The sequence below is a fragment of the Martes martes genome (genome assembly GCF_963455335.1).
Source record: "Martes martes genome assembly, chromosome: 17".
NCBI lineage: Eukaryota > Metazoa > Chordata > Mammalia > Carnivora > Mustelidae > Martes > Martes martes.
In genome coordinates, this window is record NC_137905.1 from 39,697,842 (window position 1) to 40,274,557 (window position 576,716).

A 576,716-nucleotide genomic window follows, 5' to 3' on the forward strand; every position below is an offset into this window, starting at 1 on the left:
GGAGAAAATTGCGAAACAGCATCTGAGAAAGAACTTGTATCCAGAATATATAAAGAACCCACACGCTGCAATAAAAAATAAAAATGCACACAAGGTTTGAATAACTATTTCACAAAAGAAGATATACAGATGGCAAATAAGCACGTGAAAAGATGCTCAATGTCATTAGTCATTAGGGAAACGCAATTAAAACCACAGTGAGGTACTATTACGCATCTATTAGAATGGCTTAGAATGTGCTGCCAAGAATGAAAAGCAGCTGAAATCCCCGCATATTGCTGATGGGGGTACCAAATGGCACACCACTTTGGAAACTAGTCTGGCAGTATCTTGTAAAGTTAAACATACACTCAACTGTCTGATGCAGCGGTACTACTCCTAGGTATCTACAGAAGAGAAATGAAGACATTCATTCACAAAGACTAGAACACAAACGTTTGAGAAGCTGTATTCTTAATATCCAAACCCTGGAAGCAATCCCCGCGTCCCTGTTCTAGCGAGTAGATAAACACAATGAGCTGTTTTCATACAGTGAAATACTACACAGAAATGAAAAGGAATGACTTGTTTATACACTAAACAATATGGATGAATCTCAAAAGTACTGTATGTAGGGAAAGAAGCCACAAAAGACTACACGTTGTGTGATTCCATATCCATGAAATTCTAGAAAAGAAAGAGTGGAGGGAACTGTATTGACTGGAAAGGGGCAGGAGAGAGCTTTCTGGAATGACAGAAATGCTCAGCACCATGATCATGCATGTTTCAAACTCACTGAATTATAAGATTAAATATGGAAATTTGGATTATATGGAAATTTTACTTCAATAATGCTAATTTTCTAAAATCATGCCCAGCAGATAAGCTTTCTTAAGCCCTGAAACCAACCTCCACTTTCAAAGGATGGTTCAACTGAGTATGGGTTTCCAGGTCATACCGGTTTTTCTAATCTGAATGTTGAAAGCATTACCTTTTGGAATCCAGTGCTGCTTATGAAAAAGCAAATAACAGTCTGATTCTCTTTCCTATAGGGTGACTTTTTTCCTTTTTAATTTTTTATGATAATGATATTAACGTACCATTATTAAAGGCATATGATGTTCCAAGTCCTGTTCTACATACAACGTTCCCAGTGCCTTGGAACTTCTCAGTGATAAATCCAGTTATGGTGTCTTTTTCATTACTATTATAAAAACTCAGAGAACTGTTTCAATATACAGACTCCTATCCTTTGGGGGAAGTTTCTTCTGTTGTTTCCTAGCCATGTTTTCTCTCTCCATATCCTCTGTTCTCTGCTATTAGTTCTCCCAATAATAGGGACTAGACCTTTTGGGGATTGATCCTGCATTTCTCTTATCTCTTATTTTCTAATTTCTCCTCATTCCAGACCTTTTATTGCTTCTTTTATTTTGGCAATCACATTTTTAATCTCTGAGACATTTCTTGTTTTCTGAGTGATCCTTTTCCCCCAACTACGGTTCTTGTTCTTCGAATGTAACATCTCAGATGTCACAGAAGGTACTTTTATGATATATTTTTGTCTTGCTTTTTATCTTGGTTTTTCTCTTCTCTGCTACACACAGACACACACACACACACGCACGCACACACGCACTCTCATGCGCACGCACACCCTCTACCTGGTGACCCCTGGCTGTCTATTTGTATACAAGAAGGACAGTATAATTCCCTCACAACTTCTCCCTTGCCTCACTGCTGTGTTCCAACTAGAGTTCTTTCAGAGGCAGAAAATGGCAGAGAACTTTGAGTGACAGAGTTTGGATTAGATGAGGGAGGGTGTTGGAGAGAAGAAGACCCTACTACCTCCCAAAATGAGGAGAGGTTAGTCAGTTCCAGGTATTATCTTTCAAGGCAGAAGACAGCATTTCCCAGATCATACATTTGTTTGTTTGTTTGGTATAAGTGTCCCCATCTCCCCTCTTCAAGAATTAAATTCCAGCAACCTAATGCAACTCAGCGTGCGGAAGTGGGAAAAGGATCTTGTCTTCAGCCAAGATCATTATGCCGTGCCTTGAACTCCTACTGCTCCACCTTCTCCTGGACCGGCTTACCCTGCCTGGCTGTGCTGAGCCAGGAATCTCTAAGGGCACCCAACCCCCACCTCCTCAGCGGCTCTCTTGGTGCATCTTCTGGTCTGTGCTGTCCTCGAATTATGTCGTCCTCAAGTCCACTGCAGTCCACTCTCAATCATTCGCTGTTTGTTTTTCTGCATTGGAAACCTGCTCCCTGGTCTCTTTCACGGATTCTTCTTTTTATATGAGGTTTGGGTTTGTTTGTTTTTCATGTGTTTGTTTGTACCTCTATCCACCATCACCACAGCATCTTAGAAAGCACGGAGTGTAAACACCTCTATACCACTCTCTTCAAAAATAAAAGTCCTCTTCACTTTTCATCCTTTGTCCATCAAACACCACCTCTGCTAACAGAATCCGCCATCAAAGCCCTGGATTAGGTCACTGTGGTAAGATGTCCTTAACTGTCCTATTACTGTTTAAAAAGACACAATAACCATTTGTTTATTTTTCACAAGTTCTACACATTTGTTAAGTGAATCAAGATTAATTTTATAATAACAAAGATGAATTTATGTAATTAAGATGAATTTTTCTATATCCTTATTTAATATGCTTTTTGATTGGTTGAAGACTGAATGGTTTGTTTAAATCTTTCACTACAATTTTGGTTTTATAATAACAACTTTAAAAATTGTTATATACATATATATTTAGATGTTGTTATTTAAGACATAAAAGTTTATGACTACTCTAGCTTCACAATAAAGTGAACTTTTTGTCAAAGTTAGATAATTATGTTCTATTTAATTATTTTGTCTTACATTTTACTTTTTCCGATACAAATATGGTCAATGCAGCTTTGTTTTGGTTTATATATTGTTAACATATCCATAAAAATCCCTTTATTCTAATACTTTCTTTGAAAATTTACTTTAGCATTTCTCTTAAACAGTAAAAGGCCTCAGTTTCAAATTATTTCTTGAACCATTGAGTTTAATCTCATTCATTCATTTGACAAATAATTGTTGAAGAAATACTATATATTAGAGCTGATATTCAAAACAGAACAAACATGGTTCAAGCCACTATAAATCTTCTGCATCTTATTTTCTCTGTTTAGATATACAACCTGTTTGCTTTTTTGCTTATTCTATGAGCCCCTACCTTTGAATCAAAAGAGGAAGAAAATTGAAAGATAAGGATTCAATATTTATTCATGATTTTTTAAAAAAATACTCTTAGCAAACTTAAACCAGATTTTCCTTAAACTGATAAAGAATATTCATTGAAATACCCGCCTATAAATGATGAAAGGTTGAAAGCTTATTTTCTAACAAAACAAGGGTGATCATTCTCACCACATGTGTTCAACATGATACTGGAAGTTCTAGCTAGAGCAATTAGGCAAGAAAAAGAAATAAATGGCATTCAAATCAGAAAGGAAGAAGCAAAAGTATCTCTATTTGAAGATGATATGGCCTTAAAAATCTTAATCAAAACAGCTTGGTACTGGCATAAAAACAGGCACATAGAACATAGAACAGAACTGAGAACCCAGAAATAAACTCACGCATGTACAGTCCACTAATATTTGACAAGGGAGGCAAGAGATGCGATAGGGAAAACACAGTCCCTTCAGTAAATGGAGCTGGGAAGACCAATAACCACATGCAAAAGAATGAAACTGAAAAAAAAAAAAAAGAATGAAACTGGATTGGTATTTTACACCACTCACAAAAATTAACTCAAATTAGATTAAAGACTTAAATATAAGACCCAATAAAACTAACAGAAAAAAAATAAGGAAAAAGTTCCTTGACATTGCTCTAGGTAAAAATTTTTGGATATGACAACAAAAATACACAAATAAACAACTGGGACTATGCAAAAATAAAAAGCTTCTGCACTGCAAAAGAAACAATAAACAAAATGAAAAGATAATCTATGGAATGGGAGAAAACACTTGCAAACCATCTATCTAATAAGATTTAATATACAAAATAAGAAACTCAATTGACTCAATAAACAACAACAAAAAAAAAAGTTTAAAAGTAGGCAGAAGACTTGATAGACATTTTCCTTCAGAAGATGTACAAATGGCCAATGGGTATGTGAAAAGATGTTCAACATCATCATTGATGACCAGGGAAATATAAATCAGAACCACTATGAGATAACACTTGACATCCACTAGCATGGCTATTATCAAAAAGACAGAAGACAGCAAGTGGTGCTGAGGCTGCGGAGAAAAAGGAATACTTATATACTATTGGGGGCCTGCAACTTGGGATGGCCACTATGGAAAATAGTTTGGAGACTCCTCAAAAAATTAAAAACAGAACTACAATATGATCCAACAATTCCCCTTCTATGTGCATAGCTGAAGGAAATGAAATCACTACCACGAGGAGATATCTGCACCCTCACATTCATTGCAGTGTCATTCACAATAGCCAAGATATGGGAAGAATCTGAGTGTCCTTGGAGAGATGAAAGGAAAAAGAAAATATGAAATATATGGATATAGATACACACACATATCACAATGGAATCTTATTCAACTATAAAAAAAGAAAGAAATTCTGCCTTTTGCAACAACATAGATAGAACACAAGGGCATTCTGCTAAGTGAACTAATTCAGACCGAGAAATATAAATATTATATGTTGTCACTTACATATAGAATCTAAGAAAGCTGAACGCATAGAAATATAATAGAAGGGTGGTTGCCAGGGGTTAGGGTGGGCTAGAGGTCAATGGGTATAAGCTTCCACTTAAAAAATGAATATGTTCTGGGGATCTAAGGTATATCATGGTGACTATAATTAACAATACAGTTTTGTATACTTGATAGTTGTTAAAAGAGTAGATCTTAAATGTTATCACCACAAATAGAAAATGATAGTTATGTGAAGGAATGGATTTATTAACTAATCTTATTGTAGTAATCATTTTGCAATAAGTATGTGTACCAAATCATCACATTGTATATCTTAAGCTTGCATATATTATATGTCAATTATAGCTCAATAAAGCTGGAAAAGTTAAAATATAAGGTAATAGAAATAAAAACATGCTGAAAACATTTCCCCTTGAAATCAGAAATAAGAGAAGGATGTACAATTTCATCCCTTCTATTTAACATTTTACTGGAGGTTCTAGCCAGTGCAATAAAGCAAGAAAAATAAAGAGAAGACAACTACATGAGAAAGGAAAAAAATACTAATGTTTTCTGATGACATGTTTATGTACAAAGAAAATCCAAAAGAATATACAGACAATTAGAATTAATAGAGAACTCAGCAAAAGGTGCTGGATACCAGAAAATATGTAAAAACCAATTTTATTTCTATATACAACAACAAACACACAGAAAATAAAATCTTAAAAATCGTTAACGTTTATATTAGTATCAAAGAGCAACAAATATGCAGAAATGAATCTAAGGGAAAATAGGAAAATGTATAAAACCTTATATTGAAAACTACAAAATACCTTCAAGAGAAACCAAAAAAAAAAAAAAAAAAAGACCTAAATAAATGGAAGATTATTTGTAATATCAAATTTTCCCAAATTGCTCTAAAAATTTTCCATAATCCCAATCAAAATCCAAGCATGGTGTGTGTGTGTGTGTGTGTGTGTGTGTGTGTGAATTTACAAGTTGATTCTTAAATTTTTGTGAAAATCCGAAGAGCAGAGGCAATTGTAAAGAAAAACAATGCTGGGGCACCTGGGTGGCTCTGTGGGTTAAGGCCTCTGCCTTCAGCTCAGGTCATGATCTCAGGGTCCTGGGATGGAGCGCCGCATCGGGCTCTCTGCTCAGCAGGGGGCCTGCTTCCTCCCTGCCTCTCTGCCTACTTGTGATCTCTCTCTCTGTCAAATAAATAAACAAAATATTTTTTTAAAAAAGAAAAGAAAAGAAAAACAATGCTGAGAGACTCACACTGCCAGGTATAAAGACTTATTATAGAGCTTTATAATATCCTTATTTTGTCTACCCTTGAAATTTAAATAATAAGACTGTGTGATATTAGTGCAAGGATAGACCAAAAACCTCAGCATAATAAAGAGCCTAAAAACCACATAATGTTCTGTCACCTAATTTATAAAAAGTTGACTCCATAGTGCAGTCTTTTCAATAAATGATGCCAGGTCAACTGAATATCCACATGAGAAAAAATGCATCTTGACCCCTATCTCACACCATACACAAAAATCAGTTCCAGATGTATTGGAGCATCATATAGACATGGGGAGTCCATAAAGATTCTTAAACAAACCACAAAAAAAAAAAAAAAGTAAAAAGGCCAACCACAGCATGGTAGAAAACATACACACACACACACACACACACACACACACACACACACCCCATCTCCAGCAAAGGTCTCTTATTGAAACATATACATAGAACTCCTACAAATTAATAAGAACAAGATTTTTTTAAAAAATGTTTCAAAGACAGGAACAGACAGATACTTCATAAAAGAGGATCTCAAAATGGCCACTAACCATATGAAAAGGGATCTAACTAGTCATCTGTGAAATGCAGGTTAAGACTGCTATTCAAGGCACTAGCCATTGGAATGGCTAAAATGAAAAAAGATGGAAAATACCAACGGATGGAGGACAACAGAAATTCTCATGCACGTCTCTTGGTGGTGTAGACTGGTACAAACAGTTTGGAAAACGGCTTGGCAATAGCTCATAAACCAGCACATGTATTTTTCTTTGACCCAGTAATTCCACTCCTAAATACACACTCAACTAAAATCCATACATCTTTTTTTAAAAAATTTCTATAAACATATAATGTATTATTAGCTCCAGGGGTACAGGTCTGTGAATCGCCAGGTTTACACACTTCACACCACTCACCATAGCACATACCCTCATACATCTTTTTAACAAAACCCATGTATTGGATTATCCACAGCAATGCCATTCATACTAGTCGAGAACTAGAAACTCCTCATATGTCATCAACAGTATGATCAATAAGTAGATTGTGATCATTCACACAACAAAATGCTACCCACTTAAAAAAAGGAACAACCTCCACTTACTCAACCACACTTGAGTATATCTCAGAAATGTAATACTGAGAAGTAGAAGCCAGTAGGAAGAAAGCACATGGTATGATTCAATTTATCTGGAGTAGAAGTCCGGAGAGTGACAACCCTTGGGGACGTGACAGTAACTGGAAAGAAGCAGGAGGTATCCTCTGGGGTCTTCAGACTGATCTTGGTGGTTGTAAAAATTTACCAAGCTGAACGTAGAAAACTTCTCTGCACGTATGTGATACTTCAATAAGTAAGCACATCAATAATAATTCAAACAAACAAACCAAAAAAAGAAATGAAAAGACAACATACCCACCTTTATAATTGTCACTACCTCTTTGTAAAATGAGAATATTAATATTATTCCCCTAATTTTCTAATTTTACTAATTTTACTAATTTTCTAATTTTACTAATACAATGAGAAATACTTGGTCCCAAACTATTGTTGCAGTTTTTAGCAACTGTTAAATTATTTTATGTTTTGAGCATTATTGCCCTCTGTTTTACAGCTACATTTACCACAATTATATTGACTTACTTAAATATTTCACTGGATCTCCACTCTTATTCTAGAATTTATAGTTTATATTCTCTGTTTCTGGCTCACAGATTTTGATTTGCTTCTCATTTGACTGGGAAACATCTTCGAGAGATTCTTCGAGAAAGAATAACCAGTTCATGGTTTTTGTCATGTCTAATACTGATCTTTTTTCCCGTCATCTTATTTAACTGTTTCTCGATTATTTTTGTGTTTTGTTTTTTATGTTTTATTTGAGGACCTAGCTTTGTTGGCTCTTTTTTAAATAATTAGTGATACGGAATTTAAATATCTTACTATTTACACCTACTTGATTGGGCTGAAATTTTGAGAAAAATATGTTTGAGTTTATTTTTCTCTACCAATACTGAAAATGATATAATGTCTATTTCTATCCCTTGTGTAAAAGGATAAATTCTATTGTCCTCTTTCTTCCTGTCCCTTCTCTGCCTCTCATCTCCCAATTGCAGCTAATATAATAGGGAACTTAAATATTTCCCATTAAAAATCTTATGTTTGCCTTTGCCATAAACTCCGTAGCCACATTTTAAACAACTAATCTGAATAAATGTTTCCTTTTCAGTGCCCTGTGCCATTTCTTTTACACTACATCTTCCCATTTCTTGAGTTCCTTGTTGTTTATAAGCCCTTCTTTCAGCTGGAGCAATTCTTTGAGTTTTGGTGTTTTTTTTTGTTTGTTTGTTTTTAATGAAGAGCACATAGGTGGTATACTTCCTAAGTTACTCCCATATTTCTAAATCTGCAAGATGGTCTCAGGAATGATAGGTTGAGAGAATGCAGAATTGTGTTGTCAATTAAAAATAACCTTTTATTATTGCTAAGGCAGTATACATACACTGTAGAAAATTAGAAAATTTAGATAAGTAAAGGTAAGAAAATAAAATCTTCATTTTCCTCCCGTGAATACCCTAGACCAAAACCTCCTGGATCTTTTTCTATACACATATGTGTATATGTCTGTTTGTTCAAGTAAGATCCTGCTGTATACACTGCTTGGTAACATGCTTTTATCCCATAAATAAATGTCCACCTTTTCATAGCCTTGAACTGTAATGTCACATAGTACCCAGACTATACTCAATTTCCCCAATCGCCCTTCACTTGTCCCAACTAGATGTAATTCCAATGGTTATTTCTTTGAATTACTTCCAATCTAGAAATGGCCCCTTTTCATGAGGATGGTTGTTGCATGGATTGGGACAAATTCTCCATCTTATAGATTTGTCTGCTTGCCCACTCATGTGTCATGATGGAGGCCCAACCATCTTTCTCCAAATCTCTGTAAACATCACTGTCGAGTACCCATCATCTTCTCTGACAGGAGAAAATTCAAATAGCAGCTTGACTTCCTCTTCTTCCTTCCTACTGCTTCCTAACTTATTTTGTCTACCCTTGAAATTCAAAAATTTCTTGAGGTGTTATTTCCATGGGACTCTACTCATTAATTATGAGTGGTACTACAGTGGATGTTTTCATCTAAAATCTTAAGATCTTATTGAACTCAAAGACTGTTTCCTTTCATTGTCTCCATGAAATTTCCTTCTGTAATTCCTGTCATATGTGATTTGAATCTCCTGGACCATATCTCCTGGTTTTGTTTCGCGACCATCCTTTCAAACATTCTCACCTGCTGATCTTTTCATAAGAAACTGACTTTTCACTCATGGATTTGGGAGTATAGTCTAGGATGGGATTCTTGGTCTTGGCGCAGGTCCAGAACACAGACAGGATCAACTCCACCCAGCATTTGTTGAGTTCTTGCCCTGGGGCAACTTCTGTTCTACATGCTCTACAAGGATCACATCCATCAGTCTTCAAATCAAACCTCTTAGGCTGGGATGATGACTAACTCCATTTTAGGAATGATGAAACTAAGACACCAAATTAGATACATAACTTAGGCAACCCCATGGATAATAAGTGGTCAAACCAGTATCCCAGTCCAAGCTTCTTGTCTTGCTCTCTCCACTGCTGGGAACCCAGATTGCCCCCAGACTCCCTGACTCTCAGCCCCATGGCACCTTCTCTGTTACAGGATCCCCTATGGGATCCTCCTAAACTCCTTCCAGGTAAAGTGCTCATTTGCATGTAGCCAGGTATGGACAAGTCCTCCCCTTGGACTGGTGCTCTTGGCTGTATATTTCACAGAAATTTTCTCAGAATGTTGTGATATGGCTGGCTGCCTTCCCTAGTTTCCAGTATGAACACAGATTTTCCCCTATATTTACATTCTTTTGGCTATTTCCATGGAAAACCTCATGCCAAATGCACATTTAGAGATTTCTGTTTCTTATATCTCTATCAAAAATGTGAGTTCCAGTCATTTCATCTCCCTGATCAAAAAACCTTCTGGGCGTCCCCAACTCGTAGTGAACAATGTCCTTAACTTAGAAACCAGTCCCTCCAAGAACAAGCCCAGCCTGACTTTCCAATCATAATCCCCATCACTTTGCTCATTCTCTTTATTCTTGGAGAAAACTCCATGCTTCCACTCTCCCTGCCCCCGCCCCATGTCTAGGCACCATACTGCTTCCTTCAAGTGGAATGCTCTTTCTCTCATTCCATCCCCTCTCCTTCCTCAGATGGTTTATGCGCATTTTACCTCCCCATCTCCCTTGTGACCGTCTCTCAGTCAGGGTCCCATCATAGAGCAGTGGGCACACTCCACTGAGGACACTCTAAGCAAGATTTATTTACAAAGAAGCAAATCACAAAGTAGGAAGTAGCTGTAGAGAGGCCTCAAGAGACAGTGTAGGAACCAGTGTCTAGACCTAAAGGAATGGGAAGAGGGGAGGTTCCTGTGCCTGGAAAGAGAGAGTCCTGCACTGTCTTGAGAATGGCTGAGATCTCCAGTCAAGGGAGTATCCACAGGAGGAGGGATCCAGCAGCCTAAATACTTTGACCTCAGTTTCCCTGCCAGCCCTCTCCTCCAATCTCCGGCCAGGGCTCCCCTTTGTCAGAACCCAACCAGAATCCGGATGACACAAGACCCCTTGATATAATGCACACACACCAGCCTCCTGAGGCTAAGAATAGGGTGGAAGGGGAAGAATGCATGTGAATGGGCAAACAAAGACATAACAGCCGATTCTACCACTCTCATTGTTTAGAGTAATCATGTGTCTTAACTTGCCCACCAGCTCCCGATAGTAGTACATTTCTCTGCATCTCTGCACCCCAGTATCTACCAATAATGTCTGTGTCCTCTGCACTTAGTGACGTTGTGTTGAGTCAGGGAACAGCACATGATATAACTCATCTGGTGTCCTGTTCTGGAGTCGGGAAGGGTTAGCCTGGGCCACCTTCACTCCCTTTTTGGTGATCAGTGGCACTGATTGAAGGACTCAGGTGAGGCTCAGACAGATGTATCCCACCACATACACTGATCATCCCAATATTAAGTCCCAGGCTGGTGTTATCTGTAATGCCTCCAGAGTGGTGGGACGCCAGCATCCTTACCTAACACTAGGGAATACCAGCACCCAGCAAGGGGCTCCGTTTGTTCTTGCATTCGTTCATTTGTGCATTAATGTGCTCATTCATTTGTTAAGCATTCATTAAGCACCTACTGTGTATAGAAAGCGTTTTAAATCCGTGGAATCTGTAGGGCAGGGGCAGGGAAGAAAAACAGCAGCAACTGTCCTGGTATAAGGAGGAAGGGGTAGGGCCATGGCCAAAGGGAGAGTACGTTCCTCTTTAAAGAAGGCAGTTGCGGCCATGGTAGCTGACAGTTGCTCTGCAGAGACACAGGTCCAGCTCTACTATCTCCTCCTCTTCCTTTCTTCTTCTTTTCCTAAAAAGACAGATTTCTAGCTTGATCTGAAGTCTTTTTTTAAATGCAGGCAGCTCATTCCATTTAAATGTGTGCCTGCACGTGCGCGCATGCGTGCGTTTGTGTGGTGGACAACCAAATGTGTTTTTTGATTGAAACTGACCTGGGGGGCACCAGTTCGCACCCCCTGATGCTCAGGGAACCAGGGAAGATGGCACAAAACGGGAAAGGACCCTGCAACCCACAAGTAGCTCCAATAGAAACTGGGGGAAAAGGCGTCTAAAGAGAGGTAGAAATAACATATCGTGGGAAACTATTCCTCATTCTGCTGGTAACAAACCTCCTCGTGGCCAACCACCCATGCAGTCTTGGCCCAACTGTGTCCCGATTTGGAAACCTAATTTTGGAAGCACAACATGTGAGATTCTGCGATTTTGATTAGAACGACATCAATATGGGACAGCCGTATTTCTCCCAAAACGAAAAACAAAACCAACAAACAAAAAAAGCATGCCTCCAAAGGGTAAAAGAAAATCATTATTTACTTATGCTCCCTTCTTCTTAATTTCTGATACTCTTTCAGACTCCTACCAAGTCCAAATGAAGACAGTTATTCTGATACAGTAACAATAGACTTTGATCCAACATTCACCAAAGCCTACTGGGAAGAATTTCAGAACAGAACCACTAGAGTAACAAGTCATGAAATGGATGGGAGCCCTGACTTTTCAAAAAAAAACTTTACCAATAATTTAGTCTCAAGGGTTAAAATGAGCTTTTCTCCAAAAATACACTCTTGTCCTAAACACTTAAAATGACATTTTGCGTGTAACATTCCTTTTTTCCTTGTGATAAGCATAGATTCCACACCCAGAAGCAAATGCTTCACCGGTGCTGCTCTCTGAGCAACTTGCTGATCATGCCCTTGCCTTCCCACGGATGACCTTGGGACGGATTCCTTGTTTCATTACTCTGGGTCTGTAGCTTTGTAAGCCTTCCAAGTACCTTGGGGCAGCATCTCAAATGCCTCTTGCTCTAAATATCCTACGGCCTAGAGTGATTATTATAACTTACCACACCAACAGGGTCACTTTGCAGATGAAAAGAGGTGTTATTACACCAGGGGAACCAGCATGAACCGTGACTGATCTGCGCCAGTTACTGGTGTATGGCCATCCTCCCTGCAAACAAGGTGGTTGCCTCATGAGTGTGGCGTCTTTCTGCCAAGCTGGTGGAGACCTCTTTCCTTGCAGCCACCATGCAAGTAAGAAGGCAGGGAATGTCTGGTCATGGGTGTCCCAATGTCTGGGACAGTGGCCTTCAGTACCCACTCTAGGGAGAGCAGGGTCATGGGAGAGTCATGGCGACTGTGCTTGGGACCCCAAAATAAAGGGAGGCCCCACTTCATACTCCCTGGTACCTCTTTCTTGGCCAGTCTCCCTGCACGGTGACCTGAAATCCACTTCTGCAGCAATGTTTATGATGTCACTCTGTCTCTCTCTGCCTCCCTGTCTCTCTCTCTCGGAGACACGTGTGTGCTTTGGGATGTCAATTAAATGAAGTATAGACAGTATCTCGTTTCTCCAGAAGTTCCCAAGTCAACAAGTGATCTGGGCAAAGAGACGGCTGGGGAACTCTTAACCAGCTAAGAAAATGACAGCTCACCACACATGGGCCACTCCTGAGGCCCCTGGCTAGGAACACCTGGCTCCGTTTTGCATCTCCTTGGGTTGTCAGTATCTACAACATTCAGACATGCATAAAATAATAATACTGTTATTCACATCATAATGGATGTTAAGAATATTAGTTATCATGCATTAAGCACCTGTTCTGGGCCAAGCATTATACTAGGCACTCACTTACAACACTCTCTAATCCTTACAAGCCTATAAAGAAGATATATTTATCTCCATCCTACAGATAAAGACACTGAGGCTCAGAGAGGTTAACTGTCTTGCTCAAGGTCACACAGCTGGGCAGTGCTGGTATTGACTTCCCCCAGAATCTGCCAAAGGGTGATAAATTCCAAGCCATATCTTCGCCTTAAAAAATAAGTCTGTGTCTCAAGTGGTCTTGTAAATCACTACCACTGCTGGTTAAGGTTTACGTCGGAGACTAGTAACAAAGGTTATGTCATTCTCTCTCCCTGAACGCTGGGGAACAAGGTGGCAAAAAATGAGTGGACCCTAAAGACCAGGCCATTTTTATTCTGCCGTCACTTGACTGGTCTTAATTGTCCACCAACACATTGCTGGATACTTTATAAATGCAAAAGTAAGAACTAGAACACCAGAAACAGTATTTTGGGTGCATTTAAATTGACAGTTGTGTCTGCCGCATACATGACATTCGCCCCACGCAGCCGCCGAGCTCAGCCCCTCTGCGGACGCGGTGGACCTGAGGCCTAGACGTGCGCTTGGGGCACCACTGCTGAACCCCAAAGGCACCGGTTCCCAACACCAGCAGCTGGAAGGAGCTGGTAAGTGGGAGAAGAGCACCCTTAGTAGGATTTTCCAGCTTCTCTGGTTTCTCTCCCTTCCTCCTCTCAGAGCAAGAGCCCGAGGGGTGAGCGTTCACTGACTCTTTCTCCCCAAGATGCTCCCACAGCCGAGGAATGGACCTAGTGGCTTGAGAGATCCGGCAAAATAAGCATGGGGCCGGCCTGAGGGATCCCTGGTGCGAGTCAACACGGATGTCCTATCCTTCCGTTCTGAGCACAATGGGTGCTTAAAACTTTAATGAATTGAACCCTATGAGTAAGGGATGTTAATCATTTTAATTACCCAGCAGCTTGAAATCAGATATAACAGTCCAATAATGTATCTTTAAACGAACACAACCCTGCCCTATAAAATATCCCTTCCAAACCCATTCTAATAATTTCTATTTATCTTTTCTGACGTTAACTGTTATCCAGCCTGGCCGGCCAACAGACAGCCTTCCCCTCACATTCGGTTTCAGTGCAACGCCGTCTAGTTTTTCACCATCATTAGCGTCCCCCTGGTGGGCAGAGAGCAAGGCGGTGGCACCGGTCACACTTCACTGCTTTATCTCATATGACAAAGAGAGATGAGACACTTCAATCCGGGCCAGGCTGGCAGAGACTCCCCCTACTGCCGACAAACACCAAAGGGCCGTTCCATGTGACTCGCTAACAGCATGAAGGGGCAGACAAATAGATTTTCCTCTATATTTATAACCAGCATCATTCTTCCTTCCAGGGCGTTCAGTGCAGGTAGCTGTTTTATATGAAATGAACAATCTTTATAGACGTACCAGAGCCATAACAAGCCTGATTTTCAGCGAAGCTGAGGTATATAACTCTTACCGAATTGTCAGGCTACTTGCTCAACAAATCAAGCCTAACTTATGATGTTTGCAGTGTAATTTTTATTCCTGTTTGACTAGCCAACTACCCGGTGGTAATAGGATGTTAGGAAAGGGCAGTGGCCATGTTTGTGCATGCCGTGATTGATAGGGCAACTCGGCATTTTTCATTTATATCTCCCGATTCCAAATCAGTTAAGTTTAGGAAAAATGAAACAAAGTGGCAAGAAAAATGTTTGCAGATTGCAGACCGGCGCTCCCGCAGATCTGAGTTCAGCCCACATCTGCCGGGATTGTCTGGAAACATTAAGATATCTAAATGAAAATCAATACTATATGTGCCAGGCGTTTACTACCAGGAACAAGCATCAAGAGACCTGAGCTAATCAGACTTCCAGCTTGTGCCTCAGCCCTAGACTCAACCCCAGGGGTGTCCTAATTGCCCAGACTAATCATAGAAGAGTTAAATTTATAACCAAGAAAGACATCTTGTTTTTCTTACCAGTCATCATTTAGGAGCGGGAAGGTTCACCTGTGAGGTGGGTGCCAGATGTGCAGTGGGAGCCCCCATGCAAAGCGGGATGGCTTTCTCACCTGTCAGAGGAGAGGGAAGACGGATTTACTGGCAGCCGTAAAACCAGTCAGCCTCATTTAAGCCATGGGTAGGGAGAGGCTTCCACCGGCTCGCACACCAACGGCAGGTTTCCTTCCCGAAAGCCCTGCCACTTAACCCCCGTGTTCTGGAACACGGAAGAAGAGGGTGATGTGTCCACCAGCCCCCCTGCACGCTTGGATCCCTGCCCCGGGGTTTTATTCTAAGGAAATAGCACAGGAAAACAAACAGCATCAGTGATGTTACAAATATCTGTATCCAGTTTTCCCTGAGTTCCACTCTCGGCTTCTGTCCCTTGGAACCTCTCATATCACTTGGCAACATGTATCTCGCTTATAGACTGTACGAACAAGTCGCCACTATTATTCACCCTCCAACAAACTACAAAGCCACACAGTAACTATTGGATGAGCCCGCACCATACTGCTCAAAAACCATAATGTAACAGGGGACTGGATTCCTAATATTTGCATTCTAGATGCCAACTGTGAGCATATTTTGTACTATTTTCAACAAATTACACCAAAATATGCAAAATGTTTATAAGGCCGCATCTTCTATTTTTGGCTCTGGTGTATTTGCAGCTTAATAGTCCCTTGGAGATTTGTTTGTCTCCTCAGGAGAAATAGGAAAGTGGAAAATGCAAAAAAATAAATAAATAAATAAAAATAAGGAGAGAGAGAGAGAGAGGGAAAGAGAGAGAAGCAGAAAGAAATGAAGATGCTTTGTTCGTGCAACAAGTTAAGTTCTGCAAGTTGTTGTTTTGTTTTGTTCTATTTTGGTGTTTTTTGTTTTTTGTTTTTTGTTTTTTTCAAAAGAGCAGACCCAGCTGTCCCAAGGGACCTTCTTCAACAAGAAATTTAATAACATTATTTGGATTCTTTGTGTCCTGGATTTCAGATGTATTTTTAATGCATGCATCTTAAAACAAAACAACCATTGTCAAATGCTGTATTCTTTGCTCATCAGTTTAAATGGCTTCCTAGACAGCACAGTTCGGGGAGCATCGTATGGGTTGTGATCAATGTAAACTTGTGCCTTGCACCCTTTGGCTTCCCAAGGATGTCCCTCCCCTTACCAGGGACCATTTGTCAGTTCTCTTCCCAAGAAAGGTGTCTCTGGTCTTTCTGATGTGAGCAATGACAGCCTCTTGCCTTCTGTGCCAAAAACATGGTTTCTGCGCTCACACAACTGGGGACAAGGACCAATCTTTGTCTCCAAGCCCATGACAGAGCTGTCCTGACCACCCTATGCCTGGGCAGCATTGGGGTTGGTATGCTGGAGAAGCGTCCGAAATGCAGGAGCTAAAAATGTGTCTGGATTGAGAAGAGCCAACAGTTTCAGCTGCTGGACCAGAAAACCAAGTCAAAAACTTTCAATCCAGCTTCTCCACTGGAAACGCTTTTAGGCAAATAAAAAGGCAGGGCGGGGGGGGGGGGGTTCTTTTCCAATATTCTTTCTCATCAACTTAACCTAGGCATTGGGTCGCACGCCCTTGTTCTTTAACTGGACTAAACCTTGCTAACAAGGCTGAAGCCTCGGCCAAACACATTATTTAGCCAAAATGAAGAAAGTCAGAGGGAGAGAGATTTAAATGAACGAGTCCTTGTTCTTTGCCAGCCTCCACCTAAAACAATGGAAAACAGGCACATAGTGCCTCCCGAATCTTTACACTCACAGCAGGCCCTCGAAAAGAACTCGTAGGTCGGATAAGCCAATGATACATGGATGGATGAACCAGGAAAACAGCGAAGTTGGACAGAGACTCAAGAAGAGGTAATGCATCATCCTTCAAATGGAGAGATCAAGGCGGGTGTGAGTCTCAGAACTCCGCAGTCTGCAGACTGGCAGGCCCCACCCTCGGAGCACTGGGCTGCTCTGTGCACGAGGGCCTGGGACAGAGGCTGCAGACCCAAATCTGCCTTGAGGGCAAAGGCCAGCAGCTCCGTACCCCGGGCAGAGTGGAGAGCAGGCTTGCAGGGACACAGCATGCCTCCCGATGATGGGGAGGCAGGGACTTCTCCAGACCCAAGTCCCACCTCCATGGTTCTCACCTGACCCGCTCCCATGGCTGGGGGCTTCGTGCACAGGGACCTCTGTAAGATAGCCCAGGTGATGGCGAAAGATCCTGGGGCCTCCGCAGAGGGCAGCCTGCTAGAGGCAGAAGGGCAAGGCAGGGCCGCCGGGACGGAGAAGTCAATGGGGTCAGAAGGCGTCCAGGAAACAACAGTAATGGGGCAGATGCTGCTTCTAGTGGGTTTACCATCTGCCAAGCACCGTCGTCGTTGTTGGACATGTGTCAGCTCATTGAATCCTCACCACTGCCCTGTGGGAGGGTTCCACTGTGGTCCCACAGCAGAGTTAAGTCATTTGGGTGCGACAGAGCAGGGTCCCACCTGTGCGGTCTACAGGGGAGACACACCATGACCCCCCTCATGCTCTGCGGCTGAAGGGGATGTCTGGGGGCTCAAGGCCATCACAAGGAGGTGAGATGACAGGAAGGGGACCCCAGCTGGGAATCAGACCTCACCGGCATGACTTATAGAATGACAATAATAACAATGTAATAAATGCATGCCAGACAAAACGCTTTGCCATTGACGCCAAGCCAGAGCGGTGCCTCAGTAAGTGAGCTTCATGGGGGCACAAATGGAAATGCAATTAATGTGGTTACAAGATAAGCATTCGGGGACATCAGCAATGTGATTCCCTTGGGATCTGCTCCCCAGTCGGACACTGGAGAAAATAATTGTATTCAACTACCAACGGCTCTGGCTTCATCTCTCCAGCCTGTGAAGGCCTGTGGTCTCATTGTCATCTCACGGTTAGAAAACCAGACGTACAGCCACTCCCGGAGCCCACTGCCTGGCGGCCTGGCCCTCCTTGCAGACCAGTTGTACCCCTAAGCCCCAAACACAGCCCCAGCAGACTGGCACTTCCTTGGCACCATTTCCCATAAGACCTGGGGAGCATTTGTAAAAATGACCCTTTGCTTGTCTTGTGGCTCTGGAGGGAAGGGGCAAGAGAACGGGGGGAAGAGAAGGAATGTTCATCCTGTGGATTGAGTCAGGAGGAGGACATGGCTTGTTTAATCCTAATAAATCAGCGTGTCCCCGGGAGGTAGAAGCAACAGGGGATGGCATGCTAGGCGAGCCGCACATTGACCCAAGGCAGAGCTCGCAGAGAAATGATGTCCTCTTCAGCAGACTCCTGGAGAGATGGTCTGCATTTCTTCTGACAAATTAGAAGTGCGCCGAATGCAACCATTCCTCAGAAAATAGGCCTGATTTAGCAGTGTGCGAGCTGCCATTATCTTGCTGCATAAAAAGACCATTTAAGCAGGGCAGCCTCTAGAACACTGGCCCGCTGGAGGCAGCATTTCTGAAAAATTACCCCCTCGACTGCCACCTAAGCCAGTCACTACCCAAGGGGGAAGCCTCATTTACAACCGAGAAAACCAAGCAGGCTTTAATCAAAGGAGAGGCTTCGTTTGTCTTTGGTCGCTGCCTGAGCTCCCTGGCACCCCCGGGGTCCCCAGCCCCTCACCACACCTCAGAGGGCCAAGCCGAGTCTGGGGCTACCCTGTGGGGACTGCCAGCACCACCGCACTCAATGCTCCTCGCCTTGCCTGGGCGGCCGGAGCCCTCGCCATCCCCACGGAATACCCGAGCTCTTACAAAGCAGATCCGGTCACACCCGCCGCCCAGAGATGAAGCAATCCCTTTGCAGCAAAGTGTTCGTGTTTGAAAACTTTGCATGCAAAGATTACAACCTGTCATTACGTTCCCCAGAGACACACCACCTTTTTTAAAAAGTATCTCTAATGAGATCTACAAATCTACGTTGAAGACAGCTTACTTTATTGTGTTTGTAAAGATGAAAATGTTTTAAATAGGTTGTGGCTCCCGGGACTGATAGCCTCACCATGAGGGTAAGGTCATTTTGAGATGTTAATAAAAGTTTTCATAAAATATGACGGCACTCCAAGAGTAATGTTTGGATGTAAAAATAACCATAAAAGTATAATTTCTACCAGGGCGCCCACCGCAGTTTTTCTGCGTCAAGATATTTGCCCGAATTCTGGCTTAACGGGGGTTGCAGCTTTCCAACTGCTTTGACAGCCACGCTGGGATTCGGTCCTTATTAGTCAGGGCAGCCGAAGCCTTTCCCAGCCTTTGCCGGCTGCTCACATTAGAAACTTGCCCCGGGAAGCAAAGTCTTGCACGGCCCTGACCTCGAGGCTGGTTCTCGAGCGCTCGCCCCAAGGTTGGCTCAGTTTGCTCTCTGCCGAGCTCTCCTCGCACCCAAGGAGAGACTGAGAGAAGCAGGGACACAAGAGGGATCAGGAAGGGGTGCCCTGGGCCCTCAGCCACCATGCTTTGGGGTTCCTGGGCTAGAGCAGGGGGGATCGTACCAAATTGGAATTATTCAGGTATTTCCTATTCAATGCACACCTTGGTTTTTAAAAATTAACCAGCCCAGGGGCGCCTGGGTGGCTCAGTGGGTTAAGCCTCTGCCTTCAGCTCAGGTCATGTTCCCAGGGTCCTGGGATCGAGCCCCACATTGGGCTCTCTGCTCAGCAGGGAGCCTGCTTTTCCCTCTCTCTCTGCCTGACTCTCTGTCTACTTGTGATCTCTCTGTCTGTGAAATAAATAAATAAAATCTTTAAAAAAAAAATAAAATAAAATAAAATTTAAAAATTAAAAAAAAAATAAAATTAACCAGCTCAAAGGAAATGTCTCCAAAGTATTTACAAGGCAATGAGCTTACAAATGACACCAGTCCATCCTCCTTGTTGGCTAGACTCCATTGGCTCAAATCAATCCTGATGTTTCTCTTAGGGCACTGGGGGTGCAGGGGGTCCTTAGGAGTCAAGGTTGGGAACCAAGCACTCATGAATACCAGTGAAGTAAATTAAGGTACTGGAATCTGGGCTCAGAGACTTAGGGCCAAGAGGACAGACCCAGTGTCTCACCTACTCAATGCACTAGCTACATCGCCTTCAGCAGATTTTCTTTCTCAGTTCCACCCAGAATTGTAGCTAGAAATCCCTACAATGCGTCATTGTCATGGGCTGTAGGGGACATACTCCAACTCCTCCCGTCTCCTCCCTACCCTCCCACACAACCCATGGAATGTTCGTCTGGAACCCAGGCGACCTGCTGCTTGCCTGTCCTTCCACACTGACCGTTTATGACATAAACTTCAAACCCCGAGGTCCTAAGGGCTCTGTTGTCCACAAAGCCTGGCTCTGACAGAGCAAAAACTTTGCCATGAGTTTGAAAACCCGTTTTGAAACTTTTTCAAAGTATTGCTTTCCTTGTCCTTGCGTTCTGCCCTGGCAATCTTTTCTGGAAGCAGGGTGTCGGGATGACACAGGTCCTGAGCTGGAGGGAGGACCGGGTTGGGAGGCATGGCAATGTAAGGGACATGTAGGGGACACGAGGGGTGGAAACAGACCTTGATCAAAGTCTCAGAATGTCACTCCACAAGTCTTCCTAGTTCTAGATATCCCTGACTCCATTCGCTACTTTGTTCAGTTCCTCCTCCCCAGAAAGGGCTTCCTGATCATGTCATCAGAACAGCCCCATCTATCTCTCCCCTTCCCCTTCGTCTGCTGTATTTTTTCTTCTTAGCTTCTGTTTCCCTAAGGACAATAGGGACTTAAGCGTTTATTATTTCTCACCCCACCCTCAACATCGCGATGGAAGCCACAGGAGAGAAAGGACTTGGCTTTGTTCACGGCTCATTCTCAGTATCCAGAGCAATGCTGGGCACAGGGCATTGGCTCGATAAACATTTGTGAGTAAATAAATGGCTGGGCCATGTGAACAGGACCCTGTCAACTCCCAGGCTCTCACGAGACAAAGAGGCTCCTCGAAGCCGATGCTCACAGCCGAAAGACATCGCCTGCATTCATTCTGTGTCTGGAGGGAAGAAAGCAATTTTGCACCCAGAACCGGCTCGCGCACACACACCATGGCTCGTGACGCGGCTCTGGGCAGCCAGTCACAAGCCCTGTGGAGGCAGCCCTCTACTGACCTCATTCTACAAAATTCCAGAGGTAAGCCTCATTGAAACAAACCAACAAACAGCCTAAGGAGTTGTTGAAGGGAAGAGGGAAGAAAGCCCACTCCTCCCAGCAGCAGTGAGCTCCCTCTGACTGGGAGTGCAATTCGAGGGTGAGGCACAGCTAAAAGGAATGCTTCAGAAGGAATTCCAAGCCAGTGGGAGGTCAGAGATTAGAATCTAAGATTCCTTCTAAAATGTTACGGTTTGTAGTAGACAGAATAATGACCTCCAAAAATGTCCACATGCGAAGCCCACAGCCTCAGAACACGCTACCCTTACATGGCAAAGGCACTTTGCAGATGGGATTAAGGATACAAATCCTGAAGGTGGGGAGATTATCCTGGATTATCCTGGTGGGCCCAAACTAACACTTCAAGTCTTAAGGGGAAAAAGAAAAAAAAAAAAAAAAAAAAGGAAACCTTTCCTGGCTTTGGTCAGAGAAAAAGGCATGAAGGGGAAAACAGTGTCAGAGAGAGGCAACTTGGCCGCCATGAACCAGAGTGTAAGGGCCGCCTCTAGAAGCTAGAAAAATGCAAGGGAATGAACTCGTCCCCCGAGCCTCCAAAAGGAATGCCTTGATTTCAGTCCAACGAGACCTGTGTCAGGCTTCTGACCACCAGATCTGCAAGATAATGCATTCGTATTGGTTAGCCACCGGGTTCGTGGTGATCTGGCAGAGTAGCGATAGGAAACTAATACACGGTCTTATGATGTCTTGCCCAAATAAAAGAAAAATTATTGACCGGAAAGCCCTGAGTTCCAAGGTTATTCCCCCTTTTGATCTCCAGCATGAGATAAATGAGTTCCAAGGAGGTGGGTCTTTACCCTAAACTAAGCCCAGTAACTAAAGGTAGCAGAAAGGACATGCCAAGTTTAGAAGGGATACTCTAGACGAAGAAAGTTCAGTATTTAGTCCATTTAAACTCTAGAAATCATTCTCGACTACACATAAATTAAAATTTTCAGAACCAGAAGGTGAACCCTTTTCCCTGTTGTTTAGACTGGAGGAATCTGGGTGGCTCTCCTGAATTCCCAGCTCACAGAGTCACACGTGGGTTTAAGACCCAGAAGGTGGGCACATCATCTCCAACGTGGGGACCTGGCTAGTGAAACAGGCTAAGCTCATTAGTTCCTCTGCAGGAAGCTGTCCCAGTATTTCTTGTCTCGGAATAAGGGTACAAGTCCTATTCCAGAGCTGGGGGAAGACAATGCTACAAAATTCAACCACTTGCCGGGCCATCTTTGTAGGTGAAACTTATTCTTCTCTCAACTCCCACCCAAGAGGCTTCAACCTGTCCATTTTGGAACAAACAAATATTCAGACATGTTGAACTGAGAAAGGAATAACTGACCTACCTTGTGACTCACTCTAACTAAATACCACACCCTTGTACTATTTAACACCATTCACACGTCCCACCCAAGCTACTTCACCAAACCTTCCTCCAGCCTTCTCAGACGGGGACCCAAGTCAGAGTCAGCCCCTCCCACTCAATGTCTTCACCCTTTCTCTACAATCACCCTCTCTGCTTCCTAGCGAAATGACCTGAGCTTGTATACATGGCATCCAGGTGAAAGATGGAATCTTGGCCCAGATCTAGGTCTGGGTAGGTCCACTTGGTGGCAATCTCCAAGTCCCCAAGATGCATAATTGAAATGGACATCTTTGGAAGTTGTTAAATCTCTAAATTGGTTCCTTGGGCCTTGGAGTAAGAACTATCATAGGACAGAGAAGCAGTGGCAGTCTCTGGACCTGCCCCTGTGCCCAGTCAAGAGAGTAAAAATGCTTGTGATAAAAGGTTGAGGTTCCCGTCATATATCTCATTTAATTCACCAGTCTGAGCCCCGCAGAAATCACACAGATCCTGAAAGATGACGACGGGCAAGCTTCATAAAATGCATGCGCTCCAAAGGGTGGGAGATAAACCCTAAGAAAATTCAGAGACCCATCAAACCAGTGATGCTTCTGGGGATGCAGTGGTCAAAGACACACAGGGACATCCCAATCAAAACTATTGCACCTCACGTTTCTAACAAATAAAAAGAAAACACCCTATCAGTTTATCAACCCCCCCTACCCCCAGATTCTAGAGATAGCTATTCCACTTTTCAGAATATTGTTCCAATCCATTTGCTGAGTGATGAGTCTGTCTTCTGACTTTGAGAGGGGGCCCCTCTCAAAGGGGAAAGGGCTCTGCGGCAGGTCCAGGATGCAGCCAATCCTTCTCACAGTCTCATTAGAAGTGATTGTGGTGGAAAAAGACTACGCAGAGTTTATGCAGCAAGAAATTATACACCATATGAACAACAACTGAAGTGTACTCCTGAGCCCTGGTAGAGACAAAGTGCTTCCCCTTGGAATATTAAGTTACCAGGCAGGCAGAGCTGGCCATGGTGAACTGGGTTTCGTCAGACCTACCAAATCATAAGATCAAGTAAATCCAGCAGCAACCCAATGTCCTATGGGAGAATTTCATGAAGGGTTGGCATAAGTAGGGCCAGCTGGCACAAGCTGGTATCCCAGACCCTGTGTCATCCACTACTGTAGCATGTGTCCCACCCCCCCGGCTAACACCACCAATATCGTAAGTACCCTTACGATCAGCTAATGGAGAAGGAAAAAGGCTGAGATCAGTTCTCAGATCAGTATGTGAATATAAGCTTCAAAGAGACCATGGTTCCACACAGTGGTGGCCTTCAAAGACAGTAGGGAGGGAAGATCCTCCCAATAGCCTGAGCTTTGGGGTAGTGAACCTGGTAATTCACTCTGTAGATGGAAGGGGGGAAAAGTGGCTTGATGTACAAATACATATAGAGAGAGAGAATCATGGGCAGTGGCAAATTGTTTAGTTGATTGATCAAGAGGCTTAGGAGGAAAATAAGTGGAAGACTGCACACAGAGAGATAATGGAAAGAGGTATATGGAAGCATCTATGGGAGGGCACAAAATATGAAGATATGTGTATGACTTGACAAAGCCCAGTAGGAAGCATGGAGGAAGCACTAAACCAACACGCAGAATGACTGACTGAACCAGGAGGTATCTGCCAGCCTCTGAATGGAACAAAGACATGGTCGCACGAAGGTTATGCATGGACCCAGTATTATGGGATTACTCTAAGATTAATCTAGCTACTACCATTGCCAAATGTCCAACTTGCCAGCAACAGAGGCCAATGTTGAATCCTTGACATGGCAGCATACCATAAGAGAGTTAACCATCCCCTTGGGGGTAACTGGATTACATTGTACCGCTTCTACCCTGGAAAAGGTAGTGATTCAGTCGGACTGGAATTGACACATACTTTGGATAAGAGTTTGCCTTTTCTGTCCATTGGACTTTAGCTAGTGCTTGTGCCCAAGGGTTTACACCAATGCTGGATCTCACATAAAGTTGCATTGGACCAAGGGGCCCACTTTATAACATGGAACTATTGACCATGAGATCCACTGGTCCTTTCCTTTATCACACCACAAAGGAAACTTCCAGCTTCTTAGAGGAATGGAATGGTCCTTCATTTGAAGTTTTAGTCCAAACACCAACTTTAAGATGACATCCTGAAAGAACAGGATATCCTTCTCCAGGACTCTACCACTCTAAAGCAATGAAAATTAGATGATTCTGTTTCTCCAACAAGTAGTATACTTGTTGGGGTCAAGAGCTGAAGGTGGAAGTTGGTTGACCCCCACTTACCATCCCTCCTAATGATCTGCTTGGAGAATTTGGGCTTGCTGTCCCTATGACTCTGAGCCCGGTGTTTCTAGAGGTCCTGATTCCCAGACTAAGAACCCTTCCACCAGGGGTCTCAGCAAGAGTCCCATTATATTTTTCACTATAATTGTCACCTGTTCATTTAGAGTTCCTATGCTAAAAGTCTAGCAAGAAAGGAAAGGAGGAGAGAGGATTGTTATAAATGCAGGCAGCCAGCTGTTCCAGAGAACCTCTCTTGTCACCAGAGCCCTATCTTGGAAACAGACAGATGAATGCATCAGCTGTGGCTGGAAAAGGGCATGGTGACCAGGGGGCCATTCCCTTTAGAGATAATCATTACACCAGGTGAGTTGCTCAGACTAATAGAACTGCTAGCTAAGGATAAGAATAATGTGTAGGAGAAGACAGAAATGATGAGTAACAGAAGTGGCCAAAGACCAGCTTCAGTGGTGGGGACTGTGGCTGGTCCCACTAACTGTCCTCTTGTAAGTCTCCCCTGGAAAAGAGAACAACCAGGATCCTGGAAGAGCTGTTTACAAAACATATTATACGAAACAAGTTAATCTGCATTGTGCAAAGCATGGACTGTGGCTGTCTGCGTGTGATTTACTAACTCCTGAGCGTATTCGTGGCTGAGAGCTCTCAGCTGAGTTCCCCTCTGGAAGCTGTCCTCAGATGATGGGACTTATCCAAGCCCAGAGGCAGCCTACATCCAATGGCTGGTTGGTGAGTTAGAAGTAAGCGGTACAAGGACATTCCTACAGAGCCACTCCAGCTCCAGAATGCTCCAGAAGATTTGCTGAGGCCTCTCTTGCAGCTCTGTTATGGCTTACCTTCTCCCTCTACCCAACTTTACTCTCCTTACTCTTCAGAGATGTTGTTCCTAAGAGATTCCCCAGGGAACAGTCTACAAGAAAATCTCAGAATCTCAGAATATGCTTCCGGGGAAACCCAGCTTAAGATCAATTCTTTGGCTTCCTGAGTTATGGCATGCTTTCTCTTGCCCCAGAGCCTTTGCATATGCTGATTCCTTTGCACTAAAGTGTCTTCTGTCACATGCTTCAAACTTGACACCAGGGAAGTCCTCGATCTTCCCTTGTCTGGATCAGATGACCATTACATGTGCTCATAGCACCATGCACTCCTCTTTCCTGAGACTTATTAGTTTGAATCATATATTTGTGTCATCCTTTGATTAAGGTTTCTTTTGCTCACGATGATAGCTCCAGCACCCAGCACAATGCCAAACTCACAGCTGACAATAAATATCTATTAAATTAAGACTCTAATTCCACCGTAAACAAGATTCAAACCCAACACATAAATATAGCCTTGTTCACTATAATCTGTCATTTGAGGGTATTTTCCTTGTCTGGTGACTCAAAAGATAATCACAGGTCCTGGTACACTGTCGGTGCTCAGTAAATAATACCTGAGTTTACTTTTGCACCATAAGTAGTTAGTACGTATTTCTGTTCTTTTGGGTTTTTTTCCTGTTAGACTGTGAGCTCCTTGAGAGAAGGAGTTCCCTCTAGTCTGAACTCAAAGCAAGGAGTTTGGCGAATGCTTATTGAATGACATCCCCAGGAAGTGTGAATGTAAACATCTGGCTCTTTTTGAGATGATTCTTGTTTTTTATTTCTTCTAGGCAGTTGGTATCCCAGAGACACATACATTGCTAACAGAGGGTCAGAGGGTGCTAATCAGTTCATATTTACCAATGCAATTCTTTCTTAGGAAAACTGAAGAAATCCCAACTCAGAGGGAAATGAGCCCTGGCATTCACTCTGCCAAATTAATGAATTTCCCAGATGGGTCTCAGCTCCCATGGATGTTGCAGGACCCCTGCGACAGGGCCAATGAACCCCAATGCTCTCTGGGCTGAGTGGGACTGAGAAGGGGACCCCATCCAAAGAGACAGCAGGGACTCGTGCCAGGCAGATGCCGCCACACAGGATATGGGTCCGGTGCTGCTAGATATTCGGATTTTTCAAAAGAATGCAAAACTGGGTTTTTATGGGACTCTCTCCATTTTATATTTATCCTCAATTTCAAAAAAGAAGAAGACAAAAAAAGACATTGCGCTATCCAGATAAAATAAGCCCACAAAAGAGCCAAGTTCATGGACGGGCTTTGGCAAGCTTTGGGTTGGAAGTCAGACGAGGCAGCCTCTCTGATCTCACTGGAAGAGCAGGTGGGGCTCCAGGAATACGTGTGCCTCAGTTTCCCCATCTGTCAAACGAGTCAATCAGGCCAGAGGTCCCAGCTGTCCTCTCCTGGGTATCCTTTTGCATCCTGCTCCCTTTCTCTCACCTCTAAACACGTCATGTTCATTTGCAATCTGAAGCCAGCAACTAGAAAGGTATGTTGCCGGGATTTCCACTTCTTTGAAGGGTTAATTACAAAAGACAGGGGGAAAACCAGGCACCATGCTCCCTTTCACATCTCATTACGTTTATTCAGCTTTATTACTAATTGCTTGGTTCATATAATGTTCACCCTGGGATCTGCCCTTTTGTCTGGTTACCCCAAGTCAGGAAACCTGCCTGAACTCAGGAGGCCCTGCTCACCTCCTTTGGTGTTTGCGGATTTTCAAGCAACCGTCATGAGGCTCAGACAAGCCTCCTGAGCCAAGGGCTTTCCAAAGAGCATGCTGTCCAAGGATGAAGGTGCAGCCGTCAGCATTCTGAAGGGGAGCCCAGGGACATGCTCCCACAATCACAGGTCCCCCCGGGACCCACCAGCATGGTCAGGAGGCCTGTCCGTTCGAAGACCCACACAAAAAGCAGGCTTCCACTGCAGCCGCCAGACTCATCAGACTCTTGCCCGGGATGGGAAGCTGATGTCTTCTTGGGGAAAAGTCCGGCGTCTTCCATAGATCCTAACACCGCCTCCGCAGCACACGCGGGCACACCAGCCCTGGCCACCCACCCTCGGTAGCGAGCGAAACCCAGCCTCGGGTTATGGACATTCATCTCCAGTTACTTTACACGAATTCAGGAAACAGGTCCCAAAAGAAGCCCGGGGCCGAACGCTACAGGAAATGTGCACACGTTCGCCATGAAATGCCAACCCAAAGGACAAACTCGGTAATCCCACCAATGATGTTCCAAAGCCGTGATGGCTAGCAGCCGACAAAAGCCCGCAGACCTCAATCCATTTTTATTGTATTCAGGCTGCAGTGTTGTATTTCCTGCCTCCTCTTAGCGCCACACATACAGTGTACTTGAAAACAAAAATCTATAATATTGATCCCGCAATGTCACCACAATTATTCTTTTGAAACAGCCATTGAAAACAAATTACATCTGCACTGCCTTTTCATCCGCCTGCTGCGAGTGAGCAATGCTCACCGTGGCCTCCAGTACTGTGGCGTTAGCACTGTGTCACCGCCGACAGGACAGCCTGGGGAAAAGCGGTGGGGGAGGGGGCGGCCAGAATGGAAGCCAGATCAAAGGGCCAGTTGGAGGAGAGCACTGGGCGGCTGGCCTGGTCCCGCATCTGCAACCATCCGGGAGGGATCGGGACCCGGGGCGGCTGCAGGATCTGTGAATCTGAAAAATTCTAGGTCTGCACGCAAGGCTGGCTGCTGTCGGGTCCGGGACTCCTCCGGGCTCAATAAACCCAATGCAGTTGTTGGACTGATGAAACTGACAGAGGTTTAACCAAGGCCTCATTTTCGGATGCTCGGTTTAAAATCTAATGACAACGAGTATTATTGGAAGCAATGTGATCTTCACCTGGTGGCACATAATTCCATTGACAGATCGAAGCCTCCTTCCCGGAACAGTGGCATTTAAGGCAGGAGAGAGGCCCACGGTCCCCACTCTCTACATCCCAAATCCCAACAGACACCAAGATGACCCACCCCCAGAAGGCCGGTCAGTCGTCCTCACTCTCTGCAAGCTGCATTCCGGGAGACGGCAGAGACCCACAGGCTCCCCCCTCATCCCCACCCCCCACCATCACTTCCTAGAACTGAGGCCAGCAGCTGACCAGGTGCCCGGGCCCCAAGCAAGATCACAATCCCCTCCAAAACACACCAGCCAGGTGCCTTGGGAACGTCTGCCGTTGGGGGCCCGCCTGTCTGTTTTCGATTGTCATTCTTGGAAAAATTCTCCCTGCGCAGTAATTAAATTCCGTGCCACCGAGCGGTGGGCAAAGGGAAATTCTTTTGTTAAGGTTTGACCACACAAGTCACAGTAGTGGCTCTTGCAGGCGGGAAGTGATAACTTTGGAGCATTAAAAAAACCAATAGCCTTGTTGACATGGACATGGGAACCTAACCCCTGAAGCCTCCTGGTATGACGCATTGATTTTCCTGTCCGTGTACAGTTCTAAAGCCATCCATTCTGCCTGGTCAGGACTCAAAGGGCCAGAGAGAGGAAAAAAATCTGTTCTCTCCGCTGTACCTCCAGGCAAAGTTGAGAAATAAATTCTACGTTTGGAGAGATGATTTGTTCAAGCCATGTATAAGAGAATATGATTGCATTAAAAAGAGGAAAAAATATTTTGTTTCCCTGTCCCACATAACCTGTAGCCACTGACCCTCATGCAAAATCTGGACACCGCAGCCATGGCCTGGAACGGTGCGGAGAACGAGGGACGGTTGTAGAGGACCTCAGAAATTGAGGATCTTATTTATTAGTCTTCAAGTAATATCACCGAGCTGCCCGAAAATGGCTCAAATGATCCTATCTGTCCACCTGTCGTTCCTCAGAGCCTTCTGCCACTGTTTCTTTGCAAAAGATGCCATTCTTCCTTGTTGGAGGGCCCCTTGTGACATGACTCTCCTCCCACACACTTCCTGACCCTCTTTTTTTCCACAGATGGAACAGGCCAGGCTGACTCACTCTTCGGGGTCTGCCCGAGACCCGTCCTCAGGCACACACCTAACCCCGCCCCTGACCCACTGTCCCCGTGCGGGGTGTGCAGCAAAGGGCTCCTCCACCAGCCTCCCAGCCCCTCCTCCCACTCTCCTGTGCATCCTGGGGTCCTCATTCAAAACCGCTTCCGTGTCCCCAGAACCCCTCCCCATTCTTGGCAGTGACAGGGAGGGACTTCTGGGTGACTGAGAGAGAGGCCAGCCTTTGGGGGAATTTGCTGAGACACCACAGGGGACTCCGTGTGCAGCCGGTCTCACATGTTCAGTACTTTCTGAGTGTTTAGCTATTTTAGTTCCAAATAAAGAAAGCTTCAGCGCCGGTCAGGAGGCAGAGCTCATAGAAGTGGAAGACTAGTGTTTGAGCTGCAAATTTGCAGTGCCGTTCTGCAAAGTATTACATACATCATTTCCTGGTGCAGAGGAATATTGAGCTAGTTCAGTGAAGCCAAAAAGGAAAGACCAAAATCATGTAATTTCCCTGACCTAGACAGAACTAGGGACTGCATACAGAAATAGAAAATGCTAAAGTGAATGTTCTTACAAGGTTTGTCTCTATAAACATAGACTCCACATATCCCAAGTGTATACAATGTGAACTCAATATCAGCATGCATGCAGACCACTGAAAGTCGTAAACCCAGTCACACAAAACATCCCCTACCAGATGATTCCGTCTTGCTAGACCTATAGAAGTATTCTTAAATTAGGTTGGTGTGAATGTGTGCGTATATTTATTATTAAAATACTTACTGTTCTGCATTTTGAAGTAGATGGACAAATGATTTAGGAGTGGGAATAGACTAGAAATAAAATTAATGCAAATAATGTGTTGATTTTTTTTTTAGCTTGATTAGCCAAGCCAATGGAAAATTCTAGAAAACGTATACAATTATTTTAACTGTCACAGGCTGGCAATTGTAATTGACATGATTTGTACGAGATGCAGTGTAATAACTGAATATATTAAAAAAAAATCTCATGCCTTGATTACCAGGAGAACATTACTAGTGCCACAATATTATTAACAACACAATTATCGTGGCATCCCTAGGATACGCTCTTAGCACTTCAATGCATTAGTGAACCTTTGCTAACGAAGAAAAAATTAAAGTACAGCAAATTTCAAAGCACCAGTTGTACCCAATATCATTAAAAATTTATAAAACTTCCCCTGAACATGACAAGTGTTTGGTTTAAATGAAGATCAGCCACAAGGAGAAAGCAGAAATCTTGTTACTCTTTGTCTCCTTCCTTACCCTATCTCTCTGCCTCTCTCCTTCTCACAGACCTCCCCCAACCGGCACCACCTCAATCCAGCTGAAATATGTAACCATTACAGAGTGACAGTTTGACACACAATGACCCGTCAGAACATTCATCTCGCAATGTTTTATTTTAGTGAGGAGCCAAACTGCAGAAAAAATAAGCAAGTTGTTTCAAGGCTTGGAAGGAGATCAAACATTTCTGGCATCCCCACTTACCAGACCTTTGATTTACAATGGACTTGTCAGAGCCCGATTAGACAGTGTGTGCTTAAAAAACCTACAGAGGCTCCTCTGTGCCCCAGCCCACCGCCATGTCCCCCACAGAGAGCAGCATCCCTTTGTTCCCGGAACCAGCGAGCCTGGGCACAGGCACAGAACTTTGCACCCTTGCAACAGGGCCCCACGGCACGTAAAGCCAATCCGGCTGCAATTAAGTTCCTTTTGCCAAGGTGAAGAGAGAGAGCGAGAGAGCGAGAAAGAGAGAGAGAGAGAGAGAGCAGGGAGGGGACTGCCGAGAGAGGGTGCAGGCTGAGCTCTTCTGCCATTTTCTCTCTACCTCGTCCTTCCAAGTCAAAAGTTATCATCTTTCCCCCAGCAGGAAAAACATCCCCAGCGACTGCTACACCAGTAAGCTCTCTCAACCTTATTCAAATGGAAACACTCAGCTTAAAAGAAAAAAATGAGTTCGACCAAAAGTGCAGGTGTTTAAAATATGTTCGCGGTATTACGATTTTTGCTAGTAATTACAACTATGAAAATGGCTGGAAATATATTGTTTCAATTTGTATGGAGAACAATTGCAGAGAGAGAGAGAGCAGCATGATCTGTGCCTGGCATTGGAATGTGTAATTCCTTAACCCTATATGGCGGCACAGGGCTCGCCGAAGCAAATTATGAATACATGTGTTTGGAGAGCTTGAGTAGTAAATTTGGCTTTTGTGCATCCGTAACAATGCAATCTGACATGTGTGATTTATGGAATATTAAGTTAATACAGTATTATGAAATTAGCTTAATGTACTAAAGCTGTAATTTTAAAGTGAAAAACAATGCAACCAGACGTAAACAATATCAACATTAGCATTTTGTGAAAGCTGAAACCAATTCACTCAAAATGTGTCTGGAGAGTCATAGATTTACCTCGCCTAGACAGACCCAAGTCTCAGGAAAGTTCAGACCCCGGGACAATATTCCGCGCTTCCCAGGCCAAGCTGCTCACTCTTAACCCAGAGAAGGATGTTCCCCGCCCCGAGTGCCCCCCAGGGAGCCCACCCCTTTACAGCCCTCGGGAAATGGCCAGAAATTATCCTGAGCTCTTCAGACAAAGTCAAAGTCTTCGCCCTGCAGAACCCTTGAAAAATCCTCTGGAGAGAGGGCTGGGGTGCAGACACAATTCCAGAAACCTGGGGGTCCAGAGCCTACAGTGAGACAGCAAAGTCCAAGCAAATCTTCCTGATTAAAAAGAGCAAGTCTAGCAGCCTAGCTCTGCAGCTCCTTGAGGCCCAGCCTGCTGGGGACATGAAAAGGAACCTGAAACCTTTGGGTCGCATCAGGATAAGCCATCCCCACGCCAGCCCGGGGTTCACGGGAGGAGGACACTGGGTGAGTGGGGGGCTCACCTGGAGGCTTCTATCAAGAGCCACTGGCTGTGTGGATGAACTAGGGTCTGAGGAAGGTCCCCTCTGTTTCCTAAGCCTCCCCCATTTACCCTCTCACCTCCCCAGGGCTGAGGACTTGCTTGCATGAGCAGGAGTCGTCTGTGGACCAGTGGCTGCAAACCAGGCTGTCTCGAGCGCCGGGTTTTGAGCTGGTGAGGGAAAAGAAACCCGTTAGAAAAGACTACCGTGGCTTTCTTTACTTTCAATTAGGATTACTGGAAATGTCATGAGCCTAAGTGAACGGATACGTCTGGAGCCCAGACGGGGCCCTCTGGGGCCTTTTGCTTCCTTGGTCCAAGCTCACTACCTCCTGGTGAACGCCAGGCTGGTCACCCCAAACACAGATTTCCTCAAAGGCTTGAGCAACTAGAATGAAAGCATTGGACCTGGATTTGCCAGGATTCAAGGAGCTCGCTTGTCACAGTTTAATTAGAGTCCCAAGATTTGGGATCAAACACAGGCCTGAACCTCCTTCAGGGGTGAAGAACCACACATGTTGGCTCCTGCCGTTCGGATGGGTGGATACCAAGCCTGTTTAGTAAAGGACACCACACCTAATCCGTGGACAAGAGGAGGCTCTCTCAGATGAAAGCTTCTCTGAGCCTTCGTGGAAGGGACCAGACACCGAACCCCAGGCTGTTCCCCTGTGGGGAGGCCCAGGGGACACACACGCTTGAACACCAACGTGAGGGCAAACGTATACACGTGGGGGGTTTTGCGGCATTTCCTTTTGAACCCTCCCTATATATGGCTTAACGTGGCAATCAGGATTATTTCATTTATCAACATGTCAGTGTCTTCATATACCCGTCGTAACAATAAAAGCATTCTACTTAAAATAAATGAAAAGTATATGTCAAACTTGGAGATGAAACAGTTGCCGGAGTTCACACTGGAGAAAATCAATTCTCAAATCTCGCAGAGAGGTTTTGTGCCTCCTCTGTCTTGCAAAGGCGTCTGGCTGTTTTCTCTTGGTTTGTTGGCTTTTATTTTTAAGATGCCCTGCATTTATTACGGGAGCCAGAGAGGCAAGAGCTGAAAGCCAATACTAATGTTTTAATTCCATCAAGTATGTTTCAATTCCCATTTTGCATTTTGCATTAGGAACCTAGACTCAGTCAATATTTCACAGCACGGCTGCTTGCGGTCAGGTATAGGGGCTTCACCTAAACTGACAAATGCTTCTGCTTCACGGCACGAGGATAAACGGGGCTCCGAGTCAGGAGCCTGCTCACTGCTCTTTCTCCCTGCAAAGAGCAAATACATTGTCTCGACACAATGTATTTACACAGAGAGACCACCAGCATCTGGCTCCTAATGTGAGTGCCTCTTGAAGAAGCCACCTTTTCCTCCTCCAGAATTATTAATCTCCAGAAATCGCAGAACCCTCCCCCAGAAAGCAAGGTGCTCTATCCCAGCGTCAGAGCCAAGCAAACCAGATGTTTGTACGGAATTCCCATTTCCATATGCACGCTCGCTGGGCTCTGTGGGGCTAGCCATCGCTCTCCCTGAGCGGACAGCAATGGCGATGTGGGCAGCTTGCTTGATTCTGAAAGATAAACATGTTTCAAATGAAAAACTAAAAATGAGCATACATAGCTCCCAGCTCAAATCTTATTAGGTTTTCTTTTTTTTTTTTTTTTGTCACCTCTTTAAAGCAGGAAATGCCTATTTTCTTAACCTCTCATTTTTTTCTTCATCACATATCAAAATATTTTAACTGGGGAAAAAAGAAAACAGTAGTAGCAAACCCTGATGCCAAGGGTCCCACTTGAAGGTTTTCTAAATTCAAAGTCATGTGACTTAGAAAGAAGTAAAGTGCCCAGATAAACAACAAAACGTGTACACACGGTCCAAAAAGTATACAAGTCAGTGCACATGTGTGTGCACATGCACACGTGTGTGTGTGTGTGTGTGTGCAAAACAGATGGGCTTCCTGAACACTTTCTAGTCTAATAACACTTTTAAAATAAAATCAGAATATATGCCTTGATTTCGAAGAAGTAGTCTTCAAGAACTTTCTCCAAAGACGTCCTTGCCTTCTGGTTTCCACCAAAGAGCATCGGACAGCCCTTGCTAATCCCACTGGAAGTTGATGACCCAGTTCCAGAGCTGCCAGTCTTATAGGAGAAAATGCTTCCTTAAAATCTGTCCCTCCATCAGAGTGACAGGACTCTGTTGGTTTACCTGTTCTGCAACAGTGGTGACTCAGAGGGGAACTGTAACGGGAGGAAAAACAGCCTCAACAGGCTAACTGTCCCCACACCTGGGCCGTGGGTCTTTGTAGCCAGCAGGTGCACGGACCCCATTCTCGCCCCACTTAGCAAATTATGTATAAACAAATTAACTTCCTGGGCCGGTTCCCTCTGAATTACTCCCTGGTCTCCGAGTGGTTTTCCATCAGGACAAACCTTTTCCTTTCCCTTATGCACCAGCAAACATACTGATACAATTTAAAGGTCATGTTCTTTTCAAACTGACAGAACCCTCCAAAGTTTTGACGAGAGGCCCTCCAAGCCTCACACCCCTACAGGCGGAAAGGAATTAAGTAAAGCATCACTTGGTGGGAGCTCAATCATGTGAACTGATTAGAAAATGCATCCAGGGAGGGGGGCCTCGGCAAGGTGACGGGAGCGCATCTCGAAAGGAGATGTCACACGGCCCGGCAGAGAGCCCCTGACGCCGGGCTGGGGGAGCCACGGGAGGGTCAATGAAGATATAATTACCTTCTTCCCGCAAAAAGCTGCTTCGTTCCCCAATCCCCAATGAACACCGCTTAATCAGCCTCACCTCTTTATGCAGACAGTCAAACTTTACCCCAAACCCCAAGACTGAATTAACAGCGTCATTTCTTAGGCTCCAAAGGACGTTTGCTTTGATAACTACAGAATCGCCGGGAGTATGGATTGTGCATAAATGTGCATTGTGTGGAGACATTGACATGTTTATTTGTGGTTGTGTTTGTGTTATCAGGGGATGGGCAGTTTGTGATTCTCTTTCTTCTTTTTTATCGGTCCCCAGAACAAAAGACTAGCACCGTGTTGTTGATGGTGTCAGCTGATGCTGTCCCTCCTGGGAATCCAGTCAATGATGTTGAACTTTCCTCTGGTATTATTATTTTTGTTATTGTTATTATTATTTGACATTTTTGCTTTCATTACTTGGTTCTTCCCCTGAAGCCTGCTAAGGATCACTGAGACATAACGGCGCTTGACGGTCAGAGAGGTTCCCAGCCCTCTGTCCTAATCTGAGTGCGCGTGGTGACGTCGTCTGTCTATCATGGAGACGGTGGACTCTGAGGGGGGCACTGGATCTCTTGCACGCCCCCTAACCCACCATGGCTGTGACCTTCCCTCCTGGTCCCTCCTTCCTGCCTGCTCCCATCTGATTATTCAGAGGCTCGCTCTCTTCAAGAGAAACTCTCTGGACCTCCAGGTTCATCTTTAGGGGAAACAACAAAAACCAGCCCACCTCCAAACACTTACCCACCGAAAACTGAAATCATTTAGCCCAGGATCAAACAAATGGTTTTGCTGTGATTGCACGCACATCGTCAAAGTCAGCCCCGAGCTGACTTTGTTTTTAAATTGTTAAATTTTTCCTGGAATGGACTTTCTTTCGAATTTACTGGAATGACTTTCTTTCGAAGCTTCCCTCCTGGTTTCACTGACCGATGCACAAAAGTCTGCAGCCTCGGCTGGCCCTGTCACGGAAGGTTGGGGCTATAATCCCGGAACTCAGTCATCAGATAGGGTTTCCCTGTCACTGGGCTGCCCTTGACTTCGTGCCACTTGTCTTTGCACACTGAAGGGCCCCCTTTCCTCTGCCACAGACACAAGCGGCTCCAGCCCTGCCCGGTTCCTCCAGCTGCCCGCACCTCCCATACCAGCCCTGCCCTCCCAGTGCCCTTCCTGCTGATTCCCCTCGGCTGTTCCAGCCTGAGCCAGGCATCCAGTATGGGTCCACGTTCATGCCACAGGACACAGGGAAGACTTCCCAGAGCGGGTGGTGGTTAAATTCAGTCTCTGGATTAAGGCGTGCATAGCGCGCTGCAGTCACAGGGTCGGGGGGACACCTGTCCAGAAAACATAAGAGAGACAGCACTGATGTTCTCATGAAGACTAGACGTCATGTTCTTAAAACTTGACCGTCCGTCCGTCTCCTACCAAACCTTCTCGTGGGTCTTATTGGGGGTGTGGGAGAGGGTAGCCAATTAAAAGCAAACCAGAGGGCGCCTGGGTGGCTCAGTGGGTTAAAGCCTCTGCCTTCAGCTCAGGTCATGATCCCAGGGTCCTGGGATCGAGCCCCGCATCGGGCTCTCTGCTCAGCGGGGAGCCTGCTTCCCCCTCTCTCTCTCTGCCTGCTTCTCTGCCTGCTTGTGATCTCTGTCTGTCAAATAAATAAATAAAATCTTTTTTAAAAAATAAAAATAAAAAAATAAAAGCAAACCAGATAATCAATCGGCATCCATCAATCAACTTTTATAACGAAGCAGGGCAGCCTTTGGCTGGAGAAGCAAAGAGAAGATATCATCCTTCTCCCTAGGAGCTCGGTGGGAGCAAGAGGCCTTAACTGGAAGCCCCGGAAGCTCATTCCAGCACCTGGAAGTCATTCTGGAAGCACCGCGGGCTCGCAGAAACCGTTAACAAGCACTGAGGGTCACGGCAAAGGCGCCAAAGATGGGGGCCGCCATGTGTCCACGTGTCTCCTTCCTAAACGCCCACGTCTGGTTGCCACACCAGCAACCGACTCAGCGAAGGATCTCGAACTAGCCGGGAGCCAGGCAGTCACGCCTCAGACCCAGGCCTGTTCTCCCCGGGGGAGAAGGAGGGCTTCACCTCAAAGAAGATCAAGGGGTTTCACACCAGTGGGCTCTTTGCATACTTGCTAAATCTGTCTTCCTCCATTTCTGGAGGGAACTTCAAAATCTGCATGGCTCCTCACATTTGCCAGGAGGGAGAGGATCCAAGACCTTGATATAGCTGAGGCTCGTTCCCTCATTTAAAACTTTTGTTCCTGGAAGAAGTTTAAGGATGTTTTATAAATGTCTTAAATGCACAGTGCAGAGGCTTAGCCTGCTCCCTCCGTGGCAGAGTCTGTCCTTCTGTTCTCTCTGGGGACATCGGGCCTGGGTTTCAGCCCGTGGGGAGAGAGCAGGGTCAGTTATGACTCCTTCCTCCCATGCTCACGGGAATGGGGGTCGGGGGGGACACGGGTCAGCTCGCCCCAGAGGCACCTCACAGACCACGCACCCACGCTACAGAGGTTTTATGTTTTAAACCTTTTACCACGCTTTTACTGACTGTCAACCACCACCTTTGAGAATCCTTTTCACGGGACTTCTAGCGAGCTGTTTTGTGACAGAAAAACCCACCGTGCCTTGGGGGAGCTCAAACTAAGCACCAAGGGGAACACGTTCTCAGCTGCATCTGTGAGAAGCGAGGAAATGAACGCCAGACCCTTTCTGTCCGGCCGGTTTGTCTGACCAGTGGTGGCAGCCCCCTTCCTTCATGCCTCATGGTACAAGCCCTGTTTCAGCCAAGAAGAAAGATCTCACGGCGGGTAGCCCTGGCCTCAGAAGCGGCTTCACGGGGACGCGTCTGTCTGTCCCCTGAAGGGCCATTGGCCCCGGATCTGACACGTGGCCCGGCAGAGGGCTGCGAGCTGTTTATCTCACCCTAAAAGTCAGAGCACGCTCCCCCACAATGCATGTCTGGGGGTCGGCAGGGGTGGCCCATCAGAAACCCATCATTCTGGTGCTCCGGGTTAAACTGCCTGTTTCTCAAGGAGAGAGCATCATTGAACTGGATGAAATCCTCCTCTCTTGTGCCAAAGCAATAAAAGCCACTGGCCTGGGCTGTGTATCCTGCCTCTGCCGCTAACAAGACACATTCCTTTTTGTTCGTGGCAAGGAGTGCACGTCTCTGTCTTATGTCACAATTTCTGACAAGCGTTCCGGCACAAAAACAGTATCTTGGCACCAGGAAAATGACCATCACTTTAAAAGATGAAATTCTAAGGACACCAAAAGGGTAAGATTTCATGAGAGATATGTAGTCAGAAAAAGCCGGCCCTTCCCGTACCCCGAAGACCACCCTCCAAATCAAGTCGGAAGGGTTTTGCTCTCAGCAAACTCCCCGGGTTAAACCCACCACACAGCCCAGGGAACATGGCGTTTTCACAGGTCTAAACACCTCACGTTCTGAGGTCACAGTGAACCGACTGGAAAGCCAGACCAGGAACGACCTTCTTCCTTCTTCCGTCTTTCATAATTAGTTTAATTCCGTTTTCCTTCGGCGTCCTGCAGAAGAATGAATTCTCAGTTGGGGAATCACATCTCGGTTTGGATCACAGAAGACTTATGCCTCTGGTATACCTTTCAGAGAGAGCGGTTTTTTGTGGTTTTTTTTTTTTTTAAGATTTTATTTATTTATTTGACAGAGAGAGATCACAAGTAGGCAGAGAGGCAGGCAGAGAGAGAGAGAGGGGAAGCAGGCTCCCTCCTGAGCAGAGAGCCCAATGCGGGGCTTGATCCCAGGACCCTGAGATCATGACCTGAGCTGAATGCAGAAGCTTAACCCGCTGAGCCACCCAGGCACCCCCAGAGAGAGCATTTTTATGGGGAAAAAAACACATGGCCAACTTCCTTCTTAGAAATATAACACAAGTTGGTTTAATACACATGGCATCTCTGAGCATAATATCTTAAGGAGGCTCAGGGGCTCCTGGCTGGCTTAGTGGGTAGAACATGCCACTCTCGATTTTGGGGTCGTGAGTTCAAGTCCCCCACTGAGTGGAGAGAGCACTTAAAAAACAAAATCTTTAAAAAAAATTTTTTAATCTTAAAAAATATATCTCTTAAAGAGGAGCCATAAGAAAAAGTCACATCAACTGAAAACTGGAATTTATTTATGCATCAGAGCCCCCCATGTTACAGGGTGCCAATGACCGCCAGTCTACAATCCATGACTGTTTATCACAGTTGCCACCAGAAGACAAGGAGAAGCCAAAATTGAGCCTGTACGGGGAGCCCCAGGCTAACCAAAAGCTTCCAGCGCTGGACCTAGCACCCCCTCGAGTGTGGCAACTGGGCACCAGACTGTCCCCCAAAACCCTTACTCGCTATTGTGCCCCTCAGCCTCCCTGACGGAGCTCAGTCTCTGAGCCGAGAAGGTGGACGTTAATCTGAAAGTCAAAGTCCTTCTTGCAAAAGAACGGACACTCTGGGAGAAAAGTTCAGATTTAATATACTGAGTCTTAGTGACATTGTGTGTTAACAGAATAAGCTCTCTTTAATATTCCTGCTTTAAACATTACCAACAACTGTTAAAGTTCAGATCAGAACGTGTTTTGTTCCGTCTTGGGAATACCCACGTTAGATCAAGTTCAAGCGTCCTCTTTGGAGAGTCATGACATGCAGGTGGCCTTGTTTGAGAGGCACGGGGATGGGTCACCCAGCCACTCCCACTCAGCAGGAGCCCCTCCTCGTTTCGCTGTGATACCTACTCTGTGCACGGTGCCTACTCTGCAGCCACACCCAGTCCACACCTCTCTCGTACCCAGAGCCAGACAGAGATGGGACACACAAGGCTGGCACACGTGCACTCTTTGACCTGAAGTCCCAGATCCCCAGGGAGATATGTTCCTGCCTGCCTGCTCACATTTCGGGACCGTTGCCAGTGACACACTCCCATCTGGGCTTGGGGAGACAGCTTGAACCCCAGCCTGCGGTGCCATGGAGCCCTCCCCACTCCGTTCCCACAAGGGGAATACAGCACAGTTTCCCACAACCAGCAGAGCCAACTTCCAGCCCAGCACAGGCTCCAAGCCTTTTATAGAATGAAAATGAGTCACCCTTAAATAAGGAAAATGGGTGAGGGGACTCCAACTGTCCCTTCCCTGAAGAGCTTGGGCCGGTGGCCGCTCTAACGGTCTGGGCGTTCAGCTGACTTCCCTCAAAAGGGGGTGGGGGAAAGGAAACCTGCCAGAATGACTACCCCCAGGAATGCCACAATGGGAGAGGGGAGGACATCCTGGGGCAAAGAACATTCCTGAAGGGCAGCAGACATGAAGACAGGGAAGGGGGCAGAGCAAGGAGACAGGTGTATGTATGTCTGTGTCTTTCAACCAGACAGTTCAATCTCAGGTTATTTTATTTGACAAATAAAACTAAACTGCATATTTATGGACTAATGATGTGAGATATTGCTCTTTTATTCATACCCACTGCTGTTTAAAGACCAACTGTAAATATTCCTAAGACTTTTTGCAACTTGGTGTGTCATAGGTAGGAGGCCCTGAGCACAGCCTTGAGGCTCTGTGAACGATGGCACTGCCTCAAGGTCAAGGTCACAGTTTTACCTCCTTTAGCAGAGTTTTTGGCTACTGATAAAGAACATCTCCTCTCAAAAGCCACAGAAACAGGGGGTATAGCTCAGGGGTAGAGCATTTGACTGCAAAAGCCACAGAGTCATGTTTCCAGCAGTGATTCAGTGCCGGGTTCAGTGCTGGGCTTGGGGTTTCAGAGAAGGCTGGAGCGTGCTTGTCCCTGGTGCTGGTGCTCAGCCATCACAAGGAGTCCGGGGCTGGGGCAGAGAAAGGATGTGGCAAGACCATTCCACGCCAGACCTGAAACATCCCCCTGCTCTCCATCATGAGTAAGGACAGTCTGTTAGCTGTTGGTCCAAATGAGCAACCTTCATGGTTTCTCTGCCATTGGATTAAACCACATCTGACCCCAAAAACAGGAGCAGGGGAAAGAGGCCCGTTCACCCCAGGAGAAGAAGTCAGGCCTCTCCGTCTCTCCAAGGACAGTAGCAGAACAAGGTAGAGCGAAGGTCCCCCTGGGTCCCGGCATCCTACCCAGAGGACACAGAGCTGAGGAGTAAGAGAAGGCAAAGCAAGGGACCATGGACCTGAGCAGAAATGGTGCGGGTACCAGGAGGACACATGCTGTCAGACTCCATGGGACTGACTATGCTGCCTCCCAGTCCCCATCAGGTCTGGGCAGTCAGAGCAGAGCAGGTGCTCAGGTTTCTGGTAGGAAAAATGCCCCCTGGGTGAATGCATGTGCCACCTCTTCAGGGCAGGAGCTGAGCTTGTCCCCGGCCAGGACATTAGAGGTGGGGAGGCGGATAGAGAAGCGAAATCCCAGCCAGACGCTGTCTTGGGAGGGTCGTCTGGTAAATGGGAGTGACTCTCACAGAAACACCGCACGGTATGGGCCCCTGTGGGACATCTCCCAGCTTAGAGAGGACTCAGACCAGCCACCACTCAAACAGAAACTCCACCCTGCAGAAATCCCACCAGAGGCCGAGGGCCTGCTCTGGGTGCCAGGATCCTGGGGTCAGTACTGACACAGGGCTCCATACAGTGCTCCTCTGCAAGAAGCTGCCCCCACCAGGAACTCTTGCTGAGGGACTAAAGAATTTTTTATTGCCTGTGGTGAGAAAGACACACCCTGGCTGTGGCTGTTTAATGACAGCTCTGGAGCCTGTGCCGGAGCGGGCACATCTCAGAAAAAGGAAGATTCCAGTAGGCAGAGAAGACTTTCCCAGGGAGGGAGCAGCAGGACCAAAGCCACAGGGATAATAGGAAGCCGCACTCTCTGGGCCCTGTGAGAGGCTGAGCTAAGAATGCAACTGGATGGTTGGCTCTGGGAGCAAGGCCCTGCACAAGCCAGTTCTACCTGCCCGTCCGACTCATCTCCAACCACCGCCTCTGTGTTCTCTCTAAGCTTCCTTCACACTAGCTCCTCTGACCCCAGGGCCTTTGCATGTGACTTGCCCAGCATCTTTTGTTAGGCCTTCCCTTGATGGACTCCCCTCAGACTTTCAGATCCCAAAGACCTAAATAAAGCTGCCCATCACACTCACCTCTGGATTTTTCTCTTCAGAGAGTACTTCCTGCTCTCTGAAACTTTCTTATTTGTCTGTTTATTTGTTTATCATCTGCTGCCTCAAACCCCATCACCTCCAGGAATTCAGGCACCTCGTCTGTTTTGTCCACTGCCTCCAGAAACGAGGACGATGTCAGCTAACAGTAAACCCTCACCAGCTAAAGAGTACTCAGTGAGTGATGAGGGAGAGGCACAGCTCGGGTTCTCCATGGTCTGGGCACTGATCACTGGAATCCGTGGCTGTCCATCCTTCCTCGGAGCTCGTGAAGCTGCATGAGAAACATAGCTCAGGTAGCTGGGAGCCAGCCAAGGCCAAGCCAACCCTTGGGGTCTGGAGAGAAGACATTAGTCATTTTTCCACTAGGGATGGTCAGTGCAATGCGGGCCCCTGGACTTACTCACACAGAGGGTCCCTGAGAAGCAGGAGGAGGGCAGTTGGTGGCAACGAGAAGAAATAGGCACCCCCTCCATTACAAGTGCTATAGAGTGTTCTGCCCAGGCTCCCCAGGGTCTTTCAGCCAGGGCTCCAGGCACCAGACCTTTGTGGAAAACAGGCTGTGTCTTGGCTTCCGAGAGCAGGCTGAAAAGCCCCTCAGCCCGGGCCAAGGCATGCTGCCCGGCCCCGGCATCAACCCCAGGACATAGCAAGTGCTGGCTGTCGGCCTGGCAGGACTCCGTCTCCAGCCTCACGAAACCAGCATTCTCCCGTAGATCAGTGTGAGCGCCAAGAGACAGATTCCCAGTGCCCATGAGAACTTCTGCCAGACTCTGGAACACGGGGCCCGTGCAGCAGAGGAAGGAGCTCAGGACACAGAGAAAGAACTCACAAGAGAGAGCACAGCTCTTGTGTTTAAGCTGCCAATGACCCGGGAGGCCAGAAGAGGGGTTGGCTTGTGCATGAGGGAGGGTCACCGCTGAAGGGGTTCACGAGTCCCAGGAACACCTGTCGGGGGGAGTCTGCCAGTACTCACACCTCTTGGATGCTGAGAAAGTGTAAAACACAGATCAGGTTAAACCATCTCCCAGCTTTCTTGTGATGTTGGTCAAATGATATGACCTCCCAATGAGCCGATGTCCTAACCTAAGATACTGAGACTGTCACTCCCTACACGTGGATGGTTGAGAGAAGAAGATAAGGTCTTCGGGGGCTCGGCAGCTCCCAGCCCCCAGTCTGTGCTCAGTGCCATTCATGTTCCTTCTTCCCAACACCTTGGCTGCCTCTCCATCAGTGCCCCATCCAGCAGAAACCCCGTGAGTCCTTGGGTCTGACAAGGGAGGCCGGCTGGACACACCATGTCCCGGCTGAAGGTTTGGGACCCCTCCACGTCACCCACTCAGCCCCTGTCCTGTCCTCATCCCCTCTCATCACCCCTACTCCGTGCTCCTCTTCTCTCTCCCTGCATTACTACCCAGATGGGATTCTTGGCCCATTTCTTCCTCATTCCAGGGAGTGGATTGTCAGAGCCCCAAAAAGCTTGCATCATGAGAAGCTGATATTCGAGGCCACATCAGAACATCAGAGATTTGGGCCACATAAGGACACAGAAAATTCCCACTCACCAGGCTTTGTGCAGCTGCTCCTCTCCCAAAAGGAGTCTGAAAAGGGATGTCATCTATAGAAAGAACATTCCAGAATGACAATTTTGTAAGTCTCCTTTGACCAGAGGAGATAGGGTACGGTAGGGTGAGAGGGCCCTCCCTCTGGTACATGGTACATGCAGGTACATGCAGGACAGTAGGCAGGCGACGCTCGGGCATCCCCCATCCCCGCCAGGGAGGCTCAGGGAAGTTGGGGGTTTCCCTGTGGAAGCAGAAGATGAAGCGTTTGTGTTTTGTTTGAATTGATAATGATGTCAGTTTCGGTTATGGGCTCATTACAACAAACCTGGGACATATTAACAGCTCTTTAATTGAATTTGGAAATAAGAAGGAGAGTTTTGAACGGTCTTGTAAATAGTGGATGCACGGGCGGGCCTTCACACAGAGAGACGGGCCGTGGCGTCCCTCCCAGTGGTGACCCTCTCTGACCCGCCACCAGGACCAGAACGTGCCCTGGGAGGACCTCATCATCCCTGCTGGGCTCCTGAGAACTAAGGAGGGAGATCAGACCAGGAGGGATTCCCAGGGAGGGGAAGCAGACTTGATGAGATGCAACCTTTTATTTTTTATCCCAAAGCAGCAACATGAACATTGCTGACTGTCCATTCTGAGCAGAGAGCCCTCCTGTGAACTCCAAGCCTTCACCCATGCCCGATGACAGCCGGCCCCCTGTCTGCCTTCCCCTCCAGGAGATGAGCTCATCGGGCCAGGGCCCCTGCCACATCCTCTCCAAGCCCAGGCCCCGACACAGGAAATCTAGAAAACTCTGCCTGTTCTGCCTCATGCTCTCCTTCTGCCCCCCACCTGTGTCTTCCCCCTCACATTCTCCTATCAAGCTCTACATAGCCCCTTCTTTGTGAAATTATCCTTGTGAATGATCTCAGATGTGTGTTTCTTTATTCATGCCTCTGTAACCATGTACACATACACCATGTACACCCATATGACATGTTGGGGCTGGGGCCCGAGGCAACGGCCAATTATTGGCAATTATTGCCAAATTTAGCAAATAAAAATACCAGACATCTCATGCAATTTGAATTTCAGACAACCAAGTCATTTTTTGAACTATTTTTAAATTATGTCCTGTTTGTCTGAAATTCAAATTCAGATTTGCTGGGCACCTTTTATCTAGCCCCTGTGGACAGAGGGTGGTTTTTTTTTTTCCTTTTGTAAAATCTGACCATAGTGTTCACACATGTCTCCCTTAGGATCCTGTGGATAACCATCTCCAAGTCAGCGGGGCTAGACCTCGCACATTCTTTTTAGTGGGTGCGTGCTATCCCATGGCCAGGCTGTTCCTCCATCCCCAGGCAATTACCTCTCCATTTGGTTAACTGTCATGGCGGCAACGTTGCTTTAGTAAATTCCGGAACACCGTCAGCCAAAGGGAGAGAAGACAACATGATTGGCCCTGTCCTGCCTCCTTAAAATTAGCTGTCACAGCCAAGTCAGCTCAGAAGTCCTCAGCGGGAGAACACATCACTCAGAACAGCCGGCCCCGTGATCCCTGATGGCTACACCATGGAGCCCTGGGTGGGGAGGAGGAACGACCCGAGCAACTTCCAAACACCCCTTCTCGACCAGGAGCATAACAATGGAGACACTGAAACGCTGCGGGCTCAAAGCCTGAAATACCGTCAAATGCAGGATCACACACCGACCCGCTTGCCGAAACCCACACCGGCGTAATTACTCTGCACACACACACACACACACACACACACACACACACACCCCTTTCATCAGTCCTACCTTTAACTTCGTCTTTGTTGCTGAAAACACAAAAACAAAAAAAATACATAGCAGCCCGGTTGACATTACAGCAACAGCCTACGCCTCATTTTACCCAACCATTTAACTCCCTCTAAGGACCCCGCTCAGACACACGGGCACGTTGATGGGAGCTGTACAAAGGTCAGTGATTTGGAGGCTCTTTCCGACAATTTGCCAGGATTTTGGCATTTGTAAGCATCCATAGGACAGCTCTCTAGCAAGCTGACCTTGACAGCGAATGGGATAAATAAACCTTCAATTTACCCCCTCCAGCTCTCCACGAGCCGGGCCGGTCCCCACGGAGCCTTCACCTGTCCATATCGTTCAACTGCCTGCAACTTCCGACTGACGAACATCCACGGCTCCGCGGCCCAGTGACAAACACCATCTAACAGATAAGGCTTCTGAAAAGTCAAAGCCAATACCGCTTCCATTGAAAATTTAATGCCGGCTCCATCGTGGCCCATCATTCTTCCGACTGTTGCACGTGTCCCGAGAGGCCTTGAGAGCTAAGGCTCTGCTCCATAACAGGTAATGACGTGGCATTTAATGATACTGTCCAAAGTGATCCCGGTCTTTGGGAAGTAATGTGCGCTCATGTACCAGATAAGCACCGCCGAAAGTACTGAGCCGCCGTATCTTTCACGGCCCTGTCACCAGATACGATGTGACACATCCCCAGCCATCCTACCTGCCGCTCCCCCGACCCCGGCCATCAGACGGAGCGCGCGTCCCCGACGCGGCGCTCCAAAGCGTTAGGGAATTCAAGCAAAAGATAGGATGGGCACCTACCCCAATTAAGTATTCACAGCCTCTTTTAATACTTCAGTGCTCTTGGATTTGCTACTAAAATCCGTGAATTATACCTCATTGAAAAATGTCCTTAATCGACTCTGACATGTTTTATTGGAGGCAGAAAAAATGTTTCAGTATGATAGATAAGGTTAAAAATGTTACTACTCTGATCATTTACTCGAGTGCCAGGCAAGGAAAAAAAAAAAAAAAAAACCAACAAAAATCCTCCAAAGCCAAAAACCATTTACATCACTCATCGGATGCAACAGAGGAAGAGGGGGGAAAAAAAAGAAAGGGAAAAAAAAAAAAAAACCCTTATCTGACAGCCCATTTTAGCTGATGGGACAAAGTGCACATTTTCAATTTTCTGACAAAGTTATGTTGTTTATGTAGATAAGGGGAAAAACAACTGTAACATTTCTACAGCATGCCATAAGGACTGGAAATGTGACTTCAACTGTAAACTATCTGCAAGGCACGCCGAACACAGCCCAGCGACAGAACATCACCTCCAAGCTTCAGACCAGATCGCGCATCACCCGCCTTCCTGCTCTCAAGCAGCCGAGGGTTTGCAAACAGCCCCAGACCCCCACCCTGGTCCCCTGGAGTGTCCGCATGACTGATCCACAAGGGCAAAAAGTCCTCTCCCCCAGTATGCGCCCCAAGAAGCTGCAGTGGGGAACGTGGAAAGCTGCCAGTGGAGAGGCCTTTCACAATCTGGTTTTTCATGGAAACACAGAGTCTCGCTGTTTTCTCTGCACTTTGGCTGGTCCCGGTGACGGCAGAGGTGGGAATCCAAACTCTGGGAGCCCTGCCCACCCCTCCCTGGGGCAGGTCTCGTGCAACATTCCGGGTGATGACCTACAACTCCTGGTAAGCCTCTACCACGTGTCCATCCCAATACCGCCTTTCCGTTAGACCCCACACGCGGCTGCCTAGGCAGACTCACCATTCTCCCGCTACAGTGACAAAGATCCCCGGCAGGGCCCAGAGGAGAGGAGCCTGAGTCCTCACCTCCACAGACGGGGGTGAATCTCAGGACGAAGGCTGGGTAACAGTATGGTCATGGGCTAATGCCCTCGTCTCGTAAAGACGAGGGGATGACAGCGTCAGCACGGCAGACTCGCCAAGCTCCATCCCGAATGCCCTGGTGACAGGGGCTGGCGATGGCTGGGGTTGAGGGGATCTTCCCCCCAGCTCTGGCCGCTGAGGGCACACTCCACCCCGCAGACGCTGCGCAGAAACCTGTCCCTCCTGTTCCACTGGTATTTTCTAGAAGTAAGTCTCTTTTAAAGTACCCAAAGACAGGACTGTTTTCCAAATGGACTCCTGCCCTGAGGGACTGAAGTTCATTATTAAACTGGCGGATACTCACCTACTCAGTCCACGTCTGGGGAAAAGAATCTCAGTAGAAGTTTTCCTGGTCAAGGTCGCCGGGGTCAGGTGAAGCAGGGTATTCTGCGGGAAAATGGTTGCAGATCAAACAATGTGATTAAACAGTCAGCCTCCCCGAGAGTGAGGGGGAACAAGACAAAGCCTAAAAATATTGCTTCTTTGCAAATCCGTTGTCCTGGGTAGCCAGCAAACATCCTCCAGCAAAGAAACCACATGGGCCACAGCCACGCAGCTGGGGAGGACTTGCAGACACCCGTGGTTGGACTTGTATGGCGTCCGTGCTTTTAAAAATGCTTAATTAGGGAGCGGCACCTGGGGGCCTCGGTCAGCTACGTGTCCGCCTTTGGCTGAGGTCATGATCCCGGGGTCCTGGGATTGAGCCCCAAGTTTGTCCGACTCCCTGCTCAGTGGGGGAGTCTGCTTCTCCCTTTCCCTCTGCCCCTCCCCTGCCTCGTGCTCTCTCTCAAATAAATAAATTTAAAAAAAAAATCTTTAAGGGAGTGTACTTCTCGTGATGAGCACTGTTGAATCACTATAATGCACCTGAAACCAATATAACACTGTGTTTTGACTGTACTACAATTAAAATTTTAAAATAATAATAACAATAATTAAAAATTAAATTTTTAAAATCAAAGAGAAAAATATTAATTCGTTGTTGCAGAGCTTCACCGAAGACCACATACAACCTTAGAAAGGCAACATTCCTGTAAGCTTGAAATCAGTGGGACCTTCCAACTGGTGGTTAACTAACAGCATTTATAAACCAGTAACATTTAAAAATGAGGAAACTCCCCATGAAGATAAACCATCTCTTGGAAAAATATTTCTGGACCTACTCTTGCTTCTATCAAAAGCAGGAAGAACATTCTCCATATCCAGCCAAGTTTCATCAAGACGGTCCTGGGAAAATCAGAAGCCATCACAGGAGACATGACGACCACGTTTAATGTGGGATCCTAGACCGGATCCCGGAAAAAGAACAGGACGTTGGTGGGTAAACTGGTGGAATCCCGATGAAGTTAGGGGTTTAGTCATGGCAGCAGATCCATGTTGGTACCTTGGTTCTGACCACTGTGCCCTGGGAATGTTATCTGCTGATGTTAGGGGACACTAGGTGAAGGGCATGTGGGGACACCGTATATTATCTTTGCAGTCTTTCTGTACATCTATAGTTATCCCAAAATAAAAAATACATTTTTTTAAAAACGAGAAGAACCAAACCAAGATGACCGTGTCCTTCCTCTACATGTCTTTCACTCGCTGGTTTCCTAGAGCCTGGACCCTTTTGAATCTGACATCCCCATCCTCAAGGTAAGTGTCTCCAACACCCCAAGGGACATGGCATTAGAGTTAGGAGCCACTCTGATCATCACCATCCTACCTGCCCCGGGGCCTTGACATGTGGTCTGTGTGATGGGTGGGGTGAGGCGAGTAGGATCAGGAAGCATCCTCTGTTTTGTGAAGCTAGTTCCCATGCCCACCACTGAGCAGAGAAAAGGAAATTCTGCACCACAGTAGCTCAGTGGCGGTTCTGTGGACCCCACGACACACAGTGACCCATGGCCTCTTGCCAGGCTATTCTCCAAGGATGCTCCCTCCTGGCTGCCCTGTTGCAGAGCCCCCAGCTGATCACAGCTCTCCCCACTGTCCCTGCCCAAGCCCAGAGCCCCTGGGGCCGGGCAGGAGAGGGCAGGCCAGGGAGGGTCGAGGGGTATGCTTGACTTCTCCTAGGCTGCTGATTCCCCAATTCTCACTTAGAGGTTGAGCCTCTGGGCCTTCCTGTCCTCATCAGCAAAATGAGGATAATCCTACCAGCACCCACTTGGTGTAGTTGCCATGAGGTTTAAATGAGCCCACACGTGTGAACTGCGGTTCACAGACCTTGGTGCCTAGAAAGCCCTCGTGAGTGTCAGTGATGCCCCCTGGGCAAAAGATGCGCCTGGGGAAATGGTGCCAGACCCAGGGGTGGGAAAGGTGGCTGGATGTGCGGGAGCTGAAAACCTCAGAAGTCGTCCGAGCAAGATCAGCCTCAGAGGGACCGCACGGGAGGGGAAAACAGGCCTGGCGTAGGAGGAGGTCACGGTGCTCTGGAAGGCTGGCTCTGCGGGCAGGGACGGTGGGCCCAGCCCATGTCACAGACCGTCCCCCACCTGGCCGGCTGGCGTTGAGCCCTCAGGGGGAGCTGCTGAGGTGGGGGTGCTGTCCCCATCCCCAGCAAGCAGGCCTGCCCCTGCCACACCTGCCCAGGGGACCGCCCAGCTCAACCCAGCGGGGTTCCTCCGCATTCTACCGCACAGGCCTGGCTTCTACAGAGCCTGCGCCTCGTTTTGTTTCCGAAACAGGGCAGTAAAATGAGTGTATCTTTCTGGTTATTAATTTTCTGACTTTTTTGTTATTGTTGTTTATTTATCTAAGTGGAAGAGGTTTTATTTCCCAAGCAGCTGCTAGATGGAGTGTGAGGAGGAATTGAAAATCCAGCTCTGTGTGTGGCTGAAAACTTAGCAGTCGAGGCTGAAACATCTTCTCTTGCCAGAAAGAAGGAGAAAAAGAAAGAACCCTTTTGATTAGGTTTTGTTTGTTAGCGCCGTGACTCGGGTACTTGCCTGCTTGAGTCCAACTCTCAGGCTGGGCCCCTGAACCTGGTTCTTGCCCTCCATGGGCCTGGCCCAGCTGGATACAGCCATGTCTCAGCTCCCGGAGCGGCTGTGGATCTGGCGGGGGCGGGGGGGTGGTTGTTAATGGATGTCACTTAATGACACCTCACCCCCTACCCATACAGCTGAGAGGCCGAGGCTCTGGTGCCCCGGTAAAAGAAACCCCAGTGGCCATCCGGAGAAAACTCTTGACATCTCTAACTCCTGCCCCTAAACACCACTGGGATGGTTAATCTTTGCCAACATGACTGGGCCACAGACTGCCCAGATAGTCAGTCAGTCACTATTATGGGTGTGTCTGGGAGGGTGTCTGGGGATGAGTGTAGCATTTAAACCAATAGACCGAGGGGCGCCTGCATGGCTCAGTTGTTAAGCATCTGCCTTTGCCTCAGGTCATGATCCCAGGGTCCTGGGATCAAGCCCCACATCAGGCTCCCTGCTCAGCGGGAAGCCTGCTTCTCCCTCTCCCACTCCCCCTGCTTGTGTTCCCTCTCTCGCTGTGTCTCTCTCTGTCAAATAAATACATAAAATCTTTAAAAAATAATAATAAATAAATAAATAAATAAATAAATCGAGTAAAGCAGACGGCACGCCCTAGCATGGGTGGGTCTCGTCCAATCCGGTGAGGGCCTGACTAGAACGAAAAGGCTGCCCCTTCCCCCGCGTGAAAGAGAAGTCTCTTGCCTGACAGTCTCTGTATGAGAACATTGCCTCTTCCTGGGTCCACAGGAGCCTGTTGGGTCAATTTCTCTAGAGAACCCTGACGAATACAACTGCTCTCCTAAAAATCGCAGCCAGGGCCTTGGTGCCAGGCTGCTGTAAATCATGCTTGAGGGAGCGAGGCAGGCAGGGTCAGGTCCCTCTCAGCAGAGTCTCTCAAACCACAGCACCTGTCCCACGGGGTTGCAGACGTGAATGGAGCTGGAGAGATGCACAGGACGAAACCACAGACTGAGAGGGGCATGTCTTCCTCGGGTTCACTTTGATGATGTAGTCAGCCTCAGACATTCTCCTTCACATTAAATCAGATGTAGATATTAATAAATAGGGGGCGTCTGGGTGGCTCAGTGGGTTAAAGCCTCTGCCTTTGGCTCAGGTCATGATCTCAGGGTCCTGGGATGGAGCCCCGCATCCGGCTCTCTGCTCAGCGGGGAGTCTGCTTCCTCCCCTCTCTCTGCCTGGCTCTCTGCCTACTTGTGATCTCTGTCTGTCAAATAAATAAATAAAATCTTTAAAAATAAATAAATAAATAGAATGCTAACTTCACATGACTTTTTAAAGAAAAAATAAGTCACAAGATGCTAAAGTTCTTAATGGCAGTAGGTGCCACAGACTCTGCCTTCAAAATTCCCTTTTCCCTGACATGGACTGTACTGAGGGAGAGGAACTCAGGGAGACAGGGCCATGGGGGATTGGTCAGTCTCTCTGACCACCTTTCTGTCCCGAAGTCAAATTCACATGCAAGGACCCCAAAACCTGGGACACGGCTTTGACCCTCGGGCACAAAGATTCTCTTCTCTGCCAGCACACAGCCCTGTGCTCCATCCCTGCAATTTTGTCCTGGAGAAGAAGGTAGGTCAATGGGAGAGATCCTGGAAGCTCCTCTTAGACCCCAAGGGAAGACCCTCTGGGTTTGCTTTGTCCCCCACTTCAGCCTTGACCCGTGGACCGCCCCCACGGTCTGGGCGACACACAGAGCTTCCCTGCCCCTCACCTGGCCCAGCCCCTGAAATGAAAACAGAAACTCAAGCTTGTGTGTCTGGGCAAGGAGAAAGCCAGCGGCCATATGTGATCCAACCTGAACTCAGGTTCGAGGTGTTTCAAGCCCTTCCCGAGGGCTTTGTTAAGTCAGGGTCACCTGCTCTGCAGAAGCCGGGGCTGCACGACATGGACTTAGTCGGAACACGGCATTCCTCCCGGACACCCACCCTCCCGTCTCACAGGCTCTCAGGAAGCAGGCAGACCCCCCAGTCAGGAGCAAACATGCAAGAGAGGCTGATCTGCAGGAGCAGGTCTCTTTGCTGGCTGGAGGACAGGGCTTGGCCACCAGGATAAAAATCTCCCTTTATCTCACTCTGCATGTTATTTTGCTTAAAACGTGCACACAGGTGCGTGCACACAGTACACACACACACATCTCTGAAACTTCACAGGGTTGTCCCGAGATTCCTTTGAGAATCACTTCCTCTGGATCTCCCCGGTTGCCGTGTAAGTCCACATGGCCACTGTCTATGGTGCCGACAGTCTCCGTGTGAACACGTTTCTCAGTTTCGTCACCACTTCTTGCTTTCTGTGCCTGCTACCTTTCCTCCTCCTGTTGTATGTAACGAGGGGCGGGGTGGGGGGAGGTTCTGTGGCACCCAGGAAACTGGGCAAGACTGAAGCCAGGAGATCTGATCTAATGCTTCAAAGGAATCACGTGCCCTCCTGCGTTCCTCAATGTTTCAGTGGGGTTGACATTGGTTTCCCTGGCATCTATTTCTCGCAGTTATGAGACCAGAGAAATTAATGGGTACTTTATAATCTGTGAGACTAACGATGATTGAAGTTAAGTGCATTCTCTGCGACAAGGCACACACTGGGTGTGACAGAGTTCCTGGGGCTCTTAGACTCCATGCTGTCCGTTGGCAACCCAGCACCATTATCCCCACTTCTATGCTCTCCTTTGCAACACGTGGGCTAGAAACTACATTTTCTGGAACCTCCTGGATGCCGCCAGTGAGAAAAACTTGCCCAGTATGAAAGCAGAAGCCTTATCACTGCTTGTGTGATAGCAGTGGGCAGGCGCGTGGGCCCTGCAGATAAGAACTTCTCCAGCAGTGTGCAGAGTAGCCGGTGGTACAACGGAGGCAGTTGTAGGCACTGTCCATGGTACCCAGCAAAGTCTCGACTCTCCAACAGCCAGAGCTGTCCCCTGACGGTCTTTCTGCCAGCCTTTCCAGGTTTTAGAAGCACCGCATCTCTGGCATTAAATCTCTTCCTCCTTGAGATATCCAGAGTTATTCTGTTTCCTTCGTAATGTATCAAGTCACCAAAAAATACCGAGCAGCACTTGTGTATTGAACTCAATGTGAAATGTTGACTTCCGTGGGACTATCAGAGAATATTGGCATAAAACAAGGTATGGCTGTCTGTTGAGGACTCTTGGCCCAAGGAGTGACTGACAGGATTAGCAACAGGTGCACTCCTCAGTGTTTTCAATCACTTCAACCGAAAGGATTTTGAAATGTTTTGTCACTTGTCGCATGTCACCATGTTATATCACGAGGCCCCAGAGGGCAGGAAGAGAGATTTTGTTTTTGTTCAATTACATTCTTGTGTAATAAACTCCACACAACTATCCAAACCATTGGTTGTCCTCTAATACGTTAGAGTATTAAATATCGCTGGCAAACACGTTTAGCTCTCTGAGAATCTGAGATCATTTCGTATGAGGTGACCACCAGAAGGGATTCATGCTGATTTTTCCAAGGCCTCCCCAGGAGCTGGGGACTCACTGCAAGTTAGGGGCATCGGAGCTGATACTCAGTACCCCGGGGAATATTCAGCTCCATCACCCTTTGACCTGTTGCTAAATAAGTAGACTTCATTTAGTCTTCTTTAAAATGATGGCCATAGCCCACTTTTTTTTTTTTTTTTTTTTTTTTAGGGAAAGAGCAGCAGTGGGCGAGAGGTGGGCAGTACAGAGGGAGAAAAAGTCCCAAACAGGCTTCACACTCAGTGTGGAGCCCAACATGGGGCTGGATCTCACGACCCTGAGATCATGACCTGACCCGAGATCATGACCTGACCCAAAATCAAGAGTCAGATGCTCTACCAACTGAGCCACCCAGGTGCCCCATCCACAGTCCACTTTTGAAAATGTGTCCATGAAAGAATTCTCTCTTTGAGGTCATGGAGGACAAGCCAAGTGAAGACAAAAGGCAAAACCCTTCATTCCACAGAGTGATCTGAGCACCAACAGGGCACTGAGCACACACTGTCAAGTTGCTGGAGGACCGCAGCACGTCAGACTAGCTCACCATTCCTGTTCTTAGCAGGTGATGCAGCCGAGAAGCACATACATACAGGAGAAAGCCAGATCATTTCAGCCAGGGAAAACTGTCATGCAGGACACAAAACAGTTGATGTGATTAAGAGTGGCCCATGGTGAATGCACAAGTGGGTAACTATGTCTTCAGAATCTGAGATCTAAAAGGCCTCCCTGGGGAGATCAGGTGCAAGGAGCCACCTCAGAGAAAAGCCAGAGGGCAGCACACAGGCAGAGGGGGACAGCCAGGCAGGGAGGGACCTGGCATGTTGGGGGATAGAGAGAAAGGCCAGAGCAGAGTGAGGGAAGGGGCTAGTGGGAGAAAATGAGGCTAGAACCAAAGGCCAGGTGGAAGCATGTCAGGCTTGACCGATATGTGAAAGGAGTGGACTTTATTCCAAGGCCTGGGAAGCCATCTGAAGATTTTAAACACCTTCTGGCAGAGTCAGGCTTGGTAACCTCTCCCCATACACAAGATTCTTACCAGCAGACCGACTCTACCAATCAAGCCCAGCATCACCGTGTCATGCACCCACCCCCAGGTCTCCCAACCTTGGGTCCCCTTCACAACACCTTGAGATGAAGTCTCCAAGCCCAAAGCCAGTCTGGTGTACCTCTCACCATACCTTCAGATCAGCTCAGGCCTTGTAAATCAACACACACAGAATATGACCACTGCAGGCACATTCACTCCAACCCCAACGAAAGAGTGTAACCTTCCTCACCCAGGACCCATGCAAAAGCAACCTCAGGCTATCTTGGTCTCTGTTAGGAATCCCACTGCAGTGAACCTCCCACTGAGCTCACAGGCAGCTAGAGCCCCATGGATCACTAAGGTATAGACACAAACCCCCATGGTTTATGAGAGCACACACAACTTCCTGTCTACCCAACATCTATTCATTCATTTATTCATCAAACAAACATGTACTGAATATCTACGACGGGTCAGGCCATCTACCTGGTATGAGGACATGGCAATGAACAAGGTGGTCATAGGTGCTCCTGCCTGTGTAAGTTCTCTATTGCTTCATACACAGTAGCACAAATTTAGCAATTAAAGTACCTGTTTCTTAGCCCAAAGTTTCTCCAGGTCAGGGGCCTGGGCACAGCTCAGTTGAGTCTTCTATGAAGGGTCTCATTGGACTGCAATTAAGATGTTGGCCAGGGTTATAACCTCAGCTGAGGCCCAGGGTCTTCTTCCAAGCTCACTGAGTATGGGCAGGACTGAGTTCCCCATGGTTGTAAGAATGAGGCCCTCAGCTCCTAGGGGCCCCCTCAGTCCCCTGCCTCAACACAGCAGCTTGCTTCTTCAAGACCAACAGGGGAGCATCTCTGCTGCTTCAAGGCCCTGACTTCTAGACCCTCTTTTAAAGGGTCCGCCTGATGAGGTCAGGCCCACCCAGGATCATCTCCCTTTTGATTAACTCCAAACCAAGTCCTGTGGGATCTTCATTGTACCTGCAAAGTCCCTTCACCTTTGCCATGTGCCACATCATATTCACATGTCTCCCCTACGTCCACGGGGAGGGGTTATACGGGGCACCACACACCAGAGAGCAGGAAACTCAGGGCCACCTGGTACACTGCCCTCACAGAATTCCCATTCCAGCCAGGAAGGCAAACCTCAATACATGACTGGAAAGGTGACAATTGAACCGGGGCACCATGGGCCAGCATCTTGGCTCCATCCCTGGTGGCAAGGGGACCTGGCTGGGTGCCATGCCCACCACTGCCTGCCCCCCAGAGTACAGCACTGCCTCCTCCTCTCCGCTCACACATGCTCTCACACATTCTGTGACAACTGTCAGTGGCTTATTCATCATTTCAGATTGCAACTTACTGTTTTCTCAGACACCCACTTTAATACCCTGACATTTCTGTTCAGCCCATAACATTCTGTCAATTGTTTACATCTTCCTCTCACACCGATTGGCTTTTCAGCTGCATTCCTGGCCCTTCCCAGTCTTGGTGCACGAGGCTTACTGAGAGGTTTGGAGTCACTCTCTCATTGTCCACACCGCTGGACCACCAGTGAGGTGTGCCACAACCCCCACGTCAATCGTCTCCCAAGACACTCACAGCTTATGCTCCAGGCTCAGGGCGGAAGCTGCCTGCAAAAAACACAGCCCGCCTAAGCAGAAATTCCTTCTGTGTCCTTTTCCAGTTTATAACTAAAGGCCTGTTTCCAGAACCTGCAGGTGGAAAGAACTGTCCCCAGGCTTTTCACCTGACTTTCCATCTGCCCCACGCCTGGCTCATCAGCAAGACCTGCTATCCGTCCCCTGGCCACCACCCCACCTGCCCTCCGGTCTAGACCGCCACCACCACCAGCAGCCCTCCCCAACCATGCAAACGCTTGCTCCCTCGTGTTCTGCCTTCCTCCACTTGGCTTCTCCAGCCTGTCTCCACACCACAGCAGAAGAGGCTTTCTGAAAACATAAGGCATCACCGTCCTGCAGTCAACCCTTAAGGGGCTTCCCACTGCACTACGAATGCAACCCAAACTTCCTTCTCTGGTCTTCAAAGCACGGCAAGACCTGTTACTTCCTTACCCAATCTTGCCCCTTCACAGGCCCTCCCACGTGCCACGCACAGGCCACACAGACATTCTTTTAGTTCTTCAGGTTCTTTTCCAGGGCCGGGGACTCATGGATGTGCTATTCTCTTTGCACGGACTATTTCCTCCCATCCACGTGGGAAAATGGTAAATTTTAGAATGAATGGTGTTGGGACCAATGGACAAGTGTTTGGAAACAAAAAGCAATGTTTAGCTCCTACATGGCTGTTGCCTACCTGTAGGCTTTGATGTACCATCAAACAAGTCTCCCAACCACACAAGCTACCACAGGATCTCTCGGCTATTCCCCACCTCACCACCTTGATTGTTTGTTTCATAGTCAGCGTTGTCATTTTCCGTGATTTTATTAATTTGTCTGTTTACTCTTTTCCCTGCCACCATGTTGGAATGCAGATTCCAGCAAGGAGGAGACCATGTGGCTATGGCTGGACATCACATCCTGGTCACACACTGGTCACTGCTTTGCCTGGCACCTTGGCAGGTTCATCGTGCAGTAGAAGCTCAAAAAACATCTGTGTGATGAAAGGCTGGATGCATGAGTGAGTGAATGCATGCTAACTTTGTGGTGTGAAAAATGCAAATCCATTTTGAATCCAAAATGTAGGAGGCAGGAGGGAGGGTCTTGTCACACTTTATGTTCAACTCTGTTCTAAAGGTATAATAATTAAAACTGTGGCATTTTCAATGAAAAGGAAAAACAGAAACAAATGAATGGAACAGAATAAAGAGTCAAGTAAGTAAACATATCACTCAAATATTTAAACAGGTTTTTTTTAATCAGCAGGGAAAAAAGAGATTATTTTAAAAATAGGGTGGGACAGCTAACTAGCTGACAACAAAGAGAAAGAAAATAAGCCAGAGCCCTACCTCATTATGAAGAAATAAACTTGAAATGACTAAAAATTTCAATAGAAAATTAAGCCAGAGGGCACCTGGGTGTCTCAGACACTCCTTAAGTATCTGCTTTCGGCTGAGGTCATGATCCCAGGGTCCTGCTATCGAGTCCCACATCGAGTCCCACATCATGCTCCTTGGTCAGCAGGGAGTCTGCTTCTTCCTCTCCTTCTGCCCTTCCCCCTGTGCATGCTTGCTCTCTCTCACTATTTGTCAAATAAATAAATAAAATCTTTGAAAAAAAATTAAGCCATGATATTATAGAATAAAATTTCTGTTCGTTACAATGTAATCTTGGGATAAATAAATCCTAAGTAGAACACTAAGGAAAACACTGATATATTTGACCGTGTGAAAATGAACAAATCAAACTTACAAATAATAATTGTGGTAGTGGGACTTCCAGCCATAATGGAGAAAAGAGATCTGTCATCTTTTGCCCCACAAAACAAAAATAAAACTGGGTGAAGTCATCAAATACAAACATTTAAGGATTCTGGGAATTGACCAAAGGTAAATGACTAATTGAAAGTGGTTATGCATGAAAAACTGCTAGATGTTTGAGTCAGTGGCTTTCTTCCTAGGGCTTTCTCTGTCCACTTTCCCACATGGGTTGGCACCATAATTTTGTCAGGGCAAAGCTAACTGTGAAAAACATCATCTCTACTGCCAAAGGGAGCTGACCTGTTTTGGAGTGGAAGGCAAACCTGTAACTGATGATAGTGTCGTAAATGTGCAAACTCAGAAGAAAATTAATGAGGGACAACCCACAGATTTGTTAATATAAGGTTGCAGCCCTACTTGAGGGGAGTGATGAAACAGCTAGAAATTTAATAGGGAGATATTAAAAGAGGTAAATAAGCTACTCACACATCATGGCTATCCAGAGAACCTTTGGCAGGGAGGTGCAGGTGGGACTCAAGAGATCACAGAAGAAACTAAAACTAAACCTTAAGACAAAATTGAAAACTGCCTAAATATGGACTGCACTCCCCAACCTAAGTACAAATCAATTAGCAGCATGTGGTACATGGAAGAACCCAAGACATATGAACATATGAGCACAACATCTCCCCAATCATGTGACTACAGATCTACATAGATACAGTGGAAACTCTTAAGCCCCGTTTAAAAAAAAAAAAGATAAGAATTCAAAAACTAAGCAAATACATCTAGCTACACATGATTAGAAGACAGAATCTACAGATTAAGCTCAGGCAAGTTATTAAAGAAAAAACCCTTCAGGAGAAAAACCCCAATCCAGAGTTGCTACAATATATTTTTTCCACGTCCAGTTTTCAATTTAAAAAGTCATAAGACATATAAATACATAGGAAAGTATGAACTATACTCCAACAACAGAAGAATACATTCTTTTGGGGGGAGGGGGGTGGAGCAAGATGGCAGAGAAGTAGGTGACCTGAATTTTGTCCCAGGAATTCAGTAGATAGTTATCAAACCATTCTGAACATCTACAAACTTAGCAGGAGACTGAAAAGAAGACAAGCAGCAATTCTAGGAACAGAAAATCGACCACCTGTGTGAAGTGAATCCCAGGTAATATATGGGAAGATAGACCGTGGGGGAGAAGGGCCGGCTCCCAGCAAGCGGTAGAGCCCAGAGCACAAAATTGGAATTTTGGAGGTCTGCTCCACTACAGGACCTCGCTGCAGAGGCTAAGTGAGACGTGGACCCCTCACAGGGACAGTGTGGTCTCAGGACTCATGGGGTCACAGAAAGACCAGGGGTGTCTGAGTGTGATAGAGCTCCCAGGTATTGGAGCAAGGAAGCCTGCAGCAGAGACAGAAATGAGCAGTGGGCTTTCAGCTCAGGCTTACCTTAAACCATGATCTGAGGCACAGTCAGGCCACTGCTCTTCGAGCAGGGACACCACAAGTGGCAGATCCGGGGAGACTCACCTTCATCCTTTGGGAGGAGCAGTGCAGAAGCAGGCAGCAAGAATCAGCTGGGTTTAGAGACTCTAAATGGGGCCATGCACCAGAGATAGGAATGTTCAGTCACTGGCTAGGTGAGGTCTGGGTGCAGCTGCAGACCAGGGAGATGGGAGGGATTGACTCCTTTTCTCTGAGGGCACACTGAAGAGCAGGGCCCCGAGCTCTCAGCTCTCAAGGGGTGGGAGACTGGGAGGCCACTATCTTCATTCTCCTCCTCCAGAGCTCTACAGAAAGCATTCAGGGAACAAAAGCTCCCAAGAGTGAACCTGAGCAGATTCACTCTCTGAGAACCAGGCCACTTAGCCAGGCCCCTGGCAATAGTGGTACAATTCTGCCTCAGACAAAGACACTTGAGAATCACTACAACAGACCACTCCTGAGAAGATTAGCAAGAACATCCAGACAAGACCAAGTTCACCAGTCAATAAGAACTGCAAAACTTCAGAGCTACAGGAATACAGCACAGAAGCCATGGCTTTTTTCCCATGATTCCTTAGTCTTTGAAAGTTAAATTTTTTTATTTTATTTTTTTCTTATGCTATTTCTTTTAATTTTTCCTTTTTCCTATTTTAACGTTATTTAACTATTTTATCTTACCAATAACCTTTTAAAAATCTTTTTAAATTTTCATTGTTATAGTCATACTCTATACCTTCATTATATTTAACCTAATTTTTGTATACATATAAATTTTTCTTTCTTTAAAATTTTAGGATACAGTTTCTTCTAACAGATCAAAATATAGCCTAAATCTAGCATATGGCTTTATTCCAGAATCCAGCCTGATCAAATTCTCTCCTTTTTTTTCCTTTTTTCAACCAACTTCTTATCAATTCATTTTTTAGAGTCTTTTTAAATTTTCATCTTTCCAGTCATATTCCATCCCTTTATCATGTTTACCTTTATTTGTGTGTGTGTGTGTATATATATATTTTTTTTCTTTCTTTAAAATTTTGGGAGATAGTTTCTTCTAACAGACAAAATTACACCCAAAATCAAGAGTGTGGCTCTGTTTATATATATATATATATATATATATATATATATATATATATATATATATATATTTTCCCTCCTTTCTTCTCCCCCTAGTTTCAGGTCTCTTCCAATTTGGTTAGTATATATTTTTCTGGGGTTGTTGCTACACTTTTAGTATTTTGTTCTCTCATTCATCTCTTCTTATCTGGATAAAATGACAAGGCAGAAAAACTCACCTCAAAGAAAAAGAACAAGAGGAAGTACCAATGGCTAGGGGCCTAATCAATACAGACATTAGTAAGATGTCAGAACTAGAGTTTGGACTGATGATTATCAAGGTGCTAGCTGGACTAGAAAAAAGCATGGAATATACTAGAGAATCCATTTCTGGGGAAATAAAAGAACTAAAATCTAACCAAGTTGATATCAAAAAAAGATATTAATGAGGTACAATAAAAAATGGAGGTTCTTACTGCTAAGATAAATAAAGCAGAAGAAAGAATTAATGATATAGAAAAACAAGTGATGGAGAATAAAGAAGTTGAGAAAAAGAGACATAAATAACTACTGGGCCATGAGGGGAGAATTCAAGAGATAAGTAATTAAGTAATATCATAAGACAATACACTATTAGAATAATTGGGATCCCAGAAGAGGAAAAAGGAAGGGGGGGCAGAAGGTATTTTGGAGCAAATTATAGCAGAGAATTTCCCTAATTTGGGGAAGGGAATCAGCATCAAAATTCAGGAGGCAAAGAGAATGTCCCTCCAAATCAATTAAAATAGGTCAATACCCCCATTATTTAATAGTAAAACTTACAAGTCTCAGTGACAAAGAAAATCCTGAAAGTAGCTACGGACAAGAGATCTGTAACCTACAATAGTAGAAATATTAGATTGACAGCAGAACCATCCACAGAGACCTGGCAGGCCAGAAAAACTGGCAAGATATATTCAGAGCACTAAATGAGAAAAATATGCAGCCAAGAATACTATATCCAGCTAAGCTTCCATTGAAAATAGAAAGAGAGATAAAAAGCTTCCAGGACAAACAGAAACTAAAAGAATTTGCAAACACCAAACCAGTCCTACAAGAAATATTAAAACGTGTCCTCTAAGCAAAGAGAGGGCCTAAAAGTAATAGAAAAGAAAAGAATAAAGACAATAAACAAAAACAGTCACCTACAGACAATACAATGGCACTAAATCCATATCTTTCAATAGTTACCCTGAATGTAAATGGGCTAAATGCCCCGATCAAAAGACATAGGACATCTGAAAGGATTAAAAAAAAAAAAAAGATCCATTGATATGCCGTCTGCAAGAAACATTTTAGACCCGAAGTCACCTCCAGATTTAAAGTGAGGGGGGTGGAAAACAATTTACCATGGTAATGGACATCAAAAGAAAGCTGGGGTGGAAATCCTTATACCACATAAATTCGATTTTAAGTCAAAGACTATAATAAGAGATAAGGAAGGACATTATATCATATTTAATGGCCCATCCAACAAGAAAATCTAACAATTTTAAATATCTATGTCCCTAACATAGGATCAGCCAATTATATAAACCAATTAATAACAAAATCAAAGAAACACATTGATAATAATACAATAATAGTTTATGGGGCTTTAATACCCCCGCACTGAAATGGACGGATCATCTAAGCAAAAGATCAACAAGGAAATAAAGGCTTTAAATGACACACTGGACCAGACAGATATCACAGATATATTCTGAACATTCCATCCCAAGGCAACAGAACACACATTCTTCTCCAGTGTACATGGAACATTCTCCAGGATAGATCACATTCTGGGTCACAAATCAGGTCTCAACCAGTACCAAAAGATTGGGATCATTCCCTGCATATTTTCAGACCACAATGCTTTGAAACTAGAACTCAACCACAAGAAGAAAGTTGGAAAGAACTCAAATACATGGAGTCTAAAGAACATTCTACTAAAGAATGAAGGGGTCAACCAGGAAATTAAAGAAGAATTTAAAAAATTCATGGAAACAAATGAAAATGAAACACACAACTGTTCAAAATCTATGGGACACGGCAAAGGTGATCCTGAGAGGAAGGTACATAGCAATACAAGCCTGTCTCAAGAAACAAGAAAGGTCTCAAATACAGAACCTAACCCTACACCTAAAGGAGCTAGAGAAAGAACAGCAAAGAAAGCCTAAACCCAGTTGGAGAAGAGAAATAATAAAGATCAGAGCAGACATCAATGAGATAGAAACCAAAAGAACAGATCAATGAAACCAGGAGCAGGTTCTCTGAAAGAATTAACAAGATTGATAAACCCCTGGAAGAGAAAGGACCCAAATTAATAAAATCATAAATGAAAGAGGAGAGATCACAACCAACAGCAAATAAATAAAACCAATTATAAGAACATATTACAAGCAACTATACACCAGCAAATTTGATAATCTGGAAGAAACAGATGCATTCCTGGAGACATATAAACTACTGAAACTGAACCAGGAGAAATAGAAAACCTAAACAGACCCATAACCTGTAAGGAGATTGAAGCAGTCATCAAAAATCTCCCAACAAACAAGAGCCCAGGGCCAGATGGCTTTCCAAGGGAATTTTTTTTTTAATTTCTTTTCAGTGTACCAGAATTCATTGTTTATGTACCACACCCAGTGCTCCATACAAAACATGCCCTCCATAATACCCACCACCAGGCTCCTATCAAACATTTAAAGAATTAATTCCTATTCTCCTGAAATTGTTCCAAAAAATAGAAATGAAAGGAAAACTTCCAAACTAATTTTATAAGGCCAGCATTACCTTGATCCCAAAACCAGGCAAAGACCCCATCAAAAAAGAGAATTACAGACCAATATCCCTGATGAACATGGATGCAAAAATTCTCACCAAAATACTAGCCAATAGGATCCAACAGTACATTAAAAGGATTATTCACCACGACCAAGTGGGATTTATTCCTGGGCTTCAAGGTTGGTTCAACATCCACAAATCAATCAATGTGATACAATACATTAATAAAAAAAGAACAAGAATCATATGATACTCTTGATAGATGCTGAAGAAGATGTGGTCTATATATACGATGGAGTACTATGCTTCCATCAGAAAGGATGAATATCCAACTTTTGTATCAACATGGACGGGACTGGAAGAGATTATGCTGAGTGAAATAAGTCAGCAGAGAGAGTCAATTATCCTATGGTTTCACTTATTTGTGGAGCATAAGGAATAACATGGAGGACATGGGAAGATGAAAAGGAAAAAGGAGTTGGAGGAAATTGGAGGGGGAGATGAACCATGAGAGACTATGGACTCTGAGGAACTAACTGAGGGTTTTGGAGGGGAGGGGGTGGGATGTTGGGTGAGCCTGGTGGTGGGTATTGTGGAGGGCACGTACTGCATGGAGCACTGGGTGTGGTACATAAACAATGAATTCTGGAACACAGAAAAGAAATTTAAAAATAAATAATTTTTAAAAAACCATTTGACAAAGTACAGCATTCTTTCTTAGTCAAAATTCTTCACAGTGTAGTAATAGAGGGTACATACCTCAATATCATCGAAGCCATCTATGAAAAACCCACAGTGAATACAATTCTCAATGGGGAAAAACTGAGAGGTTTCCCCCTAAGGTCAGGAACATGGCAAGGATATCCGCTATCACCACTGCTATTCAACATAGTACCAGAAGTCCTAGCCTCATCACTCAGACAACAAAAAGAAATAAAAGGCATCTGAATCAGCAAAGAAGAAGTCAGACTCTCACTCTTTGCAGATGATATGATACTTTACGTGGAAAACCCAAAAGACTCCACTCCAAAACTTCTAGAACTCATAGAGGAATTCAGTAAAGTGGCAGGATATAAAATCAATGCACAGAAATCAGTTGCATTTCTATATACCAACAGCAAGACAGAAGAAAGAGAAATTAAGGAGTCGATCCCATTTACAATTGCACCCAAAACCATAAGATACCTAGGAATAAACTTAACCAAAGAGGCAAAGAACCTGTACTCAGAAAACTTTAAAGTACTCATGAAAGAAATGGAGGAAGACACAAAGAAATGGAAAATGTTCCATGCTCATTGATTAGAAGAGAAAATATTGTGAAAATGTCTATGATACCTAAAGCAATCTACATATTTAATGCAATCTCTATCAAAATACTATCAATTTTTTTCCAAGAAATGGAACAAATAATTCTAAAATTTATATGGAACCAGAAAAGACCCTGAATAGCCAGAGGAATGTTGAAAAAGAAAACCAAAGTTGGCAGCATCACAATTCCAGACTTCAAGCTCTATTACAAACCTGTCATCATCAAAACAGAATGGTTCTGGCACAAAAACAGACACATAGATCAATGGAACAGAATACAGAGTCCAGAAATGGACCCTCAACTCTATGGTCAACTAATCTTCGACAAAGCAGGAAAGAATGTCAATGGGAAAACGACAGTCTCTTCAACAAATGGTGCTGGGAAAATTGGACAGCCACATGCAGAAGCTGGACCATTTCCTTACATCACACACAAAAATAGACTCCAAATGGATGAAAGACCTCAATGTGAGACAGGAATCCATCAAAATCCTTGAGGAGAACACAGGCAGCAACCCCTTCGACCTCAGCTGCAGCAACTTCTTCCTAGAAACATCGCCAAAGGCAAGGGAACTCTTAGGACTTCATCAAGATCAAAAGCTTTTGCACAGCAAAGGAAACAGTCAACAAAACCAAAAGACAACTGACAGAATGGGAGAAGATATTTGCAAACGACATATCAGATAAAGGGCTAGTATCCAAAATCTATAAAGAACTTATCAAACTCAACACCCAAAGAACAAATAATCCAATCCAGAAATGGGAAGAAGACATGAACAGACATTTCTTCAAAGAAGACATCCAGATGGCCAACAGACATATGAAAAAGTGCTCCACATCACTCGGCATCAGGGAAATACAAATCAAAACCACAATGAGATACTACCTCACACCGGTCAGAATGGCTAAAATTAACAAGTCAGGAAACAAGAGATGTTGGCGACGATGCAGAGAAAGGGGAACCCTCCTACACTGTTGGTGGGAATGCAAGCTGATGCAGCCACTCTGGAAAACAGTATGGAGGTTCCTCAACAAGTCAAAAATAGAGCTACCCTGTGACCCAGCAATCGCCCTACTGGATATTTACCCTAAGGATATAAACGTAGTGATCCTAAGGGGCATGTACACCCAAATGTTTATAGCAGCAATGTCCACAATAGCCAAACTATGGAAAGAACCTAGATGTCCATCAACAGATGAATGGATAAAGATGTGGTATATATATAAATGGAATACTATGCAGCCATCAAAAATAGAAATCTCACCATTTTCAATGACGTGGATGGAACTAGAAGGTATTATGCCAAGTGAAATAAGTCAGTCAATCAGAGAATGACAATTATTATATGATCTCTCCAATGAACACTCTTATAAACAATCAATCTCAGTTCAAAATCAAAGAAAGCTAGTATATTACACAATAAAAATGTCCAACAATAGGGGAATTTCCATGTAATAAGCAACTATTAACAATAAAATGATGTTATAATTATCAGGATGCTCTTTGTGACCAGAATCATAGTCATGACACAGTAAATGAATATATAGTATAGGCTTTAGAATTATCTGAGCATGGTGAGAGAAGCCATTGATATATTAAATGAAAAGTCCACATTTTTTAAAATTTTATTTATTTATTTGACAGAGAGAGAGAGAAGCAGGCAGAAGGAGAGGGAGAAGCAGCCTCCCTGCTGACCAGAGAGTGTGGGGCTGATCCCAGGACCCTGGGATCATGACCTGAGCTCAAGGCAGATGCTTAACTGACTGAGCCACCCAGGTGCCCCAAAGTCCACATTTTAAAACTGAATATAAACTGTGATCCATTTCTAAACAGAAATCCATACATGGATATGTATTTATGTCTATGCATTGGAAGCAACAGAATGACGTATTTCAAAGGTTGAATTCCCATCTCTGAGTGCTGAGATTACAGATTATTTTAATTTTATAATTTTCTTTATGTGTATGTTCCACATTTTTCACAAGTAAGCATGTATTAGTTATAAACATGGAGAAAAAGAATATTGATTTTTAATGAGAGGCTTAGAATCCCAGAACCTCAGCAGAGAAGCTGTGGGGGCACAGAAGGGTGGGGAAGGTGGATGTTGTTTCCTGACCCACTTCATCCAATACCCATTTACCCTACAGGGACCCTACAGGGTTCCTGTCAGCAGGGGCCATCCTTGTTAATAAGTAAAATCAATCAGCATCTCACCTGTCTGGCTGGAAAATATGGTGAATCCTTGTCCCAGTCAGGGTGCTCAGGCAAGCAGCAGACATGGAGACCTCCACTGGAGCCCCCAGGCCCAGCACAGAAAGCCAGTGGGGAGTGCAGTGAGGATCTCCATAAATGAAAATGTGCACACCCCTGTGGGGGGGTCAGGCAACATGGCAGCTAAAAATCTGGAACAAAGATGGTGTGGAGGCAGTTTAGTTGAAGTAAGTAAAATCTCAGGTATTTCGTTATTCTTTTTTATTCTTGGCCACTGATCAGATTTTTTTTTATTATTAAAGTATCAATTAACATACAGTGTTATATTGGTTTCAGGTGTACAATATACTGAAGCAAGAGTTCTGTCCATGACTCAGAGCTCCTCACAACACGTGCACTCTGAACCCCGTTCAACTATTTTACCCATCCCTTCCTCCCTGCCTCCCCTCTGGAAACCACCAGTTTGTTCTCTGTATTTAGAAGTCTGATTTTCTTTTCGTCTCGTTTGTCTTTGTTTGGTCATTTGTTTTGTTTCATAAATTCCACCTATGAGTGAAGCCATATGGTATTTGTCTTTCTCCGACCAATTTATTTTACTTAGGATTACATCCTCTCGGTGCATCAATATTTTTTTTTTAATTTTAATTCTATTAACACCAGAAAGTGAACAGAGACTGCTGTCAGAGCCACCTCCAAGGTGAAAGGACACAGCTAAGCCCCTGCCACATTAGGACATTTCCCAGGCACGGGTGACCACGGCTATACACCGCCACACGCCCCTCTTGGGCAGGGGTAATGAAGACCTCTGCTCAAGTCCTCCACTCCAAGGCACTCGGTGGAAGGGCGCCATTGGGTAGTTATTACAACTATATGGTGAGTCTAGATCTTCTAAAAACCACTCTCAGAAACTTCATCACTCTCTTTGTGACACTGAGATGGTCTTGTCTCCCACTGCTCTTTTGAGAAAACCTCCGAGTCCAGCTTTCCTTCAAAATACAATGACCTTCCTCATTCTGGAAACTCACCAGAAAAAGTGGGCACATTCCAAAAATATTTCCAGGTAAGGGAGCGCAGGCACCCCAGCACGGCACTGGGTCACCAAAGCATTTGCATTTAAGCGAACACAAGCAGTAGAGTCACCTGCTGAAGGAACCCAAGGACTAGAAATCAGATTGTTCTTGTTTGTTACTGTTTTCTCTTGGTTTTATTCTTAGAATTCGTATGTTCTTAAGAATGGCAAATTGTCTCCGATTGGGCTACATGTTAGGTGGAAAATGTTATGTAGCTCACTTGGCCAGAGCACATGCCCTTAAAGATGAGGCAGATTGGGACTTGGGGGTAGCTTGGCCACCTGCAGAAGAAGAATGCTCAGGACTGTCACCCAGACATTAGTGGGCACTGACCAAAGTAACCACATCAGCAAACACTTTCCTTCGAAAGCACCCACCCAGCACTGAATGGCAGAAATGCCTTGCCTGTACCTACTTCACCCGGTGTGAACGCAGCCCCAGGTCTGACGGTCATCCTTTCAATTGAACTGCTATGAAGAGCTCTTGTGGCCCTGACAATATTCTCTCGTGCACCAAAAGAAGTGAATACTAATTAAAGAGCCCTTTGGACAATATCCTTCTGTCTGAGGAATCATATACTCAACTAATCTAATTTATAAAACCTCTTCACTACCTTACTACCCAGGTTCCATTCTCTTTTGCATATATTTTCACCACTCAACTAATGACGGATAGAGGGAATTAAGACATGGTTGATTGCATCTCATAAAGGCACTTGGACGCATTTAAGATCGCTTGCATCTTTTTCCTTTCCAGCACTTTCTAACGTAATGTGCTCTCGGAACATATATGTAAGACACACACTGATATTAAAAGCTGTTTTCCATACAGCCTAATAAAAAGGATGCCACATCAAAAGCCAGAGTTAACATCTAACAGGTACTATAATCATTTAAGAGATTATAGGAACCGGTGTAAGTGTGACACCACCACACAGGCTTCACACTCACCACCTCTGTCCCTGGGGGCAAAGCTAAACAGCCACGGACAATGGCAGGATGGCCGGGGCCAGGAAGATGTGAAGCCTCTGTGGTTGTCCTCACTTGGCCTGGCTGTTTCTGAGAATGTGAACAAATGCACACAGCAATGGAAGACACTCAGTATATCTTGGGTGGCCTCTAGAAGTGAAGGAGAATCATGGTGTTGGGGACATGTTTTAATAGCATTCCTGGGGCGCCCAGGTGGCTCAGTGGGTTAAGCCTCTGCCTTCGGCTCAGGTCATGATCTCAGAGTCCTGGGATCGAGCCCCGCATCGGGCTCTCTGCTCAGCAGGGAGCCTGCTTCCCCCTCTCTCTCTGCCTCTCTGCCTACTTGTGGTCTCTGTCTGTCAAGTAAATAAATAAAATCTTTAAAAAAAAAATAGCATTCCTAAGTCAGCCATTCAACCTCGAGTCCTGAGTCCATTAAGCAGAACCTAGGTGGGAGGACCATGTGGAAATAAGCTGGGACTGCCAGTTTTGGAGGCTAAAGAGCATGGTGACCATGTGCTTGGGTTCTGCAGCAGACCTCCCGAGGGAACCAAACCCTGGCTCTACCGTGCCCTTGCCATGTGACCTTGGGCACGTTACCAACCTCTGCGTGTCCCACTTCCCTCATTGCGATAGGGGAAAGCCCATGCCACCTAGGAGTTTTGTGAGGATTCAAGGAGTTAGACTATACAAATCCTCACATGATCAGCTTCACAATTAGAACAAAGAATAAGTTGTACATCAATTAAAATCACCATTTCCCAAGCTCTATTTCAGGGAACAATCGGGATATTCACAGGTGTTTCACAGAGGGAATGAAAATGATCGGTTAAGGGAAGTAAAGAAGGTTGACCCGGTCTCTCCTTCTCCCCAGCTGTAACAAGTTGAAGTTCATGAGTATCTAACAACTGATCAAGATCCCCTGAAAACAACTTGGAAACGACGAGATAAACAAGAACTGGAGATGTCCAGCACATTCAAGAACCTTCTAGGGCTGGATTTTGGTCAAGAACTTTAGCATGCAGCTAAAGCAGAAGCAGGAACATGTCTAGGATGAACCCTTAAGTCACCTCCAAATCCCGAAAGTGGTTAAGTGCAAGGTTCTGCTTAGATGAAGAAACAGACTCAAAAAGGAAGCTAGACCAGAAGCAAAACAGCCTTGAAGATTGCTCAGGGTGTCAGGTGAGGAATGGAAATGGGGCAAACTTGACATTTGTTTTCATCTCTTAAGGGGAGCATGGTTTTGAAGGAAATAGTAGCCAGCAATGATTTTTTTTTTTTTTTAGCTGTGATTTTCCTACAATGCTCTTACAGTAAGCTTCATTTCCTAAGCAGAATCCTCATGTTCACTCCCAACACTCAGGATACCTGCACAAAATCCCAAACGGGGATCCCAGGGATTGGGTCTTTGGTGCAATGACTGAGCCTCCTCCTCCACCCTCAGGCCTTAGACATCAGCCAGTCTAGCTAAGTGGAAATCCTACAACCCTTGCCAGACTCTGTGATAGGCAGAAGGAAAATGCTCTGGCCCACAAACCATCTCGTCCTCTTCTCCAGGAAATAGTTTCTTACGAAAAGTGACCGAATCGACTTGACTGCCACATGAGGCTCAGAATGACTTCTGATCATTCTGAAATCCACCTGAACACTTTCAAAGCATAAAATCATACCAGCCCAAAGGCAGCCACTTATGGTTGAGTGTCTGACTCTTGATTTCAGCTCAAGTCACGATCTCAGGGTCCTGGGATCGAGCCCCGTGTCAGGTTCTGCACTCAGAGGGAAGTCTGCTTGATATTCTCTCTCCCACTGTCCCTCCTTTCTGCTCATGCTCACTCACTCTCCCTCAAATAAATAAATAAATCTTTTTTTTTAAGATTTTTTTTAATTTTTTATTTATTTTTTAAATTTCTTTTCAGTGTTCCAGAATTCATTGTTTCTCTACCACACCAATACGTGCCCTCCATAATACCCACCACCAGGCTCATCCAACCTCCCATTATTTATTTATTTGACAGAGAGAGACAGATCACAAGTAGGCAGAGAGGCAGACAGAGAGAGGGGGGGGAGCAGGCTCCCTGCTGAGCAAAGAGCCTGATACTGGGCTCGATCCCAGAACCCTGAGATCATAACCTGAGCCCAAGCCAGAGGCTTAACCCACTGAGGCACCCAGGTGCCCCAAATAAATAAATCTTAAAAAAAAAAGGGCAGGCATATTCCTAACTGTCTAAAAATGTTTCTGACAATAATAACTTTGTTTTATTGAGTATTATGGATAATAGGACTATTTGTTAGGAGCCCAATGATCAGATTTTAAGTGTTAAGTCTATTTAACAAAACTGCAGAGACTACTAGATGTGATACACCACACCATCTCGCTAATTTATATTAAACGGCCTCTATTACTTTAAAAATCATACTGGAAAGCAAAAATAGATACAGGAAGACATACTTCCTGCCCGAGCAATCCTGGTGCACTTTCTACGAGATCCCCCAAATTCACCTAAGGGAGAGCCGAAGACGTGCCTGGAATGAGCTCCTGCGTGAGCCCCTGACACCCCACGAAGTAAAGGCAGCGGTTCGACAGCCAGTTTTAAATGATGAGAAGGGCCCATCCTGATGAGCAGGAAAGGTGACGCCCCAACTCCCAGTGTTTCCCCAGATGACGCCGATAAGATTCTAAGGAGGCCTTTTCCCTTCAAGGAAACACGTCTTCCTTGAGAAAGAGCCGTGCAGCCGATTAAGACATTTTCCAAGCATCTGCTAACCTACTTACAGGCATCATTGCTCCCTTGGGCCTTGGGACCCCTCCACCTTCCTGAACGGAGTAGCTGAATAGGTAAATGGGTTATATCAGGCCAGGAAATCAATGTGTATACTGTGTTCTCAGCTACAGATGAGCATGTCGAAGCCATTTTATTATAGCTCTAGGAGCCGTATTGATCTGGCTGTAACTACTCGGAGGTGGCCAGCAATCCAATGAGGACGCATCCTTCTGTCCATCCAGCCGCCTCTTTCCCCAAGTAGTGCTTGGAGAGTAAGTGTTTGCAGATTGGATTAATTTAATGTTTGCTTAATCAAAACTGACTGCCCTGGAACTTAAATGCTATTAATTACTAAGAGAATCCAGAACTAATCCTCTAACACCGCGAGGCCAGGGAGGAACAGCAGCTCTGCCGAGAAGGGCGCACTCAAGGAAATTCTGTTTGTCGTGCTTTGCCGATGTTCATTTCGTTTCCTTCTCCACTTCCACCACCACGTCCACCCAGCCTCTTCCCCCCACAGCTTGCTAGAATATACCTGCTGCTTTTGTTGCCCGTCTTTGTGGTAGAGATGGTGCACGCATGCCAAGCGCTAGTTGGACACGGAGCCCCAGCCTTGGACGCCGAGCAGTATTCCTCATGTGCTGGTCAAAAATGCCCACTGCACCCGGCTGTTGGTCTAATTCGTGGTGGAGGTAGGACTTTCCTGGAGCACCAAGAGCCCCTCCAAGACAGAGGCCGTGCCTTATCCATCTGTGACAATGCCAGCACCTACCACGGTGCCTTCTACACCGTAGGCATCCATGGGTGTTGGCTGAAATGAGTTTGGGGAGGAGACAATGGGCCCTGTTGGGTTAACACCTCTCCTAGGATAGCATTTCAGAGGCACCTCCATCCATCCTCCACCTTCCCTGTTCCCAAGGATGGAAAAGTGTCCTTGGAACCAAAATCCAATGCCTCTTCTGCTTATGGATTAAACCCCACCACAAGGAAAATATGACCAGGTGTGTCTGCCTCCACATCTATTCCACCGCTGGGGGGCTTGTTGCCATGTTTGCAGGGGTCACAGCCTCAGACAGAATGGTATATATGCCGAGCAGTGAGTCCCCAGCAAAGTAGGGAGCACGCTCTCCTCCAGGAAGGGCCACGGAGACTCAGCTCGTGCTTGCTGTTTCCCTGTGGAACACGGGCTCTGCGTGAACAAATCTGACTTCCGTGTGACATCACGCAGGTGTGAAATGCTAACCCCCCACCCAATAAGAGCTCACACAGGTAATTCACATAACATTGACGGTGCTGTGCCGTTGTCACTCCTGGATTTGATAATGTACTGTGGTCACATAAGATAGCATCACTGGGGGAAGCTGGAGTCAGAACACATGGGGGCTCTCCGTGCTCTATTTTACCGCTTTTTGTGAAACTTAAATTATTTCAAAATAAAAAGCGAAACACACACAGAAGGCTATCCGAACGGCACAGCTCGGCATGCCATAGGTTTTCTCCTTTAGGTTTGCCGCCATGCCTTGATCAAGTCTGGACTGGCTAGCGGCAGCTGTGCCTCACAGGCAGGTGGGAGAAGGACCTGAAGACTGGGTACGTGGGCCCCACTTATGGCCAACTAATCTGTTGACCTCCTGGTGGACCCTGTCATGGGTTTAGCCCACTAAACTCCCTCCCTTGGAGCCTTCTCCAGATTTCTGAAATCGAGTGGCCACGGCACCACACAACGCCTACTAATCCATATGCATTTTGCGCAAATAAGTCTTATTTGATGAATAGAGCACCAGACTTACAATTCAGCCGTGGTGTGGTAAATTATACCGGCCAGATTAACTGTATAGAGAACACGTCTCAAAACAATGATTTCACTTCAAGCTAAGGAGGAACAAGTGCCCTTTCTTTCATTTCTAAATTACATTTTCAATCATAAATATTGAAAATTATGTTTCTGATCACTGCTGTCACTATGTGAGTAGTGGTACACAAGCCCCACAGACACATGGGTTCTTACAAAAGGCAAGCAAGGACCATTAGAACACCCAAACCACTTTGAGCTTTAAAGGGCTCGTTCCCCCAGCCCACAAGATTAGGAAAACATGGCACCCTTCGGAACTTGTCATGGCAGAGATTGGCAGCCCTGTTTGCACATTGGTTATTAAACATGTGAAATGATTACTCTGGGTGCATTTTACCCACTATTATGTAGGAGCTCTTTCAAATGTTTCACAGCACAGATAGGCACAACATGGCCATTACCCCAGAGATACCAGCAGGCAAACAGCCCAACTTCCACATGGTAGACCCCTAAAACATCTGAGCTACGGGTCAAGAAATTTTTTTTTTTTTAATGTTAAACGTGGGCTAGCAAGCGCATCTTCCTCTCAAAGAGTAAGGGCAGTCAAGGCTCTAAGGGATAGAGAGAAAAGAAAGGAAGAAAATCCCACTCTTTCAAAGGAAGAAAGAATGGGACTGTATGACTGCTTGTCTAGAAAAGCAGCAGGGAATACAGCTGGCCCCAGGGTTCTGTCTGGGAGGAGGGAAGGATCAAGAGCCTCGGCGAGCAACACAGGACTAAGAAACGGAGTCAGTTTGAAAGACTGGATAGCCTGAGTTCACTTCCTTGCAGGTGTTTGGAGATTAACATGAAAATAGAGTTTCCCTAACAGAGAAGAAACTAAGTACTGCCCTCAACCAAGGATTATAGCCTTCACGAGGTGCACCCCAGTGCCTGCAGACATGAGCAACACTGGATGTAACTCTTCTCTGATCCACACATGTGCCAGGCACGTGGATGAACCATCAACAGGTTCCACCTTTCTCTCCATCCCACTCGCTTACATCCAAAATGTGCGGACCACCACGCCAACCAAGCCACATCTAAGGTAAGGCCAGTAACACGTGGAATCACTCCTATCATGAAGATATAGCCTGTAATATATTCCTTGCATTCCTAAACTGTGGATCCCACCAACAACAACCACCACCAAATGTGTAAGTCTATCATTTTGAAGGATAACGTTTTATAGACCTAACATGGTATGGAGCTCTCCGTGGTCTGCCATGTTTCTTGGTGGTCACAGTTTCTAGTACGGGCACCAAGGGTGTTTTGCTGCAAGCAGGTGCCAGAGTGTTAATGTTCCCAGGACAGCCCTCTGCCAAAGGCATGGAAGTCAACGGGTTAATACCCCGGTCACCTCCCCAGGCAGTTGGAATGAGTCTGAGCTTGGTGTCATATTCTCTCAGGAGTTCCCATCTGACTGAGCCCCCAAGTTCCCTGCAGAAACCTACACATTAACATAGTCCATATCAGCTTCCTTTTCTTCCCTTTCCAGACTAGATGAGACCAGCAGACTCTAATGACCTCCTCTACCAGCCTGGGTTCTCCAGAGAAACAGAACCAATAGGATTTGTATGTATATGCAGAGAGAGAAATTCATCCGCTCATGTTATGGGGGCTGGCAAGTTCAAAACCTACAGGGTGATCTGGCAGGCTGGAGATTCAGGGAAGACCCAGTGCTGCAGTTCAAGTTCAAATGTCATCTGCTGGCAAAATTCTCTCTTGCTTGGGAGAGTTCAGTCTATCGTTCTACCGAGGCTTTCAGTGGACTGGATGAAACCCACCCACACTATGAATGGTAGTCTGCTCTACTCCAAGTCCACCCATTTAAATATTAATCTCACCTGAAAACACCCTCACAGAAACATCCAGAATAATGTTTGAGCAAATATCTGGGCACTGCGCCCCAGCCAAGGGAACATATGAAATTAATCATCATACCTCCCTTCCCGCCTCTACCTACCCGTGTGTCCTGGGCTCACCTATCAAATACTACAGCTTGCACGCCTGTTCTTGTTAATGAGATCAGCTTCTGGGAAAACCCACCTTTTCAAGACGTCGTATTTTCACCAAACTACAGTTTAGAAAATAAATGCCCGTTCACAAATTTCCAGCCCTCTTTCAGAAGCCCAGTGTTCCATGAAGGAGCGTGGTGCAGTGTGGGACATACCGTATCAAGGTGGTAGAGACTGGTGCCTAGAAAGGCCTAAGCGATCTCGGAGGCCATGTCCACACAGATGTTTCCAAAATCACCGATCATGATTTCAGAAAGACCGCAGCATTCCTCAAAGCGACATGGAAACTAGGAACATGCTGTCCACAAAGGCCCTCCGCGTGCTCCCAGATCCCCACCTCCCAGAGAGTCAGCAACCCCAGCAGTGGGCCAAGCCCTTGCCCGCCGCACACGCCCCACAGAGCTGAAGGCAGCAACTCTTCCATTTTAAGACATCACCTTTTTTCCCAGGGCTTAGAACAGATTCACCGGAGAAAATGCATTTTTGACATGCCTAAAAATACATGATCCTATCCTATGTGGCAAGATGAGACCCAGTGACTCACTGAAGTCATAATCATAGCAAATGGCAGTATTGTTGTCTTTGAATGAAAATTGCCAGAGGACTCATGTTCCGTTGTCTCGAGAACCCTAGGCAGTCATTTGCCGCATCACGAGATTCAAATCATCTGAAGGTGAAGATCATCTCCTCCTCTTTGTATTTCATTAACAGGGATCAGGTTAATAAAGAGTTGAAAAGTTGACTGCCTTCCCCCTGAGATTTATTTAGGCCTCTCCGTGGGGATGAGCCAGGAATGGCACTCTCCTGTCCCCGACACTCTCCTGTCCCCGAAGCTCTCTCTGTCATCTCCCTCTGTGGTCCCTGAAGTCTGCCAATTTAAGACCCCCTAGATGACACTCTGCCGCTGAAGTTATGCACACATAAATCACTATAATAAGAGAAGATTGTTATGTTAACCTCCGTCGTGTAACCCTTTTCCCTTCGTGAGAAATAGGGAGTAGGCTCCTTCATCGGACGCAAAGGAAGCTGTTTCCCAACAGATGCTGGGGAGCCTCGCGGGGGTGTGGCGCCCCTTCCTAGGGGTCAGGTAGGCGGTGCCCTGCGCCCCAGCGGGCATCACTCCCCACGAAATGCAGCCCTACGTCAGAGGCAGCGTGCGCGGAGATCCACGGGGAACCGGTTCTCTTCAAAGGAACGTGTTCCCACGGTGAACCAAGCGAAACCGAGAGGCCACTGGGCATGTGGTCACCAAAGGTCTGTTCTTGAGGAGACCAGTTCTGGGAAGGGGAGTCGTGTACTTTCTACAGCAGTGGAAGGATCCCCCGTGTGCAGCCGCTGTGAACTGCACTTTGTCGCAGGAGGTCTCGGGGTGAGGTGGTGGGACCAGGTGACAGAGCAGAAACTGTGGCCCTGAGGCTCCAAGTGGCCACCCCTGCGTGGCCCCTCACTTGCAGGGAAAATATCCATGGGTTGGGCTCAAAATTGCCCCCAAGAATCAGCTTTTTTTTTTTTATTTTTTTTATCAACCACAGAATAAGTATTAATGTTGTATTAATTACTTATATCTAGGTATATCCCTATATGTGGATATATCTAAATCTATAGATACATCTATAGATTTAGAAGCTGATTTTAACTGGTAGTGTTGAAAAATAAAAGTCTAGGCATGAACTGGGTCCCTCTCGCTATACCCTGTGACCTCCTTATTCTCTAACCTAAGGCTGGGGTGCCCCAGCTTATGGCAAGGAGTGTCCTGCCACTGGGAAGCAGTCCCTCCTGCAGAAGGTGGCTCGCTCTGGACATCTGAGTGGGGACACCTGCCTTGGCAAAAAGCCGCCTTCTCCCATCCCTAGAGACCTGACTTCCCAAGCTGCTCCCAAGCACGTCCACCTTCTTGTGGTAAGACCAAAACTTAGAACGTCCCCAGTCCTACCGTCTCAAATCATGTTTCAGTAAAGGATGATGAAATGAAAGTGCATGTGTCAGAGTGGTTGGTGGGGGGAGGGATGGACCACAATCTCCCTGATCGCTGAGTTCAGCATCGGAGTGAAGTTTCCCTCGGCTTCACGCCCACACTCCACCCCAAAATAACCAATTACACCCGATGCTCTTGAACTCTTTGCACTTTGCCATATTATTATCTCATCCTCTTGTTTCCTGCTGTTTTTTTTTTTTTCTTTCACATAGAAAAGATTGAGATGCTTTTCTCTTTAACATGCAGTGGCCAACCCTCGTGGTTTGCCTGGAACAAGGGGTCTCAGGACATAGCTTCTTCAGTGCTCAAACCAGGACAGTCCCAGGCAGGCAGGGGAGCCTGTCACCTGCGTTAAATAGACACGGCAGTCTTGCTGTAAGCCTACCAAAACATGCAAATCCGACGCAGCCTCAAAGCTTTGTGGTGGCCGATACAACAACGTGTCCATCAGGCTACGGACGTAGGTCCTACTGGGTTTCTGAGCAGAGGTGAGACCCAAGTCAATCATTGCTGAGAATGAATCCACCTCATAACAGAAGGAGGCTAAGGGCTTTCTTTTTTTTTTTTTTAATATTTTATTTATTTGACAGAGAGAGGGATCACAAGTAGGCAGGGCAGCACACAGAGAGAGAGCGAGGGGGAAGCAGGCTCCTTGCTGAGCAGAGATCCCGATGTGGGGCTCGATCCCAGGAGTCTGGGATCATGACCTGAGCTGAAGGCAGAGGCTCAACCCACTGAGCCACCCAGGCGCCCCGGCTAAGGGCTTTCTGATGATGATGCTATCATGGGAATGAGGAGGGCCTGAGGGAGGAGATCAAAGAACAATGGGCAGAGAGAGCAAACCCTTCTCCACGGAAGTCTTGTAGATGCTTCCAAGCCAGATACTCGTACATGTTTTGCCAGTCAGCCTCAGTCAGCCTCAAAAACAGTATTTCACCTGAGTCTCCAGCATGGGATGGCGTCCTCCTCCCAGCTCATGTCGTCAGAGGACCGTCCCCTTGCAGTCCTTTTATTTTTAATTAAAATCTAGAGGATCAATTCAAGTATAGAACCAGTATGCCTCAACCTTCGGAGGCCGAAATTCAAAAATCAAAGTTTTGGCTTTTTTCACCTCAATAGCCCTAACGAGCAACCTGCTTATAATCTTCTAAACTGGAGAGGATCATGAGCACCTCCACACTAATCCAAAGGACCTACAGCATGGAAACTGGCCCTGAGAGTGGCATCATCCCCTGGCCGCCCACCTGGGCTTTCAAGGGGTGCCTGAGACGCCTCCATGGGTATTATACAAGCGAGCTGGACTTGGACGTTCTTGGTCAAATCACTGTTGGGTGTTTTTTTTTTCTTTTTGCCTTAAGTTGATATCAGCTGGATATGAGTTCTTTCATTAACCTCAGGTCCAAATTAGACTTTCCACATCTTTGAGGCCTGGGCTGGCAGATGGAGAATAACAGTAATCAGGAGGAGGACAAGCCACTAATACTGAGAGCTTTCTATGGGCCAGGTGTCTTGCCAAGTGCTTCTTGCATTACCGTCCGAAGAAACCGCCTTTTTTGCAAGTCCAATTTTTATATTATTTATTTAATATATATTTATTATATTATAATATATAATAGTATATTATATTATATATAAATATATATTTAATATATATTATTTTATATTATTCATCCTAATACAACCCTCACAACAAGCCCAGTGACACTGTCTTTACCCATTTTTGCAGGAGCTCGCCAGGGTGTGAGAAGGACATGGTAGATAGAGCCCAGCCTGTTCTGGGTCCAATTCAAGATACTTGCCCAATTCAGCCACTGCCCTCGGGTGCTCCTCTCCGACCCAGTCCCCCAACCCCCAGCTGCCAGCTGCTGACAACCCACGATGAGCAAACACAGGTGACGAGAAAAGCCAAATGAATAGTCGCATGCAACTGACCACACGGGTGACTGACGTGGACTGACAGCCGTGCACAAGGGGCACCCTGCCTTCCCCCAGCAGAACCTGAGCTCACACAGGCCCTCCCAGCCGAGGCGGGCAGAGCCTCCACATGTAGGGCTGGGGGAGGAGTCTGGGGAGGACATGACACGACCTTGAGGCCTCCCTCTGCTCCAGGTCACCGTGGCTGGTGACCCAAGCATCGATCTCAACTATGTCCATACTGGGATCCGAAGAGCTTCCACACACACTGTAAGTCACTTTGATCTAATTCATCACACACAAAAATCTCCAACGAGTACCAAGTGTCCTTTTTGGGGTGGGGAGGAGGAAGAGGCATGTTGAGGCAGTAAACACTGCCCAAGCCCCCATTTCCCACAGCTCGGGCGGTTGGTGCCACGGGTTCAAAAATGCAATTAAAAGAAGACCGTCGATTTAACCGTTGTCAAAACGCCTTGTCACCCGCTGAAGGAGAGGCGCGCCTGAGTCAATTTCCCCATCCGTGCCAAAGTTTCACAAAGACCCTTCACTTTATAAATCAACTCACAGCTTAGAACATCCTGGCAGCCCCTTCAAGGAACCAATGGGAATGACAGGGAAAGAGCGGATAACCATCATAGCTTGACTGGATACAGGTGTTTGCGTTTACAGACGAACCGCAAACGCCTGGCTCTTTGACAGGCGTTGATGCTATCAGTGAATCGCGGCTATTATTGGCTCCGGTCGCCAAGGGCTGGGGGGCCTTTCCCTTAGCAACATCTCTGAGGCTGATAACATTTGGCTGAACTTTTCAGATCTTAACCTCCCTTCTGACTTTCTGCAGTCAAAGCCGCCTAAACTGATCAGAAGAAGAGACACGCAGTGGGAAGACAAGTAAAATATTATTGACTGGACTGTTTCATGTCTATTAGGAAGAAAGAGCAAAGAGGAGAGGGAGAACCTTACAACTTGACAGGCTTCAAGATAATCAGGGGAGGAATCAGGGTTGCAAAGTAACCCTCGGTGAAGTTGGAAAGCACGGGCTTCCGAGAGGTCATTGTTCTGTGTGGGAAACAAACAGGGTCCCAGACAAACAAGAACAAGATTGCATTCCTCTGCAGGGCCCCCCCACCGCTCCGCTCCCTCTTCCTACAACAAAGCACAGGACGGGAGACAAAAATCACAACACCATGTGGCCTGAGAAAGAGGCGGGCCGTACTTGTCCTCAACACAAGGGCTTTGGTTTCTGGATGCAGTGCACATGCGGGCCCTCCGTGCTCTTGCCGCCAGAGGTAAGACCTCTGGGCAGAGGCCGCACTGCCCCCTGAAGAATTTGGCTTTGGCAGTTGGTATTTTCCATGTCTATTTCACTTCCCTGCTCCTTGCCTGGAGGTTCCAGGACTGACCTCCCAGTGCTCCACAGTCTCCAAATGGACAGGGAGGACAACACCCCACTTGATAAGCAAACACAGGATCAAGCTTGCCATCCACAGCAGAGGCCAGGGTCTTGGACACTGATAGGGAAAGCCTGAACACTGAGGCCGAACCCTGTCCTGGCCCTCTGCCCCCCACCCCCACCCAGCGCCCTTGGTTTGGTCAGATGAGAACACAAACACACAGACACTGCTCCAAGAGACCTCAGAAAATCTACATAACATTCCACCCATCCTGAGGATCTAAGTCACCATAAACCTATCGCTCTTTCAGGGACAAGACCTATTTCCACGCAAAATGTTTGCACTTTCTACTGCAGCATCCTTGATCTGGGCAAAGAGTTGAATTATGGCTGACCACAAAGCACCAGCCTGCGGTTAGGGGGAACTCAGGCCGCCCTGGAACCACGTGACTTCATCAACGGGAGCTGCCTACCCCACAGGAAAGACAGGCAGAGTAGCATTTCAGCAAAACATCAAGACCGGAAGACAGAATCAGAGGCTGGCAGGACTGGAGGGTACTAAGAAGTCAACTTTATCCCACATATGGGGAAACAGAGGCACCAGACAAGGAAGGAAGAAATGCCTGGGGCTTTAGAGACAGTAAATCCCCCCCGTGGCCCACCCCCGCCTCACAACCCGCTCAGGCAGGTGGGGGTGCTCCAGACACCCCCAGCATGGAGCTCTGCCCAGCAGGAGCACTCTCATCTCCCTAAGACAAAGCCAGGTTCTACAAGAGACCCTTAGCTGGATCTTGACCAGACTGTGCAAGCTCCCATCTCTGTTACACCCAGTCGAGGCACCTGTAAGTCCTCATCCCACACCCCAGCCCCTAAACGTGCTTCTGTACCCAACCTGCCTTACACCTCCCATTCCTCATTCTCCCAGGGTTAAGCACCCTCTCCGTCCTTGCCACAGAGCCTGCTAGAACCCTGGTTCCATGTCATCATGGCAATGACGCCAGCAGTAGCCATTTCTTGAGCATCGCACATGCACTCCCTATCCTCAGGCCATCCCGTGGGTCACTTCATTCAATCCCACTGGGTTTCTGTTGTTCATTATGGCAACTGCAGCCCCATCAATGGAACGGCCCCGGCTCTACTCCCGTTTGCAGGGGAAAACCAGGGTGCGAAGTATGTTGCTCAAGCCCACACAGGAGAGCTAGGATTCAAGCCGGACTATGCCCCCACCTGGGCCACGTGCCCAGAGTTTCCCTGGCAGGGTGTCGTCTATGCAGCAGGTCTTGCCGGCACAGGGGCGACTGCTCTCAGAAGGCCCACATCCCCACCTCCATTTCTCTGATCCCAGCTGCCTTATCTCCCCATCTTTGGACACCCTGGTTTTGACTCCCTGGAGAGCTTGATCCCACTCTCCCCTCCTACAGCAGCTCCTCCTATCTGCCACTCTTCCCAACTCAGCCCAGGATCCATCTGGTTGGGGTAAACTCACTGCTCTCAGCCCCTCACTCATTCCCTCACCACCTCTATCTTTTCTCTTTCATTAACCTCCGTAGGTCAAAGCCTGCTGCGTCTTCATTCCCTTCCCTAAACCCACGTGGCTGAGCACTAGAAGTAAAAGTCACAGTGCCATGCCGAGTGAGGTTCCACCCCCCGATCTCAGCTTTGCCCTCCAGGCCCCCATCAGGGCTTCCCACCTATCTCCAATGGCTTCTCGTTCCACCCAATGGCTCCTGTGACCCTCGCCCATTCTTCCACCTACAGACTTACAAACACTCATGGCTGCTCTTCCTTCCCGCTAGCTCCACGCAAGCATGCTTCAGCAGAAGACCAGCCTTCCTGCCCTGCTCTTTCCTGCCTCCCAGGGTCCTCTCTTTCCTCTTCTCCAGTCTCTGCATCATCACTGGCTGAGTCTCTCCCACCCTAAACAAAGAAGTCACACTTGATTGCATGTATTTCCACTTGTTCAAGTCGACAATGACTTTCCTGTAACCAGATGTAAAGGACACTTCTCAGTCCTTATACCACTGACATCTCTGCACACTTACCACGGGCGACCACTCCCGCCATCTTGAAACCCCTTGGCCTCTGGTTTTCTTCCCCCCTGACTGCTGGGCTCAGCTCTATCCATGGCTTCCTTTTTCTCAACCTGTCCCTGAGTGTTGGTGCTCCCCAGGCTTCCATTGACTATTTGCCCTGCTTCCCCCACTCCTCTCCCCTGCCAACCCAGATGCCAGCCCAAACTCTTCCCACAGACTTCAGACAAAGGTCCAAACCAGCTGGACATCTCCAGTTGCCTTCAACAAAAGAATGTGCTCTATGTGTCTATGATTTTTTTCCATGGTGATTTCAAAAGTTTGGTTTTAGATTATAGTCTGACTTCCTGGGGAGACTGACCATGGAAATAAAGTGTGCTGATAGCAACAATGGGTGCATTTCTGGGTCAGGGTCATTATATGCTTCATGTCAAATTAATGGTTAGTTCCCCCAGTACCTTTAAGAGGAGAAATCCCATCTCAGCTTTGATACTCCTAGCCTCTGCCATTCTCAATGCAAGACTCCAGCATTGAGGGATGCTCAGAGTCAGTCATCCTCCTCTCCATGATAAGCATGGTCATGTCCATTGTCCTTCTCCAGACTGATCTCCACTTGCACTGATTCTGAATCTGAGCCATTGATTTAGAGGATCTGAGCCATTGGGTGTTGACAGATGAGCAGAGCTGGCCTCCAGCTCTTCTGCGCTCGGTGTTTCTAGGGCACACACGAGCTATGGAGTGACTCCACTCCTGGGGCACAGGGAAGGCCCCCATTCACACATACTCCACTGGGGATGGGGCGACCCCTGCAGTTACACAATGTCACAGCCTTGCGAAAGTGCTGAGAGGTAGCCACTGCAAGGAGTACCTCCTTAAGGGGTTTGATGTCACTTAGCTGTCATGAAATTGATGTTTTCACTGTCACACCTCTTAGAAGCTCTGTCTGGGCCTAAATATACAGAGGGGGGCAGTCAAAGGACGCTGGAACGAAGAAGTTTGCCTTCAGATGCCCCCTCTGCCACTCATTATCTGTGTGACTTGGGGAAAGTAGGGTTCCTCCAAGGCCCTAATGTGGTAATCACCGGAACTGTTGACAAAGCGAAGAAAGGGTGTCACTAGTGGGGCAGATCTTCACATTCCTTACCTGGGCCCTTCTTATGAGGCACCCTCTGCTGATCACCCACCCATGGCTGGCTCCTTCTCATCTTTAGGCTGCAGATTACCTCCTGAAGTCCTCAGAGAGGACTTCCCGCCACTCACTTGAGCGGCATCACCAACCCCTGTCACTTCCTAAATGATTTCTCTGTATCATTTTCTGAAGGAAATATGAACAGCCATTTTCACCAAGTGGCATTTTTAGTTTACTTATTCCATCTCTTAGTTACTATCTGGTGGTCTGAAAGCTGTGGGACCTAACTCAGTCACTGAAGTAGAACATATCTGGTTCACACAAAATCCCCAAAAAGCATTCATTCAACAGGGAATAAAGGAATGGTGAAGTCCGCCTCCTCTGCCTGAGCCTGGGACCCCCTCCGGACTCTTAGGAGCCTGATTATCAGGGTTTGGTGGGTTCTGCTTCTTGTCACTTGTTCTTCCAACCACTTCGCCAATGACGTCAAACCTGGGGCTCCTCTGCTGAATGCATCTCCACTTTGAATTCTGAGAACGTGACACCATGTTTGGCTCCTACAATGGGCCCATAGGCCCTTCAGAAGAGCCGTCCCGGATCCAGTCCCATGAGTGCCTCTGTGAGCTTATGCCCCCTGTGGAAAATGAGAAATCCTTTATGTTAGGTCTGATCAGACTTCATCCCTGAAGAATTTTCTGTGGATGCCTTCTTGGAGCCGTTGTGCTCACTAACAAATGAAGCTAGAATTTTTACCTTCCTGAAACCACGCCTACAAAGCAGAGCCGAGTGCCTGCCCCTTCTCAAAGTCTTTCTTCCCTTTGATCTCATTTGATTCTCCCCAAACTCATGAGGAAACAGGAATCTAATATGGTATTTGACATGTGCAACTAATCCTACCGGTGCCCAGGGTTATTGTTCCTATATCGGAACATTCCTTAGGAGTTCCACCCAAGCCTCCAGCTGAACAAGAGCCATTTACTGTTTGTTCTCTGTGTCCCTGGCCATCCTTCCTTTCTACCTGCACTGCAGCCCCCCGAGGGCTGATGTTGGGGCACCTCTCTCAGCACCTCAAACAGAACGCGCTCATAGAAAGTGCAGAGTAGACCAGTGAGCCACCTTATTTGGCTGAAATATACATTCATTCTGCAGCTTGGCCATTGGGGGAAGAGTGGAAAAGAAGAAAAGCCAAGAAAGAGACAGACAGGAAGATAGACAAGGTGGAACTGAAGAGACACACACTTCCAAGAAGAGAGGAAAGACCCAGGAAAATAGAAAAACTGCTTTGGAAGAGAGGGAGACACCAAGGAGTCCTATATAGAAGCAAAGAAAGATTCGGGGAGAAACTTCATGGAGATCTTTCAAAGAGAACTATCTATGGTATGCGAGGGAGTAAAGAGCAATGCGTTGAAGGTGAAACAGTGCTGTCCACCTGGCCTGAGGCTCTACAGTCTGACTTCACCTCCGTCTGCCATCATCCATGGTGCACACCATGAGAAGCTCCCTTCCAACTCAGACCACCATCAGTCCAACACCAGAAAAATCATCCTCCAGGGCAATGGAGTTCTCCACATCTGAGTGTGTCACCCAGCATTTTGAGGACATCAAGCTGAAGGCGGTCCTGGCCCCGGCACTCTTGGGAGACCTGCAGTTATCAGGACAGAAAGCAACATCTTTGCCCATGCCCCCACCCCCACCTTCCCATTGCTGTTAGTCAAGTACAACTCTCCAGACCCACTCGGGCCTCCTGAGAAGTCAATGACCTGAAGTCATAGCAAGGAGCCCAGGGCCTCATCTCCGATGGGCGGACACAAAAGTTATCCACGGTCCCCACTTGACATCACTGGGAAATCTGAGGTAGGCAGTGCTCTAGTGACAATAGAATAGGGCTCTATGGTGGCTGCTGTCATCTCTGTGTACCATGCCAGAGTTCAAGCCCAGACCACCAGCCTGAGGGTCTCTGGAAGGCTCCCATGGGTGTCCCCTTTGCTGCCGAGAGCCTGCCCTTTTCTGCGTGTTCTGAAAGTGCTTTTCATAAACACAGACTCCTTCATCAGCAAGTTTGAATTTATAAACAGATACCCTTATTCAGGAAAGCAGAGATGAGCCGCTTTATATAAAAGTTACATCTCCATTTAAGAAAGAATATATAATTCCACATTCCGCTGTCCCTCGAACTTTATTCCCGTTTATGTAGATCTTAATACAGTTACATAGTCGCTGGGCTAACGTCCCCTCTGGATGGTAATGAGGTCCTCTCGAACCCTTTCGCTGCTATAAAGCATGCAGAAGTTAAATGCACAGATGGAAAAAAATTTGTCTCAATTTTATACTTCTGCAAAATGGTAATTTTGTACTTAAAATGTACAAGATGGATGTTCAGAAATATAGGCTGATAGCCTAAATTATATTTGGTCATAATTTATGTAGTACAGTCCCAAAGAGATACAAAAAGGCAGAGCATAATTTATCTGCTGGAATCAGCGATAGCTTTGCTAAAACTCCCATTTATTCCATCCCCCATAGTTTTAAGCAGCCTCCGTCCTCAGGGCTCACTCTATTTAAGTTCCCCATACTGCTGTTTGATCACATATTGTAGTCTATAATTTGCCTATCATCTGAAGCAAATTTAGGTCCCAGAAGTTATGATCTCTACATAGCAACCACTTTATTTGGTAAATGCAAAATATTTATAGCAATAAAAAAACAGATGAAAATAAAATTCCTATAATCATTGGAACATACACACTTTATCATCAGGGCTCATAAAGACCATTAGCGAAGGACTAGCATGTTGCCTAATACAATTACCTTGGACACGTACTTGAATTTGCTGATGCTTAGGAACCAGAGAAACTTTTCCTCTAGCATCGCTTTCATCTTGCCAAGGGGAGGAAACATCCACTATGAGCTCCAGATAGAGCTGCCCCAAAGGACATTGGACAAAAGGGGATGATCGGGGCAGTCACCCTCGTGCTTCAGATGCAGAAAGGAATTACCAAGTACAAAAGCAGAAGCAAACCACTTGGTTAGGGCACTGTCTGGACGTTGCCCGTAACCCCATCTTTGAGCCAAAATGTGTGAATTCCTATTCATCAGATAACTTGACCTCATCATTGAGCCTTCTTTCAAGGCTCCTCTAACTCCTCTCTTTGCTTTTCCAAAATGTCAACCTGGAGACCTTCAGGCTGGGGCCTACAATATGGACTAGAACCACGGTCCACCCATAACTACTTTGAAAAGCAGCTAACTCTTCAAAAAAAGAGTGTGAGGAGAGGCGAAGCACAAACCGTAGCTGGGAGGGGCATTTGAAAACCAGAGGGGATGATAACAATCTGTTTAGGAACAATGCACTTGTCAGACACCTGCTCCATATAATCTCTCCATTCTTGCAACAACCTTGCGAAGTAGAGCTCGTCCGTTCCGACTTGATGGGTGTGCAGATTAAGACCTAGGGACGGTAGGTAAGGGGTCCAGATGAGACAAACAGCCAGGACTGGTGTCATTCAAGCTGGTGGCCTCACCTACTGTATTTTTCCTTAAGCCAAGTCAGGATACCAAGTCTTCCGAGGCACCCGTGCGAGAATATTGCTTCTCTATCATCAGACCTCTCTCCGCCTACCTCAACCCCCTTCCATCCAGCCCTCAAGGTTGCCTTCAGCTGAGCGAGGATGAAATAGAGCCTCAGATGCATCTCTCCGATAAAAACTTCAACCGAAGCCTCGTATATTTTGTAGCTACTACAGATCTCATGGCTCTTTGAAGACGAGCGTTCGTATTAATCACTGTAGTTTTCCAGATTATTTCCTCATTTTTAGCATCACTCAAGCCCTCCCACCAAAGAGTCACCACTTCTGTGTCCTAAGCAGCTAGACTTTAGACGATGCACAGGATTTCTCTGGCCACTTCCTTCCTTTTTCACTGAAACCTCTCTCCAGACCCAGCTACCTAAGTCTAAGGGAATATCCCCTTTCAAATCTTTTTCACCCCAAACATGCTTAAGCAGGAATTTTGGAGCACATATTGGAATAGAATTCTGCTCAAGACCAAATATTATTCTACACAGTCTATTTTAAATCCTGGTTGTTGTTTTTTTTTCGTACATCACACTTAGGGGGAAAGAGAGAGAGAGAATGACCCAAAATAAATGTGTAACCCAAAATTAGAGAGGACGTAAGGAGGGCAAAGGAAATACCTTGAGCTAATTTATCCACCAGTTCTATAATTGTTTCAAGACAAATATGGGCTCATAAAGCATCAGAGAATGGGAAGGAATTCTAACGCACAGGAACTACTCATCTTACAAGAGGGGGAACTGAGGCTCAGAACAGAGAAGTGACATATCACTACGGAGAATAGCTAGGATCAGTATTTTGGTCTTCCCTGGTAGCATGCCAACAACGTGTATGTTCTCAAAAGACAGTCACTCTTGTAATCAGTGCATTCTCAAGAACATCTGATACGCCAGGACCGTCACCAAGCCCTCCTCCAGTCTGGATAAGAAAGACACGAAGGCAAGAGGCTGTGTGCTGGACACTTGGTTTGTGCTCTCCTTCTCTCTACCTTCAGGCAATCCTGTGAGTGGCCCCATAGCAGAGGCGCTGTCTGGGGGCAGTAAAGGCCAGTTACTTTCCCAAGGACACACAGGCACAGAGGGTGATTCATACACAAAGACTGGCAAGGAGATTATTTCAGAGGCCAGAACTATTAATGATACCTGGGGGAGTAAGAGACAACATACAGGTTGAATCTTACAGGATGGGGTAGGATTTGTGGACAGAAGACATTTGGCGGGCAGTGCTCCAAAGACCTCAGTGAATGCTTATCAGTGATCACAGTGCAAGGGTAGGACAGAGGTGCAGAGATGCAAAGGTCCAGAGCAGAGAGGCTAAAACCCCACAGGAACAGCTTCTCCAAGTGTAGAGAAAAGGTCGTGCATCACCTTCTCAGGAGCCATGCCCTGCCTCCCTTACACCCTGCAACCAGGAGCTCTTGCCGTGTAATATTATAGAGTGCCGGAATAGGAAAGGCACCGCATAAAATCAAATTCTCTTCTATTTTAAGTTGAGTGGTGTACCGGTTCAGCTTTAAAACCTAATTTCTTAAAAGTTTCAGAGGGGAAAAAAAATGTCCCTTTGCAATTGGAATCGAGTCCACATAAATTAACAGGCCAGCTATAGGTATCCATCTTCCAGAACTTTCCTTGATTGTTCATTTTAATCAAGAGGCCCACATTCTTTGACTTTTCATCCTTCACTGCCCAGAATGATGCACGGCAGCTACTGATGACACACAAATGCTAATTTTGTTCAAGTTCAAACATCATCCGAAAAGGGCCTATTTTAAAGACTGCTTCGCAAACACCAGCTGAAAATGAAGACGAACGGAATCGAACCCCACCAAGAAATTCAGAGGAGGGAAAGCTTTGGTCTTACGGAAACTCCTAAGTTTTTGTCCCTAAATCCTCAATCTCTCCAAGGTCAAGGGTAGAATCATTGATCCTTGTAGCTGGAAGGGAACTCAGACATCAACCTAGCCCTGCTGAAGGTCATTCAGCCTGGTAGGGGAGGGGCCGGCTAACCCAAATCTCCCTTGGTAAAAAAGCCTTCTGTAAAGTGTGAAAGTCCTTCTGCCACTTAACAGGGTCTAAGAACAGCAGGGCACGCCTTTCACATGATGCACGTGTGTGTGTGCGTGTGTGTATGCATACCACACACACACACACACACACACACACACACACACATTTAACAATGGGTATGTTTTAAACCCCAGGCCTACCACTTCACCAATCACCCCTGTCTCTGTCCTGTCTCCTTCAGAACAGGATGTCACCAGTGTCTAGGGAAGGGCACAAGAGGGACAGCTGCTCAGAGGGACTGCAAAAAGAATTGCATGAATGAAAGAAAGCAGTCGGTCAAGCTCTTCTACAGAACTTGTGGAAAATCATAGCAAAGTGCCCATGAGTCTGACCAAGGAAGATTCAAATTCATATCCATCAGTCGCTCACTGAGTACCTCCTATGTTCCAGGAGGCCCCATACTGGGTATTTATGCATATATGGTGTCATTTAATACACCCACACACCAGTAAATTACCATATATTATGGTTATAGAGATTTCCTATGGAAAGAGAATGGAGCAAACCTTACAAGCAAGCGGGACCCACTCAGAAGCCCTGAGAAACCATGTAGACTAAGTCTTACTCCTTCCCAGACCTTCTCCATCGGGATGATTGTGTTTCCTTTTCTTCGTATTTCTCTCCTAGCTGAACTTAGCTGAGACATTTCCTGTTTGTTTGTCTCTGCCCTCCACCAAGCTCCATCAGAAAATAACCTCACCTGTATCAATTACGACTACATCCCGGGGCATATAAAACAAGATTTTTGAACGAATGAAATCGTCTCGGTCTATTTTTCGCCACGATTCTCCAAAGCAGGATCATACTATGCAAAGACTGCAAGCAGAAAGAACGGAGGTCTGAAGGTTCCCGAGACCTGAAAAACCATCCCTCAGCAACACGCCCCAGAGCATAAAACCAGCTGCATGCTGTGGTCCAGGCATCCCCGTGGCTTTGCCTCTTGAGCACCAGTATCCTGTAAACAAGCCATCAGCAGTGACGATTACCAGTTTCCACAGCCCCTCAGACTAAACTGTTCTCCGTGGCAGCCCATCTTTTGGAGGAACAGGCAAGATGCTTCCACGGTGGCGTCAGAAAAATGACTAGAGCTATTCCCGGAGCGACAACAGCCGATCTTGAAATGCAGGACATGTTTCATTTGCTTATAATTATTGTGCTCTATCTTTTAACCCTCAAAGTGTTAAGTGTCGTCATTTCCTCTGGGGCTGGAAAGATCTGGGGTTAACAACTTTCTCTTTTAAAAATTCATAAAGGTGCGAACAAACAGCGGTGCATCCAGTGGCTCACACTGGAAGAAGCCAAGGAAGAAAGGGGGGTGGGGAGAAACATTTTCCCCCACAGGACACTTGGCAATTAACTCCAGCGATGTCAGCAGTTTTTTGAAAAATCTCCTAAACATGGAGAAGGCTCATCCTCACCATATGAAAGACAAAACCACTGCAGAGACTCTCCCATGCATCACAATGTGTGTGTCTTACTTCTTAACCAAGCCGCTAATCACGCAAATTATTGCAACTAATTACATCTGAAGGTCTAATTAATTCTTTCAGTACCACATCATTTAGTACGCATTCACAACACAGCACCTGTTTTGAAAATCCTTGCAGTTAATTTGTTTATAAACAAACACTATTTGCATAAAATGTTTAATGAATGGTTTAACAGTTAGTACAATACTCCAGTTTTGTCTTAGTAGATTGGAGGTCATCGAAGGCCACAATAAATTAATTTTAAACTATACAAATTAATTTAAATAGAATGTGTGAATTTCTCATTAATAAAGGAAACATTTCCAACATGTTAATTAATATCTCTGTAACAGGCTAATTACTCTGTGCACAACAAGCACATCTTGCAAGCAAACCTTAAAGATTTGGGGGGGACAGGGAGGGGGGAATACTTTAAAGCTACAAAAAAAAGTGCAATTCAGGAAAAAAAAAACATGCAAAGCCCAATTATACTGAGGAATTCAACGCTCAGGGCAGGCAAAGAAGCCATCCCCTCGTTTTATGGAGACAACACATTTTTGTCATCAAGAATGGGACAGTTGAAAAACATTTCTATCATGGACTCTGTAGAGACGGTTAGAGGATGCCTGCCTTCTGGTAGAAACATGCAACTAATGAAACTATTAGTCCCCAAAGTAAATTTCTCTCCTGTGAATTTAGGACATATTGACTATATTTGTGCCCCAGTGTAAATACGGATTTCATTAAACAAATCTGCATCTTAACACCAGAATCTGAGGCTCAGCCATCATAATTTTCCCTGTGGCAAACCATGGAAAGACACTTCATGTAGAAACTAAAGAGGAACAACATTATTGCTCGGCGTCAAGCACAGCCCTTGCAAAAGCCGTCACTGAAATATGTTCACAGCCCTAAAGTTTGTTTCTGATTTGCAAGCATTTTCACATTTGATAAGCACCTGTTGTAAATTTACATCCACTCAGGAAGTATTCTTATGATAGGGAGCTGAGAATTGTAAAGCATATTTATATTCTTACCCTGGTGCGGTGTTGCCGCGTAATGCTCAGGCTGATGAGATCACGGGCTACACAGGACCCAGAGGGCTGTGCTACGCCACCTGGTTCTCACGGCAGCCGCCCCGGAGGAGACGCTGGTCCCTTCCTCCCTGGCAAGGCTTTTTATCAGCACTGATCAACAGCAGTTGGTTTTTGTTTTAAGTCGGTTAATTTGAAGAATGTGTGTGTGTGTGTGTGTGTGTACGCTCAGGGTGTGGGGTAGAATGACAGATAAACAAAGAGATGCACAAAGACTTCACAACACTTCCCTGGGTCCTGCCAGTAGATATCCAAGAAAACAATGGAAGAATAAGTGGGAGCCTCCTCCCCCAGAGCACCAGGGAAAGACAGGCGCCTGCCCAGCCTCCCGGTCTGGGGTGCTGCCTGGAAAGGAACACCCTGGACACCTCGTTCCCTCGGTCATGACATTTCCTTGGAGGCCCATGAAGAATGGATCTGTCCGGAGCACCCCACTGCCAGACAGCCCCACCAAACCCGGTGTGGTGTGAAAGCCCCCCGGCTTGGCTCTTTTGCCAGAGGGGCGCCAGGGGACCTGGAGAGGCCTCCACACACGCCCCCCACCCCCGGGTCTCACTGCCCCCTGGCTCCACCGAGAGCCAAAGTATGTCCTATAAACCGCAGGCATCGAGGGGTGACGCAGCGGAATGAGAGATCTCACAAAAGGCAGGCACTCCCCACTCTCCCAAAATCATTTTTATTCTTTCCAAGTTTCCCCCAACAGCCCCACAGTAAAAAGTCGGGGCTTGAGAGACAGACATTTCAAGAGTACAGGCTGTGACTTGGAGAAACAAGCCATTCCCCACTACCTATCCCGACCCAGATGTAAGCGGCTTTACCCCTAAAAATGGAAAAAAAAAAAAAAAAAAAGAAAGAAAGAAAGAAAGAAAAAGAAAGAAAGAAAAGAAAGAAACAAACCAGAAAGTGATGGCTGTTGGCACAGGGCTCAGGACTACAGGCCCATTTCCACGGTGACTTCTCTTTGTGGAAACGGTGCTGACGAAAGCCACGTGAGGGATTACGCGCCAGCTGGGGAACCGAGGCTGGGGTGCGGGGCGGAGCTCGCGCAGGGGGAGGAGGGGGCTGGCGGAGACAAGGCCCCCATGCCAGAACACGTGGGAATTGGCACCCCACTCTGCAATTTAAAAAAAAAGAAAAGAAAAAAAAAAAAAGTCAGAAAGCCTTGCAGCGTGGATGGAACCCAGGGAACCCGAGCGGGCAGTTTCCAAGCCAGCTGGGCGCACGGCGAGGCGTGGTCTAAGGCCCGCTGGCCCGTACCTTCTCCCCGAAAGTCGCCGGCGGCGCCCCACCTGAAGGGTCCAGATGACGCGTTCCCGCCGCCCCTGTCGCACGAAACCATTCCCAGATCTGGAGCCTGGCTTTCACCTCTGCCCATTAAAAATCACCAGCATTTTGCAAATAAAGGCGATCACCGTGTGAAAAATTATCTTTTAAAATGGAGTTTAATTTGCATATAAGGAACGAGAGATTTACGACGAGCCACCTCGTCGGGTGCTGCATCTGCCTAGCATCCGTCGTAATTTAGATTGTTTGTGACTGATCTTAAATTCTAAAGCTTGGAGAAGATGAAGTACTCTGTTGCTGTATTATTGTCAGGAGTCTAAGACTTACCAGAGATTTATTAGTAATCTTATCACAAACATGTCTCAAGTTTTTGCTTTTAATATGTGCCAAGCTCCTCTGAGGAATTTTCCTCACTGCAATTATATTCCTCAATGCACGCATTCTGAAGCTGAGTTGATTTCCTTCCCAAAATAAAGCGACCTATCATTACACCACAGCGGCTCTTGTACATTTTTCCTCTGCTACTTAATAATCAATGTATTCATCATTAAAATCTGAGCCCCGAAGCCATGGTTTTTAGCATATTCTAATGACTAGCGACTTGCAAATTACAATGACCTTTCATGTACATTCTGTAAGCACCTTGTTCTAATGTGTACTGTATTTATAGTTTGCCAATACAAACTAGCCAAAGATTGGATAATTACTGTAATCTATTAGCTCGATTGCTTTCCCTGCTCATTTATAGCATGTGCCACGCAGGCCATTTTCAAAAGCTGGCCTATCTTTCATCTCCCGCAAGCTCAGAAACTAAGGGATACTCCATCTTCACAATATACACGCTTACTAATGTCTGAAGAGCGGCCCATCTCCGCTCAAGGAGGTTTCAAAAAATAAAGAATCTTCCTTCCTATTAGTGTCATCATGCTATTTGTGACTGACAAAAACACCGCTCCAAGAGTGTAAACTTTCGTTGAAGTATGTCAAGACCAGTTCCATTTTCTGCCCATTACTCTGACCTCCAAATAGCATTTAATAAGATGTGCTTGTTTTTGCGCTTTGAAAGAAAAAGATAAAGGCACTTCTCTTAAACAAGAAACAATTTTTTGCCATAAGTAAATGTTTCGAGGGAAGCGTTAAACTTTTTCTCTTTTTCTTTTTCCTTCTTCTTCTTCCTTTTTTTTTTTTTTTTTTTTTTAGCGCACCGCAGCGACTGGAGGGTCAGTCAAACTCAGCGTGGAAGGATCCATTCAGGCCTTCTCTGACCCCGGTGCCGGTCTATTTCAGGCAGTTATGGATAGATAACATTACAGACACTGGTAATTAAAACAACACTAATTTTGTCTCGGTGGCCACGCTTTGTTGTTAGAAGCCATCTATCATGGCCTTCACGCATCACACAATGAGAAGACATTTGTCTACGTACATTGTGCTTGGTCAACGGTTTTACCCATCTCCCCGTGTACCTGGACGCCCGGGCACTTTTAAAGACGTAGTGCTCTCATTTCTACTCTTTCTCCTGCTCTGATTAATAAAACATTTTGCATGCTTAGACAAAACGCGCTGGAAATCTCTTCACGGCATGTATTCGAGGGGGGAGAAAGAAACAATGTTAATTTCCTTCCTTTTAGAAAGAAAACAACAACAACAACAACACAGAAATTCTCTTTCGGATTGTAAGAGAAAGAAAAAAAAATCAAATATGGAAACATTTGCCTTCTCTGTAGAGCAGAGAACATTCTAATGGAAAGCAGAGTATTAAAACACACACACACACACACACACACGCGCGGTACGAAGCGTCTCCTTGAAGACTCCACATCTCTGTCACTCTCTGTGTGGTTGATCCTTTCTTAGGCATCAACTTGTTTAATTTATGGACACGTCACGTCACCTTTTGTGACAAGATCTGCAGTTACGTTAAGAGTGATAGCCAGTCAGATGTTTTTTGTATTTTGGTGATGAAAATATCAAGAAAAGATCTCTTCCATAGGCCCTTATAAGAAAGTAGGGATATCCAAAATGCACACAGATTAGTGCTAATCAACTAAAAGGAATGGTGCATTTCAAGCGATCTTTAATAAGTGACACGACCAGAGGAGAAGCAGACAGGACCATTTAACTTCAAACTCTACCAAAAGGAGCCACGAGGTAGGCTCCCTCCAGCAAGCCCGGCTGGCTGCCGTGTGCCACTCCTCATTTCTCAGCGGAAAAGCCACCCCCTTGAGACTCTCCAGGCAGCCCCCACCTGCATTTTTTATCAAGCGTCTAGAAGGTGGGAGCTGTTAGAATTCTCTTCTCTATTCACAGATGATCACAGCCCTTTTTCCCCCCTTTAGCTGCAGACGCACATGTAGTTTCAAATATTAGCTAAGACTCCAGCCTCCGCCAGCCCCTAATTGCTCTCTCAGGGAAGGTGTCATAAACGCAGGTATGGATGACACAGATGTAGCTTCAATTTTATGCAGGCAGGAATCCTACATCAAAGCTATTTGCAAAGTGACACAACTAGTTATTAAAAAGTACATTTTTATTATATTCCTTAGAATTTGCATTCTTCAGAAACCACATGTATGTTTCAGCACGGCCACAGAAATGTTGGGGTAATTGACCATTAGTGACATCTGCAAGGGAGAGACGCCTAAATATTTTTCAAGCCGGTTTAATAAGTACAAGTGCTTCTGCCAATAAAGGTAACCCGATGATTTAAATAAGTTAATATTAGTACATCTCTCCTGCCGGCTGCTGTGAGCAATCTGACTGCTGTCGTTAAGCAAAAAAGGCCAAGACAATGTGAGTTGATCTGGTCCTACCCGCCTTTGTACTCCTGATTCTCCTGAAATAAATGGGAAAGAAAAACTTACTGACTTTTGGCAAACTACAAAGGTTAACTCTATTCATCATGGAGGAGCGGATGCTAAGTGCTTTCTGTCTGTCCATATATTTTAAAGATTTAGAAGGCACCGGGTGCCGTTCTCAGGATAAAGACAGGAGTGCTGGTCTTGGGCAGGTGGCGAGTATCCCTTGCAGTTTTCTCTTTATATTGCCGGAACTATTGAGATCCTTTCTGGACTAGAGACTTTTGGAAACAATGTTATTTTTCAATGATATAAAAAGCCAAAGCTTGCTGCTTCTTTGGATCCTTTTGGAGTCCTTCAAGGTAAGTGAGAGGATCTGCAGAATTTGCTATTAACCCTTTGAGGAGAGGCAGCTCGATAGCTGAAAAGGTAGGAATAGAATTCTCATCGCCCCTACTGTCATAAAACGTGCCTCTCCCGGTACCAATAAAGTCTGCCCTGGAGAAGATTTCCAGAGACCCGCTGGAAGCAAAGGAAAGGCTCCTAAATCTTAACTCTTAAAGCAACCGCTCCAAAGTTGAGAGCCCAGACTGCAGTCTACCAGGCGGCCTGGCAGGGGAAGGGACCAAGAAGTTGAGACCCTGACAAAATCGCAGAGGTAACGGGAGCCTTCCCAGCGCGGTCTCCGGTCTACCGGGCAGGCAAGGCAGCAGCCACAAATCCTTCCACTTTCTATAACTCATTTGCATGAATTTACTTTTTTGCCTTAAGAGGTTGTTGTAATGTGTGCTAAAACACACAGTGCAATTTTATCTCCATAATATCACAAAAGAAATATTATGTTAGTATAAAGTAAAAGAAAAAAAAAAGGAAAAAAGAATGCTGTGAAATCTGCGGGCTCGGCTTGCTGGAAAGCGCTGCTCAAAAGCGCCACCCAAAGGCGGGACGAGGGTACAGGCATCCAGGGAGGGATCGTTTTTGTTAATTTCAGCAATCCGAGTGTAAAAAATGACAGCGCCACGCAAGTTGACGGAGGCTTTTGATTGAAGTGACTGATTGCCTCAGCTGCACCTGCGGAAAATTGATGACAATGCTGTCTAAACCATTCATTAGGATTTGGAACTTCGCGCCGATGAATGCTGGATTCATAAATTTGCTAGACATGTGTTGTAGATAATATGACAAAGCACTGTTTTCAAATGAACATTTCTTTGACCTAATTTTATCGAAATCATGCAAAGGAATGAAAGAATATTTGTGCCCAAACTCTGGAGACAGCTGCAACTAAGGCACATGCTCTGTCTCTCCCTCCCTTTCTCTCTCTCTCTCTCTCTCTGTCTGTCTTTCAAATAAATTTAAGTGAAATATATTTAGAATATATCTGCTGGTTGGGTTTAAAATATTTGTTAGAATGACAAAGCATTTATTTTTACCTATTACGATCATTGTTACTCTCTGCCAGACGAAGGAAAATTTTATTTTAAGGGGTTTTTTCAATCCCCAAATTTGCTAAAGTGAACACAAGTGGGAAAGAGATTTTTTTTTAAGTGATAATAATAATGTCATTTTTACCGACGTTTCAGGAGGAACCATTCCAGTACCAATTGGACATGCTCCCTGTGATAGCTAGGCTGTTCGCAGGCTTTGAGGAGAGAAGAAAATCCCTTTAAAATATTGACTCTTCCGGTCCAAAAAGGTGAAACTGGGGGGAAATGCCATCTATACACATTTTATCTAAGATTCCTGACTTGCTGTTGATTTTAACATATCGAAACACTATCAATATTGAATGAAGCTTTTTCTGCGTGCCCCTCCAAAGAAACAAAGGTGGCGGAGAAGGGAAGAGCGCACCGTTTTCACACCTGGCTTTGCTTATCTGCTCACAGGAAGAAAGGGCCGTAGCTGAATCCACCCCACCAGAGACTTGAATTGTTAGGAAAGAGTCACATTTTTAGAAAAGAACACCTGATACTGAAGAACCCATGATTTTTGCCATAGAAATAGATCTTCCTTCTACAAAAAGGACCCTCTGCTGAAGGACTTGGAATCCCCGCCCCCCAACAAAATGAATATTTATTAACAGAAGAAGAACCTGGAGCAGGTTGGTCCCGCACGTCCCAATCTGCCAAAATGCTTCCGAATCTCTTGCCTGGCATTTAAAAGACATCTCTTTTTATAAATTCTTGTGAACTGAGGTTTTAGTACCAGTAAACTAATTTCTGATGAAGCGTCTTGGGTTGTGTTGTTGTTGTTTTCTTTTTTCCTAAAGAATCTTCGCAAATACCTGAGATGCTTACGTTAACCCCACACCTGGATGGAGAGAGACTGCAGGTGTGAACGGCAAGGCTAATAGATCTGAGTTTTGCCAAGCATTTGCTTACTGCTCTAACATTACTTTGAACTGGAAAACATTATCCAGACAAATCTAAACAAGGCTCTTTAAAGATGCTAAGCCCAAGCTGCTACCGATATGAAATTACCCAGTAGATATGTGAAAACCCCTAAGTGCAAAACAATCTGGGTTGTCTTCTAATTGCTTCATTTTCTAATGGGGAAAATGTGTAAAACCAATAGATGGGAATGGAGAGCTCTGAGCAGTAAAAGCAGAACATTCTTGTGTTTCCGTAAATCGGAACTCTCCAGCCGGATTTGGAGAGCCTGGAGCTCCAACCGCCTTTAGACGATTTAGATTCAGTATTTGCTTCCAATTCAGGCCAGTATGTTTGAAACAGTCGCTAGTTTGTCTTAGATAGTAAAACCTCAGAGGTCACAGGTTCATCGACCCCGCCGGTCCACCCGCAAGGAGAGACACTCGGGTCCTAGGGACTGCACGGGGACAGTGATACTCAGCCTCTCCGTGGAGATGTCATCTGCATGTGGAGTGTGTGTGCATGTGGGGGGGGGTTCAGGAGGAAGTGTGGGGAGTACAGTGTGCATAAATTCTTGAGAGCACAAGGCAAGAAAACCCAGATGGCCAGCTGGACACAAGTCCAAGTTACTAGTTAACTGGGACTTGGGGGTTGGGGGATGCTGGGCACAGTTAAGCAGCAAAAGCTCGGGAGAGGCGTGGCAGGGGTGGGTGTGGCAGAGATGTAGGTATGAGTGGGTATGAGTGAGCCTCCCAGGACACACAGAGGTTAACCCATGCTCGGTCCTTCCTCCCTCAGTTACTTCCCCTCCGACAATTCTGGAAGAGTTCAGCCAACAGAGACAAGGACAGAGCACCCCCCGCACCAACACCCCTTTCTCCCCACCCCTACCAGTAGATCACCAGCCTGGAGCCCTCCCCACATCCCGTCTGGCCCCGGGTAGGCACTTGAGTTTGTAACCCTCCACCTTCTATTCTGACACATTTTCAGGAAGCCTCTAGTCCCAACACAAGGAAAAGATTTCCCTCCTGCAAGACCTTTAGCCCAAGAGTCACTTCACCCACCTACGTATTCTGCACTTGGATTTTCCAATTCCCTTTTCTCAGAAAGCCTGTGCTTTCAGAGTTAGGGAATCTATACTTCTTATACCTAAAGCTCCTTGGCCAGAGGGTTATTTTCCCCTGCTCTGTGCATCCCTCCAAAACCCACTCCAAATCCTGTTCTTTTGTAGCCTGAATGGAGCCCCTTTGGGGCCTGATAGGACACGGCCTCTGATCTTACTGGGTCTCAAACCCTGAGTTAGACTTCATTTCCCCTTAGACACAACGAGCAAAAAAACCCAAAGTTTTGAATGTGGATTTCCGGGCAAACCAAACCCAGCTTGGATCAGATACTCCTCTCAGGTGACGACCATCTCAGCAGACACCTCCTCACTGCAGATTTGCATGGGGGTGCCTTGGAGTCCTGCCTTCTTTGCCCAAGAGCCAGGTCCCAGTGCTAACAGTGGATATAGCAGGATTCAGGTACGGATGCTTCTTGGAGAAAGCAGGGAAGGGGGGTATGTGTCCAATTTCGGGATGGCGAGTCCTCATTGGTCGTGAAAGCTTTGTCGCACCCAGCCCCTGCTGACGGAGGTGTGATGGGCCCTTCAGCCCAGGTCAGTACAATCCCTCGGAGGCCCTCGAGAAACTGTGTTCCAGAGCCACACTTGCCTGTTATGTTGGGCAGACAGTGCAGGGGCTGGGTGGAGAGGTGAGGGGAACAGAGAGGTTCAACGGGCAGGAGAGCCTTAAAGATTGAATTGGATTGTCCTTCTTTTGGAAAAGACCATGGCTGAGAAGTGGCAGAATCAAGACGAGGTCCCTGGCCCCGGGGCCGTTTTGGCATACCTCCCCCAGCCCAGGCTGCTTCTCCACCTTCTTCACAAGCCTGATGTCTTGCAACCGCCATGGTGATCTAGCAACTCCTCGCCCCCGATGTGCAGAGAGAGCACAGAACCAAAGAACCAACTCACCATTAACCTATCTATTCAGGCAGTTAGTCCACACCAGCTACTGAGTCTGTCCTGGAGATACAAAGATGAAAATGACATAGCCTCCATCCTCCAGGAACTCCCAGGCCGGCAGGGAAGAATGACCATGAACAGGACCTTCAAGCTATATGCCCTCTGTCAGAGTGGCCTCGTGCACAGTCATCACCGGCACTCCTCCCCTTGCGCCAGATGGGACCAACCAGACACCCCACCCCGGCAAGCACATGCATGCACACATGGTGCCACCACTGGAGGGAAAGGGAGAAACGAATTGCTGGGAACAACAGTGTTGTGAGACCCCAGACCTCAGCCAGTGCCATTGTCATGGGCAACCACATCTTTAAACGCAGAAGGACCACACTCTTACCTAAGGCAGGTGCGTGGAGCTAATCTCGCACCCCAGCTGCCTTAGATTGCAAGGGAGCTGTGCCGGAAACCCCGTACACATCAGCCTCTGTGGTCCTTCCAGAAGGCGGGGAGTATCATGTTCTCAGAAGCATGGCTGTGTCTGGGCTGAAAGGGCATCGTCTCCGTGGATAATCTGAAAGATCCCACCTCTGAGCAATGTGGCTGACACTCTTCGGCCAGCTGTCACTTGTTACAAACCCCAACTGGCCGCCCAGGGAGGGGAGGCAGGGCCATGCAAGGTGGTGGCCAACTGTCCCCACGCAGACACCAGTGTTTTATAAAAATCTGCAGCGGCAGGGGGCCAGACGGATAAGCCAGGTGGGGAAGCCTGAGGGTGTGAGCCCCAGGAAACAGGGGCTACGGATGCCTGGGGTTGGGGTTAACGGGGGGGGCGGGGTCCCGACCATGTAACGGGGCAGAGGGTCAGCTCTGATGGATTGTTCTGCATGGACGCAAGGATCCAAGGTTCCCAGCATTTTCGAACTTTCAAATGAAGCCCAAACATAATTACGTAAAATCTCCAAATATTCAATGTTAGCAACAAAGTCATCTTGGTTTCAAATAATCTGAGAACCCAGAGGAGCACATTTGTGGGTACAGTAGGACCCCCAGACAGCCATTTTGCAACTCTGGCTTAGGCTCTTCGCCCAAGGATCCTGGAAGAACACTTTCATTCCTCCCCTCGCCCTGAGTCAGGTATCGCCCCATTAACCGGACGGGATTTGCCAGCTGAGCTAAAGGTCAGCATGGTCTCCAGCAGGGTGGGGCTAGGCGATGTCCTGAACCATGTTTGCCACAGGGCTCTGGGACTTGTCTGTGGGGACCTGGTTGTTTGGCAGAGCTCCAAGGCTCTCCTCGGGGCATGGGACATGGGGCGGGGGACGTGGCAGGGGCACTGTTTCTGGGAAGAAATTCCTACAGAATTACCAGAAAAGGAAGCATCCCCCTGTAGCTCAGCATGATACTCCACAGCCTCTCAAGAGAGAAGGGCTGACTGGGGCTTCGCTTAAATGTGACCCATTTCTGCTTGCTGTTTCTGCCTGGAAGGAGGCAGAAATGCCCCCTTGGTTGTAAGGGAATCACTTATTCAGAGCAGCACGATAGCATGTGAGCTGGGTGGTTCGAATTTTTGCTTTTGTCAACATTTGCTTCCATCAGATTGTTCTTTTTATAGATGATACATAAAATTTATATATATATAATTTATTGTGTACTATAAATATACATAAATACAAATATATTTAGGTATCAATTTATACATGTATTTATTTTATATATTATATCTATTTTTTTGTCTCTTATCTTTCCTTGCGTCTACAGATTGAGCCCAATACAATAGTTAAAATATCACATTTCTCCAAATGGCTTTTTCTCTATTGAAATGTGATAGCGGGAGGCTCAGTGGGAATCAATTTGTTCTCAAGTTCCCGGATCCCATGCCCTTTGGTTTCAACAAGGAAAGCCAGGGGCTCTAGGCATCCCTCCCAATTCAGGGGCTGCATCTCCCAACCCTGCACAAAAGGGACGTTGAACAAATTCTTTTTCTGTTCTCTTGTGTGAAACCGTCTGCGTGAACCTCCATGAGTGTTTGCATCCCGTGTATTTAAAAATCCTATTTAAGAATGCAAAGGTCCATACAGTGTCATTAAAACAAATGAGTATAACCCTTTGGTCATCTAGGTGAAAGCATTTTGTTGGGTTTTTTTTCAAATTGCTATTGCTATATATAAATGTAACATATAGCAATAACCGTAGAAAGATACTGTGCCCTTGTGTATGGATAATTAAAATAGGAACATCTCTGGACTAAATTAAAATGTGTAAAAACCAAATCCTTATAGCATCCATGAAATTACAGAAGCTACAAGTGAATCACTAGCCCAGGGACGAAGCATTTCTCTCATTACTTCAAGAACCTCTCGCATGATCACAGTTTTACATTTTCACAAATCTACATGGTTCTTTTTATGTCACTAAATATCTCAGCTCACTTTTACTGCCCTCCTTCCGTAGACGCTACTTGGTAACAGCAGGCAAAGCGTCTTTCCAATCATTTAAGGGAAACCAACGTTTCTGGTGTTCTTGATGACGCCATTAATACACATTATGAACTAAAAATCTCCACAGGATACATGGAGATAAATTACATTTTTGTGAGTGGGGTGGGGGGGGGTCGGAATTCATGGTTTCCAGGCGTAGAAAACCAAACCCCCGTGGGTCATCATCTGTGAGTGATAAAGTCCTGAATACCTGGGAACCCCAGGCACGTTCCCTTTGGCCTTGACCTGTGACCTTCCCCGGTGTGCGCGACTCCCCTCGACGGAGAGCCCGCTATGCCCTTTTCTCCTCTGTACTTTGAGCGTAAGAGGTGTTATTACCCATAACTTTTTATTTAAAGGAATTGTGCAGCTGGGAAAATGAATGAATTTAATTATCAATGCAGTGTGAAAAAAATCATTAGAGCAAGGGCCTGGAACGCCACATATTAAAAATAAACAAAGGCTATTAAGATACAGTTCCAAAAAAGAATGTCAGTGTTTCTTCAATTCTTAAAAGGTAAATACCAAAAAGAAAACCATATGTAAACATCCATAGTTACAGAAGAAATTACTCTTTAAGAAAATGTTCAATGACTGACTGGATCATTGAACTTTAAATCCATACTTTATGTGGCAATATAGGAAGGTCATTTGATTGCTGTGCATAGAAAAATGAGAATTCTAATATGTTCTCAAAGTTTCACCTTCATAAGACAAAATTTTCATTATAAAATTTTATTTAATGGTGAACGCACAGAACTTCTTCCTCGGCCGCAGAAGACAGAGCCTCCAGAAACAGACCGGGGGCCTGCCTTTGGCTTTGGAAAGACGGTAGCACCGTATCTCTGAACTACATTAAAAAACAACAATGACAACAACTCTATGTTCCTGTTCCCTCCATGACTGGCGGTGAAGGCGTGAGTTAGCTTGAGGACTAGAGGGAAATACTAAGCCAAGGCGCCTCAGAAAGGCCTTTCTGGTCGGCGAAGGCTGCAGGGCAGCCTGGTCTCCTGGCAGGTGGGCATGCGGAGCCGGGCAGGGTCTCCTGGTTGGGGCCAGACTGCCCTGCGGCTGTGCCGACGGCCGTGGGGTATTTGTAAGCGGGGCCCGCTTACAAATTCAGGTCAGGAGGAGCCCACGCGAGACGGCCAAAGGCTCCGCCGCTTCACATCAAAAAAAGCTGCAGGATGACTCGGGGCATGGCCCATGGTGTTGTCTCTGCAGCCAGAGAGATGCGGTCCAGCAGAGGACAGGAGGAAAGTTCCAGAGTCCGCCAAGAAGAAGAGCAGGTGCCTCTGCCTGGGAGGGGAGAGCAGGGTGCCTTCCCTCCCCGACACTCGAGGCGGCTCACTGACTCCTGCGGCCACGACACGGGGACACGGACATGGGTCAGAGCTGTGGAGGGGCTGTCGCAACAGAAATGGAAGGATCCAGGCTCCATCCAGAGAGAGAAGGCCCAGGAGCAGCTGCGTGTCCTCTGCTGGGTCCAAGCGCCCTGCTGGACCACAGCCTTCATTGCGTGGCCGGGAGGCAGATGTGAAGGTGGAAACCCACAACTCACGATGGTCACAGACCGAGTCCACGCAGTTCTGGTCACTTGGGTCAAAAGCTTTGGTGTGGACGTGGTTCCCACCTCACTCATCTTCATGTGTCCTCTCCCCTGGGACTCCCAGAGCCCCTCTGGAAGCCCAGGCTATAGGAGGGAGTCCAGTGGGGCCTCACGGAGTCTCCACTGGGAGACTCCACTGGGATCGGCCTCCAGCGGGCATCCCAGAACCGTGCCCAGCTTCTTCCCACCCACCCCCTCTCCAGGCCTCTGTGGCGCTTTTTGTAAAACCACGGCATTGGACAGAGGCACACAAAGGTGCCTGGTCCTGAGTGCCTACAAATGTTTGACATCTTAGCCCCTTGCTAGGTAAGAGCCTTTTGAAAATCCAGTGAAAGTTACGCATTTTTCTCCCCCAGAAAAAAAAAGCGCAAAGTGCCTTATAATTCCAAGAGGTCCGTGGGCTGCCCCAGGCTCATGCAGGGACCCCAGCGTAAGAGCCCCTGAGCCGGTTCAAAGACCACCCTCACCGCCATGAGTTTTCATAGCAAGGAAACTGAGGCCCAGGGAAGAGGAAAGGGTGTCCCCAAATCCCCCCCAAATATCAGCATCCAAACTGGGGTGAGAACCCGTTTCTTACCTCTTAGGCACAGTCCTTCTTCTGGGCTCTTCTGCCCTGTCCACAGCCTTCCCTCACTGGCAGTGTTCTGGATGCGAGGAAGGAGTGACTGGGGTCAGACGGGGCCCTGGACAGGGCACCCCGGGTCCCCAGGAGACACCGACATCAGGTAAGCCCCGATCGGCCACGGCTGAGAGAGGGGAGCTGGAAGGGGCCACCTGTCCCTCCCATGCAGCATAGGTAGCCCTAATCTGTTGTCTCAAAAAGCACATTTGCTATCTTTTAAAAAAAAAAAATGTGGAGGAGGAGGAGGACGACGACGACGATAGAAAGGATGCTCAGTCTAGATAAATTCAGAATGATTTGAATACATTACTGTGGTTAAGTTTAGTACATAAAGTACTAGGGATGGCTCTCTGCGCATTTCAATGAAGCCCAAAATAATGAGGCTCTGGCGGGCCCTCGCTGCTTCATCAGAGCGATTCGGCCCTAATAAGTGGGAAGGAGGTGTCCACGGCCCCCTGCCTGTGAATCGTCCTCCCGGGATTCAGTCCAGCCTCTGAAGGGATGGTGAACCCCAAAAGGGCAGTGGGGGAGAGGTCGAACACCTGGCAGGTCATTTCCAGGCCAAACCAGCAGCCAACGAGCCCATCAGAGTGCAGCCAAAAGCTGTCCCTAGCCCTTCCAGGAATCCCGAGGTGGCAGGTTGGGATTGTGGCACCCCGGGAGTGGGAGGGGGGCCTCTGACCTGCTTCTCCCAGCTCTTCCTTCTACCCGCACCCCAGACCGAATGGTGCTGCACCCCAGCCCAGGGCCGCCGGGGAAAACGGAGCAGGGGTCCCAACTAAGGGACTGACAGGCCACCGGCGATAGCTTCCAGGACCTGTCAGAAGGGGGTGCTTAGGAGACAAGGATGGAGAGAAGAAGGGAGTGTGGGAAGGAGAAAGAGAAGAGAAGGTGGGAGCAGAAGGAGAGACACAGAGAGACAGAGAGACAGTCTCCCACCAGTAGACGAACCCCCCACCCCGGTCCCCCGGATGGAGAGACGTGAAGTGTGGCTTCCTCCAGCATCTCTGGGGCCCAAATGGCTAAAGCTTCCAGAGTCAAGGGAGAAACCTTAGCTCCACGCCTACCAAATGAGCCACATGTTCCAGAAATCATCCCAGGAGCCAACATCTGGGACAGGAGGACCAGGGAGTATAGCTGCGTCTCAGAAGAAGGAGGTTCCAAAAACTGGTGGAGTCCTTACTCCTCCTAGAGCCTGTTTCTGACTCTATACTCAGGAAACGGGAGCAGAAGGAGCCCATGAAGGCACCAGGCATGACCCACTCACCCCCACTCCCCCCCACCCCCCCAACCAGGAACAGAGCAAGGCTCCTTGTACAATCTGTCCCCAGCCCGGGGGGGAGCTTGGAGCCTCTCCCAGGTAAGCCATGGGCTTGCAAATAAGAGTGAAAGTTACTAGCCTCCATATAAAAGGAAACCCACAGACTGTGGGCCAACCACTCACTGAGAAAATATAGTTAAATCAGTAGAATCAGACTCCTTTTCTGTTCTCTGGATATAACTTGCTCCTGGACTTCTGTGAATAGTTAACTGAAAAGCTGTTGGGGTGGGCATCTGTTGTTTTTGCCTGCCCAGCCGCTTTCCTCCTTTTGCTGGAAATAGCATCCCAATTTTCCTTGAGGACTCACTCCTCCTCCCCTCCCCCTTGCTTAATCCATGTGGTCTTGGGTAGAGCTGAACCTGCCTGCAGCTTCAGGGATGGAGGGACAGGTGACCCAGGCCGCCACAACTAGGGACATCGCATTCCACCGGCCACTGTGACTGGCTCAGGGGTGGGTGTAGGACCCACTCAGGGCCAGCCGGATTCCATAATAGGTCTAAAAAAGAGAATCTTTCCACCGGAGCTCCGGAGAGGACAGATAAATGTCTGGGGCTGCTGGTAGCCATCTTGCCACCACAAAGAGAGTCCAGGCTGCCTATAAATGGAGCCAAAGCAGAGGAAGTCATACTGACTCCCCCTCTCCCCCGGGGCTGACAGTGTTCCGGCCCCTGGATCCAGCCCTACCTGAAGCTCTGCCCTCTTGGGATTTTCATTTACAAGAATCAAGACAACCTGACGTTTGACAAGCCCATCTGACCCTGGGCTTTCCTAGAGGAGATTCGGCTGAGGTCAACTGCTCTCTGGCAGACTGACAAACTCGTAAAGTCTACTGTCAAGTCCCCAGAGTGACAGGAGGCAGAAGGATCGATTCTCCCAGGTAACACAATGTCTAACCTGTTCTCAAGGCCCCGGGGGGAAAGAAAAAAAAAAAAAAAAAGCACCTACAGTCCCGGGTTACATTTTGGGAGGCACGGGGACTGAAGGATAGATTCTCTGGGAATCCATCAAGCTGTGAAGTATTCACAGTTTTAAAATTACTCATCAGGAGCTGGATTTTTTTTCCCCTCTGCTACCTTAGTTACTGATTATTTCCAGAGCCATCAGATACACAAACTCTTGTTTTTAAAATGCAATCAGCACACCCACGCACCCATCTATAGATAGTAAAGAATAGGTATCTGAAGCCCCTGGAATGTAATGCTATCACGTAGGACGAAATGGATAGCATTGCAAATGTACACTCAGCAGGAAAATACTATTTAGCTGGTAATTCAAGCTGGGGATGAATAATCAGTTCATTTTGAATAATGAACCAGGAAAGCAGTGCCATTTAGGAAACTTGGGGTCCATTCTTGTCTTGGAAAGCCTGGTGTGGCTGTGTCACTCTGCTGCAGAAGGTCAACCGTCCCTCCCCGGGGGCCCAGGCCACGGTCTCTAGGCAGCCGAGCGGCTGGTTGGGGACCACCCAGGCAGACTTCTCGGGCTCCAGTGTCCCTCTGGCTCCAGTGTTTTGGGAGCCCATACTGAGACCTCCCGTGTCTCTGACTGCTAGCCTGGCAGAAAGACAGCTCTGGGGTCTCCGGACCTGTGGAGGACCCCCGTTTGCTGTTTTCTTGTCCTCTGCGCATTGGATCCCATCCCTGGACTGCTCTTGTCCGGGGAGCCACCAGATCCTCGGAGGGAGGACTTCTTCCCAGTTCTTCCTGACGTGGTTCCAGAAAACAGGAGAATGATGGACCGTGTGCTCCCGAGACTGGGACCAGCTCCTTGAAGCACATCCCAGAGGAGCAGCAATATGGAACATCTCAGAAAGGGAAATTCACATAGAACCCCATCATAGCTGATTGTCAGTTTTGAAGACAGTTGTTCCCTTGGTAGAGGTGAAAGTGATCTGGGGCTCGGGGCCTACCTTTAACCCCTGTTTGAGACACGGAGATGAGCTGTCCTGCCCTGGCTGAGTCACCAGCCTCTTCAGGCGCGGGGCCTGGAACCCTCGTGGTCATCCGATCTCTTGAGCCCGGAGCCACAGAGCTCATCCGGGACCTACCTCTGCCAGGCCAGGGCGTCTGAAAAACCCATGTGTTCTATGCGGAAGCCAGGGCCATCCAAAAGCCAGATTCCTAGCCACCAGGGGAAGCTTTGGAACTTTATTCTCCTGAAACACTGACCTAACCCTTGCATTGAGACCGCTATTTACATTAAAATTGGTCACATAATGAAAAAAAAAAGTAGTTCATTAATATGCTAAGAAGTGCTAATTTGAACATTGCCAAAAAGCAATTGCAAATTCCGTTTTGCAACTTGCAAATGTGATGCAGTGCAAATTAAGGCTGATGGGCTCATCTTCAGACATTCAAACTTCTGGGCTTTCCAGGGCCTCCGCTGTGTTCCCTCGCTCCAGGACCCAAGGGGTGACCTCTCCTTCCTTCGGGAAGAAAGACCGTGCCTCCGGCAGTGGGAACATGCCCCTGTTAGCCATATCTACACTGCCATCGGGTGAGCCAGCGCAAGGACAACACAGGGATGTTGCTGAAATGACCCACGGCAAAGGAACAGGAATCACTGTACTGTCACCACCGCGTCTTCAGTAGAAGGAAGCCAGATCCACAACTTCTAGCCAAGACAACCCACCCGGGGCCCCAGCCTCTGAGCAGGGGAAAAACCCGGGGGCCTGTGTCACCCTCAGCAGTCCCTTCCACCTTCCCACCATCCTCCCCCGACCTCCGTCTACCCAGGCAGTGGATCAGCACTCAGGTGCCCTTAGGTTCCAAAGCAGCAGCACAGTACGTGCCACACAGCCAGTCTCTCCTCTGTCTTTGGTGGACATTCTTTCCTCAGTTGGCTTTGGGGGCCATATTGTATTTTTCTTTTAAATGTGCATCTTTAAACATAGAACAATCCATTAAACACAGCAGGATATCCCGGTTACCAAGAGGCACTGGTCAGAGGCCCTGGTACCCACGGCCAAGGCTCTCGGCAGCTGTAGGGCCAGCAGGGGCAGAAGCTCCCGGCTGGCTTCACCTGCACGCCGGGCAGCGTCCCTGGCAGATGAGCGCCCCTGCCTGGTTCCCACATTATGGCAGGAGCATCTTATGACCTCATCCTCGGGGACCTATTTCTTCTGTCCTTTGTGCCTCACTCCCTTCTCCAAAGGAAGCCCACATAACGAAAGAGTGAAGTCAACAGAGGAAGGGACTGGGTAATTCAAGGTAGGGAAGTCAGTGCTAGAGTCAGAAATAAGGTTCATATACAGCCACACGGACACAGAGACCCCAGGACAGAGAAAACGTCGCTCTGAACTTCCCATGGGGCCAGAAGCCATCAAGGAGAACTTGTCCATAAAACTAAAAAGGCACTGGCCCTGCTTCTTCTGCACCTGAAGCCTCAGAGAACTTTCTCTGGTGGGTCCCCTCCCAGGGAACAGACAGTGGAGAGGACAGTGTCCTCACTCTGGAACTACAGCCGATTCTAAATTATGCACTTGGCAGGTCACTTCCGGAAACGTCGCTCCATGGAAGCCCATGGATAATTTGAAAAGACAATTTTACCAGGCAGTTCCCTGGCCCCAAGCCAGAGCTGGATGTGTGCGTAGCTCTCAGCGTGCTGATCTGCTGGGGTATTTCTACTCTGAGATGAGGCAGAAGGGAAGAGAACACAGGGGCAGTCACACACACACACACACACACACACACACACACACACATACCACTGGCCATGGCCTCCCAGGCCCCACCAGCCTCTCCAGCACGTCTGTGCCTTGATGCCTGTGCTTTCCCTCCACACTAGTCTTCTGCCACTGCCCAGATGGTCACACGCAGTCCCCGACAGGGCATGAGCCAGGCTTCCTCTCACATGTCCCCGTTCAGGAGGCTCCCTGCGATCTGTCTGTCTAGAGCCGAGAGTTCCTTCCTAGTGTCCATTATAATCTGAAATGACCTCTTTCTTATCATCCCAACTGGAATGCACACTCCACGTGGGCAAGCACTTAACACTTGCTCAGGTTAAACTCCAAGCACTGAGAATTCTGCCTGGCACATGGTAGACAGATTTTTGCTAAATATTTGTGGAATAAAGGAATGGGCAGAGCAACCCCTTATAGAGTATGTTCCATGTGCGAACCAAATATATGTAAGTTTTATCCCTGATCCATTTCCCAGAGGAGGAAACTGAGGCCCAGAGAGGCTGTCACTTGCCTAGGATCACACAGCTAGGGGGATGGTAGGACTGGGACATCTGGCTCTGGAGTCAGAGCCTCTGACCCCACAGCCGTACAGCGATTAGGCGGAGTCCCCAGTGCATGGCCAGCAAAAATGTCATCTCCCTCCCAGGGTCCAGAGATCCTCCACATGCGTCCCCTTCTCCCGCAGCTGCCGAGCACAGTGTCTGATTCAGGAGCTCAGCTGCCTAATCCATTTAAATTCTTCTTTCTTTAACATTGTTGATTTTAGCTGAAATGCAAAGTACAGCACAGAGGAGCCCCGACGGCCTCCACTGGAGAGTCTAGGATTAGTTCATTAATAGGTTCGGCTGCTGCCCATGCCGCAGCATACCATTAGGGGCTAACTGCTTCCGACCACGCGCCACTTAGAACCTCACATTTGCAAATCAGCTCAAGATGCGTATCGCCGTGAGAGGACGGTGTTAAAGGAATGCATTTTTCATTTATTCTAGTAGTAATCGTTATTATTGAAGAGGATGGGTGTAGGCAATGCAGAGATAGCTGTTCTCGTTAGTTTTTCTAAAGCAGCCAGCATACCCCATTCATGCCAGCATGGTTCCATGGGGAGCTGCCAGCCGGGGGCACCTGAAACAGGGATCCCCCGGGAAGAAGCTTAGATCCCTGGGTGGCCCTGACAAGCCTGGCCTGGCCCCTGTCAGCCCTGCCCGCAGCCCACACTCACACCCATGTCCAGAGCAGGAACCGTGGGAAGCACAGGCAGTCCCTGTAGAATGCATGAAAGCAGAAGGCAGATTCTGGGGAAGGAGCTCCCAAGGCAACAGGAGAAGGGCCTGGGTGAAGCGTGCAAAGCCACCCACTTGTCCCTGAGACACTTGCTCTGGTGCTCTGAGCGAACTCTCCAGATTGAAGTCCAAGATGCATTGCCCCGTTGGGGGCAGGAGCATGGAGGTCCCACCCAGTAGAGCATGCCTGCCATTCTACACATCAGCTCTGTCTTCACAAGACCCCCACTCTCTTCAGTGCTGCTTGGGGTGTTGGCATGTTTTCTTTGCCTCCTAGCTTCTGCTTCCCCTAAGTTCCTGCTTCCTGTGATGTCCCTTGTCGTGACGTCCCATCCACCCCCATTGGTTCTTTGCTGCTTTCAGTTTCCATGTGGTTCCCCACACTGAGAAACAGCTGTGCCTGGGAAAATATCCACATAAACCAGAAAACTACCCTTCTTCCACTTTATGACCTCTTCTCCTTCCTATGCCATTTGTTCAAAGAGGTATCCATGAGACATCAAAGCTCCTAGCATCCTGGAAAGCCATGGAAACCAGCATGCTTTATTTTTCCCAAGCAAATTTTAGTTTATCAGGCAGGTAGGAAATTAGAGCTGAAAATCAAACTATTTTGGAGAGGCCCTGCCTGAACAGGGCCTCAAAATATGCTGTTTGAGAAGAATGGCTTGACCCACTTCACCTACTGGTACAACGAGCTGCCTAAGGGGAAGGTAGAAAACACTGTTGCAAGAAAGTAGTTTGACTCCAATCAAGACAGTCTCGTATTGATACAAGAAGCCCAGTTCTCGTACCAGTATCTTTGTCACTGTTATGTAACACATCAGGTTTCTGGGTTTATACATCAGTCTCATGACCTTGACTAATGTGAGTCTATACTCAAAAGATAGATCCACTCTCTGAATCTGAATAAAATCTAGATTCCGGATTTGTGAGGCTGAAGATCAAACCTCAAGCTGTGATAAAGTTGCCAACTCACAAGTGCCACCTTAGAGACGCTGCCTTTGATAAGCAGGTCCCCCACCAGGTCCCAGTAAAACTCCCCCTTGAGGGGAGGAAGCAGGCAAGAGTGCACATCAACAGCAACCTAGGGCAGTGATTCTCAACCCTGGCTGCTACAGTGGAATCAGCTAAATCTTACCCCAGAGATTCTGATATAAATGGTCCAGGGTGCCACTCCGGCATTGGGCATTTCCAAAGTGGGACAGATGGTTCCGCTGTGCACTGCGCAAACCCTGACTAGCACTTGGAAGCCCTCAGTTCGCACCTCTCTGTAGACATCTCCAATCTGATAAAGACCAGAGGGTAGAGAGGAGGATCATTTCACTAGAGGCCTGAGTAGAAGCCTCTAGAGACGAGGGAATGACTGGCACCAAGGGAATACCCCACTTCATCCTTCTTCACCTGTTTTCTGAGTTCTCCTCCTCATGGGTTATCTGTGTCAGCCACCAGGAGGAACAGCCTGCCCTGGCTGAAGTTTGCCACTGCCTTTGGATGCCAGTTGGAGCCTATGATTAGAATTCACCATGATTCCAATAACACAGGGCCTACCCACACCCCGGGCCTTCAACGACATCAGCACTAGCCCAGTGATTTAAAACCTCAGTGGACAGATTCGCCACACCTAGCATGCATCTCCTGGTGGGCCGCCCCCTCTGATGGCCTCCGAGCAGAAATTGAATTATGGCTTCAGACGCAAGACTGAGAAGTTGCGGGAGGAAGTCACAATTATGCACGGACCTGGCTGGGCAATTTGGAAGGGAAGCTAAATCAGTCTCCCCTTTGTCCTTCAAGTACCCTTCTGGAAACCCATCCCAGCACCCTCCCCAGCAGAGCTGCAGCCTGCAGTGTTTGATGCAAAGCAAGGGCAGGGGGGTAAGCTTCCCCAGGAACCCTTCTCCTAATGCCAGGATCGAGACAGCATAATTAGTCTTCACTTTCACAAGTAATAAATACACTCAAATTAAAAATACATTTGTACCACTCATTTTACCCCTGCATATATCATAACATGTAAATACACATTCCACTTGTCTTTCGCTAATCATTTACTTTATATTCTCGTGTTGGTCAACAGGGTAAATAACCATCTTCCTATGTATCTCACTATCATTAATATTCTTTAAAATTTATAGGTTCTCACTTAAGACTGAATGACGGCCATTGCCTTTGGCAGTGGAAACAATTGGAAAATTTGTGAATTATATGCCCGGTTGGCTTCTATTTGCCAAGCTAAATATTTAAGAAAGCCCTTCTGTCATGAGCACGCGGAAGTTTTTAGTTAGCTTAACAATTCGGTAAGAAGAATTGTGGAAATAATACCAAATTTGGAATCAGGAGACTTCGGTTTGTGTCACATGAAACTGACTTCTTGTAACTTGGCCATCAGCCCGTCCCTGGGTTTTAGCTGCCTGCACGGTTCAGGAACACCCTTACCTGCCCGCCTACCTCGAGGCGGTCTGAGGAGTATCAGCAGGTGAACCACTAGAGAGGCTGCGTTGGGGGACAGGGTGGTGTCCTCAGCAGGAAAGGGAAGTCATCCCAGAAGAGTGTTGGCTCCGTCAGGGGAGGAGACCAGGGACAGGAGGGCACCCAGAGGGACCTGGGAGGAAACAGTTCCAGAGCCAGTGCACTTGGGAACCTCAGAGGAAGGACCCCGTAATAAGAGCTGAGGTTGGGTGGGGCGCCCCAAAACAGGGAGGACTGGGCGTGCTCACCTCCGTCTTTCTCCTGCCTCTGATTTCCTTTCAAGGCTACCAGTGGCCAAGTCCTGCTGGAGGAAGGGCAGCCAGCAAGGAAGGGCAGCCCACCCTGCCAGCCTCCGGGGGCACGGGGAAGGGCCGAGACAGCTCGACATGGATGGATAGGGCTGGGGGCAATAACCAGCTCAGAGGTCTTCTGCGGGGTCAAAATTTCCATTCAGTCCCAGGTATGAAAAATATGGTACGTCCTTGCAGGGAGTGTTCAGAGCGCCTCAGAATTCAGGTCCCCTCAGCTACTGAAGCCCCTGACGCTGAGTAAAAGGGAACACGCAGTTCTTGTCAGAGTGTTGATTAATAAACCTTACCGTGACAAAGTTCACTACCCAAGAAAGCAGAGCGTTCAACATTAGTGTAAAGAAAACGTCATTTGCTTTCAAAGGCTTCTCCAAGTACTTTGCACAAGGACCCCTCCCTGGGCTCTTTAAAAAGCTCTTGGCACCCCTCATGGGAGGTCAGAGGCCACCAGATCCTCAGGGAGGGAAGGCACTTGCCACCCACCTGCCCATCCCCCCTCCCCAGGCCCTACCCCACTCCCTGCTCCAGTCCCTGCCACAGCTGGCTCCTGCCCTCTGACACTCCAGCATCAATGAAGAACTGTAACATCTGGGGCAGTTTTCACAGGAACACAGCAACCAGGTGCCCCCGAATGCTTGCTTAGTCCCAGGAGTACTCCGTAAGTGCCCCGGTCATGTCCTTTTTAGGAGAACATCCTGACCTGGAAACGGGGTGGATCTGAGGGTGAATTCAGTCCAAGCCTCTCTTTGACAGATCCGGAAGTTGAGAGCCAAAGAGCCTTACTCCGTGTGACTTAAGACCACAGAGCAAGCCAGAGATGGAAGAACTCCGCCTTCCCACCTCCTCATCCCGCGCTCCTTCTCCCCCGGCAAAGCGAGAACCGTGTGAAAATACATGGCGGTGAGGTCTTTGTCGTGCTGTAAGGAGGCTGGGAGCACAGGATCCAGAAACCCCCTGTTCCACCTGCTGTGTGATAGTTCATCTTTCTAAGCCTCAATGTCTCCGTCTGTAAAATGGGTACAAAAAACTTCCCTACGTCAGAGAGGTCTGAGGAAGATGAAACAGAGCGCGTAAAGTGCTTGAAACAGTAAGCAGTAAGAACATTTCCACCATTGCCAGATCATCAGAATATCCATATTAACCATAACAGCATCTTCTCAGGGAGACCACACACCCAGCAATCCCTGGGACTCAGGATCCCACTAGATTAGAGAACTAGTGAGTCAGCCGGGAGCACTTCGTGAAGAGTGCAAATGCATTCTGGCACTGCCCTGAGGAGGGCCCGAGCCATGCCTGCAGGGGCAGGATGATGAGCGGGGCACAGATGGGCTGCCCCAGTGACTGGCCTGGGCTTGGGGGAGGCTGGGAAACTGGTCCGTCCACAGGTCACCAGCGTCTTGGAGGTTGATATGGGGCCATGCTGACTTTAAATACCAAAATGATAATGACCTGTAGTTCCCTCTGCCTCGATTCTGGATCCCAGTTTCTCCCTCCGCACCCTGCCCTGATCTATCTCTCTCTCTCTCTCTCTCTCTCTCTCTCTCACACACACACACACACACACACACCCAGTTATCCCTAGAAGCCTTCAATGGGAGCTTTTCCAACACTCACACATCATTCCATCACCCAACTGCAGACTCTATACAGCGCCCCACCACTCCACTCTTGGACTCCCCTGGCTGATGTGTTTCCATGGTAACCACCTGGTGCTCTCTCCCCAGACTTCCAGGGGGCGCCAGAGCAGAGCCTGTTGCCATGTTGAGGGAGGGGACACTGGGTGTCAGCCACTCAGCCACTCTCTCACCAGACCCTTGAGGAGCTCCTTGCCACTCCTCGTCTTTCAACAACCCTCCCTACTGCCCCCCCAACCCCAGTCCTGCCCTCAAAGGCTTCCTTCAGGGTCCCCCACTCTCCAGCAGCACATTGGGATCCATTCCGACCCCAAAGAGTAGAACAGACCCGGGTGCCTGGAGTTGACGAGTCATTATGGAGTAAGGCATCCCGACATCCACTGAGGCCGTGGCTAGGGAGTCCCCGCTGGCCAGAGGAGGCAGAATTAAAAAATTAAACAAAAAGAATAAAATTGCTATTGCTTCTGGATGAAATATCCTGATAATCACAAGAAAGGAGAGCCTGCAACCATAATCATAATCATCTGTGGTCTTTGCCTGTGTAGACCTGGCCTAAGGCTTAAATTTAAACCCATGGTGGCTCTAAAAGCTACATGAATAGTTCATTTCCCAACAAAACTGCCATACAGGGAGACAAATAATTTAAGTAGGGACAATGTTTCACCAGTATGCACATATTAAAAGTTTGAAATCACAACCCAGGGAAAGCGGAGAGCGAAAGAAGGAAAAACAAACTTTTGTTTCATTTCTTCTAGCTGGCGAGATCATTTCGTTCCGAAGCCGTCTGCGGTCCCCCCAGCCGGAGCCCGCTGCTCCCTCCCAGCAAGGGGGTGACTACCACAGATGAAGTGTCCAGATGACAGTCCCTCCTCAGAGGGGCAGAGGGGGAAATGGAAAAAGAGAGAGACCCAGCCATAAATTCACCACCTGAAACATCTGCGGTGACTGTTCCCCAGAAAAAAACCCCCAGGGGGCAAAAAAAAAAAAAAGTCAAATGCTTATTGACATCAGACTGATGGGAGCCAGGTCTAATTTCTAACCCTGCAGAGCATTTCCACACTCTCACACGACATGCTAGCCACTGAGAGTTTCCCCCAGCCGCCCCTCCCCAATGCCGAAGAATCAATGTATGGGTTATAGATTATCGATCACTAAGGACCCAGGCCACAGCTTCTCCTTCAGTGTCAGAGCAAAAGCTATTGTTTCCCTCGCCAGGCTTTTAGCCATGAGTCATCCTATGGTTTTGGGCACAGAGCAATTACTCATCGTCAAGTTATCCTACCCGAGCTTATCAAGAACTTAAACTGAAAAATATGTAGATGTGCCTTCCTGCGGCAGCCTCCTGGGTACCCGGGGAGAGTCAGAGTCAGACGAACGCTCGTGGTCCAAGAGCGAACGCGGAACCGTGGGCTTTTTGATCCTCTCTCGCTAATACATCGCGGTTTCACTGAGACTAATATCTCCCTTCTGTGAACCTGCCAGCAGATAGAAGTTACCACATTATTGTGGTCTGTTTCCGAGGACAAATAAAGTATGCTGCTCCCCAGTGTTCTGCAGAGCACGCCACGCTATAGACAGAAGTGTTTCAAGTCAACACAATATGAAAAAATTCAAAATAAAATGAAAAGTGTCTGAAAACAAACCAACATAAATATACAGCAGTCCTGTTAATTATGATTATTTATGATCATAAGAACTGGCATCATTACTGTGCTTTCCTTTCCAAAATCTCACAAACTTGTTACTATACAGCAGTTTCGGAGTTCTATAGGCTTAAAAAGGTGGCATGCCGGAGGCAAAAGTCATTTGGGGCCGCGAACCCGTCTGGCCCGGGTGCGAGGGCCCGCTTGCGCACATGCGCACATGCGTGTGCTGCTGACGCACGAAAAACCCCACTCGGACCTTCCAGCGTCCCCCAACATGAAACCGCTGCTAATGCCTTACAGATGTCTCTGATGAGCACCGCCAATCTATTAAACAGAGTGTTCCAGCTGCCTGTAAGGGGCCTGAAGAATGATCTAGAAATCCACCCCCTTGGGGGAAACGGCCTCTGGAACACCACCGACAACACTGAATATTTCATCAGGGATGACAGGACTTTTCTTTTCCCGCCCTCCCCCCCACCAACCCATCCTTCCTCCGTCGCCCTGCCTGCCACGTCCGCCCCCCCTCACCCCTCTGTCCCGATTTTCTCTCCGCTCACTTGACAACTAGTCACGGCCACATCACTGCCGTCCCGCTGTCCTTGCAAGCTGACCTCTGTAGTGTGCGGTGCCCAGTGGTCATGCTGTCCTCGTCTCTCGCCAACCACATCTGACAGGAGACGAGGCCATCACGGCAGCGGCTCCTGGCACCTGAGACGCCCTGGGACTACACAGGTAAACCAGGGGAGTCCGTGTTGTCTCCGGACTTAACAACAGAAGGGAAGACATGACATCTCCAGCCAGGAGCCCCCGTCCGAATATTCAAAAGGTTCATCATGCGGGTGATGAAGGCAGCCCCTCAGCCCCCCAGGATGAGGCCAGCGGCAGGCAGCAGGGGGGTCGGGGACGAGCACCTGGACTCGTCCTCCATCAGGGAGAGGGAAAGCACAGGTGGAGCGGGGCAGTGATGGTGACCCTGGGCAGGGCAGGGGGGGGGAGGTGGTGCCAGCCCAGCGGGCTTCTGGAACCCCTCCCAGGCCAGCTCTGCCCCCCAGAGCCCCGTGCGGCCACCCGGGGAAGCAGGGAGGCCGTCTCTTCCGTGGGGCCACACCTGCCCACCGGCAGTGCCCACGGAGACAGGAAAGGTTTATTTCTCCAGAAGGGAGAGAGTTCCTTGAAAACTGACATGGTGGTTTTTTGAGTTGCTGTATTCTCTTTTTGGTGAAGTGTCAGAGTAGAGAAAAGCACGAAGGATTTTGACTGAAATAAATGCTTTCATAGAAAGCAGAGAGCCCTGGAGAATGTTCTAAGACTTGAAGAGCGTCAGACTATTTTAAGCAGGTGACAGTAATGTCATTGTCTGAGGGGTGAGGGTATTTTCACTAGACTTACAAGAGGAAAGAGTAAGTTTTCTTCAACTAGAGAAAGTAAAGCAACACACCTCCCATATGCTCGGATCATGCACAGACGGCGGTGTCCCGTCTCCCTGCTCTTGGCCTTTGATGAAACTACGCAGCACTATCAGGGAGAGAGCATTTGCCGGCTCGAAGCAGGAAACCAGAGAAAGCACAAACACACTTTTCAAATCACTCGGGTTTTTCCCCACATTCATTACACCATCCACATCCGATCTGTCTGTTCCAAAGCCTATCTCTGCATCGCCTGGAGTTATCGTGGACGGAAGAGGTCTGGGGCAAACCCAGACAGGGCATTTTCTCCGACTGGGAGCTTAATGCTTACTCCAGGCCACCCCCTCCTTCTTTGCCTTGGTCTTACCGAATAGTCAGTAAAAACAGAAAGTATCCGGATGGTGCCTCCTAGAACCACAGGCACTGATGGGAATCTTTCCTCTCTATACTAAGATACACAAAAAGGAATCTTGCGGAAATCTTGTTAGCCTCACCGGGACGGGCCTGTGAGCCACAGTGCTGGCTTCATCACCCCAATCTAGAGCTGTTTGAGAACGGCACTTGGGGGCGGGGGGGACTGGTCCTGTGGTAGTCCCGCTTCTCTCGGGTCCCCTGGTGAGGTCAGACACCCTGCTGCCCCAGGAGCTGGAGCAAATGAAGATGCTTCACAGGCTTGGGGCGGGGGGCGTCCCTGTTCACAGGATCCCTCCTCCCACCTTCCCTGTACAGGTGCAGCTCGCCTCAGGGGGAGGTGACGCGCCATCCACTCCCAGAGCCCTACAGTAGCTCCTGGAGCCGCGGGAGCGGCAGGGAAAGAAAAGGGAGGTGGCTGACAGAACACCTCGTGCCTCTGAGCTCAGGAGAAGCCCCAGAAGATGATGGGGAGAGGTGGGCAGCCGCCCAAGGGCACTCCTCTGCTTGCAAAATTCCTGCTGCTTCATGAGATCCTGAAGTTACGGAGCGCAACCGAGCTCGAATGCCTGTAAGTACAAAGCACACACACATCCCCCACTGAGCGCCACGGGTCACCCTTCTTGGGCACACAGTCAGCTCCCTGGAGCCCATGTCCACCCTGGCCGAGCCAGCCCCACTTGGGCTGTGGACCCGTCCCTTACATGGGTTCAGGTGGACAGGCTCCAACTCGGACGTCCCTCATGGGATCGTGGCTGAACTGGAAGCCCTTAGGAATTCCCTGGAACACAGAAAAGCTCCCCGCCTCTCACTTAGACCCCATTGGGCAGGTGTCCCTCCAGCCTTGGAATGGATGTCGTTTTCCTCCCTTGTGCCCCAGACAGCGCGGCCGGCTTGCCTCCAGGAAGCATGGAAACTGAATGTTTAAAATCGCTGGGACCTCCCTTCACGTGCCACGGAGCTGACTCTGACGGGCAGCCAGACCCGAGACCCACCAAGGGCCCTGCACACTCTGACCCCTTCCCTCCGGAAAGCTCGTTCTGCAGCCACACCGAAACCAGGAGCGCCATCCCGTATTCGACTTTTTTCTTCTTCCTTTTCTTTCGTGTTTTGTTTGCTCGTGTGGGACATTTCTGTGGCCAGAGTGTGCCGAGTTGGTGGGGCGCAAGGTGTAGCTTTTGGTGCTTCACAAAGTCCCCTCCTCCCCTCCCCGTGGAGGGCCTCGCGGGTGAGGGACATGCCACTGGGAAGGGGAGAGCTCTTTGCTTGACCTCAGCCCTACTGACATTCTGGCCCAGATAATTCCACTCCGGGGGAGCCCTTCTGTGCATCGTACTGTTCGGTAGCATCTCTGGCCTCTAGTCGCGTCTAGCACCGATTCCCAACTGTGACAATCCCAAATACCGCCAGACGATGTCAAGTGGCAGGCGGGGTGGGGGGTGCCTAAATGACCCCCACTTGAGAACCACGGGTTTGAAAGATTTGCTCAAGTTCACATGTGTAGTCAGGACTCGAACCCCAGGCTGCTGGCCCTGAGCTGTTCACACCTACGCCACCCTCCACATCTTCTCCACCGGGCCTCCACCCGCCGATGCTTCTCAAGGCCAGGACTCTGCCACCACTGGCTGCAGAAATAGGATCTTCCTCTGCAGGAAGCTCACCTCCCAACAAGTGGTAAAGGAAGAGACCCAAAGTCTGACGCCCTGCCTGGGGTGTTTACAGCTAGGTCCCCAAATTGCAGCGTGCCCAGAATGACACGGCCTCCATGATGATGGGTGGAGGGCGGCTTCCCACCGGTACGGTGCTGATGGCACGGTCGGCCACGCCGCCAGGCCACGCATGCTGGGAGGAGGGCACTCCTCAGAGCTGAACTCCAAGGAGCATCGCTGCAGGGCATCACCTGGCTCTCAGGGGCCCGAGAAAGGTGGACCGGAGACCAGCGGCACTAAACCTAGAGCCAGGGTGTTGGGGGGTGATCTGTAAAAGAAAATCCACACCCAAGCCAGGACTTCAGAATTTTTTGCCAGGGCTTTAGGAACAGGACACCTGCTTTAGGAGCCTTAGGACACCACCCCCACCGCACCCCACCCCCGCGGCCAGCCAGATGCCCAGATCAGACCACTGGCTCCAGAGAGAGCAAGCACTCCAGGTTCCCCCGAGAATGGTGTCTGTGGGATTGGTGTCTATGGGATTTCTCCTCGTGTGTGGCTGTGATTTGGATTTTTACCCTGGGTGTTCAGGGCATCCTCCTGGAGCCTGTTCCTGTGTCAGCAGGGGGTTTCATCAGAAGTTTGAGCGATGAGACAGGTGTTAGAAATGGCGTACCTCTGAGGCTTGTGCCCCCCCACCCCAATCTCCTGGGCCCACCCAGGCCTCTCTGAGCAGGAGACATTTGGACAGAGACACCAGTGCCAAGGGGCAGCCTGCCTCCTCTGAGCAAAGGCATGAGCCAGTGCAAGGGTCCTGAGGCAGGACCAGGAGCTGTGTGTTCAAGACACAGAAGGAAGATCCTGGGGCTGGAATGGAGTAAGGGCGAGAAAGGTGGGATCACAGAAAGAGACAAACCTGCCACCTGTGGCCTTGTAGGCCAAGGCCAAGAGATGGTGTTTTAAGTGAATCAGAAACCTTCACAAGGTGTTGAGCAGATGAGGAATGTGATCTGTTGCCAAAAAGACCCCTCGGGCTACGGATGGGCAAAGGGACCGTGAGTAGGAAAGAGTGGGTGCGGGTGACCAGTCGCAGGCAATGACAGCAGCCTGGGGACCATGGGAAGTGGAAGGGAAGTGGGGGTCATAGGAATGTGTCTGGGGAACAATACACCTGCACGGGGCAGGAGGGGGGCCTTGCAGAGTAAGAGTCGAGGGTGGTGTGTCCATCTACTGCTTTAAGACTGGGGGCGGAGACCCCAGACTCAGCGGCTTCAGATGGTAAACATTCATTTAGCTCAGAGGCCCGAGCTAGACAATTTGGGCTGACAGTTCCGATCTTGTTGGGGGCTCCCTTGCACGTCTGGCTGGGATGGGGGCAAATGGGCTAGCTGGCTCTCATCCTCCACAGACCAGCAGGTGAGCCCACTCAGGAAGTGTTTTCCTGCCTCTGCTTCTGTCCTGTTGCTAACACTGTTTGGTGACAGCAAGTCACAGGACGGACCCTGGAGTCTGAGCAGCAGCACTGCAAACATAGAGGGCCAAGGGCGAGGACGCAGGCCGCTCACGCAGTCAACCCACCACGCATGGTCCTGACCTGTGGCTTGCACGACTGGGTACAGCGAGCTGCCTTTTGCCGACACAGAGCAGGCAGCGGAGGAACCATGGGAGATTTCAAGAATCGGGAATGTGTTTTTGCTTAGGGATGTACAGGGCAGCTGGAGACTTGGGAAATTGCTCATGAGGGCCCACGGGAGCTGCCCGAAGCCTGATGGGTCCTTCTTTGCTCGTTTTAAACAAAATTCATCAAGCTGGGGTTCCCAAGTCCCAGGGCCACAAAAGCTCTTGATGACACCAATGAGCCTGCTTTGAGGGGAGATAAGGTGACAGAGAACAGCTCCTGTCCAGTGCCAAGCTGGCACCGTGGGCTGAACGGTCGTGGGCATTTGCCACTTAACAGACATCGTGAGCTCCATCCACTGCGTCCACCATCCTGTCTCCACTGCACAGCGAACTGAAGCTTCCATCGTCGCTGAAAGACTTGCTGATTTTATGCTGATCGTTAACTAAGAATATCTCCCTCCAGAGATTTATTACATTAATGAGCTCTGAAATCACTCATAGCAATTAACTATATTGTTTTTAAACTCTTCAGAAATCATCAAAACATGTTGGTTGTTTTTTTTTAGGGAAACATAAATAAGGGGTTCCAGTGATGCCCAGACCAACGCAGCCGCGAGCTCTGTCCGCGCTTGGCTTTGGGAGTTTCTGGCCCCCCATTTTCGAAGGTAGACGTGTGCCTGCCCGGCTAAGAGAGGCTCCATGCCCTGTAATGTGGAACTTTCTTTCTGGAGAGAGAACAGGACCCTATGTCTGTGTCTGGGACCATTATGAAGGTCGAGGGCTTGTCCTGCAAACTGCCTCCCCCCACCCCCGCCGCCACCACATACGAGAGGCAGCACGAGAGCTGAAGGTCTCCCATCCCGGGTAAGGAGGCCTCTCGCTCCCAAGAGCTGAGTGTCCCCACTTCTCCCAAATCCCTTGTCCCCGCAGGGTACTCCCTAACACAAGCCTGCATGAGATCCTGCCCTCCGCCCTCCAGACCCCCATAGCATAAACCCATTAATGCAGCTGCCTTGGACATCCAGATGGGGTCCCTGAATCACACCGACGGCTCTCTCTCTTCCTCGACAAGTCACCATCACTTCACTCCCCTTCACAAGCCACTTCCAAGGTCAGATGGACAAAGGAGGGAGCTGAGACCCAAGCCCTCAGGTATCCACTTGCCTGGATTCAAACACTGACCATGGCACTTGCCAGGTGTCACAGGTGTGGACTCGAATAATTTCATGAACAGCACAGACCTCGGGGTCCCCTACATATACCCAAAATCCTTGTAAATTTACGTCAGTGATTTGCCCATATTTCATCATTTATTCACAACTGTGAGACAGTAACCAGTATTACTCCCCATTTACAGATGAGGAACCTGAGGCAAGATTTGCAGCGGGACAGTTTGCCCCAGTCAGCCACAGGCTGGGGGTTTGCGCCTCTCGGGGTGCTCTCTGCACACAGCAAGGCTGCCCCTGCATGGTCCATCTCATGGGTTTCCAGTTGGGTTCAGCCGTGGGAGCACCTGTGAGGGGTCAGAGGGAGGAGGAGAGAGGAGTGGGGACGGTCATTCCACCAGCTCCTACTGGCAGGGATGCTGCTGGCTGGTGACTCCCTCCACACAGCCTTCTCTGTCTTCTGGCTCCAAGCTGCTGTCCCCCAACATTCAGGTCTGGGTTTCCCCTCCCCCCTACACCTCTATGGACCCCTAAACCCCTCCATGCTCCTTCATAAACGGTGCTCTCGTTAAACTCCCCTCCAGCGGACCCTTTGGGAGTGCCATCTGCCTCCCGCTGGGCCCCAGACTCCCGCATCTGTATGCACTAGTCAACACCGCCTGTGTCCTGAGCCCCAGAAAACAAGACTTTTGTCCGTGGAGAGAGGGACCATCTGTGCATTTCTTACTTATGAGGCTTATTAAGAAGACAAGAAAGGCCTAAACCTTCTAAGCCCTTTGGCCAGGCTTCATTCAGCTTGCTGATAGATGGTTGGGGGCCACAGAGAAGCCCCCATGATCACCAACATCGACTCCAGGGGCCCGCGGACACCAGCACGTCGCTGGCTATTCAAATGCAGTCAGAGATGGTTCCAGAACGTCCGCTCAGCCCTGGGATAAGCTGTGTGGCCCAGAAAGAATGCTGAGCATGTGCAGAGGATAAGAGAGACCCAAAACCCCAGAGCAGAGGAAGACCGCCCCGGCAAGCCCTTCCTGGAACCCCATCAGCAAGGAAGCTTGCTGACTCTTCAGCAGGAGCCTCTAAGTCCCCAGCTGAGTGTGGCCCTGGTCACTCCAGGCCTAGGATGGTGGTTGGGAGCTGGGCTTGCAGGAGGAGAGGCCTCTTCCCCCCACCCCTCGGCAGACCCCTGGGGTCCATGGGGGTGAGGGCCTGTCCTGAAACTCATGAGGATGGCATTGTCTTGAGTGAGGTCCCTGAGGTCACAGGACAGGAGAAATAGGATGGGAGTGACACCATGTCATGTCCTTGTATCTTTGCTTCTCTCTCCATCACTCCAGCACCAACCCCACTCATCTTCAGGTGGACATAAAATCTGGACATCCTTAAGGACCCGGATTATATTCCTTTGTTCCAGGGGCTGAGCCAAAGGAGTCCACTCCAACGTGCTAAGATGCCCCTTCTGCATCCTCCACCCAGCAGAAGCTCCATGAAGGACAAGCCTAACGTTTTATGCTCTCAGGTACACCCAGCCCCACTCCCAACGCTCGCAGGCCTGGACTGGACACAGCTCACACTCTAGAAATACTCACTGGGCATTCCAAGTAGCAGCCAAAACAAAGAAAATTGCTGGTTATTGGGGCCGGAAGGGACGTCAGAGACCATCTGGGCCATTTTACACATGGAAAAACTGATGCATAAGGATGACCTTGGATGCAAAGCCAAAAGGTCCAACCGCATTGGTAAGGCGCTAAATGTAAATAATGGTTGACTTTTAAAAGTGTCTGGTAAAGTTAAAACCTCATAGGAGTTTGATGGCAAATGGGTAGATTCCTCCTTTCACTCTACCAAGCCTTGTCTCAATACAGTACACTAATACCCCTACAGATTAACCTAAAATAAAGCAATCACATCAAAGTAGCATGGAACCACGCCCAAAGAAACTAAAAAAATGGGGCCATGGGCACTGGAGTAGTGAGTCCTGAGGGCAGGAGCTCTGGTAGCTACAGGGTGTCCCAGGTCTCAGGGAAAAGACATTTGGGGGGCTACTGGGAGGAGGTGGTTTTCCAATTTTCAAAATGAGACCTTCAGTTTCAGGGTTTTGCAAAAACCACCTCCATAGATTCAAATCAAAACCACATGGAGATACCACCTTACACCAGTTAGAATGGCCAAAATTAACAAGACAATAAACAACGTGTGCTGGAGAAGATGTGGAGAAAGGGGAACCCTCCTACACTGTTGGTGGGAATGCAAGGTGGTGCAGCCGCTTTGGAAAACAGTGTAGAGATTCCTTAAGAAATTAAATACAGAGCTACCCTACCACCGTGCAATTGCACTACTAGGTATTTACCCCAAAGATAACAGCTGGAGTGAAAAGAAGGGCCACCTGTACCCCAACGTTCATAGCAGCAATAGCCACAGCTGCCAAACTGTGGAAAGAACCAAGATGCCCCTCAACAGACGAATGGATAAGGAAGATGTGGTCCATATACACTATGGAGTATTATGCCTCCATCAGAAAGGATGACTACCCAACTTTTGTATCAACATGGATGGGACTGGAAGAGCTTATGCTGAGTGAAATAAGTCAAGCAGAGAGAGTCAGTTATCCTATGGTTTCACTGACTTGTGGAGCATAAGGAATAACACGGAGGACATGGGGAGATGGAGAGGAGAAGGGAGTGGAGGGAAATCAGAGGGGGAGATGAACCATGAGAGACTACGGACTCTGAGAAACTAACTGAGGGTTTTGGAGGGGAGGAGGTTTGAGGGTTGGGTGAGCCTGGTGGTGGGGATTAAGGAGGGCACGTATTGCATGGAGCACTGGGTGTGGTGCATAACATTCATAAACATTCATAACATTCATAAACAATGAATCTTGGAACACTGAAAAAATAAAATAAAATTTGACAACAACCACCACCACCAAAAACACAAAAACCACCTCCATCAAGGAGACTCCCACTAGAAGCACAGAGCAAATCACGGCATTCCAAACCGATCACTCTGAAGAGCCACTAAACTTCATCTGGGAACAGCATCTGATGCAGCAAACCCTGGAAGAGGTGTTGTTGGGGAAAAGAGGGCTTCGTGCATCCTCGGGCTCGCTCCAGCCCTCTGCCCAGTGCCCTCATGGCAACAAAACTCAAGATGCTGAACAACATCCTTCCCTCTCCCCAGGTCACCTTTCCTCCCCCCGCCCCAGTCACGCCTCCCACCTGGGAGCAGGTGTGACTTCATTGAGAGGATCCTCCGCTCTGATGGAGCCAAACGACTCCCACCAAGGGGGATCAAAGTGGGGGGAGGCTCAGAGCCACACAACCGGAGTTGGCTAGCATGACACGTCCAATGGAGACTTTTGCTAAAAGGAGATCACCATGGCGCCACAGACAGACCCTTAGCTACGGCCAGGCTCACGGGCACCATGATACGACAGAAATAAAACTAAATTATATCACTTGTCATCATTAAGAAAAATTTTCATCTCCGTTCTTCATTTGAAAAGCACTATATTTAATGAATGAGTACTGAGTCATGACACGTAAATGACTAAAATATAGGAATTATACTGAGGTCAACTAACGTATTTTTAAACCATGAAATTAAGGGACCTATTCACGCCTGCCCACGGTGCCACTCCCAGTCATTATGATGCCCTGCGAGGCTGCCTGTGAGCACTGGGGAATAGTGGGCAGTTCCACAAGAAGCAGACCAAGTCCCAGGCAAACCATCACATGATCCAGATGAAGAAACATTTGCTGACCTGTGGCCCAGGTTCTGCAAGTCTATGATCTCTTTGCATGTATCTGATGAAGGGCATTGTTGGTCTCATGCCAGGCCAGCTCCAGTCCAAGGAGCATCTTATAAATTTATCACTAATGGAAGGTGGGGCCTGAGCTCCTTTGGTGTTTTCAAAATGGCGGCCCACACAAGGTGTGCTTCAACAGAATGGTTCTTTCCCAGCTGCATTCATCTCCTTTAATTTCTCCAAGAAAATTAAGATGCCTCAAAGCCCAAACTCTGCAAAAGTTTGGGTGAAAGTAGAGAAAAAAGTAAGAGAGGACACACCAGGAAACCTGAGACAAGAAAAGTTCTGATGGGGACCTCTCTTCTAAGGACTTGACACATTCAGGCTAGCCATGTTTTAGTTTCTGCACCCTAAGGTCAGCTTCATTTGTTTGGTAAAACAATATTCCAGAGTTCCTCGGTGTCTCAGTCGTGATACTAGAGTCCCGGGATCAAGTCCCACATCAGGCTCCCAGCTCCTTGTGGAGTCTCCTTCTCCCTCTGACCTTCTCCCCTCTGATGCGCTCTCTCTCTCTCTCTGTCTCTCTCTCATAAATAAATAAATAAAATCTTAGGGGGAAAAAAAACAATATTCCAAATTTCTGTGGTGAAGAATTCCCCCCCATTCTCAGCCATGAAGTTTGGGTAGGGTTGACCCCACATGAAGCATCAAAGTTGGACACTAACTTGTCCTAAATCAATCAATATATGCGTTCACACTGACCACAGGAATTAATGACCCACTCTGACCAAGTACTTGGTGGTTGTGTATAAATACAAATCTTGTAATGCCAGAAACATTGCATTCACAGAAGGACGGCTTACAGATATTGGGTGGAAGAGGTAATATTCCATGGAAACTGATGATGAAGCCAATACCAAGAGCACCCTCAATGATATCCTATAATCTGCTGGATCAAACTTTACCTGAAGCAGAACTGCCTTGAAACTTTTTGTTTACAAAAGCCAAAACATTTCCCTCTTATTTAACCCAGTAATAGCTGGACATTTTTCATGACATGTAGTGTTTCCAAAATGTTGAAAGTTCTTTCTAGAATCCTGTGTTCTACAGTGCACAGGGGCTTTCTGCATCCTCCCACCAACACCTAAAGATGGCTAGACTCCATGCAAGTGTTCCACAAGAGCTGGTAACAACAGCAAAGGAAGGCAGCTGTGTTGGTAGCAAGAATAGGGATCCCATGGCTTTCGAGAGAGCCAGGGGTCAGGGATGATGACCATCCAAGCTAACCCCTCACCCACTGTTTGCAACTGACCTCCATTATTCATCAAATCCCAGGCTGTCCCAGTCTTTGATATTTGGAAATGACCCCTTCTCTGAACTGTCCAAGCCTGTTGTTGATTAACTGACCCCTGCCAACCAGGCTTGCTCGCTTCTCTGGAATTCTGCTGGGGGGAGTGTGAGGAAGAAACATGCTTATAATGCTCCCACCCAAGTTCTCCATATAGGAGCTACATTGCTCTGTCTAAATTTAGTCAAGCACGTTGAGGCCAGTGCAATCTTGTGAAGCCAAAGGCTTACAAAAAGGGGAAGGAGAAAGATGTGAGAGAGGAGTCCATATCCTGCAGGGCAGGAAAGAGAGGTCGAAGAACACTGCTCTCTTGTTTCTGTCACTCAAGTCTGGGTACAACCATGAAATTCCACATTATTCAAGATATTCTTGGAATTTCGAAGAATTCCAGAATCCCACTCTGCATGGGGAGAAAGAACCCTAAATGTCATCTTCTTGGACCTCTAATTTAATGTTTATTTCCTCCGCAACCTCTCCTACAAATAGCCACATAACTTGTGTTGATTATGTCTGGGGATGGAGAACTCACTCCCCACTTCCTTGGAGATTATACCGTTTTTAGTCAGTGCCAACTCTCAAGTTTTTCCTTGTTCTGGGCAGGTATCCACATCTCTGAAGTTCCCAACCCTCCAGGCTGCTCAGAACTCGTTGGCCCCTCTTCCCCTGGAAGCTCTTCAAACATGCAATGCTAGAAATCACTGTCCCAGATTCATATGTCTGCACTGAATATTTTTCATTCACTTCTCATAGACCCTTGGTCTATGTATCTATATTTACCCAGTCTTCACGGAGCACAATACTTTTCAGTGTGGTTTGGTCAGCATAGCAGGATAGAGCTTCTTCCTATCACCTCCATTGTTCTTTATACTATACTCCATTAATGCAACCACAATTGCATTATAGTTGGAGAGACCTATGGAGAGGTCAGACCAATGGATATTCCCTTGTTTTTCAACAAAGGTTGTTACCTTTGTAACATGCCCTGCCAGTATGTTTCACAATGCCATCAATGACCATAACGTCTTGTTTCTTGCTTTATTCTACTTTTATAGCATCCCCCACCTCGGGCTGGTGAGGGCACCTACGTCCTCCTCCTGGTGGTGAGGTGCGAGCCCACCAGCCCCCGCAGAGTGGTGGGGGGTGGCGCATTGCTGAGCTCCGGAGATGAATGTGTAAGTAAAAGTGAAGGTTACCAAATTGAAACTGATCTATGTAGGCCACCCATGGCTAATTGTCACCCAGCTATTTTGCTTCCACTAGTCACGTGGTGGGTGACAGCCACGGACGTTGATGGATTCTGACCCTGACGAGAATTCTGGTTTCTAAAAACGAGAGAGCGGACAAGGGAGAACGAGGCGATGAAGTTAGCGGCCTGGCGTGAGGAGAAGGGAATGGGAACAAGGGGTGTCTCTGACAGCTCAAGCTGAGGAGGAAAATTAGAAAAGAAAGCCTCCGCCACAGCCATACGCGGCGAGGCTGGCCGGGACAGCTGGAAGAAATATCGCCCGACCCGAATCCCCGGCCAGGATTGTGATACATGCCTGCATACGGCTATCAATAATCCTGCATGATTAATGCTAATGATTTATGTTAATTTTGCCATAAGCTTTATTTGTGCCCGGTGTTGAACTTAAGGATGTCAAATCATTCCTTAGGAGGTTGTTAGAGATTTTTAAAAGCAAAGTCTAAAATATAACGCCTGACATCCCATATATCATAACCCCTGCCTCCCCAACATTCTCTGTGAGACGAGGGTCACCATTCCCCATGTAATTGCCTCTTGTTCAGCAGTAAGTCCTTGGAAAAGCATTCGGCACTACAGGAAGGACGGCTCCACAGGGGCCTCTGGGTTCCCCCCTTTTTTGGGGGGGTAGATTTCAGAGCAGCCAAGAAGGCAGTGTCCATCACTGGCGCGTGCTTGCGTGTGCACGCACACACGCGCACGCACACACACACACACACACAACACACACCCCACTGCTGTCCATGAGCCACTGCTCACCCCGGAGGAAGGGTGGGCAGGAACAGGCTCACGGAGCCTCGTCCCCGCTGGTTGCAAAGCAGGGGCCTCGAATTCCCTTCTGTTAATTGGGGCAGGTGGAAAGTTCAGCTCACCTCACAGGAACACCCAGGAGGCTCAGACACAGTAACGCTGTGGGAATACTTCATTCTCCTCAGTGCCCCATATACACAACGCACTTCTTTTTCTCCAAGGCGGCTCTGAGTTCCAGGTGCTTCCCCAGCATCCAGGTGTGGCCCTGCCCACCTTGTTCCTGTCCATACACCAGAATTTGGTCCAAGGGGCCCCTTTGGTCCCTCCTTTGCTCACTCCGTGGGGCCAGCCCTGGACAAGGATGATGAGAAAGATGGGGGAGGCAGGGGACAACAGTGTAAATGTCTGAGATGGACCAAATCACAGAGCCTGACACCTGTGTGACACGAAGCATGTGCCCCCCTATGCAGAGAACAAGAGGAGGCCAGGTCAACTGGATACAGGAGAAATGGAAGGAGGGCATCTGGGGCACCTGGGTGGCTCAGTCAGATAAGCACCTGCCTTCAGCTCGGGGCACGATCCCATGCTCCTGGGATCGAGTCCCACATTGGGCTCCTTGCTCAGTGGGGAGCCCGCTTCTCCCTGTGCCTGCTGCTCCCCCTGCTTGTTCTCTCTCTCTCTCTGCAAATAAATAAATAAAATTTAACAAAGAAAAAGAGAAAGAAAGAGGGTGTCTACCGCCATGCCCGTGCAGAGCCACGAGATGTGACAACCGTCCACCAGCAGAGCTCACCTGAGCCCTGCCCCTTGCCTTGCACCACTGCTCTGTCTGTCCCTTGTTCCTCCTTAAAATCCCACCCAGGACTGGCACCACCCGCTTTGGGCCCTGGTTCCAACCATCAGGGCTCCCTCAAGCGCCCATCAACGAATGGCTCGGCGGACCAGTAGCTTCACCCACCTGTAACCCAGTCATCCCATGGGGGGCTGCCTTGCCATCCAAATAGAACCTTTCCCAATCTTCCCTATCACAGCCACGACCCAGGAAACCCCAAGGTGCGGGGGAAGCAATCTATGGGGAAGGTAAAACCCAGGTCCCTCCTGACCTTCCTCCCTCCCTCTCTTGCTAGAGATTCATTATCTATAGCTTAAAAGCAACAATTTCTATATGGGTTTGAACCCAAAAGGAAATATCCTCTTTGCTCTCCTGGCTTCCTGGGATGGGGCTCCAGCAAACCGGCTCCAGCTGGGCTGTACGGCGAACACCTGTCAAAACGTATGGACCGCGCCATTTATCAAATAATCTGCTCCAAGAGCAGATAGGCACTATCAGCAATCTGGTATTGATCCGTACAGGCCCCTGCTATTGTTCATCCCTGCATCCCGAATGGCAGCAGGAATTAATGAAAGAAACAAAACAATGCATACCAATCACTCAGCCCCGCAACTTTGTTTGCTGCTCTCATTAAGTTGGGCAAAGTTTTCCCCGGCTAACCCAAAAGCTTGCCCGGGAAGGGTGCGCCCAGGGTGTCACCTCTCTGATCCGCTCATGAACCCTCCAACTGCCCTCTCTCCCTCAGCCAAAAGCCAACCTCTCCCCCAAGAGAAGGTCCAGCAGAACGGCACTCACCAGCCCCCCATCTTCGAGCTTTCCCATAAACAGCCAGCCTCCCCCCCCCAAAAAAAACAGGCACTCCTGCCTCACCACCCCTGTGTCCACACCCGTGTGAGCTACAGGGCTCGGCCGAAATGGCACCTCCTGAAGGCGTCCCCGTCCCTGCAGCCAGAACTGACCTCTCCTCCCCCCGAGCATTCACCACGCTCTCCCTGAGCTACAACAAATAATAAGCTTTGTGTGTGTCCGGCCTCGAAGATGCAGAAGGAGTAAGACGCCAGGTAAAACAAGCCCATATTGTGAGTCCTGCCCTCCGAGAGCAGGGACATGGACGCAGGAAACTTTGCAGCCCCACGGGAAGCTGAAGACCATTAACAACGGTCGGATGGGTGGACGGGTGGTGGGCGATGGATGGGAGTGGACGGGTTGGTGGGCGGATAGATGGACAGATGGAGGTGGAGGATAGATGGGCGGATGGGTGGGCTGCCGGATGGGTAGACTGACGGGTAGATGCGTGGATGAATGGAAGTGGATAGATGGGCAGGCGGACAGGTTGGTGGGTGCCTCTAAACCAAGTAGGACAAGAACTCAAGAGTATACCACTTCCATGGCCGTGGCAGGGCAAGGGCCTTCTGATGACAGACCACACCGTGAGGCTCTCGTTCCTTCACAAAGTGCAGAGCATCTCCTCATACTGCTACCCGTAGTGCCAGAGAGGGTTCTCACCCTGACGGAGCCAGGGGAGACACCTGGGAGCCCCAGCAGGGATGCAGGATTTGTGTGGGATCGCTGAGCCAGGCTTCACACAGCAGATCTACTGAAAGGGAAGAAACTTGTTTTCTGTCTGGTCTAAGCCAGACCTCCCACCTCGTGACCGCCCCGCCAGGACTCCCCACAACCACCAAACCCCCCGCCGCCAGCCCAGCTATGCCCCTGAGTGCCCCTGCCCTCCTGCCAGGCCCGAGCATCTGCAGCACTGGTCTCCTTGGAAGGGTCCCTACATGGCTGCCTTGATGGTCTGAGTGGGGAGGGGGTGCCTGTGTGTCTCCCAGGCTGCAGAGAGTGAGTTCTTCCTTTTTCCTCAGCTTGGAGAAGGCCTCAGCAAGAAAAAAAAAAGAAAAGAAAAGAAAGAAAGAAAGAAAGAAAGAAAGAAAGAAAGAAAGAAAGAAAAGAAAAAGAAAAAAAAAAAACCACCAAGAACAGAGCTTTCCACTTGGCTCGAGACTTTCCAAGAAAGGCAGCTCACCCTGCATCCAGGAGACGAAGCAGAAACACTATAGTGGCTCTGACCGAGGCCTCGCTCAGCTGAACAGGGGCCTCTGGGGGGCAAGAGACAGGTCCAGTCTGGAAAAGCACAGACCAAGGGGTCAGGCTGGGCCAGCCAGGCATGCGACATGCAATTCTCCCAGGACAGACGGCCGATCTCCACCTGCGCGTGGCTCTTGGAGGTCAAACCAGGTGTGGGGGGCCGTTCCCCGTTCACCCCTGCCCTGAGGCTCCCCACAGCATCACCTGGACACGGGACCCTCCTCCGGGGCCACATCACACGTCTGCCTGTGGGGAAGAAAGAGCAGTGGCGGCTTCTGTTTCCAGCTGAGGAAGACAAGTGTGGATGACGAGGACGGCTGGGCGGTCAGGAGGGGAGAGCTGGAGGGGAGGAGGAAGTGAGGGAGTGACAGAGCACAGAGCTCTGGTTCCTGCCCTTCAGGCCCCACAGAGTGCAGTGCGGTAGGAGAGCCATGAGACCGTGCCATGGGGCACAGACTAGAAACCCAATCACCAGGCCCTTGCTCGGGAGCACCTCCTCTCCAGGAATTCCAGGGGAGTAGCGAATGTTGTGTGACATCGCCCCCATCCCTCCTTCCTGAGCCTCAAAATATCTGCTTGCACAGCACTCATCCAGTGGGTACAATTTTGTCCTCTTGAGTCCCCAGAGGCCAAGGTCACGATGACCAAAGGTGGTGCCGGCCCGGAGTCCAGCTGACCTCAAGACAGGACCGATCTCTGAAGACTGACCCAGCCCTGTGCCATCCTGCCACCATTCATCCTGGGCAGCCAGGCCCTGCTGGGGCTCGAGGACAGAGGCATCAAGGACAGGCCCTTCCTCACGGAACCGACGCGGTTCCAAGGGTGTGTGCCTGAGAGACAGAGAATCAGAAGTCACAAGGGCCCTTGAAAGAGGGGAGACCACACACAGACAGACAGAAGCGAAGGAAGGTCTGAGGAGGAAGACGATGACCATTTCCAAGGAATCCCACCACATTGCAAGGAAGTATGCGTGGCATAACCCTGGCCTGAGCACCAAGCCCCACAGCCATCCCGTCCCATGGCCTAGATAGCGCTCTCCCTGTGAGGACCCCTCCGTGAGTCCAGCGTGATTGCACTGGGAGCTGGTAATGGCCAAGCCAACGCACAGCAGTGCTGCTCAGTGTTCCGGAGAAAGACATCAGGCCAGGTCCCCGTGCTGTCATCAGCCGCCGAGGGTTGACACCCGCGCAGAACCAGAGAGCGATTCAGCACACCCTGGCAACGTGGCGACTTACATCACCTTTGGAAGCAGAAGCTGCGGAAATGGGACAGACCACCATGCTCTGGGGCTCCACTGGGGCTTTGCTGGCACAGAGCACACCATGGGCTCAGCATCGGGTCTCTCTCCTTGACCCGGATGAATGCCCTGCTCTTCCCACTGCCCACGCTGCCCAGCCGAGCCCCTCCGGCGCCCACACGTGCTTCCAGGACAGCAGCCACTGTCCCTTGGAGGCTGGCAGCCCGCCACTCTCAGCCTTGACTCCAGAGCGCAGGCCCTCTTGCTCTGGGTCAAGTCCAAGAGAGCTGACAGAGCAGTAGAATCGGACTTTGCGGCACCCGAGAGGTGGCGCCGGCCAGCCCTGAGACAGGCTCGGGGAGCCTGGGAGCCACTGTGCCAGCAGATTCTAGTCATCTCTCTGTAGAAGGATATTGCTTTTAAAATAGGTTATGTTTGCTGCCTGCAGCTCCAAGAATCAAATGGGATGTTGCTCAATGGGTTCTTCTCAGGACCTTGGACAGGAGGTTTCCACCTGCCCTCCCCTCCCTGGGCATCCCTCGCCTCTCACCCTGGAGCTGAGCTGCCAGTTTGCTCAGCTTGCTTGCTAAGGATGGGCTAATCTCTCCTCTCTCTCCCTCTAATGACAGCAGCTCACCAGTCCACACCTCCCTAGAAAAGCAGGAGCTGAAATCAAATGTCTACCGGTGCAGAGGGTAGAGAAAGAAGGAAGAAAACCCTCGTTCCATCCTTAAGGATCTCCGGAGAGGCTGGGCAGAGAGCCATGAGGCCATCGAGTCAAGCAAAACCAAGAAACCAGACTCCGGGCCCCAATCCCAAAAGCACCTTGTCAGGAATTCCAGGGGTACACAGAATGTCAAGTGAGATTCCCCCAATGTCCCCTTCCCAAACTTCCAAATGTCTCTTGCTTGGGGCTCACGCAGGCTCTGACAAGCCCCTGGCAAAGCTTGGGTCTGGAAAGCCACTGCTTAGTGGGGTGTTTGCACAGAACTGAACCATGCAGCTGGAGGGGCACAGAGGGGCCCAGGTGACATCACGGGAACGCTCCCCTCCTACGGGGAACTGGGACACTTCACAGCGCACAACCCCAGACTGCTCCAAGGCCACGAGAACCCACGCAAGGCAGGTGGGATGAGCCAGTGTCCGGACGATGTCATCCCCGTCCTCTTCCCTGAAGCCCGGACTGAGGTCACACAGCACATCCAGGAGGTGGAAGCAGTCAGGGAGTGAAAAGCGGCAGCCAGTCCGTGGTCCAGCTCGGATCGGCACACATAAATTATCTTTCACTTTACTTACCCAACACTGAAAGTTGAGAAGGTCATACTTTTTTTTTTTTAAGTACTTAAGTCTGTGCTACCACTTCTAAGCAAAGCCATCAGAGGACATGACAGTCTGGGTCACATTCCCACCTGGCAACATGGGCGGCCGAGGCATGCCCCGATGTCACTGATGCCAGCCCCCTGCCTGGCTCCTGCAGGTGCCTGATTTGTCATTCTGAATGGATGGTGACCACAGATCAGCACACGATGAGGAAACCGCAGGGCCACTGGGCGATGCTTGGCTATAGCAATCCCCACCATCACGCGGCCCCAAAAGAAGGGGACCTTGGAGAGCCAAGTTGCCTTCCAAAGAGGTTCTCCTGGGCCTTTAGAGATTGGGGGAGTAACCTTTTCAGGGAGGCAAGACCAAATCTTCATCAGCGTCTTAGAAACAAGACTGGAGTCCTGGCGTGCCCCATCTAGACTACAGGTGGGTCCTCAGCCGGCGGCTGTTTCCGGGAGGCAAGCAGTCTTGCCTCCAATGCAAGGAGGGGCTGTGATTGACTGCCAGGATCCAGTAAACAAAGAGGGTTAAAAAAATAAAGCCAGGCTTCCTGTGTGCCCTTTGCACACTAACAGCCGCTGTTTGCTGAGGCTCCCACATGAGTAACATGGGCACGCTGATTTCTATTACACAGAACATTAATAAGAGGAGGCACTGACCCTCTGTTGCCGAGAACCAGGTAAATGACGGGGAGGGAAAGGGGACGAGAAATGGTAGGCATTTTATACCGCACGACTTGAAGGGGAATGCGTTGCCTATAAAGATGACGGGTGTTGTAGCACCGAGGAAAAAAACATAATTTTTCATTGATGTACGGCGGCAGGGCTGGAAGGAACACAAATACTACAGTAGATCCATTAACTGGATGACAAGAAACAGTGTTCACATCCACTGACTAAACTGTTTTTGATTCTTTAGTACCAACATGCAGAATGGTCCTTACATTATGTTGCCAGGGAAAAACCTAAAAATGCATTTATTTCGTAATGTAACTTTCTTGTATTATCATAATAGAGCCATAACGGTTGTTGCAAACACTATGGGGTCTAAAAAACACCTAAGTAGGGTTATTAAATCGGAAATTTTTAAAAGGGAGAAATCTGGAGTGTCTGCAAGATTATGGCTGCCCGTGGGAACAGGGAAAGTGGCCGGTGCCGTCTCCCCTTTGGCCACTCCCTCTGGTCGTCAGAGCAGCAGACCCCTCGCGCTGCGCATCACAGTCATGCGGGACGGGGACATACCCAGAGAGCCAAGCAGAAGACACAGTCATGTCTTTGCAATTACTCCTGAACAGTGAGATTTGCAGGGAAGTGTGCCAGCCACTTTCCACCCCGTCAGCCTTCTTTCCCCAGCCTTGGGTCCTCCTCCTCCTCTTCCTCTCTCTTGAGCTGCTGGCCTATTTGTCCCATCTGTATAATGGGAGCAAAGAAGGCTGTTTCATGGAACGGGCTGAGCACAGTGCTGGGTATTAAATGTATCATCATTAGCAGCGTGAATGCGGTTCCCCCAATGGCCACATGCTGAGAGCCACCCCCTCGAGTCTGCATCAGTGAGGGTCCCAACGAGCCAGCCCAAGGATGCAATCTTGGCTCAACCATATCCACTGGCCTCAAAAATGGAAGGCATCCTTATTCTCACCATTATAACCAATACATCCTGTTTCAGGCACCGCGCTCAGGTGTGAGAAGGGCCCAGGCCCACCTGGCGGGTCCTCACCTGCAGCCGGTGGGGGAGCTACAGCAATCAGGGAGCTCTCTCGGAAGCAGAAACCAAGTGTCAGGAAGGAACAGAGGAAAATAAGGGAGGCTTCTCCGGGAGGCAACCTGACGGCTCAGGATGTAACGGACGCAGAAGGTGGCAAAGGCATTCTGGCAACATGAGCAGGTGGACAGAGCTCCAGGTGCGGTGGGGAGTGGGGTGATCTGGGGCAGTGGAGTCCCGGGCGTGTATGGCAAGACAGACCGGAAATGGAGGGAGGGACCAGAAGGAAGGGACTGGATGACTTATTTTCTTGATTTCTTGCGTCGCTTGGATGCCTGGATGGCTGGCACCAGCAAGGGGCAGGGAAGCCAATTTGGAGGCGGTAATGCAATTGAGGGAAATGGCAGTGCAGGTCCTACGGCGGGTCTTTCAAAACTGAACGAAAATGCAAAGGGATCTATAGTAACAACAGCAACCCACATTCACTGGGAACTCTGGGCTGGGCAAGTACAAGGATGCCCACCAGACACCCGTGATCTCATTCGGGCCTCACCCCAGCCAGGCAGGGGGTGTTACCCAATTCCTGATGAGGAGGCCAAGGCTCAGAGAGGGTAGGTAAGTCATCCCACTACACAGCTGATTAGTGTGGTAGTTTGAATTCAAACCCAGACCTCATCCAGCTCCAAGGCTCCTTCTCTTAACCGTATTTTCTTTTCATCTCAGCTTCTCTGTGCACAACGAGGAAAGAGGTGACTACCAGGGCAGAAACCGCGGGCTTCGTGGTCTGCTGAACCAAAATCATTCTGGATGGGCCATTTGCAAAAAGTAAAATACGTTCTTACCCATATTTGACACCATAAAAAAAGGGGGGGAAGGGGGGAAAAGTCCAGGCAGATTCAAGATTTAAATGTGGCAAAATAAAATGATAAAATCCCCATGAAAATTGGACGAACATTTTTAAAATGTTGGGGTGGGAATGGATTTGCAAAATATCCCCCAAATACGACTAGACCTTCTGCTCAAATTACCGCTGTTGCCTGCCTCTCCCTTTGGCGGGAAGAGCTTGGTCTTCAAACCTCCTTTATTAAGATGTAGATTCTCCCTGAAAGCGGGGGAGGGGGTCACCTTCCACAGAAGTAATGCTGGCTTTCTTTCCAACACAACAGCACACAGAAGGGATGGGACTTGGGCAAAACCATCTTGATTTGGGAGGGGATTGGGGAGGGAGCTGAGGCAGAGAAGATATCCTTGGAATCCTGAGGAGGGAGAGCAGCCCTCCTGACTTCCAGGCTATGGAGGCATTTTCCTACAGTTCTCTACACAGATTCTATAAATCCACAAATCTTTGCTGAAGTCCTAATGGGTACCAAGCCCTGTGTTACAGGTAATGTGAAGACCATTGAGAATAAGGACGTGCTACTTGCCTAAGAGTCAATGCCTAGAAGCAGAGGCTAGACAGAGACCTAAGTTCCTTTGATCCGGTTAGCCACAAAGTAAGCCGTGTCCTAGCCGAGAGAGTACAGTGGCATTCCAGGGACAGGGGCCTCTGAAGCCACTCTGCCCACCAGCTTCACTCTTTGTCTCTTCTTCACAGAAGCTGCCTGTCAATGACTTCTCCACATTTTAATTCAATCAGATGGCCGAGCTCGGTACGAAAGGGACTCGCAACAAGACCTGGACAATGTAGGTAAAAAATACCTGTAATCTGTTTAACTGCTGTGTTCCACTCCGGTGCTCCAATAACGGCCAGGATTTCTGCGGCCAGCTTGCAACCCAAAATCGCTATTGGGCTCCTATAAGGAGAACACAGAGCCCTTATCACCAACACATGTTTCTTGGAGCAGAAAATGCTCATGTCCTGTTTTGGTTTTTTGGTTTTTTTTTTAAATTTTCAAATGAACATGGTTTGCACTAATGTGATGTTTGTGCTGAATACACACACACACACGCGCGCGCGCGCGCAGACATACACACACACACTACACTGTTTCTTGGTGTCATTTCCATGAATAATTCAACATGGGAGGTATGTCTTGGAAAATCATCACGCACGATCCACAGTGACGAAGGAGCCAGAGCAAAGTTGGAGGGTCAGCTGTCCGACTTCTTGTTATCTGTCCAGAAGAAGCCGTAAATTCAGTGCAAAAAGCAGGATCCCAGTTCCCGGGAGCAAAAGGGTCGCTGGAAGCAAGTCAGGAGGACGTGGCTTTATCTAATTGAGAACTAAATATCTTTGGGACTGTGTTCTCTCTCCAAAGGAAGGTCACTTTGCTGTACAAGCATGTCAATGCCTCCTTGGTGGTCTGTCCCCTGATTAAGCCCCGATCTCCCCTCTGCATTATAGGTTCCTCTTCTGCGTTACAGGGACACAACCTGCCAAGCCAGTATCTGGATTTCCAACATCATTCCCCACACCCTGGAGCCCACAGAGCCTCCTTCTCCCCCTCAGTCAGGTACTCAGAGGCCCCCACTCATTAGCCACAGAGTCACAGAGACTCGCAAGGTATTAAGATGGCAATATCATCTTATTGGCTATTAACACAAATGTGCCAATAAACATAGTGCATAAAAATTATACATATTCCCTCGGAGTCCATAATCCCGAACTGATATGGCATAATGCAAAACACACTTCCCCAAAAGTAGTGCTTAAAGTCACGATGTACAAATTGAATTTTAAATAAATTTCCTGAAACATCACCAGTGGTTCTAGCCACATTAGCTACACACATTTACTAAAAATAAAGCACAGAGTGGCTGTGCCCACCCCAACCCCAAAGGGATGGGACCAGTAGGCATTTGTCTGCCTTGCCCATTGTTCCAGAGGTGGACTCATCGTGTGCCCATTTGGGCACGATTGTTCAAACAACCCAGTACATTGCCCTCAAGGGTTTTCCCTAATTATCAGCGATCATCAGGTTCCAAAAAGTCAGCTTGTCTTCACCTCACTCTATATCAAAGAAGGAGATGTTAATTGCATTATCGCCTTGCCAACACCCTCTGAAATGCTGTTGTGATCATTAGCAGCCTACCATGGAGCCAGAGTTGGCCCAAATTTGGAACCAGCCAGTGAAGTATTTCCCAATTCCAAGGGTGTGCAAACACAAAAAATACAGGGCAGTGGCCATAGGCAAAGGGGCTCTGGCGGGGGGGTGCTGAAATACCAAACCTGCCCCCCCCAAAAATTGAAGAGAGCATCAGCCTTATAAAATGTCTGACCGGTTGGGCTCTGGGATCCAACGTTCTTCTGTGCTCTCACACACGCACACACACAGGCCAAACAGTGAAAAACAAGTTCTCCCAAGCCTTGTCATTTTTCCCCCAACCCTCAGCCTCCCTGATCAAGCTGACAGTCCAAGGAGAAAAATCAGAAGGAAGCCGACTTGTCCTGTGTGACGGCTACCTCTCCATGAAGGTTGATGGCACGCCTCTTCTCTTAGATAAATAAGTGCTTGTGGCCCGTTACATTATTTTCAGCAGAGACCAAGACCAAAAATATTTTGCCCTTGCTCATTCAACTTACTCTCTTCAATACACAAAGTGATATTGCAGGTTTCGCCACTGTTCCTCCCATCACTCACCTACCAGGTACCTTTTGGACCATATCGGATCTCAAGCCCCAGACCAGCCCCAAGTCTTCAAGGCTTGCCTCAAACCCCAGCAACCCCCACCCCGTCCCTCCTTTCTCAGCCCCATCAGAAGAGAGATGATTAACTGCTGAGCAGTTGATATCTTTATGCTAGAAAGAGCCCTTTCAAAGACTCCCTCCTCAAGGAAAAAGAATGGGCACACGATCAAACAATCCACAGGAGAAGAAATATACATATGCAACAGACATAAGAAAATGTATTCAGCCTCAATCATAAGAGAAATCCCAATTTTAAATATTTCCATCTATCAAACAGGCAGCTTTGTAAAGACCATCTCCTGCTTGAAAAGCGAGGCCGCCCCTCTCCCACCCAGTTCTTGCAGGACCAACCCTCCCTGGGGACAAGCTTTACAAAATAAAGGAGCCTTCCCCTACACAGGATTTCCTCTCCTGGGAATTCAGGATCAGATAAGACCACGGGGCATCCAGCGAGGTATTTGTCACAGCCTCCCTAGCAACATCAAAGAATTAGAAACGACTCTGGGTTTACCAAGAAGGAAAGAGTTAAATGATCTGACACATCCTACAAATGCAATTTTGCGAATTCTTAAAATTAAAAAAAAAAAAAGTTTGTGGAAACCATTAAGGACATGGGAAATGTTTACAATATGTTAAGGGGAAAAAAAGCAGGACATAAAAACTGTATGTATAGTAGATTCCCAATTCTGAAAAAATAATAATACATCTAAATGCCCATGGGTCTGTAAAGAAATGCATAAAAAATTTAACAATGTTTATCTCTGGGTAGTGGGATTACAGGCGGCTTTTATTTTCTTCTTGAAACTTGCCTGTATTTTCAAATGTTCAAAAATAAATTTGTATTCCTCCTCTATTCAGAAAGCAGTGTTTTGCTTTTGTTCTTTACATGCACCAAACCCCCACAGCACTTGCTGTCGGAATGACTTACAGCAAACTGCGTGTTACCCCACCTCTGTGTGAGCTCATTCCAGCTTCTCCTCCAGGCTGAGCCCCCAGCAGCCCAGGGAGCAGTCCTCCTCCTCCTCCTCCCCTCCCCTGCTCTCCACTCAGGGTCTGTGGGATCCGTTTCCTTATTTTTGTGCTTTGCCCTCAGCTCCCTGCAAGCTGACTACCTAGCCCGTACCTGCAACTCCCAGACCAGGTGTCCTGCTTCCCTGGGGCAAGAAACCGATACTCACCTACAGCATCCATGGAAAAGGTCACCTTCAGCTGTGCGGTGTCCCAGGGAGCAGAGTGGCTTCGTCTAGCATACCCAGAGCCACTGAACCCTCAACTGCCCTCAGAAACTCCTGCTCAGCGATCTGCTCGTGGCAGGAATGGAAACTGAGGGAAAGTGGTGGAAGAAGGACGGAAGGAAGTACAAGGTGTGAGAAATTCTCCTTGGTCCTGCCGGACAGTTGCTACAGAGGACTTATTGTGTGTGCCTGTTGAATTTACAGGAGTTTCTTGATAGACACGTGTCATAAGACAGGGGGTGGGGGGCGAGCACAGGGGGAGATGCTGCTGCCTGCTATCCCACCTGTGAGCCCCACCTGGGGTGGCCCGGAAGGGAGACTGGAATCTGCCGGTCCTTCTGCTGGAGTCTCAGCTCTTCTGAGGCCCTGATCATGTTACTAGACCAAGTGCGACTCTAGGGTGGGCAGACGTTCAGCACTCTTTGCCAACACCGGAGTAAAATAGGCTACATGGTTCTTGGGGTCGTTCTGTCATGCAGGGCTTCCCAGCTGGCTTCGAGGGACCTGAGGCTTTTCAGGAATTTCACCGTGCACAGCACACTGAATGCGGCCCTATCTCCTGAGTACAGTGAAGACAAGTCACTATTGTTCCATCCCCTAAAGTGTGCACTGCCTCCATCTTGCCACGTCCCTGGGAAGACTCTCAGAGTCCTGGGTACCATGCCCCTCCCAGGAGCCCACCCTTCCCCTCCCAAGAATGGTAGCACAGCAACCTCCAACACCTGCACCAAACAGCGGGAGGGTCCCACCATCATCGCTGTAGTTGGCCTGAGATGGGCGGCACCCATGGGTGGACATGGGTACTTGTTACAGAACAAAACCCTCTCCGCACCCCCTGGCTCTTCCCCAAAGGGCTATGAAAATTGCAATTTCGGCTTTCAGGAGCTCCCACGCGGTCACAGGCTCTCTCTCTGGCTGGTTTGGTCAGGCGCATCAATCAGCCTCTTAGCCTGCAAAATACCAGGAAAACTGATCCAAGCAGCTGAGTTGTGCCTGCTGGCCTCCTCTAATCCCAAAAGAACCCAGATGGCAGGTACAGGAGGACAGCCTTCCATCCTCCCTACAGAGCCATGCCTTTGCTCCAAAGAGCCAGGGAGAGAACAGATCACCTCCAGAAGCCTCCAGAAGCCACTTCCCCTCTCACCCAGGGCCAGTTCAGAGCTCTGTCCCTTCCCAGGAGAGGAAAGTCACCCGGCATGTAGCGATCAGTACCCGAGGAGACACGGGAATGGATTTGCACTCCATCCCAACAGATCCCGACACAATGCTGCAGTCTTCCGACTTTCTCCACCAACAGCCTCAGGCTGTCCCCCCGGCCTCCACTGCAGTTGGCCTGAGCCTCAAAACAAATTAAACGAGGCAGGGAGGCCATGTGTGTGTGATCATTCCATTATGTCCTCTCTGCTCCCTTTCCACAGTGAGTCACACTATCACTTTAAGGAGGTGAGGCATCTCATCGAATCAACACCTAATCTCCTTGAGGTTATATTGGGGGTGGGGCAAGGGGACAGTAGGCACATTGTCCCCGATCCTCCCATTTGCTGAGGCCCTCACCAGGACAGATGAATTGTGAGGAACCCTGACCCTGTTTCAGGTAAGGTTCTGATTTACAGTTCATTGTGCTTTCTAACGAATAATTTTTATATAATAATTCCACCAGTAAGCACCAAACCTTCTTCTTGGGAATGCAATTAAGGGAAAAATTAGCAATAAATTGTTTTCAGTACTTAACCCAGCTCCAAATTTATGGTTGCTGGGATTTATTGTTTCAGAGGGCCTGAAAAATGGCAATTAATTTTATCCCATTTCCTGTCATTCACCCTCAAAAGTGAAATGTAAACAGAGAACCGTTCAGGGTCTCGGGGCTCAGGCATTCCTGCTCCTTGCAAAGCCCCAAACCCCGCCCCTGCAGCCGGTGACCACAGACCGCTCCTGAATCTCAGAAGCAGGGAAAACAGTCCTTATCTCCAGGCGGCCCCTTTTCTTCCTCTGCAGCTGAGCAGCACGCCCGCCCCGGTGCTGGGGGTTATGTTTCAGAGAGGAGAGCAAACGAGCAAACATGAAGTTGGATTCTGGCGCCAATGCTGGATGTATCCGTCTGCCCTATAAATAAGCACTGATCACCTCCATTTTATTGAACTCATTTTCCAGGCAAGCAAAGACCACAAGATTCTCCTGCACATTTTCTCTTTACACCCTCTAGTACCGCTGCTAGTGTCAACTCCGACAGATTTATAGCCCATTCATTCATGGGAACAAAAACCCTGCCACGGCTGGTCATGGGACACGCAATAGCAGTTAGTTCAAGAGATAACAACTGCCATAGCTCACCTCTCCATTCAGCACTACGGAGCCAGCACTACTTGGGAGGTAATAAATGCTTCTTGTTGTGTGCTTTGAGTCATAATCCAGAAATAACTGTGGTCGCCGCGCCCTAGACCCCGCCTCCAGGGGAACAGCTCCCCTCCCAGCCTCCTGCTCCAGGCCTCCACCCCAGCCCCTCTCTGCCTGCCGCGACGACCAGCCTGGAGGCAGGCCTCGTGGAACCGAAGCCAAGACCCAGCCGATGCGCTGAACCCTTACATCTCGAGCAATTATGCAAAGTGGAAAAGCCCGACCTCCTTATGCGTGGTGAGTGGCCAGGCGGGCATAGGCATTCATTCCAGTCTGGCAGGTGACCCTCAGCTGCCCCCGGAGTGGTCGCACGTGCCTTCCCAGCATCCTCTCTCCAGCGGTAAATGAGCCCTGACTCGGGACCCACACTCTCTTGGCGGCCAAACTTGCTCCCGATGGAGCCGGTGAGACTGATGGGAGAATCAGAGGAGGGATGGCCCTTAACCTCGCACACTGGTCAGAGAGCGTCAGAGCTGGGGCGTGAGCCCCCGTCCCAAGAGACGAGGGAGCTGCTCTGACTAGCACACCGCGTCCCCAGAGCCTGGGGACGTGCCAGGCACCAAGTGAGCACACAACCAGCAGATGGTGGATAAACCAGTGGATTTTTAAAAAGTGAACAACCTGGAAAGGAACAGAGAGGCTCTGTTCCAAATCCCTCCTGGGACAGAGGAGGAATCTGAAGCTGAGAGCAGCCACCGGTTTGGACAAAGAAGCCACGTGGTAGGTAAGCGTTCTGCCTCCTTTCGAAGTCAGCCTCAGCCACTCACAAGACTGAGTTTGCTCCTCTGGAAGGGGGGTATGAACTATGCCTAACTAGAATATTGTTGCCCGAACTGAATGAGATCTATAAACATATTAAATGCTATACATAAAAAATACATAAATATGTATTTTATCTAAATATCATGTAATCTATAAATACATGTATATATGCAAGCACATATATTTGTATAATAAATACAGGGTCAATAAATATGTAGCAAATAAATGTATAGAGTGAACGTATAGTAAGCATATAGTAAATAAATAAACACATAACATCTAGTAAATAAATACACGTGAAAGCTTCACACGGCGCTAACTCGGAGCGTGCGTTGTAAAATTAATTCCGTGAGTTGGAGAAACAAAAGGTCCACCCGAGAAAATTTTGCGAAGGCTCAGGAGAAGACAGAAGATTACTGAGGACGAGATGAGGCTTCAAGGTACATGGCTGCAGTGTTTTCAACCCTCCACTAGGACCCAGACACCTGCCTCCACCCCGGCCATGCGCTGTGGCCTGTGTTCTCCAGAGGTGTGTTCCCATTGCTGTCATTCTAACGTGCCGGCAATTAAACACCAAAGAAAAAAAGGTCGATAACACAGGAATCTAACACCTTCCCTCTGGGAATTTGAGGCGGGGAGGTCTCTGGACTTTTGGGGTCCGGGGTGGGGGGGGGAGATGAGGCTTGAAGCAGGCAGTCGAGATGGAAGTTGAGAGCCTCCAGCCTGCTGAAGGTTCCAGAGAGAGAAACCAAGGTTAATCTCTGAACTGAAACACGAAATCCAGGGGGCAGGAGAGGTGGCGACATGCATGGAAAATGACACTGGGCATCAGTTGCTGTAAGTACATTCTTTGCTAATCCATCAGCTTTTATTGTGACGCCTCTAGCTCAGCTCATAACGCAGAAAGCAGCTTCGGCAGCAGTGAAAATGTTTCCAGTTTAATAATCCCTGCTAATTGAAAGCAGCTCGGAAACGGGGTGAGGTGGGGGGGGGGGGCGGGGGACACACCGACAGAGTTTATGGCAATGGAGCTGTTCCTACGGGGAACAGAATAACCTTCGATGCTGGTCCCGAACAACTAATTCCTACGACTGTCGGCTTTGGCAGGGGCCCCTTTTCTTCCTATGTTTTAATTGTAGGACGTTACAGTTATCGAATTGCTGTGAAACCTGTTTTTATCTGTGGAAAATTAACCACCCCCTGCTGCAAAAACTAGATCTTCTTCCTTCAACGGAGAAGTATATTCATTTTTATAATTGTTCTTTCCTTTCAAATCACCTAATATGACAAATGCGGGGCAACATTATAGTTCATCTACTAAAGAGTGTCTTTATGAGTTGAGGCTTCGATGCTTTAATGGAGAAATTGCCTGATTTAAGTAAATCATGTCACCTTCACCCTTGCCATCATATTCGTTGCAGGCGTCTGCTGACCTAACCCGCAGAGCAAAAACAAAAACACATTTACATTTCCAGGCTGAGATAGTTGGTTCAAATGATGTACAAATAGGTCATAATGAAAAGTAATTTTAGCACAAGGCAAAATGTAAGTATACTTTTGACAGTTTTTGCACATACATAATTATTCAGTATTGTAATTTAAGCAGGTAAAAGACAGATTTTAGCACAAAAAGCCCCCGATTCCTCCGCCCTGGTCTTTGCGGCTTTCCCAAGCAGAGCTACAAATAGGGATGTGGATACAGCAGAGGGATGTCCTCTGCGTGATGTGCCAAGAATCAGCTGGGCTTGTCCTTCCTCCCTCAGGTCCACACAAATCTAGCCGGGCAGGTGGGTTCAGGTGCCCAGATCGCCGCGGCTCCTCCTGCTCTCACTACACCAATTGCTCCTGAATCAATAGGCGTTTGTCAAGTGACTAAGTAAAAATGGCCAAAATTGGGGGTAAAAAAAAAAAAAATCAACTAGCGTGGAAGTATAAGGAAGGCTTTCTCCAAATGAAGGCAATTAACAAATATCACAGAAAATAGATATTCTGGGGGCGCCTGGGTGGCTCAGTGGGTTAAAGCCTCTGCCTTCGGCTCAGGTCATGATCCCAGGGTCCTGGAATGGAGCCCCGCATCAGGCTCTCTGCTCAGCGGGGAGCCTGCTTCCCTTCCTCCCTCTGCCTACTTGTGATCTCTGTCAAATAAATAAATAAAATCTTAAAGAAAATAGATATTTTGGTCACTGAGATGTCAGACCTTGATCCTCACACCTGGCTCTGCTCAGCCTTTATCCCCTCCTTCTGTGGGCAAAGGGTGGGGAGAGGGGTTCTCCTCCTCAACTCGTTCTCCCTCTGCTCCTTCTCAACCACACAAAGGGCTCTAAGTATTGAAAACATAATCACATCTTTTGCTTTCCTCTGACACCAGCTGAGCTTCTCAAGTGTGCTTCTTGGAATAGCCAGAAATGTAGAAGAGGCTGGAGTTTCTACCAGGCAACAACGTTTAGTTCCTTTATTAACAAAATTTAAAAGATTTTAAAAATTTAAAGCACTTAATTGGAAAAATTTTAAATGTTTCCTGAATAAACGATTCTTTTCTATTTAGTTGAATTTTGCCATAAACTAAAGCAGCCCATCTATAAGACACCATAAAATTAGGAGGCGTTACAAGCGTTCTATTACTCTAAACAATGAGACTTGAAATTTACAGTCAGTGCCTTGAAAAGAGTATACATACTTTGTTCCCAAAATTCCATCTACCACCACCACTCCCCAAGATAATTTGGGGAGGTGGGGGCGAGTATATTTTTCTTTTAATTTAAAAACATTTGGAATATGTACATTTTATTCTCCAAGTCTCTGCTTAGAGAACGAGATTTCTTTTTTGGCAAAACAGGTTTATTTCTCTGGAAAATGGTGCTGGCAGCAGATCCTTTGTTGGCAGTTAGAGTTCTACTTAAAATCAGAGGTGGGCTGGCTGGGCCAAGAGTCAGAGAAACCCTAAAATTGGACATACTTGGTATTCAGGCAGAGTCAGTAAAACCAACAGGCAATGCCCAGTCCCAGCTTCCAGGCCCCAGCAGACCCTTAAGAATCTCTCCATTCCAGGGATGCCTGGGTGGCTCAGTAGGTTAAGCGTCCGCCTTTGGCTCAGTTCATGATCCCAGTGTCCTGGGATCGAGTCTCACATCGGGCTTCCTGCTCAGCAGGGAGTCTGCTTCTCCCTCTGCCTGCTTCTTGCTCTCTCTCTCTCTCTCTCAAAAAATTAAATAAAATTCTTTAAAAATTTAAAAAAAAAAAACTCTCCATTCCATTTGGGCTACTCCAGAAAGTAGTTTGTCGTTCCTGGTGGCAGGGCTAAGAAGAAGAGCACCCATGTCCATAATGAAAACCCACCTGTGTCCACTCACACCCTGGAATTCTAGTGGTCATGAGGTCCCTCCCATCAGCCACCCAAAGAGCAGACTGTGTGTTGATGTGGGCACATCATGAGACACGTCCAGTTCATCTTAAGAGTTTTAAAGAGTTCCTCTGCATTTACTCTGAAAACGCAACATGAAAGGAGATCTTAGGGTTGGGGTAGGGAAAAATTTTGTAATGCCAGAAAGTTACAAAGGGCACAAGTAAAGGGGACACATTGAAAGGCCCTCAAGTCAGCTTGGAGGAGCTCCCAATGGCCAAACCTTGGACTATTTAAGCAAGAAAATAAATAATAATATATAGTAACCCTTAGAATAAAACATATATCCGTAAGTCCATGCTGATATACATAACAAATAAATAAACAAACAAACACACAAATAGAAACAGCTCTTCCTTACTACAAATTTCAATTAACATGTACAGAAGGAATGATGGAAATAGAAAGTCACCATTAGCACACACCATGGTAATACAGTTCTTTTTTATCCCTCACTTAAAACACACTTTAATTCATCCCAAGCAGGGACCACATTTACGAACTTTATTACAAGTGTTTATATACTCTTCTCTAAAAGCATGACCAAAGAGCTCTCACTTCCATTCTATGATATAACTCACAATGTATCCCACAAGTACCACTTTCATAAACGTCTTTAATACAGGTGCTTTTATTTTTTGTTGTTATTTATTTTTTTATTGAAGAAATTTGACATGCACCACTGTGTGAATTTAAGGTCTTACAGTATATTACTTTGATACATTTATATATTGTAAACAGGATTGCCACTGTAGCACTATTTATCATGTTACATAATTGTAGCTCAAGAGAGCAGGATAGCATGGTCTGTGCATGAGTTCTCTGTGGCTTATTTACTACTCAATCCAAGCTTATACCCTTAAATACCATCAATCTTATACTCCAAACCCCCATGGCCTCATAACCACTATTTTACTCTCTTTTTTACAGATTTTATTTTTTTTTTAATAAGGGGTATCCTATGGTGGTTGTCTTTCCCTGACTTGCCTCCCTTAGTATAATGTGCTCAAGGTCCACAAAGGTTGTCACAAATGGCAGAATAGCTTCTTTTCTCATGACTGAATAATATTCCATTGTCTATATATACATTATCCATTCCTCCATTGATGGGCATTTGGGTTATGCCCATATTCTGGCTATTGTAAGTAATGCTGGAATTAACATGGGAATGCGCGTATCTCATTGAAATCCTGTTTTCATTTCTTTGTGTATATACCCCAAAGTAGAACTGCTGGATCCTACAATAGATCTATCTTTAATTTCTCCATATTGTTTTCCACAGTGGTTGGGCCAATATATATTCCCACCAACAATGTATGGGTTTCCTTTTCACCATGTCCTCACCAGCACTGTTGTGTCTTGTCTTCTCGATCCCAGCCACTCTGACAGGTGTGAGGTAGTATCTTACTGTGGCTTTGATTTGTGTTCCCATATGATGAGTGATGCTGAGCATCTTCTCATGTACCTGTTGGCCATTCTGATGTCCTCCTTGAAAAACTGTCTGTTTAGTTCTTTTGCATGCTTTTTAATCTAACCCTTTATCTGATACATGGTTTGCAAAAATATTCTCCCATTCCGTAGGTTGTCTTCATTTTGTTAACTGTTCCTTTGGCTGTACAGAAACTTCTGAGTTTTATGTGGCCCTGTTTGTTGATATTTGCTTTTGGTTTTTGTGCTGTCGGCACTGGGTCCAAAAAATCATTGCCAAAACCAATTCCAATGAGCTTCCCTACATTGTTTTTAGGAGTTTTCTGGTATCAGGTCTTAGGTTTAACCCTTCGATCCATTCAGTTAGCTTTTGTAAGTGGGCTAAGGTAGGGATCCAATTTCATTGTTCTACATGTTTCTCCAGTTTCCCCTGCACCATTTGTTGAAGAGAATGTCCTTTCCGCCACTGGGTGTTCTTGGTTCCCTTACTATCAGTTGACTGGATATGCAAGTTTGGGCATCCTGGGCTCTCTATTCTGTTCCACTGGTCTATGTATCTGTCTTGTACCAGTACCATAATGTTTTTATTACTATGACTTTGTAGTATAGTTTGAAATAAGGAAGCCTGAGGCCTCCAGCTTTGTTCTTTTTTCTCAGGATTGCTTTGGCTCTTTGAGGTCTTTTATGGTTCCACACAAATCTTAGAATTGTTTCTTCTACTTTTGTGAAAAGTTTCTTGGTTATTTAGATCCACGGTAATAATCGTTGCAGGCAAGAATTGGCAATGGATGCTAAAATTAGTAGGCAAGCAGAAGTGTGGTGAAAAACAGGATATTTGCATAGCCTCGAAGTGCCCTCCCACAAGAATTAGAAACTTGGTAGACAGCCCTTTAACAAAGTTTTCAAACCAAATATCAACTTGTAATATGGCAGAGGCATCATTTACCCCCTGATATGATACACGAAGATAATAAGTACATTTTCCCCCCTTGGGAAAGCCTGTTACTTATAAGATGCAATGGGGCAAAGGATTACATGAGTAACAACGTAAGTTACAAATTGCAAAAAAAAAAAAAAATTGGTGTCATAATTTTATATAATACAATAAATAATACTTTCTTAATATGATCTTTTGATTGATCGTAAGATCTTTCTGGCTCTCTTTTCTGCAAATGTGTGCAACATCACTTATTAGGTCATCAAAAATTATACTTTTAGCAACTTCATCTTCAACTGACACAACTGAAAGTGATGTCAATCAACCTTGCCAGCTACAAGATTGCAAATAATATTTGATCATTTTTAATTTGAGGATGATCTCTCTGCTGATACAACTGTTACTGAAGCTCTGAAGAGTATTTTACAGGCTGTGACAGCACGGGGATACGTTTCTGATAAATTATTTTGAAATACAAATTTTAGTACATCTAAAGCTGATGATTCCCATGGAACAATTTTTCTAAAAAGATTTAACTCTTCGTAAGAATCAGTTTTGTGTAAGTCTGAATTTAATTTTCAATGTAAATTTATACAATGGCATTTTAATGTTTCCTCTGACATTTCCTGTAACTTGTGGAGGTCATACAAGAAACTGAAAGTAGCTTCATCATTCGTGTGTAAGTCAAAATGCCTGTTTAGGCATTCTATCACTGTATCTTCAATTACTAGGAAAAGTTAATTTTAAATTCACCCCCCTCATTGATAATTGGTTCTCCTGAACCTTATATGAAAGCCGTGTTCTTTTCCATCAAATGGGACAATCTTTCAATCCAAACCTATGGGTGTTTGCTTTGTAATGCAGTAACAGTTTATAAAAACAGAGATTTTGATGTCTTTGAAGCTTCTAATAACTCCCATAATGCTTTATTATAACATCCACAATATCCACGTGTATGTTTTTATTTTGTGGTCATTCACTGACAGAGTTAACTGCCTGAGCGTTCACAGTTCCCATCTTGGCAGTCAGGTCAAAGAGCTAATATCTGTGCAGACCCCAGAGGGACCAGCTCCCGGGACGGACAGGTAAGCTGGTCTCATGCTGCAGGTCCCACCGCTGTTCCCAGGTGGAACCCCCTCCCCCCCCACCCCACCATGGCTGCTGCCACCACCACTGCCAATCTGTTTCCAAGTCCTGGTCCATGCTGTTACTGACACATCTCCCCACTCATGTGCATGATCTGTCATCCCATCACTTGTAAAACACAGTTCAAAGATTGAACTATTAAGAATCTCACGATTTAAAAAAAAAAAAAAAAAGAATCTCACGATTTTTCCAAAATTTCAAAATGGTTAGAGAACACTTCAGCAGAGATTTGCGTGCCCAGCATTCACACATGCCTGTGGGGGCAGCGCTGTATGGAGATGTAGACTGTCTCCAGTTTTCTTACAGAATATCGTCATACTCAGTGTGTTACTGCAGGGCTGTAAGTTCAGACACTGGGAGGTCCCAGAGCTGTGACCACACTGGCACACAGAGAGCTGCCTGAGTGTTTCAAACTGTTGTACAGGGTCCTGTAAAAAGATACACCAGTGTTTGTTTATGATGAACATTTAGGCTGTTCCAGTGTTTCCCACTGTACTGCCATAATTCTGCGATTAACATCTTTGTGTATTTGTGTTAATGCTTCTTCTGATGCCAAAAAGTAGAAGTGCTAGGATCGCGGGGTTTTTTAAAATTTATTTAAAATGTCGACCTTGGGGTGCCTGGGTGTCTCAGTGGGTTAAAGGCTCTGCCTTCGGCTCAGGTCATGATCTCAGGGTCTTGGGATCGAGCCCCACATCGGGCTCTCTGCTCAGTGGGGAGCCTGCTTCCTCCAATCTCTCTCTCTCTCTCTCTCTGCCTGCCTCTCTGCCTCTGATCTCTGTCTGTCAAATAAATAAATAAAATCTTAAAAATAAAATAAAATGTCGACCTTGTATAGGATTGTTACTATGTGTCAGGCAGTGTTCTGGGATGTTCAAGCACACATCTCATGTAACGCTGTTACCAGAACTACAGAGTAGGGAGGACTTCGTCCCTGTTTTACAAAGGAGAAACGTAAGACTCAAAGAGGCCAGGTGTGCTTAGGACCTGCAGCCAGTGAGGGAAAAAACAGGAATTTCACAGCAGGCAACTCCAACTCTAGCACTTGCCATCTAACGACGGTGCCATTCTTCTTCTATGTGTGTTTATGGACCAGTGTGCGTTTATGAATTGAGAACCCAACAGGTACCCTTCACTATCTAGCAAGAAGCTTCATGATGCAGATCCTTTGAAATGGAGATGTTTATCCCACTTATGGGAGAGGAGCCAAACCTCAGAAGTTTGACCAGATCCCACCGCTAACAAACAGCAGAGTTGGGACCAGCCCCAGAGCCCCCTGCTGTTTTCCCAAGGATGTATATATGCATCATGGTCACTAGGGCAGGGCTTGGACTCAGAAGGCAAATCTGCTCAGCCAGATGCTGGGAGGAGAGGAGCAGAGCCCTTGGAGTATCCCTGGCCTGTAGTCATTTATCACCATCATGCACACCCAGCATCTCACCCCACCACCCCTCCAACCCACCGTACCTCTTCTCTCACTCTCTCTCTCTCTCTTTTTTTTTAAGATTTTATTATTTATTTGAGAGAGAGGGAGGGAGAGGGAGTACGAATGGGGGGAGGGGCAGAGGGAGAAGCAGACTCCCTGCAGAGCAGGGATTCCAACACAGGACTTGATCCCAGGACCTTGGGATCATGACCCAAGCCACAGGCAGAGGCTTAACCGACAGAGCCACCCAGGCACCCCCGGTTCTCTTCTCAAAGCAAAATACCTCTGGTTCCAAGGACGCCCTTACCTGTGTGGGAGGGCAGAGAGGTGCAAGTCACCTGCACCACTTTGTAGCACCCAAGTCAGGATTAGGCTGGACAGGGTCCTGGAAAGGGCCGTGGTGCTTTGAGAATTCAGTTTGGGCAGGTCGGCTTTCTATATTCCACATCAAAGGGCTCTTCAGCCCTTTGCCTTGGTATCCCTCAACCCCAAAGTTTGTCAGATTTGAACTTCAGGAACTTCAGACACAAATAAGAGCGAAGGGAACAAAAGGACACCTTTGGGTTCAATCAGCATGACCGCAATCCACACAGGGGAGGGGATCCAGACATGACACGCTGGTGGCCAGGCAGGGGCAGTGGGGGCACCTAGTCCTTTGTGTAGAGCTACCTTCAATCCCAGAGGGTTCTCGGCTAGTTTTCTTTTTTTTAAGATTTTATTTATTTGACAGACAGAGATCACAAGTAGGCAGAGAGGCAGACAGAGAGTGGGGGGGGGAGCAGGCTCCCTGCTGAGCAGAGAGCCCGATGCAGGGGGGGGGGGCAGGGGGGGCAATCCCAGGACTCTGGGATCATGACCTGAGCTGAAGGCAATGCTCTAACCCACTGAGCCACCCAGGCGCCCCTCTCTGCTAGTTTTTAAACTCAGTTTCTCTCCTATATTGTCCAAGCACACACATTCTGGATGGCGAAGGTCATTAAACAGTTCTCAACCTCTGCCATCACGGCAAACAGAGAAGAGGGACACCGTTTCCATGAACCAGAGCCTGCCACAACCGACCACAAACAGAGAGGTGAACAGGCCTGCCTGGGGGCTCTGGCTGTAGATCCCTGAAGCTAATTTGGCAAAGGAAGCCCACGGTAAATCTAAACTGTTCCCTCCTCCCTTCCACAGAGCCTGACAGATTTAAACAGGAGCCCTGACATCCTCTCCAGAATCCCCTGTCAGATTACCCTCTGACCTCCCCTGGATGGGAGAGAAAACAGAGAGAAATCACGAGACATATGGAAATATTTAGCCATTCAAGATGCAGGCATACATCTGAGCAATTAGAGCAAATGTCACGTTATATGGCAGAGTTAGTGCAAGGAACAGGAGAAAAATGTAGTCTTTAGGTGTTCTTCCAAGAGAGCATTTCAATGAGGAAACTATGGGAGGCAGTCCTAAAAGGAAAAATCTGGGGGGGGGGGAATTGCTTTGGGGGTAAAAAATATGATTGATACATTTTTTAAGTGGAGAATTAGAAGACCAGCTCAAGAGATATTACCAGGGCTCCAGAAGGGTCAATAAATGAAAAATGAAAAAGAAATAAGAGAAAAAGGACACTTACACTGGATATAAAAGTAGCTCAAAAGGAAAGGAAAAAGGGAGGAGGGAAGAAATAATTAAAAAGGAAACCTCTTCCCTAGGCTGCATGAATATGGAACCCTTCAAGGTAAGAGGATCACCAGGATCCTCACCCAGAAGGAACGACATGGATATGCTTTAATTTTACACGAAAATGTAAATGAGTTAAATTTCTCTATTAAAAGACTTGGTTTGGGTCATGAACAAAACCCAGTTCTGTGCTGTTATAAAGGAGCACACTTACAATAAAACGTCCCAGAAAGTTTAAAAAATGCATTCATGCATTTATTCATTCCACAAATAAATACTGAGTTCTTTCTACATGCCAAATAAGGCGACGGGCGAAGACTTACCAGGCAGACACAGAAATAAATCAGGGATGATAATATTAATATTTAACAAAGGAAGGACTAAAGCAAAATGGTCAATGTGAACATTTTTCTCTCCATCTTTGCCAGAAAGACAAACAAAAAAAAGAGAGGATTTGGTCGATATTGATAAACTTGCATATGTGTGTGTGTATATGGAAAAGGAAAAATCATATACCCAAAGATCCAATATGGTATTTGAACAAAATGGATTTGAACCATTTTATTAAAAAACTTGAATGCATATGCACAACTTTCAAACCTTCTACCCAAAAGTCTAATATGCTTTCCACTAACCACGGGTAGTTGTTTAAAATCAAACTTTAACTAAAAGAAAATGAAGAATCAGTTCTTCAGTCTTAACGAACCACGTTTCACTTGTCTAGTGGATACCATCATGCAGACAAGTCGCATTTCCATCATCACTGAAAGTTCTATTGGACAGTGCTGCTGCCCAGACCGCAGTTTTTAAAATGCTGCAGAACATTTACAAAATGTCCCTATAATATAACACGCACAAAAGATGGATAAACTTTTTAAAAATTTAATTGAGATTAATAATTAAAAATAAAGGTCTTAGCACTAAGACATGTTCATTGTTACCAGTGTGTCATTGCTTCTAGGCCCTCTCGGCAGACAGCTGGGAAAAACGTGTGTATGTGCACATGCATACACACATGCATATACATGCACACACACACATAAATACGCACGTATACACGCAGAGATACACATGCACACACATACAAATACATATATATGCACACATGCCCACACACATACAAACATGCAAACACACGTGCACACACAAGCACACACAAATACAAATACACATGCACCCAAACAAATACACATGCACATCATACACAGACACACATACATATACATACACATAAACAGAGGCACACACATGTATTACCTAGGTATTACTACTTATTTCTATATCTATAGATGATAAATATGTAGGTAGATAGATGGCAGATAGACATAGGTAGATCATAGAGAGATGATAGGAGAGATAATTGATAGATGAGAGACAGATGACAGGTAGGAAGGTAGATAGATAGATAGATAATATTAAAAACCATGGATTCATCTGCTACCTTCCATTCTAATCCAGCACAACACAGTACACTTCTCATCTCTTCCTTGCCACATGTGCTGCACAGTGAGAAACTCAACTGCCATTACGCTCAGTATAGGTATTCATGTGCTCAAGCCTAGACCTCACAGAGTCGGCTCCAAAATTCTAATTCATTACCACTGCAAAAAGGAAACTATCCTGTAACACCACCACTGAGGGATCCGTATTTGTTCATTGTTTATTTGTTTGTTTGTTTTGTTTTAGGCAGAGCTCTTTGGAGAAATAACTGAAATTAGAAATAGGGCAGGACAAGAACAAGATGAACCCGATGTCTTTCAATACCAGAAAATTTAAAAAAAAAAAATGCTTGAAGAGTCATAGGGACAGGAACCAGATGGGAGGGACTCCCAACTGCCAAATCTGAGGCAATATGAATATCAACATATTGTTTATATAATGATAATAACAGACGATAAGCCACTGAATAAATCGAGTCCACGAATCTATACAGAAATAAATAAATCAATAAATTTTTTTTTCTAAATTAAGAAGGTGCAAAGAAAATACTCGTCCTTACAGTAACATGCCAATTGCTCATACGGAATGAATGACGGAATCAGGAAACCACAGCACATACCGTACACAGTCATGGAGGCTGACAGTTGGAAGCTGGAAAAGCATGAAATGATGTCAATATCCTCTTGCTAAAAACTCAACACATTTGGAATAAATGCATCTGATCTTAAAACAATACAGAATATCTACCTCAAACCACCGTCAGTATCACCCAGAACAGTGGAAAGCTGACATCATTTCCGTCCAAGGGAGAAATGAGACAAGGGTGCTTATGATGGCCATTAGCAATGCTCTGTCTGTCCCAGGCAATTCAGCAAGGCAAAGACAAAATGTGAAATTGATGACTATTGGAGACATACAGGCAAATTTCTTAGTGTTTCTCCACAAGTTTGTTGACCTTGAAAACCCAAGAGTATGAATTGAAAAGAAACATTAGAACAACTAAGAGAGGTCAGTCTCATGGCAGTTGTAAATAGATAAATATTTTTAAATATTCTTTCCTATTTACCCACATGACCGATAAAAACTAACCATAATTAATAATACAAAATAATATCATCCACCATCACAACTGAAAATCTGAACACATCAGAATAAACTAGACAGAAGGATGTCTATTAACAAAACAAAAATGTCTGGATAAATGGATAAATAAACTGTGTTCTGATAGTATTTATGCTAAAGAGAACCCTTTTCCAATTGAGTTGTAAACATAATGCAATTTCAGTCAAAACCCTCATGAAAGTTAAATGTTCATCAATGTTCTGGGGAAAAAATGGGAATTATAGTGATTTATCCTATCAGATATTAAAATAAATTATGGAAACACAGTATTAAAACTGTATGGAATTGGCCCAGAAAATGACAGAGGTAAAAGGACACGAACAAGAAAATTTATCTAAAAATAAAACAAATAAAATGACTAATGACTGCATAAAAAAGATGTTTAGCCCATTAGTTACCAAAGAAATGTAAATCCACACAATGTAATACTTTGGGGCTTTAAAACGCACAAAGATTGGAAAAGACTACAAAATGCAGGCAAAGAAGTAGGAAGTGCATACTCTCCATACACTTTGAATACAAAGGCAAATTTTTCTAAACTTTTAAGGAGGGCAATCTGGAAGCATGTAAGAAAAAACTTTAAATTTGAGTGCTAACTTTGACTCCGGAATTTTCTGTTTAAAACCGGAAGCAATCCTCCTGGAACACTATGCAACCATCTAAAAGCTGCATCCTTGAAGAGTTTCCTATGAAGTGGGGAGATGCTCCCAATCTAGTAAGTGAGAAGCGCAGGTTAGGATTGACTCTGCAGAGTAGGATCCCACGTGTCCAAAGGAGCAGGCTTCTGGAGGAAGCAGCCGGTGACCAGACCCAGAGACTTAGGAAGACGTGCTCCTCTGGTCACTAGCAGCCCTACTGTGTCTGTCGTTGGCCATTTCAGTTGTTGTTAATCTCCCCGTCCTTAGCCTTCTCTCTCCCATCACTTTTGTTGGCTGCTGGATGGCAAAACTGTAACTCATTCATTCACTCATGTATTGTGTAAGGTGTGGAAATAAAGGAAGCCCACCCCAATGAGAATACCATGGTTACGTATTCAGAGCTTGGCACAGACAGCAAGGGAGTCAGCCATTCCCTCTTGTGTTTGGCAGAGACTCAAAGGCAAGCAGGTGAGTGAGAAAGTTTTGCAGTGGGGAAAGGGAAGGCTCTGGGTTTAGCCTGGTGGCATGGAGAAGCTGGAGGTGGGCTAGGTAGGAGGGGGGCATTCTGCATGATGGGTTATAGGTACAAGTGTGGCTTTCTCCAGTATGGTCCTAAATGAGAAGTAGGGGCGACACTTCGGTAGGCTGTCAGTAATTCATCAAATCCTAAGCACCTGAAGCCAAATGTTGTTGGGGTTATCGTTTGGCTTCCTGGACTGGTTGCTACAGATAACGCATTAGTTTGCTGAGGCGGACACTGCAGACTGTGGGTCAGAGTTCAATGTTTATATATGGCCTGGCTATTTTCATACATTCAATCTCTCCTAAGCAAAGAAAAAAATCCCAGGTTTACAAAGATACATGAAATATGTTGCATGCCCTTAGGAAGGACATCCCACGATTTTGTAAATTCCTGATGACTTATTCATGTTCCATGGTGGGGGGGAGGGTGGCATCTAGCTGACACTATAAGAGTGCATGGTACTCGAGATAAAAGCCACACACCATCGCCATGACCTTCAAGACCCTCTCAGTTCTTGGCTCTTGCCAGCGTCTTTGGTCTCCATTCTCACTACCGTCCCCTCATTCACCTGCTCTCCGAACACACCAGCCATCCCGCCAATGGAAAACCAGCCGCCGCGGATGCAAGCAGAAAGGGGTTGCATTGTGGGGGAGTGTTTTCTCACCATGTGCCAGCAATTCTGAATGGTATCAATGATAAAATACTCCTTTCCCCTAAAAATCTTTCCTTGGCCTTGGTCCAAACGCCTACTTCCATTACTTCGAGCTTTAAGAATTTATATGTAGATGGGGCACCTGGGGTGCTCAGTCGATTAAGCATCGGCCTTCAGCTCAGGTCATGATCCTGGGGTTCTGGAATCGAGTCCTGCATCAGGCTCCTTGCTCAATGGGGAGCCTGCTTCTTTCCCTGCCTGCTCCTTCCTCTGCTTATCCTCTCTCTCTCTCTGACAAATAAATAAATAAAACATCTTTTAAAAAGAATATATATGCAAACTGCAAACTAATACATACTTATCATTTTAACATTTTAATACACACTGAGTTCTACGCGGAGGCTAATTCCAGTAACTCCCGGTCATATAGAGGTCCCTGAGACACATGGACTCGATTATATGCTTGTGTTTTGTTTTGTTTTTAAGATTTATTTATTTGACAGAGAGAGAGAGATCACAAGTAGGCAGAGAGGCAGGCAGAGAGAGAGAGAGGAGGAAGCAGACCCCCCGCGGAGCAGAGAGCCCTATGGGGCTGGATCCAGGACCCTGAGATCATGACCTGAGCCGAAGGCAGAGGCTTAACCCACTGTGCCACCCAAGCGCCCCTATGTGCTTGTGTTTTAAGAGTAAGTTTGTCGTGTCCGGAGTTGTGCAGGTTCACTTTGGGCATAGCTTCTGTCTCCAAGCCCTGTGGACACACACACACACACACACACACATCTGCACTTAAACAGTAGCTTTGAAATAAACGGAGATAACCCCGTGATTGCAGCAACGAAGAAAAAGAACTTAAGTGGCTTCAGTTTTGTCTTCCTACATGATCACTGGGAAGTTCATATGTTTTTCAAATTTAAAACAGAGTGTGAACGGCATGGTATGACCCTTTTGTTTTATAAGTGCAAATTTCAGTTCATGCATGATTTATGGAAATTGAATAGTGTCTTTAAGAGTGAAATTCATTACTTCCCATTGTTGATCATTTGTTTGAAAACTGAAAGAGAACCGAGAAAATAACATCTTACAGCTGTGGTGCGATTTAGGAGTTTTATCCTCATGCGAATTTATAAATGAGGTTAATCGGTCAGGAAAATATTTGCCACCGGCCCAAACCTGTCTTGGACAACGTACAGAGAAACGTCGAGCATTAAAGTTGTTCCTTGAGGTCTATGCCCAGAGACAGTGGAGGCCATTAACTGCAGCAAACAAAGGCAAGGAAATGGACAATTAAATAGAAAAAGAAGCAAATTTTGCAGAAGAATGCCAGGAGAAATGACGAAAAGCCACTGCTACAAAAATGCCAGAAAAGCTTGAAAGAGCAACGCCTGAAAGTCTTGATCCTTCCACACCAAGAACCGATCACTTGATCTAAAGCGAGTCACGTCCTGTTCACCGTCATTCAACCATCGCTCTGATTTTCGTAAAAGAAGAAAACCTCTGAGCTTCTACTGAATAAAATAGAAATTGGTGAAGAATTTTCTGGTGATACATTGTAGTGATTTTCTACCAGAAGAGACATTTGAAATGGAATTTTTATAACTCTGTGCCCAAATGATCCCTGTGTTTAAGACGTTTCCCAACTGTTCATATATCCATCGCTTCACGTGGAGGAAACTCTTTGAGATTAGAATTAATAAGGCGGTGTTCTTCAGCTGTCTGTGGGTGAAGACAGACGGACAAATCCAGCTGTGGTGAATATCGAACACGACCACACGAAAACCATTGGCAAAACCATGGGCACGTCTGCAGGGGTCAAGGCTCGAAATGAGAAACTATAATGTTGTTGTTTACTACGTCAGCAGACCAATATGTAGGAATAAGTTTTTCCACATTCATGTAATTTAATAAGATTTGTTTATGTCATATTTTTCTTGTTTGTCCTATAAATTTTTTTTTTCTGGTATGATTATATATACTAAGTTCAATAAAAGATATTTCAGTGTCTCCATGTCTTTTCTGGTCGTTGCTATTATTTGCTTTGTTGCTGAAGATCATTGTTGGTGAAGAGAGGACAGAGGCCGTTGGAACCACCCATCCCTTCTGAGTGCCTGAGGCACCAGGCTCGCCCCTGTTCCTGGGCTGCTTGGGACACAGCAAGCCTCTGCTCCCCTCGGAGGGAGGCTCTGAACCTCTTCTTCTCCTGCCTTCCAGATCACTGAGGGACTGGGCTCATCCAGCTCAAACGTCACCTTGCTGGACGTCAGTCTGCATGTTTCCACCCTGCAGGCCTCACTGTCTTATATGATTTTTATTATTTGTTTTCTCATTGTCTGTGTCCCACCACCAGCATGGAAAGCCCAGGGGGTGGGGTGGCGCTGTCCCTCCTGCCTGCAGGAAATATCTATCGAGTTGAGCCCTGAACGGACCTAGAGGGGCAAGGGAAGAGGGGCGGGATCCACCAAGTGCAGGCCCCAGAGGCTGAAAGCAGGAGGAGTAAGTGAAGAAGAACCAGAAGGAGGTGGCTATCAGGTGGACAGTGTGTCTGGAGAACACAGAAATGACCCTAACACAGTTATCCTAACCCAGGGCCCACTGACAAGGGACATTAAGGTGTTGGGGCTTTATGCTCCAGAAAAGAAGAAGCTGTCTGAAGCAAGAGAGTGCCGGGATCCCAGATGCCTTCTGGAAATATGTCCGTGACACAGCGGGAAGAGATATCTCCGTGAGCAGAGAGGGAGAAGGTGTGGAGGGGCATAAATGGGGGTGGGAGAATGGTTGGGGCTGCCCTCTTTGTATCTTCTGGAAAAGCACGGGGACCGAGATGCCACACAAACCCACCATCTCTAAATTACCTCCATCCTGTCCCCCAGCACCCTGGATTTCCTCTGGTCCCCCTGTGAGAGAAAGGGTAGGGTCTGGGGCAGGTCTGGGCAGCAGGCCGTGGGCAGGGCCAGGCCAGAAGGTGGGTGCAGAGGTCTGGGGATGGCGAAGACAGGCATCGGGAGGCGTCCTAAGTCAGATGCTGGTGGGGAATGGAGACTAGCGAGCGATGCCCCAGGGGCACAACTCCACGTACCTGCCAGTCACTCCCCTCACCCCGCTGGGGAGCCCGGGGTGGAGAGGCCATGGGGAGTCCTCTGGAGGCTGCCACAAATACAGAATTTCCAAGAAGGTGCCAGTGAAACATAAAGGGCCACCGGCCCCCCCTTTATTAAGGTCCGGTTTGGCAAGAAAGCCGTTGCAAACCCGGCCCGTTCTGACCTGGCAGAACCTGTGGCCAGCTTGCACACCCAGAGACACACAGACAGAGCTCAGGAGCTGAGGCAGATGCTCAGGGAGCCTCCCCCTACACGGGTGGCCGGCGCTCGCCTGGTCCCCGACTCAGTCGCTGATGGAGGAACCCTCCTGGGACAGGGAGCAAGGGGCACGCTTTGAATCTTTACATGCCACAAGGAAGAAAATCAATTTCAATGCCCAAAGGAGGGAATTAGTGCAGCTGAAGGTCACCAACCCCTCCAAGTCACTGTGTTGTTCTGGAGACTGGAACAGGGGAAAATGCCTCAGAGGGAGGTAAGAATGCTCCAGGTCTGAAGCAAACCCCTCTCCCCAAGCATCCTGTGAGGGAGTCCCAGCATGGGCAAGACCACACAAAGGAGGAGGTTTCTTCGTGTAGGCACTGATAGGGGCGCAATCCCAAATTCTGCCTCCCGCCACTTGAAACAAGTCATCGACTGAGCTGCAGAGTTCTGACTCATGTGCAGTCTTGGAGGGACCCATGGACATTTGAGCATTATTGCAACAGTAGCGGCAGAAACAGAGGTAATAGCCACTTTGCCTTAGATGGGAGAGAAATGCTTCACAGCCCAGCCTTGGGGCTCCAGAACTCTCTGGTTCCCTGAGCACGAATGCATGGATGCCTTCCAGATCCACTCCGGCAAAGCTGGAAACAAAGAACCCACTGATGCCCAAAGACCCTGTCTTTCCTTGGGGCTGGTACAACATAGCACAGGCAGAGCAGGGGTCCAGTAAGAGGTCCATTGAGCTGAACACTTGGAGCCCCATTTCTGAGAGTAGAGAGCGCAAGGTATCCAGAGCCAACCTTCTTGTCCAGGCAATGTGGAGATGGGTGGACAGTCAGTATCCTGCAGTTAAGGAGAAATAGATTTTTGCAGATTTTTTCAAGGTTGCCACTCCCTAGAAAATTTGCATTAAGTTCCAAATCCTTTGGGGAGATAAGGGGCTCAACCTTATTTCCTGACATTCAAAGTTAGGGAGATCCATGGGGTGGACTGTAGCAGCTCCCACCGAGACTGGGGCCAGGAAAAGCAATGAAGTTTCTGGAATGAAAACATCTTGAGAAAGTGGGGGTGTAGGCAGGTGAACTGGCAAGGACCCAGTGTTGGTAGGAGACATCCTCAGTGGCTTTTCTCTCTGACGACCCCTTTCACCAGGGCTCCTGAGAGGCAACACTGGTGACCCTACGTTCCTCTGGACAGGAGTGCTGGTTGGTGACCGCAGTGAGGGCGCAGAGGGGAGGGAGCAGAGAGCAGGGCCGCCCCACACAGCAGCTGCCTGGAAGCCACACCCCAACGCTGTCCAGAGTTGGAAGACAATTAAAATAAATTAAAAACTGGTGGAATGACATCAGAAGCACAATCCATGAAACAAGATATTGATAAATTGGACGTCAGCAAAATTAAAAACTCCTGCTCTGCACAAGGCATTGTTAAGAGCATAAAAACACAAGGCACAGATGGGGAGAGAGTATCTGCAGGTCCCATATCCCATGAAGGACCCAAACCCCAATCAGATTACAAACTCTCAATAATAAGAAAACAACCAACCTAATAAAGAAATGGGCCAAAACAGACACATAAAAAAATGCTCCACATCACTCGGCATCAGGGAAATACAGTTCAAAACCACAGTGAGATACCACCTCACACCAGTCAGAATGGCTGAAATTAACAAGTCAGGAAACAACAGGTGTTGATGAGGATGCAGAGAAAGGGGAACCCTCCTACCCTGTTGGTAGGAATGCAAGCTGATGCAGCCACTCTGGAAAACAGTTTAGAGGTTCCTCAAAAAGTGGAAAATAGAGCTACCCTATGACCCAGCAATCACACTATTGGGTATTTACCCTAAAAATACAAATGGAGTGATCCGAAGGGGCACGTGCACCCAAATGTTTATAGCAGCAATGTCCACAATAGCCAAACTGTGGAAAGAACCTAGATGTCCATCAACAGATGAATGGATAAAGAAGATGTGGTATATATATGTATAATGGAATACTATGCAGCCATCAAAAGAAATGAAATCTTGCCATTTGCAATGACGTGGATGGAACTAGAGGGTATTATGCTGAGCTAAGTAAGTCAATTAGAGAAAGGCAATTATCATATGATCTCCCTGATATGAGGATTTTGAGATGCAGGGTGGGGGGTTTAGAGGGTAGGGAAGGAAAAAATGAAACAAGATGGGATCAGGAGGGAGACAAAGCATAAGAGACTCTTAATCTCACCAAACAAACTGAGGGTTGCTGGGGAGGGGGGTAGGGATAGGGTGGCTGAGTGATGGACAATGGGGAGGGTATGTGCTATGGTGAGTGCTATGAAATGTGTAAGCCTGATGATTCACAGACCTGTACCCCTGGGGCAAATAATACATTATATGTTAATAAAATTAATTTTTTAAAATGGGCCAAACTTCTAGCAGGTGCTTCACCAATGAAGATAGACAAATAACAAATAAGTACTGGAAAAGATATTCAGCATCATTAGCCATCAGGAAAATGCAAATTAAAACGACAATGAGATATCACTACACCCCTGTCAGATTAGCTGAAATGCGCCCCTTGTCCCCCCCCAAAAAAGGGAGGACAAGAGTAAGAATACTAAATGCTGGTGAGGTTGCAGAGCCACTAGAATTCTCACACTCTGCTGGTTCGAAATGCTATGGCTACCTTGGGAAACAGTTAGGCAGTTTCTTATAAAATATAATCCTAAAAAATGGAAATTTATGTTCCCGTAAAAACCTGAATCCAAATGTTTATAGTGAATTTATTGCACCATCTCTAAAAAATTGGAAACAACCCAAATGTCCTTCAACCGGTGAATGGAGACACGGGGTGTAGAACATCCATATGATGGAGTACAGCTCAGTATTAAAAAGAAACCAAGTCCTGGGATACACGAGAACATGGGGCCATCTGAAATGTGCCATGCCGAGAGAAAGACGTCGACTCAGCGGGCTACCTACTGTATGATTCCACTCATCTGATGTTCTGGGGGGGAGGTGGAGGTGGGGGTGTCGAATGGGAGGCCACACACTGCACACGCTGGTGGAGACTTGCAAGGCATAGCCCCCAGAATCCCGTGATGGCTCTTTGAGGAGCCGGATGGAATGTAAATAAATATCCACTATCTAAGCCTACTTGGCTCAAGTGGTAGAAGAAGGTGGGGAGAGGCTTGCTCACAAAAGACTATAAATAGCCCATCACAGGAAAAACACCAAGGAGAGTCATCAGGACTGCATGAGCTGACATTTCTGGGGTGCCCACAACAGGCCAGGCACTGTTGACTCGTTCAACCCACCCGTGACTGAGACACGTCTATTACCCCCATTTTGCAAGTGAGAAAAATCAAGGCAGAAGAAGAGGTGATGTGCGTGGGGCCACACACAGAGTGAGGGGCGGAGCTGGCATTCGGTCCAGGCAGTTGGTCTAAGCACGCCACCTTCACTATACACTGAGCTTCTGTCCGATCTGCATGGTTATAACCGCACAGACGGCTGAGCTGGGATTTCCGAGCATCCCCTCCTGCCCCACCTGCCCGCCGCACCCAGACCCCCACCTTTTTTGAGTTTTAGTTTATACCTGCATGGCATCACCCAGCTCGTGAGCTCACACAGACACACGCAAGTACACACACAAACACACACACACACACACACAGGCACACTCCAAGGAGGACAAGCTCCTCAAGGAAGCCAAAGGAATCCGTAGAGCAAAACACCATGTTAGAATCATAAGACCCTGGTTCTTAAAAATAATACGTCTCTTCCAAAAGAGGCCAGCACTCATGAACAGCAGTGAGAGCCAAATGACGTCTGCGCAATCCAGCCAATAAATTAATTTCATGTGGGAAAAAACTGGGTTGGCCCGGGGTTAATAAAGAGCCTGCCGACATAAAGATCTCATTACAAAACAGACTTCCCTGGCAAGGTTCTCCTCCACTGAAGCTGTTTTGGATTCGAGCTTCTCCCAGGTCCCCTGTGCCTAACAAAGATTCCACATCCAATGCAGAAAAGCTGGCCCCGTCTAGACATCCTGCTGCATACAAAAAACACACAGCCTTCTCCTCGGGCACACAGACGTAAGCCCTGCAGAGCTTTTCCAAACCCCAGGTGCCAGTAGCCAGCAAAACTGGGGTGGATTCCACTTTCAGACAAAGAAGGGCCTTTGCTGTTGCAATTTAGAAATAGTATTCAGGCTTTTCGTGGGAATCGGTTATGAGCTTCTAGAAGATTCTGAGGACGCCTAGTGAAAACTGAAGGGGGAAGTTTCTGTTGTAGAGCCAGCAATCCCCGGGGAAGAGGGGGCACATCCATGACTCATTGATGAAATGCAGATGGTTCCAAACCAAACTTTGCTGTAATTCAGCCAGTGCTGAGCTGAAGTGTCGCTTTGGTGGGGGCCAAAAGCAAAACCTCAGTAAGCACATAGATAATGTAAACAAGGAGGGTGGAGGGGATGGAGACTTACTTAATCTCATTAATAACAACAACATTCATTCAGCCCTACTCTGGGGCCAGACCCTTGCTTGGAGCTGGGTGCACAGCGGTGGCTGAACAGTGGTGGCTGAAGCAGGTGAGCGTCCCCTGTGGCTCACAGTGCCAAAACCGGACATGGCCCACAACACAGGACTGACTCCACACTGCAGCCGCCCCCTCTGTCCTTGTCCTCTGGCATCCTCGCCAAGCAACAGCGCAGGGTCAGCTGCCTCAGATCGCAGCCCTGTCCCTCCCTCTCTCTGGAAGGCCCTTCTTCTAGCCTTTATTCAGCTAGTTGTTCACATTTCAGTTCTCAGCTCAAATGTCACCTCCTCGGGGGCCCACCCCAATGCCTGCAAAAACCCCACCTTCCTCCCTCCCACAGTTGACACTGTTTACCCTGTTTATTTCCTTCAAGCAGCACATGAAGGTCTTACACTCTTATTTTTACTATCTGTCTCTCAAGCTAGATTGCTAGTGACAAGGAGACAGGAAACTTACCTGTCGTATAAATCCTTAAAGCCCTAGTGAGCACAGACTACCGGGCACACAGTAGCATCGGAAGATTTTGTAGAACTACAAAAGCAACGCTCAGTTTCTGAGATAACGTATGAAAGTGGGGGGGTCTAATCTAAATGGGTGGGTGGGGAAGATCACTCGGAAGAGGTGACATGTCAGCCAGGACCAGAGGGAATGTGGGGTTCGTCGGGTGCATGTGAACAAAAGTTCTAGGGCAGGGGCGAAAGCCTTGTGTTGGAGAGGCGTCCAAGGAAGGGCACCAGAGCTAAAGCACAGACAGTGGACTGGAGAGGAAGGCAGGAACGCGTGAAGGAGTTCTAACCCTATTCTCCATTCAGCGGGAAGGCTCTGGGAGTTTAAAGCAAATGTGAGATAGAGTCGAACTTAGATTTTTAAAGAATCGTTAGGAGGAGAAAACATACATGACCTTGGGATGGCGATGCCTCTTTAAATACCAAAGGCACAATGCTGAAGAAGTTACTGATAAGCTGGACTTCATTACAGTTAAAAATCTCTGCTCCGGGAAAGACACTGTCAAGAGAATGAGAGGACAAGCCATAGGCTGCAGGTAAATATTTGCAAGAGACTCACCTAATAAAACACTGCTATCCAAAAATATGCAAAGGACTAAATAGGAAGAAAACAACCCGATTTTAAAATGGCTCAGAGAGGGGCACCTGGGTGGCTCAGTCATTAAGCGTCTGACTTTGGCTCAGGTCATGATCCCGGGGTCCTGCGATCAAGCCCTGCACTGGGCTCCCTGCTCTGTGGGAAGCCTGCTTCTCCCTTGTCCACTCCCCTTGCTTCTGTTCTCTCTCTCTCTGTCAAATAAATAAATAATTTTAAAAAAAAATGGCTCAGAGGCTTAAGAGGAGATACAGATGGCAAATAAGCATGTAAAAACTGCTCCACATCACACGTCATCGGGCAAATGCAAATTAAGATAAGATACACCTGTGTGTGTCTATCAGAAGCGCCAAAACCCAGAATGTTTGACACCACCAAATGCTGATGTGGAGCATCAGGAACTCTCACTTACGGCTGGTTAACAAAATGGTATAGCCACTTTGCAATACAGTTGGGTAGTTTCTTGCAAAACTAAAAATACACTCAGCGTAGGATCCCGCAATCATGCTCTTTGATATTTACCCAAAGGAGTGGAAAACATGTCCACCCAGGAGTGCTGAGGTGGGCGCCCCAGTGGGTGGAGTTGAGAGGGGCAAGCAGTTAAGTGGACAGTCAGTTAGGTGGACAACTCTTGGTTTCAGCTCAGGTCATGATCTCAGGGTCCTGGGATCAAGCCCCACATTAGGCTCCCCGCTCAGCAGGGAGTCTGCTTCAGGATTCTCTCTCTCCCTCTGCCCCTCCCCCTGCTCACTCATGCTCTTTCTCTCTAAAAAAAATAATAAATAATTAAATCTTTAAAAAAATATATGTCCATCCAAAAACCCGCACACTGACATTCACAACAGCTTTATTCATGATTACCAAAGCTTGGAAGCAAGCAGGATGTCCTACAGCAGGTCAATGGATAAACTTTTGACAAATAAACTGTATGAATGTTACATGTGTCCGACAAAGCATCATTCGCTGCTAAAACACAATGATCCATCAAGCCATGATATGGAGGAAGTTTAAATTCATTTTACTCAATGGGGGAAAGAAAACTGTGTGATTTCAATTATATGACATTTGGGGGAAAAAAGGCATGAAAACACTAAGGAGATCAGTGGTTGCTGGGGGTTGGGGGAGCAGGGGGTTGGGGGTGGTGTTTAGGGCAGTGCCAGTACTCTATATGATACTACAGTGATGGGTACATGTCATTATGCATGTGTCCAAGCCCAAAAAATATACAACATAGAGAGTGAATCTAAGGTAAGCTATAGACTTCAGGTGACTGTGAGGTATTAGTGTAGTTCATCTTTGGTGAAAAGTATACCATTCTGGTGAGTGATGTCGATACTAGAGGCCATGCATATGTAGGGGTAGAAAGTATATGGGAAATCTCTGTATCTTTCTCTTGATCTTACTGTAAACCTAACACTGCTCGAAATAAAGTCTGGGGTGGGGGAAGAGATCATTATGGCTGTTTGGGTAGAGAACAGGCTATAAAGGGACAAGAGTAGAGGCAAAGAGACAAATTATACACAATAGCATTATCCAAGTAAGAAATAAAGGGGTGAGGAGGTAATAAGATTCATGGTGAAGAGGCAGAGAGGTGTCTCTGTGGCACTTATATTAGGATACGTCTTTATTTTTTAAAAGATTTTATTTATTTATTTGAGAGAGAGAGAGGGAGTGTAAGAGAGAAAGATGACAAGCAGGGGGAAGGGCTGGAGGGGAAAGCAGACTCCTTGCTGAGCCGAGAGCCCAATGCAAGGCTCCATCCCAGGACCTGAGCTGAGGCAAAGGCTTAACCGACTGAGTCACCCAGGCACCCTAGGATAGATATGTCTTAAAGGAGACCCTGCAGGCTGGGAAAGTGTGAGTCTGCAGCACTGGTGGAGGGGAGGGGTGTTAAGAATAAAAACATGACTGTTTCAGTGATATGATTTGCAAACCATATATCTGATCGGGGCTGGCATCCAGAATATATGAAGAACCCTTACAACTCAACACCAAAAGACAAATAACCCAATTTTAAAATCGGCAGAGGACTTGCAGACACGACCTGTCTCCAAAAGAGATCTGAGAATGGCCGGCAGGCACACAAAAAGATGCTCGGCATTATTAGGGAAATGCAAATCAAAACCATAATGAGGTACCACTTCATACCCACTAGGACGGCTCTCATAAAATTTTTTTTAATGGAAAAAAAATAAATGGCGAGGGTCGATGAAGATATGTATCCTTGTCCATCGCTGGTGGGGATGTGAAATGATGCAGCCTCTGTAAAAAGTTCAAGGTAGAATTATGACTCAGCAATTTCACTTCCTGGTATACACTCAAAGGCATTGAAAACTCAGAAAAAGCCACGTTCCGTGCATGGTACTAGCAGCACTGGTCACAACAGCCGAAAGTGAAAACAACCCAAATGTCCATCGGTAACAGACAAATGGATAGACACATTGGGACATATCCATCCCATGGAGTATCATTCAGCTATAAAAAAAGAGCATGGTACTGATGCCCGCTACCGTTCATCACATGGATGAACCCCGAAACACTAGGCTTAGTGAAAGAAGCCAGACACAAACATTCACAGGTTGTGATCCCAGTTACATGCAATATCCGGGATGGGTAAATCCACAGAGACAAAGTTAGACTGGTAGTTGCTAGGGGCTGGGAGAGGGAACAGGGAGGTATGCGGTTTTATTTTGGAGGATGGCAATGTTTGGGGGCTAGAGAGGTGGTGGTTCCACAACACAGTAAACACTGAGTGCTGCTGAATGATTCACTTTAAAATGGTTAATTTTATGCTACAGGAATAACACCTCAATGAATTAATTACAAAACAAAACAAAACAAAAAAAAGTAACAACCAGGTTTGGGAACTGAGCCCTGGGGGAGATACAGGTGTCATTTCTAAGGTGGGGAAGACTGGGGGAAATATTTGGGAAGAAAGATTGAGAGTTTCAGTATTGGGCAGCACCTGGGTGGCTCCGTCAGTTAAGCGTCTGCCTTTGGCTCAGGTCCTGATTCCCAGGGTCTTAAGATTGAGCCCGGAATTGGGAGCGGGGCGGGGCAGGGTCGGGGGAGATCCCTGCTCAGTGGGGCGTCTGCTTCTCCTTCTCCCTCTGCCCCTCTACCCTGCTCATGCTGGCTCTCTCTCTCTCTCTCTCTTTCTCTCTCAAATTAATAAATAAAATCTTTTAGAAAGAAGGAGAGAGTTTCAGTATCGGACATGCCACACGGAGATGTCTGAAGGGGGTTTCCAGGGAAGCAGTTAGAGATGGGAATCCAGGGCTCAGATAAGGAGGAGGGAGGGGGTTGGAGGGGGAGAGAGAAACTAGAAGCGACCAGCTGACAGTTTCCAAGTGTGGCAACATAGTGGCCACCAGGAGGGGCAGGAACAGAGCCAGTTCTCAGGAGTTAAAAAAAAAAGAGAGAGTGGGAAGTAAAGATATGAAGATAGCTCGCGTACACAATTCTTTGTAAGCTTTCACAAGCTTTTACCTTTTTTAAGGGGATAAAAACTAAAGGAATGAGTAGGGAAGATAGGAGGACAAGAACGAGCCTTTCAAAAATACAGGAGCTAATTCAGCCAGTTTAGAAATTCACCTGGTACAGCCAGGCCAGACCGAGTGCTTGGGAAGAAGAAGGAAGGAGCCAAGTCAATGTGAGCGAGCCGCGTCCTTCCTTGAGAAGTTGAAAGAGGAAGGGGAGGAAGACAGAGGCCAGGGGCCGGGGCTACCTAAGCAAGTACTTTATACTGGGTTGGAGGTAGGAAGATGAGGTCATTTGTGACCTGTGGCTTCTATCTTTTTGGTGGGGGACAAAGGACCGAGTGTAGCCCAGGCGGTTTGAGAGGGATGGTCAGGACCCAGCCGCCAAGAAAGGGGCGTGGGCACAGATGGGGCTAGAGAAACCACTAACTTACAGTGATGACTTCCATTTTATAAAGCTTCCATCATATTGGATGTCCACAATAACCTCAGGAAGTCGACGGAACCCCTTTCACAGACGGAAGAACTCAGAAGTGTGAAGATGAGAACGTAAAGACCAGCTGTCTGGATTACTTCCCAAGCTCTTTCGTGTCCAGGGAGCAAACCCGTGCAGAGCCTCAGCTCCCTCCAGACACCTGGCGTGGCCACAACAGCCGGTCAAGTGAAAGCCAGTCTCCTCAGGGCCACACCACCCAATGGCTGTCACCTCTGGGGAAAATGTATGGGAAGGAGACATGAACTCCTCAAAAGTGCTTCTCCACACCCAGGGAACAAGCCACCGGTCCACCATGTGGGTGGACACCAACTCAGGACCCAGCGTCTATCATATCAGCGACAGCGACACTCTCTGTCCGAATGCAATGAAAAAAAAAACCAGAACACGGATTTGTTGGAGTTTTGTTGGTTTTTTTTTAAACTAGAAAATGATTCCATGCTAACTAAAGTCTGTTTTTGTGCTTCTAGCACATGGTGGTGGTCTCACAGAACTGACGTGCTGATGAAAGTCTGCTCTGACGACAAAAGTTCAAGAGGGGAACTGCATTTTCAGGGGGAAAATGCAGATCAGGATCTGGGAACTGAAACAGGACTTAAGAAAGGAGCCAGCTCTGGGGTGGGAGGGACACAAACACTTCACCTTCTTCTGTCTTTGCTCAAATGTCGTCTTTCCAATAAGGCTCATCTTGACCACCCAGTTTTAAACTGCACTCCACCACACGCCTCAGCTCCCAGTTCCCCCAACCCCGCTTCTCTGAAACAGAATTTATACTTTCCAATATACTGTCTAAATTATTTCATTCACTAATGCTTCTCAAATGCTTAGAATGTGGCAGGTGCTCAATAAATATCTGTTGAATGAATGAATGAATGAATGAATGAATGAACAAAAGAAAGAAAGAGCACGCTTCATCATGTCCCATGAATGTCTCCCTATAATTTTAGGTACTTTCATCTGGATGGGTGGCCCCATCCTAATCATAAAGCAGGTCCCCAAGCTTCTTCTGATCACACAAACCGATCGGTAAAATGTTTGGCCATGCACTCCAATCCACATATAATTTATTCATATTTTGGTTAATTATATATGTATTACCCTACATGAATAATACATCATGCATATTTCAACTACCCAAAACTTTGTTAAAATTAAATATAAAGCAAAACAAATACTAATAGGTTATATTTTATTCGAGTATCAAAATAGAGCAGCTCCTTCTAGACATACAACAACTGCCATCATGCCCCCTGGAGCCCTTCTAAGTCCGTTGGCATCCCCGTTAAGTGGCTGAGAAAACAGAAGCTCAGATAAGTAACTTCATCTGTTTCACAGTACGTGGCAGAGCTAGGATAAAAACCTAGGGGTGCCTGACCCCCCCAGCCCATGCACTACAGGGGTGAGAGTGAGACCCCACCCTTGAGGCAGTTGGTCAAAGGGAAGCAAATCAAGAACAACCCAGCACATGTTCCCGACTCACCATTCCACTCCCCTGGACACAGCAGAAGACAGGATCCCAAGCTGTTCATCCCAGAACAAGCCATGGGCTGGTCCAGTCAGAGCCCATACACATCCTACTGACCCACACTGTTTGCACAAGCCCTCCACGCTCATGCTGACACCAAGACTCACTTGGGCAGCAGAACTGAACAAATTTAAGAACTGAGCTGTGCCCAAGCTGCCTAGTCCCGAGGCAACCTTATGTCCCAGTTGGACAGGGACACTCCCCATTTAGTTAGCAATACACCCCCTTTGCGCTTACAAGTTCTGATTAAATATCCTTTCATTCCCAGGGGTTCCCTGGCCTGCACAAGGAATTGCACAGTCACCCAATCTCTACCCCAGCTCAGCATACACTAGACTAAGCCCAAGGGCGGCTCTGATTGGAACTGAAAATGCTATGATTTCTCATATCTGGGGAGCACCTCCTCCTTGCCCCCCAAGGTCAAAGCAGCAGGCCTCCCATTAGAAGCAGCTCACCCCAAGCCAGCAAGGAATTCACATCCAGAACCCTGGACTTTCTGGGTTGCTGGACCTCCTGTTCCACTATCACCCCACGTCAGCAGCCTGGCCCAGCCTCCAGCCTCACCCACGTCTCCTCTCAGTAGGAAAACAGCATCACAGGCATCAGCAGAAGCTTTCCTCAGAGATACCAATACAGGTGATGGGGGCCCTGTCATATCGAGATTCATCTGACAAACAGACACCTGCTCTGGCACCCGAGAGCCGACACCGTGCCTGGGGAAGGTAAGGAGAGGGAGGTGTCAGGCCAGCAGGAGCCAGGTCCACTCAGGAGCCTCCAGGCACTGGAGAAGCTGTCCTGGCTTCATCGGGTGGCTCAGGGGTCCTTCTGCTGTCCCTTCCCGGCCAACATATTCCCGGAAGGCCAGCTCCCCCCATCAGCACCCACTCTTCACCATGACTGTGCCTCCAAGGCCAGCCTTTAGGAGATGCCCTGGGGAGAACCCCAGAGCCTCATATCCAACATGAGGAGACGAGAATCCCACACAAGTGTGTGATGAGACGGGACCAAACGGTCCACAGTGAGTTCCACCTGCCTGGATGCTGGAGGGAGTCCCACCAGCCAAAACTGTCAGAAATATCCCCCGAACCTGCAGACATGCCAAGGTCAATGTTTTAGCTTTTTTTATTGTGTTTGCCTCCTAGCTGGGGCTGGGTTCGATTTTGGTGGGGAAAGGCACAGAGGGGGCCCAATTCCGCTCTAGCAAGAGTTGACTCCCTGCCTCAAAGCACAAATCCTGACCCAGCAAAAACAGAATGATCTAAGATCATATGATGAATGGCATAATAATTCTCAAAACTATAGGAAATTTTGACTTTATATAAATTTTTTTTAAATTAAATTTTTTATTTATTTTCAGCGTAACAGTATTCATTGTTTTTTCACCACACCCAGTGCTCCATGCAATCTGTGCCCTCCCTAATACCCACCACCTGGTTCCCCCACCCTCCCACCCCGCCCCTTCAAAACCCTCAGGTTGTTTTTCAGAGTCCATAGTCTCTCATGGTTCACCTCCCCTTCCAATTTCCCTCAACTCCCTTCTCCTCTCTATCTACCCTTGTCCTCTATATTATTTGTTATGCTCCACCAATAAGTGAAACCATATGATACTTGACTTTCTCTGTTTGACTTATTTCACTCAGCATAATCTCTTCCAGTCCTGTCCATGTTGCTACAAAAGTTGGGTATTCGTCCTTTCTGATGGAGGCATAATACTCCATAGTGTATATGGACCACATCTTCCTTATCCATTCATCCGTCGAAGGGCATCTTGGTTCTTTCCACAGTTTGGCGACCGTGGCCATTGCTGCTATAAACATTGGGGTACAGATGGCCCTTCTTTTCACTACATCTGTATCTTTGGGGTAAATACCCAGCAGTGCAATTGCAAGGTCATAGGGAAGATCTATTTTTAATTTCCTGAGGAATCTCCACACTGTTCTCCAAAGTGGCTGCACCAGTTTGCATTCCCACCAACAGTGTAAGAGGGTTCCCCTTTCTCCACATCCTCTCCAACACACGTTGTTTCCTGTCTTGCTAATTTTGGCCATTCTAACTGGTGTAAGGTGGTATCTCAATGTGGTTTTGATATAGTCTTTGTTCTTGGTGTTGCTGGTTTCTGCCCCCAGCAGACTGGAAGGCTCTGCCATTCCTTGGTTGTGAGGCTGGAGTGGGCAGGGCTCTACCCTCTCTCGGCCTCAGTTTCTCTGTGTGTACACTCCAAGTCTGGCCTGGATATCTCCGTGATCTGATGGGAACTGTGCAGTGAGGAGCAACCCCAGCTTCTCAGCAGGGTCAGTCTGTCAAATCCCACCTTCCCTACCTGGGGTTGGAGGGACTCTGTGTCAACAGTGCTCATGCCCAGCCCGGGCATCTGAAGACGGCCTGATTACCTGCACGGAACCTGTCCCAGGAGGCAGGATGTGGACTGCTCCCAGGCACAGCGGGCTCTGCCCACAAGCAGAAGAGGAGGTGGGTACCAGGGAGAACTCAATCATAGGCTCTCTGACTCCCCAGACTATGGACACTTTGGGATTCTGAATCAACTAGCCTTGCAACCATACCTCAAGCATTCCCAACCCCAATACAGAGCTGGGGGAATTCCCTTCATTGATTCTTGTCTCACAAATGCTTTGGCTAACATGTGGGTCCAACGGGGACCCAATATTTATGATCTTTACTTCATTTTCAAAAGCTGAAAATGCTGCTCCTGGATTTCCTCCCATCCCAGGGTGGAAACTATATGAAAGAGGAATGGGAAGCATGGGCAGGGGTCTTCCAAGAGAAGACTCGACGTTCAGGTGCTGTATCCAAACGCAGCCCTCAGCAGATTAGCCCAAGGACGAGCAGGTGCTCAGAGTCAAGGGTACAGGTGGCAAACCCAGGTTCAGAATTCTCGGGAGAAGCCAGGCATTCATCACTGACCTTGTCTTCAGGGCACATTTAGCATCCCCTGGAGTGCACCCAGGCACAAACCTTCCCTAGACTAAAAACCCACAAATCTCAACCCCACAGGTATGAGCCAACACTTCCTGCAAGTGTTTGTCATTTTTTCCCTCAAGAAGTTTATAAGCATAGAAGAAATAAATTAATAGCAGTTATTAACATCAAACAACAATATGATCAATATCAAACAGTAATAGTCACTACTAATCTACCCTGTGAGATTAAAAGATTATTTCCAGGGTTGCCCGAGTGGCTCAGCAGGTTAGGCATCCAACTCTTAATTTCGGCTCAGGTCACAGTCTCAGTGTCCTGGGATTGGCTCTGCCCTCAGCGGGGAGACTGCAATGTCCCTCTCCCTCCCTTTCCCTATGGCCCTCTCCCTGCATTCTCTCTCTCTTTCTAAAATAAATAAAATAAAATCTAAAAAAAATTATTTCCAATCTATTGGTAAAAAAAATCTTACAAATAACACTCATTAAATGTTAATTATAAGTCAGACAAGTCCTAAGTACTCGCCATGATCATTTCTTGTAAATCTCATAGATTGTGGTAGGTTCCACTCTCAAGTGCATTTTGCAAATGAGGAGACTAGAGTCCAGAGAGGTTAAGACATTTGCTCAAGATCACACAGCTCATAGGTGATAAAGCTCAGCCTCTAACTTCTAAGGTCAGAGTGTAAATGGTTCTGGGTCACGTTGCTGCTACCCTGGGGTCCAGACTGAGCGCCAGGCCCTCGGATGTTTAGTCTCGTGGATACAGGAGCCGTGGGGTGGTGTGTGGTGACAAGCGTGCGGAGCTACCACCCCGGTGGCAGGATGTAGACCTCCCAGCATCTGTCCTTGATGTTGAGCACTCAGAGGCAGGAGCAAAAGTGGCTGACACTGTGCCCCTGCCGAACGCCACATCAGGAAACCCCTCCAGCTCCCCACTCTGCCTTCGCCGCTCCAACCCGCCATATGAATCACGTTTCCCGCCCGACTGTTGGCCCCGGAGCGCTGGCGGCTGTCTACACGGGCCCCTCACACCTTCGCAGCGACGTGGGGCATGAATCACTTCTCTCTGTCGAGGTTCTATTTTTCTTGTTTTAAAAAGAGCACCTATTCTTCTTATTATTCTGAGGATAAAAAAAAAAAAGTTGTCTCTTTTTTTGGCTTAGAAGGTGGCTGAATTTTTCAATATATTCATGCAAACGAGATATTTCATCTCATGGATTTTATCCCAGTTCTGTCTATGCACATTTTAAATAAATTAAGATGAAATAAATCCATTTTATTATATTACCCAGTGCCATCTCCATGAAATAATGCCCATATTTGTATTTCCTAAGGAATGTTGACGTGGCTAAAAATGTCGCAGCAAGTGTAATCTTTGAGGATTGTGCTGCCAGAAAAAAAATAAATCTAGGCCTTTGTTTAGAGCCTAGAGTGGCACCACTTTTGATTGAAATGGCCTGAAATATCCATCCCCAAAACATGGACAAGGCAGTAAAGTATACAGAATTGATCACCATTGGCTCGGAAACAAAAGTGGTGTGCCTTCCTTTGTTTTCTTAACATCTGTTCTTTCCCTCCCAGCGTAAACCACCCCACAGAAATAAATTACGCAGCCTTCCTTGTTTTAGGGAAGGAGAAAAAAGGGTTCGCAGTGGCCATCCCCGAGGCACCCGGGCAGCCACCAAACACCCAGACCTTGCCCTGCCTCCCTCGCTGTAGCACCGGACACATTCCGGGCCATCTTCTCCTTGCGCCACACGGACCCTGACCACAAAAACTCCAGTATCTCCACTTTCCACTCCCTTCAAAGAGGGGCAGAATGGTGCAGAGCCCGAGAGGAGAAGTTTCCCACTCTGTAGCCTCTCATTCCCTTTAAAAGGCAGAGGGACCCACACCGGTGACACCCGGGAGGTCGCCCTTGCTCCAAAGCCACTCTGACATCAGCCAGCACCCAGGGACGAGAAGAGCTCCCTTCTGATCAGGAGATAAACTTGGTGCAACAAAGAACGGATGAGACTGAATGATAGCCCAGCCCGTCAACAGCCAGAGCCGGGCCAGACCCTCCTGCCTGGGAGTGTGGTTCTCCTAGAACTTGGAACAGATGGAAGAAGCAGAAAAACAGCTTCAGAGAGGGCAATTGCTGGCTCCAATCCAGAGCTCAGGGCCACCTCTCTTTGCTCCTTCCTCCTCCACATCCCTTTCCCCACCCCTCCCGACATCTCATTCTCTGCCTGGCATCACACCCAACATAATAGATAGATGGACAGACAAGCAGACTCGTCGATCGTAGCCAGCCCAGCTCTTTCTAAACAATGACTCTGGGTATGGGAAACAATGCTAATAATTGCTGGCTGCGTATGCAACAAGCAGGGGCCTCACACAGAAGCACACCTGTGATACATCAGCCCTCAAGGCCAAAACGGTGCCCCAACACGCCTGAGCATCCCAGCTAAGGAACTTGGCTCTTTCTGTGACTGTGCTTGTGGGTATAATTCACATGCTTTCTGGCAAAAATAAGATGCCTCATCAGAGCAGCCTGCCAGGTTCCCCAGCAAGAACCCAACACAAATGTACAGCAACCTCGCGATTAGGAACCTACTTCCCATCTCCGGGGGCTCTGGGACACGCACGTGCTTTCACTTGCCAGAGTCACCACCAGCTGGAAAGACACATCCAACCCTGCAGAAATGGGAACTTTTCGGGGCAGGTATTATATCAGATATTGATAAGAGAAAGTGCCTCTGTACTCTTCTAGGAACTTCCTCAGGCCCACCTGGTGACAAATATCCTGAAAAGGTAGACAGCCCTCCCTCCAGGAAATGCAGGGAGACTTTGCACTTCCTTTCCCAGGGCCTATTCTGGGGCCAGCTGGGGAAAGAAAGTGAGGCCTGGTAGCAAATCCCCAAGCCTCCAGTGCTCATGGAGCCAAGTGATATCCTGGGCTGGCTCCTTCTCTCCATCCCCCCACCCCATCCGCCCATCCCGCCCCACTGCCATTAGTGTCAATTAAGTTCAGCCTGACAGGCCACCTTTGACAAAATGCTAGAGCAACAAAGACATAAACAACGCCAAAGCCTTTGGAGTTGATGCATAGTTGCATTTAATAAACATTTGTTTGCATATTTTTTATCATGCTAATGAATATAATTACTTTAATTTATGTCATCAAGCTATGATTCTGTTCTGATCTATACGTCACTTAAATGTGTAGTGTTAGCATTTTGCACACACTGGTAATTTAAAGAAGGGAAAGGATTCGCCCCTCCTGTGAGGACGCGGAGCAACCTTCCACAGTCAAATGTGCCCTTGTAGCAGCAAAACCCAGCACTGCAGCTGGGGGTCCTGGCTTGGCACCCCTAGAAGGGTGAAGAGGCTTTCCACTTACCAGAAGACCTTCTCCAAAAAGTACACATTTTCACTCCCCCACAATCTCTCCCAAGACAAGGTATCTGAGCACTTACCCCCTGCACAATATTCAACACACACTCATGAAAAAAAAATATTTTTAATCATATTCATGGTTTTACTGATTATCAAAGTAATGCACAGGGGCTCCCGGGTGGCTCAGTGGGTTAAGCCTCTGCCTTCGGCTCAGATCATGGATCTCAGGGTCCTGGGATTGAGCCCCGCATCAGGCTCTCTGCTCAGCAGGAAGTCCGCTTCTGTCTCTCTCTGCCTGCCTCTCTGCCTACTTGTGAACTCTCTCTCTGTCAAGTAAACAAATACAATCTTTTTAAAAATAAATAATAAATACATAAATAAAGTAATGCACACTTATTTTAAAAATTTAAGAAAACACGGGAGCTTGTAAAGAGATTTGTGAAGGTGATGAACTAAACTTCTACTCTCAAAATATTTAGAAAAATTTATGATATATATAATATTATATATATCCTCTAAACTGCCCTGGGTACAGGAAGGGATATTCTTAGTAAATCAGAAGGCATGAGAATTCCCTGAAATATAAACGGAAGATAGGATCTGATAGAAGAAAACATATACTCAGAAAAGAACCCCAGGGACCAGGGATGTGCTGAGCTTGGGGCTGGGGGTTTCCATGGAACACCTGCAGAGCACTGTTTTTGAGAACTACATTAGGAGAAGCAGACGGACTCACCACCAATCATTTCCTACCTGTGGCCAGTATGTCAGACAGTATCCTGGACTGACAATATAGCCTGTTGGAGACGTAATGTGCACAAGTACCTCCTCCAGCAAGGCAAGATGGTGAGCCCTCACCCAGAAGTGTGGGCCAGCTCTTCCTCTCCATATCATAATACAAGGAGGAAAGCTACAGAAAAAGATTAAAAATTAACTGAGGCACCAAGCTGGAAACTTCTGTCCCCCACCCAGAGATAACGCAGAGTGTGCAACCAGAATCCTGGCATGGGACATCACACCATCACATACAGCCCCAGACCAGTAAGTGCTCTCCACCACCACACAGCCTATGAGTCCTCTCACTCACTCAAAGGTGCCATGAACTCAGAGGGCCACGGGCAAAGGAAATGCTGCTACCACAATCATATGGCCCTAAAAACACTTTCCATCTCCCACAGGCAGGGGCACCTGGCACACAGGCACACATCCTAGGAGGTGTGCTTTCTCTATGGGGAAGATCTTTCCTAGCAAGAGTTACCAGATGTCCCAGCCTGGGGAAGCATCTTCCCATTCAAACAGAAGCAGCAGGGATAGTGGGAGCCTCTGTAGGAGGAGATAAACCAAGCAGATCAAAATAACACCACAGAGGCTCTGAAAATTAGACTGTCATTGGAACCATAGCCCACAAAAGTAGGCCAGAGCCTGCATGCCAAGCCTAAACAGGGTAACTGCCTGCTAAAATGAAAATTTTAAATGGGGCCCATAGTTTTCTAACACAATAGCCAAAATGTTCAGAACACAATTGGAAGTCACCCATCATACCAAGACCCAGAAAAATTACAACTTGAATGAAAGAAAGACAATCAACGCATGCCAACTCTGAGATAAATCGATAGTGGAGATAGCTAGCAAGGATTTTAAAGCTACTGTCATAGAATTGGTTCAATAAGCAAGTAAATATTCTCTTAAATGAAAAATTAGAAAAATCTCAGTAAGGAGACAACTTATTAAAAAGAACTAAATGAAAATTATAGAAGTAACTTTTGTATCAACATGAATGGGACTGGAAGAGATTATGCTAAGTGAAATAAGTCAAGCAGAGAGAGTCAATTATCATATGCTTTCGCTTATTTGTGGAGCATAAGGAAAAACATGGAGGATATGGGGAAATGGAGAGAAGAAGGGAGTTGGAGGAAATTGGAGAGGGAGATGAAACATGAGAGACTGTGAACTCTAAAAAACAATCTGAGGGTTTTGGAGGGGCGGGGGGCAGGAGGTTGGGTGGGCCTGATGGTAGGTATTGTGGAGGGCACATATTGCATGGAGCACTGGGTGTGGTGCATAAACAATGACTTCTGGAACAGTGAAAAGAAATTTAAAAAATAAATACAAATTATTTAAAAAGGAAAATTATAGAACTAAAAAAGTCAATAATAGAAAAAAAACCCAGCTGGATAGGCTCAATGTTGATTGGATATGACCAAGAATAAAATCAATGAACATGAGTAGACCAAGAGAAATTACTTGATTGGAACAGGTACAAAACCAACTAAAAAAATGAACTGAAATTCAGGGACCTGTAGACAAAATTAAAATACAAAAATATGTGCCACTGTAGTCCCACAAGAGGAGAAAGAGTGGGACTCAGAAAGTTTTCAAAGAAATATGGCTGAAAACTCTCCAGATCTGACAAAAGATATAAACTCACCAATTGAAAAAGGTGAGCAGATAAAATAAAAGCCCTCCTCCAAAAAAAATTCCATGCTGGGGCACCTGGGTGGTTCAGTCAGTTGTGTCCAACTCTTGATTTTGGTTCAGGTCATGAGCTCAGATCAGGAGATCAAGCCCCATGTAAGACTCCATGCTGGGTGTAGACAATACTTAAGATTCTCTCTCTCCCTCTGCCCCTCCCCCCAGCCCAGTCTTTCTTTAAAAAAAAAGTCCATAAATAAAATTATAAATAAACAAATAAATAAATAATCCATGCTAAGACCCATTGCAATTAAATTTCTGAAACTAAAGATGAAGGAAAATATTAAAGCAGCAAGAGAAAACACATTATCTAAGAGAACATCAAATTAAATAACATTAGATTTCTTCTCTAAAACCATGGAGACCAGCAGGGAGTGGCTGAAAGAAAAGAATTATCATCGGAGAATTCTATATCTAACAAAATTATCCTTTTGGAAAGAAGGGGAATTAAAGAAACAAAGGAAAACTAAAAGAACTTAACACTAGCACACCTACCCATAAAGAATCACTAAATGAAGTTTTTCTAATAGAAAGGAAACACTCAAAGAAGAAATCTCAAAACATCTAGGAGAAAAGAACAATGGAAAGAGTAGAAATGTGGATAAATACAATAGGCTGTCCTCCTCATGAGTGTTCTAAATCATGTGTGATGATTGAAGCAAGTACTATAACACCATCTGCTCTAAAATATTTTAAAGTGGGGATATTTTTTAAAGGAAGGATCTAAAACAAGTAAAGTTTCTACACTTTACCCAAAATCGTAAAATGTTGATATTAGTAGACCATTATAAGTTACATATTGATATTGTGATAGCCATAGTAAAAATTAAAAAAGCTATACAAAATGATATACTCAAAAACACTATAAATCAAGATCAAATCTTTTAAAATGTTCAAGTAACTCACAGAGGCAAGAATGGAAAAACAGAAATAGTAAACAAACAGAAAACAAAACAAAATAAAATGTCAGGCTTAAGCCTTAACATATCAACAACTAGATTAAATATAAGTGGTTTAAATAAACTGATCGAAAGTCAGAGATTGGGAGAGGGAATTAAAAAATAATGACCCACCTATATGCAGTTTACAAGCACTTCAAATTCAATGACATAGGTAGGTTGGAAATAACAGGATAGAAAAAGATACACATGAAAACATTAATTTCTAAAAATCAGGAGAGACTATGTTACTATCCAATAAAGTGAACTTCAGGGCAAAGAAAATTATTAGAGACAAAGGCGAACATTACAAAATGATAAAAGGATCCATGCACCAGAAAAACAAAATAATCCTAAATGTGTGCACATCAAACAACAAAGTTTCAATATATGAAACAAAAATTGATAGAGCTAAAAAGAGAAATAGATAAATACACAATTACAGTTGGGGACTTCAATATGTACTTAGCAACTGACAAAACTACCGGACAGGAAATTAGCAAGGATGGCAAAGATGTGAACAACATGAGTTCTTATTGACGTATATATAATACTCCACACAACAGCAGAATATACATGTTTCAAGGGCTTGTGGAAGATTCACCAAGATAAATCACATTACAGGGCCATTAAACAATCCTCAACAAATACTATATATAATACCATGTATATAAAAATTTATATTGCACAAAGTATGTTTTCTGATCATAAAAGAACCAAACTAGCAGTCAAAAAATGAAAAAGAAACAGAGAAGGAAAGAAGGAAGGAGAAAGAATGTGAAAATCTCTAACCATTTGGAAATTAAAATAACATACTTCTAATAATTTCATAGGTCAATGAAGCAGCCTCAAAGGGAAATACATTTTAAAAAACATAGAACTGAATAAAATGAAAATACAGCATATCAAAATATATGAGATGCAGCCAAAGCAGTGCTGAGAGGAAAATTTATAGCATGAAAATGCATACATTAGAACAGAGGAAAGGTCTCAAATCAATAAATCTGAATTTCTGCCTCAAAAATTTTAAAAAAGAAAGCAAAATAAACCCAAAGCAAACAAAGGAAAAAAAATAATAAATATCAAAGCAGAAATTAATGAAATTGAAGCAGGAAAACAACAGAGAAAACCAATGAAGCAAAAAGTTGGTTCTTTGAAAAACTAATAAAATTAATAAACCTCTAGAAAGAATGACAAATAAAAAGACTGAATATCATATCATATCATTAATATCAGGAGTGAAAGAAACAATATCCCTTCAGATACTGGAGTTAGTTAAAGGAAAACATGCGATCACTATGTATGACTTTTCCCTAAATTCAACACCTGAAAAAAATGGACCAATTCCTTAAAAACCACCAATGAACAAAATCCAATGAAATCAAATATATAATGTGGATAGACCTATAAACATTATAAAAACTGAGTTCATACTTTAAAATCTTCCTCCTTTCAAAAAATAAAAATAAAAAAGGAAGGAAGAAGCCATCTGCAGACCCAGATGGTTTCACTGGAGAATTCCACCAAAGACACAAAGGATAATTAACATCAATAACATAAATTTTACACAATCTACTCCAGAAAAAAGGAAGAGAGAACACTTCCAAACTCCTCTTACAAGGCCACTATTACCCTGATACCAAAATCAGATAAAAAGAAAGAGAGAAGAAAAGGAAAATTATAGACTAATATCTCTTATGAAATCTGACACAAAAATGCTAAACAGCGTATTTAAAAAACTGAATCAAACACTGCATTAAAATAATTATACACCACAACAAAATGACATTTGACGGACATATACAAAATGGTTCACCATTCAAAAATCAGTCAAAGTAATCAACAGCATCAACAAGCTGAAGAATAAAAATTATATGATCCTATCAACTGACAAAGAAAACACATTTGACAAAATATAAAACCCACTCAGATAAAAATTCTCACCAAGTTAGGAATAGAAAGGAACCAACTCAAATTATAAACAGCACCTACAAGCACAACACAGTTAACATCAAACTTAGTGGCAAAAGACTGAATGCTTTCTCTCTAAGATCAGGATGTCACTCTCACCATGTCAGCTGAAAATAATACTGGGAATTCTCACTAATGCAAAAGGAAATGAAGACACAGAAAACATACAGTTTGGAAAGGAAGAAATAAAGTCATCTCTATTTGAAAATGATACAATTATATACAGAGAAAATGTCAAAGTCTGTAAAAAAACATTCCTACAAGAAATAAATGAGTTTGCCAAGATCACAGGATCAAAGATTGACATATATATCAATCGAATTTTTGTATATCAACAATGAACATGTAAGAACCAAAACTGGAAACACAATTCCACATAAAATGGAAGGAAAATGATACACTTAGGTATGAACTTAACAAAACATGTCCATGATGCATATGTTTAAAATTACAAAATGCTAACAAAATCAAATACCTAAATACATGGAAAGACATATGACACTCATGGATTTTAAGACTCAAAATAGTAAAGATGTCAATCCTCTCCTAACTGATTTATAGGTTTAATGCAATTTCTATCAAGCTATCAGCAGGGAATTTTGTAGACATAGACAAGCTGATTCTAAAATTTATATGGAAAGGCACAAACCTTGGAATGACTTTTAAAAACTACTGAAAAAGGGGCACCTGGGTGGCTCAGTCATTGAGCCTCTGCTTTTGGCTCAGGTCATGATCCCAGAGTCCTGGGATCGAGCCCCACAGTCCAGCTCCCTGCTCAGAGGGAGGCCTGCCTCTCTCTCTCCCACTGCCCCTGCTTGTGTTCCCTCTATCACCGTGTCTCTCTCTCTCTCTGTCAAGTGGATAAATAAAATCTTTAAAAAAAAAAACTACTGAAAAAGAAGAATAAAGATAAAGAAATAGATAAGAAATAAAAGATAAATAAGGAATTACTCTATCTGACAGCAAAGCTTCAAGACAGTGCGCTAAGTGAATGAAGCCAGACTCAAAAGGATACATGCTGTATGATTTGATCTGGAAAGGCAAAACCATAGGGACAAAAATATAAATTGGTGGTTGCTAGGGTAGGGGAGCAGAATGACTCCAAAGGAACATGGGAAGTGATGAGGGGTAACAGGAACCATGCATACATTGATTGCGATGATATTCACTCAACTGTCTATACTTGACCAAATTTATTAAACTGAACATCTAAAAGACATGAAAAAATTAACTGAGAATTCCTTTTATGAAAAATAATGAGGCTTCCCCAAACAACCAAACATTTGAGGAAACCTATCCCAATCCATAAGGGACACCAAATGCAATAAATAGGAAAAAACTAAGAAGACTGTAAAATGAGTTAATAGAACAAGTAGAGATCAATTTTAAGTGAAGTATTCACATACAGTAAGGTCTTCAGAGTAACTATGAAGTTGGCTATTTCAAGCAATCAATTTAAGATCTTCCAGAGAAAAATATGACAGCTAAGATGTAAAATTAAAAACTTAGAAATGGGTTAAATAGAGAATAGACACTTGGAGAGCACATGGATGCACTAGACTACTGATTCTCAGAATAAAACACAGGCAAAAATGACAAGGAAGGACAGAAGCAAATGAGAGAAAGAAACTTGGAAGGTAGATCCAAAAGTTCTAAAATCTATTTAATTCTACAGAGGAAGCAGAGAATAGAATGGAAGAAAAAAAATGAGAGAAATAATATATGAAAATGTCCAAGACCTGAAGAAAAACACTGAGTATTTAGAGTGAAAGGATCCATAACTACTCAGCAAAAAAAAAAAAAGGAAAAAATTGTAATTAAAATTACAGATTTTGTGAAATTCAGAGAATCAAGTAAAAGAACTCTAAAAACCTCCAGAAAAAAGAATGTTACCGGCAAAAGATTAAAGATCTCACTGGCACCTGACTTCTTTTCAGCAACTCAGAATACTGAACAGCAGTATTGTCAAATTTCTAAGAGAAAATTATACTGGATTTACATTTTCTTAAATATTTTATTTATTTAAGAGAAAGAGTGGGGAAGGGACAGTGAGGGAGTGAGAGGGACAAGCAGACTCCTCACTGAGCAGAGTTGTGGGGCTCGATCTCACCACCCTGAGATCATGACCCGAAACAAAATCAGGAGTTGGGTACTTAACCTACTGTGCCACCCAGACACCCCTTGAGTTTACATTCCTATACCCAGCCAAAATAGCAGGCAAGCATTCAGGCAAAATAAAAACTGTTCTAAGTCATTCAATGATTCAAAGTTTATCACACAAAAATCCTTCCTGGAAGAATTATATGAAGATGCACTGCAGCAAGGTGGGGGCTGGGGTGAGCCTGGTGGTGGGTATTAAGGAGGGCATATATTGCATGGAGCACTGGGTGTGGTGCATAAAAAACGAATTTTGGAATGCTGAAAATAAGATAAATAAAATAATTTTTTTAAATTAAAAAAAACAATAAAAGAATCCAAGACTTTTGGGAATCAACAATAGTGCTCAAAGAAATGAGTTAAATTTATAGTTGAGTCTAGATAATTGAAAGAAAATTAAATGACAAACTGGGAATAAAATCTCAACTGATGGAGTGCCTGAGTAGTGCACTTGGTTAAGTGGCTGACTCTTGGTTTTGGTTCAGATGGTAATCTCAGGGTGGTGAGATCAATCCCCACCTCAGGCACACTCAGTACGAGTCTGCTTAAGACCCTCTGTCCCTCTCCCTTTGTCCCCCCATCCTTCTCTATCTCTCTAAAATAAACTTTAAAATCTTTTTTAAAAATCTCAATTGATAAAAATGCTGAAGGTGGCAGGAAACAGTAAGAGAAGGAGTAGGGAAGGGGCGCCTGGGTGGCTCAGTGGGTTAAAGCCTCTGCCTTCGGCTCAGGTCAGGGTCCCGGCGTCCTGGGATCGAGCCTCACATCAGGCTCTCTGCTCAGCGGGGAGCCTGCTTCCTCCTCTCTCTCTCTCTCTGCCTGCCTCTCTGCCTACTTGTGATCTCTGTCTGTCAGATAAATAAATAAAATCTTTAAAAAAAAGAAAAGAAAAAGAAAAGGAGTAGGGAAGCAAGTAGTAAGGAGAAGATCTCAGTTCATTCTAGACACCAAAAAAAAAAAAAAAATGTAATTAAGATTTTCAGAGCAAATACGAATAAATTTTTAAAAGGTGTTTTCACTGCTAAACAAGTGGAGGAAATACAAGTGTCTACATGTTTAGGTAGGAAAAGTCCCAGAGGGACACGCATCACAGTGAAAAAAACTGAATCCCTGTAGGAAGGGCACAGAGGAGGAGTGAGGGGTTGGTCTGAGGGGCATCAGTTTCATCTGTTAACATGTTCAATTTTACAAGAATGTATTCATGTATTGGTATGATATTTAACTAACATAAGTAAATCACGTAATGCACAGTGAGAATGAAAAATGTCATCATTGCCCAGAGATAATACATTTTAACACTACAATTCATTTCTAGTAGTTGCATTTACTCATACATATCTATATAAGATAGAGAGATAAAGACAGAGACATATGGTTAGCTTTCTATGTATTTACATGCAGAGGGGTTTCTTGGGTTCCCCCCCCAAAACCTACACACTCATATTTCCATACCAGTACATAGTCTTCAACAGCATTTTTTTAAAAAGATTTATTTATTCATTTATTTGAGAGAGAGAGCGTGCACACACAAGCAGGCGGGGCAGAGGAAGAGGGAGAGAGAATCCCAAGCAGACTCCACATGGAGCCCAATGAGGGGCTCATCTTGTGACCCTGAGATCACAACCGGAGCCGAAACCTAGAGTCCCACAGTCAACTGACCTTGCCACCCAGGCGCCCCTCAGTAGCATTATTTTTAATAGTTGAGTAACATTCCATATTTTGTATGCACTGTGATTTATTGAACAATGTATTATTAGTGTTTAAGGAACTTTTAATTTTTTACTAATTTAAATCATACCAGAATGAACACCATTGTACATGTATCTATGTGCTCAGCTTATCTCACCTGACTAATTGCTAGTAAATGTCTCACTGGGTCAAAGAATATACACATTTTTAAGACATTTAATGTTCATTGTAAAACTGTCTTACTGAGTGAAACTATCTTTGTCAAATTTCCTTGAGCGCTGATAATATTTTTTTAATTTTGCCTCTTTTTTATTACTACGAGGGTTAAGCAATCTTTACATGTATTTATTGTCCATTTACATTTCTAATTTTGGTAACTGTGTGTCTGTTGTCCTTGAACATTTTTCTATTTCTTATTAGTGTGTAAAAGCTACTAATAAAGGATAGCATTATCATTTGGTATATTTTAAATTATTTTCACAACTTCTTTAATCTTTAATTTCATTTGTGATGTTATTTGAAAAACAGTTTCTATTTTTATGCCATCTAATACATCTGTCTTTTCCCTTATGTTCCCTGCTTTTGGTGTCAGGTTTAAAATGCTGTCCTCACTATTACATCAGCATTTGCCTTTGTTCCTATCCTTTTGTGATTTCATTTTTGCAAGTGAATCTTTAATACACCTGAGACTACCTAGTTTTATGGGAAGGCTCTACCTTTATTTTTTCAAAGGATTAAATGATTGTCCCAATACCATTTCTACTTTCCCCCACTGATTTCCATTTAATTCCACAAAAAATACTGTAATACATCCTTACAGTAAAAATCAAACAAACCAGACAAAGCAAAAATTCCCCTTCACCAGACATTCATTCAATCTCCAGCTGCATTCTCTCATCAGAAGAAAACTGTTACTGGGGCGCCTGGGTGGCTCAGTTGGTTAAGCGACTGCCTTCGGCTCGGGTCATGATCCTGGAGTCCTGGGATCGAGTCCCGCTTCGGGCTCCCTGCTCCGGAGTCTGCTTCTCCCGCTGACCTCTCTCCTCTCATGCTCTCTCTCTCTCTCTCTCTCAAATAAATAAATAAAATCATTAAAAAAAATAAAAAAAAGAAGAAAACTGTTACTATCAGTTTGATATGTAGAAATCCAGAGTTTTTTCCATAATAAAAATAGTTAAAACTTATGAGTGCTTGCCAAATGCCAGGCAGTGCTCTGTGCTTCATGTGTATTAATTTATATAATCATCTCCATAGCCTACAACATATGCACAACAGCTATCTCCAGCTTACCACTTCACCAAAACAAAAATAAAAAAACAGAAACCTGAGACCAGGCTGTCTCACATGCACCTATACGCACATCAGTAAAAAGAAATTCACAGCATTATTTTCTTTTAAAAAGGGTTTGGGGGATTCCTATCATATAATACATATTAAGCTGCAACCTATTTTTTTCCAAACATCAATATATCCTGGTTGTCTTTCCATATTAATTAATCCATATAAATCGACCTCAAGATTTTAAAAACTATTATACAGTATAATTTAATCACAGTTCATTTAACTCTTCTGTCAATGTATGTTTTGGTTGTTTCCAGCCTTTCATCATTGACAAGATTGCAATGAACATCTTAAATAAAATTCCCTAGACATTTTTATGAGTTTCTTTTTGTTTTTCTTGGTCATGTGGTCTGTGCATTTTTAATGTCAACAGATATTACCAAATTGCCCTTCAAAATATCTGGACCAATTTATACTCAAGCAAAGCATGAGAATATTTGGCTCTCATATTAACCCCACAGTTGATAGTATCAGGCCTTTTTTCAATATAATGGGTGAAAAATAATATCTTCTTGTGTATCATTTTGGATGTCCCTCATTACTAGCACTCATTACGAGTATATTTTATACTCTCCATTTCAGTTCCCCTTCTGTGAATTTTCTATTTGTACTTTTTATATTTTTCCTATTGGTTTAGTGTTTTTTTCCTTATTGATTCATAAATTTTTACATTCATTTTGGATATTAATCCTTTGTTACAAATGTTGCAAATATTGTCCACCAGCATACTCTTTTTTTCATTTGTTTATGGTGTCTTTTATGATGTAAGAGCCTTTAATTGTATCTGTATAAACTTGCAATATTTTTCTTCATATAGTATGTGCTTTTTTTTTTTAAGATTTTATTTATTTATTTGACAGACAGAGATCACAAGTAGGCAGAGAGGAAGGCAGAGAGCAAGAGGAGGAAGAAGGCTCCCAACTGAGCAGAGAGCCCGATGCAGGACTGGATCCCAGGACCTTGGGACCATGACCTGAGCCGAAGGCAGAGGCTTTAACCCACTGAGCCACCCAGGCGCCCCATGTGGGTTTTTTTTTTTCATTTCAGTACATTTCTACATTTTGTTTTTGTATAACCTTTAACTCTTTAATATATCTGGAATTTATTTTAGTGGGTAAGGTAACGTTAAATATATAATTTTATTTTTTCCAAGTAGTATCTAATTTTCTTCACACAATTGATCAAATAGTCTGTCTTTCCCCTCACTATTACAAAATGCAAATTTTTCCACAAATGAATACCTATATATACAGGGATCTGTTGCACCCTGTCCATCCATCTGTCCATGGACTCTTATTCCACTGTTCTAGTTAAATCTTTGGCACTGATCTCATTGCATTTTTTTTAAAGACTTTATTTATGGGGAGCCTGAGTGGCTCAGTGGGTTAAGCCTCTGCCTTTGGCTCAGGTCATAATCTCAGGGTCCTGGGACTGAGCCCCACATTGGGCTCTCTGCTCAGCAGGGAGCCTGTTTCCTCCTCTCTGTCTCTGCCTGCCTCTCTGCATACTTGTGATCTCTATCTGTCAAATAAATAAATAAAATCTTAAAAAAAAAAGACCTTATTTATTTGAGAAAGAGAGAGAGAAGGTACAAGCAGGGGAAGGACAAAGAGAGAGGAGGAAGCAGACTCCCCACTGAGCAGGGAGCCCAACACGGGGCTCAATCCCAGGACCCTGGGATGGTGACCTGAGCGGAAGGCAGACACTTAACTGACTGAGCAACCCAGGTGCCACAGATCTCATTACATTTTAATTAGCATAGCTTTACAGTGTGTCTTGATATTTAATAAGGCAAGTACACCCATTATGTTTTTTTCTATATTATCTTGGCTTCTCTCACACACTTAGTCTTTCAAATGAATTTTGTAATTGACAAGTTCCATAAAAATGTTGGGCATTGAATTTATACAGATTAATTTGGGGACAATATATGCCTTTACAATATTAAGCATTCTCACCCAAAAAAATAATATATATATTTCTATTTAATCTGTTCTATTATTCACTTTAAAAATCTGATGTTTATTTCTATATTTTATAGTTTTCTAGTTTTCATTGCTATGAGAATTGGGTAATTTTTTCTATTACTCTGTTATACCAGTGTAGAAAAGCAATTGGTTTTTACATGTTTATTTTATATTAGGCCACTTTGTAGTACTTTCTTATTAGTGCTAATGGTTTCTCAACTGATTATCTTGTACTTCCTATGGAACCTGACTGCAAAAAAACCAAAAACCAAAAACCAAAACCAAAACAAAACAAAAGAACACTACTATCTCTTCCCTTCCAATACTCACATGATTTTAAATATTTTTCTTATTATATAGCATTGGCTAGGACCTCCAATACAATATTGAATATGGAAATGTTTTCTTATGTTTTGAACAGAAATATTTCTGATGATTTCACCACTGCTATAGACTTGCAGAAAATATCTTTACCTTGATAATGGAAGTTCTCTTCCACTTCTCATGTACAGGAATATTGGGAGATGGATGCTGGTTTATCATAAAAGAATTTTTTAAATACATTGACTTCTGCTAGGATTTTAATATCAAAAATACGCTAAGTTTATAGAATTAGTTGAGTATCTTCCCAATTTATAACATAAGAATTATCTATTTCCTGAACATATGGTAGAACTAAACAGTAAAATCCTCTGCGTTTGATGTTCTCTGTAAGAGTATATCTTTAACTAGCTTTCAAATCTTTTCAATAGAAATTAGCATATTTAGATTTCTCTATGACTTCTCAAGCTAATGTTGGTAATTTATTTTTTTATAAAATCATGCATTTCATCTACTTTTCCAAAGTTATTAATATAAAGTATCTTATAAAATTTAATTCCCTGTATCCATAATTAAATGTCCCTATCTTGTTCATAATGCTGTTTATTTATACTCTTTTTTCTTAATAGAATTTGAAGGAGATTTTATTGATCAATACTAATGGCTTTTTGTTCTTGTTTATTTTTTTAGTGTCAGTTTTTATCTTTATTATTTCCTTCTACTTTCCAGGGATTTGATTTCTTTTTTTGTTCTTTTCTTAGGATTCTGAATATTATGCTTGGTCCATTTGATTTCCATTTCCCTCATTTTCTAATTTATGCATTTAAGTTCATAAATTTTCCTCTGATGGCTGCTTTGGCCACAATTCACAGGTTTTAATACTTAATGCTCCATTGCTTATATCTAAATAGTTGGTAATTTCCACTTTTTATTTCCTTATTAACATAGGACTTTTTATAAGTGTTCTTATATTTATGAGTATAGAGAATTATTTCATCTCCCCCTTCGTTGTTATTTTCTCATTTGTTCAGAAAATAAAGCCTATAAGACCTCTATCTTGTATAATTTGCTGAGATTTCCTTTGTCATCTAGTAATCAGTTTGAGTGGTTTCTGTAAGTTTATTAGTACTAGGTGTTCATTCTGTCATCTAAAATCTATGTGTCATTATTTTTGTTTACTTGAAATAATCATCTCTTTTAAAAGTGTGAAATTTGTCCTACTTTAATTGCAGACTTGTCACTTTATCTTTGTACTTCTATTTGTTTTTGTTTTATATTTTCCAATGCTACATTTTTAAGGGCATAACTGTTACATCATATTGGTAGATTTTTTTAATAATATGAATTCCTCTGTGCACTCTTTAATGTATACCCTCTGACTTAAAATGACACCTGAATCACATGAATTACTTCACAAATTTTAACACAGATAGGCTTATTTCTTGACTCACTGTTTCTCTCCATTTATTTAACTTACTGTTTTGGAGCCAGTATCACAATTTTGTCCACTGTGGCTTTATAAATCAATTTGCTCTCAGGTAGATAAATATTGGTTGCTCTAGCATATTAATTCATCCATATTAACTTTAGATGTATTTTGTAAAATTCCCAAGAAATGCAATTTAAAAATTGTTCTAGAAAAGAACTATTTATAAATCAATTTGGGGAGATCTCTATATTTAAGTCTTTTTACATAAACCTCAGAAAATTATTATTTCTTTCATATGTGTCTAGCCTACTTAAGTTGTGTGGGTTCTTTTAGATAATTTCATTTTGTATTATCTGTATAGAGTATTTTTCTTTCCCTTTTATCTTTTAGCTTATTATATAGAACATCTATTGATTTCTATGTATCTGTTTTATACTTGGACATCCTTTACATGGTATAAGAATATTTCAGAAAATGTTATTGGGTTTTTTCATATCATCATAAAATAGCAATAATTTTATTTGACCATTCCAATATTTATGTCACGATTATTTTTATTACTTTAATTATAATAACCTAATTATTTGACTTTGTTTTGTTACTATCACAAGAATTTCCTCCAAGTTTTCCATTTTAAGTATGGTATAGGCTGTAATTTTCAGACAGATTATTTTTATCCATGTAAACAAGGATTTCTCAGTCTTGGCACTCTTGATATTTTGAGCTAGGTTATTCTTTGTTGAGGGGGAGGGGGTTGTCCTGTGCATTGTAAGATGTTTAATGACATCCTGACATGTACCCACTAGATACTAACAGTGCTACTGCCCATACCGTGATAATCAAAAATGAACTGAGACATTGTTAAACACCTCCTGAGTGGTAAATTATCCCTGCTTAAAAACCACTAATGTCATGAATTATCTGTCTATTTCTATTTTAATCAAAATTTTGGCAGGATTGGATGTTAAACTTGAGCAAATATCTTTCTGGCATATGATTATACATTTTTCCTACTGACCTACAGTTGTGATAAATTTTTAACTAGATATATCCTAATTTGGTACCATCCTTATAATGCTGGAATAAAGTCTTACTGGTCAAGGTATATTATTTTTTAATATAAGTTTAGTGTTCTTCTTTCTCAAGATTTCTTTGGCTATTTGGGGTCCTTTGTGGTTCCATATGAATTTTAGGATTGTTTTTCTATTTCTTTTTTTTTTTAATTAAATTTGTTTTTCTATTTCTGTAAAAAAGGCCATTGAAATTTTTATAGAGATTGCATTGAATCTATAGATGGCTTTGAGTAGTACAGACATTTTAACAATATTAATTCTTCCAACCCATGAACACAAGATGTCTTCCCATTTATTTGTGTCTGCTTTAATTTCCTTCACAATATTTTATAGTTTTCAATGTATGTCTTTCACCTTAGTTAAGTTTATTTCTAAATATTTTATCCTTTTGATGTTGCTGTAAAAGAAAGTGTCTTCTTAATTTCCTTTTTAGATAGTTCATTTTTAGTGTATAATACTACAACTAAACTTATTTTGGTTTTTATATATTAGTAATATACATTATGCAATTTTGATGCATTTATTAGTTCTAACAGTTTTTTGTGGAGTCTTTAGGGTGTTCTATATATAAAATGATGTCATCTGAATACAGGAACAATTTTAGTTCTTCTTTTCTGATTTAGATACCTTTTATTTATTTTTCTTGCCTAATTGCTCTGGCTAGGATTTCCAGTAATATGTTCAAAAGAGGTGACAAGAGTAGAACCGTTGTGTTTTCATTATCATTTGTTTCCATGAATGTTTTCAATTCTTCTTTAATTTCCTGGTTGACCCATTCATTTTTTAGAAGGATGCTATTTAGTCTCCATGTATTTACGTTCTTTCCAAATTTCCTCTTGTGATTGAGTTCTAGCTTCAGAGCATTGTGGTCTGAAAATATGCAGGGAATGATCTCAATCTTTTGGTACCGATTGAGACCTGACTTATGACCCAGGATGTAGTCTATTCTGGAGAATGTTCCATGTGCACTAGAGAAGAATGTATATTCTGTTGCTTTGGGATGGAATGTTCTGAAGATATCTGTGATGTCCATCTGGTCCAGTGTGTCACTTAAGGCCTTTATTTCCTTGTTAATCTTTTGCTTAGATGATCTGTCCATTTCAGTTAGGGGAGTGTTAAAGTCCCCTGCTATTATTGTATTACTGTTGATGTATTTCTTTGATTTTGTTATTAATTGGTTTATATAGTAGGCTGCTCCCGTGTTAGGGGCATAGATATTTAAGATTGTTAGGTCTTCTTATTGGACAGACCCTTTGAGTATGATATAGTGTCCTTCCTCATCTCTTATAGTCTTTGGCTTAAAATCTAATTGATCTGATATAAGGATTGCCACCCCATCTTTCTTCTGATGTCCATTAGCATGGTACATTGTTTTCCACCCCCTCACTTTAAATCTGGAGGTGTCTTCGGGTCTAAAATGAGTTTCTTGTAGGCAGCATATTGATGGGTTTTGTTTTTTTATCCATTCTGATACCCTGTGTCTTTTGATTGGGGCATTTAGCCCATTAACATTCAGGGTAACTATTGAGAGATATGAATTTATTGCCATTGTATTGCCTATAAGGTGACTGTTACTGTATATTGTCTCTGTTTCTTTCTGATCTACTACTTTTAGGATCTCTCTCTGATTAGAGGGCCCCTTTCAATATTTCCTGTAAAGCTAGTTTGGTGTTTGCAAATTCTTTCAGCTTTTGTTTGTCCTGGAAGCTCTTTATCTCTCCTATTTTCAATGATAGCCTAGCCGGATATAGTATTCTTGGCTGCATGTTTTTCTCGTTTAGTGCTCTGAATACATCATGCCAGTTCTTTCTGGCCTGCCAGGTCTCTGTGGATAGGTCCGCTGCCAATCTAATGTTTTTACCCTTGTATGTTACAGACTTCTTTTCCCGGGCTGCTTTCAGGATTTTCTCTTTGTCGTCAAGACTTGTAAATTTTACTATCAGGTGACGAGGTGTGGACCTATTTTTATTGATTTTGAGGGGCGTTCTTAGCATCTCCTGGATTTTGATGTTTGTTCCCTTTGCCATATTAGGGAAATTCTCTCCAATAATTGTCTCCAATATACCTTCTGCTCCCCTCTCTCTTTCTTCTTCTTCTGGAATCCCAATTATTCTAATGTTGTGTCGTCTTATGGTACCGCTTATCTCTCGAATTCTCTCCTTGTGGTCCAGTATTTGTTTGTCTCTCTTTTGCTCAGCTTCTTTATTCTCTGTCATTTGGTCTTCTATGTCACTAATTCTTTCTTCTGCCTCATTTATCCTAGCAGTGAGAGCTTCCATTTTTGATTGCACCTCATTAATAGCTTTTTTTATTTCAACTTGGTTAGATTTTAGTTCTTTTATTTCTCCAGAAAGGGCTTTTATCTCTCCGGAGAGGGTTTCTCTAATATCTTCTATGCCTTTTTCGAGCCCGGCTAGAACCTTGAGAATTGTCATTCTGAACTCTAGATCTGTCATGTTACCAATGTCCATATTGATTAGGTCTCCAGCCTTCGGTACGGCCTCTTATTCTTTTTTTTGAGGTGAGTTTTCCACCTTGTCATTTTGTCCAGATAAGATTTGCTTTCTCCTGCTGTGGAATTCCCCTGTTCTTGGTGAGCGAAGTTGGTTTTGGCTGGGTTTCTTGTTGATCTTCTGGGGGAGGGGCCTGTTGTAGTGATTCTCAAGTGTCTTTGCTGCAGGCGGAATTGCACCGCCCTTGCCAGGGGCTAAGTAATCCGCTCGGGTTTGCTTTCGGATGGAGAACTAGAGTTCAGAATGATGATTACATCAAGGTGCTAGCTGGGCTCGAAAAAACATGGAATATACTAGAGAATCCCTTTCTGGAAAAATAAAAGAACTAAAATCTAACCAAGTTGAAAACAAAAAAGATATTAATGAGGTACAATAAAAAATGGAGGTGCTCACTGCTAGGATAAATGAATCAGAAGGAAGACTTAGTGATATAGAAGACCAAGTGATGGAGAATAAAGAAGCTGAGGAAAAAGCAAGATAAATAATTACGGGACCATAAGGGGAGAATTTGAGAGAAGTGATACCATAAGACAAAACAATCAGAATAATTGGGATCCCAGAAGAAAAAAGAGGGGGGCAGAAGGTATATTGGAGCAAATTATAGCAGAGAATTTCCCTAATTTGGGGAAGGGAACAAGCAACAAAATCCAGGAGACGCAGAGAGTCCCCCACAAAATCAATAAAAATAGGTCAATACCCCATCATCTAATAGTAAAACTTACAAGTCTCAGTGACAAAGAGAAAATCCTAAAAGCAGCTCGGGACAAGAGGTCTGTAACCCAGAGCATTAAACGAGAAAAATAAGCAGCCAAGAATATTATATCCAGCTAAGCTGCCAATGAAAATAAAAAGAGAGATAAAAAGCTTCCAGGACAAACAGAAACTAAAAGAATTTGCAAACACCAAACCAACCCTACAAGAAATATTAAAAGGGGTCCTCTAAGCAAAAAGAGAGCCTAGAAGTAACAGAACAGAAAGGTTCATAGTCAATATACAGTCACAGTCACCTTACAGACAATACAATGGCACTAAATTCATATCTTTCGAAAGTTACCCTGAATGTAAATGGGCTAAATGCCCCAATCAAAAGACCTAGGATATCTGAATGGATAAAAAAACAAGACCCATCAATATGCTGTCTGCAAGAAACTCATTTTAGACTAAAGACACCTCCATTTAAAGTGAGGGGGTGGAAAACAATTTACCATACTAATGGATATTAAAAAAAAGCTGGTGTGGTAATCCTTATACTACATCAATTAGATTTTAAGCCAAAGATTATAATAAGAAAGAAGGAAGGACATATACTTAAATGGTCTGTCCAAGAAGAAGATCTAACAATTTTAAATACCTATGTCCCTAACATGGGATCAGCCAATTACATAAACCAATTAATAATAAAATCAAAGAAACACATTGACAATAATACAATAATAGTATGGGACTTTAACACCCCCTCACTGAAATGGACAGATCATCTAAGCAAAAGATCAACAAGAAAATAAAGGCTTTAAATAACACACTGGACCAGATGGACATCACAGATATATTCAGAACATCCAACACAAAGCAACAGAACACACATTCTTCTCTAGTGCACATGGGACATTCTCCAGAATAGATCACATCCTGGGTCACAACTCGGGTCTCAACCAGTACCGAAAGATTGGGATCATTCCCTGCATATTTTCAGACCACAATGCTTTGAAACTAGAACTCAATCACAAGAGGAAAGTTGGAAAGAACTCAAATACTCAGAGGCTAAAGAGCATCCTACTAAAGAATGAATGGGTCAAGCAGGAAATTAAAGAAAATTTTTAAAAATTCATGAAACATGAAAATGAAAACACAGCTGTTCAAAGTCTTTGGGATACAGCAAAGGCAGTCCTGGGAAGAAAGTATATAGCAATACAAGCCTATCTCAAGAAACAAGAAAGGTCTCAAATACAGAACCTAACCCTACACCTAAAGGAGCTAGAGAAAGAACAGCAAAGAAAGCCTAAACCCAGCAGAAGAAGAGAAATAATAAAGATCAGAGCAAAAATCAATGAAACAGAAACCAAAAGAACCGCAGAAAAGATCAACAAAACTAGGCGCTGGTTCTTTGAAAGAATTAATAAGATTGATAAACCCTGCCCAGACTTACCAGAAAGAAAAGAGGACCCAAATTAATAAAATCATGAATGAAAGAGGAGAAATCACAACCAACACCAAAGAAATACAACCAATTATAAGAACATATTATGAGCAACTATACACCAGCAAATTTGACAATCTGGAAGAAATGGATGTATTTCTAGAGACCTATAAACTACAAACTGAAACAGGAAGAAATAGAAAACCTGAACAGACCCATAACCACTAAGGAGATGGAAGCAGTCATCAAAAATCTCCCAACAAGCAAGAGCCCAGACAGCTTCCCAGGGGAATTCTACCAAACATTTAAAGAATTAACCTATTCTCCTGAAACTGTTCCGAAAAATAGAAATGGAAGGAAAACTTCCAAACTTATTTTATGAGACCAGCATTATCTTGATCCCAAAACCAGGCAAAGACCCCAACAAAAAGGAGAATTACAGACCAATATCCCCGGATATGGATACAAAAATTCTCAGCAAAATACTAGCCAAAAGGATCCAACAATACATTAAAAGGATTATTCACCACGACCAAGTAGAATTTATTCCTGGGCTGCAAGGTTGGTTCAACATCTGCAAATCGACCAATATGATACAATACATTAATAAAAAAAACAAGAACCATATGATACTCTCAATAGATGCTGAAAAAGCATTGGACAAAGTATAGCATTCATTCTTTATCAAAACTCTTCACAGTGTAGGAATAGAGAGTACATATACCTCAATATCATCAAAGCCATCTATGAAAAACCCACAGTGAATACCATTCTCAATGGGGAAAAACTTTCCCCCTAAAGTCAGGAACACAGCAGGGATTTCCACCACTGCTATTCAAAATAGTACCAGAAGTCCTAGGCTCATCAATCAGACAACAAAAGAAATAAAAGGCATCCGAATCAGCTAAGAAGTCAAACTCTCACTCTTTGCAGATGATATGACACTTTATGTGGAAAACCCAAAAGACTCCACTCCAAAACTGCTAGAACTCATACAGGAATTCAGTGAAGTGGCAGGATATAAAATCAACACACAGAAATCAGTTGCATTTCTATATACCAGCAGTGAGACAGAAGAAAGAGCGATTAAGGAGTTGATCAATCCCATTGACAATTGCACCCCAAAACCATAAGATACCTAGGAATAAACCTAACCAAAGAAGCAAAGAACCTGTACTCAGAAAACTATAAAGTACTCATGAAAGAAATGGAGGAAGACATAAAGAAAAGGAAAAACATTCCAATGGAAGAACAATGGATTAGAAGAACAAATATTGTGAAAATGTCTATGCTACCTAAAGAAACCTACACACTTAACGCAATCCCTATCAAAAGGTGCAAGATCTTTCTTTTCAAAGAAATGGAACAAATAATCCTAAAATTTATACGGAACCAGAAAAGACCCTGAATAGCCACAGGAATGTTGAGAAAGAAGACCAAAGTTGGCGGCATCACAATTCCAGATTACAAGCTCTATTACAAAGCTGTCATTGTCAAGACAGTATGGTACTGGCACAAAAACAGACACATAGATCAATGGAACAGAATAGAGAGCCCAGAAATGGACCCTCAACTCTGTGGTCAACTAGTGTTCGACAAAGCAGGAAAGAATGTCCAATGGAAAAAAGACAGTCTCTTCAACAAATGGTGTTGGGAAAATGGGACAACCACATGCAGAACAGTGAAACTGGACCATTTCCTTATACCACACACAGAAATAGATTCAAAATGGATGAAAGACCTCAACGTGAGACAGGAATCCATCAAAATCCTTAAGGAGAACACAGGCAATAACTTTTTTGACCTCAGCTGCAGCAACTTCTTCCTGGAAACACCACCAAAGGCAAGGGAAGCAAGGGCAAAACTGAACTCTTGGAACTTCATCAAGATCAAAAGCTTTTGCACAACAAAGGAAACAGTCAACAAAACCAAAAGACAACCGACAGAATGGGAGAAGATATTTGCAAATGACATATCAGATAAAGGGCTAGTATCCAAAATCTATAAAGAACTTATCAAACTCAACACCCAAAGAACAAATAATCCAATCCAGAAATGGGAAGAAGACATGAACAGACCTTTCTGCAAATGGCCAACAGACACATGAAAAAGTGCTCAACATCACTCGGCATCAGGGAAATATAAATCAAAACCACAATGAGATACCACCTCATACCACTCAGAATGGCTAAAATTAACAAACGACAGATGTTGGTGAGGATGTGGAGAAAGGGGAACCCTCCTACACTGTTGGTGGGAATGCAAGCTGGTTCAACCACTCTGGAAAACAGTATGGAGGTTCCTCAACAAGTTGAAAATAGAGCTACCTTATGACCCAGCAATCGCACTACTGGGTATTTACCCTAAGGATACAAAAGGGGCATGTACACCCAAATGTTTATAGCAGCAATGTCCACAATAGCCAAACTATGGAAATAACCTAGATGTCCATCAACAGATGAATGGATAAAGAAGATGTGGCATGTGTGTGTGTGTGTGTGTGTGTGTGTGTATTATTTGTAATACTATGCAGCCATCAAAAGAAATGAAATCTTGCCATTTGTAATGATGTGGATAGAACTCGAGAGTATTATGCTAAGTGAAGTAAGTCAATCAGAGAATGACAATTATTATATGATCTCTGATATTAGGAATTTGAGAGGCAAGGTGGGGGTCATGGGGGTAGAGAGGGAAAAAATGAAACAAGATGGGATGAGGAAGGAGACAAACTATAAGAGACTCTTAATCTCATGAAACAGAGGGTTGTGGGGGCTGGTGAGGAAGGGATAGGGTGGCCGGGTTATGGACACTGGGGAGGGTAATTGCTGTTGGTGAATGCTGTGAATTCTGTAAGCCTGATGATTCACAAACCTGTACCCCTGGGGTAAATAATACATTATATGTTAATAAAAATTATTTTTAAAAAACTCAGAAACTGGTTTGGTACAAGGGGAAAAGTTACTTGGAAATATGTTTCTTAAAACTTATGGAATCATATTTTGCATAATCTGAAATTCTACTGAGTTCACTATTTGTAGGGCTACTGACAAAGCATTTTTTTAAGATGGAAGAGTAATTTAAACTTTTCATTAAAAGCCTTTTCAATCTCAAAAAAAGAGAGAGAGAGAGAGAGACAGACAGAGAGAGAAATCTTGCCATTTTTGACAACAGGGATGAATGCAGAGGATATTATAAGTGAAATATGCCAGTCACAGGAGGATAAACACTACAAGATTCTACTTAGATGAGGTATCTAAAATCGTCAACTGCATAGAAGCAGAAAATGTAAGGATGTGTGCCAGAGGCTGAGAGGACGAGGAAATGGGGAACTGTCATTCAACTGGTATAAAATTTCAGTTATACAAGATGAGCAAGTTCTAGAGATCTGCTATACAACAGAGTATTTATGGTTAACAACACTGTATTGCATACTTTAAAATACATTAAGAGGACAGATGTCATGTTAAGTGTTTTTACCACCAAATACACACACACATACACACACACACAAAAGAACATTGGGAAATGTTTGGAGGTGATGGATATATTTAGTCCTTTGACTGTGGTGACAGTATCATGGGTATATGCATATGTCTAATCACATTGATATGTATATATTACAGGCATGAGATTTTCTGCATCTCAATTATACCTCAATAAAGCTTAGATGTAGACGTAGTAAGACAGATATACATACAGATATAAAGTTAAATTTTTTTTATTTTTATTTATTTTTTATTTCTTTTCAGTGTTCCAAAATTGTTTATGCACCCCACCCAGTGCTCCATGCAATACATGCGGACTTTTACATTTATGTTTACAAGGGAGGTTGACCTGTAGGCTTTGTTTGTTTACTACTTTTGTTAGGTTCACTGTAAAATTATGCTTGCTTTATGCAGTGAATTGGGAAGCTTTCCATCTATAATTATTGCATGATCATCCTCTTCCCCTTAAGAGATTTAAATAAATTTCCTATTCAAGCATCTGTTTTAACACTTTTTTCACTTCCTTCCTTTGTTATTCAACTATTCTACCATTAAAATTCATCACATAAAATTTCCTAGAAAATCATCCATTTCAACACATCTATGTTAATATATACTATATTTTCTACCATCTTTTAACTTTTTAGAATACATGAATATTTCTCTTTTATTTCTAATGCTATCACATGTGTTTTTTCACTCTGTTTCACTTGAATAACTTCTCAAATGTCTTTCTCCCATTCTTATTCTTTGACAACCTTCTGCTTTGTCTTTATCAGTATCTTTCTAGGTGTATCTTGTTGTTGTCCTTCTAATTTATTGTGAGTTGGATGCTTAATTCATAAATTTTTATTCTGTGTTAATGATTTGGTATTTAAGGCTATATATTTTCCTCTTAGTGTAGCTTTGACCAAACACCACAAATTCCAGTTGATGGTATTATCATTGTCCTTATTTCCTAATGGCCCCTCAGTATTGCTTTGATTTCTTCTTTGAATTAGAAGTTATTTCAGAGAGCTTTTAATAATTTTCTTAAATTACTAATTAAGATTTTCAATGATGCTTTTTGTTCCTTTTGTAAGATAGAGTTACCTAGAATTGTTAGATTCTCTTTCTAGCCAATATATACGTTTTATGAGTATTTCAAGGGCTCTGATATAATCTCTCATTTTAAGAAACATCTCAATTTAAGAAACAATTTTATTATTTGAAACCCACCTCAAGCCATGGAATCTTTGCCTACAAAATCTGCCAAATACCAAAAAAGATGTCTTCAAGTTTTCTAGTACAACCATGGATCTTTCTACTTCTTCTACTCCTGATAATTTGCTTACCATATTTCACCCGAATGTCACTTGGCATGGTAGCATCCATGACTAGTTCAGTCTACGAGACTGTGAGCCCAATGAAGACAAGGAATCCTATCTGCCTTGCTTAACATTGAATCACCAGCTCTGGCTCAGTATTTATTGAATAAATCTAAGAAAAGAATTTACAAGTGACGGAGCATCATTCATCACTCATGATGAATAGTATACATCATTCATAAAAAAAAAAAAAAGTTTCTCTGCTGTAACTAACATTTTTAGCTTCAATTCTATTTTGTCTGATGCCAGTATTCTGTCCCCACATTTTCTTACTTCATTTTGCCTGATCTTATATATCTTATTTTAGCCTTTTTTCCCCCCTTGGCTTTTTTGTTTCCCTTCCTGTCCTATCCTTGATCTATAAAATCTATTGTATTTGTGATTGTATTCAGTAAGCCCTGATCCAGTTTAGAATTCAAGTACTAAGTGGTTTTAAGTGCTTCAAAAGTAATCTTTAACCTCTATGTTTAACTCCCACATTTTCCTAATTTTTAAAGAGGGAAGGGAAATTGTGTCTCTGGGTTCTCCTTTTTAACACACTGTAGTTAGCACATTTTTATTCTTTTCCTCCAGACCCCATGAGATTGTTTCTTCCCCAAATGCTCCTTAGACCACTGCTACATGAACTGAGATTTTATATTTGGATTATTAATTTTTGCATTACATATATATTTGAAAATATCACTTATCTTCAAAAGTTATTTTTTAACATTTGAATTAAGTTTTTCAAACATGGTCTCAATTATTTAGACCAGCATTTGCTAAATCATAAAATATACCTTGAAGTTTGTGCTGCCCCTCCCAGGCGAAAAGCTCGGCCTTCATCCCGCACAGACAATCCTTGGCCATGGGCCATTCTGGGTCCTAGGAGAAAGACAGAATTCCCCCAGGTAGTTCCAGTTCCCCATTCAGGTCAAACGTCTCCAGGGCCAAAAAGGCAGCCTTTTGAGAAAGCCGGTGTGTGGGATTGCTAAGAGCAGAGTACACGGAAGCTGGTAAAAAGAGAGGGGGTTCTGGATAGGACACCAGTGGTGTCAGTTACACCAACACCAGTGCAAGCAGTAGGGATCCCCAGGTGCTCCCTCCTGGCTAGGCAGAAAGCAGCAGCTGCACCTGCGGTTAGCAAAAGCCGGGCCCACCCTCCTTACCCGCTGCCTGTGCCCGTCCTCTCCTCATGCGGGAAGTGAGGGCATGGAAGAGGGCACACTTTGTCCTTGCCAGACTTTGCATCTATTTGTATTTGGGCAGAAGTTTCCACTAATGGGTTATCACACCACCTGCAACACAGAGGAAAGCAGGGCTGTTCTAAAATCCACACGCATAAAGTGAGGGTGTCTGATGCAGAATGTGCGCACGGGCTGAGCGCAGAGTTTACCACTTTATTAAAATTGTGATTGTTCACGTAAAGACTCAACCAGGTCACATATTAATAATTATCACTGACAATCTTTAACATCAGCCGAAGCCCACGAGTGAAGCAATATTACATCTCCCGGTCTCATTTATCTCACTGCTTATGGCCCCTCTGTGGTCAGCGCGCTGCGAGCTTGGCGGACATTTAATTATGAGCACATCATAAATGTAGCTGACAAGGCAGAGGCTGCCCGGGGATGCTCCTGGCAAGGGGGTCGCTGTGCGAAGTACTGACTTGATGCACCCGACGACAGGGCCAAGCAAAGACCACTTGTCCACGCTGTCCCTCTGCAGCTGCCCGCCACTGACAGCGGGCGAAGGGCCCCCAGGGGTGGCGCCCGGTGCACTCGGTCCTCGTGGACCCCTCTAACTTTAAGGTGTGCCGGCCACCTTGTCTTACAAACCTAAAGCCTGCGTATTCTCTCCTGTTCGCTCAGTCCCAAGAGCCCATTGGCTGACTAACCTCTGCCATTAGTCTCCAGCCATTTACCAACCCCTATCGGGGGTTGGCACCTTCTTTTATTAATTATTTTATGAATTTCTTCTCTTAGTGAATTTCCTTGGGGGTGAGCCTCCAGCCCACAGTGCCAGGGTCTAGGAGGCCCACCCCAGCCCACCCAACAGACCCCAGCGTCCCCCACTCAAAGCCCTCAGCTCTGACGAGGACAAAGGACCGTGAAGGTGTCAGGAGCACCCCACCACCCGCCCCCACGTGGGCAGTAAACAGCCTTGCACTGAATCAGAGGAGGACCCTGCGCGGAGCAGGCTTTGCATTTGCTTCCAATTAGCCGCTGTTCCGATGGGGTGGCCACCGTGTACCCTCATCAGGCCACACCTCCCTGCTCGGGCCCAGGCCCAGGGGACACAGGAGGTGGCCAAGGGTCTGCTGCCTCCCGGCTGCCGCCCTCGCAGGGGCCCGGGGTCCCATCGCTCCGCCGCCGCAGCAGGTTTGCGCGGAGAAGACAAAGCGTATAATCAGGGGCGCCGCAATGAAGGAGCTCTGAGGAGAAAGCTGAAAAGTAGCTATCATGTTGGCAGATAAATTCTACACACAATTATTCATTCCTAGCCTCTTGACATGTAGATTAATGAGTTTGATAACCCAGGCTTCTAAGAAGTAGATTCTACTGTGTTCGCCGGCTTTCTCCCCCTCTACCTACAAACAGCACACGGGTCTATGGAGGAAAAACAAATCGATACATTTGCAGTAGCCGTCACTGCTTTTTGTGATTGGAGCCCTACGTCAAAAATATGATGTGTCTTCTCCAAACTGCCTCTCTCCTTCCCGGGCTGGGAGAAGCTGGGGGGTGGTCCAGCAGACGCTGGAGCGGACCGCAGGCCTCAAATCTTGGCCTCCGCGGGCATCCTGGGCCTTCCGTGGTGGGCGGGGCGTGGAGCATTTCCAAGTTCGACGACCCCAAGGGCAAGAGCCTTTTGCTGAAACAGCGGGGACCTGCAGGCCATCCTTTGGGTTGGAGTGGTTCTAGACGTGGCCCTGTCTGTCCCCACTTGGCACCAGGACACCCAGGCCAAGAAAGTGTCCTGGGGGAGAAAATACATACAGGGGGCAAGGGGTGGATTTCATTGAAGATCAGTGAACACTGCACTCTGGGATTTATTCCCTCCGATGAGTCCAGACCCTGGCAAACAGGAACTAAATTCACTGGGCGCGTTTATCATCATGACTTGATTTTTATGCCATAATTGTCTTCCCCTACCCCCATCCAGCAGTGGGTAAGAGTTTGGAGATATATTTTGAATATCGAAGAGTGAATTTCCTTGATGTCCTCATGACCCACTTGGCAGAAGCTTGTAAGATCCTAATGCATTGAATTTCCTCTTCATCAGGGTTGGATGTTCTAAAAATAACACAGGCTTTTTGCAACAAGTTCAAAGAATATGGGAGGAAACAAATAACAAAGGTAATGTTTCTCCTGGCCTAAGGCAATCATGGTTGAAAAGCTATGTGCATCCCCTGGGACTCTTCCCTAGAAGAGTCCAGCCTCTGCAGAACTGGCTTCTCTGGGGCTGAGGCCAGTGTGTTGAGAGGAGGAGAGAGTAGAGAGGAGGGGCGTCCTCTGGCAAGCCCCTGGGAAACAGAGCAGACTTCACAAACCTGAACAGAGTGCAGCCTGGGCACTGGGCGGGCAGAGTCAGTGTCTGGGATCTTTGTGGATCCTGGGGGAGAGTGGGGACACATGGGGAGACATTAGCACAGGTGTTCGGCATGGCACCTTCTTTTATTCTATAGGGATAGGAATGAATAAAGCAAAAATTCACCCAGCCCAGAAAACTCCAATGAGATTTTTGATGAGCCATGTGGACGACTGGCTTAAGCACTTGTGGACGGGGTAACCCACTTTCCATCTGCTTCCAAACAGATACCTACCTGTAAGCTACGCAAAGAAGGTCAAGTCTCCCTATTCAAGCAGACTTGAGCAGAATCAAGGTATCTCAAGTGCATGGTCTCAGTGTCAGCATGGCCAAGTTTAGCAAATAAAAATTCAGGATGCCTGGTGAAATTTCAATTTCACATAAACAAATAAGTTTTTAGCATAAATATGTCCCCCAATATGTATAACACGTATTTTTAAAGTACCATTAGGAAACACTAAAATAAAATACTACAGGGAAAAATTTAATATTAGCATGTCGCATATGTGTTTGAAACAGAAAATGATTAGTTATCTGAAATTCAGGTTTTGGTTTTGGTTTTTGTTTTTAGTTTTCTGAAATTCAAATTGAACTGAACATCCTGTATTTCATCTGGCAATCCCTTTAGGGGTGTTTCTGTGCAAGTGCTCTGGACAGGACCAGAGTGTGACCAGAGAGCAAAGAGCAAAAGAGCAGAACTCCGAACACAGGACCACCACACACAGGTGCCGCTCGCCCCGCTCCTCCATCCAGGCTCTCCTCACACTCTGCCTCCCCCTGAGCCCAGAGCCCAAATCACCAGAGTAAATGAGAAACCACCACATCTAGATTCTGCAGCAGTGCCTACGAGACCTGAAGCTGGGCGTCAATCTCAGGATGGATACCAAGGCACGAAAAGATTAGGACTACCCCCCCCCCAGAGTTCTCCTTGACAAATACCTTCGTGCTCCCAAAATGCTGAGCCTCAGCACCTCCCCACGACCTGGCTGTGGCTTTTTCTAGAAGACGGTGGAAGTTTGGAAGTCCTCCTCTCCCACCTGGCCTGGCAGCCATCCCAGAACAGAAAAACATAATGCACTTGGGGAGGAGGGGGGAGCCAGCCCTGCTTTCTTTTTCAAATCACTTACGGCCAGACTGACTCATCTTCTCTCATAGACCAGAAAGTCTCACATCTTGTTGCTTCTTAATCATATGGAAACCTAAATATAGACATGTCTGCAGAAGGACAAGCCTGAGGAAACCAGTGTCCTCGTTCTCCCCAGGGAAAGCTTGGTTCTCACTCTTTTCTTCTGAATTGCTAGTGCTAGGCTGCCAGCAAGATTCGGTGCAGGACAGGGTCCTCCCTCGGCAGCGATCCTGTCCCAGTGGACTGGGCGGGGACCCTTCAGAGTCACGGAGGTAACGCAACCTGGCTCCGTGTCGGTGGCTGCATCTGGGTCCCACACAAACCCCTCACTCCCCTCTAAATACATCCAGCTTCCAGTCACCATGATAGTGGTGTAGTGACAGGGACACGAGGCATCTTGGCCGCATCACACAGAGCACCTTTGCCAAAGAGCTCGTTCCCTCCCATATGCCTTTGAGTATCAGCCCAGCACCAGAGAGTCCCAAGGAGATTCCTACAGCAAAGTCCTGCTGAGCACTCAGCTCACCCATGCACCCCCCCACCGGCACCCAGGAGACAGCGGGACCCACGCAGCAACAGGCTCTCCCACATTTTCTGCATCTGAGTGCTCCTTCCCTACATTCAATGCTGGGAAATAGCTCCAAAGATGCCTTTTGCTGGGAAATCGCTCAATACCATTCAGGAAGGGTCTTTAGGCCCCAGGGCTCTGAAGGCTGGGGGAAAGCAGCAAACTGTGTTGAAGAGGACACAGATGTGGATGAGACAAGCATCCATACAGTCTGGCAGATGTTAGCGTGTCCACGGAAAAAGGTTTTAGAAGAGATCAAAGTCACACAAGACTAGCCACTAAATGCCTTTCCAAAGCACAATGACAAATTAAGCCATGAGAATAATGAGACCAGGGAGAGAAGCCAACAGCCCCGCAGTCCCGAGAGCAAGGTTAGTGGGGGCAAACACAGGACTGCACCCCCCAGGGACCACGTGACCCTGTGCAGCAGGCAACGTGAGCAACAGGACGGGGATACCCCTCCTCCGTCGCCATGGCCTGCCCAGAACACACATCCCTCGACTACAGGCCCACACCTGGCAGCTCACAGTCCTCCACACAGCCCACAGTCTGATTTGATTTACAGAGTAGTTTGAAAATATTTGAAATCATTGCCAATGTTTAAAAATCAGGAAATTTCACAGGAAAAATCCAGATTTCTGGTTTCCCTTAAAAAAAATCAGAAGATTCAAAAAAAGAAAAAAAATCAGGAGATTCTGTGATCGTGGGGCTGTGTTCATCCAGCTGTCAGGAACCAAGGAACAGCCACCCACTTAGACAGGCACACGCTTGCCAGCTGTCTGTGGTCCCCAAGCTCCCTAGAGTGAGATGCCTGCTCTGTGGGACAAGGGAGGCCCTGCCCCTGGTCCCCAAGACCACAGCAGGAACACAGAAAACCTCTGCCCTCCCCAGCGGTTCCCCCCTTCCCACCCACCAGAAGAACCATCATTCAAAGCCATAATGACAGGTTTTCTCACTTTAGATCCCCCATGACCTGAGATTTACCATCTACAACCGTCCTAGCAGCATCAATTAATAAAACAAACAACTCCAGAGTCTTGGAAACCATCTAGAAAATAATTGAAGTAAAAGAACCACTTTAGACAAAACTGGAACAAAGTCACACCCAAGGTCCAAGATAACAGTGAAGGTATGAGTTACATACCCATTTCACAGACTGTGTAAACTGATGTCACAAGCCCATTTCCCCCTGACTGTTTTTCTTAACTTCCAGGATAATTGGCCCACCAATGGGGGTGGAGGGGAGGGAAGTTCCATCACTGGGTTAAGTGTTGAAGGGGAAAAAAAGTTCTGATTGGCTGATTCAGGAATTGGGATTCTGGGCAGAGCTTTACAAAAGGATAATGTATCTTTAAGCCTAGGTGCCCTTCAGGGAATGTATTGGATAAATGTCTTCTGAAAAGCCTGTAAATATTCCATTGCCTCACTGTCATTACTACCATGAAATGATAATGAAGCATGAAAGAAATATAATTCCATATTCAGATGACAGCATTAGCCTCCATAAGCAAACTGAAATATTTATTAGTAAAATGTTCAGTATCTACGCCTGTAATCTAAAAAAAGGACAAAAATGTTTTATAATAAAAAAGAGATTGAATGCAGAGGTAAAATCTGGTTGGCTGATTTTATTGCTTATTATTAAATCCTGGCAAAACAATTATTTTTTTCTTTTCATTAGTAAGACACCCAAATTAAAACTATGCCCTCCGGCTGCAAGGTTTACAGTAGTGATTAAAAACAAGGGATTGTGATGCATGGGGCTTTTGACAATGGCATAATCAAATTCATTCATATTGTTCAATCTTTCACTGACAAATATTTTTACAGTGAAATATACCAAACAAAGAATCACATACAACAACTATCAATACAGAGAAATTAGGAAACCTTGTTATTATTTAAAGAGCGAAGTGATACAATGTTGCTATAATCTTGAATACAAACATTATAGTGTAGTTAATTAGGGTAATTATTGCCTAAATTGTGCTTAATTGTCTTATAGTGAATAGGATGTGTGAATGAAGCTTTTTGAGCCTTTTACAATACAAAAGTGCCTCCAAACTATTTAGTTATAATTTAGTAAGTTTTGATAGTATTTCCTATAGGTCAGGAAATACATCTGAATACACGCTAAGAGATAAACACCAGCCATAGGCCTTGACCTCTGTTTCACCTTACTGGAAAAGAGGCGTAAGAGAATCATTTAGTACAACAGCGTCGCAGCGCGCTCCCGGACCCAGAGCACATTCCTTTAAGGAAAAGGGAGAGAAGGAGGAAAAAAAAAAAAAAACAGGTCTTTGAAGTGAATGAAAAATTAGAAATTCAAGTGACCACGATCAATTCTGAAACACTGCACAAAATTAATTACAGTTTTGCATCAGAAGCAGGAATGTAGATTTCAGACAGTCGGTGTCATTTATCTCGAGCTACACAATATACAAGGCGATTAAAAAGCCAAATCTGTCCCCACCTCCCAAGTCTAAGGCCTCTCAGAGGCTGTGAAGTACAAATGATTAAGTCCAAATTATGCAAGGGATTGTGCGGACGCTCCAGCCTGAATGGAGTGTGTGGCAAGTCACAGAAGCTGGAGAAGGACAGGTTTGCGGCTCTTTATCAAAATCCAGTCTGGTCACCACTGACGGAATCCAGATAAATTGCACAGAGATCTGACAGTGGCTGCAGAAAGCTAGCTCTGCAAAATCCAAATCTCTCATTTCTATGTGTTTTTAATTGCTTGCCTTAAATTTGCATTTTTATACAATTGGTTTAAAGGATTTATTCTATTCTATAGGCCACTCTGACCAAATTGCTTCCCATTTCACATGGAGTTGCTGAACCGTCTTGCGGGGAGCGGCGGGGATGGGGGAGAGATTTGGCTTTTGAATCACCTTTAACAAGAAAGCTCAATGTCCGAAGGAGTTCCGCAGCCCTCTCTGGCCCTCGGGACTAGCCCGAGAGGCCATCGGAGTCCAGGTGGCCCACAGATGCCCAGAGCCTTTGTCCCCAGAAGCAGCTCAACGAGCAAATACCCCAGAAGGAAACCCAGCCGCACCCTCCCTCCCTCCTTCCTCCGGGGCCCCACACTCATTAGCCCCCCTTTGGAAAAGGCAGGACGTGCATGTGTTCAAAATACATCTTATTCTGTTGTCAAAACTAAGTCAGTATTAGAAAGGCTGACAGATTTTTCCCGACTCCAAGAAACCACACATGGTGTGTCACACACACACACAACACACACACGCACACACGCACACGCACACACACGCACAAGCTGGGTGCCTGCTTCATTTAACCCTGCATTCATAACCGACTTATTAACACCAGAGATTGCCAAGTGAGAAACTGTCATTTTAAGATTTGCAAATTGAGCCTCACCTAACGAACTCTTAGATTCTGAGCAATTGCCTCGAGGTGCTGGTGAAACCCCAAACTGCCCTCAACCAGCTATGCCTTACTAAGCTGTGCCTGGCTTCAGCTGGGTCCTCACCACCTGTCCCTGCCGAATCTCCCCATCCTTATCCTTGAAGATCTCTTAAACACATCTGGAGATGTTGGGTCACAGCAGCTTCTCCTCACCCCTCTCTCGTCTGAGCAAGTCTGTTTATCCCCATGGTCTCATGAGCAAATGACTGCTGGGCCCATGAAGGTCACAGAAAGAGAAAGACTGTTTAGGAAGAAACCATCTCCTGCTCCCCCTTTGGGGAAAGACATGGAAACAGATAGTCCTTCACTTCCTGTGGGAAACCCACAATGAGAGCACAGTATAGACAGCGTCTGACTCTGCTCCCCCATTTCAGGGACACTAGGGGGCAGTGGGGACTGTGGCTAACTTTAAACACCTGATCCCTTTGAAGGTGGGCAGTTGTAGCCCCGTTTGAATAGACAGTCCTGCAAAGAAAAACTGCTCCACATGGCCAGATAGTCTGAATTTTTGATGAAAACTGGAAATCTGGACGTTTTCCGACAATTTCTTCGTTTTTTTTAAACATTGGTTCCCTTTTTTAAAGTAAACAAAAGAACCACTCTGCTAGCTAAATAAAAAAATACTCCAGTGGCCAAATCCAGCCCAGGGCTCCCAGCTTGTGGCTTCAGGCCCACACCCAGGATGGATATAAGCATTATCATTGCTAAATGGTTATAAAGGAGACACCTTAGGATTCTAAAGGGCAGACTACCCCCTCCCCCAATCCCCTGGTCAAAAGGACACTGGAACAGCAGAGCCTGAATTCCTCCCACCCCTTGCACTAGCCACTCCCCAAGAGCCCAACAGAGTGACCAAGAACACTCGTGACCTAGGAGGTCCTGTGGGTTTTGGCCCAGCTCAGGGTCTATTCCCACATTGCATTCAGGTTCTAGAACCAACCTTGGTTCACCTTCCTTTTTTTTCTAATCCTTGGGCTTATGGAGAAGTTAGGTACATGCCTAAAAACCTGTGAGTCCAAGATGTGCACTCAAGTGTGCAGGCCCCGACCACCCCCAGTCCCCCGCTACTCTGGGCGGGCTGGACTCCGGTGTGTGTAAGGCCGGCTTCCACGCCTCTCCTCCTGCCGGCTGTGCTGCACTCCCTCTCTAGACGGACTTGCCCACCGCCCCAAGCAGCTCAGTGGCATGTATTAGAGAGAGAAATATGTGCTCAGCAACTGTGGGGTGCCCTCAAGCTGCTTCCTGCTGGTGCCCATCAGTAACCCTTTATAGAGTGAGGAGGGAGGGAAGGTGCTGGGCTGGGTCCCCAGCCCAATGTCTCCCCAAAGCAACTGATAACTCACTGCTGATTGCTAGAAAACACTCAGCTCCCACCCCCTGGCTTCTCCCTGTCCTAACTCTCCTGACCATCTGAGAGCCATGGCAGCAATCACAGGAACTCAGGGGTCTCTGCAGAGCATCCTGTTCATGCCCTGAATCAGTTATGCTCCACCTTGGGCTAAGCAAATATGCAGAATCCGAACCACAGAGTTGCTCTGGCACCTTGGGCAAGTCATAGGAGCTCAGAGCTTCTGTTGGTGCATCTAGAAAGATAGTTTATTCCATCTGCCTTACAGGTGCTGAAATAATTAAATCTGCTGTTCATAAATGTCAAAGAACCAAATGAATACCCAGGATGAGTCCTTGCTCTTTTTAGGCTTATGCGACCGTTTAGACAGTGGGCAAAGACTGGGGTCAGCCTCGAGCCACAGACCTCCTGCCTCAGGATAGCCACGCAAGGCCCTTTTGAAGTGTCACCTGGTTGGTCCAAGTCAAATAAGCATCTGACTCTTGGTTCCAGCTCAGGTCGTGATCTCAGGGTCCTGAGATCAAGCCCGCATCGGGCTCGACACGGCATGGAATCTGCTTAAGATACAAATGTAGTGATCCGAAGGGGCACGTGCAATGTCCACAATAGCCCAATTATGGAAAGAACCTAGATGTCCATCCAGATGAATGGATAAAGATGTGGTATATATACACAATGGAATACTATGCAGCCATCAAAAGAAATGAAATCTTGCCATTTGCAATGATATGGATGGAAATAGAGGGTATTATGCTGAGTGAAATAAGTCAATCAGAGAAAGACAATTATCATATGATCTCCCTGATATGAGGAATTTGAGAGGCAGAGTAGGGGGGGTTGGGTGGTAGGGAAGGAAAAAATGAAACAAGATGGATGGGACTGGGAGGGAGGCAAACCATGAGAGACTCTTAATCTCACAAAACAAACTGAGTGTTGCTGGGGGGAAGAGGGGTCGGGAGAGGGTGGTTGCATTACGGACATTGGGGAGGGCATGTGCTATGGCGAGTGCTGTGAAGTGTGACGATTCACAGACCTGTACCCCTGGGGCAAATAATACATTATATGTTAATAACAATAATTTTTAAAAAAAGATGGTCTCTCCCTCTGCCCGTCTTAAAGAAATAAAATCTTTTTTTTTCTTTTTAGAAAATGCAATCAATAAAAAGTAAAATAATCATAGTAATTTTTAAAAAAGAAAAAAGAAAGTCCCTCTGTAGGAGTTTCAGGATGCATTTAATAGGCTCTGGTTGGGGAAAGGGGGAACATAAGAAAATTAGAGCATCTGGTTCCTACCCTCAGGAGCTTGTAATCTATGCAGGGCAGGGATGATGGTGGGATACAGGCTGTGAGGCCCAGGCACCTCCAAGTCCAGGTTCATAGGCAAGAGCTGCAGTCCTGACTGCCCCAGCCTGGGAAATCAATTCCCAAAGGCTCCTCCCAGAACCAAAAATGGGGAGCTATTACTTTTGATGTTTCTGTCATTTGAATCTCCTGAAAATAAATACTCACCTTCCTCCAGGTGGGGAGAGGCCCAGGGAGGAGCCCCTTTCATTCGCACATCCCCAGGTGACTGTGAGGTGAAGGAATCTCGGTCGGTTCACTGCGCCAAGCCACCTGGGTTGTTGTGCCAACAAAATGAGATGGCATTTGAGAAAGGGCCTTATAAACGATCAGTCTTATGAACTATTCTGGTTTTGTCCTCATCCAAGGGATTATATTCTATAAGCTCAAAGTACTAAAGAGACAACAGAAGGGTTGGCTTTGGGAATCTATGAATCAGAGAGCTCAGGGTTTAACAACTTAAGAAAGCATTTTTTATGATATCACAAGTTTGAGTGAGTTCAGGCAATATTTATCTACAACATTTTTTTCACTCTGCATCATGATTTAAGCTGCAAGAATTCACTCTGTGAAATTAACAGAATGTCTGTCTTGCCGTGGATTACACAAAATTGGAACCAATTGACATCCACGTTAATACCTCCAAACCACCCCTCCTGACAGGCCAGGATGCTGTGAATTCAGTTGAATAAGCAAATTCTCTTCCAGGCGGGAAAAGACAACCCTTCCCTGCATACCCCGTTCACCCTCTGGAGCAATACCCCTTGTAGAGTCAGAATCAGGGGGTAGACTTACAATGAGAAAATGGAGGATCAGAGAGGTGGAGTGACTTACAGAAAGTCTCACAGCAAGTTAGTGACCAATCTAGGGCTATTAGTTAGAAGTTAGAATGCCAATCTAGGGCTCGCTCTCTACTTCCCCAGAGTGGAAGAGTCCCTCTTCTGAATATCTCCATGTTCACAGGGGCTTTGCTAGACCTCGGAGGAGGGAAAGGTCAGCCATCCTCAGACTTGAGGGCACTACCTGCCTGAATGGAACTCCTGAGCTCCCTGTGAGCTCCCCCATGTGGCTGGGTGTGCTGGAGGAACCACACTCAGAGGCATGCAAAGGCATCTGCAGAGTTAGAAGGGGAAACTCAAGCAGAATGTTCTCAAGCCCTTCAGGAAACATGGGGGGAACAAATCTCAAATTACAGGAAAACTTGCCTGAGCATAGCTGCTTAGAGGGTGTATGCGTGGTCATCTCTGAAAAATTCCAGAAGAAAGAATACCCCATCTCAATTACAGAGAGATGCTCAGAGATAAAGTTCACAGGGTATTTTTATCGGCCCTGTCCTTGGCAATGTACCTTAGAGAGACTCTCAAAATGACAATGCAAATGGGATGATTTTCATTTCAAATTAGCTATTGGATCCCTCACAATCCAAAGCTTAGTCTTCTAGGAGAACATGTGTTGCCAGAAGCAATGCATCACATTGTTAAATAAGAGCCAAATAAGTTTCATTAGAAAAGAGAAAGATCCAGGGGTCATAGTGGGCCACTACTGATGACGAGTCGGGATCATGAGGCAAAGTGGAAAGAAACTCAACCCTAGAGTCCAAGGCCCTACTGTGCAACCAACCTTGGACAGTCCTTTCTTTAGGTCTCCATTTTTTCAGCCATAAAATGGGAGTTAAATAATATCCCTTCCATCTTCCTCTTAAGGTTGGTTTGGGTGCTCAAAAGATAGAACACAGGTGACAGCATTTGGAAAGCCTGAGGCAGCACACATGCATCAGGGTTTCCTGCTGACATGCTGGTCTTCAGGACTAGCAAAATTATAGAGCTGATCCCTCTTAATGTGGTTTTTGACACTTATTTTAAGAAGAAACTTAAGAATATTCACAATGTGGAATTTTCCCTGTGTTCTTCCTTTTACCCTTTAAAATAGGAACTATGTGAGTAACTGTGGTTTCAATCATAATAATAGCTATCATTAAAATCACAGAGCTCACTCCCAGCCCTCACTCCCAGCTGGAGAGAGTCAGCTTCTGCAGGTCAGCATAAATTGTAGGGTCAGATTAGAGGCCCAGCCTTGGCACAAGTAGAGAAAGGAGAGGGTCGGTGCACACTGTCTGGTCTGTCACCCTCTCGGGCGCTGCAAGATGGAAGCCCGCACAGGGGAGAAGCGAGGTGCCCCTGCTGGTGGCCGGACAGCCCCAGACATTCAGGTGAGGCCAACCCAGACCATCCACTGTCTGGAGCCCTCCAGCTCACTACACGTGTGTGTGAGCAAGCCTAGCAGAAACCATGAGGCTGGCAAAGGCAGTGGAATCGCCTAGAAACCCCCAGAATGGTGGTTTCTTTAAGGCACGGGTTTGAGGGTGTTTGTTACACAGCAGTGGCTGAGACATCAGTCAAACAACCTCATCCTGCAGGTGAAGGGATGGGCCCAGAAGACCTCCCTGCTCTCACCTGTGCAACCTCAGCCCCTTTGACCCACTCCCCTTGAAGACTCCAGAGCGAAAGCTCCAAATGCAAATGTTACCATGTCTCTGCCTCCCCAGGATCCTGCATGGCTCCTCGGCACCCCAGAATTGCCCACACTCTTCCTCACCTGGCAGCCCTGGACCCAACCTTCCACCTCTGCCTTTCCAGGTGAATTCCGCAGCAGGGGTCCTCAGCCACCGTCAGTGGTTCTCCCAGGACAAAGCCCCCCCGAGCCTGGTGCTAAGGGGAGCAAAGCTCCCGGAGAGACGAAGGCAGCTGTCCCCACGCTGCCTCGGACTGGGATGCTGGCCCTCCAAGCACCCTCCCATCACCTCCCCCACTGCCACTGCTTCCTGTACTGTCACTCGGCATCTGCTCTGTCATTGGAGTTCTGTCCCCAGAGATCAGGGCCTCTTCCTCACCTTAGGACACCCCACACAGCCTGGCATTGGGTCTCGGGTTCCAGGGGCACGGGTGAGAGCTTGCTGTGGCTGCTGGTGGTAATACTTAATAGCCCTAGAAGTGTCACACAAGGAGGGTTGGGAAGGCATGACAAAATTGAAAGCGCCGAGTTCAAGTTATGCCCCTTTTGCTTGCCACCCTGTGATCAAGGGGCAGGATGCCTACCAGTTCAGACTCCCAGTTTCCTCGTTTGCAAAACGGAGCTGAGAAGTCTTGCCTGATCCACAGGGATACTGTGAGAGCTGAAAGTAACTGCAGGTTCGTCTAGACTATAGCTAGCTGGACAGACTGACGGTTTAGCATGCTCACTACAACCACCACTATGTAACAACGAGGCCCGCCCTCTACATCCAGCCCAGAGCCAACATGCCCTGCCCTGCCAAGTGCAACTTGCACTGCACATGCCCATGTGCACCACCTCCTGCCTCTCCCCACAGGGAAAGGCCATCCAGCATCGCTGGTGAGGGGAGGCTACTATGTCTCTCTGCTTCTTTGATTTGATTTCAGAAATCTGCAGGAGGTGGCCCCCAGAATGGAGGTGGCTTCTCTTCCCCACCACATTTTGGAAAGGCACCCTCCTCCCCCACCCCGACCCCAAGCAGGGACTCTGGGGTAATCAGAGGTTTAACCACCTTGACCCATTTCACAGATCTAAGCAATCCTCAAAACCACATCTCTAGTCATGGGGAACAAGCATCATAATCCTTTAAAAAGGAAGGCCTATCCTAGACTCAGCCTGACGATCCTGATGGCACAGATGACAGCAGTCCCTAGAAAGTGGGGGTTCAAGGTCGTTGAACCCCCAGCCCTGTCTGCACTGTGTGTGCAGCCCCAGCTCCCAAGCTTCACTCCCTAAACCTTCCACCACGTGCTTGGCGGTGTCACGGGGACTGTGAGGCGCTGCCTTGGAAAAATGGAAATGCAATTGTCCGGCCAATAAAAAGCATTCCTGTATGTAATCCCTGTAATAGATTTTTAAATTCTCAGTGCTGACACACTGTTATGTGTTCACGGTTATTATCTGTCCACTTCCAAACCTTAAGAGGTTAGATTGTTTAAAGATTTGTTAGCTATGAACTGCTTAAAGAAGGCAAACTATAAACTCCTGGCTAATTGAAAAATAGCATTTTATCAGATTCTCCTCTGATATTATATTGTAATGGTCGTACTTAGAGCACTCTCAATACTTCAATAAGTGGGGAAATTAAAAAAATAACATCTTCAGGGCTTTGCAGAAAATGTGGCTGTTACCAATTTATACTGCTTTTTTAACCATTATTTCCGTATATTTCCCACAATGCCTCGGATCCGAAGCAAACAGAAACTGAGTGATTACCCCAAAGTGTGCTAGATGAACTGGAAAAAGTCTATTCAAACAAAGCTCATTAGTTCTGATACCTCCAGGGCTATGACAAATTAAGCGCTGGTGAGTGTGCTTGCAGACAAAAGGAGGATGGCAAAAACTAGGGCTTAGCTAGGCACTGTGTCAATAAATTCCCCTGAAAAAGGTAAAAATTACAATTGGAGCTAAAATGGAATCCCTTTAAGGAGCATGTACAAAATAGATCATCCCTTCTTTCTTAAGTACATCTGTGAGCCCGCCTGTGATGAATTACTGCAGCCGGGAAGTGGCCACTCCAGAGGGCCTGCCTGGCCAGGTGCACCTCCCAGCCGCTGGCTGCTCGGCTGGCTTCGCCCTCACACCGCCAGCACCCAGACTTGGCCCCGCCCTGAGGAGGGCAGGAAAGCTGGGCCAGACTCCACCAGCAGAGTGTGCACACTTTCAAAGCTGCAGAGCTGGGATCGGCTTGCCCCCTGGGCTCCAGGCCAGCAGCCCCTGGGTCCTGAAGGGTTCCACAACCTTAAGGTAACCTTGCATTCCCAGCCAAAAGAGGAGTGTGCAATATGACCGTGGGCTCTTGCTTTCCTGGTTGGCGAATCCACTTATATGGAGAACCTTAGAAAATCCTGAAAAGTAGTTGTATTCATAATGAATCTGGAACAAAGAGGCTTTAGTAATTATCGAATGAATGAACAAGTGAGGGTAGGGCTATCTGATGAGGGAGTAAGACTGGGTCCAGGTGCTATCCTTGGGTTTTCTGGAGGATGTGGTGGCCCCATACGCCCAGCTGGCAAACGGTACCTCACTGTGCATTCTGACCTCATTGGCAGAATTTCTGCACCACAGAGAATCACAGCCTGACACTAATTCCCAAACCAACAACTAATTCCCAAACAAACAACAACTGAGGGGAAAACCTCAGAGAGCACCTAGTCCCCAGGCCAAGAATGACAAGAATGAGGGCCAAATCTGACCCACAGACTTTTTGCCCCATACAGTGCTGTTCTTTCTTTTTACTTGAAACACTTGCCACTTAAAAATTTGGAGATTTCTCACAAACGTTCAAATTCCCAGATTCTCCAGGAAGTGGAAAGATCTGGCCCAACTGGGCCCATACTGCCATGTGGTACAGAAGGCCAGGATAGGATTGCAGGTCCCCCACTTAGCAAGGATGCTCACGTCAGCAATTTGCCAGCCCCTCCCAGCACACCACACCTAAGTATTTCACCAACCCGGCATCTATGTGCACAGCCTCTGGTCTAGTCAATAGCAGACTTGGCAAAAATATGGCCCAGGGACTGGGGGTGGCTTTTGAGGCCCCCCGAGTGTCCCATGGCAATGCCAGGTAAGACGCCAAGTCTCAAAGTTTTCAGTGTCACACTCCCTGGAACCATCTACCACCAGAAAAGTGAAGTCTTCCCTCCTTTGTTTTGACTTCTATGCCTTGTTCATATTTCTCTCGATGTCCCAACCAGCCACCCATTCGGACAGGCAGGGACCAACCTTCGAGCCGCATTCTCTCGTGAAATCATCTGTGTGTGGTCCTCCCTCTACCCCGGATGCTGAGCCACTAAGGGCAGGGCGAGTGCAGAGACACCTCTGTCTACAGTGCCTGGTGCATGGTACATCCTCAGCAAAATCCCTATGTCCCTTTCATCACACGGCGTGAAGGCATCCTTCAGGTTCTAGGTCCCAATCCTGAAGGATGCATGTAGAAACGAAGCCCAAGACCACCATGAACACCAGCCTCTTCCTCAACACTTGACTCACCACTCACTTCCAGTCCCTTTTCTCATATAAACCCCCACATTGAGGGTTCCCTTAGGCCCAATGAGGCTACCAAGGGAAACATCTGTGGACCCCAGAAGGCAGGGAAATTACTTCCTTCTTTGTGATCCCCCTGCTTTGTGTACATGTTCCTTACATCTCCAGACCCAAAGACATGGAAGGGCAGTTCTTCTCCAGCTGACACACGATCTCACCTGCACGTGAACTTGTGGTTGCCCTTTGTAACTCTGCCTTAGCACGATGTGGCTGTGGCATGGAGGCAGGTACTCATGGGGGCCATGCAGGAAGCACGGAGCAGGAGGGGTGGGCACCCGTGATGGTGAGACAGCAGCACCGTGAAATGACTCTGTGCTCCATACCACCGTCCCCTGGACAGACAGTTCGATGCAATGCCTCTCCTGTTAGAAACAAGAGCACAGTGGAGTCGTATTGTTTACTTTTGCTTCTCAAAAGCTGAAAAACTGGTGGGGAGAAAGTAGGAATCCTGTGCCATCCAGGTGTTCCCATCACCTCGTCAAAACTGGTCTAAGGAAGAGGAAAAGTCAGAGGGGACAACAGGGTGGGACCCACGGCCTGCGTGGGTGTCTGAGCAGGACCCATGTTTCTGCCTAACCTGGTCTTCGTGTGCTCCAACGCCCTGCAGAGCTCACTGCTGCACCAACCACAAAGGACAGGACAGAGATGGGCATGTGGGGCTGAGGGAGGAAGGTCCCCTTCAGCCCTGTCCAGCTCCCAGAGGCTCAGGGCAGCACAGAAAGACACCACTGTTTCCCATACCCCTGGGAAGAAGGTGCAGTTCTCCAGGAGAGAAAGCACCACTCAGAGCTGGAGCTCCTGGCTGCAGGGTGAGGTGCTCACAGGTGCGGGCAACACTGAAGGATGTGGGGCCGGTCCCATGCCCACAAGCTCACCACCACTCCATCCCTGGGACAAGGGGATGGGCCATCCCAGAGGCAACTGGGCAGTTCCAAATTAACTGATTCCCCGGAACTGATTAGACTAGCACAATGTTTCCAGAAACATAAAGTCACAGTATCTCCCCCACCCACCTGCTACATCTGATTTGGTGGGCCAAGAACTCATGACCACCACCCACCGGTTCATCCACATCCACTCTCCTGTCACCCCAGAGTCTGTTGAAAAGTGTCTCTACCAGGGGGAGGAGCCCGCTGCTGCCCGGTGACCACATGGCCAGCAGAGTGCCAGGACCAGAGGGCGTCTTGACGACAGGGCAGCAGCAGGACCTTCGAGTGAAGTTTTGCAGCTCATCGATAGCTGAGGCAGAAAGACACACCTGACAGGGCTTTGGCAAGTGGCCGGGCTGGTAGCCTGGGTGATGGGGCTGTTGGCGGGGGGGGGGGGGACTCTGCAGCCCACTGTGGAATCCCAGTATCTCTTCCTCCCAGAAGGGCAAACTCCACACCCATCCCTGGGGCGTGCCGCCCAAGCGTCCCACTCTTTGGTGCCGTTCCCAAAGTGTACCCCCAGGACCATGGCGGGGAGGAGGACTAACCTGTCGACTTGCGCTCTGTTGAGGGCAGCTCTGTGGGGCTCCCTGAGAGCTGCTCCGTGCCACAGGGAGGAGGATGGCACATGAGCCACTCACTAGGGCCCTCCCTATCCTTTTGTCCCTACTTCCAAAGCTCCACTCACCCCTTTGTCCTCTCAGCGTATCTTCCCTTTGAATTTGTGCAGTCCCCTCTTCACTCTGCTCCTCCCTACCTCCTTGAAAATCCCTTCTGGGTCCTCCGTAATGGAAGAATTCGCGGAAATTCTGACCACAACTTTCCTGGCTTTCATGCCTCTCCCCATTGGCCTTAGGGTCCGCACCTCCATGGGAGTGACCGCCATGTATCCAACTCCCACCCAGCCTCTCTCCCAGAGCCAGCCTCTCACTCCCACCTGCTGGACATGCACTCAGACTCATGTAGTGCCAGTGTCTCTCATCTCCATCTGTGAACAACCTATGTCTGAAACGGTGCCCTCACTCCCCCCTGGAACCCTAAGGCCAGGTGAGGCAGGAGGAGAAGAACCCGCACTCTCCAGCAGCATCAGCCTTCCCCGCACACCTTACCAGGGCATTTTCACAATCTTTCCTTAACTTCTGCAGCATATTCTCACCATTTCTACATAGTACCCTTAAAAGAGGTCTTTTTTGTAGGGTTTGCTCAGAGAGAAAAGCCACCCCTCCCGGCCCACCACATCCCACTCATTTCTCCCTCTTCACCAATCTGCTTAAATGCCGCTTGCTCAGGGAAGCCAGCCCTGACCACCAAGACAGGTGAGTCTCCCTGCAATCTGTTCTCTTTCTTCAAAATATTTATCATGATTCCAATCGATAAATGACCTGTGCAATAATTAATCTAATGGGCCCCTTCTCCCTGCTAGACTCCAGAGTTCACAGCAGCAGTGATGAATGACCCCTTGTTTGCATGGTGCCTGTATACCACAGGCATTCAATAAGTGCTTGAATGAGAGAGAGCCAGGCACATTTATTCACTCAAGCATTTATTTTGAATACATGTGAAAACTGGCCACAAGCAAACTGGGATTTTTATTATATATCCTCGTTTTTCTTGTACCAAGACCACCTACTCAGGCATCTAGCAAGCTAGACATATAGGGCCCACATTTTCTAGAAAGACAGCCCTGCCCTTCTTCAAGGAATGCAGTTAAGCCCTCCCCCTGACAATCCCTACTCCCAAAGTAGAGACCACCAGGGGCCAAACTTCCTAATTCAATGTGAACTCTGGTCCTCAAAGCCCAGCACCGGCACCCCTGAGCTTCAAAATACCTGGGGGGTCCAGACATACAGCAACGCTGCCCTGGTACCCATCACTGGCCCCAGCGTGGCCAGTATGGAATACCTACCTCTTCAGAAGCTGTCTCCTTCTTCTGATGGGCTCCATCACATCACCACCCATTCACATGACAGCATCTTGCAGACATAGAGAGTTTTTTCATTGCATGAGTAACGGATGCTCATTCTGGAGAATTGTGCACAAATGGAGAAGCAAGAGAAACCACCCATGATTCCACCACCCGTCTAGACCACTGCCACTGTTGGCATTTTGGTATGACCCTTCCGTGCTTTCATTATTTGCAGCGGTCTCCTTCTCAGTGAGCTTTACGCTTTGGGGTGCCTGGGCCTCAGTCCTTGGACTTCGTCTCCTCTCCAGTTACACTCACACCCTTGGTGCTCCCTCCAACCCCATGGCTTGAAGTATCAGCTTCTAGCTGTCTGCTGCAATAGCCCCTCTCAACCCCGCCTCCCTCCCCAGCTGTAGGTGCAGAGCTCCCCCAACCCGGTCACCGCCCCTTGGATGTCCAGCCCACGCCTCACACTGCACATGTCCACAAATGTCCCCTCAGACCTCCGAAAGGCAGGACTCAACACTGCACAGGGACCTTGCTCACATTACCTGAATCCCACCTCTTTCTGCTCTTTATTTAAAATTCTGATGTTTTGCTCATCACGAGCTTTTGCATTAACGTTGACTTTTCAATAGTGCATTAAAGTATGATTTCGTGGGACGCCTGGGTGGCTCAGTGGGTTAAGCCTCTGCCTTCGGCTCAGGTCATAATCTCAGGGTCCTGGGATCGAGCCCTCCATCGGGCTCTCTGCTCAGCAGGGAACCTGTTTCCTCCTCTCTCTCTGCCTACCTCTCTGCCTACTTGTGATCTCTCTCTCTCTCTGTGTCAAATAAATAAATAAAATCTTAAAAAAAAAAAAAAACATGATTTCACTTGATTACAGGATTTGTTGGCAGTCCCTTACATTTTGCACCTGAGCTCAGTACCTCACCCACCTGACCCTAGACCCCGAGCCCACCCACCTTGATCACCACTGCGTGTTCGGCAGCCTAGCCACTCACCTCCCATCTCTAGCATCTCTGAGCCCCTGCAGTTTAGCAGGAAACACCTCACGTCTGGGTCGGAAGCAAGCGCTTGAGAAGTTGCCAAAGGGGCAAGCCAGAAGTTGCAATGCAGAAATGCACGGGAGATAACCACCCACGGGGTGAACTCTGACCCGTGGGAAACAGGAGATGGGGGGGGAGCCAGGCACACAAATTCCCTCTTCCCTCTCGCCCGCTGACTACGCGGAGACAGAGTTTCTGTGCACAGCCCATCTGGAGAAGACCACCAGCCAAGCGGAGCCACCTGCTGAGCCACCTGCTGCGTCTCCCAGTCCAGCTCAGCACACGGCTTCCCTTCCCTCCTTGCGCCGCTCCCCTCTCCCCCACTCTCTCTGCCCACGGCTCACCCCTCCCAAATAAAGTGCCAGTCCCTTCAGTCCTGCCTCAAACTCTGTTTCCTAGAGTCTGGGCTGTGGCTCATCTTCTGGATTTGCGTTTTATTATCTTGATTTGGTTTGCAGCTCTGAAGGGCATTTTTAATATCTAATACAAATTCTCCAGCTCACATCCCCCCCCCCAATTTCTGTGCGTATTGTTACTCATTTAATCATCCAAATGAACTTTCCCAGAAGTTAAACTCGGAGGGTGGGGAGACAAAGTCTTATTTCTCAAGTCATCTTTGCATTTCTCTTTTTCCAAATCCCACACAAATATTTATTAACAGCTTGGATGTAAGCACAGTCCTGGGCTCTGTGTGACTCCAAGGGAATGATGATCTAGCTGGGGAATGGAAGAGAGTAACTAACAACCTTTAAATAAGCCCCGGGGTTGATGGGGGTATCTCCGGTTCGCACAGAGCCAGATCTGGAAGTTCCATGACTGAGAAGTCCTTGTGGGAACCCCCGATGGAGGGTAGAGCCCTGGTCTCCCTAACCCCCAAGCCCCTCCCCCCAGCAGCCTGGAAGAGAAATGACTGCAGGGGCAGGGAGCACCAGAGGGAATGGGAATGTCAGCAGAGGCTTCTCGAAAAGCAGATAAGCTTCAAGGAAAAGAGAAAGTGAAACATCATTCCAAGAAGGAAAGACATCTACAGAAGTGTCCAAAAACAATTGGGATTGGATTCCAGAAAGGACCCTGAAGCTTCCACACCCCAGTGGACAGGGAGAGCATACAGCAGGCACTCATAAGTGCGGAGACAGACAGCTGGAGGTCAGCTCCTCCTATGAGAACTCGTGTGTGTCCCCTGAGAATTTTCCTCCTGACTTCCCCACGTGGCCCTCAGTGGGCAGAGCCCTCAGCTTGTCCCACACACTTTGTTCAGCAGCCTGTGTGTTCCTGCTAAAGAGTTCCGGGGAAATGGTCCCGGGCCAGGACAGTGACGCCCCACCCTTGTTTTGCAGGATTTTTAAATTATCTTCAAATGCTCAATTTTCATAAACCTCTCAAAACAGGATTTGCCTTGGAAATAATACTTCTTACTATGGTGGTGGTCTGCGTGCTTTGTAAAAATTCTGCAATCAAAATCAATTCACAGGACCATAAGGTGTCATCTACCAGGTACTATGCATGAGGCCCCACGCAGGTGCCACCTTGGAGAACCGCAGGACCCATCCCCCTGCTGCGGGCAGGCATGTTCTCCCTGCATCCCCTGCGGTTATGGCAGGACTGGATCATCATGGGTGCTTTAGTGAATGAATGAATGGATGGATGGATGAATGAATGAATGAATGAACGAGGACAACTGAGCAGACTCTGAGAAATGGCGGTCTTATGAACAGAGTGCCTGGAGATGCAAGAAAGAGAGCAGCGTGGAGCACAGGACGTGGCTGAGGGGGGAGAAAGCACCAGCCTCACAACCCAGTTCCTCAGCTGCCAGGAGACTGAGACTGCCCGCATCATCCAAATAGCAGGGCAAAGTGTCCAAACAGTAATTCCTCAGAAGACAAATGCCATCTTGGGAGGTAGTGGGGTCAGAGGGGACCTGGTGGGGGAGACACACACGGGACATGCAGGGGAAGACACACTCTTAAAACAGGAATTTCAGAACCGTCTAGAAGATCCCGATTTGGATATTTCGGGGAATTGGGAGGGTCTTTGCAAAGCACAGGGTTAGGGCCCTGGGTGTGCGTTTAGCCCTTAAGTGCAGTCACTGACCACACAGCACAGGAAGGGGTGGGGGAAGCCAAGGAGGTGGAGGGGGAGGGGTGGGTCCACAAGGGGTGGGGAGGCAAGGAGGTTGGGGAGGGGTGGGGCTGAGGAGCTGGGGGAGGCAAGGAGGAAAGCTTGGGGGGATAATGAACATCTCTGAGTGCTGGCAGGGGGTGGGAGACCTTTAAAGACCTTCTTCTAAGTCCCCCCCCCCACTTTCCCCAAGAAAAAGTCTCAGCCACCAACTCCTGATGGTGTGCTTCCTACAGGTGACTGCCGTGACAACAGTGGGTGAGGGAGGAGGTGCCTGCCTGACAAATGGGACACTCGAAAGGGAAGACCAAGCCTCCTCGGTTACAAGAGCTATAAAGAAATACAACTGTTGTGGTGTGACACGGCGACAGCAAGACCAACAGAAGCTGTGTCATCAGGAGGCCAAGACCCAAATGCCGAAATGCATTTTGCACACAAAGGGAATGGCAAATGCTCAGGCCCAAACATGAGGAACCCAGAGGTCAGTGGCTCCCGCACATCAGGGACAGTGACCTGAGGTAGAGGTCAGGCTGGGCCCACATCATGGAGGGCCTTGGAGGCTGTAATGAGAGGTTAGAGGTTTGTTCTAATAGAATGGGGAGCCACTGTAGGGTTTCAGGCAGGGGCCAGTGAGAAGGTGGCCATGTGCAAGGCAGGAAGAGAGCTCACACCAGAGCCCAATCACACTAACACGCTCATCTCAGCTTCCAGCCTCCAGGGCTGCAAGAAAACGGATTTGTGCCATGTAAGCCACTCAGCCTGTGCTACTTTGTTACGGGGGCTCAAGCTAAGACACGGGTCCTACAGCCATGTTGCACTTTGCCCTGCCCTATCTTCTTTAGCACGCCTCAGAGCACTGGGGGCAAAGGGAAGTCAAGTTTTAATAGAGCGTTAAACTCTGCAGAAGCCGACAGCCCTGGTCTGCACACCGCACCCGGCAGAGGGGACCTCCTCACCCTTCCCAGCTCTGTGCCAGCTTGTTCATGTGTTTCATTATAACCCCCATCATCACAGTCACACAGCATCAAAAGCTCCCACAAGCACCTTCTCTGAACATAGAAAAAAGAAAGAAAAGAACACCTCCACCAAAGATCTCAGAGGAAGGTGTAAGTGGTCTCGGGTACTCCAAACAAGCCCAGGTTGGGGGGGGGGGTAGGTACCGAGACCGTTAACTCCTGCAACTCTGAGTCATCTCATGATCTTGACCGCACACAGCACCCAGATCGCTGGGCTGTTGTTTGTGTCCTTTGTCCCTTGCAATCCACCAACCATCACATCCATGTGTACAAAGCACATAAATAAAAGGGGAAAGACAACACGACCATGTAGGAAAGCAAGTCGGCCTCGGCATTAAGACTTTCAAAGGTGGTCCTACGTCACGTGCTATGACTCGGGCCAGCCCACAGTTCCAGTGTAAGACCCTGGAATTTCCTCACTGTGCAGAGCATCACTGTATGCTGCTGTTTGGGTCTCTGATTACACTGTCCCAGCTGGGCACATAGGGAAGCCACAAGATGTCTAATGAGGAGCAGCTGGCCAGCTGGCCCCAGGAAGTGACAGCACTTATGTCTCCCCTCCCCTCCGTGTCCTTGCCAGCTTCTGAGAGCCAGAATCACAGTTGACTCAGATACTGCCTTGCCCTCAAGGAGCCCTCCAGTCATATGAGAAGGACAGATGGCAAGACAAAAACATGAGCAAGAAGTCTGGAGACCCACATGAAGAAATGATCAGCATGAAGGCCTCACGGAGGGAATCACTTCTGTGCTCGTCTCTTGAAGATCAGACTGGGTTTGTGGGCAGGAAACTCTCTTCTGTCCCTTTTCTTGGCCCCATTTCTTCCCTCGATACCTGGAGGGCTCCGGCTCTACCTGATGGAGAGTGGCTGTGGTCCCTTGAACCCATCCCCTTCTCGATATTCGTCTCTGCACACATGCTCAGAGGCTCTCCCCACCAGGCACACACACAGCCCGGGGCACCCCTCTCTACACTGGACAGTGGTAAGTCCCTCCGAGGACAGCAGGCTGTCCCCATGCTGCCCAAGGGAGCAGACATCACTGGGTGGGCAGGTGGATAGAGGTAGACTGATGCTTGGGTGGAGCACTCATTATCCTAGAGCTTATAGTCTTGGAGCCTCTATGAAGCAGGAGCATTTTTATTTTCTCCATTTTAACAAGAGGACAACGTAAATCCCCAAAGTGGTGACACAGCTATTACCTGTCTGCGTCTGTAGCTGACCCTAAGCTCTGTGTGCTTTCAGGCATCCGGAGAGGAAGAGAGGCTGGATGGGCTCCACACACGGGCATGGACATTCACTCGGCATGCATGCCCTGAGCACCCACCTCTTTTCCAGGTGGGTGGGGGAGGGGCGGGCCCTAGCCTAGTCACACCCCAGAAGTTGGCTGAGCAGAGGGCACTGCAGAGGAATGAAGTTCCAGCACAAGGAGACAAGCTGCTCCACAGATCACGGTCTCCGAAAGGGGCACCTGTCACCAATTTCCCATCGGGAGAAAGGTTATCATGTGGGCTGTAGAACCTGAGAGCCCAGCTCCAAGTCCCGGCTCCACACTTGCTGACCATGGGCAAGTAGCAGGCTAGCTTGCTCCTCCGGGAAGTGAGGGGCATAAGGGTCCCCCACCCTGTGGGAGAGGAGAGTATTGACTTAGTGAGCAGTGGAAACTGACAAGCACCGTGGCGCGGGCACCCTGCATGTTCTACATGAGCGCTGCTGTGATTGGAGGGGCCGTTAGGATCACACGGCGTACATGCTAGGGGTTCCTGTACACATATGCAATGTCATGGTGTGGTATATGCATGGAAGCGTAGGCCACGTGGGAAGCATTGGACGTAGCATGGCTGCCTCTTCCAGGGGCTTGCTCCTCACGCTTGGACCACCCTCCCCCTTGTCCTGGATTTTACCCACTGACTGCCCCTCTGGCTTGGGGACCAAGCCCGGGTTGGGTGACCAGCCATCTGGTTTGCCAGGATGAAGGACATTCCTAGGGTGTGGGCTTTCAAAGTGCCAGGATCAAGAGAGTCCTGGGCAGACCAGGACAAGTTTGTCAGTGTCCGGGGCCTGGGTAGAGGAAACCACCTGAACCCGGGGGCTTCCAGGACAGAGTGGAGACCGCCAGCCTCTGCTCTCACCTACAGCCTGGCAGTGATGGTCGGTCCAGCAGGGACCAATCTACCATCTCCCCAGACCACTCAACCTCCAGACGGATGGCTTTTAATATCAGCCTGGTTTCCCATATGGCCACCCTTCTGAGATCAGAAAAGGTTCTCTAAAGAAAATGACGTTAATGGACCAGAAGAATTTTTCTTCAGGGAAATGGGGGATCCTTCCAGAGTCTGACTCCATTTTCCAGCAGAGGAACCCAAAAGTTTACATGATATACCATGGTAAGGCACCAAGTTGGCAACTAAAGTCTGTTTAAGGGTGATGGTCATACTCCTAAGACCTTCCTCTCCTCACTGAGAGCCATGATGAGTCCCAGAACCCAGGACACTGTCATTCATCCCCAAGACAGGCAGTCACATTGCATAACCCAGCTCTAGGTTATGCATAACCTCAGCAAAAGGACCCTCTGTAAATTGTGTAACAAAAGTCCACTCCAGCACGCGGCCAGGGGGCTTTCTGGAAAGCAATGCTGTCCACCAGCCACATGCAAACAAACATTTTACCTGATGCTGCAGGGCATCGCATCCCCACTGCTACAGACATGACCCTCGATTTAACCCAGTCAAGCCCTGATCTTCTCCTGAACAACCAGTTAATAAGGCCGTATTTGGAAGGCAGATTGCTCCCTTCACCAGACATTGGGGTAGCTACCCACCTCGCCTCCTTACATTTGCCAGTTTTCTTTTGATAAGAAAACTCTGTCCCTGCCTCCATAGAAGGTCAAGCAAGTCAACACCTGCTGGGGTGCTGAGACCAGGCCCCCACAGAATGCCATGAGACACAGAACTTGCAGAAGGCATGGTCTTCTCCAAGGACCCAAGGATGAGAAGCACCCACAAGCAAGAGCCTCCTGGGCCACCTGGCGAACTTGACTTTGTCTCTCCATTCTTAGATCTGTAGATGTCTAAGAGAATGAGCAGGGGCAGGTCATACAGGCATGTCTGGCTAGGGCGACCACAGCAGCCAGCTCAGCTGAACTTCCTCAGGGGCGGTCACTAGAAAACATTCCTGCCCTACTAGCTTCCTTCTGCAAGAGCCATGGCCATCTCTGCCCTTCCAGCCTCCCCGGCCCAGACCCCCAGGCAAGGAAGCAGATTGTGGACAGAGAGTGAGCTGGACCCTAGGAAATGGCTGCAATGTGGAGCTGAGGCCTCACCCCTTTTGAAGGGTCCAGGGGTGCACTGTTCCAAGCTGCTCCCACTGTCAGTCACAGGCACCAGCTTTCTAGAGGAGAAAAACACGGTTTAGGGAGGGTGCTTTTCAGAAGTAAGAGCACAACAATGCAAATTCATGTTTCATCCAGCAGAGGCAGAGGGCGGGTGACAGAAGCCATATGTGCCATGCCCTCCTGCCCACAGTCCCCTCTCCCCCACCCCTTCTTCCTCTGCCTACTAGGAGACTATGCCCCCACTTGGCTCTCAAGAGGTGGTAAGAAATCTCCAGCCCAATAGCTTGATCATGGGGATACATCAAGTATATTCACAGAATACCAGAACACGGTGTAGACAGCAGGGACACTTCCTCCCCATCTACACCCTTTTACATGCCCCAATGCCAGCCCACCCACAATCAGCAAAACACCACAGGAAACTTCCAAATGAGGAGCAAAGGGGCAAAATGCATAAGGGGGCAGGCAGACACCCTAAATGAGCAATGCCAGCCAGATGTAAGAAACACAACTGTGTTGGGGCACCTGGGTGGCTCAGTTGGTTAGGCATATGCCTTCGGCTCAGGTCACGATCCCAGGGTCCTGGGATTGAACCCCACATTGGGCTCCCAGCTCAGCGGGAAGCCTGCTTCTCCCTCTGCCTGCCACTCTCCCTGCTTGTGTGTTCTCTCACACTCTCTGACAAATAAATAAATAAAATCCTCAAAAAAAAAAAAAGAAAGAAAAAAACACACCTGTGCAAATCGAAGTCTAAGGGGACAGCCATTGTGCAGGGCTGGGGGAAAGTTCAGAGCAGCAGGGCTCACGGTGAACTGCAGAGCATGGCCTCCTTTAAAAGGAGCAGCCCAATTAAATTTTAAAAAAGAAGAAATAAATAAAAGGAGCAACCTTCGGGGTGCCTGGGTGGCTCAGTCAGGTAAGGATCCAACTCTTGGTTTTGGCTCAGGCAGGATCTTGGGTTGTGGGATCGAGCCCCAAATCAAGCCCTGCAGTTGGCCCGAAGCCTGCTGGAGATTCTTTCCATCTTCCCACAGGCTGAGAGCCAGTGCAGAGCCTGCTCAGGGGGTTCTGCCCTCCCAGGAGCTGGCCTGCCCACCCCCCACTTCTGCTGGTGATGCCAGGTCTTGATCTCAGAGAGCAGTGGGGAGACCAAGGAGAGAGGGTCTGGTCCTGTATGGCTGTTCAGGGCCCTTCCACAGTGGGCTCTGGGAGCTCACTGCTGACACACTCCATGCAGTGACCCCTGCTGGGCTAGTGGCCCAGCCATGGGCAGCGGCAGCAGGCGGGGGAGGGTGCAGGTCCCCCCGGTCCTTGGTCCTGCTGTCACCCCAATTGCAAAAGGTGTTTGAACGAAATTAAACTCCACGGGAAAGTTCGTTCTCCCTGTCAAGTCAGCACCATTTCCAAGGGTCTGTGATTGACACGACTCTTAATGTGCATTTTTAAACATGAGACCATTTTGTGTGCAAATATTACAGGAATATGAATTCCTTGGTCCAGTGATCCCAAGGCTTCCTTTCCTGCTTAGACGCCCAAGGATGAAATTGCCCTTGAATGTTATCCTACTCCTCTATTATTTTTATCTGGGGTTCCAGAGCACAGATGAAGCGCACTGGGGAAACATAATGCTGTGGCTGCTTCCAGGAACCTGCTCATGTGCTTGTAACCCAGCCAGTCCAGTGCCCTTCCCCATGGCCCTGCCAGACTGCCTGCCCACAGCTCAGGTGAGATGACCTCATGATGTCCCCAGGGGGACCCTAGGCTCCAGCCTTGGATCTCTTGTCGATGCTGGATAAGGCCAGCTTCATGCACCTGCCACTGCTCCGTGCTCAGAGGCCCTCACTCAGAAGGACCCTGCACTGGGTTTAAGGCTCTGCTATGGTGTCTTGAAGTTCTTCGCTAATTTTGCAAAAACAGGGCCTGTATTTTTGTTTGACCCCAGCCCCATAAGTCACACAGCAGCCCTGCCTTGTAGGGCTCATACCCCAACAACTACACCATTGTGGGGCTCAACTTACGGAGGAATTCTCCATCCCTGGAGATACCAGGTGAAGGCCCACTGCCTCAAACTTGGGGCCACCTTCACAGCCAAAGAAGCCTCAGCTAAAGCTGTTGGCATGTGGTCGCAGAGTCCCAGCCAGGGCCAGGAGACTGGTGGGGGAGTCCAGAAGCCTCCAGAGAGGGAGGGAGGCACTCACACAAAACTGCAAGAGCATAAGATGGGTGCTGTTGGCTTCCTGGAGGAGGGGGCCCAGAGCTGGGGCTGAACTGGATGGGGAACCGGATGGGAGATGGGGTCTGGAGAAGCCATGAGAATGGGAGGGGAATGTGTGAATGAACTTCCTTCAACAGGAAGTTGAAGAGGGATCAGCAGGCTGGGGGTCCTTGAATGGAAGGATGGGGTCCGGAGGCCCCTTTCCCTGGCCACGCCAGCCACCAAGCAGCAACTTTACACAGCCTCCCAGGGTCACGGCACCTGCCGGCCCCCAGGCGTCCCCCAGCCTCTCATCTCCCTGCACAAAGGCTGCTCTAATTCTCCTTGCAGCCTGGGTGAGAGGCAGTCAGGGAACAATGCTATCTGCGCGTGGTGGCACCCAAAATACGACTGTCATTTATTCCGTTATATGAAATTAGAGCACGCCTTGTAGCCATAATGAATCATTCCCTTCTTGCCTCGGCCACGGTGTCAGGCAGGAGCTCGGCATCCCCCATTCAGGGCCTTTCACTTCATTGCAGGCTAATAATAACCCACGCGGGTGAGCCACATCTTCCCCACACAATGCAGGGCCTGGATGGGCATCGTGGGTAGAAGAGCAGTGCCGGAGGGAGAGGCAGGAGCAAGCCAGGTGGGGACCTGGATGGGGCATCATGCTAGGGGAAAGACAATGCCCAGGCCGGGGAGAGAGACAGCACCGGGATGGGGCCTAGGTGGGAACCTGGGCCCCCCAAGTCCCTGTTTCAGCTGCTCCACCTAATGGGAGCAGAGATTAGGGCTCACTGCTCATGTCTCTACTGGGATTTTTTTTCCAATCAGGGCCCAGGTCTAGCTCAGAAGCTTCCTTTTAAGGAAATCATATCCCGAGCTCCTGCCACCACTGGTGCCCTCACCCTCCATTCAAGGGTGAGCTTTATAGGGACTATTTCTACCCATCCTGGCCTGGAGCTGCCAAGAGCTGGTTCCACCTCTCTTATCCCACATCCCTTTGCAGTGTAGGCTCTATAGCAGCAGGTGCTCAGTAGATGAGCAAATGCATCCTGAAGGAGCCAAGTGCCAAGGTGCCTCCGACCAGGGCTATGAGCAGAGCCCCATCTCATCCTGGGCAGAGAAGCCAGATCCAACCCTGCCCTATAGACTCTCCTTCACCAGGACAGTACAAGACCAGCTCAGGGGGAACTGTCTTCCCAGACCCTGTGACTACTGCTTGTCTCTTCCACTAACGGGAACTCAAGGTCTTTAACCACCACATCTGCAGGAGAAGGCACACAACCCATTTTGTTGAATGATAGAAGAAATAAATGAACAAATGAGTAAGATCCAAAGGCCATGTGCTAAACAGCATGGAACATACCCCAGGAAAAAGTGATCAGAGAAGGGAGACTGCTCACTGGTCCCAGAGGACATAGTGGCAGGGGAGAAAAGGCAGACTGGCAAGACCTAAAATCCAAGAAATGACTACTATATCAGTTTCTTTGGTTTTCTTTTTGTTTCATATATGCTAGACATGGAACTAAGGAAAGCAGAAATCTGGAAACTGCAGCAGTCACAGAAAACAAACCCTCAATGAAAACCTGATCTCTCTAGCCAAAGAGGGGCAGCCAAGTAAGACAGAAAACATTTAAACAATAATTGCTCTACTCCAGTCAAACAGTACAAGGAAAAAAGTGGCCCTATCCATATCTACACCAGCAAAGGCAAAAGGCAAGTCTAGAATTCTACCCTCAGGAGGCTGTAACAAGAAACACCAATATCCCCACTAGAGTAAGTCTCTCCAAACTGTCAGTAGAGACCATGGGGAGCCTGAACTTCACCTTTTACTTGGCAGTAACAAAACATGCCTCCTATCTCTGATGGAGTCAGAGTAGGCTGACTTTCACCATCCTCCAACACAAACAAGACCACCCCCATCACCGTGTTAGTGGTGCCTACATGGGGAGCTAGTACTTTCACCCACACCCTAAGTAGTAAGGATTCTGCTCCCTCCAGGGTCAACAGAGGCTAGTGGGAAACCTGGAGGTAGATTATATTTATATTATATATTTTATCTATAGATAGAAGAGACTTCTGAGCAGAGAGAGTCACCAGAGCCCTAGAGAGGAGCATTATATAATAAGAGGGTTAATCCACCAAGAAGACATAATCCTAAATGTGTGTGCACCAAATAACACAGCTGAAAAATATTTGAAGCCATAACTGATAGCAGCCCCCCTACTAGACAAAACCATCTAAAACAAAAGGTTTACATACAATTCAGAGTCTCATAATGTAACACAAAATCCCAGGCATCATTTAAAAACATCGTCATCATACCAGAGAAAACAAAGGTCTCACGCTGAATAAAAAGACAGATTCCAATACCAGGATGACAGAGATGTTACAACTATTTGACAAAGATTTTAAAGCAATCATCATTTTAAAAATGCTTCAGTGAGCATCTGCAAACACGCTTGAAATAAATGGGGGAGAAAAAAGTCTCAACAAAGAAATAAAAGATATAAAGAAGAGCCAAATAAAATTTTAGAACTGAAAAATATAATAACAAAAGTAAAAGGCTCAGTCAGTGAGCTGAAGAGCAGAATGGAGGCGAAAGAGGAAAGAGGCAGTGAACTGGAAAAGAGAATAACTGACATCAACCAATCTGAACAACAGAGAGAAAAAAAAGACTCAAAAAAATAATAGAGGGGCACCTGGGTGGCTCAGTGGGTTAAAGCCTCTGCCTTCGGCTCAGGTCATGATCTCAGGGTCCTGGGATCAAGCCCCGCATCGGGCTCTCTGCTCAGCAGGGAGCCTGCTTCCCTTCCTCTCTCTGCCTGCCTCTCTGCCTACTTGTGATCTCTGTCAAATAAATAAAATCTTAAAAAATAATAATAATAATAGAGCCCAGAGACCTGTGAGATTATAACAAAAGACCTAACATTCATCTCATCAGAGTCCTGGAAGGAGATAAGGAAGAGGATGGGAGTAGAAAGTACTCACAGGAAGAAATCTGACACAAAATTTGACAAAAGACATAAACCTACAAATTCAAAGAGCTAAGTTTATCCAAAGAGAGAGAGAGAGAGAATGTGTGTGTATCAAAAAGGATACATCATAATTACACTTCCTAAAACTAAAGATAAAGACAAAATCTTGAAAGCAATCAGAAAAAAAAAGTCATGTTAATATATGGTAAAAGCAATTAGAATAATAGTAATTTCTCATCAGAAACCATGGAGGCCAGTAGAAGTGACAAAATGTTCTTCAAGTGCTGAAAAGAACAGAACAGCCTACCCAGAATTCTATACCCAGCAAAAATACCCACCAGTAATTAAGGAGAAATCAAGACATTCTCCAGTGAGGGGAAAACTTAGAATCTGTCTGGGGAAAACCAACCCTAAAAGAACAGGAAAGGGAAGTTCTTTAAATGGAAAGATGCCCTAAAAGAAAAAAAAAAATGTGGGACATCAAGAAAGGAAGACAGAATTCAATAAGCAAAAATGTGGGTAAATAAATGGGCTTCCTTTCTCTTGGGTTTTCCAAATCATGTATGATGGCTGAAGCAAAAATCATAGCACTGTTTAATGTGATTCTAAATGTGTGTAGAGAAAATATTTGAAAAATGGTATTATAACTGAGGAAGATAAAGATACTTAAAGGGAGATAACATTTCTATGCTTCATTCAAATTGTGCAATAATGACATGAGTAGACTATCTGTTGTGTTTTTGGAGTGTATCTCTTTATATAGCTTTTTTCGTGGTTGCTCTAGGTATTACATTCTTTATACATAACACTAACTCACCCAACATGAAAAAGATAATGTGAATAGCCCTATAATGATTAAGAAATTTGCATTTGTAATTTTAAAACTCCCAAAAAGGAAATCTCTAGACCCAGATGGTGTCACTGGTGAATTCTATCAAATGTTTAAATAAGAATTAACACCATTCTACATAATCTCTTCCAGAAAATAAATAGAGGAATGCTTCCCAATTCATATTGTGACACTTGTATTACCCTGATATGAAAACCAGACAAAGACTGTGGAAGCCAGGAAGGAAGGGAGAGAGGGAAGGAGCTAGGGAAGGAGGGAAAGAGAGAGGGAGAGACTGAGGGAGGGGGAGATGGAGGGAAGGAGGAAGAGAGGGAGGAGAAAGGAAACTACATGAGTATAGATGAAAAAATCCTTCATAAATATTAGCAAATGGGATTTAGCAATATAATAAAAAATATTATACACAATAACAAATGGGATGTATTCCACTGATGCAAGTCTGGTTCAATATCAGAAAATCAAACAATGCTATTCATCATATTAACAGACTGAAAAGTAAAAATCACACTATGATATTAATTGATGCAGAAAGAGCATTTGACAAAATTCAACACACATTCATATTATAAAAAGAAGAAGAAACTCCCAGGAAACTGGGAATAGTGAGGAACTCCACAATTTGATAAAGTGCATCTATAAACAACTTACAGCTAACACTGCACCTAATGATGAAAGACTGAATGATTTTCCCTGGAGTTTAGGCAAGGTGGCACTCTCACCACATTTATTCAACATGTTGCTGCAAGTTTAAGCTGATGAAATAATTTTAAAAAGGAAATAAAAAGCACACTAATGAGAAGAGAAGAAATGAAACTGTTTACATTTGAAGGTGACATAATTATCTATGTAGAAATCTATTTTTAAAAAGCACCTAGAACTAAAATCAAATTCAGTAAGTTTTCAGGATACCAGCTAAACCTGCAAAAATCAATTGTATTTCAATTGTACTAGCAGTGAACACATCAACACCAAAGTTTAAAAAAGAGTACCTTTATAATTGTTCAGAAAAATGAAATACTAATGTGTAAATCTAACGAAATATGTGCAAGACATATACAACTACACATCCTAGTAAAAGAAATGAAAGATCTAAGCAAATAAGGAGACATACCATGTTCATAGATAAGAAGACTACGTGCTAATGATTACTTCTTCTGAAATTGATATACAGATTTAATGCAATATCAAAATTCCACAAATGAATATAACATGTATATATTATGCTGAGTGAAAAAAAAATCCCCAAAGTTATAATTCCATTTATGTAACATTTTTGAAATGACACAAGTATAGAAATAAGTATAGAAACAGATTAGTGTTTGGGAAGGAGAAGGAAATAAAACAATGACAACATAAGATGTTCTTATGGGAATGGAACTGCTTTGTATGTTGCCTACATCCATGTCAATATCCTAATTGTGAGAGTGCACTATAGTTTTACAGAATGCTATGATTAGGGTAACTCATTAAGAATTCATGGGATCTTTCTGTATGATTTCTTACAACTGCACATGAATTTACAATTATCTCAAAATAAAAAGTTTCATTTTTTTAATCCCTAAAAATCAAGATAACAAAACAGTTGATGATAGGTACTTCTCCTTATAAAAGTATTCCAACTAATGAATTAAGAAGATGTGGTAGAAATAGGACATAGCCATTTTGCAGCCTTAAAGTATTGGAAGATTTTACTTTTGGGGGCCACTGGCCCCTCTGGTCATCTGGGTGAAGTGTGCAACTCTTCTCAGAAGAATGATATTTAGTAAAATGTATAGGTTATAAACTATTGAAATATAGGTATCAAAATATTTTACAAAAAGCAAACGTGTGGCATAACAATATATATGAATCTTCATTTACTTATCAAATAAGGTCGACTAGCAGATTCAACCATTTCAAAGTGGAAATAAGCATCAGTTGTATTTTGAGACATGGATATCTGCAATAACTAGACAGAAGAACATGTTAAGTGACATGAAAACAGAGCAGTCAGCAAAATCAAGTTGCAGGGAAACAGTACAGCTCATCCAGTTCCTTCAGTAAATTCCAAAGGGAAGAGAGAGGGTGAAAAAAGATGAGGCATGTTAACCCATTGCAGTGGATGGACCTTATCTGACTGAAACAAAAAAACCTTTTCAAAGAAAAATTCAGGTTCTGAGACAAGCAGAGGAAACTAACCATCGACTGAATATTTGACAATATGGAGGAATGTGGGTAATTTTAAGCGAGATAAAGGTATTACACTTCTGTTTTTTGGAGAAGTCCTTATCTTTTAGAGATGCGTTCTGAGTTATTGCTGTGTGAAACAACATGGTATCTGGGATTTGCTTCAATAAACCAAGGGACAGGAAGGGGCCCGGGAGTTGCATCTGGGGAACTAGGGTTCTGTGTCTCTGGTCATGTTCCTTTTGTATATTTGTTACATTTTCTATAGTAAAAATTCAAAAATAAAGTTTCAATAAATGCCACCATACATGACTCTGTTTTCATCCAGGATTATTCTCTGAAGACAATTCCTCAAACTGGAATTCAGCACTTGAAGGATGTGCATACTGTAAGGTCTTTGAAATGTTTTGCTGGAGTGAAGTAGTGGGACAGGAGGCAGGGAGTCTGCTAGAGATTCTCTCTCTCTCTCTCTGCCCCTCCTCACTCTCTCTCCTCCCACTCTCAATAAATAAATCTTTTTTAAAAATGAAGAAAGAAGTGAGTGGTTTTCTTAATAAATAAATTCCTAAGACAACTAGATCAAATAATACTAAACTGTATATGGAAAGACAAAAGACCCCAAATAGCCAAAGCAGTGTTGAGAAAGAACAAAGCTGGAGATACCACAATCCCAAATTTCAAGATACACTACAAAGCTATAGTAATGAAAAGAGCATGGTAATGGCACAGAAACAGACACAGAGTTCAATGGAACAGGATAGAGAACCCAGAAAGGGACCCATGCTTTTATGGTCAATTAATCTACAACAAAGGAGGCATGACTATCCAATGGGGAAAGACAGTCTCTTCAACAAATGATGTTGGGAAAACTGCATAGCTACATATAGAAGAATGAAATTAAAGATGATGATTAAGAATGAAATTATAAACTGCATTAGAAAATACAGTTAGAAGAAATGAAACTTTCTTACACTATACACAAAAGTAAACTCAAAATAGACTAAAGACCTAAGTGTGAGACCTGAAACCATAAAAACACCTAGAAGAAAATATAGGCCATAATTTCTCTGACATGGGCCATAGAAATATTTTTCTAGGTTTATCTCCTCAGGCAAGGAAAACAAAAGCAAAATTAAACTATTGGGACTACATCAAAATAAAAAGCTTTTGCACAGTGAGGGAAACGATCAACAAAACAAAAAAGCAACCTACTGAATGGGAGAAGATATTTGCAAATGATATATCTGATAAGGGGATCAATATCCAAAATATGTAAAGAATTTACATGCAACTCAACACCAAAAAAAACCCCAAATAATCCCATTTAAAAATGGGCAGAGAACCTGAACAGATATTTCTCCAAAGAAGACATACAGATGGCCAGAAGACGTGTGAAAAGATGCTCAACATCACCAGCCATCAGGGAAATGCAAACCAAAACCACCGTAAGATATCTCCTTACACCTGTCAGAATAGCTAAAATCAAAAAGACAAGAAATAACAAGTGTTGGCAAGGATATGGAGAAAAAGGGTCCCTCGTGCACCACTGGTAGGAATGCAATTTGTGCAGCCACTCTGGAAAACAGTATGGCATCTCCTCAAAAATATTAAAAACAGAAATACCATAAGATCTAGTAATTCCACTACCGGGTATCTCTCCAAAGAAAATGAAAACAGTCATTTGAAAAGATTTATGCACCCCAGTGTTGATTTATTGTGTGTGTGTGTGTGTGTGTGTGTGTATACACAATGGAGTATTACTCAGCCATAAAAAAGAACATCTTGCCATATGCACCAACGTGAACAGACCTAGAGGGTATAATGCTAAGTGAAATAAGCCAGTCAGAGAAAGTCAAATACCATATGATTTCATTCACAGGTGGAGTTAAAGAAACAAACAAAAACCAGAGATCAAAAAAATCAGACTCTTAAATACAGAGAACAAACTGGTGGTTGCTGGGGGGAGTCTGGGGGGGATAAAATAGATACAGGGGATTAAGAGCACACTGACGGTGATCAGCATGGAGTCATCACTATACTATACACCTGCCACTAACGTAACACTGTTAACTACACTTCAATAAAAAACAAATTTAAAAAGCATAAAAATAGGTCAATATATACTGCCTGCTAAAAAATAAAAATAATTAATTAAACTTTAAAAAATTAAAAATAATAATAAAATAGGCCAACATATATGTGTCTAATAGAAGTAAGGGAATGTTCATCCCAAGCAGGGAGTCTGAGGACATGGCAGACACAGAAGCCTGCCCCTGCTGTCTGCCTCCTCCTCCTCCCCCCACGCAGACTGCAAAGCAGGCTTCTGGAGGAAGAGACAGATCCTGTGCTCAACTTCCCGCAGTCGGCCCCGATGCCAGCTGGTGCACCCCGGGGACCCCAGGAGCACCAAACAGCACCCACGATGTTTGCAGACCCAAAATAACAGAGGTTTATGTTCTCTACGCATTTTTCAAAGACTGTTTGTATGTGTCCTATACTACAAATCAAATAAGGTGGGGTGGGGCGGTGTTCTCAACACCTGAAATAAAATAATACAAACTGCCCAGTCAGCACTTGTGTTCTGAAGGAGAGGTGTTTATTTTCCAAGTTTCCTCAATGAACAGAAATCTGCATAGCTTAGGACCACAAAGCTCTTTTCTCCCTTCTTTCTCCCCTTGCCTCCTCCTTCTACCTTTTCCTGTTTGTCTTCCTAAGAAGGGTTAGGTCATGAGCAGCACTGGAGGAGAAGGCTGTTCACCCCACCTGCCCCCCAGCCACAACGCCCTTCACCCCCCCCCCACCTTCCCTACATCCCCAGGACCCGCCCATACAGTGTAGCCAATCCTTGCTGGGAGGTCAGAGGAACAAGCACCTGTCAGGGTCTCGGCACAGCTGCACAAGGACCAGGGTTTGGAGGTCTGTGCAGTCCAGTTTATAAGCTATGCTCTAACCCTGTCCTCAGCCTCAGCCCCACGGGCAACTGGGGTGGAACAAGACCCCAGACTCAGGAGTCAGCATCCAGCTGCTGGAGAGATCCCATGTCCACAAGCTGAGTATAAGCCACTGGCCACAGGCAGGCAGGGGACACACGGCACTCAGGAGTGGTGCTCCCTCTTCCCAGCAGCCCCTGGCTACAGAAACTTCTCTCCATAGGAAACCCAGAAATTGCTCATTAGTTTAACTCATTCCTAAAAAACGTTCATGAGAATTAGAGACCTAAAACTTGTGCCAGTTTTCTCAATAGGTTTCTTTAGCTCCTCTGCTCTGACTGCCATCTAGAATTTCCCTCTTACCCTACCAAAGCATCTGGGGCCCCTGAACCCTGGCAAAGCAAGAAATGTTTGGTCAGTGCCTCGTTTCTATTTTACGTCTCAACACCTTTGGGGTGCATCATTTTCTAATTCTGGAGCAAAGAGATGGCTCTGGCTACACCCGCACCACCCCTCTGCCCTGTCTCCCCCCGGGGGAGGGAAGCTGTGGTGGCAAAGCCCAGGACCTCCCCCTCTGCCCCCAGGCTGCTCAGTGCCAGCCAGGTGAGTTCCACCTGTGCCAGCAACTGCCTTTCCGGCCGGCGGGTCCTGCTCCCTCACCTGCAGGGGACCCGTCCAGGCCCGCTGCTCTTCACCAATGTGACTTCAACTTCTCGTCATAAAATGAAATGATTCTGCTGTTTACGCTGTTAGCTACATTTATCTTTAAGAGCAAGATGTTGAGTTTAGTTTTAATGATGAAAAAAGCCTTTCAAAGGATAACTCATTGGAACTCATTATGTACTATAAAGGCCACTATTTAAAGATTCAGTAATTCCAGTGATGATCTTTTTAAAGCAGATTTATAGCAGAAAATAGTTAGATTCTTTGACTTCGGTTATAATTTTCCATTTTGTAATTTAATACTCCTTTAGTTTATATTTGCACATTAAAAATAAAGCATCTAAAAGTCCATCATTAAATACTTTTAATAAGTGCAATAAATAAGTTTTACAGTGTGCATAAATCTAAAAACAAAACCCAACATAAATTGTTAATCTTACACTTTTTCTCATTAATTGCAATACATAAACATATGTTTTATACAAAGATATTTGCTACAAAATAAGTATAATAAATACAGTTTACCACATGTATTAATCTTAATAGTTACAAGCTGTTAATCTTATATATTAGGTAATAATTTGCAATAAATAATTGTTTATTATCTTGATGTTTGCTTGTCTTGGGTTTTAGCAATATGCAATAAAGAAATGCAATTTTGAATAATTTGATTGTAAGACTGCTGGGGAAATACTGTATGTTATAATTAGCAGAGAGAGGTTTCTGTTCACAAGAAGAACCATGGAGATGGGAAGAAATCACCAAACCGTACGTTAGTGAGTCCATAAATAATTTTTAAAAGTTCAGTTTCCAATAACACAAATTTTTAAAACTTACTTACAAAAGCAATTAGTGCAACCTGTCCCGTTCTTGAGTGCTTTTGTCATTACATAGTCAAAGGGGACAAAGGGAGCGGGAAGCCCCACGGAAGCTGCCCGGGTCTCGAGGTGGGAAGATGGCCGCCCTGCGCGGGAAGAGTGGACCCCGCCGGCCCGTGAGCGCACCCCGGGGAACAGCCAGCAGGAGCGCGCGCACGCGCCCACCCCTGACCTTCAGCAGGCCCTCGTTCCATTCCACGGGAAAACCTCCCGCTATTTTTCAGGGACGGGTTGTCACTTTGACTGAACTTAATAAAAACTGTTAATCTTAGATGTAAAGGTAATAATTTGTCATAAATAATTGTTCATTATCTGGGTATTTGCTTGTCTTGGAGTTCAGCAATATGCAATAAAGCAGTGCAATTTTGAGTAATTTGATTGTAAGACTGCTGGGGAAATGCAGTGGATTGTAATGAGCGGAGGGAGGGTCCTGTGGGCAAGAGACGCTGAGACAGAAACAGACCACCATCTACCAGCGCCTGTCCTCGCCCCTCGCCACTGAGAACTCGGGGTCTTTAAATATTCACTCCAAGCCAGAGAGCCAACCAGCTCCCTCTCTTCTGTTCCTGACAAGGAAAACCTCACTGGGAGGAAACAGCTTTGGCTGAATTAGGACTGGATCCGTCAGTGATGCTGAGGTCGTGCCCAGGGAAGCTCAGGTTCCACGGGTGGGCGCTGGAAATGCAGCTGCAGGGGAGGGTCCCGGCCGGGACAACACGAGGCCCTTGTGCTATCCACTCTGTGTCAAAGGCTCACCTGGGCGCCTGACACTCTCCCTGCAGCAGCCACGCCACACCCTGTCCCATCCTTCCCGGCACAGAGCTGGAGCAGTCCCAGCCAACCGGAGACCGTGTTGTCAGGGAGTGAGCAACCTGCGCACTCTGTCACAGTAACTCTAGGAAAACCTCCCCCAGCTAAGAAAAGAAAGGAGGCAGCGAGAGGGAAAGAAAGAAGGGAGGGTGACAGGAGGAAGAGAGGATGGGAGAAAGAAGGGGGGGGAGCAGGGAGGGAGGGAGGGAGAGAGAAAGGGAGGAAGGGAGGGAGAGAGAAAGGGAGGAAGGGAGGGAAGAAGGAAAGGAGAAGGAAAGGAAAGGGGAGGGGAAGGGAAGGGAGAAGGAAGGAAGGAGAAAAAGGGAGGAAGCTAAGAAGGAAGTCAGGGAGGGAGGGAGAAGAGAGAGAGAAAAGGGGAGAAAGAAAGAAGGAGGGAGGGAAGGAGGAAGGGAGGAAGTACAAGGGAGGGGGAGAGAGAGAAAGAAAGGGAGAAAAGAAAGGAAGGGAAAAGGAAAGAAAGAAAGAAAAAGAAGGAGGGAGGAAGGAAGAAAGGGAGAAAGAGAAAGGGAGGAAGCTGGGAAGGAAGGAAAGAAGGGAGGGAGGGAGGGAAGGAGGGAGGGAACAAGGAACCAGACAGAATCTCAAACCGATTATAACCCCAAACAACTTTTTCTACTGTAGACAATATTAGCACCCCCATAAAAATACACACACCCTGACATACATCAAGTGAGAGAAAAGTCTCCACATCAAAGCACACCAGCAAAGTGTTCCCGTGGTTTTAACATCTGTGCTTCTAGCACCACAAGTCCCTGGTACCTCCAGCAGGGCTTCCCCCTTTTACACACAGCCCTCCAGCCTCACCTGAAGTGTAAGCCCCTGGCACCTCTCTGCCCAGACTGAGTGTGCCCCAGTGCACAAGCTGGGACTGTCCATGAGGGCAACAGGTCAGTGCATGGGTGCTCCCGCCAAGAGCTGGCTTCAGGTAGAGCTGGTTCCAGGACCCCATGAGCCAGCTCCACAAGCCCAAGGTCCAAAAGGTCTAAAGACAACAAGGGTCCACTGATTTGTCCTTTCCTCAGTGAGCAGCTCCCCTCCCATCACCCTGTCCTCTGCCAGGCTGACAGAGCCAGGATGGTCAGGGATGGAAGCCATCACACACACACACACACACACACACACACACACCGGCATGCATCTCCAACAAAGCCCTCAGCTCTCAGGTGTCCCTCTTCCCAGGCTCACCACGCCCCCAATCCTGGATACCAGACAATAGGACAACTGCTCTCAGGGTGCTGCTAGACCCCCGGGAGAAGGGACCTGCCCACAACCTCTCCCTTCATGCCCCCCACCGCAAAATCCGGGGATGAAGAGGCCTCCTGAAGTTCATAAGGGGTCAGCCAAGCCCTGCCCCAGCTCATTAAGAGGAAGAAATTTTAGGATATCGCAGGATAGTCGGAAAACCCAGGCTAACCCGGACTCCTGATGGAGGGCCCAGCCTGAAATGGGGACCACTCTCATGTGAGAGCCCCAAAGGGGGGGTCCGCGTGCTCTTCTCAAGCTCAAGGGGAAGGGAAAGATGGCCGGGAAAGTCTGCTGTTCAGAGGCAACTGCCGCAGAAAGCCAGGAATGACGAACACTCCAGAGCCACTTGGGCAGATGGAAACGCGCCTTCCCCCTCGCCCGAAGATGCAAAAAGCAATCCGAGTCCCTGGGCGGCGTGGGGCAACTGCGGAAATCTCGCAGCCAGATGAAGCTCATAAATTTCCCCTATGAACAATTGTTTTCATTTCCCTCCCATGCCACTAGATATTATAAGTGGAAAGCAAAACACAAGTAAATATGTTCATTCCACTCTTGTGATCAGTGATAAACGAGAGACTGCGGAGGCTGACAAAGGTCAGCGGGCCGCGTGCGGCGGGTCTGCGAGCGGACACTGCCACCCTCCGGCCGTGCGCGGGACTGCACCGGCCGGCACCGCCCGACTCGCCTGCAGGCCGGGGCCGCAAGCGCGCACAGGGCGCCGTCTCACGTTCCAGTTCCAGGCAAGTTCCCTTCGCTCCACCCGGGACATCAATACATACAAACCACAGAAAGGTGAGAAACCCCAGAAAACCTCCAGTTAAAAATAACCACCATTCATTACCCCTCTCACGAATATAACCCCTCTCATTTATGTCTTAGCACATATTTCTGGTCTTACCCTATGAGCTTTCTATGATGCGTGCAGAAGCTACGCATACAAAATATAAAAGGGTTCACGCAATGTCCAATCATGATTTTCCATGTAACATTAAGGCTAAAGTAATCTCCACAAATATCTTTTTAAGGGCTGCATAATATTTCAGCTTGTGACTGTATCAAGAGTTATTTATCCATCCCCCAATCACTGTTTGTTGAAAGCGCTTCTAATGTTTGAATTGTTCCCCATAATGTACCTAAAATCTTCATGCATGAACTTTTGTTCACATTGTTTAGATCATCAGAGGTGGAATTACTAAGAAGGTAAACATTTTTAAGGCTTTTAATGACACTGCTGTTTTCTAAATGCGTAATGCCTATATGCAGAATATTACAAGAAATGACGGGTGAACATCAAACTGTACTCAAACGAGTAATAAAAGCACTTGCTTTTTTTTGCAGGAAGTCTTGGTACGGTCTTCCCCCATCTTATCTTTCAACCAAATGCAAATCCAAAAAAACTCCTACAAAGTTTTCTTGATATTTTGTCACACTGATTTCAAATTTCACTGAAAGTATAAAGAAGCAAAAAATAGCCAAGAAATATTGTCATAAAAAAGGAAAAGAGAGAGAGAAGCAGGGTTTGCTCAACCAGATCTTAAAATACGTTGCAGAAAGCAACAATAATTAAAACAGTGGAGCAGGGGAGCCTGGGTGGCTCAGTGGGTTAAAGTCTCTGCCTTGGACTCAGGTCATGATCCCAGGTCCTGGGATCAAGCCCGCATCGGGCTCTCTGCTCAGCAGGGAGCCTGCTTCCCGCGCCCCCCCCCCCCCGCCTGCCTCTCTGCCTACTTGTGATCTGTCAAATAAATAAATAAAATCTTTTTTAAAAATTAGAAAAAATAAAATAAAATAAAACAGTGGAGCACAGGAGCACCTGAGTGGCTCAGTTGGGTAAGCACGCAACTCTTGATCTCAGCTCAGCTTTTGATTTCAAGGGTGGTGAGTTTGAGCCCTGTGTTGGGCTCCACACAGAGTGGAGCCTACATTTAAAAAAAAAAAAAAAAGTGAAGCACAAAGTAAAGTGCAGAAAGACCCACATATGCATACATTTGTATTTTTAACACAAAGGCATTTCATACCAATGAGGAAAGGACAACTAATTCATAATAAGTACAATCTGCCACTCATCCAGAAAATAAAATTAGTACATTGCTTGATACCACATATTAAAGCAAATCTTACAGTAATCAAAGATTTGAAATTTTAAGTGAAACAAAAAAGTATACCATCTATATAAATTATGATGGGGGAGCTTTTTCTAAATCCAATTCCAAGTTCAGGAACTAGATAGCTAAATTTGAATTGCACAAATTTAAAATGTCCACTTGTGAAAAATGCAGTTTTTCAGTTGAAAGGTAAACCAAAATCAGGGGAAAAGATTTAATACATATAGCAGAAGGTTAATTCCCCTAATGTATAAAGCTTTCTTAGAAACAAATAACAAAGAAATATTTTAACAAGAAAAATTATATTGAGGACATGAATAGCAACTCATGAAGGAATAAATACAAATGACAAATAAGCATATAAAAGATGCTCAACCTTATTAGTCATCAAAGACATGCAAATTTAAGCAAAAATGAGATCACTGGGGCTCCTGTATTGGTAAAGGTAGAAACAATGATATAGAACGTTGTCAAGGGCAAAGAAATGAACCCTTTCGACACCACTGGTTGATAGGATAAGTTGGGTAATGTTTATGAAGGGTAATTTGGTAATTTATCAAAATGCACGACCCAAAAACTCTACTTTCAAAGGAATCACTCATGGATGTGTATAAAGATTTAGTTCAAGCTCCTCATCGCTTTTGGGAAACAAATCATATGTCCAACAACACAAAAGTAAACATACATGTACATAGATATGCATGTATATATATATAAATTCTCCATACAAAAGAGTCCTCAAGAGCAATGTTCTAGAATTGTACTTATTAACCTTTAAAGATTTATCATAATATACTGTTAAGTAATAAGAGGCAAGTTATAAACAATGTAACTGTGCATCCTGCATGCATAGAAAAAACTGAGGGTACACCTCCAAATAATAATAGTGTGTGAGGTTGTAAGTAATTTTTAATATTTTTTCTGATTGGTATTTTCTAACATTCCACATTTAATGATTTCTTATCAATTGTTAATGAGAAAAATCATTTTTAGTGGTTTCCTAGAAATGCACTGATTTACACTCCCGTCGGCGGTGCATTTAGGTGTTTGCTCATATATTCATGGAATATGCTCAGATGCATACTCAGACTAAAGGTACATTCTAGAAGCTGAGCCACAGGCATAAACCCTAATGGAGCTGCAGGTTGGAGAGATGGAGAACAAAGCAAGAGAGCAGAGCTGGGATGATCTGCCCAGCCCTGCCCTGTGGCTGAACCTACTGAGGGAGCAGGGTGAGGGAGGGAGCTGAGAGGGAGAGCTGGGGAGGGGAGCTACCCCTGGGACAGGCTCCGGGAGGGCCGCTTTGAGGAGGTGAGCAAAGAGGAGAAACCCGAGCAGGGTGAGGAGCAGGTCACCGCACATCTGGGCAAGCATTTCCGACAGAGGCAGCAGCAGCTGGAAGGCCAGAGTGTGTGGGAGGGTGAACAGCAAGAAGGCAAGAAAAACAGCAAAAGCAAGATGGCAGAAGGTGGGGTCTGGCACACCGAGGGAGGGCATGAGTAGCAGCATCCTGGAGAACCTTTTGGGCCATAGTAGGAAGTTTGGGTTTTCTCCTGGGTGTAATTGCAATGGGACCAGTGGAGGATTTTGTGCAGAAGGGAAGGACGGGATCCAATTTCATTCCCCCAGACACCGCGACTCTGAGTTGCGTCATGAGGCCACTGCAGATGCTGGGCCTGAGGTGGAGCGCCCTCACTCATGCCAGGCTGGCAGCACCGGCCCCCACATTTTCCAATTTCATAAGCAACCATGAGTGCATCGGGGGGTGGAATCTCATATTTCTTCTCAGGGCCCCTGGTCAACAAGGATGCTTAGACAGTTCATCTCTCAGTAGATCTGGACATTTCTGAAAAAGGAGAACCAGGCCAAGAGGGATGACTGAAGATACGTCATCCCCCATCCCTCCCCAGGCCAGAAATCATCCTACAAATTGGCCTTGGTTCCAACCAAAATGTTGACCAGTTAGTGGCTAAACAGAGAAAGGAAATCATCTCCTCTTACTTTGTGTCCAGCCTAGAACTCACACTTTCCCCAAAATATGAATCAGAAGTTTTCCTGCATCCAGTGCCCCATGTGATAAAGGAGCAATATGTGGGATCTCACACCTTTTTTCAGGGTTAGGAGATCACTAATGGATTTCTGTGACTTACTTCCTCCTGCATTCCAATGTGAGACCACTATATTTACATGGAAGGGGGGAGTCTATGTTTTCCCTACGAAATCTTTTAAAAATCATTACCACCACTTGTATGATAAAAAATTAATCAAAATTTGTTTTTAAAATTATTCTTCTAAATTGAGGGGCCTGTTCCAGAGGTCATCTGGTATTCCCCAATTACGGGAGGTCTCTGCCTCTCCTGGTACAAAGTCCCATTTCTCTGGGTACTGCTGCCCCAGTCCGCGTTACCTTGCTTGAGAAAGCTGTTCTTTTGTACCCAGAAAGCCCCCTTGGGGTGAGGGGAGGAGAGGGGAACTGGGAGCTGGGCCCTGGGGACAGTGTGAGGTTAGTCCTGTGCCTTCCTAAGGGTCAGACACTAGGGTCCATCCCCTCTAAGCAAATAGATCAGAGATGAATTTGTGATTTCCATCATCCTCACCCAAAGCCAGAGCTGGCAGGGAAGACCATGTTGTTGGGATGGAAGAGAGGGAGGTCCTTCTGGGGGAGACAGCTCAGGAGTTCAGTCAGTGTCCAAAGGCCCAGGGACAACCTGGTTTAGTAGCTGTGAAGGCACCAGAGAGGACATACCAGGGTGATTAGAGGTGCTAGGATTCCCAGCCACCCGAAAATCCATCTGTCCCAAGTTAAGAGACGTGATAAGAAAAGGGCATCCCCAAAAGAGCCCTCAGGGTGCAGTGCCACCAGAAAAGACAACCCAGGATCCATGGTGATTGGCATGGAAGGATCTAGGAAGTGAAATCCAAAGCTGACCGTGGACATCTGACCGGCCCGGGCCCCCAGGATCTCACGAAAGCCACAGCCCAGCCCGAGACATCACCACACGGAGGCAGCCCGGGCACACAGCCCGAAGGCCTTCCTTCCCTTTCCACCCTGACTGCCTCCACCAAGGGCAGCGGGAGCACGCCCGGGGTGGTCTGCGGGCACGCGCCTCTGGGAGCCCCTGAACTCTAGACGCGGACGCCATGGCTCTGTCCTGGTGCTCCGAACGACGCCCGTCACGTGGCAGACACTTACCAGTGTTCGCTCCACATAGAAAGCACAGAGGACAGTGGAAGGGATGGTAGACACACTCCGGTGGCTTGTTTCTCGACCCGTTTCGTATCCAAACGCCGCACGGCACTTCCGGGCAGAGCTCAGGGGCCGGAATCCATTGCTTACCAGCATGGCCGCCTCCGCCGGGCAGAAGGCCACGCCCACGGCCGGGGAGGGGGCGGGGCGTGTATCTTCAGAACCAATCACCTTCCCAAAGACCCGAGCTGTCCACGTGCTGCTGAGTTAGGACACGCCCTTCTGACGCAGAGCCACCCTCGGATACCCGCCACAGAGCCAAGGCCAGGAGGCAGGAAGTTGACCACCACGACCCACTTGGCTGCAGGGAAACTTGGACGAAGCTGGGTCTCTGTCCGTCCACCTGTGAGCTGGTGGCTTGTCCCTGGATTCTAATGCCATAATGAGCACAGGAGCGCCTCACTAGCCAGGCGGCTAAAGGCATCACCGTGCAATGTTTAAGAGAAGCCGTGTTTGCTACCGGCCGGAGCAGGGAGGGACTGGGGGAGGGGGTGGAAAGCTGTGAATATGCCTATCAGCATCACACCTGAGGCCTGAACTTTAGCCCTGGGCTTCCTGCCCCTCCCTGTGGGGGACCAGAACTGGCTGCTGGATGAGTCCCTGCTGAGTGCAGAGCCAAGGAGCAGCTGTGGACCTTCAGCAATGCACCATCCCCCGGGCGGAAGGGAGGGGAGGGCTCGTGGTTGCAGGCAGGGAAAGGCAGCCCTAAATTTCAGTGTCTGTGCTCCAAGCGACTTCCCGTTCTCCAGGGGACACCTCCTCTCCTATCTCAAAAATGGTTAAGGGATGTGAGGTGAGATAAATTAGGAAATAGATAAGCACATTTAATAAACATTTTTTTAAATCCCAACATTAGATTCCTAAACAGATCCTCAGCCAGGCTCCCTCCACGAGATTAGTGTGGAACCTACTAGAAACAAAAGGATCAGTTGCGTTGACCCTGCTCTTTTGCCACCAAGCCATATGCTCTGGGAACAGCTTCTGTCTCACTGTTTCCATGACTAGGAAAGGGGCCCCAAGCTGGAAAGGGAAGGATGAGACCCTGCACCAATACCAAACCCATCCTAGGCAGAACTCTGGGAATTTGGGGCTACCTCCTGCACCCACTGATATGTTCGGGGGCTGACCCATCCCCTTCGATGACCTTCATCACCCTCAGGCTCACCAAAGACATACAATATATTTTAACTCAGCATGCTCTCACTCGAGCTGCTCCACTAAGGGACCCAAGGACAAAACTGCCCAGCTGGAGATGGGCAAAGGTGTCCTGAGGGCCTGTCCCACACCTGCCATACTTAGGCCTGAGGAGATCACCACAAAAGGCAACGAAGCCGTTCCAGCCCAGGGAGCGCACAGAGAGTGTGGAGAGAGGAGACCCAAGCTACAGGGGTATCCCCGAGGAGGTGGCAATGTGGACTGCCCTGGGCCACATGGCCCTAATGAGCCTAGCCTAGCAGGACTGATGGCAGAGATCCATACAGGCTGGGCAGGCAAGGGCACATCCTGGAAGGAGTAGGCCGTAAACTTCCGGCCTCTGGAAACCAGGCCAGGACAAGGGACAGGGGCAGCAGGCCGCAGACAAAAGTGACAGGGCATCCTGCTGGGGGGGTGGAGGGGGTCATTAGATCTTAAAGACTGGGAGTTCCCCCTGCCCCCATCCCACACAGCTCCTGCCTCACATTGAACACACCAAGCCCTCTTCCTCATCTACAACTGAGTGTGTGCGGTCTCTTCTCTCTGGAATTTTATCCCTGACTACCTGCTACTTACACACTTGGTAGCAGATCACCACCCCCTCCCCTTCCTCAGGCATGTTTTCCAGCACCACCCCTGACCCCAGACCTGACCTAGTCTCTGACCCACAGCAACAGGGACTGTGAGACACTCACCTCAAACTTTAAGGAGGCACCAAAAAACTCAACAATCAAGGTAAGTGCAACATTTTCAAAAATCGCAATTGACGTGAAAAAAAATTGATATGAGCAAAAATCTCAAAATTCTCAGTAGAAACAGGGTCTGAGCTGGTACAGCACGAGCCCGCGTCAGCTGCCAAACCCCCACCTCTTCACACCGTCATGGCACTGAGCCCTGTGTCCTCGCGGGGACATTCCATACTCGCTGGAGTGATGGCTGGATTCGTCTCTGTGCCCACAAAGGCAAAAGCAGCGTGCTTCACCAGCCCTCGCACACCTGGCCTCGGCGAAGGGGTGCCCAGGAACCCCAGAATGAGCACCACCGGTGGGACAAAGCCCCCAAAGCTGTGCTGTGAGCTGTTCCTTTCTGCTCCAAGGGCATGACAGCCTCCAGGCTCCACCTCCACCCAGGGCCCCCCACCCCCACCCTCTGCAGCCCTTTGCTGTCATTTGCAGGATAATATCTGACCAGATAGATGAAGTGAAGCCTCAGGAGAACAATCAGGCACTTCCAGAGAAAATGTGTGACCGATGTCCTGTGGGTCCTGAGACTTCTCTCCACCTTTCCAGAGGTCCACCGCCTAACGGCCGTGGAAGGACACTGTGTCCGGCCGCTCCAGGCACCTGGACACCTGGGCTCGTGCTGCTGGGGAGCCAGGTGGGATCCATTCCAAGGCCGTCACTCTGCCCACTTCTGCACGGAGAACGTTTCTATTTTGACGAAGTGTCGTCTAAGGCTGGCCTGGAATCACAGTGTATAGGTTTGCCTGAAACATGCTGAAATTCAGACAACTGCTAAATAAAAATTCCCAAATAACCATGCTCTATTTTTTGCATTTTTACAAGTTCTTTGAAAGGGAAAAGGGCGGGGAGGGGGGGTGGAGTAGGGGGCTGGAGATTAAGAAATGCAGAGTTTTTCCGTGTTCTTACCTGATGTCTTACCAGTTGCAAGAGACATAGGAAGCTGGGGACGGCGTGAGCAATGGGTTACCCACGCAGCGCTGGGCAGCCCTCGAGGGCCACGGTCACGCCTCCGTCCACTGACACCGCTGCTCTGCGGGTGGCTGTTGTACGCACCTGCCTTTGCCTCTGGTCTGGAGAAGTGCTGTGCTTTTCTTCCTGGGAGGATGGAAAAGGGGAGAAGTATCCCAATTTTCACCACGCACACCCCTGGCTCCTGGAAGGATGCCCAGCTAGAGAGGTGCCCAAGCGCGGCCCCTGATGCTGGCAGCCCAGCCCTGCTGGCTTCTAGGGACCCAGGCCAAGCCGGAAACTAGCAGGTTCATTATTGAGGGGAGGGGATGGACGCAGATGGGGGAAGCAACACGCTGTTGTGATTCTTTGTTAAAGACTCACAAGCCCTGCCAAAGGGTCAGTCTCCCTTTCAGAAAGGACATTAGGTGCCATTTTCCTCCTAGAAGCCCCATAAATCCCCACGTCTCCTCAATATACAATTCAAAAAAGGCCTCAAAATTGCCATCGCTGTCATGCTAAGCATTGGAAAGTTCTGCTTGACCTTTTATTAACATTTTTCTAAACCAATATGTTTTTTTTTTTGCTACAAGCACCCTGAGGAATTATGAAAAATACTTTTTTCTGTAGTTTATCCCATATGCACTTAATAGGCTCACAAATATAATACCATTATAAAAAAGAAAAACTGCCAACTCTGCTAAAAAAATTGTCATAACACTAAATTATTATATAAATATAAAAGGAGTGTGTCTGTAAAATATTCACTCAATGAACATCCCAAGGTGATGGTTTTGCTATGTTGTTTTTATTCCTGAGAGATCCATAATGCATTTGGATATGCCACATGTCACCACATGAATCAGGCTCTTAATGCATGTGCTTTTTAGAAGCAGGGATGTCTTCCCAATAGAATGCGCTATAAAAAAATGTCGAGATCTGGCTGCTTTGTCTGATAGGCATAATTTAATGTCTTGCTTATAATACTGCATCTTAAGGAAAAATACACACTGTCCTATGTAGTTATTTACAATATATTGCTAAGTCTATGCAAATATGTTTCCCCGAGCCTGGGATTATATAACAAAGGTCAACAATGTTTGAAATATTTTGAAGCATATTCCCAATATGCTTAGTGTATGGTGCTAATGTCCAATATATGCACATATATCTTAATATATTTCCAGATATTTCTGTGCATTGTTCTCTCCATAGCTTCCCACAGAATACTATTAGAGGAATGTTTTCTTCTGAGGAAAGACAAACATTGCCTATCCTCTTGGAAAAATTTATTAAGGTGGCTAATTATACGGTCCTTAATACTGCATTAGTACGGAGGTTGCTCAGTGCCACACTGCGGAAGAAGGAAAGATAGAAGCCAGTTCGGTAATACTGAAACCAGAGATTCAACACCCACAAAAAACCAGCGCACACCTATGTGATCTTATTTTTCTGTCACAGGTTTCCAAAGCGCGGCAGTTCAACTTAGGCATTCCAGGTGTGCATACGTGAAAATACACACACACGGGTTTGTGATTGGACATACGTAAAAATGAAGATTACGAGCCATGCATGTTACTTCTCACTCCCAAATATTGCAAATTCTGTGCTTATTTTTCTGAGGGGACTTTTGTGATCACATTTCATTCAGGTTGCTTTCTCTTTTTTTTTTTTATTTAAAGATTTTATTTATTTACTCGACAGACAGAGATCACAAGTGGGCAGACAGGCAGGCGGGGGGAGGGGGGAGCAGGCTCCCGGCTGAGCAGAGAGCCCAATGCAGGGCTTGATCCCAGGACCCTGAGATCATGACCTGAGCCAAAGGCAGAGGCTTTAACCCACTGAGCCACCCAGGCACCCCTCAGGTCGCTTTCTTAAGGAAAGAGGGTTTGGCTAGTTAGACAGGATGAGGGGAAGGGTCATAAAAACCAGACCTCCAGCATCCAAGCCTTGCCCAGAAGCAAATGTGAAAGAGAGACTATAACAGAGGATGTGAGATCAGGGTCCTCAACTTCATCTTTTATTCCAAATCACTCTGTTCCCTTATGTTCTCCAGTCATTGGGTTCAACCAAATTAAAGAAGACTACACAGTCCACCCAGATGTCAAAGCAAGCAGCTTATGCATTAAGAAGAGGTTCCTTCTAGAAAAAGATGCCCATCCCCAGTATGTGAACCAAACCGGACCCGTCAGCCAGCTCTTCATTTCTGCACCATTGTGATACTTTGTAGGGCCATATCACTCCAGAGGTCACTCTGTCAGCTTCAGGTCCTCCTGGTCTTTAGGCTCCTCAACCCCAAAGCAATACCCTTCCAACCAATCCACTTTTAAGACACTACAAATATCATCTACTTTCAAGGACCTTAAAGTATGCCTAGATGTCCAGATCAGCACCTTTTTTTTTTAAGAAGAGGAGGTGGGGGGAGGGGTAGAAGGAGAGGGAGATAGAGAATCTCAGGCAGGCTCCATGCCCAACACAGAGCCCCATGCAGGGCTCAGTCTCACAACCCTGAGATCATGACCTGAGCTGAAATCAAGAGTCAGCTTCTTAACTGACTGAGCTATACAGGCATCTCTAGATCAGCACCTTTTATGAGAATCCTTTTCTATATTACCTATCTAGCCAACCACATGGCCCACCTGATGAGGCCTCTGGACAAAAAGGGCCAACGCTGTAAAATCAGCAAAAGCTGATTTTTTTCAACTAACGCTTTGCATGCCCATCAACAGAAGAAACAACTTATCCAGAACCACCCTGAACACAGACTTCTCACAGGAGAACCATTGCAGACACAGAACATAGATCTCCTCATGCAAAGGCACACTCCCTTATTTTCTCCAGAAGGGAACTTCATTAACAGCCTTATTCCAAATGACTTTCTTGCTTGACTGTCCATAGGGTCCCCTGATAAGTAAGGATCCCATATGCATGAAGGGAGTCAGGAAGACAGGATGTGCATACATGTGTGCACTGAGGACTGTCCCTGTATCCTGCTAAAACCACACACTGGCTCTCGTGGAGCATTCCAGAAGGTTTTAAGGAAGGGTTTTCATGCAGGAAGGCCGAGAGAGCCATGCACATCTTTGTTCTCCCGCTGGAAATTTGACTGTATATAAGGAAGAGCAAATGTTAAATCATTTAAAGAGAGCTATTTTTCATAGTTTCCAGTACATAAATGTGCTCCAGTACATGTTATTGTAAAATAGTGTTTCTACTTACGTTCTTATACATCTGTTGTGTTTACTCATCCTCTAGTTCTGACTTTCAGAAATAGCAATAAATCTATTTTTTAATCCCCTCTCCTGATGACTGATTATTCATCGCTAAAAGGGATGGAGGGAGGTCCACGTGAGGAGTGACCCACTCTCTAGAGTATCTTACTCTCGCAAGATAAACAGGGTCCGGGGAGACTCCTCTTCCGTCCCGGAGAGTTTATGCAAACTAAGTAAGAGTAGGTGGCAGCTCAAATAAATATAAATTACCCTCCAGTGGACACTCCAACCACTTGTTACAGTCAATTTCAACAAGGAGGAGCCAATGATGACTTCTATATAAAAAATACAATTCATTTTTATACCACATCCCTAATACGAAGATCACAAATGGCTTCATGGCATCAGTCATCACTGAGCTAAGCCCAATAGGATGGGAAGTCAACCAGGTAGAAGGAGGAGGAAGAGGAGCCTCCACTTTTGGAAAGAGCGGAAAAGTTGCCGAGGCAGGTGCCTAGAGGGATGTGTCAGCCAGGATAGGATAGTTCTGTGCTGCTGTAACAAACAACCACAGAATCTCAGTGGCTTAACACAGCAATGTTACTTTCCCACTCTCACAAAACCCACTGAGAGTCTGGGAGGCTCCCAGGATAGCTGTGCTACATCCCATGTGACTCAGCAGTCCAGCCTACATCTCAGCATAGGTTTCTATGAGCAGAGGAAGCCAGAGAGGCCATGATGGGCCACACACAGGCTCTTCTGTGCTTTTACCTGGAAGCAGCCCTTTGCCCCAGCAGAAGACACACCCTCTGTGTTTGCAAGGAGGCTGGGAAATTTGGGAGAACGGAGAGGAATGCTTGGTGGACATCACTGTCTCTACCACTGCTAACAAATGATTTCACAGAAAATCGATCATTGTAGAAGGAAGACAGCTCCTAAGCAGTACATATAATGAAGGTCATTCCAAGCACTTTTTCTAAAAAACTGTTTCCTCCCTTTGTCTCCAACTAAACTATGCTTTGCTTAACTGGATTCCTTGGCCTAAGAGATTACAGCAAAGTCATTTCCTCATCTATGATATGGGGGTAGCAATGCCACTCTAACAGGCTACCATAAAGATCTATGACTTCATGAATTTTTTTAAAGATTTTATTTATTTATTTGAGAGAGAAAGAGTACGAGCAGAGGGAGGGGCAGAGGGACAAGCAGACTTCCCGCTGAGCACAGAGTCCACTACAGGGCTCCATCCCAGGACCCAAGATCAAGACATGAAGTCAGATGCTTAATGGACTGAGCCACCCAGTGCCCCTAAGACTTCATGAATTTTAAACTGTGCACTGCGAGTGCACACATACAGGTTAGTAGAAATGATATCCACAACCAGCATTTTAGCATGTTGGGACATGACCTGGTTCAATGACTAGAACCATGGCACCCAGAGTAGTCACCAAATGGTTCTATCTGATGTTTACCTGGTTGCTTTGGAAACCACATTGCTTTTAATGCCCCCTGTATTCCCATTTGCTTTAACCTCTCCTCCCTCATCTCCTGTATGTAAGTTCTTACCAAGTTTCAGAAACTCTGGGTTCTATATACTTGATCCCACAGCAGTACGGCTAGATTATTGGCCAGAATTTTGTTTTTTAGATGAATTCCAACAGTTCCCCGGGATACCTTGCAGCTCGGATCCCCTGCTGGGTTCTTCGATTTGCACTTAGCAACTGGTTCATTTTGTTAGTTTTCCCACACTGGGAAGTTACTTCTAATGGATATGTGAGAAGGATACGGGGTCCAGCTCTTTTTCCAATGGTCTAATGCTCACTTTTCTCACTGGGTTTTTTTGGGGGGGGGTTGTTTTTTGCTTAGCCATGTATTACAAATTATCCTTCCCCAAAGCTTCTTGATACCTTATCATCTCTAGGTCACATCAGAAATGACCGATTGCAAACAAAACTACCCTGAGACTCGACAAAAGAAAAAAAATGAGGTGGAACTTCTCTCACTGATTCAGTGGAGATAGCATGGCATGAAAGAGTGGAAGTATCTTGACTTTGACCTTGCGTTCCAGTCTTAACTCCACCATTTGCTAACTTGGTCTTGAGCCAATGGTGCCCCTTCTTTGGCCCCTCCGGGCAGGGCAGGAGAACAATATAGGGAGGGTTCCACAAACAGCATGCCAAAGACTGTGGTTTGGTGAGTATGGAGCTCTCAGTGAAATCCAGTTCTCCTACTCAAACCTCTGGTGACACACTCACCCTTGGGCATGAAAAGTGCGGTAAGACTGTGCCCCCATCTAAGTGTCGCGGGCACACTGGTTCAGGGCATACCTGTGAATCGTCTCTTCTTTACACCTCTCTGTTGGTAAAAGGGAGATGCTTCCAGAAAGGCACCCTTGTGGCTTGACCTCTGACCCAAGAAGCACCCCAACAGGGCAGTCCCTTCCAACCATGGGTGTTCCTGCCCAACACTCACAGTCGGAATCTGTCCATTGCTGTTGGGGCCTCCTGTATCACTAAGATCAGAATTTGTATTGAATCATGGGTCCGTTCTCAGAACATACCACCCTGTGCCCAGTTCAGCTTGCTTACTTAACCAGTCCACTGGCTATTTCAACCAAATTACAAAAAAACACAAAGATAAAATAATGAGAAATACTAATTTGTCACTGCAAACCTGGCAGGCAGGGCCTCTGTTTTGCAAGCAGTTTAAATATTATACTTCTGTGCTTTCCTAAACTAATTTAGCCTACTAATTTTCTATAATTACCTGCATGCTCTTAGCTTCCGCTGGTCAGATGAGTTCTGAGACACTTATATAACCAGCATTAAAAAGATGCATTTAGCAGCTCGGATTGTTAAAGTAACAAAGCCTATAGAATCCGGAGGTTATTGTATTCTCCCAAAAGTACTTAAATAATAGCCTAAAATCTGAAGAATTACTTTAATACTTCAATAAAAATAACCCAATTCAAAACATTTTCAAGGAAACAGAGTTCTTTGCTCTAGGCTACCGAGTAATGGCTGAGAGAAAGTATATAGCCTGTCACTTCTGATTAGAGAACTGTGCCTCTGTGCTTTGAATGAGGGGCATGTCTGGTAATAGGAAGTGCAGATATTAAAGTTAATAAAATAATGTGGAATACGATATATATGAAACTTGACCAAGTATAGCACAGAATGTAACATACATTACCCTGTTCAGTCAACTCCTGTGGCCCGGCATCTAATGACAAGCTTAATTTCTGTTTCCAATGAGGGTACAGCTAAAAATACAATTTCCAGATTAGACAAATATTTTATCCGACTCCCTAACAAATGTAACCGGGAATGGCTGACATGTCTACACAGATGCCCAGCGACCATGAGAGGGAATTACTAGGATTGCAAACTGCTCAGCCTGAAAAGTCCATGAAACCTCATCATCTTTGAGGTCATTATAAATAATTAGTTGCAAACACGGCAATGTGGCAGCTTCACCACTGGAAAAGGACAGGGGTGCCTCCATTTCTCTCCCGCCCTGGGAGGCTCTTGGCTCCCTCTCGACACAATCAGGTCTCCCCAAACAACTGGGCACCAAGCCCCCTGCACACCCATGATTGCATCTTTAATCTCAAACCCCAACGCCAACTGTAATGGTTTTGTTTTTCGATACATTAACCTTCAACTTGTATTTTCACTATTAAATAACCAGCTTGAGAGCCTCCTGGAATTTTTTTTCTTCCCAGTCACCTACACGAAACCATGTGGTACCCATGATGGGACCCTCTTAAGGGATTTAAAAGCAATTCAATGAGCTAATCTCAGTAAACCCAGAATTAAAGTTCTTGTTTCCATATTTCACTTTCAAAATATTTAGAACTTTGACAGATATGACATTATGTTTTCATTAAAACAGCTGATTTCAAAATGCTGCACTGTGCAGAAACGCCATAAACAGTTTATGATGAACTGCCACACTCTTAATTAAAACAATAAATCCAGCACGCAATATTTGTACAGCCTCTGGTCTGACCTTTGCCTCTTGCTATCCAGCACCAAGCCGCGGCTGCGTTCCCAACGCCAGACGTGGAAGGTTTTAAAACATGATCTGAAAGGCACTAAAGATAAAATAAGAGAAAACGTACCATTAGTCTTCGCAGTTATGATTAATTCAGTTCATATTTTACAATCTGGTTATGGAGTAAAACTGCAGACTTTACATCAAGTATTTGCCATTCACTCTACCTAATGTATAAAAATGCCTGATATTTTAGAAAATGGCACCGAGCTAATTCACCGCAACCCCGCTGAAGGACAGGCATTGAAATCATAAACACGGAGAGTGATGAGCTCTCTGTCTGAAGTGACGAACAGAACTCACTCGGGTGGACGGTCAGCCTCGGACAATAAATATGCCGCTCGCAGCCCCGTCTCCCATGCCACTCTCGTCTCCGTGCTGCTAGATTTCAGATTAAAATATTCCCTTAAATCTCTCCCATCTGCTGCTGGAGCAAGCAGTGAGGGTGTTAATTACCAAACAGGAATAACAGTAAATTTGTGGTACTGGCCCGGAGTCACCAAGTCAACTCCAGACCCCAGCAGCATCAAGGCTGGAAACTGTCCTGAGCTGGGTCCAGAGCACCCCATATTGAGAGGGAAGCAGGGTGGCTAGGGGACCCCATTCTGCATCTCTGATTCAACAGACATACATCCGGCCAGCCACCTGGCTCCGTAAGATAACAGCCCCAGCCACAGCACGAGCAGAGACTCTCCGCAGGAAGGGGAGGGCATGTCCAAGCTCCCCTGCGGTTATAGGGACTAACCACATGATGCCTGCTGCCGGCTGGTCCCCGAAAACCTCCCATCATACCTGACCCAAGCACAGGTGTCCAGTCCTTTCCTCTGGGCCTTCCCACCCCAACACCCCACACACACACCCTGTACCTATTTACATATGACAAACACATGCGTGTGGCACATGGACACGTTCAGAGCTGGGTCTAACAAAGCCTGGGAGGCTGGGTGACAACCAAGTGGATGGCAATGAGCTGGACTCCCCCCACCCATGCAGGTCCTTGTTGGAGCTGCAGGTAGAGCCAAGAAAGTTCTAGAAAGATGGAGAAGGAAGCCATGCTGGCCAGAGGAGGACATGCAGGCTCTTAATCTAGGACCTACATCTATTCTGTCCACATCAAAAGGAGTAGAATATCCGGTGAACCATGTCTTATTGTGAGGGCAAGACCCTGCCCTACCTAAGGGCTCTGGCTTTCACCCACCTCTGTAGCCTCATCTTGCCTGCCTTCTCCCCTCTCCAGACACCCGACTTCCCACTAAGGGTCCCTTCCAGCCCACACAGCCTTGTGGACTCACAGCTCTGGCCTGTGTTCCAGCACTGAAGGGAACCAAAGCTGCTTACCCTACTCATGGAGACTCCAAAGGTTACCTCCAGGGAGATATGCCTACCCACTCCCAGAGCCTTCTGCAGCCCTAGTTGGTTGGGGAATTCTGTCCCAGTTGTCCCAGCAGGGGAAGGGCTCTACAAAAAAGCTGGGCCCTTGGGGCGTTGGGGGTGGGGGGGTGAGTCTCTGAGTACAAAGCAGGATTTCTGTGCTCCGCCCCCAAGCCCTGCCTCAGGACCAGTCCTGCCCTCCTCAGAAGCCATCACTCAGTGCCTTTGCCCTTTGAGTCAAACATCGTAGTTGAAGTGGGTTCTAACCACCCCTCCCTTTTTACCAAACAGGGTACCCTACCAGGGTTGCACCTCCAACAGCCCCCCCAGCTGCCCCCACACCCAGACCCTGGGACCAGGAAGATCAGCCCCAGACCCTGGGCACCTGCTGTCCACTCCACTAGTACCATGCACCACACCGTCCAGGCGGGCAGGCCACCCTTGCTGACAAAGGCACACTATGTCCTTAGGGTGTCCTTAGGGTCACATTTGACCCCCACCACCGTCTTGTGAATACACCATCTTTCAGGAGACAGAGGTCTGGAGGAATGAAGTCTCTACCTTAAAATCTCGCAAGCCAGTGAAGAGCACCATGGAATTAAAATCCAATTCCTCTGCCTTAGGGCTAGCGCTCCTTCAGGAAGCACTCTGTCCTCCTTTGGACAGACTCTAAGACTCTCAAACGGAGGCCCATGCATATAACCTCAGGGGGTCCACAACTGCTTGGGGTAATTTTTAATTTTTTTTTTTTAACTAATTTTACATTGGTGAAAATCCATCTAAAAGACACAATGAGTGTAAACATGTTCTGGATCAGGTAAGTGACCCACCACTGTGTGATTTCCATGCCAGGTTTCGTGTTTTGCATCCCGTGGGTATCAAAGCACACTTCTGCCGTCATCAAAGACTAAAGCGGTGGAGGCTGAGGGAGCGCTGCCGCTGAGGGAAGGCCAACTAAAACTCTAGAATTCTCTTCATGGGCATGCAAGCCCTGAGTGACTCCGACCTCGGTGTGGGGGAAGGGGGCGTGTGCTGTGACAGACTGACCTGGGACCCATCAGGAGAACGCAGGGCATAGCATATAACATGTCCACGCTGCTCTCCACTGAGTCACCTCTCAGTGCCCCAGCTGGACACCTGCTATCTTCACTCTCTGGTTTCTCTGATCTGCTACAGCTCTCTTGGTTTCTTTCCAACCTACGCCCTCCCTCTGGATCCACGTCCCATGCTGGGGTGTGGGACAGGGTCAGATCTTCCAGATGCTGTATTAGTTTGAGATTTTAGATAGCTCAGATTCTTCAGACCGTCACAGTGAACCTTTCTTCTTAATCTTGGCAGATCTTAGAGTATAACGTTCATGTGTTGTTAGGCGAAACACGTATCTGCTCTTTATTGGTTCTTCAACAAGGAATGAGGGAGGGAAGGGAAGAAAGGGGTCCAGAAAAGAAGGAATCCCTGTCCTGGCACCAGTGATGGTTCAAACAGATGAAAAATGGTGGAAAAGTCCAGCCAACCCTGCTCCCAGCCCACCCCACCGCCAAGACATGTAAGCACGCTCATCTGCAAAGAACCTGGGTTATATGGGTCAGTTCTAGACTAATGCTGCAAGCTGCAATTTAGCGTCAGCAAAACAACATCATCATCCTTTCCCTTAAGTGAATGTCACTATTTTGAATTTCATTGGTTTTATCATTTTGTTTATATTTAACTTGTATATGAGTTGTCTACAAGTTATAAGCATACGGAGTTTAACCTACTTCTGTAAGATGTGGAATCAAGAATATTATGATCTTGGGGCGCCTGGGTGGCTCAGTGGGTTAAAGCCTCTGCCTTCAGCTCAGGTCATGATCCCAGGGTCCTGGGATCGATCCCCGCATCGGGCTCTCTGCTCAGCGGGGAGCCTGCTTCCTCCTCTCTCTCTGCCTGCCTCTCTGCCTACTTGTGATCTCTGTCTGTAAAACAAATAAATAAAATCTTAAAAAAAAAAAAGAATATTATGATCTTTATCCATTGAGTGGTCATAAGAATCAAAAAAAAGCACGTAGGGAAAGCACTTCACACAGTACCTGGCTCAAGGGGAGAACTCAATAAATGTCACTAAATCTTGTAATGTTAAAATAATAAATATTGCCACAAAAAAATAATTTAAGTTACTACTGAGGGTCTGCAATGTTGTTGTATTGTTTTCTTAAGAAGCTACACTAATCAAACTTAAGGAATATTGAGCTGAATTGCATGTCCCCAAAATTCTCATGTTTAAGTCCCAGCCCCTGGCACCTCCCAGTGTGACCATATTTGGAGATAGGGTCCTTAAAGAGGTTATTAAGTTATAATGAGTTCTTTTTTTTTTTTAAGATTTTATTTATTTTGTGACAGAGAGAGATCACAAGCAGGCAGAGAGAGAGGAAGGGAAGCAGGCTCCATGCTGAGCAGAGAGCCTGATGCGGGGCTCAATCCCAGGACCCTGGGACCACAACCAGAGCCGAACGCAGGGGCTTTAACCCACTGAGCCACCCAGGTGCCCCGTTATAATGAGTTCTTAATGGTGGGCCCTAATCCAATGTGACGGCTGTCCTTATAAGAAGAAATTAGGACACAGACACGCATAGAGAGAAGACCACGTAGGACAACCACCTACACGCTAAAGAGAGAGGTCGCTGAAGAAGTCACCCCCTGCCAACACCTTCACCCCAGACTTCCAGCCTCAAAGACTGTGAACAATAGATTCACAAACCCCTGGTCTGCGGGATTTTGTTACAGCAGCCTGAGCAAACCGCTATACCTCTGAACCCCCAAAATTAGGAACCAACTTGCAATTTCTTGCATTCTGCCTCACCATCCCTTCCATGAGGTGAATCCTGGCCAGCTGGTTGGTCATTGGGAGGAAGGGGAAAGAAGCGAGGGATAGAAGAGCTTCGGCCCATATCCGGCCACCATCCCAACCACTGAGCTTGCTCACCATGCCTTGAGACCTCTGAGCTGAGCCACATCTTTTCCAGCCCCATGCGTCTGCTCCGGGTTGGGGGCTTCTTGGCATGGGCATATGTCTCCGGGGGTTGTGCCTCCAGGGTGGGAGATGGGGCACACACAGCGATGCTGGGGGCTGGCCCCTGGGTGGGTGCTAATTTCATGCAGAGTGCCCAGCCCGGGCTCTGGAGCCCCAGCACAGCGTGCCGGCACGCTCCTCACTGTTGCACATCGATCTTAGGGATGCCTGCCCTAGGGAATCCATGGCAGGTTCCCCACGGCTGTGCCCGGCCCTCTGCTGGGCGGTAGGACCAGAGGCACAGGCGGGAGGACAGGGCATCCCAAGGCTCAGCTCGGCTTTACAAGGGGACAAATGGACCATTTCATGTCCCAAAACAGTCTCCCAGGAACACTCCCAAACGGGGCCATAAAAGAAGGTTCAGAACCAAGAACTTTTACAGTGGTTTTTATCTCTGTGTCTATTGAGTTTTATACCCCTTCAGGGTATCTGGGGGCTGAGGGCAGAGTAGGAAAAGGCCTTTCATTAAATGCAGGAAACAGAAACAGCCAGAAATGAGTTGGACTCTTCACCCTCTGGTTTCAAGGTAACTCCTGAAAAACTCCCAAGTCCCCACCGGGGAGCAGCCAGCAGGGCGATGCTGTCTGGCAGTTGACAGCATTCTAAGCTCTAGCCTGAGATGCAGCCGTGGCCTGAAGCCCCAAGCCACGGCCAAGGCCTCCTGAGAGCCAGGGGGGTAGGGGCAATGAGGGACAGCTGACAGAACAGACACAGGGAGCCATGTGCCCCGGGGCTCTGGAGCAGACGGGCCACCAGCTACACAAGGTGCTGGTACGTCTCACCATTTGCCTCAGAAGGTCTCATCCTACCCTTGGCATCTCACCATCACAGGATTAGCCTCTGTGCAAAAGACAGACTGTGGGCTCCAGGTTAGAGAGCAAGGCAGATTAGGGGGCAGAGGGAGAGAGAGAAAGAGAATCTTAAGCACGCTCCATGCCCAGTGCGGGGCCCCAATGCAGGGCTCAATCTCATGACCCTGAGATCATGACCTGAGCCAAAATCAAGAGTCAGATGTTCAACTGACTGAGGCACCTGGGGGCCCCGTGGCCATTAACTCTCTCACTCACACTGCATATATCCTACCCAATATACACAATAACCCAAAGACCCACAAAGGGCCCAAACCTTCCCAGAGCCAAGAAATCTGCATTTTGCACCAACAGGCACAAACCCTGGCCCAGGATTGCCTACGTCTTCCCCCCACCCCACCCCCAGGACTCAGGCAGCATCAGACGCCGGCCCCGGCTGGCCCCCGTCTGCCAGCGCGTCATCCTGGGATCCTTCCCACACTCTTCACAAAGCCTGTGCTGCGGAATTTTGCCGTCAGAGAAGTGTGGAGGCCAAGGCAGCCAGAGCTGAGCTCGAGGAATCATTCAGTGGTGACTAGGAAGGACACTGGCATCCCCAAGTCTATTTCCATCTCGAGACTCAAACATTCTGCAAACGCCCTTCCCTCTGCCGTGGAGGTGGGTCCCTGCCAGAAATGCACCCACACCTACTGCTCCCCAAACCCCACATCCAGCGCGCCCAGCAAACACGGGCTGTAGCTTGAAAGCAAGAAAATCAGGAAGCAGAACATTGCTAATTCTCGAGGCAGCATTAACTCATTCGCTTGCACATATGGGGTACTTGGACCCCACTGGGCCTTCTATATATATCACTTATCATACAGCAGGTGCAACTTGGGAGAATTAATGTTGCTATAGGAACATTCGGATCAAGGCTGGCTTCCAGAGTGAAGAGAGAAAAAATAAGTTCTCCTCCTCAGTGTACTTCTCTGTTTTGAGCTTCAAAGAAGAAGCAATGTAATCGAGTCAGAGGAGGCAAGAAGGGGCTTCCCCTAGTGGTTTGGAGAAGGTGAGAATTCCTGGAAGCAGCTCCTTGGGGAGAGGGGAAGGAAGCTCAGAGCCTAAGCCTCATGCCCACATGGCCGAGAGGGCTGGAGACAGGGACCTCGGGGAGCAAACCCCTGTCTGGGCCAGGAGCAGGTTTTGGGGTGCCGAAGCTGGAGGGTTGCCTCAGGGTGCTTCCAGAATCCTCCCTGAGGACAGGGTGAAAGTCCCATAAACTCTAGAATATGATGTGCTCCCCTTCCCCAGGTCTACATCCCTGTGCTTTATTCCTACAACCTGCCATCCTTCCCAGGGATAGCATCAAGAAAAAAGGGGAGATCAAGGGTGGGTTCAGAAGTCTGCCTTGGTCCCTGATAGACACACCATGGAGACCCATCTCTGGCTGAGGGACTAGAGCAGGAGACATGTTGGAAGTTTGCTTTAACCCTGGCATTATAACTCAGCTCTCCTTGGGAGCAATGGCTGTGCCCACCTATGAATCCCTTAGCTAAATTAAACTCTTCAGTGAAAGATCTGAGCATTTGGCTCACCCATTAGAGGCTTTCCTGACTAGTAAACCAGATATACACTGGATCCCCCAAGTGTTTGGAAATCCAGAAGCCTACTGTCTCCTTTCGGGAGGGGCAGGGATCCTAAGTCTCCATCCCACCACCTCTCCTTCCATATCTGGGGGGCTTAGCAGGTCACACCTGCTGAGTGACCCAGACAGCCAAACATCCCACCCATGGTGAGGAGAGAGACACACATCTGATTTCACCGCATCACCTAGCCCCAGCATCTGGCAACGCGCTCGGAATGGGCTGGCTGAAAGAGTGGATGTTGAGTCCAAGACAACAGAGCAAAGAAGGAGAGAAGTAAGGTCAGCCTTCCTAATGCCATTTCCAACTCAGGGTCCGCCAGGTACCCACGTAGTGCCAGGTGCTCTATTTTGCCCAGGGGACACATAGATGAATAAGACATTACCTGTGCCCTCAAGATGGGCACAGCCCACCCAGTGGAGGGAAAAGGAGAGGCAGGAAAAATAAATAAATGAGAGCTGTGTCTTACTTCTGGTCTTCCTGGGAACCAAGGCTAGGCACCTACAAATGCCCATGGAATGAACGTGGATGGTAAAGTGACAGGGACCTGCCCAAGGAATAATGTCAAGTGTCGAAAGGAGCACAGGGTGGGGGAAATTTATTATGGACAAAAAGGTATGGTGCCATGGGCCCTGGCCTACGCTCCCACCCAGCAGATGAAAGGAAACTCTCCAGTTCCACTGGAGACTCAAGGACTCAAGGTTCCCTCTCCATTAGGTATTTCAGACACATCCCAAATACCGTGACAGGGAAGGGGACTGCCACCACCCAGAGCTGCTGTTTTGCATTTCATTTGAAGCTGTGTCTACTTTTAAAATATATAGAATGGTAAAGTGGCCTATCTAAGTGCTTCCCAGTCCCCTCTGCTTGGAGCTGCGTACCGAACAGGCAGGGGCTGAGTCCTCGAGATGCAGAGGGACGAAAAGCCTGTCCCTCATAGGGGAAGGCAGGCAGGGAGGGCATTAGCATTCTTCTCTTGCCCACCCTCTCAGATCTTCTACACAGTTGAAAGAAAGGTGGGTCTGCACCTTCCTTGAGTCCACAATTTGCCCCATTTCACATGTCAGACCAGCAAGGGGAAAGACGACTCAGAGAGCCTACGGACACTGGTCATTCTAAGATGGCAGTGGCGAATGGCGAAGGGTTACCTGTTTGTCTGACAGGCTTTCCGGGCGTCGCCAAGACAGACCCCCTTCTAGGGCTCCCGGGTCCCTCCTACCCGCTGTCCCTCTGTTGTGTGTCAAAAATTCCTCTCTTTTGTTTCCTGAGCTTACTTTAACTCAAGTGTGGTGTTTTCAATTCTGCCTGTGGCGTGGCTTTGGAATTAAGCAGTTTGTGTGCTGACAGCTGGTGTTACAACTGGCCTACTCCCTCCCGCCCCCACAGAGAGCCAGCTCGGTGGGTGGATGGCCTCCGAGGAGCTCACGCACGTTCCAACAGCCGTCTTCTCCCCAGGGAGGGGGCGGGAGCCGCAGAAGCCGGTGAGGATGCTGTGGGGGCCTCGCACAGCCCCGAGGACATCCCAGGGCAGCACGGAACCACTGTTGAAATATTAGCCCCCATTTTCCAATAGGCACCTTTGGGGACACTGTCAGGGTCCCAAACACACTCTATGCCACGGAAATGCCTTCCTCACCTCATCGGTCAGGCAGCAGGCCCGGGTTAAGGGCCAGTGCCACTAAGGAGTAGTCACATGGGGCATGTGTGTCCCACAGGCATTACGAATGAGAATTCTGGGTACACAGAATGCCTTTGAGAGGCCTTTATTATTTTTTTTTTAAGATTTTACTTTTAAGGCATCTCCACACCCGACATAGGGCTCGAACTTACAACCCTAAGATGGGGAGTTGCATGCTCCACCGACTGAGGCAACCGGGTGCCCCTTGGGAGTCCCTTATATTCTTTAATCTTGTCCTTTTGTCTCAACACAGCCCTAAGACTCCTACTAGCCTAGCAAACAAGATGGAGAAAGGTGATCCATTTCCCAGGGAGCGAGCATTTCCAGAATTTTGCTGAGTCCGAGGTGCAAAGAAATGGTCCCTACATGCAGAAGCAAATTTGAGGTGACCCCACAAAGACCCGGGAACCCCGTACACTTCCAAGCCTCATCGGAGCCAGTCAGTCAGTCAGGGCCAGGCCCCCGCCCCCACTTTATGCATAAGGAACAGAGGCAGTCCAATCCCCAGTTCCTATGTCCACCAAACCTCAGGCCCCTGGAAATCCTTAATGCCATCGAACTTACCAGAGGGGGCCAGAGCTGTTTTCATTTTCCTTTGGGCCATTGTATCTCCCTCATAATTTATAGGCCATTTTGCATATCCTAGACATAAAGTGGAAATTTCTAAAATGATTTTTTTTTTAACTGCGGTAGATTCTAGACCTCAGGATCTGTAAATAAAGTCAACAACTAATCTCAGTGTCTGCTTATTCACATGAATGCAGACTTAAGATTTCTCCAAAACAAGGAATACGATATTGTTCTTCCCAAAGTTCAGTAAATGGCTCGCAAGGACCTTCAACCCAAGCAACCTTACACTGGCTCCCACTGGTGTCAAGATAAAGTCCCAACCCCCCCAAGGCCTACGGGGCACACCTGCCTGGTCTGCCTCCCAATGGCCATGTCTGCAGGGCTCTCCTCCCCTGGCCTTTCAGCGCTCAAACACGTCAAGCTCCTGCTACTCCAAGACTGGGCCCTGGGTCTGCTCCTCACTCTCTTCATTCCACACATACTATCCTTCTTCAGGGAAGCGGTCTTTGCCATCTACTTCACCTTCTTGGAATACCTCCTCTTTCCCTTGAAGGCTTTTTTCACCCAGCACAATTACATAATTACTGTATATTAAATAATATACTATAAAAATATATTGTATATAATACCATACTGTACTGATACTATAAATAATATACTATATATTAAATTATATGTATTACTACATATCAAAAATTACATTTTTACTACCTGTCTAACTCTGTATGGGCAAGAACCATACATTTTTCTCAGCATGGTATCTTCCACCCTAAACAAGTACTTGGGGCTAGTAGGTCCCCGGGAAATACACATTCTTATTCTTCTTATGCTTATTATTAAGTCATGCGTACAGTTAGACTTAAAAGAAAAGTACAAGAAACTGACAGACTGGACCTCATCAAAATTAAATTTGGGGCCTGCAAAAGCCACTTGAAGAGGGATAAAAAGACAAGGTCCACATCTGGAGAAAATAGTTGCAAACCACACATCCAACAAAGAACTAGTATTCAGAATATATAAAGGACCCTCAAATTCAACAGTTAACAGGACACAAACAGTCCAATTATAAAATGGGCAAAACACATTAAAAGACGCTTGACTGACAAGGATATACAGATGGCAAATAATCACATGAAAAGGAAAGTGGACATGTCAACACTCTTTGAAAGGCCCATATTTTTATGTCCAGTGGTGCTACTCCTAGGGATTTCTCCAAAGGAAACAGAAATGTGCAAAAAAGATGTCAGGATCCAGAATGTTGATTGCAGCATTATTTACGTACAAAAACAAAAAAAATGGGAGCTTCTATGTCTCCAACCACAAAGGATTGGTTGAGCGACTGCATTCCATCCAAATGCACCCAGAATGTCAATTCCTGCAGACTAGGGTCTTTGTTTGGGCCCAGAGTCTCCCTAAAGTCTAGAAAGAGCTTCAATTAATAGTATCAGATTAATCTGAACTCAGTGATGAAACTCTGAGCACCACAGAAAATTGTGATATGGGAAAACATTCACAATATCATAAGCGGAAAAAAGAGAAAACAGATTGCAAGACTGTACGTGCATTGTAACCACAGTTCTGTTTAAAGGAGGAAAAAATGTATGTTTGTTTGCATATTAAGAGACTAAAGGAAAATAAACCAAGGCATTAGCAAGGGCTATCTCTCTGGTGAGATTAGGGGATTGTTCCTTTCCTTCTTTTGCCTTTTTTTATGTCCTCTATATTTGTGTGTATTTTCTATATATTCCAAATTTTCTGCAAAGAACATCTATTCCTTTTCAAACAGAAAAGAAGACAGTGGTATTTTTAAAGTACTTTGGAATCTGCGCTGAGTTACTATGATTTCTGGAACAGTGATGGAGTGTCGGCGGAGGGGGGGGGCACACTGCCCTCTTGTTTCCAGGGCCCCCCAGTGATGGGGAGGTCACCCAACTCCAGCCCTAGTCGTAGCACCTTCAGGATTTTCCCCACAAACTGAAACCACTCAACTTCTTGTTTACTTAATATTTGCCTTAATTTCACTCTTTTTAAAAAATGTATTGAGGGAATCTGTTTCACTACCATAAAGGGAAATCAGTAGCATTTGCCACAAATAAAATGCAACTATAAAATAAACATCATTTTTTAAAAGTGGCAATTTTTTTTAGTTCCAGCTAAATACTGTCCCCTAAAGAAGGTCCTGAGTCCAAGGCCATCTGTCCTCTTTTTAATAAAAGGAGGTTACCAGATATAAGAGAGGCAAGTGTTAAAGATATATTTGTACCAAATAGCCCTCTCTCTTAGATATAATCAGAAGGCTTAAACGTGGATTGAAGGAAGACTGACATTTGATTCAGTGTCTTTTATTGCCATGTTCCTGCAGTACCCACGAGTGTTTACATGCCATGAGCAGTACATGTCCCAAGCTCCAGAGCTCACTGGGTTTCACAGATGAGCCCCAAGGATTAGACTAGCGCCTGCTACCTACCCCTTTGAGCTCTGAGCCAGCCCTCCCCAGGCGTGGGACAGCACAGAAGGGGGCAGCAGGAGGCCCAGAGAGGGAGGAGGGACCATCACCTTGATGACTCAACAGGTCACCCTTAGACCTCAAGGAATCATCCTCTCCCAAGTATGGAAGAGTCAGGGGCAGGGGATGTAGCACAGCTGGTACCACCTCTCTCAAGCCCCATATAGGTGTGTGATGCACTCTTTGGGATGCTGGACAGGAAGAACTGGAGTGAATGATTTGCAGTCATGTTTGCTAGTTACAGGCCTGGGAAAAATGATCCTTTCCTGCCTAGAGCATTATCATGTGAGCTGCACCAGCTCCATTAACGTTGGAAGCATCCGTAGGAGATTATGGAACGTATGATGGCTTTGTCTGGGAAACCGTTCGTTTCTGATCGGAAGTTCTATTACACATGAATTTAATTCTAAACAGTGTTACCAACAGATCCAAATGATTTACATTTTAAGCAATCTTCTTTCATTATCTCATACCTTGTCGGGGAGCAAAAGATGGATTTTTATGGTTTCTGTGATGAGAAATGATTAATGCCCCTAAACGGGAGGCTCTCCCTCCTCTAGCTGTTCCAGCGTGGGGTCCCATCCCTCAGTCTTGCTTCAGTGGGCACACGTGAGAGCCAAGATCAGAGAAAGGGCACTTGAAAAGAGCATTCCAAACTTCTTTTAAATTGGGTCTAAAGGGGGCAAATGTTTCCGATTAAGACATTGAACACCATTTGGTACCAAACATTATCTTCCATACAGAAAGAATGAGAGAGAGAAAAAGAGAGAGGTACCCACTAATGACACCCAAAATTGTTACAAAAGCATAAAAACGTGTAAGAGAAATAATCTGGTTTTCCCCTGCCAAAGCACAACTATGCAAGTGGGGAAATTGGACATAGGTCCCCAAATGGAAACAAATCTGGAATTTTGAACCCCACTGGTTCTTTGAAGAGTCATCCCAACTGCTGGGGTGAAGGAAGCTGGGCTGGGTCTCTGGTTGGCTTTGCATTTGCCTTTGCGTTCATTCTTCCCAAGGGAGGCCCGGACAACCAGTCCATAAACACCAGGAAGATCTGGTTTTTGGTTCAACTGGCCAGGGGCTATGTTTCTAGAAACCTCTGCCCACTCACCAAGTTCAGATGACACATTCCTTAATGGGCAGATCCTCCTCCCCAGTTTCTTGCAGTTAAGTCCTTCCCCACGTTTGGTCAAATAGCTTGAGTGAGCCCTTTGGATGGAACGGTTGAGTGAGAATCACCTGACAGCCCGGGCCGTCCCACAGATAACCTGGCGGCTTTCGACTTCACCTAGATCATAGCACAAGTTCCCAAGCCAGGAGTTAAAAAAGTAAATGCAAGCAATTCAAGGGCCCCGATAGCTAAGTTTTTTAGAAGTATGCAGATATCGCCTCGGAGAAATCATCTTCACAGCGCTGGGAATCCTGCTGCCCTCCAGGACTGTAGGACCTGAACAGGTCTGCAGGTTACCCCAAAAGAACCAGCAGCAAGCAAATGGACAGAAAAGTAAATTGCGCCGTCGAACCCCAACTGCCCTCCACGCGGAGAAGGAGGTCGTGTCCTTGACGCAGGGCCCACGGTTACCCGGGGCCCCCTAGAAAGCCTGTCCCTCCCCCTCCTGTTCATGGTATCTTTAGAATCAAGGCTACAAACTGCATGAATAGCGAGTAATTCAATTAACTCTATAGTCTGAGATGAAAAAAGGGCCATTTTGCTAGCTCGAGTGGAGCACTAGTTTAACCCTGGTGCTCAGGAAATTCCCAGGCCAGACAGCATATTAAACCGGCTCTTCAACTTAAGAACAATTACTGTCATTTATCAGCCTGAATAGCAATAATGCACAAATCGACAGCTTTCAGGAGGCAAAAAGCTAGCTAGGTGTAATGATATGCAAAGCCCCAGCTCTCTACATTCGGAACTGTCTCAATCCCATCAATACATCTCCCACCACCTACAATTTATCAATACAAATGTGGTGCCCAATGAAGGCAAGACCGGGAAGATAAATATGAACGGGGTGAGGGGAAAAAAGGCTCAGGAATGTTTGAATTTTAAAATGATGAAGTGCAGATCACATTCTTAAAGCATTTTACATGCAATGACCCGATCACATCAAGTCCTATTCTGAAAGAGGAAACAGAATAAGGGGATTTTTCTACTCCAAGGTTGCAGGTAGTTGCAGCTTTTATTTCTTTTTCTGTTCCCAGATCATGTCTTTCACAGAAGTATGTGATCATTCTGAGCCTGAATAAAAGTAATAACAATAATGCTAATCACGGTGATGGATTTGCGTAGGGCCCTTTCCCTGATTACGTTCACACCTATGATTTCATTTTAACTTCATAATGTCTGCAAGAGGTAAAAAGAGAAATATTACCATACCCATTTTGAAAGAGGGGGAAACTGAGGCAGGGTGTGAGTTTGAGATCCCCTCCAATCCATCAGGGCTAGAACTGGATTCTCTGACCAACCTTTCAAAGTCACAGCGCACGCTGGACAAGACCAGGCTACCCAGAAGTGCCTGGGAGGGTTTGAGAACTCCAGTGTACAAAGGGAGCAGGTGCCAACAGAAGGAGTCATGGAGATGGGGCAAGACGGAGACACACAGAGTGTCATATTTCAAAACCAGACAAAGGGAATTCTGGGGCTGCAGCACACAGTGACTGAGCCCCCTGCTGAGTGCCAGGCGTTGGAGGAGGTGGAGCAATGTCCCCACTGACCCGGGCCCTGCTTGTGTCCCTGATGCCTGTACACCCATCACATATTGACGTTTTGCTAAGCAGCATCAGTTGGCCTGATTGAATACATTTACCATATGTTAAGGGAAGCCTGGAAGGGAGGTATCGAGGGTAGAATCTGAGGTCGAAAACATTCTTACAAAGGCAATGGGGACCGTATGGGGGAGGGGGTGGGTTGGAGAGGGAAGTTCTTGGAGCAAGTCAGTGCACCCCAGTGCATTTCCCAGTGCCGGGGGAATTCGGGGAGTGGTTTACACTATAGACATCTTTATTCTTCACCTTCCAGTTCCTTCTGCAGACCCATCCCGAGCCTCCCAGCTTTTCCATCACAGGTGCTCACCACCTTGGCCTACATTATGCAATGGCCTCAAACTCTGGCATGCAAACTCTTGGCCTTTAGGTAATATTTATAACCAACTTAAAAAGGAAAATAGTGGTTGGTGATACGATTTAGGGGATTTGTTTGCTTGGTTGTTTGTAAGATTGGGCTGGGTTTTTGTGGGGTTTTTTATTCTGCTTATCTTTCTTTTCTAATATTATGTGTACCTAATTTAAAATCACATATGCACAAGTAAAATGATCAGCTCTTACACGACCTCCTATGTCTTAATTTTTAAATGGATAGGGAAAAGCCTTGAACAGAATCTTATTTTCTGACATCACATAAGAAGGCGGTGTATTTTCCTCCCTTCATAAGAAATTACACCTTGCTCTCACTATTAAATTAGAATATCCTCTCCTCTCTCTGAAATTTGGCTGCATTACAGTAAATACATAAATCGAAGAGGCATGGGATCCAGACGCCAATTGGCAGACGGTACTATGAAATAAGCACCGGGACACTGGCGTGCGGAAGTGTTACAACCTGTTCCAATCTGCTCCCTGTTCTCCCTCATAACAAAAGAGGAAGAGAGTCCAAACCCTCCTACACGCGCACACACGTGCACGCACGCACCCGTGCACACATGCACATGAACACACACATGCCACGCACATACACACACACAGAGACCAAAGTTTGGGAGGTTTCAATAGAGCGAGAGCAGCTAAGAAGAAGAGCCACCCAACTGCTCAGGACATGGGTTTCTCACTCTTACCGCAGAGCTGCAATATTTGCCACATCTTGCCAACAGAAGATGGTGTGAACTTGCCACGCAACTGCTGAGAAGTTTGGAGAAAGCCTGGGGTTTTGCCAGTATTGTTATCATTGTCATCATCGTTGTCAAGCCAAAGAAATTTTCCAAGCACTCATGCTTAGGATTTTTCTCAACAGCCATGAGAGGGTGGTCATTAGAATTACCTCCGTCAGAAAAGGAAGGAAGGGAGGGAGGGAGGAAAAGAGAGAAGGAGGGAGGGAAGAAAGGAGGGAGAGACGGAGGGAGGAAGAAAGGAACAGAACAGAACTATCTCCATCATTCATATGAAAAAAAGACCCAGAGATAAAAGCGAGGCAGAGAATAGGTGAGCATAGCAATTAGGACACTTTTGGTTGCCAGTGACAGATAATCCAAGCCAAAAAGGCTCAAGGTGAAAGAGAGTATATTGGCTCACATAAATGAAGGATCCAAACGGTGAGCTGGTTTAGGGCAAAAATGAATCAGAGACCTACCACTCCTAAGGGCAGCCTTTGCTTCCTAGCTCTCTTCCACAGCTCAGTGGGTGGGGTACCCTGGTAGCCTGAAGTTCCTGTCTATAAAGCACTTAGGTCAGAGGAAGAGGAGTCCAAACCAAACCTCAGAACTGAAACTGATTGGCCCATGCTCCATCTGACTTAGGTCAGGTGCACCTGCCTGAACCAATCACTGAAGCCAAAGGGATGGAGCTCACTGATTGGCCGAGACTGGGTCTCATGAGCCAAAGTTTTGCCAAAGCGTGCAGGCTTAGGTGACATGCAAGCCCCACCCCGTAAAATCAAGAGAATGGATGTTGGGAGTAAAAATGCAGCAAATGCCTACTTTCAGAGCATCACAAGACCCTATCTTTGGTTGGACCTAAAATCTCCAATCTATAGCATGCCCAGAGTTAACTCACAGTTTGGGTAGGGGATATAGCCACTAACTTGTGTGGAATGCCCTATAGTTGTCAGCATCCAGATTGCATATGGCTCCTGCCATCTCCTGAATCTGATGGGTTCACAGAAATGATTCCTCGAGGTGAACTTCTCAATCACTAGTGGTCAAAATTTTAATAGCCACTCTCGAGTTATAAAGCTTAGACCAAATGATTAAAAACTCCCTCGTCAAGAACCAGAGCAATAAGGTGAACTGTAGAACCAAGCCACTTGTACTTTATGTATTTTCTAAATTTTTAATTAAGATTACAAGTCAGATTAAGTAACTGCTTTTTAGAAAATAGATAAACCCAGAAAGACAGCTACACCAAGATTTTTTTTTAAGCAACCATGTAGTTTCAACTTCAATATCTTTTTTGTGCTCATTAAAATTTATTTGTTGAAACACAACATACACCAGTGAACAAATGCACAAGTTGTAAGTGTACATCTTAATTCATTATCCCAAAGTAAACCCATCCAAGTAACTACTATTAAGGTTGCCAAGGCCCCAGAGTCCCTTTTTGGACCCTCTATACCAATCATTACCCTAACTTTTCCACTCCAAGTTAACTACTGTCTGACTTCTAATAGATGAAGTTTGCCTATTTTTTGAAATTCGTAAAAATGGAGTCATACAGTATATATTCTTTTGTGTGGGTCTCGTTCTTTCAAGAGATTTACCCAGTCCTCCCATGTAGTAGTCGTTCATTTGTTTTCATTGCTGCTTTAATAATCCATTATAAGAATATCCTGCAATCTCTATGCAGTGGATTGAAGTTCACATACCCTCAAAATTCACATGTTGACATCGTAAACCCCACTGAGAAGTATTAGGAGGTGGGACCTCTGGAGGATAATTAGGTCATGAGGATGAAGTCCTCATGAATGAGATTACTGACCTTATATAAAGATCGTAGAGCACTCTCTCGTCCTCTTTCACCACATAAGGACACGAGAAGTTGGCAGTCTGCAACCCAAAAGAGGGCCCCAGCGGGCCCATGCTATCACCCTGACCTCAGACTTCCAGCCTCCAGAGCTGTGAGAAATATATTTCTGTTGTTTATAAGCCACGCAATCCAGCATAATTTGTTATAGCAGCCTGAATGAACTAAGACATGATGCAACCAATCTATTGGCGATCATCATTTCCAGTTACCATTGTGAATATTCTTATACACATGCAGGCATGAAACACTATTGGGTTATGTGTTCATCTTTAGTAAATAAAGGCAAACAGTTTTCCAAAGGGGATGTACCAATTTATGCTCCCAGCAGCAGTAATACTGTCCTGAACACTTTCAACCACTAGCTTTTATCACCTTGAGCAGTTCAGATCTTTTCCTAAACATGACCCAACTAAAGCCAACCACGTGTAAACTCTGCAAGGCAGCCGGAGCTCAGTTTAAGTCCTGACTTCACCCCTTACTAAGCTGTGAGTGCTTCTTTGGAGAATTTCATGTAGCCTCAGATTCCTGGTCTGTGAAAGGACCATAATTACAATATTGTTGTAAGAATCAAATTGGATTTTGTACCCAAAAGTGCTTTGCAAGCTATTCAACTATATACCTACATTAGTGATTAGGATGAAACCGTGGGTCCTTTTGGCCAATATTACAGTCGCCTGGTGTTAAGACAGAAATCTCCCAGTATATTGGGAATCCAGTAAACAGCAAGTGAGAAAAGCCTAAGTTAAAATCCTGTCCACAGCACTTACTACATGACCTTTGAGAAGTCACGAAATCTCCTTGATCTTCAGTGTTTTCATCTGCAAAATAAGAGTAGTAAGACTTCTCTGATAGTTGTTGTATGGGGTAAAAGGGCATAATGTATCCAAAAAGAGTGAGAGTGACAGCAAGATTGAGAGAAAAAGAGAATCTCGGTACCTGGAGCACAGTAGGTGCTCAAGAAATGAGCCTCATTACTACGGATCTAGGAAATATGGTACACTTCTGTGCCATGAATCTTTTTCATTGATACTCTCATCTTTCATAATAAAGCTTGGTTTATAGAAAATTGTCAATTGGTAAAATTTGTGTTTCATGCCTCAAGAAACCCCTTTTTTGTTTTCTGCCTGTTTCAACCATTCATGGACCCAACCTACCCAGGCTAGAAGGGACCTGAACGCATACAATTCATTTAATTCATTTTACATATAGTGAAGCTGAGGCCAGAAAACCAAGGTAACACCACTGGTGAGTAGTAGGCCTGGGGCCGAGGTCCAGCTGTCCTAACAGCCAGCCCAGGGTTCATCCTTCAGAGGCTTACTATAAATGTTAATCTGTATCTCCAATTATAAATAAATAGTTGGTTCTTTATTAAAGCCTTTCAAATATCAAAGAAAGCATCAAATCACATCTAACTCATCCGAACATTAAACAGGCCCTGCTAAAATTTAAAGCACTGACAGAGACAAAAACCAGAAGCATTTATATTTTAAATAACATACTCTCTTTTTTAAAAAATTGAAGAACTTCTTCTTCCAGCCATGACAAAATAACTGCTATGAGACTTGCCCTCCTACCAAAAACAACTATAAAACTGGATGACAGTATGAGGCAACTGTTTTCAGACACAGAACAACACAGTGCAGGACTGTAATTTTGAGAGAAGGCATAATGGAGTGGACCCCATAATTTCTATCCAAATCCAGTAGTTGTACTAAGCTAAAGAGGCAGAAATTGGAATTCTAGGCTGTTGAAGTGGTTGAATTTTGTGGAGCAGAATAACAAAAGAGAGAACTTCACAAAGAGAGGCCTTGTGCATCCAGTTAGGGGTTCACCGCGGTTCCCTGGCTGAGGACTGGGATGTGGATCACAGGGTGAGATTCTAGGAAGCCTAGTAGATGTCTCCTGCTGTGGAGCAGAGAATGGAATGGTGATATCAGAGGTTGTGAACTGCTGGAAGACCTCGAAGTTTCAGCCAAGCTAAAGTAGAAAAGCTTCAGTGACAGTTCAGAGTCTCCAGTTGAGATCTCAGAAGCCCATGCCTTCAGATTAACAATGAGAGTCCAAAGTAAAGACAAGTTCAAAATTAAAATAGGTCCCAGCAACAAATTAAACCACCCCCAACAGGACAGAAAGTATCCACTAGTAATGTTACTGCCTGGCAGAACAAAAGTTACACTCCTTAAAGAAAAATAACATAATCTGGAATCCCCACAGAGTATTCATTGACAATGTCCATTAGCCACTCAAAAATTACTAGACATGAAAAGAAGCGTCAAAATATGATTAGTAATAATAATAATTCAATAAAAACTGACGCTAATATAACCCACATGTTGAAATTATCAGGAAAAGTTCTTTCAAGCAGCTTTATAAATATGTATGTGATGAAGGATTTAAAAGGAAAAGTAACCGTGAATGACAGCAAAGACATCCCAAAAATTTATATATATATATATATATATATGTGTGTGTGTGTGTGTGTGTGTACATATATATATATATATATGTACACACACACACACACATATGTGTGTATATGCAAAAAAAAAACCAAATGGAAATTCTGGAACTTAAAAATACAATGCCTGATATGAAAGCTCTGTATATATATATCTTTAGCACAAAATTGGAGGCTGAACACCGAAGTTAATGAATTTGAAGACAGATCAATAGAAATTATTCAATCTGAAAAACAGAAAAATAGTAGAGAAAAAATGAACAGGACCTCAGGGACTTGTGAGAAAAATGTCAATCAGTCTAACATGTATGTGATTAGAGTCTTGGGATGGAAATGAAAGAGAGAAAATAGAAAATTATGTGAAGGAATAACAAGCAAATGCTTTAGAAATTTTGTGTAACACATGAATTTACAGAGCTGAGAAGCTTAGTGAAGCCCAAAGGACATACATACAAGAAGAACCACACCGAGATCATGTCATAGTCAAACTGTTGACAACTAAAAATAAAGAAACAATATTAAAAGCAGCCACTCAATAAAGGCTCACAACATACAGAGGAGCAATGATACGACTGACAGCTGATCTCTCACCAGACTGGAATTCAGATCTACAAGAAAGAATGAACAACATCAGAATGGTAAATATGTGGGTAAAAATGAAAGACTTCTGTTTCCTCCCTTAGTTTATTTGTAAGACAATCATGTAAGCAAAAAATAGTAACACAATGTTGTGGGGCTTATTAAGTATTATTAAAAAGAGGACAGGGGCGCCTGGGTGGCTCAGTGGGTTAAAGCCTCTGCCTTTGGCTCGGGTCATGATCCCAGGGTCCTGGGATCGAGCCCCGCATCGGGCTCTCTGCTCAGCAGGGAGCCTGCTTCCTCCTCTCTCTGCCTGTCTCTCTGCCTACTTGTGATCTCTGTCAAATAAATAAATAAAAATCTTTAAAAAAAAAAAAAAGGACACCAACAGCTCAAAGGATGGTAGCGTAAAAGGACTTTACTGTTGTAATGTTCTTACTTTTTATGTGAAGTGGTACAATATTAACTCAAATAGCTTGTGATGAGTTTAAAATACACGTTGGAATGCCTAGCATTATCAACTTAAAATACAAAGAGGTAGAATTCTTCGTATTAAAAAGAAGAACATCTGCATAAAGTATCAAATGACATGATACTCTATGTGGAAAATCCAAAAGGCTCTACCCCAAAAATGCTAAAACTCATACAGGAATTCAGCAAAGTGGCAGTATATAAAATCAATGGGTAGAAATCAGTTGCATCTCTATACAATAACAATGAGACAGAAGAAAGAGAAATTAAGGAATCAATCCCATTTACAATTGCACCAAAAAACCATAAGAGATCCAGGAATAAACCTAAACAAAGAAGTAAAGGATCTGTACTCAGAAAACTACAGAACACTCATGAAAGAAATTGGGGAAGACACAAAGAAATCATGGATTGGAAGAAAAAATATTGTTAAAATGCCTATGCTTTCCAGAGAAATCTATAAATTCTACATAATCCCTATCAAAATACCATCAACATTTTTCACAGAGCTGGAGCAAATACTTCTAAAATTTGTATGGAACCAAAAAAGACTCCGAAGAGCCAAAGGAATGTTGAAAAAGAAAATCAAAGCTGGTGGCATCACAATTCCTGACTTCAAACTATATTATAAAACTGTAATCATCAAGACAGTACAGTATTAGCAAACAAACAAACAAACAAACAAAACCAGACACATAGATCAATGGAACAGAATAAAGAACCCGGAAATGGACTCTCAACTCTATGGTCAACTAATCTTCAACAAAGCAGGAAAGAATATTCAATGGAAAAAAAAAAAGTCTCTTTTTTTTCTTTCAGTTTTCCAAAACTCATTGTTTATGCACCACACCCAGTGTTCCATGCAATACGTACCCTCCTTAACACCTACCACCTGGCTCACCCAACCTCACACCCCTGACCCCTCCAAAACTCTCCATTTGTTTCTCAGTGTCCACAGTCTCTCAAGGTTCGTCTCCCCCTCCGATTTCCCCCAATTCACTTTTCCTTTCCTAAAGAAGATAGTCTCTTCAACAAATGGTGTTGGGAAAATTGGACAGCCACATGCAGAAGAATGAAACTGGACCACTGCAATTACCGATTGCTAACCAAAAATAAATTTAGCACAGTTGCAAGATAAGTCAATATGCAAAAGTGAATGGTACTCTCATACAATGGCAGCAGCAAAAAAACTGAAAATAAAATTTTAAAACAATGCCATTTACAATAGCATCAAAAACAGAAAATATACATTAACAAAGGACATGCAAGACCATTCTTTCAAAATATCAGTAAGATGGGCACCTGGGTGGCTCAGTGGGTTAAAGCCTCTGCCTTCAGCTCAGGTCATGATCTCAGGGTCCTGGGGTCGAGCCCCGCATCGGGCTCTCTGCTCAGCGGGGAGCCTGCTTCCCTCCTCTCTCTCTCTGCCTCTCTGCCTAGTTGTGATCTCTGTCTGTCAAATAAATAAAAATAAAATATTTTTTTTAAAAAAATCAGTAAGAGAAACGGAAGAAGACCTAAGTAAATGGAAAGGTATATCATGCTCATGGCTTGGAAGAACAACATTGATTGATATTCTAATTAGTCTTCTGATACTAGAAGCCTTGATATAAAAGAGTCAATAATGATCTACAGATTCAAAGCAATCTCAATCAATTTTGTAGGAAATGATAAGTGAGTTCTAAAATTTTTATGGGAATGAAAAGAACTTATAAAAAGATAAAACCAGAATGAAAAAGAATAATTTGGTAAAAAAGGCATTACCTAATTAATTACTAAATTAGACTCATCAAGACAATATGGCATTAGGATTAGAATAGGTAAATACATCGGTGAAACAAAATGGAGAATCCAGAAATAGACCCACACATCCTGACTTTCAACAAAGGTACAAAGGTACCTTTCCATGGAGGGAATAAAAGCTTTTTCAGCAAATGGCACTGGAAGAGCTGAATAAACATAGGGAGGGAAATGAACCTCAACGCCTACATCAGGCTATATACAAAATATTAATATAGATCACAGACTAACTAGAGAGTCAATACCATAAAGCTTCTAGACAAAAAATGCAGGAAAGGGTCAGCTGGGTGGCTCTGTTGGTTAAGCGTCTGACTCTTGATTTCAGCACAGGTCATGATCTCAGGATTGTGGCATCAGACCCCACATTGGGCTCTGTGCTCAGCAGGTAGTCTGCTTGAGACTTTTCCTCTTCCCCTCCTTCTGCCTCTCTTTCTTTCTCTCAAATAATCTTTAAAACACACGCCCGTGCACACACACACACACACACACACACAAAAGAAAATATCTTAGTGATCCCTGGTAGGTAAAAGTCTCTTAGAGAAGATACAAAAAGAAGTCACTTTAAAAGAAAACTGATAAATCATCCAGATTCACATTTTCCACTCATCAAAAGTCACTGAAAAGAAGATAAAAAAGCAAGCTACACATGGGAAGAAAATATTCACAATTCATATATCTGGCAAAGTCCCTGTATTCAAAATCCAAAAAGAACTTACATAGATAAATAATAAAAAGTTAAGCAATTCCATTTTTGTAACAAACAAGAGACTTGAACAAACTTTTCACAAAAGATATACGAATGGCCAACGAGCAGCAGGAAAAGCACTCAACATCATTAATCCTCTAGGAACTACAAATTAAAATCCCAATGAAACACCCCTCTGAAAAAAAAAAAAGAAAAGAAAGAAACACGACTTTACAACAACTAGAATGGCTAAAATGAAAAACAGTGACACCACCACATGTGGACAAGGATGCAAAATAACTGGAACTCCTACACATTGCTAGTGAGGGCTAAAACGGTAGAAGCACTTCTGAAAAGTATCAGTTTCTTAGAAATTTAAATGCACATGTATCATATGACCCCGAAATTCTACCTTTAGATGTTTGCCCAAGAGAAATAAAAATGGATGCCCACATAGAAACTGTTTAGAAGAGCTTTATTCATAATGGGCAAAAACTAAGTACAATCCCAAATGTCTACCAACAGAAGAAGGGATCAACACACTGTTATGTATTCATACAACGTAATATAACTCAGCTGATCCATGCAATAACGTGGATGCCTCTCAAATACATGTTGAATGAAAGATGCCAGACAGGGAAGGGTATACTCTATGTAATCTAATATTATTAAAGTTCGAGGCAGATCAGACTATCTATAGTGATGGAAATCAGAGCAGGAGTTGGCTATGGGTGGTAGGCATTCACTGGAATGGAGCATGGGGAGATTCCTGGGACGATGGAAATTAACCGTATCTTGATTGTGGTGTTGGTTCTAGGTGTATATTGTTGTCAAAACTTAGGTCCTTTCAAGTTGTGCATTTCACTGTATGTGCATTTCACTGTGTGCAAATGTTACCCCGATTTTTAAAAATGTAAATACACATACCATTGTCACTGAATCTGGCTAATGTAGAACTCCAGAACCGTATTAAGTCTGCATAATGATTTCTGAAGTTACCCAGAGTACATTGTGTGGGCTTCCTCAAGCATTTGCTGACTGTCATTGTGGGTCCTGCAGGCATCCCTTTCCTGGCCTTGCTGTCCTCGCCCCTTCTGCAGGCTCCCACTCTGTTGCATGCCCACACATCGCCCTGACCCCTTGAGGCTCCCAAGCAGCCCTGCTGTGCAAGACCTACCAGGTTTCTTTGGTGTTGGGCCTGAACATTTGGCCATTTTAAGGTTTTCCTGTCCTTAATGATGTTTTTCCAGAAAAAAAAAAAAAAGGTATTTCCATTTTTGCTTTGATCCATCTTCTTTCCTAGGACACATGGGATCTGGACTAGAAACAGATCTGTGTAGGAGACAACCTATTGTCCTTCGGGGATCACATCGCCCTATAGGACAGGGACTATACAGTTTACGTAGCTTCGTTATCACCCTCCCAATGCCTTTCTGCACTTTGCTCTCCCTGCTCTGCTCCAGCTCAGAAGATGGGAAATCACGATCCTCCCCTTCTCCCACATAGGCCTGAGGATACTCAGGGATTGCTGGCATATTCTTCCCGGCTACTTTCTTCCCTTCCCATGGACCACCACCATAAGCCTCTCTGTTCTTGCCTAAGAAAATCTTGTATTCCTTCCTATTATCCACAGTCCTTAGGAGAAGTTCATTAAACTCAGGTTTGTAGGGCTTTGGGAAGTGAGGGAGAGCTGGAGTCTCCTCTTTTCCAGTCCACCTTGCCCTCTGTGCCAACTTTCAAAAAGGAAAAGGAATATTTCGACACTGGATACCACCAGACCTCTTGATTCCACCACCATGCTTTCCTCAAAGGGCCCCTGGCTGCCAGACTAAGGATGCATGGGACTGCCAGGACCCTCTGGAACACTCTCACTCCCCTGAGCCCAGGTAGGTCCTTCCAGAGGCATCAGAAAATGATCAAAACAGAACAGAAACCAGTTAATGCCACAATGTCAATCCACTTAAGATGACTGCAGCCCCAAAACCAAAGCAAATGATCAGAACTAGACCCTCAGTTAGAAACATGGTTTTGTTTCCAGAACAGAGATTGACAATTGGGTTTCTGCTTACTAGCTGGGCGACCTGGGGCAAGTTACCTCTCCATGCCTCATTTTCCTCATCTGAAAACTAGAGATGTAGCTCATGGGGTGGTTTGAAGATTAAATGAGTTATTCCATGGGAAGGGCTTAGCACAGTGCCTAGAACAGAGTGAGTACTATCTAAATGATTGTTAAATCAATTATAAACTTTGTATAAAATTGTCTTCATGCACTTCAAAAGGAGGACATTGCCTGGTGGGGGGCGGCAAGAGAAAATTAGTTAAAGAAGCCAAAACTCTGGCCCTTCCTTGACATACACAATGGTGGGAACATTTTTAATAGTGTCGGGGGAAATTATATACATATATACACAAGGTTGCGTTTAGCTTAGTCAACATGAGCAGGATCTTCAACAGGCCAACATAAAATAACATCAAAGACAATGCTGGAGGAAAGGTGAATGATGACATTGGGGTCAAGCAGTCTTAAATCGAGGGCAATATCTTGGCTCTGCTTTTCCATAGAGTAAGAAATACAGTTGCGGAAGCACGTGAAAGGAGGTGGGCCCAGGAGCTGCCTGGGTGGTCTGAGCAAGGAGAGGCCAAGGCTGGCTTGTGGGCAGCTGCTCTGTGCTCTGGACTGGGTGGAGGAGGGGGGGAACCTTCCTCAGCATCGTCCTATGAGGCAGACGGGACTAGACTATCCATCAGAGAATCATAATGCTTAAGCAGCATGAAGCTGTCAAGCCAGCTGCTGCTACTAGCTTACCTCTCTCCACTTCCTCCAAACCCTCCCCAGCCTGATGGGAGAGGGAGGAGGCCCTGACTCATCAGCTGTGTCAATGGCAGGAGGAAGCTTCTGAGAACAGACTCTCTGTCCTGCCTGCCTGGCAAGGCTACAAGCGCCTAGAGAAGGCAGTATTATCTATTCTTTCATTCAGTCATTCAGTAAATATTTATTGGTGCCTGCCATGTGCCAGGCCCTGCTCTGGGCACAGCAGATGTGGAGAACCAAACCAGGAAAGATCTCTGCCATAGGGATGCTGATTTTCCAGGGAAGGGAGTCAGACAACGGCAATAACATAATAAATAATCACATGTGATAGTAGGCTAACAGATGCTGAGTGCTTTGGAAAACATAGAGGAGAGGAAGGTGAGGGGGCTTGTTGGGTGGAAGAGAGTAGGCTACCAGACTAAAAAGGGTGACAGCAGAACAGGGCAGGGACTAGCGTGAGGAAAGCATCACCTCACCTCACCTTACGTGCAGCATGTGAGGAGACGGTCCCTCTCAGGGTCGTGCAAGCACAGAGCCAGCACCTGAGTGAGTCCCTCTGGATGCTCCATTCCCTGGGCACCTCCAGCACCTCCCCCCCAGCTCAGGCCCTGGAGAACAGGCCTATTTGAGAAAGTGAAATTTAGGCCAAAACAACCTTAAAAAAGAATAAAGTTGGAGGCCTCACACTTCCGAATTTCAAAACTTACTACCAAATCTATAGTAAACAAGAGTGTGGTAAAGACATAATGGTGGTACCCTATAGACCAATGGACATACACAGCAATGGAATAGAGAGCCCAGGAATAACCTCTCACATAGAAAGCCAAATGATTTTCTTTTTTCTTTTTTTAAGATTTATTTATTTATTTATTTGACAGACAGAGGTCACAAGTAGGCAGAGAGGCAGGCAGGGGAGAGGGGGGAAGCAGGCTCCCCACTGAGCAGAGAACCTGACGCGGGGCTCCATCTCAGGACCCTGGGATCACGACCCGAGCCGAAGGCAGAGGCTTAACCCACTGAGCCACCCAGGCGCCTCCCAAATGATTTTCAACGGGGATGCCAAGACCACTCAAGCGGAAAGGACAGTCTCTCCAACAGATGCTATAGGAGAAACTGGATATCCACAAGCAAAAGAAGGAAGCTGGACCCTTACCTCACACCACATACAAAAATTAACTCAAAGGGTTCAAATAGTTAAACATAAAACCATAAAAAAAAAAACTTAGAAGAAAACAAAGTTTCATGACTTTAGATTTGAAAATGAATTAATGGATATTGAGAAAAAACAGACATATTGGACAGCGTCAGAATTTAAAACTTCAGTTAATCAAAGGACACAAGAAAATGAAAGGGCAACCAACCGAATGGGAGAAAATATTTACAAGCTGTAAATCTGATAAGGGGTTAATATATAAAATACATAGAAAACTCCTGCAGCCATAAGAGACTTAATGATAGAGAATAAACTGAGGGTAGGTGGAGGCAGTTGAGTCAGGCATGGCTAAACAGGTGATAGGGATGAAGGAGGGCACCTGTGATGAGCAATGACTGTTGTAGGTAAGTGATGAATCTCTAAATTCTACTCCTGAACTAATATTGCACAGTATGGGAACTAAGTAGAATTTAAATAAAAATGTTAAAAAAAAAGAAAGAAAGAAAGAAAGAAAACTCCGGCAACTCAGCAACAACACCAACAAAAATCCAATTTTAAAAGGGGCAAAGGATTTGAATAGGCATTTTTCCAAAATAGATATGCAAGGAAGATGTACAAATGGCCAATAAGCACATGAAAAGATGCTTGACAACACTGACCATTAGAGAAATGTAGGTCAGAACTACAGTGAGATGCCCCCTCATGCCCATTAGGATGGCTACTATAAAAACTAAACTAAAATAAGGCGCCTGGGTGGCTCAGTGGGTTAAAGCCACTGCCTTCGGCTCAGGTCATGATCCCAGCGTCCTGGGATCGAGTCCCGCATCGGGCTCTCTGCTCAGCAGGGAGCCTGCTTCCTCCCTTCTCTCTCTGCCTGCCTCTCTGCCTACTTGTGATCTGTCAAATAAATAAACAAAATCTTAAAAAAAAAAAAACTAAAATAAAATAAGATAAAATACAGAAAACAAGTGCTGGCAAGCATATGGAGAAAAGGAACTCTTGTGCTGTTGGTGAGAATGTATCATGGAGCAGCCATTATAGAAAACAGTATGGAGGGTCCTCAAAAAATTAAAAATAAAATTATCATACAATTCCCCCAAGTCCATGTGTGTGATTCCCACTTATGTGAAATACCTAATGTAGTCAGATGTTGGGCGTGGTTGAATCACAGCCTCTGCCCAGATGTCATGCCCATGGGTCATGGTGGTGTATGAGGCTGACGTCTTCAGACCCTCAGTTCCTTGCAGACAAGACTCAATTCACTGTCTACCTGCTTAAGCCCCCGCCGGTCAGGGTTTGGGGATAAGCATCTTGTAAAGCACATTCTTCTGGGGAGCACTTGTGTGTGCAGATGACATCCTAGATTAACAAGCTCTGCTCCAGGTGCCCCAGGAGTGCCGTGCTGGTCCCGAACTGAGGCACCCACAGCTGCTTCCCGAGGAGCACCGTGTTAGAGACAAGAGTGCAAGGAGTGGGAGCGAGAATAGCACTTCATGCTCCACAAAGGAATAAGGTCCTTGAGATACAAGGCCCTGGAGGCTTCATGGGCTATGTTGATTCACCAGCTCTGGTGATAAATAAATTTCATCATTCCCCAGTCTGCTGATAATTAGCTCTCAGACAAATCAGTGATCAAACTTAAAAAGATGGTGTGTGAACCACTAATCTCACAGAAGAACAACTGCACAAAAGTTTACTGTAGCCATAGGAAGGGAATTTTTATGAACCTTTTAAATCTGCTGATATACTTGGGGAGCAAGCGCATCAGTGGTGCATTTAAAAGTCTATGTGGAAGTAAACATTTTACTGCATGTTTGGGAAGAAGGGAAAAGTTAGCCAAGATTCATATTTTTCTAGGGCAAACGAGGTCATGCACTGGTTTGAGGCTGGCTTTCCTTCCCACGGGGTCCTGTAAAGATTCGTGAAGGCCCCCCAAACACTGCTGTTTTGTTACTCCTGGAGATTTATGGGGTTTCGCTGAAATGCAAGGGTAAGTGTTCTCCCCAAGACAGACCAGGAGGCAACTGCTGCAAGATGGCAGCATAGCTCTCCCTGCAAGCAGACACAACAGTGCCCACCCACAGCCTGAGAGGACTGGGGACGTCCTGCAAAACTAGCTCCTGCTTCCCAGGCCTGCCTGGAGCCCAGAGCAGGGGGCAGGGGCATGATGGGGTATCTGCATGCCTCTGTGCTCCCATGAGGTCTCAGCAGGGATGGAGCCCTCGTGTGAGGGCACAGTTGCCATCACACCCACTCAACATTCAGTTCCTTTCTTCTCAGGTACCAGTGCTCTTCAAAGAACTTCTTTCCCTCTAGAGCCTATTGCCCTCTCCAAGCCAAGAGGCAGCCTGTCGTCCTGTTGGCCAATCAGGCTGCTTAACTCAGGCCCTGAGTTCTGAAGGAAGTGACACAGGAAAGAAGACCTTCACCCCAGCCCTGGTGCCTGGGCTCACAGACGCCACTCCACCACCCAGATGTCTTGGGCCCCCCCTTGCTTCTACCCCTTTTCCAGCCTACTTCTGGAACTGTCTGGGCCTTCCAATAAATTCCTAATGTGCTGATATTTGCAAGATGGGTTTCAGCTGCTGATGGGTACAGATGGGCATGGTCCCCGGGCGTGCTACCAAGACAAACAGAGGAAACACTCACACCCCATCTCTCCGAGCAAACTCTCACTTTGTCTCCAGGGACTCTATCTTGGCAGGACCACTGTGCCTCTCTGGGGCTTCATATTAAGGCCTGAGGAACTACAAAGTTCATTATTTCAACAACCAGAAATAAGCCTTGGAATTGATCATCTTTATGGATTGGCAGGGATAGACTCACTCTCTCAAAGACCGCCCCCCCCCACCCGAAACAGGATTCTCAGGATGGGAGAGTCAGGGGTCATCACAAACCAAGATGCCACACTGAAGAATCCTGAGTTTACTTGTTTTTACTGTGCGAAAATACACACCACATAAAATGTACCATTTTCACCATTTCGGGTTCAGTAGCATTATTTCATTGATTCAGGGGCATTCACCCCATTGTGCGACCACATCCACCTCCAGAACCGTTTCATCTTCTCAAACTGAAACTCCAGCCCCATTAAATCAGACTTCCCATTCCCTCCTCCCCCGCAGCCCTTGGAAACCACCATTCTAGTTTCTTCTCTATGAATTTCACTCCTCTAGGTATCTTATGTAAGTGGAATCACACAGCACTTGTCTTTTTGTGACTGGCTCATTTCACTTAGCATAAACATAATGTCCTCAAGGTTTATCCGTGTTGTAGCATCTGTCAGAATTTCCTTCCTTCTTAAGGCTGAATAATATTCCATTGTAAGGATATAGCACATTTTGTTTATCCGTGCATCCACTGACGGGCACTTGGGTTGCTTCCACCTTTTGGCTATCGTGAACAATGCTGCTATGAACACAGGTGTACAAATATCTGTTCAAGTCCTCGCTTTCCATTTTTTTGGCTGAATGTACTTTTGAAGACTGCCAAATATGGGTTGCATGGCCTTGTCTTTTTATACAGGTGATTTACATGAATAATGTCTTTCTGAGCACTCTGCAAGATGCTATGCCAGATTCAAGGGATACAAAGATGGATAAGTTAGGGCCCTCCTCCGGCGCCCACCAGCAAGAGAAAAGGCTCCAGCGTAGGAATGTCAGGAATAATGGCTATGTCGCTCCCATGAGGTCCGGATGGGAGTGCCAATAATGCCTCTGGTGTGGGGTGCTGGGGGTGCTGGGGATGGGCCATTAGACAAGATCCAAGACCTGGGGAGTAGGGGGTGCAGACAAGACCCCCAACCCACACCCACATGGCCAGGACTTGGCATGAATTCTCCAAGGACGGCAGGGAGTCTCACCATAGATGCGATCTGTCTCAGCAGGAGTTACATGAGCCTCTGTTACCTCACTGGAAAATGTGTCCAACTCTCCTGAGCATGCAGTGGACTCACACGTGTCAACACCTGGCTCAGTCCCTGGCCACGGGAGCGCACTCACCATATCTGCCCTTTCTTCCTGACCTATCAGCGCCACCTGAGCGGGATTTCTGTCCTGCTGGTCCCCACAGCTGCAGGACTTAGCAGAGGGCCTGAGCCTGAGTAGGTACACAGTCAATACTTGCTAAAGGTTCTCGTCTTCATGTTTTAAGCCACAAAGGCAAGCAAGCCAGGACCAGGTGAGTGTGCAGTCTCGTAGATGCTGCCTCTCAGCAAAAGTCACCCTTCTGGCACCCTTCCCTGGCACCCAGTGTGGGGGAGGTGCCTGCAAGCTGCCATTCCCACACACCTGTGCTGCCTGGCTGGCTGGCTCCAGCGAGGTTCTGCTGTCGGGAAGCACTGGTAGAAAAGTGGGAGGCAGGAGGAAAGGAGAAGCCATTTTCCCAGCTTCTGCATCTCCTCCAGCAGAAGGGCAGGTGGTGGGGGGGGAGGCCAGCAGGGGAGGGGACAGCAGCCAAGCCAGTCACAGAGGCAGCAGCAAGGGAGGCCAGAAGGTGCAGGCCTGGCTTCCTTGTTCCCAGCCCCAGCAGTGGCACCAAATGGGGGGGTACTGACGGATACCATTTTCCCCTATTTGTTCCTCAAGTCCCAGAGGCGGTAGCAACTTCCGGCAGCAGTGAATCGTTGCATAACTTTACCTCACCCTTCTCTCTGCTCCCATCCTTCCAACACCTTTGTGACCAAGTCCGTGTGCTAAATTCCCTGTTTTGAAATCCCCAGGAGCATTTGACTGACTGGACACTCACTAACAGAGCTGACATCTAGGAGGCTTGAGGTGGCCCTTCTGTCACGGCCCCACCTCTTCATCTCTGCACGGCGAAAACTGTGATGAGGAAGCCCCTGGTCTTCCCAGTTCCAACTGAGACACGGGCCACTTTGTACAGTTGTGCTGGTTGTTCACTGCACAAAAGTGCCCTACTTTGTCTAAATTACACATGGGCTGGTGATAATCCTGCTGAAATAGTTCCAGGCCCAAACCCGGGTGGGGCAGGCTCTTTCCCAAAAAGTTCAAAGCCTGCAGCTTCTTCCCAAGAAATCCCCATGTTTGTTTTCTGGGCTGACTGCGGTATTTCAGAGGAGAAGCATTTCAGTCGGGATTGACGGGCATTCCCAGTCAGGTAGAGGGGAGGAGAGACCAGAACAGAACAGATTCAGGACTCAACAAGACTTCTGAAGCTATGCCAAATCTGGTCTCCTGTGGATCAACATATCCCCAGGCCTCCAACCCACTTTACATGGTCCCAAGTTAGGTGCAGAGAGAAAACAGCAAAAGGTGACCCATCCCTGCCTTCACGGAGCCACCGGATGTTGAGAACCCCAACAGCCACAGATCTTTTTTCCATGGCTCCTCTCACTACAGGAAGAACCAGAAGGCAGCTCCAAGTCCTCCCCAAATCCCATGCTCCTGAGGCCAGACCTCCTCAGGCACCAGTGCCAACACGACATTTGCGAAGGGCTTCAGGTACTCCGACGAATGCCGTTCAAGGAAGCCAGCCACCCTCTTTGGGCTCGCTCATGCTTGCAGAGTTCACGGCTCCCTTCCCTGTTGTTCGGGAGAAGCAGGGGAGTCTGGGAGACCATACCACCCACTGAGTTCACAGAAACCGAGGCATCCCTATTCCTGCGGGAGTGTGCGCGTATATTCTCGAAACCCTTAAACAACCCCTCGCCATATGTGTCGATTTAAATGGAAACCAAACGGGAAAGGATCCTGACGACAGTCTGTCACTGACAGCACTACTTTCCCCGGTTAATTTATGTCTTCCGTAATCAAGTTGATGCTTTTTAAAAGGCGCCACCTGTGATGGCACTTTTTTGCCCGCACGCTCCCATGCGAAGGTTCCCCAGCCTGGGAGCTAATAGTCATTTTAAGACACTGCACCCCGGTAGCACTCTATCTTCCTCGCTCTTTACCTGTATTAATTAATTAGTGCTATAAATACAACCAGCACATGACTATTCCAGAGCTAATCAGTCACTGACTCAGCTCAGTACCTGGAGGGAAATGAGGAAAATTGAATCTTTCAAGAGTTGGGCCCATACAAGGTAACTTAGTCGATTTTGTCCTGAGGGTCAGTGAGGACTAGCTGATTTAGGATCCAGCTGGGTGGGAAAGCAATTTCCTTAAGAGACCACCAGTAACCCTGGCGAAGGTGATACAGACCTGTTCCAAGGAAAACACGTTTTCTCACAGGTGGAATGCACGGGCATTTACTGAGGGCCTACTATATGCCTCCTCCTGGGCTGTATGATGTGTCAGGCCCTTTCTACCAGATCCTTTAGGTGGGGATAAGCAAAGCCAGGATACAGTCCAGGGTCAGATACATCAACCCCCATAAATCAAGCAAAGGAAAGCAGGGGCCTTGGAACTGATGTAAAATATTATAAATTCAGAGTCCTTCAAAAAACTAGTCATTGAGCTTCTACTGGGTTGCGTGCCAGATGTACCAGGAATAAGACTTGGTCTCCATTCTTGAAGGGCTTACAGACGGCACGGAAGACAGACGTGAAAATTACAAAAAACACACGGAGGGGCCCATGGTGCCCACAGTCTGAGGCAGGTGGTGGGGGCTGGGGGGACGTACAATGGGGCATTCTAAATCCACTGGGTCCTGGATAGGTCTAGAAAGAAGGCTAAGAAAGGAAATTTGTGTTCTAGGTCCAAATTTGCTTCTGATTCTGGGTTTGGCATCACTAGTCCTGCACCCTGAGCCTGGGCCCTACCCTGGCCTGCAGGTCTCTGCCCTGGAGTTGGCCTCCATCTGGGTCACAAGCAAAGAGGGTCGCATGGGGAGAGACGAGGCAGAGGCACACTGAATATTCCTGTGGCTGGGCCAGAACATCACTTCTCCAGCTTAGTTTTCTTCTGTTAATTGTAAAACAGAGAGCTTGGCCCATCCAGATCTTCCCCCAGGCAGGAGCCGCCGGCTGGTATTTATATTTGTGAGTGGAAGCATTGCTTGCTTCCTCCAATTTGCTCTTGCCTCTTGCCCACATTGCCAATTAAACCCAGGAGTGATGTTACACTCGGGTTCTGGGGCCAGGGCTGGGGGATGAGGGATGCAAGAGCCCTGATGAAGGGGGCAGGCTGCCTGGGGCTTGGGCTGGGAGCTCAGGCCTTGAGGGGATGTGTGGGTAAACAGCAGGGTCAAGTTCAGGAGCAGCCCTGAAGGTGCAGGGTGGACTCTGCCTGCTCCTGCTCTGGTGGGGATGGGGGGAAGGGGGGAGGAGAGGAGGTGGGTGGGAGGCATCCCGGAGGAGTGACGTTCACAACGGGGAGGGTTATGCAGGGAGGGGGCAGTGACTGGGATGGGCGTGGAAGCATAACAGGGTAAGGCAGGGCAGCCTGAGGGGTGACGCCTGGGACCTCCGCCTGAACACGCATATTGAAAATGCTCTGGGACTTCTACACTTCTCAGATTTCATTTCCTCTTGCAATGACCCAATCCCTCCCCCCACCCCACCCCCCACAGCCGGCATCCTCTGATAGCAGCAAAAGCAGGCCTGTGGGTAAATGATCTCCTGCATCTCCCGTAGCCCCCCACACCTGCTCCAGCAAACCCCATGGTCCTAAACTTTGTTGAGGCAGCCTCTCTGCAGAAAAAGAAGTGGGTCTTTTTTTTTTTTTTTTTTTTGCCTTGAAGCAACAAACCACCCCCAGATATTTTGCTTCCACTCCTCTTTGAAGAGTCCCAAAGGTCCATATGCAGATGCTTCACCTGCACACAAAGAAAGGGGTAAATCCTGTGACTGGGCAGTGACTCTGAACAGCTACAGGTTGAAGGCTGTGAAACTGACAAAGAAAAGTACTGATCCCCACTTTCTTAAGGTTTTACTCAATCGTAATAATGAACTCTCAGGCTGAAGGAAACCCTGGACACCATCCAGAGCTCACGAGAGACTCCTACTGTCAGGCAAGAGCTCCTGGCTGTCCAGGAGCAGATGCCACAACCTGCCAATGGACACTTCCTCAATTTTCTACCTGGGTGCTGGGAACCTGAGCTTTGTTAGTGCTTGGCCAAGGCCACCTCTGCTCTCAGGAAGATGACTTCCTGTGTGGGGATCTCTAGGAGCTCTAAGCCACTACCCTATACCAGGCATGGAACCCCATACCTGCCAACAGATGGAAATCCTACTACCTCCTAGCCACATTCCCTTCCTCTCCAATGCCCTCCACAGGTGCCTCGCAAGGCCACCCACTGATGCTCTCAACGCCCCTCTCCGAACTGCCCACAGCAGAGGGGCTTCCCCGAGATCAGCCATGCAAGAGTGTTGGAACACAGCTCCTGAAATGAATGAATCAGTAAAGGGATGGATGGATGGACGGATGGATGGGTCATCACACTATACCTCGCCCTGTACTCTCAGAACAGGAGACCTAGAGGGGTAATAGAAACACAAGATTCAAGCTCCAGATCCCGGACCACTTCCATGGCATTCAGATCTTCCAACTTAGGAAAGCTAATTATCCGCACCCACTCTTGCACGCAACAGCAACATTCAAAAAGAAGTGAGCAGCTCATCTCCAAAGATGTGTAAGCAGAGATGCAGAGACTATGTGTTCTGAACCAGAGATATTTTAGCCTTGTGCTACAACAGTGTGGTCCATGGACAGCCGGGACCTGTTAGAAATGCAGAACCTTGTTGAAACACCCACCCCAGATCTACTGGCCCAGACTCTGTAGTTTGTCAAGATTCCCAAGTGATTCACACACACATTAAAGTTTGGGACACATTGGTCTCCAGCCCCAGCTGCATATTAGAATCAATGGGACAAGTTTCTTTTTTTTTTTAAAGAATTTATTTATTTATTTGGCAGAGAGAGATCACAAGTAGACAGAGAGAGAGAGGAGGAAGCAGGCTCCCCGCCGAGCAGAGAGCCCGATGCGGGGCCCGATCCCAGGACCCTGAGATCATGACCTGAGCCGAAGGCAGAGGCTTAACCCACTGAGCCACCCAGGCGCCCCACAAGTTTCATTTTTAAATGTCAATGCTCGGACCCAGCCATAACCAATCGTATCAGAATCTCTGGGGATGGGGCCAAGACACCTACATTTTTTTAAATCTGCAAGGGATTCTCAAGCGGCATGAGTGAGAACCACGGCTGTAGAAAGCTCCTTCATTTTCTATCCAGCTGAACTTGAGATATTTTCTTCCTCTTCCCTACTGTTATTTTGTAAATAGGTAATACATGCGCACCGTTTCTTAAAAGTCAAAGAGTACAAGCTAGCATACAGTGAAAAGCAAGTCTCCCTCCACCCCTACCCTCCTGTGTCCCAATTTTCCCCTCCAAATACAATCACTATTACCAGAATTTTATGTGCTTCCAGAGTTTTTCTGTGCATGGCCAAACACATCCACATCCATACACCCTTCTTTATATTCAGTGGTTTAAACTACACATCTGTCCTCCATTTGCTCTTTTCACTTAACAGTATATCTTGGAGATTGTTTCTTGGCAGTAAACATAATTCTGTCTCGTTCCTTTTGACAGCTACATAGTATTCTACTGCACAAACGTAGCGTAGTTTATTAACCAGTCTCCAATTGATGGACATTCAGGTTGTTTCCAATTTTTTCCTACTACAAACTCTCTGCAATGAATCTTACATACAACAGCACCCAATTCTATCACTCTTATCCTGTCTCTACTTTTTTTTTCCTGGTAGCGCTTATCAGCACCCCGTCAGGATGACCAGATAATTTATCCTGCAGACCGGGACAGTTCTGAGACCAGAAGGGGGCGCTATTAGCAGTTATAACTAGGACATAAGTGTAACTGTCCCAGGCAACCAGGATGCACAGCCACTCCACCTGAACTTGGTACATACGTATTCCTTGTCTGTATTTGTATATTGCCTGCCTCCCCTCCAGAATATAAGCTCCTGGAGGGTAAGAAGCAGTCTGTTTTGTTCACTACTGCTTCTCCAGTACCTAGAACAGTGCCTGCAATGCACCAGCAGCTCATTAAATATTTGATAAATGAATTAATAATGAACAGCCCTGAGTATTCATCATTGGCACATGTGTGAGTATAGCTTTAGGATAAATTCCTAGAAGTTGAATGGCTACATCAAAGGGTGTGTGTATCTTACAATTTCATAGGTGTGACTATATTATATTCCATGGAGCAAAATTAATTAACTCCCACCAACCATTACAGTGAATTTTTGCTCCCCTCTTTTTTTTAAGATTTATTTATTTGAGAGAGAGAGAGAGAGAGAGAGAGCTAGTGCATGCAAGCAGGAGAGAGGCTGAGGGAGGGGGGAGAGAGAGAGAAGCAGACTCCATGCTGTGCATGGAGCCCAACACGGGGCTTGATCTCATCATCCTGAGATCATGACCCGAGCTGAAATCAAGAGTTGGAGATAACCAAGTAAGCTACCCAGGCAACTAAGTAAGCCACCCAGGCACCCCTCAGCCCCTCTTAATCCTCATGTCTGTGTGTGTGTATATGTGTGCATACATCCATACTCAACATGCCTTCCACACAGAGACCCACTACCATGGCTGACTACTGAACCTTCTAACTTCCCAGGGGTACGTGTTATTTTGCAGGCATAGGTGAGGAAAAGGCCTTCCCCACATGGCTGACTAGGGCGCTCGGTGCCTCCTCTCCTCTCTCCAGGCCCCCTCCAGGCAGGATCAACATTTGCCAATTACCTTCTGGGCCCCTGACTATCAGACACGGCATGGCAGCACCTGGTGGGGGCCTGGGCTCAATAAGTGTTTAATTAATTAATCAATCAAGCCAAATCAAAGATTAGGTTGATTATCTAGATCGTTTTATCTATACAACACTAGGCAACTGGTTAATTGCTTTTTCTTTTTTTAAGTTTGGTCCTGAAATGACAGTGGGTTTTAGAAGTACACAGACTCTCAGAGGTCAAAAACCTGATAGGTATGAAATATTCCCAGGGTGTCCTTAAGAGCAGATTGCTACAGAAGCAATAGTCATTATCCTAGAAGTCAATGCCTTAATGTGACCATAATGCTGAGTTATATAATACCCTGGCTTATGATAGGATAACTAAAATCCCCAAATACGGTCTACAAAAATAAAAAGCTAAACTCAGAGAACCTACCTCAGCACTATTTTCCCCACTGTGGATGTCCATACATATGCTGATCATAAGGACAAAGGAATGTGTTATTGTATGAGATTCTTAATTGTGCCTCTCCCTGTGGGATCCTGTCAGAATCTCGGCATGGCATAGCTCTGTAAGGAAATATTATGTTGGGTAAAATGTAGGAAAGTGAAAACCTGGTAATCAAATAACCACAGTGAGGAGAAATACTATGTGACTCCTGTGTTTAATAAGCTTCCCATGGCTGGTGGAGATTTCCAGGAAACCCCATCCCAGAGGCTCAGGGAGCCCCATCTTGGGTTCATACATTCACTTAACAGTCATAAATTACCTGCCTCAGTCTCACTCACAGATCACAAGACGCTGAGATTTTTGTACTATTTATTTTTAGCGATACCTTTCTGGATCTTAGTCTGATTGGGATTGTGGTCTACTTGGGGCAGAATAAGGTCATGGCGTCCCAAGGGCCCTCTCTGTGCATTTGACAATCAGACACCCAGGGCAAACACAGGCAGAACTGGCAGCAGCTTGGCCTGAACAGGCCTAGGACCTCAAGAAGGTGTGGTCAGCACACAGAGAAGGTTGAGTCCAAGTGGGAATCTCGGGTAACTTCTAGGAGCTGAACACAATAGCTCACAAACACATCTTCCCCTCACTTTCTAAAGATTTGCCTTTGATTTTTTAAAAAGCTCTTTTGGGTTGAGTTAGAGCATTCACTCACACATCCGTCTGGGAGCCGTGATCTGGCAGCAGCCCACGCCTCAGAGACTGCCAGGAGGACTCCAGGGGCTCGTTGAGGGCTCTGATTCCCAGCAGGCTGAGCCCCAGCTCAGAGACGCGTGATCCCGACCGTAAGCGCTGCCTTCACAGGCTGTCGGGGAGTGTGAACCCGGGACAGCAGAGCTGGCTGGTGCCATCACGGTAGCCTCTTCCTTCCCCACCCGCAGCAAAGCAAACACTCAGAAAGATCAATAGCTGTGGCTTCAGATTTTCCCCCTTCTCAACGTTCTTAACACATGTTCAGCAGCACACGGCATCGATGTGATTCCACACCAACACACGTATCAGTCACATGTGGATCTTCCTGGTCAACTCAACACCTTTAAATAGCACAACACACACTCCAGGAGTGGCAAATGGGGGTCTGGCTGAAGACTGATGCCCACTGATCCCCTCCAAGGGGTCCGAGGTCTAGTCAAGGTCCACCAAGGCTTTGGGCACTATGCAACCACGTGGGGACATCTGTGCCTTCCTCAGGCCTGGCTTGCCCATGAGGGGACATGTGCCCAGGGTCTGTATAACAGGTCGTGTATCAGAAAGGACAGACCTGATGTCCATAGGGGCAGGACCTTGGGACATGAACCCCAGAGCAGATACTGGTCCTCCAAGGGGATCCACATTTTCATCCACAACCCATCTTCCAGCAAGTGCCATGGTACGATCTCTGGAACAGCTCAGTTTCAAACTGCCTGTGCCTATCTGTTTTCAAAAGGAGAGGGGAGCTATCTTTCTTGGGGACTCTTACTGAGACCCACGCAAGGTGCTCTGGAAAGAATGCAACTTTAGGGGCGCCTGGGTGGCTCAGTGGGTTAAAGCCTCTGCCTTCGGCTCCGGTCATGATCCCAGGGTCCTGGGATGGAGCCCATGTTGGGCTCTCTGCTCAGCAGGGAGCCGGCTTCCCTTCTCTCTCTCTCTGCCTGCCTCTCTGCCTACTTGTGATCTCTGTCTGTCAAATAAATAAATAAAATATTTAAAAAAAAAAAAAGAATACAACTTTGGCAACACACAGGGTTGGGTTCAACCTCTGCCTCCACCACCAGTGCCTGGGTGACCTCAAGTGGGTTTCAGAAACCTCTCAGACCACTGATTTCTTAATCTTTAAATTGGGGGTGATACCATCACCCCCAATTTAACTTGAGTTTGTTGTGAGGATTAAAGACAATGTGTATAAAAAACTTAGTATTCAGTAAGAGTGTAGCACATGGAAAGGGGAAGAGGAAACTGATGGTCACCCACTGAGTAGGAAAACAGTCTACCTGTGGTCTTTCTTCTGTTTCAGGGTGACCGTCCCTAGGACCCTCTGGGAAGCAGAGATCAGACCAGGGTGCTTCTCTCAAGGATCACAGCCTTGGGATAAAGAGTATTCTATAAGTCCATGGAAGAGAAGAGTCCGGGACATCGGAAGTGGGATCGGGTGATAAAGTGGTGTGAAGCAGTTAGCAGAGGCCTGGGTTGAGGGGGAAAGGAAGAAAACCCTGTGCTACCCTGTCCCACAGCCCCAGCTAGAAGAGAGAGGAATTGATGGTGACTGAACCATGAGGGACTCTATTGAGGCACCTAGGAAACTCATGGGACAGAATTCTCACCTCCACCCATCAATCTTCACATGGTGAAGCAGCATGACCCCACACATATGCCCAGTCACTAAGAGGGTGGGTGATGAAAGTCATCAGCCAGGTCTGCCTAAAGAACAATTCCCTGCAGTATCTTCTAAGACTATTATAAAACCAAAGGGGACCCCGAGGTACGTAGTATGGTCGTGGGGAGGAGCCCCACCTCTCAGTACGGATGAGATGAGAGGATACTGGTGTCCCAGGGTGGGGCACTCACACAGGCAGTTGGAAATGCTGACTATCATTAGCAACAGTGCTGGTCTAGGAGGTTAGATTGAACACGCAATGGGGAGGCTGTCAGTGAGGTTCCCAGAGCAGAAAAGAGAGACTGAAAGAGGCCTCTGGAAGCCATTTAGGAATCTACATGATGTGATGGGAATATAGGACAAGAAGGAAATTTTTCACCAAAGACTTCTTCCTGGAGAAAAACTGTATCTGCTTAGAGGAAATACTTTTGATAAGCTGCCTGCCATTTGGGGTTGAAACTCCAGGAGCTCAAGTAATGCTCAAATAATAAAGATGGCAAGCAGCCTGCCTTCTAGAGTATTCTATAAGTTAGGATTCTTTGTATCACTGGATTTGGGTTAGTGAGTTTGAGGGCAGGACTGAGGAAAGAGGGGCGCCTGGGTGGCTCAGTCAGTTAAGCGACTGCCTTAGGCTCAGGTCATGATCTCAAGGTCCTGGGACTGAACCCCTCATGGGGCTCCCTGCTCAGTAGGAAGTCTGCTTCTTCCTCTCTTTCTCCCTGGCTTCTCTCTCTCTCTCAAATAAATAAAATCTTAAAAAAAAAAAAAGAAAAAGAACTAAGGGAAGGGGGGAGTTTTGCCTCCTGACACAGTGAAGAACCAGGTAGATGGGCACTGCATAGAGGACAGTTGGGAATTACCGGTAGTGGTGACTGGTAAGCAGAAATTCTTATTGAGGATGCTACAGCATCTTTGTGCAATGACCCTCTCTGCCATCACTGCTCACGAGTACCTTTCTGGGTAAAGACTTTTGGAGTATAAAGGCAATGCATACAGCATGCGTAGACACAGCAGCCAGGGGATGAAGGCAGAGCTGGCATCTGTGCTGGAGAAAGAGCACAAAGTAGGAGACAGAGCCTTGGGTGCAGGCCCAGCTCTGCAGCCAGTGATTTTTGAGACCTTGGATAAACTCCTCATTCTGGGCTTTATTTACTCAACCCTAAAATGGGCTCATAGTCTTCCAACCCTAACATCCTAACTCTGATTTTAGCGCAACACTTTCCACAACCCAACGTGGAATAGTGGTGGTTATTAGCAGAGCATTTGTGCATTTGTATGGAATGTGTTTGCTGCCACAACAACATAATGAATTTTCCCACAAATTACATGTGCAAAGAACTGCTTAGATTGAACTGTAAGATCACTGCAGATGCACTATTGATTTTCATTATTTTAGTTTTCTCCATCCCTGAGTTCCCTGCAACCATCCCCCAATTTGATTTTACCCAGCAGAACAATCTGCCTCTTCTTCCTAGTAATCAGTTCATAAAATCTCAGAACTTCAGAATCTGAGGAAGTAAACTGGTTTGGATAGAATTTTTTTTTTTCCTTTCAGAGAAATGATGGCTTTTGACCTCCCAAAGCCAACAGAAATTTCTCCAGCCAGAGCACTAGGTGTCCTTCAATGGCAATGTAAAGAGCCAGTCATGCATGCATACACACTGTTCTTACATAGAAATGAGAACAACTTCTGTTATGAAAATTTATCCTGCTAAAGCACAAATGTTTTTTGCCTCTACCATGGCTGTCCACTGGGGAGTGTTGAGCAGCCCCTCACCATGGAGACTTTTCCAGGACCCACTTTCCCACGGATTTTGCCCTTTAACTGTGTTTCCTTGCAGTAACTGGACTGTGCAGCTTCTAACAACACCAGTTCCCCAGAAGGGCACACAGGCTGGTTTTCTGACAAAAGAGGTCTCTCTTGACTTTGCAAGTGCTGTCCAGGTGACTGAGACCTCTTTGCAACATTTTGCCTCTGATTCATTATCATCCTAGGACAGATTAGCCCTGCATACAAACACTAGGAAATTAACATTGGACACCACTCCTTCTCTGACATTGGAGAACAAATGCTGATTGCTTTGCATGGAAAGACTTCCATGACAGAGCAAAAAGATAGCTATTTTTTACATAGAATATTAAAGAGGGTACGTGCTGGAATGCTTGGGTGGCTCAGTCGGTTAAACGTCTGCCTTCAGCTCAGGTCATGACCTCAGAGTCCTGGGATCAAATCCCACATCGGGCTCCTTGCTCAGTGGGGAGCCTGCTTCACCCTCCGCCTGCCACTTCCCCTGCTTGTGCGCGCACACGCGCTCTCTCTCTCTCATTCTGACAAATAAATAAAATAAAATCTTTAAAAAAAAGGGGGGGGGTGCCTGGGTGGCTCAGTGGGTTAAGCCACTGCCTTCGGCTCAGGTCATGATCTCAGGGTCCTGGGATCGAGTCCCACATCAGGCTCTCTGCTCAGCGGGGAGCCTGCTTCCCTCCCTCTCTCTGCCTGCCTCTCTGTCTACTTGTGATCTCTCTCTGTCAAATAAATAAATTTAAAAAAAAAAAAAGGAGGGCACATTTTGTGATGAGCACTGGGTGTTATATGCAATTAATGAATCACTGAACACCACATCAGAAATTAATGATGTACTATATATTGGCTAACTGAACATAAAAAATTAAGTTGGCTTTTTTTTAAATGTATAACTGGAAGGACTAGTTCACCTAGAAACTTTCAAGAGGGCAGGAAATAAGTCTAGGGACCATAGTGAGAGAGAAAAAAGAGAAAACAAAAAACAAAAACAGAGAGGATTCAAGCACTTAATGTGTAGGCCTGGGGAATGCGGGATGACTCAGGCCTCCAGTGGTGGCACAAAGGCCGGGGCGCTGTCCCGGGTGCTGACTCTCCACACAAGAGGGATAGGCCAACAAGGTCCCTGCTCCTCTGACACTTTCTCTTTCTGGTAAGGGAAGACCAACAGTCAAGTTATAAACATATCATAGACATGATGACTCAGAATACTTTAAATACTATGAAGAAAACAAAACAGGATTGAGAGACATTGGTAGGGTCAGAGAGGCCTCTAGAAGAGCCTACGTGGTCAGAAAAGGGCTCTCTGAGGAGGCGACATTTAAATGGATACATACAGGCTGAGATAAAGCCAGCCATGCAAACATCAAGGAAAGAGCATTCCAAGCATCCATAACAGCCCATGCAAAGGCCCATCAGTGACTTCCAGGGCACAAAGAATGTCTATACAGCTAAAGCACAGGAGAGAAGGGTACCAGATGAGATTAAGAGGCAGGAGCCTTGGCAAAAAGTTTGGATTTTGTTCTAAGGGCATCAGGAAACCCTGAGGGTTTTCAAGCACAGTAGTGACATGACCTGACTTTATGCTTTTTAAAGATGGTTCTGGCCAGTGTCTGAAGAATGTTTGCAGGGAACAGGTGTGGCAGTAGGGAGGCCAGGAAGGAGGTTCTCGTGGGTGCCAGGTAAAGGATGATGCTGGCCTGGGATGATGGCAGTGGAGATAAGCAGCTGGATTGGGGATTTTTTTTTTTTTTTTAAGATGGAGCCAACATGTCCTACTAATGAGTGAAGTGGAACGTGAAGAAAGAAACTCAGGGTGACTCCTGGAGTTTTTTGGCTTTAACAACTCTTTGATGGAAATGAGTGATCAGTCTGTCAGGATTAACATTAAACCCTTTCCCATATCCTTGGGAGGGAGACATGGGAGTTGTTAGTTTGTTTTCGTGGTTTTAGGAGGAGTCTTAGGAGCCTCTGGAGCCAACTCATAAGAAATAGAAGTGCTGGTAACACTCAGCTCTGCAATATGAGAAATGTTTTAGCTTTTGTTTGCATATGATGATTCTTCCCCTACTTCTTCAGAAAAACAAATGCTGAGCAGAGGTTAGGAACAAATCTTGGCATAAATGTAAACATCCACTCTGTGGAGACTCAACCAAAGGCATGTCCTTTCTCTGCCACAAATGTGTTTGTGTCTAATCTGCAAAGTGCAGGAGAGGCCTTAAGTCAACTGTTTGGGGGAGGGAGAGATCCAGACTTTACACTTATCCTAGTGGGTCCGGAAGCCAACTTAATGGAATATCTTTGTGGAGGATGTTAATGTGTTTGGTGGAGGCAAGTGGGCAAAAGCAAACTGAGGGTGCAGGGGAAGGATGAGATTTTAGAAGAGGCAGAATATCAAAGAAGAGAAACTGCAAACAGATTCAAGGGAATCGATTGGCTGCCCAGCAGCAAATTTCACTTCTGTGGTTCCTGTGAAGGAATCACATGACTATTTCCAAGCGCATTTGCTTGCTGCGTGGAAGGCCTCTAATGAGACACAGTTTCTAGCTAGTTGGATTTCACATTGCTCAGTGCCAGGTTGGCGATTTGTTTTGCATTAAGCACTGCAGCCTGTTAACCTGGTGAGTTATGGTTCTGGGTGGACAGCCAGAATCCCTCACTGCACTTCAAACACTTTTTGCTTGAAATAAAAAGAAGAAGGTGAAGGTGATGGCGGTGATGATGATGACAATAAAGAAGATGAGTTCAATCAGGTTACCATCTTGAAATCTTGAACTCATCGAACTAAAATGACCCAGATAATGGGCCTTTTTTAATCTTTTCTGGATCATTCCAGGCAAGAGCTCAATCCATTTTTCAACCTTTCTCTGCCCTCTGTTCTTGTTGGGAGAACCAGACCTCTCCATTTCTTCCCTTCCAGGCTCAAGATAATTTAGAGCCCGGGCACTTGGGAGTCTGACTTGGGGCAGACTAAGCCAGTGGGGGTGGAAATCCTGATTATAGATGACAAGAAATCCTGCATGAAAGCACTAGGAAAGTGAGAATTTTCTTCTGCAAGAGACAGAGATAGCGCTATCCCCAGCAGAAGTAGTCTGTCCATGGACTCTCTCTTGTTTGTCCAAATCTTAAAACTAACCCAAAGTGGTACTGAGCATGCTCACTGAAGCTCCGTAAAAGCCTGCCACCTACCTTGAAAAGTCTGTGGCTTTCCTCCCCACATTGCTCCTACCTCTTTCCAGAAAAGCGCACATTCATTTTGATACCAACAAGTGCTTAGTCAAGTGTGTCATTGCTCCTTTTGCAATGGGACACTTGCTGGGTAAAACAGCTCACCTTCAAACCTCCTTGCCGCAAGATCAGGGCAAGGGAACTGGTGATCACAGTCTCTGTGGAAGATGAATCTTGGTGCCCTAAGTTTCGGTAGAACTGCACAGAGCTAATCAGAACCACCGGGCTCCTCAGAGGAGATGATAAAAGCTATACTCCATCAATGTATGAAACTTCAGTGACAATAATAATAAAAGGTCTGGGTGGCAATAATGACTAGTGTGTTTGACTTATGAAGAAAATTAAAGGCCTTCTTAGCTTGGAGAAGAAGACAGTAAAGAATGTATTGTGCACACAAACACGTATGTTTTGTGTCATGTGCATATGTGTACAAGAACGTGTGTGCACGCGCGTGTGTATGTGTGTGTGACACCTTCAAAGTACCAGAAGCCAAACCATCCATTGCTTTTCTGACAAGCTGCATGGTCCTTTTAAACTACCAAAACCAGAACGATGACCGTGAGCTGGAAAATATTGTCAGGAAGCTCAGGAAGTGCATAACCAGGCCTCCCTGAGAACCCAATTCAGCTCACACTGGCAATTGATCACAGTGAGATTTCTGGTCCCAGCACACCAAAACAATCCTCCAAAGCCCTGTGACCCCTTAGGCCAAGCCCAGAAGCTGCAGAGCTCATTGGTTTTACACCAACATGTGCACATTGAAAAGTTGTGCCTCGGAGAGCTGTGAATTGTTTTTACGTGTTTTGTGATCTAATATCTGTGGTCTAATATTTCAGGCAAATACAATCACTTTCCAAAAGAGGATATTTCCCCAATGTCTCTCTCAAAGAACCCAGTATTAGCAAGCCATTTGGGACTTATCTTCTGTTTGGTGATGTGTTTTTGAGATCGTTCCATAACATATAAAACAAGCTTTATCAAGGCAATATGTGGCTTTGTGAAAACTGACAGACAAGAGCTACCCTAGAGTCCAATACAAAGGACTGGGGTTACGGCCAGACTCCTAGCTCTAAGAACATCTAGGGGGCAGGTCAATTCTGAAATTTATAAATACATACAACTGTCCATGCAATTCAAAGAACTTGTCTTGTTAGACCACTTCACACAAATATAGCCCAACATATTCAATTGGCTCCCTCAAATTGATGCTGTCACCAAAATTAAATCAATACTTATTACGAAAGACAAATAAGTATATAATAATCAACTTATTTGGGATTCACAACGCTGTGCTATTATCAAAAGGCATTTCTCAATTATTTACATTTAACTATACATTACTCTGATCTCTGTATCAGTTGCATTTGGATAAAATTTGAGCTTCTAATTTAATTTTGTTTTGGATTTCCTATGACATACCTATTTATGTCAATTGCCCAAGAGGAAAAGACCATCAGTAATAACAATAGTTATGGAAAATACTTATTGAGCACTTCTAACTTCTAACTTCTGGGCTCAAGCCATCACTGGGATTGTCTACTTTAATCTTCAGAGTAAAGTCCACAAGGAAGCCATGATTGGTATCCGCATTGAAGAGATGATGAACTGAGTCTGAGACATGAAGTGACTTATGCCCAGGATTTGACCCAGCCAGTCTGACTTGAGAGGCTTGCTTCCAACCACTACTTGGCTCCACTTCTTAGCCGCATGAGTAATTCCAAGTGGAGATGTCTTTAAGATTCCTTTCCACTCTGGGTTAGCCAATAATCAGAGGGTTGTGCTAGAATGGACCCAACAGATGACCCAGTCCCCAAATAAGGTCAAAGTCACCTCTCTGCGGTGCTTCAGTTTCCCTCTGTCGAGGATGTTTGCCCCTTCTCTAGGAGTGTTGAATAAGAAATGACGCAGCAGTCCAGCCTATTCTTTAGACACAGGGTATTTTCTGAGTGAGAATAAAGGGGGAGGAAAGGACACGTGTGTGGTATAGCATGGGGAGGAAAAGGAACACGTCTGTGGTATAACATGCGGACGAGGAGTGCCTGTGCAGAACTCCCAGCTCATCATCTATTAACTAGGTGTTCCTGGTAAGGGTCAATCCTCTGCACCTGTTTTTTTTATCTGTAATACCAAAATGGTCATAATTCCTCTGCAGCATGGGTAGGGGGGGGTGGTTAAAAGAAGTAACCCATACAGAGCACTCACCAAGCACCTGGTAGAGAGGCAGTGCTCAGTTCTATTATATGAGCCATGATCACCCACTGAGACCCCCATCACCACACCCTGCATGACACCTGCCATGAGGCTTTGTTTACACACTTTCCTTCTCCACCATACTGTGAGACCCTCGCAGCCTGGGTTGTGTCTCATTCATCTCAGGATCTCCAGCCCCCCACACAGTTTCTGACCCGCCGCCAGCACTCATGAATGTCTGTTGAGTGAGTGAATGATTGCATACATGCACTTACTCCAATGACACATGCTGTACAAAGTAATCAAAGTTCAGAGAGGCCAAGCCACTAACAGTGGCAGAGCTGGAAGGGGGATCCAAGCCTCTTGACTTCTAGCCCAGTGCCTGCCCACTATAGCACAGTGGCTCAACTTGACATTTTCTTAAAAAGATTTAATCAATGAGTGCCTGTGTGACTCAGTCAGTCGAGTGCCCAACTCTTGGTTTCGGCTCAGGTCATGATCTCAGGTTCAAGGAGATCCAGCCCTGCATGGGCTCATGTTCAGCGGGGAATCTGCTTGAGATCATCTCTCTCTCTCTGCCCTTCCCCTACCTCTTGCATCCATGTACTTACATTCTCACTCTAAAAAAATAAGTAAATCTTTAAAAAAAAAAAAAAGGGGGGGGGGTAGGGAGGCGCCTGGGTGGCTCAGTGGCTTAAGCCTCTGCCTTCGGCTCCGGTCATTATCTTGGGTCCTGGGATCGACCCCCGCATTGGGCTCTCTGCTGAGAGAGCTTCCCCCCTTCTCTCTGCCTACTTGTGATCTCTCTCTCTGTCAAATAAATAAATTTTTTTTAAAAGGGTTTAATCAAAGACCAAGACTAAATCTATCACTAGAACATTTTTAACGTTATCAACCAGGGACACATTCAGAATCTACTTCTCCAACTTCATATAACTTACACGTCAGTAATTCATGGCATAAAATGTAAAAAAAAAAAAAAGTTGCAAAAACATAGGCCCAAACATTCTTAGTGTCTTGCATCTTAAGTAATTACACAGTAATACTATGATAATGTAATAGCAATTGACAAGACTAAAATGCATAGTAATCATGTATTGTACCTGATACAAGCAATTGTACATCACCTAATATCCTGCCTTTTACACAACTATTTTATTACTTGGAAGCTCCCTGGTAATGAATATGCTATTAAGCAGCTTTTTTTAATTTGCATTTTTCTCTTATAGTGATTCTTCAATAAATTTTTCTGACTTCCTTCATAAATAAGTTTCATTATTCCTCATTATTTAAAAAAACAACCACATTCTCCTCTCCCGAAAGGATACCGTATATTAGATGACCTTCCTATATAAAATCATAAATGAAAAAGGGCCAGACAACCTGCAAGAAAATAAGTAATCAGACAATAGGGCACTAAATACAGTTGGGCAAGACTTAAAGCATTATGGTATAGTTCAAGTCTGAAAAAGAATACTTTAGAATTCAAGGAATCATACGAGAATTTAGTTTTACCAGAGCAGGAGACAAATCCCAGCTTGTGCACAATTTATCACTGATTTCTTCATTTTGTTGTTTTAAACATGCTTTTAAGACATACTGGATAACTAGTAAAAATTGTATACAATGCAAATGACATTTCAGATAAGTTTTATTGACTTAATGCTCTGATAATAAAATTATAACAATCAGTATTATTCTGATTTATTGCAATTTTTACTTTCCCTTTGTAATGGACTTGGTGCATCACCGAATTGAATGTAATGTTGCTGCCACCTCAAGGTCACTCACTGAAAATGAGGTGGCTCACTTCAGTCCAATGCACTAAAGCAAGTAAGTAACCAAGGGTTTTACGGATGAAAATATCACATTGTGGTCACGTCACGGTAAATCTAAACTTTTATTTGCAATGAAACAATGGGCTCTATATGCCATTTGCAGCGGAAACAAACTCCAGGAATGGGAGGAAGCCATTGTGAGTACCAGGTCTACGAGAGGAAAGGCTCCTCTATCACAGTCCAGGGGAAGAAATGTCAATTCATCAAACTGTCGAGCCATCTGTGCATAACTGGCATATTGACAGGGCATAATCCAGGCACAGTGGTTTCTTTAGAAAAAGAAATAGTCCTCGAGTTTATTTTTCTTCCATAAAGCTCACTTGGCTCTTTTCCTCTCCTTCTCCAATCTTTCCCAGTTGGTGACCTCTATGAACCTGAGTCTCTTCCAAATGGATTTATCAAAACTACCCTTAGCATGAACAAACAGTTTACAGAGAAGGAAATGCCAATGAGCCGACTCACTCAGAGAGATACATGTTTTGCCTAACAGATTGTCAAAGATCAACTTTTGATCACACTGGTTTGGCAAGGTGGTATGTAAATGAGAAGAGAGGGAAATGTGGTGATATTTTTCAAATCTTAAAATGCATGTACCCTCTGACCAGCAATCCCCTTTCCAAAAATTTATTTTTTAGACATATACATACATGGACACAAAGATGACCGTACCAGGAAATTACAGCAAAAGATCGGACACAAACTAAACGTCCATCAACAGAAGACTTGTAAAGTAAATTATAGTAAATCCATAAAATAGAACACTGTGCAGCCTTTGAGATCAACAAGGCAGCTCTATACATACCAATATGGCATGATTTCCAACATCATATGGTTGGGTAGGGGAAAAAAAAAAGCAATGTGCAAAATAGTGTGTATCATATGCTTTGTGTGTATGTATTTGCCTAGAATCTCTTTGTAATACAATAAACCATTAACAATGGTTCCCTTCGTAGAAGAGTTGGGGGGCCAGTAACCAAACGGGGAGATGATTTTCACTGTGTACCCGTTTTTGTCTTAAATTTTGAACTGCATATATGTATTAACTACTTGAAATGTGCAAATAAAGATTAAATGTTTTAAAAACCTCTTCAGACTGCCGTTCAAAGGGAAAATCAAAACTAGGGAGAAAAGACAAAGGAGACCCCCAGGAGAAGAGGAGGAGGAAAGGGCGGTTAAGGGAAGGTACACTGGGGTCAGGGCTTGCTGGAGGCACCACCTACCCCTCGCTGGTTTGCCTGCTCTGATCCAGCGCGAACCTGCATTTCTGCCCTAGACTCCTTGTGCCTTTCACTCTCTTCTGACTCTTCTAGATAATTCTTATTTCAATTTCTCTGTGATTCCTTGGGTTCTGACTGTTTCTTTCTAGGGGATCCTCTGCCTCCATAGTCTTCAACTTGAGGAGGATGAGAGCCAGTCCTTCTGCTCCTGGTGCCAGCCCGTGGCTGGGCTTGCCAGGTCCACGCTGCGTGCACTCGAGGCACACAGTGTGAAGAAGCTGCATTGCGGTGAACAGCCCCAGCAGCCATCTGCCCTCTACTGGAACTCAAGGTTCAGCAAAGAATTGTGGGTATTCCGCTCCTTCCCTACACCCAGGTACCACAATGATGAACACTGTATCTGCCCACTAAACAGCGCCAGGATGCAGAAGATATGCATTTGGAAACTGGGGATATTCCACGGTCTGGGAAAAAGCAATGGGGTGGGGAGTCCACCTGCCACTTCTCGGACATGGACGGGGGTCCCCCAGCACCAAGTGGCTGGCCGCATGGAGAGCTCAGGAGAGGCAGAGTGGAGCGCACAGCTCAGAGAGAGGGAGGCAAAGAAAGGAGGTGGGTGCCTCCAGCTGCTGAGCTTCCTGCCTTTATTGGATTTAATTTGCCTTTCCCTTTTCCTTCTTTTATGAAAACAAACCTCTTGCTATTTTTATAACTCCTTTCAATGACACGTCATTAACAGGGAAGCCAGAATTCTATTTGACGTTGTTTAATCATTCAAATTTCATCAAACATCCATCAAAACACTGAGCCACGGAGCGGCAGCATTTTAAAAGCGTGCACGTTTCCCATCCAGACCCACACGTGCGGGCTGGTTAGTTTTCTTCTGGTAATAATTCGAAATGCTACGGTTCAAAAGATTGGGAGTGTTCCCGCACTGACCCAGCGAATTTTGACAAGTTTTGCCCATTTTGAAAGCACACCGTCATTTTTATTCTATTCAGAGGTTACGGAAAATTTAGAGACGAAATGATAAACAGGGGTTATATAAAAAGGGACGCTGTGTGGAAATCCCCCTCCCCTGTGCTTACAGAAACACAGGGAGAAACGATGAACACGCTTAACCCTGTGGCACTGTTGTCAGAGGGATCCACCAGGAAGGAAGGTGGTGTGGGACCTGGGCTCGCATCTACCCCATGAACCCCACAGTGGCCCCGCCTCACTGAGGTCCTTCAGCTCTAGAAGTCTCTAGCATTCACTCTGAGATAAACAGTGAAGGCAGAAAAGGAAGTGAAAACGGAAAGAAATGGAAACAAGAGTTTGGAAAGCTTAAGTCAAGCTTGGGCCCAGCCACAGTCAGGAAAGAAGCTTCTACTGTCTTCCCTCCCTCCCTCCCCCTCCCAGAGTTCTATACAGATAGGAATTAAGCAAGGCCATTTTACTGAGTATTTTTGTTTCCAGATCCTTTCTTCCATCTTCCGTGTAATTACCTGCAATCAACTCAAATATATAAATAGGCACATTTAAAAATACCCCCACCTCATCAGGTGTTCCCAACTAAGCTCCGAGATGGCATTCTAGAAATCCAAGATCTCCTGAGGACGCAAGGCATGTCATGAGTTGAGGAGGAAAGGGAGCAGATCTGGTCTCAGGAAGTTGAGCCCTTAAACCAAGTGAGCCAGCGCGGTGACTGCAGGATAAGGGCCCATGGGAGAAGTGAAAGGCTCCTGAAGACAGAACTTGGGGTTGAGGGAAGGAATTCTCTAGAAGGGAGGAACTGAAGTCAAGGACTCCTTGGTGAGGCGCTGACCGCGTCAGCCAGGGAATCCGAGGTGAGGCCTGTCATAAATGACACTGAGGATCACAGATCTGATGTGTGGTGCCCCTACTGACTACATCCCAGGCTTGTACAAAAGTGGATTGGACAGGACTAATTACTGCAACTGTTGACGTTACAGGGTTTCAAAGACTTTCATTCAGCATTTAAGAGACTTACAGAAAATCTCCAGGCGGTTAAGGCGACGGGCTGAGCTTGTCTTTCAGCTGGCTCAATGCCAGTCATCTGGAGGGTAACTTCAATTCCTGGGATATGGAGTCATACAGTCAGGAAGTAGGCCTGACCCCAGGAAGGTCAGTGTCGTGGCCAACTACCCTGGGCTCAATTTAGAGACATAACTATGGCAACGACTGTGCCCAATCGGTTATTAGAGGAGATTTATTGACGGATATGCTTGAATAGCAGAGCCATTAATTGCAATTACCAGACAAGACACTTTGTTCATCTCGGGGAACTGGATGCCAAAACGCCCTAACAACTTTAAAATCCCATTTGCTCTTGGGCTCTCAACTGGTGTCACCGCACCTGCTTCAGCCTCCCAGTACCGAAAGGGAGAGGGGAAGGGGTTTAGCTTGATGGGGCACCAGCTGCAGAAATCAGCAAGTGCTCAACACTAGGGCCTGGGCTATAGGCACCTGGAGCAGCCCCCACAATGCCCTTCACGTAAATGAGCAGACCTGCTTCTCCTGACACCCTCCTCTGGGTCTCTGCCAACCCACACTTGTCATTTTCTTCAAGACTCTCCAGGTTGCCTCTCGGCCTGCCTGAGCTCAGTGTAGCTCATCCTGGACTCTTTCACTTTGCAATCTCCCAATTCCTGGATTTCATCCTTCTGGTCTTCCTCCAGGCAGCCCCTCCTGAACACTCCATTTCTCAAAAACAGTGATTGACTCCTATCCCGCAGGCCTTCCACCCTCCCACTGCTTTCGTTCCTTCCTTGTGCCGTGGCCAGGCTACTTACCGGTCTGCCTTGATTACCTGTCTGCTTCCATCTCCCTCACTCAATTCTAAGGTCCACAAGAGTAGGGATCTGGTCTGCCCTTCCCACCGCCAAGTTCCTAGTGCCTAGCACAGCCCCTGGCACAGAGCAGATGCCCAAGAAGCATCTGTTAAAGGAATAAATGGAGTCAGTATGTTCTGCTCAGAGGTTCTGGCCCTCCTCTCCACAACTAGACAATGTGCCTGAAAGCAGGGATGTCCCCCCAGCATCTCACTCAGCACCGCGCACACCTTACATGCTTTAGAACTTACACAAGTGGGTGAGAGTTTGCAAGCCACAAATCCAATCCATGCATTGGGATAGGCAGAAGCAAACCTCCAACTCTTTTCAAGGAATCATCACGCCAACACGGAAACAGTGCTTTCTGCAGGGGCACTGTTCAAAGGTCAGAAACTGGGGCACAGAGAGGCAAAGTGATGTGCCCAAGGTCACACAGCTAAGTAAATGACAGGGCTAGGGATAGATGCAGGCAGTCCAGCCCAGACTCTGTGCTCCATGTTACACTATTTCTCTTGACTTTGAAATCTAGGATAAATACGAAAAAAAAAAATAGTAATAATTAGAAAGATACCCCGAGGGAAGTCTCTGGGCACGAACACAATGTCTCCTTGAGTTGACTCCCATTTTTCATTCAAACTAGATTACAAATTACAAACCTCTGCTCAAAATCAAGATGTCACTTGATAATCTCTCCCTTATAGATTAAACATCAGCACGATGCTTAACCTGAGGATAGCGAGGCAAATGATTCAGAAAATTCTTTCCATGAGGGAGTGGAATGCAGTTCTTCCCTGGGGCTGGGAAGGCAAGCCCCCTCCCGGGCTCCGCCTGGGTTTGGAGTGCTCAGCCAACACAGACGAACTTCCCCATAGGTGCAAAACTGGCCATAGGGGCCCTTTTCTTTCCCACAGGGGCCCTTTTCTTCTACATCATTTTAGTGTCCATGTGCAAGAGGAACTTTGATTAATGAGATTACTCAAAGAGCTGGAACTTTCTATACTCAACACTGAGGTCCCGTAATGTAATGTAAAGTATTCATTTAAATCAGAATTTCCTCAACGAGGCCTAGAACCCACAGAGATGGGACTCACGTTGTATGCCATCTACTTCTCCATTCTACACGATCAAACAGAAGGCTACAGATGGAACGTCATGTTAACCCACGCCCCCAAATTCATATGTTGAGACCTATCCTCAAGGTGATGGTATCAGGAGGTGGGATTTGGGGAAGATGATCAGGTCATGAGGGTAGAGCACCCGTGAATGAAATGAGTGCCTTATATAAAAGAAACCCCAGAGACCACCCTGGCCCCTACTGCTGTGTGAGGACAACTGTCTACAAACCAGGAAGCAGGCCATCACCAGACACTGAATCTGCCAGCGCCTTCCCTTAAACTTCCCAGCCTCCCAAAACGTGAGAAACAAATGTCTGATGTTTATAAGCCTTGCGATCTGTGGAGCCTGAACCACCAAGTCATCACAGAGTGATCTGATATTGGGCTGAGGAACCTGAAGCACCACAAGGATCCCAGTCACCTAAGACAGACTCCACCTCACTCATCATTCATTCACTTATTCATTCATCCATTCATTGTTTCTCATCAGCAGCCACTAGCGCCAGGCACCACAGTGACACACACATCAGATGACCTCACAGAATTTGCCATTTATGGGAGGGGGCTGATGTGAGAGCTTGCGATCAAAAGACACAAGGCACCAAAGAGAGGACAAAGGCATTTCAACCTGCTCACGGTAGTCAGGGAAGGCTTGCCTGAGACACTGGCTCTTTATGGAGACCAGGAGAAGACAGGGAAGAGGTAGGAGGACACCAGGCTTGGTGCAGCTGGGAAACCAGCTGTGAGAATGGGTGGCCGGGAGGGAGTGAGGCTGGGGCAGCGGCCGGGAACGTGAGGTCAGACCCCAAGTCTGGATAAAGGTCTGGACCTTTGTCAGAAGCCACTGGAGATTTGGGGCACTGCTGGAAAGGAAAAGATCTGAGGACCGTCCAGAAGGTGACACTGACAGCCCAGTGACACATCACTTTGGTTCACTCTACTCGCTAAGGCAGGAAACTGGGTGGAGAGACTGGGAGAGAATAGAAAAGGTCAAGAGCAGGGGTTGAAACAAAAGGGTTATCTGGCCCATCATCCCCTCATCAGAAAGTTAAATGGTAGAGGACTGCATCCCACGGGGGTGCAGTTGGGTCTCACTACCCTCAGGCCGCTGCCTGCAGTTCTACAAACCAGAAATGACCTTCACAGCTTGGTAACATGAGGATCAACTCATACTCACCCATGGAGATGGGTTCTATCTGGCATTACTTTCACTAGGCCATAAAAAAAAAAAAAAGATAATTCTTGTGCTGACACCAACGTTATCATGCATCAGTGTAACAGGGTACTAATTTTAATCTACACAAAAATCACAGGAATTTCATGCTGAAAGGAACTTTAAATATCATCTGAATATTTGTGAATTTTTCCAGTATGTTCATAGATGTTTTCATGTATAATTTATTTCCTATTAACATGTATGTTTGGTGTCCTCTAAATAAATTGTTTTTCATGGGCTAACATATGTATATTGCCTTGTAGGTCCCTCTCATTCCCACCTGAACCCCAGTGGGACACACACACAAACACACACACACACGGACAAGAGTGTATCCAGCAGGTGCTCAACCAACACTGTTAGCTGACTGACTAACTTACACAGCACAAAGGCTGCCTCTAAACCGCAGAGTCAAAGCCAAAAAGTCAAAAGAAGGATCCAGGCCTCATTTAAAAGAATCTAGCAAACAGGGAGCCTGGGTGGCATAGTGGGTTAAGTGTCCCACTCTTGGTTTCAGCTCCAGTTGTGATCGCAAGGTCATGAACTCGAGCCCCACATCCAGCCCCATGCTCAGTGCAAAGTCTGTTTGAGATTCTCTCTACCTCTTCCTCTGCCCCTCCCACTTAGGCACGGTCGCTCTCCTCTCTCTCTCTAAAATAAATTTAAAAATCTTTCAAAAATATATTAAAAGAATCTGGTAGAAACATAGGGTAGAGATGAGGAGAACTGTCGAAGACTCCTTCCACTGGCTCATCCAAGAATGGAAACAGAAAAAGCTGGAAGGAGCCAGAACCCGGGGCCCCAGCCCCTCCCCATGAAGGGAAGGCAATTCTGTCTTCCACAGGGAAAAGTGGAACATGGCATATTTCTGGTTAAAAGGTCGGGGGAGGGGGGGGGAATGAATATATAAATGAGTATATTAAGCAAAATGAGAAGTTTTGCAATTTTAGAAGGAAAGTAGGTTTCTTAGATGACAGCAGAAACCACTTCCAGATTTTTCTTTTCTCTGATCCATCAATGTTGCCCTAGCCATCAACCAAGTTCACACAGTCCAGACATTTTGGATTGAATCAACATCATTTTGGATTGAATAAACATGTTAGCACCCTCATTCTTCAAAATGCAGAGGCTATATATCTAAGATTAAACCTGTAGAAACCAACCCCTAGATGTCATTGTTGCTGCTGAAATATCAAATCTTTGAGTCTTTGAAATTTTAAATCTGAAGAGATAGCAGTGTTAATCTGAATAAGCCACTTAAATAATGCAAATTCAATTCACTTTCAATTTTTCAAAGCCAAGTCCAAAGTCTTCTGGACTTCTTAACCAAAATGTAACTAAATCTTAGGGTGTTAGCACGCATTCCGTTGCCAAGAAAATCCGCGTTTAGGAAAAATAGGCTTAAAACCCACGTAGTCATATGTGACATGACTAACTGGGCTCACATCAACTTCTACAACTGAGAAGCTGATTTTAGAGTAGCTGGATGATTCTGGCCTCTTCTTTTCCGTGTGTCCCCCGACTTCTGTGCCTGACTCTGTCATGGGTGCTGGAGCCAAGAGCTGTCTGTGCTTCCCACCGAGGGTGCACTGAATGAACAGAGATGCTCGCTGGCCCTCCACCTCACACCCTGTTTCCAATTAGCCTCAAATGCGACATGCTCTTCGTTTAGTGTCCCTTGTCTCCATCTCTCCCTCCCATTTAGTATCGTTCCAACCTGAACCTTTGCAATAATAATACTTATTGTTTCCTAATCATTTCCTAGAGGCCAGGTGCATCAGGGTTTCCTATACATTCTGTCCCTGAATATTTTCAACAGCTCTGTGAGACAGGTGTCACTATCCCCATTTTACAGATGAAGTAACAGAAGCACAGAGAGGTTAAGTAACTTGCCCTAGCTCACACAGCTAGTGAACAGTTAACAGATTTTGAGTTCAGGGTGAAACCCAGGGTATAGCCTGGATTCTGAGGGCTTCTCCGAGACCAGCTCTCAGGTCCCTAATTGGATGCCATGTTTCTTCTCTCTCCCAAGCCCTCGGTTCCCAATCTGATGCAGGATCTTCCCAAAAGACAGCTTTCAAGCTGCTCCTCAAATAAAGTCCATGCCTAGGAGTGTGTCTGCTGAATGAAATCACTTTTTCATTCAATCAATGAATGTGTACTGAGTGTACCTATGTTCCAAGTCCTATTCTAAGCCAGGGGGGAATATCAATGAACAAGACTAACAAGCTCCCTGGGCTCTTGGAACTCATTCTCCACCAGGGTAGACAGATGGTAAGGCAGGGATTACATATGTAATTAATGACCACAAAGCTCAGTCCACAAAGATGTGTGAAATAAGACAAACAGAGCCCCTAACACAGGGCCCTGGCCCAGGAAGGCCCTCGGCAGATGCTCGATGCCTGTCTGTGCCTGGGCCAGCCCCAGCCCCAGGGTACCATTCTAGCCAGAGCTCAGCCTGCTCCCCACTACAAGCCCCCCATGCCAGGCAAAGCTGCCTCCACAACCCAGACAGACGCCCTGTGTCCATTCCCGCTTCGCACCTCCATTCATGTTGGTCCGTTTCCTTCCACATACCAAGCAGATCTGTTCAGAAACTTAATTCGGGCCACTTCTCCCTCGCTTCAGCTGGTCATAGGGCTCTCCTTCCATGTGGCGAGAGATCCTTCCAGATGCAAGAGAGAGTGGATGACATGCAAGTCCTGCTACCTGCTCAGGGAGCCCCACTCGTGCCTGATCCTAGACGTGCCATTTCCAACTCACAACAGATGACCACTGGGCCTTGCCAACCGTATGACTTGCTTGAGCTTCGTGGCCAGAAAGGGCATAAAAATCCGCAGCATGGATGATCCCTGGGAGCCACGCGCATTTTCCCTCTCCTTTCTCGCTCATGTTTCTTTGTCAATGAAAGAAGCCTCCCAGAGGGTCTAAAACTAAACAATGCCTTTTAGGCTTGGTTCTTCCCTCGGAGCTGGGAGACCCCAGGAGGGAGACGACTTGCTATCTATGGGTGTCCATTTATGGACGTCTTCAGGAAGCAAGAAGTGGAGCTCCCAGCCAGCTAATGATGCTGCCACTGGCCTCCTCTCCTAGTCTATCACCTCGAGAAGAGCTGTCAAAATAACAAACGACACATTTTTAGGTCTCCGGATTACCCCTTCGCCAGGCCCTCTTGGTTTGATTAGCAGTTACTTTTCCTCTTAGTGTCTTTCTTCATCTTCTTCTCCTTCTTTTCATTTTCTTCCCCTGCCCCTCTCATCAATAAAGGTCACTGCGTTAAGGAAACCGCCTCTCCGAGAAGAATGTAACAGTATCCTATTATAATCACCTCGTCCGCTCAGAAGCAGGTGGTATTACCTGTCAACGGGGTTTTGGACATTGCAAATAGCCGCTGCCCACCTCAGCTGAGGCTCCCGGGCAGATAAAGTGACCAAAGGAGACAGCCCTCCGGAGGCCTCAGAATCTCATTTTCATTCCCCTTGTGGGAAAGAGACTGACTTTATTGACAAAGACGACTGAAAATTGCTTGAGCGTTCCAATAACCAGTCTGCGTTGAAGCAGAGAGACAGTCTGGCGGAGGCGAGCTCCCTGCTCCGTGGCAGCTCGGCTGAGCCACGCTGCGCTGCGCACCAGCCTGCGCATATGCAGACCAGACTGGAAGGAGCCTCCCGACGTCCTCAGAAGCAGCCCCTCTCCACCTCCACTCCCAGCCTGCTGCTGCCTTTCCTGGATCCCAACCATAAATCAACATGAATTCAGGGAATCTCTGCCAGAAACCAAATTCGTGTAGGCTGATTCGGGGGGCCCAGAGGTTGGACCTGGGTTAGCTTGGCAAGGCTCATGTCCCCCTTCCCACTGGAGGGCTCTGGGGCTTGAATGCACCTTCCAGGGAAGCCACTAGATGTCCCCACTGTGGATTCCTGTCCTTATTCCCAGGGCCCACCTAGAAGTCAGTTACCAGGGGCTAAGGGAAGTCTATACAGAATTCCATCACTACCTGGATGGCAGGGCTGCCTTAGACACTAGGACAGTCTGAGCTCCTTGGCGGGCTTCTTCTAAACTAGTCGGTGGCTCAGACCCCAAACAGCTGAGCTGGAAGTAAGTATGAGCGATGTTAGCTAGAGTAGCCCCTAACTCTCACAACAGACGCCCCTGCTCTTCCTCCAATCTGTCCTAGCCATCACTGGTCACTGGGTATCCTTCTGGTTTATTCAGGTCCTCAGTAAGAAATAAATTAATATGTGTGTCTCGTAGCACCAGAGACTTTAGATGTCAATGTGCTGCAGAAATAATGTAGGTCTGTGGCTTTTAGCAGAGAATGAATGACAGATAGATAATTTATGATGATTCTCAAGATCTGAACTGTAATTATGAAGTATTTCTAGGTGTATATTCAGGATGCAAAGTGTAAGGAACCTAGAGCTAATGTTAATTTATTACTGACAGCTGTATATATAATAATATATCATGTCTTTTAATCTTACATTCCTTCTGACTTACATCAAGCAATCCTTTCATTCATTAATAAAATCAAGCCTTGCCATTATTCTTAATGATGAAGTCCCATTTTGAATCCGGAGGACTGCTATAATTAAACTCTGTACTTCCATATACCAGACATCTGAAGCTCAAAAAAAAAGATAAATTGAACTTCTTGTTTTACAGACAGGATGAAAAAACATCAGGAAGACGGAGCCCACCTGCTCACAGTCCCACTGGAGCTAAACAGAAAGTCGGGGGAAATGTTTGTGTTTATCTTCTCAATTCACACCACTACTCTCTTTTTTTTTTCTCCTTTTAGTTATAACACCCCCCCCCACCGCCTCCTGCCACCCCTCTACCATCTTTCCTTTTTTGAGGCAGTATATTCAAAGGATATGTTTTTAAAGGTCAAGATAAAAATTACAACTAAAAGAAATACAGGCTAACATGTCTCCTCCAATTTTCTGTGCTGTGCCAAAGACTTACACGATTAATCCTGTCAAAAGAAATCTAATCTAATCTTATTACACCAAAGACAAGGTGTCCTTTATAAGTATCATGGCTGGGAACAAGGTGGTGTTCTCTAGTTTCGACTGGTTCAATGCCTCATTCAGTTTACAACCAGTCATCACCTTGGCAACTTACTCACTGCACTGCCCTTAGCATTCTCAAAATTTAAACAGTGTTCTTGTTGAAGTCGTCAAGCACATGCCACGTATTATCAAACACCCTGGTCATTTTAGAAAATATAGACCCATGATACTTGCAGAAGCAAAATCTTTAAGCTCCTCCACTAATTAATGATCACAAAGTGGAATGATCAGATACGTGGAGATAGGGATCCAGTTATCCCGGCCATCTCTCATCTGGAGACAGAATCAGATTTCAGAGTAGGTGCAAGAGAACTGAGTAAGCAAGTTTCCTATCTGTAACACTAAATCTTACTATGATCGGTTAATTAAATCATGACAAATAACATTCTGTGGCAAGTGGAAGGTGCTCAGAAGAGTTTGGGGAGATGACCACAAGTTCAATGGTTCAAAGACATTCACTACATCTGAGTGTCTTTGCACTTCTGACTTAAAAATGTTTGCTGTAATTCTCTGGAGAGCTCTCGTACAGGAAAGAAAAATACTGAAGTTTTGCTCCAGTGGCTTTCTGAAGTTGCTAATGTTTTCCTATCAGTTCTGTGTCTTATACCTTCTCTGTCTTCAGGAATGAAGGTTCTAATTCATTAACATTTCCATCTGACTGGTTTCTTTCCATTGGTTCTGCCTCTTCCCATTACATCAGTGTAGGGAGGAGGAATGTCAGTCAGCAGGAGCCGTGCCATGCTGTAGTAACAAACAGCCCCAAGGGTTGGTGACTTCCTCACCCTACATATCCACTGTGGGACAGCTGGAGGCTCGGCTCACTGTTGCTAAGCTAAGATGGAGGCTGACAAGGTGGCCACCATTTTGAACACTGCCAGTCATCAAGTCAGTAGGGAAAACAGTACCCTGGAAGCAACTGCACTGGCAACTAAATGCTCCCAGGCTAGAGGTGACACTCCCACCACACACAATTCACGAGCCAGCACCCGTCACAGACCACACCTCTGAGCCAGGAAGAGGGCCACAAAGTTCTATCTAACCTTGTCCTATAAGAGGGACATTGAAAAATAACTGGTGTATTCTAGAAAAGATTACCACAGAAACTTCAGACAGATACGCTTATCTTCTCTTGCTGAGAAGTCCCTTATTTTCCCTAGATCACAGTTTCTCCACTCTGTTTTTGCCCTCTTCCCTGATCAAATAATTCTGACTTCTGTCCACTTTTGGATTCATGGATGTTACAGTTATTACCAAAGAAAATTTTCTCTTCAGATAGTTATAAACTAGGATTATTCGTGTAGATCAAGAAAAGGAAAGAAATTTGCACATTAATTGTTCTCCCTTTCTCCTTTTCATATATTTCTGGTTTTCCTTATTTTTTTTTTCCTTCTCCCCTTCCATGGTCATCTCCTGCTTAATCTCTTTTATCAAAAAAAAAAAAAAAAACAACTGCCCAACACTTTATTTTTCCTTCTTCTTAGCTATTTGGTCCAATTGGCAAAGGAGTCTTGTAGATTAGCAGAACTCTACCGTTCCTGGCTTCCCAACCCCGCCAATTCAGGCGAATTTGTATCCTGAGATACAGTGTGGAGAATTACTGACCTGTCAGAACAGAGCCCAAGTTTTGCTAGGTATTTCTCCCACTAGATCAATGAGACCCCAGCCAACTGCAAAGACTTCTAATACATCTGGAAGTCCCCAAGGGCTATCTCAATGAACAAGTCCAATCCATTACTGTGACGGGAATCTTAGGTTTGCTCCCTTCCTACTGCTCCTGGCCCACCTACTGAGTCCAGACCAAAACACCCTGCAGTAAGCAACCTGTAGGAGCAACCTGTAGTTCCTAATGTACCAAAACAGTCCCGCATTCTCTGTGAAGTTGGATGAAATGCTTCAGTCCCTTTGTATTTTACTTTTTTCGCAGGTGAACCAACACAAGTCTGCTTATAACCCCGGTGTGTATGTCATGAATAAAAACAGAGCCAAATGACAAACACCATGATGCCCGCAGAAGGACTGAGGTCGTGTTACTCCGTCGAGCTACCAAGTCAGGCCATAACCCCTAGGATGAATTCTTTCCCTGGAAATCTTCTCTCAAGCAAATAGATTACCCAGGGCTAGCCCTGCCCCTCACCAGTCACACCTTAAGTCCAGCCACAAACCCAGCTAGGACCTCTCCATTTTAGCCAAGAATGCCACAAAAAGCATAGCCCCACGAGCGCAGAAACAAATTCATATGCATAGGGCTGAAAAGAGTGCCTGTGATCATGGTGAAAAGCCAACTAGGGAGGAGATGGAGTGATGAAGCTAGCCCCCAGCAGGCTGGGGCGACGTGGGGAGACACACCGACTTTTGGGCCCAGGCAACCACTGAGAGGGCAACGTAGATGCCTTTGGAGGCCGACGCCCCAGACCCGAACCCACCCAGGACCGGGACTACCCCGAGCCGCCAAAGTACCTTCTCCGCGCCGGCCCAGCCGGAATGCCCCAGGATGCCCGTGGGCGGGGCCTGCGCATCGCCCCGCCCCGCGGCCCGCCACTCGGGTCACCTGACCTGCCCGAGGCTCACGTGATCCGTCCCCAGCGCCGCCATTTTGGAGCTCCGGATGAGGAGGGGAAAAGCGGGGGAAAAGAGGGAAAAGAGCTGGGAGAGAGGTGGGCGAGGACGAGGGCGAGGGCACGGCCGGGCTCCTGGCCGGCCAAAGGAGGCTCGCGGAAGCAGCAGCCGCCGCCCGACCGCAGGTACCGCGCCCCGGGGCCGCCCCTCCGCCCGCAGGTAGCGCCGCCGCCGGCCATGTGCGTCCTCCCCTCAGGCCTCTACCGGCGCCCGCTTCCTCTTCAGCGGGGCGACACCGCCCGGTGCTCGCCACATGCCCTGAGTTCCGCGTCCTCTTCCAGTGCTCTGCGCCGCCCACAGCAAGGCCAGCGGAGACCCCGGGCTTGCCCTGCCGCGGGGGGTGGGGGGGGAACTGCCGCTCTCCGCATACTGTCACCAGCCTGGTCTGCGGGCGGGCCTGCAAGGCGTTCCTTGCTTCCTTCCCCCCAGCAGATGTGAAACCGCTTAGGCCAGGCGCGATAAAGCTCACGACGGTGTCCTCACCGCATCTCCTGATTACTTTTCACAGGCCCCATCGCTCCAGCCCTGTAGCCAATTCTTGGTATAAAAAAAGCTAGTACAGAAAATCCTAGCCTTCTGCCCCTATTACGAACCTTTTCGGTGAACTGGTGTCCCCAGAGATCACTGAGCTCAGTGAAAAAAAGCTCCCACCTTTTAAGACCTGCGGGCATCCGGAGTGAATGGTTTGTGTGGAAGGCCTGGATGATTAATTAGGCGGAGGCCATCATCCCAACCCGTAGGCGATCTTTTTAGTTACTGCGGTGGGCTGTAATTTACTATCAGTCTGCATCTCTTTTATCAGGCAATTACTGGATTTATCACCTCCTTGAGCTTGTACTTTCTTCAGTACTCTGCTTTGACTCAGTGTATGGGTTGTGTTATTGATTAAAAGAGAAAGCCTGGCCCTTCATTCCTTTACCTCACTAACTCGTTTAAAATTAACTTCAGGGGAGGACCAAAGACGTGCTTTCTGCCCTGGCGACGAACTATTTACTTAACCATAATCGATAAGATAGCTGCATTCTAGGGGAAACGGACAGGCATTATTCGATTTTTGAGATTCAGTCTAGTTGGTATAAGAAACAGTAGCAAGGACTAGGGCAGGAAACTGCATTAGGAGATATATAGGTCAATCTGTCCTCTCTTTTCATGCCCAGTGTGCTTGCAGAACTGTTTGAAGTTTGCAGAATCATCCTTTAGATTGTATTTTTGGTTAAGATTAAAATAGCAGTATACAATTTATAGATACTTATTCATTAGAAAGGTATCAGTAAAACCAATAGTATTTTGAGTCAATTAGTTAAATTCTGAGCTAAAACAAAATACACAATTATTGGGAGAAGTTTCCAGAGCAGTTTTTTTTTTTCAAACTTGTGCAAAATCATAGTCTACTTGTTAGGGAAATTATGTAAATTTGCATCACATGATTGGGTTGCATGAACATTCCTCTGAATTTCTTTTTCACATAGAATATTGGGAAATTTTTTACTGCCAAAAGAAATCATTACTTTGTTTCACCAAGAAAGAGAAATGTTTGATACTATATACTTTCATTCTTGGCCACAGCTGAATTCTGAAGATTGATCCAAGGGACTGTGTTAATTTCAGGAATTGATTTGAAAGACATTGGCTCTGCCACTTGACAGCCATGTAACCTTGGGTAAGTCACTTAAACCACACTGAGTGTTTCCTTATTTGTAAAGTTGTATAACACCCACCTGGCCTGATCCAGAGTGTTACTAAGATCAAACACACTAACATGTTTGACATAGCCTTGCTCTAAGGGGCTGTTACTCTTTTCAGTATTGATTCTTTTTTTTTTTTTTTTTTTTTTTTTTTTTTAGATTTTGTTTATTTATTTGACAGACAGAGATCACAAGTAGGCAGAGAGGCAGGCAGAGAGAGAGGAGGAGGCAGGCTCCCCGCTGAGCAGAGAGCCCGATGCGGGGCTCGATCCCAGGACCCTGGGATCATGACCCGAGCCGAAGGCAGAGGCTTTAACCCACCGAGCCACCCAGGCGCCCCTCAGTATTGATTCTTATACATTTATGTTCTCACTGAGATGTAAGAGGGAAATTGGTGTATTAAGAAAGGGGATTTAGAATCAGATAGGTCTGGATTCCAATTCTTAAACCAGTTATTACTTTACATCTGTGAGCCTCAGATTCCTTAAGTGCAAAAAAGAGGCCACTATTATCAGAAATAACACGAATACACAAGTCTGCATAGGCACTGCCCCCTGGATGGTGAGCACTTCAAGGACAAGGATTTCTTATTACTTATTTTTGTAGTCTCCAGCACTGTGCTTGGCACATTATAGGTGCTCAATAAATGTTAAATCTTAATATTGGTTAATGTTAGTTAGACCTTATGTCTTCGCCATGGCTGCCAAATTAGAATATTCTCTCAGGCTAGATGCCAACTAAGGAATTTTAGATTATGAAATTCATGTACTTGAGATATTGATACTGTTTTTTTCTTAGTGGCAATTAATCGCATTAAGCTAAGGAGATTTTAATTCAAATAAATTATAGCTGACAGTAAGATAAATCTATAAATAATGTGTAAGCAATCTCAAGGTAATTTTTTATAGACATTTCATAATTTAGGGACATGAAAGTTCATCCAGTACCAATCTCTTGTTTTACATCTGAGGAATCTGAATAAAACCCACAGAAACAGTGACTTGCCTAAGGTCACACAGCTGATTGAGGGTACTCTAGAAGAGGAACTTCTGCCTTTTGACTGGAGCAAAATGTTTTGTATTTTAGGATTATGATAATCTAGAAGAATGGGAAGTTGGTCATTACTTCACACAATCTTTGTCTAGTTGGGAAAGAACAAATTGTTAGTCTGAAAGAAAAAGTTCTTTATAGAATAGCAAACTGCCTTTGCACGCACACAGAAAATTACAGCCTTTCTCCAGTTCCCCTCAGGCCCACAAGAATTGTTCAACTTGATTTTACTTATGATAACCATATGCTATTACTGAAAGGAACTAATTAGATGTACAAAGAAACCAAGTAGTAAATTATAAGGAAAGAAAGACAACAGAAATAATTTGGTTCTTTTCTTGGGAAAGACATTAATTACAAGCTTAGGCTATGGAATACAGGTCTCCCCCACTTTTCAGTTTGCTTTCTGCCACTTTGCTTTTATGAAGGACCTAAAAATTACCTATTTTCTCTAACTGAAAGAAATCCGAAGATTTCACTTCTACAAAAAAAAAAAAAGATGAAAACCAAAAGTAGTTTTTAATCTTTGTTTTACAGCGAGCCATTAATAGAGGCAGCACATACACCCAGCAGCAAGAGTGGCCCCACCAAGCTCCTTCCCTGCCCGGGAACTGCACTCAGCATCTCAGCCTCAAGGCGCCAGAGCTTTGAACTGTGTCTGTGAGCATCTGTGCTTTATCTTGATCTGTTTTGTGCATTCGTTAGCAAGGTGTGTCCTGAGGTATCAGAAAAGCCTAAGAGGTTATTTTTTGGTTTGGGGAACACGCAAAACTTCTTCCATATAATATAAGGGTCATTTCTTCTTCACTTGACATCATTTCGGCTTCTAAAAGATCTTGTAGGAAGTTTCTGCTTTCAGGTAGCTGGGGAAACCTGTCCTGTCGTCTAGGAAAGATTTGAGACTGAGTGGAAGGATTGTAGAACTTTTCTGGCTTGGGATGCAATTTATATTTATTTATTTGTAACAATTCGGTATATTTTGTCTAATGTTATGTCTAAAGATTCCAAACAAGAAGCTCCCTACTTTGCTGATGGCTCTAGTCTTTCCTCTTTCTGTAAACCTTCCTATTCAGCCATATTGGTCTTTTCACTAACCAGATAGCAGGTTTATTCTTATTTATGAAAATATAATAATGTTATGGCTATTTTCCTTGTCGATCTTACCCTTGTGTTAACAGAATTCCAAAAGAATTCCAAAAGAGCAACTAAAGCACTCTGATTAGGATAATTCAAGGAGGATGTATTTATTAAGATACTCTTAATAAAGATGTAGGACTTCATAAAGATGTAGGCAAACTACAAGGATAATGCAGTTATCTGATGCTGGCAGTGTCAGAAGAAGGAAGAGTTACCAGAAGCAGGAAAGTCTTGCAGAGCCCCCCTGCCTGGAGAGAATGGCCTTCCATTGAACATAGCCAATCCAAGGTGACCTAGAGGGAGGGAACCAAGGACATGAATATCGGGATCTCACTCTGCTACCTCCCTCTGATCTCTTGTCGTGGCTCTCCACAGGCAACCAGAAACCAGAGGGCATGGGAGTCTAATGATGTAATACCTCCTGAGGCAGAGAACAAAGTGGAGAAAAGGAGACACTGAGCCCAGAGGGGCAGATGGTTGACATCTGGCACAGCCATCTTTTGGAATACACTATGCCTCCCATCTCTTCATAAAGCCTTTCCTTACCTTCCTAGACCAAAACTAGCTCTTCAGTTTTTATTAGGGTTTGGTCATTGGCTTCCGACTATTTTATCATGTGTACTGTTTCATTATTTAAAAGCTGTTAATTCTCTTTTAACTTCTAAATATGTTTGTCCTATCCAGTCAACTCAGTTTTAAACCATGAGTACTGTGATTATTTTTCCATAATTGTGTTTTGTTTAATGCCTTGCATGTAACAGTTTTTACTACAACTTTTTATTATGAGAAGTTTTAAACATGTACGCAGTAGAAAGAACAGTATGAGGAATTGCTAGGTACTCATCACTCAACTTCAGTTACAAAATTTGCCATTCCTACTTTATCCCCCGCCTCCACCCCCTTTGACCATAGTCATTTTTTAAAGTTTCATTTACATTGATCTGTTGAAGGTCATGGATAGTATGCACGTGTTCATAATCCATGTTGTCATCATCATTGAGCCACTGGGATTGTATTTGTACTCCTTATTCATCTCTTTTTTTTTTCCCCCAAATTTTACCTCTCTTGACGTGGAATCCCATATATATGTGCACATTGGTGGCCCGAAGTGAAATTTTTGTGAAAATTTAAAGGATTGGCCTTAAGGTCAGCTTAACTCCCTCCTTGTGTATACTTTATTATGAACTGTTTATCTAACCTTTTCTAACAGAGACTTTTGTTTAATGAGATGAGACTTGTACATCGATTCTGCCATGCAGACTCCAACTGGTTTTTCAGGTGTTTCGTGATGTATTTTATGTTGTCATATCTGTTTTATAGCTGCCATTTCTGTACTTATCCCCAAATGTATGCAGCCTCTAAAATGAAGTACTTACATAAATGTTCAGGGAAAATTGGAGCATCTGCTGCAAATTTCCATTAGCTCTTAATGCCTGAGCAGACACCGCTTTTAAAATCTGAATGTTTTGTCAGTTTCTTTTGTATTAGTCTTTTTCTTCAGATAAGATGAACTCCTCCTCCTCTTCGTTTTATTTTCTTTTTAAGGTTACACACTGAAATATCCACAGGGAGCAATTTGCACTGCTCTCTTTCCTATTCTGTCATTAAGTAGAAGAGGGATAACATGAATCACCTTTGTAGCCCTGTGGGTATGCAGAGTCTGTTGAGCCAATAGTCACTTGTCAACTTGCAGACTATCAATCAGCCTACATGGATGTCACATTTCATTGAGAAGGACACCTTAGGTCTACAGTAGACCACCAGATCTTGTGCAAGAAACTAAATGTCCAAGGATTCCTGTTACTAACAATTATTTACCTAATTTGCATTTAATAATTGAACCAAAAGAAAAAAAGCCTTGAGTGACCTTAAAGGGAAATCAGTAGTCACAGAAAGAGCCACAGTGCCCTTTGGCCTAAAAATGTGAAATTCTCAGGCAGTAAGGTGACTTACGAAGTCACAAAGGATTTTCCCAGAGAAACAAATTTTTCCCATACTGGTCCCTTCGTTAGTGACTTAAGATTGAGTATAGGGATTTAAAAATACTACTCTTCCTACTTGAGAAAGATGGAAAGGGACTACATAGTCTTTTGAGAGGTAATGCCCTCAGTTATTTAAGGGAGAAAGTAGCTAAAGGGCCAGCGGTCTGAGCTGGGGTAGCAGTCACTGTTGTAATGGCTATGGAATGCATTCCTTGCCATGAGTGCAGTTGGACATGGAGAAGAAAAGAAAGCTGATCACATTGGACAGAGTATCAGGGAAGGAGGGGAGAAGTAGTACTAAAGAAACCGAGAGTAAAATGTTTGCATTTTTGCCTGATGTGGACCTAGATATAGAAAGTTTGTGTGCCAGGAAGAGCAGAAAAATCAGAGAGGAAAAGCCATCACTGTTGCCAAGAGTAGATATGGGAGGACTGGCACCGCAGCTGGTCAGAGCACTGGTAGGGTCTAGCAGGAGTTAGGTCTGATCTTGGCAGGGCTGAAGGGCCCTTCCGTGTTGATTCAGCCACCTGCAGGGAGAGAAGCCATTATTCACCTCCTAAAATAAGAATTCAGAGCCTGTAACTGGAGTTTAAGAATAGTATGGTCTTTGGTCTATAGCTGGTGCCACTAAAAATTTTGCTGGCATTTATTGAATGTTGTGAGTAAGACTCCAGAATGCACCTAAAATGTGGAAAAACAAAACTTGTTGCTGGAAAAAAGCCTAAACTGAAAAATGTGATCCAAGTCAACAAATTAATCTCACTTTGAGCCAAAGGAAATGTTTGAAATGAAAGTACTGCCAGGAAATAGAGGATTCAAGATCTAGGCGGAAAGATATTGTGAGTATTTTTTGTTTTGTAACTTCCTTGGCTGTAGTGCATTGCTAGAACTTACAGAGAACCCCTTTTAAGGACTTTGAATATGTAGACCTGAAACACCAGTTGTTTTCCTTCTCTGATGCCCCTCTCCCTTTCAGGGAAAAAAAAAAGAAAAGAACGAAGAACATACATGCGTATGAGTAGTAGTTGACCACTAATACGGCCTCTAGGAAAAAACCACAGCATGGTTTGTGGTTTATCTTCAGGAAGATAAATCGAAGGAAGTAAAAGAAGGAACTAGATCATTGCTTTTATGTAGTTTCGTTTGCATAGTACTTCTCAAAATTTACTCTGCCCTTTACAAGAGGTTCACGACTGTATTTTCATAATTCCAAAGATCTGGGGAGGAAAAGCTATATGGTTTTAATAATAAAATTATAATTATATTTGGTATAAGAAGTTGTCTCCCGAGAATTGTGTCGATGACTTATTGGCCTTACAGAATAGTATTTTGTAGTAACCTGAGGTGGTTCCACATGCCCTGGGAATGCCTGTGTTCTTTCAGTCAAGGAATAGGAGTCCTGTTTTTTGGCATTGGCCAAAAGAGAGGGGTACTGATTGGACACAGCTAGATGTCTAGGGGAAAGAAAGTGAAGAAAAAGGAGTTTCAAATTGTTAAAGTCATTTCCAAAGAAAGAAATTGATGGAAAGATCATCATCAGTCTTGCTAGGGAACGGCACTCCAAAGAGAAGTTGTAAACAGTTTAAGTTTCTATTGGGCATACCCAGGTATAGTGAGTGATACGGAGCTCCCAGGTTAGAGAATACAGAGATTAGCTTAAACTCTAAGATTAGTTTCAATTTCCTGTAATTACATACCTGGGATACCTATAATCTGTTTATTTCTTTCTGTTGTATGTTATCGTTTCTAGATATGGAAGAAAGCAGCAGTGTTGCCATGTTGGTGCCAGATATTGGAGAACAAGAGGCTCTGTTGACTGCTGAAACTGTCATCAGTTCATCATTGGAAATTGATGAACAAAGAAAAGTTAAAACAGATCCATTAATCCATGTTATCCAGAAGTTAAGCAAGATAGTAGAACATGAAAAGTCACAAAAATGTCTCTTAATTGGGAAGAAACGCTCACGTTCCAGTACTGCAGCACACTCTCTTGAAGCCCAAGAACTTTGCGAGATTCCAGCTAAAGTAACCCAGTCACCTGCTGCCGAGATTAGAAAGACTGAGATGTCACAGATACACTTCACCCCTGGCTCTCTTGCCCAGAACGATGGGAAGGCTATGTCTTACCAGTGTAGCCTTTGCAAGTTTCTGTCGTCATCGTTTTCTGTGTTAAAAGATCATATCAAGCAGCATGGTCACCAGAATGAAGTGATTCTGATGTGCTCGGAGTGCCACATCACATCTAAAAGCCAAGAGGAACTTGAAGCTCACGTGGTAAATGACCATGAAAATGATGCCAATAGTCGCACTCAACCCAAAGCCCCACAGTGTATAAGCCCCTCCAACTCTTTGTCTCAGAGACCCGCAGAAAGAAAGAATGAAACCACTTCTGATACTGCCATGAGTGTGGACAGTCCGCAAGCTCACACTGCCCAAAATGCACCAGTGACAGAGATGGGTAAGAGGAAGTGGTACGCATATGAACAGTACGGCATGTACCGCTGCTTGTTCTGTAGTTACACCTGTGGCCAGCAGAGAATGTTGAAAACACATGCTTGGAAGCATGCTGGGGAGGTCGATTGCTCCTATCCAATCTTCGAAAATGAAAACGAGCCCCTAGGCTTGCTGGACTCTTCAGTGGCTGCTGAGCCTGGTGGGCTGGATGCAGTAGTCATTGCTATCGGAGACAATGAACTGAGTATCCACAACGGGCCTTCAGTACAGGTACAGATTTGCAGCTCAGAAACATTATCCTCTTCGTCCCCTTTGGAACAGAGTGCGGAAGGGGGAGTTCATCTAGGTCAGTCAGTTACTCTTGACCCTAACGAGGAAGAAATGCTGGAGGTGATTTCTGATGTGGAGGAGAATCTGATTGCCGACAGTCTGCTTTCATCTGCACAGAAGATCATTAGTAGCAGCCCAAACAAAAAAGGCCATGTTAACGTGATAGTGGAGCGTCTCCCAAGTGTGGAAGAAACTCTTCCGCAGAAGCATTTCCTCATGAATGCTGAAATTGAAGAGGGCAAAAACCTGAGCCCAACAGAATCCCAGATTGGGTGTGAAGGAAGAGATGAAGTTTATCGAGCTGATAAATGTACTGTTGATATTGGGGGCCTGATCATAGGCTGGAGCAGTCCAGAGAAGAAAGACAGTGAATTAATAAACAAAGGACTGGCTGCTGATGAGAACGCCCCGCCAGGCCGAAGGAGAACAAATTCTGAGTCTCTCAGACTACACTCGTTAGCCGCAGAAGCGCTCGTCACGATGCCCATACGAGCTGCAGAACTGACGAGAGCCAACCTCGGGCACTACGGGAACATAAACCTTCTAGATCCAGACACCGGACAAAGGCAAGTAGATAGCACATTGGCGGCATATTCTAAAATGATGTCACCACTCAAAAACTCCGCAGATGGATTAACTACTTTTAACCAAAGCAACTCGACGTTGGTAGCACTCCCAGAGGGTAGGCAGGAATTGTCTGACGGGCAAGTTAAGACAGGCATCAGCATGTCCTTACTGACTGTCATTGAAAAGCTGAGGGAAAGGACAGACCAAAATGCTTCAGATGATGACATTTTGAAAGAGTTGCAGGACAACGCCCAGTGCCAACCGAACAGCGAGGCGAGCCTGTCGGGAAGCAGCGTGGTGGAGTACATCCCCAATGCTGATCGGCCCTACCGCTGCCGCCTGTGTCATTACGCAAGCGGGAACAAGGGCTACATCAAGCAGCACTTGCGAGTCCATCGGCAGAGACAGCCGTATCAGTGTCCTATCTGTGAGCACATAGCTGACAACAGCAAAGATCTGGAGAACCACATGATCAACCACTGTAAAACAAGAATATACCAGTGCAAGCAGTGCGAAGAGTCTTTTCATTATAAGGTAAGTATTGGCTCAGGAAATCATTGAGAGAACCTTCGAATTTTTAGAGTCAGGAGGGAGCTTGGTAGAGAGAACCCGACCACCTCATTTTATAGTTAAGGAAACTGAGACCCAGGGAAGTTGGATAATTTGCCAGAGGATCCCGACTGAATTAGTTGGGACTGAAATCTGGGTCATCAGAATTTCTGGTGTAGGATTGTTTTCCCTGCCGACCGCCTCCTTAACAGTTTCTGTGTTTACTGCTTTAGTTTTAGCGGGGATATCTTTTTTTAAATGTGTTGATTTTAAATTGCAGGGTAATTACAAGGGAATGTACGGTGGAGGGATGTACACATATTTGATTTACACAAATGTAATCCTACATCATCAACGCAAAAAAATAGCTATTTTTCATCTTCCATGGCCCCAAAATGTAGGTCGTTCACTTGAGCTACACAACCAGCCAGTAGTGATCTGTATCATTGCAGGAGGGAAAATAAGCTGTTTTGGACTTAAAGATAGTAAAGTGGAAACAGAGCCACATGTGTTGCTTTATGGGCAGTTTAAGGGACTTTCAAGGACTATTTTGACTGATTTTCTTCTTACATGCTACCTTAAAACCAACAACCAGCATGAGATACTGTTTCTGTAAAGGAAACCGGACTGACTCATTAGTTTCAAACTTTCCTTCTCTCGTGTGTCAGTTGACTGTTCGGTGGGGGGGAAGTGTGCTTAAAGGGTAGCTGGGATGTAGGCTTTTTCTCTCAGATTCCCCAGAGTTGGGGGTCTAGCTCAGGAATAAAGTCTTTGTGTCTGAGATTGCACTGCCTACTTGGGTTGCCCTCATGAAAATCCGAAGTGGTCTCCGGCTACCAGACAAGCAGTGCATCCAAATGGACAGCAAAAGCAGGTTCCCGAAGTTTCTTTGGCTCCTGCATTCTTGATTGGTGGAGGTGGAGGAAGAAGATTCCGTGGACGAACGGTTCCATTTAGGTCTCTCTTGCACATTTAGTTGATATTGAAAGACAAAAAATACCAGGAGTCCAGCAAAACAGTTGCCGTTTGGATTTATTTTTATGAAAGCATTGGGTTATTCTGAGTGCTCTGCTCTTTCCTCCGCTGGCAGGCCAGTGAGTAAGTGAGTATGCACGTGCCATGCGTAAGCAGGGGGTAGCAGGGGATTCCTCTCGGAAAAGGCACAAAGAGCTGCCTTTTTGATGAGACTGTGATTTCCCTAGCGCATTGCTTCCCATAAACTCAAATAAGTCAGGTAATCTTTTAGCACATTTGATTTTAAAATACTGATAATGTGTTTTAGGTAGTAGGCCATGAAAGCAATTAACTGCTTCTCCAGTCTCTGAGTAACAGTGCAGGTGTATTTATTGAAGGTTACATGTGAATATTTCTCAATTTTTTTAGAGTCAGCTGAGGAACCATGAGAGAGAGCAACACAGTCTTCCAGATACCTTGTCAGTAGCAACTTCTAATGAGTCAAGGATTGCCGGTGATACAGCTGATGGAAAATGTATTCAGGAAGGTATCCATGCATTTTTTTTTTTTGTCCAGGCTGCATGACTCGCATAGGAAGTTTTCTTAAAAAGCTCTTAGATGTCGTGTGGGTTAATTTCAGGACTAAAGCTGCCTATATTCTCTCTTTTCATACTGTGGAGTGAATCTTAACCCGTGTTCCTGAGATACTGAATGAAACACTGTATTAGTAAGTACTTGGCTTCAACACTGTAGGTAAATAATAGGTTGAAATTTATGCTGTCCTGTAAGAGCCAAGTCCAGCATAAACCTTTGGGTGACATACCAGCAAGCTGGGGAAGCTTTTGCAGACGGCAGGCTCTCACCTCAAACTTTAAGTGAGGCTTCCTGCTGAGATCTTATTCTTATCCAAGTGTGGCTGCCAGATTTCATCTGCATTATTTAAAAAAAAAAAACACAAGATCTTTTTATGCACTAGTTAGGTACTAGTTGGCCGAGTTTCTGCTAATAGGAATATTAGAATCAAAAGATTTAATTAGAGTTCCGTGAAAAGGCGGATGCCACATCCGGAGAATTAGGGATAAAGCGTAATAAACCGTGCTTCCTTGCATCAGCTCTCTTAAATTGATATACTTTAAGTGTCTCAAGTGCGGTACATAGTGTTTATGGGAAATAAAACATATTGGGGTGACTTTCCTTTTTAGATTTCCCAAGAATTAAAGTTAGAAACAACTGCAGAGTAAAATGTTTTACCGTAATGTTTCATTAAATTATACCCCAGAAAGCATAACTGATTCAAGAATGTTTCTGAAAGAACTGATTTTGACACCACTGTAGCACCAAAATTCCCTTGTCAAACAGATGTCATCCCTGTAAAACTATCCAAAACAAAAGGAGTTTATGACATAGCATCTGTTTCTGCAATAGATGGCTGAGCTAAAACAGTTTTGTTTCCTTTTTACAAAATAGCCCTAAATGCCTCCTTTTATTTTAATTCATTATGTTTCCATATCCCCCTTTAAAGGAGACATTAAAACATTTGATGTCATTGGACCATAAATCCCTAATGAAGGAATAAAGTAAATACTACTCAGTGGCACCACCTGCGGTTAATACTAGTGGTGGAATGGCTTTTCTAGCACCATCTTCCAAAGCAGTAATTTATAAAACTGTCCAAATGGGTTAACAAATTAGAACTCACAATTTTAATAAAAAAGATTAAAATGTCAGCTCAAAATTAAAGTAACCAGTTTGAGCTTTACGGCGATAGCATCTGTCCACCATATCCCCATTTTACAGCATCTTTTCTTTGTGCATTCTGCTGTTTCTTGGGGTTAAATGTATGGACTTAAACTGCTTGCCATGTCTGTTTTTCTCTCACTTCATTCCATTTTTCTTCTCTGTGATAATAGTAAAATGCTTCAGATGACTGATAACCTCCTGCATACTTACACTGACACTTTATTAATTCAGTATTAGATCTTTGGAAATCCGGTTGTCAGGCCAAAAAACAAAGTGTTTTGCTCACAAAGAAGGTCAAAGAAATTCATGTCTTGCTAGAACTTCTTTAGCCATTTAATAAAATTAATGAACAAGTTGGGGGATGTGTGCCTCAGTGGTCCCCAGCCTCTGCCTCTCCCCACTCTGATGGCACAGATAGCATAGGACATGTTTTTGACTCTGAGACCCAGTGTAATGGTATTTCAGACATTCTTTCTGCCAGAAGGCATGGAGTGCCCATCCTGAGCTCGCTGCCAGCAGTCCAGTGAAGGCATCCGGTGCCTGTACGGACTGCAGCCGGGGAGGAAGACAGAACCGTACTGACGGGGGTGTCAGCCAACGTCACAGGTGCTCTCCTAGAGCCATGGGCAAAGCACTTTCATATGGTGCTCCTTCGTGAAATTTAATTAAATTGTTCCTTATTGCAAACATAAAATTCACGAAGCCCTGGAAATTCGGCATAAACAGAACACACAGATCTCTGCCCTCAGGGGAGTCTACAGCTAGGGCCAGGTCAAGAGATCTAACACAAACACGCAGGAGACACGCAGACTGCCATGAAGGAAGAATAGAGGGTTCTCTGCTTACTGAGTAAACCATGCTGGGAGGTTCTAGAATTTCCATTTTGTAGATGAGAAAACTGAGTCCTCACCAGATAAAATGCTTTTGCCCATGATCACCCTGGTACTAGGTGGAAGAGCAAGGACAAAGCCCAGAGTTTTGAACTTTTAAATCTAATATTCTTTCCACTGGAAACAGTTGCTTGAAGTAGCACGGGCTCTCATTCTGTGCTATATTAAGTTTTTCCATCTGTCATTTTTATTAGTTGTCATTGATCTGTAATATTTCTCACACAAAACCATTATCCGATATTTCACACTTCATTTTTTCAGGCTTTTTTTAAAAAACTGAATTTGGAACAGTGCCGCTTCTAATCAAGTCCAAGTTTTTAACCTACCAATTAAGAGTAATACTTAAATTATAATTATGATTAGTGTGTATATTAATGTTGTAGACTTACACCAGGAAATTAGGACATTTTGTTCTGCCTGGCAAAAGTAGTTACTGGCAAAAGAAAATTTCAATTTTAGAAAGCTTAAATTTAACTTAAGGATTTTCTTTGTTTTGTTGAAATTTCAGCGTGGGTTTCTTTTGTGCCACCAATTTTACGATTCTGTGCTGTGTGCTAGTGTTCTACCTAAGCTTCCTTCCTGTTCTGGTTTATTCTCCAGCTTTCCATGCTTGCTTTGTTTCTGAATATAAAGCAGTCAGGCTGTGAATGGCCTGCGGATTTTGTGCTTACAGAAGAGTAAAGAGAGTGTTGAATATCTTCAGGAACAGTTTTACATGATCAAGGCATCCAGCTTGTTTTGTCTCAGGCTTACCCTGATTAAAACTACCCAGCCCTGTTGCTGCAGAGTGAGGGTGGTAACATGGCCTCTTTTCCATTGGATCCATGTGTCCTGGATTCCAGAAAGTGGCACACTCATGTTAGTGATAACACTTATCCTTGTCACCTGCCTGTTTGCTGGGTGTGATTATATGATACTATTAAGCACTGAATAGTTGGTGCTGGTTTTTCCTTCGGCTGTTGCACTGATAGCTGGCTTTCAGTTGTAAAAAAAAAAAAAGGAAACCCGCAGGGTAAAAAAGCCTTAGTCTTTTTTTTTTTTTTTAAGATTTTATTTATTTATTTGACAGACAGAGATCACCAGTAGGCAGAGAGGCAGGCAGAGAGAGAGGAGAAAGCAGGCTCTTCACTGAGCAGAGAGCCCGGTGCGGGGCTCGATCCCAGGACCCTGGGATCATGACCTGAGCTGAAGGCAGAGGCTTCAACCCACTGAGCCACCCTGGCGCCCCAGCCTTAGTCTTTTTATCTAGAGTTTGTTATATATGCCTTGCAGCATACTGTGTAATGTATTAGAGTATGAACTCACAGCTTATTGGCAAATCAGTGTTTCCTTAAGACAGTGTATCCAGTATCAGACCACCTTTCAGATCAACAGTGTATCTCTGGTTAATTCAGCTGCTGCACAGTCAGCAGGGCAGCTGGCATCAAGTTTATTACATTCTAGCATTTTGTACAAGGTTATGCATAAACTAACCCAATGTATCTGTGTTTACAGGTCAGATGATATTCAGCTTATATCTGCTAATAGTCTAGTTGCAGGAGAACCTGGAAAGCCGTGTTCAAACTTGTTAAATTTTAATAAATGAGGCCTTGATTGAAATATTAGTACTGTGTGTTATAAATATTCAGTTACAGTGGAAACTGTGTCATTTGTAGCTAATCAGTGCATGTTGCTAAAGCTCTCCAATCCCTTGTCTAGGGACTAAGTCTTCAGTCCAGAAACAGTATAGATGTGATGTGTGTGATTATACAAGTACAACATACGTTGGAGTCAGAAACCACAGACGAATCCATAACTCTGACAAGCCATACAGGTAAGTGTGATGATCCTAGAGTTTTAATGCTTGTATTAGAATATTTTACGCTAAAGAAAAAAATAGAATTAAAGATTCATAACACCTGTTTAAATGCGAGGTAGGTACAAAGAAGCTCACTACTGGTTTCATGAGTGTTATCTAGTTTGTTAAGAAATATGAACTTTAAGCTTTTGTCTTAGGACAACTGACATTTCATCTAGTTGAAATAGAGGAAGATATCTACATCTGTCAGTTTGATGTTCTCAGTTTCATGTGGGTATAAATTACCGTAGTAATCTTCAGTGCTTTGAGTACATTTCAGTAATTTGGAGGTTTAACTGCTCCATATTCCAACAAAAGATGCTTAAAACTTAAAAGCAATAAAATTCCCTATGAAAGAGGGTTTTTTTGAAAATTAAGCTATCATTTAATTTTGTTACTGGATTTTACACAAAAGCCAATTCTAATACTTATTTTCAGGAAATAAAGACGTTCTCAGGTGATCAAGATAGAGAAATAGAAATCGTTATTTCTTTTTTTTTTTTTAAAGATTTTATTTATTTGACAGAGAGAGAAATCACAAGTAGGCAGAGAGGCAAGCAGAGAGAGGGGGGGGAAGCAGTCTCCCTGCTGAGCAGAGAGCCCGATGCGGGGCTCGATCCCAGGACCCTGGGATCATGACCCGAGCTGAAGGCAGTGGCTTAACCCACTGAGCCACCCAGGCACTCCAGAAATCGTTATTTCTTAAGTACACTTCAGCTCTTGAGAATAAGCTGCATGTTGTTTGTGTGCTAAAAGTACAGACATTTTTGCAGAAGTTGGTCCCCCTGTCCCAAGGCAATCTGTTCCACTTGCAGCCACAATGGAGTATCAGGACCCTACTCAAAGCTGAGACCGTCACTGCGACTAATTGCACTAGGCCATGGGCATGAACTTTTTCAGTGGCTTATCAAAACCTGTTTCACATTTTAACTTCCCTCCCCAATTTTTTTATATAGGTATGACACAGTGTGTGGGAAACTTGCCCACTGTATTAGTAGCTAAATGAAAACCTGACAGGCTGTGCCTGAAAATGCCATTATTTGATGCTATAGTATAACACTTGTTATACTATATGAATGAAAATGCCATTATTTGATGCTATAGTATAACATTGGCAAACTTACTTATAATCATTCTTATTTATTTATTTAAAATCAGTCCTCAGTATATTCATTTGCCGAGTCTCATAGCTTTATGGAAGGTGTTTGGCCTTACCTCAGTGTGTGTTTATTTCAAACATTTTTAAAACTAGGATCCCTAAGAAAGATTTTTCCCCAGAATACAATGAAGGCCATTAACCATTATCAACAACAACTTCATGCCAGAAATTACAGATGAGCAGTAATAGGTACTTAGCGTGTATCATTTGTGATTGACACTAGGAACATTTAGAAGAACATGATGGAAACGGGACACTGGTTCATCTGATGAGAGGAGAAAGTTTTGCCTTTATATTTTGGGTATCTTTATTTTTAAATATAATGACATACTGTGCCAAATTCATGTGATCCAGGCAAGAATAAAATAACATTCTTTGGATATAGGATTAGATTCATTGAGGAGTATTTATTGAGCAATACTACGTTCCAGGAGCTGTGCTGGGCTGTTAGAGTATAGTCATGACAAAAAGGTTATTATACCTCTTTCATGAAATTTGTAGATAAACAATAAATAAGTGAACTCTCAAATAAACAGTTATGATAAGTTTATGAAAGATTCTGGATCTGTAGAGGAGCCAGAATCTACCTGAGTAGAGTAGTCTCATAGCTTAAAAATGGATTTTGATAGTTTTTGGTGTCCTAGAGTTTATGTTTTCTTATGTTCTTAAGATATTCACAGATTCCTGGGGTTGCTTGTGATTGTCCTAGGGTCTTCCTACCAGTGGGCAGTGTACTATGAGAATCTTCCTCCTCTTACAAGAAAGTGGCGTCCATGTGTTACTTTCCAGGATTATTCACACTGCACTTGGTCACTGGGTTTAGCCTGAGTGCTTATGTCTTAGGAGAAATGTCGTATGTCCCGCTCCCTGTAATTATGAACATTTTCTCATAAGTCTTATTTTTAAACAGTCAAATCTTAGATACTTTAAATCCACATGGATTGTGAATTAACACACTGTATGCCAGTATGCTTCTAGGACTTCCTCTTCTTTGTCAATACTGCTTGACTCAAGCTAATTAGCATCGCATTCTCAAAATCTCATTTAACCCGAGTAATCACCATAGTCTTTCTAGCCAGTTGAATGTATGCTTCATTCAGTTTTGCCGCCTTATACACTTACTGGTCAGAGTTTGGGCTGCTTTTCTCAGAATCCAATGCCGTATGCATTTCTGATTACCTACTTTTTGTTAAGAAACACGCTTACCAGGAGCAATGATGAATTTTTTACAGAGTTAGAGTGCCTTGTTGTGCAACTTTTAGTCTATGCACAAGGGCAGAACAGGTGCGTTGGTGTTTTAATGTGGCTGTTATGTAATAGGTTTTCTGCAGTATGCATAACTGTTTTTTGCACAAGCCTTTCCTTTTTGTGCTTCCATTCCAGTCCTTCACGGAACCCATTTGTGTGATCTGGGCAGTCCCGCTTCATGTACTAGTTAAGAAGAGCCTAGTTCCAGGGGCAGATAGTCCTGCGATTGAATCTGAGCTCTCTGAGTTAATTGCACATATTACGTTGGGGAAGCTATTTCACCCTATTATGCTTGGTCCTGTCTTTTCTAAAATGAGGATAATTAAGGCACCTGCTTTACAGGGCAGGCATGAAGACTAAATTCAATACCATATGCAACATCCTGTCACAAACTAAGCGCCCAGTAAGTAAGATTCATTGGGCCCAGTTTCTGTCCTCGTCCTCTCTCACTGATTCATTGTGTAACATCACCTCCCTGAGCCCCCTCCCCAGAAATGCTATTGACCTCTCATTTTAGAAACAAAGAGTAATCCTATTTCTGGATAGACAGACATAGCTTATTTCTTTTACAAGAGAGATGCTACTCCCAAGTAGAAATGTCACAGCTGAGATCCCTGTGCTGTGTTGCCTTAGAGGCGACCCAGTGTCTTATGTAGCACTCATGCTTTTGAGTCTCAGGCCTGGGCCACAGGTGTGCCCAGCCGGGTGACCTTGTGGATATTATTACAGGCTAAGCCTGCTTTCCCATATGAAACGGGAGAATACTGCCTTGCTCATAAAGCTTTGTGAGTACTGAGTGAGGTGAGTTGCATTAAACGCCCACCATATTTCCTGGGGCATCGAAGGAGCTGGTTTTCTTCTGTTGCTCCTGTGCTTCCAGGGTCATCTCAGAAACTCTGTCCCTGTCACAGAAGGAAGAGAGCTATTTGCCATTCCTGTGTGAGGACAGGGAAGGATGAAAAAGGCATCATCCCACCCCAAATGTTGCATTAACAAATGCAACAAACTTTGTTTTTCAGTGCTTCATTAAGGAATTTCCATGTAAACCATATACCTGATGTTTATAACATTGACCCCACACTTAAAGGGCTCCATTCAGGATTTTCAAATAGTAGATTATCCTCTTAAGTTTAATGTTACAGTTTTAGAATTCCCCCTGGTTTACATCCCCCAATATCACTTTCGTGACTGGCTGGAGATGGAAGATGGGATGACAACACATTTTCCTCAAGTTACCAACTTCCCTTCTCACTGTCTAACATTGAACCAATTCTCCCTTAAAAAGACAATTGAAGGGCACCTGTGTGACTCAGTCTGTTAAGCATCTGGTGCTTAATTTCAGCTTGGTCACGATCTCAGGGTTGTAAGACAGAGCTCCACGTTGGGCTGTGCACTGGGCATGGAGTTCCCTCTCCAACTGCCCTTCCTCCCCCATAAAGAAATTAAAAATTAAAATAAAAAAATAAACACACTTGTATTAGTCCTTATATTTTGAAACTACACCATGGCATGCCAAGAGGTAGGAGAGGCAACATGACAAAGAAGGAACAGGCTTTGGACTAAAGTACTTGGTACACTGCCTGGCGTGTATTAGGTGCTCAGTAAATGTTGACTGATAGTTTTTCTCATCTATGAAATGGCTCTGGTTCTGTAAGTTGTGTTTTGCAGATAAACATATAGTGGAATTACTATGCTTTTTCCTCCTTAAGGAGAAGAGCTGCCTACATAGGTATGTTGAATTTTACCTAGGCCAAAAATACCCAGTATTTCCCTGCAGATAATGCCTTGTGAGCATTCTATTTTATATATACAAGATTTTCTTAATTTATTTGAGATAGAGCATGAACAGGGGCAAGAGCAGAGGGAGAGGAAGAAACAGGCTTCCCACTGAGCAAGGAGCCTGATGCAGGGCTTCATCCCAGGAGCCCGAGGCAGACACTTAACCAACTGAGTTGCCCAGGTTCCCTGAACATTCTTTTATGTGTTTATGAAACAAAGCCATTTTCATTGGGTTTATGCCAAGGAACAGAGTATCTAGGTAATAAGGCATGGATATATGTTCTGCTTTGGTAGATGCTCAGTAGTTATCTAAAATGTACAGTGGCTATACCAGTTCATATTCTCACCAACACTTTGTATTGTCACTCTTTCATTTTGATCATTCTGGTAGGTGTGGAGAGGTATGTTGTTCTGGTTCTAATTTGCATTTCCCTAATGATTTGTGAGGTTGAGTATCTTTTCACTTGTGTGCTATTGTCTGTTTCTTTATTGGATTATCTGCTGTTTTTCTTACTGGTTTGTAGCAGTTCTGTGTTCAGAATACAAGTTCTTTGTCTGTTATGTATATTGCTCATATCTTCTAAACTATGGCTTGTTTTTCTACTCACAGTGATGTTTTTGACAAACAGAAATTTCTATCTTTAATATAGTCAAATTTATTAATCTTTTTCTTTGTAGTTAGGACTTCTGGGTCTTTATACTCTGAAACTGATACTGGTGTTTTTGAAATAGCCTTGTGAGGTACATAATTAGAAGTGAAAATATGTGCTCATAGAATAATGATTCTGATTTTCAGGGATGCACATCAGCTGGATCTAAAATACTGTGTATTTTGTATTAATGAGCCTAGTTTTCTAATATGACACTAAAACTAAAGAAAAATACTTTTTAAAAAAACAAAATCCAGGAAAGTTTGGTGGTGTTTTTTTTTTTAAGTTTTTATTTATTTATTTGAGAGACAGAGAGTGAGGGAGTACAAGCTAGAGGAGGGGCATTGCAAGAGGGAGAAGTAGGCTCCCTGCTGAGCAGAGAGCCTGATCTGGGGATCATGACCTGAGGCAAATGCAGACACTTAACTGACTGAGCCACCCAGGCACCAGAAATCCAGGAATGTTTTTAAGCAATGGGAATGACATTTTGGAATGATAAGGCTGCCTCTCCTTATAGTCAGTCATTGAATAAAGTCTGGTCTTTCTATAACTATAAAAATATTAGAAATTATAATCGTCAACATTTTTTTTTAACATGGGCCAAGCAGTGTGCTAAGCACTCAATTTTTGTCAGCTCACTTTTAATCCTATAATAGCCCAGTACTTAGAAATATTGCTGTCCCAATTTCATAGATGTACAAACAGGAACTGGGTAGATTAAAATTTCCCTGGGTCTCTCAAGTGGCTGAGTCGGTGTTTGAGCCCTTGCTTGTACAGGCTGTGCCACTTTGCCTGTCTCAGGTATGCCAGAAAACTCTTGGTGATGCCACTGCATGCCAAACCACCCCAGTTTAGTGGTATAAAACAGCAGCAGTTTTATTATGCTCAGGGATTCAGAAAGGGCACTACAGGAATGGCTTGTCTCTGTTCCAGAAGGCCTGGGGCCTTAGCAAAGACTTGAAGGCTGGAGATGACCCCGTCTGAAGGCTCCCTCCCCAGGCTGATGGTTGCTACTGGCTGTTGGCGAGGGCCTCGGCCTGGGCTCTCCGCAGGAACATATGCACGATTTCTCCTTGAGGACATCCCTGCTGTGCCAGTGCCTCAGAGTGAATGCTTAGATTACCAGTAGACAGGCACTATATTACTTTTATGACCTCCCCTTAGAAGTCACAGACCATCACTTCCACTAGTTACAGACTTCTTCAGTCTCAATATGAAGGCATGTTGAATTTCAGTCAGTTTTCTTGGCTTGGGGAAAAACTCAGACTTCTTTGATTTTTTTTTTTTAATTTCTTTTAAGGAAACAGAACAGATAGTTTAATTTGAAGGAAAACAGTATGTTTTGTTTTAAAGGGATGGACCAAAGAAGTTCGTTTTTCACAGTGGCATAAAGATTTCTTAGATTCTTCACAAAATTTAAAGTGGCCACTTTTCTGAACCTTAGTTATTTATTCCTTTGAAAACGTAGGAAACAAATGTGGTAAGACAAACCCTACTGCAGAATTTTTATCGACATCTTTTTATGCATATTCAAATCCTCCTCAGGTCATTTCAGATCTTGTAGAATGTCCCAAGTTCTGCTTTCTTCTACCTAATCCCTCAAGGCAGTTGTTTCTAATTGAATCAGACCTGGAGTAAGGTCCAAGTTCAGTCCCAGGCCAGGGGAATAGGGTGTTTGAACCACATTCTTATTTTCTTGGTAACTGACCCATGAGCAATAAGAGAAAGCCTATGGAAAAATTGGGTTTTTTTCAGTTTTTTAGCCAAATAATGAGAAGCCACGTGTGTTTTTCTACACCATCAGGCAATTAACTCAGTTCTCAGCAGATGCTGACTGGGCGAGGGGTCTTACAAATTGAACCCTGGAGATAGCATCAGGTTTCAGTGGTGAGGGGCTCCATTCCACAAGACTGTCCCCACTTCCTTGTTGTTACCTACGCTCCTAACCAACTCACCATAAATCAGACGTTTGCTAGACCAGCTCACAAAACTCAGGAAACCAGTTTACTTCCGCTTCCCAGTTTCTTTTGAAAGATATAAAGGATACAGATGAGCAGCCAGATGAGAAAGCTCACAGGGCAAGGCCCCAGAGGGGCAGAGCTTCCATTCCCTCTCTGGGTACCACTATTCCAGCACTTTCATGTAGTCACCAACTCGGAAGCTCTCAGAACATCCTTTTGGGTTTTATGGAGGCTTCATTACTTAGTCCAGCCCCTCTCCTCCGGGAAGGGGAGACTGAAAGTTCCAACCTTCTACCTTCCAATCCCATGCTTGGTTCCTCTGGCAACCAGCCCCCATCCTTAGGTTACCTTGAGAGGGTCAGAAGATTACGTCATTAACAAAAGACATCAGATTCCTCTCCTGACTTAGGAACTTCTAAGAGTTTTAGAACTCTGCTAGGAATGGGAACAAAGACCAATATATCTTTTTTTTTTATTCTTCAAGATTTTTTATTCATTTATTTGTCAGAGAGAGGGATGAAGAGCAGAGCACAAGCAAGCAGGCAGTGGCAGAAGCAGGTCCCCTGCTGAGCAAGGAGCCCTATGTGGGACTCAGTCCCAGGACCTTGGGATCATGACCTGAGCCAAAGGCAGACGCTTAACCGACTGCCACCCCCAGGCGTCCCCCAAATATATATTTCTTACTAGAAATCACGATATCACAGGTTTCTCCATTGACTGTCTTTTGGTTGCCAAAATAGCTTTCTTGCACTGGGAACAAATCTCATTTTTCATACAAATGTGGATGTGACTTTATTGGCGTACGGAGTAATAGGGTTCTTTCTGGTATTCCAAAGCTTTGGTCCAGCCTTATTCGGAGGCTGCACCAGCAATTGATCTGTTAGGGTGCTCACTTGTTTCTGAATGTTACACGTACACTTTGCTTTGATAGATTGGAATAACTGAGGTACCAAAGGGGATTGTCATCAGAGCATCAGGTAGGTCCACTAAAAAAGCAAAACAAAATTGTGATAAGTGATGTCATGTAAGTGTGCTGCTGCCGTTCCTATGTCAGTAGGGTTTTTTGCTTTGCTTTTTGGGTTTTTTTATTCTTTTTTTTTTTTTCCCAGTATATAGAGTAATTGGAAATAGGGATGTTGATGGTCTGCTGGTAACATGGTTAGAATGTTAGACATAGATAGCCATCTGTTTCAAAACATTTTTTTTTTTTGAGGTACTGCATGTATTTTGGTCAGGTTGGTATAGGGTCACCTGTGCATTTTCTATCTCATGGCATATATACTGTGAAGGTCAGTAAAGGGAAGCTTCACTAGAATGGAGTTTTCAGGTTCAGCAGGGGGAGCTCTCGGGCCCTACCACTCATTGTCAGTTGCAAACCCCAGCAGGAAGACAAGGACCTTGCAGGTGGATACTACTTTACTCTCCCAGCAGGAGAAAGAAAGGCTTACCTCCTCACCACCACCCAGCCAGCACAGGCAGTGACAGATGGTCACAGCTCCGCCACTGAAAAGCCACTATGCTTCCAGTTCCCAGTTTACCCCAGTGGATTTTTTGTTTATAACAGTCTTCCTAACTTTGTGCTTTCCTCTGTGAAAAGGCATCCCTATTCTTTGTTCAGAAGACTTGGTTTTGCCAAACTTCGTTTGCCCCGGATTGCAATTCTCTGTTATTCCTGAATAAACCCAATTTTTTCCCTGATAAATAACTGGCAGCTTTATTTTTTTTTTTTATGTTAAGACTACCTTCATGAAAGAAGATAGACAATAAGTAAACAACAGAATTTCAGAAAAATAAGTGTATGGTAAGCAAAGTGAATAAAACAAGATGATCGTATAATAATAGTTCACTCTCATTTTTGTAAACTAAGAGAATTTGGTTTCCTCCATGGAATTGTAGAGGGAGAATGCAGAGGGAATGGAAAGTGGGGAAATAGTGCTTTAGCTAAAGGAAACCTGTTCTTTAAAAAGCAGGTAGAAATAAGTGTAAGCTGCCTATACCAACTTCGAAGTTGGGGTTCTCCTATAGTATCCTTCTCCTCTAATCAGTTGAAAATTATTTTAATAAGTGCTTAACCTTATTTACCAGTTAACCAATATTTTCCCACTTTTTTCATATCTGGATCTTTCTGTGAATATTTGCCATTGTTTGTGTCCCTTCAGAAAATCCCTTCTACCAACCTAAGGTCGATGCTCCTAGGATTAGGGCTTAGTCATTCCATACACTGCTCTTGCACACACTCGCACGCTCTCTCGCTCTCTCTCTTCCTCTCTTAAAGATTTTAAGGACTTCCTCATATTAAAAGATATTGAGGGGGCTCCTGGGTGGCTCAGTTGATTAAGCGTCCAACTCTCGATTTAGGCTCAGGTCATGATTTCAGGGTCGCAAGCTCTGTATCAGGCCCTGCGCAGGGTATGGAGCCTGCTTGGGATTCTCTCTCTCCTTCTCCCTTGGCCCCCCAACACACACAAGCATACTCTTTCTCGGGGGGAAAAAAAAAAGATTACTATAGTAAAAAATTTTGTTTAAATGGTTATTGAATTTCTTTAGATTAAGTCTCAGCAACAACAGGGAAAATACGACTTCTCTTTTGATCCTTTCAAATGGTGAATGATAATAATAAATTTCCTAATACTGAGTTCTCTGTATTCCTGGAATAAGCCTCCCTTCATCATGGTATATTATTCTTTCAATGCACCGTGGGAATCTCTTCGCTAGCGTTCTATTCAGAATAATCTGCGTTGATATCCGTAACTCAGATTTGGTATGTAGTTTTTTTTTTCAATTGTCCTTGCCAAGTTTCCGTATCAGTGTGATTCTAACTTTGTAGAAAGACTTTGAACAACTTTTTTAAAAACTCTCTGGAACTTGAAGGCCCAAGCTAATTTGAATACAAAGAAACTGGCTCTTTTCTGTTGACTTTAGACTTAGGACCCAGTAGTCCTTTGAAGAGAACATTGATACTTCATTTCTTTCCCTAATTTCTACTCTATCTTCTAAAAGAATGAACACATACTGGTGCAAATATTAGAGTTTATGGGCAGTGTTCTCAGTGACTTTTTGTATCAAAAGCTTTAAGTGCCTAAAATTCTTACTATAGGACTGTCAGCCTTTTTTAGTAGTCTTTATTTTTTAGAGCAGTTTAGGTTCACTGTAATATCGAGCATAAGTACAAAGACTTCCCATATACTCCCTGTTCCACGTATAGCCTCTTTGATTATCAATATTATTCGCCAGAGTCATATATTCCTTACAGCTGATGAACCTGCAATGACAAATCATTATCATCCAAAGTCCATAGTTTACTTTAGGGTTCACTTTTGGTGGACATTCTGTGTGTTTGAACAAATGTATAATGACACGTATCCACCATTGCAGTAATAACAGTATCACACAGAGTAGTTTCATAGCCCTAAAAATCCCCTGTGCTCCCCCTGCTCGTCACCCCCCCCAACACACACACACACTCCAAACTCCTAGTGACCACTGATCTCTTAACTGATTCCATGGTTGTACAGTGTCCCTTCTTCAGCTTGGTTCTCCTTCAGTATTTGTTGGCTGTTCTAGATCTTTTTCCTGTCTTTTTTTTTTTCCTACCTATTTGGGTTTAGTATGCTCTTATTTTTTTCCCCTAGTTTCCTAAAGTGAAAACTTAAATGATTGATTTTAGATTTTTCTTTTTATCTAATCTGTGCATTCAGTGCTGTCAATTTCCCTCCAAGCATTGCTTTTGCTGGATTCCACACATTTTGATAGTTGCTTTTTCATTATTTCAAAATACTATGCCATTTTGTTCACTTTAAGTGTGTTGTTTAATATCCAAATATTTTGAGATTTTCCACTATTTTTGTTATTCTACCTTAATTCCATTGTGGTTTGGCAGCATGGTTTCTCTTCTGTTAAATTTGTTCAGGGGCGTTATGGCCAAAGATGTAGTCTGTCTGGGTGAATATTCCGTGTGAGTTTGAGAATTTGTATTCTGCCGCTGTTGGGTGAAGTAGTCTATAGATGTCAGTTATTCCCAGCTGATTAGTGGTGGTACTGAGTTCAGTGATGTCTGCCGATCTGTGATAGAGAGGAGCTGCTTAAGTCTTCCACTGCAGTAGTGGGTTCATCTGTTCCTCCTTGCAGTTCTATCAGTTTTTGCCTCATACAGATTTATCTTTTGTTTGGCACACCATATTAACGACCATCTGTCTTGGAGAATTGACCCCTTTATCATTATGTAGTGCCCCTCTTTTTCCTCAAGTCATGATCACTTTTCTTTACTCTGAAGTCAGCCTTGTCTAAGATGAATAGAGGACTCTTGCTTTCTTTTGATTAGGATTAGTGTGGTATCTGTATCTCCATCCATCTACTTTTCATCTCTATGTGTATTTATAGTTAAAATGGGTTTTTTATGGACAACATGTGGTTGATTCTTGTCTTTAATCCACGCCCAACTACCTCTGTCTTTTAATTGGTATTGTTAGACCTCTGCTGTTCAAAATTATTGTGGCTATCCTTGAATTTGTATCTACCATATTTGTTACTGTTTTCTATTTGTTGCCTTTGTTCCTGTTTTTTTCTTTTGCTCTTTTTCTGCCATTTGTGTTTTTGATCGAAGATGTGGTATGATTTCATTTTCTTTTCTTTTTTAGCATATCAGTTACACTTCTTTTTTTACTTTTTAGTAGTGGTTTCCCTAGACTTTGGAATATACATTTACAGCTAGTCCAGATCCACATTCAGATAACATTATACCAACTTCATGGGGAATACGAGTACCTTATAATAAAATAATCCTAATTCTGGGCACCTGGGTGACTCAGTCGTTAAACATCTGCCTTCAGCACAGGTCATGATCCCAGGATCTTGGGATCGCCTCTCCCACTCCCCCTGCTTGTGTTCCTTCTCTCACTGTGTCTCTCTCTGTGAAATAAATAAATAAAGTCTTTAAAAATAATAATAATAATAATCTAATTCTTCTCTCCCATCCTTATCATTTCTGTCATTAATTTCATTTATACATAATGATGTGTGTGTGTGTACACATACATAAGCGTATATAATCAGGTACATTGTTGATATTATTTTGAGCAAATTGTTATTAGATCAATTAAGAATAAGAAAAGTGAGGGTTTGTTAAATCTTCTCTTTCTTTCCTTATGTACATTTCTGGCCTATATCATTTGCCTTCTTTCTGAAGAAATACTTGTAAATGTTAACATTTCTTGTAAGACAATTTCTTGCTGGTCTGCTGGCAGCAAAGTGCTTCAGTTTTTTTGTCTAAGATAGCCTTGATTTACTTTTGAAGAATAATTTTGCTGGCTACAGAATTCTAGGTTGGTTGTTTTTTCCCTCAATACTTGAAATATTTCATTCCATTCTCTTGTTTGCCTGATTTCTGAGAAGTCAGATAAAATTCTTACCTTCACTCTTTTATAGTTAAAGTATTTTTTCCCTCTGGCTTCTTTTGTGATTTTTTTTTCTTTTATTTTTTGTAATTCAAAAATAATATGCCTACATGTAGTTCTTCTGCCATTTATTCTGCTTGGTATTCTCTGAGCTTCCTAGACTTGCAATTTGGTGTCTGACATTAATTTGGGGAAATTCTCAGTTATTATTGTTTAAAAATATTTCATCTGTTTTTTTCTTTTCTTCTCTCTATTCCTGTTACATGCATGTTACACCTTTTTTGGTTGTATATTTTTGTTTGTTTTTTCCAGTGTCTCTTCTCTTTGCTTTCCGGTTTTGGAGATTTCCACTGAGATATCATTAAGCTCAGAAATTCTTTCCTCAGTCATGTCCCGTCTACTAATAAGCCCCTTAAAAGCATTCTTCATTATTGTGACATATTTTTTATCTTCAGGTTTTTGTGTGTGTTTTGGTTCTTTGTTAGACTTTTTATCTCTCTGCTTTCACTACCCATCTGTTATTGCACACTGTGTATTGTACTTATTAGCACTCTCAGCATATTAATCGTAGTCATGTAAATCACCAGTCTGATCATTCCAGTGTCCTACCATATGTGAGTCTTGTTCTGATGCTTGCTGTGTCTCTTTAAGCTTCGGTTTTGATCTCTTAGTATTAAATCTTGTCATTTTTTTTCTTGATAGCCAGGCGTGATGAGCTAGGTAAACGGCAGGGCTATAAATAGGCCCTTAGTAATGGGTACTATGTGGGGCGAGGGGATGCGTTCTGTAGTCCTGTGATTGGGTATCAGTTGTGTAGTGAGTCTGTGCCTCCGGACAGAACTTCACGTGTGCTTCTCAGTCCCCATCTTTGTGGGACAAGATAGCTGGAGTGAGCTGGAGTTGGGTATTTGCCTTTCCTCAGGCCACTGGTGCTTCAGTAAACTCCAGCAGGTAAGGCTCTGGTTAAAGCATTTGTCCTAGGGTTGGACCATGTTAAGGACAGAATGATACGGCATATTTTGAAGTGGTTCTTTTAACTCTCCACCTGCCAAAACATAGAAGGATTTTTCTCCAACATTCACTAAGAGCTTGATAGAACTCCAGGAGTTAAACTCAAAAAAGTATGGAGGGCCCCCTGTGATTGTGTCCCTTCATGTTTTTAACTCTTATACTCGGGTCTAACAGCCAGCAACTCATCAGTTACTGTCAGTCTTCTTATGGGCTGGACCTGAAACCAGAAGGTCATGATTGTCAGTTTTTAGAATTATATTTTTTGCATAACTTGATAGGGAATTGTGGGTGGAATTTCACCAGTTCCATCAGGAATGGAATTGTGGGCAGCCATAAATATTTTATCATAGAAAATTTAAGTTATATTGAGGAATATTAACAAAACACTTAACCTACATGATCCCAATTTTATAAATTATTTTAAGATTGGGAAGCACACATCAAAATAATACTGGTTACATCTAATGGTTAAGCTATAAGTGATTTTTGTTTTCTTTGTATACTTTTGTGTATTTCTGATTTCCCACAGTGAATTTTTGAAGTCAGGAAATAAGTTATTTATAAAAATAAAGCAATTCAGGGGCACCTGAGTGTCTCATTCGGTTAAGCATCCAACTCTTGATTTCAGCTAAGGTCATGATCTCAGGGTTGTAAGATCGAGCCCCACATCAGGCCCAGTGGTCAGCAGGGAGTCTGCTTGGATTCTCCTTCTCCCTCTGCGCCCTCCACCCCACCTTGCAAGCTCTCTCTCTTTCTAAAATAAGTAAGTCTAAAAAGGGGGGGGGGGATTCAACACCCAAATCTTGGTTTCTAATACCAATAAAAGGAAAAGGACAAATGGATTAGAGAAATGACTGATCCACATAGGTAGATAAGTAAGCCTGGAGCATCTTGTAGTGCCAGAAAGTAAGGGACGTGCTCAACAAACAAAACAATGGGAGTATGTCAGCAGGACATGGGAGCCAGTTGGAGGAGCCCTCAGTGATTTCAGCAGTAAAATAAATAATGTAGTATTGAATTATATCCCAGACTATAAAATATGCAGCAGTCCATACTGACATTAATGATTGAATACATAAGTGGATGAGAATAAGGAAATCTCCTGTGCAAAATTCCCAGTGATTTTATATAGATAACTCTGCTGTCAGGAGGTAGACTATAATTCCCACTCTTTTAAGTGAGGTGTGGGCTGCACGTTGTGACTTTGATCCAAAGTGTGCAGGGTGGAAAGGGGATAAGAAAACCTAACTTTTCCTGTGGAGAAACTTGACCTCAAGGTGAGCACCAACATTGTTCATGTTGTGACAGTAATATGTGGTGAGAATAGCACTATACCCCCTGGTTTTCCTCCCTCAACAAGCCCATTACCCTAGCCTAAACCATGAGAAAGACATCAGACATACCCAAATTGAGGGACATTCTACAAAATATCTGACCAGTATTCTTGAAAGTCTGAGAAACTATTAAAGTCTGGAAGATCCAGAGGATATATGATGACTAAATGTTACATGGTATCCTAGATAGAATCCTGGAGTAGGAAAAGGAGAAAACCAAGGAAATCTGAATACAGTATGAACTTTAGTTAATAATAACGTATCAATTTTGGCCTCTTATTTATGATAGATATACTTCAGCAATAAAAGATGTTAACAATAGGAGGAACTCAACTTTTTTGTAAAACTCTAAAACTATTCTAAAGTTAGTTTGCTTTAAAAAAAAAAAATCTATTCTTTAACTGAATAATTCACCGCTCTTATTTTTAAAAGGTTTGAGTAACATTGGAGATGTTCCAGTGGGATAAATTTGCAATTTCTGACATTTATTTTTGCTCCATTTTTCTCAAAGTATGAAGTTCTCATTGGATAAGACTGACTTTTCATTCAGAGGACGCTTTGACATGCAGCGTTCTGCTGTTCATCTGGGTGCAGAGTTTTCCAGTGAGGTTTCAGGGCAAGACTCTTAATCCATACAAGGAGACAAGTAATCTGAAGAGTCAGGAGTTTATGTATATTTCCCCCTTTTCTAATACAAATATAAAGGTGTGTATATTATAAATTACTATGGAAGTGTTTGATATCCATTGAGGCATTGTGCTTGGTGAAAGTTCTGGTGGGAATGAGTGGGCATCTCTTGGCCTTGGCTGTTTCACTCCCACTTGCTCAGTGTAGACCTGGGTGCCAGGCCACAGTGGTGCAGGGCAGTCTGTCCTTTCAAGGGACCAGTCCAGGGACTGCGCCAGAGCACACTCACCCCACAGTGTAACAAGTATAGTCAGACATAGACGCTGAGCTTAATGGCATGGAGATGGGAGTGATCACCAGCTGCCAGCCCTTTTCTAGATATTAGTGAAACAGATTTATTGGGATGTGTCAGAAAAGTACATGGGGCGCCTTGATGGCTCAGTCAGTTAAGTGTCCGACTCTTCATTTCAGCTCAGGTCTTGATCTTAGGGTCATGAGTTCAAGCCCCTCGTTGGGCTCTGATGTGGAGGCCACTTAAAAAGAGAAAAGTACTGCATCCCAGATACAGGCAAAATAAAATGATTTAAGGCTAGTTTTCTGTGTGTGGCCAATCATAAAATTATTATGCAAGCTATAAAGTCTTAAAGAGATTGGGATAACAGTTTTAAGATATTTTAAATACTAAAACCTTTCAAACATCTTACCACATTTTGAAGACGTAAAACAGGGACAGCTAAAACATCTCCCCTTCCTTCCCATTGTCCTGATACTAATATGTATCATTTCCTGACATTTTTTTCAAGACTGTGTGTGTGTGTGTGTGTGTGTGTGTGTGTGTATACATATATGTATATATTAATATATACTGGTTTTGGTATTTTCACAATTTATTTAAATGATATACTAAACAGATCTTTTTGTTACTTTTTCTTTTCATTGATCATTATTGACACTGGTTCATGGTGATAAGTATACATCTAGTTCTTTCATTTTAGGCAGAGTATAATGTTCCTTTATATGAAAATAAACCATTTGGGGGCACCTGGGTGGCTCAGTCATTAAGCGTCTGCCTTCGGCTCAGGTCATGAATTTTGGGGTCCTGGGATCGAGCCCCGCATCAGGCTCCTTTCTCGGGGAGCCTGCTTCTTTCACACTCTGCCACTACCCCTGCTTGTGTCCCTCTCTCGCTGTGTCTCTCTCTGCCACATAAATAAATAAAATCTTTTAAAAGAAAGGAAGGAATAAGGAAGGAAGAAAATAAACCATTTTATTTCCATTTTCTTGTGGGAAAACAGTGGCTGTGAGTTGCATCCTTTTTTTTTTTTTTTAAACTGGTCATTGCTATAGTGGTGATGATTCTTGCATGTGTGCCCTGGTGAACACATACAAGAATATCTTTAGGGTAGCCCCCTAGAACTATACTACATGGTCACAGATGTGTGCCCCTCTTCAGTTTTAACAGAATTACTCTCCAGAGTGCTTGTGCTTACAGACACGCACTTTGTGCATTTCCATTTATTCACATCTCTACAAAAATGGCATTATCAAACTTACTCATCTCTGTCAGGCTTGTGGGCATGATGCATTTTTCTGCTTATTAATGAAAATTGGACATCTTTTTTATGTTTGAATTTATGGAAGTTCTTCCAGGAATTGCACATTATTGCCTTTAAATGGCCTTGTGTTTCCTGAGGTAGAAGGCCCTTCACTGGCCTTGGACCTGATGCCTCAGGACATGTAATAAAAGCTAATACTGCTGCATCTGTCATAAAGTTGAAGGCAGGTTAGAGGGAGAGTTCAGACCTTGCCTGTTTAATTGTATTTACTTGTGCCCTTTTGTTTTCTTTGTGTTTTATTATTAGTGAGCATGTCTCTTACTGTTGTGAAGAGTTCAGCTAAGTTAGCTGATTTGTTGGGCTTCTACTGAAGTATTCAACAAAAATTTCTTTTACAAAGCATATTTGCAGGGCACCTGGCTGGGTCCTTCCATAGAACATGTGACTCTTGGTCTTGGGGTTGGGAATTCAGGCCCCACGTTAGGTATAGAGATTAATTAAAAATAAAATCTTGAAAAATAAAAATGAAATAAAAAATAAACATAATTTTACCATCCACTCCAGCAGTTGTGTTCGTAGGTATTTACCCAAAAGATGAAAATTCATATCCATTGAAAAAGCTGCCCATGTATGTTTATGGCAACTTTATTCATGATCGCCGAAATACAGAAGCAGCCCAGATATCCTTCAGAAGGTGAATGGATAAACAAATTGTGGTGCATCTGGACAGTGGACTGTTATTTGGTGATAAGAACTTTCAGGCATGAAAACACGTGAAGGAACTTTAACTACATATGGCTTCATGAACGAAACCATTCCTTAGGCTACATTCTGTATGATTCCAACACTGTGTCATTCTGGAAAAGGCAAAAGTGTGGAGACAGCGAAAGACTCAGTGACTGTCAGGGATTAAGAGGGTGGGAGGGCTGAATACATAGAGCACAGGGGATGTTTCAGGCAGGGAAATTATCCTTTAGGATTTGTCATGGTGGATACGTGACATTATGCATTGTCACAGAACTGTGACAGAACTGTGTAACACCAACAGTGAACAGTCAGCTGTTAATAATGGTGTATCCATTTTGGTTCACTATTTCTAACTGGTACGTCACGCTGATGCAAGGTGTTACTAAGAGGGGGAGCTGGATGCAGGGGAAAAGGGATAAACCTAAAAGTGCTAAAAGAATCTGTTCCCAAAAAGTCTATTTTTTTTTAATTTTTTTTAAATACTTCATTCTGTTCAGATTTTACCAAGTATAACCAGTTATGTGAAACAAATGTTATTTTGAATAGAAACTTTTTAAAGATTACTAATTAACAGTTTTATTTATGAAATCTAAATTGATGCTTTTAAGGACCACTTCCATTTTCTGTGGATCTGTAAATAAGCAGAGTTCATGTTAAAGTTATTTTTTTTTAAGATTTTATTTGAGAGAGCGGGAGAGAGAGCATGAGCAGGGGGAAGGGGTCAAGGGAGAGGGACAAGCACGCTCCCCACTGAGCAAGGAGCCTGATGCTGGGCTTGATCCCAGGACTCTGGGATCATGACCTGTGCCAAAGGCAGACGTTTGGCCAACTGAGCCACCCAGGCGTCCTCCTTTTTACTTTCTTAAAAAATAGAGTGGTATAGAGTATTGATTTTATGTATTTTTCTTTCTTTGTGTAGTTATTTAAGGAATTTAGATCAAAGATGTTGTATTTTACTATATTAGAAATCTTTCCAAATAACTATAATAGCCGAAGTAATCTGGGATGTTTGTCATGATGCTAATAAATTTTTTATAACAGAAAACACTTAATTTTATTGATTCTCGGATATCTCTTCTAGGACACTTTAGCCTCCGAAATCAATACGTCTCTTACAATCACTAACGTCTTGTTTAGGGAGATAGGATGTCTCATAAGGCTTCCGGAGAAGGAATTTCATAATTGTTACAGAATCACTGTAATTCTTCGAGTGATGTCACGGGATCGTTCTGCCTCTCACACGTGTCTTTCAGATGCTCTCTGTGTGGGTACGTGTGCAGCCATCCTCCGTCTTTGAAGTCTCACATGTGGAAGCATGCAAGCGACCAAAATTACAACTATGAACAAGTGAACAAGGCCATCAATGACGCCATTTCACAGAGCGGCAGGTACCTGATCCTACCCCTTCCCCTGTTGTACGTAAGCTAAAGTGAGGGTTAAACCTGCTAGTCTTACATTATAACCAGCTCAGCGCTTGGTGTGTTGTGTTTTGTTTTTAAGAGTTCTGGGGAGATCCCCTGCAAAGACGCTCTTAAACAGCAGTGAGGAAAGAGCCGATCCTGTCACTGGAAGTTCGGAAAATTTGGTATCATCCCCAGAGCTGATTTCCCAGGTTCCTGGTGAAGTCGTCGCTTCCAATGACAATGAGAAACTGAGCCCTACAAGTAATACCTCATATAGTTTAGAAAAAAACTCCAGTCTGGCGCCTCCTGGCATGGAGTATTGTGTCTTACTCTTCTGTTGTTGTATCTGTGGCTTCGAATCTACCAGCAAAGAAAATCTGTTGGATCATATGAAAGAGCATGAGGGTGAGATTGTAAACATCATCCTAAATAAGGACCACGGCACCACTTTAAACACAAATTAGATTGAATAATGTCTTGAAGAGGAACAACGGTAGAAGAGAAATCCTTTAAACCATGGTTTCCCCTTTGCGCTATCAAGTAACTGAAGTAACTTACTAGACACAGAAGAAGTAGTTGGTGTGGTATTTGGGTTTTGGTTTTTGGTTTTTCTGAGGAGGAGACGCATGTGACTTTGGAACCAAATTTGCAGTGTAATAAAAAAAATTCCAAGTGGATACACGCTAATGATATTTAAATATTCTGAGTGAGGGGAAGTGGTTTGAGGAGGAAGCAAAGACATAACCCTGTGTTAACCCTGTTACCTCTTCTGAGTATTGAGTGTATTTATTATTCAAAGCTTATCATAGTGTAGAAATGCAAGCAAAAGAATTAAGAAAGAGCTTTTCTGGAACAATTCTAAAACTTGTAGAAGTATCACAATCTTAAGCAGAGTTTAGTTTTCCTTCTTCATTCTGAACTTGGACGTGCCAGCTCCAGAGGGACAGGCCTCTTGGGGGCGGCGGGAGGCTGCTCTCTGAGGGGTTTTCACTGTCACCAACAGAGTCAACAAGGAAAAGATCACCAGAGGGCTTTGACAGGATCTACCTAAATCTTCCCCCAAATTGATGGGAATTAATCCTATGCTCAATCTAAGATACAGTACTTCTCTTTTTTTTTTTTTTTTAAGAAACATTACTTCTTAAACCTCTGAATCCAAATCCAGAGTATAAGCAGGCATTTAAGACATAACTTATTGTCTTAAATTTACAGGGAATTTCTTGTGAGCAAAGGAGAAAAATAGGTGAGTTCCCACCAGCCTCAAACCAAATGGGAAGGTTCGTGAAAATGGGGACTCCTTTAGCACAGCACATTCCCAAGGCTCTTTTCAAAGTGTCTGACACAACACCGCAGTTTTCTCCGTAGCTACACGGGCTCTATAGTCCTCTTTCCCAAACTGGACCAAGTGTGGTATCACAAAGGTCTATTCAGGCAACAAGGTATGAAAAGCTGCATTTGATCATCAGGCCTTGGAAGTACTTGGAACTTTTAAATAAAAATCATTTGGGGGAAGAGTGGTGAAATTCAGAATCCTCTTAAAACGAGTATTGCTGTGGAGATCTGACAGCCTTCCTTCCGGAAGCCTGTTAATCTAGTTGTACTTATCATGAGAGGTATAATCAGATGTGGCTAAACTCTGGTAAAAATTCAGGTTGTTTATAAAACTTTTAATAACAAACATTTGGCAAGTCCACAGGGTTTCTCCCAGCTCGGATATTCCATTTTGTCAGTGGGAAGTAGGACATGTGGAAGACCAACTACCAGTGCTTTTGCTCTAAAACTCGCCTCGGGATACATGTAATCTTCTCATCAGTTACACCGTTTTAGTATAGTGTGTTCGAAGTGAAGAGAACAGGGGTATTTTGTTTTCGCTTTTGTAGTGCTGACCATTTATTTTTGCGTTGTTTTGTCAAAGTAAATTCCGCACACCAGTCAAAAGGCGGGTGCACCACGCAGTGCACCATCTTCATGGTGCTCTTCCTGAACTTGATTTCTAACACCTTCTAGTGCTAAGGCTGTGACTGTGATAACCTTAGAACACACTGAAAACAGAATTTCTTGAGTGGAATACTCTGTAGACACCTTTAGGAAAGAATTCCCCAACTCCAAGTATGGGTTGAATGAATGAATGTTTTTAAGGTCATATCAGGAACTACTCAAGTGGGGCCAGGCCATCTTGAAACATTGTTTAAATTTTTTTAAATCTCATGTTGATGATATTTAAACAGAATTGATCGTAACTTTGCAGCTGTTTGATTTAGGTAGCTTTAACTTATTTATATGAGAGTTACTCCATTTCTGATAGGTGGTTTTTAAAAAGATAAAATGAATTTATATATATACTAAATTATATTACCCATATTCACTGCATGTGGATTTATATTTTCTCCTGTTTTCAGAATTAAAATACAATTATATTTCATTTCAAATTTAAGTATCTTAAGTGGTTCCATTTTTACCACCTACTTTGAAAATTATCAGCCTTAGTAGCCAGATTTTGTTTTATAATGTTTCCTTGGTTTTAATTTCATGTAATCATTTGGAAAATATTAATGACCCCAGAAAATCTCAAAAACATCAATAGTGACTTTCTAAATCACCTTCAGTTCCCTAAACCACTTCCATTGATTGTTAAATTTTCCATTTGGAATCATGGATTTGAAATTTACCTAACTCATGGAGAAAAAATTAATCCAGAAGTTCAAAATCTTTCATATTCATCTGATTCTAGCCTAGAATATCCTCACATGCTTTCCCCGGGACTACAGGAGGAACCATATGCCATGGGTGTTCTGTACCTTCCTGTTACCATTTTGTGGCAAGCCTTAAGTGAACAGTGTCTCTACTAAAAACCATTGAACATTTCTAAAAGTAATAATGAAGGCTAAGTATGCAATTTTAGTTGTAGAAGAGATAGCTATTACAATAATCAGCAGGAATTCTCCTTACAGGAATAACATTTTACTTGTAGATCTTTTGCCATAATAAAGCTCATAGTATTTGTTTTCCACTTTGCAGTTGTAAGATTTGATAGTAAAAGTAGTTTTTAAAAGAAACATACTAGGCATGAGGCAAAGGTGGAAAGGGGGCATGATGATGCATTCTGATCATTACAAGTAATACTTTCCAGGGGGCCAGCAGTTTCTCTCCTCCTCTAATAACGCAGATGATGATGGGCGGCCCCACTGTTCTCCCAGTGCCCTGCCTGTAGACTTTAGTTCTGTGTCCAGCCGGTGCAGTGCGGACACTGACGGAAGCCTTTGTTCTAGATCTCTCATCCTATTTGAGGTAGTTATTGGTGGCTTCTTTATTTTCTGTCTTTTCTCACAAAGCAGATGGTGGGCACCCATGTTTACATTGTATCTTCCCACAATGTACTTGGCTTGACAAAGACAAGCAGGCTTCTCTATTGAGACTTATTATATTTTTAGTTTTCATAGACACTTATTTAATCTTTTTTTATTGTACAGCAAGGTGCTCTAAGTAATATTCTATAAAATATATTTAATAGAAATTTGAGTTTGATATTCATGGACATGAATACATGTATTTTTTTAAGAAATGAGTATTGTGTAACACTATGGCATTGCTTCTATAGCCAAAGTCTAAAAATTTCTGGAACACTGACATGTAAAGACTACAGTTAATTCTGACACTGTATCTTATTAAAATAGGATGATTTGCATTTTGTAAAATTATCCTGCACATCGAGCTGCATGCCTTAAAGCCTAAAACTCTAGGATTGTGTTCATGGTAGAACAGTTTATCTGTTCCACAAACAGTGAAGCAAGGTCTATAGTGCTTCTTTAACTACCTTTGGAAATACTGTACAATGTTAGAATAATTTATTTTGCTTTACAGGAGTTTGTCATGTATTGACTTTAATATTGTATTTTGGTAATAAATTTTTTGTTAAAAACACTTGCCTCTACGTTTTCTTACCAAAAGGTTCTATCCATTTTTATCTTAGAAATGTTGATTCGATCACTTGGAAAGTTAGGTTTAAATACTGAAGAACTTCTCAAGGCTTGAGCTTACGATTATGGCTTAAGATTACCCTTTGGGAACTTGGTAAATTATTATCAACTAGCATTAAACCCTGTTATGCAAAAATAATTGGAAAAGCACTTAGATCATTTTAATCATTTTAAAAATTCAGTCTACTTTTGAAGCTCTTTTTCTTCCCTGCTACACGGTTTTCCATTTTATCTTCCCAATCATTTTTAGACACCTTCAATTCTGATAGTGACAGTGCTGAAGACCAGCTATGTTAATAACAATCAGTATTTTTTTACTGAAGGCCAAAAACTACAGTGGTGTATTTATACCTTGATCATTTTGTGGTATATATCAAGACTTTTTTTTTATTTAGATTTGTTTGTTGCATTGACACGTGACGCTAATATCATCCGACTCTGTCGTTGCTCTCATTACCCATTTGTGCCCCAGCATCCTGGGACAGCTCAGCTTAAAGTGTCTGAGGCCACATGCTTCTTCTCAGTAACTGTAATCCCTTGTCCTTTGTCCCTTGCAGCAACATAATTCCATCCCCTATCTTGTAAGAAGCAATTGCCAGTACTTTGTCATCAAACCACACTGGTTGTGGAAAGCCCAGCATGGAAGTTCCAGAACATAATACTGCAGCTTGGCTAGCCACAAGCCACGTGTGGCTTTTGAGCAGCTGAAACCTGACAAGTGCGCTGTGAGTGTACAGTATACACAGTTTTGAAAACTTAGTACAAAAAAGGTAAAGTGGTGTTTTTTTTTTAAGATTTTATTTACTTATTTGGCAGAGACACAGCTAGAGAGGGAACAAAGTAGGAGCAGTGGGAGAGAGAGAAGCAGGCTTCCTGCGGAGCAGGGAGCCAGACGTGGGACTCGATCCCAGGATCCTGGGATCGTGACCTGAGCCAAAGGCAGACGCTTAACAACTGAGCCACCCAGGCACCCCGGTAAAGTGTTACCAACAGCTCTTATAGCACATGTTGAAATGACACTTGGGTTTAAATAAAATAGACTATTAAAATAATTTTACCTGATTCTACTTCTCTAATGTAGCTATCAGAAGATTTTAAACTACACATGTGGCCGACATCATTTTCCTGTTGGACGGTGCTGGTCTGTTGGACCAAACTACACTCTGGCTTGTTCTGGCCTGCCACTTGTGTTTGTGACTAGAGTGAAGCCACACCCGTTGGTTTCCACATGGCACATGACTATTTTCAAGGTCCAACAGGGGCGTCAAGGAGTTGAGACAGAGACTGTATGGCCCACGAAGCCCAAATTACGTACCATTTGTCGGACAGTAAATAGTTCCAGAGGAAAAGTTGGCTGACCTCTGAGCTGGAACAATGGTATGACCCGTGCTTTAAAACTGCCAGAAAGAAAAAAAGGAAAAAAAAAAAAAGCTTTTTATAGAGAAAGCTTTTTATAGCACTGTTTTCTAGCTAAATCATTATTATTTCTCCCTCTGTAATTTTTATAAAGTCTTCCTGTTCTTCCACAGCCCTTATCCATAATTTATGACTTTAACCTATTTCATCATCTCTGCTATTTAAAGCCACACACAATTTGTTTAAAATAACAGTGCACGATTAAATAAGAAACTAAATAATGCTGCTATAAAAAGTCCTGCCTTGTATTCTCCCAACGGCCTGACGGTGTTGCCCGTCCGCCGCCTGCTTCACCCTCTCGGCAGCCGCCTGCTTCACCCTCTCGGCAGCCGGGGCGCTTCAGCCGGCCTGGCTGTTCCACTCGCACGGCTGACCGCTGCGCCCGGAAACCGGGTAAGCGCGCGAGCTGAGCCCCTCACCCTGATGACGGCTGACAGGAATCCAAGATCCAGAGAAGAGAGTGTCTGATGCGCCTCTTGGCGATGGAGAATAGCTTGTCTGAGTCTAATGCCACATTCAAGGAGATTGTGGCTGGCTTTAGTGTCGGTCTGTTGACCTAACTGGCAGAGTGAAGAGTCACAGTACATTCCTTCCTAGATGTCTTCCACGTCAGCCGCCAAAATGTAAAACGGACATTTTCAGCCCTGTAGGTTCCTAGAAAAGTTTCTCATTGGTGCCATAGGACAGGCTTGCTTAGGTAGTGTGTTTGGGTTTATAGCTTAAAATCCAAATGACTGTAAGTAAGGTTCTTGATCGATTTCCGGAGTCCCACCTGCGCAGCAAGACCCAATCCGTGTATTGCACTGGGGACTGGACCTCATGTTGTGGCGCTGCATTTTCCTACATGAACCCTAAGTATAAGATTCTGACCTACTCAGTTTTTCTCGTCTCCTTGAGTATTTTTTCCAGTAATGGGTAATCACCACTTCACTTGTTTGCCTTACAAAAGTAGATGATAGTAGATCTTCCTTTGAATTAAAGAGTTTGATTTTAGGCACCTAATATAAATTCTTACCATTTCGTAACTAAATTATCAAACGTTGCTGTCTTTTGGCTTCCTGATTCAACCACATTCACACCAATTGTCACCAGATTGTTGACAATTACCAATTATCAGTTGTTGACAATTGTTGTCAATTATCAACCAGATAGTGAAGGCACCATTGCATAACAGGTTGCAAAAAACGTAAGCCAGGGACTTCCACGGTAATACTGAGGTACCTGGGTCCTTTGTTTGGAAAGGACATTGCGCGTTAGGTAGATGAGTCTGACTTCCACAAATCAGAAGAAAATGAATCCTTGACCACGAGCTCAGACTCACCTAGTTACCTCATCTGATTTCTTAGCTTTATCCTTTGTTAAAAAGAAAAATGAAAAGAATACTTATCCGTGTCATTGCCACTGGTATGAATAATGATGAAATGGGGTTTTTATTATTCTCAAAAACTGTGACCTGGAGAGACCCTCGACAACATAAGTTACTCGTTTCTCGGGTCTTTTATTAGTACCTAATAGCGTTATTTAAAGGCCTATTGTCACTGCAGTGCACATCTCCAGATTTCTGTATTTCCCACTTGTCAGTTTGTCAATTTTTGTATCTGTATTTCAGAAATAATGTGGCTGTACTCTACTGAAATAGGCACATCAATCCACATCTTGCTCTTTTTGTTTATATCTGCAGTCCTATTTAAATTCAGCATTTCCAACCACAAAAGGTGTTAGAAAATTCTATTTCAGGCTTGAGAAAAAGTACAGCAGGACGTGGTTCAAATCTTAAGCTGTATTTATGTCTGATCTTCTATAGCTAACATGGTACTTAAAAAAAAAAAAAAAACAGTCCTGCCGGATTAATTAAGTAAACCAGTAGTTTCAAGGTTACCTTCGTTGTTTCAGGCCTTCTCCAGTGTGAAGCTGAACACAGTTGGTGAGGTGGTGTCTTTCTAGAATGCTGATACTGGAGTCCATGCGGAGTATCACTGTATAGATCAAAAAATCTAAAATAAGGCTCTTCAGAACCTATGCCCAGCTGGAGCCGCCTTGTATCCCGGTGAGCAAATGCTGATGAAGCAGCCATACAGCCCGACAATGTTTAAAACTAAACTTCGTAATAGCAGGAAAAAAAACTAAGCGTGACTCTTCCCCGTGGGAAAGCAGTCACCACGTTCCCATCTGAAACCGGAGAGGAAGGTCTGGGCGACAGCCCACCAGAGCCGCACACGGCGGGGGCGGGGGGGGGGGGGGGGGCCGCTGCCGCCTCCACCGGTTTGGAACACGGCCTGACTGGACCCTCTCTAATCTCTTAGAAGTTCGGCTCTTTCTTCTGTTTTCTGAAATGTCGGGCCGCCAGTCTAATACCAACCTCACAGAGTCCCGTGGGTCAAATGAGACTGTCTATAAAACACTTGGTCAAGTCCTGACACAGCTCGGGACAGAACTGGCTTCCCAGCCATGTGACCTTGAGCAAGACATTCCACCTTTCCTGAGCCTGTTTCTTCATCAGCAGAACAGAAGGTACTACTCAGAGCTCGCAGGGCAGTTGGGAAGGTTAGTGACCGGGCGACGAGAGGGCCTGGCCATCTAGGAGCTTGACGATGGTTGTTTCGTTTGGTGCGTTAACTGTGAGGGCGTTGGAGATTAAACTTGGCCTTATAAATGCTGGTAGCAAAGGTTCTTATTGGCTTGTGTTTTGGGGAAAGGATACTCAAAATATCCCATCCCTTAATCGATACCAAAAAAGGCAAACCTATTTCTCAGTACCTAGAAATTGTAGACATGTCACATCTAAGAAGATAATAGTCATCCCAGCATTCAGTGTCGAAGCGAGGGACGTGGTGGGTCCTCTGGGGCAAAATTCCCGATTTCCCTGGGTATTCTGGTAGGAGCCTTTATCAACTGTGCTGACAACACAGGAGCCCCAAATCTGTGTATCGTCTCTGGGAAGGGGATGGAGGGACTGCCGAGCAGACGTCCTGCTGCTGGTGGGGGTGACGTGGTGGTGGCCACAGTGGGAAAGGCAAACCAGAGCTCAGAAGAAAGAGACATCCAGCAGTGGGGGACTGGACAACAGGAGTCACACCGGAGAAAAGATGGTGTGTTTCTCTATTGCGAGGATAACACGATGGTTCTAGTAATGAAGGTGAAATGAAAGATTCCATTGCAGAACCAGCCGCAAAGGAGTGTGCAGACTTGTGGCCCAGAAGTGTGTCCAGGGCTGGGGGCATGGCAGGGTTCTTTTTAGTGTATTTGTTTAAAAAAAAAATTAAAAATTATTTGCTCTCTCCCCAAAAATAAAAAGAACAGTCCAAGAGAAAGTGCTAGAATGTTACTCTGTTGTCGTCACGTTAAGTTCATACTATCTTTTTCTCACACCTGTAAAGTGCCATGAAGGACGAGAGACTGGCCCTTTCCCTCGAGGAGCGGTGAGCTGGCAGCGTTGGCAACGCTTCGGCCCAAGGAGAGCCGATCGCATTCAGGATCGCGTGCGCCCCGCACAATCAGCCACTAACTGCATGGGCGCGCATCCATGCACTGGACCGTCTGGGGGACGGAAGTCCTTGGGGCTGATGAGAACTGTCCTGTCTCAGACCTAAGCCAGTGTCCCAGCACCTCCCGGGGCAGCTCCAGCTGCAGGACTGCGACACCGGGCAGTCCTGACTCTGCAGCACAGCCTCTTCCCCTGGGGGACTGTCCTCAGGGCCCAGGGCACAGCAGTCCTTGCTCCAAGTGGAACCGTGATCGGTGGGAAAATAGCCGGAAGTGGCAGAGAGGAAACCAAACGGCACTCGTGTTTAACTGTTACCTGTTGGTGGAACTCGCTCTTGAGAACAAACAGAAGAGCTTAAGAAGCCAGATTTCCAGGTATGAGTTATACCTTAGAGGGGCGCCTGGGTGGCTCAGTGGGTTAAGCCTCTGCCTTCGGCTGGGGTCATGATCTCAGGGTCCTGGGAATCAAGGCCCGGATCGGGCTCTCTGCTCAGCAGGGAGCCTGCTTCCCTGCCTCTCTCTGCCTGCCTCTCTGCCTAATTGTGATCTCTGTCTGTCAAATAAATAAATAAAATCTTAAAAAAAAAAAAAAAGAAAACAAAAAGGTATGTATAGAAGTGAGACACAAAGGGCATGACTTCCAATTGAAACCTTAAAACAGTGACACTAGTTTTGTGTAAGTAGAAATGCAGAATGACATTCTAGCTACACCCATACCTTGGGGTTTGTGTTTGAAATTCCAAGACACCAAATCTTACCTATACAGTAAGCTGTAGCACCTTTCAACTGATTTACTCAAATACTTAACAAACATCTAATTTTTTTAAAAAGATTTTATTTATTTATTTGACAGACAGAGATCACAAGTAGGCAGAGAGGCAGGCAAAGAGAGAGAGGAGGAAGCAGGCTCCCCGCTGAGCAGAGAGCCCGATGTGGGGCTCGATCCCAGGACCCTGGGACCATGACCAGAGCCGAAGGCAGAGGTTTTAACCCACTGAGCCACCCAGGTGCCCCAACATCTAATTTTTAAAGTAATTTTTTAACTAATTAAAACTTTCTAAATGCCCCCCAGTGAGATCTTCTGGTAAAACCTATCTCAATAAAATTAAATTTCCAGTTTAAAAAAAAAAAAAGAAATGTACGCGTTTCCATAAAGCCGGGGTTGTTGGTGGGGGGGGGGGGACTGACAGCTAGGGAATCCTCAGTTAGTAGCCAGTTCAATAATGTTTTGGATTGAGTTGGGACCTTTCACAACACATGTAAACTGTGAATTGCTCTGGTTCTGTTTCACGGTTGTGAGCCATTCTCACACTCTACTCTAGAAAGGGATTCTGTACTGCTGGTGCTCCTGGAGTTTGTGATTGGCAGAGATGAGACTAATGAAACAGCACACGTTCAACCTCGCCCCTCGGAAGAAAGTACTTCCCGTGTGAGCTGCGGCAGACGCTCCCACGTGTTCCCCAACACCTGCTCTCTCCCACAGCGGGAGGGTTTCTAGAAGGGCGCACGTGGCTAGCCGGCTTCCCAATCTTCCTTGCAGCTTAGACAAGGCCGTGTGACCAAAGGAAGGCTAATGGGGTATGAGCAGACGTGACATGAAACTACCGGGTTGAGCTCCTTCCCCTTCCCTTCGGTTTCCTGCTGTCTGTTTGGTGACCGTGGTGAAGAGCTGACTACAGGAACGAGTGTGACATCCTGGGGAGAGCAGAGCCCTGACACAGACCCGGGGTCCCTGAGAGTGTGGAGCTGGGCTGCCTCCATGACAGAAATAAACATCTTCCGGAAGCCACTGTTTTTGAGGTGTGGCTTCGGCCAGCTAAGCCGTACCCTGATTAATACTGAATCCTCAGCCAGACTTCTAGAGAAATGACCTGGTTGGTGATCATTGCCGGGAGAGTAGGATACCACCGCAAGCGCTTTTCTGGTATCCAGACTGAAAATTCAAAAGGTCCTCCAGAGATTTTGAGTAAAAACCTCTCCGAGGTGGCTGCATCTGCTCCCCCATCGTGCGGGGACCCCTAAAGTGCTGAATTCACCCAGTTCGCAGTCCACACGGCTGCTGGGGTCCGGTGAGCCCTGGCTGGCAGGCCTGGAGAGCTGTGACCATACCTGCGAATTTTCCACAGAAGGAGTCCCTCCGGCTGGCCTACTGACATTCATGGGTGGACTCAGGAGGGCTGCAGAGGAACACTTAGCATTAGTGAAAAATCCAGCCCCATGCTAGATTAGCCATAATTGAAGGCAGGATAAAATAACTTAGTTTGAGAGTGTTAGAAACATACATATTTCTGGCTCAAAGTCCTACTTCTTCCTACGGAAAAACTCCCAAGCCAGACAATACACTTTGGCATCCGTTGGTAGGAAATGTGTACTTCTAGGAGTTTAGACACCTGTTGTGTTATGCCTGTTGCAGAGAGTGACATTCGAGCAGTCCAAAGGAACAAATTGGGAAGGCCAGCCAGGGCCACTGGTTTGTGGACCAGAACAGCCAACATCGAGGAATCGTCACATTTGGCAAAAAGCTTATATGATAAAGAACCACCATCTGCTTTAATTGAATAACTTGACTATTCATGTCCTCATTTGAAATAGAGAAGTACAACAGTTCTTCTAACCATGGAAATGGAAAAAGAAGGTGTAGGTGGGAAGAAGAGACAAGGAGAGGTAGGAGTAGCAGGTATGAAGAAGGATAATGAAACAAAATTGGTAATGCTGAAGTACTGTTAACTTTAAGAGTCAGTAATTGTGGGCGCCTGGGTGGCTCAGTGGGTTAAGCCTCTGCCTTTGGCTCAGGTCATGGTCCCAGGACCCTGGGATCGAGCCCCGCATTGAGGTCTCTGTTCAGCGGGGAGCCTGCTTCACTGCCCCCCACTTCCCCCTGCCTCTCTGCCTACTTGTGATCTGTCAAATAAATAAATAAAATCTTAAAAAAAAAGAGTAATTGTGCACCAATGCTGATCTGCCTGTGAGTTTATTTTATTTTTTATTTTAGGGAGGCTCCATATCCAACATAGGGCTTGAACTCACAACCCCAAGATCAAGAGTCCCATACTCTACCAACTGAGCCAGCCAGGTGCCCCTGAATTTCACTGTTTAAACCACTACAAATCTAGTTAGTACAAAGTTGATCAAAGGGAGAAAAAAATCAATACTAACAATATTTCACAATGCTTTTCTAAAGAATCTCACAGGGAAGGAACCATATACTGACAAATGCCTTTTTTTTTTTTTTAAGAGATAGAAAGAGTGCCCTATGAGTGCATAGCAGGGGTAGGAAATGGAGGCAGAGGGAAAGAAGAGAGAATCATAAGCAGGTTCCAGGTCCAGCAAGGCACCTGTCCTGGGGCTTGATCCCATGACCCTGAGATCACAACCTGAGCTGAAATTAAGAGTCAGAGGCTTAACCAACCTAGCCGCCCCGGCGCCCCTCTGTTGACAAATGTCTTAAAGGAGGGAAGGCCTTGAGCGTAAGGTCAATTCCTGTGCAGCTCTGGTAATGATTTGTAAGCAGTGAAGAAGCATTCCCTTGGACTTGGCACAGCTTCCCTAAAGTGAAGCACACCGAGCCGGGCTCAGAGGAGGGCTTTAGGCATGGCCTGTCGCTGCGGTCTCGTGTGTGGGTCTTACACAAGGAATGTACAGAACAATCCATTGGCATGCAGGCAGAATATACTTTCCGCTTATATTTACTTTAGCTAAATACATGTATGTGTCTAGAATTTTTATCCGATAAAGGTCTGAGAACAAAAAGTCTACTCTTTTATCAAGACACCTGAAAAGTCAACCCTTGTAGAAAAATAGGAATTAGATGAAAGCACGGTGAGAAGAACACAGGTGTTTGGCCAAACTGTCCTCAACTGAATACACTGTTCCTATAAAAGAATACCCAGCATCAGAAAGATCTCACTTCGCCCAAATGTTTCTATGCATTTTATATGATGCCAGTAAAAACCTCCATGGATTCTTTGTTGAAAATTAGTAAATAACCAGTAAGGAAGCAGCAGAATAAGAAACCAAGGGACTGTTCCCATGTACAACCGCACCCAAACCAGGAAGATACTAGGAATAAACTGAACCAAAGAGGTTCTAACCCTCTTTGAGACAAAACCCTAACCCTCTGTACTCTGATCTGTACTCTGAAAACTATGGAACGTGAAAGAAATGGAAGAGGACCCAAAGGAATGGAAAAACATTCCATGCTCATGGACTGGAAGAACAAACATGACTAAAATGTCTATACTACCCAAAGCAATCTACACATTTAATACAATCCCTACCAAAATACCAGCTGCGTTTTTTTTGTTTTTGTTTTTTTTTTAAGAATTTATTTATTTATTTGTCAGAGAGAGACACAGTGAGAGAGAGGGAACAGAAGCAGAGGGAGTGAGAGAGGGAGAAGCAGGCCTCCTGCTGAGCAGAGAGCCCGATGCAGGGCTCGATCCCGGCACCCCGGGATCATGACCTGAGTCGAAGGCGGATGCTTAACGATTATGCCACCCAGGTGCCCCCCAGCTGCGTTTTTGACAGAACAAACAATCCTAAAATTTGTGTGAACTACAAAAGACCCAGAACAGCCAACACAATTCTGAATAAGAAAAGCAAAGCAGGAGGCATCATGATTCTGGACTTCAAGCTCTATCACAAAGCTGCATCATCAAGACAGTATGGTACCGGCATAAAAACAGACACACAGATCAATGGAACAGAATAATGGACCCACAACTCTATGGTCAACTAATCTTTGACAAAGCAGGAAAGAATGTCCAGTGAAAGAAAAGGTAAGTCTCTGCAACAAATGGTGCTGGGAAAACTGGACAGCCACGTGCAGAATGAAACTGGGCTGTTCTCACACACTTTACACAAAAATAAACTCAAAAGGGATGAAAGACCTAAATATGACACAGGAAACCATCAAAATCTGAGAATACAGGCAGCGATCTGACTTTGGCCTTAGTAACTTCTTACTAGACACGTTGCCCGAGGCAAAGGAAACAAAAGCAAAAATGAACTATTGGAACTTCATCAAGATAAGAAGCTTCCGCAAAGCAAAGGAGACAATCAACAAAACTAAAAGGGGGCCTTCAGAATGGGAGAAATATTTGCAAATGACATGTCTGATAAAGGGTACTTCCAGTATCTGACTTCCATACTTCCAAAATCTATGAAGGACTTATCAAACTCAACACCCAAAAAACAAACAATCCAGAGGCACCTGGGTGGTTCAGTTGGTTAAGTGTCTGCCTTCAGCTCAGGCCATGATCCCAGGGTCCTAGGATCGAGTTCCACATCCGGCTCCTTGCTCGGCAGGGAGTCTGGTTCTCCCTCTGTCTGCTGCTCCCCCTGCTTGTGCTTGCTCACATTCTCTCTCTCTGACAAATAAATATATAAAATCTTTAAATTTTTTTTAAAAAAAGAAAAATAATCCAGTTCAGAAATGGGCAGAAGACATGAACAGAGATTTTCCCCAAAAAGACATCCAGATGGCCAACAGGCACATGAAAAGATGCTCAACATCACTCATCATCAGGGAAATACAAATCAAAACCACAGTGAGACACCACTTCACACCAGTCAGAATGGCTAAAATTAACAAGTCAGGAAATGAGAGGTGTTGGCAAGGATGCGGAGAAAGGGGAACCCTCTTACATGTCAGTAGGAATGCAAATTGGTGCAGCCACTGGGGAAAACAGTATGGAGGGTCTTCGAAAAGTTAAAAATAGAGCTACCCTGTGATCCAGTGATTGCACTGCTAGGTATCTACCCAAAGGATACAAAAATACAGATTCAAAGAGGTACATGCACTGTGATGTTACAGCAGCATAACAACAGCCAAATTATGGAAAGAGCCCAAGTGTCCATCGACTGATGAATGGATAAAGAAGATGTGATACACACACACACACACACAGAATAGAATAATACTCAGACATCAAAAAGAATGAAATCTTGCCATTTGCAACAACGTGGCTGGAGCTAGACGGTATTGTGCTTAGTGAAATAAGTCAGAGAAAGACAAATACCACATGACTTCACTCATAGGTAGAATTTTAAAAAAACAACAGATAAACATAGGAGATAGAAAAAAAGAGAGAAACACACACAAACCAGAAAAGAGACTCTTAACTATAGAGAACAAACTTGAGGGTTGCTGAAGGGGAAGTGTTGGGGGGATGGGCTAAGTAAGTGATGGGTATTAAGGAAGACACTTATGATAAGCACCGGGTGTTGTATGGAAGTGATAAATCACTCAATTCTATTCCTGAAACCAATATTACACTATATGTTAACTAGAATTTAAATAAAAATTTGGAAGGGAAAAAAAAATGAACAAGCCAAAAAAAAAGGAAAGAAAAAACTGGTAAATGATTATAAAGTTCATCTGAGTGAGTAAATACGAAAAACTTACCAAGACATGTTTAAAAGAAGTATAATAAAGGGGAACTTGTTCTCGCAAGTATCAAAGCTTTCTATAAAGAAACAGTAATTGCGAATATGTTGAACTGTTCAACAGAGTTCCTTTTTTAAGTCACTTAAACATAGTGAAGTGAGGGGACGCCTGGGTGGCTCAGTTGGTTAAGAGGCTACCTTCGGCTCAGGTCATGATCCCAGGGTCCTGGGATTGAGTCCCACATCGGGCTCCTTGCTCAGCAGGGAGCCTGCTTCTCCCTCTGCCTCTGCCTGCCTCTGTGTCTGCCTGTGCTCATTCTGACAAATAAATAAATAAAATCTTAAAAAAAAAAAATAAGGGTGCAACTCATTTAAGAAAAAAAAAAACCATAGTGAAGTGAGTTAATAAACAGGCCATAGACATACGGGATTAGGATGTGACAAGGTAATTCAAAGCAGTAGATTAAGAATAATAGTGAAGCAGCCAACCAACCAGCTAGAAAGAAATTATGTCAGATCCCCATCTCGCCCCATACTAAAAAGATACCACATTTCTAAAAATTAGAAGAAAGTATTTTTAAAATTTTACCATCTTGCAATGGGAAAAGTTTTCCTAACCACGATGGAAAAACCCAGAAGCTATAAAGGAAAGGTGACAGATTTGACAACATAAAAATGGAAAATTGCTATGTAGCGAGACACCTGGCGAGGCATTGGAGAATGAGGAAACATCTGCAGGCATAAAACTAAAGGCTGATGTCCGTAATCTGGGAATAATCCCTTCGTGTCAACATTAAATCAATGACTGGTCAAAGAACACAAAAAAAGACAAATCCTAGAAAAAGAAATGCAAACAGCCAATAACCCCCTGAACCCACTGTCTCCGCCTCACACAGAGCAGTTTAAGTGATCCCTCATCTGTCACGTAAGATTGGCAAAGATTAAAAGTATCTATTGTTGGCAAGGGCATGAAGAAATCAGCACTGTGATGCACATCCATGGAAGTGTAGAGTAATGGAATCGTTAACCTTTTTGGAATGTCGTTTGCCAGTGTTTATCATCATTTAAAATATGACTTCTAGCAATTCTGTTTCCTGAAATATGTCCTAAAGAATTACAAAACTATAGTCTCTACAGCTTTGCTTGTAATAGGATAATGCTAGAAATAACCTAAATGTCCAATCAGAGGGGAAGAGTTAAATAAAACCACACGGAGGAACACTGATGGACTGATTACCTATCATTGTGTAACAAAATTACCCCCAAACTCAAAAACACAATAAACATGTATGATCCTTATTGTTTCTGGTGAGGTATTCGGGAGTGGCACAGATGGGCATTTCCAGCTCGGGATCTCTCATGAGGCTGAAGTTATCTGAAGGCTGACCTGGAGTTGGCTCACCTCCCTCCAAGCTGGCGCTGGGCCACAGGCCAGTTGCTGCCCAGGTGGCCCTCTCCACTGGCGGTTTGAGTGTCCTTGCAACACGATGGTTGGGGGCCCTGAAGTGAGCAATCCAAGAGAGGCTAAGGCTGGAATTGGGATGTCTTTTAAGCCTTACAATGTCATTTCCACCATACCCTATCGATCACACAGAACAGCTATGGTTTAGTATGAAGGGAGTCTACGAGGGTATAAATACCAGGCAGCAAGGATCACTGAAGCTGAAATTCAAAGACTGAATAGCAGGGAAGTCAGACAAAGAGGGTGCAAGGAGACACCCGCAAAAACCTTGAAGTTTACAAACAGGAAGTAGAGATGAGGCTGGATAGGTAAATGGAAACTGATTCATGACCATCATTCCAACCGTGTTTAAGGAGCTTGATTTTTATATAAAGCCACAAAGTCACCAGCAGAGCTCTGTTTTAGTAAGACCACTCTGGTTATTACATGGAGGGGGTACTGAGTAGACAAGGACACGGGGCAGGGATGGAGGTTGGGGCAGGGATGCAGGTTAAGCCATCAGTTAAGAGGCCATTAAAATGATCCTGACAAGGAAATGGTAACTTGGCAATAGAAGGGAAGAAAAGTCAGGCAAGTTCAGAGATATTTAGGGTCAAGCCCGATGGACTCAGTATTTAGACATATGGATTACATGATAGGGGAGAAACCACGTTTGGCTCCTAGGGTTTTGGCTTGAACAATTAGGTGATTAGGCACAGGGGATGAAAAACAGGTTTGGGGGTTAGAAAAAGTTTCTTTTTTTAACAAGTTGGTTGGAGATGCTTCCACACATGGAAATGTCGAACAGGCAGTGGCCACATGGGACCTGGAGGTCAGGAGCTATGCCTGGTCATGAAAAACTCATGAGCCATCAGGATATCAGTGGAAACTGGGAGCCATGAGCCAGAGGACCGTTGCTTTTAAAAGGAAGAGTTTACAAGAGACTGAAAATTTCAAGAAGGCCAGAAAGGTAGACAAGAGAACACCAGGAGAGGCTACTGACACGAAGATAGTGGCGATCAAGAGTGGTCATACTACTAAGCCGAGCAATTTAAAACTGAACAAACATTGTACAGCAACTAAGAAAAAGACCACAGAGATAGAGAGCTTCCTCCCTTTCTGGGAAGGATGAAAACGGCATTGATGACTTCTGGTGTGGTGCTTCTCAAAGTGTGATGTACATACAAATAACCTGGGGTTTATATGAAAACACAGATTCTGGCTCAGTAGGTGTTGGAGAGGGCCTGAGATCCTGTTTCTAAGAAAGTCCCAGGTGACACTGGTACTCCCCGACCACAGACATTTGGGATAGCAAGGCTCCGCTGTGGCTCTCCAACTTGACTGAGCACAGACTCACACGAAGTTCTTAAAAACAGATTATTGGGCCTCACCCCCACAGATTATGATTCAGTAGGTCTGGGGTAGGATCTAATTTGCATTTCTAACAACCTCCCTGGCAATGGTGATAGTGATGCCACGGGTCCCCCAAGACCACAGTTTGAACTGCACCCTTCTAGAGGACCACCGCTTACCTACTGCTGGCCACAACATAGCAAAATCCTTTTGGATCTCAAAACAATGCAAACAAGAGATATCCCTGTGCACCACCGCAGTCAGCCCACGACCAGAGCTCACGGAGGGCAGGGCCTACTACTTGCTATCCATCACTCTCATGGTTACTGTATCCCAGCAAAGGATGCCTTCTCATTTGATGTATCATCATTCTGAAGACTTAACTCTCAGCAGTGGGTGCCTGCTTTTTACAGGTCTCAAGGCTTATCTTGCTGGTAAAGCTATTTCCTGGTATTAAACCAAGCAGCCGCTAATGAGCACTACTTCCTTTACTCGGGATGTACATTGCACCACAGACACATTCTTCCCCAGAGGGGCACAGTTTTAGACAAAACCCTATGCACATAAAGGGAAAAATTTTGTTTAAGAAGGACTCAATTCCCCTATGTATTTATTAAGCACCCAAATGTGTTTTATGTAAGGCACCTAAACACGGAAGGGATGGATTACAAATATAAGCCCTGCTCTCAAATCCCTAACATCAAAGACACCAACGATCAAGTTAAAACATGACAAAGGCCATCTGAAAAGACAGCTGACACTGATTTTTATTCAAGCCACCCAGCAGATACCTCAATCCATTTGCACAGAATGTGTGCTTGTTATTAAAAGCAACAGACACAGGGCGGAGAAAATTCCCAACAGGGGTGACCAGGAAAGGCTTCCTGGATGAAGTAATTTCGTACTGGAAGGAGACAGATGGACAGTCTTCTCACAGGTGGAGAACCCAGAAGACCAGACCATTCCTTAAGAAAAATCAATTAAACATGTGGCTTGAGCATCTGCTGAGAAAAGGCTTCATCTACCGCTGCTCGCAGGGTGATCCACAAGAAAGATACCCAGGAAAAAGCACAGTACCTGCCCTCAAAAAAGGCTTACGCTCTAGTTTGGAGAACAAGGCAAGCATATCCTTCCTTGAAGGCGAAATTAAGGATCGAGCGCGCCGCCCCCACCCCAACACTAGAGGGGAGTCTAGGGCGAGGCGAAGGCATCTCCAGGCGGTCTCACTGGCAGTCAGGAGACGCGGTCCCAGCACACGCCAGCGGCCACAGGACCCTGGAAACCGGGGGTAGGGGGGCGGCCGAGACCCACGGAGGGGGCGCACCGGGCCCACCGACGCGGGAGGCGGGAAGAGGCTCGAGGGGTCGCCCTGCTTCGGTCCGCCCGGCCCTTACCGAGCCCCCCCGCACCCACCAGCACTGGGTGGGGGGGCAGGCGGCCACAAGGCGCGCCCCACTCTCAGCCCTGGGGCCACCCTTCCTCGGAGCCGGGCTCCTCCTCTCCCTGAGCCGCTGCCTCTCGCTCTGCCTCGGAGCCGGCGGGAGTTTGTGGGGCCGAAAGCAACCTCAGAGCCTCAATGTCGGCAACCCCGGGTCGCAGCGTCGTGAGGACGCGGGGGCGGGGCCGGAGCGGCGAGCGGAAATGCGCTGCTTCCTTCCGGCCGGCGGCGCACGAGACGGGGCGGGGCGCCCCGGGTAGGGGCGGGGGCTCACGCCGACGGACGGCTCCCGGGACCTATGGGTGCGGCCGCGGCGGCCCGGCCTCCCTGGCGCGCCCCTTCCTCGCGGCCGCGGACGCCCCCCCGGTTCCCCATTTCTCGGGTGTAGCGCAAAGCTCCGCCGCTGCCCCGGTGGCCGCTGCCCCGTCCTCTCTGTCCCCGGGACGCGTTGCGGGCTGTTGTACGGCCCCGCCCCCGCGGCCCTAGGCGCCCCCCGGCCGGCCGGCCTCCTTCCCCGCCCGGAGCCGCGCGCCAGGACGGCTGAGGCCGCAGGTCTGTGACTGCGTGTCGGGCCGCGGGCGGCGCGAGGGGACACGCGGGCGCGAGGCTTCGGCGGCGGGCCGCGGGAAGTCCGGCGTCCCGCCGAATGCGCCGCGACCACCGGGAGCCCGCGGGCCGTCCCGCCGCGCTGTGCAGTCGGGGGGCGCGGCCCGGGCCGCGGGGCGTCTGGGGGCGCCCGGGTAGGGGACGCGGCGCCCGCTCGTCCGCGCGAACTGCGGGGCCGGGGGCGGCAGGTCGCGAGTGAGGAAGTTTGCCGAGGGCGGGGCCGCGTTCGCGGGCCACTTCTCGCTCCGGCCGCGCGGGCCTGGTCTGTGCCGGCGGCCGCGGCCGCGCCACGGTGCCCAGCCGGAGCGAGTCCCCGAACTTGGGCGACCGCCGCCGGCCCCTCGGCGTCCGCTGGGGACACCCGGTGCTGTGGGGCTGGGGTGCGGCGGGAAGCTGGGGGACGTGCCCTGCAGCGCCCGGGACGCTCCCCGCGCGCTGGCCCTTCGGAGTGGAGGGCAAGCGTCGCTTTCCTCTCCGCTCGCGTGTTTGAGATGGCATTCCCTTTCCTTTGGTGGGGAAACTTTTGTTTCGTAGTTCGTGCTGTTATCGCGGTTGCCCGACCCCGAGTTGGCACGTCAGTGTTGGTGGCCCTTCTGTCTTAACTTGTTAGAGTGTATCGGCTCTGGGATATTTACAACTCCTTCCCGAGCCCTTGGAAAGGGCATGATTCCAGGATAGAGTGATTGGGAAACGAGCCCATCGACCCCAGTACGACTTTCTGCCTACACTCTTTTTTCCTCCCTCGCTGCTCCAGGTTCTCCATTTTCATTGTTTGTACTTAACTGTTTTCGCGTCTCACTTTTTTTTTTTTTTGTATGAATGAAGGAAAGAATAAATTGTATAATTTTGGTTGGTTGGTTGGTTCCTTCTATAAAGCAAGTTGTTTACCTTTAGGAATTGGTAAACTGCCCAAACAATGGTGCCCGGCACCTGGTCATATTTCGTAGTAATTAGTAAAACGCTGTTCATTATTCAGAGGAGGGAAGCAAGATGTTCCGGAGGACTGTAGCCAGCTTACTCACTGCCACCACTCCCTCGCCTCCCACTCGCTGCTTCCAAACCAGGCTTCTGCACCCTGCCTTTACTCCCACTTTTGCTCCCTGGGATAGCAGCTGCCCTGATTGGCACACCCCCGCTGCCATCACCACTGAGGCGTGTTCCTAAAGCTTCCAGTGTGAATTGTTTTTAAAGAACACCGGTATTAAAATTCAGGTACCTGAGACCAAACAATATGTCACTTCTTCGGAATCCGGCTCTCAGCAAATTTACTACTGAATGCCTCCTCCCGTGGTAGGGAACTGTAGGACATAATCTAAAACTGCATAATTGTGTGACCAATTGCAAGGTAACTGCAGTGGCTCAGGAAGGAGAAAGCAGCAGCAGCTGGCACAGGCACAGACAGGAAGCCTTCTTGCAAGAAGGGCAGGGGCTGGTCTGGGATGCCCACCTGTATTCTTAACTCTTGACAGCATGTATTAAGTAAATACTGGTGTTGTGTCTTGACAGTAACTTTGAAGGCTGGTTAAGATTTGATGGGAAAGTGGGAGGGCATGCTAAGCCAGGGGCAAGGCTTCAAGTCACTTAAGCACAGATGAGCACAGGGTGTGTTGGGGAGAGGGTACTGGCCCACGGACAGGCAGTTTACTTTTCTGTCGTTTGTAGGAGTGGTTGGAAGAACAATGCATGTAAGTCTTTGACACCATGATATCCATCAGGCAAAGAAAAGGAGTGAAAGCCACAGAAGTTTCTGAGGATTATGCAGCACAAGAAGCAAATGTGAAGTTGGGAAATAAATTGCCATCTGGTAGGTGATTTAAATTAAAGCACCATTTGGGATTGCTTTTATTTTCTGCATATTAAAATATCACTCTCCAATAGAATAAGAATTTGGTGAGACCTGACAGTTGGGGAGACTTGTTCTAATACCCTGATGTTTTAGTTCGACAAATGATTTGATTGTACTTTGATAATACCGGCTTTATAGTTATTATCAGATAAAAGGTGAAAGAGCTCTGATTAGAACCCATTGTTTCTCAGCTTTCTGTTCAGTAGGTTCTGGTTTTGCCAATCTTTGACTTCCTAAAGTAATGCTTTCCCCCACGGTTCAGATTTTAGTCTGTTTCTAAATTTTCTGGTTTGTGTGTGCTGTTCACTCTGCACAGCCTTACCTTGGGAGACTTCTCATTTCATGAAGGTATTGAAAATGAATCAAACTTCTTTTTATTCTTCATATGAATTCCTGAAATTTTCTCCTTTGGTTTGGGGAGGGAGGATGGTCAAAATTGGGTGAGTTGTTTATATAATGCTGAAGATTCTTGCTAAGCTGTATATCAAGTGATATTAATTATCAACTTCCTGACTCCATATTTGCTTTCTTAACTAAGCATGCTCAAGGTTTTTAAAAATAAGCATGAGGAATTCCATGTCTGTCAACCATTTTGGATATCTGACAGAATTTACATTAATGGCAGCTATGTTAATTCTTATCAGCCAGAACTAGTAAAGTAATTTGGGGGAACAGTTTTATAAAATAAAATTAATCTATATCGAGAAGTCATTTCATCCAACTCTGCTATTAGCAATTTTGGACAAGACAGCATACTTTCTTAAGGCTTAAACAATGTAACCTCAAGTTTGCTTTTTTGTTTATTATTTTATTTATTTTTTAAAGTTTTGGGGTTTTTTTTTTTTTAATTTATTTTCGAGAGAGAGAGAGAGAGAGAGAGAGAGAATGAATGAGCAGGAAGGAGAGGGAGAAGCAGGCCTCCTGCTGAGCAGGTAGTCGACTCAGGTCTAGATACCAGACCTCTGGAATCACGACCTGAGCTGAAGGCAGATGCTTAACCGACTGCCCCAAGTTCTCTTTTTTATATTAAAATGTAATTTTGAGGGGCGCCTGGGTGGCTCAGTGGGTTAAAGCCTCTGCCTTTGGCTCAGATCATGATCCCAGGGTCCTGGGATCTAGCCCCACATCAGGCTCTCTGCTCAGCAGGGAGCCTGCTTCCCCCTCTCTGTCTGGCAGCCTCTCTGCCTACTTGTGATCTCTGCCTGTCAAATAAGTAAATAAAGTCTTTTAAAAAAACATAATTTTGAGGATTCTTCATTTTACTGAAGCAGTGTTTATTTATTTGTGTCGGGAAAAAAAACCCTGAAAACTAAAGAAAAGCAAAAAAGAAAAGAAAAGAAAAAAAAAATCCTCCCACAAACAAATCGATCCTGAGAATACCACCCATGAAATTTGATCTTGCTGTCTGAATGTCTCTGCAGGGATATAAATGCAAGCATTCATATGTGGTTTTACAAAATTGAGATCCTACCTGTTTTATAATTTGCTACATTTCTTCTTTTATGTTATGAACATATCTTAAGTCAGTCAGTGTAGTTTAAAATGTTACCAACATAGTCATTGTGTGGCCATAGCATAGTTTATTTTAACTCATTCCTTGTTGAGTGTTTATATGGTTTTTAACCTTTTAGTTAAACAGAACTATGAGATATATACTGTGGCCAAACATTTGTTTGTATGCAAACATTGTATATGCCTGGATTTCGAATTATTGGTCAAATTGTATGCTCATTTTGGTAGTTTTTTTTACTGGTTATTGCCTTGTTGCGTTCCAGAGAGTTACCAAGTTACATTCCACCAGCAATGTTTGAAAAATACTCTTTTGGTGCTCACTTCGGCAGCACATATATTAAAATTGGAACATTACAGAGAAGATTAGCATGGCCCCTGCGCAAGGATGACACACAAATTTGTGAAGCGTTCCATATTGGGGAAAAAAAAAAAGAAAAGAAAAATACTCTTTTGTACTCTTATTAAAACAGGGTTAGCATTTTTAAGCTGTCAAATTGGCCAGCATCTAAAAAGTTACAGCTTATTGTTTTGATTTGCATTTCTTTCTTCCTTTTTTTCTTTCTTTTTGTTTTTTTTTTTAGAGAGAGAGAGAATGTGGGCCAGGGAGTGAGGGGGGCAGAGGGAGAGGGGGGAAGAGAAGCAGGCTCAAGGGCCAGCACAGAGCCCAATGCAGGGCTCAGTCTCAAAACCCTAGGATTAGGGGCGCCTGGGTGGCTCAGTGGGTTAAAGCCTCTGCCTTCGGCTCAGGTCATGATCTCAGGGTCCTGGGATCGAGCCCCGCATCAGGCTCTCTGCTCAGCAGGGAGCCTGCTTCCCCCTCTCTCTCTCTGCCTGCCTCTCTGCCTACTTGTGATCTCTGTCTGTCAAATAAATAAATAAAATCTTTAAAAAAAACCCTAGGATTATAACCTGAGCTGAAGATCAGAGGCTCAACCGACTGAGCCACTCAGGTGCCCCGATTTGCATTTCTTTAATACTGAAGAACGTGAATATTTTTGTCTATTATTGGCCATTTTTTCTTTTGTGCTTTGCCTACTCATATGTTTAATCTGTTTCCAACTGAAATATTCGTTTTTTAAATCCTGAAAGTGTTCATCCTGTATTAAGGGTACTTAAACTTTCTCATATGTGCTATAAATATTTTTTCCTAGTTTATGTGTCCTCTAACTTGAGTTGTGATGGATTTTTCTCCCCTGATGGGTTTTTGGATTTTAAGTTGTCAAGGTTTTTGGTAGCTTTTAATGAATAAACCACAAATTATCTGTAGGCCATCTCAAAGACTTTTTATGTCCTAGACATGCACCCCATTCACTCCTCCAAATTTCATAGGTAAATTATAGTTATTAAGCTATGCCAGACACAGACCCTAGATATTAAGATGAATAAGATAAGGTGCTTGTCCTCTGAAAGCTCACGCCGTCTGGCAAAATGGACAAGCGAACAGTTAGATAGAGTTAGGTAAAAACCGTGATAAAGTATGAAAACAGGTCTCCCGAATCACGGAAAGGAACGCCTAAGTGTCTGCTGGAAATAGGGGAAGCTTCGGCAGCGCCAGGCAGCAGAGCTTAGCATACCTGCTAGGCTGAAGTAGAACTAGCCAATGCTGCATTCTTTACTGATTTCGCTGTTCGTTTTGTTTTTCTAAAAGGTTATACCACTAGAAGGTTGTGGAAGCTTCTGTCATTCACAGTTGGTGGAACCATTGCCCTTTGCATCGGACTTCTAACGTCTGTCTACCTGGCCACTTTACATGAGAACGATTTGTGGTTTTCTAATATTAAGGTATGAGGTTCCTATGACCCCTGTGTGGTTTACTCGTCAGTGTCTCCGGTAGTTTACCATGTACAGGAGTGACCAAGACAATGCAGCTTTGCCATAAAGAATCTAATCTCTTAAAAAGCTTGACTCTAGCGTAAAGAGACTTCACTAGTTTAAAAGGGCATCAGAGTTTTTGTCATCAGTGAGTTTTCTCAGTTTCATTAACTTTCTCCAGTTACACGGTGGTTCCTCTAAACCAGTGTTTTTCAACCTATACATTCTGAAATTGGCGCAGTCAAATCATGAGTGACGTTTTTCTAGTTAAAGATGCAAGAGAGTATTATGACAAATACACTAGGGCTGAGAGTTATTTATGTAATTATTACATATTGTTATATAATTAATAGATATATATAATATTAAATCTTATATATTTATGTATGTACAAACCGGGTCACAGTATAAACTTTTTTTTTCTATTGGGTACAGTATAAAAGAAGAGAAATCAAAAGCCAGTGCTCCAAACCATAGGGCCATAGATGACCTCAGTGTTTCATACCTTTCTAAGCTTAGGTGCAGTGGTGAGAGGACAGGGGAACCCATATTTTTCTGAGGAAAGGAGCTATAATTTTCATCGTGTTCTCAGGAAGGTCTGTGCCATCTTAAACCCCAATCCTTGTTCTCTTTTTTCCCTTTTTAAACACTTCTAAGTGTCTTTTAATTTGCCATTGTTTTTCAGAACCAGTGTATCACTTATGCAAGGAAATTTACACATTGCCAGTATTTTTCATCTAGTATATGTGCTGCCAAAGCGAGCACAGTACTTTTCATCTAAATACACTTTGTTTTTGATCCAAAATGTTGTGCTCTTTGACCTTTTTTACTATGGCTTCTAATGACTAGTTGCTGGTAAAGGTAAAATTCACTTTGAAAAGGTCAAATATTTATCATCTGTTTGAATATTCAAACAATTCTCTGCAGAATCTAAAACAGCTCTCAAAGAGCTTTCCAAAATATTTTGAGCTTTGATTCCATTGTTGGAATGAGTCTCCAAAGGAGACTACTTTGAATGACAAATTTAATTTATAGGAATAACTTCTAGTATGTTTATTTTTAAAACTTGTCGTATTACTGTATAGGTTTAGTGTGTATGTATGTGTATACCTTCATACAAATTATCATGGTACAAAAAATAATTCTCCTTCTGGGACAGTGGGGAGTTTTTCTTGTGAAGAAACATTTTACTCACCTTTACTTCTTTAAAATGGAGTGCTTACAAGTAGATTTCTTAGAACTACACAATATAATACTTTTTTATCCACACAAGTATTTTGAATAAAGACTGAAATATCCTTGTGTGGGCATATGGCTGAAGTTAAGTGCTAGTAACTCTGTAGTAGGGACAAGATGCTGAAAGGGATCACATAACTTATTTTCAAATTGTAATTTTAGCTCTTCAAAGTTTTTAAGTGGCCTTGCCAATAACCTTAAATAAATACACCCCCATCATTACGAAACCTGACCACCCTTGATCTGTCTCTGAAATCTCGCCAGGTTAAAGAAGGCATTACACTTTTACCTAGTATTTATTGAGCGCCTCTTCTGTGGTAGCACTGATCTAAACACAGTGGGGAACATGGCAAGAGTAACAAAGACTACTGAATTTGCCAGCAGATGCTCCAGTGTAACATGTTAATTCTGTAAGTATGTGTTGAGCACCTCTGGTATGCCAGCCAGCACCGCTCAGCTGTAGCAATACTGCCAACTGAAACTAGGCCCCTGCCTTCAGAGAGTTTACGCTCTTGAGGGTATAGGCAAGTAGGCAGACTGTGACAGCCCATCCAAAATCAGTACATTGTTGGGGTAGGATAGAGTATTGTGGGAGCACAGAGCAGGGGTAGCCTGTCCCAGTTGTGGAAGGTCAGGGAAGGAGTTAAGGAGACCTGAAGGATGAGAAGGGTTAACCAGACAAACTGGGGAGGAAAGACGAAAGTCCTAGGGAAGGGACATGTACAGGAACTTCGAGAGGCAAGAGCATCGAGAGCCTTCAGGTGCTGGCAGTAGTTCAGCCTGGCTAGGGAGCAGATGGGGAGAGAACGTACTGGGATGGTAAACAGAGGCCAGGTCACCATGGAACAGCAATGTCATCATCTTGTTTGGGAAAGATGCCTCCGGCTATAGCATGGAGCGTGGGTTTGAGGAAGATAGCACTAAAGTGAGAGGAAACCACCAGGAAAATCCAATTCAGTGGATTCGTTACTATCTGAATGTCAGTAAATGCATGTTTTCTGTGCGCCAGACATGGAACTAGGCCCTGGGAGTACAGCCTTTGAATCCAATGTGGAACCTAATTCTGATGGGGAGGGGGGAAAAAAGAAACGAACAAAAAATGGTATTATAGGAGAAACCAGACAGTGTGGTGACATAGTTTTTGGGAGGCTACATGAAACGGGGAGGGAAAGCAGACAATTTTGAAGACAAGACCTACATCAACACTTAAATCCTAGGAACTAGTCAAAAGCAGAGGGAACAAGTGAAAAGGCCCTCGGGTAGGATGAAACTGGTCAAGTTGAGTATCAGAGATCTGGCACATGGGGCCAGAATTTTATGAGCAAAGAGGAGAATGGACCCAGAGAAGCAAAGACCGGATCCTGTTGGAGAGAAGTGGACAGAGTCAGAACTCAGAAAGGATGTAGCGATTCATCATTTGTGTGGTTGGTGATTGAGAAGGAAGAATCATCGGTGATCATCTGCTTTCTGCCATTAGCAGCTGAATAGATGGGTGGGTATGCCGTTCACTGTGATAATGAACCCTGTGGGAGGAACAGATCTGGAGTGCAAAGAACTTCTGTCACCACCTACCTAGAGTTAAGCTGAACTTGACAAGTTAAGGGCACCGAGTCTGCCACAAAACTGCCCTCACTTTCGACCACCACTGAAAGGTTTGGGGGTCCTCAGACTACCCTCACTTCTGACCACAAGTAGACTATTAATTTGGGAATACCCACCACCCTCAGGTTCAGTAATTCCCTAGAATGCCTCACAGAACTCAAGAGAGCCTTACACTTATGATTACAGTTTTATTATGATGGATATAAATCAGAACCAGCCAAAGGCAGAGACTCATTGAAAAAGGATCCCAAACTCAGGCTTTCCATTGTGCTTTCCCTGTGGGGTTAGGACACATTGTCTTCCTGGCACATTGAGAGGTGATAATGTGTTGAGTTTTGCCAACCATGGAGGCTTACCTGAGCTCCTGTGTCCAGAGCTTTGACTGGACTTCCATTATGTAGGTATGATTGATGGAGTCCTTGGCCACAGCGTTGAATTCAAGCTCCAATCCCCCTCTCCTCCCTGGGGGTTGGGCCAATATCAGCTGGCTCCAAGCCCCAACCCTCTAATCAGACAGCTGGTCTTTCTGGCTTGGTCACCCCCCCATCCTGAGTCATCTCCTTAGAACAGAGTATCAGATGTCGTCCTGAGGAACCCACCATGAACAAAGACACTGTTCTCACTTGGGAAATTCGCGGATTTACTGGCTACCTCCCAAGAACTGGGGACAGAGGCCAGCCAAATTCTTTGCAGGGGACAGCGAGACAGCAAATGATACATCCTTGTTTGGATACGTTATGAGTCACTTTTGAAACAGTCCAAGGAGAGAGATGGAGTAAAGGGAGCTGGATTCATGGATCTGGAGGCAGGAGACCCATCTGTGTTGGAAATGGACATTTTCATATTACCAGCTTGTAGATGTGTGGGCAAGAATGTTTGAGGAGTGTTCAGAGTGAGAAAGAGACCCGAGGCTAGTTTCTGTCTGTGCCTCAGATACCATCTGGGAGCAGCTATAAAACAGGAACATCCTCGAATCTAACAGGTTTCTTTCCACCAACACCCCCGTCCCCTGAAACGTACAATTGAGCTCAGTCTTGTGGCATTTTTTTCTCTTTATTCAAGCAATAGCTTGTAGCACAGAATTCCCCCCCCCCCCCAATCATAAGAGGAATCCTCAGATGTTTCAACTACTTCTCAAACCTGACGATACCTCTGCATAGGCACTTGGTTTATCTTTCCTCTTAGATTATGTAAACCCAGTGCTATCCAAGAAACTTTCTGCAGTGAAGGAAATGATCTATTTCTGCACCATTCAGTGCAGTAACCACTAGCCAAATGTAGCTGTTAAACACTTGAAATGTGGCTACTGCAGCTGAGGAACTAAATTTTACATTTTATTTAGTTTTAAAATGTGTATACATTTTCTATGAATAAACCAATGAAAATGATAGCCATTAGCGATCAGAGACATTACTCAGCCAAAGGGAAAGCTCGTTTTCAGAGTTTATACGCCTTCAGAAATTTACTCCTTAATTTATACCATTTTCATATTGGGGGATTATGGGAATATTTGAGAAGTGTAAAGCTGTTTTCTTTTTATACTTATGGGTTATAACTTACCAAAATTGCTAGGTTATTTTTTATGAAAATACTTTGATCCTCTCCGAACACTTTGAATTAGTTGTAATTATTCAGAGAGTAAAAACATTGTTTCTAAAAGAAACAAATCACACATTGAGTTTATGCATTCAGAATGATGCTTTAAATGTTAGTTGCTAATCTTAACAATGTTAGTATTTGAATGTGGGAACTCTGGACCAGAGAGCAACTGGAAAGTTGAAGATGTTGGTTTAAATGGTCATGGAAAATGTATATATACTATCCTTTCTTAGAATATTTTTTAGTTTATTTTTAGTTTTTATTTAAATTCCAGTTGACATACAGTGTAATATTAGTTTCAGGTGTACAGTTGAGTGATTCATCACTTTTATACATCACCCAGTGCTCATCACAGTAAGCGTCCTCCTTAATCCCTGTCGCCTACTTCCCCCAACCCCCAGCCACCGCCAGTTTGTTCTCTACAGTTAAGAGTCCATTTCTTGGTTTGCCTCTTTTCCCCCCATGATCATTTGTTTTGTTTTTTAAGTTCCAGATATGACTGAAATCATAGGGCATTTGTCTTTCTCTGACTGACTTATTTTGCTCACCATTGTACTCTCTAGCTCCATCCACGTCATTGCAAATGTCGAGATTTCATTATTTCTTTCATAATTTTATTATTTTTTTAAGATATATTTTTATTTGAGAGCGAGAGAGAGCAAGAGACAGAGCATGAGATAGGGTTAAGGGCGCAAAGGAAGAGGGAGAAGCGGATTCCCTGCTGAGCCGGGAGCCTGATGTGGGGCTCCATCCCAGGACCCCAAAATCATGACCTGAGCCGAAGGCAGACACTTAGCTGACTGAGCCACCCAGGTGTCCCCCCACTTATTGAATGTCTACTGTGTGCTTAGCACTGTTTTAGGTACAATTTAAGCATTTTATTTAATCTGGCTGTCTGCAAAGCCCAAACCTTTTAACTCTAAATTGACCTTTAAATGCAACGTGTTTTTCTGCTGCCCTTTCTTATAAACAAAACACACTAAAGGGGTTCAAAGCCAATGCTCTTACTTGCTGTCTACCCTTACGGTGCCCAGCCCATCATCAGCGCTGAGTAACAGTGATCTGTTTAGACTGGGCTTGACCTGTACAGGTGAGGGAAGCGTTATAAGGAGGAGAGAGGGGAGATGGGGACAACAGCTGCTATAAAAGATCTGGGCTGGAACTGGAGCAGAGGGACACAGCTTTCGGAGCTTGCCTTCAGAGATAGGATATAGTTAGTCCTGGCAAGTAGGGAGCTAGTCAGTGCTTTTTTAGTGACTTGTGTTTAGTAGATGCTAGCGTAAAAATATATATAGCGTGACTCTTTTTATTTTTTGAACACGTGTTGTGTTACTTCTTACAAACTATACCGTGACAACAAAAACTTTAAATCAAAAACATTACTCAGTATTCATAACCCTTAACAAAACCCAGTTTTTGTATTTCTCTTCCATGCTTCACCCTGTATGTGCATATATTTCACATATTTATGACTCATGACCCTGAGATCAAAACCTGAGCTGAAATAAATCAGATGCTTAATCGACTGAGCCACCCAGATGCCCCTCCAATATACTTCTGATAAACAGATTTTTTTTTTTTAAAGATTTTATTTATTTATTTGACAGACAGAGATCACAAGTAGGCAGAGAGGCAGGTAGAGAGAGAGGGGGAAGCAGACTCCCTTCTGAGAAGAGAGCCCGATGTGGGGCTCGATCCCAGGATCCTGGGATCAGGACCTGAGCCGAAGGCAGAGGCTTTAACCCGCTGAGCCACCCAGGTGCCCCCTGATAAACAGATTTATCTGATGTTACATCATATGCTTTTCCCATATATAAAGTTACATATGTATATGAACTTGCACGATTATTATGTAAATGATTATATTTACATAATTTAATATTTCTTGATATTTAATACTCTTAGTTATTTCACTATTTCTATGCTCCCTGATTTGGGGTATATTTTTCCTAATTGTGTAGTTAAACCCCTCGAATTGCTCATTACTTCTTGTTTTAAAGTGGTAGCATAAAGATGTTGGTTCCTTCATCTTTTTAGAATTACCTCAAAGCAGTTAAGGAAACTGAAAAGCAGATAGGCATTTTCCATCCTTGATGAAACTCAGAAAGGCCTATGATCTAGAACAGTGTATGAGGGAGGGCCACCAAACCCAGTGAAACTCGGAGGAGCATGGAAAGGTACCGGGAAAGGACTCTCAGAGCTGCAGATTTCAGAGGAAGTCGCCAAAGCCCACTTCTCCGAGGCTGCTGGCATACCCTGAGGGGTGAGACTGAGGTCTCCTATGGAGAACCATGGGGCCAGATGTGTGCAGTAATGACGGGAGCTTTCCTGGAGACCTTCTGGTACGAAAGAGAAGTAAGCTAGGCAGGCCGAAGGCAGTAATCACAGGGACAAGCCATTTTTGTAAACGTACCATTTAAGAAGACCAGGATAAAGGAAGAAAAATGTGTGTTGAACAGCTCTGAGGCTGCCAATCTTGGTTGGATAAAATGAGGAAAAGAATAAAGGGCTCACTCTTGTAAACTACACTGTATCACAAGGAGAATTCTTGCTGGCCTGACCGGTGGCCCCGGCCTGTCCCCCACATAAACTTCCTGCAAGCAGCTGGTTTGGTAAGAACTGGCCACGTTCAGAAATGGCTCACAACCAGAAAGGAACTAGCACAGGATCTGTACAGTGAAACTGCAAGAAGGAAAGGAAGAGGAAAACAGGAACAGATGATAAGATGAAGAATAGTCACCAGAAACAATTCCTAGCAAAGACCTAAAAACTGTGACCGAATTAAAAGACATACTCACATTAAAAACTAACATAATAAGCATTTACCACCATGGAAGATAAATTCAAAGCAGGGCTGTAAGAAGGCATAGACCGTCCTCAAGGACTTAGAGGAAGGTAACAAGAGGAAATGAAAGATGAGCTGGCAGAACTTAGGCAAGTAGTCGAATTAAAAGATCATAACGGAAATCACGACGATCTTGGAGGCAACACGCAGAAGATTAGACCGAAGGCACAGAATAAGGAGTGTTGCCCTGATAAAAGAAAACAAAATGGGGATGCCTGGGTGGCTCAGTGGGTTAAGCCTCTGCCTTTGGCGCAGGTCATGATCTCCGGGTCCTGGGATCGAGCCCCGCATCGGGCTCTCTGCTTGGCAGGGAGCCTGCTTCCCCCTCTCTCTCCGTCTGCCTCTCTGCCTACTCGTGATCTCTGTCTGTCAAATAAATAAATAAAGTCTTTTTTAAAAAAAGGAAATGAAATTAATACAGTTAAAATAGTGGAGAGAGGGGCGCCTGGGTGGCTCAGTGGGTTAAAGCCTCTGCCTTCAGCTCGGGTCATGTTCCCAGGGTCCTGGGCTCGAGCCCCACATGGGCCTCTATGCTTAGCAGGGAGCCTGCTTCCTCCTCTCTCTCTTTGCCTGCCTCTCCATCTACTTGTGATTTCTGTCAAATAAATAAATAAAATTAAAAAAAAAATAGTGGAGAGAATCTGACAAGTGAGGAAGACAACAACAAACATGTATAATTTGTCCCAACAGAAGAGAACCAAAGTGGTGAAACAAGGGAGAATGGTGTTTAAAGACATAATTCAAGAAAACCTTTAAAAAATGAAAGATGATTTGAATCTACAAATTGACAGGGCACAATGGGCCCCAGGGAAACTTGGCCTAGAAAAGTCATTAGCAGGATATAGTTCTGTGAAATTGCTGGGCTTCAATAGTAAGAAACCCCTGGACATCCTAACAAAAGATCCCCTTACCTTTGAGAGAAGTCAGTGTGGCTTCCAACTTTTCCATGGTAACATTTAATGCTTAAAGACCTGGAATGATCCTGCACAAGACTCACATAAGCAAATGTGCTTTATATATTTTAATCCAGTCATTCCATTGTGTATAAAGCACTATACAAATTGTTCTGATTCTGAGAAATGTATTATTTTAAGAACACCTGAAGAAACTGGTAGAGGGCAAACTTTATCCAGCAGCGAGAGAAAAGGCAAAACCGTGGCAGAAAGACGGCCTTGAGGGGCAAACATATTTAACTGTGGAACTAAAACTAAATAGTTATAGAACAAAATCATATGATGGAAACAATGTGCTAACACCTAATAGTGTTATAACTATGAAACAGTAACAGAATAGCAATGTAATAATGAGTTAGAAGAGGAAAGAAAAGAAAAGATAGAAGATCGTGGAGGAATCCATTTATTTTTTTTATAGACGGAAGTCAGGTTTCATTTCAAAATGAAAAGTCCAGGGGCGCGTGGGTGGCTCAGGCAGCTAAATGTCCAGCTCTTGATCTCATCTCAGGTCCTGATCTCGGGGTGGTGAGTTCAAGCCCCATGTTGGGCTCCATGCTGGGTGTGGAGCCTACTTAAAAATAAAGTCAAGAGACAGATGTATAGTGTTTGTAAAAGAAAATTCCAAGAAAAATATCAAGTAAAATGGGGCAGGGAAGAACTATAAATATCATGAGATTATCATTACTTGTTATATAGGAACTCAATAGATACTGTCCATAGAAATAGAGAATTAAATTATCCTTCAAAGTTACAAAGGTAGCTCCTAGAACAAAAACAAACCTTCCAAATTAAAAGACACACACACACACACACACACACACACACACACCCCAAGACACAGACTATATCGTAAAGGATTTGTTCTAAAGAATAACAAAAAAAATCTGATACAACATGTATTAACACAAATATGCCAAAATATTTTTGTATAAATTAGTCTGTCTGCTTTACTCACTTGATAAAAACCGTATCATAAAGCAAAATCCAAATCACATACTATATGCATAAGATTCTCAGAACAGAGTTTTCTAGAAGGATTAGACCAAAGGTAGATAAAGACTTGCTGAAATATTTCCCCAAAAGGGGGAAAGAAAGTCTTAGACAGAAAGTGTTAAATGAAGTAAAGAAGGGCAGTTTTCAGTGATAAAGATACCAGCCACAGATAGGACTATCCATGTGTCAGATAACTTACCAATATTTATAAAGCAAAAAGCACCGGAAATACAAGAAGAAACAGAGAAACACATAATACTGGGTTTTAATTCTTTCTCAATTCATTAAAAAAAAAGTAAGTGGTCAAAAATAAGAATATAGGAGGCCTAGGGAAAATAATAAGAGTTCTAATCTATAAATATCTAAAGACAGAACGTATTTTTTTTCAAATATCCACAGAGCATTAACTAAAATGTTGATATGTTAAGCCATAGAGAAAATCTCAGATCCAAAACTACAGGCATTATTTCCTTACCGCAGTATGATAGTGCATAGTCTTGGCTTATTCTTGACTTTGGGGATAATGGTCACAGACTCACATTATACTCTTTTCTTTCATTCATTCATTCATTTAAATAAAAACTGAAGATCACTAAAAAGAAAAAATCACTTTCTAGAAATCTAAAAATATTTCCTAACTTTTTGGTCACAGGAAATTAAAACTGTATTTACAGAAATTATAAATGAAATCTAGAAGGTGATGAAAACCGTATTTCAGGACTAGGGAATAAAGCTAAAGCAGTATTCAGAAGAATTTGTAGCTTTAAGTATTATATTAGGAAATAAAAATGAATAAACAAAGTATTCCACTTATGAAGTTGGAAAGTAAAAATCTAGAAGTAGAAGGAAGGATAAAGGTAAAAGGAGAAATTGATCAACTGGAAAATAGGGAAATAATTAATGAATGGTTATTTGGGGAGTGAAAAATAAGGATAAGGATGAGGTAGGAAGTACAAGTACCCAAATTAAGAAATAACAGAGAAGTAACATGAAATGTGGTAGCAGAGAAATAACTGTAGACCATGAAATAGGAAAGCACCAAAAGTCTGTTCTGTTTGATTCAGTGCAAATTAGATGAATGGATGAAACATGATTTTCTTGAAAATAAATTACCAAAACGGGCCCCAAAACATGTTATTATTTTTGTAGGTGTAGCAGAGAAAACTTGGTAAAGAGCTACCCGTCCTACACCTCCCCAAACAGCCAACCCCGTTGATTTTATGGAGGAATTTTAACAAATAAAATATTCCAGTACTATTTCAGCCATTTTAGAACACCAAAGAGATAGAAAACTTCCAAATTATTTTTATAAATCAGATGTAACACACTGAAACTGAGTATCAGAATATAATCACAGTCAGTTTTCCTTAATCCCCAACAGTTACGTTCTAAGAGTCACTGAGAACACTAAGAGAATACCGAACCATTGCTCCTGGGGAAGTGTGTGTGCGTGTGTGTGACACACACACATAGGTCTTAAATTCTAAAAACACTTCCTGGTAGTTTCTGTTTTCTTTATTTTATAAAAGAGAAAATGAGGTTCCGGAGGGTCAAATGACTTGCCAGGGCCGCCCCACTAACAGGTACCAGAGTTGGATTCCGACTCCATCCATGGGGGCTCAGAGCTGCGGTCACTGTTTGCACTCACTGCCCCTTACTATATTCCTCTTCTGATCGTTTCTGTCTGAGAGCTGGAGCAAGAGGCAGAGCATACTTTCACCGCTCTGCACTTTGCTGCAAAAACACAACAAGTATTAATTCTGTCAATTTGGTGGTTACAAATTTTAGCTAGTAGGCAGATTGGCGAACCAGAAATCTGCAAATAGTGAGAATCAATTGTATATAATCTAGATAATAATAAAAAAAACAAAGCTCAGAGACTAATCCTATGTACGTATCTTGAACCAAAAATTCTAATTAATATCAAGAAAATCTAGTTGCATGTCAGAAATATAATGTACCACGAAAAAGTCATTTTTATGCCAGGAAACTAAAGGAAATTGTTGGGAAATCTAGTGATATACTTGTTTGCTATCTCAGTACTTGAAAAGATGCAAAAAAAAAAAGGTATTTGAAAAAATCTAATATTTCCTTGTAACATATGTAACTTCAAATTAAGAATAGACCAGATGAGCCCATTACATCACTGGAATAAAAGACAAAAATCATGATTGTCTCAAAAGACACAGAAAAAGCATTTGGTAGAATTCAACAACTCTCCACAATAAAAAACACTCAACAGACTAGAAATAAAAGAGAACTTCCACCTCCTAAAGGGCATCTGCCAGAAATCGCACAACTAACATATTTAATGGTGATAAATTGAAAGCTTTCCCCTCAGATTAGGAACAAGACAAAGATGTCTGTTCTAGCCACTTGTATTCAACATTATACTAGAGATCCTTGTCAGGGAAATTAGGCAATAAAATGAAACGGAAGGCCTCCAAATTGGAAAGGAAGAAGTAAAACTGTCTCTGTTTATAATAACATGATCTTCTACATAGAATTCACCAAAAAGAGCTATTGGAACTAATAAGTGGGTTTATCAGGGTTGCAGGATACAAGATTGATATACAAAAACTGATTGTATTCGTATACAGTAGCAATGAGCAGGCCAAAAATGAAATTAAGAAAATAGCATCATCTCAAATAAAACCTCTTTAAAAAGAAAAAAAATAGTTTCATTTACAATAGCAACTAAAGAATAAGGTGCTTAAGAATAAATTGAGCAAAACAAGTCTAAAGTTAAAATCATGTTCATGAATTGGAAGACGGTCTGGTTAAGATGGCGTTGGTGTCCAGATTCAAAATGATCCCTCTCAAAATCCCAGGTGGATGTTTTTGCAGAAATTGACAAGCTGACCCTAAAATTTATATGGAAACTGAAAGGACCCAGAATAGCCAAAGCAGTTTTGAAAAAGAAGAATAAAGTTGAAGGACTCACACTTCCTGATTTCAAAACTTACTCTAAGAGTACAGTAATCGAGACAGTGAACACTGGCATGAGGAGAGATGAAACAGAATTGAGAATCCAGAAATAAACCCTTACATTTCTGATCAGTTGATTTTCAACAAAGATACCAAGACAATTATATGAAGAAAGAATAGTCTGCAACAAATGACCTGGGGACAATTGGGTATTCATGAACAAACAAGGAAATTGGGCCCCTTCCTCCTACATATACACAGATTAACTCAAAGTGGATCAGAGACTTAAAAGTAACTATGAAACTTCAAAAAAAAAAAAACATGAGTAAATTATCACAGCCTTGAGTTAGGCTAAGCCATCCTGGATACAACACCCAAAGCTTGTGCTAGAGGAAAAATAGTTATATTGGACCTCTTCAAGATTAGAAAGTTTTATACTCCAGGGGATACAGTCAAGAAAACAAAAAGACACCACTTGGAATAGGAGAAAATATTTACAAATCATATTCCTGGTAAGAGATTTGAGTCTGCAATCTACAAAGAACCATAATAACTTAATAATAAAAATAGAGTTCAATTTTTTTAATGAGCATAGAACTTGAATAGACATTTTTCCAGAGATGATCTGCAAATGGGCAAAAAGCTCATGAGAAGATTCTCAACATCATTAGCTTGTCAGGAAAATTCTAATCAAAGCCACAATGAGGTAACACTTCACATCCACTAGCAGGGCTCTAATAAGAAGACATGTAATAAGTGTTGACAAGGGCGTGGAGAAATTGGAACCCTTCTACACTGCTGGGGGGAATGTAAAATGGTGCAAACACTTTGGTAAAGGGTCTGGCAGGCCCTCAGACAGTGAAACATAGTTATCGTACAATCTTAGCAATTCTACTTCTAAGGAAATACCCAAGAAAAATGAAAATACATCCCCACAAAAACTGGTACATGAATATTCATAGCAGCATTTTTCTATAATAGCCAAAAAGAGGACACAGATCTAATGTCCACTAATGGGTGAATGGATAAGTAAAATGTGGCATATTCATGGAATGGAATATTGTTTGGCAATTTTTTAGTGAATTAATGATACATTAGAGGAGTCTTGAAAACATGCTAAATGAAAGAAATCAGGCACAAGGCACATATTGTATCATTTCATTAAAACGAAATGTCCAGGATAGCCAATCTAAAGAGACAGAAATTAGATTAGGACTGCGTGAGGGATTTGCGGAGTGACAACCAGGGGTGTGGTGTTTCTTTTTAGAGGCAGTGAAATAGTCTAAAATTGATGCTAGGGATGCATGTATAACTTTGTGAATACAGTCAAAGCCATTGAATTGTATATGTAACTGTAAATGGGTGAAGTGTATAGTATTCGAATTCTAGCTCAGTAAAACTTAAGAAAATAGATGCATCTTTTTTTTTTTAATATAGCATGCATACATTTCAGACCAAATGCTAAGACCTTATTTGAGGGAAACACTAGAACAGTGCTATCTAGTAGAACTTCGTATGATAATGAAAAGTTCTTTGTGCTGAATTAATACTCTAGCCATTAGCCAAGTGTGTTCAGGAGCTGAGACACGAAATTTTTCATTTTAATTAAGTCAGCACGTGTGTCTAGTGGCATCATGGCATTAGAAGCATATTCGAAGCCGAAGCTATCTGTTAATACTGTTTAACATTGCTTTGGAGGGACCAGCAACATAAACATGAGAAGTAAAAAATCCATAGTTGGGAAGAAGAAGGTGACATTATTTGCAGATTGTGTCATTATATACCTGGAAACCACAAGAGAATAATCTGAAAAATGATTACAAGCAGTAGGAAAACTCAGTAAGTAGCAGGGACTAAATCCAAAATTAAATACAGAGATACCAAAATATTTTTTAAATTTCTCAAATTGAAATTAATAAGGAAGGAAAACCTCAAATGTGCCTTTTTTAAAAGTTCCCTGGCAGTCCTCTTCCACTTCCTTTGTCCAGGTACTCCCCACCCGCCAAGCTCTCCTGGGATGATGAACTTTTTCTTCCCTCCTTTCTCCCCCAAGACCTTCCCCAGTCTTGACTGTCAGCTGTTGCATTGCTTCCTGTTTCACTGTCGGGGTCGGGGGGGGGGGGGCTTGCCTTCCTAGGTCCTCTGGCTGGGGTCCTGTTCACTGAACTGACAAAGGACAGACTAACAAGAGAAAAGCATCCAGATTTACTTAATACAAGTTCTACGTGACACTAGCACCTTCATAAGGAAATGAAGACCTGAAGAAAGCGTTAAACCTGGGCCTTTTTATGCTCGATTTGACTAAGGGTAGGAAGTCACGGAAAAAATAGAATAGGACCAAAAGGTATGAGGGAGGGGTAGTGAACCGGGGCCAACTTAGCAAGGCCTGTTGGTTCAGACGCCTGTCCTGTCCCTCCGTCTCTGGAGATAAGGCTGTTCTTTCCTCCGGAGACAAGGGGTACAGCTTTCACAAGAGAGTCAGGGGAGAAGGGGAGGTCAGGGAGTCCTTCAGCCCCAAACACTCAGTGTGCCGGCCTGCATGTTCGGAGGTAGCGTGTTCCCAACTGAGAAAGGAGAGGCGAGCTGAAGAGACCTTCCACATGCTCCACCCCGCCTCTGCCCGGATGTCGTCCCTGGATGCCGACTTGTCCCCACACAGGTGTGAGGCCCTCTCCCTCGCCTTTCCTGAATTCCCTCACGCCAGCTGTCAGGTCTCTCCTGCCTTCTCCCATGCGGGGAGTGGGGGAGGCTGTTGGGGCCCCACTTTCCCTTTCAGCTGCTGTCCCACTGTTCCTGCTCATCTTCACACCAGCCTCCCCCCACAAGTCTGTGAGCCCGAGGTCTCTGTTCCTCTCCTCCCGCTGTCTCTCTTGAACCCACTCCAGTCAGGCTTCGGCCATGGCCCTGCTCTTGAAAGGTTCTGGTTCAAGCCACTGAGGCCCTCTGGGTTGTTCAGTTGAGTGATCCTGTCTCCATCCTCGTTTTCCTTGGGCTCTCAGTGGTTTTCTTGGCTCTGGGACACGGGTTCTCCCGGATCTCCTCCTACCTCTCCAGCTGATCGTTTGGCTCCTTGACAGGCTCCTCCTCAGCCTTCTGACTTCTTGTTGGCAGGGAACCCAGGACTTGGCTCTGTTTTTCTGTCCGCTCTCATTTCTAAGAACAGTCTTATCCATAGCTTTACATACCATCTCTGTGCTGATGGCTCCCAAACGTCTGTCCCTGCTCAGACCTCTCCCCTGAACTCCAAACTTGCTTGTACAGCCTCTGACTTGGCCACCTGAGTTTGGATGTCCCGTGGGCATTTCAGACTCCACAGGTGCAACATCAACCACCTGACCGTCCCTGCCCTCACGTGTTTCTCCTGGTATCTACATCTCTGTAAATTGCAGCTTCCTCCTTCAGTGGCTTGGGCTTCTGCCCTCACACAGTCCTGGTTCTCAAGTCCCACCTTACAGCCTCAGGAAGTCCTATCAGGTTTCCTTTGACAGTATCTAGAATGCGATCACCTCCCACAACCTTTATCCCCACCTGGATTTATTACGGCAGTTTCCTCCCCACTCAGAATCCTTCACAGTCCAGCTCAGCATGTCTGAAACCCCCCTCCTGACCTCCCCCCTCCCCAGCTCCCCTCACACACACCTAGCTCAGAGTGCAAGTCTAAAGTCCTTGTTACCTGCCAGGACTGGGTGTCTGACCCCACGTTACCTCTCAGACCGCTCTGCACCACCACCCCTGACCTTCCGTCCTCCCTCCAACTCAGACCAAGCAGCCTCCCTCATTATTCTTCAAGATGTATTTGGCTGTCCTGGCTGGCTGGTAGGGTCTCATCTCTGCAATTGTCCCTTCACGGGTGCGGCCTTCCTCACACATCTGCAAGACCGCAGCACCACCCCGCCCTCGCCATCCCCCTTCTCTGCTTTACTTCTTATACTGTACTTGTTTACTAAACAAGGAAGTTCTTCCCTCTGTTCTAGATTAAAAATCCTGTGAAGACAGAGATTTGTGTCCCTTTTGTTCCCAGCTGAATTTCTCAGCCGGTGAATGCTTGTCACTTGTTGGTCAGTAGCTGTTGAGTGAATGAACGAATGAATGAGGAAGATAGAGCAAAAAAGAGACTGATGAGAAGCCCAGAATGCAATGGGGGCTGGGCTAATAGTTCAGGCAAAAGGCTCTTCTTCTCTCTAATTGATACCCTTCCTTGAGTTGTCATTTTCCTTTTTAAAAAAATGCATTATTCTTTCTCATGGAAACATAAACCCCTCGGGATCAAGGACTGAGGTTTTACACCTTTGTTTCCCCCAGCAAATAAATGTTGAGTGATAAGGAAAGATCATTCTCATTTGGCTAAAAAAGCACTCCTATCACTCAATTTTTACCAAGTTTGTACAGTCCTTTCTTAGGCTAGTATTTTCCACTCTTACTGTCATATTGGCTTGATATTACAGAATTTGCATATCTTCCCACCGAATGAACGCACCTGCTCAGCAAGGGCTCTTTAGACTAAACAGGGCAAGTCCTCAAAGCGGTGACTTCAGGTGCTCCCGAGGACTGGTGGTGGCTTCTGTGCGAGCCCTGTGGGTGCCGGTCCCCACAGCAGCCGTATAACCTCCCACACCCTGTTTGGCAGCTATCACACATCAAGGCATTCATCAACTCCAGGGCAAGAATCATTCTATTCCAACAGATGGACAGGAATCGAACCAGACCATCAACCATGTATGTGTCATAAATATATTTGCTAAGGGCATGATTCCCAGTGCAAAACTTCAAGAACAGCTGTCTTTATCGTGAGCTACTGTTTCTTGGTGAGATGATTTGTTACCTAATTCTGAAACAGATGACATGTATGAAGTTCATCTTTCCCTGGCTTCCCCACTACCAGCGGCCTCGTTGTTTTGGGTGCAGTTTCTGTAAACAAAAGTTACTTCCACGAGATTTTAAAAAACTAACGAGAGGTTTCCTTTAGCAGATTTGGTGTCATTTGTCTGAAAAGTGTTGTTACATTTTGAGTGTTTCTAGGGGATGCAGATTATTAAGTGTGAGCATTTTTTAATGCCTTTTCCTTTGAGTACTTTTGTTAAATTACAATATAAACTACTACTTAAATGGTGATACGGTTCCTTAAAAATACAATGCTTTTGTCTATTTCTTTCTGTCATTGTCTTCAGAAAAGATCCTTTCATTCTCCCGACATCACTTTCCCTGTGGAACCGATGCAAATTAAAATATGAAGTATTTGTTCATTTTGCATTCTTCAGAGGGCAGCTTCTCTTGGTGTACATTTTCACTAGCACAATCCAGCAGGCAAAGTATAAATTGCTGTAAAACTGGAAAAGTGTTTGAATGAGTAAAGCAGATGTTCTCTTAGCATGAAGCAGATGTAAAACTTGCAAGTGTCTGTCTAATAAAGTCTAGCATTTGGTTCCATACAGCTGGTGCCAAGATTACCAATTAATCATGTTTGAATGCTTTTTTACTAATTAGGGCCCCCTCAGTTCTTTATACATTCTGGGTATATTAAAAGAGAGGGGTGGAGCACAAAAGCTTTCTACCTTTGTACTGTGAGCAGTGGGTTTCTCCCCCCCCCCATCTTTATAAGGTCAGTCTTCTTTTATCCTTAGAACCGTGTTGGCTATGAAGCCCCCTTCATGTAAATGATTGATCTGCCTCTCCAGTTTGATTTGGGGATATAGGTTTGACATTAGAATATCCCATTGAAGACAGCCGTACTCTGAACACTTGAAGCAGCTGGGGAGAAGAAAAGGAATGTAATTAGACCTAATGGGTTTTTTTTCCCCTACTTGCATGAACAAAAGCTAACATTTGCTCAGTTAACATTAATTCACAGCCTCGGTGGCTTCTTGACCAAGTAGGAGTGTGAATAATATAGAAACAAGTGATACCAGTCTAGTGTTCTGTTAAGAAAAGCAATAGAACAGTTTTTCTCAAAAATTAAAGATGAATGTTGATATGACTGCTAAGAATTGCCTTTACTGCTGTGAAAGAGACAACACGAATCAGTAGCAAAGGCAAAAGCTGAGAGAGCGCCATCGTTGTATATTGTCCTCTTTATAGAGCAAGTGTGCTAATGAAAGTAAATTTCAGAATCTGACTGGGCCTTTCTTCCATGTTTGATTTCCCCGAGATAAACCTGTTTTCTGTGGAAGGAAGCTCATTATATAAGATTTGCTACTCTGCCCCTCCCTCCCAGTTTTTTAAAAAAGAGTGAACAATGATAAAACATAAGTTTGTTTCTCAAGGTCAGTAATTGGATATTTGTACTCAGATAACTGAGTACTTCTTCAACGTTTTATTCATGAATCAATTTATAATAGTTTTTTAAACGACAGGAGAAATATTTAAAGGGTAGAAGAGACACATGAAATAATTTCAGGCCTGAAGATAAATAGCGTGAGTGGTTCTTTTCATGAAATGTTTATTACAGTTTGAAAAGTTGTTGGAGGTAGGGGGAAAAACCAAAGGTGTGTTCAAAGAAGCTGATCCGTTAGAACATGCCATGTTTCATGTTTAACATCTTCCCCCATTAAGGTTGGATTTGTGGAATAGAGATCTGCTATGGTAGGAAAAACAGAGATGGAAATATGCTTTAGACAATGTGCGCCAGATTCTAGGACCTGACTTCTTAAACACTGGTGTAAAAGAGTCTGTAACGACAAATCACCGTTTTCTTTCTTTTATACTATTATGTGTAGAGAGAAAGAGATAGATATATAGATATATGTGTATGTATATGAAATACAGTATCTAAGAATATTAATATGATTATCCAGAATGTCTTCCCCATCCCATCCTCACCACCAGTTGCCTCCAGAGTTTGTTGACGATTTAAGTTTTATATTTTATAAAAGCATCTTACAACCAAATTGACTAATAGCTGTCACTTTCAATTTTCAGTTCTTTTAAAATTGAATACTTATTTAAAAGCGGTTTACTGTTGTATTCATTTGCCTACGTGAGCATCTTTCCACTAGGGTGACACTTGGCAAACTAAAATTCACATGTAAAAGGCCTGCCCCTTTTCATTCAAGCTATCTTATATTCTGAGAATAAACAGAAAGTTATTAATCTTATATAATACTGTTAGCTTTTAGGTAGGTGTCTAATGCAATTATAGTTCTTTTCGTTTGGAAGGTTTTTTTATACTGTGCCTATTTTGATTCTCCCTAGTATTGCGTAAGATTGGTGGTGGTTTTTTTTTTTTTTTTAAGTTTTAATTTGTGTGAAATAAAAGAAAAACGGTAACTGACACGTCAGTGTAAATGGAACTAGTTGTCTCTATTTTGTAAAATGGTTTGTTAATGGAAAGTTTTAAGCAGTCACAAAAGTAGAAAGACTCATATAATAAACTCCTGTAACTCCCACCCAGCTTCAACAATTACCAGCCTTCTATTGTTTTGGTTTGCCAAGATTTCTTAAGACTATATTTTGAAAGGGTTTTTTTTTTTCCTTTTAAGTTGTAGTTTTGGATCCTGTTTCTGCCATGACAATAGATATTTAAACAAAAAACAAAAAACTAGGTCATGTAAACCCAGTAGACCTAACTTTATTTCAGGAAGTGGAGCGAGAAATCTCATTCAGAACAGAATGTGGGCTGTATTACTCCTACTACAAGCAAATGCTACAGGCTCCAACCCTCATGCAAGGTAATTACAACTAATAGCTTTACGGGGATCTCCTTCTTCCTTTGCAGTATTTCAGCCAAACCTACTTGTGCACTAAAGCATTTTATAAATGCTTTCTAGAACTTGCGTGCCTTTTTTTTTTCTTTTTCTTAAACTCGTGTACTTTATCCCTGCTCAAGTGACCAGTGTTTGGCTCTAGAAGGAGTTCTGTAATACCCAACATAACTCTCCTCTCCTCAGCTCTACTCCATCCCAAAACTCATCTGTTTGCAATTTCTTGGTTTTGCTGCTGGCTTTTTTCCCCCAGAATCGTTTTGGAAGAGGTCTTTGCAAGTGAAAGGAGTATTGTCTAAAAACAGGAGGCATTTTGGTGAGAAGACAGGAAGTACAGTGGTCCTTCTTGTCCCCAGTGTCCCCATTCGGTCCTTTATTTTGCAATTACCATTTCCCACATTTTCGCTGTGGTTGAGTGGTTTAGAGCACAGCCATTACCTACTATTACTCATCAAAGCCCCGGAAGGGAACTCTCCTACTTACTTTGTCCTTTGCTGGGCTTTGCTTGGATTTGGATACATTTTTGGCAAGAATCCTTCATGGGTGATGTTTTGCACTTCTGGTTCTGTCACAGTAGGAGACATGAAATGTTGGTTATCTTTCTTTTGGCGCCCGAAGTATCAGTCAGTTGGTTCCTGTGTAGATAGCCAGGTTCCCCCATAATAAGGTTATTACCCGTCAGCCTTTCACTAATGGTTTTAGCAGCCATTGATGCTTATTGCCTATATTTGTCATTTTAGTAGTTACAAATGTGACCTTCTGCATTCCCCTTGGGTTTGTTAGCTGGAACTCTGTTATTTAAGAAGCCTTTTTCGTATCAACTGTTTGATGACCCTGAGGTCCAGTTTATACGACAAAGGCAGGATAGGTGTTGATTTTCTTTCCCTATGCAGTTGATCCTTGTTATTCATGGAGTCCATATTTGCAAATTCACTTACTTGAACCTCTTTGTAACCCCAGAATCCACACTCATGGGGCTCTGGCAGGCATTCACAGGCTTGTGCAGAGCAGCGAGAATGCGTAGTCACCTGGCTTGCGTGTTCCCAGCCGCGGTGGAATGAGGTGATGACTGCCGTCTCCTTTCAGCTCTCCTTCTACAGTGTCCTTTTCACAGTCGACCTAGGGCCATGCTTTTTGCATTTTTCTGCTTTTTTTGGTGATTCTGCGGTTTGAAATGGCCCCCAGCATAGTGCTAACGTGCTGTCTGGAGTTCCCAAGTGCACGCAGGCCGTGAAGAAGGCATACAGAGAAGACACGCGTGTTAGATAAGCTCTGTTCAGGCATGCGTTAGTGTTATTGGCATGTGTTCAGCGTTAATGAATCGCTCATATATATTGAAGAAGGTGTCTTTAAACAGAAACACATAAATCAAGGTCATGTGTTGATCAGTTGATGAAAATGCATGACCAGAGGCTCATAAGAACATAACCCTGCTAATTCAGTGTTCACTGCAACTTTATGGAACAGAACTCCTGAGCGCAGTGAGTCCATGAGTTCTCAAAATTGTGATTTGCTTCTCTAGCATCTTCTAAAGCAGTGGGTCTTACTGAGGGGCAGTTGTGTCCCTCGGGGACACCCGAAACATCAAGATGCATTGTGGGTCGTCCCATCTGGGGTGGGTTGGGGACGATTGTGCTGCTGGAATGGGCAGAGGGGAGGGATGTTGTTAACCATCCTACAATGTCTCAACAACAAGGAATTATCAGGCCTCAAATGTCAAAATACCAATAGTGTTAAAGTTGAGAAACTCTGCTCTTAAAGATGACAAATCTCATTCGGGTATTTTCTTTCGAATTATCACCATTATTATCTCAGTGGTTCATCTGTTTCATTTCCTCTAAGTCGTTTGTTAAGATCTTCCTTCTAGAAAATTTCAAACGTATAAAAGGGTAGAGAGAATCCTCTGGACATTTTCATATGTCTGTCACCAGCTTCTACAGTTACCAACTCATAACCTATCTTGTCTCCTCTCTGTACCCCATTTTCAAACTGGATGATTTTGGAAAAACTCCAAGAGAGCATATTTCTGCATTTGTAGACATATCAGTATATTTATCTAAAAAATGGCAACCCCTTTTCTAAATAAAACCACATTGCTATTATCACACTTAAAGCACAATTAGGATATTTCTTACTGTCAAATATCTAGTCAGTGTTCCTCATTTTGATGATTGTCTTCCAGAGTTTTAATACAGTTTTTGAGATCCAAATAAAGTCCAAGCATTGCAATCATTTGCTCTGTCTCTCTTTTTTTTTTAAGATTTTATTTTTAAGTAATCTCTACAACCCACATGGGGCTCGAACTCACAAATCCAAGATCAAGAGTTGCTTGCTGTACTGACTGAGCCAGCCAGAGCCCTCTCTCTGTTTCTTTTAATCTATAGATTTCCTTCCATCTTCTTTTCTTGTAATTTTTTTGTTGAAAACACGATTCATTGGTCCGATAGAGGTTTTCGCTTTCTGGATTTTGCTGGAGCCCCATGGTGTCATTTCATGATTCTCTGTTGCCTGCATCTCCTGTTAATTGGTAGTTGGATCTGGAGACTTGATCAGGTCTCGGTTCTTTTTCAGCAGGACTGCTTCCTACGTGGTGCTGTACGCTTCCACACTGGGGGCACTTGACAGGCGCAATCTCTTGTAGGGTTGAGACTGGTCCGTTGATAAGTTCTCAGTTAGCCTTGCACCTAATGGGTTAGCACATCAGTGATCATTACCTGAATCTGTTAATTTCATAAGGACTATAAAATAGAGGATGTTGTCAGACTTCTTAATTTTCTTCCAAGCTGGTAGGTGAGAAATGGTATCCCAGCATAGTTCTAATTTGCACTTTCCGTCGGCGCAAGGTTGAGCATCTTTTCATATGTATCGGGACTGTATGCATGTTCTCCTCTGTGAACCATCTCTTCGAACCCTCTGTGAATCAGTTAGCTTGGTTACAGCAGCAGTGTAGCCACGGAACTCTAAAATAACAGGTTTTTTTCTTACTTTTATTATCCCGCCCCTGTTTGGAACCTGCTGTTGTCATGACAAAGGTAAATAGCCACATTGCTGGTGGAGACACGTCTCATCTTTTCTGAAAAGATGTCACATCCTCTCACATGCCATCGGTCAGAGCAAGTCAATGGCCAAACCCATAGGCTACTTATAGCCCCCAAAGAAGTACTACAGGTCTCATGGCAGGAAGGCCAGAGTGGGGGTATAAAATCCTCTTGGCCTAAATTTCTGTAAAAGAACATATGGGGTTTTTTTGTTGTTGTCCTCACACAAGTTATAATTTACCTGTATTCATATAAACATGTGAATGTCCGTCTAATATACAGTAAGCTGCTTGAGGGTGGGACTGTATTTTTTGCTTACTATTACATCCCCAATGCCTAGCACATTCTCTGGCACACACTAAAGAATCTAGGAAAAGTCTTGAATAATTTATAATTTATAATTGTAATTATTTTTTCTTGATCTTTCAAATACCAACCTTAGGTTTTCATGGCTTAATATATGATAACAAAACTGAGTCTATGAGGACAATTAACCTTCTTCAACGAATGAATATTTACCAAGAAGTTTTTCTCAGTATTTTATATAGAGTCCTACCAATACAGGTATGTTGTGTTCTGTGACATTGAATTGTTATTATCACACAAAAGTCAAAATCTGCTGTTTTAAGTTGCAACTTTCATATATGTTATTCTGATTTTCCACTGGCTTGGTAGGAAAGCAACAAAAATCCTAATTTTCTCCAGATATGTTGTGAACTTTGCTCTTTATATATGTTTTTATAAGATTTTTTTTTTTTACATATAGATGTACCCTGGCTAATAATACATGCATGCAGTCTAGAAGGTGATATATTTTCATTTAGAAGCATGTAATCACTCATCCCTTATCTTCAAATTAAAAAATAGGAAATTAGCAAATCACAGTGACCACTTCATGTGGACACAGTTAGATGTAAAGCTTGTCTAAAGAATGAAGCCAGAGTCCTCCAGGCCTTCCTTCCCTCTCCCACTCTGCTAGTGAGAAGAAAGGCCGCCAGCACACTTTTGCCCAGAAAGGACTGATGTAGGCTAGTGCTTGTAATTAATACCCAGTTGCTGAATATTAAATTTCCACTCTCCTATTTTTTAGTTTTGTTTTTTTGTTCGTTTGTTTGTTTGGGTAAGTAGGCCCCACACCCAAGGTGGGGCTTTAACTCTTGACCCTGGGTTAAGAGTCACACCTTCTTAGTGACTGAGCCAGCCTGCTGCCCCTCACTGTCGTATTTTTTAAGTGATAATGAAAAGCTAATGAGGGTTCCATAACAAATATTTTTTATTGTTCCTTTTTCCAGAAATATTTAGAGCCAGTTTATTTTTATATTTACACCTTGTTTGGACTGCAGGCGATCTATGTCACGGCCCTGTACATAACCAGCTGGCTCCTTAGTGGGACATGGCTGTCAGGGCTTCTAGCAGCGTTCTGGTACGTCACCAATAGGTGAGTTACAATCAGTATCCCTTCTCCCTTCCTAAGATGGAAGTGAAAACAAAGGTACTTGATTTCCAGGTCAGAGGAAGTTACTCAGCCACACTGGTTTGTATGGGAGTATTTTTCTTTGGTTTCCCTAGTGGTGTTTACTTGTCTTATCTAGCAAGGTAGAAAGTCCTACTTACATATGTATTTCCAGCTGAGGAAGAGAACATTAAATGACAGGCCAAGAGAATCATCGTGATAAGTCTAGTTCTATTACCAGTTGGATGTGTGATCATTATTTCTCTGGCAACATACCTCCTCTCTTAAAGATGTTTAACAGTATCTTTACTATCAATCTTGATAGGGTTGTGTGTGGCTTATAATTAGCAAAGCATAAAACACTGTACAAATGTAAGGAAGTTCTTATATTATTTAGTTAATATCTGTTATTCTAGATACTAAAAATTTATTTATTTGACAGATAGAGATCACAAGTAGGCAGAGAGGCAGGCAGAGAGAGAGGGGGGAAGCAGGCTCCCTGCCGAGCAGAGAACCCGACTCGGGGCTCAATCCCAGGACCCTGAGACCATGACCCAAGCCGAAGGCAGAGGCCTCAACCTACTGAGCCACCCAGGCGCCCCATGAAAGCATTTTTTAAAAAGATTTTATTGATTTATTTGAGAGAGAGAGAGCGCAAGAGGGGGGAAGGGCAGAGGGAGGAGAAGCAGGCTGCCCACTGAGCAAAGAGCTCAACACAGGGCTTGACCTCAGAACCCTGGGATTGTGACCTGAGCAAAAGGCAGACGTTTAACCAACTGAACCACCCAGACACCCGAAATAGCATTTTTTAAAAAAATATAGTCAAGATACACGAATTATTGCTTGACCTACAGTAGCAACACCAGTATTCAGTAGGAATCTTCAAACTTCAGCGCCAAGTTCTAATATTGATTTTATTTTATAATCCTAAGCAAATTACTTCTTTTTATAACCTTATTGAGTGCTTATTTTATGTTAACCACTTCACAAAATGCTTTATCTATATTCTTTTAACCATCCTACAGGACAGATATTATGACCATTTTAGAGATGATGAATTTTTTTTAATACAAGATTTTATTTATTTATTTGAGAGAAAGCAAATGTAAACAGCAGGGAGGGGCAAGGGGAGAGGGAGAAACAGACTCCTCGCTGAGCAGGGAGCCACTGAGGGGCTCCATCCCAGGACCCTGAGATTATGACCCAAGCCAAAGACAGATGCTTAACCCACTGAGCCACCCAGGTGCTCCAGAGAGATGAGGAAATTAAAGCTTAATAGGTTAAGTTATGTGTGTGTATGTGTGTATGTATATACACGTATATACATACACACAAATACGTGTGTACACACACACACACACACACACACACACACTATTACTTAAAAAGTAAAGGTGTGTGTATGTACACACACACACACACTCCAGCTTATTCTCCATCAGAATTCAAACACAGTTTGAAAACACTGTTATGCTACCTCTTAACATTTTAACATAGTATTCTTGCTAAGAGTAAATGAAAGTCAAATTTGTTGTTCTGTCAGGAAGAGAGAGAAGACATTTACTGGATGCCTAGTCCGTGCAGGGATGCTTCTTGGTTCTGGGTGTACAAAGGTGGAAACTTAGCTATACTTACCGTCTGGTGGTTCACATTCCAGAGGGACAAGAAGCTTTTACAAATTATTCCCACTGACAAATTTAAGATTCAGATTTACACACCAAAGAAACAGAGAGAGAATGAGACACGTCGCCAGTTTGCACTAACGAACTTCGAGGGAAATAAAAGTTCAAAGCAGTGAGGCATGAGTGCGTATTTCTGGGTTTTGGCATCACCCTCCAACATGGCTTGGAGCCCAGTTCTATCCCTTAGCTAGCTGCGTACTGTGAATGGTTTCCTTAAATTTTCTCAGTGCCACTTGATGGTACAGGGATGCTGACGGTAAGGACAAATCATTATGGCTGAGAAGTAACAATCAGAATCTTAAGTGTATTTAATGCCCTACGTCTTTCAGTCTAGGAAATCTTTTTAGGTAATTACAGTAAAAATTATTCCTGTGGCCATTTGTGTTTTCTCTGTGCAGAATAGATACCACAAGAGTCGAGTTTACCATCCCACTGAGGGAGAATTGGGCTCTGCCATTCTTTGCAATTCAGATAGCGGCAATCACGTATTTCCTGCGACCAAATTTACAGCCTCTCTCTGAGGTAAGTTTTTGTGGTACTTTATATTTTTTTTTAATTTCTCCAGTTTTGTTGAAGAAGCTTCAGAGAATGTGATGTGCGTGGTGTCCCGTTGCGTGTGAGTAGTTCTTATTCCATGACCAGTTTTTTAAACTTGAGTTAAATTAAGTTTTAAATTAATTTAAATTTAAATTAAATTTAAATTAAGTTAAATTAAGTTTTCCCTTTCTGAGCCCTTTCCTACTTTGCAAAGAAAATGTTTTCATTTTTGATGTTAAAAACGTACTCTACATTACCTGCCCTCAAATAGTTGCAGCAAAGCCACACACACATTTCTGCAGAACTGTCAGAATCCTTAAGCCACGGCCCTGGAGATGTGACTTGGCGCATCGCCGGCTCCCAGGTGCCGCGGAGTACGCACACCTTACGAGCATGTTTATGTGCCTGGCGTCACCTTAGGATAGTTAGAGCTTCAACAACAAATGCAGGGGTTTTCAGGGCAGCAGTTCATGGTCTCTCTGTTTGGTGTGTAGAGATATTTACTGCTCTTGAGGGAACTTGTCTGCAGGGCTCTTTATGACTAGAGACATGGAAATTACATGAAGGTTTTCTTTTTACAGAGGCTGACACTTCTTGCCATTTTCATATCAACTTTTCTCTTTAGTCTGACATGGCAATTTAATCAATTTATGATGCTGATGCAGGCATTAGTGCTGTTCACGCTGGACTCCTTGGACATGCTGCCAGCTGTGAAGGTAAGCCGTGCCCTCTTCTCTCTTTCAAGGCAGTGCTCTTTAGCGGTTTCCGTCACACGGTGGTGTTGGGGGTTCAGAATGTGCATGTGCTTAACAGTCAGGTCAAAGCTGCTTCTGAGTTACAGCGTACATACACTGGGGTCAATGGAAGTCAAGTAATCTGTGCAGCCTAGTTTGGCCTTCTTAACTTTTATTCTGTTTATTCTACATTAAAAGATGGGTTTATCTGAAGCACAAATGTCTTAGATCAGTTGTCCTTTACAGAGCTGTCTTAAATTTTAAAATACAAGATAGCTCTTATAAAATGTCTTACTGTGTACTGCCTTTGTCCCCCAAGGAAATCAATGGGTATAGAACACCTTTCTTTGGTACTTCATAAAACTTTCATAATAACATCTATCAGGCTTGAGATGGGAATCCCTATTGCTTGTCCAGAGGCCACACATGGGACGGTGCCATTTTAAGGAAGCTGTTGTTTGTCTCACAGTGTGTGACACCCATGTGTCCTGCTGTCACTTTGTGGCAAGGTGTTTCTCATGTGCAGAAATGTTTTTTAATGTATTGTGGATGTTTTAAAAAGCTCTTCATCATTACTATTCTAAAGTAACAATAACTTAAGTATTTCCCAGTATCATAAAATATTATTTCTAATTCTGAGGGGGCAAGATAGTTTAATACAGAAGAGTCGCATACATTTATTCCTTGTCAAAACTGATGCAGCAGGGGCGCCTGGGTGGCTCAATGGGTTAAAGCCTCTGCCTTCGGCTCAGGTCATGATCCCAGGGTCCTGGGATCAAGCCTCACATCGGGCTCTCTGCTCAGCGGGGAGCCTGCTTCCCTCCCTCTCTCTCTGCCTGCCTCTCTGCCTACTTTTGATCTCTGTCTGTCAAATAAATAAATAAAAATCTTTATTAAAGAAAAAAAAAGGGAGATGCAGTGATCTTTAGAGACTGGCTGAGTCTGAATTAGGAAACATGAAAGTCTGCCAGCAAGTATTCCTTGTTCCTCTTCCCAGGGACTGGAGAGGCATGATGGAGACTCGCCACCTGTAGATGTCGTGTGAGTGCTATGATGGGAAGTAAACATTTGGGCAGCTAACAGTTAGAGGTCTGTATGTCTAGAGAGGTTAATCTGTAGTAATAAGAAGCACTAGAAGTCAAAGAAGGTTCTTTGTAGGCTAGAAAGGTTTCACAAAGGTGGGAGACTTGAGCTGGGCCACAAATGAGAAGAGTAGAATTTGGATGGCGTGTTGGGGGAGGACATGATGGTAAAATACAGGGAGGAAAGTAAGTAGATAGAGCAGAGGAAAGTGTTGGGGGGGGCGTATATATAATATTAAATAATGGTAACAGAGCTCTGGGTGCCTCAGAAAGCCTCATGCACAAATGAAGTGGAGTCTGTTCATATTGGCTTTTCCTGTTTTGTAACCCTTTGGACTTTGGTCACGGTGACGTGTAAGCTGCGTTTCTCCATGGCCTGCTCTCCTGAGCCAGTTGGTCTCCCTTCCTCTCTTTGTATGTAATAGCACATTTCCCCCTTTCTAGCAAGCACTTTCAAAGGAACTCTGTAGGTTGTCACATAAAAGAATAAATATGTTGTGCCATTTTGAAAACAACTGTATAAAGTTTTTCTGCAGTGTAATTTCACAGAAAAGCCTAGAAATGTGTTTTCCCTTTCACTGACACTCTCACCTCTAGAGATTTAGCCTAAGGAACTAATCAAACATGTTCATTTTAGTTGTACTGTAATAAGAAAAAGCTGGCTGGAAACAACCTAAGTCAGTAGCAATGGAGTATTGTTAAGTAAATATGGTATAGCAGTGTAACAGTATCATGTGACCATTATTTTCCCCCCTCTTCTTTTTTAAAAATAAAATATGTATGGGCACCTGGGTGGCTCTGTCGGTTAAGTGGCCAACTCTTGATTTCAGCTCAGGCCATGATCTCGGGGTCGTGGGATCAAGCCTTGCACTGGGCTCTGCCCTCAGCATGGAGTCTGCTTGTCCTTCTCCCTCTGCTCCTTCCCTGTTTGTGCTCTCTCTCTACCTATCTCTCAAATAAATAAATAAAATCTTTAAAAAAAAATAAAAATAAAACACATATAGGAAAAGTGAGAAAGGTTTCCGAGAAGATAGACATCAAAGTATGAGCAGTCAGCTGACCGTGATGATGAGCTTCATGTTCTAAGTTCCTGCTGTCCTTCAAATCTTTTGAATTTTTCATGTATTACTTTTTCTGTTTTCTTTTAAAATAGAAAACAATAAAAGATACTGTTTTGGCACACACACCACAAACCTAAAGGAGAATACAGGTAATTTACATCATAGTCAGTTCTGCACTTCCTTTAACTTTCATAGTTGAAACTATGTTGATGTTAGTGGTAGTAGCTATAGGTATCAGAATTGGAGGAGGAGCAGCACAGTAATGAAAGAATCCTGAGTTGTACAACCAAGCTGCCGCTACTGAGTATGAAAATAGCTAGATCTTTAAAGTGATGTAACTTCTTGGGGCCTTTGTTTCTTCATAAACTGGAATCGCTGACCTCTAATCATGTCAGATGGGAGAGTCAGAATAGTTGGTATAGAGAAAGGTAATGCGGATTCAGAGTCTGAAGTGCTGACAAGAAGCCGTATCCTCTTCGGTGCATTTCATCTTTTCCTGGGTAATGGAAAATCTCTTACCATAAAAAGCTCAGGCTTCACTCAGGAATGTGTCTAGGCCTTTTAAATATAGAGCAGAGTAATAGATGGTAGAAGGCATATACTTTGGCTCCGTTAAAGAATATGAAGGCTAGTGAAGTTTTATTAACCTGTTGTGAAAACAACCTGTGTCTTGACACATGAACGATCACCACGTAAGAGGAAATTTTAGAGTACCCCATTTGGTTCCAGACCAGATGGAGGGAATGCACTTGTCCGTGTTCCTCCCACTTAGTGCAACTAAAAGCCCTGGGCAGTGTATATAAAATGCACAGATGATGATTTCGGGTGGGGAAGGAATGAAAGCCAGCTGCTTAGAGCCCTGGCGCCCACAGGAAGGATGTGGCAGAGAGGCCCTTGGATTTTCTTTCCGCCTCCTATATCCCAGAGTAGGTGCTGGAAAAGTCAGCAACCAGGAGACACCAGTGGAGCCAGGCAGAAGCCCCAAGAAAAGCCAGAAGGATCAGGAAAAGGGAGGCGAGGTGTCTCTAGCAAGAAAGGAAATGTTTGGTCATAACTGCAGTACTTCAGCCATACAGCACAGAAAGAGCTGCAGCTTCACTCCCACGTCGATCAGCAGAGAGCCGGTGGGGAAGCCACACTTCCACCCTCGCCAGCTGCAGCAGGCCACTCGAGTTCTGCCAGGGCTGTGTCCGAAGTCCGCCGTCTCCCAGAAGCATCAGTGAAGGCGGCGTGGAGAGCCTTCGGCCCTCATCCAGGGGTCGTGAGATATCCCCTCCCCTTCCGGACAGGACAGTGTCAGAAAAGATCAACAGGGAAGCCGGGCTTTTAACCACCATTCAGAAGTAACAAGCCTCCCTCTCTCCCTTCACCTTCCCCCTCCACACACAGTGTCAGTGAAGGCCACGGGAAGCGCAGTTTAATGAGGCGCCCCTTCCCTTCTCAGCCGGAGCCTCGTAGGGAGCCTGAGCTTTCCCCGTGTCCCGGCAATGGGACCCCCTTCTCCCCTGTCTCCCAAAAGTCAATGGAGGCCAAGAGGAAAACCTAGACATCTAACCCCATCTGGAAATAAGGAAGCAGCATCCTTCTTCCCCCACTGGCATAGCACTAGTGTGGGGTCAGAGGAGACCTGCCGACACAGAGATTTTAAAAAGATCCAGAGTCCCGTGACATAGTACAATGCAACTGAAGATTACTTCTTATACTAAGAACAAGCAAAATCTGTCCTGAGTGAAAAGAGACAGTCAACAGATGCCAATACCCGACACACACAGAATTTGCATTACCTGATGGGGTATTTAAAGCAGCCATAACAAATTTTCATCGAGCAATTACAGACACACTTGAAACAAAGGAAAAATAGAAAAATAAGGAACAAACGGAAATTTTAGAGCTGAAAAACTCTAATAATGACAATTAAAAACCCAGTAGATGGGCTCAGCAGGAGAATGAGTGGCCAGAAAAAAGAACCAGTGAACTGGAAGCTAGAACAAATTAGAAATTACCTCATTTGAACAAGAGAAAATAGCCTGGGGGTGGGGGGGAAGAACAGAGCCTCAGGGACCTGTGGTACTAAACAAAAACTCTAATATTCTTACAATCAGAATCCCTAAAGGAGAGAAAGAGCATGAGGCTGAAAAATGTATTTGGAAAAGTGCTTTTCGAAGGAAGTTTGAAAATGTCCCAAATTTCACAAAAGATAGGAACTTACAGAATCAAGAAGCTGAGCTACTGTCAAACATCGGATCTACCACTGATAATCTAGACTTTCTAATACAGAGTACTGCTCAGTTTTACATTCTGGCTGTTTACCAACAATGTTTCTTATGAACCTAGGACATCATTACATTTATAAGAACTATGCGATCTTGTTGTGACTTAACTGTTCTTTTCTCTAGAATTATGCCTACTTGATATAAAAAGAACTGGCAACACCAAGAAACACCGTCCCTCAGAAAGGCAGACAAAAAATTGCTTTATCTTTTTAAGATGTATTAATGAGTGATTTGTTTTCCTTAAAGAGGTCCTACAAATCAGTAAGAAAAATATTTACACCCTAATAGGAAAGGGAGCAAAAAATAGTTCCTAGAAGGAAAAACATCAAAAAGAATCAAACACTTAGGTATAAACTGAACAAAAGAAGTGCTTATGCTTATTCTCTGTAAACTACAAAACACTGAAAGTTTTAAAGACCTTCATAAATTGGAAAGATATTGCGTGTTTATGGGTTGGTAGACTCACTGTTGTTTAAGATGGCAGTACTCCCTAAATTATTGTACAGATTCAACACAATTCCTCTCAGAATCCCAGGTGAATTTTTTGCAGAACTTGACAAGCTGATCTTAAAATTCATGTGGAAACTCAAGAGACCCAGAATAGCTGAAACAATCATGAAAAAGAGGAATAAAGTTGGAAGACTCCCACTTTCCAACTTCAGAACTTACTTCTAAGCTATAGTAATAAAGACAGTGTGATACTAGTAGAAGGATGGACACAAATCAATGGAATAAAATTGAGAGACCAGAAATAAATCTTCAGAAATAAACAGTCAATTTGATTTTCAACAAGGGTGCCAAGATAATTATGGAGAAAGAATAATCTTTTCAACAAATGGTGCTGGGATAACTAGATATCTACATGTGAAAGAATGAAGTTGGACTCCTCTCTCTCACCATACACAATAATTAACTCAAAATAGATCATAGATCTAGTTGTAAGAGCTAAAACTATAAAACATTAATTTTTTAACTATAAAACATTTAGAAGACAGGAATAATTTTTCATGACCTTGGAGTAGACCAATCCTTTTTATAAGGCTCCAGAACCAAAAGCACAAATGACTAAATTAAAAATAGATGAGTTGGACTTCATCAAAATTTAAAACTTTTGTGCTTCAAAATATACCATCAAAGTGAAAAGACAACTCACAAAATTGGAGAGAATATTTGCAAATCCTATATCTGATAAGGCAGTTCCAGAATATATAAAGAACTCTTACAACTCTCTCAGCAATAAAATATGGGCAGATGATTGGATAGGCATGTCTCCAGAGAACAAATGCAAATGTCCAACAAGCACATGAAAAGATGCTCAGCCTCATTACTCATTAGGGAAACACAAATCAAAACCAAAATAAGATACCATTACCTCCCCCGCACCCCCACCCCAAACTCAGATGGCTAAACTCTAAAAACAACAGCAAAGACAGATGATAACAAATGTTGGCAAGGAGGTGAAGACTTTGGAGCTCTCATATATTGCTGGTGGGACTACAGAATGGCGCAGCCATTTTGGAAAACAATTTAGCATCTCCTCGCATGTTAAACATAGAGTTACCATGTGATCCAGCAGTTCCACTGCCACGTACATACCCTCGAGAAATGAAAACATGCCACGTAAGAATTTGTACATGGATGTTTGTAGCAACATGATTCATAGTGGCCAGAAAGTGGAGCCTACCCAGTGCCCATCAGCCGGCGGGATGTTGCAGAGATGATGAGGATATCTTAAAATTAGATTCTGGGGATATTTGCACAACTCTGTTAATACTAAAATCATGAATTTAAATAGGTGAATTTTGTGCTATATGAATTATATCTCAATGAACCTATTAAAAAAGAAAAGCAGTTTCTTCACTAACCAGTAATTGCACTTCTAGGAATCTGTCATTTGTTCCTCCCATATTTATCAGGTGACACTGTTCTAGTGCGTGTTGTCTTGGGTGCTAGGGGTACAACAAGGAACGAGTTAAGGAGTGACAGTAGTCCCCACCCCACCCTCACCTCATCTGCGGTTCCAGTTCTGTGAGCAGCAGATAATCCACCTTCCAACAGATGGTCGGTGGTAGCCCAACACTGGGTCACCACGCGTCTCACACTCACCTCCATCTCATCACCTGGCTCTTTTGCCACGTCCCATCATCACAAGAAGGGTGGGTCCAGAATAAGAAGATATTTTGAGAGAGACCACCTTCACATAAACTTTGTACAGTATATGGCTATAATTGTTCTATTATTGGTTACTGTTGTTAGTCTCTTACCGTGCCTCATTTATAAATGAAACTGTGTCGTATATACATATGCTGTGTACAGGGCTCAGTACTCTTCATGGTTTCAGGCATCCACTGGGGCTCTGGGAACACATCCCTGGCATATAAGGGTGGATGAGTGTAACCAGATACCATGATCTAAGAATTTTTTTAAAAAGACATTCATAACATTAATTTCAACAATAATAAGAAGCTGGAAACAAATGAGCCACTGGCAGACAAATCATGGCATCTGGTAGAATGTTACGTAGCCATTTAAAATTAAGTTTTCACAGAATAGTCCTTGACGTGAGAAAATGATACAATGTAATGTGAAATAAGTAAAATGTTACATGAAATATCACACGCCACTGAGATCAATATTATTTCTGTAGGTAATGTGTTAGATTTTGATTTTAGAGCCTACCTTTCCATCCATTACTATTTCTTTTTATGTTTTCCTGGATTTTCTAAATCTCCTACAATAAAATACTGTATCTTTAGAATCCTAAATTCCAAGTTTCTGTTAACACCAAGCAAAAGCACTGAACTGTGGCAGTCCAGGCCTTTAGATGCTAGATAGAGGTTTGTTTCCTTTGAGGTGAAGAAAACAAAACTATGAGGGAAATCTGATTTGCTGCTGATAAGAGCAGAATATTTTATATGCCAATAAGAGTATGGAATTGTCCAATTTCAAAGAGGAGAGAAAGTATCAAGTCTTGGGGCGCCTGGGTGGCTCAGTCAGTTAGGTGTCCGACTCTTGATTTCTGCTCAAGTCATGATCCCGGGGTCTTGGGATTGAGCCCCACCTCTGGCTCCGTGCTCAGTGGAGAGTCTGCCTGGGATTCTCTCTCTCCCTTACCCCCTCCCCAGCCCCCTCGCTTACACACTCCTACATTCTCTCTCTCTCTCTCAAGTAAATATATAAATCTTTAAAAAGAAAAAAAAGTATCAACTCTTTATTAAATGAGGCTGTCATTTTTTCTTTGTGGCATATTTTCTGCGTTGAAGTTGTTTGAGTTTTGCATCTGTCAATATCACCCTGTCAGCAGTTCTACACCAAGAGCTGTCTTTAGTGAGAGCTCATTATGTGCTAGGCATTTTAAAACATCACCGCATCCGGTCCTTACACCAGGACGTTAATGGCAGCTCTGAAGAAGGTGTCAGCACCCCTGTTCTGTATGAACCCCAGCCAACCCGTCAAGGCCCCACAGCTGGTTTGCGTCAGAATCGGTGCTGTAGCTAGCGCAGGTGCCAGTGACCTCGGGGCTCACGTTCTTGACCGCGGCACTGTGCTGCCCGCTCCAGACCCAGGAGGCGGGGAGTCGAAGGCCTCACCCTGGGAGGAGTTGTCCGTCTAATGGAAGTCAGCACACACACAGGAAAAGCAGCATAAAGGACCTGCAGTGCGGAACATTCAGAAATCACAGAATATGAGGAAATACTGTAGACCGTAGCTATAAAAGAACTCGGGAGAAAATGGAAGGCTGCAGATCGCATTTGCCCGTTTCCAGAATGTATTTATGCCATTGTTTGCTGCCTGTACTTCCTATTATCCGTTTGTTCTCTTCTTAATTAATGTTACAAGGTTTCAAGTGCTGTATAATTCAAAGGTAAATAAAGGACATAAATGATTCCATTTGGGGGACTTGTTTTTAGACTGAACTGCTTGAAGTTCCCTGTGTTGTTTGTGATTCGAAATGTATCCAGCCAGCGTGTCAGCATGCACTGGTCTCTTGATAAAACCCATTTATTTCACCATCTCATCTTTGCTTGTTGCAGGCGACATGGCTGTATGGCATCCAGATGACGGGCTTGCTCCTGGTCTGCATCCTCCAGTTTTTTAATTCTATGATTCTCGGATCGCTGCTTATCAGTTTCAACCTTTCAGTATTAATTGCAAGAAAACTTCAGGTAGGACATATTTGTGTCCTTTTTTTTTTTTTTTTTTTAATTGTGTGGGTAGTTGGGCCTTATTTTCATACAGCACACAAAGGAAGATGTCTGACCACATTCCCTCTGAAAAGCACTGAGGTCGTTATTTAGGTATTCTGTGGGGTTTTTTTTCCATGCATGGGAAACCATTTCTGTTTTGTAGCTTTCTGCTGTGCCATCCCTTCGTTTTGACATGTTTCTTTTCTTAGAGAATTGGAATCTTAGTTCAGGGATTAGCCAAAGATGCTTATTTGAATGCCATTGATAGAAAGTTGAAATAAAAGAGCAAAAATCTTTAAATTTTATTGTGTATGAATTCAAGAGTAAGAAGAAGCTGTTGCTTGGGGGGTGTTCGTCGCGGTGTCTTTCAAGTTGGCAGACACCGTATTAGTGATGGAGCCGCGCTGCCCTTCACCCCATCGTTCCGTACCATGCTATTGGTTTGTAAGTGAATTAAAATTCACTCAGAATCTCGAGAATCACAGGACTTACATTTAGAAGTATGGGGACCTTTCCTAGGGTGTCACGTTTGAAAACATTGGCCTGATCTTTTGGCTTTATTCAGTAATTCAGATTTCTTAAAGTTACATGGGATTTAATTAAGAGTCCGTTGTTTTTCTTCATATAGTGTCATAAAGCCTGTTTTCTTTCTCATGAGCATATGAGAAACATTTCTCATAACCACTTTTATATCAAGAAGCTGTTTTACTTTCTGCTTTGGGAAGAATAAATCCTTTCTCTTTGGAGTGAGAGCTGTCATGGACAAGCTGTCACGACGACTTTTAAACAGGCTTTAGTTGATTATCTAAAACAGTAGTTCTCATTCATCCTAACTTTAATTATAAATAAACATCATGCATATTTAACTCTTTAGATATTATATTTGATAATCTGTAAAGTTATCTAAGGGTTGTAAGAAAACTATTATATATCAAAGAGCACAATTTACCTTTTTTTATACAGATAGGTCTTTAATTGGGTTATGGCTGTGTCTGTGCTACATGAATTAATGGGTCAGTGATCGCAAGATTTGTTCATTCAGTGTATCTTGAGTACCTTCTGGCAGACTCCATACTCTGGTTGCAAAGGTCTTAGAAAGATGAGGACAGTTTTCTGATCTTAGGAAGCTTATTATTATTAATTTTTTAAGTGAAATAATTAAGGAGGCACTTTATTTTTTTTAAGATCTTATTTATTTATTTGAGAGACAGAAGGACAGAGATAGGGAGAGAGAAAGCTCAAGTGGAGAGGAAAGGGTGAAGCAGGCTCCCGGCTGAGCAGGGAGCCCATGCGGGGCTCAATCCCAGAACCCTGGGATCATGACCTGGGCCAAAGGCAGCAGCTTAACCGACTGAGCCACCCAGGTGCCCCAGGAAGCTTATTATTAAGGAAGTCATTTACTCTTATGTTAGAAATGTACAAATATTAAGACATTGTAACCTCATAAAAATTAGGTTATATTTTCCACATATATTCTCTATGTTGCATGATCTAATGTTTTAAATCCTTAAGTAATCTCATCTTAAATGTTTATGAAGTAACTTAAGGATTAAAACTCAACTGTTTTAATTTCTAGAAAAATCTGAAGACTGGAAACTTCCTAAATAGGCTTGGGAAACTGTTGTTACATTTATTTGCAGTTTTATGTTTGACACTTTTCCTCAACAACATTATTAAGGTAGGTTAATAAAATGACCTTTAATTTACATTACTACAGAATTACCAGTTTTACTTGTAACAAGCTCAGCTTTAACTTTGTTTCAGTAACTGTTGTTTTCTTGATTTTAGTCACTGACTTCTGTTTACTCTTTGTTAAAGATTTTTTTTATCCATTTATTTAAGAGAGGGAGCATGAGTGGAGGGGGGTAGGAGCAGAGGGAGAGGGAGAAGCAGTTTCCCCGCTGAGCACAGAGCCTGACATGGGGCTCCATCCCATGACCCTGAGATCATGACCTGAGCCAAAGCTTAACAGACTGAGCCACAGGCGCCCCTGTTCACTCTTCAATATGTCCTAACTTGAACTCACTTTCTGAGTTATTAAACTTTTTATAAAAACTCAACTTTAAAAGAATTAAGTGTTTCTCTAAATTTAAAAAATTCTGCTTTTGAAGAGAGCATTTTCTTGCACTGTGGTACCAAAAAAAGATGACGTGATTTTTATTGGGTCAAGTTAAAGAAACTGGCAAGGCATTTGGTTGGCTCAGTTGGCAAAGCATGTGACTTTTGGTCTCAGGGTCGTCAGTTGGAGCCCCACGTTGGGTGTGGAGCTTACTTTGAAAAAAGAGAGATAAATAAACTAACTGTACTATCCGAAGCACAGTGATTTATTAAGATGATTCTGCCCCTCCTAGAAGGCTGGTTTCAGGACAGGAGACATCTGCATGTACATGACAGACTCCTTCTCTTCCATAAGAGAATGGCAGTCCCTCTTCCTGTCTGTTGACTCTCAAAGACTCTCACTCATCCAGCCGCATTAAACACTTCCACCCCGGGTCCTTGTCACTATGTTCTTAAACCCCAGAGTTCAGTACTTATCAAAAGCTTATTTGTGCGGAGCAATCAGCATTTCTGAAGGATTGGCTGAAAGATACGCAGTTCCTCCATTCCCCCACTCTAGATACTCAGTGATCTGTGCCTGGATTAAGTCAGGAGAGAGCTGCCTGCCCGGACCATTGATTCTTGACTTCCCAAAGAATAACATCTATTGAATGGTACTTGACGTCTTGCCAACTACGTACAATGAGAGGAATTAGAAGAAATCTTCTTTGAGACTCCTGCTGTTTTTACTGTAGCCATGGGGAAAATTTCTCTTGAGTCTCAGTTCTAGGAGTTAGGATCTCTTTTGAGCAACTGCTTTGTTTTAATCTTAGAACCTGTGCTTTTATCTCCGTCTGCATTTGCTAGTTGAATGTGTAAGCCCAAATTTGTAGCTCATCTCTAGCAAATATATTTTAGGTACTAACCTCACTTCCTGGATTCATCTTCTTTTCTTTTCTATCTTCATTTTCCTTCTGACAGAACTTCTTTACCCATTTATGTCCAATGGATTTTTATAAGCCATATAGTAAAAATAAAATTTATGTGAGTTATAATCACTAATGATGTGCACTGGCATTTGTCGGTTCCCCCGGAGGGCCACCACAGGGGCCTCCATTGTCTTTGTGTGGCTGAGTCTTCTGTCAGTTGTGACTGCAGACAGAAACCCCAAAGCCAGACAGGCCCTGTGGGCTCTGTATTTGTTTGAGGTTTCAGATCATCATATCACTGGTTTTCTGATCAAAACATTTGTACTCTGCTGGGCTTCAGCCCTCTCCCTCTCCCTGAGACCAAAGAAGCTCATCTTTTATCTATTTTACATGTTAAACTAACACGTAAGATGGTTTGAAAAAATGATTCTGCTTTTAAAAAAAGAAGAAAAGGAACAGAGGGAGCTTGAAAGTCCCCCCGTTAGAATTCCTCACTTCTGGGACACCTGGGTGGCTCAGTGGGTTAGGCCACTGCCTTCAGCTCAGGTCATGATCCCAGGGTCCTGGGATAGAACCCTGCATTGAGCTCTCTGTTCAGTGGGGGGCCTGCTTCTCCCTCTCCCACTCTCCCTGCTTGTGTTCCCTCTCTCTTGCTGTGTCTCTCTGTCAAATAAATAAATACAATCTTTTAAAAAAAAAATCCCTCACTTCTAACAACTATTGAGAATATTTGCTAATTTTATAAACACATGTGCACACAATCCTGTGAAACTGGACACTGAATATGTGTATTCAATGGGAAATTATCAGGAAACCATGCATAAGGCACTCATAACAATTTTCATTTTCTCCCTCCCTGATAGAAAATTCTTAATCTGAAGTCAGACGAACACATATTTAAATTTCTGAAGGCAAAATTTGGGTTTGGAGCAACAAGGTATGACTGAATTTTAAATTTATATTTGCTTTTTTATATTGAATCAGCAGGGACTTTAAAACTTAAGTTATCATTATGCCTTCAACTATAAAATCCAGGTTCATTTTGAGGAAAAAAGTGTAGTTTATTTATCTTGTACTGAATTTAATACTTTGCTTTCTTTTCGTTTGTTCCCTAGAGATTTTGATGCAAATCTGTATCTGTGTGAAGAAGCGTTTGGCCTCTTACCTTTTAATACATTCGGAAGGCTTTCAGATACTCTCCTCTTTTATGCTTACATATTTGTTCTGTCCATCACAGTGATGGCAGCCTTAGCTGTCGCCTTCCATAATCTCAGGTACGGCATGTTTCAGAAACCTCTCCTGTGCTTTAATGAACTTGATCTGTGTTGCAGAAACATGGCAGAAAAAAATTGAAGTTCAAAATATCAGACCTCGGGCAGGGTAGTATGGTTCAGCTCAAAGGGGGATCATAATCAGATTAGAGTAGTCCCCACACGGAGTATTTAAGGATTGACCAGATAAGAGACAGCAAAAAGGCAATGCAGTAGAGACTGGTCTGGGAACAAGGTCCTCTTTGTGCCAGTTCTGCCTTGCCCTTATTATGGAATGGGGATACCCAGAGGACCTACTCCGCGGGGTTTTATGGGAGTAAATAAGTTAAAATAATAGTAGTTAGAATGCTGCCTCTCTCCTAGAATATTTTGTAGATTTTAGCTGTAGCTGTCATGAGCTGGTGTTGTTACTGACTCAGGGTCTCTGTTTTGTTCTCGTTATTAATTTCCTGTTGTTTTTCTACCTTTCTTCTAGCTGTCGTTGTTATTGCTCATGAGATATCAAGAGTTAACTCTGGTTTGTTTTGTCGCGTCTTGCTCAGGGGCTTGTAAAATGGGAGCAGACCGTAACCGTTAGCACCTCCCAAAGTCTTCAGTAATAATTTGACTATGTCTAAAAGGCTGAACATGTCTACTCATCTGCTAAAAGAAAGAGTGAGGGAGTATAAAGACTTTTTTAAAGCTTGTAGAATACCTGCCTACAAAGCTGATGGAGGTTTTTGCATTTACTATCCATGTTAAATTGAAAGAAAATTAAGTGTAAGAAATTGAAGCTACTGTCATTTGTGAAAACTTAATGAAGCTCAGAAGGAAGCCCTTTTCTCTGTAGTTATCTTGCCAATTAAGGTGCTGGTGAGCTGTGATTCGCAGCCACCAGAGAGCCGTGCTGGGAAAGGGCATTAGCACAAGTCCAGATCAGTTGAGATGTTTTATGATTATTAAGAGTGAAGCCACATTGAACCATGAAAATACTTCATTGACTATAACCTATTTTAGTATCTTTCAGAAGTGTTCTTAGCCCGATATCTTGCCCAAGATAAAATTTAGCCCTGTGAAAATAGATGGAAATTATTCTAGACAGTGTAATTTAATATTATTCCAGACACGCCAGGTGTCGACAGGACTCTAGACTGCATGCAAAGCAGGAAGTTCAGTTGGCCTGCAGTCTTTTGTGAAAATGTCTGCCATGCTCAGTGTGAATCTCTGAGCCGTCTCTGCAAGCCGACTTGCCGTGTGATTGTAGGTAAAGATTTTAGAGCATCCTCATCTACCAGGTAGGGGTATCAGAACCTTATTACAAGAAAATCATTAAAGTAAAGCTCATTAAAGTGATGTAAGAATTATAGTATCTTAATATTAAATAACTGTTAAGTCCTTTGAAGGATATTTTATCAATGCCAAGTATCCAGAGTATTTCTATCATTTTAGTACTAGGAAGGATGATACTACTATGTTTACCTGGCACATCTGCATTGGTGTAAAGGGTAGGATGGTGAGGGGATTAACTCAGGGGCTCTGTGTTCACGGGACTGATCTGAGCTTTCCAGCTTGGCGGGGGAGATGGGGAGAGGTGTTGCGAAATTCTCTCAGGTATCAAGGGGAGATGAGAACATATGTTCTCCTTGTCTGGAGCACTCTTTCAGTAGCAACATAGAAGCCAGAGTTTGGGTTGTGATATAGAACATCTAAGTAAAGGTTATTACCAGTGGTGAAAATTCCCCTAGAATATCAGCTTGATTTTCATGTGAACGTAGGGTGGTGAAAGGATTTCTAGGAAAGAAGAGTTCTCTAGTTGCCTGGAAGCATCGTACATATCCAGGTCTATTGGATTCTATGAAGGGTAAGTGAGGCCTTGTAAAGGTACTGGTTTTATCTGAAACTGGCAGCCCTTCCTGCTGTTTCCGCATCCCCTTGACAACAGATGGTGCAACGGCCGAACTCACTCGCCCATCTCAGAGTCTCTCAGGTTCAGACAACGAGATAGGACAGTGTGCTCTTCCCCGGTGTGATGAGTTTAGAGTACAGCTTATCCCCCATGCAGTGTTCTTGCCACAATAAATGAACTTGGCTCTAATAATTAACCTCTAGATCTAATTTCAAGTTTATAAGGAGCATGGGAATAGAGAAATGTATTCAACACCACCACAAGGAGACAATCAGCCAAATCCAGAAGGTGGGAGTAGTTACAGGACAAATGATACATTTCCTTCCGCCAATAAGCGACCTCCAAGTGGAGGGCACCTCTATTGATTGAAAATAATTTAAAGAGACATTGATGAAATGCAGCGTGAAAGCTGTGGGTCCTAATTCAAAGAAACCACCTGAAAAAAGCAGTGGCATTAATGGAAAGTAGAATATGAATTGAGTGTTGACATGATAAAGAATTATTATTCATTTTATGGGTTAATTATTCTAATGTAGCCAAATTTGATTAAAAAAATCATGTTAGACGTCTTTAATGAGGTATTGGTTGGCTAAAATGTGATCATTTGTTCAGAAGGGAACTGATTTCCATGTTTATGGATTTGTTTTCCTTTTTTCTTATTTGTAAACACTTGTAAAATGCTAGTAACTCATGAAATATCTCTAAAGAAATCTCGTAATTTAAGTGATTCCAACAGAATTTTTTCTACTTCCTTGTAATTTAAAGGGTTAAAGCATTCAAAATTTTTACTCAAAATGAAATTTGTTGTATTCTAGTTATTAATGCATTATAATAGTTTTTTCATCACAAATTCAGAATTTTGATTTATGTTGATTCATTTTATCTTAGAGCAATAACACATTTCTAAATACATGAAGGCATAAGTTTCTGGTATCTTTAAAAAAGATTTAACTAACTTAAAATGATGTATCCAGCTTCAATTTTGTATGTGTGCTGTTTTATTCAGTGATTCTACAAGCCAACAATCCACGGGTCAAATGGGGAAGTGCACAATCATCCTGAAACCAGAAACGGCTTACAACCTAATACATACCATTCTGTTTGGATTCTTGGCATTGAGTACAATGAGGTATTTTTCTTACCTGTTTGCTGGATTGATTTTTTTGTTCGATCACTCTTTACCTGACATGCTTTAGCAATGCAGCTTAGGTACTCACAATCCTCTTCACTGATAATTATGGTTCCCATAAAAATGTCCTTATTTACCATCTTCTCTAGTATAAAATATTATTCATAACCAGTCTTTTCCTAATTACCAATATTCCTCCATTTTTACTTATATGATTTTCTCAAAAGGCAATGAAATTCATAACTGACCCTTTGGCAGACGGTCTCCACACAGCCTCAGTCAGACTTGACTCCCACAGACGGCACAGCAGGTGTCACACTGTGTGTCATACTGCAGGTCTGTCTGCAGCTGGCACGGGTCCACCTCTCCTGTCTCTGTCTTTCCAGAATGAAGTACCTCTGGACGTCGCACATGTGTGTGTTCGCGTCGTTCGGCTTATGCAGCCCCGAGATATGGGAGTTACTCCTGAGGTCGATCCGTCTTTATAACCCAAAGAGGGTCAGTGCTGTCCCTTTGCTATTTCATTTTCATTTTTATGAGTTTTAGGATTTCTTTCATGCCAGTTCCTATTGTTTTCAGTAGTTGCCTGTTCACCAGTCTGAAGAAACAGAGACGGCTGAAAATAGATAACTGACACATTGTGATTTTTTTTTTTATTTTATCTTAGAGAGAGAGAGAGGGCCAGTGAGAGCAGGGGAAGGGGGAGGGGCAAAAGGAGAGGGAGAGAGAGAATCTTAAGCAGGCTCCATGCCTGGGGCAGAGTCCAGTGCAGGGCTCAAGCTCACCGCCCTGAGATCATGACCTGAGCCGAAATCAAGAATCTGACACTTAACCAACCGAGCCACCCAGGTGCCCTGACACATTATGATTTTATAAGGAGTTATTTTTTAAATAATTTTATTCTGAATCTTAATTTTATTTTTTATATCATTTGGTTTTTTTCCCAAACCGTAAGTTAGATATGCTCATACTGAATTTGGAAGTACTGTAAGCATACAAGGAAAAATTAAAAATCACCAATAACCCCATTATCCAGAGTTATCACTATTATTATCATTATAAATTATACTTAGAGCAAATATAAGTATACGGTTATGACTATTAGCCTATAAATGCAGTTTTGAGTTGTTGTTCTCCCCTAAATATTCACAAGGTGGCAATACGGTAGAAGCTATGAGTATCTCATGAGTGATCAGACCCTTACATTGACTTAGTTGTTGGGCAAATTGGAGACTCATGCTCCATTAAAGGACATTTCTGTTGTTTTAAAAAGAAAAAAGTCATGTGTTTACAAAGCAAAACTGTAAGGCAAAAATACCTGTGATCTAAATAATGTCTTTCTTATATAGATATGTATAATGCGATATTCAGTACCGATATTAATACTGCTGTATCTGTGCTACAAGGTAAGACTGATTTTCCTCATTCTTTCCATCATTAATCTAGCAGAATAATTGCTTTTACTCAATGTACTCTGTCTGTTATTGGCAAATAGAATGATTTGCAGAAGTTACAAACATCTCCTTCACTTCTCATGAAGACACTTGGCATTGATAAGAAAACTGATCTGTTTCCCAAATAGTTTTTAACAAGTAAAAATATAGCAAAAACAACTACAGTTTAATTTTTCTAATTAATTTTGATTCTGACTTACTATTCAGCTGATGCAAATTCTGAAAAGAAAGGTGTTTTCAGACCTATACTGAGGTGAATAAAGTAGAAAAATAATTTTTCCCTGTTACCTGCCTTATAGAGAGTAAGAGATCGTAAAATGCATCTTACTTTAACCTACATATTTCATTAGATGCTTAAAATCATCTTTGTGAGAGGCTGGGTATATACGGTCCCAGATTAGCCTCATGAGCTGTCCTTCAGTTTCAGTAGGAAATCATGAACTTCATATTCTCAGGTGACTGATGTCTGAAATAGCTTTAACTGTGCTTCAGTTTTGAGAATCCTCCTCAAGATACGAGGAGTAGCCAGTCAGGCTGACTATTTGGTGACCCTTTTGTCACATCTTTGAAATTTAGAGGCTTGAATCTGTACCTGGGCAGGGAGCCCAGACTCGTGCTGTCCGGTTGAGCTTTTACCCTCTTTTTAAAAAATCTGACTTTTTTTTTAAGTCAAGATTTTTTCCTTCAAATTTGGTTTTATGTTAGAACAATAGATGTCCTACTCTACTGTGTATAGCCCCTCACTTGGGCGGGGGGGCCCTATGGTGGGGGGGTCACCCAAGGAGAGGGTCAGCTAGAGCAGCTCAGCGTTTGGTTTTATTTGCTTATACTTTCACATAAGATTTTATCTGAAGCCAAACATTTTAGGCTAAAAATCATGTTTGCTAATCACTATATTGGATGATTCTACTGTAAATATTTCAAAAACTTATGCTCTATCGTGTTCCTATCTATCAAAGCATCTACTGTTGCGGGCAGAACGCTGTGCTAACTCCGATACTGGAAAACATAGAAATAGGTTATTTCTTCCACCCGGCCTCTGGGAATTTTATTGCTCTCATGTAAATAAATGAAACTTCTTCAAAAGCTCTGGAAAGCAATGACTAAAGACTAAACAGAGTGTATGTTTAATAACGAAGGAGGTAATTTGACCTCTCCACATTGGCTCTGAGTGACAAAACACCCTCCTCACAGAAAAGATTGAGCTCACTGTGCTTCTTGGCTCCCGCTAACGATGTACGCACACTATGACGGTCTCTTTCCTACAGTCGCTCTGTGCTGTGCGTAGGCTGAGTTCTTAAGTGCCAGCTGTGTATTTGGAATTTTACTGATTTTTTTTACAGCTATTTGAGGACTCAAGTCTCTTGTTCTTGGTAAAATTGAGGAAGGAGAGTATAGGAGAAATAAACTACACGGTACAGCACTGGTTCCCAAAGTGTGGTCCCCAGAGAAGCAGCATCAGCATCACTTGGGAACTTGTCATAAACACAGATGTTTGGGTCCCACTCCAAACCAGACCTCCTGAATCAGAAACTCTGGAGTTGAGTCCAGAAATGTGTGTGTCCTCAGCCCTCTAAGGTGGGGCTAACGCAGAGAACTGGGCTTCTCCGCCTTGGCGCTATTGACACTCTGGCTAGGTAATTCCTTGTCGTAGCTGACCTATGTGTTGCAGGATGTTTAGCTACATCCCTGCTTTCTACCCCCTCGGTGCCAACAGCACCTCCCTCCAGTCCTGACAATCAAAAATCTCCAGACATTGGGAAGCCTCCCCTTGGCATGGAGCCAAATCCCTCTACCCACCCCTCCTGAAAACCATTACTGTTTAAAAAAAAAAAAGGTGATAGCACCAAAAAACCCCATCATTTCCAGGAAATCTACACAGACATTCTTTGAGTAAGAGAGTAACTCAGAAGAATCTCTCCAAAGATTAGCCTAGCATCAGCGTAGCCCTTCTCAGCCCTTCTCCGTCCTTCTCAGGCCTGGACTTCAAGAGAAAGTCCAGCTTTCACTGCACAAAACAGTCTAGATATTCCAGCCTCTCAAAATGTGAAATCACAAAGACAATAGAGATGTTACATATATTAAGAAGTACCCTGAAACTGAGGCTGTTTTCCAGCTGTTGAAGATTTATCTATAAGTAAAATAAACTGGATTTCAAAGCCTGACTTTGAGGTTCACGGAGCAATTATAATGAGGAGTTCAGATTTTCTTGTTCCTAGCAGTTTTGCTCTATGTCTCTTTAGAACAATCCTTTTTAAAAGGGAAAAGCATGCACTTCACTCTGAAACCAGGAGTTTAATAAAATTACTACCCTCATGTTGATGAACTTACTGGCATTGCTGAAATATCATTTAGAAGCAGCAGTTAGTGATCCAACACTTATTTTCACGTTGTTTAAAAAGTTTATCACAAGACGGTGTTACTAGATTTGAACATTTTCAGAATTAACAACAGCAACTTCCAAGCTAGCAAAATATCTAATACCCATTGAATTCATAGATTTCGATATGTGTTTGATACCAAAGGAATGAGGACATATTAAAAAGTTGGCATTCTGTTGATTATCGAAATTAATAGGGACAACTGAAATATTACACAGGTATCATGGAATCACTATGATTACATCTCTTCTAAAACTTGGAACCGGTAGTGCTGATACCTGATTTTCTGTCACCAGCAGTTTTCCTGGTTCACATACCCAGGGGACAAGATGAGAATGAGCACTAAAAATGGCTGAAGATGAGATGATGAGATAAAGTGACAGGGCTGACGCCCGGCCACCAGCCAGTCGGGTGCCACTGTGGTTCCAGTTAGTGGTTCTGAAGTACAGTTACTACATTTCCCACATTAATGAAGCACAGACCCATTGTCAGTGGCCTTCTTCCAACATAGGAATTCTGCTGTTCACCCTAGGGTGTATATAGATGATCAAGGCTTCTTAGCCGATCATCATTTGATACAGCAGTGAACATGTAATTAACTGTTGAATTAAACAAGCAATTATGTTAGAAAAGCTATGGACTCGGAGTGGGACGTTTACACTTTCTCTGCATCACCTTAACTAACTCAAGTTGAGTAGGAGGCCACGGTGGCATAAATAGAATATTCAGGTGCACCAGATTTTCCTGGAGAGTCCTGCTTTCCAATACTCTTCTCTCCCATTGTACCCGCAGTTACATTAAAACACATCAGGGCATTTGTCCAAATTTCCAGTGCAGACGCTGTAGTCACAGTGAGGAGGGGGCTGGATGTGGAGTCAGATTTCTAGCGGTAGCTCTGCCCCTTTGTGACCTGGTCAAGTCCTCTCTCCGAGCCAGCATCTGCAGACCAGGAAAATAAAAAGTGAACAGCAGGAGAGATGGTGCCTTCTGGGTCCACTTTCTCCCTGGGTAGGTGCGGGCACGAAGGAGATTCTGTGTTCCAGAGCATGTTTGCAGCTCCACAGCCGTGCTGTCTTGGGAGGGCACTTTCTGTCTCGAAGGGTAGATGGCACGATGGAAGTTAGAGTATCTGACACCCTGTGAGCTTCCTGGTGGCTGCCATTCCTGTCCTCTCCAAATTAATGTTTGCCTAGATATTAACATCACATACGACAGCGTTTTCTCTAGGGTAAAATAAAAGCTCTTTTTAAAAAGTTGACGACCCCTCCCGCCCTGATCAGCTTGGGCTCAAGACAGTTTGGGGAACTGGTGTCAGACTTCGGCTCGCCTGATGCCAGGAGGGCAGATGGTGGAAGTGAGGTCGTTCTCCTGCTGCTGTTGTCCTGTCCATGTAGCTCGCGACTTCTACGCAGTTTCTCCTCTTTCGTTTGAATCTTAGCGATAGTTGTGGGTGCGGGGGTGGATTTTGTTTTTGTTTTTGTTTTGTTTTTAATTTCAGTTCTGGCCAGGAATGATGGATGAACTCTCCGAGTTGAGAGAATTCTATGATCCAGACACAGTGGAGCTGATGAACTGGATTAAGTAAGAGGATTTTTTTTAACCTTTAAAATGTAAAGTGCCTTTTAAGAGTCACTGTAGACCTCACCTGGTGTTTCCTTTTTTCTGAATCTAATTGTGAAGATACATTCACTTTCAAGTCTTTCTTTAAAACTCTGCATTTGGAAATAATTCCTTTCCATCCAAGAAATATTCTCTCTAACCACAGTCTCACAAAGAAGGGAAAAAACCCACGTGGAGAGGAAAACAGAGCTGGAGGATAATGAAAAGAAAGCTTTATACTCTCAGCCAGTTTCACCTTGATCATTTCTTTCATTTTAATACCATCCCGATTTTCTGTGACTACTGACACAGGGAAGTATTCTTCCCTTGTTAATCATGTAAAAATGACACTATAAACCACCGTTAGAGTCCTACTGGCTCCCTGCACATTGCATTTTAACTAAGCATTTTACCCAAGCCTAGACCTAAAGGAAACTGAAACCACAAAGGCTTCTCTCTGGAACTTCGTGGTGTTTGGAATTGTATTGGGTCTTGCCGGTGCCTGTGCTCTGCTGCTTTGCCTCAGCATTCGGCATCAGGACGAACTCTGGGGAGGGAGACCGGCCTCCCGCCGGCACAAAGAAACTTTGCTACCCGGAGCAGTATTCCTGTGCCCCGTACTGCTGTACTTCCCTGCTTTATAACCAAAAAGCAGCAGTGTAATTCCTCATATGTAAATAGATGTCGCAAATCTTGTGTGACGTACTCCGAAGGCATCGGCTGTACCGTCTCCATCCCTTAGAATTTTAGCAGCCATATTGGCACTTGCTGGTGACTGATGTTGACTAACCGGTACATTTTAGCACCGCTTGTGTATTAAGAGATGGTAAATGTTTGATAGCGTGGGTCTCTTGAGTGCAATACGTGGCTTTTATAGAGATTTATGTCTAAAATATATATGTGGATTTGGTCCCAATGTCGGACTGGCTCTGACTAGATGCAGGGAGTATAATTTTTCATATATTTCCAGTGCTGAGATTTCGAAGCAGGCTTTGTCTTTATATATTTATTTAACTTTAAATCATGGCAGACAATTATAGAGTAAATAATTCCTTCAGTATTTATTGTGTGTGGGGAAAGAGGGTTATTCGTCTAAAGAAAAGCTAATTACTTTTGCATTAACTATAGTCAGCTGGAAATTTATGACACGTACATCTGAAGGTGAGGCTGATATTTTCTGTTTTTGAAATTGCACTCTCGATACGAATGTGCAGGGCACCTGCTTTCTGGTAGAATCCCGAAGCCAGCGGGTCTGGCAGATCCACCTCAGTCGTTGCTGTAAGCAGCCCACCTCCACTCCCCAGTCGTAGGGGAATGAGTCGTAGCGTCAGTCAACATGCATCCTAGCAGATCCCGGGTTGTGTTTGGCAGGGTCGACCTGGGTGTACTTACCAGAGAGCCTCTATCTCCATGAGTGTCCTCACAGCAGATTATTTAAAGTGACATTTCTGGTTCTGAAAAATTGTGGATGAGAGATTATATCCCAGGTATAAAGAAGACCGTCTGCTAGTCTGCTCTTTCTCTCATTTGGGAAAGCGATCTTTGTTCCGTGCTTTCTCCTCTCATTAACATGGTCCTCCCCCTGTGTGGAGACATACTCTTTTTACTTTTTAAAAAATCCTCAGCAACTGGAAAGCTTTTTAACATTTTAACCAAAATGTTGGTTCTGTTGTGATCTACTCCTGCATGTTTTCCTCTTAAAATTCTTCATATCCAAATTATTGTTTTTGCAAAAAATAGCTGCTGGGCATGTTCGCGAAATAAGCTAAGTGATGATGAATATATGCCAGGATAGGGTCTATTTAGACACAAAATGTATTTGTTTAAATCAACATTTAAATCAGCTCTGGTCTGTCGCCTTCCATTCCAAACACAAGGGAATATACTTAATATTCTTTTTACTCGCCTTGATTTCTTCTGCTTTCGAAATACAAAATATGACCTTCAGCTCTCATCTTAGTACTTAGATCGGTCATATGTGCCTGTGACACGAGTAGGGCGGAGCTGGGCTGGAGAACGCGCCTGAGGATACGTGGCGTGTGTCTGAACGTCTGACATTGTCTCAGGGCAGCCCCCAGGCCTCTGCTGGGGACCCAGCCATGTCAGTGAGGAAGGATTGCCTCCCCCTCTCCGCCCGGTGTGCTGCCGTTCTCAGCCAGCTGCCGCGGTACCGGCCGCGTCCCTCTTCCACCAGCACGTACGGGGGCAGGGAGGCACCCTCCATCCCAGGACGGCTGCCCTTGAAGATGAGTCAGGATGAGAAATAGTGACCTGCAGAAACTCTAGGCGACCCTCCAGTGACCCTCTATGACGGCGCAGGGCACCTCCCGTGGGCAGCGTTGGGAGGAAGCTCACCCGCCATGTCCCGGTCTCTGCTTCGCGGCCTTAGCGCTGGGGCAGACCCACGGTAATGCCTGCCTTAGACATCACTCTTGTGCGCCAGGGACCCTGAGCGCCCATTTGGAGATTAGGTCTTGCCCGCTGTTCACTTGGGCTTCTCGGGGTTGGAGGGTAAATTGAAAGATTCCGTCACTTCAGAAAGACTTCGTTCTTTTCTTTTGGAGGGGCTCGGGTATGACCTTCTATTGGCTAACCAGATGTCCTCCGCGGAAGATAAAGGGCATTCGGATACCACTTCTTAGGATACCACTTCTTAACAGCAGAGGGGCCATCCCAGAGGGATTCGATTTCTGTGAAAATATTGAATGCCTTGATACGTGGAGTTCTCTCTGAACTCCTATACTTATGAGTACAATTGAGCAGCTCGTTACTGAGCACCAGCTATATACAGGACATGATGATGAACGTGCAAATGGGGTGGCCTTTTTTTTTTTTTTCTTAAGAGGGAAAGAAAGAAGTGGGAGGAGGGGCAGAAGGAGAGAGAGAATCCGAGGCTCCATGCTGGGTGTGGAGCCTGACGCAGGGCTTCATCTCCTGACCCTGAGATCATGACCTGAGCCGAAATCAGGAGTCAGACACTCAACCGACTAAGCCACCCTGGCACCCCTAGAGTAGAGATTTAAATTTAAGTATAAAATTAAGAACACTTTGAGATTCAGTCCCTCATTAATCAGCGAGGACATGTTGTCTCAGCCAGCCCCAGAACCTTCCCTGGAAGAACTAGGAAGCTGCTCCCCCCTGCCCCTTCCATGGGCGGGTCGCCTGTTGCTCCCCCCAGATTTGAGGGCCCATGTTCATATTAACTCCTTTTTGCTGATGTTTCCCAAATACAAAGACTAAAAACCTGGTATGTTGGGCTTTTTGGGTTTTTTGAGGGTTTGTTTTTTGTTTTTTTTCACGTTCTGGTATCACTTTCAGTGAGCCCGGAGACTTGTTGGGCTTTCTCTGTGACTAGGAAGCACATGGGGCCAAACGCCACAACGGCAGGCTTCATGCCTCGTTCCTTTGTGACCTCTGAGTGTTTCAATCTTGGTTCCTGAAATTCTTCTCTGACGCTGTGCAATTAAGACACTTCTAACAGATTTGAATATTTTGAGATGTGACATTTTTAACTACAGGGCTTTAGAAGATTTTTCACTAGCAACAGTCTCTTTTTAGTGATGAAGCCTGCGTATACAATATTTTCTCAATGGGACGAAGAAAATGGCCCAAACTTCCTTAGCATTTTATCAAAGCAGAAGGAATTACCGGATATTTTAAATATGATGAAGGTTAAGTTCAGACCTTAAATGCCTATAAGCCTCTTTTATATTTAATGAATCATTTTGTGGTATTTGCATAATTCTATAAATTTTTGAAGTGTAGATAAAGCAAATGTTCACACATTATATTATAATGCTCAGTTTACCCATTAGTTCAACAGTAATTAACTTGTTGAAGCTTAGAGCTTCAAAAATAAATGAGATTATTTGTTCAAAATGCCATCAGGTCTTCCTGGAATGACATTTAAATTATGTAATGTAAATCCGTTTGACCTGTGAGTCCTTGTCATTATTTAGTGACATTTCTTACAGAATAAATTGTTTGCAGGTTGGGCAGCCTGCTATAGAGCTTGGCAGAGAGCTATAAAAACAAATTATCCTTTCATTTTATACATCATTTGTTCAAACATTGGTAAAAATTGCTTTGTTTTTCTATAATAGAGAAGTGTCATTCAGTGGTTAAAAGCACATTAGCTATTTTAGACACAGACCACAGACCGTGTGAGTGGAAGTATCTGAGAAGGAAGACTGGCCAGCATTACACCTGCCATACTGCATATTTTAAGTTAAGGACAAAAGATGCCTTTCCCCTTTGCCGGCTGAGTTTATCACAGAAAATATAAAACACAGTGAATCTAGGGTCTTCTTAAAGTTCAGAAAATGTGTGATTGTTTTTCATTTTGTTCCACTTCGCTTATTTGTTTTACTTTGCGTTTGCTGTACAGGTAAACTTAAATATTTAAAGTAGCAGTGAAATGTCCCAGATTTAGCACAGGGCTAGCGTATAAAACTAAGTCAGCAGAAGAAAGCGAATAAACATCATCTCTGCTATGCTTGGAAGTCAGTAGTTTTCAAAGAAGTATTCTTTCTGGTTCATTTTATAGGCATTAAGATACTTGTATTTTGCTACTTTAAAATGAAACCAAGGACCTTAGGGAAAGGCTGTTAACAATCCAGAAGGTTGTTGTACCAACAGTTGAAACAGATCACATTACTTTTAAACTTTCTGACTCTTTTAATGAGCCCAAACATTAAAACACGTCACAAACAAGTGCAGCTTATTTCATTTTTCCCTCAAGGCCTCTCAGCAGCCATGGGACCCATCACCTTGCTCTCCCGAGGTTTGCACCCGCTGTAGGGGAGGGGACACTCAGGTGCTCTTAGAGCACCCAGAGGAGAGAGGCAAGATTTGCCATGGTTGGACCTTGTCTGGTGTGTCTTGTTTCCAGGATAGCTAAAGGCCCACAGAAAGCACTAGTAAATACATGCCAGACTAACCCTTCTTTATTCGGAAGTGCTTGCCCCTAGTGGGAGCTGCGTCACGCTCTGCTTGCTTATTAGCTAGTGAGCTGCTTTTTTTTTTTTTTTGAAGATTTTATTTATTTATCTGACAGAAATCACAAGTAGGCAGAGATGCAGGTAGGGAGAGAGGGGAAAGCAGGCTCCTCCTGAGCAGAGGGCCCGATGCGGGGCTCCATCCCAGGACCCTGGGATCATGACCTGAGACGAAGGCAGAGGATTTAACCTACTGAGCCACCCAGGTGCCCCACTAGTCAGCCCAGCACACAGTAGGCTGTCAGTGCTATGGTTTGACTGAATAAAGAATAACTTTGTGACTCCCCAGCAAGCAGTTCAGGACTCTGGACATTTGAAACCTTTGTGAACTGTGTGAGTCATCCAAGTGGTATGATCAGAGTCAGGGAGGAAGATGAGACCTTGGTCTTGAGCCATGAATAGACAGTAGTCATCCATGTCCGCCGCAGTTATAAAACAGGTATATGCTAGAAACAGCTCTGTGCATTGCCCTGATGGGGACTCCTGTTCTAATCCAAAATGGGGATGCGAAGGCAGTCTGAAGATCTGAATGGCTGCTTTCAGCTCAGCCGCCGGGTTTGTCATTTGTGCAGAAGGGCCAGCTAGGGACCCTCTAGGCAGATAGACCATAGAAACCAGGATAGCTCAGCCATGGGTAGCTTTCGCCACTACCGCATGCTCCGCCAGATGGGGAGACCAGACTTCACTCCTTCCTGCATTCTACATCTGTTCAGGCCAGTGGCCCCCAAAGACAGCCACTTTGGGACATTATTTAGTATGTGGCATTATTGCATTATTTATTGTGATGGAATCGTTTAAGCCAGTTAGGAGCATACAAAAGGAAAGACTGTGGGTGGGAGTGGGGAAAACGTTGACATTGTCTTAAGTGAGCATGTGCCCGTGCTAACTCTCCTTGGCAGTTCTGGCGTGCTGTGGTGAGGGCGGCCCAGACCAAGTGTTTAGAAGTGCCAGTTGAATTAAACTAAGTATTTGTAAAACCTCCCGCTAAGGAGCACTACACCTTCACCTGTTGTCATTGAAACCCTCGTGTCCCCCTGACTCCATGGGGCAGATGTCAAGAATTCCCTGCAAATTGCCAGTTCAAGGGGACAGAGTAAATATCCGTTTGCTCTTGAGCTCTCCTGGGTCTGCTAGTTGGAATGCTCACAACCTACCCAGCACGGCCAACCACACTGGAAACTGTTTTCTCTTGGGATCCACACCTTAGGCTCTGGCGTGAGTAATGTGTCATCATTGAGAAAGCTCCTTGAAATCCAACTTACTAAGAGTGTCATTGTTAGAAAAAGGATCCTGAGGTCTTCAAGTAAATTATTTGTGACTTGAACTCTAGGGTATCTTACCCATAGGCACCCTAAGGCCTTTGTTGGATGACATTCATACCATAGACTTAGCATTACGCTGATGTACATGACCATCCTTCTGCCATATGGGAATTTGATGGTGGCCTCTCTTAGAAATGTAGCACCACAGTAAGTTTCTGCCCTGATCTCCAAAAATGCTGAGGAGGACGGCCTTTCCACAAAGCATGTTGAGTTTTAATAATTTCAGTTAGACTCCTTCTCTCCATCTTTTAACTCTCCCTGGCAGGCCAAGGATCCTCTTAGCACTGGAAGGGCACGTGTGGCCCATGGTGTTCTCAGTGGGCCTCTGAGGGCATGCTGCATCGAGGAGGGTCTGCAGAAGGGCACACATGTCCTTCACAATAAACTGACACCTTGTCGATTTGCAAAGGGACTCCCAGGTTCCCAAAAATATGGATTTAAAATCAACTTCTTTTCCAAGGAAAAATGCTCTTACTGTAGCCAGGGAGTCCTTTCCTTCATCCTCCACCCTTGTCGCTCACATCCCACAGGGAGGCCGAGACCTGCAGCTCGGTGGCACATGGAGAACAAGGTCATGATTTAATAATGTAAGAGCACCCACATTCCTTAGGCATTCATAACTGGGACTAAGGAAATACTTGTGTTTCCACATCAGAAATTGTGCATATCCCCGTATTGAGTAATAAATTATTAACTTTTTCAGAATCCTCTGTGTTCTTTTGTTTTTATGAATTCTTTTCTTTTTTTTCCTGGAAAGTAATTTATCATAATATCTGTGATCTTCTTTCTGGTCTTAAACAAAAACAAGTTGGAATTGACTTCCAATCAGCTGTAGCTTCTGGCCTTCTAATTTGTTTCACTCTAGGCAGCCCTTTCCTTAAGTTTAATACAAAACACGAAGTCTTCTAAGTTCTTTTTTGTCAGAATCTGCCCCTCTGGGGCCAGAGCAGGACAAGATTATGGGATTTAGCCTGGAAGAGTTCCAGCTAGGAGATGCCACATCCTAAGACCATTCGTTATAAGAGTAAAGCCAGCAAAGCAGTGAATGAGAAGTTTCCCAACTGTTGTCAAAAACAGATGGAGAAGTTCCGTAAAACAATTTGAGTGCAAATGCCAAGGGGCCTCCTGCATTTTCCCTGAAGTCTCAGCCCTTTCTGAAGCAGCAGCCCCAAGTGATTCTGGGAGTGTGATGTTGTGTGTGTTGTTGTCTGTGAGATCTTAGCCGGGAGGTTAATTCGGACTCTTGAAATCTTTCAGCTCTAACACTCCCCGGAAGGCCGTGTTTGCTGGGAGCATGCAGCTGCTGGCGGGAGTCAAGCTGTGCACCGGAAGGACCTTGACCAACCACCCGCACTACGAAGACAACAGCCTGAGGGAGCGGACCAAAGCGGTGAGGGCCCAGCGGGCCTTTCCTCGCCTCGTAGCTGATCAGGGCAAGTTGGGCCTGAAGCCCCTGGGGCTGGTGGCTCCTGAGCCTAGGCTTTGCCCTGCCCCACGTCCACTAGAGGCATCCAGATACGTTCCTCTTGGTTAGAGGAATCACAGAAGAAAAACAGCTTGCAAAGTACCAGAAAGAATAATATTTGAGAACAAAGCTCTCAGCTCTTGACTCAGCGAGGGAAAGAAAAGGAGTAGGGGCACACTGGTCATTTATTTTATGGACCATTTTGTGTGTGTGTGTGTGTGTGTGTGCGCGCGCGCATTAACTGGTAATATGGCCACATAGTTCAAACTTCAGAATAAACCAAAGTGTTCTTGGTGAAAAGTCTATACCCCAGCCCTCCGCCAGCTGCTGGCTCCCTCACGAGACGATAGTGTTACCGGTGTGTTGTATATCTTTCCATGGGGATTTTATGCGTATACAAATGTGTACACACACACACACACCGTATTCATAGTCTTCCCCCCCTTTATGGACAAGTCACACACAGCATCTTGGTTTCTTTGGCCCTTGTATTTTACACTCATTCCAGATCAGTATATTAACAGCTTTCTTGTTTTTAAACCTACAGAAATTGTGTTATGCAGATGTAGCATATTTTATTTAACAGTTGGGGTTGTCTGCCTGTCTTTGGCAGTTATATAAACAATGTTCCTGATGGTAAACGTGTGTACGTATCGCACTGCATGTCAGGTTCTCAGAGGTGGACACGCCGGGGCAGAGAGAATGGGCGTCCGTCTCTGAGTGAGACAGACAGTCTTCAGTCACCGTCTGGACAGACGGCACCAGTCACGTTCCAGTCAGCGCTGCAGGAGGCCACCTGTTTCCCTCAGTCTTCCCCAGCGGTGGCTTCCAACTTTTTAATGTTTTTTATCTGTCACTTCTTAATCTTAGTAGCTGAAAATCTGCTGAAAAGTCTTGTTTTGGCCTGAGATTTAGCTAGCCTAAAAGCTCATGATTTTTACTAAATCCCCTGGATTTATGAGAATATCTGAACCTAGAGTCCTACTAAAATGGGAATTTTTCAGTTGGTGCAAGTGTTCGAGATCACCCCATGTTAGTTGGAGGAAGCAGGGAGGGTCCCTGGCTCCCCAGACCCAGAGTTCAGCGGGGAAGTGGCCTGTGTGGCTGGGCCTCAGGGGAGGGGCGGAGAAGCCGGGGCAGGTCCCGGGGCTCCTGCATGCCACCACCTCCAGGACCCCGCCCATGTCTGGGGATCCAGGGTTGTGCTCTCACAAAACTGACATCCTGAAGGTCCCGGTGCCCTTCTGCGGTTGTGACCTTCAAGTCCTGGGAACACCGTCGCCATGAGGCCACTGCTGGACTCTGGCGAGGATGGCCCGCGGCGTCGGCAGCAGAGGCAGACTCCTCCCTAGCGGAGCGGAGCGCCCGTCGGTATGGCTCCCTGGCCCTCGGCGCCCCGTCTCTTCAGTCACAGACACGTCATCAGAAATCAGTGTGTGGGAAGGCAGTCGGCAGCCCTACCCCGCGCACACGCAAGACACCTAGCCCTTCCCGATGCCAAGTCACGGAGCCCGGTGCGCACGCCATCTGTGTCTTCGCGTGAGGGATGTGACGCTGGTGATGAGCGGGAAGGACGCGCTCCCGCTGAACCGCCGCTGCGCGCCGCAAGTTGCTCTTGCTCCAGGAAGGACGAGAGAGAGAGAAGTGTGGGGCCTCCTGCTGCTCAGGCGTGGGCGGTGGGGAGGAGGAGGCAGCCTGGCCCCAGGACCTCTGGTGGTCCTTCCTCACAGCTGCGGTGGTCCGAAGCCGGCGCTCCTTACAGGCGTAGTTACCCCAGCCGGGGCTGTCATGTCCAGTAGCCCCTCTCGCCCAAAGATCTTTTTAAAAGTAGAGAGTGTGTCTTACTCCACCGCGTGCTTTACCTCCGGGAAGCAGCCTTCGAGTTGGCACCTGAGATCAGTAACGCCCAATGACACGTTCTAGATCCCTGTCTCTTGAGTGTTTAAATCCAGATGTATTCAGCATGACGCACTCTTCCTTTTCGCAAGGCTGAGTAATGGCCGTGTTCTCCCGGCAATCCCACACTGCAGGCCTGTGGACGAGTGAGGTGCCGCGTGGGAAGTGTGTCTGGGTCTTCGACTCAACCCCTGTGGGACGCTACCACGTCAGATCCCCCTCCAGTAGCTTCCTGGCAGTTGAGTGGTATTTCTTCCTCTTCCCCTCTTGTCTTGTCTTGCAGGTTTATCAGATTTATGCGAAGAGGTCCCCGGAGGACGTGCATGCCCTCCTGAGGTCCTTTGGCGCTGACTACGTCATCCTGGAAGACAGCATCTGCTACGAGCGAAGGCACCAGCGGGGCTGCCGGCTGCGGGACCTGCTGGACATCGCCAACGGGCACGTAAGCCTGTCCCCTCGTCCTGGGCGGGGCTTCTGGAGACCGGGGTCCGCTCTGCAGCTCTGTACGGGACAGAACGAGGTCATGAACCCAGTACCCAGCTTCACCACGCCCTGTGGGACTCCAGGCTCTGGCACTTCAGTGACAGCCGCCAAGGCTGGTGAGGGGACAGATGAGGGGGCTTCAGGCCCCAACCTGTCAAATAGAGCATCTCTGTCTTTAGCTGATTTGTGACCCGAGGTTCTGCAGAAAGCCCATTTTTTAAGGCTTTGCTGTTAAAATGAAAAACAAAACCTCAACCTTTTAAAACCTATGCTCCGAAGCAGCGTTTTGGCTGGCACGTGCGTGTGACTGTGACAGCAGGGCTCCCTTCCAGCCGCTGCTCCTGTCATTGTCTCCTTTGTCCACAGGCACAGTGCCACAAAGATGGCTTTCTGTAGCCAAGCCTCCACTCCAGAGCAGAGCAAGCTATTTCTCCCTCCTCCTCCTGAGGAAAATGTTCTTGGAGCTATGCCAGCTCTCAGATTAGCACAAGCAGAAGATTTCCTCCCTTTAAGAGGTGACGTGGGCTGTAACTATTTGGTATAAAAGCTGACAGATACTTTAAAAAAATGAATGGGGGGGCACCTGAGTGGCTCAGTGGTTTAAGCCTCTGCCTTTGGCTCAGATCATGATCTCAGGGTCCTGGGATTGAGCCCCACATCAGGCTCTCTGCTCAGTGGGGAGCCTGCTTCCCCCTCTCTCTCTGCCTGCCTCTCTGCCTACTTGTGATCTCTGTCAAATAAATAAATAAAATCTTCTTAAAAAAATGAATGGGAAAAAAATGATATACCTGGCCTAAATCTCAAAAAAACAAAAACAAAAACTGTTGATTGTACAAAATTGGAGATTCAGAACACCTGAGATCTACTCTCATGGCAAGTTTCAAGCGTGTGGTTCTAGCGTTCTTACCTGTCGTCCCTGTGCTGTACATTAGAGCCGTGGGACTCAGTTGGCTAATAACTGCCGGTTTGTCCTTTGACCAACACGGATGTGTTCCTCAACTTGACTGTGGTGATCATCTCACCATGTATACGTGTCCCTTAACTGTGCACGGTCTGATTCGCCAATTACGCCTCAGTAAACCTGGAGGAAAGAGAACGTGAGATTCAAATTTTTGCCCAAGGAAAGTAACTGTCCCTAGCGATCTTGAATTCAGAGGATAACAGACCAAAGACATGCATTTAAATTTTGATCCGTGTATAATTTTTTCCAACTAGGCCATCTAATAAGTCGGAGGACTTCCTCTGGTCATAGTCATTCTTCTCTGTACTTCATTTTTGTGAGAGCAACAGTGTGGTACATTCCTAAGAACAAGGAGATCCAGGTTCTACTTCTAGCTTTGCCGTTAAAGGTGATCATCATGTGATACCCGGCTCCCCTCCTGAGCCTTGATTTACACTTCCGAAGGGGAAGGGGTAGACCTGATAATCTTTCAGTAGCCGCTGACAGTGAAATAATACAATTTACGTTCACCTAACATATCACTCTCAAAGAAACCCAACACCTATTCCTACTTCTCTTGTCTCCTATAGATGTGATTTTTGCCCCCAAATTGTATTTGGTTTTGTTTTGGCCTTAGATGATGGATGGCCCAGGAGAGAACGATCCTGATTTGAAACTTGCAGGCCACCCTCGCTTCTGTGAAGAGATAAAGAGAAACCTGCCACCCTACACAGCATACTTCACCAGAGTGTTCCAGAACAAAACATTCCACGTTTACAAGCTATCGAGAAACAAGTAACCAAGCTCTCTGTTCCGCCTCTATTTTTGATACGTGAAAGTCCATCCTAATGAAACTCAGCAGTAACATTTCATATGTCGTTAGGTAGCCTGTAGCCTGTACCACAAAGCTGTGATATGAGTAAGTTGTAGAGATGTTTACACAAGCGTTACCGTCCTTGAAAGTATCTTACACAAGCTTCTGTCTTTTTTATCTTGTTTCATTAATGTTCTTTAGCCTAAACGTTCTCAACTTCCTAGGAGTGGTCTAGAATTTCATTGCTAGGGAGGACACTAAGTGGGCCGCGGTGGCCTGAACAGCCACACATCATGGTGGAAATCCAGAAGCCGTTCAGGATTCAAATACTGTTAATTGACTTCAGACAGTTAGGGTAGAATTGAATTAAGGGGATGCATAATTAAATTCTTTAGTGTTGTTTCACTAGTGAAGACCAATGGATGGCTTTTTAAAAAGCTCCTTATCGTCCTGTTTCACCTAAAAATTTTGTAATGTTTTCCAACTGTCATGCTTTTAATATTTTTTTTAAATCATGTTAGGTCTTTGTATATATCTAAAACTTTTCGTTGTGCACTGTCTGAAATGTAAAGTTTAGCGCTTCAGTGTATGTGTTTTGTGTGTGTGCGTGTGTGTGTGTGTGTGTGTGTGTACATGTATACGTGCATGCGGGTGCATGTTTTAATGCTGGATACAGAAAAGTGTGACAAATTCCTTATCATAAATCATGAAAGGAGCAGAAATGTGATGTAGCCATGCAGGTTTTGTTACTGTTTAGTGTTATTTTAAAATCTATTGATACTATCTAGCCTATCCTGCAAGTAAGAAAGTTTTTCTTCATTTCTTACTCATTTAAATTTACTGGGTTTGCAATATTTTCTAAACTTTTTGTTTTTAGCCTTTGTATTTTTTACAGCCTAGAACCTTGCAAAGTCTGAATATTTTTAAAATGTTCTATCTTACTAATTCACTAATACAATATTTTTGGCAGAGAGCATTTTCATACCAATTTGATTTGTGGTCTCCAATCTTACTGTGAGGACCTGGGTAGTGTTATTCCTTTTCTTACTAAAAGGTAACCAAGTGCCTCTAAGTCATGCTTATTTGTAAACAACAAAGAGGATCATGTATACCTGTTCAAAAATTTTTTGATAATTGCTTTTATAATTAATTTCTAATGAGGGGGACATGTAAAAGTTGCTGATAAAAGCATATTGCACATTTAATTAAATCAAGATGGCTAATGAAATTAACTTTCTCCCCTGTTCTTGCCAGTTGGAAATGATGTAAAGGTTTCTCCTTGCAGTTGTAGGGAAGTATATTACCCTAGACCTCAAAATAGATATATCACATGTTCAAATTATTTCACATTCAGTTACTACTTAATAAACAGTATTCAAAAAGAAATGTTACACTGTCATGTTGGACTCCAGGATACTCGGCTTTTTTATCAAAACTTATTTAAATAAAAAAAAAATTGACACTGGCTGGGTTACTAGATTATGCAGCTGAAACTCCTGAATTATGTCTTTCCTGTATCCTGTAATAAGGTTGGAGACCACTGCAGTTTAGGATAATACAATAATAAAACACTTTAATCAGTACTAAAACTGTAATTAAGCCGGTAATGATGCATGCCTGGTGTGGCTGACAGCATGGGTCAGTTCATCCTTCAGCGAGTGCCTTACTCTTAGTTGAAATGAAGCACATGTAAGGTACATGTTAGACCACGTAGTTTTGTTTTTCAAGTCCTCTATTACCTTCTTGATAGATTTCTGTTTTATTTCAACTATTTCTAGATGCACTAGTCTAAGCATTTGAGTATATGGAGCCTCAGTATAAGAAACATGTACTTAAATTTGTATGCTGATCATCTCCGCCTTGATGGCACACAGGAATCTTTTTCTCCTAGTTTAGGTGCCACTGTTGCCAAGACATTGAGTGTTGAGTCTTCAGTGAAAAATATAAAGTGCCAAAAAAAAAAAAAAAAAATCTTGCAAGACAGAATCCATGCATACACTCTTTCCAAGACACTGTGACCATGTAGAGCATTTTTCTTTTCTGATGACCAAGTCTGCCAACAAATCATGTTAAACATTCTTCGTGCTCATCAGTTTCTCTTGTATGACCTTCTTGTTGGAGTCCACGGGAGGAAAGAGGAAGAGTGACTGACTCCTGGCCTGCTACCAAGCCAGAGCGCACCACCCGGGGCCTTTGCTCCCCACCATACAGATCTCTGCGGCTGTGGTCATATTTGGTAATAGCCTCAAATTGTGGCTGGTTTTTTTTTTATGGATAGAATAACCACTTGATTTTGCTTCAGAGTTAGCATTCAGAAGAACCTCGAAGTACAATAAGTGCTCTTAACAGTTCTCTGCTTACATGACTCACCACATTCCCCGGCAGTCTCCATCCCTCCTGTGAGCTGACTGACCAGGCCACTCCCTGTGTCCCCTCCTGCCCGTGCTCCCTCCTGTGTGCTCTGTGCCCGTGCCAACTGCTCTGTGCCAGTTCTCCTTGTTGTGAGGACACAGTTCAACACAAACCTAGGAAATAGGGGTGCAAAAAGCAGTTTCTGTGAACATTAACTGGAATGCTTTGGTCAGGTTTGATAAAGGTTGAGTGGCTAGTAAAAATTGCTTTTAAATAAATTAGGAGTGGTTGGGAAAATTCTAAAATACTGGGAAAACATAAAATTCAAGAAACTTTCTGAGCTGTGATTGCTTCATAGATTGAAGTACTCACTCCACCTTTAAAAATACCTAGACTGACCAGAGGTATTAAAATGTACCATCATATTACTAGTATGATTTATGCAAGCATAGAACTGGAACCATTGAACCCTTATTGCAAAGGAAAGACCTTGGCTTCACAGCAGAAGATTAGCAAATGAATGGACAATTATACACTTAAAGTTATGATTCCCTACTTGAATCTACTTACTTCATTAAATGATTTCATTAAATGACTGATAGTGATCACAGTGGCTAATAGAGGTTCTACTACAGTTGAAGGGTTTCAGTTAGTCTTTTATTACAGACTTAAGAAATAGGGATTCATTTCAGATATATGAGCCAGGAGCATAATTAGGTGTTATCTAGGCCATCTGTTGTCCACTTAGAGATTATTTTCTTGAACTTTGTGAGGTCAGCTAGGGGTGTGTGTGTGGATGTGCGTGCATGTGCGCGCGTGTGTGGGGTAGGGCAAGGACAGATGTAGATACTTCCTCTGGTCTGCATCTTTTCTTCACTATTAACTAAAAATGTGTATTCTGATTCCACAGGAACTTTGTCTAAGATGTACCAATTTTAGCTCATCTTTGGCAAAAACCTACCTGAGTTAACATAGAAATACTCCATTTTTTAAATTTCATTTAAACCTTGGAATTAATAGGAAGACATTAAAACATTCTCAGATCATGTATCTTGGCTAATATGCTCCCAAATGCTTTATATGTGACAACCTTTTGGCCCAGAAGAGAGTGCTTATCTGTTGTTGGGAAAAACTTTCAAGATGAGAGCGGCTTGCTTTCTTGTGGCAACTGGCAATTGACTTTCTGTATTTAACATCCTCTGGGTAAAATCTTACAAAGAGCTTTTATAGTTTGTTGTACTGAACTGTACAGAGATTATATACTAAATAAAGCTCTTTTAAAGTACACAAGATGAGTGTCTTTCCTTTCGTTGAAGGTCAGAAACCAAGGAACCAGTTCCTGAAGTGTATTAAATACGTGCTACGTGGAGTCTAGTCCTTCAAGATAGGTAGGCCGAGGTCTTGGCTGGACTTGCTAATGGCGTAGGAGTTTATTTTTTCATGGAATTTGGTTTGATAGCTCATTACTTGTTTCACTTGAACCTCAGATTATAGTTTGTATTTCTAAAGAGAAGGCTGCTATCAGCAGAATTTATCCTCAAAGAGGTAAATGCTATTTGTTTTCACCTTTGGAGTTGTTTCTACTTGTTGATTAATTCTCAATCTTCAGTAATTCAGGAAGATGGGTGGTAGTCCACACTTTGGTAAGAGCTTGTACCTAAGTGTACTTGACTGTTACATTGTTCAAAGCTGATATTGAAATTCCAAGCAGAAATAGAGAGACCAGTGTACTTCCAAATAGAAGAAACTGGCTGTGGGGTCTCAGATATTTTGTGCTGACTCTTAGAAAGCTCTTAAGCTCTTGAGCTGAAATGGTCTCTAGCATAGGAAGAGTTACAAACAGTACAGATAAATGAAAGGTTCCGGATAGGAATGAACTGCCCCTTCTTTCAAAAGTGGCATCGAAACTCATCTCAGACCTTTTCAGCTAATTTAATACTCAGAAATTGGCTTCATAGTATTGTTTTTGAAGTGCAAATAATAGAACTATAGTGTAATGTGAAATCAGTGTAGTGGGTTGCAGCCAACATCAGAAGACAGAAAGAAAGGGAAAGGGGAAGGGGACAGCCCATATGGGGAACGTAAGTATTGTTTTGTGCAGTAGTTGTTTGTCATACATGTAGGCATGAATGAACTGAGGTGCCATATAAAATGTATTTCCTAGTGTTTGAAAACCAAACCATTACAGCAAGGAGTATTCTGGGAGGATGGCATTTTGAACTTGGATCTGGCCTGTCCCCCAGCTCTACTCTAGTAAACCCTTTGAACAGTGATAATATTGAAGAATTATTACACATTTTTAACTGTGATACAGACTTGTTATTTTTTAAAAGTCCTCCTGTTTTAGAATTTCTACAGGCATAGCTTGGAGATATTGTAGACTGGGTTCCAGACCACCACAATAAAGCAAACATTGCAGTAAAGTAAGTCAAATAATTTTTAGTTTCCTAATGCATGTAAATGTTAAGTTTACATCATACTGTAGTCTCTTAAGTGTGCAACAGTATTATGTCAAAAAAAAACAATGTACATCTCAGCTTAATCAGCAAGTCTTAATCACTGATCATAGATCATCATAAGAAATATAATAAGGCCACTGGGTGGCTCAGTCATGATCCCAGGGTCCTAGGATCAAGCCCCAAGTCAAGCTCTCCGCTCAGCGGGGAGCCAGCTTCCCTTCCTCTCTTTGTGCTTCTCTGCCTATGTGTGATCTCTGTCTGTCAAATAAATAAATAAAATCTTAAAAAAAAAAAAAAAAGAACTATAATAAGGCCACTGGGTGGCTCAGTCAGTTAAGCGTCTGCCTTCAGCTCGGGTCATGATCCCAGGGTCCTGGGATGGAGTCCAGTGTTGGGCTCCCTGTTCACTGGGGTGGGGGTGGGGGATGCCTGGGTGGTGTGCTTCTCCCTCTGCCCCTCCCCCCGCTCATGCCTGCTTTCTCAATTAAATAAAATCTTGAAAAAAAATATATGTAATAAAAGTTTAATATTGCAAGAATTATCAAAATGTGACATAGAGACACAAAGTGAGCAAATGCTGTTGAAAAAAATTGTGCCAAAAGAATTGCTCAGTGCAGGCTTGCCACAAACCTTCAATTTGTTTAAAAAAAAAAAAGGGCAATATCTGCAAAGTGCAATAAAGTGAGGTATGCCTCTATTCAAATATTTGCAGATGGAATTATAACAACAGGGTTTATTTACATCAAAATGAGTTTATGGGGGCATACAGGCCAAACAAGATTGAGTTGCTATGGTTTAAGCTAGTTTGGAATTTTTCATCATGAAAAAGAAATTAGAATCAACAAATCAGGAAACTAGGAAGATTAAAATTTAAAAGAACTGAAATCAACCAACTAGGGAAATAGTAGAAAGGACAAATCCCAGAAAGAGCTGGTGTTTTAAAGCTAGTTCTTTTTAAAAGAGTAATGAAATATACACCTGGAAAAATCTGACTTAGAAAGGGCAAAAATACATCATTTAAGGATATAAAAGAAGACATAATACTAGAATCAGAACTGGTAAAAGAATTATATGAACGAATGTACACAATTCTGTGGCAAACAATAAATCAGTCACAGAATCAAATTACTTGTGGCTGCAGAAGCCACTCATCTCCACTCACACTTTACAACATGTCCGTTTGCCTCTGCAAGGCCAGTAGGAGAGCATCTCTCCAGGAAGGTCCAGTTCCTCTTTTAAGGCTTTTCACTTGAGTGAGGCAGGCCCCTCCATGATATTCTCCATTTTCATTAACTCAAAATAACCTACTGACTTAGGACCTGAATTATATCATCTACAAAGTCCCTTCACCTTTTCCACAGAGTGTAATGTAATCACTACATTATGATGACCATAACTATCCTACGCATAGGGCCCACTGACACCCAAGTGGAGAGGATTATACAGCGCATGTTCACCAGGGGGTGGCACAGTTGGGGGGGCCATCTTAGGATACTGCCTACCACAGATAGGTTAAAAAGAAAATCAGGGTCTAGCCAAAACTATTGAGTAGCCCTTAACCCAGGACTATAAACTTTAAGAGAAGGGAAGCACACAGGCAGAGTCCCAATATCACCCTGCCCTTCTTCCTTGGAGTCTTTGAAACCATGGCACAGGGAAATGGAGTTCACACAGTGGCAGACTTAATGAAAGAAATGGGTTGGAATTCATAGCTAGGGTGGCTAGGATTTGGTAGGAGTTGGAGGGATAGGGCACCAGAGAGGAGGGTGTTGCAGAGAAAGAAACCTGAGAAGTTCCCTTTGGGTCTTTGACTAAGCACATGTGTGTGGCTTACCAGAGGATATCCGGTAAATGGCAGAGAGCTAAACAGGGACTTCAGAGGTTACACAGTGCTGAGGAGACACTGGAGTTGTGGTCCAGCCAACATGGAGAGATTATGGTGAACCTCCCTAGCCACTGAACTGAGACACAAGAAAGGCTATACCTTAATCTGAGGAGGAGAGGCTGTTATCCCAACTGCCTGTCCAAAGCAAACCTAATCCATGGCCTCAAAGTATCTCTACATTTCCAAATATATAATGTATAGCACTCAATCAAAAAAAAAAAAAAAAAAAGACTGAAACAGAATTGAAATAGAAATAGCCACAGTCCAATCAGATAATAGAGTCTAAAACATAGACTTTAGAGTAACTGTGCTTATTTATATTTAAGACACTAAATGACAAGATGGAGAATTTAGGTGAACTGAAAACTATGAAAAAGAACAACATGGAAATAACTAGAACCGAGAAGGGTAATAAATGAAGTACTCAGTAACTCGGGTAAAATCACAAATTAGACACAACTGAAGAGAGAATTGATCAACTGGACAATAGGTTAGAAGAAGGTATCCAGACCAAGACCTGGGGGGAACAGATGAAAACATGTCACTTTATCCTAGAAGTGTAACTCAAGTCCCACAAGGGAAGGAAAGACAATGGATCTACATGACTTTGGGCAAGTTACTTACCCACTTAGCTTCAGTTTCTTGTTTTGTAAATGGAAGCGCAATAATAATCTATCTATGGAGTCACTGAGGGGATTTTTTTTTTTTTAAGATTTCTTATTTATTTATTTGACAGAGAGACAGGGCACAAGTAAGCAGAGTGGCAGGCAGAGGGAAAGGGAGAAGCAGGCTCTCCACTGAGCAGGGAGCCCAACTCTGGGCTCTATCCCAGGACCCTGGGATCATGACCTGAGCGGAAGGCAGATGCTTAATGACTGAGCCACCCAGGCGCCCCCATTGAGGGGATTAAACAAGAGAACATTTAAAACACGAGGCCCCGTACTTTGCACATGGTAAGTACAGTAGGTGGAAGTCATAGGATATTATCATCATTGCTATCAATCATCATCAAAATTAGAATGTCAAGGAGAAAAGCCTGAAGAACAAAGTTATATGAGTCAGATACTTAAGAGCCCTTAGTAATTTTATGGGAACTATTCTTGCTGTAGAAAAGATCTTTAAAAAATAATTAAAACCCTGTACGGGCTTAGAAGGAGATTAACAAGAGCAGCTCGTAAGGAAACCAGCTTCTTAGTAATCTTTCAGGTATATATTTACATCACAAGGAGAGGTGTGTCTATCTCTGTGTGTATGTATAGGAGAGAGGAAAAAAAGTCTTGGACACAGTCTAAGAAAGGCTGCTGATTGCATGTTTTTTGGAAGACATTATCGTTGGTGAAGATAAATGTCAAAGCTTTGCCAAGATAAACATATACAGAAAGTAGAAGTGTCTGTGTATGGATCTGCTTAAGAGAGAAAAGAATAAAAGAAAATGATTTCAGGACTAACACAGCACTTAGAGCAGCAGTGTGCTAATTAGGGCTCATAGATTTAATGAAACTAGTAGCACTTTCTCCTGCAAGAAAAGGTGGATTTTCTTCCCCAGGAAATGACACCCGTAAACAATTATCTCTCTTATCATGGCTATTAAGATTATTTACATAAGTTGTGCTCATTTAGATTCACTGCCATTAATTATTTTTTTACAACACCTGCTCTCACACTAGATTCTCCCTAGCTAGGGAGGTACTTTGGGATTATTGATAATTAATGGTATAGTACAAATAGACAAGACCATTACAGGGGACCTGCTGCCCAGTTACTTTGCTGTCTTTGTGGGCAGCGTTTTTGTTTCTTTAATGCAGTATATTTCAGAATCTGAGTATCTGGGGGCGCCTGGGTGGCTCAGTCTGTTAAGCATCCGACTCTCAATTTCAACTCAGGTCATGATCTCAGGGTGGTGAGACTGGCCTCTGTGTTGGGCTCCACACTCTGCAGGGAGTCTCCTTAAGATTCTCTCAAATAAATAAATAAACCTTAAAAAAAAAAAAGAATCTGAATATCTGTAAGAGCGTGTAAGAGCCTGGTGGATTAACTTTATGAACACAGCCTTCCCTGTGTCATCACTGGGTTCAGTGATTCCTTCTGTGATAACTTACTGAACACCTAAGAATAGGATATAAGGATATAGGCCCCAGATATAAATACGGATTTTACCATTTCTGTCATTACCTTGAATAAAAATATTATGATGACATGCTTTAGAGCTAAAAAAAAAAAAAAAAAAAAACCTCCTGAAAGAGAAAACAAGGGATGTAGCCATTAAGAATTTTCATCTTGAGAGTTGCAAAATACCTAACTCAAATTGGTAAATCATAAAAGGATCTGGTAGTGCATTTCACCATTTTTTTAGGCCTTTGGGTGAGGCTTGATCTCACGTCCCACCGACTGAATCCATTCGCTCAATATCTCTTGAGACCTACAGGAACTGGGACACATCAGTGTACCAGACAGACAAGGTCCATAGTCTCATTGAACTTATATTTTAGCGGAGGATACAGATAACAGATCAACACGTAAGAAAATGCCGAATGTTTGAAGAGAATTAAAATAACGGGCTGTGATGGAGTGTAACCACGTGGTTATTTGGTTTTAAGTGCTCAGAAAGGCATTTAGGCTTTGATTTGACTGACAAGACACAACCGGGGTAAGATTGGAGGGAAGAGGGGTTGCAGGTGGGTGGGAGGAGCTTGGCATAACTGAGGGTCAGAAATAAGAACACGGGGCCTATAGCCCTGAAACAAAGAGTACATTATATGTTAATTTAAAAAAGAAAGAAAAAAAGAAAGAAGAACACGGGGAAGAGAAAGAGCAGGCCAGACCACATGTGCCTCAGTAAATAGGTTGAATTTTACCCCAAATGTGATTTAAAAAACAACAACAACAGCAACACTAGAGGATTTTGAGCAGAGTAATGACATTATCTAATTCATGTTTCCAAAAATGTATCTATGATCCTGTGTTTGTTTTCTAATGCTGCCTTATCAAGTACTAAAACTCCTGTGCTTCAAACATTATTGTCTGTCTGTCTTATAATCAGAAGTCAGCACAGCTCAGCTCTTTCTCTGCCCAGAGTCTCAGGACGAGGAAAGTCAGCAGCGCCACCCTCCTCCCCACCCCACCCCACGCCCTCCCCGCACCCTACCCTGCCTCCCCCGCCCCGAGGGCTCTAGGGATGAGTCCACTTCCAGCCCGATTCAGGTTGTGGGCAGAATTCAGTTCTATGTGTTTGTGGAATGAAAGTTCTCATGTCTTTGCCGGCTCCCAGCCATGGACCCCCCCTTGGATCCTTGTGCCACAGCCCCCTCCATCTCAGACCAGCGACAGCACACGGCATCCCCACCCCGCTGCACCTCTTTCCACTTCCTTTCTGCCACATCTTCATGACTACGCCTGGGAAAGTTCTCCACTTTGAAGGGCGTGCAGCATTAGACTGGACCCACCAGCAAACACAGGATGATCTCCCCGTCTCAAGGTTTGCAGCCTTCCTCAGATTTGCAAAGACCCTTCTCCCAAGTAGCATGACGTATCCACAAGTTTTGGAAATTAGGAAGTGGATACTGGGGTTGGGGGCCAGATTCAGCCTACCACAGACACAGTGTGGAAATGAGACTTGGGTGTGCAAAGGGTAAGATCAGAGGTGGGAAGACCGGCATCAAGGGTATTTTAGTCCTCCCAGTGAAAGGTTATGGCCTGGTGAGCAGAATGGTAGTGGTGGAAAATGAAGAGAAGTAGGGTTGATAGAACTTGCTGGTGGATTATACGTTGGGAATAAGGGAAAGGGAGATCAAGGGTAACAGATTTTTTTTTTTAACTTGGGTAACAGGGTATATGATGGTAGTGCCTTTTCTTGAGATGAAGACTGACTGGTGTGGTAGTCATTATTGACGCTCCACAAATATTTCTGGTTCTCCCTTCCTCCTGTCCTCCTTTTGGTTGACTGTGGCCTTATGACTAACTAGTGGCCAAAGACATGTGTCCCTTCGGGGTCAGAGCATTTAACTGCCAGCCCCAAATCCTGAAGATTCTTTTCTCTCCCCGGGTCCTGGAATAAGGGCAGCATGGAACCGAGCTTCCTCTGACTTGCATCCGACATGCAGTTGAAAAATTAGCCTCTGTTGCTTTATGTCACTGAGATTCAGGACTGTGTGTTTTCATGCCACAATCTCGCTTCTCCTGACCTCACACACTGAGGAGGAGCAGGCCTTTTACAGGAACAGGAGTACAGTGTCATGGAGCGGCCATGGTAAATTTGAGATGCGTAATCGATGGCGTGTCCAGGAAGTGGGCCTCTCTGCCCACGTCACTACGCCACTGCAGTTAGTATTAACATACTACCTGCACTCACTCTTCTTGGATTTCCATGACGCACCCCTGTTACCTTTCCAATAAATTACTTCTTTGACTTGAGCTAGTGTGAGCGTCCATTCTTCATAACCAAATGATCCCTGACGAAGACACTCTAGTGAAGGCAAGGAGTTCTCCTGAGTCTGGATTTCCTAAGGCATACATCTTTTTTAAATGGTCTTTATTCACATAACACCTTTTCCACAGGGTTCCCATGGCACTTGTCACCCCAAATTCTAGTTAATTATCGATGTTTCTACCCTTCTCACTGTGCTGTGACCTTCGTAAGGGTAGGGGCTATTTATTTTTCATCTTCAAGTTCCCAGTGGACGCTCAGAGTGTGTCATAAAGGCTCATTGCGTTGGAGTGTGCAGTTGAGATCAGGCTCACCGGATGAAATAACATTCAGCGAACTACAGTCAGTCGACTCCTCCCAGAGAGAGAAACGGGATGGGACCACGGACCATGATGCCTGGCAAGCTAACTTTCCTTTCCTGCTGCCAGCTGAAGAAACTGACCCACTGCACATTCCAAGAAGGTTGTAGGACCATGAAAACTCCACTCCAAAATCGTCCAGGCATTCAAGTCAACAGAAAAACAAAAAAACTGCTAGTGACAGACTATATATCCACTTCATAGTACTGGATATCAATATAGATATCAATAGAATATCAATATCAACTATGTCATTATTGGGGGGCACTGCCCCCAATATTTATTAATTAAGCCGTGTTTAATTTTGTTCATATTTTTGACATATATAATTATTTCTTTATGACTTCTTGTCAGTTATTGAGAAACAGATTGGAATCTTCCACTGTGATTGTGGATTCATATATTTCTTGGTTTGGTCCTGTTCAATTGCTTTCTATGTCTTGAAAAAATGCTATTGGATACATTTAGATTTAGAATTGCTGTAACTTAACGTTACAGCATTAAGAGACGAATCTCTTTAGAGACGAATTTAGAGAGTCTTTTAAGGAGACGAATCTCTTTAACATTGTGAAATGCCCCCCTTAATGTCTTAGTAGTGCTTATAGCCCTAGCTCGCTTTGTCTGATAATAGCAGAGCCATACCAGTAGTCTGCATGGCATATAGATATTCCTACCTTTCTTGGAACTTTTCTATATTCCTATAGTTACGATGTGTCTCTTATAAACATAGAGTTGGAAGGAATCTCCATTCTGACCATTTTTTTTCCTTTTAATAGGAGTGTTCAGTGTGTTTAGCTGTTAATATAGTCATGGATAGATACATTGGGGTAGATCCATTGCTAATACACCGTGATGTTGTCCTTCTCAGGTTATCTGTCCCATCTGGAGTCGTGTGAAATCCATTTTTTCCCTTTTTAGTGATACTGATTTGGATCACTTAGTTAAGGTGTTGCCCAATTACTTACTATATAGTTATTAATTACAAAAGGATCAGTAGTAAGTGGTGTGTGGAAGGATATTTTGAGATCAAAAACCCTGTTCTTCATCAGTCCTAGTCCTCCTACTAGATCTACCACCCATCACCGATCTTTTTATTTCAATGTTCTTGTTCTTCCAGATTTGAACAGTGGGAGTCTGTCAAGCTGGCTTGTGTGTGTGTGTGTGTGTGTGTGTGTGTGTGTGTGTGTGTTTTGCATGCCCCCTCAGTTCTGGTACAACAAGTCCTCCCATGCTTATTTTGTATATTCCCTCCCCAGCCCTGAAATCAACCATTTCTCCAAGGAGCCCTGGTCATTTTAGTGGGAAATACTATTCAGACACCAGAATCTGGATGCTGGATGTGCTCATTGCTATTACGTGTCATGGGCTTCTAGGATTTTTTGGTGGGCTATTGGGGGAAATTCACACACACACATACACACATACACATGTGAGCACAAGAAAATTCATATATATCTGTCTACATGGATACATACATGCATGTACACATACACATATGCACACACATAATTTTGTGCTGATACAGCCAATTCCAATCCAATTCCACAATGTTCTTCCTTGCCTTCTCTCAATAAAAAGTCCGTCTTTATATCACCCTATTTTCACACTGAGAACTATGGCTCTCAATACTATCAATTCAAAATCACACAAAATAGGGACTCAGTCGGGAGGGCATACAACTCTTGATCTCAGGGTCATGAGTTTGAGCCCCACATTAGGTATAGAGATTACTTTAAAGACTTTTTTAAAAAGAAAGTCACACAAAATAGTTTCAGAACTGGGGCGCCTGGGTGGCTCAGTGGGTTAAAGCCTCTGCCTTCTGCTCAGGTCATGATCCCAGGATCCTGGGATCAAGCCCCGCATGGGGGGGGGGTCTCTGCTCAGCAGGGAGCCTGCTTCCTCCTCTCTCTCTCTCTCTGCCTACTTGTGATTTCTGTCTATTATAAATAAATAAAAATCTTTAAAAAAATAGTTTCAGAACTGCTATACCTCTAAATCACTGTGAAAATCAAACCTACTCAAGAGTTCAGTATTTGTTTGCATTTCTTTTATTATATCTTCTTTCTTTGTGTGTGTGTGGGGGGGGTGTACTCAAAGTACTGTGTTTAAATGTCACTTGAATTAATTCTACCCCCACCACTTCGTTGTGGTTGTCATTCTAATTATTCAGTATTTAGAACATTAATGTGATTCCAAAAGTCAAAACCATCAAATCAGTCCCTCCATTGTCCCTTCCATCCCACTCTGCCCCCCTTGTACATAATCCATTTTATTAGTTTCTGGTTTATCCTTTCTTTGCTTCTTTTTGCATAAATAAGCAGATGTATGTTTTCTTTCTGTCCATTTTTCCTTACACAAAATGAATATATATTCTTTTACACTTTGCTTTTTTGCTTAACAGTATAGCCTAGAAGTCATTCCGTATCTTCTCAGAGAGATTTTATTCATCCTTTTTAACAGCTGTTTACTCAAATTAAGCTAATTAACATTTATTGATTGATATGTTTGTCTCTCCTGTTGTGTTATAATTACTGTGTGTATCATATTTCCTGTGTTTCATTATGTGATATGTCAACTTCTCTCTAAAATTATTTTTTAATATTTAGGAAAACTCGTGTTTTGTCCCACCGGTTACCTTTGTATGTGTACCTTTGGTGCTCTATATGAGGCAGAAATGAGAAAAACTCATTGAACTTTCACTGTGTGATGCCTCCATTTTAAAGATAGATATTGGTTCTCACCTGTCGTCTGGCCAACAATCAGTGATCATATTTGACTTTTTCTTTTCTTCCCCTTCTTGTTATGTTTAGTTGTAGTCTTCCTACGTTGTCAGAACATGTTCTCTTTACTGCTCTGTCTTCACCCATGTCTCCACCTGTCGTAAGGTTTTTCTATTTCCACTGAAGTGACATGGTATTATTTGAAGGTATAAAGATGCATATTGTAAACCTTAAAGCAATTTCTCTTTTCCCTCTCAATAGATAATTGTTAGATTAGATAGATAGATATAGCGATACAAAGATAGTTATTTACCATACTTTATTAGGGGTTTTTTTTTTTAAAGATTTTATTTATTTATTTATTTGACAGAGAGCGAGAGAGCACAAGCAGGGGGATGGGCAGAGGTAGAGAGAGAAGCAGACTGGGAATCATGACCTGAGCTGCAGGCAGACACTTAACCAACTGAGCCACCCAGGTGCCGCGAGAACTAATGTCTCGATATACTTGAAGTTATTATTAAAAGCCTCTCCAGAGAGTTCCACTCCCACAGTGGCAGCATGAGCAATTCTGCAGACCTGCTCCTCAGTGAAACAAGCATCACTGGGAAAATTAACTTTTTAATACCAACCACGTAAAGTCTGATCTCTATCTTAAGGAAATTATCTTAAGGGCACATTTCTTCGAGAAAATGTATTAAAACTTGGCATTGGAGCCACAGCCTGTTCCCCGCTCCTCGTCTCCCAGGTCAGCAAGGCCAAGGCCACTGCAGGCAGCTGCGGCCGAGAACGCGGGGCTCCTGCTCCCCCGGCTCCCCGCAGCTGCTGCAGTGTCTCCCCAGGAGGGGGCAGCTCCCCGGCAAGCCTCGGCCTCCAGCCCCGGCTGCCTGCTGTGGAAGCCAAGTTCCAGGCAAGCGTGGCCAAGAGGGCAGAGGCTCTGCCTCGTATGGCAGCAAACCACGCCAGGCCCTGCTGAAGGGGCAGAGTTTCCACACCAGAGGAGGCAGGGTGGGAAGACCGGCGTCCTGCTCCTAAAGCAGGGGTGTCCCTCGGAAGCGGGCCTCACTCTCTCTGTCGCAGTCCATGTGGTGTTCTCTGCGGGCACGTTACGGTGGCTGCTTGTCATCCCACATCTGACAAAACTCACAGTAATGCACAACCCCAAGACTGAACCCTGACGCAAACTGTGGACTTGGGGTGAGGATGACGTGTAGTGCGGGCTCACCGGCTGTACCAAACGAGGGGGATGCTGACAGTGGAGGAAGCTAGGGTGGGGGCCACCGGGGCAGGGGGGGGCATGTGGGAAATCTCTGTGCTTTCTGTTCAATTTCACCGTGAACCTAAAACCACTCTAAAAAGTAAAGCCTGTTTTTTAAAGGTTCATTACACGAAAATCAGTCATGAACAGACTGAGCTCAAAACTAACAAAGAGAGTAAGATGCGGAGAACTTGATAGATAACAGCAAAAACTATAAAACATGAAGAATTACCACCACCCGTGCTCCGTTTGAGTTTTTCCAGATTGGCAATATTTTCAAGGATTCAGCATATTAGCAGCTGAGGTTTCAGCATAAATCCTTAGCCTATTAATAACCCAATATTTTAGGTTAATATGCAAACTCGGTATATGTGGTATTTTAGGAATTCTAACCCAAAACACGCAGTGAGTTGTCTATAAAACCTAAGCTGCTTTCTTTTCTGACTGCCAAGAACCTAATGGTACTTGTTACATGAGGATATTTGAAATTAATTTTCCCTTCACATCTATCCTGCACTCCATTAAACTTAAGTTATAATGCACATTATTTGCTAATATTTTCTAATGTTATTCCAAGAGATTTGGAGGAAGGCAGCATAGTGATGAAGGTTTCTGCCTGGCGTCATCTCTTACCAGCAGTGTGACCTTGGGCCCATTATCTGTGTCTCAGTTTCCTGCACTGCAAACAGATTAAATCAATAGTCTCATCCCATAAGGTTTTGGAAAGGATTAAATTAGTTAATAATTTAAAGCTCCTAGAATAGTGCCAGACACGGACTAAGCACCTAATAAATATTTATTGCTGTGATTAACGCAATTTTGACACTTCTTAAAAGGGAGTTTGGCTCTTGTGATTATTCTTTTTACACCATGGCATATAGTGTTTACCGCTGATGTGGCCGAACCATCTATTATTATTATTATTACTACTATTATTACTATTATTAATAGGCACTCCCCCCTCCCCTCGCCCTGCCCTCTTACTTCATGACCACTTTGAAGCGTTTTGAAGCCGTTAGCACAAAGCAAACCCGACTTCCCCGATCACTGGCCACTCCTGGAACATTCCACGCACGGTCCCATCCGAGAGCACTTCCACGTGCCAGACCCGTCACACTCACCTGCACGACTCCTTCCCTCCCCGCACCCAGCTCTGCTCAGACAGTGCCCGCTCACCAGACGACGTGGGTCTCCTGCCAGCGTCAGCACCTGCGAGTTCTTTTGCTGGTTCTATTTCCTGTTTCCTCCTCTAGAATGTAAGTTTCAGCAGGACAATAACTCCCAATCATTCACTGCTCTGTTGTCTTCTTCCAGATCCCTCTGGCCCCCATATGCTAGAGCCCTCCATCACTCCATCCCGTATTCTCCTTTGCTTTTCTTTTGAGTATGCATTACCATCCCGTTTACTCATTTATTTTCTGTGCCCCACATGCTGGAATGGTGTCTGGAATGCCTGGCAGAGTTAGACCCTCAACCATACTTGTTGAGGGATAAAGAGGGTCTGGCACATAATAGGTTCTCAGCGAATGTGCGGAATGAAGAAATGTCCCTGAAGATGTCATGAAAGATTAAGGGGGGGGGCTCTATTTCCCACGACCCGCCAGCACATAAGGAAAGTTTCCATTAGAAAAAAATAATAGGGGCGCCTGGGTGGCTCAGTGGGTTAAGCCTCTGCCTTCAGCTCGGGTCGTGATCTCAGGGTTCTAGGATCGAGCCCCGCATCGGGCTCTCTGCTCAGCAGGGAGCCTGCTTCCCTCTCTCTCTGCCTGCCTCTCTGCCTACTTGTGATCTCTGTCTGTCAAATAAATCAATAAAATCTTTAAAAAGTAATAATAATAACCCATTATATCTGACATATGGCAAGCTGGCTCTACCCTAAAGTCGTAATTGCTAAGCTCATAGGGGCTCTCGCTACAGCCCAGAAATCCTATTGTGTTACACTCTGTCTCACTTTGCAAAATGACCATTTCAAATCTCCCCTCTTTAAAAAATTTTATTTTATTTTAAGTAAACTCTAATCCCAACATGGGGCTCAAACTCACAACCCTGAGATCAAGAGTCGTAAACTCTACTGACTGAGCCAGCCGGGCACCTCTCAAAATCTCCCCCTTTGAAACTTCTAGCCTCCCCACCCTACACTCACTCTCAGGAGATAAAACTGTGTATTAGTTATTTATGGCTGTATCACAAATTACCCCAAAACTGAGAGACTAACCCATAAAAAGCACCTATAACCTCCTAGTTTCTGTTCAGGAATCCAGGCCTGGATTAGTTGGATGCCCCTGGCTCGAGGTCTCTTTAGGTTTCAGCCGAGTGCTTGGGGTCCACGGTCACCCACCTCTTCTGGGGTAGGGTCCTTGTCCACACTTGACCCCGTGGTTGCTGGGAATGTTGTGCTCCTTGCTGATGAGAGGCCTCCCTCACTTCTTCACCTTGGGAGCCTTTCCACGGGACAGCTGACAACATGGCCGCTGGCTTTCCTCAAACGCACATGCAGGGGACAAAGTCCTCCAAACCTCCAGGCCTCTTAAATTATCTAATGTCCCAAGTGGTCCTCGTTATCTGTTGTACTGTAGTTGGTGGGGGCAAGTCACTAGGTGCAGCCCACACTCAAGGGAGGAATTAGACAAGCGCACGAACACCAGGAGACATCATGGGGGCCATCCTAGAGGCTGCCTCCCACACTCCACTTCCAGTCCCACAAACGAGAAAATAGAACGTTCTCATCTTCCCTTCATTCGTCGCACTAACCTCCGGTCCTCTCCTCCTGCAGCAGGAGGTGCCCTTCCTTCCACGTGCAGCTTGTTTTTCATCTCGATCCTTCTTCTCAGGATGCTTGCATGATAGGTTCTCCCTTCTTCTTACACAGTCAGACTCTCCGTTCAACTGGATCTTCTCCATCGGCCTTTCTGTGTCCTCATGACTCTTCTCACAGAAACAAACTAACCAAAACTCAAACCAGGGTAAACCCTCCTTATCCTCTGTCGCCAACATTTATCTATTTCACTCCTTTATTTAATGGTCCAAATGTCCCCCCCCCCACCCCAAGGAGCTGCCAGTTGTCACTTTCCATCCAGTCCAAGATGGCAGGCTTACTTGACTGAAAGAGCTCTTGCTGGTGTCACCAAGACGTCCTGGGGTCTAGTGAACACTTTTAATCCTATGTTCTCTTCATTTTAAACACTGGTACCACTGCATCCTTTCTGAAATGCCCTCTCCCCTTATTTTGTAAGACAGAGCAGGCCTGGTGCTTCTTACTCCCCTGGCCTCCCCTTCTCCAGCTCTTGTGCAGGCGTATTTTCTGCTCCTCACCCCTTTAAATGTTGGAGTCCTTCGGGCCTTGGGGGCCTCCCAGGATGTCCCCCTCACTCTGTGTTTTTCTATCCCTTGGTGATCTTCCACGGCCCCACTTCCAGTACCATCTAAATGCACACGACTCACAAACCGACTTCTCCAGCCCAGACTCGTGCACCTACTGGCCCATTTGACATCGCTTTCATGATGCCCCGAAGACAGTTCAAGTTCAACACTTCCAAGACCAAGCTCATTATTTCCTCTATCAACCTGTTCCTTGTTCAGTGTTCTCTAAACTGCCACCAACTTGGTAGCTTAAAATAATGGGAATTTATTTCCCCACAGCTTCAGAGAACGGACGTCTGAAATCGAGCCTCCCTCTGGAGGCTAGATCCAGGAGAGAATCCTTCCTTATATCGTCCCACTGCACGTGGCCCCAGGAGTTCTTGGCTTGCCTCTGCATACCTTCCACTGTCACATGGCTTTCTGTACATGTCTCAAATCTCCCTCTGTTTTTCTCCTAGAAGGACTTGGAAAAATCCAGGAGGATCTTGTCTCAAAATCATAACTTGATTATATCTGCAAAGACCAAATATGGTCACACTCACGGGTCTCATGCAACCCACTACACCCAGCACCTCCCTCCATCCTGTTGGTCAAGTCAGACACCTTCTGACTATCCTTGTTCCCAGGAGCCAGTGCATCCGGAAGTCATTTTCCTGCCTCTGCGTCTCTGGTGTCTGCCCACTTCTCCCTCTTTACCACAACCGAATAATCCAAGCTATTATCACGTCTCCCCTAGAGGCCTACCACACCTACTCCTGGGCCCACCATCTATCTCCACGATGTGGAGTCGTTCCTAAATACGAGTCTGATCAGGCCGCCCCTCCGGCTTCTTCTCCCAACTTTCACTGCTCTTGGGAACACCGTCTCTGTTAAAAATCAACATGAAAGAAGAGCATCAATTTACACCAGGAAGCTTTTAAGAAGGTGGTACGTAGCAGGTAAAGGAACATTGTGGAGAGCAACTGAGAGGAGTCATGATGAAAATTGATGACTTTGAACTTGGCCTGCTCCACACCCAACAATTGACTACACCATGACCTTACTCGGCTCCTTCTCTAGTCTCTAAGAAACCCGTCATTGGACATTGATGTGTTAAGAGCATCTGTCCCCCTCCAACACTCATCGTGTGGTAAATACTGAGATGGCTGGGGTCCCCTCGGGGAGACACCAGCAGCATTTTAGACTCATCACACCTGCTTTCCTTGCCCTCCCCCCACTCTTGTTGCGACTCTTCTGCTGGAATACCTGAACAGGAGCTGTCCGAATGGCTTCAAAATGCAGTGCCTCTAAGTTACCAACTTTTACATTCCTGACACCACAAGCCTTCTATCCAAATTTATGTTCTAATAATAGCTAAGCAGAGACCTTATAGGTTTAATGGAAGCAAATCTCTAGCATAAAAAAATGCTAAAAAATCTCTAGCATAAAAAAATATGTCCATCAATCAATCATGACCCATGGGTAACCACGGTGCATTCAGCCCGGTGCTAATTCTGCTCTGGCAAGAGTTTTGGCCCCAAAACAGGGAAATGGAGAGCAAGGTAATTTTATACAAGTTCAATATTCCCTTCACAATTTCTGTGTCTGCAGGATAGAGTTGATTCTGCTGCAGAAGCAAACAACTCTACAATCTCAGGGACTTCAAGCAATGAATGGGTAGTTCTGCTTCTTGCTACATAACCAGGTCATGATCCCTAGGTCCTGGGATCAAGCCCGGCATTGGGCTCCCAGCTCAGCAGAAAACCTGCTTCCCCCTCACCTCCTCCCCCTGCTGGTGTTCCCTCTCTCGCTGTGTCTCTCTCTGTCAAATAAATTAATTAATTTTAAAAAAATGCTCTGGATGTAAGCAATACATGTTTCTTCTGCTCACAACTGATTGGCCAGAATAGGCGCATGGCCCCACTCAGCCGCCAGGGGGCGCCAAAGTGCACCCTTGCAGTGTACCTGGAAAGTGGAAGAGGAAATATTGGCAAATGTCCTTAAAGATCCGCACAGTCTTTCTTGTCACTAAGTATTTAGACTGCCATTCTTCCCAACAAGGAATACGTATACCTACATGACTGCCCCCAGGAGGAAGAATCCAAACGCTCCGTCCAATCATGGCATCACCAGGCTTAAAGTCCAGAACCTATGCGTGGTGCACGGGAATTTCTAAATTGGGTCAAAGTACTCATTGTCTCCATCAAGAGAATTAGGAACTAAACACCAGGTTCTCTATCCAACCTGCAAAGTTATTGCTTCGCTCCCAGTATATAGAGATAGAACAGTCACAGGCTAACGGCAACCAACACACCCTCCAGCAGGGGGGAAATGGAGGGCACTCGGGCCCAGACCCTCTTCCCTCCTCTTTGGTGTATTTACTGCATTTAACATTCACATGGCATCATTAACCTGCCAGGAAGCCCTCAAAGCACTGTACACAGATTCATTGATTTAATCCCCACTGCAACCCTATGACAAAGGTACTGTTATAAGTTCCATTTTCAGATGAGAAAAATTCAACCCATTCGTGTGTTCAAGGTCCCCCAGGAAGTACGTGCTGGAATGGGGTTCTGCGTCAAGCAGCCTGGCCCCAGAGTTTTCTCCCAACCATTATATTGCCCTGCCTTTGCAGGACGTCTTCACCTTTAAAGATTCATTTTATAGTAAAAATTCTAAGTTAAACTTGCAACCCAGAAGTAGGAAGATGTTTATTACGAGAAGCACATTTTAGCCTTAGAGGGAAAAGATGTGTCACTGAAATCACCATTCATTCCCTACTGCTCCTTCCTGCTGTTGTTTTCACCCAGGACGAGTTGGTCGGACCCTTGCACCTCTGGCAGAGGGGTCTCACAGGCCACGGGAGTGCCGCTGGAACATGCCTGCCCTTGGCTGTCAGCCTCCACTCACGCAGGGAGCCCTGCCGCACTGCTGTGTTGCCCGCAGGGGAAAATGCACGCAAACACGTCGTACACACTGGCGTGGGTAGACCTGGAAATGGAGCCTCTGGATCCAAACCAGGAAGTATTTTTTTGAGGATGGCCCCACACGTAGCCCTTCGTTGCTGGCTGAGCCCACGTTCTCCTCCAAGGGAAGCAAGCCAGGAGAAGACAGAGCCAGCCTGCACCGAGGAGGAGGTGGGGTGAGGGAATCCTAGCAGCGTTCGTACCCCATGTTCCAGCCCCTCCTAGGGATCCCCAGAGACTGGAGAACCCTTTCCTTCTAAGGTTTCTTCAAGCTGGAATTCTGTCCCTTGCCATCTAAATGGTAGCTATACCACAATCTAGTTAACCAGTGCCCTACTGATGCTTTTCCGTTTTTCTAATGTTTTTGCTAGTGCAGATAATGCTTGAAAACTTTGTTCTTTGAGTTTGATTGACTATGTCAAGAGGATGATCCTAAAAGTAAAAGTAAAATTGCTTTCTACTTTTAAAAAGTTACTGATGCCTGGGGTGCCTGGGTGGCTCAGTGGGTTAAGCCTCTGCCTTCAGCTCCGGTCATGATCCCAGGGTCCTGGGATCGAGCCCCACATCAGGCTCTCTGCTCAGCAGGGAGCCTGCCTCCCCGCCCCCTCAGCCTGCCACTCTGCCTACTTGTGATCTCTCTCTCTCTCTCTGTGTCAAATAAATAAAAAAATCTTTTTAAAAAAAAGTTACTGATGCTTTTAAAATACTTGGGGTACCTGGTGGCTCAGTCAGTTAAGTGTCTGCCTTCGGTTCTGGTTATGAATGATCCTGGGGTTCTGGGATCGAGCCCCACGCGGGGCTCCTCGCTTCTCTCTCTGCCTGCTGCTCCCCCTGCTTGTGCTCTCACTCTCTCTCCCTCTGATAAATAAAATCTTTTAAAAGAAATAAATAAAAAATAGAATATATCAGTCCTTTAAAAAATGTATCGTAATACTAACCTTGAGCACGGTACCAAAGCACAAACCCCACAGCAGGACCCGAGGAGCCCAATTCCTCGTGTCCTTGCCAGCATGTGCTATAATAAGTCTTTATATTCCTTGATAATTGGTTACAAATAAGTGATCTCCTAGCTTTCATTTGTATTTCTTTAACTTGTGTGATTACACATCCTTTTATATTTATTGGCCATTCATCAGTGCTTCTTACAATTTTTAAAAATCTGTCTGGAACTTATTTTGGCTAAGAAAAAAGGTGAGGATCCAACTTATTTTTTTACATACACAGTGGATTTTCAACTTCATGGCCCCAAAAAGCTACCTTTATCTTGCATTTGGTCCCAATTATGTGTCTGCTCTATACCATTATTTTGTCTCTCTGGTCTTGTTGGTTCTTCTGATAAATGAAAAGGGAACAAATTAGTCTGGTAGGTGAAACAGAGTCAAAATTGGATCTAAAAACTAAATCCAGGGGTACCTGGGTGGCTCAGTGGGTTAAAGCCTCTGCCTTCGGCTCAGGTCATGATCTCAGTCAGGGTCCTGGGATCGAGCCCCACGTTGGGCTCTTTGCACAGTGGGGAGCCTGCTGCCCCCCTCTCTCTGCCTGCCTCTATGCCTACTTGTGATCTGTCTCTTTGTCAAATAAATAAATAAAATCTTTAAGAAAAGAAAAAAAAAACTAAATCCAGCTCTATGCTGTTTGTATGAGACACATTCCAAAGAAAAGAATAGCACAGAGTTGAAAACAAAAGGGCACATAAAAACATACAGGGGGAAACAAACATCCAGGGCAAATGCAAACAAAAGAAAGCATGGGTGTGGCAAGAAGATGATCAGATATATAACTCATAGGCAAAAAGCATTGAAGGAGTAAGAGGATCAAATTACAATAATAAAGGTTATAGCCCACAACGAAGATAACCACCATGCACTTCTATGTACCAAATAACATAGCACTGAAATGTGTGAAGAAGACCTACAGGGAACACAGGAGAGAGGGTGAGACAGCAGCAGAGAGGGGCAACTGACCCCTCTCAAAATCAGTCAGGCCACGTACAGAAATGCACATGAAGACGGAGAAGTGATTATGTTACATCATTTATGCTTACACGGAAAGGATTTCTTAAAGTTTGTGATCATCTGAAATGAGAGGTTGATATGAACATGTCAAAGCATATTTATTGGCATATTTATTGGTACCTAGGTTGCTCAGAGGGTTAAGCCTCTGCCTTCAGCTCAGGGCATGATCTCAGGGTCCTGGGATTGAGCCCCATGCAGGGCCCTCTGCTCAGTGCTTCTTCCTTTCCCTCTGCTATCCCCTCCATCCCTGCTTGTGCTTGCTGTCTCTATCTCCGTGTCAAATAAATAAATAAAATCTTTTTTAAAAAATCAACTATTATCTCTTGATTTCCTGCTAAGGCATGAATGTGCATGTCCTCCTGGATTCATGTGTTGCAATCCCAATCCCCGAGGGTCATGGTATTAGTAGATGAGAACTTTGGGAGGCGATTAGGTCAAGAAGGTGGAACCCCAAAGAGTGGTATTGGGGTTCTTATCAAAGAACCCCCCTGAGAGCTCCCCAGCCCCTTCCACCATGTGAGGACATGGGAAGAAGAAAGCCTTCACCCAACCTTGCTGGCACCCTCACCTCGATTTCCAGCCCCCAGAACTGTGACCAAAAAAAAAAAAAAAAAAAAAAAAGTCTGTTGTTTCTAAACCACCTGGTCTGTGGTATTTTGCCCTAGCAGCCTAACAGACCAAGACACTCCCCTTATAGCAAAAGCGAAGAAGCCAGGATTCTTTCCCATTCTCTCCCCTTCCATTACTTCTGTGGGCACCAGCCAGGAATTCTGTGATCTCTTAGATTTCTTGCATAAGCCACCTAATGTAAAAATAATAACATTTTAATAAGTAGATGCTGGCTTATGGCCACGATTGCCAGTCATTTTAACCTAATAATTTTGTTTATTTCTATTCGAGGCTCACTACAACCTTCATTCCTCATATTCATAACTCCTTTATTTTGATCCTTCTTCTAATGTGTATTCCATCAACTCAAGCATGTAATTTAAGAAGCATTTGGGAGTTCCTGGCTCGAGGGCTTTCCCCCCCACCGCCCTCTGCAAATAACTGTTCCATTATCTTTTGGAAACTTGAGTTTGGGAGGAAAGTCTGAAGCCAGGCTGACCTTACCCTGCCCTGATGCTTGCAGTGTTTGTACTGGGTCTGATGGCTTTATCCTGATTTGTCTCATTACAGGGAGAGAATCCTTTTCGTGTATAAGACCTTCCATTTCATCTGCAAGGAAGCTTGGTCACATCTGTCCTGTTCTTTTCGGGAAAACCAGCGGTGTATTGCGTCATCAAACCAGCTTCACACTCCCCATCCCCTCCCACTTCCTCCACCTGAGCCCCCTGCTCTCGCCAGGTTTCCCCCACATCTCTGGGGCAGTGGCACCCCTATCATTCCCACATGCTTCTCAGGTGGTTTCTGTTTTCTAAAGCGTTTTCCCCTCCACTCATTCTCCGACACCCACTTTCCTTCTCTTTCTGCTGTTTGACGCTCTTCTATTTTTCCCTATCTTGTTTGAACTCGTGCTTCATGGGCATTCGTGCCTTGTGGGATTCCCTTGAGCGTCTGGGGAAGTTTTATCTAATTGTTTCTTCAGTTGTCTGATCTAATTCCTGTTCAAGGGTGCAATCTTTTTTCTTTAAGACTTTTTATTTATTTATTTGAGAGAGAGAGCACGAGCAGGGGGTGGGGGGCGTGCAGAGAGAGAGATCATGACCTGAGCCAAAGGCAGACGCTTCACCGACTGAGCCACCTAGGCGCCTCTCAAGGATGCATTCTTTTTTTTTTTTTAAAGATTTTATTTATTTATTTGACAGAGAGAGAGATCACAAGCAGGCAGACAGGCAAGCGGGGTGGGGCGAGCAGGCTCCCCGCCGAGTAGAGAGCCTGATGTGGGGCTCGATCCCAGGACCCCGAGATCATGACCTGAGCCTAAGGCAGAGGTTTAACTCACTGAGCCACCCAGGCGCCCCTCAAGGATGCATTCTCAATCTGCACTCCCCACCCCGATTTTGTACTATCTATCCGTAACTGCGTGCTGCTTCCTTTCTGGTCCTCACTGAGCAGGTGACTCTAACTGCCCCTACCTGAGCAAGCAGAATGTCATCACCATTCTTTCCCAATAACCCGAGCACTGTTTTATTTTTTATTTTTAGCTTTTTAAACCTGAGCACTGTTTTAATTCTTCCCTGAGAAAGAGAGGGGAAGAACTAGCTGTCGGCCCCAGACAAGGACCGATCTGCTCACTCCTTCGCTGCTGGAGAACAGGTGAGGGGGCGAGGATGGGTGGGCGGGAGGGACTGTCTGCCTTGACTTGGGAAGGCTGCCTGCGGATCTTGGCTACTGTTCTCTGATGTTTCAGGCCTTTCTCTCCCTGGGAGAAGCAAAGCAACTTTGGGGGCAGCAGGAGTCCCCAGAACAAGGTCGAGTCTTGCAGCTCTGGCCTGGTTACCTGCGGCAGCCTTAAGGGCAAAGAACAACCATTTATGATGACGTCTTCCAGTCCGTGGGCTGACGGAGCTCAGCTCAGGTTCTCCAGTCCCTGCTGCTGCAAGAAGGGATGGCCACAGCTGGCTCCGCGTGAGAGCTTCTTCACTCCCACATCTGGCCCCCAGGCCAGGATGGCTGCGACAGCGAGGGGCTGGCGGGGAGCCTCTCTCTCCGAGGGCCCCCTCCACATGCCTGATTTTGGCTTTCCCATAGTTCGGTGGTCCCTGAGTTGCTGGACTTCTTACACGGCCACCAGCTTCCCACTGTGTCAGAGGTCTAAGAAGCGCACGTTGGCTTAGACACAGAGTGACAGAAGGGGTCCTTGTCTGTGATGTGCCTGGGACCCAAACTGGGCAGTGGTGGTGGCAGAGATCGGAGGGATGTGACAGCTGACTGCTGGGCAGAGCCCCGCTCCCTCGGTCCCGGGGCCACAAAAGAGGAGCGAAGGGCCCTGAGGATATGGGTCATGCTAAACCTGTGCTTTTCAACTTTCAAAGGACACAGAAACCTTTACCTGGTGGTTTTCAGCAAACGCACAGTGTTGCGTGCCCACCTCCACCACTACAGCGCCACACAGTACACATCCACACCCTCAACCATCCCCTGTGCTTCGTCTGTTCAAACCCCACTCAAAGCCCGGCAGCCATGGACCTGCTCTCCGTTCTTACAGTTTTGTCTTTTTCAGAACATCCCCCAGCTGGGATCATATAGTCTGTACCTTTTCCGACAGGCTTCTTGCATTCAGTGATAAGCGTCTAAGATTCCTCCGAAGTTTTCTGTGGCTTGATGCTCCCTTCCTTTGTACTGGTGAATAGAAAGTATTCCATTTGGGGGCGCGTGGGTCGGGGGCAGTCGGTCAGGCATTCAACTCTTGATCTCACCTCGGGTCTTGATCTCAGGGTTGTGAGTTCAAGCCCCACATCCGGGCGCCACACATGGCACCTACTTAAAAATAAAAAATAACAAAATAAGAAACATTTTTTAAAAAGAGTATTCCATTTGGCTTGCTTCCTGTTTTAGGTGATTATGATTACAAATTGGGTGATTATGATTACAAATACTATAAATATTAGTATGCAAGTCTCTGTGTGAACATACGTTTTTGAGTCAGTCAGATAAACACCTGGGAGCATGACTGCTAGATAGTATGTTAAGTCTATGTTGCTTTGTTTTGTTTTTTGTAAATTCTGTAGGATTTTTCACATAGACAATCATATCATCTGTGAATAAAGATGATCTTATATCTTCCTTTCCAATCTATATACTTTGTTTTGGTTTCACAGTACTATCTGGGACTTCTTTTTTTAAGATTTTGTTTATTTATTTGACACAGAGACAGACAGCATGAGCTAGGGGAGTAGCAAAGGGAGAGGGAGAAGCAGGGTCCCCGCTGAGTAGGGAGCCCGATACGGGGCTCAATCCCAGGACCCCAGGATCATGACCTGAGCCGAAGCCAGATGCTTAACCAACTGAGCCACCCAGGTGACCCTAGCCAGGACTTCTAATATGCTGTTGAATAGAAGTGATGAAAAAGACACTTCTTGCTTTATTCTCAGTTTTAAAAGGAAAGTGCCTAGTCTCTCCAGTGTCACAAATATCATATTATCTGCAGGTTTTTTGTAGATGTCTTTCATCAGGTTGTGGCAGTTCTCCCTCTATTCCTAGTTTGCTGAGAATTTTGATCATGAATGGGTGTTAGATTTTGTCAAATGCTTTTTTTGCACCAGTGAACATGATCACATGATTTTTTTTTCTTTAGACTGTTGATATGGTAAATAACATGGATTTACTTTCAAACACAGAACCAGCCTTGCATACCTAGAATAACCCCCACTTGGTTGTGGTGTGTAATATTTTTTAATTTATCACTGAATTTGATTTGCTAATATTTTGTTACGGATTTTTGCGTCTCTAAGCGTGAGATCTGCTGGCCTTTATTTTTCCTGCATTGTGATGTCTCAACTGGTTTTGATATTAAGTTAATGCTGGCCTCACAGGACAAATTACAAAGTGTTCCCACTGCTTCTCTATTCTGAAAAAGACTGTTGAAAATTGGTATTATCTCTTTTTAAATGTTTGGTGAAATTTTAGATCATCTGAAAAATAGTGAGCGCATTACTGAACAAAGATACGAATACACAGTTAAGTCTCAATTAACAAATTAATGTTCCCTATGATCTTAACAGGAGAGGAAGGAGGAAATAAAAGCTGCCAAGAGACGTAGCTTGTGAGAGGGAAGGATATGGATACTGGTGAATTTAGTAATTCTCTTGGGTCCCCGATCCCAAGGAAGCCCAGATCACCATTTCCTTGGGAGCCCCCGCCCCACCAAGGGAGAGGTTGTTGGCACCTTCTGCAAGGCTGTGATGTCCGGCATACAAAGTCATCTGTTGAACAAGATCATTACACCGAAGGCCTAAAGCGCTACAGGGACATCAGCCCCTGGCACAAAGCCCTCTGAAAGGTAAACCAAAAGTATGCATGTCCCTGTGCCCAGTCAGGTGAGTTCTGCGGCATTGAGGGTGACCCACTGGGGGCACCATCTGCCACATCCTCTGTTTCTAGACCAGGTTCTAGCTGTAACTCGCAGACGGTGCATGGAGCAAAGCCACCTCCCATCCTGCCTATAGGAATACCCAAGCCATCTGGAAAAAACTTCCACAAGGTTTTTTCCTAACACTTAGTGACACGGGGCCATTTTCTTCTTATCAAATCATGATTTTAAAACATACGGCAAAAATTTTTTAAACATATGACAGTAAAACCTGATGATTTGCTAGACATAGAATTACTGGGCCTGATGTACCATAAAACCGTAGCACAACCATAAAATGGTACAGAAAAGGGTAACATGATGGTTAATTTTATGTGTCAACTTTGAATTCCCAGTTTAGAAGAGGATTTATAGCTTCATAATCACTAAAGGGGTGAAACAACACTTCTAGGAAGAAAAACTGACCTGGTAAGATTTTGAAATTGACTCCTTTTCTTTTGGCCAACATCCCAACATGGAACAAGAAATGGAAAAGTCCTTGATTGTAAGTTGGGTTTTTGTTTTTTTGCATAAAATTCTCTTAAGTTCTTAGTCTGTATATAAGATGGGCAGAAACTGGCTCTATAGAGTTTTAGCTGAATAATTAACAGAGAATTCAGTTTCCTATTTGTAGTAAGATGAAAAGATAAGTAAATCAGGCCTGTGACCATTTTACCCCAAAATGCAATTTCTTCATTATAAGGAACCAAACAGAAAAGAAGTTAAAGAACTTCCTTAATAAAAGCACTGAACTGCCACCAGTCTAATAGACTATTAGAGCCTAGATGAAGATGGAAAATTGCCTAATAAAAATTGCAATTTGCATAGATTTGCCCCATAATTACAAAACTTATTAAGCTCCATTTTGCAGATACTATAATGGAGTTCACCTTTCATTTAATGCGATTTGTGATCACTGACTACTGCAGGCAGCAAACGCTGGGAAAATCAAATCCATAATTACATTTTTGGTTCATATGTGAAAGACTGAAATATTCATTAGCTGAGATATATACTATTTGTTAAAATTAAGTAGAATGAAAAACTCCGCAAAGGGTTTTACCCACTCCTTTAAATACCTTTTCCAGGGCTTGTGGTCCATTGAGACAGTGAAAGATAAGGTTCTGAAGGTTACAAAACAAGAAGAAACACTCACTTGGGGCCATTCATTCAGTCTGGTTCAGTACAGTCGATGTTTATTAAAATCCTCCCATATGTGTGGCCCTGTCTGAATCAAGTAAGTAGCATTAAGTGCCCAATGCCTGTTCCATTTTGAACCTTAGGAACAGCAATTTTACCTTGTGGTCTTCGAGTGGATGAGACAGGTAAGGCCCCCAGTGAATCCACCTGCCTCTCTGAGGCCACGCCTCCTTTTGAATATGACTTTGTGGCTCCTCCCATCAAGAGGCGGGGCCTATTTTCTCATCCTTGAGATGTAGGCCGCCTTTGCAAATTTGGGTACTGGAATGCAGTCAATTTGAGGCTTGGTGGGAAGATGTCTTGAAGTTTCCTCTTCCGACTCCTGGGAGGCTCCTTTTGCCAGGGGAGCAAGAAATTCCTGGACCCCCAAGTGACACGGGACCGGAGCCCTGACAGCAAACGCCGAGGCCCCGGAGGCCTAAGGAGGCCGTCTGGAACCCACCAGCCGCCAGAGAACTACAATCAGGTGAGCAACCCCAGGTGAGACCAAAGGAAGGATCCCCCAGCTGCACCCAGCCCACCCCTGGAACTAAGAGAAAGAATAAGTCGTCCTTGTTTTTAAGCACTGCATTTGGGGCTGGTTTGTTAAGCAGCTTTAATAACTGACACCGTCCCCGAATGCCCAGTTTCCCCGGAGACAGTGTCTGTGGTGCACGATGTCACCACACCGGCCCCGACTGCCGGAGATAATCTCGGAAAACACAAACGCGCCTTTTTTCATTTGTTTTCCCAGCAAATATTGCTCCTAGTTCGCAGATGGCATCCTGTTCTCTCCATAAGTCACAGTAACATCTATGATTATGAAGATCTCTGGGACAAGGTAACATAGCTACCGCCATATGTGCAGAACTCCTTTCCGTGCGTGTGTTGGCGCTGGTGAGGTCTGGCAGGGCGGTCTTCCAGAACACATGGACACAGTTGTCCCTCGGACAATGAATACCACGGGTTTGAACAGTGTGGGTCCACTTGGGCTCGGATTTTTTTCAATACAGTACTGTGAATGTATTTTCTCTTCTCTATGATGTTCTTTCCTGAAGCTGACTTTATCGTCAGAATATAGTATATAATACATCTAACATACACGCGGTGTGTTAATCGACTGTGTGTGTCATCAGTAAAGGCTTCCCGCCAACAGTAGGCAATTAGCAGTTCGGTTCTGGGGGGAGTCACAAGTTATGCGTGGATATTCACCTGCGTGAGGGTCAGAGCCCTTAACCCCCGTGTTGTTCAAGGGTCAACTATACTTCTGAGCCGGCTGTCATGACAAAGCCAACTTCAAAATACACGAGTCGAGGGATAATTTCTTTGGGTAATTTATAATGAACTAGAAACCATTGCTCTCTGTCTGAAAACCTTCCCGCGGAGCTCCTTTGGCAGCCTGGGGGTTCGGGCTGGTCCCGGGTCACCCAGTCTTCCGTGCCTGGCTGCCCCGACGGCTGGATCCCCTTCTGTCCTGCCAGACCTGTAGGCTCCCAGCACCCAAATTCCTCTCAGATAAGATTAAAGGGGGGATTTCTTTTTCAGCACCACAAAAGCTACCCCAGAGTTGAAAATGGATGAAAGGGGTTTGCTGGTCCGCTCAGTGCAGTGCGGTGCTAACACCTCTGACTGCCTTTCTGTTGACCCTGGTGGGCAAGCTTTTTTTATAGCTCTGCAAGGGGCAGATATGCACTTAGAGATGTTTCTCAGTTAGACACACAAATAATTACTGGCTGGTGGGAAAAAAAATCACTGCAGGTGGTCTGGGCATGGCCCAGAAGGAAATAAACCGGGTAACTGTCTAAACCTGCAATCCCACCTTCATTCTTTTATTAAAATTTGCCTAAAATACCTGGTTCCTCAAATGCACCTGGAACCACTTTTAGCATCTTCCTCGTTCTCACGTTGATTGGGAGTTAAAGAAAATCTTTGACTCTGTTCTTTTTATTGTTGTTGTGCTATTGGACCTTTTGTAAATTATATCCTAACATAAGGTCAAAGTGGGTATCAGAGAGCCCAAGGATGGGGAGGAACAGTTCTGCCTCTGGAAGCAGCCACTGACTGGGGTCGCTCTAAGCCACATCATGACCGTCTGTCTGTCTCTGTCTCTCCCCCACGGTCTCCACACCTGGTGCAGTCTCCTCTGGGCAGAAGGGCTCCCTCCACACCCTTCCGGAAAACGGCCATCCACAGCTCTCAAGTTTGTATGTTCTTAATTTCCAGGATACAGCGCAGACCGCTCTCTCTCCCTGCTGATGCCCCTGAGCCGGGCCTGCAGACAGAGCGGGGACAGGGGCGAAGACTGTGTGGAAATGCCATTCATCCCCCACTTCCCCAATCACCAGCGTTTTCTCTTCTGTTTCTTGATTAGCAATGTCAAAATTTAAGTCGTTTTTATCTTTCCTGGCAAACCATTCCCTGCATGGAAAATTCTACTCCAGTTCTTTTCTCTAATCTGTGGCCCTTTCATTTGGTGTCTAGCAGCTCCCTTTGTTTTTCTTGACTTTCTTTTATTGTTTTTCCAGTTTTTGATTGAATAGTTCATTTATTTTCGTCCTTTCTTGCCTAATCACAAAACACTTCCTCCTCGTCCCCCAGATTTGGGGGCTCCGTGCTTCTCATGTTCTTAACTTCTTAAGGAGCCCAGAACTGCTTGTTGGCAGAGGTTAACCCTTGATGGAAGCCTTATTTGTTTCACTTCCAGGCCCTGCATTTTAAAAATAAACTTTGTGTCATGGATTGCTAGTTTTATTACATCATTGTGAGAACACGTGCCCTGCACGGGTCCCGCCGTGTGGAACAGGGGAGTTTCATAGGTCCTGAGGCAAGAATCTGATGTCCGCTGATTCTGAAGCTCTCTTTTGCCCCTCCTACTTGACCTGTCAAAGACTGAGAATGGTGTGGTCCAGGGTCTCACTCTCATTTTCCTTAAGACAACGTATTCTTGAATTTCTTCTACTTTTGCTTTATGTATTTCAACTTCAGAAATTTACTACATCTGTGGGGGTGGCGTGGACATCATCATGAATCAGACCTTCTGTATCATTCATACATTGACCCAAATGCATATTACAGGTTAAGAACATAACCCCAGTTTTTAAAAATCACATCTGCCTGAGAGTCACTCGTTCACATATTTGAGTACTGCCATGTGCCAGGCACCAACCATCCCTGGTGCTGGGGACCAGGGTGTGAATGGAACCAACAGGGTCCCTGCTTCCAGTGAAGGAGAGAGACCATGAGCAAATTCACTAGCAGTTAGATTCATACTCTCATGCTCTCCCTCACACACCCACACATGCTTCCACACTCACACATTCTCTCATACATCTTCAATCTGAAAGAGTATTTCTGTATTATTAGGACGGGGATTTGGAAGTTGACAGTCATGGGCATTTTAAATAGACACAAAATGCCGCATTTACCAATCCCCAATGATGGTATATTCTCTAGATTTTTATATTTAAGCTGACCTAAGAGGTGACTGTCATATTTTTGCTAGTTTGTTCATATTTGATTCATAAACGTGAGTACTTTTGATGAAGTTCTAGAACCTAGGTGAGGTTCGGTGGGGTGAGGTCCAGAGCCGATGACCAAGAAAGAATTCTTGAGACATCTTTGGTGCAAAATGGTGGTTTATTAAAGCATGGGGACAGGACCCGTGGGCAGGAAGAGCTGCTGCCCCGCTAACCTGAGGAGTGGCTGATTATATACTCAGGAGTTGGGTAGGTGAGGATAAAGGGGATGATGTTAGTCTCTAAGGAATTTTGGAAGCAAGGTCTCCAGGACCTTGAGGGGCTAGCTATTGTGGGAGAAAGTTTATTTATTACTAGTAGTAAAAATCTTCTTGTGAGACCCTTTAGATGTATATCAGTGGGCCATATGCTTGGGAATGATTCTCGACACTATCTTGGAGATCTAGAGATAAAGTTTCACATTTCTCCTATCAAGTGTCCTTGTTAGTGAGATTTGGGTTTAAAAGAAATTTAACTTTATTTAGGGCTTGAGGAGCTGAGTTATTTGCCTCTGGAAATTGTGCTATTGTTAAGATAGCTTCTTTGTTGTAAATCTCCAGGACATTGGTAAACCAAGGGAGACTCCTGTCTTGCAGGATTGTGATCTCTGCAAGTTAACTATTTGTTTCTCATTTACGGCAGTCAGGGGTGCCTGAGGAATGTCACATATATTACCGAGGGGAGGGGAGCGGGTGGAGAGGGGGTGCAAGGTGCCAGCTTTTGCTTTGTCCTCAGCCAGCCTCCTGCTCCCTCATCACTTTTACCTTATATTTGTCTTTTCTATGTTCAGAAGCCCTTCACACATTATGGATATTATCATCAGTATGTTTTTAATTTTGCTATTTATGTTTAACTTTATGACGTGTTTGTGTATATAAGTTTTAAAATTTGGAATTGCCCTCTTTTTTTTCTCTCTCTTTTGTTTTTTTCAAGATTTATTTAAGAGAGAGAGAGAGCAGGGGTAGGGGCAGAGGGAGAAAAAAACAAGCAGACTCCCTAGTGAGTGGGGAGCCCAATGTGGGGCTTCATCTCAGGACCCTAAGATCATGACCTGAGCCAAAATCAAGAGTTCCAACGCTCAACTGACTGAGCCACCCGGGTGCAATCCCCCTTGTTTTCTTCTATCACTTTTAGATTTCTTTTCTTTCCATCTCTCAGATTATAAAAACATGTGTTTGTATCTTTTTTGGCTACTTTAGTTCTTTTATGTTTAGATTTTTTATTTTTTTAGAGAGAGTGTGTGTGTGTGTGTGTGTGCACACATGCACACCACAGAGGGAGAGAGTGGGTGGGAGGGGAGAAGGGCAAAGGGGAGGAGAGAATCTTAAGCAGACTCTGTGCTCAGTGTGGAGCCCGGGGTGGGGCTTGATCTCACAACCCTGAGATCATGACCTGAGCCAAAATCAAGAGTCAGACCCTTAACCAACTGAGCCACCCAGGTGCCCCTATGTTTAGATTTTTAATCCATCCAGACTTTTGTGAATGGCATGAAAGCCAAGAAGTGACTTCTCCCCCAGTGGATAACCAGCTATCCTGGGAACAGCCGCTGAGTAACCAATGGACTGGCCCAACAAAAGAAGCGAAATATATTCTCAGAGAAAGGAGGAGAAGAGAAGGAGGCTGGAGAGAGACAGAGAACAAGTGTCTGTTCCAGTGTATTACGTTTTCTTTCCAAATCTAAGAGTCTATATTCCAAGAGGAAGTGGTAACTACAAGACGAGCCCTATCCAGCCAAGAAGAGCTTGCTGTACGTTGGGACGAGGGAGCTTGTTTTCTAGAATAGACCAGTCCTCTGGTGTAAGTCCAACATGCAAGGAGGCGGCCACCCAGTCAGGAGCTGAGACCCTAGATCTCAGGGTAAAAATACCCCAGGAGCGGAGGCGGCTGATAGTGCGTGCACACAGTGATGAACACTGCCGTGGGGACCAATTTAATACAAAGCCAACTCCTTTGTTTTGATAAAACTCAAATGCTTACCTTGAAGAGGGAGGTTGTCATGGTAACTCTTTCAAAGACAATGTCCTCACCATGGACCAGCTGTCTAAACTCTGGAGAATAACCATTCTCCTCTGTGATGACAATTAAAACCCAATGGGGAGGCTGAAGCTGGCAGCCCCTGGGGGTACCACAGAGAGCCTCACTGGTGTTCCAAACACTTCAAAAGTGGTACAACAAGAACTTAAAGTTATAGGACACCTTTTGAAAAACGTAAGTTGCTTAGATTAACTGTTCCACTATACAACTATGAAGTGGTTAATAGATAAAATAGCAAAATAAATAGTGTGATCATCATACCATTAGATCAAGGTTGTTGTTTTTTTTCTTTTTAACATGGGGATGTTCAATACTAAGTTAAAATATGCCAACCTAAGCTCCCTCCATCCTCATCTTTGATGGCTTTTCAACTATTGTCCTCTTGTGGCTTCAATCTGTTTCTGGGTAACAAGCACGCAGAGCCTACCAGAAGCAAGCTGAATTGGAGCCCTGGCACTGCCCCGACGTGACCACATCCGTTGCGTTCCCTCTGGCTGTGCCAAGGGTTTAAGGCAAGCAGTTAATGAACTCTTTACGGTGGTATGAGCTAGGTTATGGGGAGCACCTGCAGACACTGAGAAGCTGCTACTTCCAGGGCCTGAAGAGAGCATGAGAGGGACAGCAGGATTTTCTGGAACCTGTGAGATCCGGGCTGTAGGAGAGGGGTCCTCACAGGAACTGGGGCCTTGAGTAGAAGCCTGCCAAGCTCGATATGGTGGTTCTGTGGTTCGGATCCTGCCTGGACAAGCTACCCGCCTGGTCTCCTCCTCCATACCGTGTGCGTAATAATATCACAAACTTCACAGGACTGAGAATTAAATGTGATCCGCATCAAAACACTTGGAAAGCGGAAGTACTCAAATGCGAGCTCCAATGCATGGACCTTATCTGGAAACTGATTAGGATGGACGAACTAAAAAAGCACTCGAATCATCTGAGCATGTGCTAATTAGATATTGGATCTTAAGGAACTGCAGAAGGGGATTAACGGAATCATGGCTCTGCCAATTTTCCGACAAGCCCTTCTTTTTTAGAAATACATATTGAAATATTTACAGATGAAATTACATGATGTCTGGGATTGCCCCCAAAACATCCAGTGAGAAGAGGGTACAGATGAAACCAAACCACTACAAGCTGGCCGTTCCTGAGCTGTGAGCTCGTACTATTTTCTAAACTCATGTGTACATGTGAAATTATCCATGTTAAAAACAGACACAGAATAGGAATGTATACACTAAGCATCAGACACATCTGAACAATTTATATCTTTTTTAAAAGATTTATTTATTTATTTGAGAGAGTGTGTGTGTGCTGGGAGAGGGGCAGAGGGAGAGAGAGGGAGAGAAAGAGACTCCCCACTGAGCTGGAGCCCAAAGTGGGGCTTGATCTCACGACCCGGAGATCATGACCCGAGTGGAAATCAAGAGTCTGACACTTAACTGACTGAGCCACCCAGGTGCCCCCATTTCGTATTTTTAATAAAAATGTAATGTTTGGTTTTAAGATGAACTCTGATTGGGGAAACCCCTCTCCCTGTCAAGGGATTTGAACATAAATTTCTGAAGACTTGGAGTGTGAGCTTCACTGGAAGTATTCTGGCTCTTGGATGATATGGAACAGACAGATCAAGGCTCCAAGGACCCTCCTGAAATAGCTCTAGTTCCCCCACCTCAGTCTTCCCACCTCAGTCCCACTCCCGGGGTCCAGCCTGATTCATTTGGCTGGCTGGTTTGCTGTTGTGCAGAGCCAGGGTGCCTCCCTGGGTGAGGAGGGTAAGAAGAAAAAAGTAGGAGAGGGTGAGGGGCATAATTTGGAAGCATGAACCAGGCTGCCAGCTGGAGCCGTGCATACAGTAGGCACTTAATAAATGTTTGCCAGGAGGCATGGGAACCAAAGCACAGACACTGAAGGCAGTAACTTTCTTCCCAAAGGTGAAAGGAGAGGACTGTTGATAAAGGCCATAATAAAAATCTAATTTCTAGCAAAAGCCAAGTATTCTCTGGCAGGAATGAGCGTCAATATTACAAATAATACTGGCCCGCCTCTGAGTGAATTTTCCTTAGAGGAATTTCTGGGGTTCTTGTTTAAACTCATTTCTCTCCACCCCCCCCCAAAGTTGTTTACCTTTTGGGATTTCCCATATTATTTTTCCACTGCATTTATTTTTTGGCTTGCACGATGTGGCCACAGCAAACTACCCAACGTCATAAATATGCACCAGGCAGCCACAGTCATATTGCAGGAATTTAAGAAACGAAATAAAACGTCAAAAGTGTGACTTCTTAGACATAAATGAAAAAAAAGGCATCGCAGACATGGCCCCATTCCATGTAAACTGCTTCAGCTGAATTTAGACGCTCAATTAGGCACTTCCTTATCCTGACGCTTTATTGACGCCCTGGTAGAAGGCCCCGCCTCCTTAGAATCAAATGGAAGGTCCAGGTGGGCTCCCTGGAGGAGTGGGGAGGCAGGGGTGCTGCGGGAAGGCGGGTAGCGTTCCAGCCGCCGCGCGCAGCCCCGCCCCTCCCGTGTACACGCGCCTTCTCCCCGAGAGACCCCCCCACCCACATCTGAGTTTTACAGGTGCGTCTTCTTCCAGGATTCCAAGCACACGCTGGCTCCGCGGCCCCGCCCGCTCTGAGGATGTCAGCCTTCAGCGGCCGAGAACTCTCAGACCTGGCGGGGCTCACCACCGAGCAGCTCCGCGAAGCGGTTCCGGGTGGGGTCCGCCTGATGGGGTCGCTAGGCGACCACTCTACTTCTTGGTTCATAACTTCCGACCGCAGGCAGCCAGCTGCAGGTCCCTGGCCCGGTACCACGTTCTAGGATAATTATGCTCAGATTAGTTTTTCATACCCTTACCATACCATACCCATACCATACAGAGACATGCTAATTCGGATTCTTAGACATTAAAATCTCACAAAGTGGGGCGCCTGGGTGGCTCAGTGGGTTAAAACCTCTGCCTTCGGCTCAGGTCATGATTCCAGGGTCCTGGGATTGAGCCCCGCATCAGGCTCTCTGCTCAGCAGGGAGCCTGCTTCCTCCTCTCTCTCTGCCTGCCTCTCTGCCTACTTGTGATCTCTGTCAAGTAAGTAAATAAAATCTTTTTTTAAAAAAATCTCACAAAGTTCTCTGGCGATTTCAAGTCCGGTTTCCTAATTCGGACTCGGTGATGGAGAGAGAAAGATGTGGCTATGGTGTTAATCAGAAGCTCCTGAGGGGGCGGTTCAGCACCTTACTTTAAAATGTCTATAAGCTACTTCCTGTGTTACCAACTGCTCAACAGGCTTTTCATCTTCACAGCCCCAAATGCGACCGAGCAGCCACAGGAACTGGAGAGCAATCAGCCGCCTCCTGGAATCGTTTCTTTTTTCTAACTCACCACCTAACTCATCACCATCAGAAAATCAACAGGGCTGTCAAAGGCATCCACCAACCCTCCCCCAGCCCCCCGCAAACTGCAGGACAAGGGCAACACTAGCCACAGCTCTTTGTCCAAAGCAGCTGCTCACAGTTCAGCCCCCTGAGCCTCAATACCAACTTCTGTCACCTGCTATTCAACTTCTCTAGACTCTACTTCCTCATCTGTAAAATGGGACTGTGTGGGATTAAAGTCATAAAGGCCAGGGAATCACACCACACAGTACCTGGCCCACAGTGCCTTCGATAAATGTTAGTGATTTTCTAGGAAAACAGATAGAGAAAAAAAATGTATTGAATAGTTCTAAAGTGATAAAGTATAGGGATGCCTGGGTGGCTCAGTCGGTTGGGCATCTGCCTTCAGCTGGGGTCATGATCCTGGGGTCATAGGATCGATCCCCCTACCCCCAATAGGGCTCCTTGTTTGCTGGGGGAGGGCGGTCTGCTTTTCCCTCTGCTTCTGCCTACCCCTAGCTTGTGCTTTCTCTCTCTCTCTCAAATAAAGTCTTAGAAAAAAATTAAGTGGCAAAGTATATATTTTATAATGGTAGTACATATACAAAGTAGTATGTGTGGATATAGTATGTATATGCTTTTTTCTTTTTCCTTTTTCTTTTCCCACTTGCAAATGATTCCACAGATAGGAGCACTTCAATTAAATTATTTGCCTAGTGGATATTCTTGTCGAATCTTTCCCAACACTTGGTGGTATCTATCTGTATCTCTGTCTGTCTCTCGCTCTCTCTTACCTGTTCTCTTCAGGAACTCCCAGAAACTGAGGTTATTCTGCCGAGAACAAGAGCTCATGGCATCTCTCTCTCTCCTGCTCTTCCCTGAGCCTTCCCAAACTCACAGGCTCTGCTCTCTTCCCTACCAGGACTCCCACCCTGAACCCAGGGTTGGTCCTCTGAATTGGTCTCCCTCTGGCATCCTTAACGTCCTGTCTCAGTTCCATAGCCACAAGCCCCAGTCCCACACCTGCCAGGCTGGGGCACCACCCCACAGGCTGGCATTTGCCAGAAGTCCATGGCCCCTGCCCTGGATGGTCTTTCAGGACACACAACTGTCCTCCTGTCATTCAAAATGCCAGTGGTTCTTGGTATCTGTGATTAGTCAAAATTACTTCAGAATAACATTTTCTCCTAAAAAATGTCCAAGCTGTGCCTGGTGGCTCAGTCAGTTGGGAGTCTGCCTTCAGCTCAGGTCATGATCCCAGGGAACAGGGATAAGCCCTGAACATTGGGTTTCCTGCTCAGTGGGGGGTCTGCTTCTCCTTCTCCCTCTGTTCCTCTCCCCTGCTCCTGCTTGCTCGCTCTCTCTCTCTCTCTCAAATAAACAAAATCTTTTTTAAAAATTCCTTTAAATGTTAACCTTGAAAGTCAAGTGAGGGTATAGGATCGCAGTTTATGGAACTGCAAGTTATGTCAGCTTCACCAATTAGAGGGTGTAATTCAAACAACCCAACAGATGCAGAGACCGATGCCTTTTCGGCGAGAGTTCTGCACGTGATTTGTGATGCACTCGGCCAACGAAATTCTTCTTAAAATATGTGAAGTTCTACAAAGTACCAGTCACAAAGCTAAGGAACCTTGGCACCCCACACTTCCCTGCTCAATAAAGATCTATGAGGACACAGCGTTCTATTCTAGAGCTCATTGTTTTTCCAGCAAAAAGTCATTCTTAGTCTCTTATAACGCAAAATTTTTCCAACAGATTTTTTTAAAGACTCTCCAGGAACACTAAGAAGTTAGGAATGCAGGAAGGGAATGGAGAGAGCATTTAGGAGGCTGTTATTTCAGTCCCAACACAAAGACAGGGGCTAAGAGCCTGGAAGAACCAGATTTGAGATGGTAGAATTTTCAGGACTTAGTGCCTCATCAGGAACAAGGAAGGAGGGAAAGGAACCTATGATAGAGAGACCACCCCCTACCCCCATCAGGAGAAGGTGGGTGTGATACTGTGATTTGTAATGAGGAATATATATTTGGTCTTCTTCCAATTCCTGCCACAGAGCTCCTGAAACCCTTGGAATTTCCTAAGTGAAGAGAGAAATAAAGGTGTCTTTTGCTATGCTAATCAAGTGGTTTGGGGAAGCGCTGAAGGCTGGAAGCTGGTTGCCAAGGGAACCAACCCTGAGGTTGGAACTTTCAGACCAGGGACCTCAAAGGTGGCGGGGGGGGGGGGGGGGGGGGGAGTCCTGAGTGTTCAATCATTAGCCAATGGCCAACGATTTAATCAATCTTGCCTATGTCATGAAGCCTCCATTAAAACCCTAAAAGGATGGCATTCAGGAAGCCTCTGGGTTGGTGAACCAATGGAGATTTGGGGAGAGTGGCACACTTGAAGAGAGCATGGGGAAGCTCCACACCCTATCCCCCTACTGCTCTATGCATCATCTCCATCTGGCTACTCCTAAATTACATCCTTTTTAAAAAACTGGTAATCCAGGGGCGCCTGGGTGGCTCAGTGGGTTAAAGCCTCTGCCTTCGGCTCAGGTCATGATCTCAGGGTCCTGGGATCGAGCCCCACATCGGGCTCTCTGCTCAGCAGGGAGCCTGCTTCCTCCTCTCTCTCTGCCTGCCTCTTTGCCTACTTGTGATCTTTCTGTGTCAAATAAATAAATAAAATTTATTTATTAAAAAAAAAAAAACTGGTAATCCAGTAAATGAAATGCTTCTCTGCGTTCTGTGAGCCACTATAGCAAGTTAATCAAACCCAAGGAAGGGGACTTGGGACCTCTGATCTACAGCCAGCCGGTCAGAAGCACATGAACTCTTGATTGGCATCTGAAAGGGGCAGGGGGCCACTTTATGGGACTGAGCCCTTAATGTGAAGGGTCTGATGCTGTGTCCAGGTACACACTGTCAGAATGGACTTGAATTTTAGGACTGTCAGCTGGTGTCCAAGAATTGCTTGGTGGTGTGAACAAAAACACATCAGAATCAGAACAGATAAGGAGTATGGTTTCAGACTTAAAGGATTTGAGACACCTGCAGAAGATCCATGTAGGGAGAAGTCCCATAGGCAACTGGATCTTCAGCTGGGAGCTCAGTAGCAAGACAGGGCTAGAAACACATATGTGGGAACCATCAAGGATCACAAGTGGTATGTCATGGGTGGAACCCTGGGGAGAAATGGGATTATCCAAAACTGTGCAAAGACAGAAGGCAGCTAAGAACAGAGCCTGGGTGGGGGATTCAGCCTAGGCATCCTACACAGGTGGAGAAGAGCCCACCAAGAGACTAAGAAGAAACAGTGAAGGAGGAGGCCAGAGCTGCTGAACAGAAATGGGAGTGGTCAGCAGAGTCACAGACCTCAGGTGTTAAGTAAGGTGGGAAAGGTCCCACCGCATCTGGCAATCAAGAGTTATTGGGGGGTCCCTGGGTGGCTCAGTGGGTTAAAGCCTCTGCCTTCGGCTCAGGTCATGATCTCGGGGTCCTGGGATCGAGCCCCGCATCAGGCTCTCTGCTCAGCGGGGAGCCTGATTCCCTCTCTCTCTCTCTGCCTGCTTCTCTGCCTGCTTGTGATCTCTGTCAAATAAATAAATAAAATCTTTAAAAAAAAAAAAAAGAGTTATTGGTGGTGGCTCAGTCGGGTGTCCGACTCTTGATTTAGGGTCACGACCTCAGGGTTGTGAGATCCAGTCCTAAATAGGCCTCTGCACTCAGCAGGGAGTCTGCTTGAGATTCTCACCTCTCCCTCTGTCCCTCCCCATGCTGCTCTCTTTCTCACTCTCTATCTAAAAATCATAAATATATAAATCTCAAAAAAAGTTATTGGTGACCTCAATCTGAGCCATTTCTCAAGATCAAACCCAGAAATCATCCTTAATTCCTCTTTATCCTTTACATCCCACATTGCCATCATCAGTTTTATTTCTAAAATGTAACTCACATTCATCTAGTTCTCCTGTAACCTGGACATCCTAGACATAGCTCTCTTGAAGAAACTCTACAGCCAATATCAAATGGGAAATTGGTTTGAATTCTGTGAATAGATTTCTGATTATATGATTTGTTTTATATCATTGAACCTAAGGAGGAATCATGACCATTTCATAAATGCTAAAAAGATACATTCAATGAATGCCATTCTTAACACTGAAATAGATAGTTATGTACTTCCAATGTGATTTTTTGAAGTTTATTTGTTTGTTTGTTTATTTCCAAGTCATCTGTACTCCCAAATGGCACTTGAATAATGACCCTGAGATCAACTGTTGCAGATTCTACCAACTGAGCCAGCCATGTGCCCCTCGATGTGGTTTTTTTTTTTATTTCAACCCAAAAGCTAGCATCAACATATTGGGGATACACTAGGGACATTCCCACTAGCTATGAAGAACACAAGGATGCCCCATCACCCCTATTACATAACACTGTCTTGGCCATACTAGCAAATGCAATTAGTTAATAGAAAGAAATTCTAAGTGGGGTGTCTGGGTGGCAGTCCCGAATGAGGCTCCGCACTCAGCAGGGTGTCCATTTGCCATGTTCCCATCAATCTTGGAGCATGTCCTTCCATTTGGGAACAAGATGTTCCAGCTTTTGTTCATACATCCAGACCTGGAATCCACTTGTTTCCTTTAGGTAGGGAATGGTATTTAGAGACCACAATCTGGGTGCTAGGGTTTTCATTGCTTCCAGGCCCTTCTTACTTACTCACTCTGATGAAGAACTTGATCTCTTCTCTACCCCACCCTCATTTTATTTTCCCCTTTGTTTGGCATGAAATCCTTGACAAAACATGGGAACCTCTAAAAACTAGCAGCCATGGACACAAATGGTAGAGTATTTGAAGGAAGATGACTTCTTCGCTTTTTCTGCAGTGTGTCCCCCTCAAGCTGAATGGGTTATAACTGAACTATTTTAAGAACTACCTATAAAATAAGCAGCCACAAGCTGTAGTTTCCCATTCAAATCTTTTTCTGCTTGGGGGTAAAGAAGTGGAGAAATTTCATCTATTACAAATATGATTTCAATTTTAAAAGACTATGTCTAATTACTACTTATGACTATAGTAAAAATTGATTTTATACACTGTAATTGCGTGGTTTGAATATGTAATCAGAAATGCAAAGCTTGATGCCTTTGATTTTAATTTCCATAACCAATGCCTCTCAGTTTACATATTTCAGTGGTTTCTGGCTTGATACACCTTTTTCTAATTAGCAATCAAGATGTGCACAGTAGTTCAAGACCTTCTCAGGGTTTGGACCACCCTGCATAATGCATTTTATTCCACATCATGATTATGCCTGGCCCTTTATTGAACTGGTCATTACCTTGACCATAGAAAGATATCCCACGGGGAATTAGTTCTTGAATTCTTAAGTGGCCTAAGATTTTCATCTCTCTGGCAAGTAAACGGGTCAAAATGAACCATCGACTAGCAAATATTTTCACAAGACAAAAAAAATGAATTACAGTTTGCTGCAACTGAAGCAGCACTCCAATGTTTTACTCATGAGGAGGCTGAGGACACCACAGAAATCACCACATGGTTCCAAAGGACCAAGGACAAGCCATGGGGTCCCTCTCCTGTGAAAACTGAACTCTGGCCACCCCACATCTCTATTCAAGATTAGGCTTTGTTGTTCTGTACATCAAAGCTCATAAGATATATCAGCAACCACTAAAAACTCAAAGCAAAATGATTCCACCAAAAAATGGGAAACTTTTTGTTCACTGGGAAGTCTAGCAGTGACTTGGACTTAACTGCTAATGTTCTTGACGAACTCAAGGAACAATACCCACCCCCACCCCGATCGCACCCTCAGGTCAGAGGAAACCCAGCTCAGGCTTCAGGCCAGCTCTGTAAGCCCAGAGCTACCCATCCCAGCCCAGAGGCCCCCCTCCTGACTCCTTCCCATGGTTCCCCTGGTCTCTGTCACTTTCCTTGCTCCATAACTTTTTGCCACTTTCCCTCCCTGTTTTGCTATATTACTCTGTCTCCCCAAGTCAATTCTACAACAAATAAGCACATCCTATAGTCTTCAGTATTGCTAATGACTTTCTTGGAAAGAACCCCTCCTGTTACACTGGTTGTGATCATTGTTGAGAGTATGAAATACACATACCCCCCTTCTCCAGAACTCCCCAGCTGTCCCCACCCTAGGTCAGCTGTGGTTACGATGAAAACTACTTCTTGATTTATTTCAGCCTTTTGCCTACCCAACATAATGCTTCCCCAGCCTGCCTGCTACCAGATTCCTGTAGGAAGGCGCCATGATACACTAGACAAGGAGATATAGGATGTAGAGCATATAGAATCTTTGAAAAATATAAAGTGATAAATCTATCAATTTCCGTATCTTTTCAGAAATAACAAAAACCCACAATCTTTTCAGAAGTTTATGGTGCATATACAAAAAAAAAAAAATCACATACTAAGCTATAAAAATTAAACCCCTAAATTAATTACCAAAATAACAGGGGACATACTCTTACCACTCTGAAAAAAAAAAAGAAAAGAAAAGTGGCAAAATGACTGGTTAAACCAACAACACCACCAACAAAAAACTAGTAACTTGTAAACTGAAAGTCACTTTCCTGGTCAAACTGGAAATCAACAAAAGTCACCAGCTATAAACAGATGACAGAAAGAGCAATATATGTGAAATTTGGGAACATTGCTATGCTTAGAAAAAAAATAGCTGTCCAAACTAAATATAAAGCCATAACATTTTATACCTCCTCCCATGAAGAGGTAGAGTTTGTTTACTCAGCCCTTGAACCTGGACTATCCTCTGACTTACTTGGGATGATAGAATGTGTGGGAGGGACGTTATGTGATTCCCGAGCACAGGAGTTTCAATATTTGCTCTCTTTGATTGTAGCTTCGACATGCCACCTAATGAAGCCAAGCCACTGGGTCAAGCTACTGGAGGAGAACCAAGGGGACCAGAACTAACTGCCTGACACCTGCCAAAATACAGCCCCATCAACGATCTCAGGTGAAATCAGCAAAGGTACCACCCAGCCAACCTAAAAAATTGTAAGACATAATACAACATTTTAAGCTATAAGCTCTAGGCTGATCTGTTATACAGCAACCATTAAACAGATAAGAACGGTCTGTTGTTATCTTATAATTAAGAATTTATTATAAATTCTTATTTTATTACAAATAAATAAGAATTTATTATAAATTGTGGCATTTTCAACTAAGCATAAATAAAGCAATTAGAGTGGACATCTGCTGCTCTGTCAATTACAGACCCCAAGAGAAGAACCTATCAAATGAATAAATAAAATCTTTAAAAATGCAATAAAATAGTCAGAAAAAAATAAAGTACAAAAGAAGTTATTTTATATTCAGGAATTTATTCGGGAACAACAGAATTTCAATTTTGGACAAACAGGCTATGGTAAAATCATAGGTGAGCCCAAAAAAACAAAGCAGAAGAGCCTTATTTTATGGAGAAGGAGGAGGACGTTGGGAGGGAATTGTTTGGAACAAAAGATCATTGGAGAAAAGCACGGGCCCAGGGTGATGATGGTTTCTCACTGGCTGAGTTGCCGGGTAATCCATTACTTGTAGGAGATGCAATCTATATCTTTCCCATATGGGGCTTATAATTGATCATTCTTTCCTGTTGAGGATTCTTTTGCTGGGGTCTCTAAGTGACAACTCTTGCGGTAATTGATGTTAAGCAGTAAGGCTCCCCTTCCAACCTCCTCTTCTAGCCTCCCTGCTCCATTTTAGTGATGTTTATTTAGGTGTATGAATTTTCACCATTATTATCTATATTGATCTTATTACCTGGAAACCACTTTGTTGGTCTTCCAGGAAACAAAGAGGTCCTCTTCACCTCGTCCCTGACTTTACCCCTCTGGGGGCTGGGACACAGGACTTTCTTGATGGATTACATCAGTCTATTTCTGCTAAAATGATTTCTAGACAAGTATCTGCTATCTCCAAAAGGCGGGTTGACTGGGGGAAATGCTTTTGTCTTTTTCTTTTATTTTTCCTTCTGAAAAGTATGTTGTGTAGCTATCAAGCAGCCAAATAATACTGCCTCTCTCCCGGCTTCCTCCCTGTCTGGGTCTCCTTATAGACAAGCCTGCACCCCATATGGCTGTGGGTCCTTCAAAGAGCAGGAAGATGCCAGATCCTCCCTGCTTGGAGCCGGGCTGTGGGAGGGGTGCACCCAGGGTCCAAGTGGGCCATCTCAGCTCGCCCTCTGCTGCCCAGCTTTTGCTTGCCGACCACAGCAGGATAAGCCCAGAGAAGAAGAAAGACTGGAGGGAGCCATGACTCTGAGGACAACCCAGAAAGAAGGGTTTGGCCAGTAGAAGCTCAACCCCAGTGTTAAAGACAGACCTTTGGGTGTTTCTGTGCATTAAGGTCTTCAGTTCTCCTGCCCATTCCCGAAAAGAACCATGAATGCTGTGCCCAGGACAGAACTGGGGTGGTGCCAGCAGAGAGCTGGCTTCACAGCTTGGTGTGCTGGGGTTCCCAACACAAGAAGAGAACACTGGGTGAGCCCTCTGACCCGAACTCCGCAGCGGGGGGACAACTGAACAGAGCGTCACTCCCATTCTTGGGATTCCATCCAGAGAGCTGCCATTGACCCTGGTTCATTTCAGTGCCTGGTTAAGCAGTGGATCCTTCTGATCTTCTGATTCAGGAGACTGCTGGGTGCTGCATAAAAACCAATATGGTTTCTACTGTGCCAGTGCCTTTGTTGCAAAATTAATCCCATGAGTGGCTGATAAAGAGAAGTGCTGAGCACGTTTTCCAGATAAATGACACCAGCACCTTACCAGTACCATGCAAAGATGAGAGCATCCACTTGTTCCCAGTCCGAGCTCCTTAGCCGTATCCCCACAATCTCCAACACCTGGCCCACAGTCCTGGCCCCTTCCCTTTTCCAGGGCCCTAGACCACAGGCAGAGTCCAAGGAACCAGCAGACACAGCCCCTGCCCAGTGCCTGCCCGGTGACTGCTGGGGGCCAGGGTTCTCACCACAAAGGGAAATCCTGATCCCCAGTAGGGTCTCTGGCCTGCCTTGTGCTGGACTCTTCTGTCCAGCAGCTGGAAAACAGGAGAGCCAAGGATCTGAGAACTTTTGTCCCTCATCCAGCAATTGCTTCTCTGCCCTCTGTGAGTGGGAGGTACAAAGAGAAGAAGGGGCCTCCAGGCAGAGGCAGGGGGAAAGACTGTGGTGACCCCTCCCACCCTAACCCCTTCAGCTGTGTGACCTACCTCTTCCCTTTGGGGCCCTAGAGAGAGTGGGGCTGGCAGAAGACCCACACCAGAGGTCACCAGAACAGGGTCAGGCCACGTTCTTGAACACTTGGGCATAGTGGATAAGGAGGTACCCTTCCACACTAATCTTCTTTGATTTTTAAATGAAAAATATAAAACCTGTAAAAACAGAATTAAGTTCATGCCTATTTCCAAACCAACTTTGGAGGCTTATTCTACCAATTAAAATGCAGATCATAAATAACGCATTTGTTTCTAATGAAACAGGCCCTGTCTCTGTGCAGGCACCATCCAGCTGGCCTCAGTGGGCTCTTCGCTATAGCTGTGTAATGGGAGGCTACCACTGCGTCAGGTGAATTCCCACCACTATGGGAACGATTCACATATTGCCGGTCATGTGAAGACTTCAGTGTGGAAACCTGAGTTAACCGGCAGCACATTTCTGATACGCTTCAGTAATATCTTACCATTCCTTCCAGACTGCTGCCCAGGAAGCTTCCTGGCTCTCCCACCCCTTAATCTAAATTCTTATCCTGGGATGCCTCTCCCCAGTGTCTTCCAGATGGGTATTCTGAGAACATGAGCTCACGGGGCACTGACCTTGCTGTCTACTGAAAACTGTAACCAAGGATCAGTGGAGCTCCTACTGTGGCAGACAGAAAAGTTTCCAGGTGATAGATGGGAGGAAAGTATCTCTCGTGAAAGATCTAATCACATCGCATGTTCAAATGGTAGGATATCCAATGACCTCAGGCAAGGGCTGGAGAAAGCCATCTGAGAGCTGGCTGCCCTGCTAGGCTAAGTTCCTGGAATAAGACGCTGAGCCTATCAGAAAAATATAGGATCAAGAAAAGTCTGTGCATATTCCCAGTGCTCTGGGTCGTCCGAGAATATCCTGGTTTTTCTTTGTACTGCTCCATTTGCATTCACGTTGCTCAGAAACAGATAAAGGGACAAAAGAATTGGATCCATCTAAGAATTTCTTGCCTTCAGGAAAGAGGGGGGATGAAAAGAGAGAGGACCCACTTTCCTGGAAAGTCAGCACTTTATAATCAGTCTTACCAAACAAAATTCTAGAAATCAGAGAAGCAGTCTACACATGCATACACACAAGAATTCAACTTGCCTTACAGACATTTTTGCCATCAGCTACAATGTTGTGCTTAATGGAAACACACAAAGGTGAACATGACTATCAGTTTTCTTACTGTTAGCAATGTCTCATTCTAGAACCTAGCAATGAATAATCAGAAAACAATATTTTAAAATACGATTTAAAATATCATCAAAGATAATCTATAGTGATAGAAATCAGATCAAGGAAACATGAAATGCTTGGAAGTATGTCTAATGAAATTTGTGTCGACATATATAGTGAGAACTACAAAACTTTAAGAAGATCTGACTAAAAGGAAAAACCCCTACCTCTAATGGATTGGGAGACTCAACATTTGTTAAGATGTTTGTTCTGCCCAAAGTGATTTACAGAGTGAATGCAATCGGAGTCAAAATTCCAAGAGGCTTTAATGTAGAAATTTATAAGCTGATTCAAAAATTTATGTGGAAATTCAAAGGATTTAGAAGAGCCAACATAATTTTGAAAAAGAACAAAGTTGGAGGATTTATGGCATAAAGATAGATGTATATAAAAATGGAACATAACAGAAATTCAGACACAGACCCACACACATATGGTTAACTGATAGTCTTTTCAACAAATGATGTTGATAAAACTGGATATCTGGACCTAATCCTTACCTCACACTGTACAGAAAGATTAGCTTGAACTGCATCAGAGACTTAAATGTAAAAGCTGAAACTATAAAGTTTCTAGAAGAAAACACAGAAAGAATCTTTGGGACCCTGGAATAGGCAAAGATTTCTGGGACACAAAACTAAAGGATTAAGTATAAAAGGAAAGAGTTGATAAATTGGTCTTTATAAAATTAAAGGCTTCTGCTTTAAAAAAAAAAAAAAAACACTGACAAATTACTTGCATCCAGAATATAGAAAGAATTTCTACAAAGCCAGTGCATTGTAGTGCATAAAAAAGTGCATAAAAAGACAACCTATATTTTTAATACAGGGTATATTCATATGCCCTACAATCCACCCATTTAAAATGTACAATTCAACAGCTTCTGGTATATTTACTACAAAAAAAAACCACTGCTCATCTTGGCTGTTACCCCCTTACCCCGTCCCTCCACCTTCCATCCCTAGTCTTAGGGAACCACTATCTACCAGCTCTTTTTGTTTTTTTTTAGTAACATATAATGTATTATTTATTTCAGGGGTACAGGTCTGTGATTCATTAGTCTTACACAATTCACAGCGCTCACCATAGCACATATGTCCATCTCCAATGTCCATCACCTAGCCACCCCATTCCTCCCACCCCCTCCACTCCAGCAACCCTCAGTTTGTTTCCTGAGATTAAGAGTCTCTTATGGTTTGTCTTCCTCTCTGGTTTCATCTTGTTTCATTTTTCCCTCCCTTCCCCTATGATCCTCTGTCTTGTTTCTCGAATTCCTCATATCAGTGAGATCATATGATAATTGTCTTTCTCTGATTGACTTAATTCGCTTAGCATAATAGCCTCTAGCTCCATCCACATTGTTGTAAATGGCAAGATTTCATTTTTGATGGCTGTGTAATATCCCATCATATGTATATACCACATCTTCTTTATCCATTCACCTGTTCATAGACATCTAACTCTTTCCATAGTTTGGCTATTGTGGACATTGCTGCTATAAACATTGGGGTGCATGTGCCCCTTCAGATCACTACATTTGTATCTTTGGCATAAACACCCAGTAGTGCAATTGCTGGGTCATAGGGTAGTTCTATTTTCAACTTTTTAGTTCTATTTTCAACAGTATGGAGGTTTTTGAGGAACCTCCATACTGTTTTCCAGACTGGCTGCACCAGCTTGCATTCTCACCAACACCTGTTGTTTCCTGACTTGTTAATTTTAGCCATTCTGACTGGTGTGAGGTGGTATCTGATCATGGTTTTGATTTGTATTTCCCTGATGATGAGTGAAGTTGAGCACTTTTTCTTATGTCCTTTGGCCTTTTGGATGTCTTCTTTGCAGAAATGTTTGTTCATGTCTCCTGCCCATTTCTTTTTTTTTTTTTTTAAAGATTTTATTTATTTATTTGACAGAGAGAGAGAGAGATCACAAGTAGGCAGAGAGACTGGCAGAGAGAGAGGGGGAAGCAGACTCCCTGCTGAGCAGGGGCTTGATAACAGGACCCTGAGATCATGACCTGAGCCCAAGGCAGTCTTAACCCACTGAGCCACCCAGATGCCCTTCTGCCCATTTCTTGATTGGATTACTTGTTCTTTGGGTGTTGAGTTTGATAAGTTCTTTATAGATTTTGGATACTAGCCCTTTATCCGATATGTCATTTGCAAATACCTTCTCCCATTCTTTCAGGGAACCAATAATCGAATTACTATCTCCATAAATTTGCATATTCTGGATATTTCATGTAAATGGCATCATACAATAGGTGGCCTTTTGTGTCTGCCTTCTTTCGCTCAGCATGTTTTCAAGGTTCATCCATGTTGTAGCATGTATTAGTACTTCATTCTTTTTTATTACCAGATACTATCCCATTGTATGGATATATCATATTTTATTTATCCACTCATTAGTTGATGAACATTTGGGTTGTTTCTACAACTTGCTTTTTTAAAAATGTGCAAGAGAGACACCTGGGTGGCTCAGTGGGTTAAAACCTCTGCCTTCGGCTCAGGTCATAATCCCAGAGTCCTAGGATCGAGCCCCGCATCAGGCTCTCTGCTCAGCGGGGAGCCTGCTTCCCTTCCTCTCTCTCTGCCTGCCTCTCTGCCTACTTGTGCTCTCTGTCTGTCAAATAAATAAAATCTTTAAAAAATTAAAAATTAAAATGTGCAAGAGACTTAAACAGATACTTCACCAAAGGAAATGTACAAACAGGGCATAAACCTAAGAAAAGGTACTCAACAGTATTAGTCATTAGAGAAATGCAAGTGAAAACTACAATGAGATACCTCTATGCACCTCCTCAAACTGCTAAAAAATTAAGAGACTCACAGTTCTAAGTGTTGGTGAAGACATGGAGCCATCGACCTGCCAGTGGGAATGTTGAACGGTGCAACCACTTTGGAAGGCAACTTAGTTTTTATAAAGCGAAAGATATACTTGAAGTATGACCCAGGAATTCCATTCCTGAGTATTTGGCCAAGAGAAACAAAAACGTGTCCACACAAAGAGTTGTACATAGATGTTCATCACACCTTTACTTTAACAGCCAAAAAGTGGAAACAACTCAAATGCCCATCAATAGATGAATGGATAGATTAACTGGTATATCCGTCCAATAGAATACTTCTCAGCGATAAAAGGGAACAAATCACTGAATCATAACATTATGAGAACATTCTGCTAAAATAATTCAGGGAAAAAGAAGTTTACGCTATATGATTGTATTTATATGAAGTTCAAGAACTAACAATACTACTAATCAATGGTTATGGAAATCAGATCGATGATTGTCTAGAGCTGGGAGTGGAGGTGGGGATAGACAGTAAAGGACATAAACAGCGGTGTACTGAGGACTCCTACTGGCTCCCACAAGTCAATTAATTATACACTTTCAGGAGTTTGGGGACCAAACTCCTGTTAAGTAGCCATTTTTAAAAAACTGGCAGGGTGGGGGGCCCTGGGTGGTGCAGTTGGTTAAGCGTCTACTCTTGGTTTCAACTCAGGTCATGATCTCAGGGTGGTGAGATCAAGCCCTGCATTGGACTCCACGCTCAGTGTGAAGTCTGCTAAAGCTTCTCTCTCCCTCTACCCCTCTGCTCACTCACTCACTCTCTAAAATAAATAAATCTTAAAAAAAAATTAAACTTGCAGTTAAATAAATTATATTTAAAACAAAGATAATAAATATTCATTCCTGTCTCTTCTCAGTCATTTTACTGTGTTTGACTGTTATCTGTGCTCTTGAAGTTGCTTGCAGCCATTGTGTCTGTATGGGAGAAATCCTGGATAATGGTGCCCATCTCTTCCCAAGTCCGCATTCGTGACACCATGTTGGCAACCTGAAATCAGCCATGGTGGGAGTGTTGGAAATTGGGAAACTTTACAAATCATACCTTAATTTTTTTAATTATCTGGACCCAAGAGAGTGATGGGAAAGTGCTAATAATGCCACTGAAGCTTAAAAGTTAGTGTGCACAGCTGTTACAATGGGGAAAGCACACAAAAATTAAGAAAATATTCTTCCAGTATTCAAAAGCTATCACCTGATTCAGCAACAACAGCAAAGACAGTTGCTTCTGGCATTGACAAACAAGTGATGTCCCACAACACGTTATGTTTCACTTTTCACTTACTCCCTAAAGTAAATGAAAGTAGCAACTAACAGGTCTATCAGAACTACACTAGCGACATCCAGCCACTGGTTGGCTACAGATAGAAGATTCTAACAAAACTCAGTGAAAACATTTTGTGATAATCAATTGACTAAATGGAATGTAAAATAAAGAATGCCATACATTTTATTAATTATTTATAACTTGTGTAACAAACATCCTTTATATCGGTAAAGTTTACACTTTTAACATGTTAAATTATTTATATGCTAAATAAATAGATGTTAAAATACAATATTTTTTTTCCAGAGCCTGCTGTTAAATATTTACCAGTATACCACTGGATACGAGAATACCTTAGGTGATGGAAGTGACCTGTATATTGATTAGAGTGATGGTTTCATGGTACATACATTTGCCCAAACTCATACAACCATTATTTTAAATGTGTGCATTTTCAAACTGATGCAGCCATTCTGGAAAACAATATAGAGGCTCCTCAAAAAGTTAAAAATGGAACTACCCTACTATCTAACAATTGCTCCTCTAGGTATTTACCCAAAGGAAACAAAAATACTAATTCAGAGAGATACATGCACCCCGATGTTTACAGCAACACTATCCACAACAGCCTAATTATGGAAACAGACCAAGTGTCCATCGCCTGATCAATGGCTAAAGAAGATGTCATGTAAATATATATATACAATGGAATATTGCTCAACCATCAGAAAGAATGAAATCTTGCCATCTGCAATGATGTGGACGGAGCTAGAAAGTATAATGGTAAGTGAAATAAGTCAGAGAAAGACAAATACCGTATGATTTTTGTCATATGTGGATTTTAAGAAGCAAAACAAGTGATCCTAAGGGGGGTAAAAAAGAGAGAGAGAGGCAAACCAAGAAACAGACTTATAGTGAATGAGCTGATGGTTACCAGATGGGAGGTGCTGGGGGGCGGGGGATGGGTGAAAGAGGTGGTGGGGATTAAGGAGGGCCCTCCTGATGAGCACTGGGTGTCGTAATGGAAATGATGAATACCGTATACTACACCTGAAAATAATATTACACTGTATGTTAACTAATTGGAATTTAAATAAAAACTTTAAAAAAGGGGGGAGGGCATTTTACTGTATGTAAATTATACCTTAATAAATTTGATTTTTAAAAAAATAACATAAAATTGGGGACAATTAGTAAACTAACGAATCTCAATGAACTCCACAGTAACTGATTCTTTAGAAAACATTTTGGGTGTCATAGCACAGTTTGTTTGCTTTTTAACTTGAAATTCAGAAAAGACAAAGGAGGAAACTGTGCCTCTGACCACCTACTGGTTCCAAGGCCTACAAATGGGTGGTCCAGTCCCAAGCCAGCACATCTTTGCCTCATCCTGTGGAAATATTCAGGAACTCACTCTTCTATATAAGTATACCTGATGGGGTGTTTGGGTGGCTCAGCTGGTTAAGTGTCAGACTCTTGGTTTTGGCTCAGGTCATGATCTCAGGGTTGTGAGATCGAGCCCCACCTCGGGCTCTGCGCTGAGCATGGAACCTTGCTTAGGATTCTTTCTCCCTCTCCTTCTGCCCCTCCCCACCATGAACACGTACTCTCTCTCTCTCTACAAATAAAATAAAATAAAATAAAACTGGAGATGAGTGGCCTTCGCAGGAATTATCAGCTGGGAGTAAAGGAAATGAGTGTTTTGTGCTTTCCAAAGCCTCTTGAAGCTAAGTGTTTATGAATCCCCCACAGAGCAGCCCTGTGGTCCCAGCACTTGATGTAGGGGGCAAGCAAGGTGCGAGTCTCGGCCACTGCACGGATAGGAAAGCCAAGTCTGAAAGTTAAAGTAACTAACCAGGGAAAGTCACGGATCTGGACGCTTGTCTTCATGAAGCAAAACGTTCACAGAGTGTTTGTCAAGAGCCAGTCGGCCCACTGAAGCTTCCAGCGTTTCTTCCAGATATTTCACTGCCCATAACCCTCCATCCTGCGCATATGTATGTATATGACCTCTGTGCTACATTACATATGTACATAAGTATATATATGATCTACATCATACGTGTTAGCTTATATATCAAGATAAATGCTTGTTGGGAAAGAAGATAAATTGGTTTGCCTCCTCTCTTTGTGAATTAAAACCCCACCACGCGTCTGTCTCCAGCAGCCCAAGCCGAGAGGCTTAATGTCTAGTATCAGTTAATCAATGAGCAGGCATTTACAGAGTGCAAGCTACATGTTTATGACGCCTTCCTGGAAAGACGGGCATTTATCGCTTTGTGTTTCTTTAATTGACATGGGTAATCCCAGCCTATTGTTTCCACCATATTTCTGTTCTAGACACAGCAGAAGAAGTACATGTCTTGAAATTGTCGCTTTATTGCTATTAATATGTACTGGGCAGGACTATTTTGTTGGAAAGAATTTAACTGCAAGCAGGTCTTTGGATTTTCCCTGTGAAATGATTCTACCACAAGGAGAATCTTTACATTTTTAATTAATAATGATTTAACAAATCTTAAATAATTGTAAATTTGATGGTTTCATAATACTAGGCAATTTCAGTAAATGTACTGTTATGTAAGAAGTTAGGATTTCTCCCGAAAAAAGCATCTCAGCACAACCCCAGGAAGAAAGAGATGTGGGTGAACTTCCGGGAGTCAATTCAGCCCAGACATTACCCTGCTTTGCAGTATCACACAAGAGAGAGGTGTCCCCCCTCCACCCCGCAAAAAAGCAGCTCCTCATTGGTTCAAAACCAGTCCTGCTAGTGTCTGATGTGTTCCCTGGGCCAGGAAACTTGCTTCAGCCCCAGAGAAAGCCCAGGCTATCCTACTGCTACCAAATGGAGGTGTGCATCTGCAGAGCCCACCTAGAACCACTTGGGAACACATACCATCAGGGCACAGGGCTTAGGGCTGTCTAGGAACAAGGCTGTGGCCATGGGCTTGTTAGAAACACTGACTAGTTCATGGCCCTGGCACTCTCTGTTTACACATTCCCACCAGAGGCTGCCAGATGGCTCATGTGTTCATTCACTACGCACAGTCGTGGGTTTTACAGACTGGGGTCATTTGATCACCATGCCGGCCCCTTTTGCTATATCTACATTTCACTCTATTCCACCTAGAGGACTGTTACCCTCGCTGTGTGCTGGGGCCAGCCCCCACTGCCTTGTAAAGGTCGATTGTTAAACTTTTAGAAAATCTGCGAGCTGGTTGTCAAACATAGTCGTTACTAAAAATTAAATTATATGAGCATACGATTAAGTAAATCGTATTAAAATACAAAGGTGAGAAATACCCCGGACATCATCCCTAGTTATTTTATTATGTTTTACTAAGTTATTTCCTCTTGAGGTTACTTAGGACTATTGTATCTCAGTGGGAATATAATAAAATGGTGTGCTACTGGGCATCTCCTCCCAATTCAGCTCCCCGTTCAGTGACTTCCGATTAGTAGCCTGAAATTGGCCGTGATGGGTGCATTGACACCACGAAAAGTGCCAAACAAGACAAATCAGGGTTTCTTTTCTTTTGTTTGTTGACTAGGTTTTGGGCATATCTCTCATGGGACAGGAGCCGGATGAGCAGCAGACAGGCTGGTGAATGGCAGAAAATACTCGTAGCAGAGTGGACGGGCTGAACTCACATTTAGAGTATCAGGAGGTAGCAGAGAGCAGAAGCCAGTCTGAGAGCTCTGTAGGACCAGCGCATGAGGGAAATGAGAATACAAAGTTCTCTGGAGCCTTAGTTGCAATGGAGGGAAGCCCCCTCCCCCAAGGAGTAACACACAGGAGTTCTAGAAAGAACAATCACTGTTGCTGCTGAGGAAAGGGTGCCCCAACCCTTCCCCCATCCCCAGCTAAATCCCCCCAGACACCACTAATCTGTCTGCCTACCCTTGGAGGAAGCAGACTGAGAAGAAATGAGGCTGAAGAAGTGGTGCGTAAGGGCACAGTGGGGTTGCCCTTTGGCAGAAGCTTCTACCAGATGGAAGGAGGGGCTGGCTGAGCATCCCCTTTCTTCTCTTGAGAAAGACCCCAGGCTTCCCAGTGGGCCGGTATGTTAGGCTTCACAAAGCGCCACAGACTGGGTGGCTTCAACAACAGAAATTTACTTCTCACTGTTCTGAAGTCTACAGTTCCAAGATCAAAGAGTCCATGGGATTGGTTTCTTCTGAGGCCTCTCTCTTTGGTTTGTAGGTGACCGTCTTCTCCCTGTGTCTTCACACGGACTTTCCTCTGTGTGTATCTGTGTCCCGATCTCTTCTTATAAGGACACAATTTATGTTGGGTTAGAGCCCACTGAATGACCTCATTTCACCAGAATTCCCTCTTCAAAGGCCCTATTTCCATATACAGTCACATTCTGAGGTACTGGGGATGAGGACTTCAACATATCAATTTTTGGAGGATACAAATCAGCCAACAGCCAGGAGTATCCAAGGAGGCTCTGGAGGCAAATGTGGGATCCTGGGGGCCAACTGAGCAGAGCCATCCCTGGGACAGAAGGACCAGGGGCTCTGGGTTCCTTAGGGCAGGCACTATGCTGTATTTGCCTTTGTTTCCTGAATGCCCAGCACTACAGTTAGCACTTGGTGGCTTTTCAATAAAATGTTTTTTGGATGAGCAAATGAATGAGCACGTTGTTAGAGAAAAAAAAAGGAATCTCCTTCTCAGTACAATTTTTATGAATAGGTGAGACTCCTTCTGGTTTATTTAAGGACAGTTAAGGGTCTTCTTCATTTCCTTAAAGGTTGGTTCTCTTTGAACCAGACAGGTGAGGCCTAAGCCCAAACTTCATCTTGACCTCCAACCACTCAGGCCCCACCATCTGCATCAAATCCCTACGAAGTAGGGCCCAGAAGCCAGAGCTCTCCAGAGACCCAAGAGAGTACACACAGCCTGGGAAGAAATCATGTATCAGGGCAGAACCACAGAGAAAAGAAAAGAAAGTCAAGATTAACACATTTAGTGACACAAAATGTGTCCACTAGTTTCCACACCCATGTATTGTCACTTACGCACTCATACATTTTTATCTTACTGTAGGATAGCAGTGCATTTCTATATTTTTGATATTTTATTGAGTGGGCTCCCAAAGTCAAAGCCCTGGGCCCTGGGGGCTCTTAGATTGGTCCTGCACCTGGTAGTTTCCACCCACGGGGAAAGTCCTAGACAGGGTGACCCAGCCAGGGCCTCACCTTTTGGCACAGGGGTCTCCTCCTGAGAAGGACACTGCCATCCCACCAAGTGGTCCCAAAAGCTTGAGGGGAGCTGCTTCTGAAGTCCCAGGCTCTAGAGTGGGCTCTAGATGAGAAACTCTCTTCTAGACGTTTCCTGTTGACCCCCTTTCCTACCAGGCATGAGGAGAGCTGCTCTGTGGGCCAGGATACAGGAGCTGAGGGTTCTCCCTCCCAAGACTGGTTTCAGGATTTGGTCAGTCGGTCTGGGAAGGAGAAGTGATAGGAGTGTTTCAGAAAAAGGCCAACATTTTGCTCCTCCCAGGAAGACCACAGTGTGAAGCACACCTGCAGCACGGCTCGGCAGCAGGACTGGCCCCAAATCCTGGTATCTGACATCAAGCCTAGCTTGAACAGCCCAGAAGCGTTTTGAAAAAATGCCATTCCGTGTACTGCATTGCAATAGGCCTGCGACGAGCAAAGAAGCATCAATATCTATTACTTAGAAACAGATGAGAAGGCAAATCGGCAGCTGCTAGGCAATCAGATGAAACCCCACTCCACTGTGTTTTGTGCCTTCAGATTTTTTTTTCCCCCATGGGCCAAACTTTCCTTCTGCCTCTGGCATCTTGTGATCGTCAGCGGGTTCAGTGGTACCTTCCCATGACATGACTTATTAACCGTAGGATCGAGGCTCATAAACTGGTATCAGAGAACTTATTAAGACATAACCCTTAAATGTGTGGGAGAACAACATGAGGCACACACAGCTCTGGAGCCCAAGCTTGCCGTCAAGCTCACTATGGCTTTCTCCGAGCGAATCCAGGCATATGGTGCCATAATGGAGCATGAATTTACAGCAACAGAGATGTACGAGGGAGATTAAAGCGTCATCTGTAAGGACATACTGCGTGGCAAAAAACAACAATTATTGTATTTTCTGCTTTGTATTATGAGGAACTCGATTCCTTTCCATAGAGTGTGGGCTCCCTCTGCTGCTGGCAGGAGACACCAGGACTCCGGGCACACGGGGCTCCTTGGGGACTGTGGCAGAGCAGGTGGCCTGTCCTGGAGGGGAAAGGCAGGGCTGAAGTTGTCCCTGGAGATGGGCTGGTGTGGGGGTAGTGGACAAGGCCCAGGGGTCAGGTCAGACATCCTACTCTTTGAAAGGAGGACCACACTTGCTCCTCTGAGAACCATCAACCATCTTAAGCAAAACAGCTCATTCTCTGATAGATTGGTTATTTGCATGGTCGATATCTCAAATTCTCTAATTTCCCTCTTAGAATTCTAATGGCCATGCTAATTTCCTTTCAGTGAGTAAAAAGAAATGCCACGTGTGTGTACTGACTTCCTTGTGATGCTAACATTATTTTACTGGGTTTAATTAGATGCTGGGTAACAGGGGAGTGGGGATACTTGCTACTTCTCTGGGGTATATATTCTGATATATGACCACCTGTTCTCACCTGCACCCTGCATAAAAAAGTGTTCAATTATGTTTCTGGTTGTGTCCTCAGGAACATACATTTATATTTCGTATCATTCATTTCAACAACTACAGCATTTATTCATTTGTTCATTTAGCAAGGAAGCAGCCACAGTCATCCAGATGAGAGAAGAAGGTGGCCTGGCCAAGGCAGGTAGTGCAGGAGGTGAGGAGGGGGTCAGATCCTGGAGAGACTTTTTTTTTTTAAGAGGTTTTTTTTTTTTTTTTTAAGATTTTATTTATTGATTTGACAGACAGAGATCACAAGTAGGCAGAGAGGCAGGCAGAGAGAGAGGAAGGGAAGCAGGCTCCCTGCTGAGCAGAGAGCCTGATGCGGAACTCGATCCTAGTACCCTGTGATCATGACCTGAGCCAAAGGCAGAGGCTTTAACCCACTGAGCCACCCAGGCACCCGCCTGGAGAGATTTTTAAAGGCAGAGAACACAGGATATTCAAGTGAGTTAGATGTGGGGTAAGACAGGAAGAGAGGAGTCAAGGTGACTCTGAGATCTTTGGTGTGCAATTATGAGGGTACCCATTTTTTGACCTGGTTGTAAGGTGGTCCCATTTACTGAGAGAGCGGAACAATGGCGGTGGCAGATTCTGAAGACATCCTCCTGACGATGCTGAGTGGGCAGATGGACGTCCCGGCATTAAGTTCCAAAGGAGGGTGGGGCTGGAGATGGCATCTGAGACTCACCAGTGTACAGCCGGCACTGAATGAGGTTGCCACGGGCTGACTCATACAAAGCCTGGGGCAGAGCCCTGGGGGATCTCTCAGCAAAATCAGGAGGAGGAGCCAACCAGATCCAACACAGCAGAAGCAAGAAGAAAACCAGGAAGCCAAAGGGGCAAGTATTTTGAGGAGCAAGGGATCCAAAAATTTTGCTGATAAGCTGGAATTATGTCAGTGACTCAGAACATAGCAGTTTCAGAAAATCCTGATTGGAATGGGTTCAAGAAAAAATGAGATGTGAAGAAGCAGAGAAAGCAAATATAAACTACTCTCTCCAGGAGTTTTGCTCTAAAGCAGCAGAAAAGCAGTGCCCTTGTGGGAGGGGTTTGTAGCCTCAAGGGAGGCGTTTTGTTTTCACTGTGGTAAAATATACATAAAATTTACCGTCTTAAACATTTTTAAATGTACATTTCTATAATGTTAAGTACATTTACACTGTTGTGCCATCAATCCCCAGAACTCTTCCCATCTTGCAAAACTTAAAACTTTATGCCCACTAAACAACTCCTATGTCCTTCTCCCCTCAGCCCCTGAAAACCATCACTCTACTTTCTGTCTGTATAAATTTGACTACTCCCATGTATTAGTCTGCTAAGGCTGCCACAGCAAATTACCACGGGTTGGGTGGCTCAAACAACAGAAATTTATTCTCTCATAGTTCTGAAGGCTACAAGTCCACAATAGAGATGTTGGCAGTGCTGGTCTCTCCTGAGGTCTCTCCCTTGGCTTGGAGTTGGCGGCCTTCTCGCTGGCTGTCCCATGGTCTTCCCTCCACGTGCACACATCCCTGGTGTCTCTTCTTATCCTTATAAGGACACAAGCCATCTGGATTAGGGACCCACCAATAAGACCTCGTTTAACCTTAATTACCTCTCTGAAGAATCTATCTCCAAATGTGGTCACACTGGGGGCTACACTTCAACACAGGTATTTAAGGGGGACATAATTCAGTCCATAACACCTAAGTATTTTTTAATACGTGGAATCATACTGTATTTATCTTTCGGTGATTGACTTATTTTCTTCAAGGTTCATTCATATTGTAGCATGTGTCCAAATTCCCTTCTTTTTTATGGCTAAATAGAGCCCACTGTATGTACGTACCACATTTTGTTCACCCATTCATTCATCAGTGGACACTTGTATTGCATCAATCTTTTGGCTATTATGAATAATGTTCCTATTAACGTGGTGTCCAGGTATCTTTTTGAGAGTCTGCTTTTAATTCTTTTGGGTATATACACAAAAACGAACTGCTGGTTCATATGTTTAATTTTTTGAGGAACAACAATACTGCTTTCCATCACACCTACATCATTTTATATTCCCATCAACAGTGCACAAGGATTCCAATTTTTCCACATTCTCATCACTTGTTATCTTCCGTCATTTGTTTTTTCAATAGTAGCCTCCCTGATGGGTGTGAGGTAGTATCTTATTGCAGTTTTGATTTGCATTTCCCTGATGATTAGTGATACTGAGCATCTTTCCATGTGTTTGTTGGCCATCTGTATGTCTTTGTGGAAATGTCTATTCAAGTCCTTTGCCCATTTTGGAACTGGGTTGTTTTTTGTTTTTTTGCTGTTGCGTTAAAGTTCTTCATAAAGTCTACATATCAACCCCTCATCTGATATACGATTTGTAAACATTTTCTCCCATTCTGCAGGATGTCCTCATTCTTTTGACAGTGTCCTTTGATGCACAGAAGATTTTAATTTTGATCAAGTCCAGTATATCTATTTTTACTTTTGTTGGCTGTGCTTTTGGTGTCATATCTAAGAAGTCATTGTCGAATCTAATATCCTGATGCTTCTCCGCTAAGTTTTCTTCTAAAAGTTCTATAGTTTTAGCTCTTATGTTTGGGTCTTAGATGCATTTTGAGTTAATTTTTTTACTAGAATAAGGTAAGGATAGGCTTTGTTTCTGTGTTTTTAAGGAAGGAAGATATTGCAGAATGTCTCTGGACTGACAGAAGCAATGGAGGAGAGAGACAAACTCTCTGCAGGAGAAAGGGGGATAATTAAAGAAGCAAAGTTCCAGAGTGGGTGAGAGAGGCTGCCATGAGGTGTTTAATAGATACTCTCTCCCAGACCACACGTCAGTCAGGATCCTTGGAGGCCTCTTTTTGCCTAGGTGTTGACCGTGGCCCCCATCCTGTCTTTGGCCTGCCCAGCCCAGTCTTAGCAAAGAATCCTAAGTCATCACCTACCCAGATAACTTACCAAGTTCCTCACCCCCCCCCCAACCCTTCCTGTCTGATCCCTTGACCTGCCTTTATCAAGAATCCCATAAGGCCAGTTTAGTGAAAATCCCCCACCCTCAACATCTTCTCTTAAAATCTTCCCATCCACTGACCTCCTCACACTGCTCCTTGCCCATAAATCCCCCCACTAGTCTTTGTTGTATTAAGGGTTGACCTCATGCCATGATCTCAAATAAATTCCTTCTTGCCATTTTAACAAGTGTCAGAATTATTTTTATTTTAACATGTTCAGGGGTACCTGGGTTGCCCTGTTGGTTAAGCCTCCCACTTTTGATTTTGGCTCAGGTCATGATCTCTGGGTCGTGATTGAGCCCCTCATCATGCTCCAGGCTCAATACAGGGTGTGCTTGTCCCTCTCTCTCCCCCTCTGCCCCTGCCCCCACTCATACTTGCCTCCTCTTTCTCGCTCTCTCTCTCTAAAATAAATAAAATCTTTAACATGTTCAAATGTGGGGGCTGGTCTAAGTAGGAGCAAAAACAGTTCATCCATTGCTCTGAAAATTAGCTAGTGCAGAATCCAGAAAAATAATTAATAAGCAGTTGGAAATCCTATGAGAGTAAAGAAGACACATGGTCAATGGAACAGGAATTTAAAAGTCCCATTAATTTGGACAAAGAAGGTTATTTAAACAAGATAGAGAATGTACATCTACTAGGTCCATCTACTAGATGTATTTACAAAGTAAATAAGAATGTAACACAATTATAAAAACAAGGAGAAATCTATAGAGGCACAATACTATGGCAAGAACTTTCAATACTTCTTCAGTCTTTGATAGATCTATAAATAAAAAAATTAACAGGTATATAGGAGATATAAATAGCTTCCTATTTTGTATGAAACTTGTCTACAACCAATAAAGAATATATCTTTTCTGATCGCATAAAATCGTCATCAAAATTAATCACAAATAATACAATGGGAAGAAAACTCAGGATTTTATACAAGCTCACATTCTCTGACTCCAATGCCATTAAAAAAACAAATAACAATATTAAAAAAGAATTCAACCCCTTGAAAGAAGTTTCAAACTTCTGGTGGGCCATAGCTTTTTTCAACAAACATTTCCAGCTTTCCATTTTCTAGGCACAGGGTAGGACTGCACTTTGCCCCCTTTGATGTCAGGCACAGTCTACTGATACGCTTTAGCCAATGAAATGTGGAAAGAAATGATGGGTATAATTTGGGGTGGAGACTGAAGGGGACAGTGAGCAGTTCACAAGGTTGTCTCTGCCACAGCAACTGGTATCACCAAGATGGCAGCTACTCCATCAGCCTGGGTCTCAGGGTGGGAAGACATGAAGCTGAGCCCCTTGCCAACCTCGGTGGACAGGCAGAATGAGCAGGACCTAAACTTTTGTTGTTTTAAGGCATTCAGATTTTGAAATTTTTGTTATTACAGCATAACCACTCCATCCCAACTGTCATGAGCCTCCCAAGTGACTTCTCAGCCAAGGATACCAAAACTGCAAACTGGAGACCAGGAAACAGGTGCTATTTTCAAAATGATAGACTGACCACTTCGTTCTTCTCTTCTCCCTCCAGAGACCCTACACAAATGGTAGTAAGGAACTAACCTAGGAACACATATGACAAAGAGAACACGAAGTTGAACATCTGGGGAAGAAAGCTTTTTTTTTTTTTTTAAGACTTTGTTTATTTGACAGAGAGAGACACAGCGAGAGAGGGAACACAAGTAGGGGGAGTGGGGGAGGGAGAAGCAGCTCCTGCTGAGCAGGGAGCCTGATGCAAGGCTCAGTCCCAGGACCCTGGGATCATGACCTGAACCAAAGTCAGACACCTTATGGCTGAGCCACCCAGGTACCCTGGGAAGCTTTAAAAAAAAGTTTCTGCGACTCTATCAAACTGATAGAGAAGGAATAACAGACGACACATCACAGAGGAGTTTGCTGATCTTCCCTACAGAATTCCAAAGATGTGCAGGATAGAGGATACAAGAGACTGGGTCAAAAATAAGAGGGTTGGGTGCCTGGGTGGCTCAGTCAGTTAAGCGGCTGCCTTCAGCTCAGGTCGTGATCCTGGGGTCCTGGAATGGAGTCCCATATGGGGCTCCCTGCTAGGCGGAGAGCCTGCCTCTCCCTTTTCCTCTGCCTGCCGCTCTGCCTACTTGTGCTCTCTGTCTCTCTGTAAAATAAATAAATAAAATCTTAAAAAAAAAATGAAAGGGTTACTTGAAAAACTGCCTTTAGACAGTCCAGTCCTATCTCCTCCCCTTGTTCAGAACGCGGGGCCATAGAACATCAACTCCACAAATGAAACATCAGAGAGTATCTCCATGGAGAAATGTAGTAACTCCAGAAAAAAGGAGGAGAAAAGGAAGAAGAGGAGAAAGAGGGGTGAAGGAAGAAGGAAAAGACAGAAAAGGAGACATATATGTATTAGCATGGTAAGGGCTGCCATAGAAAAGGTCCACTAAAAGGAAAAAAAAACTGAAAGGAAAGAGAACTGATTTGATAAAAGAATAATAATAGGTAAAATAAGAATTAAAAATAAAATGAATATAGATATTTTTAAGTTATTATCATAACTATATTCAATGTTCTTTAATGCATTCAAAATCAAGGACAAGACACTATGTAAATGGCACAATCAGAGAAAGTTTCTTGTAAAGTAAAATATGATGCTGAAATAAATTATCCAGAAGAAATTGTCCAGAGCATTAGAAACCAAGAGATGGAAGACACAAATAAAAGAGACATAGAAAGTCTATCCAGGAGATCCAGTTTGAGAAGTGCTCCAGGAAAAGAGAAATCAGAGAGAAGAAAATTATCAGATGAACAATACAACAAAATCCCCCAAAGGTGAAAGAGACAAGTGTCAATGTTTAAAAGACTTACAAAGCAAACAGCATAAGGACTTTTAATAGACCCATATCTTTGCAAAATTTTAGAACATTGGAAAAAAAAAAAGATCCTAAAGCTCAAGAAAAAAATACCATTTATGAAGAAACACGTATCAGATTTTTTATATAACTAAATGTCGGAAAACAGAGGTCTACTTTCAGACTTCACGGGAATGAATGCTACTGAGTCCTGAACTGACAAGAAAACTCCTGTTATGAAGGTTCTTTGAACAACTGGGGAGATATGATGTGGGCTCTACATGAAGTAGACGATATTATTTTATCTATATTAATTTGTTAGGTACAATAATTGTATTTTAGTTATGTATAAGATATTTTTGTTCTTAGGATATATACACATAGGAATGAAGTGACATGGTATCTACAAGGTACTTTCAAATGGCTCAGAAAAATGTGTGTAGACAGAGATAAAACAAAAATGGCAAAATCTTAATCTTATAGATTACGATTATGACATATATCTTGCAAATACAGATTACTACCAAGACATAACAAAGCTGGAAAGAAAATATCAAATAACTTTTTTAAATTATTAATTTGAAATAATTTGAATGGAAAAATATTTATCTAGAATAATAAATTATAATAAAATAAAAATAATAAATAATAAAATTATTTATTTAGACATCTATAACTGGTCAAAATGTCAAACGTAAGTGTTGTTTTAATATGCAGACATACAAAAACATAGAAAATTTACCTGCCATACTCTTTTTTCATAAAGAACTACTTGAATATGTGCTTCAACAAAATGAAGGGTTGAACCAGGAAAGAAAGCAAGGAATCCAAGAAACAGAGGATACAACCCAAGACAGTACCAAAGGGAAATCCAGAATGACAGCTGTGCTCTGGGCCTAGAGAAAAACACGTCCAGATTAAAGAGGGAAGAGGAAAGCCTTTATAAGACAGGTCTCTGATAAAGTGGAGCCTGCAAGAATATATGACAAAGAGTTAAAAAAGAAATGTCCAATTATCTTTGATGAAGAAAAACAAAAGGCACCCCTAAGTTTATTACATCATTATTCACAACAGCTAAGAAATGGAAACAATCCAAGTATCCACTGATAAAGAAAATGCGGTGTACACACAACGCATGCACACACACACACACAGGACTATTATTTAGCCACAAAAAAAGAAGGGAAGTATGCCTTTTGCAACAATATGGATGAATTTTGAGGATATTATGTTACATGAAGTAAATAAGACAAAACAGATAAATACTTCATGACCTCACTTTTACATAGAATCTAAAAAAGCCAAACTCATTGAAACAGAGCAGATTGGTAGTTGCCAGGGGATGAGGGGTGAGGGAAATGGGAAGATCTGGTGAAAGGGCACAGACTTGCAAGTATAACATTATTAAGGTCTGGGGCGCCTAGATGGTGTAGTTAGTTGAACGTCTGACTCTTGGTTTTGGCTCAGGTTGTAATGTGGAAGTTGTGAGATCAAGCGCCAAATCAGGTTCCATGTTCAGCAAAGAGTCTGCTTAAGACTCTCTCTCCCTCTCCCTACGCACCTCCATTCTATCTCTTTAAAATAAATAAATAAATCTTTTTTTAAAAGATTTTTAAAAGGATTTATTTATTTATTTATTTATTTATTTGACAGACAGAGATCACAAGCAGGCAGAGAGGCAGGCAGAGAGAGGGGGAAGCAGGCTCCCCGCTGAGCAGAGGACCCAATGTGGGGCTCGATCCCAGGACCCTGAGATCATGACCTGAGCTGAAGGCACTGAGCCACCCAGGTGCCCCATAAAATAAATAAATAAATCTTTTAAAATATTAGTAAGTTCTAGGGTTCAAAATGTACAGCATGATGACAATAGTTAATAATACTGTATTATATACTTGAAAGTTGCTAAGAAAGTAGATTGTAAATATTTTCATCACACACACACACACACACACACACACACACAGGTAGTTATGTGAGGCCTGATGGGTATGTTAACTGATCTTACTGTAGTAATCATTTCACAATATATACCTGTAGCAAAACATGTTGTAAATCTTAAACTTACATAGCATTATACATCAATTATATTTCAATAAAGCTGGTGAAAAATACTTTAAAAGATAATAGGCAAAGCTTTAGAAAAAGAAAAGAAAAATAGACACAATTAAAAACTCCAGCAAAAGCAAAAACTTGAACAAGAAAAGAAATAGCACAGTACACTACTTGGCTCTTTGTTGAACAATATTTTAATGTCATAACTTAGGGAAACAAAATGTGTCACTACAAAAAAAATCAACTAAACACAAAAGAAGGCATTCATGGAGAAAATAAGAAACAAAAATGTTGAAAGACATACATAAAACAAATAACAAAATGCAAAAGTAAGTGCTAAATAAAAAACAGGATTCAACTATAGGCTGTCTACAAGAGACTCACTTTAGATCTTAGGACATAAATTGGTTGAAAGTGAAATGATGGGAAAATATATTCCATACAAATAGTAACCAAAAGGAACAGGAGTGGCTATTGGACAAAATAGACGTAAAGTCTAAAACTGTTACAAGAGACAAAGAAGAGCATAATACAATGATGAAATGGTCATTTCACCAAGAAGAAATAACAATTATAAAAATACATGTGTCAAGGGACTCCTGGGTGGCTCAGTTGGTTGGGCAGCTGCCTTCGGCTCAGGTCATGATCCCAGCATCCTGGGATCGAGTCCCGCATCGGGCTCCTTGCTTGGCGGGGAACCTGCTTCTCCCTCTGTCTCTGCCTGCCACTCTGTCTACTTGTGCTCACTCTCGCTCCTCTCTCTCTCTCTGACAAATAAAAAAAAAAAATACATGTGTCAAATATTTGAAGCAAACATTGACAGAATTGAAGGGAGGTAGCTCTCTAAGAATAGTAGGAGATTTCAATATCCCAGTCTGAATAATGGAAGGAACAATCAGACAGAAGATCAATAAGGAGATAGAGGACCTGAACAACACTATAGACCAGTGGACCTAACTGATAGATACAGAGCACTCTACCCAGCAACAGCATAGCACACATTCTTCTCAAGTGCACATTGGCTGGTTTCAGGATAGACCATATGTTAAGCCATAAAACAAGTCTTAATATATTTAAAAGACTGAAATCATACGAGATATCTCTTCTGATTACAATGGAATGAAACTAGAAATCAATAGCAGGAGGAAAACTGGAAAGACCACAAATATGTCAAAACTAAACAACACATTCTTTAGCAACGAATAGGACAAAGAAGAAATCACAAAGGAAATTAGAAAATATCTTTAGACAAATAAAAATGAGAAGACATCATACCAAAACTTATGGGATGTAACAAAAACCGTGCTAGGGTAGAAATTTATAGCTATAAACATATTTTAAAATAAGAAACATCTCACTCAAATCAACACCTGAATGAATTAGAAAAAGGACAAACTAATCCCAAAGCTAGCAAAAGGAAGGAGATTATAAATAGAGATTACAGCAAACATAAATAAAATAGAGAATGGGGAAAAAATAGAGAAAATTAACAAAACCAACAGTTGGTCTTTGAAAAGATCAAAATTAAAAAACCTTTAGCTAGACTAACTAACTAAAAAAAGAGGACTCAAAGAACTAAATCAGAAATAGAAGAGGGGACATTACTACCAATTTTATAGAAATAAAAAGGATATAAAAGGGAACATCTGTATACCAACAAATTGGAGAATCGAGATGAAATGTTAAAATTCCTAGAAACACACGACCTACTGAAGACTGAATCTTGAAGAATGAGAAAATCTGAATAGACCAATAACTAGTAGGAAGATTGAATCAGTAATCAAACACCAATAAATCCAAATCCCAAATCAAATAAATCCAAATCCAAAAATCAAAATCCAATAAAGAAAAGTCTAGGAACACATGGTGAATCTAACAATCACTTAAAGAAGAACTAACAGAAATGCTTCTCAAACTTTCCCAAACTTTCTCAGATATAAAAGAGGAGGGAACACTTCCTAACTCATTCTATGAGGCCAACAATACCCTGAAACCAAAGTCAGACAGAGACACTACAAGTTTTTGCAAAAGCAAACAAACAAATAAAAAAGAAAACTACAAATATCCCTTATGAACACTGATGCAAAAATCACCAATAAAATGGCAGCAAATAGAATTCAAAAGCATATTAAAAGGATTATACACTATAACCAAGTGGGATTTATTCCTGGAATACAAGGATGTTTCAGCATATGAAAATCAAAATAATATACCATGACAACAGAATGAAGGATAGAAAAAACCCATAATTGTCTCAATTGATGCATAAAAAGCATTTGACAAAATTCAATATCATTTCATGATAAAAAAAAACACTGGGCAAACTAGGAACAGAAGGAAACTACCTCCACATAATGAAGGCCATATACGAAAAACCCACAGCTAACATACTTGATGGTGAAAGTGTGAAAGATTTTCCTCTAAGATCAGGAACAAGACAAGAATGCTTGCTTTTACCATATCTATTTCACATAGTACTAGAAGTGCTAGCCAAAGCCACTGGGCAAGAAGAAGAAATAAAAGACATCCAAATTTGAAAGGAAGAAGTAAAGTGATCTCTGTTCTACAAAAAACATGATCTTATATATAAAATAACCTTAAGATTCCATTTTTTAAAAACTGGTAGGACTAATAAATTCAACAAAGTTGCAGGATACAAAATCAACACAAAAATCAGTTGCATTTCTAGACATTAACAGTGAACCATCAGAAAAGTAAATTAAGAAACATAATTCCATTTCTATTAGCATTAAAAAAAAGAGCAAAATACTTCAAAATAAACTAAACCAAGGTAGCAAAAGACTTGTACATTAAACTTCAAAATGTTGCTTAAAGAAACTAAAGGAAACACAAATAAATGGAAAGACATCCTATGTTCATGGATTGGAAGACTTAATATAGTTATGATGTCAATACTCCCCCAAAGTGACCTACAGATTCAAGGTAATCTCTATCAAAATCCCAATGATTTTTTTTTTCAAAAATAGAAAAATTTATTCTAAAAGTCATATGGAATCTCAGGGGATCCTGGATAGCCAAAACAATCATGAAACAGAATGAAGTTGGAGGTCTCACACTTCCTGATTACAAAATTTACCTACAGTGACAGCATTCAAAATAGTGTAGTACTGACACAAACACAGACAAACAGAGCAGTGACCTATAACAGAGAGCACAGAAATAAACTCTTACTTACATGGGCAAATAACTTTTGACAAGGGTGCCAAGACAATCTGATGGGGAAATGACAGTCTTTTCAACAAATGGGGATGGGAAAACTGGATATCCACATGCAAGGAGGAGGAAGAGAAACAGGAGAAGTTGGACCCTTACCTTACACCACACACACGAAATAAATCAAAATAGGTCAAACACCTAAACATAAAAACTAAAGCTAGAACTTCCAGAAGAAAACAAAGGGTGTAAACTTCATGACATTGGATTGGCAACGACTTCTTAGATATGACATCAAAAGCACGGGCAACAAAAAGAAAAAGTAGATAAGCTGGATTTCATCAAAATTGAAAACTTTTTGCATCAAAGGACACTATCAACAGAGGGAAAAGGCAACCCAGAAAATGGGAGAAAATATTTTCAAATCATATGTTTATATATAAATATATTTTTAAAACTCCTACAATTTCGGGCACCTGGATGGTTCAGCAGGTTAAGTTTCTGACTCTTTTTTTTTTTTCAAGATTTTATTTATTTTACTTGAGAGAGAACTAGTGAGAGAGAAAGAGCACAAGTGAAGAGGAGAGAAAGAAGAGGGCTCGATCCCAGGACCCTAAGATCATGACCTGAGCCAAAGACAAACACTTAACCAACTGAGCCACCCAGGTGCCCCTAAGTGTCCGACTCTGGATTTCAACTCAGGTCATGATCTCAGGGTCCTAGGATAGAGCCCTATATTGGACTCCATGCTCAGCAGGGAGTCTGCCTGAAGATTCTTTCCCTCTCCTTTTGCTCCTCCCTCTGCTCCAGTGCATGCATGCACGTGTGCTCTCTCTCTCTCTCAAATAAATAAATAAATCTTAAAAAAAAAAAGAACTCCTAAAACTCAACAGAAAAAGAAGAAATAACCAAGTACATAAGATGGACAAAAGACTTAAATAAACATTTCTAAATATACACAAATGGCCAATAAGCACATGAAAAGATGCTCGACATCATTAATTTAAATGTATATCAAAACCATGATGAGATACAACGTCATGTCCAGTGGGATGGCTATTATCCAAAAACAGAAAATAACAAGTGTTAGCAAGAATGTGGATAAACTGGAATGCTTGTGCACTGCTGGTAGGAACGTGAAATAGTATGGCCACTAAGGAAAAGTGTACAGTGATTCCTCAGAGAAAACCAAACATAAAATCACCATATGATCCAGCAATTCCTTTTCTGGATATGTCCCCAGAAGTGAAAGCAGGGACTAACAGATAATTGTACATCATATCAGCAGCATTAATCACAACAGCCAAAACGTGGAAAGAATGCCATTGTCCACTGGATAACTAAAATATTATATGTATGTAGAATGGAATATTATTCTGCCTTAAAAGGGAGGGAATTTTGACATGTGCTACAATATGGAAGAACCTTGAGGATATCATGCTAAGTGAAATAAGCCAGTCATAAAAAAAGACAACTATTTCATGATTCCACTTACACGAAGCATCTGAAGTAGTCAAAGTCATAGAGACAGAAAGTGGGATGGTGGTTCAGGGGCAAGGGGAGGAGGGAATGAACAGTTAGTGTTTAATGGGTACAGAGTTTCAGTCAAGAAAGATGAAGATGGCCTGGAGATAATGGTGTGAAAAATAGTAAAGGGAAATCTCACTAAAATGGAGCAGGGAAGCTAGAAAGGGAGGTGACAATGAGGAGCCTTATCATTCAAGATCAATTACCAGAACTGTCAATTATGGATCCCAACAAAAGAATCCTCAACAGGAAAGAATCATCAACTACAGGCCCCATCATGAAGAGATGTCCATTGCATCTCCTATAAGAAACCAACCCCCCATGCAACTGAACCAATGAGAAACCACCATCACCCTGGATTCATGCTTTTCTGCCACACAATTTTGTTCAAAACAACCCCTCCCATCTTCCTCATTCTTCTCCATAAAACAAGATTCCTCTCCTTTGTTTCTTGGAATTGCCTATCATTTTGCCATAGTTCATTTGTCACAATTTGAGATTCTCTGTTATTCCTAAATAAACCCATTTTTGCTGGTTAAGAACTAACCCTTTGGGGGCGCCTGGGTGGCTCAGTGGGTTAAGCCTCTGCCTTCGGCTCAGGTCATGGTCTCAGGGTCCTGGGATCGAGTACCGCATCGGGCTCTCTGCTCAGCGGGGAGCCTGTTTCTCTCTCTCTGCCTGTTTCTCTCTGCCTGCCTCTCTGTCTACTTGTGATCTCTCTCTCTGTCAAATAAATAAAATCTTTAAAAAAAAAAAAACTAACCCTTTTATTATTAAGGTAAATGGGGGGGATGGTTCCACAACAATGTGGATGTATTTAATGCCACTGAATTATATGCTTAAAAATGGTTAATATAGTTAACTTTTATGTTATGTATCTTTTACCATGATTTTTTTAAAAAGAACAAAAGAACTGGAAAAGCTATTTTTAACTTTTAGAATCAACCTATAGACAAAACAAAAAGACTTCATTAGGATTGCAGATCAGAATATCAATAAGATGTAGAAATACAAGCACAGATAATAGAAGCTGAGAATTTACCAAAAAAAGATATGAACTTACAGGAGGGTAGAGATGTTAATATCTTCATCCTCAAGCTGAGAGTGAAAAGACACCATCTGTCCTTGATGGAATAAGAAACAGAAAGTGTAAGTATATTGCTTAAGGATACAACAATAACCAACTTTAGAACTAAAACTAGTAATATGTGTATTAAGAAACTAAGAGGGAAGGAACAGAGGGGTTCTGGGAGTGTGTTAAAACCATACCCACCATGGGATGAGATAATTTAAAAATGTCTGAACTATATAAATTAAGAAATAGTAATATAGATACGTTATTTAAATAGCCTTTTATAGGGGCCCCTGGGTGGCTCAGTGGGTTAAGCCTCTGCCTTCGGCTCGGGTCATGATCTCGGGGTCCTGGGATCGAGCCCCGCATCAGGCTCTCTGCTCAGCGGGGAGCCTGCTTCCCCCTCTCTCTCTGCCTACTTGTGATCTCTGTCTGTCAAGTAAATAAATTTGAAAAAAAAAATAGCCTTTTATAAAAAATGATGTTATTTGAGAGAGAGAGATAGCACATGCATGCACAAGCGGAGGCAGGGGCAGAGGAAGAGGGGGAAGCAAACTCCCTGCTGAGCAGGGAGCTGGACTCGGGGCTCAATCCCAGGACCCCTGAGATCATGACCTAAGCTGACAAAGACAGACTTAACTGAATGGGCCACCCAGGCACCCCATCAGTTTTCTTTTATAAATGATTACATTCTATTTTTATCTCTTTTTTTAAAAGATTTTATTTTAGGGGCACCAGGGTGGCTCAGTGGGTTAAGCGTCTCCCTCTGTTCAAGTCATGATCCCAGGATCCTAGGATCAAGCCCCACATCAGGCTCCCTGCTCCGAGGAGAGCCTGCTTCTCCCTCTCCCTCTGCCTTTTCCCCTGCTTGTGCATGTGTATGCTCACTCTCTGTCAAATAAATAAATAAAATCTTTCTTTTTTTTTAAAGAATACTAATAAATTGAGTTCTTTGGCGGAAAACACCAAAATATTAAAATGGCTAGAAAGCACAATCAGGAAAAATAATAATGCAAATAAACAAATCAACAATCCCTAAAATGGATGGAACCACAGATGCAGACAGGACAGCCATACATTTTTAAAGTGTGAAAGCCTAGAATATGTTGAATGAATGGTTCTCTAGAAATTAAAATTATCTTGAGAAGAAACAGAAAACCTGAACAGGCTGATGACCCCAGAGAAAAATGAAAACCTGTGAAAACAATGTACTTATTTTTTAAAGACTTTATTTATTTATTTGTCAGAGAGAGAGAACACAAGCAGGGGGAGCGACAGGCAGAGGGAGAAGCAGGCTACTTGCTGAGGGACTCGATCCCAGGGACACGGGATCACGACCTGAGCTGGAAGTAGACGCTTAGACAACTGAGCCACCCAGGCATCCCAAAATAATATATTTAAAAAGGGTATCCAACTCAGGTGGTCTTATGGAGAGTCCTCTCATTTCCCCACAATAGTCACATAACTACGTAAAGAAGTTATCATAACTGATCTATTTTTTCAAAATTTATATATCTGATCCATTGAGAATGCATTTAGATTTAAGGAAGGAGGTGAGAAACCCTGCCTGCTGACTGTGGTTTCCTCATTCCCTCACAAGTGAGTGTCACCTGGGCACCATCTCAGCTAGGGGTGCCTCCTTGTGAGCCCTGGGAAGTGAGTAGAAATCATGTGAGCCATTATACCACTCATCTCACAAATGGTCCACAGAGTCTCCACTGTTGATGCCCTTAAATCTCCAGACTGCCATTTTTATAATCCTCCCCCCCAACTACTTTTAAAGATTTTTATTTTAAAGACTTATTTTTGAGAGAGAGAGAGAGAGCGCGCACAAGTGGGGAGTGGAGATAGGGAGAGGGAGAGAGAACCCCAAGCCAACTCAGCACTAAGCGCAGAGGCCAGAGCTTAATCTCAGGACATCGAGATCAAGACCTGAGCTGAAACTAAGAGGCTGGCACTTAACAGATTGCACCACCGAGGCACCCCTAAAGATTTTTATCTTTAAGTAATCTCTACACCTAACCTGGGGCTGGAACTCACAACCCCGAGATCAAGAGATGTAGATTCTCCCCCTTAAATCTTGCCTGTTTACGTATTAGAGCAAAGGTATCATTAATGTTTAAATTCAAAATGTCTAGTGAATGTCTAATTCAAAAGACATGGGTTCTCTATACCCAAGAATTGAAATACTTATATGCTAATGTTGTTCACAGCAGCATTATTCACAATATCCCCAAAGTGGAAAAAACACAAGTGTCCACTGACAGATTAGTGGATAAACAAAATGTGGTATATACATAAAATGGAATTTTCTTCAGCCCTATAAAGTAAGAAAAGTCTAACACCTGTTACAAATGGATGAACTTTGAACACTGTATGCTAAGTGAAACAAAATACTGCATGATTCTACTTACATGAAGTAGAGTAGTCAAAATCGTAAGAGACAGAAAGTAGAACTTGAGGACTAGTTATTGAATGGTATATTTTCAGTTTTTCTAGATGAAGAGTTCTAGACATTGGTTGCACAATGATGTTGGTGTATTTAACACTATTGAACCAAACTATTTAACCATTAAAAATGGTTAAAATGGTAAATTTTATATTTTGCCTCAACTGAAAAAAACGGCAGGTGGATAACCTGCATGAGTCAAGGGGTTAGGGGCCTGTGTCCCTCCACACACAACAATGCCCCCATTCTAAAGGCGCCCCCCCCAGGGAGTTCACATAGCACAGCTGCCCCCCACAAGGTTCTCCCACAGGCCCTTGTGTGCCCATCGGGTGAGGGTGCCATGGGGACATCTGTGTGGGGTGGGAATGTCTGTGTGGGTTGGAGTGGGAGTGAGAGGTGGAGTAGAAGTGTCTGTGTGGGGTGTGGTATCTGTGTGGGGGTGTCTGTGTGGGTTGGAGTGGGAGTGTGAGGAGGGGTATAAGTGTCTGCCTGGGTAGACAGGGGTGTGTGGGGGTGTGTGTGGGTTGGAGTGGGAGTGTCTGTGTCGGTTGGGGTCAGTAGAATGGGGATGTCTTCTGGGCTAGTGTAGGGGTGTCTGTGGGGTGGGGGTGTCTGTGTGGGGTGGGGGTGTCTGTGTGGGGCGGGGGGGGGGTGCGAGGTTGTCTAGAGGTTTACACCACACGCCACAGCCCAGCTCCAACCTTTGAGGAAAGGCCCATCTGGACCCAGTCTCGGCGTCCAAGTCGGCTTTATTTTGGCTTCATAATGGCCGGGTGAGAGCGACTGTCTTCTTCCCGATCCCCACCCCCCCATCCCATTTTAAGTGTACAATTTAGTGTCTTTTTAGCAAATGCGAGAGTTGTGCATCTATCACCGCAATTTTGGACATTTCCCTCAGTCCACTCTGCCTGAGTCCCCGCGTCCTCATCTGTAAGTGGAGATAACACGAGGCTAGCACGAGTTGGCCACCGGCAGATTTTTACCTATTATCATACTCGTTGATGACGGCCTGTTTTTACAGTTATCCTTTCCCTCTCGTAGTGCGGCCCTAGCCCGCCGCGCCAGCGGGGGGCGAGGAGGTGGGGCTCGAGTCGCGAAGGCTCGGCCGAGTTGTGCCCAGAGGCCCCGCGGCTCCCCACCGCCTGCGATCGTGCAATCGGACCTCTCCCGGCGCCCTGGCTGCGGCGGGAGGCGCGGCTCCGGGCTGGATTGGTGATGCCTGGGCGCCGCGCGCGCCTGCGCAGTGGGGAGGGTCGTGCGCGCGCTGGGGCGCTGCGGGGGAGCCTTCCGAGCGTGGTCGCGGCTGCTCGACCCCGGACTGCCGCACCATGGCTGAGGAGGAGCTGGAGGCGCTGAGGAAGCAGAGGCTGGCCGAACTGCAGGCGAAGCATGGGGTGAGTACGCCTGCCCCCGCCGGGCGAGTCCCCACCGGGCGCCGCCCTCGCCCGGGTGGAGGGCGCGGCCCCAGGCGGAGGCTCGGGACGCCGCGGCTGGAGCTCGCCCTGTGGGCCCAGGACCCCGCCGCTGCCCCCGAGGGGGGCTTCGGCCCCTCAGGGCACGTGGACGCTGGACGGCGAGGCCGACCGCATGCGGCCCCGGGCGGTCGGGCGCTGGGCCTCCGCGGACCGGCGTCGCTCCGGAACGGAGTGATCAGCCCCTCTGCTCTCTCGGTCCCGTTAGCTTCGGGTCTAACCGGCTCCGACTGCTTTCGGGTGTTCTGACCCAAGTAGTCGACGTTGTTCGAGAGTCTGCCGTGTGCCAAGTGCTGCGGGTACGGAGGGGAACATCCTCTCTGACGGAGGTGATGGTCCCCGGCGAGGAGCCACACACTAAACCCGAATCCCGTAAAGTGCTCAAGTTAATGACTTTACTGTGCGGGGAGGGGGACCGTCTCCCGGGAAGCGCCAAGTGAATCAGCGTCCCCAAATACCGAAATAATTTTACTATCCAGAAATTCTTCTTCTTAACGCTACGGTTTCGTAGTATAGGGACTCCCCTCCCTCATGTAAACATTCTACTAGATTGCGGTTTTAGAAGCTTATCAAAACCTTGTATAAGTTAAAACTATCCCATTGATTTCTGTGAGGCACGGCTTTTAATGATTTGGTAATAATTTGATCTCCACCACTGTAGGAGCCTTAAGTATCAGAGTGGTGCCTACTTTTTTCTTAAGTGAAATTACTCGACTAAAAGATACGGGTTTTTTTTTCCCCCCAGGATCCTGGCGATGCAGCACAACAGGAAGCAAAGCACAGGTATGGGCTGGAGCTCTGAAAATTTTTTTTTTTTTTAAGATTTTATTTATTTATTTGACAGACAGATCACAAGTAGGCATAGAGGCAGGCAGAGAGAGAAGGGAGGAAGCAGGCTCCCCGCGGAGCAGAGAGCCCGATGCGGGGCTCGATCCCAGGACGCTGGGATCATGACCTGAGCCTAAGGCAGCGGCTTTAACCCACTGAGCCACCCAGGCGCCCCTGGAGCTCTGAACTTTTTGAAGGGTGGTGTCACCAAACTGTTTGGGTTTTTTTGTTTTGTTTTGTTTTTAAGTTATTTTAATAGGCGTGTGAATTTAAAGTTTTTCCTGGCATAGAGATTTTTCTGTAAGTAATCAGGGTAGTTTTACTATTAATTTATTAAAGAAACATGCGTGGAACTCCACATACGTACCTTGTTTGCTTTTCTGCTAAACTATGGTTACCTTAAAATGAGCCTCATAATAGGACCACCTCATAGGGATGTTGTGAGTATTACACCGGGACAGTGCCTCACATTTAGTAAATGCACTATACACATCAACTGTTACGCAGTTCGTACTGATATTTTACTCCCAGGGCATGGTAGAGCACCTCATACACAGCAGGTTTATTGAATGAAGACCTTATGTATCTCATTATGCTACCTTTTCTTCTAATTGTGATTTTTAAAAATAACATACAAACTTACATAATTTAAGTGTGAGGTTCATTTGTTAACTATATTCTCATTGTTATGTAATCAATCTTTGGAACTCTTCCCTCTTGCAAAACTGAAACTGTACTTAACAATACATTTCCCCCTCTCCACATCATGCTGCCATTTAATTCATTCATTCAACAAATATATATATATTTTTTTAAGAAGTATTTATTTGAGAGAGAGAGTGCATGTGAGTGAGGGAAGGGGCAGAGGGAGAGAATCTCAGGTAGACTCCGTGGTGAACTTGGAGCCCCGCGTGGGCTCCAGATATCATGACCCTGAGATTATGACCTGAGCCAAAATCGAGAGTCGGATGCTCAGCCAACTGAGCCACCAGGGCGCCACCATTCAGCAAATATTCATTGAGCACCAGGTCTGGGTCAGGCACTGTGCGGGATCTACAGAAATAGGCAAAGCAGAGGTTCTGTCCTTACATGACTTGTTAGTGGTAGAAGATAGATGGTGCTAAGAAGAAAATAAAACTACTACATGAATTTCATTGATGCTAAGATGTACATTTTTTCCCATATTAACATAGATTAGGATGGGTCTTATAAATGATCACTCCCGTCCTGGATTCTCCAAAGATTTATTTTTTGCTTCTGCCATCACTTGGGTACATTTTGAACCTGAAATGTTTTAAAATTAAATTCTCTGCCTGAGATTCCACCCCCACCCCGCCCCAGGCAGTGTAAATTCGGATAGCAAGCCCGTAAGACTAAAGCTTGAAGTTCAAACTCTCAGAGGAACTTTTTTCTTCTTCCACTCAGGGCCAAGGCTGATTCATGCATCCTTCCTTGCCGTCCCTTTCTGTGTTGCCGGTTTATTTTTTGTTTACCTTGTACTGTGGATGTTACTCTTTGATGCCCCAGCTTTGAGTAAGGGTCTCCTGTTAGACTCATGTAGGGTGTTCTTTGCTGTTGTTCTCAAAAGACTGTGGTGCATCTTGGAACTGATGGCATCTCAGATTCAGTGAAATATAGGAGCAGTAGTTCACAGCAGGGTTGAAGTACTCAGGAGCAACAAGGAAATGGCCTGTGGAAGTGGGCTGTAAGCTCCTCCGGTGGGGTGGTTAGTATGTACAGCCAGTCCCAGCTCCCCTTCTAATTCAGCCAAAGGATCTGCTTTTATCTGAGTTGTGTATTAAGTTCCTTAAAGGACTTCATTTGTGGGCAAACTTTTTGCTACTTAAGTTTGAAACCACTGTCCTATGAACCTGAACTAGTTATAAGGATAGTTGTAGTGTTATAATTTCACTCCCTCTACCGACTCAAGAAGTGGACCTGAGAGTCTTGAAACATGGGGCTCAGGGGAGCCTGGGTGGCTCTCTTGGTTAAGTGTCCAGCTCTTGGTTTTGGCTCAGGTCATGATCTCATAGATTGTGAGATCAGGTCCCACATCAGGCTCCGCACTCAGCGGGAGTCTGAAGATTTTCTCCCTCTTCTTCTGCCCCTGCTCCCATTTGGGCACACAAGTTCATGTGTACACATTCTCTCTCTCTCACATCTTTTTAAAAAAAAAAAAAAAAAGAAACATGGGGCCTTGTTTTATCTTGGCCATGATTACCTGTGTCCCCCATAAGATGGCCTCCATAGGTCTCAGCTTCATCTCTAAAAATACCAGACAGAGGGGCACCTTGGTGGCTCAGTGGGTTAAGCCTCTACCTTCGGCTCAGGTCATGATCTCAGGGTCCTGGGATAGAGCCCTGCATTGGGCTCTCTGCTTACCAGGGAGCCTGCTTCCCACCCCACCCCCCTTCTGCCTCCCTCTCTGCCTACTTGTGATCTCTGTCAAATACACAAAATCTTTAACACATACATACATGCTTGCATGCATCCATACATACCACACAGATTAATCTTTTGGTCCTTGGATTGCTTGGATTCTCACTACAAATTCATAGAATCTCTCACACGCTGCGTACTTAATAAATGTTGGTAATGGTGGTACCTTTCAGTCTGGTACGTTTACACTCACATAAAATACAGCCAGCTTCTGAGGGCAGAGGCGGCCTCTTCTACCTGACTGTGGGTGCTGCCACCACACAGCACTGGCCATAGTGCAGTCTGTGCGCATACCAGGCCTCCATCTTGGGAAACCTATTGAGTGAGTTCCATTTTTGTATGTTCAGTAGGAATGCTGACAGCATAGTTCTAATTTTGCTGACCTCTTTTTGTTGTAGGGAAGCAGAAATGAGAAACAGTATCTTAGCCCAAGTCCTGGATCAGTCAGCCCGGGCCCGTTGTAAGCATCTTCAGTTTCCTTTAAGTTCCTTCCATAACCCTTACTTGAGTTAGTTGAGTAGGGAAAGATACATGAAATCATTGCTAATTCTGGATTAAGTATGTAACCTAAAATATAATACAGATAATATTGTAAGAAATGTGAAATTCATAAACCTAAGGAAATGCATTTAAATTACTATTAAAAATACCAGCCCAGTTCTCTCTTATGAAGGAGATGATCTCCAAGTGCACATTAGGTAAGATTTACAGGAAATAACTTGTAAATCGAGTCAGTTGCAAAATGTGGCTGGTAGTTGATGTGGGTGATGGGAACTTGGGTGGAGGTTATTGTCTCTGTTTCAGTGTATGTTCATAATTCTTCATAATACCAAAACAGTGTAGAAAAATAAAAGAAGCCAATCGGAATGAACTAGTATCTTTTGTATTATAACTTGAAGCCCAGCTTAGAAGCAGCCTTAGATGGATAATAGATGCCTACACATATATAGATGTGTACTTAGATGCATACTTAGATGCCTACACATACATAACACAGTTATGTATGTGTAGGCATCAGGCTTTGAATCCCAGGGCCCAAGTTTAATCTTGGCTCTCCCACTACCTCTGTGTGGCTTTGACTGAGGTTGGCATGGCTGAACTTGTTTCCCCTTTTTAAGCGGGGTAGTAGTACCATCTGTCTCACCTACCTTACTAGTCTCAAAAAACATGTCTGTGAAGTGCTTTGGAAATGTCAGTGCATAATTTTAAGTTCTATAAGTGCATTTAGTTTTGACTCCTCCTTTTTCTTTTTAGTAAGTAACTTAGCACTTGTAAAGCCCGAAAAAACTAAAGCAGTAGAGAATTACCTCATACAGATGGCAAGATATGGACAACTAAGTGGGAAGGTAAGCGTGGACTGCCTTGAGGCAATTTTACCTATTCTTTACCTAACTTTTATCAAAAAAATACCTTCAAAAGGTCAATTTTCAGAGAGGTTAAAGAAATTTTTGTTAAAGAAATTCTTGTTAACTGTTTCAGTAAGGCGTTTTATAGAGGAGAGAATTGTAGCATCTGCCATAAATCCTAAATAACTAATTGCCTTTCCTAAAATCCTCTGCCGCTTTCCTTTACCGACATTGCTATGGAACCTTGATGTTTGTGACCCAGTGACTCTTAGGGTCAGCATCTAATTGCTTCTACACTGGAAACAGGTTTGTCAATAATACCCATTAAATACTACCAATATAGGTAGAAGTTAAGCTTGCTTTGCAGATGAGGAGGTGCTGAAATTTTTGGTTCTTACGTGTGCTGCTGTAATGCCATTATGAGTATATACTGGTGAGCCTGACCTTCCTTCAAGATCCAGATGAGCGCCACCTGCACTTGAAACTACCTGTTGCCACCGCAGCCTGCAGGAATCAGTCCTGCCCTGAACCCTTTACTCTTAAGAGCATGCGTGGAAGAGACAACGACTGGTTCATCTTTTCTGAGTGACTTCCCTCCTGCATTTAAACTTCTCAATGGCAGAGGCAATGTGTCTCTGTCCCTGACCCTTAACACAGTGGTATAGGTGGTTGTCATTGACAGCTAGTGGTGATAAAGGTGTTCTTGAACAATGTTAACTTTGGATTTTTCTGCGAAAGCTAATTTTGATGGCTACTCCCCCCCCCCCACCCCTCAAATGAAGCTAGCAGAGCAAAATTCTTTTGGAACTACCAATAGTTAGAACCCCCCATCTTGCCTTCCCTTCCCTTCCCTTTTGACCTCTGCCTCCACATCCCAGGAAAATTAAAACCAGTATACTAATGTAAACCCTTTGTTTAAAAAAAGTACTGTTTTTCTTTCTGGTTATCCTAGGTATCTGAACAAGGTTTAATAGAAATCCTTGAAAAAGTAAGCCAACAAACAGAAAAGAAAACCACAGTTAAAGTAAGTGTCCCCACATGCTCATGGCAAAAGAAAAAGATTGCTATTTTAAGTGATAAGTGTTAAATATACATTTGTTGTAGCAAAAACGTGTTTGAGCCCATATACACTTCCATTTTGTAAGAGGTGAAAGTTTGGGGAGAAAGGTTGCACGTGCTAAGACCTAAAACACTAAGCTGTTTTAAAGATGTAGTGTCTTGCTGTAGTAGGTAGACCTTGTTCTTCTCAGAAAGTCTGAGTTATGCTTTATTAAACATGTTATGACCCTCGTTTAATTTCTCCCTCCCCCCTAGTTCAACAGAAGAAAAGTCATGGACTCTGATGAAGAGGACGATTATTGAAATTTAAGATGTTTAGAGACTGGAACTTAATGTTCTAGGACAGATAATACTGGGTAGAAGTGAAGATCGGATTGTTTACTTTGTTTATTGTCTATATGCCTTTTAAAAAAATAAACTTGTTATGCAAAATAGAACAATTTGGGCAGTTATTTTTGTACCATAGCTGAATGAACAGATCTGCATTTTGAATTTTCTTTCCTACCTAAAGTTTCGAAATGTGTAGCAGCATGAATATATCCTTTGTAACTGTGACATTAGCGTTAGGTAGGAAAGTGGCCTTTGCACAAATAGAAGCCAGCTTACTCTTCAGTAAGAAGAAAATAGCATCCAGTAACATCATGGTAGTTAAAATGCACGGATTAAGAGGAATCAACTTTAATACTTAACGTCTAATATTTCCAAGACCTAAGTTCTGAAACCAGGTAAACTATTCTTCCTGAAGATAGTACTCACATTTAATGTAAGAAAATGCCTAGCTTTGGTTTCATTTATAATCTTTTTAAAGGCATTGAAATCAAATGATCTGACAAATATCATCCCTACAAGACAGTCTGAACTAGAGTGATACTTGCATTACAGAAAATTACCACAGTAACTGGGAGATACTGGTAGTAGTACTTCAACAGTAACAAACATGTTGGTAAGAGAAGTGCCTCCTAATTAAAATCCAGCTGAGACAGTTAGCAGTTAAACATTTTGGTAGAGGGGCACCTGGGTGGCTCAGTGGGTTAAAGCCTCTGCCTTCGGCTCGGGTCATGATCCCAGGGTCCTGGGATTGAGCCCTGCATCGGGCTCTCTGCTCAGCGGGGAGCCTGCTTCCTCCTCTCTGCCTGCCTCTCTGCCTACTTATGATCTCTGTCTGTCAAATAAATAAAAAATCTTTAAAAAAAAAAAAACCATTTTGGTAGAAATATTCTGAGTTCTTCACTGATAAAGTTGCAGGTAACTTAAATGGCATCTCTTACATTGTGCTTTCCTCCCACTAGGTTTTGAAACTTCTGTGCATAAATTGACCTGTCAGGTGGGCTGTTTGGTGTAACCGCTTACAGGTTCCAGCCCCAGGAGGAAGTTCGTAACATTTTATGAGGTGAATAGGATTAGTAGCAGGAGAGTAACAGGAAAAGTGGTTTACAATCCCAGTCTCTGCTTTAGCTAGCATACTGCTGATCTATGTTTAAATTGTTTATTTGAGAGGTTACTGTTTTTGAGACTTGAAATTTGGAACTGCGGCCCAGAAAAAAAGTCAGTGTTGGAGCATCTAGCATTCCCAAATGAATGAATGAGTAGAACTGTTACCATCCAATTTTTTTTTTTTAAGGAACAGTAAAGTTTCTTTATAAGTAAACATTTAGGGAAACCTAAGTTTCCTTCAGGGATTTTAAAAAACATCCCTATAGAGGTGAACTTTGCTTTAGGTCTCATTTACATAAAAACGCTGGAGGGAGACTAAAGGATTCTCAGCAAGGTTTGTCACATGCTTCCTCCTACAGAATAACCACTGTCTGGACAGCAAATACCTATGTGAATGTGTTTAAACTGTCAAACCCTTGTCCTGTCCTCCAGAGACCCTCAAGAATGGAAAGTGGTACTCTACACACGGATAAAAGTACTGGAAGACAGAAAGGGGGTGGAGTACATTTTGGCCTAGGAAATGGAGAGTGGTTATTCTTTCTACTTTAATTGACAGTACTTTGAATTCAAACCATTCTTAAACAGAGTAGAAATTTGGGCATTACCAATTTCTGAGTTATCAAATCAAGTTTAGTTTCAAGTAGGAAAGCAAGTAGAGAAAAGCAAGTGTTCTTAAAAATAATTGAGGTAGTCACTTCAGGTGGCTTACCCTGCTGATTACCAGAGTAGCTTAAGCAGCTTCTCCCCTAAAACTGTCTCATTCAAGGTATTTATATCTCCAGAGGAAGACACACCATATTGGAAACTGCCAGTTCACATGACCCCGCCAGGCAGGCCTTGACTGCAGCTCTGATGGTGCAAGCAAATCAGCCTCCTTTTTCCTCTGAACCTGTTTCCTCATTTGACAATTCTACCAATCAGGGTGATTGTTAGAATTAAATAGGGGATACACATGAAAGTTTTCAAAATTATATTGTACCACCCAAAAAATCAGGTGACACCAATGTGCATATTTGCAACCTGGCTATGCTGATAAGTTTCTTAATTAGGGTGGCAGTGAACCAAAACAACTTGCCAGTAAGGTGGTTTTGTTTTAAAACCAGGAGAAAGGAGGAAAACTAAATCAGAACAAAGAAATTTGCAAAGCAACAGTGCTTACTTTCTGTTTGGGCTAAGACGCTGTATTACATTCATTTTTGATCTGATTTTTTTAAAGGACATTTTTATGGGCCTGAGTTATTGCACCTACTAGATTAACTCAGGCCTAAGCGGGTGAATGGATAATGGTCTGCTCAGAATGATCCAGTTTACATATCTCAGTGACCTCAGTAACTGAAAAATGTATAATCCATCCAATGGGAGAAGATCCTATACAAAGAGCACATGTTTATAGCAGACAGGCTGAGAAATACCTCTCTCTCCAGAGTAAGACATTAACTAAAAAAGTGTACCATGACACGCTCAAGAATCATAAAGTTTACTGCTTCTTTCCCATCATTTGGCACATATCCAAGGCACATTAGAACATTAGAAATCATAAATTACTTTGTAGAAAAATAATCAGCCCCTCCCTTCTATACATACACAAGTATTTCCAAGAACGTGCACAAAACCATTTCCGTATTACAAAGTTATTTGAAAATGTACTCAGGACAAACCCATGTTTGCAGCTGTAGACCAATTAGTAACATAAAAAAATAAGAGTAAAATCTATAGAAATTTATAAAAAGGAATAAATGGCAATAAATTCTAACTGAAAGTAACTGACCTGGTTTGTGCTGTAAGTTTTGAATCAGAATCAAAAGACTAAGAAAAGATGTGCCAAATCTCTCTTGTTCAGTAACCATCCGTCAGGTGTGACAACAAAGGGAGGTTTTTAACGGAAGGGGCTGTGTCTCGAGAGACACTGATACAGGTGCGTATGTGCAGTGATCAAATATCTGTACTTTGTTGGACGAAAAATTATACCCAACTTTCCCCACATACATAGTGTAGAACAGATCCTAAATGTCCTTTCAATGAAAATGAATATCACAACAGCAAGTAGGCATCTTTGGGTTCAAGTGCTGCTTTGCAAAGGAACATTTCCCAGTCCTCTTTTCCTCGTTTCCATGTGTCGCTTCTGCCTGCCTTCACGGTATCATGAAACTAACTGCTTCTCTTCAGCGGATCCCAAATGAAGGAATTCTTTCAGCCTGTGGTTTGCACATTTGTCCACATCACAGAAGTTAGCACCTTTCATCAGGAGGAGGTCACGATCTGGTCATGAAACCTCGCACGGTAGTCAGGGAGCTCCCGCTACTTCAGAAGAAACCTACACCTGCTCTTAAGGATCTGGACACGGCCGGAATCGGTGTGCACTCCTTTTCCAGAGTACGCACTAGCTTTGATGTGGAAAGAGAGGATCATTTTTTTGGTCGCATTCCTTCCCTCAGCCACAGAACAGCTAGCTGTCAGGAACTTTCTGCTTTTCTTGCAAATCCAACAAAGTACATTTCAGTTCTCAGCTGTGTTCCTGCTTGGCGCCTCCTTGCCGAGGACTCTCTTGGCAGCAACATAGTAACCGCTTATCACCGCTAAGACTGGGACGTGACCTTAGAAGTGGCTGGGTTGCCAGCAGTCCCTGGGCTCTTGGGTACGACTGTGTCCTCGACTGTGTGTCTGCGCAGCATCCGCCTGTTTGCAGGAACACTTTGTCTCGGTCCAGGCCCCTCGGGCTGATTGCCGTGCCCTCTGTCAGCACTCTCAGATCTGCTGTGGTCTGTCAGGTTGTCCTGTCTCCCTGTGACTCTTTGCCTCCCTGGCTGAAGAAACGGTACAATTCAAGCAGTTCATTTGCACTGCACTTTAAACAAGAACCACACAAGAACAGCGCTCTTGGGTGCTGCTTGTCACCCAACGTGCTTGGTACTTTCTGGGCATCGTTTCGGCTCTGACATCCCCGTGGGGACAGGATGACATGTGTGTACTCCGTGTGTCAGACACAACATCAGCGCTTTACCTGTTTGCACAATGACTCTATAACTAACAGGGGTGTACTAATTGCTGTCCCCATTTACAGCTGAGGACGCAGGATCAGCAAATGGAAGCAAGCTGCATGAAGTCCCACAGCTCACAAGGGAAAAGCGCTTGACGGAACCCAAGCAGATTTCAGAGTTTGCGGGTTTCCCATGCAGCAGCACATCTGTTAGCAAAGTCACGAAAAGTTACAGAAGAGATCGAAATGAGTCAGGTTAACAAACATCGCTTTAATTCTCTATAACAAAGATTCAGAACTTCTGTATCTTTGCTGTAAAGTCTGCTTCTCATCAAGTCATATATTGCAAGGAACAAGAGAAAAGTCACGTTTCTGAGAAGAGTCACCTAATGTTAAGACAGAACGTCAAGCAAGCATCTCTGTAACTGAGTAAGTGGTGCCGTAGGAAGAGGGCCACATGCGGAGTTGTCCATATGAGCAGCTCTAGACCACATCTGGAGAAGTTTGTTACCCTTCTATATGTAAACATGGTTTCCTCCTGACATCTGTGAGTGTCACTCGCGGAAGCTGACCATTTCACCAAGTACACGCACCATGAGCCATAGCCTCTCTCCAAGCGTACTTCCATTTCCCATTTTCCCCTCACCTTTCTCAAATAAACGAAGTCTGTACTCTTGGCTATCCCACTAACAAACTCCTCTTAATTGTTAGAAAATCTTGCAAAGGAAATCATGAAATGGGAAATGTGTTCACTGTGGATTCGTTTTGGAAAAGCCAGGCTTTAAGAAATATGATGATATGCCAGCATTGAATAACTCACCTCATGCAAAGAGTCTTCAGTAAAACTAGGGACACTCCTATCTCTTGCCATAATGTCCCTTGAAGTCCTTCCCCTGAAACCCAAAACAAAGTGAAATCAGTGTCTAAAAGTGGCGTGAAACGCTCTGGTTGGCCACGAGGTGGCAGCATTTGGTGAGTGCAGATTTTCTCTAACCCACTGAAGGGGCACACACCGGCTTAAGTTGTAAACAAAGGTAGGGTGAGAGGCAGAGAAATCAACTCAAAATTTATACTCACTTAAACTGACCACCTGAGCGGACAAAGTAAAACTGTCTTGTAAAAGGTTCATCGGGTAGATCGTACATTTTTGAGTTCCCTGTAGATTAAAAAAAAGGATAAACATCTGAAAACTTGCAAAGCAGGGTAAGAATTAGAGGTATAGCACAGATGCGACCTTTCAATTGTCTTAGCTTAACAAAATTTAGAAAAATTAAGCACTGCTATTTGCTTAAAGAAACGTATCAGTAGCTATTTATTACTGTGTGACAACCCCCACTCCCCCCCGAAAGGAAACATACATCCTTATTAATACATGGATATTCTCCAGCTACAGGCAACATCAGTGGGGCAGCCTCAGTGGAAGTGGGTTTAGTCACATTATTCCACTACAAACTAATTCTAAAAAAAAAAAAAAAAAAGAGTAGAGGAGTGCCTGGTTGGCTCAGTTGGTGGTACAGGGTGCAACTCTGGTCTTGGCCTTGTAAGTTTGAGACCCATGTTGGGTGTAGAGATTGCTTAAAAAAAAAAAAAAATCTTTGGGGCACCTGGGTGGCTCAGTGGGTTAAAGGCTCTGCCTTCAGCTCAGGTCATGATCCCGGGGTCCTGGGATCGAGCCCTGCATCGGGCTCTCTGCTCCGCAGGGAGCCTGCTTCCTCCTCTCTCTCTGCCTGCCTCTCTGCCTGCTTGTGATCTCTGTCAAATGAATAAATAAATGAAATCTTTAATAAATAAATAAATAGAGTAAGTAAGATTAAAAAAAAAATCTTAAAAAAAAAAAAAGCAGAGCATGGGCCCTATCTAGACTATAACAACTTAAAAAAAAAAAAAAAAAAAAAAGGAAAGAAAATACTCCAGCCTTATCCATGTTTGGCAACTACTGTTCTAATTACCAAAAATCTCTGTATGCCTGCAAATAAAGTAAGTAAATAAATTAAACCTTGAAAGATAGCAGGAGGCGCTGAGCCCCAGATGTCCAGGAAATGCTTAGAAAAAGGCCTGCGTCTGGGCCATGTGGCACACAAGAATCTCCCAGAGGTGGTGGCTCCTCTCCAGCTGGCAGGGAAGGCCTGAGCCGTCCAAGGTGAGGCTTGGCGTGGCCACCTTATTCCCTTAGGAAGCATCATCCCAGTCAACCAGAAAACCAGTAGCAAAACAAGCTGATGAGTGAGGCTGTAACATACATTTCTTTGGTGCCCTATCCTACCCCCAGTCGTGAGTATGATGACATTCCACACTCACAATTAAATAAGCACCAGTGACGACTGGTGACTGGTGACTGAATTTCCAAACATAGCCACATTGAAAATTACAGAGAGAATGTAAATTCTTACATTTCTTCCTGATCTTAACAGTCACATACTCCTTGTGGTCTGCTTCGCCAACATCATCTACTGAGGCCATGCAGTTCGGTACTACCTGAAGTAATTCCATTATTTTTGAATTCTACAATTGGAAAGGGAAAAGGTTAACAGCTGATCTTTAATTCTTAGCAGGTTACAGCCTGTTTTTAATCTGTCAATAGTGGTGCAGCTGGGCAGAGAAGCTAAGCAGACAGGTATAGACAAAGCTGACGCCAGAGAGCCTCGTGGTGAGAGCAGGCCTGCCCTTGGAGCCTGGCTCAGCCTCTACTAGGGAACCCAGGCCAGGTACTTAGCTGCCCTGTGCGATGGGGCTGAGAACGGCATCTCTCACTCCAGAGTTATCCCGGGTTTTTCGCCAGCCCAGCACATGGTAAATACTTGATAAAAAACACTCATCCTTACCATCATTTGAGGAAGTGCTCACGGAAGGTTTAAAATACTTTGATTCTGCTAGGAAATGTCACTGAAAATTAACGTGATAAGCCTATGAGTACGCTGGGTTTATGGTGACTTTTACATGACACCATGTCATTTAACAGCCTACCAGCTGTCCACCCGGAGTCGAAAACAGAAAGACTCTACGTGAAAATGGTGACAGTAGAGGGCTTGCTTCTCCCAGGAGAGGAGGCCTTCTCCTCACCAGTACCCTGTGCAAATACCCATAGCTCGGGAAGGAGGGCTGACCTGCTCATCACAATTCCCCTTACAGGGAGAATAACTCTGGGAGACTTAGAACCACAACTGAATGAACATTCTCTATTGTGCTAAGACCCCAGGTGCAGTCCCAGCCCAGGGAGCGTGAGCCCCGGACCAGCCATCTGGTGTCCCGGGACCAGAGCAGGGCTCCTACACCTGCAGTGGCCGGGGGAGCACCTCCACTTAGCCCTTCAAAAGTGAGCCCTGAAAGACCGAGTCCTGGCTCCCTGAGCAGGCCACCTCTGACCCGGAGACGAAGGACTGGATATTCAACCCACCGCACACTCCTGGCACACGGACTTAGCCCAGCATCCCCATTCAAAGGACGGCTCCTGCTGTTTCAGATGTGGTTTAACCACAGGGAAGCCCGAGTGAGCCGCACAGGCGCTCCCACTCACCTGTTCAGCACAATCCATGGCGGTGCACTGCCTCTTGTTCAAGACCTGCACTGATGCCCCGTGAAGCAGAAGCAGCTCCACCACGAAGACGTGCTTCTCTATCACAGCTTCGTGCAGTGCTGTGTTACCCTTATTGTTAGAGACGTTAATGGAGGCCCCGTGCTAGAAGGAGGAACAGTGCAATCAAAAGGAATGCCAGAGGGGTCCTGGGTGGCTCAGTCGGTTAAGCATCCAACTCTTGATTTCGGCTCAGGTCATGGTTTCAGGGTCGTGAGATCGAGCCCCATGTCAGGCTTCGCGCTGGGTATGGAGTCTGCTTGAGATTCTCTCTTTCTCCTTCTGCCCCTCCCCCCACCCCCAGCTCCCATGCGCTGCTTCTCTTTCTCTCTCTTTAAAAAAAAAAAAAGGGAATGCCAGGAAATGAAGCACCCACAACCGACAAGTACCGGCAGCTCCAGGGCTGGGAGGCCCTTACCTGTAACAGCAGTGCCGCGACTTCGTGGTGGCCACTGGAACAAGCGTAAATGAGGGGTGTGTTTCCACTTATATCCTTTTTATTGGGTTTTGCGTTACAATCCAATAGATACCTCACCACCTATCCCAGAGAAGACAAAATTCCAGCCTTAATTAAATCTGTGGGGCACCTGGGTGGCTCAGTTGGTTAAGCAACTGCCTTCAACTAGGGTCATGATCCCAGAGTCCCAGGATCGAGGCCCGCATCGGGCTCCCGGCTCCATGGGGAGTCTGCTTCTCCCCTCTCATGCTCTCTCTCACTGTCTCGCTCTCAAATAAATAAATAAAAACCTTTTTAAAAAATTAAATCTGTGAAAAAATCCTCTAACAGGATATCCTTCTGACTTGTGTCTAAGTTCATTTAGAAGGTTCTTTGGACACATGTCTGACTCTCGGGAGAAAGCCGACCACCTGAAGTGGGGTGCAACAGACACCTGCTGACGTCCTCCTCCACCAGGCAATGTGGGAGGCGGTATTTTTTTTTTTTTTTCTTTCCATTTCGTCCTTAGACCTGCCCTAGGGAGGACTGGAATTATCACTCCAGTTCTGTAGACTGGGATACTGGCAATTGAAGTGCAATGTTAGGTGTCACAAGAGAGATGAAAGACCTGATTTGGTTCCTGTCTTTTATTTTTTATTTTTGTTTTTTTTAAGTAAACTCTACACCCCATGTGGAGTTTGAACTCATGACCCTGAGATCAGGAGTCACACACTCTACCAACTAAGCCAGCCAGGCACCCCTGGCTCCTGCCTTTAAAAGCTTAGAGTAGAGCTATAAGGGAAAATTTGTTTTAAAGAGGCAATTGCTTTAAGGAGGCAATTTTCAGAAAGAAATATAGGACTTTGAAAAAGTCAATCATTTCACAATTCTCTTGTTAGGGCCAATTTAATGTTAAAACCTGTTTAACTATTAGGGCCTGCTTAGCCAGAGCAACTCCATATTGCCTAGGTAGCCATATTGTTGTTTACATCCACGGACTTCATTCCAGGAATAAACGCCCCAGTAGTTCCTGGTATGGTTCCAGGTATCGATTCCGGGAGTAAACGCCTTAACAATAGAAGCCACATACCTTGGGTCTGCAGTTATGCCCTATAAAACCAGCCTGTGAGATCGGGAGGGGGTCGCTCTCTTTGGAGGGGGCCCTGGCCGGTCAGTCTGACTTCTAATGCTTGGCATAGAATAAGGCTTTGCCTAACTTTCACTCTGTCTCAGTCTCGTTCCTTTGATAACGGACCCCAATGCTCTCCTGTACCTCCACCTTAGGGTCGTTCACTACAAAGTACTAAACTGAGGTGCCTGGGTTGCACAGTCAGCTAAGCATCTGCCTTCAGCTCAGGTCAGGTCATGATCCCAAGGTCCTGGGATCGCACCCCGTGTTGGCTTCCTGGTCAGCGAGGAGTCTGCTTCTCCCTCTGCCCCTCCCCCTGCTTGTGCTTTCTTTCTCTCTCTCTCTCAAATAAATAAATATAATCTTTTAAAAAAAATAATAAAGTCCTAAACTGTCTGACAAAGACCAAGAACTGTGGGGATGAAAGGTGCCAAGCTGAAGGCAGAGCCCTCAATGACCAATACCCAAGCACCAAAGACCACTCCTGCTGGGGTCAGAATCAGGATAGGGCCTCTGTGCCACTGAGAGATGCTTGGCAGTGGAGTGGGGGGTGGGGATGAGCAGGGAGGGGAAGGGGAAGGGGGAAGGCCCACCCCCAGAACCACAAGAGTTCTGCATTCTCTTGCTGAGCAGTCCTGCCCTGGGCAGCGCAGAATCTTGGGGCTGGGAGGAAGGACATGTGTCTGTGCTCTGGGCCCGCCCCCAAACTTGCCTCTCTGCAGCATTCCCAGCACGGACAGCTCCAACCAAGAACAAGCATTCATGCCCTCTGCCCAGGAGAAAGACCCTGTACCTGGAAGTGGCCCTTCTGGCAGGCCAGGTGGAGCGGGACAGCTTGGTTCGCATTTCTGGCCCCCACACTGGCACCATGTTTCAACAGGAGGGGGACGAGCTCCGCCCGCCCATGCAGAGCTGCAACATGCAGTGGGGAGGAGCCGTCCTGGTTGGTCACATTCACACCAAGTCCACTGGCAGGGATCTTTGCCAGCTTCTAGCAAATGCAGATGGAGAGAGAAAAACGTCATTAGTATTTAAGAAACTGAGCTAAAGGAATCGAAGACATCCACGCCCACCCCCCCTCCAAGAGCCCCTTTGCACAATTTGGGATCACAGCGGGATCCAGAATCAGGATACACACAGGTGAATTCCTACAACTTTAGAAAGGTAAGCCGTACCAAAGGATTATTTCCGTATTTAAGAGAGCAGGTCCCCCGAAATGAGACCCTCTTTATGCCAAGGTGATTCAATGAGAAACAGAAAGTCTGTTCCACAAATGGCGTCTCAACAACAGGTTATCCACACATGGAAAAACTGTACATCAATCCTTAGCTCACCACATACAAAATTGAAAATGCACCATAAACCTAAACGTAAGAGCTACGACTACAAACTTCCTGAAGCGAGTACACAAAACGTCCCAGCAAAACTGCGATAAGCAAAGATTTCTTAGATAAGATACAAAAAGCAAAAACTATAAAGGAGGGGTGCCTGGGTGGCTCAGTGGGTTAAAGCCTCTGCCTTCGGCTCAGGTCATGATCCCAGGGTCCTGGGATTGAGCCCCGCATCAAATAAATAAATAAAATCTTAAAAAAAAAAAAAAAGCAAAGGCTCTAAGATTTTATTCAATAAATCTAGTAGTTATTTTAATGTGTAATCCAGTTTCTTGTTACAACTAATGAACTGTGAGGTGGGGAACGACAGAGTCTAGGACAATGGCAAGAAGCACAGTGACAGGGAGGCACAGTAACTGCCTCTGGCCACACAGAGTCACAGACCGGGCCTGAAGTACAGTCACTGCACATCGTATCCTTCCGAACATCATCTGCCTTTTTAATCCCTATGCTTTTTATAGCAGTCTACACGGGGGAAATCATTCTTTGGGCTGTCCCCATCCAGCAGCATTGGGACAGAACAGAAGAACCTAATGTACAAATGACCCTGGAGCGAGCTAAAAAGCTACATGTGAATGAAAGTTTCACTCATTTCATTATTATTGGGTTAGAATAACCCATGGTGAAGCTTTTTAAAATAAGTCCAGATTATCTTGTAATACAAAGGAAAACACTACTCTATCTGTTTTGCAGAGTCTAATTTTCTCAGTATGCGACATACATCTCGAGTTAGATAGCTAGCACACAAGCACATGCTCTATACACAATACCATCTACGACTTCTCCAAAAAAAGTGAAACACTTAAGTATATACTTAAGAGAACATAGGCAGGATCTATATGCCAAAAATCACAGAATGATGAAGAAATCAAAGGGGGCCAGAATATATTTGGAGATATACCATGTTCATGAAGTCAGCACAGTAAAGATGTCATTTCTCCCCAACTTAATCTACAGGTTTTGTTTTTTTGTTTTAAGATTTTATTTTTTTGTCAGAGAGAGCAGAAGTAGGCAGAGTGGCAGGCAGAGGCAGAGAGAGAAGCAGGCTCCCTGCTGAGCAAGGAGCCCGATGTAGGACTCAATCCCAGGACCCCGGGATCAAGACCTGAGCCAAAGGCAGACAATTAACTGACTGAGCCACACAGACGTCCCTAATCTACAATTTTTAATGCAATTCCTACCAAAATCCTAGTAAGATTTTTGGTAGACATAAACAAACCCACAGGCCTTAGAGTAGCTATAATGATCCTGGCAAAGAGGAGCAAGTTATGAAAGAATGACTCTACCCGATACGATATAATGATCCTGGCAAAGAGGAGCAAGTTATGAAAGAATGACTCTACCCGATACGATATTCTAGCTACAGTAACAAGACAGTGTGAAACTGGTGGAAAGACAGACACACAGATTAGTGGAATGGAACACAGACCCTGCAGAGAGACCCACACTGTATATTATCAACGAAGGTGGGACAACAAGTCAACGGAGGAAGGATGGTATTTTCAACAAGTGATGAAAACAGGAGTCCTCCACAAGCAAAAAAATGAACCTCAACCTCAATCTCACACCTTGTACAAAAATTAACTCGGGGTTTAGGGGGCAGCAGGGGGGCAGATGGGTGTGGGAAAAGGCAACGTGAGTAGTTCTCCCCGTGATGAGGGAGCTTGTTGGTACCTTCAATGTGGTGGTAGATGCACAAAGCTACGTGTGTGATAAAAGTGAACACACATGCATACACATGCATGCATACTGGGCACAGGTAAAATCAAAGAACTGTGGATAAGATGTGTGGACTGTTCCTGTGTCAATATCCTGGATAAGAAACAGTCCTATGGCTTTGCAAGCTATTACCACTGGGGGAGACTGGGTAAAGGACACAGGGGATCCTCTGTATTTGGAGGGAGGGTCCTCCTGCAAAAGGTGGACTAACTTAAGCAAAGACTGTGGGCAATGGATCTCGAATGCAGCTTCCTCAGGGGACTGGCAGCCATGTAGACAGACACCCTCAGCCATGGACTCTTGCCTTGTGACTCAGGGGCCCGCAGAGCAGCTGAAACACTGAGCACGTGGTGCATGTCTCTGCTCCCTGACCTGCCCATTCAGAAAGCAAGCCGCCCAAGTCAGATCCACACTCGTGTTAGCCTCCCTCCTCCCTGAGCTGAACAACTAAACCTCACCACATCTCAGGGGATGCCAGCTAACAGCCACTCAGTAACCAGCTGGCTGAGAAGCAGACAACTTCTCTCAGGGAAGAAGAAGAATTTGCCTCCCCATCCCCACCCCCAGCCACACCAATGGAGGCAAAGCCAAACCTTTTGAGCTGGAGCACATTTCGGGCACTGGCACAGGGGGTGACAAAATTCAATACTGCCTATGCTGACAGCACCCTCCAGCTCATCCAGGTCCTCCTCGGTCCACTCCAGAAGGTAACGCACCTGGTGTTGGGCAGGAAGGAGAAATGGGAGCTTAAAACTCATCCTTAGCTCCTTTACAAACTACAGTATCTCTCCTTCCCTCCCTCCCCTACACACACAACACACACACCCGCTCCCAGACCAGGGCCTACACTTCCTCAACCACCAGTGATTTTAGTCCTTTTACTGGTGATGCAGAGAACTTTAGCTGCCATTTCTACAGCTTGTGGTACAGACTCCACCTTTTTTTTTTTTTTTTTAAGAGTTATTTCTTTTAGAGAGTGAGCAAGCACAAATGGGAGGGACAGAGGGAGAAGGAGAAAGAATCCGAAAGACTCCGAGCTGAGCGCAGAGCCTGACATGGGGCTCGATCCCAGGACCCTGAGATCACAACCTGAGCTGAAATCAAGAGTCAGACGCTTAACCGACTGTGCCACCCGGGCACCCCAGAGATTCCTTTTTTTGTTTGTTCGGTTTTTTTTAAAAGATTTTATTTATTTATTTGACAGAGATCACAAGTAGGCAGAGAGGCAGGCAGAGAGAGAGGAGAAAGCAGGCTCTCCACGGAGCAGAGAGCCAGATGCGGGGCTCGATCCCAGGACCCTGGGATCATGACCTGAGCCGAAGGCAGAGACCTTAACCCACTGAGCCACCCAGGCGCCCCCCAGAGATTCCTTTATCTTAAAAGAGAATAGCGTGGTGCTGCTTTCACTCCCCAGTCCTGGAGCATTTCGCAAGCACCCTGGCTTGTAGTATCTAATTGTACTCTTTCAACAACCACTCGTCCTGGGGTGCCTGGGTGGCTCAGTGGGTTAAGCCTCTGCCTTCGGCTCAGGTCATGATCTCAGGGTCCTGGAATCGAGCCCCGCATCGGGCTCTCTGCTCAGTGGGGAGCCTGCTTCCCCCTCTCTCTCTCTGCCTGCCTCTCTGCCTACTTGTGATCTTTGTCAAATAAATAAAATAAATAAAGTCTTTTAAAAAAAAAAAACCACTCGTTCCTTCTAACCTGGGAGGAAACTCACTCTGAGAGGGAATCTCCAAAGCCACACAACTAGGAAGTGGTGGTCAGAACCTACACTCAGGCTCCCTGACGCCGCTCCAGCATCCCCTCCATGCACTAGCCACACGCTAGCCATACACAAACACGCTGAAGACCATCAGAAAAAGGTCAAATCTATGTTGCAGTAGAAACTAGTCTCTTGGATATTAAATTTGAAAACCAGAAACAATATGAATACATTTCTAGGCCTGGTTCTGAGCACTGAGGAAGTCAGCACGTGCATGTGGGGAATGACAAGGCGTTCAAGAGGACCGCCTTCAACCCCAAAGTCTCTCCTCCAGATCCCTTCCACATCCTGACAGCAGACACCCCTGAGCATGGAAATCCCAAAGGCCTTGACCCAAGAGCCTCAGCTAACAGGCTAGCTGGGACAGACAAGGGGAGGGAACAAGAACGGGGGGAGCAGGGGCAGGTGCCTCAGACAGGGGTTGGAGGCTGTCACGTGGGTAGATCAGTTTGGATGGGGACCCCTGGGCACCAGGCGGTCTGCCTCTGCTCACCCCCTTCACGAATGGCTTCAGCCCCCTCATCCACCCACAGAAGGAGGAGGAGTGGGTATTCATGACGCAGGGACAGTCATAATCGCTTCTCCACAGACTACGCCACTGGTTCACACCAGGGCTCCAAGGGGCCTAAGGAAGTCCTACTCTGCTTCCTCCAAAGAATGCTGAGTTCTCCTGGGACTGGTCTCATGAGAAGACACATATAGGTATAGACATCCTTGTCCTGCTCCCCAGAGGGACCACGTGTCAGTCTGGTGCACTGATAAAAGCGAATACACTGGAAACTACAGTCAGATCCGAACAACCCCAAGGTGGTCATAATCTGACTCTAGTAACTTCTGTGCTCCACCTCAAACCGGATCGTCCGCAAAAGGCCCTCCTGAAGCATACAGCAGCATCAACTCCCTCGTTAGATGATTTATTCTGAGCTCCTCATAGTAATCTATGTTACTGCTCCTTTTAAAGCGGAAAACACAACAAGCTCCCTTCAGGAAGCCAAAGGCAAGCCAGGGAAACCATCCATGGAATCTAGGGAAGGCTGCCTCTGCTCTCCATGACCTGACCAGATGTTCCCTGGCATCTGCAGGGAGGGCTGGGGCAGACACCGGCCCCCCCAGCCAGGCCTTCTCCTCCCCAAGCCAACAGCCAGCACCACCTATCGGGACACCCTGCCTGGGACACCTGGGACACCTTGGACTCCCATGCCTCAGACCCCAGCCTCCTGCCCAGGTCCCACCATTTCCACGGGGCCACAGCGGGGCCTCTGGGCTCTGGCACTACCCACTCCACCAGCCACCCCTCCTCTCTACCCACCCTGCCTGAGCACCCTGCTCCCAGCTAGCGGGCCGGGACCGGAGCCCACACTCTGTGCTCCCACACGTGGTGGGCTGGCCAACACCTCAGCAGCCTCCTGGAACCCGGACGTCTGAAAGGCTTTCTGTGCAGCTTTGTGACCACCTGCTTCCTTAAGTGACAGGAAAACACGAACACCTATGTGACCCCATAGTCATTAAATACAGCCCTGGTGTGTGAAAGGGAACAGGACGTAGCTCCTGACTGAACCAGAGACCAGAAACAGGCTCAGCTCTTCTCACTACAGCAAGCTTTTTCAGACATGCTGCTAAAAACTCACCATTTCTAGATCTCCATCAGCAACTGCTCTTAAAAGTTTTTCTACCTTAAGTAAAGGAAAAAGAATGTTAGGAAATGATTTCAAAAATAAAGTAGTAATAGAAAACCCAGAAGCTCTCATTTGTCTCTTGGTCTGTGGAGTTTTAACACCTCATTCAGCATCTTGCAAGCACATCCCTGAGACTGTCCGGCTGGGCCGTCCAGCAGGGCGCCTGCGCATACCGAACCCAGCTCCCCCTGACGCCTGGGGAGTGACCTGGTGACGTGGCCAAGGAAGATGCCGGTCACTGCGAATGAAGCACAAGCCTACAGGGTCATGTGTACTCAGCCCTCATCATCTGACAGCTAAGAGCACACCAGGAACCATTCCAGGGCTCTCTTAGACCCTGGAACGAGTCTCCTGGCTTTGTCTCCTGTGCTGTCGCATCAAGCTAAGCTCTTCAGGCCCTCCAAGTGCAGGTCACAGCTCGAGGGTGGCAGGGACGAACGCCCTACACAGAGGCAGTGAGGCTCCCCGTGCACAGGGGAACAGGCAGAGGAGTGTGGCCTCCCCACAGGGTGGTCTGCTCTGTGGGCTGACGCTGAACGAGCTCACAGACAGATTAAATGGAGAAGAAGAAAAAAAAACAAGCTATAAACTGCTTTTCACAGAACACAACGTGTTGGCAAGACGTCAGGATGACCATCATTCAGGTTGACAGGGATGCTTACGCAGTGGGACGTAAGGGCCGAGAACTGAGTTTGTAAAATGAGTGTAGATCTGTAGACCCACAGGTGACTTTCCTTAGACTTCTTCTAGAAGACAACCCCCCTCCCTCTGTCTCACACACATACACTATCCCCAAAGCAAAGAGCTGCTTCAAGAGCCGCACATGCAAGAAGCAGGGTGTTCTCCTGGCTGCAAGAAGCAGGAGTTCTCCTGGCTGGGCTCCCCTCCAGGCCGCGCCACACACACTGGCCCAGTAATGGCAGTGGAGGTCCACTGGGCAGCCCTCATCATGCATGGCTCTTTAACCAGTCGCCTCGACACAGGGCTGCCCTCGCATCCGCCCTCCCGTCTGGGATCCTCACCTCTCTGTAGTCCTTCTTGGGCTCCTCCTGTCTGGAGCTCACCAACGCAGAGGAGAAGCTGGAGGTGGAGGAGGCCTGGCTGATGGAGTCCACAGGGTGCTGAGGGGGCTGCACGGGGACCTGCAGCCACAGGGCCCCGACAGGAGAAGGGCCTCGTGAGGGCCAGAGAGCAGGCCGCGGTCTCCGAGGGGGCCCCCAAGCCCAGCCCCGCTCACTCACCTCTGAAGACTTCCTCCTTCTTTCCAAGGGCAGATGATGTGCTTCCATTATTGACAGAATCTAGGAGGAGAAGGGGACATGAAAAATACTGAGAAAGGTTGCCAGAGTAGTGTCACCCATTCGTCTAGCTGCCTGCCCATCTCTCCGAAGGTCACGCAGCCCCACCACACCCCTGGAAAGACAGAGAAACCAACTCCCGAGTGGAAGGGAGCTCCTACAGGACCACACCGAGCAGGCGGGGGCTTCCTGCAGCCACTCCACAGGCCCCGCTTTCCAACAGGAGCTGGGGCTTCCCGCGATAGGCTCAGAGGACGAGGGAAGCCCAGGTGCAGAAGGGGTCCCCAGACAGTGTGACCTTCCCACTGGCAGCCCAGGGTCTTGAGCAGGAACAGCTCAGAGCTGGGCCAAGAAGGCGGTCTGCTCTCTGCTCTGCCTGTCTCCCTTTGGAAGGAGCCTCTGGGAGAAGCCACCACGGCAGAGGTGGACACCTCAGGCCAAGCGTGACACCACCCCGGCCCGTCAGCTCCAGCTGCTCCGAAGCCGAGACCCCACAAGGGCCTGGGGAACGGGGCGGGGGCCCACCCGGGGGGAGCAGCAGGGCGTCACACCTTGACTGACGGCCACTGTGGACCTCGTGCTGTGTTCAGAGGACACACACAACATAGTACTACTGCTCATGACAGAAAGAGGGCGGGAGGAAACACCTGGACGTGACGGGCGCATCCACGGCTCGGTCACAGAGTGGGTGTCACAGGCATGTACTCGTCCCCAAGCTCCCTGAGTCACACACATTAAATAAGTTCGGCTTTTTGTGCGTCCATCATATCTCAATTAAAAGACAAAAACTGTGCTCCTCGAAAGAGATGTCAACACCCGGAGAGAAGCCCGTGGAACAGAGCTGGGAGCTCTAAGAGCGGCCAGTAAAACGTCACGAGGCGGACGGCAGAGCCTGCGCGAAGGGAAAGGGCCGGAGGCCGGCATCAAGATGGGATCGCTCGTGTGGGACACACAACCACCACACGTGGGACATGGTCTGATGGCCTCGGGCTGGCCACACTTCTCCGGGGACGTCCCCTGGGCCGGAGTGGCTGCGGGAGGCGAGGCCCAGAGAACCGGCCTCTGCACGCGATCCCCCCCGCCCCGCTCCCCACCCGCTAATGAGCGGAGCACTTTCACCACACGCTGCCAGACCCTGACGTGGCTCCAGAAATCAACAACAGGAAAGGACTGATTCATTATGAGAAACCGTACCCAACGACGATCAGAACTGGCCGGAAGAGAAGGCACTTCGGAGAGGAGGACAGAGTAACGGGAAGAGAGACTGATGCTTCCACGCCGCAGGCCCTGTCCCCGCTTCTCTCCACCAGAGCCTCCGCCCCATGTCCTCTCCCCCGCCACGCCACCTGCTCTGAAACCAACCGCACTTAGGGGCCAGGGCCAACCCTGCTGGGAGCAGCTCTTGGAACAAGACTGAGAAAAACGGCTGGTAAAGCTGGAGATGATATAAATAAGTAAAAACCCATGGACGACCAGGTCCCAACGGCAGCAAGAAGAGCGCAGGCCCAGTTCGGGCCTCAGGCACTAATGCACCGTTTGCCAGCACGGCCAAGACCCAGTCTTTGGACGTTGATTTTTTTTTTTTTAAGTGATACTGATGCTCTGAGATGAAAACAAAACTACCTTTGAGTTTAGTGCACACTTGAGTGGTGTTTCTTTCAGCCTGTTCTGGATCTCCGTGGATGCTCCGTTTTGTAACAGCGTCTCTATGATGCCTTGGTAGCCCCAGCGTGCAGCTATGTGTAGTGGGGTGTCCCCTTTCTCGTTACCGATGTCTAGTCTGCACGCCTGCACGTCGTAGTAGACCAAGGCCTTCACACACTGCAAAGAAAATGGGAAATACCACCCATAAGTCGCATGCCATGCCGCAGGCAATGTCTGTGGACCCCACAGCCTCGGTCTGCACCCCACTTCCATCCAGGCTCCCCTCACCAAGCAAACATGCAGAAATGAGAGAGACAGACCTCAAGGTTACCTCCTCAGGACACATCACTTTTTTGCAAACTGTCAATCAGTAAAAAAAGGCTGAATAAATTGTGATATATCCAAGTGCAAAAGGGAATGACCACAACATGTCAGCGGAGACCACTGTCCCCTGCAAGGCCCACTTGCAAGGCTGGCTCCTGACTTGCAATGTTCGTCAGGAGCTTGGATTTGCAGAATGGCTCGCTGTGTCTAAATTGTCCAACAACATGGTTTAGGCTGAACACCTGCTTTCCTTCTAGGAGTCTGGAAGTTTGGCGTGAGGTAGGCCCGGGCGTTATTTATGTGACCAGCTTCCACTAAAATCCTGGGCCCTGAGTCCCTACGGAGCTTTCCTGGTTGCCAACCCGTGATATTTGCTGTTATAACTCACTGCTGGACAAACCGAGAATATCCTGTATGTCCCCCTGGGGAGTGGACACTTGGAAGCTTGCATCTGGCTTCCTCTGGACTTCGTCTGTGCACCTTTTCCCTTTGGTGACTGTGCTATGGGTCCTTTGGCTATTGTCCATCAGAGCCGTGGGACTACATGCTGAGTCCTATCAGTCGTCCCCCGCAAAGCACTGAACCAAGGGGTGGTCTTAGGGACACGGATGCAACACACACAACAGATCACTGTGTAGTGACGAAAGGACGGGCTGGGGCTACGTTTACTGACCTCTAGGATTTCCATAATGTACCATCAAGGAAGAAAGTGGCTTTATAAAGATGGGGAGGGTACGATTTCATTTTTCCACATCCACCCCTAACCCGGCCTCAGGCTTGGGTATGTGTAAACCCACCCCAGTGTTACCACACAGAGAAGATGGGAGAGGGAGCGGTCAGGACAAAATCTCACACACACACACACACACACACACACACACACAGTCGGCTGTTAAGGGGAAACAGAAATGATGCAATCGTCACTATTACTATAAAAATATAAAAAGTAAAAACTGAAGGTGAACAAAGGTAAGAACCAGATGGCAGCAGGGAATGAATGAAAATGATTTTAATTTCAGGGTACGCTAACGGGCAATTCATGTTTGGATTTCTGTTATTTCAGCGGAGCAGCTGTAGTAAATTTAAGGCTTTTTTAATTAAAAAGAAATTACACGCCAAATGTTCCAGTAACGATCAACATGAAGCACGACATTCAGCCAACCAGACGTTCGCGTCTCCCGGCAAGCGAGGAAGTGGGGAACCCGGCCACCCCGGGCACAGAGGCGCCACTTACGTCTTCGTGGCCGTAGGTGCAAGCCAGGTGGAGAGGCGTGTTGCCGTTGTTGTCCTGCACCTCGGGGCTGGCTTTATAGTGCAGGAGCAGCAGCTGCCGAGAGAAGAGAGCATGCAGGTGAGGACCATGCTTCCTCGGGCAGTGCGGCCTAGAGGCTCACGGGGGAGGTCGCACCTTGCTACCTGCAACCTTAGTGACCTACGCTACAATTAAAAGTCCACCCTCATGCTCACCCTTCCCTTTAAAACGTGGAGAGATTAAAGAACAAGGCCCACAGCCCCACCCTCCTTCCCCAAAGCCACCACGACGTTTCACATTGACACCAAAGGGCTTTGTCCAGTGGGCCCACAGGGAGGTGCCGTGGCCTAAGACACATGGCCCACCCCAGAAGGCTGCAGCAGGGCCAGGTTGCGATGTAAGAGCGTGACCACGACGCAGCTGCGCGAAGCCAGGCTCCTGGGAGCACGGGCACGGGGATGGCACCCCGCTCACCGTGACACTCTGATAGCCCTTCTGGCAGGCGAGATGCAGGGGGGCAGAGCCGTGATAGTCCGTGGCGTTCACCACCGCGCCTCTGGAAACCAGGAGGTCAATGAGGGAGGCCTGCCCTGCAGAACAGAGGGGTTTTGCCATGGAGAAGGAAAGAGCAGGGGCTCTCCGGACCCTAAACCTGGAGTCCCATTATTTTGCCCTCTTATTCTCTGGCAGGGGACATGCCAGGAAGTGTTTTTCCCCTTGAGAGGAACCCGAGCTAACATCGAGTCAGACTCTAGATTCAGGACACTCTGGGGTGGACCCCCCCTTCCCCGCCACTGGCCCTCTGGAGGGGGCTCAGCTCTGGTCCACATTTCAGGAACAGAAGGTAAGGGAAGAGAGTCTTAGATATCCACAGAAGAGTCCACAGTTCATTGGTTCACAGGATGGAATACTGTGCAACCATTAAAAAAAATAGCAAAGACCCTGGGCATAGCCCAGGACATGGGCCCTTCCACCCCTGACTCTGCCGCCCTCTGTCAGTCAGGCCTCTGCTGGGCCACCCCGGCTCCATCCCTTTCAGGCAAAGTAGCCCAACCAGAGGCCAACCCAGGACCACATACCACAGAGGGCGGCCACATGGAGCGGTGTGTGACCCCTGTCATCTCTGGAAAATGGAGTGACAATGGAGGGATCATTCAGCCTCCTAAAAGAGGAAGAAGAGGGGGGAAACCTAGATGGCTCAGTTGGCTGGGCATCCAACTCCTGATGTTGGCTCATGTCATGATCTCAGGGTTGGGAGATCAAGCCCAGCATTTGACTCATGCTGGGCACGGAGGCTGCTTAAGATTCTCCCTCTCCGGGGCGCCTGGGTGGCTCAGTGGGTTAAAGCCTCTGTCTTTGGCTCAGGTCATGATCCCAGGGTCCTGGGATCAAGCCCTGAGTCAGGCTCTCTGCTCCTTGGGGAGCCTGCTTCCTCCTCTCTCTCTCTGCCTGCCTCTCTGCCTAATAAATAAATAAAAATCTAAAAAAAAAAAAAATTCTCCCTCTCCTTCTGTCCCTCCCCATCCCTACTCTCAGTCTCTCTTTCTAAAAAAAAAAAAAAGAGAGAGAGAAAGATGGAAGATATAGAAAAATACACCCTGGAGGCCTGGGTGGCTCAGTGGGTTGAGCCTCTGCCTTCCGCTCAGGTCGTGATCTTGGGGTCCTGGGATCAAGCCCCGCATCGGGCTCTCTGCTCAGCAGAGAGCCTGCTTCACCTCCTCTCTCTGCCTGCCTCTCTGCCTACTTGTGATCTCTGTCTATGTCAAATGAATAAATAAAATCTTTGAAAAAAAAAAAAAAAGAAAGAAAGAAAAATACACCCTAGGAATGGCAGGGAAAAGTCTCTCCCTTCTAGAGTCCTGGGGCTAGCAGACCCATCTCAGGGTGTGAGCCAAGCTGGATATCTTCAACAGTGTCCCAAAGCTCATCCAGCCCCTGCTCGGTCTCCTGCAGGGTGAGGCATCTGGTTCCAGCGTCCCTCCCCTACCCATCCCTGTAGGCTCTGACACCCAGCAGAACAGCCCGACAAGGGGAAGGGAAACCACAACAAACTAGTGGAGACATCTCCCCGGGCCTGTACCTCCCGCATGCCACACGCTGAGCCTCCGTGGGGACCCTCTTACCCGGAGACGAGTTTCTCACAGTCATCACAGAAGCACAGAGGGTGACACATCCTTTGGACGGCATCTTTATCTTGGTCATCTTGGCTCAAAAGTCTCTCCACTTCTTTTTGGTTACCCGCCGCTATGTGCTACAAAGGGACGTCAAAAATACTATCAAAGTGAAGGAATTCTTCTCTTCTTCAGGCGTGAATGTTTGGAGCCTCCTTACAGAAACATGTATCTGGGGGCGCCTGGATGACATGACTGGCTGTCTGGGATGTGTTCTGAAATAATCTGGGTGTACAGGGAAAGCAAGTCGGGAATGGAGACGAAACAGGAGAGAGATGGCCACGTGGCTGTGCATTTATATTCTCTACTTCTGCAAATGTTATAAATCATCCGTAGCTTAAAACGACAACAGGACAAAATTCCCAAAGCAATGGTCGGGGAGGATCATGCCTCCTGAAACCTCAGGGTGGATGCAGCCTCCTCCCTAGAACACACCTCCGTCCCATCCTCTTGGGTCCTAACAGAGCCTTGGTTTGGGGGGAATGAAAATGGCTGCATTAGCAAGAGAGCCCATCAACAAACAAGGCTGTCGTGCAGGGCTCAGCCCTGTGACTCCTGGATGTGTTCCTCTCCGGGAGGGAGACGCTTTGGGGAACACGCTGCCCCAGCCCTCACCCAGCCCTTGCCGACCACCCGGGAGGGCACCTCGCTAGCCTCCCAGGGGTCGGTCACATCTGAGCAGGGAGCCGCTGCGTGCTGAGCTCTCGCCCTGGCACGTGCTCCCATGAACGTCGGCAACACGGGTCCCCAGAGCCCAGGAGAGGAATCAGTTCTACTGAGACCACCCAGGGGGGCACCTCGGAGCAGACCCTGACGAACAGGTGGAGAGAGGACAGCCCGGGCACAGGGCTCCAGGCATGCTGTCCCTCTCAGTCACGGCACAGCACACCCTGGGGGAGATGCACAGACGTCAAACCCCAGCACCCCGACCACCCTCTCTGACCATCAACATGAACTTCGGTGTTGAACCAAGCACATCCCCCTGACAGATGCTGGAAAGAGCTTAGAGATTCGGAAAAACGAAATGTCCCTCACATGCCTGTATCCTCAAGGGACGTGCTGGTGTCTTACCTTAAACAGACAATCAATGGGAGTTGAAGTCATCTGAGACAGTAGGCTCATTCTCTGCTTCAGGAACAGTCGGTCACCAAATCCCTCAGACTCCTGCAGGAAAAGCCCAATAATCTATTTTATCAACTTGTCACAACGTGTCCATGCAGATCCTTCCACAGAGAGAACCCGGGAGCAGTCCTGGCTATTTCCTCACAGAACAGGGTCGGCAGAGCCTTTCTCCCTGGGCCAGAGAGCAGATCCTCACCGGGCTGGGAAAAGTGCTTCCTGTCTGTCCCCCCAGGAAGCAGCTGCTGGTGGGAAGGGGGCTGGGGGCACAATGCCTCTGTGCGCCTGTGTGGAATGGGTCATCACTAAGTGTGGAATGTAGCACGTTCACACCATCCTCCTCCAGATGGAAGCCTGGTTTGCCCTGGCCTCGTCCTCTCAAACCACTGTCCTACAGCCTGCAGAGCCCTAGCCCCTGCCACTTTATCCGGGCATACAGAGAGGACAAACATCTGACAGACTGTTCTAGATTTCTCAGTGTTACCCAGCAAGAGGGAGAGAAGTCTTGCTTTCTGAACATCCTTGCTAAAATAGCAAATGAAGCCTCTGCCTTCAGCTCAGGTCATGATCTCAGGGTCCTGGGATCGAGCCCCACATCCAGCTCTTTGCTCAGTGGGGAGCCTGCTTCTCTCTCTCTCTCTCTCTCTGCCTGCCTCTCTGCCTACTTGTGATCTCTGTCTGTCAAAAAAATAAATAAAATCTTTGGGATGCCTGGGTGGCTCAGTAGGCTGAAGCCTCTGCCTTTGGCTCAGGTCATGATCCTGGGGTCCTGGGATCGAGTTCTGCATTGGGCTCTTCGCTCAGCGGGGAGCCTGCTTCCTCCTCTCTCTCTGCCTGCCTCTCTGCCTACTTGTGATCTCTGTCTGTCAAATAAATAAATAAAAATCTTTTAAAAAATAATAAAAAAATAAAAATAATAAAATAAAATAGCAGATGAACAGGGCAACCCTTCCCGAATCCCATAATACACTGGGGTCTCTCCTAAATAAGAAACCCAGGTCTCAGTGTTACAGGTATTGTTTACTTAGATACACAAATCTAAAAACACATCCTTCTCTATGAAATAATCCCTAGCGAGACAGTTCAACACTGCCCAACCACATGCAACTTGACTGATGACAAATGAACCTCCTCAAAAAAGTCTCCATGGGAGGTAAGGGTGGTTTCTACCCCCAGCCAGCTGCTGCCAGAAGAACTCACCGAACCCTGACAAAGGTATGGGATAAGGCCCATCACAGCTAAGTTCTGACGCAGAGATCCAGCTAAAAACAGGGCCTGGGTGGCACCTCAAGGGACGGCCCCTTTCTGGGGTCTTCTGTCAGCACGGTCCCTCACACTGGCAGCCCTAAGAGCGTTAAACACACACCAACCCCCCAGAATGAGAGCCCATTTGCTGCCAGCTGTTAGTTGCTATATGAAGCTCTAACAACCTGTTTTACTCAGTGATTTGTAGCCAAGCAGATTAGGGTCAGAGAAACGTGAAAGACACTGTCACGTCGGTAAATGTCGGGTTTCCTTCCTCCTCTCTGGGTAACTATATAAAGAGCAATGATGAAGAAAGACAAGTCCTTGGGGCCTGAACCTTCAAGGAGAAATGACCTACTGGAAGAGACAGTGTATCAGCTCAGATCTATTTGGGGAAAGGGTATGTATTATTTATGAGAAACCCAGTACAGTGAGAAAGACCAGAAGCCCACACAGCTGGAACACAGAAGGGAACCGATTCTTTCAAGGTTTTCCCTGGTTTTTGGTCTACAAAGGCTAAACTAGCGTCATCCCACTAATGCTCATTTTCAATAAGCTAGTCTTTATTTACAAGACTTCTAAGTCTTTATGCTTAAAGAATGTATATATGGTCACCTCAGGTATAATTAGATATTAAGGGGGGAATTTCTGTGAAGCTACATCATGGCCTATAAAGAGGCAATAGGAAGACAAAATTTGATTTACTGATATTGAGTCCTGACGGCTCTCCAGAAACGTCACCTGCTGTGTGGAGAGCCACCTGAGCTCCTTCCCCAGGAAGGGACACGGACACATCACACTGGCCTCACACCTTCAAAGATGGAACTGTACTGAAACAGGAAGCCAGTCAGCAGCTAAGGCTGACCAAGGCCAAGGCAGAACCTCAAGGCTGGCATCACAAAAGACAAGGAAGCCATGACACCTGTTCTGTCAACACAGGTAAAGAGCATCTCTCAGGCCTGCCCCACTCAAGGCCCGAGGGGCTGGCTCCACGGCCAGCTGTAAGGATAAGGCACACCTTGTCCTGACACCTGATGGGACCAACTGCCCCCATCCAGGAAGGCAGGACCAGGAGCAGGGGCAGACACCTCAGACAAGAGGGGCACAATGGGCGGTGTCCCCACATTGCCCACAGAAGCCATCCACGCAGGATGCCCCAGAGAACCAGGAAATAGAGACACCCAGATGCGGGGGTGTTGGAAAAGCAAATTGAGGGCAGGAGTATCAGTTCATGCTTCAAAAAGGCACTTCCAAACCCCCTAGTTCATTCTTGAAAACTCCTACCAAGAGGTGAAACATACAGCATCACCTTCAGTGTAGACAAAACATGGACAGAAACTGAAGAGATATGGACTTGCGCAAGGGCAAATACAAGTGCCGGACTTGAACCAGCACCAGCACAAGAGGGGCCACCCCTCAAAACCTCCCCAATCCAGGGGCGCCTGGCTAGCTGTCGCTGAAGCACATGAGTCTCGATACAGGGATTGTGAGTTCCGGCCCCACAGTGGACGTCGAGGTTACTTAAAAATAAAATCTTAAATAAATAAGTAAAAAAGAAAAACCAAAACAACTCTTCCAATCCCACTCCGGATGTTGTCTGAAGTCAAAGTGGGTGTTGGAAGCCGACCGGTGCTGTGTGGTCAGCCACCTCCTTCCGCTCTGGTCAAAGGCTCCAAGCCTTCTGTGGCTGCCTACAGGCCACAGAAAGCAAGCAAGCAGGGTGGCGAGCAAGGGGACGGCAACCCCTCCCTCCAGGCGACAAGGGGTGCCCCTGAACCCATTGAGAGGCATCAAGCAATTCTTACCACCAGCCTATATGCCAGTAAGAGGAGCATAATCTCAAATTTCAGTTAAAAATACAATTGGAGAGGGGTGCCTGGGTGGCTCAGTCAGCTAGGCACCCGACTCTTGGTTTCAGCTACGGTCATCATCTCAGGGTTGTAGGATCGAGCCCTGTGTCAGGCTCCTCACTCACCATGGGGTCTGTACGAGACTCTTTCTCTCTGTCTCTCTGCTCCTCCCCCTGCTCATGCACACTCTCTCTCTCTAAAATAAGGAGGGCACGCGATGTGATGAACACTGGGTGTTTTATACAACTAATGAATCACTGAACACTACACCAAAAATTGATGATGTACTATATGCTCACTGACTGAATTTAATTTTTTTTAAAATTTTTTAATTAAAAAATAAATAATAAATAAATAAGTAAATAAAATCTTTTTTAAAAAGTTGTATAGGCACCAAAACATTAATAAGTCATCCCCAGCTGGTGAATTTGAAAGAGGTATTTTCTGTCTTCACTGCAAGTGTATACAGCTGTCCCTTGAACAACAGAGGTCTGAACTGCACGGGTCCACTTGGATGAGGACTGTCTAGACACAGTACATTCCTCTAAATGCAATGTTTTCTTTCTTATGATTTCCTTAATAACATTTTCCCCCAGCTGACTTTATTGTAAGAGTACAGTATAGAATACATATAATAAATACAGTATGTGTTCCTTGACTATTTATATCATCAGGCCTCTGGCCAACAGCAGGCTACTGGTAGTTAAGTTCTTGGGGGATCATGAGTTACACGCAGATTTTCAACCACGTGGAGGGTCAGCAACTTTAACCCCTGCGTTGTTCAAGGTCAACTGTATACTGTAAATATTGCTTATAAGCAAGGATTAGTCTCCCAAGCAGAAAAACAAAAAACAAAAAACTATCCTTATAGGAAAAAGAGTGTAAAATGCTATATACAGTAGAATTTAAATAACGTGAAGTGCACATGGATGGGAGAAAGATGGGAAAACACATAAAGATTTTAATAATAAATGATCTCACCCAAGTGCACCTATCTGGGCAGATCTCTGGTTTTTTCCAGCTGTTTTAACTTATCATTACTTGGGGAGATTCTAAGATCGAGGGAATGCTCAGTCCTCAGGACACCTGGTGTGCAATACAGGAATCTCTTCACCTTATTACTTTTTTTTTTTTTTTTAAGATTTTATTTATTTGACAGAGAGAAATCAGAGCTAGGCAGAGAGGCAGACAGAGAGAGGGGGAAGCAGGCTCCTGCTGAGCAGAGAGCCCGATGTGGGGCTCGATCCCAGAACCCTGAGATCATGACCTGAGCCGAAGGCAGAGGCTTAAACCACTGAGCCACCCAGGTGCCCCCACCTTATTACTTTTAACGCTGCTGAAATTCTGCACATACTGTCACATTTTGCCAGCTGGTGCAACAAGCTAGCAACGCGATCTTGGTGTAAGATCTCACGCGTCACATAGAAATACAAGTGCCTCCCCTAAGGAACGCTCACCAAGAAAATCATAATAAGGCTGGTGAGTCCTAAAACTGCATTATGTCAATAATCCCATCTCTCTTTTTTTTTTTTTAAAGACTTTATTTATTTATTTGACAGAGAAAGATCACAAGTAGGCAGAGAGGCAGGCAGAGAGAGAGAGAGAGAGAGAAGCAGACTCCCTGCTGAGCAAAGAGCCCGATGCGGGGCTCGATCCCAGGACCTGGCATCATGACCTGAGCCGAAGACAGCTGCTTAACCCACTGAGCCACCCAGGCGCCCCAATAATCCCATCTCTTGCCTAGATATCCAAACTCATGGTTTCTAGCTTCTCCCTTCTGCCTATGTGATTTTTTTTTGAGGACGGCAAGGACTGACAAAGCAGGCTTTTAACTATGAATCCCGGCCATATTCTGCCAACTTGCACACCCAACTTGGGTGCTTGACGTTTCAGGCTGCTGGATGGCTGTCAAGACCCACAGTCCTTAGACAGCAGAGACCCTGTTCTTGGGAGACCATTTAAGAATCCCCCTCCCCCAGGGCGCCTGGGTGGCTCAGTCAGTTAAGCGTCTGCCTTGGGCTGAGGTCATGATCTCAGGATCCTGGGATCAATCCCCACATCGGACCCCCTCTCCCTCTGCTGCTTCCCCTGCATGAGCACTCACTCGCTCTCTCCCTCTCTCTCAATCTCAAATAAATAAATCTTGAAAGAAAAAAAAGAACCACCACCCCCTCTCCACCTGCCAACCTCAGAACCCTACCAAAGGTGCCCAGACACCCACAAAGGAAGGCCAGGGCAGGAGGGATCTTACGGGCGGCTTAACGGAGAGGCTTCCTTGACGAATATATTCGATCGCAGCCTCAATCGAAGTCAGGCAGTACCCCAATTCATCTTTTGCTGAGCTGCTGAATCTGAAGTTTTTGATGTAACTCAAATTTGCCATCCTAACAAAAGGAAGAAAAATATTTTCACTGTTGTGGACCCAATTCGCACATCTCCAGGGACAGCGCTACGGGGCGTGAGTGACTGAAGTTGGTTAGCTCCAGGAGCTCTGACACTGCCCACTTAAGCCCTGGAGCAGGTAAGTAAAACTTCTTGGTCCTTTCCTGGAGTATGCCAGTTTTGAAAAAATCGACTACTGTAAAGTGAACCGGGGGCTCCCGTCAGAAGAGGACAGGCTTTGGAGCAAAACAGAAGTGGAGTCAGCATCCCACTCAGTCACTGACTAGCTGCGTGTTTCAGAACAAACAACATAAGCTCTCTGGGCCTCAGTTTCCCCATCTGTAAATGGGATGATGGCCACCGTCTGCAGAACGAAGGCAGCGCAGACACAGCCATGGATTCATAAGGGGCACGCGATTTCCTGGAGTTATGCTAAAACCACCCCAGTACAATGCTGCCATTTTGCAAAAGTATTTTAAGAGAAAATATTACCAATTGGGGATCTCTGTTTTCACAAGCAAATACAACAGGACCGAGAGCAGATCATCAGCACACATCGTCTCCAAGTTAACTGCAGTGGGAGGGCGAACACATGTTCAAAGCCATCATGAGACCAACAAGTACGTCAACTCCCCACCATCATCCAACCCACAAAGCCACAATCCAGTAAGACTACAAATCAGGGAGAAATTCCATTGCACAACCTCCCTGACAGTGTCCTGAACTGATGTCCCATTTAAGGGGAAAGCAAAAGCCCAGCATTCTCAGAACGTGTGTAAAAGAAGGAAATTCCAAGCAGACCCCCCCTCGCCACCTCCCAGGAGGTTCAAGTCTGTGAGGGCAGACACAAGGGGAAGGTGCGCCCACCTCTTTCCTCCTGAGATCATTTCCATTTTATACACTGCCAAGTCTAATGCTCACATTTAGCTTCTTTTAATTTTTTCCACATTTAAATTTTAAAGAATCCACTCACATGTCTAAAAAAATCTGAGTAGCACAAAAGAGCAAACTGGGATTTGGTTTCTCCCATCCCTGCTGCCCGATCATCACCCAGAGGTTACTGCTGTTGCTGCCCTCCTAACCTCCCAGAGACAGCCCAGGAGCTCACCACCAGGCATACAGACACAGAGCTGCCCCCCCTTTCTGGAATGCTGTTAGAAGTGTGCCACATACACTCCCTTTCATTTCACTTAATGCGCTTTGATGATCACTCCCTATCTGCACACACAGATATGACTCCCCCTTACTTTTTTCTTAGCTTCTTCTGCTTTACTGTTTATAAGGGAAAATTTTAAGCAGACACAAAATTAGGAAGAAGGGTCTAACGTACACTTGAACCCTCGTGTCTCCATCACCAGCTTGGATCATTTTTCTTTAAGATTAAAGGTTTGTAGTTTTGGCCAAAGAATTTTGTCGCTGGAACACAGCTGCAGAAGGGGGCTGGTGAGCAGTGTGGCCCTGGACTAAAGAGCCAGCAGTGAATGTCCTGATGGGGCCATACACCCACGCCCCAGTGCCATGACAGGTTCTAGAGAATGCATGACAGGAAGTTTAAAGCCAATCGTACACATTGTTGTACCTTGGCAAGCTCGGACTTGCACTGTGGACAGTGTCATTCTGGAAACAGGAAGCTACTGAAAAGGCAGGTTCTCAAAGAAACTGTGCTACTTGGATTCTGATCTATAGACCAGCTGCATGGTGCCTGGGCAAGCATGGGGAAGCCTGGATGGTTTGAGGTCGCTACTTCTGCGCCATTATTCTCTTGCCCTATCTTGCCTATCCTACCCCTGGTCCCCCGTCGCTAGGCACCCACGCATCAGAACAGACTCCAGGGTGCTGATGCAGGGGTGCTCTGCGGCACATCAGCCCATCTGTGTGACCCTTAAGGATGACACTGCTCTTTAACAGACTTTCGCACCTGGACGTAAGTGTCTGTGCCACCATCGGGTCCCTCCCCTGAGCACAAACCTCTCTGGCTGGGAGACTGGGTTATGAGCTGCACCACCTTTCGCAAACAAATCAGCTTCTGCTGTGGGGAGGTGCATTTGTTCAGCTGGGCCAGCTCTCTCTTTGCACGAGGTATGTTGAAGCTGCAAAATAATTTGAAAAGTGACAATTTAAGACCACACTAGGCGGGCCCTTCTTAACTGATCTAACAGCACACCTCAGATTTACTCTGCTTACGACAAGCCATATGTAAAGACAAACGAAAAGAAAAACTCGGGCTCCAATCAGAGGCAAGACTCAACACCTCTGAATGTCCCATCCAAGAGGCAGAATGGTAGAACATTAGGGAAAAATAAAATTAAAAAAAAAAAAAAAATCCTTAGCAGGTGCCTGGGTGACTCAGTGGGTTAGGCCTCCGCCTATGGCTCAGGTCATGATCTCAGGGTCCTGGGATTGAGCCCTGCATCGGGCTCTCTGCTCAGTGGGGAGCCTGCTTCCCCCCTCTCTCTGCCTGCCTCTCTGCCTACTTGTGATCTCTGTCAAATAAATAGATAAAATCTTTGAAAAAAAAAAATCCTTAGCCCCAGAGTGAGATAGCTCAAAGGGGTTAAAACAGTCTCAATGTAAATACTTCATAAGACATTTTGTACCCCAAAGAAACATAATTTAAAAGCAGGCACCCGTCTGGCAGGCGAGGTGCGTGTCTATATGTGGGACCCACCTGGGCGAGCAGTGTGCCTGTCAGAGACCAGCTATGCGAAAGTCCCGCCCCTTGAGCTCCAGCTGGCCGCAAGGGCAGGAGGGGGACCCCTGCCAACCCCAGTCCTTTATCTTGGGTCACAAGGAACTGCACTGCTCCTCGGAAGGAACCGAGTCAAACCAGGGTGCGGTCCCTATGGCTGAGAGCCCTGTTTCCAGAAGCAGAGGCCCCAGCCCCCAAGGGGGCCGAGCTCCAGCGGCACACACCCTTACCTGCACTCAGGTTTCACGCCGATGTCCTTCTGCTGAAGATCCTGAAGGCTTCTTGTGATTTTGTTAAAGGCAGCGTCCTAATGGCAGATTTTTAACGAAGCTTCAGATTTCTTACACAGCTAAGAATAAAAGGCTTCCAACCGGGATGATGGGGATTTAGGACGTACCTCGCTTGCCTCCATGGTCCCCACATATTTAAAGATCAGATCATAAATATCGTGCTGGACGTACATCTGTGGAATCAACGAACAGACCACAGACGGCCATTCCGAGGGTGCAGAGGGGACAGGGGACTGCCCCGCCCCTCCCCACCCCTGCTCCTCTGTCTCCTCTCCCTGCTCTGGCCTGGCTTCTTACCTCCACTGCCTGCTTTAGCAGGTTCATCTGGGCCTCCTGCTTGGCAAGCATTTTCTGCAGGACGAGAAGGTAACGTTAAAGACCTTGGACTGGCATGTGAGCAAACTGCAGTTCTCTCTTTTGGAAGTCCTGACGCTTACCAGGTGAGAGTCCCTCAGAAGCTGCTGGAGGCATTTGGTGTAGAGAGCGTTCACCGAGTCCTGTGTAACCCAGAGCAGAGAGACAGGTCACTCAGGACCCAAGGGCCCCAACACAAAACCCAAAATGTGCCACACGTCCCAGAGTGAGAACACGTTGCCAGATGTACTTCCCGGCGGACAAGCTTTAAGTCCTGATACAGGCTTATCAAATAAGTTATGTGATTTTTTTTTTCAACTTTTTTAAGTGTAGATGCATTAAGGGCAAGAGAGAATTTCCCTTGGGATTCACACGGGTGATAACAATATTCATTATACTCTGTCACGTTCAAGTTTTCTGCAGTGGCTCCTACTAGTTTCAATGTTAGAAGGAAACATTTAAACAAGGCTTCCAACAGGGGAGGCAGCAAAGTTTCAGGGTACACTGGGAGGGAGCCCCTGTGTTCTTGAACTGGCCTGAGCCAGGTCACCCTGGCAAAGCAAGACACAGCTACTGACTATGTGTTGACGGAGGCTCTTTCTTTCACATTCTCTGAATGTTCGCTGGAAAGAAGCAATGCTCCTGTCAAATCTCTCTGCGTGTCTTCCCAAAAACTCTCTCACATCTTCGATGGTTTTCAGGGTAAACGGATCTGAAGATGTTGAAGGCTCTTCTGAAAAAGAGACAGTGGGTCAAGCTGGCCGAAGCCTTCCCAGTTTCCTAATGGGGGAAGTACCACATCCTTTGCCCTGGTCCCCCATGGTCTGGAGCCCCATCTTCCAGCAGAGAACAGGAATTATTTCAAGATACTACCCAAAAGCAGCCTCATTACAGGACAGCTCAGGGTCCAGAGAGCCTGGCCCTCTTGAAGCCCTTTCCATGGACAAAACAATTTGAGACTGCAGGGATGACCTAAGAGGCTCTGGTGAGGAAGACCGGATTCCTGGCAATACAGGACTCAGAGTACATTCAGCACATTGTTATCTCAATTTCCTGGAACAACTGAAGAATTATTATTTATTAAAAATAATGAGCTCTCAAAGAGACACAACAGTGGGGCTGGGTGGGCAATAATGACCTTAAGAGCTGGCTCTAACATTGAGGCCCGGTGTCAAAGCCAGGGCTGCCACCCTGCACAAACTCCAGTGGACAACATTCACACAGAGGTCTGTATGAATATCACCTCCCGGAACTGTGTAATGCCCAACCTGTGCAACCATACACAGCAGCCCCCAGTCCCATTGTCTTAGCTCAAGATGACTTTTTGATTAAGCTCTGGGGAATTACTCTAAAGTCAGGCAGGCTTCTAGCGGGCTCTTGAATATTTTATGGGACGTTTATAAACAGCTATGTCAGGAGGAAGTTGAATACAGTTCTCCAAATCAGGGGGAAAGGGTTTTCTCCCAGAATACCTGAACTCTCTCTCTTTTCCAAAGGATGGGCTATACACAGTATGCTGAAACTTTCTTCTTTTTCATTGTAGAAAGTTTCTTCAAAGAGAATGGGCACTGATAGAAGACAGGCAAAACCAGCTCCTAATTTAATCCTGTTTCCTTGAATAAAGACATCCTGGAACAAGAGAACAGTCACTGCAGCAGCGGCCAGGGGTGACCGACGAGTCCCCCTGGCAGCCCCCGATAGGACACTGCTTCCGACCTGCCCTCCTTTGTTTCCGTGGGGCTTTACGGGTGCGGGGGGAGGGCATGAACACTCTTCCATTACACTTTTTGATACTAAAATGTTTTCTTTCCTCTTTGTTCACACTGTAGCTACAGCTGATCCTTTTTAAATATTGTGACAGAGATGCATTAAGCTGGTCCTTGGAGCCTTAAGAAAACCTGTACCCTCTGGGAAAGGAGGAAGAAGGCCCTCCTGGAATGGCCTGGCGGGCGCTGCAAGGGGACGCGGACGGGGAAGGGATGCTGCTGTCCCTGCCACATTCGGCACTCGGGCCACAGCTGGGGTGCCCAGGCAGATGAGATGTGATAAGCCTGACTCCTCTGTTCTCCTTGTAGATTTGGCTTCCCCAAAGAGAACAAACTAACAGTGACTGGCGGGGCGAACAGGGCTGCTGACTCTCCCCCCTCCCCAGTGCCAGGCTGGTGTCTAGGTAACCCTGTGTCATGTCCTGTCCCTCCTCTCCCCCAACAGGGCCACACAATCCCTGACTGTCAGGTCTGAGGCACTCACCAAATGCACCTGGCCCCATGCCAGTTCCAGCGAGGAACAGAACATCCCCCTCCCAGAATCTCTCTACCTCCCCTTAAAAAATAAGAAAATGTGGACCCCAATGTTACCCAAAGGTAACATCAACAATGAGACAGACTGACATTATGTGTCTCCGGTCACAACACACGCAGAGTGATAAAACGCCCTCCCGGCTTCGAGGGAACCTCCGAGAACCCCAGGCTGAGGGAGAGTGTACAAAGCAAAGCCGTCCGTGTCATGGAAGACAAAGACAGCCCGAGGACTGCGCCAAGTCACAGGAAACTAAAAACACCAGTAACTGAAGGCACTGCAGGACCCTGGATCTAAAAAGACCCAAAAAATCTACAAAAGGGTATTATCTGTATAAATTAGCATGATTTGTATGAGGACAGCATGTTGAACAGTTCACTTTCCTGAGTGCGCTCACTCTGCGTAGTTATACAGGAAATGCATGTTTTAGAATAAAGGGACATAATGTCTGCAACTCACTCTTTTTCGAAAAAGGTTCAGAAAAAGCAGTAATACCGTGGGGGGAAAAGGGGGAAGAAGGACTGATAAAAACAAATGCAGCCACAGGGCTTACAGCTGACCAACCAGGGGAAGAGCAGAGGAGAGTTCTTGGGGCTTTCTCTAGGTTGGAGATGATTTCAAAAGAATGTTTTTTACTTATTTTTTTCAGCTTTCTTTTTTTAATTTTTTTTTAAATTTCTTTTCAGTGTTCCAGAATTCATTGTTTATGCACCACACCCGGTGTTCCATGCAATACCTGCGCTCCATAATACCCACCACCAGGCTCACCCAATCTCCCACCCCCCTCCCCTCCAAAACCCTCAGTTCGTTCCTCAGAGTCCACAGTCTCTCATGGTTCGTCTCCCCCTCCGATTTCCCCCAACTCCCTTCTCCTCTCCATCTCCCCATGTCCTCCGTGTTATTCCTTATGCTCCACGAGTCAGTGAAACCATAGGATAACTGACTCTCTCTGCTTGACTTATTTCACTCTGCATAATCTCCTCCAGTCCTGTCCATGTTGCTACAAAAGTTGGGTAGTCATCCTTCGGCTTATTTAAGTTTTAATAACACGCCTGTTTTTTTGTTTTGGCTAATTTAAGTTTTAATAACATGTTTTTTAAATAATGTTTTTAAAAAAGTTAAAATTCACCCCGGATGTCCTGTCTGTGGCCAAGAAACTGATGAGCGCTCAAGAGCACGGGGATAACACAGGTCAGCGACAGGACCCGGTGAGGCGTTCCACAGATTCCCTGATTCACCATCAGGAGGCCCTTGAACTGAAGAGGAGATGACTGGCCCTCCCCACCCCACCCCACCCCTCCTCCCAGGCAAAGGCCCAACCAGGCCCTGCTCAGCTACTACCTCCTCTTTCCTCAAAGGCAGGGGGCCTGCAACCCCCCGCCACATCAGAGCTATCATTTACCACAGGAGGGACAGGGAGAGACACGGGACCCCCTGCCCTCCCCACCGACTCCCAAACACTGAGTGAAGGACGCTGGCTGACCCACAAAGAAGTGAATACCTTTCCATTTAAGGTCTGGAAATGTTCTTCCACGGGGATCAAAATGTAGGACTCAAACTGACAAGTGGACTGAATGCTGCTCGACAAGCTTCCCTTGCAGGGCACCAGGACCTGCAAACAGTAGGCAGAGTAAAGAGTGCGGGAGGGGCCACTCACAGCTCCAGCTGGGCACCCCCTGCCCGGAATGCAGTGGGGACCTACTGGCAGACAGAACCCAGCGACGGGAGTGACAGACGTCCTGGTGGCAAAGCCATGACTCCCCAACCTGGGCAGAGGCCAGGCGCGGCCCCCCCAGGCTTGTTCCCACACCCGCTGGGTCCCCCCCGCCCCCACAGCCGGGTGCCCCAGTCTATTCTCAACAGACTCGGGGACAACTCCAGAGGAAGACAGGGCAGTTTGGAAAGAAGAGAAAAGTCAAACTAAAAAGTCACATGCAGGGACACCTGGGTAGCTCAGTTGTTAAGCATCTGCCTTCGGCTCAGGTCATGATCCCAGGGTCCTGGGATCGAGCCCCACATCGGGCTCCCTGCTCATCTGGAAGCCTGCCTCTCCCTCTCCCACTCCCCCTGCTTGTTGTTCCCTCTCTCGCTGTGTATCTATCTGTCAAATAAATAAAATCTTTATTAAAAAAAAAGTCACACGTAATCCCGCCACCTGAATGAGGAGAAACACTGACCCTTGAAGACAGTTTCCTTCCCTGTCTTTTTTCTCGGCTATTTTTTTTTTTAAGATTTTATTTATCTATTTGACAGACAGAGATCTCAAGTAGTAGAGAGACAGGCAGAGAGAGAGGAGGAGGAAGCAGGCTCCCCACCAAGCAGAGAGCCTAATGCGGGGCTCGATCCCGGGACCCCGGGACCATGACCTGAGCTGAAGGCAGAGGCTCTAACCCACTGAGCCACCCAGGCGCCCCTCAGCTATTTTTAAGTCCAGTTGCAATCAGTTTGTAATAGGAGCTGCAGAAACAAGGTTTCCTAGAACAGATCCCCACCTCCACCAAGGTGTCTGGGGATGCTAGACTCTGTCCTTGGGGCGGGCTCCATCTGAGAGGCAAACAGCTTCCGCACTAGCCCCATTCTACAGATAAGGAAACTGAGGCTCAAGGGAGCTAAGGAACCTGTCGGGGTCTCGTGGCCCTGACGCAAACTTCTGCCACTTCCTGGAGCCAGTGTTGGAGGCTCAGCCCAGAGCCCGCTGGAGCTCAGCCTCTCCCCACACAGATGGACAGGCCAGCGTCTCAGAGCAGAAGGAGGGACTTGAGGCTGGAAGAATGTTGACAAAATGGCCTGGCCCCTCCTCAAAGCATCAACGTCTCGATCTAACTATCAGCTTCAGGAAGTATCCTGAACAGAGGACTACCATCAGCACCACCCCCAGGACTGCAATAGGCAAGAGCCAGAACCCGGGGAAATTCTCCAGGACGACGGACCCCAATGAACAAACTACAAAAACACAAAGAAAGAAAACAAGGAAAGTGGAAGATGAAACGAAAAAGCAGTGGAAGACGGTGGAGGCAGTTTCCCAAGGCCACCAGTATGTCAATGCTGACCATGCCTCACACCCCGGGCCGCGTGCCCCTGTGCACTTCACATTAGCTCAGTGGCGAGGAGGAAAGACGGACGTGGAGACTCATCCGTCCAGTGTAATGTGTGGATCTCCTCTGGGTCCTGCTCTGAACCACCCCCCTGTGAAACGGACAATGATGAGGTGATTTGGGAAATGTGAACAGGGACTAGATGTGGACAATACTGAAGAACGATTAGGGAAAGTTTTAGCTGTGATCGCAGCATTGGGGTTGCCTTTTTTTAAGAGTCCCTGTCATTTAAAGACACATTCCTAAGTATCTACAGATGAAACTGCATGACGACCCAACATAATTTTCTGGGATTTGCTTCAAAATAATCCAGTGTCCGAGGGTAGAGGGCAGGAGAGGGCAGAAATGACCTGGGATGGGCCAGCGAACGGATCACTGCTGAAGCTGGGTGACAGGTGCATGGGGCTCATTATGTTACCCTTTCTACTTGGATCGTATGTTTGCAACTGAGCTCAGTCACTAGAGCACACGACTCTCTATCTCGGGGTTGTAGTTTGGCCCCCAAATCTGGCATAGAGATTACTTCTTTAAAAAAAAATTCGTTCTGGGGTGCCTGGGTGGCTGTTGGTTGAGTGCTTGCCTTCGGCTCGGGTTGTGGTCCCAGGGTCCTGGGATTAAGCCCCACATTGGGCTCCCTGCTCAGTGGAGAGCCTGCTTCCCCACTCCCTCTGCCTGCCGCTTTACCTACTTGCGCTCTCTGTCAAATAAAAGAATTAAAATTTAAAAAAATTTAAAAATCATATTAAAATAATTTTAAATTTGGGGCACCTGGGTGGCTCAGTGGGTTGAGCCTCTGCCTTCAGTGCAGGTCATGATCTCAGGGTCCTGGGATCGAGCCCTGCATCAGGCTCTCTGCTTAGTGGGAGCTCTCTCTGCCTGCCTCTCTACCTACTTGTGATCTCTCTCTGTCAAATAAATAAATAAAATATTAAAAAATAAATGAATAAATAAAATAATTTTAAATTTTACTAAAAGTGAAACTTAAAAAGGGGGAAAGACAAAAATAAAATAAAGAAAGAAAAGGTAGGCTCTCAGATATAAGCCTGAATTGGGAAGCAGCCTCCTCATGGCCCAGATAGCACAGGGAGAAGAGCCTGGGGAGCGGGGGTGGGGGGCTGGCCAAGGGCACAGGAACACCATGAACCAGAACTGGGGGGTATTAAACACCCAAACTCAGGAAGGTCCAGAGAAGGTCCCACACCTGCTTTGTGGATGAAGGAGTCATAACAGCATCATGTGAGAGACCAGGGACTTCTGAGGTGCTCTGGAGAAGCTCACCCCAGCTGTTTAGCTGTCTGCCTCCCTAACTGTCTGCTTCCCTAACTTAAAAGTAAGACTGGCTCCTGCTACACTGTATCCCTGTTACCAATCTCACTGTTTGACATTCAGTAGGTGCCCAATCAATGTTTGTTGAGTAAATAGGGATCCTCCAATATCAAGGACCCCCACCCCCCACCACCAGTTTTCAGGCAGACAATACCGCCCAGAGCAGTTCTTTGCAAGCAGAGGCCAGCGGTTGGGCTCTCTGGCTGAGAGGGAGGGTGAGGATGCCAGCCCCTGGGGGCGGGGGACTGGAGCAGCTAGGAAGCTGCCCATAGGAGGTGGGGTCAAGTGCAAGTGCCTTCGGGGCTCTCCCAAGACGGTGCTTCAGACTTGGAGATGTCAGGGGCACCAAGGCCTATGTGGAGGACACAAAGTTTAGAGCCTCCGAGTAGACCGTAAGTGGGGGACCTGCTTATTTTAAAGCTTAACGATAAAACTTTTCATTCTAGTCCCTTTATAAAGAATTCTTCAATAACAGTAAAGGAAAGACAGTAGAAGAGAAGCAATAATCAGCATTCGTGACACTACTCCAGGATCCCCTCCTAACTCCGCAGCATTAGGGTGATTTCTGTCCTGACACCAGTTCTTCTGAGCGACCAATGGCCAGCTTCTGGAATTCCCTGAAGTCACGCAGCGTTCTTCACTCATCTGTGCAATCCTGGAAACCCGGCACGGTGCCTGGCTCCTAGCGGATGCTTAACAAATTTGTTGGTTGGCTAGATCTATGCCAAACAAATCCTAAGAACTAGAATGTAGACCTCAGTGCCCTTAGCTGGCCCATTTAGGTATTGTACTTCAAAGTTCTTTGGAACTTGGAAGACACGCTGACAAGGTTCCCAGGCTAGCCCGCAAAAGCCTACATACCCCATAATTAAAAGATCACAACAGGGGCGTCTGGGTGGGGCAGTCAGTTGAGCCTCAGACTCTTGATTTTAGCTGGGGTCATGATCTCAGGATCATGGGATCAAGCCCCGTGTTGGACTCTGTGCTCAGTGGGGAGTCTGCCTGAGAGTCTCTCTCCCTTTGCCCCTCCCCACCATGCCCGCTCTCTCTCTCTCTCTCAAATAAAATAAATAAATCTTAAAAAAAAAATCCAAATAAAAGGAAAAAATTTAAACTCCCTCTGTAATTTTTGTTTCTACTATAAGCAAATGGACCCACCCCTAATCCACCTGGGAATCCTGGAGGACCCTCCCCCTGCCACCTCATGGACAAGAGCCCCAGGGAGGCAGCAGGCTTGTCCAGCCCACACTGAAGAAGCCACAGTATATAATTAGCTGGGTGCTAATTAAATAGAACAAGGGTGACTAGCAGAAGCGGTGTGGGGGTGTTACAGGCCTCTGTGGCTGGAATCTGGGGAACACGGGGAGAAGCAGCTTACCCCGTCTAGTCAGAGAGCAGGTGATGGTGGGAGGCGCCCGCCTGAATGCACAGGTATCCCAACCAAAGGAAAGTTTTGGAAGGAAGTCAACCTGGAGGAGCGATGGGGCAGGCGGACGGAGCAATCAAGCTGCACCCTCGGCTGCCACTCACACTGTCTGTGAGGATAGGGGGCCAGCGGGCTAGGCTTTAGGAAGACATGTGAGGGGCAGCTGACCCTGGAGGGGAGGGACACACATGTTTAAAACTGATGATTTCTCAGTATTTTAGAGCCCACTAAATGACTCTGGTCCCCGGGGCCGATTCAAAGGCAGCCAAACTCGGCCCGATGGCCAGGCCCCAAGGAAAGAAATTCAGCATTCACCTGCTGAGGAGATAGGGATACCTTCGTGGAGGCAGAAATGATGTGTACTCTTCCAGAGGTGACTGGAATATTCTTTTTTATTCCACCAACAGACGTGGATGGGGCACTACTATGGATTAGACCAGGAGAACGGAAGCCCCCATCACACAACCAGGAGAGGCAGGAGCTAGCTATCAACGTCTGACTGGGCTGAGTCGGGCAGCAGTAGCCAGCTCCTGCCCATGAAGACTCCTGCTGAGACGTTGGCCTCACGGATTCTCCCACCTACTGACGGCCACGACGTCAGTGTTGCCAAGTGTGGGCCCCCGGCAGCTACCCGTGGACCCCACAGATCCCAGGAGGGGCCAGAGAAAGGACGTAGGACACCACTGGGAACTCGGATGGCACAGTTTAAGAAGACTCTCCTGTTCCTCGGTGTGGCCAAAAGGAAGGTAACCAAGAAGCCAAAGTTCTTACTCAAAATTGCCCTTTTGTTGAGGTGAGCTTGAGCAGGATTCCACTATCTGCAGTTGGGAAAGCATCTTCCTGCAAACACAGTGGTGAGCAAGACAGACAGGCCCCTCACAGTATTCACAGTGTGGCATTTTCTTTTTTTTTTTAGACAGAGAAAGAGAGAGCGAGTGCGTATGAGCTGGGGGGCAGGTAGAGAGGGCAAGAAAGAATCCTGGGCAGGCTCCACCCCCAGGATGGAGCCTCACTTGGGGCTCGATCTCATGACCCTTAGATCATGACCTAAGCTAAAAATCAAGAGTTGGACGCTTCACTGACTGACTCACCTAAGTGCCCCCCACAGCGTGGCATCCTTAAAGAGCAAGAGAAAGTTACACGTAGTCTGCTCTTCTCCAGACAGCATTTTTTAAAATGTTATAGAACAAAGATGGGGAGGGAGTATTTCCCAAATTTGTTTAGTCCCCCACCGTTAACTTGACTGCTTTGTATCCTGTATTTCTTCTCTGGGACACGTACCACAACTGTAATTAGGAGGTATTTGCTCGGAGCGTGACCATCTCTCCCAATAGCATTTCAGCTCTATAAAGGTAAAGATGGTGATGTTTATTCCCATTTTTTGCTGAACCCTCCCCATCAAACATGGTACCTTCCCCAGAGGAGCATTTCATAACTACTGTGAAATGAACAGATGATAATGTCTCTGGTGAACTTTATATGATTTTTATTTTCTTGTTGGAAACAGCTATACTCTCCAACTGTTTTTTTTATACACACACATATATATATGTATACATGTACACACACACACACACACACACAATGAACTTTATGACCTCTAAAAACCAAAGTAAAGTAATTCTGGGAAAAACATATGAATCACAAAACCAATCCTAAAAATTGGAAGGAACCTGGAAAAAGCAGTCTTGTGGTGGGCGTGGGACAGAGTGAGCAAAGTGAAAGTCAGCTCCCGGTCTCCAGACAAGGCACCTGATAACCCAAAGTGAACCTGAGCTACGCTGACTTCTCCTCTAGCTCAAATGCTTGGCCATGAAGCAGGAACACAGTACGAGAAGAGGACAACACACAAAAAAGAAACACAAAGGCAAGAAAAAACCCCAAAACAGAAAAGCAGCAGCACAAAGGCAGCAAGTGCTCTGTGTGGCGCGGGGCTGTGTGCACCAGACGGCCACCAACGTCACGAGTGAAGAGCCCGCCACCCTGCAGGCAGCAGATGGCCCCACAGACATACTGTGGTTCCTCACGTGCACCCCTCAGCCTGCCATCTGGATGCCTCGATTAGATCACTGGTTCTTCCTCTTTAGGAGATGCCTTTCAAAGCTACACACAAATGTGTTCACATGTTCCCTGATTCTATGCAAGTGAGCACACACCTCACAGACAAGGACCCATGATGCCCTGAGGGAAATACACTTTCTGCCCCCAAGAAGCTCTCAAGGTCAACGTAGAAAGAGAGAAATAGATGAATACCCCAAGATCAGTGTCCACGGGGAATGTCAATGGTGTCAACAGAGAGAGGATTATACCCAAGGCTGGTGCAGAGGCAAGAGGCTTCCTGGAGGAGGCAGCTCATGGTGGTACCTCTCTGCTCGTTCTCGTACTGAGCATGGTCTGGCACTTGTTACACTCAGCAGGTTTGTAACTAACTCCCTGTAAGCTTAAACAAAGTCTACGGCATTTCTGGCCTTATCAACACTGCCCGGTCCACACCTATTGGAGAAGGACGACCCTCAGGATGGATGCACTTACAATGCCATGGGTTTGGGCCACCTTGCTGCATAAGTCAGGACGCCACTTTTGAAGAGCCAAATAGAAAGGATTTTTCAGGAGATCTTCATCATACAGAGCCATATGGACTTCAGATGGGGCAAAGAGAGTCTCCTGGGACAAGGGGAGAAAAAGCAGTAAATGACCACTTTCAGATTTATATAACACAAAAAAGTCCTAATCTGACAGTTTCTAAAAAGCATCTCCAGCATGTACTATTCTGCTCTACGGGAAATATCAAAGATAACCCACCAATTCCAAGATGACTTTTTTACTGGTCAACTGCAAAAATCATGTTCAGAAAGCTTGTTCACGAGCGTCATGATCCCTGCATGGGGCTCCTTGCTCAGCGGGGAGCCTGCTTCTCCCTCTCCATCTGCCCTTCCCTGCACTGACACACATACTCTCTCTCAAATAAGTAAAATCTAAAAAAAAAAAAAAAAAAAAAAAAAAAACTTGTCAAACTCAAAATCATTGCAAAAAGTAAAAAATGGCCATTTTTAGAACATCCTACATGACCAGAATTATATTTTAAAGATATGCATATATTTTAACGAAGTATGTCAAGCATACACAGAAATACAGAGGAATAATGCAAACCCACCACCCAGAACTACCCAATCTCAGCATTTTGCCATGTTTGCCTCAGATTTTCTTTTAATAAATAAAGTATATTGGAACAGACTGGAGGGGTGTGGGTGGCTCAGTTGGTTAAGTGTCTGACAGTTGGTTTCATCTCAGGTCATGATCTCAGGGTCATGGGATCGAGCCTCACACAGGGCTCTGTGATCGGTGCAGAGTCTGTTGGAGACTGCCTCCCTTTCCCCCAGCTCCTCCCCTGCTCATGCTCTCTCTAAAATAAATAAATAAAATCTTAAAAAAAAAAAAACAG

General features: G+C 45.0%; 5 protein-coding genes and 1 long non-coding RNA gene across 11 annotated transcripts in view; 3 read left to right on the forward strand and 3 right to left on the reverse strand.

The window, feature by feature from the left end:
* Window positions 1–181,979: 181,979 nt before the first annotated feature.
* Window positions 181,980–256,730, reverse strand: LOC308358579. 3 transcript variants are annotated; one of them, XR_013968324.1, is made up of 9 exons: window positions 254,998–256,730; window positions 254,402–254,524; window positions 234,944–235,011; window positions 227,443–227,558; window positions 224,766–224,969; window positions 208,284–208,412; window positions 207,915–207,999; window positions 183,029–183,185; window positions 181,980–182,601 (listed from the first exon to the last, which is right to left on the reverse strand). It is a non-coding gene; the product is annotated as an uncharacterized lncRNA (long non-coding RNA). The 3 variants fall into 3 exon arrangements; XR_013968325.1 differs by having other exon boundaries at window positions 227,443–227,509; window positions 254,402–256,730; XR_013968326.1 differs by having other exon boundaries at window positions 254,402–256,730.
* A 252-nt stretch (window positions 256,731–256,982) lies between these two features.
* Window positions 256,983–329,841, reverse strand: LOC308357974 (uncharacterized protein). The gene is made up of 4 exons (XM_080827908.1): window positions 329,734–329,841; window positions 265,160–265,244; window positions 257,895–258,083; window positions 256,983–257,706 (listed from the first exon to the last, which is right to left on the reverse strand). The coding sequence occupies exons 1-4, from the start codon at window positions 329,809–329,811 to the stop codon at window positions 257,696–257,698; spliced, it is 363 nt and encodes a 120-aa protein (XP_080684034.1). The 5' UTR covers window positions 329,812–329,841; the 3' UTR covers window positions 256,983–257,695.
* Window positions 329,842–330,706: 865 nt separating this feature from the next.
* ZNF507 (zinc finger protein 507) lies at window positions 330,707–364,007 on the forward strand. Its single transcript, XM_080827907.1, has 7 exons — window positions 330,707–330,800; window positions 332,413–332,584; window positions 336,745–338,879; window positions 340,278–340,395; window positions 344,177–344,291; window positions 363,034–363,168; window positions 363,281–364,007. The coding sequence occupies exons 3-7, from the start codon at window positions 336,747–336,749 to the stop codon at window positions 363,645–363,647; spliced, it is 2,868 nt and encodes a 955-aa protein (XP_080684033.1). The 5' UTR covers window positions 330,707–330,800; window positions 332,413–332,584; window positions 336,745–336,746; the 3' UTR covers window positions 363,648–364,007.
* A 19,111-nt stretch (window positions 364,008–383,118) lies between these two features.
* On the forward strand, window positions 383,119–450,398 carry DPY19L3 (dpy-19 like C-mannosyltransferase 3). Its single transcript, XM_080827609.1, has 19 exons — window positions 383,119–383,230; window positions 384,947–385,088; window positions 388,291–388,424; window positions 408,184–408,274; window positions 411,788–411,909; window positions 412,638–412,783; window positions 414,879–415,002; window positions 415,599–415,733; window positions 424,202–424,333; window positions 425,931–426,032; window positions 428,184–428,257; window positions 428,436–428,594; window positions 431,483–431,605; window positions 431,992–432,103; window positions 432,955–433,011; window positions 436,939–437,021; window positions 444,616–444,748; window positions 447,003–447,161; window positions 448,780–450,398. Exons 2-19 carry the CDS (start codon window positions 384,986–384,988, stop codon window positions 448,939–448,941), a joined length of 2,151 nt encoding a protein of 716 aa, XP_080683735.1. The 5' UTR covers window positions 383,119–383,230; window positions 384,947–384,985; the 3' UTR covers window positions 448,942–450,398.
* Window positions 450,399–526,506: 76,108 nt separating this feature from the next.
* Window positions 526,507–532,850, forward strand: PDCD5 (programmed cell death 5). Its single transcript, XM_080829662.1, has 6 exons — window positions 526,507–526,666; window positions 527,490–527,527; window positions 530,410–530,471; window positions 531,266–531,357; window positions 532,310–532,381; window positions 532,672–532,850. The coding sequence occupies exons 1-6, from the start codon at window positions 526,601–526,603 to the stop codon at window positions 532,717–532,719; spliced, it is 378 nt and encodes a 125-aa protein (XP_080685788.1). The 5' UTR covers window positions 526,507–526,600; the 3' UTR covers window positions 532,720–532,850.
* Window positions 532,851–535,313: 2,463 nt separating this feature from the next.
* ANKRD27 (ankyrin repeat domain 27) overlaps window positions 535,314–576,716 on the reverse strand; it is a 49,041-nt gene continuing 7,638 nt past the window's right edge. Inside the window, exons 2-29 of one of the 4 annotated variants that reach the window (XM_080829663.1) lie at window positions 575,807–575,938; window positions 568,929–569,039; window positions 566,602–566,758; window positions 565,708–565,862; window positions 565,213–565,272; window positions 565,073–565,126; window positions 564,883–564,948; window positions 564,716–564,792; window positions 563,765–563,886; window positions 562,289–562,367; window positions 561,666–561,798; window positions 556,272–556,364; window positions 555,153–555,280; window positions 554,109–554,191; window positions 553,504–553,619; window positions 553,012–553,104; window positions 551,433–551,630; window positions 549,753–549,812; window positions 549,534–549,653; window positions 548,464–548,508; window positions 545,667–545,789; window positions 542,757–542,954; window positions 540,817–540,936; window positions 540,342–540,503; window positions 539,218–539,329; window positions 537,905–537,983; window positions 537,648–537,720; window positions 535,314–536,654 (exon numbers count right to left, since the gene is read on the reverse strand). In XM_080829663.1, coding sequence (XP_080685789.1) covers window positions 536,427–536,654; window positions 537,648–537,720; window positions 537,905–537,983; window positions 539,218–539,329; window positions 540,342–540,503; window positions 540,817–540,936; window positions 542,757–542,954; window positions 545,667–545,789; window positions 548,464–548,508; window positions 549,534–549,653; window positions 549,753–549,812; window positions 551,433–551,630; window positions 553,012–553,104; window positions 553,504–553,619; window positions 554,109–554,191; window positions 555,153–555,280; window positions 556,272–556,364; window positions 561,666–561,798; window positions 562,289–562,367; window positions 563,765–563,886; window positions 564,716–564,792; window positions 564,883–564,948; window positions 565,073–565,126; window positions 565,213–565,272; window positions 565,708–565,862; window positions 566,602–566,758; window positions 568,929–569,039; window positions 575,807–575,908 — 3,147 coding nt within the window. In that variant the 5' untranslated portion in view covers window positions 575,909–575,938 and the 3' untranslated portion in view covers window positions 535,314–536,426. Of the gene's footprint in view, window positions 537,035–537,647; window positions 537,721–537,904; window positions 537,984–539,217; window positions 539,330–540,341; window positions 540,504–540,816; window positions 540,937–542,756; window positions 542,955–545,666; window positions 545,790–548,463; window positions 548,509–549,533; window positions 549,654–549,752; window positions 549,813–551,432; window positions 551,631–553,011; window positions 553,105–553,503; window positions 553,620–554,108; window positions 554,192–555,152; window positions 555,281–556,271; window positions 556,365–561,665; window positions 561,799–562,288; window positions 562,368–563,764; window positions 563,887–564,715; window positions 564,793–564,882; window positions 564,949–565,072; window positions 565,127–565,212; window positions 565,273–565,707; window positions 565,863–566,601; window positions 566,759–568,928; window positions 569,040–575,806; window positions 575,939–576,716 lie in introns of those variants that run through there. The other 3 variants (XM_080829665.1, XM_080829664.1, XR_013968368.1) reach the window with 3 other exon arrangements.

Excerpts from the sequence above, each read along its gene's own strand:
- LOC308357974 (XM_080827908.1), bottom strand. The coding sequence starts at position 329,811 with ATGCCCGCAGGTCTTAAAAGGTGGGAGCTTTTTTTCACTGAGCTCAGT. Across the intron at positions 265,245-329,733 it reads GACACCAGTTCACCGAAAAG|TGCCTTTCAGATCATGTTTT; the intron begins GTTCGTAATAGG and ends TTTTATCTTTAG. Across the intron at positions 258,084-265,159 it reads CTGGATAGCAAGAGGCAAAG|GAAGAAAAGCACAGCACTTC; the intron begins GTCAGACCAGAG and ends CCATCCTCCCAG.
- ZNF507 (XM_080827907.1), top strand. The coding sequence starts at position 336,747 with ATGGAAGAAAGCAGCAGTGTTGCCATGTTGGTGCCAGATATTGGAGAA. Across the intron at positions 338,880-340,277 it reads AAGAGTCTTTTCATTATAAG|AGTCAGCTGAGGAACCATGA; the intron begins GTAAGTATTGGC and ends CAATTTTTTTAG. Across the intron at positions 344,292-363,033 it reads AACTCTGACAAGCCATACAG|ATGCTCTCTGTGTGGGTACG; the intron begins GTAAGTGTGATG and ends CGTGTCTTTCAG.
- DPY19L3 (XM_080827609.1), top strand. The coding sequence starts at position 384,986 with ATGATATCCATCAGGCAAAGAAAAGGAGTGAAAGCCACAGAAGTTTCT. Across the intron at positions 415,734-424,201 it reads ACATGCTGCCAGCTGTGAAG|GCGACATGGCTGTATGGCAT; the intron begins GTAAGCCGTGCC and ends TGCTTGTTGCAG. Across the intron at positions 431,606-431,991 it reads TTGGCATTGAGTACAATGAG|AATGAAGTACCTCTGGACGT; the intron begins GTATTTTTCTTA and ends CTGTCTTTCCAG.
- PDCD5 (XM_080829662.1), top strand. The coding sequence starts at position 526,601 with ATGGCTGAGGAGGAGCTGGAGGCGCTGAGGAAGCAGAGGCTGGCCGAA. Across the intron at positions 526,667-527,489 it reads AACTGCAGGCGAAGCATGGG|GATCCTGGCGATGCAGCACA; the intron begins GTGAGTACGCCT and ends TTTTCCCCCCAG. Across the intron at positions 530,472-531,265 it reads TCAGTCAGCCCGGGCCCGTT|TAAGTAACTTAGCACTTGTA; the intron begins GTAAGCATCTTC and ends TTTTCTTTTTAG.